Raw genomic sequence first — 512,242 nt, forward strand, 5'->3', positions numbered from 1 at the left:
TGGAGGTAAGTCAGCCAATTTCTCTTTGATTGCAGGATACCCATCCACCTGAAGTACAAGATTTACATGAGCATTGTACACCCAGTTGCCCTCTACGTTTATGAAGGCTGGCCAGCATCCGTTAGACATGAACAAGCTGGAGGTACATATGTTTCGCTGAGTGCTCAGTCTGGCCTGATGTAATCATATCAAGAACAGTAATGTCTGAGCAGTGGTGCGAGTTGTGCCCATAACCGAGAAAATGTGGATGGTTCTTTTATGCTGGTATGTTCGTGTCATGCATAGTGATTAGCAATTAGTCACGAAGACTGCCCTGCGTCACAACCCAGATAGACATCAGCCCCGTGGGTAACCTAAGCTTTATCAGCTGAAAGAAAACCTGCAACACACCAGTGATGCCCTTGATTGAAAAAATTCGAAACTGACATGCAAAATAGCGGATCCTGCAGTAAAGCAGGATAAGTGGTACGGTAACATGAAGAATTGTTGTTTAATTGAGTCTTCAGCAGAACAGTACATGGTAGGCAAAACCATTTTGAATTACTGCCATGTATAGCTTGTATCTCTGGTAATAAGGTGAGTTATTACAATTAGCAGATTAGATTTAACACATTGCGGGCAGGACTCGAATCTACTCGTGTTTAGCTGGCCGAACGTTGCTGACGGGTCCCGAGTTAACTTATGTTCTTGAGACTTGTATATTCGGTGACATCTGTTGGAACTTTGAAACTAGCTAGGGGGACGATGACCTAGCTGTTAGGCCTCTTTAAACAACAAACATCATCATCATCATCATCATCAAACTGGCTAGTGGTCTTGATTTATAGAATCTCTTTGTTGAAGGTTTTGTTTATTTCATGCTACCTTTAATTTGCGTTCTTCTGTGTTATGCTTTAATTTCTTATTCTGACCTAATGTCGCTGTTGTTGTTGTTGTTGTTGTTGTTGTTGTTGTTGAGTCATCAGTCCATAGACTGGTTTGATGCAGCCTTCCATGCCACCCTAGCATGTGCTAACCTTATAATTTCTACATAACTATTGCATCCTACATCTTCTCTAATCTGCTTGTCGTATTCATACCTTGTTCTACCCTTACCGTTCTTACCGCCTACACTTCCTTCAAAAACCAACTGAACAAGTCCTGGGTGTCTTAAGATGTGTCCTATCATTCTGTCTCTTCTTCTTGTCAAATTTGGCCAAATCGATCTCCTCTCACCAATTCGATTCAGTTCATGATTTGATCTGTCCATCTCACCTTCAGCATTCCTCTGTAACACCACATTTCAAAAGCTTCCATTCTCTTTTTTCTGAGGTAGTTATCGTCCGTGTTTCACTTCCATACAATGCCACACTCCAGATGAAAGTCTTCAGAAACATCTTCTAATTCCCTTCTAATTTCTTTTCTTAAGAAAGCTCTTCCTTGCTTGTGCTAGTCTGCATTTTATGTCGTCCTTACTTCTGCCATCATTAGTTATTTTACTACCCAAGTAACAATATTCATCTACTGTACTCCCTTTAAGACATTTCCTAATCTAGTATTTCCAGCACCACCTGCCTTCATTTGACTGCACTCCATTACTTTTGTCGCTGTATATATTATAGAGAGAGAGGGGGGAGAAGAACAAGAAAAATAGGCTGATAAGATGGTGCTTCCCAGACTGACCACATGTTTAGATCAGGACAAAATATTTAACAAACTGCATGCGGATAATTACGTAGAATGCCCAAGTAATGTTGAAGAATGTGAGTTCTATATTGTAAGCTCTTCTGATGAAAGTGTGAGTAGTGATGGTGAAGATATACACCCTTCAAAACAACGTTACATCTTTATAAGTTGCCATATTTCTCTTTACCAAAGTCATTGCTACGCAGCTTATCACACCAGAAAACATTGTTAGGAATACTTCAGAAGGTTTCCAGTAAATGTTATCACAATCAGTACAAGGTTAATGAAGAGATATATATATATAGAGAGAGAGAGAGGGAGAGAGAGAGTGAGGTGGGAGAGGGGGGGAAGGGAGAGGAACAAGAAAAGGAAAACATTATAGGATGAACACAATAGCAGGTCAGTGTGGAAAGAGGGAGCAACAGAAAGAGGATGTGAGGACAAACATAATCTTCACATCTTCTTAAATTGCCATCTTGAGATAGGCTCTCTCCTCGTCAATGCCTGTTTTTCTATATCCATCTATTCTCAGCCCCCCGGCGAGCTCGTTTCTGCTTCCCAGCTTCACCCAAAGGGTGGCCACTAACACTCGAGAGGGGATCTTGACAGATCTTTATTCTTCATGTAGGAAGTGTAGGATAAGAAGAGGGCCGATGACCTTTGATGTTAGGCCCCTCAAAACAACAAGCAAGCAGGATAAGAAGAAAGACAGATAGATACAGGAAAATGGAAGAAACATATGATAAAGATAAATACAGGTAGATTAGGAACACAGAACAAATGTATTTTTCCTTTCCAATACTTTTATCATCTGTCTCAATAATCTAATTACTGTCTTCGCTTTGCAGCAGTGGCTGAAGTTATGCAATTAGGAAACAAGCTTTTGTAGAAACTAAAAGCCTATATTACATTATGAGAGGGGTTTTATTTTGTTTACATTTGTAACTGAGCAATTCAGTTCACTTCGCAATAAGACTGGCTTAATAGCTGTGTTGTTCAAGGACTCAAGAATTGAAACCCCACGGTGAAAAAATGATCCTGAATATGATTTTCCCCCAATTTTTTCTTGTTTAGTTGAGACAAGTGGTGGAATAATAATAACCTAATTCACAACTAGGTTCAAATGATTGCAATCAAATTTGACTGAATTGCAGAATTCACATATTTGAAAAAAACAAATCAAAAGACGTGCGTATGTTGTATATATCGTGCCCTCTTCTGACCGTCACGTCATATACATATTTTATGTGGTCTTTTTACGTGATTAAGTAGTCCATGTTTTGTCTTTCATCCCTTGATGGCTTGACTCCAGTACATTCGTTGACATGCTTATGGATGAACTTCATAATGGCTATGACTAGTTCGCAGTATAGAACTGAAGAAGCTGCTCTCATTTTTAAATGTTATTTGCCAAACACACACTCCATACATCCACTTAAGATCTCAGAGTATTACCTCATTCTTACCTGTTTTTTCATCTACTGTCTGTTGCAGTAGTTTGAAGTGTTTGTTTGTATTTGTATGTCCGTCTTCCTTTCACATCGGGTTGACATCAGGAAATGCATCTAGCTGTTTGTGTGTTATATTTTTGTTGTAAACAATGAATTTCATATCAGTAATTTTTTTTTTTTTGGCTTCCCTTCGCCTGTGCTTATGTGGCTTTCTTCTTATTCTACACTTCCCACATCAAGACTGGAGATTTGTCAAAATCAAAATGGTCCCTCAACGAGGGTTGAAGCCTGCCCTCGTGATGAAGCCAGGAAGCAGAAAAGAGCTCATCTGGGTCTGTGTATAAACAGATGTAGAAGAACTGGTACTGATTAGGAGAGAGCCTTTCTATTTGAAGAGGAAGATGATGGTATAATAATAATGCATAGGTTGATGTATAATTCATGGTCACTATTCTTTATTTTCTGTCAGTGTCCCAACACACGAAAATAACTCTATATCTTGGAAAGTATGTTACATGACCTTCATAAGGTTGCCAGCAGATGGGGTCTGAGTGCACCGGTGTGGACATGATCACAATCCAGATATTAGTCGTCTGTTGATAGCTGTATGTAATGGAGGTAACCAAAGGTGAACAGTGTTTATACAACAAGATAGCCTTTCTCCATGGCTGCAATGCATGAGAATGTCATGTAGAGCTACGGCAAGCATTGGGTAATCGTGCTATACCCTGTCATAGAGTGGCAAGGTTGGTTGGGGCCTTCGAACAGGGATGAGAGTCAACTGCCGACCTGCCTCGCAGTGGACATCCTCTGTCAGCTAACAGAGCTGTATCGGTGGGTGTGATCAAGTAATGCCTCCTTGAAGACATGTTGAACTGTGATTGAATTGGTCCAGCATGCTGGTACTCTGTTCCTGCTTTCTCAATGCGCCAAATTTTATGGCAGGTTGTTTCAAACTGGGTGCCACAACATTTAACAGTGGTGGAGAAGTGGATGTGTTGCATCAATATGGAACAATTCCACCGTGAAGGAAATGGCATACCATGTTTAAATCATTGGTTTATTCTTATACGACCTGTTTAGCAGCATTTGTAAGACATGTCACCTCTTCACAATGGTTAATTCATGTTGATGGTTAACATCCTCCAAAGTATTCACCTAAGTTGTACACGGTTCATTGCCAATTATGAGGAAGATGGACAATACAATGGTATTAACCATTTAACCATTCAAACCAGCCAGACATCAAAACTCAGGATTCCAAGGACCAAAGGCCAAGACACTGACCACTCAGTCATGGACCCCGACTATTTGAAGACGACAGTATATGAGGATGTATTTGTGTCTGTCTTCACCTACTCTTTTTGCTGTTCCCTCTTTCCACACTGGCCTGTTATTGTGTTTATCCTATTATATGTTCCCTTTCATGTTCCTATCGTCCTGTATATTACACGAATTCTGTATGATAATCTAATCACTTTGATATCTACTGGTCTTTATTTGTATTAGCAGGGGCTGGTGTTGGGAAGGAAGTGGCTAAGAAAGTCACAACTTTTGCATCTTCCAAAAGTCAAAATGGGAAAAATACTGAAAACTATTTCAGTGATATCCTACAGTATTTGAACCCATTGACATCCTGAGGTACTTCCTACTCTGGCTTATATTATAATGCATTGAGTTTTTCTCGCCAGAGAAACCAGTAAATTTATACATTGCACAAGTCACTGACCAGGATTCCATTAAACACTGTTGTTATATATGCACCCTGATGGGGCTGATAATTCTGCTTTTCCTTCACTTTAAATAACCACCACCACACATTAATGCAAGTATCTTTACTCTGAAGCTATAACTTGTGGATTTTCTCCCTTCTCTCTTCCTGTACGTACTTCATTATGATACCTTCCAAGAATTCCAGATTATTTGCTTCACAATGAAGATAAAAATTTTAATTAAAAGTGGACCAGTCTTTGTTTAACTTATCAGCCAGAAGATTGCTCAGCAATATTGGAAAGTTTCAGTGTGGGGATTGTGATCGTAAAACACCATGTATGTTTATTAGGCCCATTTTTACAGTAAAATTCCTTTTGATACTCCGGATATTATGACTGACTTCTGTCTTTCAGTTTTGACTAATTGGTGTCAGTGAACTAAATTAAATTGCAGTCATAGTTCTCTTCATATTAAATCATTCAAAACTGAATTGCTCCTGTATTATACATTTGGAATTGCTCACAGGACATTTCTTGGCACATAGGCTTGTAACCATGATTAACAAAACCACACTCAGGATATTATGATTGACTTCTGTCCTTCAGTTTTCACTTGTCAACATTTTTGCATTCTGTGTTCTACACTATCAATTGCTTATTTTCCAAATGAACATTTCCTTCTCTTATGCTTGTGTGTCCCTTTTTGAAGACATTGATAATTTCCACTTACTCTCCGTGTGAAAATTTCTCATAAATTATACTACATAGAAGTGATATTACATGCAATATTCATACATGTGGTGAATTCCATAATCAAGACTGATAGATATTCTGTTCTTTATAACCAGTTACCTATTGTTAATGGTTTAGTGAAATGCCACACATTTCTGTGAAGGAGATGATTTCAGTTAATTGTTTTTCTGAATGTTTTCCTCTCAATACTTTTGTACAGTGTAGGTCTAAAGTTTTAGCTTGAAATTTACAAATAATGATTAAAGTTGCCTGTGATTCATAGATTGCCTTAAAGATGTTAGAACTAACCATAATCAGAGATAAATATGTAAGTTGTTTGTAATAATTTTATGTGGCAGGGAAAAAGGAATGCTTTAAAAGAATAATAGTGATTTTATAATTATATAATGTAAATTTTTATAATCCAGAATTTACAGTTAAAAATGCTTCTTCTTTAGAAGGAGCAGTACCCTCCAACATGCCATTGCAGTACATTATTTATAAATCTGTGGTGAAAAGCCAAAAGTTAATAGGGCCAAAATATGCTATATTTTAATTTTGCCAGATGCTGGTAGTATTTCATGTGCTCCTTATTTCACCAAAAGATGATATGTCTACTCGTTATAGTAACAGAATAAATGGTAAGTAATGATAATATGTTTGAGCATTACAGTTTATGATTTGCCAAAACGTATTATACCCTATAAAGGCGTAAGTGAATGGATAAGTCGAGTAAATATGGGGGATTTGATAACTTACCTGTTATTCCTTTCCAGAATGCACCGCCTAGCAGCCGGAGAACATGGGAAAAGGTCCGGTGGCCTCCAACAAATAACTAAAAGGATCTTATAGATCCAAATGGACAGGAATTTGCGTAAATGAGGAACAACTCGATCAATTTAATGAATGAAAGCACAGTAAAAAAAAAAATCAAAATCTTGGTATAACACAACACAGTGCACTAAAAACCAGTGCAGTAAATGCAATGACATGGCAATGACACAAACAAAGCATTGAATTTTCGTGATATATAACAAAACATTAATTCCTTGTGATTAAACAAACGTCGAGTCTTTGAGATTAAACAAGACGTTGAGTCTTCAAAATGTTACTTCATCATTTGAATTTCAAGCTAAACGTGAACAAGCCCTTGGTGTACAACACCATGGCATAAAGAAATGAATTGTAGTGTTAGGACTAGCAAAGCTTTGCAGATCAATAATTAACACTAGAAAGTTCCCTTAAATATGGGAATTATATACAACTGTACATGAACACAGGACTAATTTACACCCACCAAAAACACAGATTTTACTGTGGACGCGGTTCCACAAACTCAGAAGAGTAATGAACTCTCGGCCCCTAGTAACTTGCGTGTTACATAACTTTTTTAAACGACCAGCATAGGACAATCTGACACACATGAACAGCACAAATAAACATGCACACGGATGCCAACAACAGACATCAAATCAATCACCTGGAATTTTTTTAGCAACATGGCGGATAGATGTGTGAAGTGCTCCGAGAAATTTAAAGATAATAATATGAAGGTAAAGTGTAAAAAGTGCCTTAAGTGGTTTCACATGAAGGAAGAATGCATGAGGTCAACCAAACACGAAATAGATCGCCTCCTTAGTCTTCCAAAAAAGGATAGGCTATGGATATGTTTGACCTGCAACTCGGCGTCACTCGAACCTGAGCTTGACGTTCCACCTGACTCAAATTTACAAGATTCCATTTCCACAAAATTCAACGTAATATTAAGAAAACTTGGTGAACTAGAGTCAGTGTATAAAGAACTGAAGACTTCTGTTCAATTTGTCAGTGACAAATTTGACGATTTTAGTGTTGAGGTGGGCAAAATGCAATCAGAACTCATAGTGCTGAACAACACAGTACAAGACTTAAAATCGAATAACCGCACCCTTTCCGGAGAAGTGACACAGCTGAAACTCGACGTTGAAGAACTAAAACAATATTCAAGAGCTAATAATATGAAAATATCCGGGATTCCGTACCACTCAGAAGAAAACTTAACCGAAATTGTCCAGAAAATTGGAGAAATCCTTGATGTACCAATACATCCGGACAGCATCGACACTGTTCACAGGGTTTCTTCTTTCAACAAAACCAGTGTGAAGCCCGTAATAGTCAGATTTGTCCAACGCTGGAAAAAGGATGCTCTTTTGCAATCAGCAAGACGCCAGAAGATCCTAACCTCTTCTCTCCTAGGCTTTGGTGGTCCAAAAGTGAATATATACTTGAACGAACACCTTACGCCCTACAATGAATCTCTCTTCAAGAAGGCTCGTGATGCTAGGACAAAGGGAATTGAACGTGCATTTGTGAGACAAGGGAGGATTCTGGCAAAAATCTCTGCCACCTCCCTCGAAGTATTTACAATAAAATGTGAAGACGATATTGAAAAATTGATTAGGCTCGCAGCATCTAGGCCTAAATGAGCTGTCAGTCTTCACAGATTCCTTCTTATGTTTTATATTTATGTATATTTGTTTCTCTTCCTCTTCTTTTAAACTACACTAATGACAGAAAGACAATGGAACTCATACTTTCAATATAGCGATTTGGTTACCTCACTTGGAACAATTGCTCCAACCTTGAGAATAATGTATCTCAATTCACGTAGCATACGAAATGGTAAGTTAGAGATGATTGCTGATCGCATAGAGTTAATTCAGAATATCGATTTTATAGTTGTTGTCGAAACATGGTTGTCTGTAAACGGTGATGAGTCTAACTTTTACAATATCCCAGGTTATGAAGCATTTCATTCCTTTAGAATTCCTTCTGAAAAATCACTTAAGGGTGGGGGAGTATCAATTTACGCTAAAAACAAATTGTGGCAATGTAATATCATCTATAATGTCCAAAAGCATCATAATATTCTGGTTCTGGAGATTTCTAAGTCAGGGTGTAGTTATATTATTATAGCTGTTTACAATCCATTCACTTCAAACTGGACACAGGTATGTGATGACATAGAAATAATACTCAACAAAATAAAACATAGAAATATAATTGTTGTTGGTGACTTTAACATAAATTTACTCTCAAATGCAGTATTAACTAATGAATATAAATCGTTCATGCAGAGCTATGGCCTTAAAAACTGTAACACAATATACCCTACCAGACTGAGTTCGAACAATTCACTAATCGACCACTTTTTATGCAGCATACAACTTAATAACTGGTCTGTAGATAACATAATTGATGATATGAGTGACCATAATCTCTTGCTCTTTAGTTTAGATATTTCAAAAACATCTAATTATAGGCCTACTCCCAGTGAGCCAAAACGACACTCATATAAACATATAGATTATGAAAGGGCTAGATCATATTTTGAGCAACACCAATTCCAGTGGGTAGATGGTGGGGACATAAATGCTTCATATGCTGCTTTAACCAGATACATTCAAAGTGGTCTTGACTATGCATCGACAGTTAGAAAATTTCATCATCAAAATGCAAACACCATTCTGAATGCATGGTGCACACCAGAACTTGCATCACTCTGCAGGCATAAAGCACTTCTCTACAGTAAATTGAGAAAACACCCACACAACAGTATAATTAAAGAAGAATATAAAAGTTACTGCAATAGAGTTACAACTCTGAAAAGGACTCTCAAGAAGTCGTACTATGATAATCAATTTAAAAACAATCTACACAACACTAAACACACCTGGCAACTCATAAACGAAGTTCTTGGTAAACCTTCAAAGTCAACAATCAATATTACACGTATCAAGCTAGGGAATGAATGTTTTGAAGACAAAAGTGACATTTGTAATGCCCTGAATAATAATTTTATCTCAGTCCCTGCCACACTATCTTCAAATATTGTTCCACATCCTGAACATACTGCTACAATCAATAATCATCCTAATTCCCTTTTCCTAGAACCATGTTCTCCAGAAGAAGTGTCTACAATAATCAATTCTCTCAAACATGCTCGCTCAGTTGCTAGTGATGGTATTTCCAGTAAACTTCTCAAAATCTGTAATCGAGCACTCTCTGGTCCAATATCTGAATTTATCAACTGCTCTTTGGCAAAAGGCATTGTCCCTGATTCATTAAAGATCTCTAGAGTGGTTCCTATATACAAACAGAATGATAGATCCGACCCTGGAAACTACCGACCCATCTCAATACCACCTGAATTATCTAAAATCTTAGAAACTGTTGTCAAAGTTAGGCTTATTAGTTACCTCGAAAAATGCAATTATTTTTCCAGATTTCAATATGGCTTCAGAGAAAAGGCTGGGGTGAATCCTGCCTTAATGGACATTATAATTGAGCTTCAAAATTATATTGATAAAGGTTACAAGACTGCTGGGCTGTTTATTGATTTAAAAAAGGCTTTTGATACTGTTAGCCATGAACTTATGATATACAAACTGGAAAAGGCAGGTGTGAGAGGTCCCTCGCTGCTCTGGTTTAAGGATTTCTTATCAAATCGACAACAATATGTTCAGATTGGCATGAATAAAAGTGAGCTACAAAAGATCTGCTTTGGTGTACCACAAGGTTCCATATTGGGTCCAATTTTGTTTCTTATATATATTAATGACATAGCCCTGTGTTCTTTTAAGGGTAAAATATCACTTTTGGCAGATGATACTTCACTGTTCTATTCATCAAATTCTGAAGATGAAATAGTTGCAGATATCTAGCATGACTGTTATATCTTAGATGAATGGCTGAGAAAAAATCTTCTAACAGCCAATTACTCAAAAACTGTCTGTATGATGTTCGATAAATCACAAAATGACCTAAATGCAACTACAAATATATTATTTGGCACTACGAAGTTGAAATGGGTTAAAGAAGTTAAATATCTTGGACTAATAATTGATAGTGCCCTCTCCTGGACACCTCATATATTAAACGTAAAAAATAAAATCTCTGTCTTGGTTGGTATCATTGGCAAGATTAAGTACCTACTAACAATTGACACTCTTCGTCTAATTTATTTCACAATGATACAATCTCGACTTTCTTACTTGTGTTTCATTTGGGGCAAAGCAACCCAAAATAACTTAAATACTTTGGAGGTCTTACAAAACAGGGTTATTAGATTTATGTATGGATTGCATCAACTATATTCTCGAAATAAAATGTACTCTGAAACAAATATATTACCTCTTAAGAAATTAATCTCATTAAACGCATCACTTCTTATTCATAAAGTCTTGCATAACAAAATGTTCACCAACTCTGAATTTCCTAAAGTCACTGACATCCATTCATATAAGACAAGGCAAAAAAATAAATTACATGTTCATCAAAATTATACAACAAGGTTTGGCACTAAGGGAGTGCAACACTTACTAATATCTGAATATAACAGCATTCCTGACAACATAGCAATCATCTCTAAAACTGTGCCATTTCGTAATAAGCTTAAGAAGTACCTGTTAGGCACTATAAATGTGTAACAGTTATTTCTCTGATATTTTCATTTCCAAATCTTAAAAGTCAAAAAGTTGTTCCTCATGTATTGTTACTCTGATGATAATCCACTTAATATAATCCTATCCATTAGATAAATTGTGATACTTAAAGTATATGTAAAACCACTATTATTACTCTTTCACTTTTAGACCTATGCGTTAATCCGCCATTGTTGTGATTATCTATGTATTGTTCCTCTTGACAGAGCTCTTGCTCTCTGGAACCCTATTTATCAATAAATAAAAAATTAAAAAAACACATCAGAAACAGAAAGGAAATAATTTACATGCAGACTTCTAAGATGAAAAGTTCTCTTGGCTGGGTGCTGGTTGTATCGTTGACCTGCAGAGTGGTGTGAGTAGCTCTCTTCTTCTAGCAGAAAAAATTGTAAACAAACACGCCTCCTTGACCTAGTTTCCACTCAGCTGATGCAGGCTTGACAAGACAAGGACTCTTAATCTTCCGCTCTTACAATGCAGACATATAGGTTCGCATGGCCATTCCCTGACAAACACAAGGGATCATTTACTTTCATAAATACAAAATGCTCAATTGCCTGACCGCATCTTGGGTCTACCTCATTAATTAAGAGTACTCTCATGTACTAATTCATCACAAACACTATGGCGCATCTATCATATGGCGCAACACCTCATCCTTGATTCCCAGGTTCAAGTCAAGTGCATAGTGAAGGAAACTCTGTCGAAAATTTAGATAATCTTACAGTTCCAACAGCTTATACACAGCCTCACCCCAAATCACTGAAAATCATGCAAATAAATTATGCAGATCCTGACATAAATTTGACTAACATTTTACTATCTTCCCAAACACCGTCTTAGAGTATCAGAACTTTCCTTTTGAAGACAATTGCGTGACAACCCGTTATGTTAGCATGCATAAATAATAACTTGGAATATATCAGTATATACAATCCTATGTTACACCTAACTCTCCCACATTTCCCATAAATTATAACTAACTAAACAATTCCTACATGCAGTTGACCTGTGGAAATTACTCATCATAAGGGCTTACTCAAACTCATGATTACATCATCAGGTTGCCTGATGGGCTTACTTAACATCGTAACTGTATTATACAGCTGCCTGTAGGGCTTAACTATATTACACCATTGCCAAAAGGGCTTAACTGAGTCTTATCTACATAATTAAGCAAATATCCATCTGCAAAATCATTACTACCCTTAACACATGCCGAAACACTTCTCCACTTAGCTCATTGCTGATGACCTCTTCGCTTCCGCCTTCGGAGGATGGCTACTCCTTCTTAGCCCATCATCATGAAGCTGTCATCCTGGGTCGATCCTCTTGGTCCAGTCTCCATGGATGGCTCATTCATGAGGCCGTCTTCTTGAGGTTACGGTCGGAAGGTCTTGTGCATATCAGCTCTTGAACTCGGTACAGATTTTCACTGGAATTAAATGCCTAGTTATTTAACAGAACGGCACTACTGGCACTTCTATTTAATTTCACAGGCATAAATCAGTTACTGGCAATCTGTGAAGTTAAAAATCACTGTTCCCCGTTGAATGCTTAACCGTGCATGAATGTGTGTGTAGGCTAATACTATCCGCGATCTGAAATCAGCAGCCTAATCTGTCAAACAGATTCTCATTACCTCAAGCTCAACTGATTCACACACATAAGTCTAGTGGGAATAACACGAATTGCTCTAGTTTTTACCTCCACTTATTCCGCACATTATTGTCTATTTCATGGTGGCCCGTACCGCCTCTGTGATGAAGTCTATGCGTACGGCATTGTCTCCAGATAATTACACACTCGCAAACACACTATAAAGCGTCTGAATGCAATCATTCGATTTAACAGTTACTGAAAAATTTATGGATCACAGATCCACTGAATAAATGTTAACACAACCGCACTAAAGTAATCACAGTCTTTGTCCTAAGCCAACTTCTGTGTCACACATACAGTGCCACACCCGTACTAGAGGACCGCACCCAAACTCCTGCGTCCAATCTGGCTTCGCGCCAATTATCATAGCATCCTATTGCGCAACATAATAATTGCGTTAAATATCGCTGTATTTATCATGAACAGTGTGGTTCAATATGTTTCACATATCAAGTTTTGGCAGGATTTTTTTTTTTTGTCAATAAACAATATGTTCTGTTTCTCTCAGTATAAATTTCCGTTGTTGTTTAAAATCTTTTGTGTATTTCTCACAATTTATTCCATTACTAGCAGTGCACAAAACCAAACATCAATATATCAGTTATGCGTGTAGCAGTTGAAATCCCCCTCTGAAAATTATAGATCAAAAGTTTCTATTGCTTGGTCATACCCATTTTGAGTGTGATGTGGACCATGCTTGGATAGAACGAGCAGTGAAACACAATCCATTTGAAATAATGTATGTTCTGTGAGAAAAAAAGGTGCCAGTGAAAGTTACTGAGATGGGTCAGAATGATTTTTATTTTTATTCATATTTTCTGACAGTTAAAATTAAACAGGCAAAAGATACAGAGGGTAATACTGTGAAGTAGTTACAAATCAAATGGCAGTGATACAGAGAATTTGGAGTTGTAGAATTTAAAGAGACCTTTGATCCAGATGTACCGTTTCAGGTCATGGACCTAAGGTGGTATAAATGAGGCCGTCAGGTACCCATATTCCTCAAACTTATTCTAGGCCACCTCCAATCAGTCAAAAGAAGAAAAATGACTTTTTGTCACTGCTACCTCTCATCAGTCGAGAATGCTACAATTTCTATCAAAATTTAGCCACTAGTCATTCTGCATCAAATAATCAGTGTTTCCCCTCAACCTATGACAAAATGAAAAGAAACCGAAGTTCAAAAGTTACAATGTTTTCAGTGATGATGTTAAAAATTGGAAGTTTAAATCTTGAAATTTATAGTAATAGAGGAAAAAATACAATTTCAGTCAAGATTGTTATGTTTGTATTTGTACATGGATTTGTTTAGAATATATCTTAGTAACTTAACTTGTTATGTCAAATATATAACATGCCCTTGTGTCAATACATTCTTTCAAGTATCTGTATAAAATGTATTTATTATGTTTTATAATATGTTGGTCTACAAGTTCCTACAGTTTAAAGTTAATAAATTCAGTTATGTGTTTTACACTCCCACGTGAAGTTGAATTTCATTTCCTGGATTTTTTTTTTTTTTTTTTTTTTTTTTTTTTCCGTATCAACTTCTGGCTTTTCACCACACAAATGTTCTGTTAATTATCTTCCTTCTCATCTATTCATCTTTTTTAATGTTTGTAAATGGAGAGAATAGAAATATTTAGTGTGGTATCTGTTAAAAGACATTAGTTACTTTTTATTAAACTTGCTTTATATTTCTGCATGACATGCGTAGGTATGTCTGAATATTATATTTTGATAAAATGAACTGAGAGGCCAGTTTTGTTGTTAGTATCTCCATAATATTTTGAATGTTATTGATGGTGCCTTGCTCTCTAATGATGTCTCCTTGGAAGAAACCTGCTGAAAGATTAAATTTCTTTAAAAATTTGTTTTAAAAGAAAGCAGTTCTGATGTTATAATTTATACTCTTACTTTGTACCAGTTTCAGGTCAGTATTGCTTATATCCAGTCTAATAAAGTTACATTCCCTTCCTCGTAATGCCTCTGATCTGAGACAGGGATATATTTATTATATTCGAGTGATGCATTAATTGAATTGTGCCACAATCTTTTCCTTCTAGTCTAATTTTTAATTTTTTGTACATATCTTTTGAAGTTTATCTCATATATAAATCGGAATGACCTTAAAAGTGCCTTAGACTAAGTTATTTGGTTATGTGGAACATACACTTGAAAATGTCAAGTGTGGAAATGAAATTGGATAGTGAATAAAGTGTGTGAAATTATTTATGAATTTAATTTTCTTTGTGTTTACTTACCTCTTCTTGCTTTATCCTCTCCAAACTTACGAATCATAAGATGCAGTCTAGCAGTCACAGACTTAGGATCTTCTCAGATAATGTATAATTATATATGCTAGCTTCACAGCTATTTTTCAACTAATCAGGAATTTTTCACTACTGCAGGATAGAGCAGTGGAGAAATTTGTCAGATTCTGTACAAATCCATTTCTTTATTCAAGAAGGATGACCAGAAATGAAAACAAAACATAGAGTTATGTAATTACATTTTTGTATATTTAGATATGAGGTAGGATCCAAACATGCAGAGACTACATGCACCGAGTAATCTTGAGCATTCAGGTAAAATAACTGTTTGATATACATCCTATCTTCTCTCCGTCTTCATTTTCAGACAGATTTCACCCATGACCAGCAAAACTTCAATGCATTCAGATGTGTTCCTCTGTCATCTGTGTTTGTGCTTTGAAGTATGAAACATTGATCATCTGGAGCAGCATATGAACATTAAATTTTGTCAGTATTTGTGAAAGAAAAGAAAAAAAATCACTTTCAAGATATTAACAGCAGTGTATGGAGACACTATGATGATGAGATCAGAAGTGTTCAGTCGACATTGACTTTTTTTTCTTTTGCTACAGGCTTTACGTCGCACCAACGCACATAGATCTTATGGTGACGATGGGATAGGAAAGGCCTGGGAGTGGGAAGGAAGTGACGTGGCCTTAATTAAGCTACAACCCCAGTATTTGCCTGGTGTGAAAATGGGAAACCACAGAAAACTATCTTCAGGGCTGCCGAGAGTGGGATTCAAACCCACTTCTCCTGGATGCAAGCTCACAGCTGCGTGCCCCTAACCGCATGGCCAACTCGCCCAGTATTGACATTTTTGAAAGGGCTGACTATCACTGAAATCATGTGTGTTCATCAAAATAATCATCATTTTACTTTTGCGGACCACTAGCATTATTTACTATCGGTGATCACCCGCCAGTGGTTTTTGATCAAGGATCTTAACCTTCTTACTCTCAAAGTAACTATATATTGTCGCTTATGTCCATTGCAAAGACTGTAAGAGTAACGATGTGTTAATAAACTTGGCCATATTTTGTTCTATTTGATCTGTATTGACTAGTAACACTTAACAAAATCCTGTGAAGCAGGGCTATGAAAAGATCTGCCTTGTCAATACAATTACATGTACAAATATATATATACCTTATTTATTACATAGAACATGTTTTAGGAATCTACCCGTTCTCTTCCTCAGTGACCTTCAAAAGAAAGTTCCAAAATCCATAAGACTTGATCCTAAAACACACTATTTACACTAAAATAAGTATTCACACTAAAAAACTTGCACAACATTTCAACAGTTTCCACTTTGTTATGGTCTAAACACTTTCCTATTCTTCCAAGAAAATAATTCTTCTGATCTTTAAAATCCTGCTTACTGGGTATTCTACAAAATAATCTGTTAAAATATTGACATACTGTCCATAGTATTATAAAAACTGTACATATACCTTGGAGCTAATGTTTGAACTGTTTACATTAAAATCCAGTATTAAAATTACATTTTACCGGGCGAGTTGGCCATACGGTCAGGGACGTGCAGCTGTGAGCTTGCATCCTGAAGATAGTGGGTTCGAACCCCTGTGTCAGCAGCCCTGAAGATGGTTTTCCATGGTTTCCCATTTTCACACCAGGCAAATGCTGGGGCTGTACCTTAATTAAGGCCATGGCCACTTCCTTCCCATTCCTAAGCCTTTCCTCTCCCATCGTCGCCATAAGACCTATCTGTGTTGGTGTGACGTAAAGCAAATAACAAAATTATATTTTCTCTAGTCTGCAAAAACGAAAGTGTGCCTATATTCTGCATGCAGCACTGTGGAGCCATTCTTCCTCTCGTTTTTGTATGGTGAAATTGTTTATTTTTTGTGAGTGGATAAACGATATGAACTTACAGATACTGAACGATGTATCAGCACCACATCTTCACCTACTGAAAGCTTGAATAAGTTCTGCTCAGCACCATATCTTCACCCACTGAAAGCTTGAATAAGCTCTATAATTCCCCGTTAGACAGCACATACATTCTGAACTAAGCCTGCCAGATGTCGACCTTCATATACCTGAGTTTGCACTGTATTTCTTGTTGTTTATCATGAAAATAACGGTTGTTTATTTTGTTGAACGTGAGGTTAGCGTAGATTGAGTCGTCATATAGTGGTGATTTTTGCTGCTGATTTTTATTTTATTATTTTATTTATTTTATTTTTATTGTGATCAGTAGATTGTTTTTATGATTGTAGAAATGTCTTTTAAAGCATTTTGTGTCTTAGGTTTAGTTTAAATTAGCTGTGTCATAGTGTATCATAGGTACATAAAATCTTGGTGGGGAACATTTTTATAGTATGGCTGTCATATTATTGAGTATTTAGACTACGACTGTTTAACAGCATGAAGTAAGTTAACATGACAGCCTATGTTATTATTAATGAAATGTCAGTAATGTGTGTCGTCTTTTTTATTGTATTGTATGATGGGTGACATAACCTCAGTTTTAAACCACAATATTATCTTATGATTATTTTCCTGTTTTGAAAAATCTGAAACTAGTGCACTGAAAGGGATGAGATTTTGTATAGGTGTGTTTTAGAATAAAATTGCATGTGCGACCCAAAGTAGAACAGGCTTAAGTATTATTTAATTTAGAATTACATTTTTCTTCAAATTTATCTTTTAACTTTTAAATAATTTTTTATTAACCTCATAGATAAGATATGGCCATGAACTATTATTTTTCTGTATGCTTATTGTATATACTATCTCTGTGATTTCTTTTTTGAGATATCTGTGAATCTACAGATGTTACAAACAACACATGCCACTTATGTAAGAACATGGGTCCTTGTCACTTAATCTCTGAACAAAGGGAGGAACAGATGCCGATATCAGATAAGTTAATTGAGAAATTCAACAGTGATCCAGCTTTTTTTTTTTCTTTTCTTTTTTTTTCCCCTGGCAAGATCATCACAGTGAATCTTGGTGCTATTTGTTTGATGTTCAGTGAACACATGCATATTCAGTCAACATACTTCTTCATGGAAATCAGTTCATGTGAGTTTTTTCTGGGTTTGTAGGCTGTGGTCTAGAAGCATGTGATGGTCCTGACATTTCACTGAAGACTGCGTTTGGCATTATCAAGGGTTCCGACTGACTTAGATAGCAGCGAAGCTCACAGTGGAATGGAGTGGTGTTGCAATTCCACGTCATTATATAGTGCAAGCTACAATGCACTGCTCACCTATTGGTTTGCCATGTTGGAGGGACGATTGCTGATTGGCTGTTCTTCGGCCAATGATTGAAGCATTAAGGAGCCTGATGTACATCAGCCTACCTTGGCGGAGACAGACAATTGATCACCCTTTACTTTTTCTGGTCTGCAGCAGCCATCGTGTCCTCCAGGATTTAAGGCTTTCAGCACTGAAGGGATGTCATTGTTCATCAGTGTGGTAAAAACAGCATCAGGAAAGATATAGGTATTATTCTGCATTGTGACTGTCCCACAAATAAATAAAACAACGATTAGTAAATCCTGCTTGCAACCTTACTAGTAGTCCTTTTACGTTTAGATCACCTCATATTTACCAAGAATACTGCTCGTAGTTAATGAAACAAAATATTGTGCACATAGTTTCTTTTAAACCTACAGCATGAAGTTAGGAACTGGAGTATATTTATGTCCATTTTGCTTTTCAGACTTGAGGAGTAAATCAATAGTCATCATTTGCATGAATTAGGATGGATTGATTTTTATTCCAGCCATTACGAGTCAAAACTTCCATGGTCTGTTAAACAACTATTTTTTATTTTATTTGCCTGGAAAGATTGATTACCTCAAATTGGATAAGTGCACATCAGTTGTCTGGATAAAGAATGTTTTAGTTTATTTGAAACATTGGCAGCTTGCAAAGCTGAACAATCAAAAAGTGATGCATGTAAAATTTTGAAGTCCTGTATTGAGTATCATCCTCCTGTATGCATTACTTTTTTCTTACTTTTAAGAGTGTTGCATTAACCACATGCTTTAAATAACACGTTCCTGACAAAATGCAACTGTCGGTACACAATACAACCGTCTGTGTCAGAATAACGTACAATGAAATGGTTGAGAAACTACCATAAAGGTTAAATAAATATGTGAAGTGAGGGACATGCCTGGCAAGTAAATCTCAAAGAGAAGTACTTCACGGCGAGTCATTGTTAATTTAGGGGAAAGGTCCTTGGTTATCAACCAGGAGACCCAAGTTTCAATTATTGGTATCAGCATTTTTTAATATATATATTTTTTTTCTGGACTCCATTACTCTATTGTGCAACTATACCAGTTTTGCATTTCCACTCCAAATTCTTGCATTGAGCATGTAGTTTATTATAACTGGCCCCTCAAAGGACTGTTTTAGAGGTGGAAATATGCTATGTGTCATTGTACAGCTGGGAATAGTCTTACAATATTAAGCATGTTCGTGCGAGTGCCAGTTAGCTTTGGTTAGCTCTGAGGAGGCATATCCCCCTGTCAAGGTGAGAACCAGGGTTTGAGTCCTATTGTATGCATTACTTTTCTTTTAAATTTTAGTGTTTTGCATTAACCAAATATGTGTATATTTCTATTCATTGTGCTTTTATTTATGTTAGTCCTGGAATGGACTTTTCGACATGTCTTAGTACCTCATCTAGTATCCATCGGCTTGAACAGCTTAGATACCTGTGGTATTGACTCAGCAAGCTTCCTAAATATTCCTCATTGAGGGCTATCTGCTCCATGCATCCAACATAATGCCCAACAGTGCATCATGCTGATGCAGGAGAGTATGAGGCCAGTGTTTCTGTATAAGGCGTTTCCACCTTGAGCAATTCGATGGAATCCTGCTCAGGAAACCAGCCCTGAACACTGCTTGTGTGGATTGGGGAGTTGTCTTTAATGAACTGTATTACCTCATCTGGATAGTGCTCCCTCACACTCAGAACCATAATATTCAGCAGAATGTCCAGATATTGGTCTGATGTGAGACTTGTCTATCTGTTGAAGTATTTCAGCTCCATCAGACAATATCACCCCTATCATGACATGATTTAACTCTGTCTCAACAAAGAAGCACCGATCAGAGAGAAATTCTTTGGTGGCAGCTGTTCTGCAGTGGAGTCCAGCTTCCCGTAATAGTTCATGGCAGTGGCATGCCCTGAAACCTATCTACTTCAGCACTGCTGGGGCAAGTAATTTTGCATTTAAATTTTCATATTATTCCCTAGAATGTTTTAAATCAACTTGTTCAAGCTGATGGACACTGGATGAGGTATTAAGTCATGTCTAAAAGAGTCCATTCCAGGATAACATAAATAAAAGCACAATGAATAGAAATACACACATATTTGGTTAATGCAACACTCTAAAATTTAAAAAGAAAAGTAATGTATAGAGTAGGACTCAAACCCTGGTTCTCACATTTAAGTCAAGCTAAGTACAGCTGTTTCGATGATCTACTCACTCTAGAGCAATTCAGCTTTCTCCAGTGAGCAGTCGTGAAAGAGAGAAGCCCTAGTGGAATTCAAGTTGCTGAGTTAATGCATGTGCTTTAAGTCACCTTGTCCTGGTGAGGCACTGTGTTCTCTGGGCCTACCTATTCACAGCGTCTTATAGCAATAGACCAGCTAGTTAGAATAAGATACGGTTGCACCACAAAGTAGTTGTGATAGTTAACACTTGAAGTGTCTAGCGCCACACACAAGAGGCTACAAGGAAAAGATCAATGTGTTAGCAGTATAGCCACATGTGCATCATCTTGCTAACAGGAACTAGAGCCAATTTATGAAATCAAAGTTTATTTTTTATTTTTGTATTTTGGCGTATATAAAGTTTTTGGGATCTATTGATTGATTGCACGTGTCAAGGATGTTTTTCAATATATACAGAAAAGTATTATAGTTGCTCTGCATGAACACAGAGCCGAACACAAGTACAAGAATTGTATATCTTATTGCTGTGTATGCGTGGGTTTGCCTGTAATGATAGGGATAGTGAAATTTTGTAATGCCCTGAATATTTTCCCACATTTGTCGTCACACAGTAAGAGAGTGAAACTGTAAAACTTTGGCTACAGTAAAAAATCTGCTAACTTTGCTCAATCAGTTTAGGTTAGGTTTCTTCAGTTAAAGAACAAAAAAGCCCCGTTTTATTTCTGTGAAAATCATGACCATACAATTACGAAGCATCACCAGGTGAAACTGTAAGTACGTTGCTAAAAATCTGCTGTTGCTTCTATTATGATGGTGCTGTGAATACTAGTTTGGAAATGGTATTATGGTGGGGCTGTGATTGTTTAAATTTTTGCAGCTGGGGTAATGAACATGCTTGCCGCATGCCACTGCCTAGTAGAAATCCGTTTTAAACCAGTGCCCAATAGATGTTCAAATCACTGCCTAGTAGAAATCCGTTTTAAACCAGTGCCCAATAGATGTTCAATGTTCCCTGACACCAGTTGCTGTTGTATCCATCTCAGAGCAGTGCTAGGTGAAACGCTACACCGAATCGCTGCCTCATGAATGTTAAAATTGCCATGCTGAATGAAAGTCAGCACTTGCTCTTTTGATGCATGTGAATAATGTGCCATATCACAATGGAGTGAAGCATTTAGCATTGAAATTAGCTTGGCCAAACTTGGTGTGGTCGTTGCCTGGCTCCATCATGGTGTATTCATTTAGGTACTAAATAAATAAAAATTGTTCGTGGTGGTATTCGAACCTTAGCTGTTATGGTAGGCACAAATTTTGTAGCCTACAGCTGACCTATTGCACTATGTAGGAGTTTGCCATGTGTTTATAATTTCCTAGTATTGGACGAAAGTGGATGTCAGGAGGAGGAGGAAGAGGAGAGAGAGAGAAGGAGAGGGTAGAGTTAGAGTGACTGTCATAATGAGTGAGAACTACAGGGCATGTTACAAAATGAATCCAGCTGATTGTACATAGCCAAAGTAGACCTTTTTTTTTTTTTTTTTTTTTTTAATTTCTGCTGTATCTTATACATAGTAATTTGCATAGTCTCAAATTCCACTGCTGCAACCTCAGACCCAGTAATTCGTCCTGTTTTACCATTTAGGCCCGAAATAAATCATGGCGTTTTAACAGGAAAATGTCCCTTTAAATTTAGCAAACTGTGTACCTGTTGATAATTTGTGTGTGAGTATGTGTAGCACCGCTGATCTAGTGGTCAGCTTACTTGACTTCCATGTGAGCAACTCAGGTTCAAGGCGTGCTGGGGCCCAATGTTTTCGGTTTTTTTCTTTTTCTTTCATATTTTGTCTGTTTTGTCTTTGTCTATGCGAACTAAGAAATGCGCAGATTAGGTATAAGCTGTGTTATAAACTCGTTTACTTGCCATTCATGGCTTTATAAACTCCACCTTTTCTGTTATTTTTATAAACATTGCTGCAGTTTGATAAAAGATGGAGAAAGGGTAAAACTGTTCATGTTGTTCAACAAAAAATCAGTAGAAGTGAAAATATACTAGTGTAATGAATTGTTTTGGGGAAGTTTTATTTACAATGTTAATTATTGTACAAGTTTGGCTTATCCTTTCTTGACAATTTCATAAATCACTTTCATTTTAATACAGTAAATCTGTGTGAATTAACATTGTAAGATATAGCATATCTGTGTATGATTTTTCAAACAAATACAGTATGAATTAAATATTTATTAGAACATCAACACATTTTTGTTTTGTGATTGTGGAATATTATACAGCATATTTAATAACAAAAATTAACACACTTCAGTGCATACTAGTCTCTTTTTTTTTTCAAATCAATTAAAGAAAGGGAAAAAGAAAACAGAGAAGATGAAGCTAAAAGTGAAGAGAGCTGGCACTTCATGAACAGATAGGGGAACAGTAAGACTTATCTCATTACAGTGAGTGTTGAAAATGTTCTCCCTCAGCCTGTAAGTAAATATTGCAGTATGTAATAATATTCCTATTCACTCTGTGCAGTTCAAACTTGTGAAACTTCTAAATTTCAGTATCAGTTACATTTTTCAGTTCTTCTATGGTGCAGAGGTTTTTACTTCTGTTAACTCTGTCTTTCAAACTAGCCCATAAAGAGAAGTTGCAAGAGATTGAATTGGGAGAGTGAGCTAGCCATACATTTTCATTAATTATTCTGTCCTCTAAAACATTACACATTGCATTCATGGATTTTCAAGTGTTGTGTTGTAGCCCCCCTCTTGCTGGAAATATCCAAGCAACCTTTCCTGTTCAGTCAGTTGAGGAAAAGTCACAGTCAGTATTAATTCTATATACTGATTAGAATTAATGGTGTCATCAAACAAAATTGGCCCTACAATTCTTTTAGCACTAATAACACACCAAATTCTTATTTCATGGTCATGAAGTGGAGTTTCATGAATTATTCTTGGATTCTCATCACAGGACCAATACCAGTTATTTTGCAAATTTACATGTCTATGCAAATGAAACTATACCTCATCAGAAAACAGTACTAATTCACAATTCAATTCACCACTGTTGACAGACTGAAGAAATCAGTTGCAATGTTGTTTGCATGCAGCTTGATCTATTCTTTAAAAAATGAAAAATTGAGTAAAAGACAATGAAGTATATATATTTCTTCAATAGTAAGAGCAAAGTTATATTTTTATGAGATGTTCTCATATATAAAAAGAAAATAGCTGTAATGAGTCTGTCTGTATTATACTTACCAGGTGAGTTGGCTGTGCAGTTAGGAGCGCGCAACTGTGAGCTTGCATCCGGGATATAGTGGGTTCGACCCCCACTGTCGGCAGCCCTGAAGATGGTTTTCCATGGTTTCCCATTTTCACACCCAGCAAATGCTGGGGCTGTACCTTAATTAAGGCCACAGCTGCTTCCTTCCCACTCCTAGGCCTTTCCTATCCCACCGTCGCCGTGTCGGTGTGACGTAAAGCAAATTGTAAAAAAATATATATATACAGTAAAACCTCCCTATAACGGACACCTTCGGGACTGAAAAAAATGTCCGTTATGAAGGGGTGTCCGCCCGCGAGAGGTTATGAAACTGGTACCATTAAACATAAGTTGGAACACAATAACCCATGTATTGTATGTGTTAACAGTTCTCGCAAATGTACCTTTAATTGTATACTGTATACAGTATTGTACAATAGTATACTGCACTGTACTCACATGAAAAAGTTGTAGATGGGGCTGCTGCAGCTGCGATGCACTGTATTAAAGAGACAAAAACACTTCTGTGGAAACCTCTATTGAGCACACTGTACACTATTACCGTTCACCATGTTAAAATTAAGAAGAACGTATGAGTTTTTGAAACTTCAAATCAGTATGTAGATGTAGCAATCTCTAGCACAGTACAGTAAAACATTAGCACTTGAAAAAATCCTTAATGTTCGTTTGTTTTGTCCATTTCGGTTTAGCAATGATGTTTTCACTATGTGCAATTAAATCCTGGGTCAAATTTACGCCTTTTTCATTGTTTTGTTTATAATAAAATTCTTTCAGTCGCTTAACAATGCTGAGAGCCTCACTGTACGAGGTTATTGGCAGCACATTCATTTCCGTTTTTTCTTCAAAGTCGTCATTAGCATCACCTTCACTCCCGTTTTCGTCAGAATCTTCATTTTTGTCCTTCTTCGCTTGGATTGACTGAAGAATCGTTTTCGTGTCTCCACTCTCACACTCTGTTGGAATATCTGAATCAATTTCGATATAGGTGTTCACTTGTACACTGTAACCTGCTGTATTAATCAACTCTTGTGTTGTTTCCATGCTGTCAGAAAGGGTATCCGATTCTATTTCGGGATGTCCAGCACTAGCGGGAAACCCAGCTTTCAGAAAGCAATTACGAATTGTTGAGGCCGTGATGTCTTTCCATGCATAGGTTATCCATGAAATTGCTTGGAGAACATTCAACCCCTTTGTCAGTGTTTGAAGGGTTACTTCATTCCCGTTAAGTTCTGATACTATGTGCTTCATCACTGACTGTCTGTACATAACCTTGAAGTTCTGGATCACTCCTTGTTCAAGCGGCTGAGAAACTGATGTTACATTTGTTGGGAGAAAGACGATCTTCACATTTTGCTACTTAATTGTATCCGGATGCAATGCTGCATTATCAAGGAATAACAACACTTTTCGCTCCTGGCGTATCATTTTTCTGTCCAATTGTCCTAGCCACCCTGTCATTATTTCTCTGGTCATCCATGCTTTCCTATTCGCTTTCCATTCAATGCCATACTTCGTAACGTCCATATTTTTAAAACACCTTGGTTTTGCAGCTTTTCCTATCACAAGGGGCTCCTCCCGTTCTACACTCATACTTGCACATAACAAGACCGTAAGATGTTCTTTCGCAACTTTTCCACCAGTACAACGATTTCCTTTGAAACACAAAGTTTTGTCAGGTAAAGCACGGAAAAATAATCCAGTTTCATCGGCATTCAAAATATTTTCCGGAGTATACCCGTCTATGATTGAAGGTATTTTTTCTTGCCAGTTGTCAACAATCTCCATATTAACACTGGATGATTCTCCGCAAATCACTCTGAAGTTGATACCATGTCACTTTCTGAATCTTTCTAGCCAGCCATTCGAGGCTTTGAAATCTCCAATACCTAATTCTGTCGCGAATTCTAACGCTTTTGCTTGTATCATTGGTCCTGACACAGGGACATTCTGACTTCCTATTTTAGCTAACCACTCTAGCGTTGCCTTGTCAATGAGAGCTCCACTACCACTTTGAAACAGTTTAATGCGCTGTTCGTTGCCATTTAAATGCCATTCTTTCACTAGTTCCTCTTGCTTTTTCACAATTTCAGCTGCCTGTGTCTTTCCAGTCTTAAACACTTCGGACAGTTTACGCACACCACACTTCTCACGTTTATGATAGTCTATTATGCCTACCTTTTCTTTTAAAGGTAAAAACTTCCTCGGAGCCATGTTTACACACACTTACTAACAAAAAATTGAACACATCAAAAGCCCACGAGTCAATGAAAAGTAACCTGACAGTGAAGGTACGAATTCCAGCGCTGTCGAGCATGTCAGATCACACAACTTCCGGAAGTGGTAGCGTAGCTTAGTGTTGCCTTCCAAGAATGTGTACAGCCAGGATAAAAAGTTACGGTGTCTGTGATTCTTGGAAGTACCAGCTGTGCAAAAAGTAAGTGAATACATACTGTACAGGACACAAATACAGAATTTTTTTAAAAAGAAAGTGTCCGTTAGGGGAGGTTTAATTGGAGTTTCTCGTGGCTATGGTGTGTCCATGTCCGTAATAAAGGGTGTCCGTATAAGAGGGGTAAATTACTCATACACAACATGGCATTTAATTACGGACCTAAACAATCGTCCGCCAATGAGGGGTGTCGCCAGTGAGAGGTGTCCGTTAAGACAGGTTTTACTGTATATATTTTCAGTTGACTGTAAAGCAGAAGGCTGGCAGTGTTGAAATTGCTTGTTAAATTTGCAGTAAGTGCTTCAAATGACTAAAGTCATTGAATAGTGATCTCTTCACTGAATTCCTGGCTGAAAAATAAACAAGTAGAAATAATTTCTGTTAAATTTTGGATTGGTGTGTGTGAATGATAAAATAAAATAAAATATTGCCTTGCATACCAATTTCTAAATGCATGTAGACCTACATATATTTTATAAGTTAGCAGGTCCATATCTGTATACATATTTGTTAATATTCACATATGTTCCTTTAGTTATTCCCTTAAATTTAAACTATAAAACTAGGAAGTTCAGCAGTTGATACATTAATCTACCATCTCTAATAATAGAATAAACACAATAACAGTTCAACAAGAGAAGGGGGAGCAACAAAAAGATGAGACCAAAAAACGGCAATCTCGTGGTCTTCATGTGCTGCTCTGTCGTCATCTATCCTAATTCTTCTACGTCCAGTTCTTCTCAGCCCACAACAAGCTCATTTGTGCTTCTCAGTTTCATCATTGAAGGGCCATCTTGAGACAAATTCAGTCTTGATAAGGGGAGTGTTGACTAAGAAGAAAGATGGATAAACACAAGGAAAGAGAAGAGACAAAGAGGTAAAGATGAACAGAGGTAATAAAAGACTATGAACATAATACCCACAAAAGGAAAGAAGGAACCCAATATTGCCTTGCATACCAATTTCTAAATGCATGTAGACCTACATATATTTTATAAGTTAGCAGGTCCATATCTGTATACATATTTGTTAATGTTCACATATATTCCTTTAGTTATTCCCTCACTGAGCGAGTTGGCCGTACAGTTAAGAGCGCGCAGCTGTGAGATCGCATCCGGGAGATGGTGGGTTCGCACTCCACTGTCGGCAGCCCTGAAGATGGTTTTCCATGGTTTCCCATTTTCACAATAGGCAAATGCTGGGGCTGTACCTTAATTAAGGCCACGGCCGCTTCCTTCCCATTCCTAGGTCATTCCTGTCCCATCATCGCCATAAGACCTGTCTGTGTCGGTGCAACGTAAAAGCAACTAGCAAAAAAAAAAAAAGTAGTTATTCCCTTAAATTTAAACTATAAAACTAGGAAGTTCAGCAGTTGATATATTAATCTGCCATCTCTAATAATAGAATAAACACAATAACAGTTCAGGAAGAGAACGGGGAGCAGCAAAAAGATGAGACCAACAAACGACAATCTCCTAGTCTTCATGCGCTGCTCTGTCGTCATCTATCCCAATTCTTCTACGTCCAGGTCTTCTCAGCCCACAACAAGCTCACTTGTGCTTCTCAGTTTCATCATTGAAAGGCCATCTTGATACAAATTCAGTCTTGATAAGGGAAGTGTTGAATAAGAAGAAAGATGGATAACACAAGGAAAGAGAAGAGATGAAGAGGTAAAGATGAACAGAGGTAGTAAAAGACTATTAAAAGAAATAAGTTTCATAATGATAGATCTGTATTGAACTGTGATTACAATAGAGTAAATTAATATATTATTTTGGGTCCACCTTCTCAATACAAAATGTAAATAGTTTAAATTACATAAGGACTAGTTTCGACCTAGTAATAGGTCATCATCAGCCTCAAGTAAATTAAAGCGTAAATATTGAAGAAAAAAATAAACAATGTAAACACAAGTACAGTCTTTTTAAAAGTACATACCATGTGGGATATTGAGCAGCAATATATTAAAAATTATAACTCTTCCAATTGACGAAGCACTGAGCGGAAGTTATGTTGTTTATTTATGAATAAAGTTCAGTGCGCCGTATAGCAATAAAAGTCCAGTGTGCACTAAAAGATGTTATAAAGAAGAATTATCAGTTGAATGCTGGCTTCTTGAGTTTGCTGTTGTATGTTCGAAGAAGTTACGTCATTTTTTAAAGTATTCATAGACGTCAAAACACATGGATGTTGGAAAGGCCCTTCAGTTTTTTTGGAACTAGGTAATTGTTGTTTTGCCGGGCTGAGTGGCTCAGACGGTTAAGGCGCTGGCCTTCTAACCCCAACTTGGCAGGTTCGATCCTGGCTCAGTCCGGTGGTATTTGAAGGTGCTCAAATACGACAGCCCCGTGTCGGTAGATTTACTGGTACGTAAAAGAACTCCTGCGGGACTAAATTCCGGCACCTCGGCATCTCCGAAGACCTTAAAAAGTAGTTAGTGGGAAGTAAAACAAATAACATTATTATTATTATTATTATTATTATTATTATTATTATTATTGGTAATTGTTGCGGGTGGAGGCTTAGGAGTCCAGAGAAGCGCTATATTATGTTAAAAAATAGAGATCCATAAAAAAGGTCCTGTGCGTCATATAAAAATGACAAGTTGTGAAAGTGGAAATCGAAAAAGGTTGGTTTTCAAGCGATGATGTTGTTCATTCAGAGATCTATTGTAATTAAAGTACCATAACATTGTCTTAAATGTTAAAAATTAAATAACTGGAAAGGAGGTTCAACCTATTCAATACTCAAAAGAAAGAAACGTAGCAATCACATTTCTATTTAAATGGGACCTGTTTCGACCTTAGTCTAGGTCATCTCAGCCATAAAAAACATGTAAAATGTTTATGAATGTTGGAGGTCAGATTCACACTCTGTTAGGCACAAAGACACGACACCACATTCTGTCCTGCACAAAGTCACAACACTACCAATCAACATGCGAAGATCAAAAAGGCTTGAATTCGCAGACGAACAGATCTGTAGTAGAAAGCCGCCAGCTCCCGGTGACCAGCGCGGCACACTCAAGGTCACGCGCTGCGGCCAAACACCAAAGTAGAGTGGAGAACGTTTCGAAGGTCCAGAACCTGTCACGGCTGCGGGAAGCCAAGTACGTATATAAAAATATACGACGCCAATTAGTACAACCGAATGAGCACCCGTACTCCAGTTAAGTTCTTGGTAAACAGTTGACTTGAAAAGTAACATTGTCTTCTCAAGATGTTTATAAACTAGAAATAATTGTCTTTAAATTGTCTTTAAATTGTCTTTAAAAGTAACATTGTCTTCTCAAGATGTTTATAAACTAGAAATAATTGTCGATGCGAAGTAAGATGCTAGAAGAAAACTCTTCTGCTTCTGGAATCTTGAAGGACGATAGATGTTTCACGAGGCGGAATAACATATATGGTGTTAAATAAAGGTGGATATAAATTCGCAGTTCAATGCGGACCATACAATTGACTCTGAATAAATGACAGTAGGAAATAAATAAATTTGGTCAGGTGGAAGAAAATGTTTAAATAAAATATGTCATAAGGGAATTTTTTTTTTGAATAAATGACAGTAAGGAAATAAACAATATTTGGTCTGGTGGAAGAAAATATTTATGTCATAAGAGAATAGATGCATGTTGTAATAAGCTGAAGAGAGAAAATGGTGGTAGGTGAGATGCAAGGAAAACTTGAGGAGGTGAAGGGAGAAAAATAAAGGAAGGAGAAGAAAAAAATCTTTCTTAAATCATAGATTATATGAAACTCACCTCGTAGCTGCAAATTTACTTTTAAGTGTTCAATGGAATTTATTTCAATCTCTAATTGATAATAGACTTTTGAACATATTAGCTAAGAAACAGAAAACCTTGGATAAGAAACTTTGTACACTAAAATCTAATAACACCCTTGCTACTAATAATAGAAATTTCTCTAGCACAACGATTCAGTATCACCCACCGATTATTAATTTATCCAATGTTCCTCTGAATGATGATGAAAATTCAATTTTAGCCAAAGGTCCTAATCACAATTGGCCTAATCTTAATAAGCTTGACACCTCTACTACTATGATCTTAGAATCTGAACTAGCCATCAGTAAATTACCCCTCGAAAAACAGGATGAAGTTAGATTCGAAGTAAAACTTAAAATTAACGACATTCTTAACTCAAGTATGAACCCCAACATCCGTATCGACAATAAAGAATCAATCATTGATCAAAAGCGATTACGCGCTCTTAAAAAAAGAAGATTTCTGATAATAATCTTATTGTCACTAAGGCTGACAAGGGCAATACCACTGTTATAATGAAAAGAAACGAATATATTAATAAGACTAAAGAATTCTTTTCTGACAGTTCGTTCACTGTTGTTAAAAAAGACCCTACTCAAAAAATCCAATGCCTTCTTAAGCAAACTCTTAAAAATACTTCATTCCTTTTAACTGAACAAGAAAAAACTAAATTTATTAGCATGAATCCAAGTCTTCCGACCGCTAAAGCACTTCCTAAGATACACAAACCCGGCATCCCTATCCGCCCGATCATCAATTACAGACCAAGTCCTCTTTATAATGCTTCTCAATTCATTCAAAAGTTTCTAAGAAGATATTATCATTTTTTGTCTAAAAAATCTATTAAAAATACTACAGAGTTGATCGAGAATCTTAATAAATTTCATATCCAACCTAACCATTCCCTTCACTCATTCAACGTTGTTAATATGTATCCTAGTATTCAAACCTCTAAATTATACCCTATCATTGAAAACAATTTAGGAAAATACAGCCACCTAAGTGCTTTAGAAATACAAGACTTTATGTCTATCCTGAAATTGGTTTTAAATAATAACTATTTCACTTTCGATGGTATTATCTATCAGCAGGAGGGTTTGGCCATGGGATCGCCGGCTTCGGGCATCTTAGCTGAAATCTACTTGGATTTTTTAGAACATACTAAAATTGATAATAATAATAACTTCATTAATATTCTTTTTTGGGCTAGATATGTTGATGACACGTTGGTAATCCTAGATGAAAGCACAACAGACGCAGCTTCCACTCTTATCAACCTTAATAATATTGACCCACACATAAAATTTACGCTCGAATCTGAATCTGAACAAAGAATAAATTTTTTAGACTTAACCATCATTAGGCAACTATATTCCTTAAAATTCAACATCTTCAGAAAGCCTACCCAAACATCTTCCACTATTCATCAAGTTTCCTCTCATCCGCAAATCGATAAAAGAGCGGCTTATAATAGTATGGTTCATCAAGCCTATACGGCCCCAATGTCTGAAAGTGATCTTAAAAAAAGAATTGAACAATATCCGTATGATTGCGAAACTCAATGGATACAATAGTTCTTTCATTGAAGGTATTATCAATAAATACAAACATCATCCTATAACCACTCTGAAAAAAGAAAAACCAAAAATTTCTTTATTTTCTACCTTTACGTTCAATAAAGATATTTATAAGGTCACCAACGTTTTTAAAAAACATGATGTTAAAATCTCCTTCAGAACCAACAATAATAACACTAAAGTCTTACACAACTCATAATCTGTTAATAGAACTGATCGTTTTTCAAAATCTGGTGTATATTGGGTCAAATGCAACAGCTGCAATTCTTCTTATATTGGACAAACAGGAAGAAGCTTTAAAATACGATACTTGGAACATGTCAATGCCCAAAAACACAATAAATTTTCTGCAGTTGGTCAACACATGAATGATTATAATCATAAATTTACTGACATTAAACAAGATATGGTAATTCTCAAAATTACGAATAAAGGACCCCTCCTTAACATAACAGAGAATTGCTTTATAAATCTAGACCAATATTTTAATCCTAATATCAATCTTAATGACATTTCCGAAAAATCAAACATTCTTTTTGACTTGCTCATTCAACTTTTCAGACAATCAAAATCTAATATTAAAGGTCCGATTTTTCATTCTATTTATAGTACTTTTCTTAATCATTCTTCCATATTCCCACATCCCTCAGCCCCACCAAAAAAAATCCTTTTCTTCTCCTTCCTTTATTTTTCTCCCTTCACCTCCTCAAGTTTTCCTTGCATCTCACCTACCACCATTTTCTCTCTTCAGCTTATTACAACACGCATCTATTCTCTTATGACATAAATATTTTCTTCCACCAGACCAAATATTGTTTATTTCCTTACTGTCATTTATTCAAAAAAAAAATTCCCTTATGACATATTTTATTTAAACATTTTCTTCCACCTGACCAAATTTATTTATTTCCTACTGTCATTTATTCAGAGTCAATTGTATGGTCCGCATTGAACTGCGAATTTATATCCACCTTTATTTAACACCATATATGTTATTCCGCCTCGTAAAACATCTATCGTCCTTCAAGATTCCAGAAGCAGAAGAGCTTACTTCTAGCATCTTACTTCGCATCGACAATTATTTCTAGTTTATAAACATCTTGATAAGACAATGTTACGGTACTTTAATTTCAATTGATCTCTGAATGAACATCATCATCGCTTGAAAACCAACCTTTTTCGATTTCCACTTTCACAACTTGTCATTTTTATACGACGCACGGGACCTTTTTTTATGGATCTCTATTTTTTAACATAATATAGCGCTTCTCTGGACTCCTAAGCCTCCACGCGCAACAATTACCTAATTCCAAAAAACTGAAGAGCCTTTCCAACATCCATGTGTTTTGACGTCTATGAATACCTTAAAAATTTACGTAACTTCTTCGAATATACAACAGCAAACTCAAGAAGCCAGCATTCAACTGACAATTCTTCTTTATAACATCTTTTAGTGCACACTGGACTTTTAATGCTATACGGCGCACTGAACTTTATTCATAAATAAACAACATAACTTCCGCTCAGTGCTTCGTCAATTGGAAGAGTTATTATTTTTAATATATTGCTGCTCAATATTCCACATGGTATGTACTTTTAAAAAGACTGTACTTGTGTTTACATTGTTTATTTTTTCTTCGATATTTACGCTTTAATTTACTTGAGGCTGATGATGACCTATTACTAGGTCGAAACTAGTCCCTATGTAATTTAAACTATTTACATTTTGTATTGAAAAGGTGGACCCAAAATACAATATCAATTAACTCTATTGTAGTAAAAGACTATGAACATAAGACACACAAAAGGAAAGAAGGAACCCAATGGGTAAATGGAAAGAAACAAACAAGTGACAGATCAAGTAATACTGTACATAGAATGACTAGTTATCATACCTGTCTTTTGACAGGTCGGCCATGTAGAAGATAGTTCAGATAAATGGGGAGTTGGAAGGAAGCGACCGTGGCCTTAATTAAGGTACAGCACCAGGCACCTTAATTAAAGCCACGGTCGCTTCCTTCCAACTCCTTTGCCTTTCCTATCCCATCGTCGCTATAAGACCTATCTGTGTCGGTGCGACGTAAAGCCCCTAGCAAAAAAAAAAAAAAGATAAATGGGGAAAGGCAACTTGATCATCCATGCAAAGCCACAGGCAGGAGCTTTCTACAATAAGTTAGGAAGTAATTGAGTAAAAGTAATGAAATTACTTGTAATGATTACTTTTTCAGTAATTATTACTAGTAATTGTTACTTTTCATCAAATGTAATGTTTACTCATAATTTACTCCTTGAAATAAAGTAGTACTTGGTATACATTGCATCAAGAATTTGGTAAATTTGGAACCCCAGCACTTGCAAGGCGTCATACCAAGTGTATACGATATGCACTCGTTCTTTTGTTCGCAGCTTGTTATGATTACTGGTTGAAATTTAGATAATCGTATACCTAGTCGAGAATGGAACCAGAAGAAACATGTGATGGTGGTGAAGGGTTTAAGAAATTTCTCTTTCCCTATTTGAATAATTATTTTGAATTAGTTGGCCCTGAAAATAATGAAAACAAGAATGTGACATGTAAATGTTGTTTGGGACCAATCATTTTGAAAGTTTGTTTAATCTCATTTAGAGTTGATAGTCTCTTAATATCCCTATGCTTTAAAACAAAAACAAAATGGAGTAATGTCCTTTTCTGTGTAAACTTTGGTATCATTCCACCCCCAAGTGAAATTTTTTAATGATTTCCTAATGGCTTGTGTTCTGCGAAGTAATTGTAATTTTAATGATTACTTGTTGAAAAGATAATTATTAATTTTAATCAAGTAAAATATTCCTCGTGTAACTGTAATTAAGCCCAATCACTTTTATTTTGTACTTTTCCCCTTCACTATTGATTGTCACATGTGTGTTCCTTTCCATTAGTTATATTGACCCATTTTCCAGTTAAGTGATATTCCTCTCAGAATCATTTCATGGCAATTTCTTCCTCGTATATCTAGAGCCCTGCACGGATATCTGCAAAGTTAGTGCCTTGGCGGATACAAACTGTATAGTAGTGAGGATAATTTTGCTGATAATTTATAAATGATGACATTTATTGATTTTCACTCAGGTTTACTTTTAATTTTGTTTGTGGTTAGGCAACCCTTGACAGTGGTAGGGGAGAATGGTGATATGCCTTGTGACCATAAAGCCGTAAATGTGACCTAAGGCTAACTGGCTCTTGCCCGCAATTAATGGAAGGAACAAAGGTCAATATATCTGTAGTTGTCACAAGAAAAAATCCCTCATAAACCTGTGGCTGTAGGGGTTCTGGTGCCAGGTGTCAGGCCTATTGTATTATGTTAACAGATCTATCCGTTTCAATACCTGGGTGTAATATACTGTAGTTAAATATTAACAATATCCGCAGATAACCAATCGCAGATGCAGATAACCATTCACATATGCGGATGCGGGTGCAAATGAAGGAAGTGCGGATCCGGAGTGGATGTGGATATTATTTTGTATATCCGCGCAGGGCTCTACTTATATCCCATGTCTGAGAGTGTGAAATAGTCCCAAGTTGTATGCGTCATGATACAACAGGTCTGAGGAATAAGCAGGAAAACATAAACACACTGAAGACAAAATGTGTCGGGATGTTGAAATGGATTTAATAATCATAAATACATAATTAGGAACATGCAATCTCTCAGGTCTTATGGTGCAATTTATTATATACCGCGATAAAGATGTAAGATTTAGCTCCATTATATTGTAATAAAATAAAATAATTATGCTGTGAATATGTTTTTCATAAAAAATCCTTATAATTGTTTTGAATGCAAAGCAAATGAATCGGTCCTTTTCAGGATCAAAGGTTGTCTCAACACCGAAGCAATCTCCCACACGAAGGCAGACCTCTCATCGCCCTCTTTTGGAACACAAGTGTGATGTGCTCTGTATCCAGGAAACTTGCAGAAGTAAACATTAGAGATTACCAGCAATATGTTCACCTTTGTAGTGTTACGGTAGTGTTATTAGCTGGCGTCCTCAGGGTCCCGGGTTTGATTCACAATATTACCAGAAATTTAAGAATGGCAGGAGGGCTGGTATGTGGTTGACATGGTACATGCAGCTCACCTCCATTGGGGAAAGAGCTGCACCACCTTGGGATAAGAACACAACTTTACTTTACCATCATTTCCAGGAATGATCCTAGTTGCTGAAAGATCTCACGGACAATATGGAAGTGCCATCTTTATTAGCCCAGGTGTCATAGTCTTGTGCTCTGAAGGTACTGAAGAAGGTAACATAGAGATAATATCAGTGAAGTTATCAACTTGCACATTATCTTCAATATGTAAACCACCCAATTCTCCCTTCTACTTCAAGAAAACTAGAAATATGGACAACAAAGATACTCATTTATAACTGGTGGTTTTAATAGCCACAGTAATTTGTGGGGATACCTTCACGACAACAAAAATGGTGCAGCTGTGATAAATTAGGTTGAAGCAAATGAGTTATGCCTTGTGCATGACCTGAGAATGCGTCCATTCTTCAACAATGGAAGATGCCAATGTAATTACAACCCTGTCTTAAATTTTGCTAGTGAGTCAATTGCTGGGCAGTGTGTTAAGAACATAGCAAACCCTCCTCCCATCACACAAGTTTCTGCCAATTTTCCACTGCAGTCCTCAGTGCTTGCCATTTTCAAGAAGATATATAAATTCCAGAATGCTAAGCAGGACATATTTATGGTATTGTTGGATGAATCAGTTCATTAGGTACAGGCCGTCCAGAGAATTATGAACGGTGCGTGGCTACTGTCCAGAAATACTCTCACCACTGCATATTCCAGGATTATAGAATAATGTGCATAGTGGGTCTTACTTCAGAGACAAAAAGTTTATATTCTGAATACACTTGTTCCTTCAATAGTAATCCATTTGGGAATGAAACAGTTCAGTTAGATCATAAACTTACCACCGCCCTTGCAGAAAAAAACTAAACTGATGGGTGCAAACAGTATCGGACCTTGACATGTCTCAAAACAGCTAGAGAGCCTAGAGACTGGAAAAAGATGGAACACTGAACCATCAAAATAAAAAACCCATGCCAACATCTCTCGCTGGCAAACAGCTCATCAACTGATGTAGAACAGCAAAGTCAAGGAGTGCATGCAGAAGTCTAAAATCCAAAGAGAATATGAGAATGAAACAAGTGACCTTTCTATGTCTTCAGATTAACAGAGTTAGAGAAATCCATAAGAATGTGCAAGAGTGGTAAAGCATTTGATGACATTTTTATATAACAAATCAAAAACTTTGGTTAGTAAAAAACCAAAATAGTGGCTTCTACAACTTTTCAATAACATCCTCTGCTGCAAACAAATTCCAAAAGTATGGCAGAAAGCAAAACATCATAACCGTTCTGAAGCCTGTGAGAGATTCATCTGATCCTAAGAGCTACAGACTGGTTTCATTGTTGTTTCTTTTATATAAAGTATTTGAGAGTAATCCTTAACATGAGTTGGCCGTTCGCGTAGAGGCGCGCGGCTGTGAGCTTGCATCCGGGAGATAGTAGGTTCGAATCCCACTATCGGCAGCCCTGAAAATGGTTTTCCGTGGTTTCCCATTTTCACACCAGGCAAATGCTGGGGCTGTACCTTAATTAAGGCCACGGCCACTTCCTTCCAACTCCTAGGCCTTTCCTATCCCATCGTCACCATAAGACCTATCTATGTCGGTATGACGTAAAGCCCATAGCAAAAAAAAAAAATAATCCTTAACAGATTATCAAAACTTGCTTCACAAGTATTGAACGTAACACAACATACTGAAGATGGTTTGAAGAAAAGGAAAATAACTGGAGCAAATTTTGTAGATTGAACAGCTGCCTACAATACTGTTCAATAACAGTCTCTACTTTGTAAATTATTGAGATTCTGGACTCACAGAAATGATTGTTTACCTTCTCCAGAACCAGAGGTTCTTCATAGAGTTTCAAGGAACATGCAGTCGCTGGAAAAATCAACGAAATGGTCTACCACAAGCTAGCGTTCTCTGACCTTTGCTGTTTAATGTGTACATCAGCGATCAACCTACATCTCCATATACCAAGAAGTTTATCTATTCTGATGATCTCTCTCTGACAGTACAAAGTGAACAGTTTGAAGAGGTGGAGCAGTTGCTCTCTGGTGCACTGGAAGACTTTTCAGCTTACTGTGAGAGAAATAAACTCAAACATAATCCATCCAAGATGCAGGTTTGTGCTCTCCACCTTGGAAACAGGGAAGCAGCAAGGAAGCTCAATATTAGCTGGGAAGGAGATCGCCTGGAACATTGTTTTATCAGAAAATACCCAGGGATAACTTTGGATTGCACCCTATCTTACAAGACACGTATGAAAACCAAACAAAAAGTTTCTGAGAGAAATATCAGTAGTGGTGTGACGCCGGTTCTGATCCACTTTGGGGTGGGGGGTGGGCGGGGGGCGTGGTCTGTGCTCTGATTGGTTGGGGGGTGGGGTGGGGGCGTGGCCTGTGCTCTGATTGGTGGGTGGGTGGAGGGCGGGGCTTTGCTCTGATTGGTGGGTGGGGGCGGGGCTTTGCTCTGATTGGTGGGGTTGGGTAGTGCTGGGGGGAGGGTGGGTGTGTTGGTCTGTCTCTGTGGGGGAGGTGAGCGTGCGTGCGCACGCGCGTGCAGGGTGGTGGGGGCGGGGTGTGACCTCCACCCCCTTGGCGGAGGGGGGTTACGTTTCCCCCCTTTGTGCAGCTGTGTGTGTGTGTGGCAGGTGCGCGCTCCCCTCCCGCTGAGTCAGCATCGTTCCCCTCCCCTCGCTCCCCCCGCTGAGTCAGCCTTAACCGCGTTTCCCTTTGTGCAGCTGTGTGTGGCAGGTGCGCTCTCTTCCCGCTGAGTCAGCATGGCGTGCAGATGTGCTCCCCTCCCGCTGAGCCAACATCGTTCCCCCTCGCTCCCCCGCTGTGTCAGGCTCGTTTCCCCCCTTCCTATGTTCTTTTGTGTATGGCAGGTGCGCTCTCCCGCTAAGTCAGCCTCCCTTATCTCTTATTTTTAAACATGCATGCAGGTGCGCTCTCCCGCTGAGTCAGCATTGTTCCCTTCGCAGGTGCACCCTCTTGCCGAGTCAGCATTTTTCTCTTTGTTGTTTTTAAAGAAAATGTGTGCACGTGTGCTCTCCTGCTGAGTCAACATCGTTATCTCTTATTTTTAAATGCATGCGGGTGCAGCAGGAGTGCTTAAGAAAAAGTGGGTGTTATAAAATTAGGAGCGTTGTTGGCTTGCACGTACGCTTTCAGGGGGAGCGCTCTCCCCCCTAGCCTAACCACCTACAGTTTCATCACGTGTGCTCCCCTGCTAGTAAATAAGCGTGTAGTGCCTAAGAGTAGGGGTAAGAGATTGAGTATATATGCTGGAGGGTTTTGTAGACTGTATCAGAGATTCGTCTCAGTTATTGAAGGGAATACTTTTCAACAGCAAAATGGTACGAGTGAAGCAGACGTTGCCGCGATGCTATAAACCTCTGGACTTGAGGTTTAGCTTTCAGCAGCAGCAGCAGCAGCAGCATCAACAACAGGAGGAGAAGGAGGAGATGTTGCCTATACCACCGATGCAGAGCTTTCCTCAAGTCCAAACACTATTGGACTTGAGCTGTGGTAGCCTTCAGCAGCGACAGCAACATTACCAGGAGGCGGAGATGTCGTTGGACTTGAGCTGTAACGGTAGCCCGCGACAGCAGGAGTTGCAGACCACACCACCATTTCGTAGTAGAGTTCAACCTCAGCAGCAGCAGCATCAACAACAGCAGTGGGAGGACAAGAAGGAGATGTTGCCTACACCACCACAGATGCAGTGCTTTCCTCAAGTCCAAACACTACTGGGCTTGAGCTGTGGTTGCCTTCAGCAGCGGCAGCAACATTACCAGGAGGCGGAGATGCTGTTGGACTTGAGCTGTAACGACAGCCTGCGACAGCAGGAGTTGCAGACCACACTACCACTTCGTAGTAGAGTTCAACTTCAGCAGCAGCAGCAGCAGCAGCAGCATCAGGAGAAGGAAGAGGAGGAGATGGACTGCAGTTTACAGCAGGAGGAGGAGGAGGAGGAGCTGCACAATAGTTCAATTGTAAAATGGATTGAGGAAGTGGTGGTACTAATAAGAAAAGAAGAGGAAGAAGAGGAACGACAGAAAAAAATCTTTTCCTCTTTAAGGAGGAGGAAGAGGAAGAAGAAGAAGACCTATATGATGAAGAAGATAGTGATGATGATAATGATGAAAAGACATTCATCAAAGAGATGAAAAAAATTTTCAGTTTTGATTCAGTTGCTCAAAGGGGGCTTGAGGAGCAAGGGTGTTGCGAAGCACCCAATTTGGAAAGAAGTAACAACGGAGAATTTTATACTTGTAAAAATTGCAAATGCATAAATATTTTTTAAATATTGTATTGTATTGTATTGTTTTGTTTTGTATTGTATTTTGCATTGTATTTTGTGCACTATTTTGGTAAATATATAATTATTTTTATATCTTTTTTATTTCTTAAACCTTTATCTGTATCCTTTCATTATTACTAAGAGCAGAAGGAAGGAAAAAGGGAAACAAGAAAAAGCACAACATCTTTTATTTTTTTATTACAATCTGTTCCTTACAATACATTAGTTTCTTTAATCCAAGAATTATGAGAATCATCATACCCTAACCATTTTACAAGCACTTTATTTCCTTTCCTTCGAAGTACGCGTTCTACTAGGTAGATGTCTGGATGTTTAGTCTTTTGCAATTCTTCTGTGTAGAAAGCACCAGCTATTAGATGTTGCTGACAGTCTTTTAAGAGGTATGTTACAGGGTTAGTAGGTTGCACCTTATAAATAGTGAAGAGCTCAGTAGTCCAGTTAGGTGTATACCCTTTTTCAAATTGATGTTTTTGCTTGCTGATGCGAACAATATCACCTACTTGAAATTTTCTCTTTCTAGTATCTACTGTTTTAATTGCGTTATACACTGTTGCAAGCAGTCGATTGTCTTTTACATCACAAGGTTTCATTTTAATAGTACGGTGATAGGTGTGATTATAATCATGGATAAGCTTTTGTAACCTATGTATCCATGAATGAGTTCCTTGTTTAGTAAACATTCTCCACATACGTTCACGAAGTGTTCGGTTGAAACGTTCTACAACACAAGCTTTCATATTGCTGTACGTTGAGTAATGATTAATGTTGTGTGATGTGGTCCATCGTTTGAACTCAGCATTGTAGAACTCTTTTCCTCTGTCTGTTTGAATATGTTTAGGAAATCGTTTGCTCTTATTGTATACCTTACGCAGCACTGCAGCAACTTCTTTTCCACTCTTACTTTTTAAAGGTTGTGCCCAAGCATATTTAGAATAAACATCTATAATGGTTAGCATATACTTAAAACCATTATTTTCTCGAGAATAGGGTATCATTTCTACTAAATCCATTTGGTGTAGATCATCTAATCCTTTAGTAATAACCCCCCGCCGCATGTAACATCTGCGAGCGGGGCGGTGTAACTCTCTAGCAATATTAGCTCTGATGTCAACACTCATTCTGATGTGGTGTAAAACGAAGACTGGTTATTTATGCAATAATTCGAGCTTCTCGAAGTTCTTCAATAATAGATAAAATTTCGTTTTCGTGTGCAGTATGACCTGCTGATTTAGAAGCCATTAACAGTTGTAGACGTTGTACAAGCTCATTAGGATCATCCCAGTGTACATAGTCAACAATAGGTTGTTGATGATTATATTTCCACTTCAAACCCATGCCTGTTCGCTTTCTTTTTCTACATGGCGAACTTTCTGTAGAGAAGAGTGGTTTAATAATGTTTGTATATTTATACCCTCGATTAGACATTAACTGTTTATCCGATCGATGCTGAACTCTGTGCGCGTTTGTAGATTCTAATATTTTTACATAATTTGAAAGATCTCTCTTTGTGTATATACTATTATTGGGGAAAGATTTAAAAATTAATTCATAAAGACCTCGTGTGCCTTTATAGCTTTTGTTATTTATGACTATGTCGTTACCGTGGAAACGTATTTCTGAATCACCAAGAAACCATCTAGCTTCTTCTTTTCGTACCCCATAAACTCGATCTAATACTTTGCGCACACTGTGTGGTTGTGTAAATAAATCCAAGTAAGAAGAAGCAATATTCCCTATTATTGGCTTCTGTGCTTTAAAAATGAATGGAACTTCTGCGTAGGGTTGTTCTAGAAGAGTTCTTTCTTCGTTTTCTTTTGTTTCTTCTGTTTCTTCTGTTTCTTCTTGTTTGATAGGAGGTGCTGTAGGAGAGTTGAATGAATTAGATTTTTCTGAGACGGTAGCCAGTAGAGATTTTAAGGGTTTGGATATAGGACTAAATGTTTTTTCAAGTTGATTTTCTTGTAAAAGCTCTCCTGATTTAAGCGCATCATATTTATATTTTACATTTTTAATAGCTTGCGCAAGATATTGATTGTCATATATGTCTTTCTTTATGTCAGATTGTACTTGGTTTCTCGAACGGATGCTGTTTTTCAAACGGGTGTTCGTTGAACGGGTGCTGATTTTCGAACGGGTGTTCGTCGAACGGGTGCTGTTTTTCAAACGGGTGTTTGTCGAACGGGTGCTGTTTTTCAAACGGGCGTTCTTCGAAGGGCTCCTGTTTTTCAAACGAGTGTTCTTCGGACAAGTATTCGTTGAACAATTCATGTTTTTTCAAAGAAGTTCTGTAGATCTTTAGCTTTTGTTCTGTATCTATGAGCAGACAAACCCATAATGGTATTGTCATACGTTTTTCAACGCTTTTTATTCTATCATAGAGAAATCCAGGTTTGTTGTGTAGTCAAACACAATATGTAAAGGTAAAGTAGTCGTTGAATGCTTACCATCGTCTCCAACCAATTTAAATTGCAGTTTGTCTTTTGCGTGAACAGTAATTATAGTTCCTTCTCCGATTGTTATAACATTTTCATTATGTTTACACTGAATCTTGTTAGCTGCAGGAACAATAGACAATACTTCAAGTGTTCCCGAGTGTGGTAACGTGTATGTAAGATGTCCATTATTGAGACGATAAAAGGGATTATCGTACATTGATGGTATGCTTGTTATTTGTAGAAGGAAATGAACAAGCAGCTTTTTTTTAAAGCCTGTACTATAGATAGAACGCGTTCATTTACAATGCTTAATATATTATCTTTTGTTTCAACGATGGATTTTTGGATCCATTCTATGTTCTTTTCGTTTAACAAATTAAGCGTTTTAGTCATGCTAGCTTTGAGTGTAGCGATGTCTTGCTTATAGGTAACCTCTATGTTATCGGTGTGCTGTTTGTTGTACGCATAATCTTCCAGGTGGTGCAGAGTGACAACATCTTGAGCTTCTTTGGGGTTTGAAACACCAGATAGTCGTTTGTCATTTATATCAATAGTCTCTTCGTTAATATGAAAATGAGCAAAGTGATTGCTAACGTTATTTTTAGGTTCGTTGATATCATAGATTACTACATCAGTTATGAAATTTTTAAGATTAGCTATGTCTTGCTTATGGTAGACATTTATTTTATCAATATCTTGTTTGCCGCATGCATAATTTTCTAGATGCTGTCAAGTGACGACATCTTGAGCTTCTTTGGGGTTTGAAACATCAGATAAACGTTTGCCTTTTATGTTGATAGTATCTTCGTTTATATCAAAGTGCTCAACGTGATTGGTAACGTTATTTTTAAGTTCATCAAGATTATTGACTACTACATCAGTTATGTGAGTTTGAAGATTAGCGATGTCTTGCTTATAATTAGTCTCTATATTATCGGTGTGCTGTTTGTTGTACACATAATCTTCTAGGTGCTGCAAAGTGACAACATCTTGAGCTTCTTTAGGGTTTGAAACCCCAGATAGTCGTTTGTCTTTTATGTTAATGGTTTCTTCGTTTATATCAAACTGAACAACATGATTGCAAACGTTATTTTTGAGTTCATTGATATCTTTGACCACCACATCTGATATACGGGTTTTAAGATCAGCAATATCTTGCTTATATGCAATTTCTATGTTATCAGTATGTTGTTTGCTGCATGCATAACTTTCTAAATGCTGCAAAGTCACCACATCTTGAGCTTCTTTGGGGTTTGAAACCCCAGATAGACGTTTGCCTTTTATGTTTATAGTATCTTCTTTTATATCAAAGTGAGCAACATGATTGGTAACGTTATTGTTAAGTTTATTGATATCATTGGTTACTACATCAGTTATATGAGTGAGATCAGTGATGTCTTGCTTATAGTTAGCCTCTATGCTATCGGTATGCTGTTTGTTGTATGCATAATTTTTTAAGTGGTGTAGAGTAATAGCATCTTGATCATTTTCAGGGTCTGAAACATCAGATAGACGTTTACCTTTTATGTTAATGGTTTCTTCTTTTATATCAAAGTGAGCAACGTTCTGTTTAAGTTCATTAATATCATTTTGATGGTTGGCTATCACACAGTCTGTGTATTGTTTGTTATATGCATAATTCTCAAGATGATGCAACGTAACAACATCTTGAGAATCAATTGGATTAGAAGCTTTAGATATGCGTTTATTGTGTATATTGAGGTTATCAGTGTTTACTTCTATAATGTTATTTTGCTTATTTAAGTTTGATTTGAGTTCGTTTACAGCTTGGTTTATGCTTTCTACAACAGCATTAACATCTTCCTGACTAGATGCATACAGTTCCAAATATTGTTTATTTACCGCATCAAGAGGTTTTCTCGGATCTTCTAAACCGGTTAGTCTTCTTTTCTTAACATCTATATCACTCTCTGTTTGAATATCAAAAATATCAGCGTAAGTGTCAATCTTACGTTTCAGTTCATTAAGTTCTTTTACAAATGATTCGTCTAAATACTCTTTAGAATGTGTATAATTATGAAGATGTTCCAAGGTCACTGCATTAGAAGCTGCGTTTTGATTTACTATTCCGGTAACTGTAGTGGATCCTAATTCCAAACTTCCCACTCCAGAATTGTTAACAATTGTTTTCTTGAATTCGTTAAGAGAATCTACAACAAATTTTTTTATTACATGCATCATTTTCAAGTATAGGGTCGGCTACACAACGTAGTCGTTTATTATTTAATGAATAATCTCCATCTTCAGTGCGGTATAAGTTATTGGCTACAGCTTCAAACAAAATACCATCCACATAAGCCTTAGTTGGTATATCATCTTCCAGTACTGGGTAAGATACAGCAACCTTAACATTTCCACATACCTTCATGATGTTTACACTCACTACTCAGTAGATCAAATGAACATGATCCATATTATATTCGCAGTATTTATACCTTCCGTGTATCGAAATACTTATCGAATCCATTACGATACCGTCCGTTATGTAATTCACTATCTTTATCGATAACAAGGAAACTGTATCGATTTTCATTCCAACACTGAGCGCAGAGTTCTTTAAACTCATCGAAGCTCATATCCGTATTAACATGATCATCGTACACATGCTTTAGGTTTCCAACATCTTGTCGAAATAATATAATAAAATTTGCGTTATCTCGAAGTAAATGTTTGGGTAGACAGGTGTAAGTTTGACATAGATAAAACACATCAACACCAAAATGTCTAGCCATACTGAAATATGTTTTCATAATACTTTGTTTATCGCACGCTACATCATCGAAAATAATCACAGAGTGAGGTTTTGTATCTTCAGGACGTATAACATCTTCGTTTTCAGAATAGCTGTAATAGGAGATACTTGGAATGGAAGCCAGCACCTTTTCTAAGCGAGCATATTTACTTTGCTGTAACGATTTCGAATAGACGTAGACGTTGGCGAAACGCAAACCATTTGGGTGTTCCAACAGATTAATCATAAGATTAGTTTTTCCACAATTCGATGGACCACATATGATACAACGCAAAGAGTTTGGAAGGAGAACACTGTGGCGTCGCACAGCATTTTGTTCTCCTCCTCCATCACCGTCTTCTATTACACGAACAGGTAGAGAGATGGTTTGTTTTACCGTTTTAACCATAGCGGACTGAATGATATGCATCACCTGCATGCTTATATATATATGCTTACCTTGAGGTGAGAGCTTTCACACAATGTTTGTCACTCGAACGAGTAACAACAACGTTACTAGTACAACAAAGAAGAGGAAGAAAAATAATAATAAGAAGAAGACTTATTGTGGACGTGGGTTATTGAATAAAATTATAAACAAAGATATTGACCACCTCCCATTTGAAGCACACATTCCAGGTTACCAGTATTGTGGACCAGGCACCCGACTCGAAAAACGATTGAAACGTGGTGATCCAGGCATCAATCCTCTAGATAAAGCGTGCAAAGAGCACGATATTGCGTACCAAGAAACTGATGCAAATCATCGACGTGAAGCCGATCGAGTATTAGCTTCTAAGGCTTGGGCTCGAGTCAAGTCACGGGACGCAAGCGTACGGGAAAGGCTTGCGGCGTTAGCCGTAGCTGGAATTATGAAAGGCAAGGTAAAGCTAGGAGCTGGAAAACAAAGAAGACAAAAAAGGAAAAACAATTTATTGTTAGCTATTCAGAAAGCTCGCTCTGCGCTCGCACGTCTAGGACCAGGTGTCGGCATCAAGCAGGCAGCTTCCGCAGCACTCAGAGCTGCACGCAAAGCTGTAGGAAACAACAACAAGAACAACAACAGTGTAGGAAAAAGAAGAAGAGTTATCCCATTACCACAAAAAAAGTTGGGGGGATTATTCCACTTATTCCACTATTCGCAGGCCTATCAGCCTTAGGAAGCCTAGCGGGAGGAGCGGCAGGTGTAGTGAACGCTATAAACAAAGCCAAAAAAGCAAGAGAGCAACTGTCCGAGATGCAACGTCACAACCATGTCATGGAAGCAGTAGCTTTACGGGGCGGAAAAGGCCTCTATTTAGCTCCTTACAAAAAAGGATTGGGTCTATACCTCTGAAACTACCATACAAACCGCTCTCTAACGTTGAATTACATCAGTATGCATTACAGTTAGGAATTCCTTATTTTCGTGGTGTTTACATGAGAGACACGTTGCCTAAGTACGCACACAAAAACGAGAGTTGTATTGTAAATCTAGAACCCTCTTCCCTTTCAGGTTCACACTGGGTAGCAATATATAAAAGAGGGAAGCATCCACACTATTTTGACAGTTTTGGTGATTTGAGACCACCTTGTGAAGTATCACGCTATTTGCGTGGTTGTAACCGTATTCTATATAACTACGAACGTTACCAATCTTTTGATAGCGTTATTTGTGGACATTTATGTCTACAGTTTCTACTAACTATAAATAGTGCTGATAAGTGTTGACAACACATCATTCATCATGAAGAGTAAAAAGGAGTCGGTGTACACGTTGACTGGAAATGGGTCGGAATTGAGCATGGAACTATCTCCAGCGCTTGTTTTAGATGACTATTCGTACGAAGTAGGCATGAAGAGTTTGTATACCTCATACACGATTCCTAACATAACTAAAAATAATAATTTTCTGAGAATTAGGTATGTAGGTAAACATAAATATATCAATCATGATATAAAGATACCACCAGGAATGTATGAAATTCAGGATCTTATAGATGTTTTAAATAGAAAGTTTGCACGAATAGGAGATACTCCTGATCAAACACATGAATACGAAAAGAATGGTACAAACAGACCCAACAGTAATTTTACTTTAACCTTTGACAAACATACTTTAAAATCAAAACTTTACAGCAAGTATACAATCGATTTCACCGTTGACGATTCTTTGGCACCTATTCTTGGTTTCGGGCGAACTATTTTGAAACCAAACACAACTAATATCTCACCTTCCCCTATCTGCATTTCGAACATTAACGTTATCCGTGTAGAGTGCAATATTGCAAGCGGTGCATTTTTAAACGGAAAACGTACACATTCCATTTACGATTTTTATCCTAACGTTGCTCCAGGGTATAAAATAGTTGAGCAACCCTTACCTATCATTTATTATCCTATTGCCTTACAAAGTGTAAACAACATCACTGTGACTCTCAAAGATCAAACTGAAAATAAGGTTGATTTGCTTGACGAAAACCTTTCGGTTACGCTTCACATACGACCTATCGAATGAACACATGGGAATCGTCTATAGAAATACAAGCGATAGAAGTGGTAGTGGAGAACGTAAAGCTTCGAACCACATCTATCTAAAACCATTGACATTAAGCAACAAACAATATCTGGAATCTTTAGGATACAAAGTTCTTTACCCTTATAAAGATATAAAACTAAACAGACACACCTCGTTCTCACCTACAGTCAGCTAAGCCTTTATAGAGTAAACAACATATTCATCATGTCTCAAGCGCCAAAAGAAGAAAAACCTTTTTTCAATCATTCTACTTCGGGTACTGCAGGATACAATGATGAAATACGAATCCCCTATTACGCAAGCAAGGATTCTATCTCTTGTAATCCTCACGTTATAAGTACAGTTACAGGCGGAATCTTAAAGTTATTACAAACGGACGCACGTACACCCAATATGTACAACAGTTACAAACGAAAGTTTTAAGTTTTAGTGCTATCAGCCCTTATAAAGGTAAAACACACTCTGTGTTTTGCTCATAGTGAGCTAAACTTTTGTATGGTAAACAACACCTCCACCATGTTTCGTACGCTAAACATAGAAGAAAAACCTGTTTTCAATCGTTCTATTACTGCTGTTAAGGAGCGAACCTATCGCCCTTACGCAGGTACAACATTCGGATACAATGATGAAATACGAATCCCAGCACGCAAGCAAGAATACCATCTGTTGCCTTCAAAAAGTTCTCTTCACGTTATAGGTAAAGTTACAAACGGAGCAGGAGCTATATCCACTACTTCTACCCTAGATAGCAATTTCGGTGCTTTTCTCTTCAGCGAATGTCGATATGAACTTAATGGTACAGAAATCGATCGAACAAGGAATTTGGGAATAGCAAGTACTATGAAGACTTTTGCATCAACGAAATCTACAACCAATCTCCAAAATACTGGTTGGTTCCCTGTCAGTCCAGGTTATGCCCTAGCTGACCCTACAACAGGTTACTTTCACATCGTTATGCCTCTTTCTAATATTTTAGGTTTTGCTGAAGATTATCAAAAGTGTATCACAGGTTGCTCCCACGAACTAGTATTAATTAGAAGTAGCAACGATAATTGCACCCTCAAATCTACAGAAGATAATGATAACTCTAATATAATTATTGAGGATATTTACTGGAAGGTGCCTTCACTCTCTCTCTCCCACCAAGAACAAGCACGCATGCTTAACATTGTAGAAAGAAATGAGAACTTGCAAATCGCATTTCGATCGTGGGAATTGTATGAACTTCCTTCTCTGCCTGCAACCAAACGAATGAATTGGACAATAAAAGCATCTTCACAACTAGAAAAACCACGTTTTATTATCTTTGGATTTCAAACTGACAGAAAGAAAAAACCACTAACGCTTGTGTGTTTGATCATTGTAATATTTCTAAACTAAAAGTCTTTCTCAATGAGGAATATTATCCAAATGAAGACATACGTGTTAAAATAAGTGCTGGAGACTTTTCCGAACTGTATGATATGTATACAAAATTTCAAGCTGTTTATTACTCATTAGAGGAAAATGAAATCGTTGGACCTATGCTTGGTAGACTAGAGTTTAAAACATTGGCACCTTTGATTATTATCGATTGTTCTCACCAAAATGACTCTATTCGCTCATCTCCAGTCGACATTCGTGTAGAATTTGAAACCGACACCGACATTCCTGCGAATACATCTCTTTACGCACTTCTTCTTCATGACCGAATTGTGGCTTATAAACCACTTAGCGGAGAAGTTACCATAAAACAGATGTAGACTTGAGAAGAAACACTCGCCATGCTTGCATACTTCTCTGTTATTATGGAACATACTATACTAGAACTTAAAAATAGGTATGACTGAAGAATAGGGTGGTGTCGTCATAAATCAATGCTTCCTTCACCGCGCTCGTGTCGCCATCTATAAAGTGTTTATTGATGGAGTTACTATAAAAGAGATGTGGGCTAAGAGGAAACCTTCACTCCATGTGCGTGTACTTCTCTTTCATCATGGAACAGTCTCCACTAGTTCTCATCGATCTGAAACCTTTGGAAAATGGGCGAGTTGAATGTGCTTTCTGTGAATACACCAAGGATGCTGACTTTAGTTGTGCAGCTTTAATTAAATTCGACAAACAAGATAAGTTAAAAAAAATTTTAAAAGACTTACAAAACAAATGTTTCGTTGTGGTGAACGGATTGGGTGAAGAGTTTAAAACTGTTTTTTCTAAACCTGTTGCTGATTTGTCAATGTACGGATGTTCGAAAGCAGCCTTGACAGCAGAAGAAACCAGTGATGATGAATACTTTCCGTGTGAACTACATCAAGAAGAAAAACAGAAATGTGCGTTATGGCATAATAAACACATGCATGATTAGCTCTCTAAAGAGAGTAATGTTATGCGTATGGTGAGTGCTTCTATAAACAAATATCGTCATAGTGGACTTAAATCATTCAACACTCTGGACTGGTGTTATATGCCCGATGAGATTCTGATTTCGCTTGCTGATCATCAACTTCCTTTTCTTTGGAACATACTGCCAGATGAATTCAAGGAAAAACATCCTGAATATGAATATTGTTATGAACATTACTTCAACAACGATCCAAACGCTACTACTCAAATAGATGGTACTCCCAGTATGAAGAAGGACTGTCGTATATGTAAACAAAAAAGGTGAAGGAGATGTATTATAATAGTTCTTGCTGTTCAAAGGAATAAATAATAAAAAAGATGGTGTAATTATGTTTATATATACACATTTTTTGTATATGTGTCTTGATTAAATAAATATCATATAACCTCTTTTGTGTATTATTTATTTCACCACCTTCCTTATTGTTAAAATAAAAACAAGCAATATATATAAATTTATTATTTTTTATTTTTACAAACTAGCTCTTTTACATTTAATTACATATATAATCACTTCATTTATACTTTAATAAGAATCAAATAGGTACACAAATAATTTATTAGTTCCTGTACATACATTATAATTAGTACATGAAACATCATACTTCTTATACTTCTTTACTATCACCATCAATGCGGTAATGACCTCACGCTAAAGCTGAAATACCATCTGATTGGATGTATCGTTTATCATCATCTGGTGTTAAAACTACTTTGTTTTGACACACAGTAAACACATGATGAAGATTTGATTGTATAGAATACTGATTTTTCATCATATGCTTATTTTCTCTGAAACACTCCTCATAATCATCTATTGTCAAATTCGCTGTAGATTTTACACCTTTGGCTTTTGTTACAGTTTTCTTTTCTGTTTTTATAGCATACATTTTTGCTCTAAGTCCAATAAATTTACAAAACAACACACCTGACAATTCATCCTTCATGTAGCCTATTTCACGTCTATTCATTCTAGGAATTCTGTAAGGATTATCCTCTGAATAGTCTCCTGTATCAAACCATTCAGCAATATCTTCCTTTATATCTGCGTAAACATCCTTAGTTTTTATATGATAAATAAGGCTATCTGTATCAGTATACACTAATGTAAGGTCCCCCTCCTTTGGATACTTTTGCTTCATGTACGCATAATGAAAATCAACTACCTTTGTTTTAGATAAGTCTAATATCGTCATTCCTACAAACATTGGTTTATCGCTCTTGACTACCACCCTTTCCATTTCAATAGCTGCACACGATTCATCAAAAATGACTCGTTTCTTAAAGGTAGGTTGCGCTATTAAACGCCCAGCACCAAAAGGTCCATCCCAACGCGTCGTCAATTTAACATCCCTAAACTTTCTCACATTCATTAGTGTGCGACCAAAAACGGAATTATTCATTAACTTGAAAAAGTTTTTATCAAGATCGTTTGTGCTTTGCTTACGTTTTTCTGTATTCAATTCAATGTAAGGTTTCATCCAAGGAGCTTGATTAAATTGTAGTATTATGTAAATTTTTAAACATTGCAAACCATACTTTAAACATTGTTTCAAGTTTCGATAATGCAACACATACCGATGTTTATTATGTAGTGTTGTCATAAGTTTAGGAAGAGCCTTTTGTGCAGGAGATTTCCTCATTTCAGGACAAAGTGGAAAATCGTTATGCCAATCATGTATTTCTCTAGGATATAATAAATCCACTTCTAAAATATAACCTATTTCAGATTCATCATCTACATTTAGCACATCAAATTCATCTACATTTTCTACCCAAGAAAAATTGCCTACTGGGAGATACTGCATCATAGCCCACCCATATAGGTTATTTACATCCAAGTACAGTAAATAAGAGTCAGGTATTTCTGGGTTGTAATCGCTCATGTATTTATTGTTAGCTTCAACATACCTATGAGCACAATATACTACTCCTCCTCGAATACCTCTTTCTACAAACTGCATCATATCCACATCGGTGATGAGTTCTATGTGAACTTTTGTTGTCTTTAGAAGCGAACTCCAAGCTAAACCAGGAGCAGTAAAATAATGAGCAGGATCCAACCCATAAGTCTCTCTGCACACCTTCCTAAAGTTTTCAAAAATATCTGCCAAAAGTAGCACATCAGTTTTCAAATACAAATCTGAATAGTCACCCAAAGTAACACAATTAAAAGTTTTCCATACACGTTGTGCTCGTTCATATTCTATCTCAGAAATAGAACTACCAGTAAGCAAACTACCAAACATATCTTTTGGTGGTAAACTTCTTTCATCTAATACGCTTATTTCCTTTACATATTCGTAAGGAAAAACACCTTTTTGACACATCAATTCGAAATGAACAGCGTCTGGAAAATATTTCCGCGTGATATGTTTAGCATCATTGTTCATGTACAAAGCACATTTCTCTAATGAACTGCCTAAGAAGTTGAATGAATCAAGAAATCGTAATTGCAACGACCTGAAAGCTTTACTATCAACAACAGGAACAACTTTAGTAAACGACTTATAGCGTTCTGTATTAGTAGGTATTAATGTTACCCTTCCTGGATTAAATACCTCACTCGCATTATCATCATTCTCCTCTACCTCTACAATCTTCTCACACAATTGTTTGATAATAAAATGACTATCGTATCCACTCAAATTATGAAAAAAGATTGGTATGTAATTCGGTAAGGTGTACTGTAGATTACAACACTGGTGACTAGCACCACGAAATTTTCCAGTTAAGTGGTCATGATCTTTAACTTTAACATCTGTTGCGACAAACTCTTTTTCGCAAATATGACAAGTAGTTGCTCCTATATATTCTTCTTCCTGATCTCTATTAAGTTCCTCTTTCGGAACTACTTGAACATAATAATGTGCTATATCTTGAACAATACTAGATAATTCTCTAACAAACCATTCGCAACAATCGTCTCCGCGATATAAATTAAATCTACTGTATGTTTCATTGTAAGAACAATGCAAATAGTAAGCGATACTGTGCGCTCTGTGATAATTCAAGGGAGCTATATAGGAAGTTTCATTGTTTGGCATAGCCGTGTCAATCGGGTTCAAAACGCATTCGATGTCAGCATAAATAGTAAAAGGAACTATTTCTTTATGTTTATAATGAATGAACTTGATTATTTTTTCATTCTCTTTCGGCATTTCTAACTTTACAGGATTAAATTGACTACACGTAACCATGTGGTTATCTAGTCTGGGTTGTGTACCAAAGTATGATAAACAGCGTTCACACACATAGATCTTACGATTATGTTTGTTAACTGTTGAAGACACTAACCGAGATAGAGATTTGATCCACGAAAAATGGTATACAACGTTATCTTGTTCCGTTTGGAGCAGCAATAGGTTTACATGCTTCCTTGCAGAACCCTCTAATTTCTTTGTAATGTAAATAGGTACAATTGTAAACGGTTGATTGCTATCTTGCCCTGCATACATCCACTTTCCATTTTCATACATTACTCCATACACATTTACTGATATATCGTTTTGGTTTTCAAATTTAGACAACTTTTGCATTTCCATAGGAAATGAAATTCCTTCTAAGTTTAAAACACTTCTATAGTCTGGATATGATGATCGACGCTCGGTATGCGTTCTTGCTGGGTTAAGAGCAGCTACAATTGACCATGCAAAACAGTCGTCATCGTTGCATTGTACATTAACAACAGCTTTCTTATCCCGTATGGCTTTAGGTAATTTCAAATGGTGACCCGCATGAAATCCTACATATGAATTTATGTTTATTCGCAGTTCCAACAGCGACTTAAGAGCCCACCCAGAATCTCTCTCTGGATAGCGACTCAATTTGGTTAAGGTCTCTTGCACAACATTTTCTTCATACCAGTCTCGTAAATCTGTTGCAATAGTAATAATATGATTTTTGGTGTTGGTGTGAAGTTTAGTTGTCTGATCCGAACTAGGCAATATGTGTTCAGATATCAATGATGTGTTTACTTTAAGCGCACTGCTTTCTAACGCTTTTTGCACATACTTTTTAAACCATATGTAACACCTTTCCAAAAACAATTTAGGATCCTTCAACTCACAACTATTTCTAATTGACCCTGTAAACATACGCGTCCTGTAACTAGTTTCTAGTAATGTCCAAGCCATACAACATTTTTCTACTCTTACAGTTACTTTGCTTAAACAATTGTTTTGTATACAATTCTTTAGACTGTCAACTAGATTTACCCAATATGTATTCAATTCATTTGTATTTTCAATTAACGTGGGTTCATAGATTGAAAGATGAGTTGATGGAATAACGTCTACAGACACATTCAACCCTCTGTCCAAACCACATTGTTCTAACATACTCTCTACGGAGGTGTATGTGTCACTTAAAAATTCTTCAAATTTATGATTGTTTGTTACATTATCCAAAGAAAAGGAAAGTTCTTCTGACAACCTCAAACGTTTTGGTTCCATCATTGTTTACCTAATTTCTCTATTTTTAATAAAAAACAGCAATAACAGTTATGTACATCTGCATGAATCCACCATTGCGGAAGGAATGTATAATGCTACTAGAACAAGGAATTAGTTTCAAATCACACTTGTTCTCAAGACTTCATAACAAATGCTAATGATATACCTTACTGTACATATCAATAAACATTAATACATTTGACATAATTTCTTTACTTTAAATAGACAGTAATGACAGTTGCTGTACACAGTATGTACATCCGTATTGTAGTTCAATAACTGTTTTTGAATCCACGAATACGGGGAATGTATAACGTCACAAGAACAGTGAATTAGTTCGGAATCACACTCATCTTGAAGACTGCATAACAAATGCTGTTGATATATCTTACTGTACATATCAGTAAACACTATCACATTCGATTCAAACCTTAGAGTTTTGTAGTTATAACCAGAAATTATTAAAAAATGAGCATTTTTATCCAACCCTGGAGTCTGTAATATCACACGTAACACACACTCATCAACATTTTTCCTGTGCTCTTGATAGTATTCTTTCGAAGAATCTGATGTGTATACAGTAAACGTTAAGGGTGTAATATTGTTTAACCAACAGTCTTCTTCTTCTTCTTCTTCTTCTTCTGCCTTACAACCCTCAAGGCATGAAGAAACTATAACTAACTGTTCTATTCCTTCTCTCTGTCTTACACTTATATGCTTATATTTCATATTTTAGGCACACATATAAACAAAAAACAGCTTAGGCACACATATAAACACAGCTAAAAACTATGGTAGATAAAACATAGGTAGGGAAGATTCTAGCGCCTTCTCCTCCTCAGCAGACTACCCTTCCTCCTATACATGCATGAACAATGTTAAAATATTAAAGCAAACATTTTAAACTTTCTATTTAACAAAATCTACCTCGTTACGTGAATTTATTTTGCCTTTATATATGAGCTTCAATCCCCTTTGATTTAATTCCTCCACGTCGTTATCGGTTAGTTCTTGGTACTGAGCTGGTAAAAATACTGATGTTGCCACCTCTTCGTCACCAGATTTTTCTAAAATATCTGCAACAATTCGCCTCCCGTACCGAGTTTTAACAGCTCGGTACGAGAGTACATTGTAAACTTCATTGACCGCTAATTGATCTAGCGGTCTATACTCGCTTCCTCTTGATTTGGATAAAGTAGAAAGTTTCTTCAACAAGTCCATTACTTGATAGCAAACAGTTAAATCACACTCTGAAACCAAAAAAAAAGAAATCCTAATATTATCCTCTCTATTCATTCAAGTTATAACTTATTACATTGCGTTACAAAGAAATAGAGAGAAAAACTTACCAAAAGATTAGGTGTGAATCAAATCTCTGGTCAATCCCGAACAGCGCGAGCAGCAATCAAGGATATATGTAATAGATCACTGATGTACACAAGCAAGGTTGCAGAACCAGCGAATACGTTTCCACAAACGAATGCTGGCTATATATATACTAAACTCATCGCAGCAGGAGAGCGCACGTGCAAACCAACTCAGCGGGAGGGCGCACGTGCATGCATGTTTAAAAATAGGAGATAAAGGATGCTGGCTCAGCGGGAGAGCGCACGTGCAAACCAACTCAGTGGGAGAGCGCACCTGCCACACACACAAAAGAACAAAGGAAGCGGGGGAAACGAGGCTGACTCAGCTGGGGGGGAGCGAGGGGGGAACGAGGCTGACTCAGCGGGGGGAGCGAGGGGAGGGGAACGATGCTGACTCAGCGGGAGAGGAGCGCGCACCTGCCACACACACACACAGCTGCACAAAGGGGGGAAACGTAACCCCCCTCCGCCAAGGGGGTGGAGGTCACACCCCGCCCCCACCACCCTGCACGCGCGCGCGCACGCACGCTCACCTCCCCCACAGAGACAGACCAACACACCCACCCTCCCCCCCAGCACTACCCAACCCCACCAATCAGAGCAAAGCCCCGCCCCCACCCACCAATCAGAGCAAAGCCCCGCCCTCCACCCACCCACCAATCATAGCACAGGCCACGCCCCCACCCCCACCCCCACCCCCCAACCAATCAGAGCACAGACCACGCCCCCCACCCACCCCCACCCCACCCCCCACCCCAAAGTGGATCAGAACCGGCGTCACACCACCACTAATATCATACTTTGTGAACTTATAGGGGCAAATTGGTATGCTCAGATATTATGCCCCCTGTGTTTCGGAGCATACAATACCCACAGTATCCCCTGCCTGTCATAAGAGGCGACTAATAGGGGCCCCATGGGCCCTCAACTTGGGAGTGTGAGTTTGGTGACCATGGGGCTAAGTCCTGGCATTGTTTCCACTTACTTGTGCCAGACTCCTCACTTTCATCTATCCTATCCAACTCCCTTGGTCAACTCTTGTTCTTTTTTACCCCAATGGTATTAGGTTGTGAATCTTAGGGAGTCTTTCATTTTCATGCTCTTTGTGACCCTTGTCTGCCTTTGACCAATACCTTTATTTTTTGAAGTGTTGGATCCCTTTCATTTTTTCCCTCTCATTAGTGTTAATAGAGGATGGTTGCCCAGTTGTACTTCCTCTTAAAACTGTAATCACCACCACCACCTCAGACACTATGTACAGCTGCATTAGCTCAGCATTATTCCACTGCTGAGTATGCTAGCCCTATATGGTATCATTCAGCTCTTGCGAAACAAGTAGATATTGCTCTTAATGACTCATACAGAATAATTTCTGGCTGCCTGAAATCTACATGTCTATAAACTATACTCCATGGCAGGCATAGCCCCTCCTGGGGTACGTTGTGTGGTCATAGCACAGACTTAAGGAACAAAGTCAGTAGAGGACTATGCTCACCCTCTCCTTGGTCACCTGACTCCAAGAAGATGGCTGAAATCAAGGAAAAGCTTTGTGTGGAAAACAACAATGCTCGCTGCAAAACCTGAGGTAGCCAGGACACAGCTATGGCAATCCACTGTACCATCAGAGTGGATGAAGGGCAAAGAAAGCCTTCCTGCAGGCCATGACACCAACTGGGAAATCTAGTGATCATTCAACAGACTTTAGAGTGATAAAATGAAATGGCGTATGGCTTTTAGTGCCGGGAGTGTCCGAGGACAAGTTCGGCTCGCCAGATGCAGGTCTTTTGCTTCTTCGACCCCCTAGGCGACCTGTGCATTTGATGAGGATGAAATTATGATGAAGACGGCATATACATCCAGCCCCCGTGTCAGCAAAATTAACCAATTATGGTTAAAATTCCCGACCCTGCTGGGAATCGAACTCGGGACCCCTGTGACCAAAGGCCAGCACGCTAACCATTTAGCCATGGAACCAGACTGTGGGGAGATGTAGAGTCAATTTACATAAATGTGGATATCTACAGGGTTCAGAGCTCTGCAAGTGTGAGGAGAGATGGACATTGTTATACGTGCATATCTGTGAACTGTGCCCATACTCTTGCACAACACAAGAGTTAATGGTAGGCTGTGATAATGCTCTGCAGGTGGCCATTTCTGGGAGATCATCTAATCTGAGACCTTTTTAAATATATTTATTTATTTTTCAATTTACTGCATTGTACATTATTGCTTCTTAAAAATTCACAGCCTGTTTGCAGTCATTTGACCAGGTCAGGAATGGAATGAATGAAGCCCCACCTAGCGGCGAGGATAGGAACTTTGCCGGCTGCCGAAGCCTGTCGCACTCCTTTGGGGTAATGATTAATGACTGACAGATGAAATGAAATTATATTGGAGAGTGTTGCTGGAATGAAAGATGACAGGGAAAACCGGAGTACCCGGAGAAAAACCTGTCCTGCCTCCACTTTGTCCAACACAAATCTCACATTGAGTGACCGGGATTTGAACCACGGAACCCAGCCGTGAGAGGCCGGCGTGCTGCCACCTGAGCCACGGAGGCTTCTCATTATTGCTTCGGACTCGAGTAAATAAATTTATATCATTCTGAGTCTACACATATTTTCTGCTACTTCCTAAGCATATCATCTGATGGCATTTGGTGTACTTATAAGCCATTTTTCTTTTCTTGGAGAACGGACACTTGGAACATGTCTTTCTCTTTTCCTTTCTGTCACCTGGATTTGATTTCTGAGTATCTCCAAGTTCCTTTATATCTCTTAATAAATTTGGGATGGAGCTCAGGGATGGGGAATACGAGATATGGTGTGAGTTACCACATAATAGTAAAGGTGCAGTCCTTTACAGAAAGCATGTATGTATGTATGTTTAGTCCTCAGCCCGAAGGCTGGTTGGATCCTCAACAGCTCCGCCATCAGGTGTCATAGATGGCCTAGGCATCACTGAAGAGGCGTGCTAGGGAAAGCATACACCTGCAAATATATGGATGTGAAACCACTATGGTCTATCGCAGCTCTGAATGGAAACATGCTCTTAAAATGACATTATAGCCTTTGAATCTGGATCCATTAAAGGATGCATTCTGGATCCAGCCATACATTTTGAAGCTGGCTCGGAACAACCTAAAAAGGTTGACGAATAGAAGAGGGCCATTTATGAACCTACTGTGCCATATTACAAACCAAAATGTAACCTGAGCCAAACTGAAGTAATTGGGTTGCTCGTAGGGGCTCATGGAACCATTTCAGATTTTTGCATGAGTGTCTGCATGAAGCTGGACAACCCATTCAGTACTTTCAAAGACATAACAAGATCAGCAATAAAGTGGTCCATCGCCATTGTAAGCCATCACTTATATAGTTCTCAGGATCGATATCCAATCTGTTGTCTCTTTGGTTCTCCTTTTCTGACTTTTAAATGTATTTATTATTCAAATATCCATGTCCATAATTGATGTCATTTCCATATGAATTTATGTAAAACTTGAAAATATTGTTCTTTGATATATTTTGTCTGTCAAGCAACTTTTAAGTTAAGGAAGCAGTTAAAACTAAAACCTATAAAGATGTTTGAAGAGCGTAGAGCTGCTGGTTTTGTAGGCATGAAAACACAAAAAAAGGACATCCTCAGAATGGAATTAGTTCTTGTCCATAGTAACAGTAGGGAATCTGGCACCTGGTTGATAACCCTACATAGAGATCAGTGATGATTGATTTACGATCCTTCTGACAGTACAGTTCCTGAGAATTCAAAATAAATTTATAAAATATCCTGGTTATCGCAGCTACATGACTTGATTTCTTTCTTTCATCTCTAGCACTAGCATTGTCAAATCTGGAACAAGCTATAAGAATTTAAAAACATTTCACTAACATCGTTGCTACAAATATTGGATGGCCAGTTAGGTCTTTTCATGGGATAATTTGAATATTGCTGTGTTGCTGTCATCATAAGACCTATGAGACCTTTTATTTCAATGCTGTTGGTTCCTCTATAGTTGGATAGATTTGTTGTTTGTTGCTCTTACTGCATTCAATTTCAGATTTATTTGTAGAACTATTTCATTTGCGTTATCATTTTCTGATCTAATACATTTTCCCAGATTTGTACTTTAGAACGACTTTGTCCCAGATTTTGACTTTTAGCTGTTAGCCCAGGCATGCCCGCCTCCCACAAGGCCAACCCCTCGTCCACGTCGTGGGAGGTGGGCAACGGCATGAAGTAGGGGATTGCCTGTAGGGGTGATGTACAGTGGGGACTGTGTGTGCCCCATGACCGCTACGGTAGCTGTGAAGGCCCTACAGGAACCCTGAAAAGTGACGGCTTACGGGACTCTGGTGAAGACCTCAATGGCAGCAACGGTGGAGAAGGGGTCCTTTGGTACGGCAAAGCTGGCAGATGAGGCAACGCTTCTTCTTGGGGATAAATAAAGAAGAAACCACTGCCTTGTGGTAAAGAGGGATCTTTAAAGGCTAAGAGAGATAACCCCTACAGAAAAATCCTGCAGTCTAGCGCAGACAGGAAGCAGCCCCTCCACTGGACTTAGGGTGCTGTGGGCTAATAACTCGCACACCTGAATTAAACTTATTACAGAAACCAGACTAAATTTATACCTGCCGGATTTTATGGAGATGACTTTTGCAATGAAATACAGAACACGAATCGGATTCTGGAATGTTAAAACTATGTATGAAACTGGCAGACTGAGAGAAGTAGCGGCAGAAATGAAAAGGTATAAACTGGAGATACTTGGGTTGAGTGAAACAAGATGGACAGGATACGGAGAAGTGAGGACAGAAGAGGGGGGTGTCTTCATTTACTCTGGAAGAGAAGAAAATGATCAGCATTCAAGTGAATGGGTGTCTTACTCACAAAGAAAGCAAAAAATAGCGTAATGGAATGGACCCCTGTATCACACAGGATAATTACTGTACGAATAAGAACCAAAGTTAGACCTGTGACCATAGTACAGTGCTATGCGCCAACAGAGGTAGCCGAAGAGGAAGAGAAAGAGAAGTTTTATGATAGGCTGACATAAACACTGGCAGGGGTACAGAAGAAGGACGTTGTGATGTTGATGGGAGATCTAAATGCAAAAATCGGTAATGAAAATGAAGGAAGAGAAATCATCATGGGTAGACACGGAATAGGAGAAGAAAATAATAACGGCCAGAGATTCATAGACTTATGCAGTAATTTTGGATTGGTTATAGGTGGATCATTGTTTCCACATAAGAACTGCCACAAGATCTCATGGGTGTCACCTGATCTCCGCTCAGAAAACCAAATTGATCACTTGGCGATAAGTAAAAGATGGAGACATTCACTCTTAGATGTGAGGAATAAACGTGGAGCAGATGTAGGCAGCGACCATCACCTTATAATTGCTGATGTTAGATTGAAGGTGGCAGCACCAGTAAAACAGGCAGCAGTACGAATGAAACGTTTCAACTCCGGGAAATTTGGGAAACTTGAAGTGCAAAATGGATTTAAGGTACATTTGAAGAACAGGTTTGAAGCCCTTGCCGAACAACCAGATGGAGATGTAAATACCAAATGGAACACAGTCAAGGAACTCTTTCATGACACATGTGAAGAGATAGTGGGATACAGAGAGCCAGGGAGGTAAGAATGGATATCGGATGACACTTGGGAATCAATCCAAAAGCGAAGAGAGTGCAAGGCACTTGTCAACTCCAGTAGAACAAGAAACCAGAAAGCAGTAGCAATAGAAAAATACAGGGAGTCCAACAAGGAGTTAAGAAGAAAGTAAGGAGAGATAAACAAGTGTTTACAGACCAACTGGCAACACAAGCAGAAGAAGCAGCAAGAGTTAGCAACAGCAAAGAAGTATATGCCATTATAAGAAAGCTTTTGAGGAGGAACTTTTCAGAGCAGAAACCAGTCAGAGATGCAAACGGAGTAGCCTTGACATCTGAGACACAACAATTGGAAAGATGGTGACATCACTTTATGGAAGTACTCAATAATCTTGGTGAGGAATCGAGAACTGAAGAAGTTGAAACCATTTTGGAGGATCCAGACATCTCGGTAGAACCACCAACACGACAAGAGATTGCACAAGCAGTGAAACAAATGAAGAGTGGCAAAGCACCCGGTGTAGATAACATTATCCCAGAAGCCCTAAAGATAGATCCAGATTTAACAGCGGAAATCATGGAGCCACTTCTAACACTAATATGGAACGAAGAACACCTCCCTGAGGAGTGGAAGAAGGGTGTCCTCATCAAGATACCGAAGAAGGGTGACCTCTCAGATTGCAATAACTGGAGGGGAATAACGTTGCTCTCATATTGGGGAAAAGTGATGTCAAGAGTCATACTGAACAGAATAAGGATAGCCGTTGACAGGAGACTACGTCAAGAACAGGCAGGTTTCAGAGAAGGTTGGTCTACTGTGGATCAGATTAACACACTAAGGCTAATCATTAAACAATTTGCTGAGTATCAGACATCTCTGTATATACTTTTCATTGATTTTGAAAAGGCCTTTGACTCTATCAACCGGAAGAAAATGTAGAAGGCTATGGAAAAGTTCGGAATTCCACAAAAGGTAGTCCGTCTTACACAGGCAATGTATGATGGATATACTTGTCAAGTAGAACATAAAGGGAAGCTGTCTGAACCTTTTGCTGTAAAATCTGGAGTAAGACAAGGATGTCTACTGTCGCCAATCTTGTTTATCATGACACTGGATTGTATGCTGAGAGAGGCAACGAATAGAAAGCGTGGCATTCAGTGGGGATTAAATAACCGATTGGAAGAACTGGATTATGCGGATGATCTCTGTCTTCTTGCAGAATGTTTTCAGGACATGGAAATCAAACTGAATGACTTAAAAATAGAAGCTAAAGAAGTTGGCTTAAAGATTAATAACAAAAAGACTAAAGAAATGCGCATAAACCATCGTAACAATTGCAACTTGACTCTAGATGGAATGGATATAGAAAGGGTAGAGGAATTTTTCTACTTAGGAAGCATGGTAAGCCAGGATGGAGGTGCTTTTAGAGATGTGGTGAGTCGTATAAATAAAGCCAAAGGAGCTTTTGCACAGTTACGACCAATATGGAGATCCCCTCACATTCGTATAAAAACGAAGCTAAGGATATTCAACTCAAATGTTAAATTTGTGTTACTGTATGGAAGTGAGACCTGGAAAGTGACCAAAGACATTACCACAAGGTTACAGACTTTTCTAAATCGGTGTTTGAGGTACATTATGAGAATATGGTGGCCAAAAACTATCTCAAACAAAGACCTTGGGAGGCCACAAGTCAAAGTCCCATACAGGAACAGATAATGAGAAGAAAATGGAGATGGATTGGACACACCCTAAGAAGACCACAAGAGAGTATCACAAGGCAGGCATTGAGTTGGAATCCACAAGGCAGTCGCAGGCAAGGCAGACCGAGGATTACCTGAAAGAGAACCATAGTTAAGGAGATTGCTGGAGTTAACAAGACAGGGAGGGAGGTGAAAGCATTGGCAGCAGATAGAACAAGCTGGAGAAATTTTGTCGAGGCCCTATGTTCCACAAGGAATTAAAGGAAATAAGTCAAGTAAGTCAAGTCCAGGCATGCCTCCTCTCAAAATTTTGTGCTCAAGCATTCTTCTGCTCTGACAAGTCCTTTGTGTTCTTATTTTATAAAATAACTCTCTTTGTCGTGAAGAATACTTTACCCTGCAATTTACACCCAACTCTTCCTCTAACAACTCATTTTCCACTATCAGTGTCAGTAATTAATAAAAAATCTGGATCTGCATCTGAATCATCAAAAACTGAGTGACATGGCTACGTTGTATTCAGAAGATAGTGGTCATGAGCCCCACCATCAAACTGTCCCTTAATTAAGGCCACGGTCGCTTCCTTTCCAGTCCTGTCATAAGACTTGTCTGAGTCAGTGCAACATAAAACAAATAGCTAGCTGAATCATCAAAACTGTCATTGATTCCATCATTAGCTTCCTTTTCATCACAGTTCTGTAACAAGTTGTGAACCAAGGCTTCAAAATTTGGATCAGAACAAAGCCACTTACTTGTAGAAGGACAGTGAATTTTGAAACTGAAATAGAACCCATAGACAAGTAAATAAAGATATATTGTATCTTGATGTGCAAAGCCCCATAAAAATTAGAAACATGCAGTCTGTAGGACTAACCACAGTGGAATGTAGCATGAATCGTCCAGTCTGTTGGACTCCCAAATAAGAAAACAAGTGTCTCCCTGTGGGTGGGGGCAGAATAACACCCACAGTATCCTCTGCCTGTCATAAAAGGCTCTCAACTTGGGAGCGTGGGTTGGCAATCACGGGGCCCTTAGCTGAGTCCTGACATTGCTTCCACTTACTTGTGCCAGGCTCCTCACTTTCATCTATCCTATCTGACCTCCCTTGGTCAACTCTTGTTCTTTTCCGACCCTGACGGTATTAGGTTTGCGAATTCTAGGGAGTCTTTCATTCATATAGTTAGTTGCATATAAAGTTTTTAGAGCCATTAAATGACTGAAGTATTTTGCCATTGTTGCTTATGATTTGAATAAATAAATCTTTGTAAAACCATATTTATTAATAGACCTACTCTGTATCATGTAAACATTCTTTGAACAAGTAAATAAATGAATCAGTCTAGATCTTGCTAAATCATACTAGATCTTGTGTCCATATTTAATCTAAAATAGATAAGAAACATTTGCGATGAAGGTTAGTCATTAGTAGTTATACAATATCTCAATAAATCTGTATAAAAGAAATTGGTGGTTTTTGAATTTCAAGAAGGCTTGTTAATAGCTGATCTAGGAAAGTATGATTGCAATGTAAAAATATAATTGTTTGCTTTTTAGAAATCCTTCAAACCAAGTTTTAATGTAAGGAGGAAGAGGACAGATGTTCTTTCATTATTTTGTTTATTATGTTATAAAGGCAATATAATTTAAGACAGCTGACAAGTTCATCTTGGATATATGCATATAAACAAAAATTCAAATACACACTATATTTTCTAAGTATTGTGTTTATTTTACTATTTGTTCATAGATGGCTTGATTTTAGTGATATCTCTTGATGATAGCATATAACATTGTACTCATTTATAGTCTACACAAAAAAGGAAACTGTGAAAATTGATGTTGAAAGAATGAGCACTTGTTCTTTTGAAAAATATCCATTGACAATTTCATGTTATAGTTAGTTGCATATAAAGTTTTTAGAGCCATTAAATGACTGAAGTATTTTGCCATTGTTGCTTATGATTTGAATAAATAAATCTTTGTAAAACCATATTTATTAATAGACCTACAAATAAATCTTTCATTAAAAGCTAGAGAAGTTAGCAAGCTAAATACAAATTATCAGGATAATCCCTAATATAAGGTTTAATGAGGAAATTATTTTAAAAGATTTTGATAGTCCTTTATCATTTTAGAATATATTGGATTGCCCATTAAGAGCCAAAATAAGGTAATTAATATTCATAGGGACAAACTGAAACTGTGAAAGAATGAAGATATGAAAGAAATTGGCGTAGGGCCGTAATATTGTATGTCACAAGACATCTGTTGTACCATTTCATTGCCCTGATTATTTCGAAACGAAATGTTTAAATCGCTATTTTGCCGTGAATAACGATAAAGTGTCATAAGTCATGCGGCAGAAATGTACAGACGTGTGGAATCAAAGAGGCAGAAAATACGGACTATAACTTGCAGACAAGTGGAATTAAAGAGGCCATAAGTATGAAGTAAGAAAGTACAGACCAACAGAATCCAAATGGCCGTGAGTTAGATAACTGCATTGAGTTTAAATTGTTAAAAACCAACAGTAGGAACAATCGAACATTACACTAAAAAAAATTCAAGACGAAGTTTTATGTAAGGATTGATACGCAAGAAAAATAACTTGTTTTAAAAGGAAGATTTCTTTAAATATTGAGAAAATGAGACGGAATATATAATCATAACGCTATATTCCTGTTATACATAAGAAGATTCATAATCGGAATATCCGAAAGAGGACAAAAAGAATAGCTGAGCGCAGATTGGAACTGAATTAAAGATTATCATATATTTATTAAAGAAGATGTTGAAAATCACTTACTTAAAGTATTTAATCATAAAACAAGGCAATATATAAGACACCGTTTAGATCATTCAAACTAAAGTATTGACATTTAAGACGTCATAATCTACCTTGTTTATCATAGAAATAATTCTAGAAAGTTCTGTAAATAGCAAGACATGAAACTAATGATGCTTTTAAATATGTTTCCTATGCTTGTCTACGAGATCACCGTGCTGACCAACTAAATTGAAGATGGAATTGACGTCTGGCGGTAACCTGATCGGCTATTCCTACGAATACTTTAAAGGTATGGTCAAATGTTCCACCTTTACAATACTAAAAGTTAATTATTTAATTATTTAAATAACATTTTTAAAAAATATAACGGAACATGTTTCATCTGTCTTGTAGACATCATCGGCCGAAAACTTTTTAAGATCAAGCACAAAGGACAAGAGCAAAAAACAACATATTAAAATAATTTGGATTGCCAAATGCGTCAGTTAAAATAGTGAAGAATGTACTGGAATGTTCTGAGCATAACACTTGAATACCGTTAAAAGTGAAATTAAAAAATTGTACACATGTGATGATTCAATAAAATTGGTATTAAAGTCCTTCTTGACTTGATGGTGCTGTATTGACATACAGTATTCTGATATGTTGGTAAAAACTTGATAATAAAGATCACAATGTTTAGTTCCAGTAGAATAAAGACGATAGATAAACATGTGATAAACATGAGTGAGGAATCCAGTAAAAAGATGTCGAGATCGTCTTATTAGCGTGATAATGTTGACAACTCTTGGTAAGAAATTAGGCGGAATATCTGATCGTAATATCGTATGTAGAATATGCAGTGGAGGGCCCTAGAACGAGAATGACGCCTATTATTAACTTTAAAAGAAGGCAAGTTTTTAAAGTATCTTGTAATACAAAAGAAGAATGAATTAAAATAAAATGCCGCACATTTGATTACTTACGTTCTCACCTACCCAAGAATGACTAGCTCAGCGTGGTATGGATGTTTGTGGCTAACTGGAGGCGAACTATAGAGGCCGTGTGTGATGGTGGCTGGTATGAAGGGGAAGGGGAAGGCTGGAACCAATAGGCAGGGAGCGATTGCTTGGAAGTTTGTTAGCAGGTTTGTCAAAATAGGAACTGTTGACCAATGCCTCGAAAATTATGTTCACAGTTTCTGAAATGACATTCAAATTGTACGCAGGATTGCATTTTTGGTCTATATTAATAAAATTGTTTTCTAAAACGTTGAGTAAATTGCCCTTGTTATGAAAGTAAAGAATTTTTAAGTCCTGTTCTATGGAAGTGAAGGAATGATTGGACTCGGTTATATGAGTGCTCATGGCGGAGTATTTTTTTTTTTTGCTTGGCGACGTTGACATGTTCTTTATATCTAATTGAAAAGCTTCTTCCGGTTCGCCCAATGTAGCTCGCGGAACATTGGTTGCAATTTGACTTATATACACCTGATTTGTTGTATTTATTCACAGTGTTATTGATTTTATGCTGGTTATAAAATAAATTAGTATTATTGTTGACTGTCTTAAAGGCAATATTGACATTATGTTTCTTCAGAATATTGGTGATTTTGTAAATCCTATTATTGGTGTAAGTGAATGCGGCATAGTTATCTGTTTACTTTTTTGTTTCTCTGAGAAGGGTTGAACTGGATTTGTAAACAATTTTCCTGGCTATCCTATCTATGAAATGCCTGCCAAAACCGTTTTCTCTTGCTATTAAGTTGATGGTATAGAGTTCTTTTTTACGATTTGCGCCAGATAAAGGGACGTGAAAAGCTCTATGAATTAAGCTATAAAAGGTTGCTCTTTTTTGAGAGTCCAGATGCATCGAATCTTGACAAATGGTATTAACTGTTTGGGTGGGCTTCCTAAAGATAGTATAAGAAAATTTGTTGTAGCTGTTGTTAATAGTGATTGACTTCAACTTTGGAAGTAAACTTGATCCTTGGATCGACCGCATTTAACTGTTCAAGAATGATGTTGCCGTTAGAGATGTTATGATCTATTAAGGCAAACGTATCATCAACATAGCGCGTCCAGAACACAATACCTTTAATTTTATTATGAATTTTGGAGTTTTCCAAATGGTCTAAATAAATTTCTGCCATTACTCCTGCCCATAGGAAGACTGTCCTGCTTGTAAATTTTTCCATTAAAAGTGAAATAGTTATTGGAAGTTACAAATTCTAAAATATTTAAGAACTCTTCTATTTCCTAATTTACTATGTTTTTGAAAATTGTCCTTGATGATATTTAAAGTTTTTTGATCGGTATATTAGAATACATGTTTTTTTATGTCAAAAGAGTACATTTTTTGTTGTGGTTGTAACGCTAGGTTTTTAGTCAAATTACAAAATTCTATAGAATTCCCAATAGAGCTGGGGTTTTCAAACTTGTAATATTTTTTCAAAAAGTTGTGGATAAATTTGGAGGTTTTGTAAGTTGGCCTGTTCCTATAGTTAACTATGGGTCTTATGGGAATATCTGTTTTCTGGACTTTAGGCAATGCTTTGGCTGTAGGAATACTGGGGTTCATGTTGATAAGTTTCTGAGAATCATATTCACTGAGAATGAAGGATGTTTGTTTCAATATTTGTTTTAAGTTCTTTTGAATATTGTTAGTTGGATCTTTCTTTATCAGTTTAAATGAATTTTCAGAAAAGAAATTTTTGGTTTTTTGCACATAAGTCTCTTTATTCATAATAACTGTAGCATTGCCCTTGTCCACTTTCGTGACTATCAGATCATTTTCATTGATTTTTGTTTTAATGAGTCAGTGGCTTTTTTAGGGAATAAAAGAGCTGTGGATTTGTTGACTTCAATTAGGTTAGAGAGTTTTTTTACGAAGTTGAGTCTAATTTCTGTTTGATTGTCAACTGGCAGTTTTTGTATAGCACTTTCAGCTTCAGCAGAAATGGCAATGGCATCTTTTAATTTAAAGGCAGTAGGCCAATTAAATTTAGGGCCTTTTTCCAAGACATTGATATCTGAAGCGCCAAGTTGGGTATCAGAAAGATTTATAACAGTGTTGTACCGGGCGAGTTGGCAGTGCGCGTAGAGGCGTGCGGCTGTGAGCTTGCATCCGGGAGATAGTAGGTTCGAATCCCACTATCGGCAGCCCTGAAAATGGTTTTCCGTGGTTTCCCATTTTCACACCAGGCAAATGCTGGGGCTGTACCTTAATTAAGGCCACGGCCGCTTCCTTCCAACTCCTAGGCCTTTCCTATCCCATCGTCGCCATAAGACCTATCTGTGTCGGTGCGACGTAAAGCCCCTAGCAAAAAAAAAAAAATATATAACAGTGTTGTGGAACTTCAAGTCTCCCGAGTCGGATTCGTTATTGTGCCTATTGTATGGAGGTGAGTTTTTACTAGAATGATTATTACGCATGAGTGTGTTGAATTTGTTATCTAGAGTGGTCTGTTTTTGATAATAACATTCTCTACTTTTGTAAGTGCGAATTTCTGAAAAGAATCCCATTCTAAAAGGGTTAGGGTGGACAAAGCAACCAGATGTGCTTCATATAACTTTGTGTTGAATAGAGATTTTTTCCTATATAGGAACTTAATTTCATTTCTAATCCATAATGAATTAGACTTAAATTGGGTTTTTCTGTGCCAATAAGAAGTATTGCTCTTGTTTTGATTAAACTTCAAGAAATTATTTATAAGTTCATTATGTAAACATTTCTTCAAGAAAACGATATCCTTGCCTATTTTTAATAGCTTAATCTTGTAATTCAAGTAAGTGTTAGCTTTATTTGCTTGGTTGGCATAATCATTGCATAAAATGAATTTCATTATAAAGCCCGTTTTGTCGTATGTATACTTTAAAGGTATGGTGTATGGTCAAATGTTCCACCTTTACAATACTAAAAGTTTTATTATTTAATTATTTAAATAACATTTTTTAAAATATAACGGAACATGTTTCATCTATCTTGTTCACATCATCAGCCGAAAAGTTTTTAAGATCAAGTACAAAGGACAAGGACAAAAAACAACACATTAAAATAATTCGGATTGCCGAATGTGCCAGTTAAAATAGTGAAGAATGTACTGGAATGTTCTGAGCATAACACTTAAATACTGTTAAAACTGAAATTAAAAAATTGTACACAATTGTCTACGTACGACAATACGGGCTTTATAATGAAATTCATTTTATGCAATATTCCTTTGAACCCGAGACTGGAGACCACAACCCGGATATGTGGCAGCTGTAATCCGGAGATGATCTTCCCACAGGAGAACGAGTGAACATCCGTCCCAGTCCAGAAACGCAGGCAGAATAATAAAGTTTCGTTATATTTATTCAAAATTTATTTATGTCTGTTTTAGTTAGTAGCATTTTGAGATATGATTTTAATGTGTAGCTTCAGTGCGAATGTACCAATAGTTTTACATAAAATCAGTTTCATGGTCCGTATCGCACTTCAATAGATTCACAATTAAGTATTTAATATTTTCCACCTATTCGATACAATGATTGCTTAAGGCAATTTAATGGTTAAAAGTGGTACATGTTTCGTATTTTATCAACATCTTCAGCCACATAACACTGTTTAGATGAAAAAATATATAAAATTGACAAAGTAATGCTTAAGAGGAAGTGTCCTTAAAATTAACATAAGTAATAATTTATATATTTTCTCTTGAGTTCTTGTTTGTTTTAATGTTGTCAATCTTATGTTAGTTTTTAAGGACACTTCCTCTTAAGCATTACTTTGTCAATTTTATATATTTTTTCATCTAAACAGTGTTATGTGGCTGAAGATGTTGATAAAATATGAAACATGTACCACTTTTAACCATTAAATTGCCTTAAGCAATCATTGTATCGACTAGGTGGAAAATATTAAATACTTAATTGTGAATGTACCAATAGTGACGTTAAATGATGGATTTAGGTAATCTATTTATTAGTATATAACCATAGGTAGCCAGTGAATGCTACAGACGTGAAACATTACTTATTCTGCATACGTTTATTAATAAAATTGATTTTGAACAACATGAAACAATGATCGAATATTATGTCAAAAAAAAAGAATCATTTTATTTTCTCTAATAATTATGTACATATGTAAAACACAATATCATGTAAAGGTTTTATATGTTGATGGAACGGAGTAACATGTTAAGAGTTAATATTTCAAGAGAATTTGACAACTCTTAGGTTATATTCCCGAAGAATTTTATTTTATTTTATTCTTATTATATCTTTTCTTTAATTTTTGAGTTAGGCAGTTGAAATGATTGATTAATTTATGTCAAGATAAAGAGTTAAATAATTTTTTTATTTTCGTTGGCATGAGAATGAAGTGATGTCAAGAGTATTCATATCAGGTCAGGAGAATTTCTATAAATAATTTAATTCTGCAGGAAAATATAGGAATGAAATTATTTTATTTATGAAGATGAGACCTTGGATGATTAAAAAAAAAATTGTTTTTGGATTTGAAATGAAGAAGATGAGGAAGATAATAATTTTAGAACAATATTTTTTTATATACCTTGAATGAAATGCTACTGTGTACAAGAGATTGATGTGGAAGGATTTTAAATTATCCCATTTTTAAAAATAATCTTGAATAAAGTTGGTAGTTAAGAATTTAACTTATTATTATTATTATTGTACCGGGAGGTACACCTCCACTCCGCTAATTTAAAATGTGCGCCAGTTGAAACTCCTCTGCTGGAGGAAGTCTGAACTTTATCTACGCTATTAATTCTTTACCTTCTCAGAAGATGTCACCACGTGGAAAATTTTGAGTTTTTGAACTGTGTCATTTTTGATGTGTTTTTGTTTCGCTTGAAGTAAGAAGTGTGAACTTTCTCTTCTAGAGGACACTACTGAAGATCAACAATAGTGCACCCTAGTGCGGAGTCAAAGAACTATTTTGTTGGAGAAATTTTTATTTCAAATGTTTGTTTCTTGCTAAATTTCTTTCTGTTATTGTTTAAGTTGGCTGTATACCCCTCTTTTCCCCCTTGTTTTAAATTTATCCAATCCCGAATTTCTTTTAGTAATTTCCGACCAATCCGATGTATCTTCCCCCATCTTGGATATGTTTCTGTACCCTAGCCAATAAAGTAATTGTGGGCGGGTGTTTTCATTCCCCTAACGCCTAGAAACTTCCGCGAGAGGATTGAAACTGCTGATTTTAGGGTCTCCGGGCCACTTCTGTTCCATCTTTCAGTGTATAAAGTACATAGCAGGAGGCGGGAAGCGCCTCTTTCCTCGGCAGCGGTCATCAATAAGGTAATGGCCGATTAATAAATTCTTTCTTTGCTAGCTCAGCAGTTTAACTCTCGGGGCGGGTGCGAAGCGTTCCACCATGTAACCTTTTCCTAAAATGTAACAATCTTTCTTCTATTCTCTTTTAAGCTACCTTCTGGGATAGAGAGTGCTAACCCTCTCGAGCTCCCACTCTTATTGTTTTGAGGTGAACTTATTTTCTCAACCTATTCTTCGTTAATGTAAAACAAATTGCTCTTTTCTAAAGTCACCTCGGTAGTATGGGATTAGCCCTTGCATTAGTGGCCTAGAGCCAGATTAGGTTTTTTTAAAAACAAGTGTATTAGGAGTGCAGATTGCCTCCTCTCAAATTGTTATTTTAGAGGTCATGTAATTGCCCCTTTTCATTTAATAGACCTCAGTAGGTTGGGTATTGTACCCCTGTGTCTATGTCCAGTGAGGACAACTTGAAGGTGGAGTTTGGTGTGGCCTGGGAGAGGCTTAAATTTTGAGAGCGAGTGGCTCTTTTGAAAATTAAGTGTTGTATGCCTCGTGGAGGCTTTTCTGTGTAATTTGGAGCAAGGGCTCCTAGGTATGAATGGGGTTTTCTGCCCCTCTGTTAAAACTCGTGTTTGGGGTAAAACTGAGCTGATTGCCCAAGCTGTGTAAAATCAGGGCGCAAAGCCCAATTCCTGTAAATATTGTAACTACCCTTTTTGACTTGCTACTTTGTACCTGCCATGCTTGTTATTTCTTGTTTTTGAAAAGAAAATATAACCTTGTTAAATTTTAAATTAATTTTGCTTTCGTAGCTGGAGACCTATTCACACCCGCACCTTCTTTCACCTCTACCTACCACGGAAAAACTCCATAACAAGTGGTAGCAGAGCGTGGTTGAATGGGTCTCAATTTAGCCCCTTTTGACGGCTAAACATTGTTTGTTCCGAACTCTAACTATTTTCCCAGTTGCTGGAATTTTTTGAGTTTTTCAAAATTGTTCTGTCACCATGCCCGGCCCTCGCGATGTTCTCCATCTTAACTATTTGCGCAAGGAGGAGTTGATCTATGAATTGACTATTAGAAATGTACAATCTGGAGGCACGGTTGCAGTAGACACAAACAAGCTTAGAGAGTCCCTAGATTTGCCCATTTCCATCCCCAATTTGGGAGAGAAAGAAATTGACGACTCTCTTTCCACGATCACGGAGAATATTACTGGGCTAGCTTCTGTAGTTAGTTTTTTTGATGAAAATGATCCTTCTCCTAATCAAATTAAGCGTGTGCAAGCTAGGCTATATCATTTTTCGAATAGGGTTAACGATCTATTGTCTCTAAAGTTGAATGACGTTCAGAAGAAGGAAGCTAGTACGCTGCTTGAAAATATGTCTGAATTATCTAGCAAGGTCACTCAATTGTTAACAGGGGAGGTTCCTCCCAAAAGCGATCTACCCACCACAGTGAATGCAGGTAGTGAGGAAGCGCCTCCCAAGGGAGAAGTTAATAGGATAACCGTTGCTGCTCAAACTATCCCTGCCCCATTGGACAACAAATCTGAACGTCGTGCATCATTGAGTAACATCCGTTCTGAATTAACTTCCTTGCCATTGAAACCTTTACCTACTATGTCACCCGGGTTTAGCAGCTTGCCTCATCCATTGGCAATGTTGCTCAGAGGCATCTCTAGGTTTTCCGTTAATACCACCAGTGATGTAATTTCATTTTTAAGATTTCTAGTTGAATTTCAGGATCATGCCCTTGTGTTTTCTCTTTCTCCATGTCAAATTTTGCAAATTATCTATCCGTATGCTATTGGTATTCTCTCAGATAAAATCGTAAGAGCCATTGCCGAGCAATCATCTATTGAGGATTTCCATGCCCATTTGCTAGCTAACTTCATCCCGGCTAGGGCCAGGTCCTCCCTTATTCAGAAGTACTATTACCGTGTACAACGCTTGGATGAAAACTTGGCTGATTTCATACAGGACATTAAGTTTTATACTAGGGTGTTTGCTCTTCATTTCCCTGAGGATCAGATTGTACAAGCTATTGTGGAAGGGATTTCACCACCCTACAGGTCATATTTGTGTTTCGCGGCGTGCCCGCAAACTTTCTCTGAACTTGAAGCATTGGCCGTCTCAGCGGAAGGAGTTAGATACGCCGATTCTTTGCGTGTCGCGAAAGAACCCCCGCCTTCCTTTAGTAATACTCGGCCTCCACCTCGCCGACCAGTCAATCCCCGTAAATGTTATGCTTGCGGGTCGCCTGACCATCTGCGCAACAAGTGTCCACTGATCAAGTCAAGTGGGACAAGGAATGGAGCCGGGTCATCACAAGGCTGTTTTAAATGTGGGGCTTTCTCACATATCGCCAAGAATTGTCCCAATTCGAATAGCACCCCCTCCTGCTCAACTTCTGGTGCAAATTCCACCTATGCCAATAATAAAAAGTGACTAGTGGCTTCGGCTGAGTCGACTAATCCATCTTCCCGAGACTCAGCCCCTGGTAAACAGGTTGTAAATTCAGGGAACGAGCAATTTTCAAATTCATCTTTTGAAGGTCCCAAAGAGTGTCTTAGGATTGCGGCGGATACCCCCGCACCGGTCCCCTTTCTCAAAATTGAGTTAAATAACGAGCCTATAACAGCTCTCTTAGATTCAGGTAGTGTTTGTTCTATTATTTCGGCTGATTGGTATTCAAAATTGAAATCTGTTTGTAAACTTCCTAACTATTGTTTGTCGGCGACCCAATACGTTTCGGCTAATTCCTCTCCATTAGAAATTCTCGGTTCCTTATATGTCAAAATTCGTATTTTTAAATTCACATGGAAAGTTAAATTGTTTGTGGCCAAGCACTTGTCTTGCCCCATTATATTGGGAGCGGACTTTATTTCTCACACTGGTCTTGTGCTCGATCTTCAGAGTAGGTCTTGCACTTTCAAATTTGCCTCTAATTGTAATATCCCTCTATTAAAGTGTAATTCTGCATCATGTTCTTCTATTTCGCCTACCCAGGATGAGATGTTGTTAGACCTTAGGCATCTACCTGAGGAGCAGGCTGATAGTATTCGCAAATTGTGTCAGTCGTTTCCCGAGGTGTTCTCTGATACTTTTGGTGTTACTGACCTTATTGAATACAAAATTGAGGTCACGGATTCGATTCCTATCCATTTTCCACCTTATAGGCTATCTCCACCTAAAATGAAGGCTCTAAAAGAAATCATCGATCAGATGTTGAAGGACGGTATTATTAGGCCCTCTAAGTCAGCGTATTCTTCGCCTATTTTTTTAGTCCCGAAACCCCAAGGGGGCTTCAGGCCTGTCATTGATTACAGGGCTCTCAATCGGAAGGTGGTGTTACAATCTGTGCCCCTTCCCGACCTTCATTCTTGTTTTTCATGGTTTCGTAAGGCCAAGTTCTTTACTATCTTGGACTTGAATCAGGCCTATAATCAAATTCCCCTTGCCGAAGAGTCTAAACATCTTACAGCGTTTGCCACGGACTGGAATTTATACGAATACAACCGCGTGCCTTTCGGGCTCCCCACGGGAGCAGCTGTACTCACTAGGCTACTAGATAGGGTCTTCTCCGACATCAAATTTGAGTACTTATATCACTACTTGGACGATGTCGTCGTATTTTCAGAGACTTTTGAAGAACATCTAGATCATCTGCGAGAAGTTCTCGATCGCCTTCGTAAGGCTGGGTTAACTGTTAAGTTGTCCAAGGTTGCCTTTGCTAAGCCCTCTATGTCTTTCCTAGGGCATATTGTGTCACCGGATGGTGTAGCAGTCGATCATTCTAGAACACAGGCCATCCGTGATTTTAAACCTCCCAAAGACATTAAAGGTATCGCCAGGTTCATTGGTATGGTGAATTTCTTCAGGAAGTTTATTCCTAACTTCGCTAATAGAGCGGCGCCCTTAAACCTTCTTCGTAGGAAAGGCATCAAATTCGAGTGGGGACCTTCTCAACAAGCCGCTTTTGAAGACCTTAAATTAGCTCTTTGTAATGCCCCTGTACTTGCTATGCCTGATTTCTTGAAGAAATTCATTGTCCAAACCGACGCATCGTCGTCAGCGGTAGCTGCAGTCCTTCTTCAAGAGACTGAACTAGGGAGGCGCCCCATCGCCTATGCGTCTAGGACATTGTCGGCTCAAGAAGCCAAGTATTCCATCTATGAGCTCGAAGGTTTGGCAGTCTTATTCGCCTTAGAGAAGTTCCGTCTCTATCTGGAACATGTCAAATTCGACCTGGAGACAGATAATCAAGCCTTAAGCTGGGTCTTAGGTAGGCCGCGTCGTACTGGTCGTATAGCCCGCTGGGCCATCCATATTTCTGCCTTCCAGTTTGATGTTAGACATATCAGAGGTACCGAAAATGTTGTTGCTGATGGACTCAGCCGTATGTTTTCTAACGACGTCGAGACCCACGAACCGGTCGACAATTCATCACCTTCCGAGTCCATACTATCTAAGGTTAATGCCATCCTAACAGATGCTCCCATGCTCTTTAGGGATATCGAGAAATACCAACGTGAAGATCCGACGCTGGCTCCGATAATGGAAACCCTTTCTTCTGGGGAACATGTTGTCCCTTATGTTCTGAGGAATGGTGTTCTATGTTGCCCTTCGAGGCATGATAAGATGATGAAAGTTGTCGTTCCAGCTGTTCTTGTACCTATGATCTTCAAGTATTATCACGAGACCCCATTAGGAGGGCATCTTGGAATCTTTAAAACTCGTGAAAAGATTCGTGAAATGTTCATCTGGAAAGGTATGGACGGTGAAATCCGTGAACTAGTAAAGGCTTGTAAATCCTGTTTGCTTAGTAAACCGACCATGTCCACCAAGGTAGGCCTCTTGTCTTCTCAGCAAGCGTCGCGCCCCATGGAACGCCTGTATATTGATTATGTAGGACCATTCCCCCAGTCAAAGGGTAATGCCAACAAGTTCATCCTTGTGTGTGTAGATGGTTTTACCAGATTTTCTTGGTTATTTCCGACTAAGCTGGCTACCGCTCAGTCTACCATTACTGGCTTAAATTCTATTTTTGCTTCTTTTGGTCCGTGCCAATATATTGTATCTGATAATGCGAAGGCTTTTACATCTAACTTATTTCGTAAATTCTGTTTTGACTTATCCATCTCTCATGTAACTACTTCTGCTTATTACCCTCAACCATCTCTGGCTGAACGGGTTAATCGTAATCTCAGGTCCGCACTTATTGCCTATCATCATGAAGATCATTCCAGGTGGGACACGTCCCTGCATTGGTTAGCTTTTGCTTTGAATTCGGCGGTTCATGAATCTCATAAGTTCACTCCAGCTTCCTTGATGTTCAAGTTTGTTCCCAACACGCCGCTCTCTAACCTTTGGTCTCTGAGTGACATTCTACCCGAGACAATAGATCCGGATAATATTAAAGATCTTTGGAAGAAGGCTAAAGCCAATCTTAAGGTATCTCATGAAAAGGTTAGGGAAAAGTATGATCGTGGACGGAGACCCACCACTTTGAAGGTAGGTGACCAGGTGATGGTCAAGAATTTTGTTCCCGCGGGCAAGCTTGCCCCCAGATTTCATGGGCCATGCATCATTCTCGATTTTCTTACGCCGGTTACATTGTTAGTAAGCAATCCAGCCACCGAGAGGATATTTAGGGTTCACCTGTCCCAGGTGAAACCGGTGTAAATTTTGTGTCAACTTGCTTCATATAATTTGATAGGAATATGAAGGTTATATTTTTTTTTTTGAGTTCCACTCTTAAGGCATTCTGCTCCTTCTATTTTATTTTATATGTAAGCATTTCTGTAAAACCTCCCCCGATTTGTTAAACTGCCATCCTGTCCTTGCCACGGCCATTACCACGCTCCCGTCTCCTGCTCCACTACACACAGTGGCTGGCTTAGATGAAATGCCATGGATATCTGCACGCCGCTGGCCCCTCAATCTCTCTACATCCCTGTGCCCTCAAAAGAAACATGATGGTCCAACACAATTTTGCCGCCTAGCTTAAATGTTTCAGTGCCCCCGCAGCCGCGCGGCGCTGTGCCGCGGCTGGGTTCGAGGACGGGCCCCCTCGGCCCCAGCGAGGACGACATGTGCACGGCGAGCCGGAGCTCTCCTCCCGGCCAAGGCTGATGTGCGGCGCACGACCTGCTACTTGCCCGCAGCCTGTATATGTTCACCGCGGGCGCGGCGTGTTTCAACACCTCTGCTTCCCTCATAGTGCGGGCGAGCGGTATCTCAGGGTACTTGAGGGGTCCGAGCGGCCTCCTTTGGACGCAAGCTGCAACGGCCGGTCTGGCCATCCAACTTCATCAACCTCAACTACATGGACAGTTACGATAAGCAATGACTACACTCGGGAATTCAACAGCAATATTTGGTGGACATTGCAAAATTTTTCATCACTTTTAAGTATTAAAAGTCTATCTTCGGAATTCTACTTCTACAAACTTAAAAACTTTACTTCATCTGCAACAACAAAATTTTGAAACTAAATCAAACCAAATTAAGAAAATCTTATAAATTTTTTTTTTTGGCAATTAATCTCCATATCTACATCAAAACTTGGACCTTGTTTTCAAACAATTTCATGTGTCACCCCGGGAGGAACTTTTGGGGGGGGGGAGGTCTGTACCGGGAGGTACACCTCCACTCCGCTAATTTAAAATGTGCGCCAGTTGAAACTCCTCTGCTGGAGGAAGTCTGAACTTTATCTACGCTATTAATTCTTTACCTTCTCAGAAGATGTCACCACGTGGAAAATTTTGAGTTTTTGAACTGTGTCATTTTTGATGTGTTTTTGTTTCGCTTGAAGTAAGAAGTGTGAACTTTCTCTTCTAGAGGACACTACTGAAGATCAACAATAGTGCACCCTAGTGCGGAGTCAAAGAACTATTTTGTTGGAGAAATTTTTATTTCAAATGTTTGTTTCTTGCTAAATTTCTTTCTGTTATTGTTTAAGTTGGCTGTATACCCCTCTTTTCCCCCTTGTTTTAAATTTATCCAATCCCGAATTTCTTTTAGTAATTTCCGACCAATCCGATGTATCTTCCCCCATCTTGGATATGTTTCTGTACCCTAGCCAATAAAGTAATTGTGGGCGGGTGTTTTCATTCCCCTAACGCCTAGAAACTTCCGCGAGAGGATTGAAACTGCTGATTTTAGGGTCTCCGGGCCACTTCTGTTCCATCTTTCAGTGTATAAAGTACATAGCAGGAGGCGGGAAGCGCCTCTTTCCTCGGCAGCGGTCATCAATAAGGTAATGGCCGATTAATAAATTCTTTCTTTGCTAGCTCAGCAGTTTAACTCTCGGGGCGGGTGCGAAGCGTTCCACCATGTAACCTTTTCCTAAAATGTAACAATCTTTCTTCTATTCTCTTTTAAGCTACCTTCTGGGATAGAGAGTGCTAACCCTCTCGAGCTCCCACTCTTATTGTTTTGAGGTGAACTTATTTTCTCAACCTATTCTTCGTTAATGTAAAACAAATTGCTCTTTTCTAAAGTCACCTCGGTAGTATGGGATTAGCCCTTGCATTAGTGGCCTAGAGCCAGATTAGGTTTTTTTAAAAACAAGTGTATTAGGAGTGCAGATTGCCTCCTCTCAAATTGTTATTTTAGAGGTCATGTAATTGCCCCTTTTCATTTAATAGACCTCAGTAGGTTGGGTATTGTACCCCTGTGTCTATGTCCAGTGAGGACAACTTGAAGGTGGAGTTTGGTGTGGCCTGGGAGAGGCTTAAATTTTGAGAGCGAGTGGCTCTTTTGAAAATTAAGTGTTGTATGCCTCGTGGAGGCTTTTCTGTGTAATTTGGAGCAAGGGCTCCTAGGTATGAATGGGGTTTTCTGCCCCTCTGTTAAAACTCGTGTTTGGGGTAAAACTGAGCTGATTGCCCAAGCTGTGTAAAATCAGGGCGCGAAGCCCAATTCCTGTAAATATTGTAACTACCCTTTTTGACTTGCTACTTTGTACCTGCCATGCTTGTTATTTCTTGTTTTTGAAAAGAAAATATAACCTTGTTAAATTTTAAATTAATTTTGCTTTCGTAGCTGGAGACCTATTCACACCCGCACCTTCTTTCACCTCTACCTACCACGGAAAAACTCCGTAACAATTATTATTATTATTATTATTATTATTATTATTATTATTATTATTATTATTATTATTATTATTAAATTAGAGGATTAATTTAAGTTAATTTCATGAGGGCTGATGAATAATTGAATTTTAAATCAGGTATATTTTGATTTAATGACTTAATTGATATGCCAAGATACTAAAACTTAAGAGAGGGGATTCTCAGTTGGACACACGTAAAAAAAAAATGTTTTTTTATATAATTAAATCCCTGAGACATAATTCGTAGCTAGCTGAAGATTTTCTTGTATGCCAGCATATGACTAGATAAAAGAAAGAGTATACACTCAGGTTTTTTTTATTTTTTTTTCCAAAATGGCGCCCGGTAATGACGACGTAGTGTTTTATTCTCCGAGTAAATTAATCGTAAAATGTGACGAAAAGTGCGGAAAATGTCGAAAATTAGTGAAAAATGGAATGTTGTGTGATTCATGTGATCGATGGTGGCATTATAAGTGCGGAAATTGCCCTAGAGACGTAAAAACTAATGAAAATGTTGACTGGATTTGTGAGCAGTGTGTTCGGAATGTTGTTGTTGGGGACGGCGTTGACGAAGCACCGAAAACAGTCGATGAGGAATATAAAAGTGCATTAGAAATTATAAACATTCTAAAAAAGGACAATGAGACTCTTAAAGTTGAAAATCGAGAATTAAAAGAAAGACTGCGATCGCTAGAATTTGGGACTGACCATTCTTCGAGTGATATACCGGTACCAGGTACAAACTCGAGCACGTGGTGTCAAGTAGTTCGTGGATGGCCGGCTAAGAAGAAATCTACAACTGAATTTCCGGAAATAAACATTAGAAGTAGGTTTTCTGCCCTAAATAATCTAATCCTGGAAGAAAGTGATCGCGCGCGTGAAACCAAATCATCGCGATCCGTTGCCGTGCCGAGTTTAAAATTTAGGCCTAGAATTCAGATTCAAGACCCAGTTAGGCCTAAATCAGCGAAGGTAGCTGTGTTTGGTGATAGCCAAGGAAGGGGAATTGCGGGAGTTATTAACGACGAGAATATAGCAGCAACCGGAGAAATATATCCAGGAGCTTCTATCAGCAGTGTTGTGGAAAACGTAGAAGTAGCAACTAGGAACTTCGGGAGCGGCGATGCAGTGCTTATCATCGGTGGGACGAACGACGTAGCTCGCGACGACGCCAAGAATGTAAGATCACAACTTAAACATACACTAGGGAAGCTGACCCACACTAACGTTTTTGTAGTGAACGTGCCCCACAGGCATGATTTGAGTAGAGACTCGTGTGTGAACATTGAAGTGGACAAGGTCAATACAGATATTGTTAAAATTTGTAAACATTTTCGGAATACTCAGGTTATTGAATGCAGCAGTTTTGAGAGATACTGTTATACAAAACATGGCCTCCATCTAAACAATTCAGGTAAACGAAAGATAGCAAATATTGTTCTAGATTTTATTAATCTTAAGATATGTACTGTAAAACAGGCAACTCCCTTGAGTTATAATACTGACCAGGAAAACTAGTAGAAAGAGCCAGCTGTACTTCAAGCTGGCTCAGTCAACTAGAAAAAGAAACTCAGGATAGTAAGGAATTTCAAGTTACCCAATTGCAACAGTCAAGTTTTAGGGAGGAAGGGGGTCTGAGATTGCTCTTGGTAAACTGTCAAAGTGTAGTAAATAAACAATTAAAATTCGGTACATTGATGGAATCTTATGAGACTGATGTGGTGATAGGAGTGGAATCGTGGTTGAAAGAAGGGGTGGGTAATAGAGAAGTATTTCCAGAAGGGTACACAGTCTATCGTAGAGACCGAGGAGATAAAAAGGGAGGGGGGTGTTTATTCTGGTGAAGGAAAATTACTGTTCACATGAATGGTTTACCGATGAAAGGGATGAAATATTAGGGATAAAATTAGTTTGTGATAATATGAAGGAGGTGGGAATTATAGGAACATACAGGCCTGGAAGAGAGGAAAGAGACATGGAAATCTTTGAAAAAATAATAGATTATACTCATAAAAACAATAATAATGATATGGTAATAATTGGGGGAGATCTAAATTTGCCTGAAGTTGAATGGAAAGGAGCTGCAAGTGAAGCCCATGAACAGAAACTGGCAAATAAGTTAATTTGGGAGGGAGGATTTACACAAGTAGTACAAGAACCGACTCGTCTCAATAACTTACTAGATGTATTCTTGGTTAAACCATGGGAAATTGTTGATAAAACTGTGGTAATTTAAGGAATAGGAGACCATAAGGCTGTAATGATGGATGTAGGACTCGTACCAAAAAGGCTTAATAAGAGGGTTACACAAGACAAGAAATTGTACAGAAATACTAAAGTTGATGAATTTGGGACTTACCTTAAATCACAATTCAGTTGTTGGATAAGTGAAGGGTGTAACGTGGATACACTTTGGGCTAAATTTAAAGGAATTATTTGGGAAGGAGAGAAGAGATTTGTACCTGTTAAGAAGGGTAAAATGACCTCAGACCCTGTTTATTATACAAGGGAAATAAGAAAATTAAAAAGAAAATGTAGAATAGTAAACAGGAAAATCAAAGAGGTTAGGGAGAGTAGAGAAACTAGAAAACAGCTAATGAGGGAACTGAATAGAGTGAAAAAGGAAGCAAAAGAGAATTATATGAATGGCATACTTCAAGAGGGTAATGACCACAAAGGGAAATGGAAAAAGCTGTATTCATATATCAGGAATCAAAAAGGAAAAGGAGTCCAAATTCCTACAATGGTGGGAGAAGGGGGTGAACACTATTTAACAGATACTGAGAAAGCAAACCTATTTAGTAGGGAATTTAGAGATTCAGTAGATGATTGTCAAGAGTTGGAAACCGAAACAGAAGATAGAGAGGGAGACAGACAGAGGGAAACAAGAAGCTTCTCATTCACAAACGAAGATATTTTCAGAGAAATCCAACTGCTTCAGCAAGGAAAAGCTGCAGGAAGTGATCAAATTACTGGGGAGGTATTAAAGACAATGGGGTGGTACATAGTGCCTTATTTAAAATTTCTCTTTGACTATGTCATAAATAATAGTGTAATACCAAAGGAATGGAAGGAATCTATAATAATACCAATTTATAAAGGAAAGGGTGATAAAAGGAAACCAGAGAACTACAGACCAATCAGCCTGACCAGTATAGTTTGTAAAATTCTGGAGAGTTTAATATCGAAGTACATCAGAGGGATATGTGATGATAAAAATTGGTTCATGAGGAGCCAGTATGGATTTAGAAAGAAATTTTCTTGTGAGGCACAACTGGTGGGATTTCAGCAGGACATATCAGATCAGTTGGATTCAGGAGGTCAGTTAGATTGCATAGCCATAGATCTTTCCAAAGCCTTTGATAGAGTGGAACATGGAATATTATTAAAGAAATTGGAGGGAATAGGATTGGACGTAAGGGTTACACGTTGGATAAAAGCATTTCTAAATTCAAGGGTTCAGAAAGTCAAAGTAGGAAATAATGTATCGCAGGAAGAGAAAGTTTGGAAGGGAATTGCACAGGGTAGTATAATCGGTCCGTTACTTTTCTTAATATACGCAAATGATTTAGGGAACAATATAACATCAAAAATAAGATTGTATGCAGATGACATAATTGTTTATAGAGAAATAAACAACATTGAGGATTGTTCAGAATTACAAAGGGACCTTGAAAGTATCCAACAATGGGTTGAAGAAAATAATATGAAGGTTAATGGAGGCAAATCAACTGTTACAACTTTTACAAACAGGAGCTTTAAAACTGAATTTGAATATACTTTGGATGAGGTAGTTATCCCAAAAGATGGCAAGTGCAAATACTTAGGTGTGAGATTTGAAAGTAATTTGCACTGGAAGGGTCATATTGATGACATTGTTGGGAAAGCATACAGATCATTACATGTCATAATGAGGCTACTTAAAGGATGCAACAAAGAATTAAAAGAAAAAAGTTACTTGAGTATGGTTCGTCCATTATTGGAATATGCAAACAGTGTTTGGGATCCTCACCAAGAATACCTAATAAAAGAAATAGATAGTGTGCAGAGGAAAGCAGCAAGATTTGTAACAGGGGATTTCAGGAGAAAGAGTAGTGTATCAGAAATGTTAAAGGAACTTGGGTGGGAAACTTTAAGTAAGAGAAGGGAGAAAACTAGACTTACAGGATTATATAGAGCCTATACAGGAGAAGAAGCATGGGGAGATATCCGTGAGAGGCTTCAGATGGAAAATAATTATATCGGCAGGACTGACCACAAATATAAAATTAGAAGGAATTTTAGCAGAAGCGATTGGGGTAAATTTTCATTCATTGGGAAGGGTGTGAAGGAGTGGAACAGTTTACCAGGGGTAGTGTTTGATCCTTTTCCAAAATCTGTACAGATATTTAAGAAGAGAATAAACAGCAACAGAGAAAATAAATGAAGTGTTAGAGGGCATTCGACCGGTGCAGGTTATTGTAAATAAAAAAAAAAATGTGTGTGAATAAATTAATTCCATCCCCTGGTCTAAGGAGTTTGGACAGCCAAAGTAGGGGACTGCCTGTAGGGGTGAAGTACAGTGGGGACTTCGAGGGCCCTGGGACCGCTACGGTAGCTGTGAAGGCCCTTCAGGAACTCTGAAAAGTGGTGGCAAAAGGGGCTCTGGTTAAGACGCAGCAGGTCGTTATGCTACTTAGGATCCAGAACGGGTAAAAAAAAAAAAAGTAAATAAATAAATGCAATGTAAATATTAATGTTATACCAGTTTTATAGTATCATTTGAAGCAATTCCACATACTGTAAATCAGTTGACTATATTTGTAAGTAGTACAGGAGATATTATAATTAGAATTTTGTAAACAATATAAATTTATTAAGGATGAGCTGTGTGTTTAATAGAAAACATTGTTAGCGTAAATTGTATAATATTGTATTATAGGAAAAATTTTCTTCTCTTGTTAATTTAATATTTAGTGCTTGACAATAATGTATTTTAGTGTACCATTTGCCACCGAGGTAGACACCTCATTTGCAAATAAAGAGATTTTGATTTTGTTTGCGAAAGGTCCAAGAAAAATTATCACCCGACTGTGGGGCTTGAAAAAGAGATAGAAGACACCCAATAAATGGCGCACTATAGAATAGTAAATAATCCTATATTATGTTTTATTGTCAAACTGAAGAGTACAGTAGGCCTACAATAGATTTTGCTCTCTCTAACCCAGAAATCGTATGTTAGGTCCTAATGTTAGGAGAAAAAATACCTGAATATTATAGGTTATTAAACAATGCTCTTTGTTTTATAGCATGCAGACTCACACCTTAGCTGAAATCAGAATGAGCCTCTTTATTGCAAATTTAGAACTGAGAAAAGCAATCTGTTAATAATTTGGGCCATCCTACAATAATATTAAAGGATATGTGCTTTAATGCCGGCCCCATGGTCTAACAAGCTTAGCTGGTTCGATGTCTACTCTGTCTACATGAGAACAATTGATGATTTATTTGATGATGAGGTAATAATAATAATAATCATATGGCCTCAGCTGCCGTCAATTTAATCAATATCGATGTTCCGTTGTACTCTAGGCCTACTAGATGGCAGAGTAAACTGAATCTCTCTATTGTGTCTGTGGCTGAGATTTAATTCATTTTGTCAGGTAAACACCAAATGTGTCACCAGAGATCTTTTACATGTCGACATCGTATGACATGGAGTGTCGAATGGACTTTCTTTCCCCGCCCTTCAAAAATTCGACTACCTGTGCCGGGTTTAAAACTGCTATCTTTGGACCCGGAAGCTGACACTCTACCACTTATCCCCAGAGGTAGCTATGGTGAGCTAGCAGTCCCAGTATAGAAAGCCAAGAAAAACAGTGCTGACCACACATCACCTTGTAATCTGCAGGCTTTTGGGGTGAGTAGTGGTCGCTTCGTAGGCCAATTCCCATCGTGGCTGTAGCACCCTGGGAGATATCTTCTTTAATGCATATTCAAGCCTATAATTTTCCAATGCAGAAAACAGCAAATTTTATATTGCAAAATATTATCTTCCAGGCTAACAGGTGGCTTAACTACCACACACAATCTGATGAGACCTATGTGGCATAAAGGTATGTTCCTAATATTATTTCCTAGTATCATAATGAAAAAATAGTTATGTTTAGGTCTATGAAATTCTCTGAATCTCTGAAAAGGGAGAAGGTGGGGCAGGGGAGGTGGCAGGTGCCTTGGAAATCTTAATTGAATTTGCAGTGATTCATGAAGGTAGTTCTTTCACAATGGTAAGTTCTATTTATAGTTCAGATACCTGCCCTTGAACAATAATCCCTGGTGCTAATTCAGTCATCAGAGCTGGATTAGTGATTTCATTCCTGTTAATCATATCTTCCTCAATGTTATTGTAATACCCAACAGATGTGTTATAAGAAACATTTCGTGGTTCATTGTTATACATCTTAATATTGCTATGGTTTCTGTTTCGTGTTTGTGAATCTGCATAGGATGATGCCATGTACCCATGATTCTGGTTTTGACTTGATTTCATGTTAGTTGATGGGGAATATCTCACACCAGGCTCATTCCCATATTGCTTTTGTCTAGATGGAGAATAGTATGATGACCCAGGCATGTCATTTTTCTCAGGTCGCTCTGGAGTTGTAGCTAGTGGATAGTAAGTTGATGCTGAAATACTATTGTTGTTATCTGCCCTCTTCAATGATGCCCTGTTGTGATTTGTCTTCCGCAGCATTCCCTGCAGAAAGAGAACCAGAAATTCAAATGAGTATGCACTTCATGCTGGATTTTAAACTATGCACTTGAGTTTATTTTTTTACAGATAAAAACACTTCCAATTAAAAATGTGTCACTATGAAACTGTTAATATTTGTGAAATACATACATGCTTGAGAATTTTTTAAAAAGACTGGAGGATATCTTGTAGATATAATATCTACAAAGAGCATTTCATTAGAAGATCGTTATATACTGATATGTACGGGGTCTTTATTTTAAACCGATGCAAGTCAGGCACAGTGCTAATTGTGAGGCGACTTCACTACATACAACCACAGTAGCAGAGTTATCTGCAGGCTCAGGCTGATAGTCGAGCATAGTGAGAATGATAAATGAAGTTTCTTACTGACTTCAGCATTAGTTTAGTAACACTTCTATCACTCTAGTCTTAATAAATTGATTTTGGCAGTGTAGTTTCTCTAAGAAAAGTTTTTAATAATGTTATTTAAAAAGTAACATTTACATTAGAACAACATGTTTTCACTGTGGAATATTATGTGATGTATGAAACTATTAAGGAGAGCTTATTTCAAGTTATTCACAGATTATATAAAGTTAGTCTTCTAAATGGGAATGCATGCTTAATATAGTGAAGAACTTTGCACCATCAGGTTATTTTCTTAACAGAGAAAATGCTTGCCATATAGGTTTGTGTCACTTCCTTGTGCCCAAAAAGCAACTAAACTGTTAAAAATGAAACCATGCAAACTTGCAACTGTCCAAAATTTAAGGGAGCTGTTTGAGTTCAGTTTTGTAATTGTCTTTTATACAGTTTCTTCACCTTGGGTATGTTGATCTGAAATTATCAATCTTTACTGATGAGGCATGGATTCATTAGAGTGAAGAGCTGCAGGAGACCATCTGATGAGCTATAATGAACATCTCATAGGCTGAAATTTGCCAAATGTTTACAAATCTGTTTCAGAGATGTCAAGCTTGTTTAAGAGCTAAGGAATATCACCTTAAGTATCTCCTTTAATGCCAGTAAGCTAGATTAACCAGAAATAGTTGATGTATAGTTATAAATTAAAGACCTGGTAGGCCTATATACATACTGGGTTAGTCCAGCTAAAATGTAGACCTCAAATAACTTTAAACCAGTAAAGACATAAAAAATCTATTAGCCTTCAGTAATGGTGTTAATAAGGGGCTCATAACATTTTGCACAGACCGTTTCCTGTAAATCCAACCTCTCTTCTGCATTGGTGGGAGATGGGCAGTGGCTTGAAGTTGGAGGCTGCCTCTAGGAATGAAGTACAGCAGGGGACTAATGCTGCCACTATGAAGGCTATATGGAATCGTGAAAATTTATGGCTTACGGGGTTCTGGTGAACTTACATCTGACCTAGCAAGGCAGTTGTGAATATTTAAATGTTTTCAAGAATGAAAGGATTGTCAGGACCTACATTTACCACAACCTAAGCATGATAAAGTTACATGATTTAGAACTATTAAATATTGATGCAAGTGTAGTAAACTGATATAATTTGAAAACAATATTCTTTAACCCATGGATAAATAATGCTATTATTATTATTATTATTATTATTATTATTATTATTATTATTATTTGTGAGGTATAGCTCTGAAGTGTTTATATCCACGTATTAGTATCATTATTATTTATGATTGCATTGTTTGTGAGGTTAAGTCATGAAACATGTGCTGTGTATATATATATATATACACACACGAGTTTTAGTTAATGGGAAGAACCTGTAACTAATAGTATATAATTTATTATTACCTGTATATATGGTGTGTAATCCACTACAGTATTGTGCAACACATTGTAATAACCAGAATAACACTAGGTAAGACGAGAACTATGGAGAACCTTCCTTCCAGTTGTAACTATGTGCTAAGCACACTAGAATTTACTAGAAGATTTGCTGTGACATATCCTTCTAGAAGCCTGGCCAGGTGACATACATAAGGAACCGGTCTTGATGGCGGAGTGGAGTTATTATTTAACAGGAATTGTGTTTTGTTTAGTCCGATATGCTAATGTAAGCAGTCAGCATTCAACTGTTTCAAGGTGCAGTCTCCATGTGCTTAGTGATAGGCAGTTATTAAAAATGGTTGTTTGTTGATGTGTGCGTTTTGTTTGTGACGGCAGTTGATTAGGTTATGTGTGTGTTTAATGTGTAACTTGTAAATAATTAACTGTAAATAAAAATCCTTTTACGCAATTTGACAGCATTTTGTGTGCATCTTTATGGCTACATTATTGACAACCGTGGACAGGACATAATAATTTATGAGTGAATACGAGTGTAGTGCGAAATAGAACAAAATGCAAGTGATACTAGAAAAGATGTCCGCTCAACACTCAAAGATGGACTCGCCAAGAGAAATCTTCCAATGAACGGCAAGAAGAAATCGCTGCGGACATAGTTACGGAAAGATCTCATAGAAAAAAAAAAGATCCCGAAAAGTTTTTCATCGAAGCCAATGAAGATTCCCATTCAGAAGATGAGGTAAATATTCCCAAAACGTGTTCTAATTTAATGATGCAGGCACTCAATGACAAAATCTCAGACGTTGATTCGTGAATTAATTCCAACTTAACAGATCAAATTTCGAAAGTAAATGACAAACTTTCAGACAAAATTTCAGATGAAATTTCCCAAGCTAATACAGTTTTAACCGGACAATTAGCACAAGTGTACACATAGGTTTACAATGTAGAACAGGGCCTAGAATAGAAAATTTCAACTGTGGATGACAAAATTTCATCCCAAATTAGTGACGTCACCAGTCGATTAATGCAGCAAATATCGGACATCAGGTCAAAACTGGGACAGATTGAACAGATTGTTAGTAGGGTAAGCCAGCTGGAAGGGGATATCTCAAACCATGGAGGAGGTGGAAATCCAGGTTTCCACCATAAAGCAACAGGTTGAGTGGAGTATTTCTACCATCGAGAGAAGTTTTGAAAGCCGTATTTCTGCTGTTGAGGAAGATTTTGGGAGCTGTATTTCTGCTGTTGAAGGAAGGTTAGAAAACCGGTTTTTGACCATCAAGAGAGATGTGCAGATTATAAGAGAAAGCATCCTTCTCACAGGACGTATCGCCACACCTTTAAACCCTTCAAACCTAACCTGCAATACAGGACACCTAGACCCGATGGTGATTATACAGAGCCTTCCGGAATACCACGGGCAACTAGCTTCATCGAGGGTTCGATCAGTCTATTAGGAAGGACTAATTTACCAGAGGACATCTTCGTGCAACTCATCACACTGCAATTAAAGGGACAAGCCGCTACTTGGTGCAATAACTTGAAGGGCTTAAATTTAAACTGGACGGACTTCAAGAGGGAATTTCTCACTAGGTTTAATTCCAAAGGGCTGAAGTGCTCCGTGAAGAGGAAGCTACTGACTGAGGCACAACCCACTGGCATGAGAGCTAGCACCCTTGTCCTACAGACGTACCAGCTCTTCAAGCGTCTGCACCTGGAAGGAAGTGAGAGCAAGATCTTACCAGATATCACAGAGCTGCTCCACAATAAGGATCAACCCCTAGTAAAAGTATCACAACCGAGATCCTTTATCTATGTAGAATCATCGCCCAGTTGTAGGAGGAACACATGAGGAAAGCTACGGAACAGACCAGCGCAGTTAGGAAGTGCTACCAGTGTGGAAGAACAGGACACTTGAAGAACAAGTGCCTTCCTTGATGTCGGAGAAACTAGGTCCGGCCCATTCTGGATTAAGGTGGCATAGGACCAGGAACAGGAAGGTGCCTCAAAACCTGACAGACACGCAGCCCTGGACAAGCAGGGGAGGGATTGTTCAGAATGTGGTTAGAACAGACCAATCTCACCCAGCGATCGTCTTAAGGATAGGCAACGAGAATTTTTAGATATTTTAGATATTTTATTCTCCCACCATTGAGTACAGAAAATGCACACTAGGTACTGTCAGTATTAATAAAAATAATCTATATACAATATCTTAGTCATAATGCTTGAGTCATTAGAAAAATTATTTTAGCTACCTACATTAGGTCAGGTTTTGAAATACCACATTCTAGATACTCTTCTTCTTCTTCTTCTTTTATGACCACATAGGATCACTTTAGTCAGTCCGTCGTTCAGGTCTCTTTGAAGGGATTGTTCGGGCTTTGCGGTCCTCCCAGTACTTCTTCAGACGCTCCGATCTTCGTGCCCTTTCCTCAGTTGAAAATGTGCGTGTTGTTGGTTTGTTTTGTGTAAGGGTAAAGCGGAGGTTTGTATTCTTGAGTTTTGTATTCAATTTTATCTTATTTTTGGTGTCTTCTGTTGTAAGGCCTATTTCCTTCAGATCCTCTCTTACTTCTCTGATCCATTTACATCCTGTTGTGGTATTTTTTGAGACGAGATTGTGTTGTACTAGTTGTTTCAGAAGTCTCGAGTCCTGCATCCTAATGATATGTCCAAAGAATCCCAGTCTCCTCTTACGCATAGTATCTGTAATGGGTTCTAGCTCTTTGTACACGACTTTGTTAGGTATTAACCGCCACTGTCCATCTTTCTGATATTTTTTGTTGATACAGGTTCTTCCAATCCTCCTTTCAATTTTCTGAAGTCTGTCAGTCTTTGATTGTTTATTCAGGTAAAAGAGTGTTTCTGCTGCATATGTAGCTTCCGGTTTTATAACTGTGTTGTAGTGTTTTATTTTTGTATTTATTGATAGACATTTCTTTTTGTAGATATCCCATGTTAATTTTTGTGCTTTAGCTAATCTATTTGTTCTTACTTGGATTGAGATTTTTTCATTTAAGTTATGTGTTATTACTTCTCCAAGATATTTAAACTGAGTTACTATTTTGATTTTATTACCATTTATGGTGACTTCTTTTAGCTGTGTTGGTTTTTGGGGCATAATTTCTGTTTTTTCAAATGATATTTTGAGGCCAATTTTATTTGCAATGTTTTGAAGTTCTGATATCTGGGTTTTTGCTTCTTTTATGTCCACTGCTAGTAATGCTAAATCGTCAGCAAAACCCAGGCAATTTGTTTTGATTTTTCGGCCAATCTTTATTTTGGGGGGACATTTTCTAAACCATTCCCTCATTACCATTTCTAGAGCACAGTTAAATAATAGTGGTAAAATGCCTTTTTCCTTAAAAATTGTAACAGTACCCTGTTAAATGCACTATTGTTTAATATTCAAATAGGTAGTGGAAGCTTATTGTACATCTTAAGCTGTTGATAACAGTGGCTGTTTGTGCTTTTACTAAGCCTGGAGTAAGGAGTATCCAGATCAATCTTGTGTTGTGCATGTGAACTGTAAATCTTTCTTTAAATTTGGAAAGATTCTCTTTCACATGCATAATATTTGTAAGAATGTATAAACAGGGAACTGTCATAATTTTTAGGCTCACAAAGGAAGTTTTACAGGAGTCTCTAAATTCTAATCCAGCAATTAGATGGACTGCCTTTTTCTGCCATATAAATACGTTATTTGATGTAGGACAATTGCCCCATAACCTGATCCCATACAGTATATGAGGGTGAAAGAAAGCATGATAGGATGCAAGTAGCATATCCCGACTGATGCAGGTTTTTAGTTTCTGCAACAGATACCACACCCTGGGTAATCTCTTACAGAGTTCTGATGTATGTATTTCCCAGGTAAGTCGCGAATCTACATGTAGGCCTAATAATTTAACAGAATTACGGCAGCCATTATTTACAGTGTGATCCAAGGTAAATAGGATATTTTCTGTTTTAGTGACATTAGTTATTGTGATGAAACCAGTTTTCAGCAATTTTAACAGATGTGTTGACTTGGTTTTGTAGTGTTGTGATATCAACATTACTGTTTAGGAAAGTTGTATCATCAGCATATAGAACTGATGTGTAGGGAACATTACATACTAGGTCATTGATATAGACCAAAAACAGGAAAGTTCCCAAAACAGACCCTTGTGGGACACCTGCTTTAACCATTTCCATACCAGATTTTTTATCACTTATTACCACCATCTGTTTCCTTTGATGACGATAGGATGCCATTAATTTCAGTTCATGACCCCTTACTCCATAATAATCGAGCATATGAATTAAGATTTCAGGCGAGAGACAATCAAAAGCTTTTGTCAGGTCAATTAATGTAGCACCTGTGACTGTTTTATTCTCAAAATTATTTAATATGTCTCTGATGACACATTCAACTGCTTTTTTCAACTGCTTTTATCGTTGAATGGCCCTTTCTAAATCCAAACTGTTTGTTGCAAAGAAAATTATTTTTGAAAAAGTATTCGTCGAGTTGTATAAATATACAGGATTCAATAATTTTGCTCAGAATGGGTACTATTGTTATAGGGCAGTAATTTGATGGGCACATTCAATCCCCCTTTTTAAAGATAGGTATCACTTTAGACATCTTTAAACACTCAGGAAAAACACATTGTTTAAGCATTAAATTTATTATGTCAATGGCATTAATATCATGTCAATAACTGCTTTGATTGTATTGTTGGAGAGACCATAAATGTCTTGGGTATTAGATGAATTCAAATTTGTGACAATACTTCTGACAATTTGCAGATTTACTTCCACCCACCTAAAATCATTATTCAATACATTTGAGGGAAGATCAAAGTTATGCAACCAGTCTAAGAAATTATGTTTACTTGCATCCCCAGCGGATGAAATGCTATTATCCTGATCACATGTGTTTTCATGTGCATTGATAAAATACCTATTACACTGATCAGGTTCTAGAGGAATCACATCTTTGTTATTTAAAGTATGACTAGCACTTCTTATGATAGACCATGCAGCTTTGCATTTATTGTTCGCACTTTGGATATACCTGTCATTTGCTGCAAGTTTAGCCTCATGCATTTTTATATAATTTCCTGTAGGTTTTGAATATTTCTTTATCCTCTAAATTATTATTTAGTTTATACTTATTATAATAAGCTAACATAATGCTATGCATTTTACCCAAATTAGGTGTAAACCAGTTTTTAACTTTATTTCTTGGTTTAGAGCTGTTAGCCTTAATAGTTACAACTTTTTCAGGGAAGGCTGAATTAAAATATGTAATTATCGTGTTAATGAAATAAGAAAATGCAAAGTTGATATCCCTCATGGCATAAAGGCTAGTCCAGTCTGTTCTTATTAATTTGTCTTGGAATTAATTAACCCCTTTAATTGATATGACACGTCTGATACATTTTAATTCTTTCGATGACTCAATAACTCTTCTCTTACAGTTAACTTTAAATTCAACCCAAATACCAGAAATACTAGAAATGAACATTTGTAAAATGATTTGTGTACATTGGTTACAACATTATCTAGGCATGTATTATTTCTTGTGGGTTCACCATTTGTACAATATAAGTCATGCGATGTGAACATATTAAGGAAGTTTTGAGTATTTTGTGATACCTCTAAGATATTTCTGTGAGCTTGCATCCGGGAGATAGTAGGTTCGAATCCCACTATCGGCAGCCCTGAAGATGGTTTTCCGTAGTTTCCCATTTTCACACCAGGCAAATGCTGGGGCTGTACCTTAATTATTGGCCATGGCTGCTTCCTTCCAACTCCTAGACCTTTCCTATCCCATCGTCACCATAAGACCTGTCTGTGTAAAGTCCATAGCAAAAAAAAAAAAAAAAAAAAATATTTCTGAGGTTATGTCATTAAAATTTGTACCAGGCTTAATCACAGCAGAAACATCATGCTTACTGTTTCTAATTAGTTCTGTAGCAGTATTCCTCCCCTGACTATCGGCAGAAAGGCTTATCTTCACAGATTTCTGCAAGGTTTTGCAACTTGGTTTTTCAATATTCTTGTTACTTTCACTTCGAACATCCAAAAAATTTACTTCAGAGCTGTTATCTACCGATTCATGAGTGCCACTTGCAAGGGGTTCAAACCTATTCTTTAAAACGGGAAAGTGACAATCATCCATTATCTACTTTCTGAAGCCCGCGTATTTTATCGGCACCGATTTCCATCGTCTACAGTTTTTAGGCCTAATTGTTTCAGTTCGCACAGGTTCATAATTCGAATCCAACTCGAGCTCTAATCCACAGTTCAAATACTTACACTCCATCACATTAATCTTATCCTTAAGTGCGTCATTTTCAGCTTTAAGATCCTCAATGTCATTTCGCAAAATATTGATAATTTCCAACGCATTTTCATACACTCTATCTTTAGATTTCGAGAAGCCATCACCGATAACAACATTCGCAATGCACTGATCACAAAACCAGTCTTCAATTGCATTAATTTTTTCCTCCCTGGGCCTCTTCTCGCACTTAAAATGCCACCAACGATCGCACAATTTATACAGGATGCCGTTTTTAACTGTTTTATGGCATTTTCTGTACTTATCATCAAGTTTTACACTTACTTTCTCGGGAGTAGACATAACCGTGTTCACAATAGTGGACGCCATACTCGACAGCCAAGCAAGCCATTCATTTTTCAACGGGACTGTTGCCAGATTCCTACCGCCTATGAAGTCTCACCATCTTGGAAGGGTAGTGGGAGCAGCAGACGGGGTAACCTGTTCCATCCAAGGGCAGACTAACCTAAACGCTAAATGCGTGGACCTGCCTATTGTAATTGACGTTGCAGTGATTCAGATCCTGATACCTGATTAAGGGTTATGAACTTCATATTGGTGGTCTGTATTGAACTGAGATAACATATAAATAATGCGCACTTCATATTGTAAAATTATGTTTTTCATAAGACTCTTACTGCTAGGAAACATGTTTTAGGATTTCGCCATATATTTTGTGTATGTTTTGTTATAGCTGATGATGACCACGAGTAGGGTTGAAACTAGTCCCATGTAATGTAAATACTGTAAATAAAACTTAGTATTGAATAGGTGGAAAACTCTACTGTGCATTATTCATATGTTATCTGATACCTGATATCATATTAGGTCATGACTTTCTGGTGGAATACAAGGTGATCCTAGACTATGCAGCTCATGAGGCCTTTTCGGGAAAAGACAGATGTCTGAGGGTCGCCTGGTACGAGGGAAATCTCCGGACTCGGAAGGATGCGGAAGTTGACGTAGACCTAGGAGATATCCAATTAACGCATCTTTAATCACGTGAAGAAGAGGAGTTTTGATGCGCCTTAAAGGACTTTCCGGAAGTCATCAATAAAATAGGACGAACTGCCATAATAATGCACACCATTGAATGCAGCACTTCCTCACGCATCAAGCAACATCCATATCCAATCAATCCGGAAAAGCGCAACTTCCTCATTCAGAAGATTAAAGAGATGGAAGGGCAAGGTCTCATCGAACCCTCTACATCCTGTTGAGCTTCACCTACCGAAAAAAAAAGAATGGGGAGTATGGACTGTGTGTGGACTTCTGCAAGTTGAACGAGAAGACCGCTAGTGACGCGTACCCCATGCCTGACCTGAAAGACTCACTGAAACAAGTAAGTAGGTCTAGGATTTTCAGCACGCTGGATCTCAACTCTGGATATTGGCAAGTGGAGGTCGAGGAAAGTTCTGGACCACTGACTGCCTTCATGACACCGAGGGGATTGTATCAATTTACAGTAATGCCTTTTGGATTGAAGAATGCTCCTACCACTTTCATGCGACTGATGGATAAGGTATTGTAAGGATATGTTGCAGATTTCTGCCAGGTGTATGTCGATGACATTTTAATTCACAGCAAGAATTTTCAAGAACACCTTGTACATCTGAAGAAAGTACCGGAATGACTGAAGATTCATGAACTGAATTGTCAACTGGAGAAGTGCCACTTCGCCATGTCCTAACATCTGAAGGCTCAGAAAGTCAACTGGAGAAAAATCGAGCTCTCAAAGAAGCTGAACGCCCGCAGACCAAGCAACAAGTACGTCAGTTCCTTGGATTGTGCGGATGGTATAGCAGTTTCGTGCCACATTTCGAAGAGAAGGCAATACCACTCACTGATCTACTCCATAACAGCCGCCCGTTCCGATGGACTAGCAAGGAAGGTGCTGCATTCCAAGACATTAAGGCTGCGACATGCAACGCTTGCAGTCTAGCCCATCCCGACCGTCAACTGAAGATGTGCCTGCAGACAGACGCCAGCGACTGTGGCCTAGGCGCGGTGTTATTCCAGGAGAGGAGTGACAGTGGAGGGACGTCATCGAGTATGCCAGCAGAAAGCTATCTCCCACGGAAAAAACGCTACTGCACTGCCGGGAAGAAAGCCTTAGCCGTGGTGTTGGCCATGGGCAAATTCAGAGGCTACTTGGAAGGAAGGAAGTTCCAGCTCCACACTGGTAATGTTGTTCTTAAATGGTTGAACTCAGTCTCTGACTCAAATCTACACTGACTGACAGAGCAAATGCAACACCAAGAAGGAGTGGTCAGAACTTTATGCCAATTGCAGGGTAGACTGACGTCACTGAGGTATGCTCATGATGTGAAATGTGCCGCTGTGCTGCGCACGTAGCGAACGATGCCTGTTACCCATTGGTTCAAGATACAAATGGGCTGCATTGCAACTTGTCTGGTGGCCATTGTTTGGACTGAACGTGTATGGGGGCTGTGGGCAAACGGCCGTGTGGGCAGCCGCATCATCAGCAATAACCAGTGGTCAAATTGGGCGACTTCGATCCTGTGACTAGAGTGAAAACTGACGCAAGTTCAACTTATTCCAAATGTTGTCATGAAGGAGGTAGTGGATGCCTTCTTACAGAAAGTAAATGGGCTCTGGATTACTGACATATTGTGGAAGCAATGTGTAATACATACTTTTCAGTGGACAGAGTTAAAATGGTTGAAGGGATTTTGGAATGTTGCAAATACATTGTTGGGCTGTTATATTTTACAAATGTTTATCACTTTTTTTAAAAATATTTATGTTCTGTTTATATATAAACTTTAGAATATCTGAAGTTGCTCAAAAGACCTTTGGTATGGTAACATTTATATATATTTTTTGATATTTGAAATTCAACTTAAGATAACCATTCCTGTCAGTAAAGTGAGTGACTGTCGAACTATCTGAAAACTATCAGTGCACTGTATACTTGAAATTCTTTTGTGAATGCCATTATTTTATGTTTTACAAGATATCACTGCTATAGTGTGTGATTTTTAGTGTGATCAAAACCCCCAGTCTCTAGTGTATTAATATGGTCATTTGTCAAGCGTAGGTCACTAGAGTGGAACCAGAAAGCAGTAGCACCTAAATGTGGGTGAAACAAGCTAGGCTACTAAGGAAGAAGAAGAATGGGGGTAAACCAAAGTGTTAAGAGAGAGTGAAACAGCAAACCCGGCCTGTACGACACTCCCGTTTTGCAAACGTAGGGTTGGTGTTATTCACTTGAAAGTACAGCTGAACTTGTCCTTGACACTAACACTTATGACTCAAACTTAAAACAATAAAATAATAAATAATGAACTCAAGCAGATACAGTAAATAACAATTTAAATATCAATATAATAATCAAAGAAAATTATTTAATAATAATTATAAAAGCAAACTAAGGCAATTAAAAAAATAAAACAATAGTTATAAAATCAAAACTTCAGGCATTTCCACTATATTTGTACATTTGGTAAATGCATTTTAAAACTCTACTCTGTGTTAACTTAAATACTAAGTTCCATTGACTAGGCATAATAATATAGATGATAAGATGAGATAATCTGCATGATAAGAGGACACACTCAGTGGCAATCAAAGTTACCTGCTGGAAAGGTTGTTACAAAATGAACCAACATCCCTCAAGTGGTTGTGATGGATGAGTCCATTTCATAGATTCCAAAAATAAGTCCATGCGCTACTGCCATGACTTCTCGGCTTCACTATAGTACAGAAAATTACAGTGGTGCAGTTGGCTAGCCATTGTACTTCTGTTCCCTAGATAGTTCAATTCTATTTCACAGTGAGCTTGGTGTTTTACAGAATGTTTTAATGCAACAACTCTGTGTTAATGTCTTTCAGCACATTAAAGAACTACTATGGGTTAAAATTCTTATATCTAAATGTGTCTTAAAATCTATAGAAAATAGGAACATTAAGTAATTCATTTATTTTTTTGCTAGTGGCTTAATGTCACACTAACACATCAAGGGTTGTTGGCAATGAAATGATGTGAAAGGGCTAGGATTGGGAAGGTAACAGCCATGGCTTGAATTAAGGTACAGGCCCAGCATTTGCCTGGTGTGAAAATGAGAAACCATTTCAGTGCTGCTGATTGAGCGATTAAAACGCACCATCTCCTGAATGCAAGCTCACAGGACCTTAACCGCACAGCTAACTCACTCAGTAATTAAAGTTGTTATGATTATTGCATCACTCAATAACTCATAAAACTTGTCCACTTCATCCTCATCAGCTCCTTTACACTGTGAATGCACTGAAACAATTCCAGTTCTTGTAACTGTCAAATCTACTTGCATAATTAATATTTAATTTATATGCCTAACAGAAATTATGTTATATGTCATGGTTTTTCTAATGAACAGTCCCACTCTGCACTCTGCTGTTAACAACACCTTGTAATCTCCTACTACTTACTCTTTAATATTCCCCTTACCCAAATACTGTCAATTCCTAACAGGTCTTGATGCATCTGCTTTGCTGATTCAGCCAGTGTTCTTTCTTCCATATTGACAGTACCCCATTGAATTTCATTCTGTTCAACGGGTTGATTCCTAGGAGTATTTGGCCTGCCAGATGAAAATGAAATTATCACTTCCATAGGTCAAAGGCTTGCAGAGTAAATTTTCATGAAACAGCGTGCTAGCCTTACTTACACACTGTACCCATGAGAATTTTTTTAACATTAATAGTTTAGGGACCACTGATAAATTGGGTACCTTGTAGGGCCATGACCCAGAATATACTCAAGTTGCCAACTTCTATTCCATAGTAACATGTATTCTAACTCTCAGGACCCCTTACTGGGCAAGTTACCTATTGTCTGTAGTTCACAAACTAGGAGTGACTACAGGAACTCAGTCTATGAAATACATCTTGTCCTAAAATCTAGTGATGCCTCTCTTTTCATAATCAGCCTCTATTCAGTCAAGAAATATTCTTAAAATAAATTATTTACTGCTTTCTTTGATGCTGTCTTGGTATACATTGATTATTATTGCTACCAGTATGTAAAATGGAGCACCTTTTCCTGTCTGAATAGTGTTCAGATTTGTATTGACCTGGATGTAGTGAACTTAATAGATGTATTTACTGTCTCCAATACATACACAAAAATAGTTAAGAATTTTGGTCTTACCTGAAAATTGAATGGTGGTGCATCATTCTCGGTGTCGACATTGACTTGACGACCTCTCAGCTCCATCTCAACTATTGGATTATTTGGCCGATTTTTATGGCTCACACCTTTGTGACTGCAAGCAATAATTATACAAGTAATTGAAACCTTTCGAGTTAAAAATGTTCCAGTACAGTTGGTATGTCTGATAGTACCTTGAAAGGACCCCTTTCCTGGCTTACATAAGAAGATGCTATTTGTTTTACGTCGCACCGACACACATAGGTCTTATGGCGATGATGGGACAGGAAATGCCTAGGAATGGGAAGGAAGTGTCTGTGGCCTTAATTAAAGTACAGCCCCAGCGTTTGCCTGGTGTGAAAATGGGAAACCATGGAAAACCATCTTCAGGGCTGCCGACAGTGGGGTTCGAACCCACTATCTCCCGAATACTGGATACTGGCCGCACTTAAGCGACTGCAGCTATCGAGCTCGGTCATAAGAAGATGGTCAATGGTTTGGACAGCAGAAGAGGACATTATTAGCAGACAAAGCGGAAGAACTATCTTCACCTAGCAGCATCTGTACATCAGTGATATAGCTGTGAAAGATGTCTGTACTAAAGAGACCAATGGCTGTGGGTGGATTAGCTTCTCTAGGAGGGTCCACTCAATGTAGGAAATAACACTGGAATCCACAAAGCAGCGTTTGTTCTCCAGACTAGGGGCAGCTGCAAATGCTTACAACCTGACTTTTCACACTTTTTTTACTTTCATATCATTGTCTGCTGTCCATCTCACAAATTCAAAGAGGTATATTTTGCAGTTGCTCTCAATCCTGTAACTTATTTATCACTCTGTACAGTATAACATCATCTGCAAGAAGCCTTATCTGTGATTCTAGTTCTGTCATGCAGTTCTCTCTTAAGATGTACAAACAAGATATATAATTATTCATGAAGTATATTTTGGGCTTATTTGTGTAATTAATCGTAAACACACTCTACGCGTTTCAAAAGGAACCTTGCCTTTCTTCATCAGGAGACAACAGAGAAATGAAACCTTGGTACAGTTGGTGTGTCTGATAGTTCCTTGAAAGGACCCCTTTCCTGATGAAGAAAGGAAAGGTTCCTTTTGAAACGTGTAGAGTATGTTTATAATTAATTACACAGCATAAGCCCAAAACATACTTCACGAATAGTTCCACGGGCCGTAAAAGTCTAAATGATAAGATATATAATAATAATAAGTCCGACTCGTTGGCTGAATGGTCAGGATACTGGCCTTCGGATCAGAGGGTCCCAGGTTCGATTCCTGGCTGGGTTGGGGACTTTAATTGCTTCTGATTAATTCTTCTGGCTCAGGAACTGGGTATTTGTGTCCATCCTGACACTCTCCTCTTAATATTCACACAACACACTACACTACCAACCACCACAGAAACGCGCAATAGTGATTATGTCCCTCCATATAAAGTTGGCATCAGGAAGGGCATCTGGCCCTAAAATAGGGCCAAATTCACATGTGCGACGCAGTTTGCACCCGCGACCCCACAGGTATGGGAAAAGCAGTAGGAAAAGACGAATAATAATTATAAGAAAGACTCAATGCGTGGAAACAGTACTACTCTACGAAATCAGAAAATGATTGGGAAACCTACAAAACCCAACGTGCCCAAGCAGCTAGGGTGTTCAGAACTGGGAAGCATAAATACGAAAAATCTCTCATTGAAAAGATAGAACAAAACTTCAGGAAGAATGAAAGCAGAGAGTACTACAGAGCCTTCAAACCCAAACTCGCTGGCAATAAACCACCATCTCTATGCTTTGAGCGAAAGGACGGCACACTGGCAATGGCAAATGAAGAAAATTGCAGCATTCTGGCAGACTACTTCAAGAATTTACTTAATTGTTCTAAACCGCAAAGCCCCATTGAGACCAAGGAGCTCTTACTCAGGTACCCAGATTCCAGACCACCCGACAGAGATGAAATCAAGCGCCACATTGCCCATCTCAAAAATAACACAGCGCCAGGGGAAGACTCAGTAGTAGCAGAACTATGGAGATATGCCCCAGAGGAATCACTTGATATCTTGCAAAAGCAGACAGAAGAAATTTGGAGCAAGGAGACCCTACCCAAAGATTGGAAAATAGCTTTGATCCATCCATTACACAAAAACGGCAGCATTAAGAACATCAACAACTACAGAGGAATATCTTTGCTACCCGTGACTTACAAAATTCTATCGCTGGCCATCCTGGAGCATTTGGAAGCACAAGTCAAACATCAAATAGGTGAATACCAAGGAGGGTTCAGAAAAATTCCCTCAACAGCCGAACAGATCCAAAATCTCAAAACGATCATCAGATATTGTACACTAAGGTCTAAGCAGTATGTGTCTGTCTTTGTGGACTTCAAGAAAGCGTACAACTCCATTGACCGGAAAGTCCTGCTAAACGTCTTAAATGAATTTGGAGTTGATTTGAAACTTTTGGCATTAATTAGAGCCACCCTGACCGATACAAAATCCAAGGTGAAGTTCCACGGATGTCTCTTGCATTCATTTGGCGTCAAAACAGGAGTCCGACAAGGTGATCTGCTATCCCCGATACTCTTCAACTGCGTTCTTGAAAGGATCATCAGAATCTCGTGGGTGAGATTACAGGAAACCAACTACAGTCCACTAAGAATAGGAATCAAATCCAAGGGGATCACAACAGACTACTTAGCATTTGCCGATGATATTGCCGTTCTCTCAAACAACGTAGAAACCGCTAGAGCTCAAGTTGAAATGTTAAAGCAAATTGCCGAACAAACTGGTCTGCAGATATCATTTGAGAAAACAGAAGTAATGACTAACATCAAAGAGGCCCCACCAAAACTCCATACAAAATACGGGGACATCACCCGAGTAGACAAATTCAAATATCTGGGTGAGATCATCATGAAAAATGGGCTGGACAAAGAAGCACTTCAGGAGCAAGTACACAAACTGGAAATAGCCTACCAAACATCCCGTACAATCTACAATAAAACACCAAAACACCAAAATATGTTATATGAAACAGTTCTGAAGCCAGTAGCTCTATATGCAGCTGAAACCCTGTCTCTAAATGCCAACAAAGGACTTTTTGAAGAACTGAAAAAAAAAGAGCGCAAAATTGTGAGAGGAATCTAGGGATCAAAGTACAGAAATGGTATCCATAAAAAGAGATCCAACGAGGAAGTCTACAGCAAAATAGAGAAAATTACTGACACAATCCGAAAAAGATGGGCACGATCTTATGGTCATCTGAAAAGAATGGACGGAAGAAAGTTAACTAAAGAGATCTTTCACATTTTTGATTCAAACCCTAAAACCATAATTCCCTGGTTTAGAAATACCAAGGAAGACCTGCAAATGCTACATATCTCAGCTGAAGATGCCCTTAACAGAGATTGCATCTGCAAGAAACTATTGATGAACGGGCTAAACTGAGACGAGCAACCGAAGAGAAGACACGGTGCCCCTTGGACAGAGGAGCATAAGCAGGCCCACTCACAAAGAATGAGGTAAATTTGGGTTCTAAAGAAGGCCAAGTTCAGTGTCAAATGCAACAAGACTTAATGTGGTCCTTGATGGCCCCAGCAAATTATATTATAATAATAATAATAATAATAATAATAATAATAATAATAATAATAATAATAATACCGGGAGGTACATCTCAACCCCGCATATTTAAAAGAAGCACCTCAAGGAACACTATCCATCAGACAAATATTGAAACAGCTAATGCATAAAGTTAAGGGGCTGCCCTGGCCGAGGTGGTAAAGGCATGCTCGGTTCGCCCGGAAGGACGTGGGTTCGAATCCCCGTCAGGAAGTCGTAAAATTTAAGAAGGGAGATTTCCACTTCCGGAGGTGCATATGGCCCTGAGGTTCACTCAGCCTACACCAAAAATGAGTACCAGGTTAATTCCTGGGGGCAAAGACGGCCGGGTGTAGAGCTAACCACTCTCCCCCACCATGTAACAAGGTTATGGATAGTGGAAGCCTTTACCTTCCACCCCTCCCAGGGCCTTCATGGCCTGTACGGAGAAGACTTTGCTTTTTTTTCATAAAGTTGGGACATTAATCAGAAGATGTCACTACTGAATAATTGAGTAATATGTTATTTCAAAGTTTCCTGAACTGACAGGATTTACTTGTTTTGGTTTTGGTGTACATCAAGAAGTTTGAACTTTTCTCCATAGATGCCTCTGCTATAAAAACTGAGGTCATGCACTCTGGTGCAAGGTGGAATAATTAATGATTTGAAGAAATTTGGTGGTTATAAGTTTTCACGACTGAGTTAAGCTTAATTTATTTTGGCACTTCAAGGTTTGCAACACTTCCTTCTCATCCCGCCAGTTTTTGAGTCTGGCCAATAACAAATTTTCTGTATTTATTTTTCAGCCAATCAGAGGCTTCTTGTAGCTTTTTATTCTGCCAATAAAAATGAGAGGGTGTGTCCGGATTTAGTCCAGAGCCTTCTCAAACCCTCCTCTCAGGTATAAAAGCTGCGGCTTTTTCAAGTTACCTTGTCTTATTGATCGTTGAAGTTCTTCGGCAGGCCCAGGTAATGGCCACCAGTTTTATATCTCTGTAGCTATCTCCGCAGACTTATCTGAGGGGAAGGTTCTAATTTCTAACTATGTAACCATCCATTTCCTAAGAATGTAAATTACTTCTTCTCATGTAAAATTTCATAAAGACTTAAACTGTAAATCCGGGATAGAGAGTGCGTTACCCTTTCGAGTTCCCCTTCAATTTTTTTTTTTTTTTTTTGCTAGTTGCTTTACGTCGCACCGACATAGATAGGTCTTATGGCGACGATGGGACAGGAAAGGGCTAGGAGTGGGAAGGAAGCGGCCGTGGCCTTAATTAAGGTACAGCCCCAGTTTTTGCCTGGTGTGAAAATGGGAAACCACGGAAAACCATTTTCAGGACTGCCGACAGTGGGGTTCAAACTTACTATCTCCCGAATACTGGATACCGGCCGCACTTAAGCGACTGCAGCTATCGAGCTCGGTCCCCTTCAATTTATCTTGAGGTGACTATGATTTTGTATTTGTTTCTATTTCTGTAAAGCATTAACTAACCTTTCTGTCTAGTCACCTCAGTAGCTTGGGATTAGCCCAAATAGGGTTTTATTCTTGGTTTTCGAGGAGCGCAAGTGTACGCCTCCATACATTTTGAGTTTGGGCCAGTAATGTTAACCTGTTCTTCTTTTTCATGAAGGCCCAGTAGTATGGGTACTAGATACCCCTGTATTAACTAAATTGTAAGTGGTAGGTTGTGCCTAGAAAGGCCAGAGATTATAAGATTTTTGTGAAGTTGTCTTGTGTAGGCTGTAAGAAATTGGGAGTCAGTCTCCTTTGTTGAATTCGGAGAGCACGTAAACTCTTTTCTGATTTTAGTGTAATATTGAGTGATGCCTTTGGAAGGCCATAAATTGTATGGGTTGGAGCAATGTGCTTTGGAATTTTGCGTCTAATTAAACGCTACTTTGGCGACATTGTAAACTTATAAATTTGGGGCTTGAAGCCCAAAAATGTTAAATTCTCTATTGTGGGTTTTTTAAATTCTGGTATCAAATTTTTCATTGTACCTGATACATTGGTTTCTCTTCACTAAGTGAAGAATGTTGTTAAGTTTGAGATCTGAAAAGAAATATAACCTTTATTTAAAATTATAAATTAATTTTTGATGTCGTAGTTAGACCCATTCAGGCCCACACCTCCTCTCACCTCTCTGCGTTCCACAGATAACCCCAGAACGAGTGGTAGCAGAGCGTGGTTGAATGGGTCTAGATAAAGGCCCTTTTGATGGCTTAACGTAGGATCCGCTCCGAACTCTAAGGATTTTCGTGGTTGCTGGGAATTTTCCAAATTAATAATTTTTCCTGTCAACATGTCTTGTCCTCGCGAAGTCCTTGCTTCCGGGTACTTGTGCAAGGAGGAATTGATTTATGAGCTTCTCATTAGACAGTTCCAATCTGGAGGCACGGTTGTGGCAGATATTGCCAAACTTAAAGAGTCATTAGAACTACCTATTTGTATCCCAGTTTTTGGGGAAAAAGAAATTGATGGGGCTCTGTCCACTGTCACAGACAATACCACTGAGCTAGCATCTGTAGTTAGTTTCTTTGAAGTGAGTGATCCATCTGCTAACCAACTTAAGAGAGTACAGGCTAGACTGTTTCATTTCTATAATAGGGCTAGGGACCTATTGTCTCTAAAGTTGAAGGAAGATCATGCTAATGAGGCTAGCAATTTGGTTGAACATCTCCCAGATATGTCTAATAGAGTTAGTCACTTATTGTCTGGGGCAGTGGCTCCCAAAACCGACCAAGTCCCTTTGATAAACTTGGCTACTGAGGAGGATCCTAGTAAATCTATTGAAAGTAGGAAATCTGTGGCAACTCAACAAACATCTGCCCCATTGCAAACTGAGTCTGGTCATCCAAGACAAATTCCATCTTTCTTTTTGATAATCTGCATTTGAAACTTCTCAACCTCCTATGCCATCACCTATCATATCACCTGGTTTCAGTAGTTTGCCTCATCCATTGGCTGAGTTGCTTAAGGGAAATTCTAAATTTTCTGTAAACTCAACTAATGAGGTCATTTCCTTCCTAAGGTTCTTAGTAGAATTTCAAGATCATGCGCTAGTGTTTTCCTTCTCTCATTCTCAAATACTTCATATTATGTACCCTTATTCTGTAGGTGTCCTATCAGACAAAATAGTCAAAGCCATAGCTGATCAATCATCTATTGAAGACTTCCATGTCCACCTCCTGCAAACTTTGTTCCGGCTAGAGCAATGTCATCATTAATACAAAAGTTCTATTTTAGAGTACAGCGATTGGATGAAAATCTTGCAGACTTTATCCAAGATATTAAATTTTACACCAGGGTGTTTGCTCTTCATTACTCTGAAGACCAAATAGTGCAAATGATTGTTGAAGGAATCTCTCTGTCCTATAGGTCTTATCTATGTTTTGCATCCTGACCTCAAACTTTCTCAGAATTAGAGGCTATGGCTATGTCAGCCGAAGGAGTATGGTACGCCGACACCTTGCAAGTTGCTAAGGAGCCCCCTCCGTCTTCTACCAGTTCTCGGCCTCCACCTCACTGAACTTTCTCCACCCGCAATTGTTATGCTTGTGGTTCAACTGAACATTGCAATAAATGCCCATTGATAAAATCGAGTGGGACTAAGAACGGAGCAGGTTCATCTCAAGGTTGCTTTAAATGTGGCTCTTTTACTCACCTTGCCAAGAATTGCATTATTTATTTATTTATTTATTTATTTATTTATTTATTTATTTATTTATTTATTTATTTATTTATTTATTTATTTATTTATTTAATTATTAGATACAGCCTATAGAGGGCCATTTTACACTACTAATAATAATAATAAGTTTAAATGAGTATAAAAGATAACAAAGGTATAAACAACAATATTAAGTAGCAACAATAATTAACAATTTTAACAGTAACAATGTAACAACAATGACAACGGTAACTGGCATGTGTCGGTTTCAGAAATTAGGAAGAAGAAAGGTCAAGGGTTGGAGGGATGGAAGAAAGTGAAAACCTGGAGAGGACTTCAAAGGAATCTTTTAATTTTTTTGTTTGAAGGATGCGAAAGGTGTGAATATGTCGATATCGGGTAGTGAATTACCAAGAGTAGGGAGACGGTGGAAGATAGAGCGTTGTTGTAAGGTTAGGCGCGGATGGGACACATGATGGGTGCGCCGGTTGCGTGTAGGGCGGGGAGGAACGTGTATAGGGAAGTACGCTGGAAGTAATATCAATAGCACACTCTCCTGCTCAACTTCTGGTGCTACCTCTGCTAACCCTGATAATAGGAAATGACTAGTGTCATTGGCTGAGTCAGCATGTTCACTTTCCCGAGGCTCAGCCCCTGTTAAACCCAGTAAAGGTTCTGTTAAGTATGAAGTTTCTTCTAATTTATCATTTGAAGGCCCCAGAGAATGCCTCAGAATTGCGGCAGAGACCCCTGCATTTGTGCTATTCCTTAGAATTGAAGTTAACAACGAACCCGTCACTGCTCTATTAGATTCAGGGAGTGTGAGTTCTATTATTTTGGAACAATGGTATTTTAAATTAAAAACTGCTTGTAAATGTCCAGAATATAGTTCCTCTGCTGTTAAATGTGTTTCAGCTAACTCCTCTCCATTAGAAATTTTAGGTTTCATTTGGGCTAAAATTCGTATTTCAAAATTTACCTGGAAAGTGAAATTGTTGGTCGCTAAACAATTGTCTTGCCCTGTAATATTGGGGGCCGATTTCATGTCTTCTACTGGTCTTGTGCTTGACATTCAGAGCAAGTCGTGCACCTTCAAATTTGCTAGTAATTGTAACATTCCCCTGTTAAAATGTAACTCTGTGTCATGTTCATCTGTTTTGCCTACCCAGGGTGAGATGTTAGATCTTAGACATCTACTTGAGAAGCAGGCTGAAAGTATTCGAAAGTTGTGTCAGTCCTTTTCTGATGTATTTTCTGATACTCTTGGTGTTACTTACCTTATCAAATATAAGATCAAGTTAATAGATTCTATCCCAGTTAGGTTTCCACCTTATAGACTGTACCCTCCTAAAATGAAGGCTCTTAAGGAAATCCATTGAGCAGATGTTAAAGGATGGTATCATTCGACCTTCTAAGTCGGCGTATTCATCGCCCATTTTTCTTGTGCCTAAACCGCAAGGTGGCTTCAGGCCTGTGATTAATTAAAGGGCTTTGAACCATAAGGTGGTGTTACAATCTGTGCCCCTTCCTGATCTTCACTCTTGTTTTTCATGGTTTTGAAAAGCCAAGTTCTTTACCATCCTTGATCTTAATCAGGCATACAACCAGATCCCTCTAGCAGAAGAATCAAAACATCTTACGGCTTTTGCTATGGATTGGAATATGTATGAATACAACCACATGCCTTTCGGGCTCCCCACTGGTGCAGCTGTTCTTACTAGACTTCTAGATAGAGTCTTCTCAGACATCAAATTTGAATATCTGTATCATTACCTTGATGATGTCGCATACCGAGCTCGATAGCTGCAGTCACTTAAGTGCGGCCAGTATCCAGTATTCGGGAGATAGTAGGTTCAAACCCCACTGTCGGCAGCCCTGAAAATGGTTTTCCGTGGTTTTCCATTTTCACACCAGGAAAATGCTGGGGCTGTACCTTAATTAAGGCCATGGCCGTTTCCTTCCCACTCCTAGCCCTTTCCTGTCCCATCGTCGCCGTAAGACCTATCTGTGTCGGTGCGACGTAAAGCAACTAGCAAAAAAAAAAAAAATAATAATGTTTTACCTAAGGAATTAAAATTATCAAACCTTTATTTCAATTGAATTATGCATATTATTTTTTCATAATGGTACTTCTGTAGGCCTACTCTATGCAGAATTTTACGAAAATTGGCCCGCGAACATGACAAAGGTTTCCAATATGGCCCTCGAGCCCTTACAAATTGGAAACCCCTGATTTAGATCACCTAAAAGAAGTACTCAATCGCCTTCGTAAGGCTGGGTTGACTGTGAATTATCTAAGGTACCTTTTGCTAAACCTTCCATGTCGTTCTTAGGACATATTGTGTCGCCCGATGGTGTTTCCAGAACACAGGCTATCTGTGATTTCAAACCACCTAAGGACATCAAAGGCATTGCCAGGTTTATAGGCATGGTGAATTTCTTCAGGAAATTTATTCCTAACTTTGCTAACAGAACGGTGCCCCTGAACTTGTTGCAGAGGAAAGGCATCAAATTTGAATGGGGACCGTTTCAACAAGCAGCTTTTGAAGATCTGAAATTAGCTCTTTGTAACGTCCCTGTATTAGCCATGCCAGATTTCTCTAAGAAATTCATTGTCTAAACAGACGCCTCATCATCAGCTGTTGCCGCTGTCCTTCTTCAAGAAACCAAACTTGGAAGGTGACCCATCGCCTATGCTTCTAGGACCTTATCGGGTCAAGAAGCCAAATATGATCATCGTACTGGACGTATCACCCATTGGGCTAGCAGGATTTCGGCTTTCCAATTTGATGTGAGGCATATTAGAGGTTCAAAAAATGTAGTTGTGGATTGATTAAGCCGCATGTTTTCACATGAAGTGGAGACCAAAGAACAGGAAGATAGTTCTTCTCTTCCCACGCCCTTACCTTTGGGTATTAATGCTATCCTGACTGATGCCCCTATGTTATTTCAGGATATTCAGAAATATCAACATAAAGATCCAGTGCTGGGTCATATAATGGAAACCCTTTCTTCTGGGGAACATGTCGTCTCTTATGTATTGAGGAACGGGGTTTTGTGTTGCCCTTTGGGGCACGATCAAAAGATTAAAGTAATGGTTCCAGCTGTGCGTGTGCCTATGATCTTCAAATACTACCATGAGACCCCATTAGGGGGGCATTTAGGCATCTTCAAAACTCAGAAAAGATCCGATAGATGTTCATTTGGAAGGGTATGGACGGTGAAATTAGAGAAATGGTGAAAGCTTGTAAATCTTGCTTACTTAGTAACCCCACCTTGTCTACTAAACTAGGGCTTCTGTCATCACATCAGGCATCGCGCCCCATGGAATGCCTATATATAGACTATGTCGGACCTTTCCCACAATCAAAGGGGAACGGAAATAAATTTATTCTGGTGTGTGTAGACGGTTTCGCGAGATTTTCTTGGTTATTTCCGCCTAAGCTGGCTACTGCTCAGTCCACCATTTCTTGTCTGAATACTGTATTTGCTTCTTTTGGTCCTTGTCAATACATAGTTCTGATAATGCTAAGGCGTTCTCATCTAACTTATTCTGAAAATTCGTGAAATTCAAAGAACTTTTTTTCTTTTTCTCAAAGTTCTACTGTGTCACCCCAGGGAAGGATCTTTGTTGGGGGGGGGTCTGTACTGGGAGGTACACCTCAATCCCGCACATTTAAAAGAAGTGCCTTAAGGAACGCTATCTATCAGAAGACTTCAAAACTAGTTTTCCTAATTATTTTTCTAAAAATGGACCTTCAGCAAGAAATTTCTGATCAATAAAATTCCAACAATTTTTTTCTTTCTTTTTCTTAAAGTTCTACTATGTCACCCCAGGAAAGGACCTTTGTTGGGTGGGTGGGGTCTGTACTGGGAGGTACACCTCAACCCCGCACATTTAAAAGAAGTGCCTGAAGGAACGCTATCTATCAGACAAATATTGAACCAAATAACTGAGTAATATGTTATTTTGAAGTTTCCTAAACTGACTGGATTTATTTGTTTTGGTTTTGGTTTACATCAAGAAGTTTCTTATGAAAAGGTTAGAGAAAGATATGATCGTAGATAAAACTGTGCTCCCAGATTCCACGGGCGTGTATCATTTTAGATTTTCTAACTCCTGTCACCTTATTGGTCAGTAACCCAGCCACAGAGAGGATATTTAGGGTTCACCTGTCTCAGGTGAAGCCAGTATAAATTCATTGGGGTATTACTTTAGGCACTAAATCTTGGCAGGAGTCGAAGGTTATCTTTCTTTTAAGAAGAGTAGTAGTACTTAAAATTAATTAGATGGTAATATGGAGGCCTTCTGCCACTATTATGATAAGTTATGTATTGTAATTACTGTTGTACAACCTTCCCCTCCGAGAAAATTCCCATTTTCCATTACCTGGTGGCCATTACCTAGCCCCCATCTACCTAAATCCATGCACTACTGACACACACTCACCATCAAAGCCGCCCGCCCTTCTACATCCTGCAAAAATAAATATAATACTCTCAAGCTCCAGCAAAACAATCTCTGTCGCCAAGATACTTATTGTTTCAGTGCCCTCTCAGCCATCGGTGGCCATGTCTCAACATCTGGCGAGCGATACCGGAGTGGGGAATGGGCCCACTCCACTCTAGTTATGTCTCCTTCTGAGCAGCGCGCCGGGCTCCATCTTTCCGGTAAGGGCTGAGGTGTGGTAACTTTACCGCCAACCCATCAGGGGACTGTACTTCCACATCTGATCTGTGGCGACTATCACCATGACTACCCCTCTCATAGTAGCGGGAGAGGTGTATCTGAGAGTACTTGGGAAGTCCGGGGGACCTCGCCCGGGTAACAGCTGCGGCGGCCAGTCTTGCCGTCGAACTTAACCGGCATGTCCTAGACTTCTACGATGGCCAGAAGACTTCAAACTAGTTTTCCTAATTATTTTTCTAAAAATTGACCTTCAGCAAGAAATTTCTGATCCGTGAAATTCCAACAATTTTTTTTTTTCCTTTTTCTCAATGTTCTACCGTGTCACCCCAGAGAAGGATCTTTTAAAAAAAGTGCCTTAAGGAACGCTATCTATCAGACAAATATTGAACCAGCTAATGTATAAAGTTGGAACATTAATCAGAAGGTGTCACTACTAAATAACTGAGTAATATGTTATTTCGAAGTTTCCTAAACTAACTGGATTTATTTGTTTTGGTTTTGGTTTACATCAAGAAGTTTAAACTTTTCTCCATAGATGTCTCTACTATAAAAAATGAGGTCATGCACTCTGGTGCAAGGTGGTTAATTAATGATTTGAAGAAGTTTTGTGGTTATAAGTTTTCACGACTGAATTAATTTTCATTTATTTTGGCTCTTCAAGGTTTTTGAGTCTGGCCAATTACAAATATTCTGTATTTATTTTTCAGCCAATCAGAGGCTTCTTGTAGCTTTTTATTCTGCCAATAAAAATGAGAGGGTGTGTCCTGATTTAGTCCAGAACCTTCTCGAACCTTCCTCTCGAGTATATAAACTGCGGCTTTTTCAAACTACCTTGTCTTATTGATCGTCGAAGTTCTGAGTGTGTGTGTTAAGACAGGAGGTGGGATGCCTCATTCTTCGGCAAGCAGAACATCAGCCCAGATAATGGCCACCAGTTTTATATCTCTGTAGCTATCTCCGCAGACTTACCCGAGGGGAAGGTTCTAATTTCTAACTATGTAACCATCCGTTTCCTAAGAATGAAAACTAATTCTTCTCATGTAAAATTTCATAAAGACTTCAACTGTAAATCGGGGATAGAGAGTGCGTTACCCTTTCGAGTTCCCCTTCAATTTATCTTGAGGTGACTATGATTTTGTAACTGTTTCTCTTTCTGTAAAGCATTAATTAACTTTTCTTTCTAGTCACGTCAGTAGCTAGGGATTGGCCTCTGTATTATCGGGCTGCGGCCCAAGTAGGGTTTTATTCTTGGTGTTCTAGGAGCGCAAGTGTACGCCTCCATACATTTTGAGTTTGGGCCAGTAATGTTAACCTGTTCTTCTTTTTCACGAAGGCCCAGTAGTATGGGTACTAGATACCCCTGTATTAACTAAATTGTAAGTGGTATGTTGTGCCTAGAGAGGCCACAGATTATAATATTTTTGTAAAGTTGCCTTGCGTAGGCTGTAAGAAATTGGGAGCCAGTCTCCTTTGTTGAATTCGGAGAGCATGTAAACTCTTTTCTGATTTTAGTGTAATATTGAGTGGTGCCTTTGGAATGCCATAAATTATATCGGTTGGAGCAATGTGCTCTGGAATTTTGCGTCTAATTAAACGCTACTTTGGCGACATTGTAAACTTCTAAATTTGGGGCTTGAAGCCCAAAACTCTTAAATTCCCTATTCTGGGTTTTTTAAATTCTGGTATCAGAATTGTCATTGTACCCGATACATTGGTTTCTCTTCACTAAGTGAAGAATGTTGTTAAGTTTGAGATCTGAAAAGAAATATAACTTTTATTTAAAGTTTTAAATTAATTTTTGATGTCGTAATTAGACCCATTCAAGCCCACACCTTCTTTCACCTTTCTGCATTCCACGGATAACCCCAGAATAATAATAATAATAATAATGATGATGATGATGATGATGATGATGATGATGATGATGATAATAATAAATAATGAAGAAACAAATGACAGCACTATGACTGCACTCTTGTGCAGGCCAGTAAATGTCTATAATCGTAAACATACATTATCTTAATGCACAAGCTGGTTATTTCATATTCTGGTACAAGAAGACAATACAGGAACATAATAATAATAATAATAATAATAATAATAATAATAATAATAATAATAATAATAATAATAATAATAATAATAATAATAATAATAATAATAATAATGTAATATTATAATTTATATATTTATTATATTTATATTATAATTTATATTTTATTATTATTTATATTTTTATATTATTATTATTATTATTATTATTATTATTATTATTATTATTATTATTATTATTATTATTATTATTATTATTATTATTATTATTATTATTATTATTATTATTATGGATATTTTAAAAGATTGTTCTGAAATGACACACAGTCAGTATCTACTTAAGGATTTACATTACTAATCTATCTTGTACCCTGTATTAACAAAACAGATTTGTTGCATTTTTTTAAAATTTTCATAATTACTTATGTTTTTTTCCTTTTGCATACAGAATCTGGTTCACTATGTATTTGGCCCAGGCTCAGCAGTATGTTGCCTGGCCATTGGCACAACAAATCCCTTGTTTCTGCTATGCAGTAATCTCGAATGTTGTTAAACAGATATTTATTCCTTTCTGCAGTCGTGCCTTTTACTGTACTTCCAAAAGTCCAGTCACAAAATAATTTTGTATGACCCACTGGCAGAAAAGAAATACAGTAGTGATTTCTTCATTTAAAGCTGACACAACTCTCCACATGATAATGTTATTTTTATTTTGTGCGACACACTTGTCAGCATGAAGAAACAAATCACAGCACTATGACTTCGCTCCTGTGCAGGCCAGCAAATGTCTATAATCGTAAACACACATTATTTTGATGCACAAGCTGGTTATTTTATATTCTGGTACAAGAAGACAGTACAGGAACTTCATTTAAAAACCATACCTTAAGTTGCCAATGTTAAATTCCCATTGTGACTTAAGGTATAGTTTTAGACTGCACAACTTGTTTCCAGGGTTATTTTGAAGATTTTTCCGTATAGTCATGTCATTGTCATCCTTTCATCATGTAGGTCAAGGATCAGGCTAACAGATAGTGTTCAGATCAAAAAATCAATATTTCTCACTCTTCCCACCATTTTTCTTCGTAGCATAAAAATTTGTCATGCGACTTAAGGCATGGTTTCCTGGAGAGCGTCATAATTAGAATGAAATGGATGCCACCACAGCGATCCTAAAAAAAATTGCAGACCAATCAATTTGTTTGATCATCAACTATCACAGATAATGTTTAACTTTTGATGATTTTCCCAAGTTAAAATTTTAATTGTTAGTCAAATATTCATGAAGCAAAGCCTAGAATTTCCAAAGCTTGTTAACAAGTGGTTCTTTGATGAATGCTAAGCAGGATACAAGTATTGTCTGCAATTATGTTTGTAGAGCAAATGCTATAATGTATTGTTTGTTAGGTCATCAGCCAAGAGGCTGTTTGGATCCTCAAATACCACCAAAAAAGCACCATCAAAGGTAATGCAGTTTTAAGTAAACCACAAAAACTGATGCCCCCACCAAAATGAGGCATGCCAGGCAAGATGAGGAATGAGGTAGTTTGTCATTGCTTTCCTCACTGGGTCAGAGAGTGCTATTGCAGCATAACTGACCCTATAACACCTTTCAGAACAATCAGACACACGGTTCGTGCTCTGATTGTTATTACTCAGCACTACCCCTACCCCAGAAGCTTCTGTATTGTCACAGCCATGGATGAGACTGGGAATTCAGTGGAAGTTACATTTTACTCTGGCCTGTGGCAAGGAACAGATGAAAAAGTACCTCATCCACCAAGAAATGGCAGTAGGCAGCTATAATGTATATTGCTGGTAAAAACAAAATACTTTTAACAACAAAATAAGGTATCAAATGAATATAAAGTAACTTAAAACTAATCCTAATTTGCATCAATGTTTTGAATATTTACATTGAAACAATAATCCTATTGAGCTACAAATTATATTTAATTAGTTTTTGTCTAGTTCATGGAATATTCAAATAAGCAACATTAATATTTTTACTGATTATGTTCATTTTCACAAAGTGTAGAACTATTGATTTCAGATACTTCATGTATGCCCAGCCCTTGTCCTAATTCTGATAGGGTCAGGTATGAAGTGAGATGAAGCTTCGTAGCAAGTTTTTACAACCAGATGCCCTCCCTGTCATCAACCTTATCAGAGGAGAATGAGATGAAATGAATGACTTGGTATATGATGAGTCATAATCATTATAAAAAAAGAAAGCCATTGTAAACAGTGCTGATGGTTTGATATACTTATTAAACAGACGGATTGCCATCAACAGCATCAGATGCCCTCACACCATGGAGAGCTTTGGAACTGAATCCAGGCTTTTGGCACACCATCTAGTTTTTAGAAATTGTATCCCACCATCTGGCCTGTCTGCTGGCCAACATTCTGATGGATAATTTTTTTTTTTTTTTTTTTTTTTTACTAACGGGACTCAAACTGGCTAACCATAGTGTCAGACCATATAGACTTAATACCTTGATGATCATGGCTACCAGGTGGGCATTTCAGATACTTCATAATTATTGAAATATTTATAGACATAATAGTCTTTTGGATTTATATTTATGTTTGACTCATTTCATACAGTATAAACTCAAAAGACAATTATGTTCAAATTTCCAGGCTCTGAAAGAATAGATCAAAACAAAATATTTGTACTTACAGGTTGTGATCATTTTGTTTGTTAAAGCTGCTTGGTTTGTTTGTTGGGCTTGGGGACTTTGGAAAGTTGAAGCTGTTATCGATAGGTTGTCCTCTCTTGTATGGAGCAGGTCCATGGATGCTGCTTTGTCTCCTTTCACTCTGTGTGGCTTGGCTGTTTACTGCATTGTAGTTGTTGCATCCAGTGTAGTTATTATTTGTCTGAAGCAAAGGAGGGTCCAAGCCTGTGGGTCCAAGGTAATGGCACAATAGCTTTGCAAATTGAATATCACACTTAAGATTAATGGGTTCCCGGGAAAGTCTGTTCCCTCTTGAATAATAGACTGTTGGTGCCACAAATGTCTGCTGCTAGTTCATTACTGTTTATCACCTGTGGTAACTCATTTTGAGAAGTTTGGAGACATTATTTATCCTCATATTTATATTAAAACACTTACAATAGCCCTGGTCGCCCTTCATGGCCCTTCCCTTTCTTTTGCCGACACCTTCTTTCTCAAAGTGTCAGACCTCTTCCATTTTCCTTCTGATTAGTGTAGATAGAGGATGGTTGCCTAGTTGTACTTCCTCTCAAAACAATAATCACCACCACTACAACAGTGAATTCATCCCTTTACACAGGGGTGGCATCAAGAAGGGCATCCTACCATAAAAATAGAGTTAAGTCCAGAGGTGTGACACAGTTCATATCTACGACCCCAACTGGCATGAGAGAAAAGTGCTGGAAGAAGAGGAGGAGGAGGAGGAGGAGGAGGAGGAGGAGGAGGAGGAGAAGAAGAAGAAGAAGAAGAAGAAGAAGAAGAAGAAGAAGAAGAAGAAGAAGACCTATGAACACTGCATTAATTTTACTGCACGTTCATTTGATTTTTCTGTACCTTGATGAATAAATAACTCTGCCCATGATATTGTTCAAGCACTTATTAAAGGAGTTAAATTTTCAAGGGTGATTTGCTTGTTTCTTGTATTATACAGAATGGGAGTGCACTTGACAGATACACACAGCTTTGGCAGTGTCTTTAGGCAGTTTTGTCCCACTGTATCTTCATCTGAGAGTATGTGATCAAACACTATTCAAAGAAAATGACACTGCAAGAGTCTGGCCAGAAAGTTACCTGTGATCAAGAAATCATACCTGATCTGAGAGAAGAAGAATAGTGTTCAAATTTCTGACTACCAAGTTTGCTAATAGTTACTTTTTGAATGCATTCTGAAATGAAAGTATCACAGTAGAGGAATAATACTGACTGCTCATTACGCCTATCTGAGATATTTTCTCTTAACTCTGTAAGAAACACTTGTACAGAAAGGGAAGCATGCGATTGTGGAATTTGGATGCTAATTAGTGAGGTCCTGTAACCACTTGCAATGGCAGGTGTTGATATACAATCTGAAGTTCATTACATTACTCACAAGTGTTTCCAACCGACTGACCGACCCACCCACCATCCCACCCACCCACCCACCCACCCTGATCTTCATTTAGGGCAGTCGCCCAGGTGGCAGATTCCCTATCTGTTGTTTTCCTAGCCTTTTCTTAAATGATTTCAATGACATTGGAAATTTATTGAACATCTCCCTTGGTAAGTTATTCCAATCCCTAACTCCCCTTCCTATAAATGAATATTTGTCCCAATTTGTCCTCTTGATATCTTCATATTGTAATCTTTCCTACTTTTAAAGATGCCACTCAAACTTATTTGTCTACTAATGTCATTCCACGCCATTTCTCCGCTGACAGCTTGGAACATACCACTTAGTCAAGCAGCTTGTCTTCTTTCTCTCATTCTCCCAGTTCTTCCCAGCCCAAACTTTGCAACATTTTTGTAACCATAATAGATGAAGATATTTCTCTGTTAAATAATAATAATAATAATAATAATAATAATAATAATAATAATAATAATAATAATAATAATAATAATAATAATAATAATAATAATAATAATAATAATAATAATAATAATATATTTTATTAATGGTAAAACCATCTGTAAGTGACAATTAGCATTGAGAACATGCAACTGCTATTGTTGAATAAATATATACAAGCACATACACTGTCTGGAACTACAAGTTATAATTTGTTTAATACTAACCCTCATAAATTGATGTGCTGAATAATTGAATGCAACAAAAAAGGTCTTAAATTAGATTTTGAAGATTATTCTGATGATGGATTTTTAGACAGTAGGAAAGAGAGTGGAAATGATGATGGAGAGTATGCTAAACGAAAACCAGTCCACTTTCAGACCGTACAGTAGATGGGCCATCAGAACTGAATGTATCAAGTAATTGAAAAATGCTATGAGAGGAATAGACAGTTACACTTATATATCTTAGATTTAGAGAACATATGTGACAGAATACTGAAGGAAAATATGTCGATTATACTGGAGGATTGTGGGATCAGGGGTAAGCATTTACAAGCAATTAAAAGCATTTGCAGTGACAGTCAGACCACAGTGAGAATTGATGGCAGAATGAGTTCTTGTTGCAAAGAAGGCACATGGGTTAAACAAGTCCATAATCTTTCACTCTTATTGTTCATTGTTTACATCTGCCCTGACAAAAATGTGTCATGCCCTGAGTCACTGTGTACTCAGAGGAATGTTTTAAGATGGGGGAGGGAGAGAGAATACCCAAAGAGGAAGTGAAGCAACAGTCTGATCACTAGCAGCACTTAAACATATTTGGAGACAAGGTTGCTGGCTGGTTAGGGACTGGGTGGAAGTGGGAGATGTCAGGAAGCAAGAGAACTGCATAGCGAGTCAAAATGAAATTGGGAGTCATTATTGCCACAACTGACTTCCAGGGATCACAGGGATCATTAACTGAAGTGAATAAAATGGCAGGGAGGGATTCACTGGGTGGAAATGTGGTTTGCAGTTAGCCTATGCTGACGACTTCTGAATGGTAGACTGTGCTAAAATTTTGAAATGTAATATCTTAAATTTTGAAAAGAAATGCAGCAAATATTATATGAAAATGAGCATTTCTAAGACTGAAGTTATGTCAGTTAAAAAGAAACCTAAGAGAATTGAACGTCATGCAGGGAATATAAAACTGGAACAGGTGGACACTACATTTCCAGCAGTTGCATCCCTCCTTGCCATATATAAGATTTGAAACAGACAGCTTGCAAGACACTGAGGTTGACATTGAAAAGAAAAGGTGCTATGAATCTTGCCTAAATTATAAAAAAAAAAGAAAAAGTAATATTTTGGAAGTCATAGGACTGTTGTTTCAATGTTGGGGGGAAAATTCCAAATTTATCTATTAATTTTTTCAGATGTTTTGTGGGTATTTCATCCATAATGCAAGAAGTAGCTCTAAGTGTGTTAAGAGACTCTACACATTGCACAATATCACTGGAATTTTAAATAAAGCACATTCTATGCAAGAATTTCTTTGGATTTCTTATTTTTAATTAAGCAGAATTTATTGTATGACTGCATACCATTAAACTAATTATTGGGATGTTCCTCATGGTAACCTTTGCTTAAGGGCAGCTATCCCTTGAGGATTTTGCTCCCCCCCCCCCTTCTCTCTCTCTCTCTCTCTCTAGAGGTTTGAAAAATTTCAAAATCTTTTCATTTACCTGTAAAAATTTAGATTAATTCCAAGCAAGAATATGAAGACAATTATGCAGCATTTGAAATTTGAAAAATAAGAGGAATTATTTTTACCTGTATGAAGTGGGTAATAGGATATCAATCATATTTCTATAGTGAGTTCTGAGAAGTGTTAAGATGTAACACATTAATGGTTATCAAAAGAACATTAGTGAATCAGGATTCTGAAGTAACAATGCAATCAATGTCTCACTCTAAAGCCTACATGTTATATTTGACAGTCTGGTTTGAGACAAGCATAGACTAGACAAAGATTGTTGACAAAGAGAAAGGGAGATATATGAGCTCTGCCTGCCATACCTTTGCCAATGCTACAACATCTCATTAAGCAACTAGAAGTTGATGGTCTACACTTTGGAGTCAGGCGTGGGATAACTAAGTTTGGCTACAAGATATTGGTGGAAGAAGGTCTCCCTGTCAGTGTCCTTAGCAACGTGATATTAGATGTGATAAAGGGCTCATTAAGCATTCTTCATCACCATCTCTATTTCTAGTTTTGGAACTTAAAATATTTATTGGAAATGCCAATCATTGTTCATTGAATTGACCTTACATGAAACAAAATTTTGTATTCTGAAACCTTGTGGTCACCTGCAGTTCCAGGCAGATGAAAATAAAATGTAATTCTATCTTGTTTGTGTTGTAATAGTAAACCATATAACTGATTTTGTAGCAAAGGTTAAGTAGGTGATATTCTTCTTATAACACAATTTATTTTACTATGACTTTATAATAATGAAGGAATGTAATCAAATAACAACTAGTAGTAATTAATACTGTGTTATTATTTATTTGTTATACTTCAAAAATTAATATAAATTATCCAGATATAATTACACAACCCAGCATGATTTTTGTGGCAAAGCGTATGATAATTGATTTTAATTAAATAAGGTCTCCTGATATCAGATATGTCATTACTTCTTTTGTAACACATCCATTTTTCATCTTAATTGCCATTTACTATCTGAAAATGTGTCAATGCAGCTCAGTGCTGCTTTGTGATAACAGCGAATTGGCTGTTAGTGTGGCCGTGGTTTGCTTTGTTATTGTTGCATGTGTTTGTCAATCCAAACCTCCTCCATATTTTAAGGTAAAATTAAGAGCCTTGGACAAGTCATGGGCTACATAATTTGTTAAATGTGCTTTGAGTGGAGCATTGGGAAACTAAGGCCCTTCCATTTGGGATAGGGATGGTTTGGTGCGAACCCCAGGACCATAGCAGTGGCTGTTACTTTTGCCTGTGTAAACTACCAGGATTCAATAAGAGAAACAAGGACAGTATTGTATACTCAAATTTAAGGTCGGCGATGAGACCTGAGACCTATTCCTCATGGACCAGAAATTCCATTACCTTCACCTCATATCAGTTTACCTGACTCTTGACTGTGAGGGTTCCTCAAATTCTGATGACGAGCAAGTTGATATGGATTTTTCACCAGCCGCAGATGCAGCAAGTCCACAATTGTTTAAACAGTCCGAGTTGAGTGATCTGATATGAGACTTAGGCCGCACGAAGGGAACAAGTGAACTATTAAGGTCACGATTGAAAGAAAAAAATCTTCTAGCTCCTGGAACTATCTTTTCTCGGTATATACATAGAGATAAGGAGTTCAGGAAGTATTTCAAGAAGGAAGATGATCTGACCTACTGCTGTGACATTCCAGGATTGATAGAACAGCTAGGGAGGCATTATAATCCTAAAGAATGGAGATTGTTTGTGGATTTCTTTAAGAGGGGCTTAAAGTCTGTACTACTTCATAACAGAAACATTCTAGCTTCGATTCCTGTGGCACATCCCGTTTCATTAAAGGAACATTATATCACAATGCAAACTGTTTTAGATTAAATCAAATATCATGAGCATTAGTGGGATGTATGTTGTGACTTGAAGGTGTGTGGTATTCTATTAGGACAACAAGCAGGCTTCAATAAATTCCCTTGTTATTTATGTGAACGGGACAGCAGAGCTAGGGACATACACTGGTCTACACCTTCCTGGACCAAGAGACAAGTTTTGACACCTGGTATAATTTTTTTTACAAATGCTGCCTTAGTTGACCCACAAACATTATTTTGCCACTGCTACACATCAAACTGGGAATCATGAAGCAGTTTGTTAAGGCCTTGGACAAACGTAGCCCCAGTTTCAAGTAATGTACATTGCAAGAAATTTTCCACATTTATCTGATGCAAAGGTCAAGGAAGGCATTTTTAATGGACCACAGATTAGAAAGCTTCTGAAAGACAGAAACTTTGAACAGACTATGAATGCTGCAGAACTTGCTGCATGGATTTCAATAACAGATGTCATGATGAAGTTCCCAGGAAATGTAAAGGATGAACAATCAAAACGATGTTGGAACACATGAAAGAGTTGGGGTGAAACTGCACTTCCTTCATTCTCATCTTGATCACTTTCCAGAAAATCTTGGGGCTGGTAGTGAAGAGATGGGAGAGAGGTTCCACCAGGACATCAAGGAGACAGAAAAAAGATACCAGAGGATGTGGGATGTACCATTAATATCCGACTACTGTTGGTATTTGAAAAGAAAAGACAACCATGATGCAGTCAGATGCTGGGCAGCTAAGCATTCATTCCAAGGCTACACCTAGGACTGTTAATTTTTTCACATTTATGAATTCATAAAGATACTAAATAAAAGTTATATTTTTCTCTCCTAAATTACACTGAATTGTCAAAATAAATTGCTGAAGTGTCATTGCCTCAGAGTTGTTTGTTTATGTGTTTATGTGTAAATCAGTATTGTAATTACAATAATTGCTAAGTATTTCATTGTAATTCTATACTCAATAATTATTCATTGTATACAATAATTCAAGACAATATTCGACTATTTCAAAATATAAATTATATAAAATATGCTAAATATTTCCAAAATTATCAACATTCGTCAGTACTTTTTATATGCAATATTCAGGTTTATCTCTTATTTTGATATACCTATTGCAAGAAAACGTGACATGATACATAGAAACGGACAATGGATTTGTGTTCAGTGACCCAAAATTAAGATCACCTATCACACCTTTTGCCGTGAAGAAAAATTTTAAAAAATGCTGGGTTGTGTTATTAGATTAATTTTAAGAAGGAGGAAAAATAAATAGGAAAACCTGAAGACCTGAATAAACGAATCAATGTCATACCTGTCGCTGTTGTGGTTTGTTCCCCTTGTACACTGCATTCTTCCCCGTACTGTTGTATCTCACTGGTTGGTAAATTTGGGACATCTTCTCTGGATCCCGACAAAATGGCATCAGAATTAAGCTCTCCTGACCCATGTGATATTCGTGCTGCTCGTTGAATGGGGAAGAGCATGTCTGAACTTCTTGGTCTGGAATTACAAAGGCAATTCATTTTTAAGTTTGATTGAAATTCCTAGTTAAATCATCAACATAGATCTAGCATTGCAATAACAGGTTCATGGAGTAGAGATTTTGACATTTTATTACCATTTCTTGTGCATTTATGTGATGTCAAGGCTTTAAGAAAGAATGTATACCTGAATAGTGAGGACTAACATCTTACTGAATAGTGAGGACTCAAGTCTTTCTATGCTGACACTCTCATTTGTTTTACACTCAACTCTCAATTAACCAGAATAATGTAGGGTTAAGGCTTCCCAGATAAGTAAAATCACAGTTAATTTGCAAAAAGTTAAAAATAGAACAGGTGTACTGAAAGTACAGTTAAAATGATAATAAATGATACTGAAAATCCACAGTGTTCTCAGTCATTCGACCAGGTCGGGGATAGAGTGAATGAAGCCCCATCTAGCAGCAAGGATAGGAATTGTGCTGGCTGTCGAAGCCTGTCGCACTCTTCTGGGGCAATGATTAGAATTGAAATAATATTGGAGAGTGTTGCTGGAATCAAATATAACATGGAAAACCAGAGTATCCGGAGAAAAACCTACCCCGCCTCTGCTTTGTCCAGCACAAGTCTCACACGGAGCGACCGGGATTTGAACCACGGAACCCAGTGGTGAGAGGCCTGCACGCTGCCACTTGAGCCACGAAGGCTCTCCTATAATAAATGATACTACTGTATTGGTTTTTATTAACTTACCCAATATGTTGCAGTAAAAGTAGCACTTAGCACAATTAATAAACGGAAAAATAAACAGCACTTTTCATTGAAACTAATAAGGCAAAGAAAAATATTCAGACTGCCTAACTTCACTTTTTCTCAAAATAATCAGTCATGGTTTTCTGCTTTTGTGCTGTACATTTTTAGCATTTTTGATATCGCGGTTAAGCCGCAACACGGTTGATCCGATTACGGTAAATCGAGAGTTGAGTGTACTTCTTTTTACATTCTTCAGTACTGACGTCCATTATGCGGTGAGGATTAATAATTAACAATGAAAAGTAATGACTTCAATTATAGGTTTTATAGTTAGCAAATCTTGCTGTACCTATATAGAAAGGAATATGGACAGCAGCACATAAGAGGATAAACATAAGGACAGGTCATTTTGAGAAGAGGTAGCACCAGAAAAAGGAATCAAGGAAAAACATGAAAACACAAAAGGATGGGGGACTATCTCCACACTTTCATACACTACCATCTTCAGTGAGGTGGGCTCTCTCCTCATCAATCCCAGTTCTTCTCAGCCCCTGGCATCCTCATTCCTGCTTCCCATCTTCATTAGGATAGACATCAACAATTGCTGGGGGGGCTGTCTTGACAATTCCTCAAACTTGATATTGAAAGTGTAGGATAAGAAGAAAGCTTATTGCTTTCCATTATATATATTACTATGTTTGTCCTGTGTTTGCAGTCTTTTTTACAATTTGCTTTACACTGCACCAACACAGATAGGTTTTATGGTGACGTTGGAATAGGAAAGGCCTAGGAGTGGGATGGAAGTGGTCGTGGCCTTAATTAAGGTACAACCCCGGCATTTGCCTGGTGTGAAAACGGAAACCATGGAAAACCATCTTCAGGGCTGCCGACTCGTACCCACTGTCTCCCGGATGCACGCTCACACTGCACGCCCCTAACCGCACTGTCAACTCGCCCATTGTTTGCAGTCTTTTACCACCTGTATTAATCTATCTTTTTGACTCTTCACTCTTCCTGTCTTCATCAGACCTCTTTCTTATTTTACATGTTCCACACCAAGATTTAGGAATTGTCAAGATGACCAGTCAATAAATGTTGATACCCACCCTTGTGATGAAGCTGGGAAGCAGAAATAAGGTTGTCAGGAGCTGAGAAGAAATTAATGTGTAAGAATTAGGATTAATGAGGAGAGAGCCCATCTCTTTGAAGGCAGAGGAATATTATGAAGATTGTCCATGTCCTTTTGTGCTTTCCTTGACTCCTGTTCCTGGTGCTCCCTCTTCTCATATTGACCTATCCTAATGTTCCTCTTATTAAGTGTTCCTATCCATGTTCCTAACGTCCCTAAGTTCGCGATGTTAAAGCATCCGATTGAATCGCCACATACTCGTAGAATTCTACGTAGGGCGAGCTTTGCTCTCATTCGAGAGCAGATTCATGCTTTGAGAAGGGAACTAGATTCTGTTTCAGGTGAGCTTTATAAGATTCATCTTTCTTTAAGTCGGACATTAGAGGTGAACACTTTCAATCATCTAGACCTTGTGTCTCACCTGGCTTTCTTATTGCTTTCATCTTCTTTAAGGGCTAGACATGTATCCAGATTTTCCCGTTTATCAATGTGCCAGAGGAAGAATTCTGTCCCACACTTGAATTCTTCTAAAGTAGTGGTCAATCTGTCCACCAGTAATTTGGATACTCCTTCTATGTCTGTGCTCGAGAAGGGATTAAATTTTGCTATTTCACCTCTTAAGCTTCCGACGGAGGAGATCATCTGTGGTGTTGAGGCTTCTCTAAAGCCCTTACCGGATCATATTGCTGAGGAGATTCATCTTGAAACCGTCACCATTATCAAACATTTCAAACCCCCTCGTCCTAACTTTACTTCTAAAGAGAGGTATGCTCTTAAACAACTAAAATTGAATAAGGACTTGGTGGTATTGAAGGCTGATAAAGGCAATGCTACTGTGATTATGAACACCGTCGACTACAATAACAAAATTGAGGAACTTCTCAGTGATCCCACCTAAAAGGTGCTAAAAAAATTATCCTACCAACACCACTGATAGGAAAACAGCGTCTCTTCTTAAAGCTAGCTCAATTCCGAATGATGTTTCTCGTGGTTTGCGACAGCAGGCTTCTACGGTTCCCCGACTTTATGGGCTTCCTAAGATCCATAAAGTCGGAGTTCCCCTTAGACCTATTGTTAACAGTATAGGTTCCCCTACATAGAACCTGGCCAAATACCTTGGAGAACTTCTCAAGCTGTACATAGGTAATGGGGTATCCATCAGGAATTCATTGCACTTTATTGGCATTTTATCCAATCTGCATGTTTCTCCTGGTGATATTCTAGTCAGTTCTGATATTGTATCTCTGTTCACTAGGGTTCCAATCATGGACACCTTGTCTCTGTTGGATAAAATCTTTCCTGGTGACATTGTTAATCTGTTTCACCTTGTCCTCACCACCACATATTTCAGTTTTCATGGTACAATATACAAACAAATGGATGGGGTTGCCATGGGATCGCCATTGGCATCAGTCATCGCTAATTTCTATATGCAAGATTTTGAAGAGCGTTGTCTTCAATCTTGCACGCTCAAGCCTTCCATCTGGTTGAGATATGTCGATGACACATTTGTTATCTCGCCCCATGGTGAACATGAATTATCCATATTTTTGGATCACTTGAACAGCATATATCCAAACATTAAATTTACCGTGGAGACTGAACGTGGAGGATGTTTGCCGTTCTTGGATGTTTTGGTTTCTAAGAAATCAGATGGAACTTTAGGTCATTCGGTTTACCGTAAACCTACCTATACTAATAGATACCTTCATGGGTCCTCTCATCACCATCCTTGCCAAAAACGTGCTATGCTTAACACTCTTATCAGCCGAGCAAGGGAGGTTTATGAGGAGGATAAATTAAACGGTGAACTTGAGTTCCTAACCAGAACCTTTCTGAGCAATGGCTATTCAAGGAAACAGATTGACGAAGTGCTACATCCTAAGCCAAAAGACAGATTGTCACGTGATTCTCGTCCTTTGTCTGGCCTTCTTACCATACGTACAATCTGTCACGGATAGGATTGGCAATATTCTCAGAAAGCACAATATCAAGACCATTTTTAAGCCTAATATCATCATAGGCAATTGTTTGCGATCTGTCAAAGATCCTATTGGTTTAAACTGCGCTGGAATATATATGATTCCTTTCTCCTGTGGATCGGTTTATGTTGGCCAAACATGTAGGAAAGTAGCAGCAAGGATTAAAGAACATCGCAGGCACATATGTCTTTGCCAGCCAGAGAAGTCTGCTGTGGCAGAACATGCCATACATAATGACCATCAAATAATTTTTGATGCAATTTTTTGTCATTTGTAAAGGGAAACATTTTATTCCCAGAATCATTCGTGAGACGATAGAAATTGCTAAACGCCCGAATAATTTCAACAAAGGTGACGGCTATATACTGAGTAAATCATGGCTACCCTCCATAGTTAACTCGTCAACATCTTTCTCCGTGACTCTGGAGGCCCTGGAATGAACTATATTTCTAACAGTGTGTCTCTATCTTGAGTCTGGTTACTGTGGAGTGACAGTAGCCATTTTGTTTTGTTGTTGCTCTGAAGACGATCCTGGTCGCAGGATTGAAACGCGTCAGCTTGTATTTAATATTGCACAACCTAATATCCCCAAATAATTATCATAATGTCATTTAGTGGTCGTGAAAGTCTATGTATTAAGATTACATTTGTATAGTTCCAGTTACCCTGTTATTCCTATTATTTTATAATAATTATGATACACTTAAGTAATACTTAAGTGTTGTTATTTTATTAATTAGTATCTTCCTTGTTTATTATGTAGTCCTTTCTGTGAGTTTTTATATTCACTGAAACTTTATTTTAATTTTGTAGATTTTTTATAATATTTCAATTGAGAAGTTTAAGAAGTTGAGGGAGGCATGTGTAGGGACTGTGGATGTTTGCGTTCTTTAAGGAGTATCAGGGATGAGGTAGAGAGTTTAGGACTCTAATGGAGGACAGGAATGTAGGTAGGTCTCCCTCAAACTATGCGTAGGGTACGGTTGGTGGACAAGAACGTGGGGAAGGAAGACAGGTGGGGATAATGTTTTAAGGGGAAGGAAATTGAGGGCCAAGGGAGATAGTCAAGAGGGAGAGTTCAGTTCAGGAATGGTATCGGTGAGAAATCGGTATGATTCACTGCAGGTGGTACAGCTGAGGTAAGATCAAGAACAGGGAAGTGTTACACAGGAGGGGAAAGGAAAGAGAAAAGAGAAATCAGCGACTCTGAAACACTAGAGGATAGGAAGAGGGAGGTGGAACAGGGTCGTTAGGGAGAGAAAAGGAAGGAGATGGTAGGTTCTGAAGCCGTCAGAGAAGATAAGGGAGACTTGGAGGGGTGGGAATATAAAGAGTTGGGTAGGGTTGAAGCTCTGGTTATGGAGGATTGCATTGTTAGGCATGTGGGGAAAGTGTGTGGAGAAAGTGAATAAGGGTAGAATGTTATCCAGGAGTTAGGTTAAGGCTGATGTTGAACAACATGGGAAGGGAAGGAAGAGGATAAGGAGAAGTGATGGTAGTTTTTCAAGTTGGTACCAACAATATAAGGCAAGCAGGAATAGGTACTAACATAGTTGGGGATGTGTGGGATCTGGTTAATACAGCGCAGGAGAAATTTAAGGGATTGAAGATTGCTATTATTGAGATATTGTGAAGGAGGGATGCTGTCTGGCAGGTGATCAGGGATTTAAATGAGACTATGGAGTAGGTATGAGGGAAATGGGAGTGAGATTTGTAGATCTTAACACATTCCTCGCAGTTCAGGTCACCATGTGTCCCATAGAATGTTACTCTTATCCATCAGTGCGAACTTCCCAAAATTGCGGAGTAAATAATTATGTCCTGGTTAAAAATTTCTGGTAGGTAATGACAACATCATGTTCATATTAAAGTAAAGGATCAAGGCATGCTGCTAGTTTCGATTGGACCACTGGTGACCTAAAGGAATATATTTGCATCCTTCATTCATTATTAAAACATTTACAGTTTATTTAAAACCACCTATTCAATACTATACAGTCTTTAAGACTTACATAATCATTCTAAGGTTGTAATGGTACATGTTTCACCTGTCATTGCAGGCATCATCAGCCATAAATTCTATACACTAAGTCAGAGCTCTGAAGTTAATGTTAATGTAAACTAATTGTTGACAATAATTTACATTGATGTATAAGGATATTATAGTCATATTTGGATTGAATTGGCCAATCCTGTTTTAAAGTTTTATTGGGATATAATGTATATGTTCACATATAATGGAGATAATATAAAATACTATTAACACTCATAATGTTGATACTGGGTTGACAATTGAAGTCTAACGGTCAAAATATTTACACAGGATTTTTCAGTATATACAAGAAATCAATAGGTTTAGCTTAAAATGATTTGTGGATTAGTTAAAATCTTCTATAGATTAACATTTTTTTTTATTGAACGAGTCTTTATTAATAATGTTTGAAGTGAAAGATGCTGGTTAGATGGCAAGTATAGCTAGTAGAAGATGCTCGATCAAGTCTCATTCAAATAAAAAATTAATTCTTCTTCTCTTTGAATATGCAAATGTGCTGCCTAGGTTGTGAAGGTTATGAAGTTATCATCTGTGTAAGTCTGAAGAGGAGTTCAACTGGATTCATAGGTGTAAATGAAATGGGTTGTGATGCATGTTGAAGTCTGTGGAATAAGATGAAAAAGTGTGTGGGTTGCTATATTGGAATTGTTCACTAGTGGAATTAATCTTCTTAACACTTACTCATTTAGACTTTAGGAGAAATGTCCAGCAGCGTTGCTTGTGTGAGGTGGTCTGACAGTTTACTCTTCGTATTGTAGAGATGTGTCATTGTTGGCGGGCAGTGTGTCAGGTGGAGAGGGGTGGGCAGGGCGTTGAAGGTGTAGGGGAAGGGGAGTGTGCCGGGTGGAGAGGGGTGGGCGGGGCTTTAAGATCGCTGTTGGTACGCATAGGGGAATGGGTGTGACCAGGCGACGGGACATTAGCTGCTGTTGATATAGGGATATTAATACTGGATTTATAGTTGAAGATTTAAAAATATAATTGTTATTGTTTATGTTGAGAGATGACAATAAGTTGGGAATTTGTTGAGTGACCAGGTTCTTTGTTTCTACGATGTCATTCAGATTTTAATTCTTATTGAAATGCTGGTCTAAAGAGATACAGATGTTTTTGAATTCAGTCATTAAACTGCCTTTATTAATAATCTTTACAATCTGAAGGTCCTGGTCTATAGTGGTGAAGCTGTGTCCCATTTCTTTCATATGAATGCTCATAGCGGAGGGTTTGTTGTGCTTAGATGCATTGTAACGCTCTAAGTATCTCGTTTGAAAGCTGCATCCAGTTTGTCCCACGTAAGAAAACTTACAGTGAGCGCATTTGGGTCTATGAATCCCTGAGTTTGAGTATCTGTTGTGTGTTAAATTTACTGTATGGGAGTTAAAGAATATATTTCTGTTTGTATTACAGGTTTTAAATGCAATATTGATGCCATGTTTCTTAATCGGGTTGGTGATCTGATACAGAGCCGGATTTGTGAAGGTAAAAGCAGCAAAACTGGTTTTATTTTGGGTTTTTCATGGGTTAAATTAGTTACAGTTTTTATCTTGAATTTGTTTATAATTTTGTTAACCATATCTGATTTGTAGCAGTTAAGTTTAGCCAGTTCTTTAATATATTGTATTTCTTTTTTTTCGGCTGTCGTTAGAAAGAGGAATTTTGAACGATCTATGGATCAAGCTGTAAAAGGTCTGTTAACTTGTGAGATTGTGGGTGTAAAGATTCTTTTTTTATATTAAGGGGCAAAGGTGGATTTCCTATAGATTTGAAAAGAAAATGTATTACTGCCTCTATTTATGGTTACCTCTAGGAAATTTAAAGGGTTGTTGATTTCATTTTCCTTTGTGAAGGTAGTGTTGTTATTGAGTCCATTAAGGAACTTTAAAATGTTATCGCTGTTGTTTTGCTGTTTATCAATGATGGCAAACATGTCATCCGCGAATCTTATCCATAAGTGGAGACCATTGATTTAATGTACTATTTTATTAGCCTCTAGATTATCCATAAAAATGCTAGCTAAAATGCCCATAACAGGATCACCCATTGCCAGTCCCTTTTGATGATAAATTTTGTTGTTGAAGGTGAAGTATTTATTATTCAAAACAAAGCTCAATAATTTAATGAAGGCAGTTATTTCAAATTTGTGTTTAGAAAGGTTCCTTTTTATAATTTATGGTATCAATTATAGGGATGCTTGAGTACATATTGGTAATGTCATATGAAACCATTATGTGGTTTGATTGTAGTTTAAATTGTGTTAATTTTTCGCAGAAATCAATGGAATTTCTTACGTATGTTTCATTATTAAATTTAAAATGTTTGCTAAGAAAAGGAGGTAGACATGCGCCCCATTATAAATAAAAGAAACAGTCCCACTTATAAAGTTTCAAGATTTTTACATTATTTTCTTAGTAAACATTTTAAATTTAATAATGAAACATACGTAAGAAATTCCATTGATTTCTGCGAAAAATTAACACAATTTAAACTACAATCAAACCACATAATGGTTTCATATGACATTACCAATATGTACTCAAGCATCCCTATAATTGATACCATAAATTATAAAAAGGAACCTTCCTAAACACAAATTTGAAATAACTGCCTTCATTAAATTATTGAGCTTTGTTTTGAATAATAAATATTTCACCTTCAACAACAAAATTTATCATCAAAAGGGATTGGCAATGGGTGATCCTGTTATGGGCATTTTAGCTAGCATTTTTATGGATAATCTAGAGGCTAATAAAATAGTACATTAAATCAATGGTCTCCACCTATGGATAAGATTCGCGGATGACATGTTTGCCATCATTGATAAACAGCAAAACAACAGCGATAACATTTTAAAGTTCTTTAATGGACTCAATAACAACATTACCTTCACAAAGGAAGATGAAATCAACAACCCTTTAAATTTCCTAGAAGTAACCATAAATAGAGCCAGTAATAAATTCTCTTTTCAAATCTATAGGAAATCCACCTTTGCCCCTTTGACTATAAAAGAAGAATCATTACACCCACAATCTCACAAGTTAGCGACCTTTTACAGCTTGATCCATAGAGCATTCAAAATCCCTCTTTCAAACCACAGCCGAAGAAAAGAACTACAATATATTAAAAACCTGGCTAAACTTAACTGCTACAAATCAGACATGGTTAACAAAATTATAAACAAATTCAAGATAAAAACTGCAACTAATTTAACCCATGAAAAACCCAAAATAAAACCAGTTTTGCTGCTTTTACCTTCACAAATCTGGCTCTGTATCAGATCACCAACCCGATTAAGAAACATGGCATCAATATTGCATTTAAAACCTGTAATACAAACAGAAATATATTCTTTAACTCCCATACAGTAAATTTAACACACAACAGATACTCAAACTCAGGGATTCATAGACTCAAATGCGCTCACTGTAAGTTTTCTTACGTGGGACAAACTGGATGCAGCTTTCAAACGAGATACTTAGAGCGTTACAATGCATCTAAGCACAACAAACCCTCCGCTATGAGTATTCATATGAAAGAAATGGAACATAGCTTCACCACTATAGACCAGGACCTTCAGATTGTAAAGATTATTAATAAAGGCAGTTTAATGACTGAATTCAAAAACATCTATATCTATTTAGACCAGCATTTCAATAAGAATCAAAATCTGAATGACATCGTAGAAACAAAGAACCTGGTCACTCAACAAATTCCCAACTTATTGTCATCTCTCAACACAAACAATAACAATTATATTTTTAATCTTCAACTATAAATCCAGTATTAATATCCCTAAATCAACAGCAGCTAATGTCCTGTCGCCTGGCCACAACCTTTCCCCTATGCGAACCAACAGCGATTTTAACGCCCCGTCCACCCCTCTCCACCCGGCACATTCCTCTTCCCCTGCATGTTCCAACAGCTATCTCAACGCCCTGCCCACCCCTCTCCACCTGATACACTGCCCGCCAATCAATTTCATTCATCAATCACTACTGATCTGCATTTAGGGCAGTCGCCCAGGTGGCAGATTCCCTATCTGTTGTTTTCCTAGCCTTTTCTTAAATAATTTCAAAGAAATTGGAAAATTATTGAACATTTCCCTTGGTAAGTTATTTCAATCCCTAACTCCCCTTCCTATAAATGAATATTTGCCCCAATTTGTCCTCTTGAATTCCAACTTTATCTTCATATTGTGATCTCTCCTACTTTTAAAGACACCACTCAAACTTATTCGTCTACTGATGTCCTCCCACACCATTCTCGTCTGACAGCTCGGAACATACCATTTAATCGAGCAGCTCGCCTCTTTTCCTCAAATATTCCCAGCCCAAACTTTGCAACATTTTTGTAACGCTATTCTTTTGTTGGAAATCACCCAGAACAAATCGAGCTGCTTTTCTTTGGATATTTTCCAGTTCTTGAATCAAGTAATCCTGGTGAGGGTCCCATACACTGGAACCATACTCTAGTCGGGGTCTTGCCAGAGATTTATATGCCCTCTCCTTTACATCCTTACTACAACCCCTAAATACCCTCATAACCATGTGCAGAGATCTGTACCCTTTATTAACAATCATATTTATGTGATTACCCCAATGAAGGTCTTTTCTTATATTAACACCTAGGTACTTACAATGATCCCCAAAAGGAACTTTCACCCCATCAACGCAGTAATTAAAACTGAGCGGACTTTTCCTATTTGTGAAACCCACAACCTGACTTTTAACCCTGTTTATCATCATACCATTGTCCACCGTCCATCTCACAACACCGTCGGGGTCACCCTTCAGCCGCTCACAATCTTGTAACTTATTTATTACTCTGTACAGAATAACATCATCTGCAAACACCCTTCTCTCTGATTCCACTTCTTTACACATATCATTGATATATATAAGAAAACATAAAGGTCCAATAATACTGCCTTGAGGAATTCCCCTCTTAATAATTACAGGGTCAGATAAAGCTTCACCTACTCTAATTTTCTGAGTTCTATTTTCTAGAAATAAAGCCACCCATTCAGTCACTCTTTTTTCTAGTCCAATTTCACTCATTTTTGCCAGTAGTCTTCCATGATCTACCCTATCAAATGCCTTAGATAGGTCAATCGCAATACAGTCCATTTGGCCTCCTGAATCCAGGGTATCTGCTATATCTTGCTGAAATCCTACAAGCTGAGTTTCAGTCGAATAACCTGTCATAAACCCAAACTGCCCTCTGTCAAACCAGTTATTAATTTTGCAAACATGTCTAATATAATCAGAAAGAATGCTTTCCCAAAGCTTACATACAATTCATGTCAAACTGACTGGCCTGTAAGTTTCAGCTTTATGTCTATGACCCTTTCCTTTATACACAGGGGCTACTATAACAACTCTCCATTCATTAGGTATAGCTCCTTCAACCAAACAATAATCAAATAAGTATTTCAGATATGGTACTATATCCCAATCCAATACCTTTAGTATATCCCCAGAAATCTTATCAATTCCAGCTGCTTTTCTAGTTTTCAACTTTTGTATCTTACTGTAAATGTCATTGTTATCATAGGTAAATTTTAATACTTCTTTAGTGTTACTCACATCCCCTATCTGGACATTATCCTTGTAACCAATAATCTTTACATACTGCTGACTGAATACTTCTGCCTTTTGAAGATCCTCGCATACACACTCCCCTTGCTCATTAATGATTCCTGGAATATCCTTCTTTGAACCTGTTTCTGCCTTAAAGTACCTATATATACTCTTCCATTTTTCACTAAAATTTGTATGACCACCAATTATGTTTGCCATCATGTTATCCTTAGCTGACTTCTTTGCTAGATTCAATTTCCTAGTAAGTTCCTTGAATTTCTCCTTACTTCCATAACCATTTCTAACTCTATTTCTTTCCAGTCTGCACCTCCTTCTTAGTCTCTTTACTTCTCTGTTATAACATAGTGGATCCCTACCATTCCTTACCACTTTTAAAGGAACAAACCTATTTTCACATTCCTCAACAAATGCTTTAAACCCATTCCAGAGTCTGTTTACATTTTTATTTACCATTTTCCAGAGATCATAGTTACTTTTTTAAAACTCCCTCATGCCTGTTTTATCAGCCATATGGTACTGCCTAATAGTCCTAATTTTAATACCTTCCTTTCTTTCACATTTATTTTTAACTATGATAAAAACAGCTTCGTGATCACTAATACCATCTTTTACTTCGGTTTCTCTATAGAGCTCATCTGGTTTTATCAGCACGACATCCAATGACACATCCCTACAATACGAAGAGTAGACTGTCTGACCACCTCACACAAGCAACACTGCCGGACATCTCTGCTAAAGTCTAAATGGGTAAGTGTTAAAGAAGATTAATTCAACTAGTGAATAATTACAATATAGCAACTCAGACACTTTTTCGTCTTATTCCACAGACTTCAACGCACATCACAAGCCATTTCATTTACACCTATTAAACCAGTTGAACTCCTCTTCAGACTTAAATGGATGATAACTTCATAAGCTTCATGACCTAGGCAGCATATTTGCATCTTTGAACAGAAGAAGAATTAATTTGTTATTTGAATGAGACTTGATCAAGCATCTTCTACTAGCTATACTTGCCATCTAACCAGCATCGTCACTTCAAATATTATTAATAAAGACTCTCGTTCAATATAGAAAAGATTTTAATCTATAGAAGATTTTAAATAATCCACAAATCATTTTAAGCTAGATGTATTGAAATATACTGAAAAATTCTATGTAAATATTTTGATTCTCATTTGACTTCAATTGTCTATCCAATATCACCATTATCTCCATTAGATGTGAACATATATATGATATCCCAATAGAACTTTAAAACAGGATTAACCAATTCAATCCAAATATGACTATAATGTCCTTATACATCAATGTAAATTATTGTAAACAATTAGTTTTAAAAAATAGTTTAAATATAACATCTACTTCAGAGCTCTGACTCAGAGTATAGAATTTATGGCTGATGATGCCTGCAATGACAGGTGAAACATGTACCATTACAACCTTAGAATGATTATACAAGTCTTAAAGACTGTAAAGTATTGAAAAGGTGGTTTTTAAATAAATTTATTGTAAAATGTTTTAATATTTTGAACTTCAATACGGTCTAATAATGAGATTAACCACTTGTAATCTTCCATTCATATCGCTTCGGTCACCCTGTGTTCAGATTGCTGTCTAACCTATATTTTTCAAGGGAATTGCTCAGTGGGGTTACGGAAAATGAAGCCTACAATGTTGTAGCCTTCAGATGGCAAATTGTTGTTTAATATGAAGAGCACCATCCTTTTTATATCTCATGTAAGCTATTTCTTTTTACATTGCTCTAAGGTAAGCAAGTTTTCAGATTTTTATTTATTGGAGTATTTATTAGCATCTTCATTGTCTTCCCTAGATAATATTTTCAAGCAAGTTCACTTTTTTTTTTTTTAGGCATGGAGCCTTCACATTCTGGTATGCCAGCAGCATGGAAAATAAAGAGGTTTAGGATGGCATTATACCCTGGATGAATTGCTCATTATTTGGAACAAAGTGTCGGTGATTTCTCTCCAGTATCTGATGATGACCCTGCATACTGCCTGCAAGATAGTGACTCACCTCCTGTCACAGATAGTGACTCTGAAGCATGTGGGTTAGCTATTTATGGGGATGAAATTCCAAGTGATACTTCTCCAAGTTAGATTGTTGGTGATGATGATGTAAGAGATGAGAATGTGCCAAGGTGGAGTCCAGTAAGCAGGCATGATATTGGCATACTCATTTTTTGTGATGACTCCCAAGTGAACATTGTGACTAATTTTGGTAGGCCTTCTGACATTTATAACATGTTTGTGACACAGCAAATTATGCAGACTATGGTAACCAAAACAAACAGATTTGTTGTAAAAAGTTAGCAAAGTGCCCACCAAAAAAAGAGGGTTTGGTTATCCAAATGGATTGGTACCATGGAGGAAGAAACAGCAAAGTTTTTGGGGATGTTACTTATCAGGGGATTAAATTATGTCTTTGAACTAACACTTTATTGGACAGAGAATCCTTTATATGAAAATAAGGTAATAAAGGCAACAATTGCTCATGATCTTTTCGTAGCTTTGATCTCCTCTTGGCATTTGCGTGATAACGAAGCCCCTAGAGAAGAAAATGAAAGTGTGTTCAAAGTGAAATTTCTAGTAGACCAGCTTCAGAAAAATTTTCAAAATGCCCTAACCGCTGGGAGAAATGGTGTAATAGACAAGTCTTTGGTGCTGTGGAGGGTAAGATTGCTTTTTATGCTATTCTGAACAAGTCACGTAAGTATGGAATTAAACTCTACAAAGTCTACATTTGCTGTAAAAGTTTACCAAGGGAAAAATGATGAGCTGCAAGGAACAGGTCATGCTGAAGCAGTCATCATGAAAATGTGTGAACCATTGTTGGAAAAATGTTGCATCTTGTTTGCTGACAATTTTTATACAAGTATTCCATTGGCATAGAATATATTGGACAAGAAAACACTTGTCTGTGAAACAATCATCCTAATAAGAGCAGTTTCCCCAAAGATGTGGTTAATAAGCATCTTAAAGTAGGGGGGCAGGAGGGGAGGGAGGGAGGAATTTGTGGAGAAGAGAATGAAAAGAGGGTCAATCTAAGTAACTGGATGGACAAGCAAAGAGTCTTGGTGATATCCATTGTACTTGTTCATGGCAGTATTCTGGAAGACACCAGAAAAACCAACAGGAAAGGAGATCCAATTCTGAAGCTGAAATCCGTGTTGCTCTACAAGATCAAAAAGGGTGTTGAGATTAGTGACCAAATGTCATATTACAGCCCGTTGAGAAAGGGTGTCAAATGGTGGAAAAAAGTTGCTTTTGAACTTCTGTTGGGGACTGCAGTTGTAAACGCCTGGATCGTACACTGCAAGCATAGTTCTGGAAAGAAAATATCTTTCCATCATTGTAAGGAATCTCTTACCTTCCCCCTATGTTGGTACAGTACTGCTATACCTTGTGCACTTGCAACAAGAAACAAGGTGCACACACTGGGCAAAGTGGAAGGACCAGTCAGGAAAATGCGGCAACACTGCACAGTGTGCTACAAATAGATATTTGAATGGCAAGGAAAGAAAACTGCTGACAACAAAACAAAGACGGTTAGTGACAGTCTGTGCAGTGTGTCCAGGAACACCAAAAATGTGTATGGAATGCTTCAATGAAACTCATGTAAAAAAGTGTTAGCAAACATGTAAACTGCAACAGTGACAGTGTTTGTATTATATTTCTTCTGGAAATTAGTTATTTTACTTGATGACTTTTCTGAAAAGTGATGTTACATGTTTATTATATCTGTAAATAGCTGTTTAATTATATTTTTGTGTGTGTGTGTAGTAAATAATGGTCTTAATTTATATTCTTTGTCTTTTGTGATATTATTTTGTTACTAAGCATACCATAATATGAAAATAATTAACATAGGTCTATCATACTCCCATAACAAAAGAGATCAATGAATGAGAAACTAACATTTATTTCCAAGGTCATTTCTGGGTCAAGCACTTGGTGCATCGTAAAACTGTTGGAATGTGTCCTCAACAATAATGCACAAAACAACTGCACTTGCATTCTTTTGGATCTCATAGTAGGGACTAACCAAAGTTAAATTCATCAGGTCACCGGTGGGCTGATACGACATAAAATCAAGTAATCAAAATCCCCTGTCACAGGGAACATGTAAATGGGCATGTAGGAGATAGGGGATCTGCGCTCAGATGACCTTGACTTGAACCACAGGGGTAAATATGTTAGGAGATTTGTTTAGAGGGTTTATAGAGAGTGGTGATCCCAATTCAGGGAGCTGTTAGGTTCTTCAGTGTGCTGAAACTTATTTTGAGTACCAGTAATACATTTATGAACTACCTACAAGAAAACATATGGTAACAGTATTATATCTGAAAAAAGATAAGTAGGGACCACCAAGCAAGTTGGCTGCACGGTACAGGCCTTGCAACTGTAAGCTATGGTGTTTGAACCCCACCGTTGGCAACCGTGATGACCATTTTCCCCATTTTCACTTTAAGCAAATACTGGGGCTGTGTCTTCACAATCCTAGCCTTTTTTCTCTCATCATCTCCAAAGACCAAGTTGACTTAATATATCATTAAACCATTAGCAAAAAAAAAAAAAAGAAAAAAAAATGAAACCTACACATTCCAGTGTTTCCTTGATAGCTTGAAGCTATCTATTACTTCCAGTGTCTCTTCTTTCAGTCTGATTATCCCCCTTCCACTCCTGTTTGTTCTTCACATGACTAGGGACTTGCTCTTGTATCTACTTATTCACTCCTCTAATCTCTTGTCTAGGTATTTAGTTTAACCTGAACTTCCTTTGCATCATCTCCAAAGATTACTATGTCACAGGCAAACAATCATACCTTTGAACCCAGGAGCAATTTTCTTTTCTCTTTCTTGTGGATTTCAACCATTATGATAACAATAGGATAGATGACAGTACACTAACCTGTTTTAGGCCTACTTTAACTTTGAACCATTCTCAGTTGGCCACCTTGGTCTTAGTCCTCATGCATTGCTTCTATATCATGTTCACAACTGGGCTGGTCATCTTATTTCTGAAAGCCTCCCATATCATTTTCCTTGTGACACTCTCATAGGCCTATAAACTTCATCATGCTTTCCTGTATTCTCACCTCTTCTCCATTATTGCCACATGGCAAAGATCAGGTCTACTGACGATTTTACTCTTCCGAAGCCATATTGTTCTCCTGTATGGTGTTCTCTACTTAATTTTTCTAATCCTTGCTTCAAGAATTATATAGAATCTGCATCATATTCTACCTTGAATAAATTAATACAAAATTTAAAACACAGTGCCAAGAACATAATGCGGGAATGTGTCGGAGCTTCCCAAATCTCTCAAATTGAAATGCAAGCACTTCATATAAATATCAGAACTACTCAAAATTGGAAAACTGAAGCAATTAACAGATGTAATGGACAAAGTTGACATTCAAATTCTAGCTTTACAAGAAACTTGATATACCGAGCTCGATAGCTGCAGTCGCTTAATTGCGGCCAGTATTCAGGAGATAGTGGGTTCGAACTTCAACATTGGCAACCCTGAAGATGCTTTTCCATGATTTCCTATTTTCACACCAGGATAATGCTGGGGCTGTACCTTAATTAAGGCTGCGACCGCTTCCTAACCACTCCTAGCCTTTTCCGGTCCTATCGTTGTCATAAGACCTATCTGTGTCGGTGTGACGTAAAAAAACTTGAAAAAAACCCACATAAACTTGATACAGAGATCGAGATCACTTTGAATCAGGAAATTATAGATTCTACAAAGGACTGCCAGCAATATCTACATGCAATGAACCTCCAAAATTTAGCACAGCATTCTAAGTCAGGAAAAATATCACTGATTCTGTGCTAAACTTCACATCTCCTTCTGAAAGAATATCTATCTATCAATCAATCAATCAATCAATCAATCAATCAATCAATCAATCAATCAATCAATCAATCAATCAATCAATCAATCAATCAATCAATCAATCAATCAATCAATCAATCAATCAATCAATCAATCAATCAATCAATCAATCAATCAATCAATCAATCAATCAATCAATCAATCAATCAATCAATCAATCAATCAATCAATCAATCAATCAATCAATCAATCAATCAATCAATCAATCAATCAATCAATCAATCAATCAATCAATCAATCAATCAATCAATCAATCAATCAATCAATCAATCAATCAATCAATCAATCAATCAATCAATCAATCAATCAATCAATCAATCAATCAATCAATCAATCAATCAATCAATCAATCAATCAATCAATCAATCAATCAATCAATCAATCAATCAATCAATCAATCAATCAATCAATCAATCAATCAATCAATCAATCAATCAATCAATCAATCAATCAATCAATCAATCAATCAATCAATCAATCAATCAATCAATCAATCAATCAATCAATCAATCAATCAATCAATCAATCAATCAATCAATCAATCAATCAATCAATCAATCAATCAATCAATCAATCAATCAATCAATCAATCAATCAATCAATCCTGATTTGCATTTAGGGCAGTCGCCCAGGTGGCAGATTCCCCATCTGTTATTCTCTTAGCGTTTTCTTAAATGATTCCAAATAAATTGGAAATTTATTCAACATCTCCCCTGGTAAGTTATTTCCAATCCCTAACTCCCCTTCCTATAGATGAATATTTGCCCTAATTTGTCCTCTTGAATTCCAGTTTTATCTTCATATTGTGATCTCTACTACACCAGTCAAGCTTATTCGTGTACTGATGTCATTCCACGTCATCTCTCCACTGACAGCTCGGAACATACCACTTATAATACCAACATATATGGTCCGTTATTGGATGTTATAAATTTTCCAGCTAACTCATTCCTGGTTGCCAGCATTTTGCCCCATTGTGCTAAGTTGAGCTCATCAGTTGGTAAATAGCACACCCACCAATACACAGGGCTAGTGCATACCGTGGAGGACACTGTGTAGGCTACTTGAAGCCACCGGCAGTGTCAATGCACTATGAGAGATTTTGTCTCATTACGATGTCTGCCTAGACATCAGATGATATAGATGTTGATTCCCATAGGAAACCTGAAATATTTGTTCCGAATGAGTAAATTTATAATACCAATATAAATGGTCTGTTATTGGACATTATAAATTTTTCAGCTAACTTATTCCTGGTTGCCAGCGTTTCGCCCCAGTGTGCCAAGTAGGGATCATCAGTTGGTAAATAGCATACCCACCAATACACAGGGCTAGTGCATACCATGGAGGACACTGTGTAGGCTACTTGGAGCCACCGGCAGTGTCAATGCACTATGAGAGATTTTGTCTCATTACGATGTCTGCCTAGACATCAGATGATATAGATGTTGATTCCCATAGGGAACCTGAAATATTTGTTCTGAATGAGTTACTCATTGATGATCTGATGGCCAGGCAGGCATCAATGAAATATTCAGAACAAGTATTTCAGATCCCCTATGGGAATCAACATCTACATCATCTGATGGCCTGGTAGGCATCAATTTTAGGTACTGAGACAAAGTCTCTCATAGTGCCTTGGCACTGTCGGTGGCTCCAAGTAGCCTACGCAGTGGCCTCCACGGTATGCACTAGCCGTGCGTCTTGGTGGGTGTGCTATTTACCAACTGATGAACCCAACTTAGCACACTGGGGTGAAACGCTGGCAACCAGGAATGAGTTAGCTGGAAAATGTATAATGTCCAATAACTGACCATTTATATTGGTATTATAAATTTACTCATTTGGAACAAATATTTCAGGTTCCCTATGGGAATCAACATCTATATCATCTGATGGCCAGGCAGGCATCAATGTTTGGTACTGAGACAAAGTCTCTCATAGTGCATTTGCACTGCCAGTGGCCCCAAGTAGCCTACATAGTGGGCTCCACGGCATGCACTAGCCATGCGTCTTGGTGGGTGTGCTATTTATCAACTGATGAGCCCAACTTAGCAGACTGGAGCGAAACGCTGGCAACCAGGAATGAGTTAGTTGGAAAATGTATAATGTCCAATAACGGACCATTTATATTGGTATTATAAAACTCATTCGGAACAAATATTTCAGATTCCCTATGGGAATCGACATCTATATCATATAACATACCACTTAGTCGAGCACCTCGTCTCCTTTCTCCTAAGTCTTCTCAACCCAAACTTTACAACATTTTGTAATGCTGCTCTTTTGTCGGAAAGAACCATACTCTAGTTGTGGTCTTACCAGAGACTTATATGCCCTCTCCTTTACATCCTTACTACAACCCCTTAATACCCTCATAACCATGTGCAGAGATCTGTACCCTTTATTTACAATCATATTTATGTGATTACCCCCACGAAGACCTTTCTTTCTTTTGATTAAATTGGAAACAAGGCATATACATTAATCAATGCACAAACTCCCACAAACAATTATAACCGAAAAGATCTGTAACATGTACATGAATTCTGGGAACACTAGAGGAAGTATTTTTTTGTTTTGTTTTTTGCAAGTTGCTTTATGTCACACTGACACATATAGGTCTTATGGCGATGATGGGACAGGAAAGGGCTAGGAGTGGGAAGGAAGCATCCGTGGCTTTAATTAAGGTGTGAAAATGGGAAACCACGGAAAACCATCTTCAGGGCTGCCGACAGTGGGCTACGAACCCACTAGAGGAAGTAACAAACAAAATTGCAGCACACCACATCAAAGTGTTTTGGAAAAGCATTCTTTCTAATTATATCAGACCAAGGGAGATGTTCCATAAATTTCCAATTATTTTGCGATCATTTCAGAAAAGGCTAGGACAACAACAGATAGGGAATCTGCCACCTGGGCGGTTGCCCTAAATGCAGATCAGTAGTGATTGATGTGCTGATGGGAGACTAAAATGCACAAGTTGGTACAGAAAACATTTTTAGGAGAATAGTGGGAGTGTATTGAGCACATAAAAGGACAAAAAAAGTGGTGAAAGATTAACCTTCAGGTGGGCTCGTGGCTGCAAATTAATTTGTTTTTGATGATAATTTGTTTTTACTTTGCTGATGAATGTAGTTGTTTCCTGCCTTGGGAGTAAAAGTATGCTCTATTTATTATATGACCACTAAGTTTCAACTCAATTGCTCACTTATCTGTCTCTTATCATTCTTCTATGGGCTATGGAAAATGACAGGTACTGTGACGCTGTACTGAGTGAAGCACATGCCCACTCCCATAACAATTTATTTTGCACTTGGTGTAGGATATGTTCACTCCGTGTGTGCTTGTTTTATAGTTCATGCAGATCATCAGTTGTGATGTAAGTATTATTTGAATAACTCTTCTCGCTGTGGACATTCCATAATTGTCTTTCACGTCTGCAAATATGTTTCAGATCAATTTCATTTCCGTAAATAAAGGCGATTCCTTTTTTTTATCTTGTTCGCAAATTGTTTCTTGATCTAAAGATATGTTCAAAAGATTACTTATCTATTTCTTTTGGAAGGGCTGAAACATTGGCAACCATGGAGAACATTTGTTAGGTCCTCCTGGAGCTTAATAATAGTTAAATATTTTATTTTTAAGGTCCACCTTTTCAGTACAAACTATGCAATGTTTACATTACATCTTCGTTCAGGGGCTAGTTTCGACCTAACTGTAGGTTATCATCAGCCATAAAGCAATTCACACAAATACACCAAATAAAATAAACAATGTACAGGCACAATGACCTAAAAATAAAAGTGTATGCACAACCCATAGGATCCACATTAAGAATGGTTACATAAATACATTCTGTTAAAAGTTCAATCAATTTAAGACACAGTGCAGTGTCAATGGCATTAAAATGATATGTACATACCACGTATGCATCAAAGTAAGACTCAAGAAATGTGTTGCACTATGTTAAAATGTTGTTTTTGATAGAGATTCATAAAATTCTTGTTAAGGTTGACGTATAGAATTTTAATTAATGCTGGCTCCTTAAATATGTTGCATTCAATTAAAAGTTAAATTGAGCCGAAGTCAAGATGTCTTCTCAAGATGTTAAAAATATTTGAGTTATGTAGACAAACACATATTCAATACACATGAATGCGATGCATGATGTTAGAAAGGCTCTTCTGTTTAAAGACTCTTGAATGTTGCTGATTGTTGCGCATGGAGTTCTAAATATATTGGTAGTTTTTAGAAGGTGGTGGGATTTCGCAGTTCAATGCAGATCATAAAGTTGACCTGAATAAATAATAGCCAAGATTACAAAGAGTTATACTAGTGGTAGAATATAAATAAATGACATATGTTGTATGGGAATCACCTCGTGCTGCAACGTGTGGAGCGAAGCTGGATGTGGGACGTGACTAAGGAATGGAGTGGATGAGGTTCTACAGAAGCCTTGAAGAGGAGGTGCTGGGAGAAAGAGAGGGGAGGTGGGAAAGGAAAGGAGGTGGAAAAGAAGGGAATCAAGGCGGGGCCATTCGCCCGAACATCAATTACAGACCAAGCCCCTCTATATAAAGCCTCTCAATTCACTCAAAAGTTTTTAAATAGGAATTATCAATTTTTATCAAAAAATTCCATTAAAAATACTGCAGAATCGATAGAGAAACTAAATAAGTTTAGTATCCAACCTAATCATTCCCTTCACTCATTTGACATTGTAAATATGTATCCTAGCATACAAAGTAGTGATGGGCAGTCTGAGACGATGTCTCGAGATTTCTCGGGATTTCTCGAGACTAGCGTAGGAATTATTTCTCGCGAGAAATTTGGAGAAATCTCGAGAGCGTTGTCCCCACTTTGAGCGGCGAGCAGCATGTCGTAGGCCTACAGGTAGTTGGAGCTGAATGTTGTTTGTTCCGCATATGCGAATAGCCAACCACGGCCTTCTCATTTGCGTAAATACGTGTCAACAAGTGACTAGGGCGTTCATTTCTACCAAGGTCTATTTTGACGCAGTATAACATAATTATAAGGGATACCCATTCGGGCATTGTACACGAATGAGTGGTTTAAGTACAGAACCTGACGGCTACTGTAGGTACATGTAACTGGATACTAGAGGCGTTCATTATTCGAACTCGAGATGGGGCAAGATGCGCCTTGCTGCATATGCAATCACCATTACGCATGAGTGGAATGTGCAATCTAAATTGCTTCATTTTGCTCCAGTTCTTCTGTCAGGCAGGTGTACATTGTTATCAGACCCCGCATTCAATAACATATGACCACTGCTTGTGTTTACCGATATTTTGGTGACGAAGGAAATAATTACTTACAATGCTTTAGAGTATTTGCGTCATAATTAGGCAGGTACTTCGATATATGGTGGTGCAATGTGAACTGTGTCTAATTGTACGCAACAACTTGAAGACGATGTCCGAAACGCATCGTAAGTCGTGGATGTCGGTTATTTTTCAGAGATTTCACATAGCACAGCCTACTGTGTTGCTTATTCAAAAGAAGTAAAAATACATTGGCAGAAATACTTCTGGGATGATCCGGCACTTACAAACGCATAATATCAATGAAGAGGAATCATCACAGAACACCTCCGGCCCGGTCTGAATCACAAGAAACTACCCTGCCGACAACGATTGTGAGGCATCCAGGTAGGTTTACATCCTAATAAGAATTATTAACAAATTATACGGGTTATTCAGCTAAGAAGTCCATCTGACATAACTCGTGAACAGTTTAAGATACTGGCATTCTGTATTCACTTTCGTTAATGGGAAGGAGTTCATAGTTCAACATGCAGTGCTTTCCTAGGCTTTTGACAAAATTTATCGTCACACACATTTCCATGTGAGAACTGCTGATGATAACTATCAAGCTTACACTCGTAGTTACCGGGACGTCGCACAGCTCACAGCACACAAGAATCGGTCTCGAGAGCGTTGCCTATCACCCCTGCTAAAAGAACTGGAGCGAAGTCGGGCATTTTAGATTACATGTTCCACTCATGTGTAATGGGGGTTGCGTATGTAGCAAAGCACATCTTCCCCGTCTCAGGTATGAATAATGCACGCCTCTAGTATTCAAGTAGGTGTACATCCTATGTACAGTTATTCACAAATTATGCATTGTTATTCATCTAAGATGTCCACCCCAAATAAGTCGTGAACAGTTTAAGATACTGACATTCTGTTTCCACGTTAGTTAATGGTATTAAGGGGTTCATAGTTGAACATGCAGTACTTTTCCAAGCTTTTGACAAAATATATTGGCTCAAACGTTTTCAGAAGAGAACGTTATTTCACGCAATAATTGCCAATGATATACTATCAAGTTTACAATTATAGTTACTGGTATGTCGCACAGCTTGCACTACAGTAGGATCGGTCTCAAGATTCTCGCGAGAGTCTCGAGATCAGCGACGTCAGTCTCGAGAGTCTCGAGCGAGAGCGTTGCCCATCACTAATACAAACATCTAAATGATACTCAATCACAAAAAGCAATTTAAGCAAATACAGCCATATAAGTACTTTAGAAATACAAGATTTTATGTCCACCCTGGAATTGGTTATACCATAAATAATAAGTATTTCACTTTTGATTATGTTATCTATCAGGAAGAATTTTGGCTATGGGATTGCCGGACTCGGGTATGTTAGTGGAGATTTACTTAGATTTTTTAGAACATTGATAGCAACAATAACTTAGATAATATTCTTTTTTGGGCTAGATATGTGGATGATACTTTATTAGTTATAGATGAGAACACAACAGATGCTGCTACCACACTTTTTAACCTCAACAGTATTGACCAGAGGGTTAATTGACTTTTGCCAAACTTTTGATTTAAAAATAATGTCACTACCCAGCAAGAAGAAAACTTGGATATCCTGTTAATCATCAGCAAGACCAAATTCAAATCGACCATGTAGCAGTCATCAGGCAGAATCAGAGAGAAATAATGAATGTTAAAGTCAAAACAGGAACTGTAGATTCCAACCATCACTTATCACTAGTAAAATTAAGGTTGCAACTAAATAAAGACAACTATTAGAGAACTATTAGAACACCAAGAATTGATCTTGAAATTCTTAAACTAAATTTCTTGGAAATTTACCCTCACATATACCAGCTAATTGGAATGATTTCAGATATTCAATACAGCAAGCATCGCAAAAGATTGCAACACCACTAAGAAGAAGAAAACATAGATGGTGGAATGACACTTGGAACAAAGCAATTGATCAAAGACTCAAGACATGGCAACAATCGCAATTCTCACAAATCCTCACAAATCAATTGGCAGGAATTCCTTAAAATTCAAAAACAAACATCCAAAATCATTAGAACAGAAAAGCATAAATACGAACTGGTAGAAATTGATCAAGATTTCAAGAAAAATAATACCAGCAACTACTATAAGAACTCCACGATTATAGTGCCCCCAGCTTATGCTTTCAAACGTCCAGAAGGAACAATAGAAACAAATAACAAGGAAAACTGCAAACTTCTTGCAAACTACTGTCAGAAGTTGCTGAATTATGAAAGTCCCAGTGACCAAGTTGCTTTTGAAAAACTCACACCAAATCCTAACCCAGCACCTTCCCACAAAGGAGGAGGTTAAACTAATAATTCGGAACTTAAAAAACAACAAAGCATCAGGCAAAGATGGAGTAAATGCAGAAATTTTGAAATTTGACAAATTGGCCCTGATCACCCATGAAATATTACAGAACATTGGGCATACTGAGAAAATCCCCAAAGATTGGCAATGTGCATTAATTCACCTACTTCAAAAAAAAAAGGGGACAAATCAATTATGGACAACTACAGAGGAATTTCTCTACTGTCGATCACCTATAAAATCCTCTCTAAAGCCTGCTTAATAGGTTGGAAGAACAAACTGAGCACTTAATTGGTGATTATCAGGCAGGGTTTTGAAAAGGGAGGTTGTATGTAGAGCAAAATTTTCAACCTTCAAACCATCCTTCAAATTTGAAAAACCAGACAAACAGTAGTCACATTTCTTGACTTCAAAAAGGCATACAACTCTGTAGACTGACAGACAGTGTTTAACATGCTAGAGGAATCCCAAGTTGATGAGAAAACAAGAGAACTGATCAAGCAAATATTGACCAATGTAACATCAAAAGTAAATTTTTTTGGAGAAATTTCTGAACAATTTAAAAATCAAAACAGGAGTCAGACAAGGATATGGATTATCTCCCTTACTATTTAATTTAATTCTGGAAAAATGATTAGGATATGGCAAAATGAAACTAAAGGTATAAGTATTGGTAGATGTATCCAGAACAAAATTCACCTTAATTGCCTAGCATTTGCTGATGACATTGCTATCCTATCTAACAACAGACAGTAAGCAATCCAGTCTGTGGAAAATCTCCATGAAATAGCAGCCAAAACACGACTTCAAATTTCTTATGAAAAGACAAAATATATGGAAGGGACTAGATCAGGTTTCAACAGTCAACCGTTAATCACCAGAAATGGAAATATCACTCAAGTAGACAAATTTAAGTATCTAGGTGAAATTATTGAACCAGCAAGGTTAAATCAGCAAGCTAAGAAAGAAAGAATTGCAAAACTTCAAAGAGCATACAAAATGACTTGGAACAGATACAATAAAAGAACTACATCAATAGAGGCAAAATTATGACATTATAACACAGTAATTAAAACAGAAGCACTTTGTACACGTGAAACTATTATAATTGGTGGCAGATCTTGAATTAAAGATGATAGAAAAGAAAGAAAAATTATCAGGAAAATTTTTAGGGCCAAAATGCAAATATAGAATTTGGATGAAAAATAAATCACATGAAATCTACCAAGTTACAGAAAATATCACAGATACAATGAGGAAATGGCAGTTCCAATAATTTTATGGTCACTTATATAGAATGGATAATAACAGGCTTACGAAGTAAATTTTAAACTTAGCCTTATCAATGAAAAATCACAATAATTGGCTAAAAGAAATCAGTGAAGACCTAAATGAAATTGGCATTAATGAATAAATCATTCAAGATAGAATAAAATTCAGAACCTTAATTCACAAATGCAAATTTTCTGTAAAGCCCACCTGACTGGATGGACTGAACAACATGAAAAGGAACACAGCGAGAGGATGAAGAGATATTGAGACGGGAAGAAGAAAAACAAGAAAAGGTGCTAATAAGTTCAAATGAGCTCCTTAGTTGGGCATAACAAATCAAAAAAGAAAAAGACTCTTCAGACACTCAAGCAGAACACAGATTCTGTTTTTGCTAACTTCATATTAGATACAGGGCATGAATGTGGAAAATCTCCACATCAGCCCTATCAGACATTCTTTTAACACTTGAAACCAATATTAAATACAAACACACACTGAGAACATCAATATTATCAGTGAATAGACTGAAATTTGAAGGTTTTTAAAACTTGTATTCTATATCATTTATAAAGTATAAATATCAAGTCAAAATAGCTTACATAGCCTTATACAGGAAATCGGGTGACAACCGTTAGACCTAAATGATCATCTGCTATGGCATTTTACATTTCCTTCTCAATGTTATAACTGCTTCTGTTTTACACCCCATATTTTATAAGCATTAATTGAGAGCCAAGTACTTTCAACTACATTTTCTCATTCTGATGAAAACAGTAGGTGTGTTTTAAGAAAAATTACCTCTGACGCTGAGATTTGCATTCCACATCCCTGTCTGTGAAGTGTTCCGGCGGAGAGGGGCATCCCAGTCCTCCATCTCTTCCAAGCCGTCTGACTCGTTAAAGCTGCACAGACAAATTTAATACTCTGTTTTCACTGTTTGCAGGCACCCTGGCCCAAGAACCTCTGTTCTGATAAAGATTTGAACACTATGATTGTGATTTTATTATTTAGTTTCTCTTTAAAATGAGGTTGATGATATGTCAAGGTAGAAACTATTATGTAGAAATTTTAGAGTGAATTTCATGGGCCAGAGAATTCTGAGTTTATTATTAATAATTAAACACAAAGAATATAAAAAATATTTATAAGGAAATTTTATGTATATTTAATCTGACTTATCTCTGACTGTTAAAAACTTCTTCAATAATCAAGATGGCTGATTAAGTAAATTATTCAGTATAAAACTGTAATAATTATGTAATAAACAGTAAACCTCAATTTAGTATTTTTGTGATATGGTTTCTGTTTGGTTCTATTTATCCAGAAATCCATGACCAAGTTTACCAGCAAATGAAGGCCAACGAATTAAAAACTTCTGGATATATCTGAAACCTTGCTAAAGAGAAATTTAGCTCCAGCTGTGTAAGTCTATACAGTACATATCTCTCTTTTCTTAGCTTAGGGTCTAGTTCAATGGCCATTAATTTTCTCTCATGTACAGAAATACTGATCTGAATACATATTCCTTTAATATTGAATATTCTGTAATAATTTACACATTATTTTCAATCTAAAAGCATCATACTGTACATTAAGGGCCAGAACCTTTTGCATGACATAGTCAGGATATTAAAATCCTTAAATGGAAATTAAAACTTTTACTGCATATTGTAAATGAAATTAGAACATTAGGTCCTAATTTAATTTCTTTGCAATCAGAATTGCTGTAAATATGATAAAACTATCTGTTCATGGGGAATAAAATGTGAGGTCTAGTGGATTTTAAATTCCGTTTAGTGAAAAATGTTCTACTAAATAGAGGTTTCACTGTAATTACCGGTCTCATTCTGAACTATATGTGAGATTTTGTTGAGATACAGCAATTAAGTTATTAGGGAACTGATTGTGACTTGAAGTTCCATGAATTGAATGAGTGTTGGCCTATTATGTTCTCTGTAGGCCTAAAAATTATTTGGTTTTAAAACAAACAATCAAATGCAATGGATTATATACAAAATGTTAACATTATGTTAAATGAGTTTAAAAATGATACATTTAATGAATACATTTCAATAGAAAATGTATAATAATTATTTACAAAATAATTTTAAGGAATGATGTAATTAATTAATTAACCTTAAAACACAATTCATTATGGTAAGGGTTAATTTACCCTAGATCACTGACCCTTCATAATTTTTACAAAGGCAGGGATCAGTTTGCTATAGTTTATTGCTTTCTGCACATGCATGTCTATTATCCGCATACTTTATCTTGGTGCATTTGCACCCTAGAGCTGAATCGGTCAACCTCCGCGATCTTCGAGATTCGTACTGGCAACCTTTGAAACACAAACTATGAATCGCTTAAGCATCGTTGTGCGACATACGTACTAGTACTGTTGTTGTTTACACAACAAAGCCAAAGTAGAGAATTCATGCTAGGAACAAGATTCGCATAGAAAAATGTTTTATAATGTTATATAATGTGTATGTGACATAGTTGTTGGCTTAAAATGATAACGGTTTAGAAATTTCATGTCGATCGATCATATTCTCAATTCAATTCAGATTTAATTTTCATTCAGTTGGCAGCACCAGGCAGCACTATCGATACCGGGACAGCTCCCTCCTTACTCCTCACACCCGTACACAAATGCACCAAGATAAAGTGTGCGGATAATACCATCATTTTGTGTAGCTACATTTCTTGGGCAGTTGCTGACTGTGGCATGTTTGATTGGTAACATCTTTGTTCATTCCTGTGATAATTAGGTTGGTTTAAAGATAAAAATTTCCTTGTTCCGTATTGAAAAGTATCACAGTTAAAATTGAAATAATAAATAAAGAGGTTCAACCTATTCAATACATAAGAATAAGAAATGCAGTTATTACATTCTTATTTAATAATAAGTAGGAGTGGTACCGGTTTCGACCCTAGTCCAGGTCATCATCAGCCAATTAAAACATGAAAAACAATGCATAGGAAAAAGAAAATAAAAGATCGAGTTCACTCCAGATCAGTAGAAGAGGCGATATAAAATTGACGGGGGTAGACACTGTAAAATTCAGAAGAAGTTAAATGTAAGTCACTTAAAAGAAACTTAAAAACAGTGCGTAACTTTCTGAGCGGCAGTATGGCACACGTAGTGTTAGGCAAAGTCTTATAATGTTTATGAAAAGCGGAGAACGGTTACATGAGTTAGCTTGTATACACTGTCAGGAACAAAGTCATAACACAATCGAACACATATGAAGATCCATAATCTTGCTGAAGCTGAAGATGAGTAGATCAATTGAAGTAACTTGCAAGCTCCCGGTGATTAGCGTGATATATTCAACATCAGGCACTGTGGTTTCAAAGGCCAATGTAAAATGAAGAATAGCTTAATGAACCAGTTCTTCTCATTCAAATTTAACTCTTGCCTTGTGCCAACTTCGATTACTTCAATTACGACCTGAATTTTTTACATTTTAAATAATAGCGCACTGTGCATTTACGTTTTCATTTGTTTCCGGTATTGCACTTTTTACTATTTTTTTTTCTCTTCACATTTGTTTTTTCACGTCAACTGTTTCAAGAATTCTACAGGATCACAATTACTTATTCAATTATATTGAATTATATTATATGTATCTATATATACTTACATTCCCGCAACCGAAGCAAATACTGGCTCATTAAGCTATTCTTCATTTTACATTGGCCTTTGAAACCACAGTGCCTGATGTTGAATATATCACGCTAATCACCGGGAGCTTGCAAGTTACTTCAATTGATCTACTCATCTTCAGCTTCAGCAAGATTATGGATCTTCATATGTGTTCGATTGTGTTATGACTTTGTTCCTGACAGTGTATACAAGCTAACTCATGTAACCGTTCTCCGCTTTTCATAAACATTATAAGACTTTGCCTAACACTACATGTGCCATACTGCCACTCAGAAAGTTACTCACTGTTTTCTTTTAAGTTTCTTTTAAGTGACTTACATTTAACTTCTTCTGAATTTTACGGTGTCTACCCCCGTCATTTTTATATCACCTCTTCTACTGATCTGGAGTGAACTCGATCTTTTATTTTCTTTTTCCTATGCATTGTTTTTCATGTTTTAATTGGCTGATGATGACCTGGACTAGGGTCGAAACCGGTACCACTCCTACTTATTATTAAATAAGAATGTAATAACTGCATTTCTTATTCTTATGTATTGAATAGGTTGAACCTGTTTATTTATTATTTCAATTTTAACTGTGAATTAGGTTGGTGTCATCATATTGATTAATGTTTATTGATAGTGCAAAATGGTGTGACTTATGGGTTTATACAGCTACTTTATTTAAGGTAGGTACTGGACCATATCAAGGAGCGACACCAGGAGGAAATTTGCCACGCATTTGGTGTATTAAATATCCGTACTAGGGTGCGAACTGTCAAGCTTCATCGGAGACAGTCTCGTATTCTTCCTTCGTTCAAACAAAGGCAGAAGGGGCTGAGAGGGAAAAGTAGCGTGGATTAGGAAGAGAAGAAGACAAGCTGCGCGAGGGGTTGCACTGTCAAAGTCAGATCTGAGAACTCCCATAGCCAACTGTTGGACAAAAATTTGAGCCAACACAGGGCTGACAGGATCATGGAAATATGAAAGATCTCAGATGATAGGCTGATTCAGGTGAATCTGGTTTAAGTGAAATTTAAGAAGAGACTAATCATTAAATATCGGATTATAAAACATGGTGATGAATGAAAATGAAAATCCACAGCCTGTTTCCAGTCGTTCGACTGGGTCAGGAATGGAATGAATGAAGCCCCCATCTTGTGGCGAGGATGGGAATTGTACCAGCTGCCGAAGCCTTTCACACTCTTTGGGGGCAATGATTAATGACTGTCAGATGGAATGGAATTATATTCGAGAGTGTTGCTGAAATGAAATATGACTGGAAAAACCGGAGTACCCGGAGAAAAACCTGTCCCACCTCTGCTTTGTAAAACATGGTAATATCAAGGGTCAAAATAATCTGTGATATATTCGAAGGACCATGGGATACAGCTAGCTTGCTCCACAAAGGAAACTGTAATGTATCTAGGGGATTTCCCTGGCATGGTGGAGTGAGACAAGTCTTTAAATATTGGAGGAAGCGAGGAGTCTGGGTCTTTATCCTTGGTGAAGTTGCGGGGTATGCATGTCGCTCCCTGTCTTAATACCTGATCAAACAAGAACCAGTTGAACAATTTAAGAAGTGAGAGTGGTGAACTGAGAAGGCTGGTCAGAAGAGCTGATTCACTTTTAATAGATGATTGTGAGTGAAGTCAGGAGACGAACTAGGGCTCCCTCAATAGGAGACAGACAATACCTGAGTAAAGTTCATGCTGAGTATTTCTTTATGACGGGAACTGCCTGGAGACATGTGTCGAGAGACTGTGATAAATATGATTCTTTGTACTGTAGCAGCAGATGGATCAAAGTTCCGGGTCGGTAGTTTCACCAAAGTCAGTGGTTATTACCAAGACGAAAGCTGGGACCTGTTCAACTGCCGTCACCAGACTGGTGATGGGATAACTCAGCTTAAACATATAAGATATTAATTTTTTACAGCCCAATTTTTTAAAATAATGTAAATATTAAGCTGTAATGCTGTATTGGCAAAGTTCTTTGCTTTAGTAACTAGAATGGGGCCATAATGCACGTTTAAAGAGTGCAATTTTCTTTACTTATGGTTTGCCGTATAGGGGATTTAATTTAATCAGGATTGTTTTACGTGAGACCACCAGATGATATGTCAAGGTAGAAACTGTTATGTAGAAATTTTAGGGTGAATTTCATGTGTCAGAGAATTCTGAGTTTGTTATTAATAATTAAACAAGTAGTCAGGTAGCAGGTAGGGACCCTCTTCGGAGGCAGCCCTACCCAGGGAGTGGCGCCCCTGCCTATGTGAGTCCCAGAGCACACTGACCCGGTGTGTATCATCTGGTAAGGGTCCCAGCTCAGGGTTACGGGTGAAGACCTCAACGGCAGTGAAGGCGGAGATGAAGATCATTGGTACGGCGGAACTGGCGGAAGAGGCATCCTTGCTTTTTGGGATAGTAATAAAAAGCATTCACGAAGATAGTCAACAGCTTCAGCAGCGAATGAGGAATTTGGATCCCAACGGTGAAGAAGGTGGAAGAACTATCTTTGAAATGTAAATCCACACATGTCTGATCCCGCAGCGGGCGGTGTTGTGGTCAGCGTCTGTATCCAGGTCAGGGTCGGCTGTTTAAGCATGCTCCAGGTCTTACCAATCTGGTTCTAATTGTTGTGGGACCTACGGGTTCCACCCTCATGTGAAATGATTCACACAATCTACCATGATGGTACAACGCACATCGGAAACTACCCCAGCCGGTAAAATCCGGGGCCAGTTAGAGTCTGGTCTAAACAGGGCATTGGATTCTGGGGGCCCTGCACCATCATGTTGGGATCAGTCGGAGGATCCCTCACCCCGCAAGATCAGGACCAAGAAAAAATACTTCTTTGGTACAGTGAATGTCAATACCCTCCTAAGAGTCGGTAAACAGATGGAACTTATCAAAGAACTGGAGAGATATCAGATCAAGCTACTCGCTGTACAGGAAACAAGATTCCCATCTAATGAAGTATCTATGATGGGCAAGTACAAGATAATAAAGGGTCAACCAGCGATCAGGGAATATAAAATGGGTAATAAAAGAAAATCACCTTCAATTCTAGGAACAGCATTTTTTGTTCACAATTCAATTATAGATGCAATCATTGATTTTCGATCACCTTCCCCTAGGCTTTCCATCTTAACCTTGAAGAGTGGAAACAAATCATATGCTATCTTCAATGTGCATGCACCTATTAATGAGGACAACAAGAAAAATCCAGATAAAGTTGAAGAATTCTGGTCTCTCCTGGAAAAAGAGTTGTTGGAAACTCCGGAACATATGATTAAAATATTAATGGGTGATTTTAATGCTCAAGTTGGCAAGGAAAGAAAATACAGAAAAATAGTTGGCAGTTATCCTGGGCATATAAGAACCAATAGAAATGGGGAAAGGCTTATTGAAGTGTGTGAAGCATTCAACCTCAAGTTAATGTCCACCCAATTCAAGAAAGAAAGGAAGAAATTAATGACATGGCGTTCACCAAATCCCATGTTAGGGGAGTTCCAAATAGACCATGTAGCCACATCGAACCCTGCAGAGATTTTGAACGTTAAAGTGCAAAAAGGTGCAAACATAGATTCTGACCACTACCTTGTTAGAGTCAAGATAAGATTTATTCCAAAGTCCTTCAAGAGACCTTCACCCAAAATCAAGAAATATCGAACTGATGAACTCAAGATAAACCAAGAGATTGTTGAGAACTATAAACGAGAGCTTGAGGTCTTGGAATCTTCGAATTGGGACGAAATGGCAAGGAGGATACAAGAAGCAGCTGAAAAGACTATAATGATCGCCAAAAAGAAGAAACATCCATGGTGGAATGATGATTGTGAAGTAGCCTTACGGGAAAGGTCTAAAGCGTGGAATAAATGGTGTACTAATCACAAGAATTTCGAAGACTTCAAGGAACAACGGAAACACACAGCAAAAATTCTTCAGAATATGAAAAGAAAGTACGAGAAAGAACAGCTGCACAACATAGAAGAAGATTTCAAGAGAAACAACACAAGAGATTTCTATAGAAGGTTTAAAAACAAAATCAAAAAATTCTCCCCTGGTAATCTATGTTTTAAAAGTGAACAAGGGAAACTCATTATTGGTGACAAGAAGAACTGCGAGTATCTGGCCAACTATTTCCAGAATCTTCTGAACTGTGAACCTCCCGAAGATGGATTGCTATTTGGAGAGCCTCAATTCAAGTTGAAGGATTCATTACCACCAAATAAGGAAGAAATTAGGGACATCATTAAGCAACTAAAAAACAACAAAGCTCCTGGGAAAGATTCAATTACTGCAGAGTTATTCAAATTTGCAGGTGAAAATATAGTGGAAAAACTAGAGGAATTATTCGCTTTTATTTGGGAAAAAGAAGAAATACCAAGTGATTGGAAAAATGCACTCATTCATCCTTTACACAAAAAAGGGGACCAAACTAATGTCAACAACTACAGAGGTATCTCTCTTCTTCCTATAGCATACAAAATTCTATCCAAAGCATTGCAGCGGAGGCTTGAAACACATCTAGATAAACAAATTGGTGAATACCAGGCAGGGTTCAGGAAAGGGCGTTCATGTGCTGAGCAAATTTATATTCTAAAATCACTTATAAAAATAAGATCTATGAGAAATCAGAAGAGGACAATCATAACCTTCGTTGATTTCAAAAAGGCATATGATTCCATAGATCGTGGAGTGCTCATGAACGTTCTACAGGAGTTTGGAGTGGATGAGAAATCTCTGGCCATAATTCGGCAATCTCTTACAAACACTTTTTCTCAAGTCAAATTTATGGGCGAACTCTCAAATCCATTTGAGATAAAAACGGGTTTGAGGCAAGGAGACAGCCTTTCTCCACTACTCTTTAATTGCATTTTAGAAAAAGTTATTAGGGAATGGAGGCTGAGAATGACTGAAAATGGAATGAAGAATGGGGTAAAGATAGGTTGTGGAAAAAATGCGATGATGTTGGATTGCCTTGCCTTCGCAGACGATGTCGTTCTTATTACAGACAACCGTCAAACAGCCAAGAAACAAGTCGAAGAACTACAAAATGTTGCAGTCAAAACAGGGTTAAGAATCTCTTTCGAGAAAACAGCATTCATGGATTCTATAAAAAAAGGCGACACGGACAGACTTGTTACATTGTATGGGGATATCCAGCGTGTGCAAAAATTTAAATACCTGGGAGAAATACTCACCCCCAATGGAGATGAAAAGGAGGGATTAAAGGAGAGGGTGAGAAGGATGGAGCTGGCATTCAGACTGTGTCATGACACCTATAAGTCCAAGTCTCTCTCAATTCAGGCCAAGTTAAAACATTACTGCACAGTGGTTAGAACAGAGTGCCTTTATGGAGCAGAAACCTTGACGAGGATGGCTGACCCAGTCCTTGAAAAAAGAGAAAGAAGATTCTTGCGAAAAATCTTAGGCCCTAGAAAGTCGACGAGTGACCCAAACACATTCCGGTTAAGATCGAATTTGGAGCTCTACAAGACAGTAGAAAGAATCACGACTGTGATGAGAAAAAGGAGACTGACGTTTTATGGACATATCAAAAGAATGAACCCTGAGAGATTGACCAACAGGATACTTCTTCTGCAGGAAAGGTGGAAAAAACAACCGGGATGGCTTACACACGTGCACAATGACTTGGCAGAAATAGGTATCAAGGAGGAGGATATAAAAGAAAGGACATCATTTAGGAAGAAGGTTGTGGGATTGAGGGATGCGTCTGAAGAGCAACATGCGAAGCCACGGAACATCTCGGTGGAAGAACGAGCAAGAAGAAGTCAAAGACTCAAGAATCTTTGGCGAGAGTGTAAAGAGAAGGGTATCAGTCTGCGTGACAGAAGGAAGATTGTGTAAACGTGGCCCACAGGTGGCCGTATCGATTAATAATAAATAATAAACAAGTAGTTTATGTATGTGTAGTTATAGAGTCATCTTGTGTCAGGGGCTATTGTACCCCAGTTAAAGATTGAACTAGGAGGTTGAGAAGAGAAGGCAACCATTTAACGTTAGTGCAAGCATGTGTATTGTGTATTTTCTGAAGTGCATGAACTTTTCAGATAATGTTGAAGACTGGCCCGTGCTACAATAGTCCGTTGCTAATTAGCATCTTTGAAAATAACAAGAGGTGGAATGGTTCAGTAATACAACCAGAGGTTGAACCAGAATGTGTCAGGGTAGAAGCTGTGAAAGTGCAAACACAGGTTGAAATCCTATCCCTTTCAGACCGTGTATGCACAATTGTGCGGGTTCGTATTTTATTTATGTCTGAGCTTATTTGACATTTTCTTGGTGCTAGACCGGATTGCAGTGCTTGTGCGGGACACGTAGCATGTACTTCAGCTGTTTTAATTTAGTACTTGACCACCAGGGAGCAGGAACAAGAGTTTAAAAATACAGTTCATTAGCAAGATGGCGGGAAGCAGTAATGCCTAAAGTAAGTATTTATTTATTGCATTCATATTAATCTAGAAGCTTTACTGAATATCAGAATATAATCAATGAAGTATGTAAATTGTGTAGCAAACGTAAATTGTGAACTTACAACATCGTACGTAATACCATGAGGTTTTGAACGTTGATACGCACATATGTGCGGGCTAGATTTCCTTACAGGCAATGCATGCAGGAGTGTTGGGTGCTGTTACAAAAAGGACTGTGAAAGCAAAACTCGTACTCTATATGAGAAATGTAATGTACAAGATTTTAATTGTTTTAAATCATTCCACACTGTAAAATAGAACATTTGATCATGTACAAGCGCATATTCACATGTACTGAGTTGAATTTTTTTATTTTTTTTATTTTTTGCTAGTAGTGAATGAAGTCCTGACAGGCACAATTGTGTGGGATATGTTTTTCAGTCGATAGTTCTTATTTTGTAAAATGAACTGTAAAAACATGTATTTGAGAACATTTTAGTAAGTTTTTGACGTTTTGACACCTCCTGATTTCTTTCAGGTATGACAACAAGTTGCTACTGCCCCAAGGGCAGTAAAAGCAAAACTCTTCCTGAATGTAGAAAATGTAACGTTTACTTGTGTTTGAATGAAGATTTAATAGTTTTAAATTATTCCCCACTCTAAAATAGAACATTTGATCATGTACATATGTATGTTCACATGCATAGAGGTAATTTTTCTTTTTTGTAAGTAGTGAAATAAGTCCTGACATGCACAATTGTGCCAGTGCTTTTTTCCGATGTTAATTTACATTTTGTAGAATAAACTAAAAATATATGTTAATTTACATTTTGTAGAATAAACTAAAAATATATGTATTTAAGAGCATTTTAGTCAGTTTTTGGCGTACAAACAAAAATTCACACCGGCAGTTTTCTTTCAGGTCTGAAAGGGCTATGAGTGGTGTGTTAAATGTGTTTTTTGTGTGGTGCTTGGACAAAAGAGGAAAGGTCTCACTCAACTGAGGAGTGATTTGAAAGGTGCTATGTGGAATGAATTATGCCTTGACCTTGTTGACGGCTGTCTTGACAGCTGAGAGAACATGGGTTATTGAACCAGACCGCTTCTTGAATAATTTTTTTCTAAAAATGCTATTTATTCAGGACGTTGACCCATGTGGATCTTTTGCCCCTACTGGCACCATATTGTATGAACCTGCATGTAATTGGAATGTTGTGTATGAGGAAAGGAAGATTAAGGATGTAACAAACACCCAGTCCTCAGACCAGGGATGTTAATCATTACAATTAAAAACGCCTGACCCAGCCGGGAATCGAACCCGGGGCCGCCAGGTGACAGGCGGACGTGTTGCCCCCTACACCGCGAAGCCGGACTCTTGAATAATTAAAAGGGATATCAGTATTCGAAGGGTTGTTTGATCGGACCAAGGACAAAAGCCAGCTGACCAGATGGAAGACCAAGAGGCAAGCATTCGTGCCCAATACGTCTGTTTACAAGTTGATGTTATTTTCATGTGTATCTTATTTATTCTTTGCAGGTATAAAATTAAACATGGTGATCACTATGACATTTGTTTTGTTTTGTGTGGTTGGTACGTTGTATTGTGTTGATTTTGTTAATTTTTTTGGTGTGGTGAGCGCACCATGCATGTTCAAAGGTCTTGGGTTCCAGTTCCATTCGTGCTATATGGCCGCAACTATAACATTTAGAATCTGTGTTCTTTTGAATGTATAAGGACGGTTCCATATCCAAAGTGTATTTATTTTGCAATTTGCCCTGTCTGAATTCGCTGGGAGGATTTCCTGTAGTTGCAAAATTTATTCTTTCTGTTGTATAACATGTATTGAATAATGGTCTCTGGAACAAAAGTTGAGAATATTTGTTTGCTATCCACATCTCCCATTTTCCATAAAATCAAACCAAACACGTTAATAATAAAGGGGTGTGATTTCATGCAATCTTTGATTTTTTGTACAGTGATCTGTAATTTTATTTGATGAATTAAATCATTAAACCACATTTTTATCCCTAATATTGAATAGTTCTCATTCATAGTTATATGCTCTTGTCCTGTTCTCATAGGATAAGATTTTATAATTAGATTTAGAGGGCCCCTCGAACATACCACAACTTTGATAGAAAAATAGTTGGCCAGGCTAAATTTAGGACAGGTAGAAGGTAGAGTATGTACATTATAATTATGACTTGAACGGTCACTTACTGTTTCGTAAGTATACACACCTATTGTTTTTATGTCACTTTCAACTTTGTGTGATTTATCATAGGGCATTGCAGAAGAGAAAATATAATAATGCAAATGGCTACAGGAATACCAGACAAAATTATTGGCAATGAAAAAATAAACTGATTATTGTACGAATCAGATGAAGATGAAAAGATGAGGCACGGAGTAAAGAATAAGACTTCGTGGAAGATGTCAGTGTTCATGATACCAGAGTTAGTGAAGAATAATTGAATTAGAAAGAAGAGAAAGAGCAGCTAAGTTCTGAAGGAGGAGACAAAATTAGTGTTTGTGGTACATCACTTCACAGATGAAGGAATGATCAACAAAATCTTACTTCATACTGACAAACAAATAGATCGAGTAAGAATTCTCTATAAAGAGAGAAAGCTGAAATGCATACTTTCTTGGGACTACTTGCACTCATTGCTATAATGATGATGTAAGTGTGAAAGAACTATTCAACTCTTCACTTTGTGGGGCAAAGTATAAATCACAATAACTAATGAACTTCATAATTATCCTGTATTAACTGATGAATTGGTATACCAATGATCTTTTATAGAAGATATGTTAATTTTTCCACCTTTTCAATGAAATCACATTTCAATTTTCATTGTTGTCCTCCTTTCCCCTTATCCTGCTCCTGCTGGGTCGAGGCATTTATGGCACTTCTTCACCTTCCTCTCTCCTTCCACCACTCCTCTTCCATAATTTCGTCCTAGCCCAGGTTTCTTCTTATTGCACTCCTCTTAACTGAATTGATCCACCTTGTTCTAGGTCCCCCCTCACCCCTATCCCCCTCTCTCTTTGCCACCAACTTCAGCTCCATCTTCTGTTTTGGTAATGTTTTTTCCTCCATCCTATTTACATGTCCAAGCCATCTTTGTGTATTCCTATCATTTGTCTCATTTAGGTTTTCTATTCTTATTCCCATTCTAACATCTTTGTTTCTCACTCTGTCTTTCCTTGCCTTTCCTTTCATGATTTCTAGGTATTTTATTTTGCTGGCTTGAATTATAATCTCCTCCCTATTTGTCATTGTCCAGGTCTCAGGAACATAAGTCAACATGGGGGCATAATACATATTTTACATTATCTTTTTATACTTCCTTACTTCCTTATTCCTGACAAGTTTTCTTACACTCTGGTTTGCCCTGTTGCACCTTCTAATCTTCACGTCCAGTCTTGTATTCTGCATTAATTCACTCCTTAGGTATTTGAAACTGTCCACAATTTCAAGGTTTGAGAATCTTTGTCATGATTAAAAACTAGAGCAGTACATGTTTCGGTTCTTTTAAAACTTCTTCAGCTATAAAAATTATATAATATTATATTATATACAATCATAATTCATCAACAGAATGTTCTTTTGAAGTAAGTCTTGATTTGCATTAAAAGATTGCCCTAGTACACATTTTTCTCATGAAAATTTTATAGTTTAAACAAACAAGTTTTAAAACATTAAATTTCAGGAAAATTTAGACTCAGAAAATATAGCTGTGGGATTATTCATTGACTTGAAGAAAGCTTTCGACACAGTGGATCATGATATTTTAATCAGGAAGATGGAAGCTGCTGGAGTTAGAGGAACAGCATTAAACTGGTTTATCAGTTAGTTTATCAGTTACCTTACAGACAGAGAACAATTTGTGGCCTGTAATAAAGTGAACAGTATCTCATTGCCTATAAATGATGTTCCTCAAGGTTCAGTACTAGGTCCCATTCTTTACCTCATATTTATGAATGATATAGGCTCACTAAAATTGTATGGACGATTTTCTGTATTTGCTGACAACACTAACGTGTTTTACATGGACACTTCTTCGGATAACCTGTACTTTACTTCAGAAATGTCTTCTTGTAAATTGTCTAACTATCAGTCTGACTAAAACAAATTATATCTTCTATCATAACCAGCATGCAGGCTTTCTCTGGAAATTACACTCAAAATTTATGACTGAAAAATACCTAGAGCTAGGTTGACAGAGTTCCTAGAATTAATTCTTGATGAATTCCTCTCTTGGAGTGATCAGGTTCAGGTGATATGTAATAAAATTACACCAGCAATTGGCGTTCTTAATAGATTTAAATACAGATTTACTTACACTCTACTATAGAATATTTATCACGCTCTTATTCAAAGTCATATACTTTATATGGTGCACATTTGGGCATGCTGAAGTAAAGAGCTATTTCAGAATGTTGAAATTCAACACAAGAGAGCATTACAAATACTGTTTAAGCTACCTATAATGACACCAACAGCCTATCTATACAAACATTGTAATGTTCTTCCACCTGTGGCTTTACATCAGAATGCTTCAGCTGTGATGGTTTATAAATTGATAAATAATTTGTTTCACTCCAATACTTTACGTGTGACAAATTCTGACATTCATACAATACAAGAGGTCATCATCATTATCATCCGTTCCAGGTTCGGCTTTTCCCTCGGACTCAGCGAGGGATCCCACCTCTACCGCCTCAAGGGCAGTGTCCTGGAGCTTCAGACTCTTGGTCGGGGGTTACAACTGGGGAGAATGACCAGTACCGCGCCCAGGCGGCCTCACCTGTTATGCTGAACAGGGGCCTTGCGGGGGATGGGAAGATTGGAAGGGATGGACAAGGAAGAGGGAAGGAAGTGGCCGTGGCCTTAAGTTAGGTACCATCCCGGCATTTGCCTGGAGGAGAAGTGGGAAACCATGGAAAACCACTTCCAGGATGGCTGAGGTGGGAATCGAACCCACCTCTACTTAATTGACCTCCCGAGGCTGAGTGGACCCCGTTCCAGCCCTCGTACCACTTTTCAAATTGTCGTGGCAGAGCCGGGAATCGAACCCGGGCCTCCGGGGGTGGCAGCTAATCACACTAACCACTACACCACAGAGGCGGACCAATACAAGAGGTACCAATAAAATTCACATTGAATTAATTAACTCAACTAAATATGGCAACAAATCTGTATAGTACTACTGGGCACATGTGTATAACTGAGTTCCTGAAAATATTCAACAGGCAGCTTCATTTTCTGTCTTTGAGCAGAAACTTGTAAAATATTTATGTAAGATGCTATGAACATCTGAGTTATCTCTACTATGTAACCTGTATACAGTACGTTAAATATACCGTACCTCTATAATGAGTTTAACTCACTTTCCATTTATTTTCATGTAAAAACATCAGTCTATTTAAGATTCTGTGTTATCTCCTAAATCTGCTACATGTATATCACATATGTATTGCACCTATATGATCCATGGCTCAGGTGCCCTTTAGGAAATAAATAAAAAATAACATTTTGCTGATGAATTACAATTGTGTATATAATTTTTTTTCAAAAGAACCAAAACATGTACTGTTCTAGTTGTTCATCTTGTTTTAGGTTATGAAATCAAAATGTGGTTGTATTGAATATTTGGAAAAATCAATATATTTTCTTTAAAAGAAAATGATTACCGGTATCCTTTTTTCAGTCAATATGTCAGTTATCAACACTAGTAAGGCAGAAATTTATAACAAACTGATATCTCTTGAATTAAAGAAAGCTGTATGACCTTATGACATTTCAGCTTACCTGCTCAAGAATTGCTCATTTATTTTCTGTGAAGCATTCTTTTATCTGTTCAACTTATCATTGTGCTTACTTGTACTATGTAAATCCACAGCCTGTTTCTAGTCATTTGACCTGGTCAAGAATGTAATGAATGAAGCCCTCATCTAACGGCGAGGTGTTTTCCCAGAGAAATGGAAGAAAGGGTCCATTAGCCGAGTATTTAAACGTGGCAATAAAACAGATATAAATCAATATAGACTGCTTACAATTTCTTGTCATATTTTTTACTAAGTAATCCTTGACAGGATCACACCTCTCTTTAGAAATATCATCAGTGATGACCAACATGGATTCTTTTCAGGATGGTCAACTTGTAGCAATCTTCTTTTATTCTGTCAGTTGCTCTAGGATGTAATAGAGAACCACTTTCAGGTGTACTGCATATATACAGATTTCTCAAAAACTTTTGACACTGTTAACCATGAGATCTTGCTGCAAAACTAAGAGGTTATGGAATTAATGGTCCTCTCCTGGTTTGAACCGTATCTTAATAATCATATACAGATTGTTAAAATAAGGGATCATTTTTCTGCACCTATTATTGTTACCTGTGGAGTTCCTCAAGGATATCATCTTGCTCCCTTAATTTTTACTCTCTACATAAATGACATTAAAAATATACTTAAGAATTCAGAATTGCTTTTGTTTGCTGACAATGCAAAACTTTTAATGATAGGTAATTGTGCACTTGCTTGTTTAAAAGTTCAAGAAGATTTACAAAGCATAATACGCAAGTTTGGCTGAAACTTAATCATTAATAATGTAAAATAATATTTAAAAAAAAAAACAAACAAGAAAATATCATTTCGGTACAAATTTACTAATAACAACACTTTCTCCTGTTCCATAAGTATTTTATTCAGCTATAACCTATCATTTAATGAACATACTGGAAATATTTTTAACAAATCATTACAAAGACTGGTTTATATTACTAGATATACCAGATATACTTGAACCCTGTACACCTGTATGGAACTCGTCTCATCAGACCTCTATCCATACATTTGATTTAGTACAACATTAATTTCTTCGTTTATATTAATTTAGAGCAGACTTCCCATATGATAATGTTGATCATACAGCCCTATAACAGTCTTTAAATCTGCACAGGCCATCATAACACTGTGAATTACTGGATACACTTTTCATTTTTAAATGGCTCCACTCCTTGGTGAACTGCCCAATACATCTAGAAAAAATAAACTTACACATACCAGAAAGATGCACAACATTTAATCATACATTGTCCACAAATTGGCATAGAACTAACTATGCATTCCATTTACCAATTGAATGAATGTCAAGATTGCTAAACAAAATGGATATTGATGTATTTAATTGCACAGGGTCAAAATTTAGAAATCACTTACACAGCCTCCAGAAGTGATTATTACTTTCCTGTGCTTACTTGTAGGGCTTCTTTGAAAATCCACAGCCTGTTTCTAGTCATTTCACTAGGTCAGGATAGGAATTGTACCGGTTGCCGAAGCTTGTCATACTCCTTTGGAGCATGATTAATGACTGACAGATGAAATGAAATGATATTGGAGAGTTTTGCTGGAATGTAAGATGACAGGGAAAACCGGAGTACCCAGAGAAAAACCTGTCCCGCTTCCACTTTGTCCAGCATAAATCTCACATGGAGTGACTGGGATTTGAGCCACGGAAGCCATAGGTGAGAGGCCGGTGTGCTGCTGCCCGAGCTGTAGAGGCTCTTGCTTGCTTGTACTATAAACTATGCTTATATTTGTATATTTTACTTTCTTCTTCTTCTTATACTACACTGACTCTTTAATTTTTTTAGTTTGTTTGTTTTGTTTATTATTTATTATGTTGTAAAATGGTGTTACTATTATTATTGGTATTATTATCTTGTATATCAACAATGAATGTCAAGAGATTTGAGTTTCTTAGCAAATGTCTACATTTTGACAGCAAAGAAACACATGATAAGGGGAGGAAAACCAATAACTTTACAGCAGTGAGAGAACTGCAGGTCAATTTTGTTCAAAACTATAAAACTGACAAGGGAGCATTCCCTACTCGTCACCACCGATTTCGCTCAAATTCATAGAACATGCAGGGCTTGGCTAGAAATGAAAGTAACCAAAGTGGGAACTCCAGATGGCCAAGCGTATAGAAAATAAAAATAAAAATAAAAATGTTGATGTGGATCCCGCACCGTATAAGCCACTTACCTTGGTACGCACCCCCAGCAGTAGTTGTCATAGCGGCAAGAGCTTGGAGTAGTAATTCGATGGTCGTGGGTTCGACTCCCCGTGTGGATAATATTTTTCTCAATTAGTATATTATTCATTTATTTTAATTTATTTATATGCAAAAGGTATATAGGACGTCATTTCTTTTAATGAGCGCACAATTGTAGAAAATTTGGAGTTGTGAACTTTTCTGACATGTTCAAACAGAAATTCTTGTTTTTTCTCCTTTAATGGCTATCTCCCCTCCTTGGGGAATGTGCCATAAACATGAATAGTCGTTTCGCTGTAAGATTCGTTTTCACCTGATAAGTGAAGGTTGCTCCTGGCGGCTGTACACAAACAACAGATTCTTGGCGCAGGTAGACAATGACAATGAAATCCCAATTTTTTAACTTTTCTATACCTTTTGCCTATAAATAAATATATAAAATGAACTATTTACCTCTTTGCGTAATTGGAAAATGAATGATATAAAAGTTGACAGAATAACAGTCTCCGCATGGGGAGTCGAACCCACGACTATCGAATTACCAGTCCGAGCTTTTACCATTACGCCAACAACTGCTCGGCGTACGCAGTAATGTAAGTGGCTTATACAGTGCGAGATCCGCGTCAACATTTTTTTTTTTTTTTTCTATACGCTTGGGCATCTGGAGTTCCCACTTTGGGTACTTTCATTTCTAGCCAAGCCCTGCATGTTCTATAAATTTGAGTGAAATCGGTGGTGACGAGTAGGGAATGCCCCCTTGTAAGTACACACGAGGAGTGTTTGTAATGGTAGATTAACAATTGCTAGGTTTTAGGGGCAAGTGCAAATTCCATATACATATACCTAACAAACCAACCAAATATAGTTTGAAGACTGTGTGGGCATGTGGTGGAAGCATGAACTACATGATAAATGCAATACGTTACTTGGAAAAGAACACCAACACAGGAGGTTTATCTCTAGGGGAACATTATGTGAAAGAGGTAACAAGGCCTGTCCATAGTAGCTATAGAAATGTTACAACAGACATTTGGTTTTTTAGTGTCAAACTAGCAGATGATCTATTGAAAGCACCATACAAATCACTAGTTTCGTACACACCTAAACAAAATGTAGTTGTTTATTTTTTATCAAGTGAAAACATCAATCAAGTGTGCCAAACAATTACATGCAGCCGAAAGACAAAACATTGGCCTTTTCATTTTTTTTTGTATTTTTTTTTTTTTCCAGTCTGATGAACATTGCTTTTTTGAACTCATACCATACACCATCTACCATTTGAATATCCTTGCAAGGAAGGAAAAACCAGTGAGATGGAAAGAGTTCATGAAGTCCCTTAATTATGGGCTTGTCGCCCCGCACATAAGGAGTGGTCTACACTGTAATGATCATTGAGTCAAATGATCTGTGAAAATCTTGAAGTCACAGTTCATCCACAAGCTCTACATGTACAGGGAAGGAGGAAAATCTGTCACTTTTGCCCTTCATCGAAGAGGAAGATGAAAACATCCTACTGCAGTCACTGTCATGTAGCAATGTGTGCTGAACATCGAGCCATGGTTTGCGTAACTTGTGATAGCAAGAACTACACAACGTACTGTACCCTGGTGGGGGTGTCAACTGCATCGTTCAATTATAATTATTTATATATATATAATAACTTGTTCTGACTGACTGACTGACTGATTCATCATCGCCGAGATAAAACTACTGCACATAAAGGAATGAAATTTTGAGGATACATTGATATTACGATGTTGATGCTCGCTAAGGGAGGATTTTTGGATATTCCATCGCTAAGGGGATGAAAAGGGGGGTGAAATTTTAAAATGAGTATATCTATATCTCGAAACTTTAAAAGATTACAGATCTAAAAACTGGTATTTAGATTCTCCATTAAAAATAAAGACATATTTTTTTGTTTTACGAAAATCCCGCCAGGAGGGGTGAAAAAGGGTGAAAAATGGGTTGATAGCCATTAATAAGGATACTTATACCTCAGAAACTGAAGATATTACAGACCTGAAAATTGGTATTTAGAATCCCCTTTAAAAATAAAGAAACACGTATTTTTTTGTTTTTGGAAAATCCAATTAATGGCGGTTAAACAGGAGTGACAAATGGGGTGAATTTTTAGACAATTTTAAAATTAGTGTATCTATATCGCAAAACTTTAAAAGTTTACAGATGCAAAATTTGGTATTAAGAATCTTCTTTAAAAATAAAATAAATGTATTTTTTTTTGTTGCTAAGGGTGTGAAAGGGGGGGTTAAATTTTGAATGACCGGGCGAGTTGGCCATGCGCGTAGAGGCGCGCGGCTGTGAGCTTGCATCCGGGAGATAGTAGGTTTGAATCCCACTATCGGCAGCCCTGAAAATGGTTTTCCGTGGTTTCCCATTTTCACACCAGGCAAATGCTGGGAATGTACCTTAATTAAGGCCACGGCCGCTTCCTTCCAACTCCTAGGCCTTTCCTATCCCATCGTCGCCATAAGACCTATCTGTGTCGGTGCGACGTAAAGCCCCTAGCAAAAAAAAAAAAAATTTTTGAATGAGGATATCTATATCTCAAAATCTTAAAAGTTTTCAGACTTAAAACTTGGTATTTGGAATCTCCTTTAAAAATAAGGAAACACTTTTTTGTTTTTTTTGTTTTTGCACAATCCCATTAAGGGGGTTAAAAAAGGGGGAAAATTGGTTGAATTCCTTTTATGAGGATACTTATATCTCAAAAACTGAAGATGTTACAGACATGAATATTGGTATTTGGAATCTCCTTTAAAAATAAAGAACACATCGTCATTGCCGGGACAAAAAAATTGGCAATTGGAATCTCATAAAGAAATGCATATTTTTGTTTTCAGAAAATCCACTTAGGCGGGGGTGAAAAAGTTGAAAAATTAGTTAAATTATTTGCATGAGTCTACTTATATATAAAAAACTATAGATATTGCAGACATGAAAATTGGTGTTTGGAATCACCTTTAAAAGTAAAGAAACACATATTACTTTGATTTCGGAAAATCCAATTAAGGGAGTGAAAGAATTGAAACATTTATTGAATTATTTGTATAAAGATACTTATACCTTATGAAAACTAAAGTTGATACAGACGTAAAAATTGGTATTTGGATCTCCTTTAAAATAAAGGAAAGGGCATTTTAGGGAGAAAATAAACTTGGGGGGAGGGGGTGAAAAGGAATTGAATTCCTTTTATGAGGACAAATATCTAGAAAACTGAAGATGTTACAGTCATGATAATTGGTATTCAGAAGCTCCTTTATAAGTAAACATGTATTTTTTTTTCTTCAGAAAAGTCATTTAAGGAGGGAGGGTGAAAGGAAGTGAAGAAATGGAATTCTTTTAATGTGGATACGTATGTCTCATAAACTGATGGTTACAGACATGAAAATTAGTGTTTGAAATCTCCTTTAAAAATAAAGAAACATGCATTTTAGGGGGCAGGGGAATCAACTTAATGGTAGTGGGGTGAAAAAGGAGTTGAATTCTTTTTGTGAGGATACTTACATCTCAAAAAAAAAAAAAAAGTTACAGACATGAAAATTGGTATTCAGAATCTCCTTTAAAAATAAACACGTTTTCTTTTGTTTTCGGAAATCCACTTATGGGGGGAAAGAATTGCAAGATTCGTTGAATTATTTGTATGAGGATACTTATACCTCTAAAAGATAAGGATGTTACAGATGTGAAACTTGGTATTTGGAATCTCCTTTAAAAATAAAAACAAGTTCTTTTTTGTTTTCAGAAAATCCACTTAAGGGGTTGAAAAGAATTGAAAAAGTGGGTGAATTATGAAAATGAGTTACGGTATATCTGCAGTATATGTAAAAATCTTAACATGTTACTGACATGAAACTTGGTATTTGGAATGCCCTTTAAAAATACAGGAACAAGTACTTTTTTATTTTTTTTTATTTTTTGGAAAAGGCACTTAATGGGGGGGGGGGGGGGGGCTGAAAAGTAGTGAAAAAAGAAGTAAATAATTTTTAATGATTATGCTTATATCTCACAAACTGATGATGTTGCAGGTGCAAAAATTAGTATTTCGAATCTCCTTTAAAAGTAAAGGAACATGGGTTTCTTTTTGTTTTCGGAAAATGGGAAGGACTGATAAAAAGGTTAATTTTTAATGGGGATTCTTATAGCCTGTCTCAAAACCTGAAAATGTTTCAATGTGGAGATAGATATTTGGAATCTCCTTTAAAAATAAGCATTCTTTTTTCAATTTGAGAAAAGACTGTTTCTCATATGTACAGTTCTATGTTGTATGGTCATCTTAGCCCCAAAAGGCAATAACATAAACATGGTTTACAAGAAGTTTTTGGGGTAAATGAAACTCAATTTGTAGATTAGGGATTTTCAGATAATGTTTTAGTACAGTAGCGAGGAATGATTACTTTTATTATTTTACGAAATCCACGCGAGCGAAGCCACGGGTAATTGCTAGTTAAGGAATATATTTCATATTCGCTAAGCCAGAATATCTTACATTATATATTGTAGGCCTGCTGGCCAGTTCAGAAGGTATTGTAAAACCTACCACAGACTTATATCTCCACTAGAGATCATGTAACAAAATGGCCAGCAAAATTTGTATTTCCAGAAATTATTTCCAAGTTGGAAAGAGAAGGGGATGTTATTACTTAGTCAATGGAAAATTCTAAGCCTGAGGGCCAAATGATATTTAGAACAAGGAAATTATGGCGTGCAAGATTCTTGGAAATGATGTCAGGGAAGGGCCAGGTCTGCAGATGGGTATGAAGCGTGCAGTTGGAATTTAAAGTAAAAAACATGAGATTTCGAACTCCTGCTTAGCTATGGACTAATAGTAAAATTCGCTGGTGAGAAGCAGTCAAGCAGTCAAACCAATCATATTACAGGAGGCACTATCAAATGTAACTTCACTGATTAAATTTATAAAGGAAAACTGAATACAGATTCGTAATCAGGAAGAATTTAGAAACATGACCAAATGTTAAAAGTAATTAATTAATGAAGGTTGACTATCATAATTCTTTGAAATCAGTGACGCTATTCGCTGATTGGTTGAAAGCAAGGGACACCACAAATGGTGTGTATTTACCCGCCAAGAATACAGGAGCTAAATTTGTAATTATATTAATTACCAGCAATTGAAATGAGTTGAGATTTGACATAGAGATAAGAATCATATAATCACATCAGTGGATCCCAAGTTCAAGCCACTAGCAGGTCTGCATATAGTCAAATGGGGAAATTGGAAGTGCTCACTCTAACGTGACCTTTCGTGAACTCGGAGAGGGGATGAACATTCACTTAAATAGCAGGTCAGAGCGACTGAGGAGACACTTGGTAAAAGTTCATCAAGCAGTTACTACATCAGTGCGTGTAAACACTTTGTGAAAGTTATTAGAGCCGACGCTACATCAGTACGTGTACACACTTGTAAAATTTTGGTCAAGCAACCACGATGTCAGTGCCTGTAACCAATATACTTTGTAACATTTGTTCGAGCTGTTACGTCTTTAGGGTAGTGTAACCAATCGACTTCATAAAATTTAGAGTCACCAGCAGTAATTGCCTAACGGCAAATTTATAGCAATTCATAAACATTTGCGAAGACTTGCAGATTTGGAACAAGTCCTGGTCAGTCTCTCTCACCGAGCTTGATAGCTGCAGTCGCTTAAGTGCGGCCAGTATCCAGTAATCGGGAGATAGTGGGTTCGAGCCCCACTGTCGGCAGCCCTGAAGATGGTTTTCCGTGGTTTCCCATTTTCACACCAGGCAAATGCCGGGGCTATACCTTAATTAAGGCCATAGCTGCTTCCTTCCAATTCCTAGGCCTTTCCTATCCCATCGTCGCCCATGTCGGTGCGACATAAAGCAAATAGCAAAAAAAAAAATATGGTCAGTCTCACGGACAAAGATGCCAATATTACGGAGTGCCGAGTTTGGAAACCACGTGTGCTACGGGCCGTTAAGGTGATCTCGTTAATATTACCAGTTCTTAAGTGCCGCAAAGGAACGAAGATATGTATGTGTAAATTAGGTGGGCCAGACATAAGGCCAGAAGTGCATTATTTCATTCAAATAAGTTCTGAGTGTAAAATTTTCATATGTTAAAATTTTAATAAGTGAAAATGTGTAAAGTTCCAAAGTGCATTGGATTACTTCTTCAAGCTAACATGACAGCTAACAGAATGCAATGCTAGATGGAGAAGAGCCATGAGGCTTTATGTCCGGTCTAGCTGACTACAGGCTGAGATGAGTACCATATCAATTTAATTATGTAGACTGCTAACGTTAACAGGAGAATCATATTCCTTAATTATGGTAACTTGATCGTAACTTGATCAGCTTGTCGAATTCAAATATAGGTAGACAAAGGAACAAATTAATATGTAAATAATTATATCAAGCACTTATAAATATTCTTGATTATTTTAGTAGAGTAAATTAGGGTTGACTTTGTCTTGTTCAAGTGCTTGAAGTGTTCATGGTTGATTGTATAGAAACATGTTTCACATAAAGATAAATTGAGATTCATGTTAGAAGTACTCCAGGGTCCTATTCCACAAAAGTATGGTCTTGTACATTACAAGTTACTAGTGTGAGTTCTTGTAATGTATGGAGTTGTACATTTCTGTTCCACAAAAGATTGAAAGTTTCTTGTATATTACCAGTGAATTGTTACAAGTTTTACAAGTGACGACATATCAATAAACATACTACGTCATAGCATGGATCAGCTGTTTATCTTCATATTCCTAAATAATAAATTTCATATTATTCCATATTGAAGAGCAATATAATGTAAAAAAAAAAGAGCTAAAAGGTTTCCACCTATTCAATTTTTATTTATTGTAACCTAAAAAAAGTTACAAATATTTGAAAGCAGTTTCGGTCTTGCTAGAGACCATTATAGTCAAAATCATAAAGTTAAAGCAAGACATGAATTATAACACAGGCCTGCAAAATTGAAATTTTTGAAATATACAAGAGATTTTTGCTAATTTCTGTGTTATTTGGTGTGCTTATTTTGAAAATGACCTCAATTTTTTTCCATCACATCAGGTTTTTTGTAATATCGATATCAATACTTTTGCTAGTACATATTTTCCTTGGGGTTAATCTTTTTACATCAAATTATGGTGCAGTTTCTAGAAGAAAATCACCAATGTATTAATTTGTTTTTATTTAGTTAACTTGCATAAAAATAGATGATTGACCAAGAGGACCAAATATTATGTATGTTTACATGAAAGTTTGAAACAAATTTTAAACTGAGCAAAAAACAAAACAAAACAAACAAAGTTTCTATTTAAGTACGTATTATTTTTCCTTTGAAACTTCTTTTTGACGTTCTTCTATTATGTTCAATCTCAAACCTATCTCATGTTATCATCCAACAATAGTTGGCGAGCATCTTCTTGTCCCATCTTCCTTGATATTTGCGCTCCATATCTTTGATGTCTTGGTAGAACCTTTAACCTTGTTTTCGCTGACTGCTCCTAAATTTTTTGGGAAAAAGTCCACATGTGAGTGAAGGAAATGTATTTTGACACTCATGGAGCAATCCAATGCTTGAAATTTGTCCAGCATATTCATTACAATTGCTTTATAGTCAGGATCCTTGTAATTACCCAGAAATTTACTGATGGCAGCTTTGAAGGCAACCTAAGATTCTTTTTCCATTTTTTGTCATCCTAGTCTCAAATTCTTTATCCTTCATAAGCTGCAGATATCGGGACCAACAATGATTCCCTCTTTCAACTTGGCTTTGGATAAACCTGGAAACTTGTTACATCTTTTGGAATAGTCATAACAAACTGTTTCATTACACCTAATTTGATATGCAGAGGGGGTAACAAGAGTTTATTTTGGCTCAGCTAAGCTTTTCCAAATCACATTCTTGTTGCCTGGTTCAAGATTTTTGTCTTTCTGGCCATTCTTTTTTAACCCAATGTGGAGTCTTATCGCAGCCGTCCCACTCAGAAATGAAATATGGGTATTTTGTATATCTGACTTGTTGACTAAGGAGCGTGGAGAGTGCTTCCAAATCTCTGCAGATGGTTCAACTGTGATCAACATATTTTATTTAGTTGAGGACGAGAGCCAGGTTTTCCTAGCATTCTTCTAAATACACCGAGTGTTCAACTGGTTCAGATGCATACTGGCTTCTGTTGTGAAGGAAGACAGCTTTCAGGCTCCTTTTTGAAGAATCTATAAAGAGCTTCCATTCATCTTTATCATAGGTGATATTAAATTTGCTCATCAATCCAGGAACATAAGAACAATTGACCAGTTTTTCCTCTTGTTCAAAATACTTAACAAATTCCTTTTCTCATTTCCTGTACCAGTAAAAAGATGTTCCTTTGGCTGATATATTTCTTTCAATCTGGAGCCCAACAATTCCGCTGCCTCTTTCGAAACGTCCAGATCTCTAGTCAGATCATTAAGTTCAACCTGAGAGAAAGGCTTATATTCGATATCGGAGCCTTGAACTTCAGGATGTTCCAAGTCTGAAGAGTTTGAATAGATGACTGGCAATTCATTTGGAGGCAAAGGCACTGGCACATCAGGTCTATGAGGAGTGAGGCATATGGCTCATGAATTATTTTTTTTTCTGCTAGTGGCTTTATGTCACACCGACACAGATAGGTCTTACGGCGATGATGGGATAGGAAAGGCCTAGGGCTTGGAAGGAAGCGGCCGTGGTCTTAATTAAGGTACAGCCCCAGCATTTGCCTGGTGTGAAAATGGGAAACCATGGAAAGCCATCTTCAGGGCTGCCGACAGTGGAGTTCGAACCCATTATCTCCCGGATGCAAGCTCACAGCCGTGTGCCTCTAACCACATGGCCAATTCGCCCGGTGCTGATGAAATGTTAACAGGATAAGAGATTAGCCTTTGATTTCTGCAGTTATACCCATGGACATGGTAGGAACTAAAGTAACAATCATTGGAGTTGTTTTTTGGCTCCATCCATGTCATAGGAATTCCTAATCGTAAAGCAGTCTTCTTTCATTTGAGTCACAAGCGTAGATCATTGAGACACTGCACACAAACTTTATGAGGAGCCCATGATTTGTCCTGGTCTCTGAGTTTCATGCCAAAATAAAGTTGTCTTAACATAGTCTGTAAGGCTCCTCATGTGATTTTTAACAACACTCTATTTGTCACATTTATATTACAAAAATCAATTGGCAGGCAGTGTCTTGAACTGGAAGCCATCTTTCATGTAATACACAGAGAAAAGAACAATTAAAATTGTTTCTGTGAAGATGTTTCTACTTGTCACTGTATCAACGAACGCACTACACTACTTGGTGAGAGTTCCTGCAAGGTCATCTGACACATTTTCACAATGTCTCGAACTGGAAGCCATGTCCCATGAAATACACAGTGAAAAGCAACTTTTAAATATAATTGTTTCTGTGAAGAAGTTTCCACTTGCCACTGGATCAGCGCATGCATGACACTACTTGGCGAGCATTCCAGCGAGGTCAGCAAACAGAGATGATATGAGATATGGATTCGTGCGAAGCTATTGGTAGAGAGAGATTGCGATGGGGAGGTGTCACAGGAGGGTAATCTATAGGTTTCACCATGGTAGAATGATGGTCAGGTGAGGAGGGAAGAAATTCTACGCTGGAAACAAATTATGGTAAATGTTCATAAAAATCCGAGTACAATTGAATTTTTCAAGAAAATGTGACGTGATAGAACTTTTTCATTACTGTTTTTGAAATCAGCACCGAAAAATACATAAAGTTCAGATATCACTTCCCTTGTATCTTTTTCAACGCAGGCCTGTGTGATAGATCAAATTTATGAAATACAAGTGTGTTGTTGATATTTGGCGCAAGACAAGTAAAGAGTTGAATGATAAACACTCATCACGATCACACTTGTTCTAGTGTAAGTTCTCGACGTTTTCTTCCAATTTGAAGAATGCATCTCCCAAAAGACCAGGTCAAACACTTAAAATACTAGCACTTGAAGAATCTTCCTGAATTCAGTTCAGCTGAAACAAGTGTGAACAGAATAATGTTGATGGGAAAGTGTTGAGATATTAATTTGTTTTCAGTATGGAAAAAGTTGAAAGAGCAAAAACAAAGACATAGAACAGAGCTGAGTTTACATATGGGAAGAGGAAGAGGAGGGAGGTATAGTGTGGCCTAAGTTGGGGTTGAGGGATGTGGAATGGTGGGTGATTGCTGGAGGGAACTGGGAGAAAAATAGAAAAGGTGGTTTAGATTACTTAATTTCTTTTTATTGAAAATAGGAGTTAATAGATCAAATAAAGGGTATGATTTTTCTGATATTTCATCAAGTTTGCAATTGGGATTAAAGTATTGATCCAGGTGGATGAAACAATTTTCAAAGATATTGCGCAGTGAGCTCTTATCAACCATTTTTAAGATTTTTCAGATCTTGATCAATATTCGTGAATTTATGGTTTGAGTCCATCATTTGCTTTCCCATAGCTAAAAATCTATTATATTTATATGAATTTACATGTTCTGAGTACCTTATGTTGAAGTTTCTACCTGTTTGGCTGATATAAATGGATGACAGTTACTACATATAAACATCTGATCTATATAATTTATTATTATTATTATTATTATTATTATTATTATTATTATTATTATTATTATTATTATTATTATTATTATTATTATTATTATTATTATTATTATTATTATTATTATTATTATTATTATTATTATTATTAATTGAGTTTGTGTTGTGTAGAACTGATGCATTATTATTGTCTGTTATAAAATATATATATTTATATCATGTTTTTACGATTTGATTTGGAGCATAATTTGTAACAACTATGAAATAATCTTCCACAGGATAATGAACATCATTTACAGTATTTGATTCCACAACCAATCGTATTAACTCATGTATTCATGTCCATGTGTAATTGTTCCCTACTTACCATGTATTCTTTGCAGGTTTTTCTTTTGTATAATATTGTATATACTTGTCCATTCTGTAAATTCCATACGCTTAATAATAATAATAATAATGTATTCATGCATGGGATGATGTAATGAGGGTAGTAACGATAATCTTATTCTGTACCACAAATGACTAGAGCATTGTCCCGATGTGATGATATTGTAATAACATATTTCTTTTGTTTGTACTATCATCTTAATAAAATTATATTGCCGAGTAGGCAGCTAGATGGCATGAAATTGAAATGTCTGCACACAGTACCTGAGGCCATACGATTATTATTATTATTAATACATTTATATTGAATTCAACAGTTCTTTGCGTTGAGCATATTTTTATGCCAATGATTATATACATATATTTATTGAACAGATCTGCAATTACGGGTCGGCACAGTGGACAAAGTAAAGCATGCCAGAAGAATGTTTTGTCATATAGAAATATAGCAGTAATATGGATTTTTTAAATAACGGAGGTCCGTACAAATGAGATTTCAGGATGTGGACAGATCTACGTATTGTGATGGTAACTATTCTTTCGATGCTGCTCATAGGCAGCTCGAACTTCTTCCAGAATTCTCTGGACAAGGCAGGTATTGTGCCACGAGCACCAACTATTAAGCTGATGATCTCTATACTTCATTCAGCTGATATTTATTTTTGTAAAATGGTGTGGTTGGTGCATACATTTTCAGCTTCTCAATATGGACTTCAGTGGGCTGGCCGACATGGTGCTCGAATCAGATGGTCAGATCGATAACGAAACCTTTCTTTTCATTATCTTTAAAGGCAATTATGTCAGTTCGTCTTGTACTCCCTCTCATAAACAAACTGTGGACTTCTTCATGTACATGAAAGCTTTTACTGCGAAGTTCTTTTGCAATCAATGATATTATCTTGAGGTGGCGTGAGTTTCTCAGTACTTCACTGTAGGGGCAAGAACTCAGAATATGAGCCAGTGTTTCTTTCTCTCTGACGCATCTGCGACAGAGGTTTCTGTTCTGAGTTCTGCTTGGAATAGTTCATACTGCAGAAACATTTAATGTCATCTTGATTGCCTCTCACCATTTGCTACAAAAAAGCCCTTGATAATGCCTAATGCAATTGTTGGCCGGAGTGTACTCTTAATTCAGCTCTATGCTGATCCCCTTCTGAGGCAAAGAGCACCAAACTGCCATTTCACGACTTCTTAGTTCTTAGTTAAATTGAAATAATAAATATGGTAGTTCAACCTATTCAATACAAGTAAATAAGAGATGTAGAGATTACATTCTTATTTAATTAAAAGTGGAAATGGTACTGGTTTTGACCCCAGTCTGGGTCATCATCAGCCGATTATAACTCGAAAAACAATGCATAAGTAAGAAAGAAGTTAACAGTCAAGTCCACACAATATCAGTTGAAGAGGCGATATAAAAATGATGGGAGTAGGAACTGTAAAATTCAGACGAAGTAGAATGTAAGTCACTTAAAAGAAGTAATGTGTAATCTTCCGAGCATCAGCACGGCACACGCAATGTTTGGCACTGTCTCACAATGTTCACGAAAAGCAGAGAACAGTTAAATGAGCCAGACTGCATACACCGTCAGGCACAAAGTCACAACACAATCCAATTATGAAGATCTAAAGTCATGAAGAAGCCGAAGACGAGCAGCTCAACCGAAGTAACTTGCAAGCTCCAGAAGTTTGGCGCGGTTTTTACAACGTCAAGTGCTGTAGTTTCATATGCTGACGGAGATTGAAGGATAGATTAATGATCAAGTATTTGCTTAGTTCACGAAAATGTACCTCTATATATATATATACTAGCAAGATACCCGTGCTTCACTACGGTATTATACTGAAATTTATAATTGAATGGATATCGATTTATATATAATCCGTCAAAATTTGAGATCTAACTCGTTTTCTGAGAGATTATGGCAAGTCCCTCCCATTTTTCAATCTTTCCTTCCAGCAATCGATTTCGTACTTCCCGGGCTAGGACCACGTATTCCACCCGGTCAGTTCGGTCCCTAAATGTTTGCCATTTTTTTCCTATAAGCATTTTTAATATGGATCAAATTCTTGAGGAGATTCGGCGTGGTGTCTTCTTGGGTGCCTTGGCAGTACTGAACCCGCGGCCGGACTGCATTTGTAGTCATTACCCATCCAGACCCGTTTCCAGCGCGGTCCGCACATTTGACGATGGTCCAGAATATTCTTCTTCTCCTTCTTCTTATAATAATAATAATAATAATAATAATAATAATAATAATAATAATAATAATAATAATAATAATAATAATAATAGATGTTCTGGACCCCCACAGCAAGATTCAAGACCGCTAATTGGCGGTAAATTCCATCTGCTGCCATTGTCATTTTTGACATAGTGACCAGCACCATTGTCGCGCGTAGGCAAGTACGCGGAATTTCTGGCGATACCAATGACATACTTCCGTGCATTATTGACCTTATTATAGAGGTGAACAATTGGACAATCAATCTCATTCCTATCGTTTATTTCAAATGTTTTTAATTTTTATTTATGTGCCATGAGAATCTACTGTAATCTAGGAACGTTCTCCCAAGGAAAATATTTTTTTGTTTTTTTTGTTTTTGCTAGTTGCTTTACGTCGCACCGACACAGATATGTCTCATGGGGATGATGGGACGGGAAAGGGCTAGGAGTTGGATGGAAGCGGCCGTGGTCTTAATTAAGGTACAGCCCCAGCATTTGTCTGGTGTGAAAACGGGAAACCACGGAAAACCATTTTCAGGGCTGCCGGCAGTGGGGTTCGAACCTACTAGCTCCCGAATACCAAGGAAAAGATGGCTCTTGAAAACGAACCCAGGAAAGATTAGAAATGATCGGTTTATGATAAGAATAAGTACATCGAAAATCCACAGCCTGTTTCCAGTCATTCGACAGGGTCAGGAATGGAATGAATAAACAGTAAAATCAATTAGTCTAACCTCCTTTTACACCCCACCGTCGTTAGTTTCATCCCCCCCCCCCCCCCCCCCGCAAAAAGAAAAGAAGGTGTGTTTCTTTATGTTTAAAAGAGATTCCAGACTCCAGTGTTCACGTCTATAACCTTCAGTTTTGAGATATAAGTATCCCCATAAAAAAATTCATATTTTTTTTACTTCTTTCACCCCCCCCCCCCCAAGTGAATTTTCCTGCAACAAACTCGTTTCTTTAATAGTAAAGGATCTTCTAAATACCAATTATCACGACTCTAACCTCTTCAGTTTTTGATTTATGTGTCCTCATGAAAGGAATTCAACTCCTTTTCACTCCCGCCCCCCCGCAAGATTATTCCCCCCCAAAACGCGTTTTTCTTTGATTTTAAAGGAGATCGAAATACCAATTTTCACGCCTGTAACAAATATAGTTTTTATTAGATGTAAGTATTCTCATACAATTAAGTGAATTAATTTTTCAATAATTTCACACCCCCCTCATTGGATTTTCCAAGAATACACGTTTCTTAAAGAGATTTTTTAAAGCAGATTCCAAATATCAAATTTCACGTCTGTAACATCTTCATTTTTGAGATATCAGTAGCCTAATTAAAAGAATTCAACACTATCTTCAGTCAATTTTACCCCCCCCCCCCTTCCACCAGAAGTGGTATTTCCGAAAAATAAAAATACACGTTTCTTTATTTTTAATAAGATAGAAAATACAATTTTTCATTTCTGTAACATGTTAACTTTTATGAGATATACTGTAGAAATTCTCATTTTAAAATTTCACCACTTTTAGTTCCCCTTAAGTGGAGTTTCCAAAAACAAATCACCTATGTTTCTTTACATTTACAGGAGATTCCAAATACACACTTTTTACATCTGCAACATTTTACGTTTCTCAGATGTTCTGTAGATATAGTCTTTCAAAAAATTCACCTCAATTTGTCACTCCTGTTTAACCGCCATTAATTGGATTTTCCAAAAAAAAAAAAAAAAAAAAAAAAAAAAAAAACTGTTTCTTTGTTTTTAAAGGAGATCCCATATACAAATTTTCAGTTCTGTAATATCTTCAGTTTCTGAGATATATGTATCCTCATTAAAGACATTCAACCAATTATTCACCATTTTAAACCCCTTCTATTGGGATTTACAGAAAACAAAAAATTACGTTTCCCTTCATTTTTAAGGGAGATTCTAAATACAAATTTTTACATCTGTAAACTTTAAAGTTTTAAGATGTAGACACACTTATTTTAAAAATTCACCCCCCCTTTTCACCGCCCCCCATTATTTGGATTTAAAAAAAACGAAAAAATACCTGCTTCTTTAGTTTTAAAGTAGATCCCAAATACCAATTTTCAGGTCTGTAATATCTCCAGGTTCTGAAATATAAGTAGCCTCATTAAAGGCATTCAACCTTTTTTTCACCCTTTTCCATCCTTCCTATTGGGATTTTCCGAAAACAAAAAAATATATGTTTCTTTATTTTTAAAGGAGATTCTAAATACCAATTTTTACATCTATAAGCTTTAAAAGTTTTGAGATATAGATACATTTATTTTAAAATTTCACCCCCATTTCAGCCCCACCATGACTTGTATTTTCCAAAAACAAAAAATACGTGTTTCTTTATTTTTAAAGGAGATCCCAAACACCAATTTTCAGGTCTGTAATATCTTCAGTTCCTGAGATAAGTATTCTCTTTAAAGGCATTCAACCACTTTTTCACCTCATTTCACCCCTCCTATTGGGATTTTCCGAAAACAAAGAAATACGTGCTTCTTTATTTTTAATGAAGATTCTAAATACCAATTTTTACATCTGTAAACTTTAAAACTTTTGAGATATAGATGCACTCATTTCAAAAATTCACCCCCCTTTTCACCCTCCCATTAATTGGAATTTCCAAAAACCAAAAAATACACGCTTCTTTATTTTTAAAAACGAACAAAAGTTCCAATTTTCAGGTCTGTAATGTCTGCGGTTTCTGAGATATAAGTACCGGTATCCTGATTAAAAGGCATTCAACCCCTTTTTCGCCCTCTTTCACCCATCCTATTGAGATTTTCTGAAAATAAAAAAATACGGGTTTCCTTATTTTTAAAGAAGATTCTAGATACCAATTTTCACATCTGTAAGTTTTTAAACTTTTGAGATATAGATACACTCATTTTAAAATTTCACACCCCCTTTTCACCCCCTTGGTGACGGAATATCCAAAAATCCTCTCTTAGCGAGCACCTACATCTTAATATGAATATATCCTCAAAATTTCATTTCTTTATGTCCAGTAGTTTTGGCTCGGCGATGATGAATCAGTCAGTCAGTCAGGACAAGTTACTTTATATATATACTAGCAAGATACCCGTGCTTCACTACGGTATTATACTGAAATTTATAATTGAATGGATATCGATTTATATATAATCCGTCAAAATTTGAGATCTAACTCGTTTTCTGAGAGATTATGGCAAGTCCCTCCCATTTTTCAATCTTTCCTTCCAGCAATCGATTTCGTACTTCCCGGGCTAGGACCACGTATTCCACCCGGTCAGTTCGGTCCCTAAATGTTTGCCATTTTTTTCCTATAAGCATTTTTAATATGGATCAAATTCTTGAGGAGATTCGGCGTGGTGTCTTCTTGGGTGCCTTGGCAGTACTGAACCCGCGGCCGGACTGCATTTGTAGTCATTACCCATCCAGACCCGTTTCCAGCACGGTCCGCACATTTGACGATGGTCCAGAATATTCTTCTTCTCCTTCTTCTTATAATAATAATAATAATAATAATAATAATAATAATAATAATAATAATAATAATAATAATAATAATAATAATAATAATAATAATAGATGTTCTGGACCCCCACAGCAAGATTCAAGACCGCTAATTGGCGGTAAATTCCATCTGCTGCCATTGTCATTTTTGACATAGTGACCAGCACCATTGTCGCGCGTAGGCAAGTACGCGGAATTTCTGGCGATACCAATGACATACTTCCGTGCATTATTGACCTTATTATAGAGGTGAACAATTGGACAATCAATCTCATTCCTATCGTTTATTTCAAATGTTTTTAATTTTTATTTATGTGCCATGAGAATCTACTGTAATCTAGGAACGTTCTCCCAAGGAAAATATTTTTTGTTTTTTTTGTTTTTGCTAGTTGCTTTACGTCGCACCGACACAGATATGTCTCATGGGGATGATGGGACGGGAAAGGGCTAGGAGTTGGATGGAAGCGGCCGTGGTCTTAATTAAGGTACAGCCCCAGCATTTGTCTGGTGTGAAAACGGGAAACCACGGAAAACCATTTTCAGGGCTGCCGGCAGTGGGGTTCGAACCTACTATCTCCTGAATACCAAGGAAAAGATGGCTCTTGAAAACGAACCCAGGAAAGATTAGAAATGATCGGTTTATGATAAGAATAAGTACATCGAAAATCCACAGCCTGTTTCCAGTCATTCGACAGGGTCAGGAATGGAATGAATAAACAGTAAAATCAATTAGTCTAACCTCCTTTTACACCCCACCGTCGTTAGTTTCATCCCCCCCCGCAAAAAGAAAAGAAGGTGTGTTTCTTTATGTTTAAAAGAGATTCCAGACTCCAGTGTTCACGTCTATAACCTTCAGTTTTGAGATATAAGTATCCCCATAAAAAAATTCATATTTTTTTTTTACTTCTTTCACCCCCCCCCAAGTGAATTTTCCTGCAACAAACTCGTTTCTTTAATAGTAAAGGATCTTCTAAATACCAATTATCACGACTCTAACCTCTTCAGTTTTTGATTTATGTGTCCTCATGAAAGGAATTCAACTCCTTTTCACTCCCGCCCCCCCGCAAGATTATTCCCCCCCAAAACGCGTTTTTCTTTGATTTTAAAGGAGATCGAAATACCAATTTTCACGCCTGTAACAAATATAGTTTTTATTAGATGTAAGTATTCTCATACAATTAAGTGAATTAATTTTTCAATAATTTCACACCCCCCTCATTGGATTTTCCAAGAATACACGTTTCTTAAAGAGATTTTTTAAAGCAGATTCCAAATATCAAATTTCACGTCTGTAACATCTTCATTTTTGAGATATCAGTAGCCTAATTAAAAGAATTCAACACTATCTTCAGTCAATTTTACCCCCCCCCCTTCCACCAGAAGTGGTATTTCCGAAAAATAAAAATACACGTTTCTTTATTTTTAATAAGATAGAAAATACAATTTTTCATTTCTGTAACATGTTAACTTTTATGAGATATACTGTAGAAATTCTCATTTTAAAATTTCACCACTTTTAGTTCCCCTTAAGTGGAGTTTCCAAAAACAAATCACCTATGTTTCTTTACATTTACAGGAGATTCCAAATACACACTTTTTACGTCTGCAACATTTTACGTTTCTCAGATGTTCTGTAGATATAGTCTTTCAAAAAATTCACCTCAATTTGTCACTCCTGTTTAACCGCCATTAATTGGATTTTCCAAAAAAAAAAAAAAAAAAAAAAAAAAAAAAAAAAAAAAAAAAAAAAAAAAACTGTTTCTTTGTTTTTAAAGGAGATCCCATATACAAATTTTCAGTTCTGTAATATCTTCAGTTTCTGAGATATATGTATCCTCATTAAAGACATTCAACCAATTATTCACCATTTTAAACCCCTTCTATTGGGATTTACAGAAAACAAAAAATTACGTTTCCCTTCATTTTTAAGGGAGATTCTAAATACAAATTTTTACATCTGTAAACTTTTAAAGTTTTAAGATGTAGACACACTTATTTTAAAAATTCACCCCCCCTTTTCACCGCCCCCCATTATTTGGATTTAAAAAAAACGAAAAAATACCTGCTTCTTTAGTTTTAAAGTAGATCCCAAATACCAATTTTCAGGTCTGTAATATCTCCAGGTTCTGAAATATAAGTAGCCTCATTAAAGGCATTCAACCTTTTTTTCACCCTTTTCCATCCTTCCTATTGGGATTTTCCGAAAACAAAAAAATATATGTTTCCTTATTTTTAAAGGAGATTCTAAATACCAATTTTTACATCTATAAGCTTTAAAAGTTTTGAGATATAGATACATTTATTTTAAAATTTCACCCCCATTTCAGCCCCACCATGACTTGTATTTTCCAAAAACAAAAAATACGTGTTTCTTTATTTTTAAAGGAGATCCCAAACACCAATTTTCAGGTCTGTAATATCTTCAGTTCCTGAGATAAGTATTCTCTTTAAAGGCATTCAACCACTTTTTCACCTCATTTCACCCCTCCTATTGGGATTTTCCGAAAACAAAGAAATACGTGCTTCTTTATTTTTAATGAAGATTCTAAATACCAATTTTTACATCTGTAAACTTTAAAACTTTTGAGATATAGATGCACTCATTTCAAAAATTCACCCCCCTTTTCACCCTCCCATTAATTGGAATTTCCAAAAACCAAAAAATACACGCTTCTTTATTTTTAAAAACGAACAAAAGTTCCAATTTTCAGGTCTGTAATGTCTGCGGTTTCTGAGATATAAGTACCGGTATCCTGATTAAAAGGCATTCAACCCCTTTTTCGCCCTCTTTCACCCATCCTATTGAGATTTTCTGAAAATAAAAAAATACGGGTTTCCTTATTTTTAAAGAAGATTCTAGATACCAATTTTCACATCTGTAAGTTTTTAAACTTTTGAGATATAGATACACTCATTTTAAAATTTCACACCCCCTTTTCACCCCCTTGGTGACGGAATATCCAAAAATCCTCTCTTAGCGAGCACCTACATCTTAATATGAATATATCCTCAAAATTTCATTTCTTTATGTCCAGTAGTTTTGGCTCGGCGATGATGAATCAGTCAGTCAGTCAGGACAAGTTACTTTATATATATATAGATAGATATACTTATAATACGATTCAATATAATTTAATACGTAATTATGATCTTGAAGATTTTTAGAACAGTTGACGTGAAAAAACAATAGTGAATAGAAAAAAATGGTAAAAAGCACAATACCGGAAACAAATGAAAACGTGTATGCACAGTGCGCTATTTCTTGAATATAAAAACATTCAGGTCGTGATTGAAGTAGTCCAAATTGGCGGACGCAAGGCATGAGTTTAAATTTGAAAGTGAGGGCCCAAAATGAAGGTGGTAATGTAGTGGTTTTTTTTAGGGGTGAAAAGAAAAATAGGATAAATTAATAAAGAAAGAAGATTAGTGGATAAGAGAAGATTAAAAGGGTTTAAAGTTGAAAGGTGGTGAGAAAGGATAAGATAGGGATGAAAGAGGGGTAGTTTAGGGTGGGTTAGGAGGGTGGGTTACTGGAGGTACAAAATGTGGGTAGGAACTTTGTAAGGCATGGAAAATTGAATTCAGGTTTTGAAATTTAGAATTTTTAAGAAGAAGAATTAGGAAGTCAAATAGGATGTTGGTGTTTTTCAGAAATGTTGTTTAAGTTGAAATTGGGGTTGAAGTATTGGTCAAGGTGAATAAAACAATTTTCAGTAGTGTTTAAGAGGGGGCCTTTGTTAATGATTTTAAGTATTTTCATGTCTTTTTCAATATTGGTGATATTGTGCTTGGAGTCATGTATGTGTTGTCCTATGGTGGAGAATCTGTTGTATTTAATGGCGTTGATATGTTCGGAGTAACTGATGTTGAAGTTGCGGCCAGTTTGACCGATATACAAGGAGCTGCAGTTGTTACATTTGAATATGTATACTCCAGATTTTGAAAAAGCATTAGATTTATTTAGTGATTTAGAGTTGTGTAATATATCAAAATTTCTGTTATTGGTTTTAAAGGAAATTTTCATGTTATTTTTTTAAGAACATTAGTTATTTTATAAGCTTCTTGAGTGAAGGTGAAAGTGGAAAATGCAGTGAGTTTGGTTTTGTCTTTAGATAAACTAGTTTTAGGACGGTGTTTGAATTTGTTGATGATACGGTTTATGAAGGAGTTGTTATAGCCATTGAATTTAATGATGTTACGGATGGTGTTTAATTCATTATTTAAATCTTTTTTAGACATAGGGGTGTTGAAGGCACGGAAAATTAGGTTGTTATAAGTAGCACGTTTATGTGCTTGAGGGTGCGAAGAATCTTGTCGTATTGTGGTTGCAGTTTGAGTTGGTTTTCTGAAAATTTTGTAAGATAAAGAAGAAGTATGTCTAGTAATGGTTAAGTCTAGAAAATTAAGAGTTTTGTTGTGTTCTGATTCGAGGGTGAATTTAATGTTAGAGTCAATGTTGTTGAGGAGAAGAAGTGTAGAGTCTGCGTTGATTGATTCTTCGTTTAAAATTACTGATGTGTCATCGACAAATCTGGCCAAAAAGAGGATGTTAGATAAATTATTATTATTAATTTTTGTGTTTTCTAAGAAGTTGAGGTAAATTTCAGCTAGAATGCCTGAAGCTGGTGAGCCCATAGCTAAACCATCTTGTTGATAAATGGTGTTGTCAAAAGTAAAATAATTATTGTTGAGAACCAATTTTAAGATTGACATGAAGTCTTGAATTTCTAGTTTACTCAGATTACTGAATTTGTTTAAGTTGTTGTTTATTAAGGGAATAATTTGGAAATTGGAATACTAGGGTACATGTTTACGATGTCAAAAGAATGGAGAGAAAAGTTTGGTTGGATGTCAAAGTTCTTTAATTTGTCAATTAATTCAGAAGTGTTCTTGATAGATTTGTTGGATAAAAATCAAAAGTTTTCTAGTAAAAATGTTTGGATGAATTTAGAAGTATTGTAAGGGACTGGGTCTGTATTTGATTATTGGATGGATGGGAATGTTAGTTTTATGAATTTTTGGGAGGGCTTTGGCAGTGGGTAGGCCTGGGTTCATGTTAATTAATTTAGTTTTTTCTTGATCAGTGAGGAGAAAGGAAGTGTTTTTTAAGGTTTGTTTGAGTAGGCATTGGATTTTATTGGTTGGGTCTTTTTTTACTATAGAAAAAGAAGAGTCATTGGATAAATTTTTAGTTTTAGCTATATAGTCAGTTTTTTCCTTTATGACGGTGGTGTTGCCTTTATCAGATTTGGTGATAATGAGGTTATTGTCATTGATTTTCTTTTTAAGATCTAAAATGAGTTTATTGTCATTAATTAATTTATTAAAATTATTATTATTATTATTATTATTATTATTATTATTATTATTATTATTATTATTATTATTATTATTATTATTATTATTATTATTATTATTATTAGGAGAAGTGTTTTTGTTATTATTGATGGAGATATTTTCAAGTTTTCTTTTTACTTCATATCTGATTTCATCTTGTTCTTCTTTTGGCATTTTGTTAATGGTTATTTCAGATTCAATGATTAAATTGGTGGCTATAATGAAAGTGTTGAGGTTGGGCCAATTGTGTTTAAGGCCCTTCGAAAGAATTTTTTCATCATCACTCAGAGTTGTTTTAGATAAATTGACTATAGGAGGATGGAATTGTTCAATGGTTTTGGAGGGTGTGATAATTTTCTTAAACTGATAATTATGTAAGGAATTGTTCTTAAGAATGTTGAGTTTTTTCTCAAGGGTTTGTTGCTTAATTGACAATTCATGAAATAATTTATTATCAACTTGAGCTAGGAAGAGGTTCCATTGAGCACTCGGGAGAAGATTAGCAATTTCTAGATGTGTTTCATATAATCGGTTGTTTAAATATGACTTTTTCTTGTGTGTGAAACGAATTTCATTTTTTAACCAAATTTTGTTGGTTATTCTTTGGGTTTTTAATATGTGAGGAAAAGAATGGGTTTTCCTGATGCAACATTGAAGAAATTTGGGGGTAAGATTATAGGAAATGCATTGTTTTAGGAAGTCTATATCTTTTCCTAATTTAGCGATCTTGATCTTAAGGCCCATGTAAGAGAAGGCTTTTTGTTTAGCTTGGTTAGCTTGTGCATTTAAAGATAAAAATTTCATTGTTCCATATTGAAAAGTATCACAGTACCATTTCCACTTTTAATTAAATAAGAATGTAATCTACCCACATTTTGTACCTCCAGTAACCCACCCTCTTAACCCACCCTAAACTACCCCTCTTTCATCCCTATCTTATCCTTTCTCACCACCTTTCAACTTTAAACCCTTTTAATCTTTTCTTATCCACTAATCTTCTTTCTTTATTAATTTATCCTATTTTTCTTTTCACCCCTAAAAAAAACCACTACATTGCCACCTTCATTTTGGGCCCTCACTTTCAAATTTAAACTCATGCCTTGCGACCGCCAATTTGGACTACTTCAATCACGACCTGAATATTTTTATATTCAAGAAATAGCGCACTGTGCATACACGTTTTCATTTGTTTCCGGTATTGCGCTTTTTACCATTTGTTTCTATTCACTCTTGTTCTTTCACGTCAACTGTTCTAAAAATCTTCAAGATCATAATTACGTATTAAATTATATTGAATCGTATTATAAGTATATATATATATATATATATAGGTACATTTTCGTGAACAAAGCAAATACTTGATCATTAATCTATCCTTCAATCTCCGTCAGCATATGAAACTACAGCACTTGACGTTGTAAACACCGCGCCAATCTTCTGGAGCTTGCAAGTTACTTCGGTTGAGCTGCTCGTCTTCGGCTTCTTTATGACTTTAGATCTTCATAATTGAATCGTGCAGTCGAGTAAGGAACTAAGTCAAAATCGGCCATTTTCATTTTATTGCCTCATTTACCGCACATAACCAAGCCCTATCGTTTGGTAAAGGAAAGAAATAAGTCAGCCTTCTCCTTGTGGGAGAAACTGTGGATGGACATCAGGCATATTGTGAAGAAACGCACTAAGTCGATGACTTAGTGCGTTTCTTCACCACTTGCTATTCATGACTTAGTTCCATTCTTTGCCGCACGTTGCATGCGATGTAGGTATAACAGGGGATATTTCAATTTACGGCGTTGGTACAACACAAAGGACAACATACTGGAGGGAAACAGAAATCGTACGGTACATGGTGGGTTATAGTGTACAGTATTTCAGTTTGTATCTCGGTGGATGACAAAGTGATCTATGTATTACGTTTGAGAATATGACTCCGAAAAGGAAGGCACAGCCTGAGGGCCATAAACATAGTGTTCTTAAACACGCAAGACTCAGAGGACTGGCATATGTGAATAAACGTGGGAGAGTTGTGGAAGGCAAATAAACCGGTTCTGACTGCAGGTAAGTAAGGAGCTTGAGAAGTATTACTAGGGATTGTTTAGTAAATAATATTCTAACATGCAACCAAACTTTCTACTCTTGTTTTAGATAACAATACGTATGGTACAGATTTATACTTAGTATTAATAATATGTTATTCTTCTAGATGCAGAAAGAAGTGCTTTGAGATTATAAACGAAGAGGCTCGCATGTCCATTCTTTCCAAGTTTCTTCAACTTCCTAGTAAGGATGCACAAGATTTACACTTGCAGCGCCTCATCGAGAAGAATGAAATTAAGACCAGAAGACCGAGGAATGAAAATTCAAAGCAGCGAGCAGCAAGTTTCACTTACTTTGTTATGGATGGCAACAATAGAAAGAAGGTATGCCGTTCAGCTTTTATGAGCATGCATGCCGTCACTCAGAAAAGAGTATTCCGTATCACAATGCTTCTTCTTCATGGAGAAATTCCCAGGGACAAGAGAGGAACCAATCCAAATACCAGAAAGATACCGGAAGATGTCACTAAACTGATATCCGATCATATTCAATCATTCCCTCTGAAACGGACTCATTACGGAGGGAAAGAAGTGCATTACTTAGATGCCCGCTTAACTATTAAAGAAATGCACAACATGTTTGTCACAAAATACCCGGAGTGTGGAGTCAAGTACAGCTTCTACAGGACTTATTTTGTTGAGAATTACAACTACCGATTCGGACGACCACAGATCGATGTCTGCAGCAAGTGTGAGGAGTTCACAGCTAAACTTAGGAGTCCACATATTTGTGAATCAGCAAAGCGTGCAGCTCAGGCTGAATATGATGTTCATAAAAGAAGAAGCAGGAAATTCTACAGGTCTTTGAAAGAAGTTGCAACACTATGCAGAACAAATGACAAAGTGACAGGCCTTGCCTTTGACTTTATGCAAAATCTGTCCCTGCCACACATACCGGTGCAAGAAGTGTTTTACATGAGACAGTTGTGGGTGAATGTGTTTTGTATTCATGATCTTGCAACGGACAAGTGTGTTGTGTACATGTATCATGAAGGCCAAGGAAAGAAGGGTGCGAATGAAGTTGCTTCTTTCCTGAAAGATTATATAGATGAATTTGTGTCAGAAAATGTTGACCAGTTACACGTTTTCTCTGATGGTTCTCCAGGCCAAAATAAGAACCATACGGTCATAAGACTAATGCTAGGCCTGGCAGCTTCAAATCGATTTAAGGAGATTAGACAGTACTTTCCCGAGAGGGGTCATTCATTCCTACCATGCGACAGGGACTTTGGGCTATTTAAGAAAAACATTAAAAAAGTAGACAGAGTTTATACTATCGAAGAGTATATGGCAATTATTGTAAACAGCAAAGCAAATGTTACAGTTAAGTTAGTAGACTCAAGTGCAGTATTTAATTTTGACAAGTGGTGGCCTGAGTTTTTTAAAAAAGTGACTGTATCAGCTGAAACATCGACAAAGAATACTCCTCGTGCTGGAAAGATTGCATTTTCTCCTTCTTCGTTTAAAGAATACAGATATAGGGCAGAGAAACCAGGAGTTATTGTAGCACTTCCCTTCATAAACAGCATTGTGAAACATACGTTTCATCTTGGGAAAGGTAACTTTTGCACATTTTCCTTGCAACCAATGGCAGCATATCCAGAGGGTGGGGTTCCAATAAAAGCTGAGAAAATAAAGGACTTGCGTAAACTGTTGAAATGTGTTGCGAATGAGGATGCTTTGGCATTTTATTTGGACATTTCGCAGCCAATGAATTCCCCTTAGGTTAGTAGTCTCGGTTGTAATACTGTAGTTATTTGGCGCTTCAAGGTCATTTGTATTTGTTTTCCCTGTTTTTTTCTGTTGGATAAACTGTAAACAGTGCTTATGTATTGCATTAAGCTATGTTTAATATATAACAAAGGTTGGTGTAGTTTGTATGAGAGATTTATTCCCAAACTCCAAATTTTTTTCGGTATTATTGGAGAAAGGAACTAAGTCAAAAAAGTTTAAACGGTCATAAAATTTATAAATTTTTCTTGAACATTTTCCTGTTACCTCCATTACATATCTATCACTGATCTAAATATTATATAAAATAATGGGAACTATTCATTGAAGCGTGTCGAAGAAAATCAGTTTTTTTGCTCTCCTGAAAAGTAGCAAAATCTGACTTAGTTCCTTACTCGACTGCACGATTCAATTGGATTGTGTTGTGACTTTGTGCCTGACGGTGTATGCAGTCTGGCTCATTTAACTGTTCTCTGCTTTTTGTGAACATTGTGAGACAGTGCTAAACATTGCGTGTGCTGTGCTGATGCTCGGAAGATTACGCATTACTTCTTTTAAGTGACTTACATTCTACTTCGTCTGAATTTTACAGTGCCTACTCCCATCATTTTTATATCGCCTCTTCAACTGATATTGTGTGGACTTGACTGTTAACTTCTTTCTTACTTATGCATTGTTTCTCGAGTTATAATCGGCTGATGATGACCCAGACTGGGGTCAAAAAAGGTACCATTTCCACTTTTAATTAAATAAGAATGTAATCTCTACATCTCTTATTTACTTGTATTGAATAGGTTGAACTACCATATTTATTATTTCAATTTAACTGTGATACTTTTCAATACAGAACAATAAAATTTTTATCTTTAAATTCTTAGTTCTTGGCGGATTTTTCTTGGATTTGGAGAATCTGTTAATGTCTGTAATTTTGAAGGCCTGTAAACAATGTATTGTTTCATATCGTAGATCACGCATCCTTAAAATGTAGCTATTGCTGGCTCGGCAGCGAGCATTGCATGCACTTGTTTGTTGCAGATGTACCTCCCAGGTTGCTTTAAGAAGTCCCTGGCCTTTAAATCATAAATCAGAATACAGAGCACTATCGGGTGTATCCTTTCCTTTAGGGAGCTCTTTAACATTTTGTCGGCGGTTTTCAGGAAGCTAACCGGTACTTGTCTTATTTCAGCAGTCTGAAAAATATACACAAGAGTAGGTCTGACTGCTTTGTTCAAAATAATGACTTTAGATGTGGCTTTAACAAAGGTGAGACTGTAAGCATGTCTAACGTCTTGTGCAAGACTTTTAAAAAGAGGTTGCATCAAAGGTGAGTGTTTCATTAAAAGTGACACCAAGATAGACATTTTTTCTCTTTCTTTAATAGTACTAATCTTAAAGATTTCCTGAATATCGAGGACTCCATCTACAAGTTTCTCCTTCTCAATACATATGCCCACACATTTGTTGGCATTTATCTGTAAACCGATTTCATGGAACAATGTGGTAGCAATGTGTCATCTCAAGAGCTGCTTCCTTATTTTTGCCAACAATAACTGTGTCATCGACAAAACCCATAATACTAAGAGGGGCAATTCTTCAGAAACTGATTTTCCATATTCTTGTGGTAGGTTTTCATCTGTTATCTCATAAAAAAAGAAATCTGTGGCCAGGTGATACCATGCTGGCGATAATGGTGAGCCGTGCATAAGTCCTTTTAACAGGTGACGGCTTTGTTTTACCCTTAGTAGTTTCGAGCTGTAGTGTATTGTCAGTCTGTAGATTGATGATAAGTTCTTTCAGTTTAGATGGAAGTGGCACAGCAGCTAGTGTTAGATAGGTGTTGATGGCTGATGTAGTCGAAGGCTTTTGATATGTCTAAAAAAAAAGGGGTAACATTTTGCTTATCTGTCTTTGCTGTCTTGAGGAGTCCTCTAAGAATGGAAGTATTTACAAGGCAATCTGGCTGGTCATTAAAGCTTCTTTGGTGTTCGTTGAAAGTTACAAAGAAATGCAAATGCTGATCTAATACCTTTTCAATAACACGTCTAATTACTGAACAGATTATAATGGTCTCAAGTTTGACAGACATTCAACATCACCTTTCTTATGTATCAACATGTTCTAGCTCGTTTTAGACACAGGGTATTTTGCCTGTTGAAATCATTTGAGTCATAATGATTGCTATGATTTCACTTACCATGTCATCCCTGATGATTCGTACTAGGACACGGGTGAAATCAGGCGCGGTATCTACTGCAATTCGATGTTTTGCTATGGAAATTTCTTCTTTTGTGATTGTTTGATGTACATTTCATCTAGCTTTGCATGGTCTATGTCACTGATTTTGAAGCATTAATTATGCCTTAGGCCTATATTGAAATTTTCAATGGAAAATAAAGAAAATAAAATCCTATGGTATTATGTAATAAAAATAGAGCATAAAAGAAATCTAACAAAAATCTAAAATAATACCGAAGTGCATCCATCTTCAGGCAGGTTGCTGGTGATGATGATGATGATGATGATGATGATGATGATAACTGTGGAAAGCTTCACTGGAAAGTGAACTGATGTAGGATGTGTGAGATCAGAAAAAGGATAGAAGTAACTTGGTCTAGAAGAAGGAAGCATAAAGGGATGATGTAAATGATACTGAAATACGTGGGAGTGACCTGGACACTGAAAAAACACAAGAGAGTAAAATCCAAGCCTGTGAGATAAAATTAACACCAGATGGGGTACAAAAGGGAACCTTATGCTGCACTGCAGAACAAATTGAGATGCTTTCCTTTGGATCAGTTCTTGTATCAAGTTATCCTGGTGTAGGTGCCACATGCTGGAACCATACCCTAATTTGGCCCTCATTAGAGATAGAGGAACTTGATTTGGAATAAGGAAGTGTAAAGAGGTGATGTATAAGATACTGAAATACGCGGCAGAGACAGAGAAGAGACAATAAAGGACAGATTAAGAAATGAGAATGTCAGGAAGGAAATCAGATTGGAGAAAGAGGAAAGGCAGCAGAACCAGACTAAGGTGGTTGGACTTAATCAAGACCAGTACAGTACAGTACAGGAACATTGACTGGAATAGACTTAGGAAGCAGCAATAGTTTTGGATAGAGGAAGATGGAAAGGTCCCTTTAATGTCCCAACCCAGCTGGAACTGGGAAAAGGAAATTCAATAATAATAATAATAATAATAATAATAATAATAATAATAATAATAATAATAATAATAATAATAATAATAATAATAATAATAATAATAATAATAATAATAATAATAATAATAATAATAATTTCTGTAGTTATATTCTCAATACTACAATTACAGATGTCCCCCATAAGTCTAACCTCTTGTCTACGTCGTGGGGGGCAGGCAACAGTAAGAAGTATGGGATAGCCTGTAAGAGTGAATTATAGTGGGGACCTTGTGTGTCCCAGGACTGCTACAGTAGCTGAGAAGGCCTTACAGGAACCCTGAAAAGTAACAGCAAATGGGGCTCTGGTGGAGTCCTTAACAGCAACTGAGGCAGAGAAAGAGACCTTTGGTAAGGCAAAGTAGGCAGAGGAGGCAAACCCTCCTTCTTAGGGTTAAATGAAGAGGGAAACCATTGCCTTGTAGTGAAGAATGATCTCAAAAGCCAAGGGAGTCAACCCCAACAGAAAACAGCATGCCTGGAGTCTTAAGCCCCACATCGGGCTTGGGTGCTGTGGGCCAATAACTCGCACAACCTTAAATTAAGCCATTAGACAAACATCAACAAAGAGAAACCGGACTGATCCAAAGATGACAACTTTTGGCTTGAGAAAGGTAACAAAAATTGGGTTATAGAATGTGAGAACTCTGTGGGAAAGTGGCAGTGGCATGCATGAAGAGTTATGGCCTGAACCTGGCCTGAGATGGAGCGAGTTTGGGGAACTGACCACCCATGATGGAGCTACATTTTTATATTCTGGAAGACCTGATGGCAATGGAGTGAGTTGTGATGGTGGGGGTATATTGATGGACAAGGAGGCTAAGACGAGCCTTATGGAGTGGTATCCAGTGTTGGCAAGGATAATTATAGCATATTTCAAGACGAATATCTGAAATGTTGTGATGATAGTGTGCTATGCATCCACTGAGACAGCAAAGGAAGAAGATAATCAGGCATTTTATATGCATCTAAATAGCACGATTAAGAAATAGAAAAGGAAGGATATATTTATAGTTAGAGGAGATTTGAATGCAAAAGTGTGCCAGGATAATGAAGGACTTGAGCACATCACGGGGAGGTATGGCCTAAGAGAATGAAATGGGAATGGACAGCTCTTTGTGGACTCATATGTCAGCCTGATCTGGTTATTGGTGATACAGTATTTCCACATCAAGATTGCCATAAAATGACCTGGGTGACAGTGGATCATAGGACAGAGAATCAGATAGATCATGTGGCGATTGGATGAAGGTGGAGGCATTCATTGTTGGATGTGAGAAATAAGAGAGAGGTGCAGACATTAGTAGTGATCATCATCTTGTTGTGGCTACCTTTAGAATAAAGATCCAGGCACAGAAAAGGAGGACATAACAGAGAAGGCAGCATGATGTTTCAAAACTAAAGGATAACAGAAAGGTGAAGGACGTCTTCAGGATAGAACTAAAGAATTGATTTCAAGCACTCACTGAGGTGGAGGATGAAACTGTTGAGGAAAAATGGGTGAAATCTATCTTTACAGAAGTAAGTGAAAATATCCTGGGTTTTAAGGATAGGAGGAGAAAGGACTGTATGACCGAACAGACATGGGAAATCATTAGAGAGAGATAAATGAGGCAATGAACACATGTAAGACACGAGCAAGAAAGGCAGACCTGCAATCAAAATATGCTGCAAAGAGAAGAGTAGGTGGGATCAAAGGAATTGGACAGATGGCCTATCTCAATAGGCAGAAAAGGCAACCAACAAGGGAAATCTCAAAGAACTACATACCATCACCAGAATTCTGGCAAAAAAGCAGATGCAGAAAAAGCATCCAGTCAGGAATAAGGATGGAATCCTCTTAACTAACCCTGAGGATCAACTGAAGCGATGGCAGGAACATTTTTCTGCAGTTCTAAACTGCTGCATGGTAGATCATTCAGAAGAAGAAGAAGAAGACGAAGAAGAAGAAGAAGAAGAAGAAGAAGAAGAAGAAGAAGAAGAAGAAGAAGAAGAAGAAGGTGGTGATGATGATGATGATGATGATGATGATGATGATGATGATGATGATGATGATGATGATGATGATGATGATGATGATTCAGTCTGACCCAAAGATTAAAACCTGCATTCCAACAGAAGAGGAAATCAAGAAGGCATTGAGAGAGTTGCATATTGGTAAGGCAGCAGGAGTTGACAATATTCCATCAGAGGTCATGAAGATTGATATGGACACCACTGCCAACATATTGCAGCCTCTATTCGAGAAGGTATGTGTTACTGGAGAAATGCCGACAGGTTGGAGATGTGGCTTGTTAGTGAAGTTGCCAAAAAAGGGGATTACGTCAAATTGTAACAACTGGAGGGGCATTACGCTTCTCTGAATCCCTTCTAAAGTCTTCACCAGGATTCTGCCAAACAGAATAAAAGAGTATGTCAACTTGAGGCTGTGATGAGAACAGGCAGGCTTTCGTCCGAATTGCTTGTGCATCGACCAAATAAACACCTTGAGGATAATTCTGGAGCAGTGTGCTGAATGGTAATCTCCCCTCTACGCAGTGTTCGTTGACTTTGAGAAAGCTTTTGACTCAATCAACAGAGAACCAAACCCCATGGCACTACAGCCCTTGAAGGGCCTTGGCCTACCAAGCAACCGCTGCTCAGCCCGAAGTCCTGGAGATTACAAAGTGTCGTGTGGTCAGCACGACAAATCCTCTCGGTCGTTATTCTTGGCCATCTCACCGTCAGATAGCTCCTCAATTTTAATCAAGTAGGCTGAGTGGACCTCAAATCAGCCCTCAGGTCCAGGTAAAAATCCCTGACCTGGCTGGGAATCGAACCCGGAGCCTCCAGGTAAGAGGCAGGCATGCTAACCCCTATATCACGGGGCCGGCAATCAACAGAGAAGCCATGTGGAAATAAGTGAAATGTTATGGAGTGCCAGCACAAATAGTCTCTCATTCGAGAAACATACTATGATTACACATGAAGAGCCATTCATGGTGGCCGTATATCTGAGCGTATATCTGTATGTTCAGGAGTTCATCAAGGGTGTGTCCTGTCATTAACTATGTTCCTGGTTGTGATTGACGCGGTAATGCAGAATATGACTCAAATTGTGAAACGTGGTATCCAATGGGGATTAGTCAATGGGCTTGAAATCTGGAATTTGCTGACGATTTGTGTCACCTGTTTGAGGCACATGGGGACATGCAAACAAAGCTTGAAGATTTGGTAGAGGAAGGGAAAAAAGGTCGGCCTAATGATCAACTAAAAGAAGACCAAGGCCCTAAGGATTAACACCAACAAGTTAGATCCAATTGTCTTTAATGGTGAATCTGTCGGGAATATGGATAGCTTCACTTAATTGGGCAGTGTAGTTGCCAAAGATGGGGGAGCTGCACAAGATGTCTCACAGAGGATTCAAAAAGCAAATGGTGCCTTTGTTCGGCTCTATCTGGTGTAGAAGTACAACAGAATATCTAGCAGGTCGAAACTCCGCATCTTCCAAATAACGTCAAGTCTGTTCTATTACATGGGTCTGAGACATGGAAAATGACTGGAGTAATTACATCCAAGTTGTTAACCGCTGTTTGCGAAGGATTCTTAACATCTACTGGTTGGAAGTAATCTCCATCCATGAACTCTGGAGTAGGACGGGAGAGAATGAGATGGCCGTACAGATAAAGTGGTGGAAATACACTGACTGATAGAGCAAATGCAACACCAAGAAGGAGTGGTCAGAACTTTATGCCAATTGCACGGTAGACTGACGTCACTGAGGTATGCTCATGATGTGAAATGCGCCGCTGTGCTGCGCACGTAGCGAACGATAAATGGGACACGGCGTTGGCGAATGGCCCACTTCGTACCGTGATTTTTCAGCCGACAGTCATTGTAGAACGTGTTGTTGTGTGCCACAGGACACGTGTATAGCTAAGAATGCCAGGCTGCCGTCAACGGAGGCATTTCCAGCAGACAGACGACTTTACGAGGGGTATGGTGATCGGGCTGAGAAGGGCAGGTTGGTCGCTTCGTCAAATCGCAGCCGATACCCATAGGGATGTGTCCATGGTGCAGCACCTGTGGCGAAGATGGTTGGCGCAGGGACATGTGGCACGTGCGAGGGGTCCAGGCGCAGCCCGAGTGACGTCAGCATGCGAGGATCGGCGCATCCGCCGCCAAGCGGTGGCAGCCCCGCACGCCACGTCAACCGCCATTCTTCAGCATGTGCAAGACACCCTGGCTGTTCCAATATCGACCAGAACAATTTCCCGTCGATTGGTTGAAGGAGGCCTGCACTCCCGGCGCCCGCTCAGAAGACTACCATTGACTCCACAGCATAGACGTGCACGTCTGGCATGGTGCCGGGCTAGAGCGACTTGGATGAGGGAATGGCGGAACGTCGTGTTCTCCGATGAGTCACGCTTCTGTTCTGTCAGTGATAGTCACCGCAGACGAGTGTGGCGTCGGTGTGGAGAAAGGTCAAATCCGGCAGTAACTGTGGAGCGCCCTACCGCTAGACAACGCGGCATCATGGTTTGGGGCGCTATTGCGTATGATTCCACGTCACCTCTAGTGCGTATTCAAGGCATGTTAAATGCCCACCGCTACGTGCAGCATGTGCTGCGGCCGGTGGCACTCCCGTACCTTCAGGGGCTGCCCAATGCTCTGTTTCAGCAGGATAATGCCCGCCCACACACTGCTCGCATCTCCCAACAGGCTCTACGAGGTGTACAGATGCTTCCGTGGCCAGCGTACTCTCCGGATCTCTCACCAATCGAACACGTGTGGGATCTCATTGGACGCCGTTTGCAAACTCTGCCCCAGCCTCGTACGGACGACCAACTGTGGCAAATGGTTGACAGAGAATGGTGAACCATCCCTCAGGACACCATCTGCACTCTTATTGACTCTGTACCTCGACGTGTTTCTGCGTGCATCGCCGCTCGCGGTGGTCCTACATCCTACTGAGTTGATGCCGTGCGCATTGTGTAACCTGCATATCGGTTTGAAATAAACATCAGTTATTCGTCTGTGCCGTTTCTGTTTTTTCCCCAACTTTCATCCCTTTCGAACCACTCCTTCTTGGTGTTGCATTTGCTCTGTCAGTCAGTGTAGAAACGGATAGGCATATACTGAGGAAGAGGAACGAAGCAATTGAGAGAGAGGGACTGGACTGGAACCGGCAGGATAACAGGAAGAGAGGAGACCCAAGGAAATGTGGCGAAGGTCTGTTCACATGGAAGCGATGGAAGAAGGCAAGACCTAGAGTGAGGTAAGGAGGCTGGCTGTCAACAGGACCAGATTGAAATGCTTTGTTGTTGCCCTATGTTCCCATGAGGAACAACAGGAATTAAGTCAAAGTAAGTCAAGTCAATTAGGGATAATCTGAGCAGTTTATTTTTTAAGTTGTGACATATGCAGCAAGACAAAATACAGAGAAACTGTTTGTTTTGTGAAGACTTTACTCTACTATTTCAGAAATAAACCACAACTACCCCAACTATTCACACAAAATATACCCAAAATAATATCATGTCTATTATTCTGAGCCATGAAAGTATTAATCTGAATGCTATATTTATTTTTATATTTAAATTTGGGCTTATTCTCTCTCAGTAGTGAACATGTAATGATGCATAAGTAAAATTCAAAATGGATACCTTAATCTGCATATATATGGTTTTTACTAACAGCTATAGCCTACCTTTTCAACAACAAAATATAGATATTTTTGTACTAACAACAATGTCAAAATCATAAATAAGATGCTATAAGTAGCTTTAATTTTATACTTGGTACTGCATATAGCTCTAAATGCATTTTGGACTATCTTGGATTACAGCATCTATTTCTATATCAGAGGAAAGTGCGTACTACGTACTCTTTATTTCAGAACACAGGGCTAAGCCTGTATGGCAACACGATGGTCATCACAATTATAGATCATAGCCAGGATATCCTTTTACACTAAGTCTCTATGCCTATTTACTGTAATTGGATTGATCACTTTAAAAGAAATGGAACTGTACTTACATCATTTCACAAAATGGTGAAGTGTCAAAGAAGGGGAGCTCATGAAGACGAAAAGGCAGTTTACGAACAGGTGGGCGAACTTGGCCCAGCATTGTAGATGCACGAGCAGCTGGATCTACATGATTTAGAGACACAGGTTTGCTGCAAGATTGCAGTGCACAAACTGCATGTTGATTGTATAGATGTGCCTGAGTAACAAGAAAAATAACAATAATTGATAATTAACACTTTAATAAATTTAAATATCTTGGAGAGATTATAACTTGGAACTTAAAAGAGAAAATATCAGTTGAAAATAGAATTACCAAATTAAAACAAGCACAACACATTACTTGGCCAACCTACAAGAAGAAATCTCTCTCGATAAATGCAAAATTTAAACACTACAACTCCGTTATTAAGCCTGAAGCAACCTATGCTAGTGAAACCTTATTCAATTTGAATACGAAATCAACTACAGATAAATTACAGAAAATAGATAGACGAATCATTAGAACAATTCTAAACAAAAAACACCAAGTAGATGGACAATGGCGATTACTACCTAATGAAGTTGTATACCAAGAGACAGTCTATAATAGATACAATGCAGAAAAGAAGAGTTGCTTTTTTCTGTCACATATTATGACTACCAGAGACTAGGATACTCAAACATTTATTCAACTACTTTTGGAAAAGTAAAACTAAAAATCACTGGTTCAAAGAAGTCCAAGAAGATTTAAATGAATTAGGCTTGACAATTCAACAAATTGAAAACAGAGAAGAGAAGAGGATCCTGAGAAATAACGATGTGAGACTTAAACTGAAGACCTATACACGCAAACAGTACAACATAACTGACGAAGAACGGGCAGCCAGATCAGAGAGAATGAAACATTTCTGGGAACAAAAGAAGAAACATCAACCAAATTTGTAACCAATATTCATAAGACTTGACTGTATATAGATTGATTTTAGTGCTCCAATGTGGGCGCAAAATAAAAAAATTTAAAAAATTAACACTTTCCTCACTGCAGATTTTAGTGTGCTTGGAAGGATAGTGGATTTTTCTGTTGCTATTATTCAGGCTTTTATTGTAAGATTTATGTTTCTGTTTATGTTTATGAATCATCTTTCTTCTTTCCAATGAATATAATATTAGAAACTCTCTCAAAATATTTTTTGAAAAATATGTCCTCTTTGAAAGTAAAATTGATGCTTGTTATCTCTTTGGAGCCCTTCAATTGGCAATTTCAAATTCAGAGCATTGGAAATGTTGTTCATATCACATGTAAATATTTCAATGTCTCGCAGTTTTTGAAGTTAGGCACACGAAGTTCTCTATAAAATATCAGAGCTATCACAATTGACCTGCTTAAAAGCTGCTTACCAATTTGATGTTCATCTTCTGAACAACAATACAGTGGAACTCTCTTGCCGACATTTAAACTGGTTTCAGTGGCATAAAGCCTCCTGTAATATTCATAATCTGCATGTGACCATGGTATGTTACTTTTCTGATCTTATGGAAATGATTTTGCACACATTTGATCTCATGACAGATATCACCCACAACAAAGATTTGGATTTAATATATAGTTTTTCACATTTGCCACTGTGTTGAAATACCAAAGTTCTTTCCAGGGCTTTTTATTGGGTTTAATACCATCACAATAAAGACTACTACCCTTGCATTATTATTTTCCAGACATAGGCCTATAATAATTTGCAAAATGAATTTTGCAATGGCACAGCCATCAATTGCTTTCTTGCTCAGAAAAATTGCAATAGGTTGCACCCAGTTTTTCATATGAGGAGCAATGAAAAACAAAAGAATATGGTCACCAAGAACACTTATATCTTCATATTTTGGGGATTCACCCATGTTTACACATGACAGAGCTATAACAGATGTCATCGCTTAATTTCACTTCATCAAATATAATTATACAGGTGTCTGAGAAGTCCCTGTACTGCTAGTTTCATATATTTCATATTATTATTTTGTTATATTATGGCACGGACAATTGAGTTTGTATAATTGGGGAATTCAATAGTTGTTTTATTGGTATCCCTGCTGCTAGCGTTGTTGTCAGTCTCATTTCAGTTGTTAAGTCATGGTGGATGTGAGCGGACACAGCTACACTGTTGAGGAGCGATTAGTGGCGTGTGTGTGGGTGCACGAATGAGCACATACGGGGCAAACAATGACAGTGATAATGAGTGCATTCAGAGATGGCTTTGGCAAATCCCCAACCCGTAAAGCTACTCTGCTTGATTGGGAGAAACATGCATTTGCTTCAGGCAGTGTCAAAGACAGGCCGCGTAGTGGATGTAAGAAGGCGCAGGAAGAAACGTGTGCCGCCGTCGCTCAATCAATTGAGCAGTCTCCATTGAAATCCATTTGCAAAAGAGCAGCTGAACTTCAAGTACCGCAGTCAACAATGCATGACCACATTAAAAGAGATTTGAAAATGAAAGGATTTAGGCTGATGCATGTGAATGAATTATCTGACAATGACATGGAGTAACGAGTTGCAGCCTGCCGTGCTTTGTTGGTACAATTCCCAACTGCCATGTCTTGCTCAAGAGTGTTATTTTCTGATGAATGTGCAATATATCGCAGTTCACGTTTTCTGGTCTAAGGAAAATCCTCAGTGTGTGCAAGATTTGGAAAGGAACCCCCCCTCATGTTATGGTATGGGCCGGGATATCATATCACTTGTGCGGACCATATTTTTTTGATGGGTTTGTGAATGGAAAATCTCTTTTGCATATGTTATCATCTTGGTTAATACCTCAGCTTCAAGACAAGGGAATCATGGGTCATGTGTGGTTACAGCAGGATGGCGCTCCAGCATATTTTGCTATTCAGGTGCGCAAGTTTCTTGATGAATAATTTCAAGGCTGCTGGATTGGCCATGGCTCACCAACATCTCCAGCCCCGTTGAAATGGCCACCACAAAGCCCGGACCTTACCATGCCAGACAACTCATTATGGGGAATAATCAAGTCCCATGTGGCTCAATGTCAGTACACGACTAATGAAGAATTGCGCCAAGTGTGGAGGAAGCCTTTAGTTCCATAACTCCTGAGATGCTCCGCAAGATGTCAATGAGGAATTGGAAACGGATAGAACTCTGTGTAAGGCACGATGGTGCACATACAGATTCTCTGGATTCATAGTTTTTATATGTAAGTATAAAATAATAAAATAATAAAATAATATGAATCCAAATAAGAACAAATAGATTAGCTAAAGCACAAAAATTAATATGGGATATCTACAAAAAGAAATGTCTATCAATAAATACAAAAATAAAACACTACAACACAGTTATAAAACCAGAAGCTACATATTCAGCAGAAACACTCTTTTACCTCAATAAACAATCAAAGACTGACAGACTTCAAAAAATTGAAACGAGGATTGGAAGAACCTGCATCAACAAAAAATACCAGAAAGATGGACAGTGGAGGTTAATACCTAACAAAGTCATGTACAAACAGCTAGAACCCATTACAGATACTATGCGTAAGAGGAGACTGGGATTCTTTGGACATATCATGAGGATGCAGGATTCAAGACTTCTGAAAGAACTAGTACAACACAATCTCGTCTCAAAAAATACCACAACAGGATGTAAATGGATCAGAGAAGTAAGAGAGGATCTGAAGGAAATAGGCCTTACAACAGAAGACACCACAAATAAGATAAAATTGAACACAAAATTCAAGAATACAAACCTCCGCTTTACCCTTACATAAAACAAACCAACAATAAGCATATTTTCAACTGAGGAAAGGGCACGAAGATCGGAGCATCTGAAGAAGTACTGGGAGGACCACAAAGCCCGAACAATCCCTTCAAAGAGACCTGAACGACGGACTGACTAAAGTGATCCTATGTGGTCATAGAAGAAGAAGAAACGTATGAAACTAGGGGTACGGGAACTTCTCGGACACCCTGTACAATGATGGTGATTTTCAACACTTCCTTCCATATCACTACAGATAGCTGGCATAGCATGAGGATTTACACCATAGTTACACTTAAGTCCATAAGATAATTTTCTGAATAATGAAAATGATTGCAATGGAAGCTATCCTTTTCTGGATTTTATCAAGAAGAGCAAACTTTTCAAAATAAATTCTGGCTCATAACACACTCCATGCAATTCGCATTTTTTTTGTTTGTTTATAGTGCAACATCATATTGAATGTGGATACCCTCACTATACATGGATAAAACAGTGGAACTGGTTCATGACAGGTGTCAGTTAACAGAGAATGCTTGTAAATATGTTTGTCTGTAAATGTATTTCTTATTGTCTTGTATGTATGAAAATGAATGAATATCTTCAGCCTGTTTCCAGTCATTCAACCATATCAGGAATAGGATGAATGAAGCCAAAGCCTGTCGCACTCCTCTGGGGCAGTGATTAATGACTGACAGATGAAATGAAATGATATTGGAGAGTGTTGCTGGAATGAAAGGTGATAGGAAAAACCAGAGTATCCAGAGAAAAACCTGTCCTGCCTCTGCTTTGTCCAGCACAAATCTCACATGGAACGACTGGGATTTGAACCACGGAACCCAGTGGTGAGAAGCCAGCATGCTGCCACCTGTGTCACAGAGGCTCTCGTCTTGTATGCATCATACGCTAAATAAATAAATATATACAGATTTACAACCTGACATAGAAGAGCCTGGCATGTTGATAATAATAATTAATGGCACGTGGCCTCCTAAGAGGCCTGGTGTAAGTCTTTTGAGTTGACACCGTATAGGCGACCTGCATGTCTATGAGGATGGGGCCCTATCTATGATGAATTCTAATGCTGAAGACATCACACACACACAGCCCCCGAGCCATTGGAATTAACCAATGAAGATTAAAATCCTCGATCCGGTTGGGAATCGAATCCAAAGCCCTCTGGACCAAAGGCCAGCAAGCTAACCATTTAGCCATGGAGCCGGACAGCATGTTGATGATGATTACATTTAATAACAACTACTATATTTACATGTAAACAATATTTCACCTTCTAATACAGTGAGTCACGCCTACACAACAGTGCACTCAACCGCTACTAGTTCAGACCAAACAATGTGTGCAGCATGTGGTGTTGAAATATACCTTCTGTGGACAACGGGGCCTTATAGAACTTCCAATACTCGATAATTTACTTGACCTGCCACTGTCAAGGAAAGCTGGAGAAAAGTGAAAGAGGCTACTAACAAAGCTAAAATTGCCATTCTTGGAAAATCAGTATCATGACAACAATAAAATGACACAAAGATATGAGACTTTGGAATCAGTCCGTCATGATGTGGTACAAGAAAAGTTTGAATGTTACATCGAAGTGATAGGACATTGACCGTGCAGATATGAGATAAGCCCATCCACGTCACCATTGATCAGGTAAAACCTGCCTTCCTCCTGCCAGATAACACATCCATACCTGGACAAAATGCCAGTGAGGATCATCGTATCAGCCCAGAGAACACTCTCCACGATGACACAGCCCCAACATCACAGGCACCTAAGAATGCTCCCTCATCCCGCGACAAGGGACCTACAACTCGACCTGGCCAAACAGTTAAATTTCCGGACTACTTTCAGCCGTGACTACCTTGAGTCCATGGGGGACTGGTGTGGCAACATCACAAGAGCGCTAGAGTTCCACAGCCAAAAATGTGTGTCAGGTGACAGCACTAAGGAAGAGCAAAGAATCTCCATTATGGTCGCTAGGCAACAAAAACACAACAGATAACTTTATTTCCATGCTAAGACTGTCAAACAAACTGCACATTCCTGTACTCTGAATAATAAAGCAGTAAATCTTGTACATAATGAATATTGCATTTAATGTATGTAAGTGATCATATCATTAATTAGCCACCCATATATACAGCATATTATATTACAAACTACCACAAAAGCACACAATAGTGAATACATCCCTCTGCATAGGATTTCCATCAGAAAAGGCATCTGATCTTAAAAATAATAAAAAGTAACCTAAATACATAAAAAGTGCTGATCCCAGCTAACTGGGAAAAGAAGAAGAAATGGTTAAATCATCAGTTTCTCAACAACATCCCCTTGTGGTGAAGGTGTTAAAATGCATTTACAATTGCCTGTCATTAATGGCAACTTAAAGGGAAACCCCAGGGGTTCCCAACAACTTTCGAGCATGGTTTGACGACCATGTTGCCCCTAGCTGAGCCTGGCATTTCTCCCTCTTACTTGTGTCAGGTTCTACGCTTTCATCTTTCCTATCTGATCTCCCTTGGTCAACTGTTGTTCTCTTCCAACTGCAATGGTATTAGGTCTGCAAGACCAGGCCTGTCTTTCATTTTCATGCCCTTAGAGGCCCTCTGCTTTCTTTTGCTGGTATCTTCATTCTTCTAAGTGTTGGAGCTCTTTCCTTTTCCTTTCTGATTAGAGTTAAGATAGGATGGTTGCCCAGTTGTACTTCCTCTTAAAACAATAATCACCACTATCACCACCACGTTCTTGACAACAAAATACTACTCTCATTGGAATGCCTGTAAAATATTTTGTAGAGAAGCAAAGTCGGTCATGACAGCTACACAGACTGCTCAGTACTCAGAACTTTATTAGAAACTTGACATGTATGTATGCATGCATGAAAGAGTGAAAACAGTACATCACAAAATGGGAGACATCTGACATTTCTATGGAATTAATGATGAAACAGGCAATTTGCTAGTAGATTGGAAAGAAGTGAGAGAACCCTGGTCAAGCTATTTCAAAATGATCTCAACTGAGGAATTCCCCCATCCACCAGTCCCAAACACCACTGCTGTGGAAGGACCCAACAAATAAATAGATGTTGCCAAAATCAAGGCTGCTTTAAAGCACATGAAGCCAGGAAAAGCCCAGATGACCTTGCAGCAGAGCTGTGGTTTGCAAAATGATTGGATGCGGCAAGTTAGTTAACACTGCTATTCAACCAAATTACAGTATTAAAGAGGGATGAATGCCATCTGACTACCAACAGAGCATCACTGTACCCATTTTAAAAATGAAGAGGGTACTACCTAATGCCTGATCCCACTTCTGAGCCCCTTGATGAAGACCTTAGAATGTGTTCTAGACTAACAGATTTGCAAGATCATCAAAGTGACCAAGAATCAAGCTGGATTTGTAAAAAAAACTGCAGTATGATTGATGCAATCCATCCTGCATGGGTCCTAGTTGAGACACCATGGGAAGAACAAACCCTTACTTCTCCCTTGGACATTGTGAAAACATATGATCATTAGTTGCATGGCTTGATTTGGCCAGTATTTCATCAACAATCCCAGAGTATTTTGATGGCTGGGTATAGGCTCTTTATGCAGTACCAAAAAAGCTACATTCAAGCTGCTGCAGTGTAATGCTTTGACATCCATCAAAACTCAGCTGTATCATCAGTCCTGCTCATTCTTGTGATGGATGCTGCACCATCTGACACCCTGGACCTTCTTCATGCTAGCTGCTAAAGAAAAAATTAACCTCAAAACCCAAATGCAAGAATGAAACAAAAAGAAAAGAAAAGAAACTGAATAAGTGACATCTGTCTAATAAGGAATGGGAACAGTAAGTTGATGGGAGTGCCAAAGTTTTAATACCTTATCTACTATTGCTGATGAAGGCCATTTATGAAAAAGGTGAATGCAAGCATAAATGCAGCATGGATGAATTGATGAACAATGGTAGGCGTTGCCTGCAACTGCTGGTTTAAAAATCTATTGCACCATTATTTGTCACGTTGTACTTTGTGGTACTGAATGCTGCCTAGTTATGAATGAGGTAGATCGTCAACTGAGCATCGTGGAAACAAAGCTGCTCGGATGGTCATTAGGTATTAGTAGGTTAGATTCTGTTTCAAATTTAAGCATAAGAGAATAATTTGGCATTACACTGATCCAGGAGAAAATATGCCAAAGTCACACAAGGGTTTGACTACTACTAAACAAGTTTTCACTCCATTCCTGAGCGGGACGGCGGGCCTTCTAGATGGTAATGCTGATTCGGTGAAGGAAATGCTTTTAGCAGGTAAGGGGGTTGGAAGCCATGGCCCATACTAGGAACTGTCCTGGCATTTGCCTTAGTCCAGGAGAATGGAAAACCATGGAAAACCATTCTCGGAACAACCAATGGTGGGGACCAGGCCCTCTCTGTCTTCCGAATGCAGAGCTGAAGAGCCAGAGGAGAGCCGAGGTCACCTGTAAGCTGAAGCTCACTCCACTCGGTTGGTCGGTCAGAATGCAAGCTGTACAGCCATGGTCACCGGTACAGCTGAAGCCGACTCTGCATTCACCGATGAAGGGTTTGAACATGTGCTGCAAGTGGAAGAAGATACAATTGCAAAGGATGGGTACACACTGGTTGTCATTGGATAGAAACCCAAGTGATGACCTAAGTAATGCCATTGGCTTGGAGCTCCCAGCCTTGACTCACACATGTTCCTTCCAAGAAATACTGAAATACAGAACAAACATGAACAAGTAATATTGCCCATTCTACACAAGAACATGAAGAGAGTAAAACTGTTCATTAATGTGGCTCACAGTCTGCAAGGAGACTGTGAAGCCACATCGTAAGCCCTATGGCTTTTGTAGGACAATCACTGATGAATGTGATAGTTCTGGTTGTTGGCAACCTGGTCAAAGAACCCTTTTAAACCAAGAGATTACTGATAAAGCATCCTGAACCAGAATTTTCTTGCAGTGGGGTGGCTGGTTCTCCTCTACTCCTCAACAAGACAACAGCACATGGTCATTAGTTCACCTGCCAAAAATAAAACTCCCCATGAGAAATGATACCCTGGTCACCTTATAGTGTTTCTCACATAGCACTAAGAATCATGCTATTAATCTTCAAACAAAAATGACTCTGTGTAAAGGACAGGCCTTCAGCTAGTTTGATTTGTCATCTAGTGAAATGATGTTCTTCTTACAAAGTGCAAATTGGATCCTATTATTGATGTTGGCACATGTCAGATGTTGACAACTGGGGATTATTTTTACAATCAAGAGACAGTGATCGTCCCTAGCATCTGGTAAGTATTGCGACATACATTCAAACACCTTTATCATATTAACCAATTCCATTATTATTATTATTATTATTATTATTATTATTATTATTATTATTATTATTATTATTATTATTATTATTATTATTATTATTATTATTATTATTATTATTAGCATATGACAAGGAAGTTATATATCACAAAGGAGTGGATGTTGTGATTTCAGTCTAGAACAGTTAGCAGAGGATTCTTGCAGATCTTGTTGTACTCTCGAACAAGAGCACCAGATCTTTGTAAGTCAGGTGACATTATTCCAGACAACGGTGGGAGCCAGAAGACTGGAGTTGATCTGATGGTGCTGCTTGTTGGTATTCAATTGCTCACATCCACAGGATTTACCTTCTCATTGCCCTGCACGTACCCCCCGGGTGGTATTAAGTGAGCAACAGTAATAGGCAGCCAGTCTATATTAGGATCTCCTGGCTATCAAATTATGTCAGACACCATGTGGAAACAGCTCTCCTCAGAGCTCTTTAACAAGAAATATTGGTCCCACTATTTGTATTTTCCAATTGCATTGGTAATTATAAATAATAACCCATTATTACAGTATGTATAATGCCCAGATTTATGAAGTTTACTGTAACATAAATGTACTCTAACGTACTTGCAGCCTAACTTCTGGAAACAAAAAAGAGGACTGGAGGGATGAAATTAGCTGTAATTGTTACCCATTCTTGGAATATAAGCCTGAAGCTTTCTGATTTCCATGTGGGTGCATCAACTGACATTATATGATCACTTAAGAGGTCCATTTTTCAAAAGTTTAAGATGTTCTTGCTAATTTAGTAATGCCATTGTAACCTGATTAAGACCATTCCAAGGACTATTCAGGTGTTAGTTATTGTAGTTTTGTTGGTTAACATTCCATCTAGTAATTAACACATTCCATGCAGTTCGGGTCACCATGTGCGCTAAAACATGTTACTCTTATCCGTCGGTGCAAACTTCCCAAAATTGCAAAGTAAGTAACTACGTCCTAGTTACGTATTTCCGTTAACTTTTTTTTGTAGTTGCTTTACGTCGCACCGACACAGATAGGTCTTATGGCGACGATGGGACAGAAAAGGGCTAGGAGTGGGAAGGGAGCGGCTGTGGCCTTAATTAAGTTACAGCCCCAGCATTTGCCTGGTGTGAAAATGGGAAACCACAGAAAACCATTTTCAGGGCTGCCGACAGTGGGGTTCGAACCTACTATCTCCCGAATACTGGATACTGGCCGCACTTAAGCGATTGCAGCTATCGAGCTCGGTTTTCCGTTAACTAATGGCAACATAGTGTTCCAACTGAAGTAAAGGATCGAGGCATACTGCTAGTTTTGATCGGCCCACCGGTGACCCGAAGGAATTTTTTTTTTTCATCTTCCATTCATATCGCTTCAGGTCACCCTGAGTCCCGATTGTTGTCTGACCTATATTTTTACGCGGGAATCGCTTAGCGCGGTTACGGTGAATGAAGCCTAGAGTGTTGCTGCCCGCAGATGGTAGATTGTTGTTTAAGGAGTACCACCCTTCTGATATCTGCTTTCTACATTGCTCTTAGGTAAGCGAATAGAGGTTATTGGAGTAGTTATTGACATATTTATTATCTTCCGTAGATAATATTTACAAGCAATTTCACGTCCTATTTTAGGCATGGAGCCTTCACATTCTGACGCACCGGTGGCACGGAAAAGAAAGAGGGTTAGGACAGTTCTGGATCCCGGACGAATTGTTCGTTATTTGGAAAAAAGGTGATGACAGTGACAGTGATTTCTCTCCTGTATCTGATGATGACCCTACGTACAACCTCCAAGATAGTGACTCGTCTTCTGACACAGACAGTGACTCTGAAGCATGTGGGTCAGCTATTTATGGGGATGAAACGCTAAGTGATAACTCTCCAAGTCAGATTGTTGGTAATGGCGATGTAAGTGATGACGATGTGCCAAGGTGGGGTCCAGTAGGGGGACATGACATTGGCAAACCTATTTTCTGTGATGACACAGAAGTGAACATTGTGACTAATTTTGATAGCCCTTCTGACATTTATAACATGTTTGTAACACAGCAAATTATGCAGACTATGGTAACTGAAACAAACAGACTTGCTGCACAAAAGTTAGAAAAGTGTCCACCAAAGAAGGGGAGGTGGTTATCCAAATGGATTGATACCACTGAGGAAGAAATGGCCAAGTTTTTGGGGATATTACTTGTTACAAGGTTAAAGTATGTTCCTGAACTGGCACTTTATTGGTCAAAGAACTCTTTATATGAGAATAAGGTAATAAAAGCCACTATGACTCATGATCGCTTCTTAGATTTGCTCTCCTGTTGGCATTTGTGTGATAATGAAGCCCTAGGGAGAGAAATGAAAGAGTGTATAAAGTGAAACCTCTAGTAGACCAGCTTCAGGAAAATTTTCAGAATGCCTTAACCCCTGGGAAAAATGTTGTAATAAACGAGTCTATGGTGATGTGGAGGGGAATATTGCTTTTCAGGCAATATATTCCGAACAAATCACATAAGTATGGAATTAAACTATACAACGTGTGCATGGAAGATGGGTATACATTTGCAGTAAGAGTTTATCAAGGGAAAGAAGATGAGCTGCAAGGGACAGGTCACGCTGAAGCGGTCGTCATGAACATGTGTGAGCCATTGTTGGGAAAAGGTTGCATCTTGTTCGCCGACAATTTTTATACAAGTGTTCAATTGGCACAGAATCTATTGGACAAGCAAACACTTCTCTGTGGAACAATTCGACCTAATAAGAGCAGTCTCCCCAAAGATGTGGTTAATAAGTGTCATCAAAGGGGGGAAATTTGTGGAGCAGAGAATGAAAAGGGGGTCAAGACAATTAACTGGATGGACAAGAGGAGAGTTTTGATGGTATCCACTGTACCAGATCATGGTGATATTCTGGAAGACACCGGAAAAAGTAACAGGAAAGGAGATCTAATTTTGAAGCCAAAATCTGTGTTGCACTACAACAAGATCAAAAAGAGTGTTGATCTTGGTGATCAAATGTCATCATATTACACCCCATTGAGAAAGGGTGTAAAATGGTGGAGGAAAGTTGCCATTGAACTTCTCCTGGGTACTGCAGTTGTAAATGCCTGGATCCTACAATTCAAGCGCAGTTTTGAAAAAAAAAAAAAAAAAAAAATCTTTTGGTCATTTTACGGAATCTCTTGCCTTCTCTCTACGTTGGTACAGCACCGCTACATTTTGTACACCTCCAACAAGAAACAGGGCGCACACACTGGGTAAACTGGAAGGACCAGCCAGAAAAATGCGTCGAGATTGCACAGTGTGCTATAAGAAGATATTTGCACAGCATGGTAAGAAAACCGCCAACAACAAAACAAAGAAAGTGGTGATATTCTGTGCAGAGTGTCCAGGAGCACCAAAAATGTGTATCGAGTGCTTCAATGAAACTCACGTGAAAAAGTGCCAGTGAACATGTAAAACGCAACGGTGACAGTGTTTGTGTTATATCTCATCTGGAAATCAGTACTTAATTTTACTTGATGACTTTCTGAAAAGTATTGGCAAATGATGTTATATTTTTGTTCTGTTTTTACTGTAAATAGCTGGGTTTGTTTTCGTGTCTAGTAAAAATTGTTCTGAATTTATATCCTTTCTCCTTTGTGATATTACTTTTTTTACTAAGCATAATATGAAAATAATTAATGTAGGCCTCTCATATTCCCATAAAAACAGATCAATGAACGAGAATCTAACAATTATTTCCGGGGTCATTTCTGTTTCACGCAATTGTTGAATCGGAACACTGTTGCACAGGTAAATACGCTGGAATGTCTCCTCAACAGTAACGCACACAACAAGTGCACATGCATTGATTGGGATTTCATACTAGGGAGTATACGAAGTCAAATTCGTCAGGTCACCGGTGACCCGAACCGATAATAACTAAAGGCAGCATCGGGTCACCGGTGGGCCGATACGATGTAACATTAAATCATCGAAATTCACTGCCGCACGGGGCATGTTGAGAGATCTCAGTTCAAAACCTAAGGGCATTAAACATATTTTAGGCAAATTCTATATGTAACATTCCTTGGTGTTAGGAAATATTCCTCTAAATCTGATTTCATGATACTTTTATTTTACTTAAATCATCTCTTTGAATCTAACACTTCATATTGTAAAGAAGAACACAGATAATAACTGACCTGCTGTGAAAAATATACCAAATCCTGATGACGAGCAGCACGATAAAGCAACAAAACTTGGAAGATTGTTCGCGCCTTCCATCTGTTGCAATATTGCCGAATAAATGTTGCGGTGTTTGCATCCAGCTTGACTGTTTGGGCAATATGAAACACAAAGTAATGAGAATAAACCAAACAATACAGAAAAGACCAAACAAGAGTAGCAATTTATTAATGTAGTTAGATGATTGTTATCTACATGGAAATGATGATTCAGAATTTATCTGTAATGTGTCATTTTATCCACTTTGACACTGATCATGACAAGCGGAAACAGGAGCAGAAGGGGGATAATCAGACAGAAAGGAGAGCCATTGGAAGTGATGGATACCTTCAAGTACTTGCGAAGAATGAAAATCAATGATAGAATGTTAAAAGGGGAATAAGTCAAAGAAGCTAGTGGATTCTACCAAAGGGTAAGGGATTTGGTATGGAAGGAGGATGTTGTAATAAAGTGTAAGAAAACAGATGTCTCTGCCAGTTACAACATTAGGGGAAATTGCCATCATTGCATTAAGGGGTTCATTAATCATTCTAATAATCATTGTTACAATATGGTTCCCATTTAAATTTCTCAAGTATATCTATTTCCTTTCAAAAAATTAATGTAAGAGTACTTTGTCACAATGCAGCCTCTGTATGAGAGGAAGTATTTCATTTAAAAAAAAAAATAACCAATATACCAATATTGATCTATACCACTGAGACATGGATAGCAACATGAGGGAGGAGAGTAGAATTCAGGCATTGGAAATGAAGTTCCTCAGAATTATAAAAGGTAAAACAAGAAGGAAAAAAAGTTAGTAATGAGAAGTTCAGAAGGGAGCTGGATGTTGAAAGACTTGGAGGCCAGTTTGGGAAGACTTGCATTAGGTGTTCTGGTTATGATAAAAGAATGAAAGTGGACTGAATTCCAAAAGTAAATTTGGAGCTGAGATCTGATGGGAAGAGGCCAAGAGGGAGACTAAGAGAGAGATGAAAGTAGGCCCACCAGATTAAGGAGGATATTGGAAGAAACAAGTGGAGGTGAAAATCATGTTCAAAGAAGAGTGGTGGAAGGAAAGGATGAAATGGAGGTCAATGATCCACTCCCAACCCAGGAGCTCCCTGGACAAGGGTAGTAGTAGTAGTAGTAGTAGTAGTAGTAGTAGTAGTAGTAGTAGTAGTAGTAGTAGTAGTAGTAGTAGTAGTAGTAGTAGTCATGGGTATTGTTTGGTTTAATTATAAGTATTGGAATTAGTCTCTATGCTAAAATGGTTTGGACATGTTGTGAGGATACACAGAACGAGAACAGTAAGTAATTGTTTTGATAGAGAAGTGAAAGGGGAGAGGCCAGAAGGAAGGCCAAGGAATTGATGGATAGACACAGTAAAATCGGAGATCACCAAGAGGAATGTCAAGTGGGAGGATATAGAGGAACAGAAACTATACTTTGACAGGAAGAAGTGGCAAACACTTGTACACTATACCTGGGAAACTGGAGCTGGAAAATGATGATGATGGTGATGATGATGATGATGATGATGATGATGATGATGATGATGATGATGATGATGGTGGTGGTGGTGGTGGTGGTGGTGGTGATGATGATGCTACAGTCAAATGAACTCATTTAATAACAATAAGAATTTGCTTTCATTAACCCACAGGTACCAAGGACTGGTCACCAAGACTTCTCACAACTCTACTACTGCAATAACCTGTGCCGCTAGCTACCTTATTGTTGAGTTTTGATTATAACTTCCCCCCTGTAGTGTGACTGTATCAAGTTCAAGGTTACACACAGTCATTATTGATTTCCTGGAAGCAGCCTGTGAGACTGGACCTCAGAGTTTATATTATCAGAGGGTGTGCAGTGAACTGTCCCAGTGATCATTCAGGATTCATCCTCCTATAAGCAACCTGTGAGATCGGATCTTAATGTTTACTTTATCAGTGGTGTGAACTGTCTCAGTGATCATTCAGGATTCATCCTCCTATAAGCAACCTGTGAGACCGGATCTTAATTTTTACTTTATCAGTGGTGTGAAGTGAACAGTCTCAGTGATAACTCTTCATGAAGGAGGCTTAACCCTCTTGGAGCCAAGAGCCGATCTGGTCGGCCGCTCGCCATCAGCTGGAAGAGGCCAGAGCTCCGCCTCCACTCTACTACTGTAAAAGTGCCAGCCCGTTTTCAGTGGAAATACATGTATTTTAAAATTCGCGTATATCTACCGGTGTATAGCAAATACCGGCATGAAATTTTCTACATATTGACTACGTAGGATAAGAAATTGGTCTGGAGTGATATAAAGAGTCAAAAACGTTTTATTGTTGATTTATAGTTGTCGAAAACGTTTATTTTTAGGAAGAGAAAAATATTTTCGCACTTTCTCTCTCAATATCTACTTTGAAAAAATAATTTACGATACAAAAGAATATACGTAATTATGTATAATGTATTTCTAAATACAATTCTATAGAATAACTAATTTGAACGAGAAAAATGAAAACGTAAAAAATAAAAATTCAAACATATGTCACTAATAAAAACAAGACAATTTTACTCACCGATAAAATTCGCGTTTTCGGTTGTAGTATATATTAGAAAAATAATTTTACAATACAACAGAATTTACGAAATTAAGAAATGTATGACACTAAATCCGTGATTTGCTTTGACCTACTAAGCGACCGCTGCTCAGTTCGGTACCTGCAGTTTACGAGGTAAATCATGGTCAGTGAGACAGATCCTCTCAGAAATTATTCTTGGTTTTCCAGACCGGGGTCCTCTCACACTCAGATATCTCCTCAATTGCAATCACTTAGGGTCACTTAGATTGAGTGAACCTCGAACCAACCCTCAGGACCAGGCGAAATTCTTGACCTGGGCGGGAATCGAACCCATGACCTCCGGGTGAGAGGCAGGCACGCTACACTTGGCCCGCGGAGACCGGCATTTAGGTGATGATAGAGGACTATATGTGACTATAAGGTTTAGCAGAGAGTAAGTGAAAAGTAAATTGAAGTGTGATATGGGCGGAGAATCAGACGGTAGGGCATGTTTAGGTCCAAGAACTTCCTTGAAAGAGACAGGAGGTTGAGGATTGTTGTCGGGTTCATTGGGACAAATTTCTACAAAATGTTCTCCAGAGACATCATCATCGTATTTGTTATCACTAGTTTCATCTACCATCATATTCAGAGTAGCTTTAGTGCTGTTAGACAATTAAACATCTCTTCTTTAGCTGCGGTGATTGCGCGGACGTGTCCGGTATATTTTCGTCGCTACTCTCTGAACTAAATTCCCTATCGCTATCCCATAAATCATCCGCGTTAACTTCGCACTGTTCTAAATACTGCATTAATTTATTGTCATCAATACCTGCTGAAAAATTATCACGTGAATAACATGCCATTTTCCTGTCACAAATCCACTTACTGCAAGGAGCAATCTCTTACTGACTGGTTAGCGGTATTTGTAAACACAGGAAACGACTCTTGTGAAAGGTATAAAACCCTCTTAGAACTGCCAAAGCAAGGCCAGGCACACAATAACTTGTAGCCCCTTTACTACAGGTTGTAACAAAAGTATGCACTTCACTATAGGTTGCCTCAAAATTACGTATATCACAGAATTTTAAGCCGACCGATGTAATCGGCTCTGGCAACTTCCGACTGGATTGTTAACGGCAGACCAGATCGGCTCTGGTAATTTAAAGGGCGGATGCTCGCACTACCGCCTGGCACCAAGATAGTTATGATATGAATAGTCCTGCAGGAATTTCACAAAGAAAATTACTGTGGATACTTACAAAACATGTGTTACAAGTGAAAGCTTTGCTAAAGTTGTGAAGGAATGGCTTGATGAGGAGTGTAGTGATGGAGACAGTTGTGAGGACAATATTGCTATTCATAGTGATCATAGTTCAGAGTCCACAAATAGTTAAAATAATGAAGAAGTGGCGGTGCAGTGAGCAATGAGATGGAAGCAAATAGTGTGAGTGAATCTTCTAAGGAAAGTAATGATGACATAGTTCAACCTCATTATTTTTTTTTTTTTGCTAGTTGCTTTATGTCGCACCGACACAGATAGGTCTTATGGTGACGATGGGACAAGGAAGGGCTAGGAGTGGGAAGGAAGCGGCCGTGGCCTTAATTAAGGTACAGCCCCAGCATTTGCCTGGTGTGAAAATGGGAAACCACAACCTCATTATTATTACGGGAAAAATCAATATTCATATGTACATCAAAACCCTGTGTCCCCAAGCTGTCTCGGACACTGAAATATAATATTTTGAGACTCGAGCTTTACAATGTGCAGCTCAAATTGATAATGAAGCTGATACCATTTCTGTATAGAATCTTCTCATACTGGATGATATTTTTGGTATTATTATTTGACTAGCATGTACCCGTGGCTTCGCCCATGTTTATTAATTCAAGTGTTAGATGTTTTAAATAATTTATTTAAAAGCAAAATAAAAACATAATATTTATTAACACACATCCATTTTACATATATTGTATGAATTACATTATGCTTAACTAGCAAGATACCTGTGCTTCGCTAAGATATTATACTGAAATTTATAATTGGATGCTTTACATTTTATATATTATCCGCCGAAATTCGCGATCTGACTTGTTTTCTGAGAGAATCCGCTAAAATTTGGGATCTGAGAGATTACGGCAAAGCTCCTCCCATTTTTCAATCTTTCTTTCCAGCAATCAATTTCGTACTTCCCGGGCTACGTCCAGGTATTCAACCCGGTCAGCTGCATCCCTAAATCCTTGCCATCTTTTCCTATAAGCATATTTAATATAGATCAAATCCTTGAGGAGATCCGGCGTGGTGTCGTCTTGGGTGTCTTGGCGGTACTGAACCCGCGACCGGACTGCATTCATAGTCATTACCCATCCAAGACACATTTCCAGCGCGGTCCGCACATTTTGACGACGCTCCAAGACATTATTATTATTATTATTATTATTATTATTATTATTGTTGTTGTTGTTGTTGTTGTTCTGGACACCACAGCAAGATGGAAGACGGCTACTTGGCGGTAAATTACATCTGCTGCCATTGTCATTGCTGAAAATGTGACCAGCACCATTGTCGTGGTTAGGCAAGTGCGCGGGATTTCTGGTGATACGAATGACATACTTCCGTGCATTACTGACCTTACTTATAGAGGTGAACAATTGCACGGTCAATCTCATTCCTATCGTTTATTTCAAATGTATTTACATTTTTATTTATATGCCAGGAGAATCTACTGTAATCTAAGAACATTCTCCAAAGGAAAAGATGGCTCTTGGAAACGAACCCAGGAAAGATTAAAAATGATCAGCTTATGATCAGAATAAGTACACTGAAAATCTACAGCCTGTTTCCAGTCATTCAACCGGGTCAGGAATGGAAAGAATAAAGCCCCCATCTAGCGGCGAGGATAGGAATTGTGCCGGCTGCCGAGGCCTGTAGCACTCCTCTGGGGCAATGATTAATGAATGACAAATGAAATGAAATGATATTGGAGAGTGTTGTCAGAATGAATGATGACAGGGAAAACCAGAGTACCCGGAGAAAAACCTGTCCTGCCACCGCTTTGTCCAGCACAAATATCACATGGAGTGACCGGGATTTGAACCACAGAACCCAGCGGTGAGAGCCGGCGTGCCACCGTGTGAGCCACGAAGGCTCCTTATAAGTACATTATGAACGGTAAAATCAATTGGTCTCACCTCTTTTTTTACCCCACCAGAGTTAAGTTGATTTACCCCCCCCCCCCAAAAGGAGGCGCGTTTTTTTTGTTTAAAGGAGATCCCAATACCAATGTTCACGTCTGTTACTTTCAGTTTTGAGATATAAGTATCCCCATAAACATAATTACTTTTTTTCACTTCTTTTCACACTACCCCCTTAAGTGAATTTTCCAGCAAATATACTTGTTTCTTTAATAGTAAAGGATATTCTAAATACCAATTATCACGACTCTAACATCTTCAGTTTTTGAGATACGTGTCCTCATGAAGGGAGTTTAACTCATTTTCACTCCCGCCCCCCAAGATGATTCTCCCCACCAGAAAACGCATTTTTCTTTGTTTTTAAAGGAGATCCAAATACCAGTTTTCACGTCTGCAACAACTTTACTTTTTATTAGATGTAAATATCCTCATACAATTAATTCAATTAATTTTTCAATTCTTTCACTCCCCCCTCCCCTTTCATGAATTTTCCCAGAATACGTGTTTCTTTAATTTTAAAGCAAATTCCAAATACCAAATTTCACGTCTGTAACATATTCAATTTTGAAATATCAGTATCCTAATTAAAAGAATTCAACCCCATTTTCAGTCACAAGAGGTTTTTCCAAAAACTAAAAGAAACCACGTTTATTTATTTTTAATAGAGATAAAAAAATACCATTTTTCAATTCTGTAACAGGTTAAGTTTATGAGATATACTGTAGAAATCTCATTTTAAAATTTCACCCTCTTTTTAGTTCCCCTTAAGTAAGGGTTTCCAAAAACAAATGACATATGTTTCTTTACTTTTAGAGGAGATTCCAAATATCAATTTTTACGTCTGTAACATTTTACGTTTCTGAGATATACTGCAGATATAATCTTTCTAAAACTTAACCCCAATTTGTCACTCCTGTTTAACCCCCATTAATTGGATTTTCCTAAAGTAAAAAATATGTGTTTCTTTATTTTTAAAGGAGATCCCATATACCAATTTTCAGGTCTGTAATATCTTCAGTTTCTGAGACATAAGTATCCACATTAAAAGCATTCAACCCCTTATTCACCCTTTTTCACTCCTCCTATTGGGATTTTCAGAAAACAAAAAAAAAAAAAAAATACATGTTTCTTTATTTTTAAAGGAGATTCTAAATATCAATTATTACATCTGTAAACTTTTAAAGTTTTGAGATATAGATACACCCATTTTAAAAATGCATCCCCTTTTTCACGCCCCCCCCTACTATTTGTATTTTCCAAAAAGAAAAGTACATGTTTCTTTATTTTTAAAGGAGATCCCAAATAACAATTTTCAGGTCTGTAATATCTTCTGTTTCTGAGATATAAGTATCCTCATTAAAGGCATTCAACCATTTTTCACCCCTTTTCACCTTTCCTATTAGGATTTTCCGAAAACAAAAAAATACGTATTTCTTTATTTTTAAAGGAGCTTTCAAATACCAATTTTTAGATCTGTAAATTTCTAAAGTTATGAGATACAGATACACTCAAATTCAAAATTCACCCCCCTTTTCACCCCCCATTATTTGGATTTTCCAAAAACAGAAAAATAAGTGTTTCTTTATTTTTAAAGGAGATACCAAATACCAATTTTCAGGTCTGTAATATATTCAGTTTCTGAAATATAAGTATCCTCATTAAAGGCATTCAACCCTTTTTTCACACTTTTCCACCCTTCCTATTGGGATTTTCCGAAAACAAAAAAAAATACCTTTTTCTTTATTTTTAAAGGAGATTCTATATGACAATTTTTACATCTGTAAACCTTTAAAGTTTCAAGATATAGATACACTCATTTTAAAAGTTAACCCCCCTTTTAACCCCCTTAGTGATAGAATATCCAAAAATCCTCCCTTAGTGAGCACCTACATGTTAATATGAATGTATCCCCAAAATTTCATTTCTTTATGTCCAATAGTTTTGGCTCGGCGATGATGAATCAGTCAGTCAGTCAGGACAAGTTCTTATATATATATACTAGCAAGATACCCGTGCTTCGCTACGGTATTATACTGAAATTTATAATTGAATGATTATTGTTTTAGATGTATAATCCACCGAAATTCGCGAACTGACTCGTTTTCTGCGAGAATACACCAAAATTCCCGATCTGACTGGTTTTCTATTATTTCACGGCACGTTTCCTCCCATTTTTCAATCTTCCTTTCCAGCAATCGATTTCGTACTTCCCGGGTTAGGCTCAGGTATTCCTCCCGGTCAGTTGTGTCCGTAAATCTTTGCCATCTTTTCCTATAATCATTTTTAATATGGATAAAATCCTTCAGGAGATCCTGCGTGGTGTCATATTGGGTGCCTTGGCGGCACTGAACCCGCGGCCGGACTGCATTCTTAGTCATTTGTCCAGGAGCCGTTACCAGCGCGGTCCGCACATTTGACGACGGTCCGGAATATTATTATTATTATTATTATTTTATTATTACTATTATGTGTTGCTGGAATGGCTGATGACAGGGAAAACCGGAGTATCCAGAGAAAAACCTGTCCCGCCTCCGTTTTGTCCAGCACGAATGTCACATGGAGTGACCGGGATTTGAACCACGGCACCCAGCTGTGAGAGGCCGGCGCGCTGTCGCCTGAGCAACGGAGGATACTTATAAGTACATTAATAACAGTAAAATCAATTGGATACACCTCCTTCTACACCCCACCGCCGTTAAGTTTATTTACCGCCACCCCCCCCCCCCCAAAAAAAAATATTAAAATAATGCTTCTTTCTTTATGTTTAAGGGAGATTCCAAACACCAATGTTCACGTCTATTACCTTCAGTTTTGAGATATAAGTATCCCCATAAAAAAGTTTACTTTTTTCACTTCATTTCACAATATCCCCCCCCCCCCCCCAAGTGAATTTTCCCCTCAAAAAATACTTGTTTCTTTAATAGTAAAGGATCTTCTAAATACCAATTATCACGACTCTAACTTCTTCAGAGTTTTTTATTTATGTGTCCTCATGAAAGGAATCCAACTCCTTTACACTCCCGCCCTCCAAGATGGTTTCCCCACCAAATGCGTTTTTCTTTGTTTTTAAAGGAGATCCAAATACGAATTTTCACGTCTGTAACAACTTTATATTTATTAGATGTATGTATTCTCATAGAATTAAGTCAATTAATTTTTCAATTCCTTCACCCCCCCCCCCAGCCTTCAAGGGATTTTCCGAGAATACGTGTTTCTTTACTTTTAAAGCAGATTGCAAATATCAAATTTCACGTCTGTAACATCTTCATTTTTGAGATATCAGTAGCCTAATTAAAAGAATTCAACACCATTTTCAGTCACTTTTACCCCCTCTCCGCCCAAGTGGTATTTCCGGAAACTAAAAATACACGTTTCTTTATGTTTAATAGAGATAAAAAATACCATTTTTCACTTCTGTAAGATGTTAAGTTTTTTTAGATATACTGTAAAAATTCTCATTTTAAAATTTCACCCCTTTTGAGTTCCCCTTAAGCGGAGTTTCCAAAAACAAATCACCTATGTTTCTTTACATTTACAGGAGATTCCAAACACCCACTTTTTACGTCTGTAACATTTTACGTTTCCAAGATATTCTGTAGATATAGTCTTTCAAAAACTTCACCCCAATTTGTCACTCCTGTTTAACCGCCATTAATTGGATTTTCCAAAAACTAAAAAATACGTGTTTCTTTATTTTTAAAGGAGATCCCAAACACCAATTTTCAGGTCTGTAATATCTTTCGTTTCTGAGATATATGTATCCTCATTAAAGGCATTCAACCCATTTTTCACCCTTTTACACCCCTCCTATTAGGATTTACAGGAAACAAAAAATATGTGTTTCTTTATTTTTAAAGGAGATCCCAAACACCAATTTTCAGGTCTGTAATATCTTCAGTTTCTGAGATATAAGTAGTCTCATTAAAGACATTCAACCCCTTTTTCACACTTTTCACCCCTCCTATTGGGATTTTCTGAAAACAAAAAAATACGTGTTCTTTTATTTTTAAAGGAGATTCTAAATATCAATTTTTACATGTGTAAACTTTGGAAGTTTTGAGATATAGATACACTCATTTTTAAAATACACCCCACTTTCACCCCCCTCCACCACTATTTGGATTTTCTAAAAAAAAAAAAAAAAAAAAAAAAAAACAACAACATGTTTCTTTATTTATAAAGGAGATCCCAAATATCGATTTTCAGGTCGGTAACATCTTCAGTTTCTGAGAAATAAGGATCCTTATTAAAGGCATTAAACTATTTTTCACCCCTTTTCACCCCTCCTATTGGGATTTTCTGAAAACAAAAAAATACCTGTTTCTTTATTTTGAAAGTAGATTCTAAGTACCAATTTTTACATCTGTAAACTTTGAAAGTTTTGAGATATAGATACGCTCATTTTAAAAATTCATTCCCCTTTCAACCCTCCACTATTTGGTTTTTCCAAAAAACAAAAAGTACATGTATCTTTATTTTTAAAGGAGATCCCAAATACCTTTCTTCAGGTCTGTAATATCTTCAGTTTCTGAGATATAAGTATCCTCATTAAAGGCATTCAACCCCTTTTCACTCCTCCTATTAGGATTTTCCAAAAACAAAAAAACAAAAAATACATGTTTCTTTATTTTTAAAGGAGATCCCAAACACCAATTTTCAGGTCTGTAATATTTTCAGTTTCTGAGATATAAGTATCGTCATTAAAGGCATTCAACCCATTTTTCACCCCTTTTCACCCCTCCTATTGTGATTTTCTGAAAACAAAAAAAAATGCATGTTTCTTTATTTATAATGAAAATTCTAAATACCAATTTTTACATCTGTAAACTTTCAAATTTTTGAGATATTGATACACTCATTTTAATAATTCAACCCCCCCCCCTTTTCCCCCTCCCATTAATTGGATTTTCCAAAAACAAAAAAATACGTGTTTCTTTATTATTAAAAGAGATCAAGTGTACCAATTTTCAGGTCTGTAATATCTTCATTTTCTGAGATATAAGTACCGGTATCCTGATTTAAGGCATTCAACCCCTTTTTCACCGTTTTTCGCCCCTCCTATTGGGATTTTCTGAAAACAAAAAAATATGTGTTTCCTTAATTTTTAAAGATGATCCTAAATACCAATTTTTACATCTGTAAACTTTTAAAGTTTTGAGATATAGATACACTCATTTTAAAATTTCAACCCCCTTTTCACCCCCTTAGCGATGGAATATCCAAAAATCCTTTCTTAGCAAGCACCTACATCTTAATATGAATGTATCCACAAAATTTCATTTCTTTATGTCCAGTAGTTTTGGCTCGGTGATGATGAATCAGTCAGTCAGTCAGTCAGTCAGTCAGTCAGTCAGTCAGTCAGTCAGTACAAGTTATTTTATATATGTAGATATATATATAGATTATATTGTTACTTTCAATGCTTAAGAAACTGGGTTGATGGTTGTTACAAATAATATTAAACAATATAAAAGACCATATTGTATAAAAAACAAACTATATTTCCTTATACAGTTTCTGGATAAACTAAGTGTCCTTCCATTTGAAGCAAGTATGTATGATGTGAACAACCCACATACAGTTGACCATGGGAGAAGCATGGTTTCCAAAGTTCGAGTCCTACAACTTTAAGCAACTGTCCTTGTGCCTTGTTGATGTACATAGCGATGTGGACAGTAAGCTGAGAAAATAGCAAGCTGGGTTCCGAGAAGGCCACTCCTGTGCCGATCACATAAATACCTTACGGATAATTACAGAGCAATCAGCAGAATGCCAGTCATCTTTGTATTTGCTCTTCATTGATTTTGAGAAGGCCTTCAACAGTATTTTTAGGGCTAAGATATGGAGAGCAATGAAGATCTTCGGCATTCCTATGAAGATCATCTGTCTGATTAAGTGCATGTATGATAAGTATACGCCCCGTGGTGTAGGGGTAGCCTACCTGCCTCTTACCCGGAGGCCCCGGGTTCGATTCCCAGCCAGGTCAGGGATTTTTACCTGGACCTGAGGGCTGGTTCGAGGTCCACTCAGCCTACGTGATTAGAATTGAGGAGCTATCTGATGGTGAGATAGCGACCCCAGTCTAGAAAGCCAAGAATAACGGCTGAGAGGATTCGTCGTGCTGACCATGCGACACCTTGTAATCTGCAGGCCTTCAGGCTGAGCAGCGATCGCTTGGTAGGCCAAGGCCCTTCAAGGGCTGTAGTGCTATGGGGTTTGGGTTTGGTTTGGATGATTAATATACATGCCAGGTGGAACATAAAGGAACCAGGCGAGTTGGCCATGCGGTTAGGGGCGTGCGGCTGTGAGCTTGCATCCGGGAGGTAGTGGGTTCGAATCCCACTGTTGGCAGCTTTGAAGATGGTTTTCCGTGGTTTCCCATTTTTACACCAGGCAAATTCTGTACCTTAATTAAGGTCACGGCCGCTTCCTTCCAACTCCTAGGCCTTTGCTATCCCATCATCGCCATAAGACCTATCTGTGTCGGTGTGATGTAAAGCCACTAGCAAAAAAGAACATAAAGGATGTTTGACAGAACCAATTGAAGTTAGGACAGGTGGGAAACAAGGATGTCTACTTTCTCCCATACTGTTCCTTACGACTCATGATGATGTCATGAGAAGTGCAATGAATTGACGAATGAGAATCCAGTGGAATCTTACTCAGTGACTGGAAGATTTGGACTTTTAAAGTTAAAAACCTTTTACTCTTCGGCCGGAGAAACAAATGCCTACAAGACCTGCCTAGCAACGACTTTACATAAGTGCATACTTGATCTGCTTATGAACTTCAACTATATTTGTTTTCGGCGCAAGATAGTGATGTTCTGTTTACTCTCTTATTGTGTTTTGAACATTAACTGAATTGCTACGATATGATACAATGTTAATTTTTTGCCTGTGTTCAATATATTAGTTTTTAAGATCTTCGCTAATTGGCTAATGATGACACTTGAAATGTGTTGAAACCGGTCCCAATAAACAGGTTGTAACGACTTTTTAGTTCAACTTACTACGGAGTATCGAAAGGTAGATCCTTCCCTATAATATTGTACATCTTCTGATTTGGACTTTGTCGATGATCTAAGCTTACAGGCTCATAGTTGTAAATATATGAAAATTAAGCTTAAAGACCTGGAAACTGAGGCACAGGAAGTTGGACTTCGGATTAACATTAAGAAGATGAAAGAAATGTGATTGAGAAACCAAAAGAACACTCCGTTGCAATTGGATGGGCATGTTATAGAGAGAGTGAATAGCTTTTGCTACCTAGGAAGCATTGTAACGGTGAAAGGAAGAGCAGATGAAGATGTGACCAACCGTTTGAACAAAGCTAAGGGTGTGTTTGCAACACTTCATCCCATATGGAGGTCTAAAGACCTCAGTATGAGAACAAAACTGCAGATCTTCAATAGCAATGTTAAGTCTGTGCTGCTTTATGAGTGTGAAACCTGGGAAGTGACCAAATCTTTGACACGGAAGATTCAGACATTTGTGAACAAATGTCTTAGAAACATCTTGGGGATATACTGGCCAGAAGTGGTGTCAAATGAGGAACTGTCGAAGAGAGCGCACCAATTACTGATCGAACAGCAGATTAAGAAAAAAAGTGGCAGTGGATTGGCCATACACTGCATAGACCTGATGACAGCATAGCAAAACAAGCTCTTGAGTGGAATCCCCAGGGGCAGAGGAGGAAATGAAGACCTAAGATGACATGGAGGAGATCAGTAGAGATAGAGAGTGAGCAGCTTGGGTATACATGGGGAAAGCTGAAACATGTGGCACATCACAGAACCAGATGGCAAAACTTTGTCTCGGCCCTATGCTCCTCAACAGGAATTTAAGGAATTAAATCAAAAATTGTTATAACACTTAATTCACTAATTCATGATCAGGTATCAGCTCTCCCAAATGTATCAATGTAGTTCCAGTATTTAGTAAAATTCCTAAATTCTTTTTACAGTCTGAAAAATTTCTCTGTAGAGAATTTTCTTTTTATGAGGATCTCATTCCACATCGAGGTTGGGAAAGCACAAAATTGTTGATATAATTGAAAGTGCCACAAAACATCTAGTTTGTAGGTGCAATATTAGCTACTGTTGATAAATCCAATCTTATTCTCAGGGGAACAGTAAAATGTTTACCTCTTAGATAGTGTGAAAAGAACCTGTCCCGGAATAGGAAGATAGGTAAAGCTTGTATTATTTTCCATGTTCTAACTGAACATGAGACATTCAGAGAATTAATTTATGGCCTGGCATGAGCAGTGATAATGTTTTCATTGCCATTTTTTTCCTTTTTGTTGAGAACATGGATGAAAACACCCAGAAATAATTAAGCACTAAGGATTATAAAAGAGGGAAGAAATACTTTGTAGAGAAAACTGATTTTTAAAATTCTTATTACTCACCATTATGTGAAGTTATTAGTGGTCCTAGCTCTTTTCGTACTTGATATCCTCGAAATTCTGAAAATGAAGAGAAAAGCCATTGAAACTAAGTCAAGTTTTATGGGACATTATATCTTCTGGATATTCAAGAGAAAAAATTCTAAATAAGTGCAGAGTTCTGGGATGCTGCACTGTGAGTTTTGAAGGGGTTGATCCAGATACTGAGTAATCACTTGTACAACCTCAAGAATTAATATATTGCCTATAAGCCTCATGCAGTTGTCCTATTCCAGTTAACCTGTTGCTTCCACTTTTCTCATCTTACTTAACTACTGTTTCAGTGTTTAAATTATACGGTAATGCATATTGTTCTAGTTGGCAACACAAACTGTTTGGGAAGTTAAGGTAAATATAAAAATAGGAAACTTTTTAGGAATAGTCATATTGGGTAACATTACATGATGGGTTACTTTATATGATACGTACGTTTCTGAATCAGGATTGCTGCTGATTCTTCACTCAGATCTTCATTTCTTGCCTTTGTCTTCTTTGTCTTCTTCTCCTTTTTAACAGCTGAAATGAGGAAAGCACTTTTTATTACAAATTAAATCATCTTTAAAAATATATAATGTAAATTATTTCACAGACTTCAACTCAACCCTTTTAGGACCAGTCACATTTAAGAAGAGTGCACCTAAAAACCCCCCAGCTGTTTACCAGATGGTTTGGTGAAAGAGACTAAGGTGTGTTTTGAAATTCACTTTTCATAGATCCATAACATAAGTTGTAACTTAGATATGATTTTCTTCCAAGATGTTGAGAAAACTATCCTATCTTTGGTGAGAGAGAGAGAGAGAGAGAGAGAGAGAGAGAGAGAAGGAATTATTGTGAACAAGAGGACTATTTCAAAACATGTTTTAGGTTTATTCTGTTGATGAAATACCACCAGCTGTTGTTTTTAGCTAGTGTAGCCCAAGAACTTGCCCTCCCTTGATCCACCTCAGACAATGAAATAATGCTGTAAAACAATTCATTTATCATCATTGTCATCATCATTTTCCAATTTCAGTTTTCCGGGTGTGGTGTACAAGTGCTTGCCATCTCTTCCTGTCTGCATACACATTATTTTCCAGGACATCTTCCCATCTGAGACCTCTCTCCTCCACAACTGATTTCACTGTCTCTATTTAGCATTTCCTTGTCCTTCCCCTTGGTCTTTTTCCTCAGATAGTAAGGTCAAAGTATTTTCTGGCAGGTTTCTTGCTCTTCATTCTCATAATGTGCCCATACCACTGAAGTCTATGCTTTTTTGTTACACTGGCAACAGAGACCTCAATGCCAGCAACCCTCCTATTTACTTTATTCCTGATTTTGTCCTTTCGAGTATTTGATTCATAGTTTTAATGAATCTTATTTCCATTGCTTGAATTCTACTGAGTCATTGTTTAGTAGAGTACATATGTGAGAATTGGTATGAAGTAGGTGTGTTGATTTTGCATTTTGTGGTATTTCTTGGTCACAGAGTAGGTCTCTGACTTGATTGTAAAAGTTTGATGCTTTCTGTGTCCTGCTGAGTACTGCTGTCGTAGGTACGACATCGTAACTGGTATAAAACCTTCAATTATTGTGGTTGGTATATTTTGGTCATATTTTTATTAAATGCTAAATTACCTTTTACTAGCTGTTACCCACGGCTTCACTCGCGAGGATTTCGTAAGTTGATAAAAATTCATTGTTCCTTGGTACTACACTAAGACATTTTCTGAAAATCCCGAAAGTATACACCTCACCAAAAAATTCCGACTCGTTGGCTGAATGGTCAGCGTACTGGCCTTCGGTTCAGAGGGTCCCGGGTTCGATTCCCGGCCGGGTCGGGGATTTTAACCTTCATTGGTTAATTCCAATGGCCCGGGGGCTGGGTGTTTGTGCTGTCCCCAACATCCCTGCAACTCACACACCACACATAACACTATCCTCCACCACAATAACACGCAGTTACCTACACATGGCAGATGCCGCCCACCCTCATCGGAGGGTCTGCCTTACAAGGGCTGCACTCGGCTAGAAATAGCCACACGAAATTAAACCAAAAAATTGCGTTTCATTTATGCCAGAACCTTTTTGTAAACCATGTTTGTGGCATTGCCTTTTGGGGCTAAGATGATCAAGCTACTTGCAGAGCTAAATCTGGAACATGCAACATGGAACTCTACATGTGAGTAACAGTAAACAGAAAGGGGTTTCTTTATTTCTAAAGGAGATTAAAAATACCAATTTTCACGCCTGTAACATGTTAAGTTTATGAGGTATACTGTAGATATACTAATTTTAAAAACTGCCCCACTCCTTGGCTGAGAGTTCATTGTTGAGGCCTTCGGTTCACAGAGTTCCGGTTTCGATTCTGGGCTGGGTCGAATATTTTAATCGCATGTGATTAATTCTTCTGGCTCGAGGACAGGTTGTTTGGGTTTGTCCCAACACTCTCCTCTTCATATTCACTCAACACACCACATTACCAACCACAACAGGAATATGCAATAGTAATTACATCCCTACACATAGGGTTGGCATCAGGAAGAGCATCCAGTCATAAAAACAGAATCAAATCTACATGTGCGACACAGTTCGCACTCGCGACCCTACAGTTGTGGAAAAACCGGTAGAAGAGAAGAAGATATTCATTTTAAAATATCACAAGCTTTTAAAAAAAATTTCACCCCCTTAAGTGGATTTTCCAGAAAAAGTTACTTCATTTACTTTTAAAAGAGATTTCAAGTACGGCTTATCAATTTTAACATCTGTAACATCTTCGGTTTCTGAGATATATGTATCTTCATATAAAGAATTCAACTCCTTCCTCACTTCTTTTCAAACCTCACCCCTTAAGCGGATTTTCTGTGAACAAAAATTTTTGTTCTTTTATTTTAAAGGAGATTCCAAATACCAAACTTTATGTCTGTAACATGCTAGGTTTTTGTGATATATTGCAGATAATCTCACTGCTGTTGCCATAGTAAAGGCAGTTCATTTCTTTATCCAATTTCTAGAGCAGGGGTAGTGTGGTGCCAATATCTCAATAACGGTTGGTTTTAGGGCCTTAAAACATGGTTTTCAGGCCCATAGTGCTTACCAAGTTTTGTTCTTTGCATCAAGGGGCTTAAAATGATCTTTGTCTTGTCCTTATATGACAGATTTAATATTTTGCCTATATTAATGTTGTATTTTTATATCTCTCCATGTCGCTCCCCCCGCCCCCTCTCAAATTGTTTTGAAAATAAAATATAGCCTATAGCACTGAGGGGCAATCTATATTTCTATTAGTGAAATAATTTTTAGATTCGGTCCTCTATGTTACAAGGGTTGGGGCAAAAGTCATAGCAACTATTTTTTTTCTTGAAGATACCAGTCCGGTTGGAAAATGTGACATATACAGACAAAAGGACAAGGTGTTAACTATGTGTGTGGACAATGAATAGTACTGAAATATCGTAACACACTAATTTATTATGGTAGTATACAGGGCAAGATGGCCTTCCCAGTGCAAAAGAATGACAACACAGTACACATAAAGTTAACATGACAAACCTGGGCCTAAACACCCTCAAAGTAGTCCCCTGCTCCTGACACCACACGCTGACAACGTTGTGGCAGGCATTGAATACCATCTGCCTCAGCATTTGCCGCACCATGTGTGAATCGGGTCACCTGTTGGCGCACAGCATTAGCAATGCCCTCTCGTGTTGCAAACCACCTACCACATAGTGGTTCCTTAATCTTTCGAATGAGATCAAAGTCACAGGGCGAAATGTTGGGAGAGTACGGTGGGTGCTCCTATTCTTCCCATCCCCAATGTCGCAGTAGCTGCCCTACACACTCTGCCTTATGTGGTTTTGCATTGTCATGCAGGATTATTGCACTGTCCACAAGATCCAGATGTTTCTCCCTAACGCCACGTCGTACCTGTCGCACCACGAAGTCCCTGTAGTACTGTGCGGTCACTGTTCTGCCATGTGGAACAAAGCAGCAAACAATGAGACCCCTGACGTCAGACGCGACAGTCACCATCAACTTGACTGGGGAAGGATTCTGACAGACCTTCTGCCTCCTTGGTGATCCACCATGTCGCCACTCAGCGGACTGACGTTTCAGTTCTGGTTCATATGCCCTGGCCCAAAATTCATCGATGGCGATTATTCGTGACAAGAATTGATCGCCGTCGTGTTGCCAATGTGCAAGGTGGTAGAGCATATTGCATAGTGCACCCACCTTTGAACTTCCGTCATTGCATGCGGTACTCACCACGATGCAATTTTGCTCAGTTGCAGCTCATTATGCAATATCCTGTGGACGGTGCGTTTCTCGATCCCACTTGCCTTCTCTAACTCCAGTAGCGTCCATCGTCTGTCTTCATCCAGGAACTGCTCAATGACGGCACATGCCACGTCGGTTCGCACACTGATAGGTCGTTCCAAACGTTGCTCATCACTGGTTGACAAACGTCCTTGCTGAAACTTTCCTACCCACCGTGCTACTGTATGGTATGGTAGGGCATTATTCCCAAGGGCTTTCACTAATTTACTGTGACATTCCATCGCATTTCTCCCTTGGAGAACAGCTATTTTGATGTAAGCTCGCTGCTGAACATGGGTTACTTCCATCTCGCATGACACTCACCAACTGACTGATTTCACAGCCCTCGCTGCGCTACTACCAGCTATCACAGAGCCATCTGTTGTTCTGCATACACACTATGCCTGCAGAACTTCCACACGACACATATACATTTGTGATCCGTTCACATATTTACAAGAAAAAAATAGTTGTCATACCATTTGCCCCAATCTTCGTATTAGTATAGATTTTTTTTTTTGCTATGGGCTTTACGTCGCACCGACACAGATAGGTCTTATGGCGATGATGGGATAGGAAAGGCCTAGGAGTTGGAAGGAAGCGGCCGTGGCCTTAATTAAGGTACAGCCCCAGCATTTGTCTGGTGTGAAAATGGGAAACCACGGAAAACCATCTTCAGGGCTGCCGATAGTGGGATTCGAACCTACTATCTCCCGGATGCAAGCTCACAGCCGCGCGCCTCTACGCGCACGGCCAACTCGCCCGGTTTAGTATAGATTAAATGTTAAATATGAGTAATACATGGTTTCCTTGTAAATATGTATTATAAAATTTGTACAACCTCAAATACATATTGTGTATATGTTTAACCTAAAAATCTATATAGTCAAAAGTGGTAGAAAACTCTATAATGTTCATATATTAGATTTATTCTACTATAATTTGGTATATATGAAGGGTTCTGGAAACTTACTGTAAGGTTTATTATCCATATACATGTAGAGATATTCGGAATGTTGGAGAGATTTTCATGCGTATTGGTAAACAGTAACGAAAGTTCAAGTACTCCATTCAACTAGCTGGTCGAACAATGTTTCGAGTGTGTTCCATTAGAGTGTTGTAAGAACCCTTCCAAAAATTGATAATTCTAGACGGTTGATCGAACAGTATATATATCGAGCTGTCAGTCAGTGAGTCAGTCAGGTTGGACTGGAAGGCAAATGTTGGACTCGGAGTGACTGTTGGGCTCCGACGTGGAGGCGGTGAGTTCAAGAGAGCGTATGTTATAGTGCACAAGTCAGTGTTGTTGATATCTATACTGGTGAGAATCGACTTCAGGGTACTCCACTATTAAGTGTTGTAGTGCCACTTGGTAGTGTGTATAATTGTATGTTGTGACTTACAGTGACAATAAAGTAGTTTACATAAGGAAGTGAACGTGCTCTTGTGTGATATTTATTTCCGTTAAGTAAAATTGCATTTGAGGATGATACTTCCTGCTTGACAGTGTTGTCTTTGTAGATTGTGCTTTTGAGGGAAGTGAGAAACTGATTCCAATTTGGTTCCTTTCAAAAATAGGTTTGAGTTTGTTCCTTTCGTGTTGAAGGTCATTTCTACAGTCTTTGTTTTACTCACCTTCGGCTCAAAATTATTGAACATATAGTTTCATTCAGTCAGTTTTTTCTGTACTTCAGCTTCTATTTCTTGCCATAACAGCACATCATGAGCAAATACCAGGGCATTTGGTCTGCTGTTCATTTTCTTGATAGAGTTTATGATCTTGTTGACAACAGCAGGAAATGATGTTCAAATAATCCAAGAACAGGAGCAAGGGTTCAAAGATCTGGTGAAGTTCTATAAAGTAGACATCCAGTATAGTGAACAGGTTGCCATTAGTGAACAAGCTTTCTGTGATGCCATGATTTGCTATGGACTTCTATTTAAGTTGTGATATAAATATTTGAACCATAAAGACACTCAAAAAGTTACTTGTGACTTTGCCAGTAAATACCTACATAGGTAAGAAATCATTCTCTTCACTAAAATGTCTCAAAACATGAGAGAAACAGTACAGGACAAGATCAACTGAACTGATTGGAACCATTGTTAAATCCACACTAAAAGTGATAAAATATTGAACTATCTGGTGATGAAACCTAGGAGATAGCCTATTCGGCTCAGATAAACTGTTTCAATATCTGAAAATATTGTATTGTAAATAATGTTTTATAAGTTGAAAAACTAGTATATTGGTTCCACCTAGTCGATACCTATAAGTTTACTAGCAATTACCCATGGCTTCGCTCGCGTGGATTTTGTAATTTGATCAAAGTAATTGTTCCTCGGCATTGTACTAGGACATTGTCTGAAAATTCCTAAAGTATAAAAACTCATCCAAAAATTTAATTTCGTTTACCCCAGAAATTATTTGTAAACCATGTTTGTGGTATTAACTTTTGGGGCTAAGACGACCATGCAACATAGAACTGTACATGTGAGAAATAGTCTTCTCTCAAGTCGAAAAAATAAATACATATTTTTTTATTTTTAAAGGAGATTCCAAATACCTATTCCCACAACTGTAACATCTTCAGTTTTTGAGATATACATAAGTATCTCCATAAAAAGAATTCGACCCCTTGATCAGTCCTTCTTCCACCCTCACCCCCATCTAAGTGTATTTTCCAAGAAACAAAAATACGTATTTCTTTATTCTTAAAGGAGATTCCAAATACCAATTTTCATGTCTGTAACAACTTCAATTTTTAAGATATAAGTATCCTCATAAAAAATAATTCAACTATTTTTCACTTCTTTTCAACCCTCCCCGTTAAGTGCCTTCTCCGAAAACAAAAATGCACATGTTCCTTTATTTTTAAAGGACTTTCCAAATACCAAGTTCCTTGTCTCTAACATGTTGTAGACACACCGGTACTCATTTTAAAAATTCACCTGCTTTTACAATTCTTTTCAGCCCCTTAGGTGGATTTTCCAAAAACAAAAAATTATACATGTTTTATTATTTTAAAGGAGATTCCAAATACCAGTTTTCATGTGTGTACGCCTGTAACCCCTTAAGTTTTTGAGATAAATGTATACTTATAAGAATAATTCAACTTCTTCTTCTTCTTGACTTCTTTCCACCCCTCTCCCGCCTTAAGTGGACTTTCCGAAAACAAAAAATACGTGTTTCTTTATTTTGAAAGGAAATTCAAAATATCAACTTTCATATCTGTAACAGCTTCAGTTTTTAACATAAATTATCCTCATAAACATATTTTAACTCCTTACTCTCTTATTTTCAACCCCACACCCCTCATGCCGATTAAAAAACCCCACAAATGTGCGTTTCTTTATTTTTAAAGGAGATTCCAAATACTAATTTTCCCATCTGTAACATCTTCAGTTTTTGAGAAATTAGTATCCTCATAAAAGTTATTCAACTCTTTTATCACCCAACCCCCCCCCCCTTTTCCTACCTGTTAAGTTGATTCCCCCCTCTCCAAAAGCGTGTGTTCTTTATTTTTAAAGGAGATTTGAGATCCAAATGTCTCCATAAAAAGAATTAATTTTTTTTCACTTCCTTTGACCCTCCCCTTTTAAGTGAATTTTCCGAAAACCAAAGATACTTGTTTCTTTATTTATAAAGGAGCTTCCAAATGCCAATTAACACAACTATAACATCTTCAGTTTTGAGATACCGGTACATGTATCCTCATGAAAAGGAATTAAACTCCTTTTTCCCCCCAAAATGCGTGTTTCTTTATTTTTAAAGGAGATTCCAAATACTAATTTTCATGTCTGCAACATCTTTAGTTTTTGAGATATAAGTATCCTCATACAAAGAATTCAACTAATTTTTCAATAAATTCACCCCCTTAAATGGATTTTCCAAACACAAAAGATTACGTGTTTCTTTACTTTGAAGGAAAATTCCAAATACAAATTTTCATGCCTGTAACATATTCAGTTTTTGAGACATAAGTATCTTCATGAAAAGTATTCAGCTCCTTATTTACTTATTTTCAACCCCACACCCCTTACGTCGATTTTCCGAAAAAAACAAATGTGTCTCTCTTTATTTTTAAAGGAGATTTCAAATACTAATTTTCACGTCTGTAACATGCTCAGTTTTTGAGATATAAGTATCCTCATAAAAGTAAACCTCCGCGTGTTAATTGGTTTCCCCCCACTCAAGAAACGCCTGTTTCTTTATTTTTAAAGGAGATTCCAAATATAAATTTTCACGTCTGTAACCTTCAGTTTTAAGAAATAAGTTTCTCCAGGAAAAGAATTCAATTGTTTTACTGTCTTTCACACTTCCCACTCAAGTGAACTTTCTAAAAACAAACAGTACCCATTTCTTAAAAAAAAAGGGCTTCCAAATACCAATTATCACAACTGTAACACCTTCAGTTTTTGAGATATATGTATCCTCGTAAAAGGAATTCATCTCCGTTTTCATTCCCCCTACCAAGTTGATCCCCCCAAATGCGTGTTTCTTTATTTTTAAAGGAGATTCCAAATACCAGTTTTCATGTTTGTAACTTCTTTAGATTTTTTGGTATATATACATACATTATCATACAAATATTTCAACTAATTTTTCAATTCTTTTACCCCTGCCCCCGTTAAGGGTTTTTCTGAAAACCAAAGAATAAGTGTTTCTTAATTTTTAATGGAGATTCCAAATACCAATTTTCACATCTGCAACATGTTAAGTTTTTGAGATATACTGCAGATATGCTAATTTTAAAAATTCACCCCCTTTTTCAGTTCCCCTTAAGTGGATTATAAAAGAAAATATTCATGTTTCTTTACTTTTACAGCCAACGGCCATAGCCGTGTTGAAACACCGGATGCCATGAGATCTCCGAAGTTAAGCAACATTGGGCGTGGTCAGGAGTTGGATGGGTTGCCACGTGCTGTTGGTGGGGGGGGGGGGGGTAAGGGAATGGAGGAGTGGAAAGGAACTGGCCACCCTATCGCACGTAAACTCCAGCTCAGGAACACCTCTGCGGAGGTTCGGACTTGCCTTTGGGCAGAATAACCCTTACCTTACCTTTTACTTTTAAAGGAAATTCCAAATACCAAGTTTCAAATCTGCGACTTCTTTTCACCCTCTATTTATCGGATTACCAAAAAACACAAAAATACGTGTTTCTTTATTTTCAAAGGAGATTTCAAATACCAATATTCATGTCTGTAACATCTTCAGTTTTCAAGATATAAGTCTCTTCATTAAAGGCATTCAACCCCTTTTTCACCCCTCCTAGTGGGATTTTCAAAAAAAAAAAGTTTCTTTATTTTTAAAGGGGATTCCAAATACCAATTTTTACATCTGTAAACTTTTAAAGTATTGAGATATAGATACACTCATTTTAAAAATTCACCCCCCTTTTCATCCCCTTAGCAACGGAATATCCAAAAATCCTCCCTTAGCGAGCACCTACATAGCAATACTAATGTATCCTCAAAATTTCATTTCTTTATGACCAGTAGTTTTGGCTCGGCGATGATGAGTCAGTCAGTCAGTCAGTCAGTCAGTCAGTCAGTCAGTCAGTCAGTCAGTCAGTCAGTCAGGTGATGATGATGATGATGATGACGATGACGATGATGATAATAATAATAATAATAATAATAATAATAATAATAATAATAATAATAATAATAATAATGATAACAATAATAATAATAATAATAATAATAATAATAATAATAATAATAATAATAATAATAATAATAATAATGTTATTGGCTTTATGTCCCACTAACTACTTTTACAGCTTTCAGAAACACTGAGGTGCCGAAATTTAGTCTCACAGGAGTTTTTTTGCATGCCAGTAAATCTACTGACAAGAGGCTAACGTGTTTGAGCTCCTTCAAATACCACAGGTCTGAGCCAGAATCAAACCTGCCAAGTTGGGGTCAGAAGACCAGCCAGCGCCCCAACCGTCTGGGCCACTCAGGCCGACGAGAAAATATCTCTTGTTATCAGCTTATAGAAAATAGGTGTAATGAACAATTTATTGCGAGAAATATAGTGTCCTAATTTAGGTTCCTGTACAATCCCCTGCAGCAACAGTATGGTCATAAGAAGCTTTATTTCATCCTTATTTGTTCTGACCTGGTCTTGATCTCGACTCCTTCGTTTCATCTTACTAAACTGGGTTTTATGTACGATTTCATGCTGGGCATCATTTGTCTGTTCAGCTATGTTCTGGCATATCTTGTCGTAGATAAATATCTTCCCCAGAAAAGGAACAAATAAAAGCGTCTCACTCTTCTCCACTATTTTCTGACTCTTTGGAGGAGAGCTGACTGGTAATTTGCCGCGCTTCATGGGGATACTACATGGGACTTTAATTATTTTCCTCAGTTTTGTTTTTCCTAGAACTCCCCCTTTACATCACAATGGAATTTTGTATCAATGCGGGACCTTCTGTGTCCATTTTCAGTAGAAGTTGATGAAGAACTAGCACTGGTTGGATTCTAATCAGTATTATTGTCTTCACTGTCTCTGTCATGATCGATACTTCCCTCCATGGGAATTTAGAATTTTTCACTTGAACTGGAATCGAAGATGTGTTGTCTTTTTCGCGACTGCTGAACGTTCGCATCAGCTGGGCCCGAACCCTGTACATTCAAGCCTGTAGTACTTATTCCTGGTAAGTTCCTGTCACTTACTAATACCCCTTCGGTAGAACTTACTTCACTATGATCACTATTCTCCCCACTAAAGTTAAAAATTTCATTTATCATGGCCAGTAAATTATCTTCTTCTAACGGTGGGGCCCAGTAATTCCTTTTAGACATTTTAGTGGAAAGAATTTAAGAAGAAAGATCAAATAGAACCCTGGTTTGGACGGAAATGATGATGAATTGTGCCTGTATTACGGATGCGTACGATAATAAATGTTGTGCAACTCGGTAAACACACACGCCAGTCGTGAAGGAAGAATTCAAGACTGGGGATAATAAATCTGGTCACAGTTCTCAAATGTCATCAGAGAAGTCTGTTTAGTATCACAATCTCTAGAAATCCCTCCTACAGCAATATTATTGCATCCAAGGGACGATTAAGTGATGAGCTAAAGCTTCAGCGTGAGGCTATTAGGTTTTAGGTCGTTCTTCCCTGGATGTAAGTTGCGTTCTTTATGATGCAACTTGTGGATGACACATTGGTATTGGAAGAACATACTTGAAAAAATTCACATCAGAGGGCAGACTCATCCAGAATATGCTGCTGAAAAAAAAAAATAAACCTCTGCAGGCAGGCAACTCAGAAAAAAAAAATTGAAACGGCGGATGTATCCGCATTCCCCACCGAGCAAGCTTGTAGCCGCAGATCTCACCGCATCACCCACCGTACGGGTTAATCTAATGAACATGTCAAGGGTATGAGCTCCTTTTCTTCTTCTGTATTTGTCTTTTTCCACTTATATTCACTTTTGCCTTTCTGTCTCTTTTCTCTTTGTGTGCTTATCCAGATTTCCTCTGTATCCTACCTTTCCTGATTAAGATTGAAGATTTATCAACATGTTCCCTCAACAAGGATTGATTCCTGCTTTCCTCATGGAGCTGGGAAACAGAAACAAGCTCATCAGAACTGAGAATGAATGGATATAGAATTAGGATTGGTGAGGGGAGAGCCAATCTTTGTGAAGAGAGCAGATTATAAATAAAAAATATAAAAAATCATATTTGCCCCTGTCTCTTATTTCTGTTGCTCTTTCTCTCTCTTCACACTGATCTGTCCTTATATTTAGTTCTAACATGCAGAGCCAATAATTTCTTATACGATGTGAAGCTCACCGTACGTTTCATAATTTATCTGCAAAAAATGTTCATTATCTTTCACTGTAACAATTAAAATAAGGAAATGACAAACCAGCACTACTGAAAAGCACTTAGGAAATGGAGTTAGTGGTGATATTCTGAGCTGGTTAGTAACTGAAAGGATAGGCTTGCTTTGTTCTCAGAAATGGGGGGAAGTACGAGCAGGGATGAGGAAAAAAAAAAGTTGGAGGAGAGCTGGAAACTGCTTGTGTATATGTGCCAACAGTGATGATCTCATCGTCCACCTTACCTTTTCTAATCAGTAAGGGAGGATGCGTGGAGGAAAAATCAGATTTTTGCATGGATTAGTGTGGTGAAAATGGCTTGTAATGCAAGTATATCAAAATGTAGTGAGATTCCAGTAAATAGGTGTAAACCTTGTGACAATGAAACTGAAGAATTAATGAAAAAATCTTTTAGTGTGTTAAGTTTTCAAGAAAAATAGGAACTAATTTCTAGTGGACAACTTACATCATCAATACCTGATATTATTCAGTTTTGTTAAACAGGCTGCAAAACAGTAAAACTTAATTTTTATATTTCTGAGTATACGGAAATGCCATGGGTAAGTGGGTGTAGAAATAAAGTGTCCTGTTGGTCATGTTTATTGTTTTGCAATCAAACATATACAGCAGAACCCTGTTTATCTGAAATAAAGGGGACGGTGCCACTTCAGTTGGCACGTTTTTTCAGATGACACATGGTAAATATTTTCAGAAGTCAAATGTTGAAATAAAAATGCACAAACTCTGTTAAGCATAGGTGCATACTGTGTATTAACATTAAAATGTTTACATAATGTCACTCATGATATAAAATCAGTGAATTTTTTCTGAATTTTCTTGGTGCAGCGCTGTCGTGTAGCTATGTCGTGCCACCATTTAATCAACAATACATCAGCTGGTGTAGATTCATTGCTTTGTTCAACAAAGCGCAAAGCAATCCCAAATAATGAAACAATTTATTTTGCAATGGGGCAAGAAAAGCATTGGAACTACAGTATAAAACCGCAAGGCCAGTGGAACGACTTTGGATGAAAGAAAAATATGAATGGAGAAGGGTCGCTGGACTTCCCTGGTTTCCTAACAGAAGCTGCAGTATGGTCCGAGCAGTAAACACGATGAATCTCCCGCAACTGAAGCAATGTTAACCGCAGTCTACATAATCTTCATGATGAATAGTAATAATAATAATAATAATAATAATAATAATAATAATAATAATAATAATAATAATAATAATAATAATAATAATAATGCAGTAATGCTAATAATTCCTGCTTAATCAAGAAAAAATATATCATGGAACGAACTAGGCGGTAAGAAATTGTTTTGTTTTATGCTGCACGTCCATTCTGGTATAAGTCATGATATAAAAATAGGGTTTGCCTAGTAGCTCTCAGCACATATAGCAAGAGAATTACTAATATCGATGGCTAAGAACAAGAGGGTAAAAACAAAACATTAAAATAAAGTCGTGCCAGAGCATTTCGGTTAAGCTGGGTTTCAGTTAAGTGAAGTTTGGTTAAGCGGGGTTCTACTGTATTTGCAATAATGAACGTGTGCTAGATTTAAATAATTCAGGAAATGTTCTGTGTAAGCTTCTTCAAAAAAAAAAAAAAAAAAAAAAAAGGAACACACTGCTGCTTTAATTTCACTACAAGAGTTTGAAAAGTCATATATTTATTTCATTTTTAGTATATATTTTAATGTTTATGAAAATAGCAACACCAAGAAGGAAACTTATGATTGAAATGAACTTTATACCACAGATTAGAAGTTTACAGAGCCGTACATGACCTTCGAGCTTGAGTATTCAGTATTTTGTGTAGCCTCTATGCGCTGCAATCAGATCCTCTGAGCATTGTAGCATGGAATCAAAGAGGTTCTGGGTATGTTCCTGGGGGAATCTCCCTCCATGCAATTTGTATGCAAGTCAACAAACCATTGACACTGGTTACTGGAGGGTCTTGACGAACAAGTTGTCAACCAACCATATCCCAGACATGTTTGATGGGTGACATATCAGGTGAACATGCAGGCCAAGGAAGCAATGGTACCCGTCATTCTTCAGAAAAGGCTTGCAAATTCCTTGCCACAAGTAGCCAGGCATTGTCCTGCTGAAATGAGGGATGCAGAGTTACCTGAAGGAGGGGGAGTACCTTGGGCTCTAAAACCTCCATCATGTAGTGGTTGCTGTTCAGATTGCCTTCAATACATAGGAGGTGAGATCTGTTGTTGTACCCAAAGGTGCCCCAAACCATCACACTTGGAGTTTGTCTGCTATGCTGCTCAACAGTGCAGGCTGCCAGATTGCAGTCACCACGGTACCGCCAAGCACGTATACGGCCATCACTGTAGAACAGGTTGGAGTGGGACTTGTCTGAAAACACTACATTTTGCCACTCAGCAGACGGCGTTGAACCATCGATGCAGACTGGTTCATACCTGTTGCAGTGTACTAGTGTCGACCCAACACTGTGACAAAGCTGTATAATTCATTATGGCTATGCGGACAATATGGTGGTCATCCCATACTGTGAACATATTGCGTGGTCTAGTACTCGCTTTTCATTCTATGCCACCTCTCCACTGGCAGCTCAGAACATACCACTTAGTCTTCCCAACCCAAAGATTGTAACATTTTTGTAACACTGCTCGTTCATCTGAAATCACCCAGAACAAATTGTGCTGCTTTCCTTTGGATCTTTTCCAATTCTTGAATGAAGTAATCTTGTTGAATGTCCCATACACTAATTGAGGTCTTACCAGTGATTTATATGCCCTCTATTTTACATCCTTACTGCAACCCCAAAATACCCTTGTAACCATATGAAGAGATCAGTAACCCTCTAAGCCTTCTCCAACCAGGACAGTATGTCCATGAATTGCGGCAATTACCAGTCAGCTCTCCTCCAAAGAGTCAGAAAATGATGGAGAAGACTGAGACGCTTTAATTTGTTCCTTTTTTTGGGGAAGACATTTATCTTAGGAAGAATATATATTGTTCAAAATCAATGAATTCACCATCTGCAGAGTGTTTGACCTAAACATCTCCACCAGATCAGGAGAGTATATAGGCTAAGTCTTTCATATCTGTGGATGAAGATGACAAAAACACTTAGCAGTGAGTTAGTGGACAATCATCATCTTCATTTCCTGTTTCCAGCTTCCCGGGTCAGATTGTGAATCAAGGACCTCCATTGCTGCCTGTCTCTCCACCACTCTTCTCCATTTTTAAGTGCATCTTCTGTTTTTCCTCCCCTGTTCTCTATGCACTCCCACACTGATTCTGTCCCCCTCTTTTGGGGTCTTCCTGATGGTCTCTTTCCTGTTAACTTCACTGAAAAAGCTTTTTTGGCACTCTCACTTCTCCCATTCTCATCATATGCCCATACCACTTTAGCTTTGTTGTTTATATCCTGTCTTGAAGTTTCAAGATTCCTGTCCTTTTCCTTATATCTTCATATCTAATTCTATCCTTTCTGGTCTTGCCCTCGATACTTCTTAGGAATTTCATCTCTGCTACCTGTATTCTACTCTCCTCTCATTTTGTTGTAGTCCACGATCCAGGTGCATAGGTTAGTATAGGTTCATAACAGGTTGAATATAATACTTTCTTATATTTCTTTGGGACATCTTGGTTCCACAAAATACCCCCTACACTCTGGTAGAAGCTGTTTGCTTGTTGCATTTTTTTTTCCAATTTCCTCAGTAATCTTTCCATTTTCTGTGATCACACTTCCCAAGTACTTCTCCCCTTACCTGAATTTCAATTACTCCTAGCACATCCAGATGCATCCTTTTTGCTGACTCAGCCAGTTCTACTTTCTTCCTTCCATAAGCCCCATTAATACTGATAGCTCCCTATCAAATTCCATTTCGTTCGCCAAGTTGTTTCCTAGGAGTACCTCATCTGTCAAATGGGAATGGGACTCCGTTACTCCCATAGGTTCGAGGCTTGATTAAAATGTTCTGAGCTCTGTAAATTCATGAAGCAGGATGGTACCCTACTTACACAGAGTTCAAGTGAGGATCTCTCCTCTAATGGGTTAGGGACCATGGTGGATTGCATAGCCCTAGCCGCCTGAGCACAAGGAAGGCCATGACTCAGAATATGTCCGAGATACCCACTCCCATTCCATAGTAACTGGTATCCTAACTCTCGGGACCACTTACTAGGCCACTCAGCTGTTGCCAATGGTTCACAAACTAGGACGTGACTTCAGTAACCCACACCATGAACCATTCCAGAACATTATTATTATTAGGGTGGGTGATATTAGTTGAATTATTATTATTATTATTATTATTATTATTATTATTATTATTATTATTACTATTATTATTATTATTATTATTGATGTTCTGGACCCTGCAGCAAGATGCAAGACCGCTACTTGGTGGTAAATTACATCTGCTGCCATTGTCATTGCTGACAATGTGACCCGCATGATTGTCGCATGTAGGCAAGAGCGCAGGATTGCTGGCAATACGAATGATATACTTCTGTGCATTATTGACCTTATTATAGAGGTAAACAATTGCATGGTCAATTTTATTCCTATCGTTTATTTCAAATGTGTTAAAGTTTTTATTTATATGCCAAGAGAATCTACTGTAATCTAACTTTAAGTTCTCCAAAGTAAAAGATGGCTCTTGAAAACAAACCCAAAAAAGATGAAAAATGGTCGGTTTATGATCAGAATCGAGTACATTATGAACAGTAAAATCAATTGGTCTCAACTCCTTTTTCACCCCAAGCTGATCCCCCCACAAAAAAAAGAAGGTGTGTTTCTTTATGTTTAAAGAAGATTCCAAATAAGAATGTTCACGTCTGTTACCTTCAGTTTTGAGATATAAGTATCCCCATAAAAGGAATTCATTTTTATCACTTCCTTTCACACTCCCCCCCAAGTGAATTTTTTTTGGAAATAATACTTGTTTCTTTATTAGTATAGGATCTTCTAAATACCAATTATCATGACTGTCCTCATAAAAGAAATTCAATTCCTATTCACTCGCGCCCCCGCAAGATGATTTTCCCAAACAATGGTGTTTTTCTTTGTTTTTAAAGGAGATCCAAATACCAATCTTCACATCGGTAACAACTTCAGTTTTTGTTAGATGTAAGTATCCTCATACAATTAATTCAATTACTTTTTAAATTCTTTCACCCCCCCCTCCCACTTCCCCCACATCATTGGATTTTCCGAAATCAAAGGAATATGTGTTTCTTTACTTTTAAAGCAGATTCCAAATACTAATGTTCACGTCTGCAACATCTTTCATTTTTGAGATAATAGTAACTTCATACAAATAATTCAACTAATTTTTCAATTCCCCCTCCCCCACCTTTAAGTGGATTTCCAAAATAATAAAACAATACGTATTTCTGCATTTTTAATGGTATTCCGAATACCAAATTTCATGTCTGTAACATCTTCAGTTTTTGAGATATCAGAATCTCAATAAAAAGAATTTAACCTCACTTTTTCAGTCATTTTTACCCCCACCCAAGTGGTTTTTCCAAAAACAAAAAATACATGTTTATTTATAACACAGATAAAAAGTACCATTTTTCATTTCTGTAACATGTTAAGTTTTTGAGATATACTGTAGACATGCTCATTTTAAAATTTCACCCCCTTTTTAGTTTCCCTTAAGTGGAGTTTCTTAAAACAAATCACCCATGTTTCTTTACTTTCACAAGAGATTCCAAATAACAATTTTTACATCTGTAACAAATTAAATTTCTGGGATATACTGAAGATATAGTCTTTCTAAAAATTCACCCTGTTTGTCACTCCTGTTTAACCCCCATTAATTTGATTTAAAAAAACAAACAAAAACAAAAATGTGACTTTATTTTTAAAAGAGATTCCAAAATACCAATTTTCAGGTCTGTAATATCTTCAGTTTCTGAGATATAAGTATCCTCATTAAAGGCATTCAACCCATTTTTCACCCTTTTTCACACCTACTAGTGGAATTTTCTGGAGAAAAAAAATGTGTTTCTTTATTTTTAAATTTTTATTTTATTTATTATTATTTTTAAATTTTTACAACTGTAAACTTTTAAAGTTTTGAGATATAGATACACTCATTTTAAAAATTCATCCCCCTTTTCACCCCCTAGGTGATGGAATATCCAAAAATACTCCCTTAGCGAGCACCTACATTGTAATATTGTGACGAGTTGGTGGGGTAGTAAAGTAAATTAACACTAGACTGGTAGCTAGTATACTAAAATTTATTAATTACTGCTAATTATCACTTACCCCTCGTACACAGTCAGGATTCCAGACTACACACTACTCTAGATCTCTTTCTTCATGCATTTCTTGTTTACCATCGATGCTATGACACTTCCTGCTGTTCTTTCTTCTTCTCTCTATTTTTTGCGATCACAGAGTCTAAGAGTAAACAGGCGGACCAAATGGTGACGTCGCCAGACTCTCTCAAATTCCAACATGGCGGACACGGTAACAATTACACTGCCCCTTCCTTAAGGCTGCTCGTCCTGAGCTGCTCCATGATACAGTGCCAGGCGATCCAGGTGAACAACCATCATTTTCCCTCGGGGAGGCCGCCAGATCAGGTAGACAAGGGCATCGTTGATCCTGGTGATGATTGTATATGGGCCTTCCCATTATGGCTGCAGTTTTGGTTACTTCCCTTTTGTCCGCACTAGACCGTACAGCCACACTCTATCACCTTCCTGGAAACCTGCAGAGTTCGCCAGCATGTCGTAGTGAGCTTTTATCTGGTCGCTGGCTACCCTTAGATCATGTCGGGCATAATCGTGGATGTTGCTGAGCCGATCTACCAACTCCCATACATAGTCCGTCACTGGCTGCTGTTGGTCTGGGGCCGAACCGAACATTAGATCAGATGACAGGCGGAGCTCCCTTCCGAAGGCCATGTTGGCAGGTGTCATGCCCGTCGTCTCATGGGTGGATGCTTGATAGGCCATTAAGAAGAACGGGACCCTCTCGCCCCAGTCCCTCTGGTGCACCGAAACCACCTTCCTGAGATGCTCCTCAATGGTTTTCACAAAACGCTCCACCATGCCATCTGACTGAGGGTGGAGATGTATCGTATGGGTCTTCTGCACCCCCTAAGTGCTGCAGAACCTCTTGCATCACCCTGGACTCAAAGTTTCTGCCTTGGTCGCTGTGAAGCTCCCTCGGGACACCAAATCGGCAGAAGAAGGCCTTGACCAAAACGTCGGCCACTATCGTTGCCTCTTGGTTCGGGATGGCGTAGACCTCCTGCCACTTTGTGAAGTAGTCCATGGCCAGGAGTAGATAACGGTTCCCAGCATCAGATTCGGGGAATGGTCCTGTGACATCAATGGTGATACTTTCGAAAGGTGCTCCAACATTTTACTGCATCATCTGGCCCCTACTCCTGGTACTTGGGCCCCGGCTTGCTGCGCAGGTGTCACACAGCTGGCACATCCTCTCAACATCATTCCTCAGGTGCACTCAGTAGTAACGCTGTCGGGCACGATCTAGGGTCTTATTCACTCCCAAGTGGCCGGCAGTAGTGCTCGCATGAAACTCAGTCAGCACTTCTTTTCTCATGCTCCTTGGAATTATCAGTTGGGCAATGTGCTTCTTTCCATCGGTCGATTTCCACATGCGGATAAGTACCCCGTCACTAACCATGAGAGACGACCACTGGGCCCAGTACGCCTTATAGGTTGGACTGTGTTCGGCGATGTCTTTCCATTCTGGTCTCTGCCCTGACTCTACTTCCTGTAAGATCAGCCCGATGTCATCATCCTTTAGCTGCTCCCTCCTGAGAGCATCCTGATCCCATCCTTCAGCGATGGTGGCCCTCACGCCCGGACGTTCACGATGCCTGCCTGTCTCTCTACTTTCTGGCAGTGTGCACAGTTCTCAAAGCACAGTCTTCTGGATAGACCATCAGTGTTGCAGTGCTTCCTTCCTTGTCGGTGCTCGGTGGTGAAATCGTACTCCTGAAGGCATTGTACCAGCAAGCTGTCTGTCCTTCTAGGTTTCTGAAGCTTAGGGGCCAGGTCAGTGCAGAGTGGTCATTGCACGGATGGAATGGCTGCCCATACAGATACTTGGAGAAGTGCTCCAAGGTCTTCATGATGGCCAGCAATTCCTGACGCGTCACACAGTAATTTCTCTCAGCTTTTGACAACGTCTTGCTGAAATAGGCAGTCACCTTCTCCTGCCGTCTTGCACTTGGGACAACACCCCACCAATTCCCACATCGCTGGCGTCGGTGTCTACGATGAACTTCTCCCCAGGCTTGGGGTATCCTAGGATGGGTGCCGTACACAGGGACTCCTTCAGCATCCAGAAGGCATCCTCTGCCTCATTTGACCATGTAAGGTGCTTTGAGATGTCTGCGTAGCCAGCTATAAATCTGTGGTAGTACATGCAAAGGCCAAGGAAACTCCTCAGTTCTCGCTTGTCCTTCAGCGCCAGCCAGTCCCTGACAGCTCTTAACTTTTCCGAATCCATGGCTGCTCCCTCTGCTGACACGATGTGGCCCAGCTAGTGCACCTCCTTCTGGAACAGGTGGCATTTTCCAGGATTTAACTTTAGGTGAGCCCCACGTAGCCTCTGGAACACTCTCCACAGGTTCTCAACGTGCTCTCTGAACGCGCGTCCCACAATAATTATATCGTCCAAATACACAAGGCAGGCGTCGTGAGTTAGCCCCCTCAATACAGACTCCACCAGTCGCTCGAAGGTTGCTGGCACATTGCAGAGGCCGAAGGGCATCATGGTGAACTGGTAGAGCCCTTGGCCAGTTGAGAACCCCATCTTCTCTTTGTCTTCCAGATGGAGCGCCACTTGCCAGTACCCAGACTTCAGATCCATAGTCGAAAACCACTGGGCTCCAGATAACGTGTTCAGGGTGTCATCTATCCGAGGTAACGGGAAACAGTCCTTCTTCGTTAGGTCGTTCAACTTACAGTAATCAACGCAGAAGCGGAGCTCACCATTCTTTTTCTTCACCAGGACCACTGGCGATGACCATGGGCTGTTCGACTCTTCGATGACTCCCTGCTGCTTCATATCACCCAGCATCTGGTTGATTTTTGCCTTTTTGCCAGGGGTACCCTACGAGGTGGCTGTCGGATTGGAGTGGCGTTGCCGGTGTTAGTGCGATGGTACACTGTATCCGTCTTTCCTTAGTCACCTCTGATAACAGTGAAGATGTCCCTAAACTCATGAATTAGTTCCTTAAGCTCCCGAAGCTGTCTCGCCTCCAAATACTTCCGGATGTTGGATATAATCTTCCGGAGCTTATCCGATCCTTCGCCTGCCTCCAGGGCCCATGCGTCTTCATCGTCCTCTGGCACGACACACGTAACTGGTTCACAAGTCCCAAGCTTGGTCCCGCTGGGTATCCTCTGCTCTCGCGACGTCAAATTCAATATGCGTACCGGCACGCAGCTTTGTGCTGGAGCAAGCATCCTGGCCAGGTAGAGTCCTTGATCGGCAGTCGGTGATCTGGGTTCCACGAGCACGCTGTCCCCTTGTATGTATTCCTCTAACCGTGCCGTAACCATCATCTCGCTGTTGGCTGGTATAACTTCGTTGCTGGCCAGCGTTATTTGCGCTACTCGAGTTTGCGTCCCCGGGTATCAGAGGATTATCTCTTGTTTGCTGAGCCACAACACACGTCGTCCCACGTCGACAGTCGCCTTGTATGCCCGTAGCGTGTCTAGGCTCAAGATGACCTCATCCGTGACGACGGCGACAAAGGGCCGGACTCGTAGGCGTTGTTGTCCCAGCGTCAGTTGAAGTAGCACCTCCTTCAGGACAGGGATGGTGTCATCTGATGCCGTTCGTATCACGTAGGGGCAGTTGGGTTCCCTCTCTGGCTGACCCTCAGCGATGTCATGCCTGGCGATGGTTAATGCGGGCCCCCGTGTCTATCATGACCCGGCGCGGCGTAACTCCGAGCCACCCGTCAGTGATCAAGCTATTGTCGCTCCGCTCGGTGACCACATTTAGCGTGAATTGAGGGGACGGTAATAACGGTGCCGATGAGCCCATCTCCTTGTCGGTCCTTACTCATTTCCCTGATTAGGGGCGTCTCCATCTGGCAGTTCCTCCAACAGGTGATATCGTTGGTGCGTCGGCGTCTCGGCGTCTCGGCGTCTCGGCAGTGGCGTGCATCGTTCTCCTGTAGCGGGGAGGGTCTCTGGCTTGTCCTCACTTCTCACGGCTCGTATTCTTGGTGACGGTGCCACTGTTCCCTTGACCACCTCCACCCTCAGGGCTAACGTCAAGGCCTCTCTGAGGAATTTTTGAGGGATCTCAGCGTCGCGGAGCCCATCAATGAATGTATAGGCTGCCTCCCGCTGAATGTGATCCTGAGGCAGCCCATCCAGAGCCTTGTGGGCTAGCTGCTCCACATCATGCGCAAATTCCTGCAGCGTCTCATTAGCGCGCTGGGTCCTCTTCCTCACCTGGACTCGGTAGGTGGCTGCAAGCTGGTGGTCACCGTATCGGCTGTTGAGCGCTCTAACAATCTCCTCATAGGTGGCACCTGGCTGGAGACTGTGTAGCACTTCCGCTGCTGTTCCTTGCAGTCCGGCGATTGGGTGCACGGCCCTTTCTCCTGATGTCCGACCATTGTGCCCGCACACGGTCTCAAATTGGGTCCAGAAGGTCCTCCACGATGTGGTCCCGTCGAAGTGCGGGGGTTTTACCTTGCTGGCGCTGGAGTCGCTGTCGCGGCTGGTGGTCCTAGCACGAGTGTCCATGGCTGTCACTCTCGTACGAAGGGCACTTACTTCCACTTTTAGGACTCGAACCTCTGACTCCACAACCTGTGGTATTTCTTTGATCTGTTTGTCAACCAGTTCTTGTACGTCCTGCATAATGTCACTCTTTAATTTTCTTTCGAGAGAGTGCACTTCCTGTTCTAATTTACTTTGTCCACCCTTAAGTTCATTCAATTCCAGTTTCAGTTTGCTCTTGATTTCGTCCTGTTTGGATGAGAGTTCGGTAAACTTATTGATGAGAGCCTGAAAATGTTCGCTATCCATTTTACTATTCGCTAGAGATTGCTAGTTATGAAATTACTGCTACAAGTCGATCCGAATTCTGACACCAGTTGAGACAAGTTGGCGGGGTAGTAAGGTAAATTAACACTAGACTGGTAGCTTGTATACTAAAATTTATTAACTACTGCTAATTATCACTTACACCTCAGTACACAGTCAGGATTCCAGACTACACACTACTCTAAATCTCTTTCTTCACGCAATTCTTATTTACCATCGATGCTACGACACTTTCTGCTATTCTTTTTTCTTCTCTCTGCTTTTTGCGATCACAGAGTCTAAGACTAAACGGGCGGACCAAATGGTGATGTCGCCAGACTCTCTCGAATTCCAACATGGCGGATATGGTAACCATTACAATATAAATGTGTCCTCAAAATCTCATTTCTTTATGTCCAGTAGTTTTGGCTCAGTGATGATGAATGTGTCAGTCAGTCAGTCAGTCAGTCAGTCAGTCAGTCAGTCAGTCAGTCAGTCAGTCAGTCAGTCAGTCAGGCAGGACATGTCCTTTTATATAATATTTATATAATATTTCAATAACTCAAAATCCCTTAAGACATAACAGTTTTAGACCACATCCAGGCTAGGTGATACACAAACAGCAAAAAACACCTGGGAGTTTGGTGTGGTCGGGAGGAAGTTTGGTCGACTAAATCATGAGTTAAACTGCATGACAGGTATGTTCTGACAAGACACATTGACCAACCGAGACCTTGCAATGTCTCAAGACCTAACGAAGACTTGAACTCTCAAGATTTTCAAAGTTCCGAGGTACCTTATGAACCTGCAGGCTCTGAGCAAGCAATGACTCAAACCTTTCTACCTACTGAAGTCCGAAGAGAACTTCAGCCTAGCAGGGCACCTTCTGAAGTACATTAGAAACCTCCAGCCAATGTTCCTGATGATGAGGAGAGACCTGGCAGACTTATTCTGCATGTTTGAGGACCGTTGCGCTACCTTTAAGACTATGATTGTGCTTAATAATTGGGAGAGATTCTTATGATGTCATGAACTATTTTCTTTGTAATATTCAATCTCTTTGTACCTATGCTATCCATATATTATTATTCTTACTTTCTATATGCTAAAGTTAATACATTATGAATATTACCATTTTATTATTAGTTTAGTAACTCAAAATACCATAAGACTAAGACATAACAAGAGAGCAAATAAAAAATATTTTGATTTTAAAATTCCATCAGGTTTGAGAATTTTGGTAGGTAGTGGTTCTGCCTTCAAAAGACTAACTGGCAAAACCAGTTGTTTACCATGGTCCACAGCATGCAAAACTTGAAAAGAGGAATAATAATAATAATAATAATAATAATAATAATAATAATAATAATAATAATAATAATAATAATAATAATAATAATAATAATAATAATAATAATAATAATAATAATAATAATAATAATAATAATAATAATAATAATAATAATAATAATAATAATAATAATAATAATAATAATTCTATAGAACTGTACTGTGTGTTTTGTGCTCATTTTAATATTCTACAGTTTGGAAATAATTTTTCTCTTTCACTTGGATTACATGCATTCATTGCTTTGACAAGAACAAATAATGCATTGATTAGAAAGACTGAATTCAGTTGTAAATATCAGTGCATAATTTGAAACATTTTTAGTGAGCCTGTAAGGATGGCATAAGTTATATTGAATTTCTGTTGACTTTAGAAAAAACAAAAATTAGAAAAGCCTGAAAATATTTAGCAATATTAAATTACCATTAAGACTGATACTTTACTGGATTTCAATCAATATCTCCATTTACTGGGAGAAGAAATCAAGGCATTAATCATTTTATTGCCAAATGCTTCAGCAAATGAATGCTGTAGTGAATATTTTAGAATATTTAAAGATACATGCAATAACAACTACTTAAGAGAAAACAAGTGATTATATCGTTATTCAACTCTTTATTCAGTTCGTTAAATGTCATTTTACAAACTCACTATTACAGCAGCAATGAATGTATATAAGGTTTGATATTAGCAATTGTGCCATTCTTCTGAAACCATCGTCATATTCCTCTGCATTGAGAAAGAGTAAGTTTATACATTCTAATAAGTTATTCTTCTATTGAGTTGTTAATACCAAACCTCGCTGAATGGGAATTAATAATTCTATGACAAGGATACTATTTTAGGCCAGCAATATTTCATTTAAAATTAGTGACAGTTAGATATTATAATATAAATGTTGATAAAATTATTTTCTTTGCTGTAGGTAAAACCAGAATGTAAGAGAAAATTGCTGACCTTAACAATGGAATTATCTAGCTACATTTATATGTTTTACAGGGAAGACTAGTTTAAATATTGCATACTATTATATGTCTGTATCATACTGTTTAGAAGAAGTGTGCTTTTTCTGGCAGCCTTGATGGAAAGCCAGACAACAATCATGGTTTTTCAAGGTATTATGTTTTTTTACCAATTCTAGTAGACACGGAAATATTCAATTATCTTGGTTGGGTCATTGTGACTCTTTTATTCAGGTGGTATGTATACTACTGTGTCTTGTCACAAGTGGATTTGCTTTCAAGTATCACAACACAACATTAACTAAAAGATATGATGAAGTTCTTCAGAAAGATTATATTCCTATGCAAGGAAAATGTGAATTCAGTTTACAAGTTTTTTTGAAAACAATACAAATGTTTAGAAAGCATTCTAATTTGTTTGTATGGATGTGTGAAGAAACTTTAGTGAACCTATGAGGATTGCATATTTTTAGTTTCTGTTAGCAAAAATTTAGAAAAGCCTACAAATGAATTGAGATATGATTAGAAATATTGTCAGGTTATAATATCAAAGCTGGTTATGCTTTATGTAGGCCTACTGAAGGACAGTAAGTAGGTAGGAACATTTTTTCCTACTACATGCTATGCATTAACTATGCACATTTTCTTGTATGTAGATTTTAATATTTTATTGTTTTAAAAATGCATTATTATACTGTATAATTGCCTGTGTTAAACTTAGGGTAACTTTGATGCATATACCAAGAGCATACTGATGTATTATTTGATGTATTTACAGCTCCTATAGAATATACATCAAATCATCTGTAATTATATTTGGTGAAATTTGAATCATTTGGGGAAGAAATCCCCAGTTGCCTCTAATTTGTTGTAATAGTGAAAACAAGATATTTTATTAAAGAATTCTTCTCTTACAGGAGAAGTAATAACTCGTAAATGAGTTTTGTGGTACTATTGTAGCTAATATTGTTAGCAGATGAGCATCATGGATTTGTAGTAGACCTATAATTTTCTTGGGATTCCAATTTCTAAAACCAGAAGTGAGTACATTGAATAAATTTCTGATTTTCTGATGTCAAAAAGTGAATTTTCAAGTTGCATGTTTGTTCAGATAAATAAGGTACTGAGCAAGTATGTGTTCCTTTTATTTCCAATCTACATTATGGAATGGAGTTATCTATTTACTGCAATATATCTCTGTGCTAGTAGACAATAGAAAGATGTTACCGCTATATAACTTAAATAGATATACCAGTATTTTATGAAGAATTGTGTAACGAGTATGTAGGTAACCCTTCTCCGCATTATTACATTTTCATATTTCGTTGAATTTTAGAATTGTGTATTTGTTGAAAGAGAATGTATAAATGTTTTTATACATAAAATTATATACAACTAATAACCCTGGCAAAATCTGCAACATGATGAATGAGAACAAAGGATAAGCACTACCTTTCCTTGAGCAATAAGGCCAATAAAAAGTTCCATTTAACATTTGAATTTAGACAAGCAAACATGTTAAAATTACTCAAGGACTCCGATTTTAAAGCATATGTGTTGTTTGGATTTACAGAAACATGTAATCTATGTAACTTATATATAAAGAACTGTTTACATTCTGTTGAATTACTCTATTACACTGCTCTTCTTAAGGTCTAAATAAACACATAGATTTTTTAATGGTCATGAGTACAGCAGTATAAATAAATAAATAATTAAATAAATAAATAAATAAATAAATAAATAAATAAAATAAATAAATAAATAAATAAATAAATAAATAAATAAATAAATAAATAAATAAATAAATAAATAAATAAATAAATAAATAAATAAATAAATAAATAAATAAATAAATAAATAAATAAATAAATAAATAAATAAATAAATAAATAAATAAATTTTCACATTGGTCTATTTTTAAATAATAACTATTAACAACATTAGGCAGTTATATTTTGTACCAGTTTCTTCACTTTTCCAAATGAATGCTTTTTCAATATTAACCTGATTATTTATGATTTGACAGTGTTATTGTATTTTATGTGTAAACTAAGGATATTTGTATGAATTTAATGTCTGTTTTTTATTTCCATTGGGTATGGAATTTGCAACAAATTAAACAGAATAGGCCAATATGGTCTTTAATAATAAAAATTGCAATTATTTTAATTATTGATATAAAACACATTCAACGGTAACAGTTTTATGCAGTGCAACACTAATTTGTTTGAATATAATTCCAGACTAGTACTATCTTGGTTGTGGAACAATCCTGGAAGAAAGACACTGATAGATATGCAACATGCTAATAAATCCTTTCTTTTACTTTTCTGTATGCTTCACTTATAATACAATAGTGGGGGTACTAAAATGAGCTGTGCCAAGCACCTGAAACCTGGGTCTGACTATAATTCACTCTCTATTGAGACTGTATATTATATAAATATTCTGAAAGAATGCTTCCCAGCAGCAGACTGCATTATTTTTTTTCAGTGTAGTTTTGTATGACAGTGTACTCTGGAGCCAACTTGAAGGAGCCTTGACTGGTTTCAGCTAAGGGGCCAGTGTCTTTCAAGCAGGGCATAGCCTTGTTTCGTTGATGTGCATGTGGAAGCTTCTTTCTGCCCCATCTCCATTCAAGAGAGGATGCAAGTGAATGATATACTACAAAGCATTGGACGTCATATGAATGGTAGCGGTGGATATCATATTCGTATTAGTGGAATATTGCTATTTTAATTTGAAAAATTATGCTAACATGGAGTAGCGTGCCAGTGATGAATTCTGTTCATACTCCTTTTGAAAAGAAATGGAAGGGTTATCTGCATTTTAAATTCAATGAATAAAGAAACAGTTTTCAAGGAAGCCTATCATATTATGACCCATGCAGGACAGATTTGAAAAATCTGAAGTATTCCATTCATTCGTAATAGTTGATTCAACAAAGTTTACAATTCACAACCGAAATTTCCTATTCAGTCTTCAAGCTCATACCTTGCCCCACCTGTTTTTAAGTTCACGAACCACCACTGAACTCAAGTTCATAATTTGTCAATATCTGCATTGCAATGCTCCATTTGTATGTAAAAAGGAGTGAAATTGATAAAAGGAACCCAAGGAGCCATTAAAATAATGGAATATATAAATTTCTTTTTATGACATTAATAGACTGAAGGAAAAAGTGAATATCTACCCTATCAGAATTTTCTTTCTTAGCTTTGATGAGAGGTTTTTCAGTATTTATCTAGTAGTCTGTTTTATTATGAGCAGTTTCTCCTCAGTTTTATACAGAATGTTTGGGAGTTAAGTACAAATACTTTTTTTGCTGTTTTTTAATGTTTATCGCCATTAGAGACTACAATAAGCAACATTTTCAGATTTTTAGAAGCTTCTTTGCAGCCCAGTATCTTTGCATTCTCTCTCTAGCAGCCTGTCTCCTTTCCATTCTCCACCCACTGTTCTGCCATTCTTCTTCACGAAAGCCCTTGAAGTTAATGATCTGGTGTCGGTACTTGGTTCTGTTAACAATGTCTTCATGATTTAATCCAATATTTTTCAAATCCTTCCTGACCTCCCTTAACCACTTATCATGTGTTAGTCAACTGCTTGTCATCCATTCTAAATAGGTGGGCCATAGAACTTGAGTCATCGCTTCTTGATGGATTCCATCAGTTGTTCGGTTTTCTGATATAGTTACTCTCGTCCTCGCAATCTGTATTATCCAGCCACAATCTTTGGGCCCATTATATTTCTGTTCAGTATTATACAGGATATTTGGGAGTTAAGCACAAATACTTTTTTCTGCTGGATCTTTTTTTTAGACATTTACGGTCATTAGAGACCAAAATAAGCAAAATTTACATCTTCCTCTCAAACTTTTCAGCTTCTTTCAGACCAGCTTTTCCAGTAACTCAGAGCTTCTCTTTCATTAGATCCGATCTGCACAATTTCACCGAGATATTTGAAGCTTTTAACTCTTTCAACCTTACCATACCTTGTCTTTAGTTGTTGCAGAGTACTTTGTTTTTTCAAAGGAGATCCTAAGTCCAGCTTTTTCTGCTTGTTTCAAAAGATTTATCTGTTCTACAGCTGCATCTGTGTTTCTAGAAAGGATTGCTAAATCATCGGCAAAAGCCAGGCAGTTGATCTTGAGACCATACTTTGAACCTTCAATGTATATTTGGTTCAGTAACCCTTTCTTGTTAAGTTCTTTTTCCCATTCGTGGATAACCTTCTCGAACACACAATTAAAGAGAGTCAGTGATAGTCCAGTTTTCAAACTCCTTGGAGTTAGGGCCTGCTTGATAATTTGTCATTTTGTCATCCACTCCAAATTCACTCAAGATGTCAGTTAACACTTCACAGTTGACTGAATTGTATGCTTTCTGGAAATCTACAAAGATGACTACCAGATCTTTTGAGGTGTAATTTACCATGACTCGTTTCAAACACCGTATCTGCTTCATGCATGATCTTGCTTTCCTGAAACCATCATGGTATTCATCAAGTTGGTGATCTATTTGCTCCACTAGTCTGGTCTGAAGAGCTTTTGAGAGTTCTTTATATGCCACAGGTAAAATAGAGGTGCCATGATAATTGTTGACATTTGTTTTTTGACCTTTTTTGTGTAATGAGTGAATCAGTGCCATTTTCCACTCATCGGTGATGTTATCTATCTCCCAAATCTTTACCAATTCATGGACTAATTCCTGGATAGTTATTTCTCCACCGTTTTTTTGCTGGTTGTTATTATTACTATTTTTATTTTTTTGCTAGTGGTTTAGCGTTGTACCAACACATTGAAGGTTTTTGGCAACACAAGGATGGGAAAGGGCTAGGAATGGGCAGGTAGCAGCCATGGTCTTAATTAAGGTACAGCCTCAGCATTTGATTGGTGGGAAAATGGGAAACCATGGAAAACCATTTTCAGGGCTGCTGATGGTGGGATTCGAACCTCTGCTGGTTATTGGTAGGGTCCTAAATACATATGATGTCAAAATAATGTCCTATTAAAAAATAGTGAAAATTTAATGTTTGTAGCTCAGATAGTATTTAATGATGAACAACTTAGGGCTTTGCTGACATACATTACAATATTTCCAAGTGTGAAAACATTCACTCCTTGTATGCAGAACTTTTTCATACAACTTAGGCATGAATACTACCTGAAGCTGGTTAAGCATACATATGTCCTGAAGCTGCAGTGGAGTGATATGTACAGCTGCAGTGCAGAGATGTACTTCGAATTGTTGCTGCTTACACATTACGCATGCATACTGCCTGAAGCACAGTATGGCAGGTGGTATAACCTGAGGGGAAAACGAAGCTGCTACCTCTCTCACAAACATTGCACTCTAATTCAAGCTCTCCGTTGGCCAAGTCATTAATTAAATGTACAAAATATCATATTTTTTGAACTGCAGACATTCATCCCTACCTTTTGTAAGGTTATTTGTACTTATCTCACAAACACTCTGAATAGTCATCAAATTCTTTCTCTCTTTCAAATTTAAAAATGTCATTATATTTTGTTTCATTGGGTAGAGTCATTCGGTATGGTACAGTTCCATCACTGATCTCTTATATTCATATATTCACCATAGAGAAAACTTGCTTTGAATGATGAATAATAATCTCTCAGAAAATTTTGATGAATCACAGTGAGTGTCATTCGTGTGCAAATATTATATGTCACTAAGTTTGATCAAGGAGAGTTCATCCACTATGAGTTCTGAATGAAGACTGCACAGTTTGCCATTCACATGGATACATTATATTAGTCCATTTTGTAACTAGAATATTCTTTCTCTTTATACAACCTTTAACTGAAGATTTTGTCAAAATATTTAAAAAAAATTAAATAGTTTAGATTATCATAATTTGTAATGGTGGGGGGAGGGGAATTCTTGACTAAACACTGATTAGAGATTTAGTGAATATAAATTAACTACATTTGATTATTATTTTTGTTATGATACAGGTACTGGTATGTGAAAAGGGAGAAGTCAGTGCTGTTGACAGAAGAGTGAAGGAATATTTAAAACCGTAGAACACTGTGGATTATAGAACACTCATGTGCTGTATTTCCTATTCAATGGATTAAGACAGTGAAGTTAATGATTTCTGATGTTGTAAAATGTGCATATTTATTGGATTGTCTGTCAAGTCATTTATAGGATGGAAATAGTCGTAAAGGTAAAACAATAGTTATATTTTCCGAGGAATCTGAAAAATCTCCTTGTATTTAAAAATACCTACTGGTAGGAATTATTCAATTATTGAATTATGAGTTGATTATAGGACCTTCTATGAAGATTCAGAATGAGGTATACACTTAAAAATTGAGCAGGATTAATCTCATTATAAAGAGTTTTCTCTGATATTTCCTTTTGTAAATTAGAGATAAAATTAACTTCATCAAGACCTAAGACTACAGAGCTAAGAATCGCAGGATGTAGGAGCTTCATTACCAGCAGTGTCCGTGTCAGCCTTATGCTGCATGTTACGTCTTGCCAAGAAAGCCCGCATCATGGCTTGAACTCGTACAATTTTCTTCACTTGGGTCTCATACAACCTGTAATTGTGACAAATTAGTTTTAAGGATATTTTATTTATTGATACAATTTTTGAGTTTATGCCATTTTAAAGTTTGTTCATAAGGAATATTTGTGAATCACATTTTTGAAAATAACAATTGCATATACAAGATGGGATAAAGGTCACTTTCCTCAAATGTTTGAAACCTTTGATTCGTCATTTGACAATTTTTCAAAATGGATAACCTGTTTTGTGATACACTATTAATATTATTTAGTTACCAATTTACAGATGGAACATAACTGATGATCTTAATGATTTTTCAAATGATCAGCTGTTGCAAGTGATGCAGATACTGTAGTTTCTAAAAACAAGTGTCATTTTTCACGATACCCCATGATGAAAAATCACATGTTGTTAATTCGCATCATCTGGGTAGCCATTTCTGTTGTGTGCTGATGGCCAATCTGTTTGTAGAGTCACTCATTCCTCACCTCTACAATAGAGTGAGGAGGTGGTCCATCCTGTTGCCATATTAACTCCCAATGTGCAAAGCAAGGGCTATTTTCAAGCACTAGAATAACTACCTTTTGTAACATCTTAAACAGCTTGTTTCTGCTTCCCAACTTAATTAAGATGGCAGACACAACACTCCCTGGTAACCATTCATTAAAAAACAATGTTTCTATGAAACATCTTCATTTGAAATTCCACCGTAAACAGTACACCAGGAGTGTTTAAGCTTTCTGAGATAACTTCATATTTACTTTCGGTAGCACAGTAAACACAACTGTGCTTGGTTTTTTTTTTTTTTGGCTGATTCAACTTATGAGGCTTCATTTATCCATAGAATTGTTTCTCAAAAATCAGCATCAGCTTTGTGTCTCAAGAGAAACCACTTGCAGAACTTCAAGTGATGGTCTGGACATCTTTGTGCAGCACATGCGGAAGTTTTTGTCGACATGGTCTCAGTTTCAGATTATGGAACAGACTTGTTAAAAGTGAAATTAAATTTCTACTTTGAGAACTCTTCCTGTTAAACTGCCATGGGATAATGACACAGTTCTGAACTCTGAGATATTCATTTCCTTCTTTCCTAACAGTTCTTGGTTGTCCACTCATGCTAGATCCATAATATTACCTGTTACTTGTTCAAATTTCTCACTGATTGACAAGATTGTGGTTGAACACCAAGAAATTTCTGCTCCAAGTCTGCTAACACCAACATTGTGTTTTTGTGGTGTTTCCACCAACATTGAAGCACATAAACATGTTGATCTCTGGTTAATTTAAAGTTCATTGCATGAAAGAAGGGCAGTTATTATAGACACAACCCAAAACAAGAAACAATGACAATTCAACATTGGAAAACTAATGAAACATGAACAACAAGGTTGTCAGTTACTGGGTGTACTCGTTTTTAAGTTATGACACCTATATATATGTGTGTGAACAAGTCCTGGAATGTCCTTCTTGGAACCCGTTTCTGTCTTAAAGTACCTATACAGTAGTCATGAGTGGAAGTCCATGTAGGGACATACTTTCTGCAGGAAAACACAGAATCTGTCAGTATTAACAGCAGGATTGTATCTAGAAATGGAGAGAAAGTGTCATTTATTCAAAAAGTGCAGAAGTGAATTTCCTGGGGCTTGAATGACTGTGAAAGATGAAGAATTGAGTGGCTGCTCATCAACATCATATGCATTTAATAACACCATTGACAAAATATTATGGGAGAAAAGATATGTAACACTAATGATAAATAGATGCTCAGTGAATAGGATGTCATTTTCTATTGTCAAGAAAAGGAGAGACTTAATTTATACCATGACAAATGTTTAAATAACTTTGGTGATTATGTCAAAAATTAAAGGAGTGATGCTGAAATAAGGCAGTATAATTTATCTTGACCTGTCTTTTACAAAACATAAGGGGAACTTACTTTCTGATGAACTCTCATAATAAATTGCGTTCAGCAAGAAGGAAATTCTCTCCTGACCAAGGTATCTATATACTGGTACCAGTATGAATCAATGTCTTAGAGTTCAATAAAAGCAGGTATGCCATAATAAATTGTAGCTTTCAATGGAAAGAAGCAGGATGAAGCAGCTAGAAATGGATTTTGACTCACCTGGATAGATATTCCTCATTGTAATATGTTAGGAATACTTTAGTCTTCCCCATCACCCAGCCTTCCATCTTCAGTCGCACCAGCAGTAAACGGCTGTTTTCTTTGGTCTCTTCTACATTCTCATCGAAATCAAATGCCAGGAACTTGTACCTGTTGATAAGATACTTCAGAATGTTTTACTCATGTGATTGGTAAATATTTTCTTAATTAAAGTATGTATTTAAACCTTCTTCATTTAAGTTATCATTGAAACAATATTATGCATGAATGAACTAGGTATAAGAATAATTTAGAACATGAAAAGCAGGGTGCACAACTTTAAGTCACAATAAAGTTTATTTGTATAAATGAATATCAGTCTGTTGCCAATTTATTTTCATAGATGAATCTCTATTTGTAAGTTTTAACTCAATGGAACTGGTCTAAATACGTGGACAGTGTGAATGCAACAACAACAATATTGTTATTATTTGTTCAATATCATTTCAATTGTTATAGATTTTAAGAAATGCCAGAGTGCCTGAATATTGTCTCATAGGAGTCCTTTAACGTGCTGGAAGCCAACAACATATCATGATTTAATTGGTCTTTAATAAATTTACCTAGAACTTGCAGTATGTGGAGAGCACCATTTAACTTTTAGACTCAAAGTTTCCCCACTTATACATTGAGTTCTTCAATTGAACTGGCCTCATTTAAAAATCTATGCTCTATTAAGAATAAGACCTTTTTCCAAATTCACAGATTGAAATAATGCATTTATTGTATTTGTTATTTGGAGAAGGCAAATAAGTTGTTATTATTTTTAACTCTCATCAAAATGAAGTGAGAGTTCTCATAAGTCATCACTGATGTGTATTTAGGGCTCTCGTCATGATTTCAAGGAACTTGGAAATTTATCAAATGTTTCCCTGGATAAATTATTCCAATCCCAAATTCCTCTTAATATTTGTCCTGTTGAATTACAACCTATGTGCATATTATGATATTTCCTACTCAAGCTTATTTATCTGCTAATGTCATTCTACACCATCTGCTTATAATACCAATATAAATGGATGGGAATTAACATCTATATCATGTACCCCACTGCTTAGTCAAGAAGTTCATCTCCTTACTCCTAAGTCTTCCTGGTACTGTGTAAGGGAAGGTGTCTAAAATTAGTGACTCAGGAGCTTTTTTTGAAACTATGCCAGAGACTTAAACTACAGAAATGGAAGTATATGAATCAGCTGATCTATTTGACTGTAAGCCAACAGTGGAATATCTGAATTCGAAGAACAGCAATTATCACCAAGAATACAAACACCGTTAACTACCTTGACAGTGAAGTATCTTATATTCTGTTGAGGTCTTTTTATTTTCTTTAACTAATTTTATAATGCTACTGGTATTGTATAGATTATTTAAAGAATTTGTTTCCTTCGTGAATGGTGCAACAGATCTATACGAAATATCGTGTCTATAGTAGCCATACAAAAGTTCACATATAAAATACTGTATAAATCCCACACAGTGTAGTCAGTCTTACAATTTATTCTCCGATGTAATGAAACATCAAGAGGATGGAACTAGCATAAGCCCCTGGGTGAAAGAAATGAAATGAAAGAAAGAGAAAAACTTTGTGTACTGTTATATGAAGAACAAGAACAGAGCTCAGAACTGAAGACTTCACACTTGTGATTATGTATAACACACAACATGAAATTTTGCAAAAGTACACTGACTCAGAATGCAGTTAAATGCATTGATAGTACCAATGGAATGAACAGTTATGGAATTGAACTGGTCACTTTATTAGTTTTGATGATATAAGGCAGAGATTTCCGTTGCCCCAAACATTTAATTGAGTGCAGCTGTGATGTTCACACAGTGATTTTGTTTCAGGAATAAAATTATAATATAATCTGCTGTACTTCTTTCATCCATGTATAAAAACTGGAACAAAAGAAATATTGTGATATTGTAATTATCCACAGTTTATTGAAAGCTATCTTTGTTTGAATTCCCTCTGGTTCATGCATTCATGAACGTACGATTCGTTGGTAATTTTTGCTATTTTTGGTACCTCTCCTATTTGTCTGAATTTATGTTATATGTTGTTCTTACCTTAATTGTTTCGGTCTGGTTACTTTTCGTTAATTTATTAGAAGTTCCCTTCGATGTGCAATCATGTCACAGGTCATGCAAACACTGCTTGCATATTTTCGTTCTTTTCTTCGCTGCCTTACGTCATTCTTTCTTGGTTGTTGATTGGCTGCATCACCTTGACATGACTGTTTGCGTCACCGGCAACTTTCTTTTTGATTGGTACTGAGAATGTAGTCTTCCGCGCTTTTCTATTTTTTCATTGGTCATTTCTGTTATTTGCCTTTAGTCTTTGTTATATTAATTAATTGGAAATTTTTAAAATATTCTTTCTGGCCTCCCTTTTCCTCACTATTTTGTATTTTTTGTTAAGATTTTCATGTACAGGTTTGTAATTATTTCCGTTAGTTTTATAGCACCATATTGCGTCCTATCTGGAACTTTCTACAGCACTATTTAAGGATCAAGTCTACAGGAATGCTCCGCCTTGATTCTCCGGGTCTTGCCGGAATCGCCACTACTACTCTACGGCAGCTCCTATGCTGCACTTTCATTTTCGCAACATGCTTGTCCGCACGCATTTGGAATAGCGGCTTCTCGTCAACATGTACTTCACTACATTCTGCTCGAGGTCAATCACCTCGCCTTTCGCTCATGTGTTGAGCGCTACAGTATGACTCGTCAACCAGCGTACCTGCATACCTTTGTATTTTTCACTTCAGACATGAAATGAACGCCAGCCTAAGGTTTGGTTTTCTTCTTAGCAAGATATGCGCTGATCTATTGGGATTTTATTGAATATTTTAACCAGTCATGTCTAATATTTGGAAAGGGCACATTTATTCTATATGTCGGCTGATTCATCTTTAAAGGTTATTAATTGCAGCTTATTACTGGATAATGAAGCTGCTGGACAAAGGTCCTTTACAATTTTCTTTGAACTTTTTTACTCCTCGGAGGAGAATTGAGTGCTGCAAGATCCAAGTTAAGAGTTTCTGATTCAAATTGTAACCTTACTTTTGTTACCAAAATTTTGTACATTCAACTTTGTTATTTTTGATAACTTTAATATTTATCTAATTATTCATGTTATTGAGCTTGAGTTATCAGTCTGGTTTTGACCAGCCTTCAGATTAATGTGATCACTCAGATATTCTGAATTTCTCAGGTGTTGTAAGACAACAGTCTTACTTATATTAGCATTTGTATGGTAATGGAAAAGCAAATCTCTGTAGACAAATTGCTACAATTATCAACAGAGATTTGCAAACTAATCTGTACTTAAGAAAACCCATACCACTAAACTGGCACATACAGGGAAACTTGCCAGAAAACCCAGACCCTTAAATCAAGATCTATGTACAAGGATCTGGGTTCCAGGGACGTTCTCAACTCATGAGTCAAACGTTACCCAATTGCAACAGTCAAGTTTTAGGGAGGAAGGAGGTCTGAGATTGCTCTTGGTAAACTGTCAGAGTGTAGTAAATAAACAATTAAAATTCGGTACATTGATGGAATCTTATGAGACTGATGTGGTGATAGGAGTAGAATCATGGTTGAAAGAAGGGGTGGGTAATAGAGAAGTATTTCCAGAAGGGTACACAGTCTATCGTAGAGACCGAGGAGATAAAAAGGGAGGGGGGGTGTTTATTCTGGTGAAGGAAACTTATTGTTCACATGAATGGTTTACCGATGAAAGGGATGAAATATTATGGATAAAATTAGTTTGTCATAATATGAAGGAGGTGGGAATTATAGGAACATACAGGCCTGGAAGAGAGGAAAGAGACATGGAAATATTTGAGAAAATAATAGATTATACTCATAAGAAAATAATAGATTATACTCATAAAAACAATATTAATGATATGGTAATAATTGGGGGAGATCTAAACTTGCCTGAAGTTGAATGGAATGGAGCTGCAAGTGAAGCCCATGAACAGAAACTGGAAAATAAGTTAATTTGGGAGGGAGGATTTACACAAGTAGTACAAGAACCGACTCGTCTCAATAACTTACTAGATGTATTCTTGGTTAAACCATGGGAAATTGTTGATAAAACTGAGGTAATTGAAGGAATAGGTGACCATAAGTCTGTAATAATGGATGTAGGACTGGTACCAAAAAGGCTTAATAAGAGGGTCACACAAGACAAGAAATTATACAGAAAAACTAAAACTGATGAATTTGGGACTTACCTTAAATCACAATTCAGTTGTTGGATAAGTGAAGGGAGTAATGTGGATACACTTTGGGCTAAATTTAAAGGAATCATTTGGGAAGGAGAGAAGAGATTTGTACCTTTTAAGAAGGGTAAAATGACCTCAGACCCTGTTTATTATACAAGGAAAATAAGAAAATTAAAAAGAAAATGTAGAATAGTAAACAGGAAAATGAAAGAGGGTAGGGAGAATAGAGAAACTAGAAAACAGCTAATGAGGGAACTGAATAGAGTGAAAAAGGAAGCAAAAGAGAATTATATGAATGGCATTCTTCAAGAGGGTAATGACCACAAAGGGAAATGGAAAAAGCTGTATTCATATATTAGGAATCAAAAAGGAAAAGGAATCCAAATTCCTACAATGGTGGGAGAAGGGGGTGAACACTATTTAACAGATACTGAGAAAGCAAACCTCATCAGTAGGAAATTCAGAGATTCAGTAGATGATTGTCAGGACTTGGAAACCATAACAGAAGATAGAGAGGGAGAGACGCACAGGGAAACAAGAAGCTTCTCATTCACAAATGAAGATATTTTCAGAGAAATCCAACTGCTTCAGCAAGGAAAAGCAGCAGGAAGTGATCAAATTACTGGGGAGGTATTCAAGACAATGGGGTGGTATATAATGCCTTATTTAAAATTTCTCTTTGACTATGTCATAAATAATAGTGTAATATCAAAGGAATGGAAGGAATCTATAATAATACCAATTTATAAAGGAAAGGGTGATAAAAGGAAACCAGAGAACTACAGACCAATCAGCCTGACCAGTATAGTTTGTAAAATACTGGAGAGTTTAATAGCAAAGTACATCAGAGGGATATGTGATGATAAAAATTGGTTCATGAGGAGCTAGTATGGATTTAGAAAGAAATTTTCTTGCGAGGCACAACTGGTGGGATTTCAGCAGGACATATCAGATCAGTTGGATTCAGGAGGCCAGTTAGATTGCATAGCCATAGATCTTTTCAAAGCCTTTGATAGAGTGGAACATGGAATGTTATTAAAGAAATTGGAGGGAATAGGATTGGACGTAAGGGTTATACGTTGGATAAGAACATTTCTAAATTCAAGGGTTCAGAAAGTCAAAGTAGGAAATAATATATCACAGGAAGAGAAAGTTTGGAAGGGAATTGCACAGGGTAGTATAATCGGTCTGTTACTTTTCTTAATATACGCAAATGATTTAGGGAACAATATAACATTGAAAATAAGATTGTATGCAGATGACATAATTGTTTATAGGGAAATAAATAACATTGAGGGTTGCTCAGAATTACAAAGGGACCTTGAGAGTATCCAAGAATGGGTTGAAGAAAATAATATGAAGATTAATGGAGGCAAATCAACTGTTACAACATTTACAAACAGGAGCTTTAAAACTGAATTTGAATATACTTTGGATGAGGTAGTTATCCCTAAAGATGGCAAGTGCAAATACTTAGGTGTGAGATTTGAAAGTAATTTGCACTGGAAGGGTGCAAATACTTAGGTGTGAGATTTGAAAGTAATTTGCACTGGAAGGGTCATGTTGTTGACATTGTTGGGAAAGCATACAGATCGTTACATGTCATAATGAGGCTACTTAAAGGATCCAACAAAGAATTAAATGAAAAAAGTTACTTAAGTATGGTTCGTCCATTATTGGAATATGCAAACAGTGTTTGGGATCCTCACCAAGAATACCTAATAAAAGAACTAGATGGTGTGCAGAGGAAAGCAGCAAGGTTTGTAACAGGGGATTTCAGGAGAAAGAGTAGTGTATCAGAAATGTTAAAGGAACTTGGGTGGGAAACTTTAAGTAAGAGAAGGGAGAAAACTAGACTTATTGGATTATACAAGGTATAGAGCCTATACAGGAGAAGAAGCATGGGAGATATCTGTGAGAGGCTTCAGATGGAAAATAATTGTATCGTCAGGACTGACCACAAGTATAAAATTAGAAGGAATTTTAACAGAAGCGATTGGGGTAAATTTTCATTCATTGGGAAGGGCGTGAAGGAGTGGAACAGTTTACCAGGGGTAGTGTTTGATCCTTTTCCAAAATCTGTACAGATATTCAAGAAGAGAATAAACAGCAACAGAGAAAATAAATGAAATGTTAGAGGGCATTCGACCAGTGTAGGTTATTGTAAATATAAAATGTGTGTGAATAAATTAATTACATCCCCTGGTCTAGAGTTTGGACAGCCGAAGTAGGGGACTGCCTGTAGCTGTGAAGTACAGTGGGGACTTCGAGGGCCCTGGGACCGCTACGGTAGCTGTGAAGGCCCTTCAGGAACTCTGAAGAGTGGTGGCAAAAGGGGCTCTGGTTAAGACGCAGCAGGTCGTTATGCTACTTAGGTTCCAAAATGGGTAAAATATAAATATGTAAATAAATTCAATGTTAATTTTAAATACCAGTTGTATATTATTATTAGAAGTAATTTCACATACTGTATATGAGTTGACTATGTTTGTAAGATATTATAAGTAGAATTTTGTAAACAATATAAATTTATTAAGGATGATGTGTGTGTTTAATAGAACAAATTATTAGCGTAAATTGTATAATATTGTATTCTAGGAAAATTTTCTTCGTCTCTTGTTAATTTAAAATTTAGTGCTTGACAGTAATGTATTTTAGTGTACCATTTGCCACCGAAGTAGACACCTCATTTGCAAATAAAGAGATTTTGATTTGATTTAATTTTGATTTTTATACGTACAGCCGGTGGCTACTTTTTGCTCAAGGCCGTGTGCTTAATATAATATTCAATCACTAATCATTGTTAAAGTCCCTCTAGTCTTTGATATCTTTACATTATTAATATAATAAATGTTATAACTGCTGATCCCTTTTCTTATTTCCCGAGAAACTTGGAAACCCCTCCGGCCATTCCTTGTTTTCTCCACCCTCAATTCACACGATGTACAGTGTTCACATTTAAAAGAAAACTTGTGGCCATATCCAGGCATAATTCACTGCAATTTTTCAATTTCTTAGTAGCAGTTCTGAAAATATTATGCTAGAGTGAAAGTACACTACACTAAACTGAACTACACTAAATATTTTCAAGATTATCCACGTCATTACTTGAAGAATATTCTATTCTCCGGACCACCTTTTGAGCAGACTAAAGCGGAAGTGGGTGTATAGACCAGGGATGGCGCGGGCGACAGGGGCAGCGCCTTCGGTGTTGTCACACGATAGGTGAGGGGGCATGAGGGGTGCGCTTCTCAGAGCGAGTTTTGGCAATGGTGCAGTCTATGCGGAACTGCCATACTTACTCACTCAGTGGATGTCCTGAACACGTGAGTGCAGTTTCAATCACAGTCTGTTTAAAAAATCAGTGAGAGAATGTTATCAATGTGCTTCGCTTTTACAAAAACAGTGTATGTGTGCATTGTGTGCTAATTCATAATTCTTGTAGTCTCTTGTACGTTTGCAGGTTTCTTCTTACTCGTTATTGGATATAATTGTGCAATGGATCCGAACAAAAATTCACCAAACTGTTATCAGTTGAAGAATAAAATGCAAGATTTTTACTTCTGGCGAGAGAAATATGATTCTGTCTGTTTATAAGCATTTCCAAGCGAATAGTATTGACGGCGGGATTAGTTTACCTCGTGTGCTGACCCCGGTTCTGATTTCGACTTGGGTGTGCAGCCACTCGATAGTGACACAGATTAATTACTGCGGCACAAGATAAGCTGACGGTGAAACCTCCTGCATGATGATCATGATGATGATAATAATAATAATAATATTTTTATAAAAATATATTTGTAATAACAAATTTATTGAAATTGTACTGGACAAAGCGGAGGTGGGACAGGTTTTTGCTGGATCCACAACTTCATCTGTCAGTTCCAAGTTAATTCCGGTACGAGTAGGCCCATATATAATCCTCACTTCTTTCCCTTTTTCATAAATCGCTCGTGAGTAGCAACTCATTTCAATCAGAAATCAGGCCATATATTTAGATAATAATAGTGAATAATAAATAATAAAATATTATATATATATTAATAATAATAATAATATGTAATAATATTTTTATAGTCCGCCTCTGTGGTGTAGTGGTTAGCATGATTAGCTGCCACCCCCGGAGGTCCGGGTTCGATTCCCGGCTCTGCCACGAAATTTGAAAAATGGTAAGAGGGCTGGAACGGGGTCCACTCAGCCTCGGAGGTCAACTGAGTAGAGGGGGGTTCGATTCCCATCTCAGCCATCCTCGAAGAGGTTTTCCGTGGTTTCCCACTTCTCCTCCAGGCAAATGCCGGGATGGTAACTCACTTAAGTCCACGGCCGCTTCCTTCCCTCTTCCTTGTCTGTCCCATCCAATCTTCCCATCTCTCCACAAGGCCCCTGTTCAGCATAGCAGGAGAGGCCGCCTGGGCGAGGTACTGGTCATTCTCCCCCTGTTGTATCCCCCGATCCAAAGTCTGAAACTCCAGAACACTGCCCTTGATGCGGTAGAGGTGATATCGCTCGCTGAGTCTGAGGGAAAAGCAAACCCTGGAGGGTAAACAGATTAAGAAGAGTATTTTTATAAAAATATATTTGTAATAACTAATTTATTGAAATTGTGCTATGAAATTGTAGTTAGTACATTAAAATTGTGAAAGCCTCCGTGGCTCAGGTGGCAGCGCATCGGCCTCTCAACGCTGGGTTCCGTGGTTCAAATCCCGATCACTCCATGTGAGATTTGTGCTGGACAAAACGGAGGCGGGACAGGTTTTTCTCTGGGTACTCCGGTTTTCCCTGTCATCTTTCATTCCAGCATAACTCTCCAGTATCATTTAATTTAATCCTCCCCAGAGGAGTGAAACAGGCTTCGGCAGCCGGCTCAACTCCTGTCCTCGCCGCAAGATGGGGCTTGATTTATTCCATCCCTGGCCCTGTCATTGACTAGAAAACAGACTGTAGGTTTTCATATTTAAAATGTAATTCAGTAAATTAATTGTTTAAAGATGTAAGCCGTTAAAAAACTGTATGGGATTCTAACACGCATACGTTAATGTACTAATTATTTTAAGTTCATTCAACGTTCAATCCGTGAGCCGTGCTGTTTTATAGTGGTGGAGTACAACTTTGAATTGCGTGCCGGCTCATTTGGCAACCACGGCGAGTGTGACGAGACAATGACGTCACTTCCGCTTTAGTCTGCTCAAAAGGTGGTCCGGAGAATAGGTAAAATGCTCATAATTGTGGAAATATTTTACAAATATTATTATATTTTTTATTACTTGTTATTTATTTTATTATAAGTAGATTTATTGAGATTAGAACTATATTTAAACCTACTGGTCTAGAACATATTTGCTAAGTTTCTTACCTGCGTATAAATTCAGCAAAGGGCACACGGTATGGATGGCCCTTTTGACGAGCACGGGCCGTATCAAGCACTGCCAATGCTCGTAGTTGCTGGCGTACCAGCTCTGGTTGAAAACCTCGCGGTTGTCCGGCTAGGTCACTGCGGACACAGCGTATAAAATGTACCCCTCCCGTGCTCAGCAGGCGCAACACCTCAAGGCTAGTAGCTCGAAACACTGCAGAGGCTGTGCGCATTCGATGGGCTTGGGAGAACTGACCTCGTGATGCTGTGTTGTATTTCTGTAACAAACATTCCATACTGATAATTTGTCTTCATGATCTGCAACTTGATATTATTGGAACTACAGTTTTCTTCTCCTGGAGGTGGTCATTTCTATTTTAGGAATAAATAAAAAATTGTCTATCCTGTTAACATTAGCTGAAGGAAGAAGAAAAGGTCAAGAATATGTGGGCCTTTCCTATCTCATCATCGCCATAAAACTTATCTGTGTCGGTGTGACGTAAAGCAAAAAAAAAAGTCTTTGTGAATGAAGTAAGCCTCTCCACAACCCTACTGTACATGCAACTAGCTCCTTGTTCTCTTAAAACAATAATCACCACCACCAACCACCACCGATTCTACTTTTACATCTTGTACCTTGAAAATTAAATCTGAGTATGAATGTTGTATTATAGATCTCCCTCTACTTCTCTTAACCTTCACAATTGAGCCTAATATTCTCCTCTTCTATTTTTTTTGCATGACCTCACCACCAAGGCTGATTCACCTGCACACAGTTTGACATAAAACATTTGTTTGAAACGTTTATTTCTTCATTGTGACTGCCGTCCTGCCACTCTTCCCACCTGGTTGAACCAACTATCATTCTCACTACTTTCATGTCTGTTATGATAGATAAGATAACCCAATTCCGCCAAGCTTTCTCTCCCATGCAGCAAAGTCAGCCTAAAAACAAAGTGACTTGAGGAGAATTTTGTCTGCTAATTCACTTTCTTCTTACAAAACACCAGTACCTTTCATTGCATCTGTGAAGTAGGATAGAGAAAAATTTGTCTCCAGGCAGATGAGGGTAGAAAATTTTCAGGTTGAGGCAATTAGACAGAAATATGTGGACATGATCATTGCAAATTTCTGAACAATAGACTGTCTGCAAGTTTGGGATATAAAAAGAATGGGTGGCATACAGGGATGCTGTAATAGAAACCGCATGGGGATGCCTAGGAGTAGCAGTAGATGAGGAAAAGTGAACATCTTAGGTAGTGATGGAGTTAGACTAGCTTATAAATGTAAAAAAATGTGTATCAAAAATGAATCAAACAAGAACTGATGCAGATAGGGAATTGTATGTAGATGAAAGAAACTCAGCAAACCAAATCATTGTAGGATCCAAGCTTGGTAATAACCTGGAGAGGCTTGGTGAAAAAGCAGGGAAACATTTCTCTGCTGTAATAAAGAATTTTAGGAAGGAAGGGAATAGGAAATTAATAGTATATTGGGTAAATCATATGAACTCAGCACAGATCATCGGAAATCACTAGATAGTTGAAAGGAACATTTTGAAAGTCTTCTCAATGTAAAAGGAAATATTTCTGTAGAAGTCATGAACAATGGAGTTCACAGGGAGAAGAACAATGATGGCAGTGATATTATACTCGAGGAAGTGGGAAGGACAGTAAATAAACTACAGTGTTGTAAAGCAGCAGGAATAGGTGAAATTCCACCTGAAATGGTGAAGTATAGTGGGAAGGCAGGAATGAAATGGATTCAGAGAGTGAAAGGATTAGCGTTGAATGTAAGGTGCCTTCAGATTGGACAAAAGTAGTAATTGCTTTGTTGTAGGTCAATCCTTGAGTCAGTTACTTCCCACTCCAAAGCTGAACAGACCATAAAGTTTCTCACTATATGGAGGGTTAAGGGATGAAATAAAATTAAAAGCTCATTGCTGTGCTGAGGAATGAACAATGAAAGGTCTGTCTCTGATCTGTCTCCACTAAGATGGACACAGTCTGTACATGTTCGTCACTTACTGGTGGGTGACCAGATTGTGGCATGTCCAAAACACATTTGCATCCTGACACATCCTCTATGGCTTAATTGGCCTTTGGTCCAGGGGGTCTCAGGTTCGATTCCTGGCTGGGTCGGGGATTTTAACCTTAATTGGCTAATTCATCTGGTTCCAGGCTGGGTGCATATGCTGTCTTCATCACTTAGAAATCATCTTAGGTAGGGCCGCATCATCACAGACATTTAGGCCATCTACTCGAAAAATACATAGGTTGGTTTTTAAGTTTTGACAACCAACACAGCTGTGCAATGGTGATGAGCTCAGTCATTCTTAACAAAGGTTGCTGACCTGCGCCCCCTACTTCAGAGGACATGACCTCGCCCTTCTCCCTCCATGTCCGTTCTTAGTACCCAGGTGAATATGAGCAGTTGTGAGCAAGCACTCGCGAAAGACATTTGCCATGTTTTCCAAGCATGAACAGAGAAGTTGGTTAAAACTTCAGTGTGCTAGAGGTTGCATGGCATGACAGTGTCACCAAGGACTGCAAGGGCCATGCAGTGCAGTTGTTTTACTGTACAGAACAGTAGCAAGGTGGGTTGCAGCCTTCGGACAAGGATGCGAACATGTGTTGGACACGCCTCGATCTGGTCACCCACCAGTAAGTGACGAACAAGTACAGACTGTGTCCACCTTAGTGGAGACAATTCGGAATGTAAAGATTAATTAATTACTGCAAAATACAGGACTGGCACATTCGACTGTGCTTCACACCCTGAATTACCCAAGAACATGTGGAAAATTGTATCATAATAGGTTCTGCATGAGTTGTTGGACATGCAGAAATGGCTGTGATATACTGCTTCTTGCATGAACATACAGTGCCATGAGTATGAAAGAGAGCATTTCTTATGGCGTATCATTGCCATTGATGAGACCTGGCCCAAACTTTATGGGTCACAGCTGAAACACCAATCGAACGAGTGGCATCATCGCGGGTCACCACGGAAACAAACAATTTGTCAGACCCCTACCAATGTGAAGGCAATGATGATTCTTGCCTCTGACTGGGATAATGTGATCTTAATGCCTACCATTCCCCAACAGCAGACTATTAATGCAGCGTACTATTATTCTCTTTTATTTAAAAACAATCTGTGAGCAACTCTGAGAAGGAAATGGTAACACTTCATGGACAACCCACCCATCATTCTGCATGACAATTTTGGGCACACACAGCAGGTGTTGTGTCTCAGTTGTTCAATCACTGGGGCTGGAAAGTGCTGTATCACCTTGTTTACTCTTCAGATTTAAGTCCCTGTGAACTCGATCTAATCCCTAAAATAGAGCCATTATGCGGAAACTGCTTCCATATAATTGAAGATAGTTTACAGGCCACCGACTGCTCTCTTCGCACCATTGACAGACTTGGCTGTACCAACAGGATCCAACAAGTTCCGCATCACTGGGAACACATTGTACGCAATGCTGATGACTATATCGAAGGCCTATGAAACTTAGAACCATGTATGCTATGTGTCCATAAATCAATAAATAAAATAGTTGACAATACTTAAAAACCAACCCTTGTACCTGGACCATGCCTCTCAGGAGGCCATACGCCATGATTATTATAATGGTGAAAGAAAATTATACAGTGTGGAATGATGACACACTCTTAAGAAAGTTCTTGATTTAGAAGAGGTGTACAAAGTGACTGTCGCCAGCCGCATGCTTTGAAAGGATGAAGCTTTCTTGCTTGTAGATACAGTGCATTCAATTTATAAGAGGCCCCAATGCAGAACATAACAATATCTCATTCATTATTTCTTACCCTCAGTGTTTCAAGCTGAATTGCTACCCCAATAATAACGGTTCTGATCGCTCACATATAAAAAATAAAAAAACCAAAAAACACGAGAGCTGCTTGTTATCCCAGCACTGTTGGTCAGATAGTATGTGCCAATGATCCAAACTCCGGGCCTCTTCTAAACTGAATGCGCTGTACCTGTCCACAGTGCATTGACCTCGTCCCATATTCATGTTGAACATTGTACAGCCTTGAAGGGGAGGGCGACGTGGTAAAATCAGCTGTGTTGGCTTCTTGACTTCTCGAAAACATTGACCAAAGTTATGTGATTTAAATTCTCCTACACTAATTAGGAGTAAAACTTTTGGAAGATGTTTGCTTAGAATACCATCTTTCACCCCCAGTTTAATGGACTACATGTATTTCAATAAAGCCCTAAATACAAGTGGGTTACATTATAAAGGTCCAACATTTTCTCGTGTGATGTTGCTAGAAGCTTCCAGAACTCTCTGGCATATTCATGTATAAGTGCCAAGGCAGACATCTGACGTGAAATGTCAGAACCTTTTCAGAAATAGTTCTAAAATTAAACTTCCAGATGGCTCCGCACTTCTGCAAGTCAAAATTAATTTAATTTCTGTTACCTTAAGGTTTACGTTTCTAGATTTTACTTTGAGCTTGTAGTGAGTGTGTGTGTTGGCGGGGGTGGGGGGTGGGTTGGTGGCGGGGCGATGAAGTGGAGCTGCACCTCCCCTTACTGCTGGCTGGGTTCACCCTCGTTGAAAGGCATATCAGTCTATAATAAAGATTATGAACAAGTATGTAATAAATTTTTATGGTTATTACCAGCCTGGTTCAGCCGTTATAAGGCAGACTCTCTGAAGAGAGAGGGCATTGTCTGCTGTCTGTAGGAAACTGTTGGTTATTTTGGTGCAGGGCAATGTTGTGTATGAGTTGCAGGAAGGTTAGGACAGTTTCTAAGCCAAGATAATGAATAATTCACGGTTAAAATCCTATGGCTCGTCTAGGAATGGAACTTGGGATTCTGAGGCCCAAAGGCCAAGATACTGAACAGTCATGCATAGAGCAATAATAATAATAATAATAATAATAATAATAATAATAATAATAATAATAATAATAATAATAATAATAATAATAATAATAACTGGCATAGGGACATGTCGCACCCATCTCCCAGTGGGAAACCATTGCAATCAGCCACCCGAGTACCGGCGGGAAAACTAAAGTGTTGGGTATAGAGTAAATGGCATCCCTAGCCGAACATCAGGCTCTCTCCAAGGCTTACAACCTTGGCAGTAACTTGGTCGATGTGCAATACCATTGTCCCCAAACTACAAGTTTTCAACTGTAAAGCATGGAAGGAAATTCAACTGGAAATAGTACCCCAGGTGGTAACCAATCCACCGTCGCCTTGAGTGACGCATGCGGGCCTTCGGATTCTGGGGAGCCTGCACCAATGTGCTTGGAGGTATTGGAGACTTCTAGAAACAAGATCAGCAACAAACACCGAAACCTCTTTGCAACCTTCAGTGCCAACTCCCTCTTGAAGGTTGGTAAACTCAAACAACTCACAGACATACTCTCTCATTATGCAATCATAAGCGCAGCAATTCAAGAAACAAGGTTTAGTGTTGAACATGCCTTTGAGTCACAAGGTTATAGAATCTTCAAAGGGAAAACTGGCAAACGTGTGATGAAAACTGTTCCACTCCTCAGCACAGGATTTATTGTCAGCAAGAAGATTCTAGACTCGGTCATCGACTTCAGCTCTCTAAACAGCCGAGTATCGATGCTTAGCTTTCGAAGCACAAACAAAGTCTACACGCTTGTGAATGTACATGCGCCAATCAACCAAGCAAACAGGAAAGACCCAGATGGAACAGATAAATTCTGGGAGGAGCTGGAAGATGTCATCTCAAAAACTTCCGATAAACACACGATCATTTTGCTTGGAGACTTCAATGCTCAAATTGGCAAAGAAAGGAAATTCCAAAACATCGTTGGAAATTACCCAGCCCATCGACGAACCATTCAGAGTGGAGAAAGACTTATAGAACTCTGTAAGGCTTTCAATCTAGTTCTAAAATTGACAGCCTTCAAACATCTGCCAAGGAAGCAAAAGACGTGGACATCCCCAAATCCAAACCTGGGTGAGTTTCAAATTGATCACGTCGCCATTGCACGGAAAGCAACACGAGATATTCAAAATGTGAAAGTCCTGAGAAGCGCTAACCTCGATTCGGACCACTATCTCTCCAAGATCAAAATCAATCTTCTTCCAAGAAACAACAGAAGAGTCTGGACAAAGAAAAACACTAGATTTGACACTGAAAAGCTGAAAACTGACAGAGAGTTCACTCATAAACTTGAGTTCTTGGATCCAGAGAATTGGGATCAACTGTTAAATGCCATTGTTAAAACGGTGAGGAGACGGTCTTACTAACAAAACCAAAGAAACACCCATGGTGGACTCATGAATGTGATGAAGCGGTAGCACAAAGACAACTCACCTGGCAAAGATGGAACTCACAGAAGAATCAAGATAGGTATGAGGATTTCCTGGCAGTGAGAAAATATGTAGCAAAGGTCATCCGTGGGGCAAAGGTCTCATTTGACAAGAACCAGTTGACACAGATCGAACAGGATTTCAATAAGAACAACACCAGGGATTTCTATAGAACGTTCAAACACAACCTCACAAAATATACCCCTCCATGTCTACATTTCAGAGACCACAAAGGTAAACTTGCCTACAACGACAAGGACAACTGTCAGATCTTGGCAAAATATTTTGAATCTCTTCTCAACTGTGAAGAACCAGAATCACAATTTGCCTTTGAAGAAACCACGTGTCCCAACCCAGACTCTTCTCCGCCCACAAAAGAGTAAATCAACCAGATCATCAAGTCATTAAAGAACAACAAAGCACCTGACAAAGATGCAATAATTGCTGAACTCTGGAAGGCTGCAGGTGACAAGGCAATCGACAAACTAACAGAGATCATTCGTGAGATCTGGGAAACAGAGAAAATTCCAAGTGACTGGACAACAGCCCTGATAAATCCCTTTCATAAGAAAGGTGACAAAGGAGATGTAAACAACTACCATAGCATCTCCCTCCTTTCGATAACGTACAAAATTCTCTTGAAAACCCTTCAGACCCAGGCAGGTGAGCAGCTTGATTCACAGTTGGGTGAATATCAAGGAGGGTTTAGAAAAGTCAATCATGCGCAGAGCAGATCATGAATCTTAAGTCTGTTCTTTCCTATCGGAATCTCAGAAATAAGAAGTTGGTGGTTACCGTCGTTGACTTCAAAAAAGCCTATGATTCTATAGATCGACATACACTCCTCCAAATTTTAAAGGAGATGGGTTTAGACAACAAAACGAGAACAATTATCCAACAGACTCTAACCAACACAACCTCTAGAGTGAAATTCAGGAGAGAGATTTCAGACATCTTCGAAATCAAGACAGGTGTAAGGCAGGGAGATGGATTATTGCCTCTACTCTTCAACTGTGTACTGGAGAAAATAATTTGCAAATGGCGCAAAGAGATGTCCAAGGAAGAGGTCGGGATAGGACTTCAAATAGGACACAAGAGAACTGGTCTGATGATAGATTGCCTAGCTTTTGCAGATGATTTTCTGATATTCTCTGATTCCCTACATACTGCTGCAAAACAAATCAACCTACTTAAAACCCAAGCAGCAAAGGCTGGCCTCCAGATCTCCATTGTTAAAACAGAGTTTATAACAAATATCAAGCCAGCTCCTACAGAGTTAATTTTAGAACAGGGGAAAATAAAATGAGCAGGAAAGTTTAAATACTTAGGCGAGTGGATAGCACCTAACATCTCTGAGAAACTAGCAATCACATCTAGAATCAACAAGATGGAAGTGGTATACAAACTAACTAGGAATATCTACAACAAATCATGGGTTTGATTCCAACCGACCAAAGAGAATACTAAACCTGAAAGAGTGCATTTCATTTTAGCAGATCAAACTATAAAAACAAAACTATATTACTCCTGTAACAGTAGCCTGCAGTGCCTTTCTACAAGGATGTAGAAGCAAAAGGGAGTAAAATACCAGCACTCTGTTATCTATACAATTAAGTCAGCAGTAGGCTATGAGGTGAGGAAGTATATAATGATGAGGAACGCATGTGTCAAATCGGAAACTTACAGAGAATTTCAAGTCTTTCAGCTATCTCCTCTTTGTTAGCAGTGACGATCTGACAGACCGAAACCTAGCACACCTATCCCCCCCCCTGATCCCGCACCATTTGTGCATTCAGCAGTAAGCCATGCGGGATGAGGCGAGGGGAGAAGGACGCAGTGCCAGGGCTGCAATATCTTTCTTCGATGCCCTGCACTCAGAAATGCGTGCAACGTTTTTTCCCATTGCTTTCAAGTTTTGTAAATGGAACAACGTATCAGATGCTTACATTATAATGTGTTTTATATTTCCATTGTTCTCATTTGAAGTTAGGGCTTCACCGATAGCCATAAAATATGTTTATGAAATGCTATCTTAAAATTAGCTCCACATGTTTATGAATCTCCCTGACTGGTAATAAATATATTGTATTTTTTAGAGAAAATCGACTAAAATAAACACCAGTAACTTCGAAGTTTTGCAGCGGAGTGTTTCATAACTCAACCTGCACATCTCACAAGCCAAGTTCACAACATGTAACCTCGCACAGGATCCAAAATACCACAGTTCTCAAAATTTCATGGGGTGGACTCTCATACCCTGTATGACTCGCCTGATCCACCAAAAAAAAAAAAACCACAGGGATGTTCTTCATGTTATGTGAAGAATGATGGCGCAATGAGATGGGCGGAAAAAGGTTTTCCTTTTGAGAAAATGAAACTACTTTGTTACTTCAAGTAGATTCAAGTAGACAAACTCACCATATTTACTGTGTCAGAACGCTTACCGCTACCCGCTGCTGCGCTTGAGGGAAGGGAGGGGAAGTGGGGTGATAATGCTCCGCACGAATGTTCTCATTCAGCAGTCTTTTTGTAGAACTGCTTAGTTTGCTGTACAATTATTAACGACGCTTACCTTAAGGCCCCTATCAGTGGGAGCGGCAGAATAACACCCACGGTAGCCGTTGTCTGTCGTAAGAGGTGACTAAAAGGGGCCCCAGGGGCTCTGAACTTGGGAGCATGGGTTGGTGACCACGGGGCCCTTATCTGAGTTCTGTCATTGCTTCCACTTACTTGTGCCAGGCTTCTTACTTTCATCTATCCTATTCGACCTACATTGGTCAACTCTTTCCTTTCGCGACCCCAACTATATTAAGTTGCGAGGCCTACAGAGTGTAGAATAATCATGCCTGTTGTGGCTCTTGGCTTTCTTTGGCAGATGCCTTCATTTGTCGAATTGTCGGATCTCTTCTATTTTTCTCTCTGATTAATGTTACATGGAAGATGGTAGCGTAGTTGTATACTCGTGATCAGAAGAATTCCGAGTGGAAAGGAAAACAGGTAATGTTTGGGCATAGATTTTGGCCAACCCTAAGAATGAAGGAGAAGCAAGCGAGGCAACGTCACATGTGTTCGTCTTCCAGGAGGCGTGGCTTGTGACGTTGCCCACCCGGAGGTCACTCCCAACTCCATTTTCTCGGGAACTTATTAAGATGTTTCTATGGTTAAACATTCTGGCTGTACTGGCTTTTCCTAATAAAGGAAAACAATTAAATAGCTGTAATTTAATTGTGAAGAAATGTGCATGATGTAATCCTGCCCCAGTACGTACGTCAAGTTTTTGATCTGAGCTGACAGTAACTCCATAGGTACGGGTTTTCAAACACCCTTGCGTCTCTGATTATCATAATTAATTAATGCCAGGTTATTTTTACTTTGATTGTTGAGGACAAAATAATAATAATAATAATAATAATAATAATAATAATAATAATAATAATAATAATAATAATAATAATAATAATAATAATAATAATAATAATAATAATAATATATGTTTGTTTGTTTGTCCAACCCCTGTTCCGTGAGATGAATCTGTCGTGGCGGGTTTTTAAGACCGGATGCTCTTCCTGACGTCAACCTTATTAGAGGAGTTAATGAGATGAAATGAATGACGCGGTATATAATAGTAGGAAGGGAAAGGGTGAAACCTGTTGCTGTCACATAGCTTACTCTTGTTGAATAACACCAAGGGGGTCTGATCAAGGCTTAACGTCTCCATCCGACGGACATATCACCATCAACAGAGTCATATGTCCTCACTCCTTATGAACACTGTGAAGAGGCTTGGAATTTAATCTAGGCAATCAAGTGAATATCAATAATTGTATACTACCACCTCCCCTACCTTTTCGGCCAACATTCTGGTGGTATTTATTTTTTCGACCAGCTAGACTCGAATCGGCTAACCGTGGTGTCAGACCGTCAACTCCTTAACGACCATGGCCACCTGGTGAGTTGGCCGTGTGGTTAGTTCCGCGCATCTGTAAGCTTGCATCCAGGAGATAGTGGGTTCGAACCCCATTCTCGGCATCCCTGAAGATGGTTTTCCGTGGTTTCCTATTTTCACACCAGGCAAATGCTGAGGCTCTACCTTAATTAAGACCACGGCTGCTTCCTTCCCACTCCTAGGCCTTTCCTATCCCATCGTCGCCATAAGACCTATCTGTGTCGGTGCGACGTAAAGGAAATTGCAAGAAAAAAGAAAGAAAAATCATGGCCACCAGGCGAGGTAATAATAATAATAATAATAATAATAATAATAATAATAATAATAATAATAATAATAATAATAATAATATGGTTTATGTTTGTGGGTTGCTGTAGTCACGTCCTAGTTCGTGAACCATGGGCAACGGCTGAGTGGCCTAGTAAGTGGTCCTGAGAGTCGGGATACCAGTTGCTATGGAATGGGAGTGGGTATCTCGGACATATTCTGAGTCATGGCCCTTCTTGTGCTCAGGCGGCTAGGACTATACAATTCACCGGTGGTCCATAACCCGTTAGAGGAGAGATCCTCACTTGGACTATGTGCAGGTAGGGTAGCATCCTGCTTCATGAATTTACCGAGCTCAGAACATTTTAAGCAAGCCTCGGACCTATGGGAGTAATGGAATCCCACTCCCATTTGACAGGCGAGGGACTCCTTGGAAACAACTTGGCGAAGGAATTGGAATTCAAGGTACAGAACTAAATGAGGCCACAACACTAGTTGCAAATCGAGGATTGTGGCGACGTTTAGTAAATTCACAGAGGCTTGCAGACTGAACGCTGAAAGGCATAACAGTCTATAATGATAATGTATGTATGTATGTATGTATGTATGTATGTATGTATGTATGTATGTATGTATGTATGTATGTATAATAATAATAATAATAATAATAATAATAATAATAATAATAATAACAATAACGACACACCCTATGGGAAACAAACTCAGCAGGTATTTAAAATTCAACGGCTTTATAAAGGTGGAAAAAGTGGTCATAATAAGAAGGAATATTTTCATACCTCGTGGCAGTTCGTGAAAATAAAATAAAATAAAACTACTTAGTACGTTTTCCCCTGTGAATAACTTATTGACCTGTAATGTTTTTTCGGCAATTTGAAATAGCACGCATCACCTCGTCGCATTCGAATACTAATCATGATCATTCTCGCATGTTGTGAATATCTCATGTAATTCAGTACCGGTATTTATAAACCGCTAAGTCGGTGACTGTTATACGTTTTCAGTACTTTTACTCTACCATCTCTCTCTCTTCACAGTCTGTTCGCTGGGCGAAAGGGTGTGGGGAAAACACCGGTACAACCGTTGCCTACGCTATAATAGAAGGCCTGGACAAGCCGACACATTTCTGGGCGAACAAAGTAGTTCAAGCAATGGCCGCTTGGATCGCGTTTGTGTTCTGTTGTTCTCATATTCTGTCTATATCCTTATATTGAAGATTCATACAATAACGCAAAGTAATACATTTTTATTATCATTATGCCCGGTGTGAATTAGATATAAATACATAAAACAACTTAGAACACACTACACTTCATAGATATCTTTCATTTTGCACTTCTTTATCACACAAGAGTAAAGAATAGGAAAATAGGCTTAAATAGAAGTACTCACCCGATTTTTCCCTATTTCTATAATTTCAATACTTTTCTGCTCAGAGGTTTGCTCTTGAATTTGTTTAATAAATCTCAGTCATTAGTCACTTTCTTTGCATTATTATCAAGAACAGGCCTGAATAATTTTGTAAGTATAACGTATATGATGTGTGCTAGGTCACAGTCGCGGCACTGAAACGTCTCTTTAAACTTTGGAGAATTTCAGATTTCGGCAAAGGTTACATTTTCCGAGATATCCTAACGCCCACGCTGTAAATATTAATATATTTTAAGAAGAAGACGAATTTGCGTCTGCAATTTGTCGGGGAGCGGAATTCCCCACACAGTATTTACAGCATAATCTGATTCGACAAAATGCAAGCTACATATTCTGGAGTTATCATTAGGAGCCCAAAGAGATCCTTTTCTGTTGCCCTGTCGAGAAGTAGCAAGCCTCCATTTCTCCCGTAAACTCGGTCGGACCTTCAGGAAAAAGATGCAAATTTATATTTGTGTATATTTCTTCGCTGTGTCAGATGTGCAGTTAGGCACGCAACAATAAACCATTTTAACCTACAGAATGGAAAGAGAAACTTTACGGTAATTGGCCCCAGGGGCTCTGAAAATTTTGAGCGTGGGTTGGCGACCACGGGGTCCTTAGCTGAGTCCTGGCATTTCTTCCACTTACTTGTGTCAGGCTCCTCACTTTCATGTATCCTATCCGACCTTCCTTGGTCAACTCTAGTTCTTTGCCGACCCCGACGCTATTAGGTTTCCGAGGGCTAGGGAGTCTTTCATTTTCACGCCCTTCGTGGCCCTTGTCTTCCTTTGGCCTATACTTTCATTTTTCGAAGTGTCGGGTCCCTTCCACTCTTTCTCTCTGGTTAGTGTCATATAGAGGATGGTTGCCTAGTTGTACTTCCTCTTAAAACAATAATCACCACCACCACCTTGACGGTAATTTGGAAGCACATAACTAAACAAATATTAAATGCATCTCAGCAACCATCCATGTATTGCAAATCGTGAGACCAAATAAATTAAAAAACGACAAAACTCTTCATATTTCATGTTAGATAAGGCCTTATAAAATGAAGTTTAATATGTTATTTCTTCTCATAAAACTTGTTGCAGTGATACACGTAATCATAGAATTCACGCCCAACAACAGAACATAAACGCGAACCTAGCGGTGGAAAAGAGAAAAATTATTACCCCGCTTTTAATGCAAGAAATTGGCTTTCTGTCCAGGCCTTCTAGTATCTAGTAGGCTTTGGTACAACCGACCGTATGAAAACGCATGAACAAGTAATAACTCCGCAACGAATGGAAGTTTGAAATAACACTCCCTCCTCTTTCAAGTGAATGGAATATACATGCGTTTACACCTATCACTTCCTACACAATATCCATCATCTCTTACTAGTATACATCAGAAGTGACGAAGGGCCGCATTGCAGGTATGTCGGAATGTGGTCGTCCGATGTCAAATATTGCTGAAATGGTCGTTCACTCAGAAGACACCGTTCGGTTTTGGATAAGAAGATGCCAGGAAGAGGGTACGGAGGGCCTTAAACCTCGCAGAAAATCGGGGCAACCTTAGAAGACAACTAGGGAGCAAGACAGCTATTTTAGAAGCCAGAAACGAAAATCCTTTTCTTCCAGCAACAGTGGTCACCAGAAACCTAGGCCTGCCGGTGAGTGCATTAACAGTCCGCCGGCGTCTTCATACTGCTGGTATCCATCACCTGTCAGAAATGAAGTCTTTACATCTTAGCACCGAGAATCACGCGTGGCCCTTTGCCTCAAGTATCTTCCAGCCACAAGACTTCTAGGAGTCTGTTATATGGTGCGATAAGAAGGTTCTTAGAACACTCGGAAGTGTCGGCATTGGACTGGCCCGCTTAGTCACCTGATCTCAATCCCATAGAACATGTATGGGCACTGATGGCTAGAGACTGGGAGTTGCGACAAGAATGCATAACTGAAGCTCTCAGGAATCATGTTCTTAAAGTCTGGGAGAGCATCAGGGGATGCCCTCGCATCTGTAGTTCTCTGGTCTCCTCCATTCCTCGAAGACTCAACGAAATTTTGGACAATGACGGTTGGTGTTGTCCTATTAGTCAGGTAATGAACCATTTATTTTCCATTTTCCCCTGATTAGTTTCCTCCACTAATTGAATGACTATACAAGTATTGATTTTTGAAAAAACAATTGCATTGTTTATAATTATACTCTACTTCTCATTTTATGAAAATAAAATTATTTACGAGAGCAGAAAGCTTTCATTTTATTTCTCTATTTATTTATTTCCTTACAAAATATGCTCCTTTGTTTCGATCAAGTCAGTTTGTTCACTATGATAATATCTTATATTTCTTTATTACAATTCATCATTCATATATTATTTTGGATTGTGAAGAATATTGCCGGTTTTTTATTTTTATTTGCCACGTGTGCCACTAAAGTTCTCGCCCACTTCCATAATCATTTTAAGAAAAAAGCATGGTATAATATTTCAGTAAAAGGTAGGCCCTAGGTCTTTAAACGAAACGGTTACGGTACTTTCTTTCATCTTAATTTCTTGTGTTCAAATGTGATATCCGTGCATATTTTAGTCCTTAGTGCTGACAGTGTGTACACGAGTATTAACGTAGTTTAATTTAATAGGGCCTATATTGACGAAAGTAAGGGTCATTCTTTCTTACAATGGTTAAGCGCGATGCCATTTGATAACGAAGTCATGATCGAGACCGTTAACATTTCAGCCATCCTTCTCACACAAGAACTGCAAAGAAACTGGAGAATTTGACCCTCGGTGAGTTGACATCACTGATCTCTATACCTGGATGGCTGGTAGCTTGGGTAGCAGTAAGCCGAATAGAAGATGACTGGCGTGGTAAGATGGCAGCGAGCGCACGGTGCAGTAGACCACGAGGAGCGCGCTTGCTTTGTTTATGCTTAGTTCAGTGACGCCAGGCCTCTTGATTGTAGTTCCACGAGTGTTCTGTGCTGTGTTATTGCAAAGTAAATAGTAGTGTATTTTACGAATTTAGTTTCGTTGCCTTGTAGTATATTTGTGGATTACAAAATTCAATTTAAATATGTATGTGTTTATCTGAAATATGAATGAAGAAACATTCTACGGGGTATTAACATACCGCAGTATTCAGCTTATGGATGTACAAACAGAACCGATCAGCAGAAGGAGAAATCATTTCATCGGGGAGTTTTAATAATAATGTTATTTGCTTTACGTCCCACTAACTATTTTTAAGGTCTTCGGAGACGCCGAGGTGCCGGAATTCAGTCCCGCAGGAGTTCTTTTATGTGCCAGTAAATCTACCGACACGGGGCTGTCGTATTTGAGCACCTTCAAATACCACCGGACTGAGCCAGGATCGAACCTGCCCAGTTGGGGTTAGAAGGCCAGCGCCTTAACCATCTGAGCCACTCAGCTCGGCTCGGGGAGTTTTATACTGTACATAAGAATCTTCCTAGGGTAGTGTTTTGAGTTTTAGGTTTATTGTAGCTTATTTCGCATATTCCGGGAGCAAAATGGCAATTAATTTTTGTAGGTTTCCTTTCTCGAGACCCGAATATCTACGATCAACGATTAGGAGTATCAGGCGGGAGAATTGGGAGCCTTCTAAAACAGCTGTTCTCTGCTCGGATCACTTAGAGGAAGACTGTTTTGATAGAAATGGACAAACTGTACACCTTAGAAGTGATGTATAGCCAACTGTTTTCAATTTTACTGAACATTAACTGCAAGTAAAGATTTACTTATATATTTTTTTTATTTCTCATAATTAAACTGACGGTTTCGATTAAATAATTGACGTGACCTTATAACAATCTTAGAAAATGAAGTCTAGAGGAATTCTAGACCTTATTTACATCAGTAATAACTATGGGTTTCAGACACTGGAGTGGTGGGAGAAGGGAAAGTGTGGAGGGTGTTTGGGGCTATCCCATTATACTATTCGTGGTATTTGGGACTCTTTTTAACTGGTGTTACATATTTCTGATGATGACTCAATATCGCTTTGCTAGCTGAATTTAATTAAAGAGGTCTGTAATAGTAAATTAAGCTGCAGGTAATGTGATATATTGACAATTTTTGAATATTTGCTGGTTTTATAAATGTGTACATTTGCTTCAATGATATTTTAATTTGATAATATGCGCCTTATTTCATGGAAACAGGAAACAGAAATTCATTATCAAGCACCGATTACGATATGTCGAATCTAGGCCTGTATATTGAGCTACGTTTATAGGTACATCATTTTAAGAATGCATAATTTCGTGGCATACATGTATACAATTTACAGCAATGTTTCCAGAAACTGGTTTTCACTCGTATTGTGTTACCGATCGCTAATTGCATGTATTCAGCACCTAAGTTAATATTTGTCGGCCGTTATTATACACTCATGTTTATTGCTATCCCGGAGATTTACTGACCTCGGAATGACGTGTCAGTGATCCCAATGTCCTTATGCTTTGAGTGAACATGTCTCTATATTTTTAATTATTCCAATGCGCCATTAATTGCGACTTAAAATTGACTCTATTATCATTGCTTCCCCATAAGGAGAGCTCTAGGATGGGTACGCCAACATGGCGAACCGCGCGCTCAACTTGGCGTACTTTCTCCTGCAGCGGAGACCTACCATCAGCGATCCATGTATAGAGATCAGTGGTTGACATACATAGTAAGGCCTACGTCTGTTACCTTCAAGGAGCCATGTGGTTCCTCCCCTCATTCCCTTCTCTAGCGCATCTTCATTGACGAGCCAAGGGGATGTGCCGGCGGGCGGGGAACCAAGTACCTTTCCCTCCACGTGTGTTTCGTTCATATCCCGTCCTTAGCACTCTCCAACTCCCCTCGCTCTTCAGATGTGTGCATGTCATACGTTAATGGATGCGACCAATGAGAGTGAGTGTGAAAGCAGGTGCTGGGCGGTTCTGAAGGCTGTACTGATTTCTTGCCTTTCATGAATATTTCTGGCCACGACTTGTAAGTGAGCACCAGTGTATAGGGATGGGCCACTCGATCGCCTGCTCGAGCAGGCTCGAGTGCTGACGTCACGAACTGGTGTGTCGAGCCAGATCGAGCAACACGGAATTCCCTCGTGACGTAGGCTTGCATGTGCGCTAGGCAGGAGTGTGTGTTACGGCTCTAGCCACAATTCCGTCTGCACTCATTCACGTTGATATTCACCTTCCGGCACTACGCGTAGAGTAGAAGTAGAGTCATTAGCGATAGCGTCCATTCTACAGAAATACATACGTACCGTAAGTCAAAGTGGACGCATCAGTTTATTAATCCAATATATGCCCGGAATTACTTTTTTTTTTTATCAAATGGAAGTGACTGCTCGACATGGCGATGAGCTCTGCATAGTGATAGTATTTGTGTGGTTTTCCTTTCGTTACTTGGTCGCTACTTCCATTTTTGGTTCTTCTGAACATTGTATGTATCATTTTAATAATATATTCTGTTCAGTTTTATTATAATGCTATATTCACTATATCTCCTACATAATAAAAAAAATGTGAACAGACCTGAAGTCCTGCGTCCGATATAATATAACTGGGATTTTTGCTATTGGTTTCACGTCGCACCGACACAGATAGGTGTTATGGCGTCGATGGAATAGGAAAGGTGTTAGGAGTGGGAAGGAAGCGGCCGTAGCCTTAATTAAGCTACAGCCCCAGCATTTGCCTGGTGTGAAAATGGGAAACCACGGAAAACCACTTCAAGGATGGCTGAGGTGGGAATCGAGCCCACCTCTACTCAGTTGACCTCCCGAGGCTGAGTGGACCCCGTTCCAGCCCTCGTACCACTTTTCAAATTTCGTGGCAGAGCCGGGAATCGAAGCCGGACCTCCGGGGGTGGCGGCTAATCACGCTAACCACTACACCACAGAGGCGGACTTACTTACATATTACGCCGTATCATTTCTCAGGCGATACTATTACTCTAGGATAACAACCATATAATCCATATACTCCTATGTTGTGTAAGGGATTTAATGTATTCCGTTAATAATGTTAAGGCGTTATCATTATAAATATTATTTTCATGGTGCGAAATGTAACAAGCTATTTCTGAAATTGCCGGGTGAGGATATAGTTTGTTCAGTTGTGTTCCTGTACACACACTGGTTTCATTTCATTACTGTAGTATTAAAAGAGCAAAGAAGATTGCCACTCATCTGATTTAGTACTAGGTAGTCACTCATAGATGGCAGGCCATACTTCTGCTCGAGTACTGCTCGACCTAGATCGAGCAGTGACGTCATCAGCTCGAGCCGCTCGAGCTGCGCTCATGCCCATCCCTACCAGTGTACAATAACTTGCCTTAAGGCCGCGTTCGTCTCCCATGAGGGCTGCTCCCCAGCGTCGCTTGCCTTCAGCAGCCTTCTTACTGGGGATCTGCGCAGGAGGTTCCATTGTGAGATTCCCTGTGCGGGAGAGACGAGCGGTGAAGAGCATCTGAACAGTGGGATCCGTCGACAGACGTAACACCTCCAAGATGTCGGGTGGTAGGAAATCTCTGTTCTTGGGCACCATCCCACGGGCGTCATAAACCACAGTACCTGTGTAGTGGGCGACACTGAACTCCTGAGCGCTAGTGGCGCCTAGGTGAGGACCACGTCCCGCACGCCGTACGCTACCTGCAAAACAAAGCGCTGTTATAACATACCTATTTATTTATGTCACAAGTTTGTACAGAGTTATCCTTCAATTATATAAAATGAATCTCCGGCTCCATGGCTAAATGGTTAGCGTGCTGGCCTTTGGTCCAGAGGGCCCCGAGTTTGATTCCCGGTTAAATGGTTCATTCCAATGGCTCGGGGGCTGGGTGTGTGTGGAGTTTTCAGCATTAGAAATCATCGTAGGTAGGGCCCTCATCTTCACAGACATGCAGGTCGCTTAATAGGCCGTCCACGAGAAAAAGATCACCTGTAAGGTAGTGGGTGCGAACTGCGTCGTACATGTGGATTTGGCCCTGTTTTACGATGCCCTTCCCGACGCCAACCCTATATGGAGGAATGTAATCACTATTGCGTGTTTCTGTGGTGGTTGGTAGTGTGGTGTATTGTCTGAATATGGAGAGAAGTGTGTTAGGGCAATCGTAAACAACCAGTCACCGAGCCAGAAGAATTAATATGTGAATCGAACCCGGGATCCTCTGAACTGAAAGCCTCAACGCTGACCATTCAGCCAAGGATTCGGACACAATGACAATGCAACAATAATACTAATAATCAATATTATTATTACCTCTATGAACTCGTTCTTTCCTGGAATAACAGATTTATGGCCCAAACTAAGTTTTCTAGCTTTGGTCTGCCCTGCATGTATTTCAAGATCTTGAAAACTAATTGTGTATATATTGCTAATTACTAACAACAACTTATTAATACTACCAGGCTTAATCTATTATTTGCTTATCATTATGATGATCCTATAACCATTTCATCCCGACTATTCGTAAAATTAATAAACTACCTTGGATCACACCCGAAGTGACAAAAGTTTGATCTGCTCTGGCACCGCTGAACACAACACATTGTGCTCGTCCTACCACGAATGATATTAACCTTGTCAGCAGCTTGCCTTGAATGCCGTACTGGCAATGCCGTTTTAACAATAGTCGTTGATGAGGTACTTGGTCAAAGGCCTTACTCCCGTCGAAAGCTACACAGCCCACTTAGGAGATATTAGTGAGGTCTCAGGAATCCTGCCACTCATCAATTGCATTTTTAAAAATTGTAGAACAGGATTCTCCAGACAGGAATCCATGTTAGTTGTTATTCAACATGTTTCTCTCATTAAGACAATCCAGCACTTGTTTACCACGTAGGTGCACCATACATTTACAGATACCAGATGTTTCAGAGACCGGGTCTTAATTGTCAGAATTCTCTCTGTCACTATCTTTGAACACCTGAACGACATTCGTTATCTTTCATTCATCTGGCACAGTCTCATTGTTCACTGAGATGTTAACTATTGCAGAACGGGAAGGTGCCAATGCATCTGCACAGCGGTACATGATTCTCGCTGACACGTCATCTGGGCCATTCGCTACAAGGGGCCTGGTTCTGCGAAGACTTTCTGGGACCTCATGAGCGTAAGTAATGACTAGTTAAGGGAGTGAAGGGAGGGGGTATCCTTGTGGTAAACATGTCATCGTCCTCGTCAGCCGTAGTGAAGTTATTTTTAAATTTAAGTTAAAGGTGTCGCTATTTATTGTGGAGAGGAAACGGAGAGTCCATTAACTTATACTTGCGGATGGGTGGGACATTGTTGCAGCTTTTGTTTTTTGATGAAAACCCATAGTTCTTTAGTAGTGTAACTAAGGCTGTGGTTATAAGAAATGTATGTGTTGCATACAAGGAACTTGGTATACAGTAACAAACATAAAGTTTATTGCTTCAATAGTTTTATACAGTATTTACAAGAAATATAATGAAACTTGTCTTGAAGCTTGATTGATTGCACGCAGTTAATGCTGTTATTAAATGATAGACTGGAAGTCTGTGGCACAAATATATATTTACAAAGAGAGAATCCTATATACACATTCACACCTATCTTGAGGAGATAGTCTATTCCACCGGGAAATGTCCTTGGATAGTCGAAAACTATCTGCTGTGGGATAACAAGTGTAACTTGTAGAGAGAGTCGCGTTAGTAGAATGCTAGTATTGGACTTAGACTTGCAAGGAACTTGCATCAATATCTTAATTCGCAGAATGCTAAGATAGTCGTCGGAGCACTGGTGAGGACTTGAGAGTGTAGCAGAATGCTCGACTCGGGGATCGACGTGGCTACGGGAATCAGGGAAGATGAGGCAATGTCCGGAGGTGAGACCTCACGACCAGCAATCAGTCCACCTGTTCAAGACAACTTTTTAAGAGGAATGCCTCCGTGTTTGACTTGCGGTGTGGTCTGGTCGTTGGACACTGGGGTAGTCCTCGGTAAGGCGAGGAACGTCGCTCCTTATATAGAGCTGGCTGACGTCACAGACGAGCATGCCAGGCGCAGTGCAGTCATCTCGTAGGCTCTGGAAACATCGGTGATGCGGCGGGTTGCGGAGCTTGTAGGCGCAGAGCTGAGCGCGGAGGACACACACAACACTATGCATAACGGATTAATTATTTGGTTTTGTTACTAGCCAGTCTATACTTCTCCCATGTACTGTCACTTGGATTTTCCTTCCATTTTCTGTATAAATTATTCCTCTTTCGGATATCGGATGCTCTCTCTTTCGTCATCCATGGCGGTTTTCGCTTATTAGAGATGGGAATTTCAGCACCGTTTGATCAATGCTTTTGAAAAATAGTTTTTCCAGGCTTGCTAGATCTCATTGATATTTATATTGCAGGTGAAGAACGTGAGGGGGACAGGAAGATGTTTCAATAGCAGTGAAAAACGATCGTTCCACTTAGTGAGGGAAAAATGATATATTATTCTATAGTGAAGTTTTGGAGAAGGTTTATGTAGGTCAAATTTGTAAATATAGCTTGATGATCACAAATCCAGGAATTACGTTTAAGGACCTAACGGACGATAGGGAGTTAGGAAGTAACAGGTCTAGTGTAGATCGAGGATTTTGAGTAATGCAGGTAGCTTTAAAGTCTAACTGGTGGAGAAACTTGTCATAAAAGTTGGCGAGAAAGCTGTTGGCAAGTGGATTATTGGGCACTGGTGCGGCATTTCTAGGCCATGCAATTTCGAGGTTACAATCACCGGCAGTATAAATAGCGTTGTAATTATGCTGTACTTGATGCACACGATCCAGAGAGGAGAGCAAAGCATCGTTAATCACTTGAGAGGACTTCGGTGAATGATACACAGACTCGATAAGGAATTAATTACGATCACACGTAATTTCTACACATACGGCTTCGCCGGTCGTTTCCAGGTCGGGGCGTTATGTCTGATTACACTCTGGTTTCGCAGCAAGAAGAACTCCACCTCCTGAGGTTAGGAGCTGGTCCTTTCGGAACAGGATATAAGAATCTGGTAGCACTTCCGAGTCTTTAATTGTCTGACAACATGTTTCACTGGTAGGCCTACACACTATAGTGGAATATTGAGGCTTGCGAGCGAAGTAAGAATCTTTTCTGTTTGGACGCAAAATGTTGCATGCGTTTTATTAATATATGTACAATTGTAGCTATTTACAGAATCACTAGTATTGGAGAAGAAAGAGTTCGTTAATAGTAGCAATTCACGATGCCAACAAGTTCATGTTCGTCCCTTTCTGTACTCAAAATTTGAAATTTTTGCACATGTTCTGTGACTGTTTGACAGGAAACTGCTACAGGTCACAAACGCAGTAGTTGGTTACGAGATTCACTGCTTTCACATATTGTGCACTATTGAGGTGTGAGGTTCAGCTCACCGTCTCCAAATAATGCGAGAGTTAAAGCACCAGCGATAGGCAGTCTGACAACGCTTGCACCCCGCAATACGGCTAGGCCGCCCTGCTGCCAACAGCCCGAGACTCTCACTGCCACACCAAGTGAGATACTTCACAGAATATTTCTCAATTACCAAGTGTTTTTGCAGGAAGCAAATCTTCAAATCATCGGGAAATTTATCCGAACGAACTGTTACCGTTCGAGAATGCCACCTCCCATTCTACCAAAGAAACAATTATTAAAGCACGGAGAACACTTCTAACTACTGGCGTACACGTACGACCATTCTACCAGTAAAAGAACCCTGTGAAGGAGAACCAAATTTAGAGAATAACTAGCTTGTACCCGCGGCTTCGCCCGCGTTTATTAATTCAACCGTCAGATGTTTGGAAACCCTTTATTTAAAAGCAAAATATTAAAAAAATGTTAATGCATCCTCAAGAGGTGTGTAAATCATCTGGTACCCTTGCTTACTGAGATAATTAATTTGTCATTGCAAACAGGAGTAATACAAGATAAATGTAAAATTGCAAGAGTGGTACCAGTTCTTAAGAAAGGAACACAATCTGACCCCAGTAATTACAGACCACTATGTATAGTATCTTCACTAGCAAAAGTACTTGAAGTAGTTGTACCGGGAGGTACACCTCAACTCTGCTCATTCAAAATAACCGCTTTAATAAACTCATCTATCGACCAAAAGGTGAAACTGATACTATATGAAGTTAGAACTTCATCAGAAGATGTCACCACTGAATTTTGTTATTGTGAAGTTTCCTAAACTGACTGAATTTCTTCTTGTTTTGTTTGCTATACATCAAGAAGTTTGAGCATTTTTCCACAGATGTCACTACCAAAAAACTCTGATCATGCACTCTGGTGCAAGATGGAAGAACTTATAACTTAAAGAAGTTTCGTATTCCTAGATTTTCCATAACTGAATCTATGTTCATTTATGTTTAGGTTGGAAACACTTCTTGTTCGTGTCTTGTGAGGCCAGAGATTGTAATATTTTGATGTGATATTGCCTTGAGCGGGCTGTAAGAAACTGAGAGCCTGTTAGCTCTTTTCAAGGTTTTGTAATAGTAAAGAGTGCCTCTGGAAGGCTAGATATTGGATTTAGGGAACAAGTGCTCTTGAATGAGGGGATTTCTGCCCTTGACTAAATTGAAGTTTTATAAACTGGATCCGGTATCTCTGAATTTGTAAAACTAGGGACTTGAAGTCCAAAATTGTTAAGGTTCTGAATCTTAGATTTTTCCAAATCTGGTTTCAAGATTGGCATTGTACCTGATTGTTATTTCTCCTTGTGGAAATTTGTTTGTTTGTTGATATTTAAAGAGAAATAGGCCTATAACCTTTGTTAAAGTTTTAAATTCAATTTTGATGTGGTAGTTAGATCCATTCAACATCCTCACCTTCTTTAACCTCTTTCTGCTCCACGGATGATCTCCGTAACAGTAGTAATAAAAAAAATAAGTCTTGAATTTCCTAATGAGAACACATTTCTTCTTCAAATTTCAATATGGCTCCCTACCCAAACATAGTACACTTTTAGTTGCTTTTGACATAGGCCTAGTGTCCCTTATACAGAATGCGTTAGATGATAATAAAATAGCAGCTGGACTTTTCGTAGATCTTGCAAAGGCATTTGACACAGTTAACCACATCCTACTACTTAATAACCTTGCAAATGTAGGAATTAGAGGAATAGCCTTTGAGTGGTTAAAACATTACTTGACTAACAGGAAGAAATATATTAATATCAATGAAACTAAAGGGCCCATCTAAAATGTTAAACATGGAGTCCAACGAGGGTCAGTGCTGGGACCATTACTGTTTCTAACATTTATTAGCGCCACTAGTAATGAACATGACGTGATCGCAGTACACTCAGCCAAGCAGAGCAACTGGAGCACTAATCAAGACTGACTACAATACTCAGATCTTAACACAGATTTTGATTAGCGGCAACATGGCCGCGAAAGTGGGCTATGCATAGGTGGTATGTGATCGCGGTTACGAGTTTGAAGTAATAATTGTGAAATTACATGGAAGCTCAAAATACCTGGAAGTTAATTATTTCGTGTTTGTTTGTTTCTTTGTTTATCATTGTGAGGTAGTGGTGTTGATATAGAAAGCAGTTAGCATGCATTGATCGCGTTGTGTACTTCTCTGTAAGTAAAAAAGGGCAATGTCTGCTCTTTCAATAAACATATACACGGAGGTTTAGTTAAATCAGTCTCAAAGTTCTCAAGCATGTCAAATAGCGTCACAATGTAAGTGTTGAGGCAGCATATCATCTAACAGGACCAGTGAGCTAACGATCTTTAATTTTGCACCAGTGACTCTATAATGCATATTTCCACATTCATTCGATAGCCACGCTCCGTTGCTTATGTGACCACTGGGAACATGGCGTACGTTCGTTCAATTAACTTCAGCCAGGCAGCGCTTCCGTCTCTTTATGTTATTTTAGTTCGTTGAACCTGACTATACGGTATTTCGGTGCGTTGCGCCAACGTCAAAACACTAGTTCACATTCTTTCCGCGGATCCACTCGCCTTGGTCGGGTAATAAAGGAATATATACAAGGTACTAGCAAATTACCCGTGCTTCGCTACGGTTTTAAACTGAAAGTTCTTATGGTATTCAAAGTTTTACATTTTGGAGAATCCACTGTCAGCTAAGCCTGTAAAATACGCCCTCAATTCGTACGTCAAACGTTTTGGGGAATGATAATGTATTTTCTGATCTAACACTCATTTGAACCCCATACGGAAGAATTTGAATGTTTTAAACCCTATTCTATATAACATCTAGAAGGTAAAAGCGACCAATCTGTAAAATTTTGATTTTTTTACGTCAAACAGTAATGGAGTAATGAATAATCTTTTTAAGGGGTGAATGTTTTTAAATATTTATTAACATCTTGGACATAGACCACTCTACATTAAAAAAAGTTGGTGCCTGAAACTGTTTCCGAAGAATGGATATTGTGTTTCTGAGAGTCAACCACCATCTAAACCCCTTAGAGGAGAAATATTTTGAAGTATACGATATTTTACACCAATGATATAAAAGAGGACCCTTCTTATAAAACTACAACTTTTTACGTCAAACGGTTTTGGAGGGGTGAATAATTTCGTTTACAGACCTGACCTTATTTAACACTTTAGGGGAGAAACGCTTAAAAATATTTCCTATTTCAAACCCAGGATTTAAAATTGGATTTGGAATTTTGTCTTCGTGCTTTAAACCATTTCGGAGGAAGAAATGAATATATTTGTTTTCGGATCTTAACCCCCATTTAACTCTCTGAGGGGTTAATTTGTTTCAAACCCTGTGTTGTTTAACCTAGAATATCATTTGAAATTCTAACTTCGTAATTAAAATGGTTTCATATACTACATATTTTTGTCACCATTCCTCACCCCCCCCCCCCCGACCCTTGTTTCAATCCATTTCTTATTTGTATCCTCATAAAAAGATATCAACTCTTTTTGCACCCCGCGTTAATTCTTCCCCCCTACAAAATACGTGTCTGTATTTTTAAAGGATATTCCAAATACCAGTTTTCACGTCCGTAATATCGTTCGGTTTTGAAATATTGGATTTTAATTGGATTTTCCAAAAACAAAATAATACGTATTTCCTTATTTTTAAAGGAGATTCCAAATACAAATTTTCATGTCTGAAGTATTTGATATTTTATCCTCGTAAAAGTAATTCAACACTTTGTTCACTTCTTTTCACCCACCCTACCTCCTTAAGTGGATTTTTCAAAAACAAAAAATACGCGTTTCTTTTTTAAAGAAGATTCCAAATACAAGTTTTCATGTCTGTAACATCTTCAGTTTTTGAGATATAAGTATCTTCATAAAAAGAATTCAACCTCATTTTCAGTCCCTTTTACAACCTCCCTGTAAGTGAACTTTCCGTAAACAAAAAAACATATTCTTTCTTTATTTTTAAAGGAGGTTCCAAATACCAATTTCTATGTCTGTAACATCTTCAGTTTTGGAGATACCAGTATCCTAATAAAAATCATTCAACCTCTTTTCTCAGTCATTCTTACCCCCCCCCTCCTCTTAAGTGTTTTTCTGAAAACAAAAAAATATGCGTTACTTTATTTTTCAAAGAGATTAAACATACCAAATTTAATGTCTGTAATATCTAAAGTTTATAAGATATAGGCCTACTGTAGATATGCTCATTTTAAATATTTACCTCCTTTAACATTTCCCTTAAGCAGAATTTTCGAAAAGAAATTATGCGTGTTCCTTTGCTTGTGCAGGAAATTCTAAATACCAGTTTTCACGTCTGTAACATGTTACGTTTTTAAAATATACTGTAGATATACTCATTTTCAAAATTCGCCCCCTTGTCACTCCTGTTCACGTCCCTTAGATTTTCCAAAAAAAAAAAAAAATATTCGTTTTTATTTATTTTTATTTGAGATTCTAAATACCAATTTTCACGTCTTTAAATGGTTAAGTTTTTTTAGATATAGATACACTCATTTTAAAATTTCACTCCCCTTTTAACCCCCTTAGCGAGGGAATATCCCAAAGTCTTCCCTTAGTTAGCACCTACATTGTAATATATATCCCCAAAATTTCATTTCTTTATGTCCAGTAATTTTGGCTCCGCGATGATGAATCAGTCAGTCAGTCAGGTCGGTCGGTCGACGGTCAGGACATCTTGTTATATATGGGCCCTATAGATTTATACAGCATAGATGAAGAAAATACCTTTCCATGTAATATTACTTCTGTAATGGAGCATGTAGAATGAATTTCATTGTTTAGAAGACTCTTTTTCTTTCTTTTATTGCTATACACTCCTCTATACTGTCTTAGGACTTGACATATGAATTTGTCTGTTACTTCTGGAAACTCTGTAATCACAATAGCTTAGTGTTAAATCAACTCTCGATATATTACAGTAGTAGAGCATGAAGGAAGGTCCTTACCAATGAGTTCCTCTGCTTCAGTACCGTTGCTGTCCAGAAGGTAGAGCAGGCCGTCTGGCTTGATGAGGAGAGCGTCCAGGGTGGGCTTGTTGTCTTGGAAGTGGAGCGCTTGCACGGGTAGTTCCTCCTCCAACTGCTCTTGCTGTAACATAGAATTTAACATATGCATCTCATTAATCTAGTATAGCAAGACTACGTCAGAGAGAAAGAGAAAGAGAGAGAGAGAGAGAGAGAGAGAGAGAGAGAGAGAGAGAGAATGACAAATTGGATGAGACATAAGCTCACCGGACAAATAATTAGTAACCCCTGGATAAATCATTGCAAACATCGTTTGCTACAGCGTAACTTCGCCTCTGAACTGGATAACCGCCTGGATTCGGTTAGGCAGTGAGTCCACTAGGTTGTGCAGGTACGCCGCATCCAGGTTAAGCCACTCACTGAGGAATTGATCGCCCAATTCCACCAAATGGCGGGAATGCTGATGTTGGCGTTTTACCCGCTGTTCCAACATGTCTCACAGATTTTCAGCGGGGTTCAAGTCAGTTTTTTTTGAAGGCCAATCGAAATGTAATAGGGTAGGGTAGTGTACACAAAACCAATCATATATGCGTCCAGCCCTATGAACTTTGCTGTTGTCATCCCGAAAAGTCGGGGTATGAATAGCATACTCACCATGTGGGCGTCAGAGTAGGGATCGAATAGCTGGATTACTATGATGAACCAGTGTGTTACGTACCAACAGTATCAGGAAATGTATGAATCAGAGGAATGGCATGCTAAAGAAGAAATATACTGTTTCTAACTCCTCAGCTATTTCCCGCCAATATTCAGTCAGGCTGTTATAGTCGATACGCAGCATTAATTCCATATATCGGAGATGAGTGGCAACGTAACAATGGTCACTGTACTGTTATTGTTGGCCAATTTTATGAGCTTTCAATATTGTAGGCCTTCACATTTGGTTTTCTCCCGACTCTGGAAAACCACTCTTATCATAGTCGGTACGGTAAAACTGAATAAAACATTAATGATCGGAAATTGTATTCTCTATAACGTTTGGTATGTAGTACTGTACCTTTTGATAGGAGCAATAACGTAGGTATTTAAAAATTACACTTTAGGCACCTTCCCCTGAACTACCATTTCATCCAGGGTGAATAAAATTGTCTATAGCTTAGACTGTAGTTCCTTATTCTCCGACTCTATATACTCTATATACTGATTTTAATTAAATACTCTCTACCCATTTTCTCGTGACTCGGCGTTGACATGGACTTAGCAACAAAAATACAAATTGATGAATATCTTCATCATTAACGGGACGGTAAAAATGACATGATCGGAAATTTAATATTATACAACTTTTTTATGTAGTATTTATCGATAGGACCACTAATGACATAAATGTTTGAGAAATAAATTTTAGGCCTTCCCCTAAACTACCATTTTGCTCGGCGCGAATAAAATGATTTATAGCCTAGATTGTAGTGGCTCATTCCTCCCAACTTTACACACCGTTTTTCATTAAATTCTCTTCAGTTGTTTTCTCGTGATGAGCATACATACATACATACATACATACATACATACATACATACATACATACATACATACATACATACATACATACATACATACATAAATGATGGAAAAGTATAAAGTGCATTTCCTTGTTACTGTGGACATGACCCATACAGAAACACCACTCTTTTAAAATTCTGAGCAATGTTCAGACAAAACTCTTATTTTATATATTTATACGTTATGTTATAACGTACCATTTCCCAGGCGAACACGTGCTGGTTATAATGATACTGCAACTGCTCGTTCATGGTGTTCACGAATAGCTGCTCTAGACTATTCTTCTTGAATCCCTCAAATCCGAACAAGTCGAGAATATTTATGACGTGAGTATCTCCACTGAAACAGAAAGATTCCCTATTAGGAAATATGGTAAATAAGAGAAGTTGCATTGAATGTATTACAAGTGAAAGCCTTCAGAGTAAATCAACACACACTGTACGATGTTTACGTTGTGGTAAATGACCATAAAAATCTCAACAAATTCAATTGTTGAATAGCCGGAAGTGCTATTATATTTAAAGCAAAGCCATATTCGTAGAGGCCAGGAAGGCCCTTGGATGAGAGGAAGGCAAAAGCTACTATTATCCTTAACCTGGGCGCTATGTGAGTTCCATGCCCGACCACCTTCGCCTCTAGAGTCCGACTCGTTGGCTGAACGGTCAGCGTACTGGCCTTCGGTTCAGAGGGTCCCGGGTTCGATTCCCGGCCGGGTCGGGGACTTTAACCTTAATTAGTTAATTCCAATGGCACGGGGGCTGGGTGTATGTGTTGTCTTCATCATCATTTCATCCTCATCACGACGCGCAGGTCGCCTACGGGTGTCAAATAGAAAGACCTGCACCTGGCGAGCCGAACCCGTCCTGGGATATCCCGGCACTAAAAGCCATACGACATTTCATTTCATTTTGCCTCTAGAAATTAATCTCGTACTTATATTTGGTATAGACTGAGTTAATCTCACGGCATGTGCTTCTCTAGAAGTTGATATCTCACTTCTAAATTGGACTTCCCGACGAGGAATCGAACACACAACTTTCCTGTCGAACTAAGCACGATTTTACCGCCTCGACCACAAAGCCCCTTTCATTATATTGTACCATCTGTTAGACCAGTAATTTGTGAACTTTGAGTTCTGACAAGAGATGTAAACGTGAATCGAACTTGTGCAAACCATCAAGAACACACTTGTACGGTATGATATGGGAGGATAAATTTTCTCCTGGATGAAATACAGGGTACTGGATAGAAATAATGATTAAGTGGTGGCGGGACTGTCACCAAGGATAAAGATAAAGGGCGATGATTACTAGAACTGAATGTTGTGGAGAACCTTGACGAGGACCAGCGATCCCATTATAATAGCTTGAGAAAAAAGACTAAGAACACGCGAAGATCAGAGACCAAACATTTGTGGCACAGAAGAGATGAACTTGAATACGTGTAATACGTGCCAGCCCTGTCGTAGCCCCGTTCGGTGTTTCCTGGAAGGGATGACTAAGTCAGGCCGGAGGCCTTCCAACCTGCCCGACGACATATCATGGCATCGGCCTCTCTCTTTATTGTTTTCTTCGTCTGGTTTCCCCTTGCGCCTTCTAGAAGTGAAGCGAGAACGTTCCGTCTGTAGCCAAGCTCAGAAGATTCTAGTATTCCATCATCAGGATATAAAAACGAGGCTAGCCGCGAACAGTCAGTCAGTAATGGGAGTGGGACTGCAGTCGTTCTGGCTGTCATCGGTGTCCCACCGGTATCAGAGTATCGTCGTGTATTAAGCGGAGAACCGTGTGTATGTACTGTCGTGGACTGTAAATCGACTTGGAGTCTGCGTGTGGAACAGTTGGTGTGAGTAGAGTTGGACCACAGTTAATTGCCGTTGTTGCGACTGTGAGGAATATTGTAGTGGTGGTTAGCACTGTTGCATTGTTGCTGTTATGTGACCGCCATTTTTAGTTGTCAGTGTTGAGTAATTTGGCGTTTGGAGCGGCCACGTGAGCAAGTGTGTTGACTGTGTGAGTGGCGAACTTTCTCTGGAGTCAAGCCAAGGAGCAGTAGTCCAGTTTTTGTGCTGGCCAGTAGGCTTAGCTCTATGTTGAAACCAGTCAGTTTGACATGTGTTGTATTTAAGCTTTTGGAAAGTGTTATTTCTGATTATATTAGACATGTTTGTGAAATTAATAACTGGTTCGATAGAAGGCAGTTCGGGTTTAGGAAGGGTTATTCCACTGAAGCTGAACTTGTAGGATGCCAGCAAGATACAGAAGATATCTTAGATTCAGGAAGTCAAATGGACTGTATCATGATTGATCTATCTAAGGCATTTGATAAGATAGGCGATGGGAGATTACTGAGAAAAATGAGTGCAGTTGAACTAGACAAAAGAGTGACTGAATGGGTGACTATATTTCTAAAGAGTTGGACTCAGATAATTACACTGATTCTGTAATCATTAAAAGGGGAATTCCTCAAGGCAGTATTATTGGACCAATTATGTTTTTGTTTATTTGTACTTCCTAGAATGATAGGCTGCCTAAATCTGACAAAGTATAGCGTAACACTTTATAACGCTTTGTGGATCAATGAATGTTGACTAATCCCACTGGCTGTATCCTCTGGGCGCAAGTAGATGATTTTACTTCGCCTTTTATGTCCAACCGGCGTTATTTCTTTTGCCCATGCAGTCTTCGACGATCGACTTCGAGATGCTCGGCAGTACTGAAGGTGTTCGTCCCAGCGAGATCATCTTCATCCATATTCTTGTCAACTGGAAATAGATTTCTTTGACAATTGTATAACCCTGTACTATTTCAAAATAACTGGTAATCCGACTCTCAGAACCACGTACTAGGCCTTTCATCGTTGTTTGCGGATCACGAAAGAGGAAGTGACTTAAATGCAGCGACTTCAAAGTTGTGATCTACAGTGTTAGAGGAAGGGAGTGAGAATGCAGGCTTAATATTACCCTTCACATTGCTGTCCTATCTGGTTTCTTTTTGATGTCGACTACGACAGTAACAACTAGTTTGATTCAAAGTACCGTATATTACGTATTAAGCAAGCATGGAAGCAAGCTTGTAATTGTGTGTGACTGTCGATATCGTGATCATAGACACCAGATCTCCACTTTTAGGTGGAATCTAAACCATAGGAACGTGAATGTTTCATTTTATAGATTAGCTTTAGGTAGTAGGCAAGAAAGTGGTGATAATGATTACTGAAACGAAATGATAAAAATGGCAGAAAGGTATTTGTAACGACGAGAAAGTCCAAGTTAGAAATGAACACTTCTTCTCGTCTAGATGATGCTGAACGAGGATCGGTGATTGAGCCATCCAAGATGAATGGAAGAAGTTAGGTTACCCGGGAGAATAATGAACACGACCATTTTGAGGAGCAGATTGGGATCGAAGATACGACCTCTTTTCTTAGTTTGTTTAAGGTAGGGGACATAGAATTTGCCTCAATGTTAGCTGCAGATGAAGGATTATCAAGGCTTTCAGTTCGTTCTGCAAAGCTAGAAAACTGAACTCTGAGAGGCAATTTTCTTTTAAAGGTGAGTTTGGTACTTTTACGTTTAATTTCTTACTATTTTGATAAATATTTTAGAAATTAATTTTCAAATCTTATTGAATGACTATGTAATTCATTGTTTTGTTGAGGTTCAGTACTACTTACTAGACAGCTCTAGAGAATGATAGCCGCCAGTTGATGAGGTTGATGATCCAGTCCACGACTCGCATGTACAGCCCCGCAGCTAGCACATCCCTCGCCTCGTTCGCCTCCTCAGGTGTGTGGCGGCGTCTCTGCGCTGTCCCCTGTTCCACCACACAGTAGTTCACCAGCGCCCAGCAGAACTTCTTCTCGTCTAATGCGAGCAAGGATGCCACTACATACGAAAAGAATAACATCAAATATAAGTGGGAGCTAGTGACATGAAGATCACACATTCGATAAGGATACATTGAATAATTTGAGGGTAGCGATAAAGGAACCAAGTGGAATGGGAGTCCAATGTGCTCGAGGAATCGGGGAAATTTGTGACTGAAGTGGAGCAACACGATTTAACCTACCTAGGGTGGGTTGCAAGAACGCATTTATAGGTTCGTTAAACGTTATTGGTCCTATAGGTGTTCTTGGAACGTTGCAAGACCTATAAAATGTTAACGATTAACAGCTGATATTATTCGTTATCTGTGCTCTTGTATCCATATAATTAACTCGATATGCCATCATCGGATACTGGTAAGCAAAAAAGAAAAAGAAAAAAACCCTACTTGTCCGCGAATCTACTACGCTGGCGTAGCAGAGGGATAGGTGATACTCCCACGTGGCGCGTCCCAGGTGGCAGATAGGGGCCTACCGGGTGGACTTGAGCGAAATAAAATAGTTCTCGCCGACCATACACAGGAACCCTGTGGGTGGGGGACGCAGACGAAGAATACATCCACGGTATCCCCTGCCTGTCGCAAGAGGCGAGTAAAAGGGGCGACCAAGGGATGATCAAATTAGAACCATGAGACCGATTGCAGTTAGTACCATCACGCAGGGAACACCATGGGTCACTTTTCCTTGCGCGTGGTACCACTATGTTAGGTGCACAATAGGTTTGTGATTAGTAGCGACATTGTGTGAATCAGGGTGAGTTTTACAGTACCTGTAATTAGTACCGCTATATGAGCGACACAATGGGTCTCCCTTGCCTGTGATTAGTACCCACTATGCAAGGAACACAACGGGATAGTACGAGTCCCTGTGATTAGTACACCTATGTCAGGATCACCATAGGTTTGCGTTGCCTGTAAATGGCGCCGCAATGTGAGAAATACCATAGGTCTGTGTTACATGTGCGCATTACGTTACCGGACTCCAGCTTGAGCCGGTAAGGAGGACAGACGTGTCGTGTGGCGTGCGCCTGTTGAGTGGAGTGGAGTAGGAGTGGGGAAGCGGTAGGGTCAAATGGACGGCAAGGAGATAGATAGGATGAGCTGGGTAGATGTAGAAGTTATGAGGAAAGTGGTAAAAGAGGTAGTACAGGAGTTATGTCCGTTTGAGCAATTAAAAAAGATGCTTCAGGAGCAAGTCCAGGAGCACGAAATAGCAGTCTGCAGACAGGAGCGTAAGAAGAAATCCATATTTATTTACGGGGTGGAGGAAGAAAATGCAGAATCTAAAGTGGACATTATTTACAAAGTGGTAGATGTCATACAAAAGAAAATGAAAATTAATTTCAGTGAGGTCGATATAGACAATGTGGAGAGAGTTGGTAAGGTGGGAGGGCACAGGCCCATAAAAGTGTCGCTGCTATCTTCATTGATGGCAGATATAGTGACAAGGAACGCTGGTAATCTACGGTGTGAGAAAATTGGAGTTAAGAGGGATTTCGGAAGAGAAGAGAGTATGAATTTCAAAATTCTTAAGAAGCATTTAGTAAAAGCAAAAATTCAGGGGTTGAGAGCGTATATTAGTGGCCAGATACTTATGGTGAGCGACAGGAATTGGACCCGAAAGTGGACAGTGTCGAAACTGAAATCAATGGATGAGAGTTTGAGGCAAGAAGAAACTAGCAGGGCTGAGAGTTCGAGGCAAGAAGAAACTAGCAGGGCTGATGTGCATATTATCAAGGGAGGAGCACCGAGCAGAAGGGGTTCCTGGGAAGCGATCGTAAAAAGAGCTGAAGAAAGAGTAAATGCAAGAAGGATGGAAGAAGTCAGGAAATTAATGAACGAACTAGTGACGGAGGTCAGCGTTAGAGAAGAAAGCAGGATGCAGGAAGAGAAGATGGAAGAAGAAACACAGGGGATGACAAGTGGACATAATCAGAACGAAAATAATGGTTTGAGGGAGGAAGCAGAAGTAAGAAGTGCCGTGGCTAAAGGGAGAAGCTTGAGTTTGAAGGAGTTATGGGGTAAAAAGGGAAAAATGGAAGAAGGAGTAATTACGAGAAGTAAAAAGATAAGTAACAGTAGTAAGTAACCTGGTTTGCTTGTATTATGATGAATGATAAAAGTTTAAATGGTATTGGTGATAAGAGAGGTAACGAAGTTTAGATGGTATTTATTCAAGTGATGATGTCTCTATGTGTATTGCATGATGGATGAAGGATAAGAGAGGTAGCAAGGTGATAAGATGTTTTTAAGTGTATTGTAATTGTATGGTATTTATTCAAGTGATGGTGTCTGTATGTGCATTGTATGATGGATGAAGGATAAGAGAGGTAGCGAGGTGATAAGATGTTTGTAAGTGTATTGTAATTGTATGGTATTTATTCAAGTGATGGTGTCTGTGTATTGTATGATGGATGAAGGATAAGAGAGGTAGCGAGGTGATAAGATGTTTTTAAGTGTATTGTAATTGTATGGTATTTATTCAAGTGATGGTGTCTGTATGTGTATTGTATGATGGATGAAGGATAAGAGAGGTAGCGAGGTGATAAGATGTTTTTAAGTGTATTGTAATTGTATGGTATTTATTCAAGTGATGATGTCTGTATGTGTATTGTATGATGGATGAAGGATAAGAGAGGTAGCGAGGTGATAAGATGTTTTTAAGTGTATTGTAATGGTTAAAGTATATGTGGCCTGGAATAGAAGTGTTAAGGGAGGTTGGAAGAATGTGTGGGTCGGTGAATATGTAATGATGGTCAGATTCAAGTGATGGTGTCTGTATGTGTATTGTATGATGGATGAAGGATAAGAGAGGTAGCGAGGTGATAAGATGTTTTTAAGTGTATTGTAACTGTATGGTAATTATTCAAGTGATGGTGTCTTTATGTATACGATGGATGGATTGTGGAGTTCGATAGATGGATGATAAGTGAGGTAGCGAAGTTTAGATGGTGTCTTTAGGTATAAGATGGATGGATTGTGGAGTTCGATGATGGATGATAAGAGAGGTAGCGAAGTTTAGATGACTGTAATTGTAAAGTAAACGAGGACTGGAATTGAAGTGTTAAGTATGAAAGGTGACGATGATGGATGGATGATAAGAGAGGTAGCGAAGTTTAAATGGTATTGGTAATAAGAGAGGTAGCGAAGTTCAGATGGTGTATTTAGGGTATAAGATGGATGGATTGTGGAGTTCGATGATGGGTGATATGAGAGGTAGCGAAGTTTAGATGACATGGAGTGTGAATTTTTGCTTAGGCTGGAGATTGTTATTTTCCTCTTTAACAGATCAAATGGGTATTGTTACTGTAGATCTGAGAAAAATAATAATAAATCAATCAATCATTACATTACCTGTGAGTAGTACCATAATGTGTAGAATACCGCGAGTCTACGCTGTATGCAATATAGTTTGTACTCATGGGATGGTCCCTAGGTCTCCTTCAAAACTAGATAATTTAGCACTCTATGTGAAATAAATGGAAAGCAGTTGTGAGCCTGGTGGATGTGGTGAGTAAGCAATGGCGAGCTACCAGAGATGTTGGAAGTTCGTTCTACTTCTGCTAACGAACGATCCCTACATCAACTTCTACTGCTGAACATTCACTCTCGAGTCTGAGAAGACTGAAAAACTACCTGAGGTTGACGCCTTTTAAGTGTTTAAACCATCTTGCAATCTCTACGTTCCCCGCTGAGGAGGGCAAATATTGGGACATTGATTTTATAGGTAATGATTTCAATTTTTTACTTTCACTGTAACAATGTAAACTGGACTTTGTTTGCAACCGAACAAATCTATACTTTATTGCATCAACATAATCTTGCAGTGTGTAACAATTAGAAAGCAACTGAAATTTTAAAAAAACTGTATTCATTATCTATTTGGTCCGCCTCTGTGGTTTAGTGGTTAGTGTGATTAGCTGCCACCCCCGGAGGCCGGCGTTCGATTCCCGGCTCTGCCACGAAATTTGAAAAGTGTTACGAGGGCTGGAACGGGGTCCACTCAGTCTCGGGAGGTCAACTGAGTAGAGGGGGGTTCGATTCCTTCCTCAGCCATCCTGGAAGTGGTTTTGTGTGGTTTCCCATTTCTCCTGCAGGCAAATGCCGGGATGGTACCTAAAGGCCACAGCTGCCTCCTTCCCTCCTCCTTGTCTATCCCTTCCAATCTTCCCATTCCCCCGCAAGGCCACTGTTCAGCATAGCAGGTGAGGCCGCCTGGGCGAGGTACTGGTCATCCTCCCCAGTAGTATCCCCCGACCGGGAGTCTGAAGCTCCAGGACACTGCCCTTGAGGCGGTAGAGGTGGGATCCCTCGCTGAGTGCGAGGGAAAAACCGACCCTGGAGGGTAAAATGATGATGATGAAGAAGAAGAAGATTCATTGTCTGTTTACCGCCCTGGTAAGGTTGTGATGACGACAAAGACTCTCCGCTTGAGACTGAAAATCAAGCCACCGGGCGAGTTGGCCGTGTGGTTAGGAGCGCGCAGCTGTGAGCTTGCATCCTAGAGAGAGTAGGTTCGAATCTTACTGTCGGCAGCCCTGAAGATGGTTTTCGTAGTTTCCCATTTTCACACCAGGCAAATGCTGGGGCTGTACCTTAATTAAGGCCACGGCCGCTTCCTTCCAACTCCTAGCCCTTTCCTATCCCATCGTCGCCATAAGATCTATCTGTGTAGGTGCAACGTAAAGCCACTAGCAAAAAGAAAACCAAGCCTAAGAAAACTGATAGGATTGGGGATTGTCTGCTTCCCCTCCTCGCCCAATATGACCTTCAGGTTGGTGCTCTTGCCGGTGGATATTTTGCTTATGGCTTTTGTTTGTGATAAGCAAGGTTCGGTCGTTAAGGAAAAGTCTTATTTCTTATTCCTGACCTCGCTTAAAGCTATTTTATGTTGCACGTACGTGCACATTTCGGCTTTTAAAATGGTTTTGCTCATTTTAGTGATATTAAGGTCATATTTGGTTATATTTTGAGAACTTTTTGTTTAAACTGAGGCGTCGTTTTTAACAAGGAAGATATATCTTCATTAGTTTCAAATATAGGATTTCCATGTGCTGTAGATGTATTTTTCTATCCTTTCCAGAAACAGATAGGTTGCAGGTTTAGAAGACATGAATCAGAGAAATAAATGTTGTACGAACGTACATGCTAATACTGTACTTCGTTTTTTGGTTCTTTTTTAAGGAGGACAGAATGATAAATGTTCCTCTGAATGAATGTATAAAGTTTGTATAATTAAATGTGCCTGCTTTATTATCACTAATCACTTTTTGACCCTCCAGTACTTGGCACCTATCCCTAAAATGCTTATATTTGACCTTTCTTACGTCATATTTAGCTAGTTTTTAGGAAGTATTTGCTAGCATATTTTGTACTTCTTTAGGTCATAAACTTCCGAATCCTAGTGATAAGAGACAAAATTACAAATAAAAGACAAGACTTCATAACTGCCTGTCGAGCGTGGGCTCGTTTCCAAGATCAACTCTTTGCTCCTGAGCCATGCCAGCCGGCCCTGGTGTTTTTGAAACAACACTACTCACCGTGTGCTGCTACATCGGGGTTGTGTAACGCAGCCTGGCCGTTGCCCGAGTCCGTAAAGACGAGCTCTCCCAACAGCAATATGGCGGCGAGGATACTCCGAAGAGTCTCCAGGACGTCTTCCTCCAGTTCCAGGTCCCGGAGATTCTGCTCGAACTTGCGAAACTGCTGCGCATTTTCAGCGTTATTCGCCTCATCTCGACGTAGGAAGCGGTAATTATGGCCACTCTCCAGATGGTACTTTTCCAACATCCCTGCAGCCTCCAGTCCGTCATACAGGTAGTAAAACACGTGGAAGTTGCCTTGCTGTCTGAAAGCACGAAAATGAACAATATAGCGACTTTGTCTTGATATAAATTAGTTGGAGGGTACAATGTTCTATGACAGAGCAGATTTGCTTGTAGATAAAATCGTCAAGCTGTGCCTGTGTAAGATGTTTCTAGAAAAAAAGGCTTGAGGATCAATCAATCAATCAATCAATCAATCAATCAATCAATCAATCAATCAATCAATCAATCAATCAATCAATCAATCAATCAATCAATCAATCAATCAATCAATCAATCAATCAATCAATCAATCAATCAATCAATCAATCAATCAATCAATCATTGATCTGTATTTAGGGCTATCGCCGAGGTGGCGATTCCCTATCATTTGTTTAGCTAAATCTTGAAATGGAAAATAGTGTTTGCCAGATAGGAAAAATGTGACATTATTAAAACATGGTTTACTAGATGTGACTTCCAGATTTCTGGTGCATAAGTCCTTGGAGACATCCTAAAATATTTATATCTGTTCGTGAAGCTGTAGCATGTGAATCGGAGTTCGGCGGTCAGGGTTATAGCAAATGTAAGTGCTCAGTGTTAATAATTCAATGTGAAACAAAATGGTTCCTGTGTAAGAAGGAAAATTAATTGTGTTCGTCGAAGTGTCATTAAAGTCCACCTTGTGGAAATAAATAATTATTGGTTAATGTGCGAACTGTGTACATAGTCTAACATTTGGTCTAATTTGGTTTATTATTGTTAATGTATTATTGTATAATTTTCATTTTAACAACTTGTTTATGTGAACAATAAGATTTATTATATATTTTCTCTTTCGGTTCGTTTTGGTCTACTAAAGACCACAGGGCTCGTCTTAACTCTTAGCTATGGTCTTCTGCTTTTTCTTGGCTCAGTTACGCATTCATTTTCTGGCTGTGTGCCTGCTTTCTTCCATCCGTCCATTTAGATCTGGTGGTCCCTGTACTCTTTTTGCTTGTGAGGGACAGTGGGAAGTCTACCTGTAGGATAGCCTGTCGGTTCTGAGATCGGTTCTCTGAGGTCTTTAATGGGATCTGTAGTTCCTCTAGGTCTGATTTTACTGAGTTAATCCACTTGGTCTTGGAAACCTTTCCCCTACTTGTCACTGTGAGGATTCTGTTGGTGAGCCTGCAGGGTTTCAGGCGGGTCATTTGCCCATAGGTCAGTCGTCTTTTCCTCATACACGTGGCTATGTCTTCATGATATTCATAGAGCTCGTTTTTGTGCCTGACCCTGCAGGTGACATCCTCCTCAAGATCTTCCTCTCTTTAAGTTCTAGTTTCCTGAGTAGGCCCTTTCGATTCATCAAGAGGCACCCATAGACGTATAGTACAGAGCGTCTTACTACTGAGTTGCTGTAATATTTTAAATAATAATAATTCTTACAACGGAGATGATGGTTGTGGAATTTTTACGCTACCTCCTTTTTAAATGACCAAATCAACTTTTTTTACAAGTTGCATTACGTCGCACCGACAAGTAATATGGGGACAATGGGAGGAAAGGACTAGGAGTAGAAAGGAAGCGGCCGTGGCCCTAATTAGGACTCAGCCCCAACATTTGTTTGGTGTGAAAATGGGAAACCACGGAAAACCATCTTCAGGGCTGCCGACAGTGGGATTCGAATCCACTATCTCCCGAATGCAAGCCCCTAACCGCACGGCCAACTCGCCCGGTAGGCTACCAAATCAACTGTCGTTAAAGTGTCATAATGTAAGAATTCAGTATGTGGAAATAAATTATTATTGGTAACTGTTTAATAATAATAATAATAATAATAATAATAATAATAATAATAATAATAATAATAATAATAATAATAATAATAATAATAATAATAATAATATTAATAATAATAATAATAATAATAATAATAATAATAATAATAATAATAATTCCTGAAACAAACTTGAAGTTTCTAAGTCAACTTATTCTTACCTTTGTAAGTAATAACTAAATCAGAAGTTCACTAAGGTAAGCACGAAAAGAATAATCTCTTTTAATAATAATAATAATAATGTTACTTGCTTTACGTCCCACTAACTGAGGCGTATAGTTTCAAACACGACCAAGTCCATCTTTTTCACGTTCTGATATTTTGACTTCCATGGATTCCTCTTTACAAGATGAATACAACGGGAACGAAAGTGGGTTTCAAATCCGGTCAGATCACATTTAAAATTGCAGCCCAAAATGAGGTTTCATATCAAAGTCGGCCAAGTCCCTGTTAACCCGCACGGGCCAATAATCCTGCGCTATCCAGTCACGTGTTTTCTTCCGGTAATATGGCGGCCTGACGTTTGTTCGAGTCACATGTTGTGGGTTTTTTTTGCGTGTATTTTAATAAATATTTTATAAATTATAAATATATACGTGATTAATTGGTCGTTTTTAATAGTATTCATATTTGCTGTGCAATAAAATGGAGGAAATTAATAAACGCCATACCAGAAACCGGCAACGTGATCTTTCCACCTGGAAGCGCACGAGGGAAAGACAGCTGAGATGAGTACAATCAACAACGTGTTGTTAGTGGTGATTTAATCAAGGCTCGGTGAAGTGTTTCGAAGGCACGATGGTATTAAATAGGTATAATATGAATATACATTGAAGTAGCTACATGAATCCACATATTTGCAAAATATACACTATTTAAATGTTAATTAGCCTCTACATTGGTTACAATGTTGGGTAATTTTACACAACCATAATGTTTAAAATAATAATCTTTATAAAGATTTTTCACTAAATCTTATATCATTTTTAATCATATTTGTTCTAAATAAAGTCAAGATGACCACAGCTGGAAAATAGGCCTAATCTCGATTTCCTTTTTCTTTAGGTATTAGGCCAAATTTTCTAATCTAAGTTTCAAAGATGGCCAAGTCCTCTTACGTAAGTTTCAAAATCGGCCAAGTCCCACAGTTAGTTTCAACCATGGTCAAGTCCAAATTTTAAATACATTTTTCAATTCATGTACTATATTTAGACTGTAAAAATTGTTTTTTAATGAATCAGAAGCCTCTGCTAAGCAACATAAAGATTAAAGTGTCTGAATATATATGAATTAATACCCTAAACAAGTCTTTTGCTTCTCCTGAAAAAAAAAAAACAGTTCAACGGACTTGGCCATGTTTGAAACTATACGCCTCAACTACTTTTACGGTTTCAGGAGACACCGAGGTGCCGGAATTTAGTCCCGCAGGAGTTCTTTTACGTGCCAGTAAATCTACCGACACGAGGCTGTCGTATTTGAGCACCTTCAAATACCACCGGACTGAGCCAGGATCGAACCTGCCAAGTTGGGGTTAGAGGGCCAGCGCCTTAACCGTCTGAGCCACTCAGCCCGGCATATATAATCTCTTTTAATCTGCATACTGTTTAATAAGCCTTTATTACATTGGGCTCATTGCAATAAGCCTGGATGAATCCAGGTTGCTTGAAAAAAAAAAACAATAGCAAAATTTACAATTAGCCTCAAGGTGTATGGGTTCATTACAATAAACTTAAAAATATCAGGCTGATCAGAAAATGTTAGATAATTTTCCAGCTAGCCGGGCTGCATTACAAAATGACTGTGTTCTTTGCAATAAGCAGGAATTTTCAGTTAGCCTACGACGTATGTACACGATTTTGTACTACCTATTTGGGGACTCTGCAGAAGAAAGAGCAGTATATCAACTTAACTGTGAGATTTTTCTATGAGGTTTGTTCAGCAAAGAAGTTAAAATCTGCGATACTAGCAGTAAGGCCGGCCTAAGCGATATGGCAAAGAATGTTTAGTTAGCACTAAGACTTACTTGTCCGGTATAGTGACTCTCCACTTCTCCAACTGGAAGAGCCAGATGATGGCGCCGCTCAGTTTTCCTGTTCTGGTAAATGTCATCTGAAGTAGCAGAATATGGCGACTAGAGTTGCGGTTCAGTGGTGTTTCTGCATTTCCAAGAGCCTGTACCACTTCTAATGCCTTGTTCACCTTCTCGCCAGTGTTACTACCACTCTAATAACAGAAAATATAAATAAATAAATAAATAAATAAATAAATAAATAAATAAATAAATAAATAAATAAATAAATAAATAAATAAATAAATAAATAAATAAATAAATAAATAAATAAATAAATAAATAAATAAATAAATAAATAAATAAATAAATAAATAAATAAATAAATAAATAAATAAACAAACAAACAAGTAAATAAATAAATAAATAAATAAATAAATAAATAAATAAATAAATAAATAAATAAATAAATAAATAAATAAATAAATATCAAAGATGCCCCTAGAACGATGAGAGTTCTTGATACCAAGCATTTCAAGAGAGCCAAAACTGTAAGGTACTTTGGAGAGTGGATTTCAGAAGACCTTAGTGAAATGGTTGTTCTCGAACACAGGAGAATCAAGCTAGACAAGGCATACCATGCCTGCAGAAATCTGTACGCCTCAAAACATCTATTGATGAATGTTAAACTAAGACACTACAATACAATAGTCAGACCCTCAGTCTCCTACGCAGCAGAGTGTCTCTCTCTCTAACTAAGAAGACCCCACTAAGAGCCCTCAAAGTACAAGAAAGGACGTTCCTGAGAAAGATAACAGGACCAAGAATCCTCTCAGATGGAAGGCGATGTTACATACCAAACCGTGAACTCTACCAACACTAAGAAACCCTCACACATGCCATCAGAAAAAGAAGTGGCTTTCTACGGACACCTGTATAGAATGGACTCCGACAGACTGTCCTGTAATATTTTCAAAGGAACCAGCAAAGGTAAAGCCATTGATTGGATCTCTGTAGATCCAATAGGTAGAGAAGGATATCGGAGAACTTAATATTAAGCATGCTATACTAATTAACAAAGTAACTACCATTCAACTGTTAAAATAGATCCTTCATACTATCCCTTACAGAAGTAAACAACAGTGAGACCAGGAAATGGACCGAGGAACGCAAGTCAGAGTTCAACAAGAAAATGAAGGATTACTGGGCCAACAAAAAAGCTCGAGGTACCAAGAAGAAATGAGCAGCCAGACCCACCATCAAGAACACCAGAAGCTGCGAACATCGGCAACAACAGAACTAAAGCATCAGCATTGTGGTCCTCAGGCGGCCCAAACGAACTTATAAATAAATAAATAAATAAATAAATAAATAAATAAATAAATAAAGATGAAATTAATTATATTTGCTATTTAATGATTGATTGCCGGTGAAGCTGAGGGACGCAATATGTTCCCCCAGGGCGAGCGGTACAGTCATGTCTTCGTGGAGCACAAGCGAATTGTCTTAGCGATACTGTTGCCGTCGATCACGTACAGTGAATTCCTGTTAGAGTTCAGTTATTGTGTTACTTGGGTTTGTGTAATGGAACTGTAGCTCTGTAGAACGGAAACGCCTCCAAAGAAATCACAGCAGTAATCCGTTCTCGGGCAGATAGATCATATAAAATGTTTTACAATTCTATAAAGAAGAAATTAAGAAAGTTCTCCATTGTGAAAAGGACTGTTAAGGCAGCTCTCACTCTTTTCTGTGCTAAGCTTTTCATTCCTAAGAAACTAGTACATCCTACATCTACTCTGATCTGTTTGTCATATTCATACCTTGGTCTACCCCTGCTCTTTACCGCCCACACTTCCCTCAAAAACCAACTGAACAAGTCCTGAGTGCCTTAAGCTGTGTCCTCTCATTCTATCTCTGCTTCTGTCAAATTTCGCCAAATCCTTCTTCTCTAACCAATTCGATTTAGTATCTCTTCACTCGTAATTCGATCTATCGATCTCACCTTCAATATTCTTCTGTAACACCACATTTCAAAAGCTTCTATTCTATACATTACATTTCGTTTATCTCGCACCATTAAGGGTCGATGACCTAGATGTTAGGCCCCTTTAAACACCATTCATCATCATCATCATCATCATCATCATCATCATCGTCATCATCATCATCATCATCATCATCATCATCATCTCTATTTCTGTGCTAGTTATCGTCCACGTTTCACTTCCATACAATGTCACACTCCAAACGAAAGTCTTCAAAAAATCTTTTATTTTCTTAAGAAAGGTTTTCCTTGCTTGTGCTAGTCTGCATTTTATGTTGTCCTTACTTGTACCATAATTAGTTAGTCTGCTACCCAAGTATCAATATTCATCAACTTTCTTTAATATCATTTCCTAATCATTTCCTAATCTAATATTTGCTGCATCACTTGACTTCAACCGCGCTCCATTACTATCGGTTTGGATTTGTTTATTTTCATCTTGTAATTCTTCTCCAAGACTGTGTCCATACAATTTAGCAATTTATCCATCTGCAGACTTTGATAAACTAGCAATATCATCGGCAAATCTCACAGTTTTGATTTCCTCTCCTTGGATTGTGATTCCTTTTTTCCAAATTCCTCTTCAATTTCCATTACCGCCTGTTCTATATAAACATTGAAAATGATTGGGGACATACTGCGTCCTTGCCTCACTCCTTTCTGGATTGGCTGTCTTTCATTGTTTTCGATTCTTATAATTGCAAACTGATTATTTTGTACAGGTTGTAGATATTTCTTTCTTTGGAACGAAAGCTACCTCAGAGCGATAGAAGCATCAGCAGTGAAGTGCGAGGATAAATGCAGGCTGGATAATGTGGAAGGAGGCCACAGGTGTCCTACGTTACGAAAATGAAATGCTATTTCGCCTCATGTCGAAGATCGGACAGTGGTACAGCCAGTTGCGTTGAATGGAGCTAAATGTCGACAAACCGGCAAAATCACTGAACGTTTGCTACTCGCCATGGAAATGAGAATATTACGTTGAGCGATGAGCATATCCTTTTTCACCCACGTCAAGAACGACACCATTCGGTAACAAACGAGTATTGCGCCAGTTGCCTGAAATATGAAAGGGAAGAACATACGACAATACTGCCATGTTCAATGCTCAGCGTCTGGTACAGTTGCCAATTCCGGCCTCCAGAAGACGACCGAAGTATTGATATAGGAAATGAAGTCTTAAAGAACGTCGATCGGAAGCCCAACTTTGCACAAATCTAGGGACAATGCTAAGAAGAAGAAGAAGAAGAAGAAGAAGAAGAAGAAGAAGAACCGAATTGTGGCATTAAATGGATGTGTCTACTCGTTCTTCCCATAACTGTAAAACATGGACTATTGTCTTGCATAATACCAGAAAGTATCTTACCTTGCCGAGGTACGCTAGATGGTTCACCAAATGCCCCATTTGTGTTGTCTTCCCCGAGAGACTTTCTCCAGCGATGACAATACTCTGCTGTTCTTCATGGTGTAGGACGTCCTGGTAGGCACGATCTGCCACAGCAAAGACGTGAGGAGAATTGTCTGAGCGCGACTTGAACTGGTATTTCACGTGGTGCTGCAACCAAAATTTACAAACATGTGAATTTACAGAATAACTTACAGATAATGAAGTTATAAAAACATTCGGGAAATAATAACGAAATGATTATGATAATATGGAGGGTTGCCTCAATTTAGAGAAATGAATCGGTTGTTTGAGAAACGACACAAGTCCAGAAGGGTATTTTTTCCAAGAATTAAAATAATGTTTCTAATACAAACTAAATACGCGAGGATGATGAATGCTACACTTTTCGAAAGAACGTCTTCAGACTACTTGACTATAATATTTTAAGAATTCTGGACTAACAGGTGGATTACAATTACGGGCCGTGAAAGCATCAATCTAAATTCTCCAATCATTTGGTATAACTCTCTCATGCAAACAACAATGAAATAAGTACTTTAGATAAGGTAAAATATACCATCACATTGCCTTTAGTATATCCCTAGAAATCTTATTAATTCTAACTGCTTCTCTAATTTTCAACTTTTGTTTTTTTTCTATAAATATCTTTATTATCATTGGTAAATTTCAGTACATCGTTAGTATTAATCACTTCCTCTACCTGGAAATTATCTTTATGTACAACTACGGTGTCTTTACATACTGCTGATCTGTAAATTCTCACATATACACATCCATGGTTCATTAATGATTCTTGGAATGTATTTTCTGGAACATATTTCTAACTTAACATACCTTAACATGCCCTTCTATTTTTCGCTAAAATTCGTATGACTGCCAATTATACTTGCTATCATGCTACCATTCCTAACTCTATTTCTTTCTAACCTGCACCTCCTCCTAAATCTTTATTTCTTTGTTAAAAAACAGTGGGCCCTTACCATTCATTATCACCTTTTAAGATACATACCTGTTTTCAATAGTTACTTTAAACCAAACCCATAGACTGTTTACATTTGTATTTACCATTTTTCAACCGATTATAATTACGTTTAAAAACATCTCCCATTCCTGTCTTATCAACCACTTATGGTACTGCGTATTAGTCCTTTTTGTTTAAAACCTTCATTTCTATCGCATTCATTTTTAACTACGTCAAAAAACAGCTTCTTGATCACTCGTATCATCTATCACTTCAGTTTCCCTATAGATCTCATCTGGTTTTATCAACACCACGTCCAGAATATTCTTCCCTCTAGTTCGTTCCATCACTTTCTGATTCAGCTGTTTGTCCCAGATGAGCATTTTGTCATTTGTTGGCCATGTTTTGAATTTCATTCCGAGTTAACATTTGGTAAATTGAGATCACTCGCTACAGTCACTTTCCTTTCTGTGTCGCTTCCCACACACTGTAGCTTATTATCTTATTAAATAATCTGCGTCAGCAACACACCTTCCAAGGTTGTACCACCCTAAAATACGAGGGTTGGAACTTAAATATTGGCAACACTGCTGTGGAGACGCTATGCAACGGAATCTAATATTGTCGTTGATAGCACACGTTGGTTACTTTCCTACCTTACCTCAGAGCAAATGGACTCGCCCTTCCCACATCTCCTGCGAACGCACAAGCGAGAGAAACACAGTCACGTGTGAGCTAGCGGTCTAACGTAACGTTGTCACTATGTTTTCGAAACAGGAACAACGGAGTTGGATCAAGATTGAATGTGCCAGAGGTCGTACAGCACGACGGTGTCATCAAGGTCTTCAAGAGGGTTGCGGGGAATCTGCATTGTCTTACAGAACAGTGGCACGTTGGGTAAAAGCCTTCAACGATGGTCAGCAAACTGTGGCGGACATTCATCTTGTCGCGTTACTGGACAGTGATCGAAACCAGACGATTCGTGAGCATTCACTTCGGAACTGTTGCAGAGATTCGACAGGCAGTAGACCACTCCATTCGCACCATCAATAGTTGCCACTATTTAAGTTCCAACGTTCGTATAACGTTAAATTTTATCATTAGAAATTACCCTTACTCTAAGAATTTCATGTTTTTTCATATTTAACTTTTCATAACTTGCATATTCTTCTTTTACAAGTATGAATACTCCCCCCCCCCCCTTGCTGAATCTGCCCTCTCAGGAACAAACACTTCAGTATGGGAAGAAAATTTCTGCACCCATGATATAATTTTTAGCCTTGATTTAACTCCTATTACAATATCTGGTAAATATATTTCTGTTAAAGTACTTAATGTTAATTTCTTTGCAATATTTCTACAGTTACACATCAACAACTTTATCATCATTATCTGATTTTCAGCTCTCTGTACTCATCACCGCTTGCTATTCCTTTGTTTCCCTGAACGTATCTCTCTATAAGCCTTCTAAAACTCTTACATGTACCACCGCGGTCCAAGTGAAAGCCATCTGTGACCGCAGATCCATATCTCAGACTCACCCATTAGGATCTGTAAATTTTACGCCCGGTTTTCTACATACCCACTTAAATCCCAGTCACCCTCAATTCAGCATCCCTCCTACACAGTATACCAATGACAACAACCTTCGCTTCCTTAATCATCTCCGTGCTGTCATAACCAAATCGTACACATCCTCAACTATGGCGGTACTTGCTCCTGCTTGCCTCACGTTATTGGCATCAACGTAAACAACTACCAACTTCTCCTTGCCCTACTCCTTCCCTTATACTTTCCTCAACATCTGACTTAACTGAATTCCTGCATAACTATATCCCCTGGTTCCCTTCTCTTCACACACTTTCCCCCCATGCCTAACAATGGAGTCCCCCCATGGCCAAAGCTCAACTCTACTCACCTCATTAGATGCCCTCCCCTTCTGGTCTTCCTTACCTTCCCTCTGATGGTTGCAGTACCTGCTCCCTCTCATGAAACTGTTCCACCTCCCTCTTCCTATCTCATTGTTTAAGTTTCACTTACCTACCTTTCTCTTCTGTAAAATATTTCCCTGCTCCTCATCATCCCTGTACTGTTCTTTCCCTCAACTTCTAGCTGGTGGAATAGATGTGCGACATGATCTTCAGGTCATCTTTGAAGATTCCCGTACCACTTTATTCGCTTTCCTTGAAGCTTATCCTCAGTGGGAGTTACCATTAGAGAATGGCAGATAATACCATTTCGGATTTTATACAGGTGGGTTACCCCAAGAGCCCATCTTAACATACGCATTTCGCCGACATGGAGTTTCTGCTGACCTGATCTTTTCGTAGCCCAACATGCAGAACCATATATATGGCTGGGTGTAGACTCATTTTATACAGGGTGTTTCCGTAAGAGCGTGCAAAAATTTAACAGGACATAGATGATGCTCCACTGAACAATTTGAGGTAAGGAGATAATAGGAATACAATAACATTACTGTGTACTTTTTATTTACATTGGTTACAGTTAACCGCAAATACCATCATTGACACAATGAGCGTACCATTTGCACTGTATCTTACAAAATGTGCTGAAAGTAACGGCCATCAACCTCAATGCAAGCATGACATCGGCGAACAAGATTCTGACGCACCCTGACAAATATCCCTGGTGTGTTTCGAATCACATCGCAAGCGGCTACAATTCTGGCAACTAATTCCACTGGGGTCTCAAACACAAGTGACTTTAGATATCCCCATAGGAAGGGAATTCAGGTCAGGTGACCTTGCAGACAATGGAATAGGACCTCCTCCTCCAATCCAGTGACCAGGAAATACAGAATTGAAATGGTTGCGGACATCCACACCGAAGTGAGGTAGTGCACCGTCATGTTGTATCCACATCCTCACACGAACAGCCAAGGGTACGTCCTCCAACAACTCAGGTAGAACTCTTTGCAAGAACCTCAAGTACAGGTGAACATTTAGACGGCCAGGTAAAAGATATGGCCCAATGAGATTGACGCCTACAATGCTGGCCCAGATATTCACAGCAGAGCGTACTTGATGGTGCGAATCTACTACAGTAGAGCGTGATGGTTTTCCACAGCCCATACATGGCTATTCCTGCTGTTCGAAATACCATCAAATGAGGCCTCGTCAGTAAATAGCACGATTTGGAGGAAATTGGTCGCTCAATACATTTTTGGAGCAACCACAGACACACTGCGACCCCTGGTGCAAGGTCAGTCACAAGCATTGCATGGACGCATTATGGGTGATAAGGGTGTAATTATTGTTGTTCGTGGAGTACTCGCCACACGCTAGTATGTGCAGCGCCCATTTCACATGCAATACGGCGAGTAATTATAGTGGGGTCCGCTGCAGCATGTTTCAGCACCTCCTCTTCAAAATCGGGTATGCGAGAGATCTCATGTTACCAAGTCCCTCGTTTCTTCTTTCCAACGAACCAGTCTCCCCCATTCATCGATCGAGAGAAATAAACACTCGTCGTGACGGATGGTGCCTGTTAGGAAATCGTTCCCTGTACAGCCTTTGAGCAGCGAGAGCATTGCAACGTGCTTCCCCATACACAAGGTGCATGTCAGTGAGTTCTGCGACACTGTACAGGTACCGCTCCATCGTATTGTACTGTACTTCTCTGAATAGCACTGCCTAATGAATGGGTCTGCCGGTGATTCACAGCACGTTCTGTCATGGGAAAATGTAAATACGACACAACAGAGCCATCTTATGGACTTCCTAGTACTCAGGCTCGTCCCCCTTGTTTCCTTGCATGAAATAGAGTATGTACATGTAAATAAACAGCTCAGTACGTGCAAACTTGTACGCATGTTAGTTGTAAATAAGCTGGAAAACAGAAATGTGAGACAAAGTTTACTTTCATATCTCCTTAAGCCGGCTTCTCCGACCCCAGGTTCTCCACCTCAAATTGTTCAGTCCTGTTAAATTTTTGCGCGCTCTTACGGAAACATCCTGTATATTTTGCCTTCAAGTTCGAGAGGCATTTTTTTGTCGCATAGAATTCCTGTTGCTGACCGCCACTCTGACCATCCTCATTTTATCCGGTTGGTAACATCCCTATCAATGTCTGCACCACAGATCCAAGATAATTGAAGGTGCTGATTTGAATGACCAGCTTATGTCAAGAAGCAGTCCTGCACTTGTCTGGCCATCCATCAACAAGTTGTAGTGCATATACTCTGTCTTAGCTCAACTGGTCTTTAATCCATTTTGTTTCAATACATTCTTCCAGTTGAACTTTTCTTGAATTGCATCCACACTGTCTGTCATGAGCACAATGTCGTCAGTAAATAACATTCTCCACGGGGCTTCTTCCTTGATTTCTTTGAATAGTTCATCAATGATCATTATGAAGAGGTAGGGGCTAAGGGTAGGGGCCTGATTCAGACCTATGTGTAACCATATGTGTGTAACCATGCGTTCATATGTTTGGCATTCATCATATACATCTTGAATGATGGTAATGTACGAATGTGGAAAATTTATCCTTTCAAGTGTCCACAAAATCCGATCCCGTGGCACTCGTTCGTAGGCCCTTTCCATATCTATAAATACTATATGCAGATCCTTTCTGTGCAAGCGGTACTTGTCGACGAGCATTCTGAGGGAATATATGGCATCCCTTTTTGATCTACCAGGTATAAACTCGAACTGCTTTTCCGAGAGATGCGGGTCTCTTCTCGTAGCCTCCATTCGATGACTCTCCCACAGTTTTAGAGAATGGCAAAGTATTTTAATCCCTCAGTAATTACCACAATCCTGTCCGTCCCCTTTATTTTAAAAAGAGGATAATAATGCTCTCACTACAATCTCTAAGGACTTTCCCCTTAAATATCATCTTATTGAAAAAGGTCTGGAAACCACTTGATTCCTCTGTCCTTCATGCTCTTCCAAGCTTCAATCAAGAGATCATCCAGACCAGGAGTCTTTCCATAGCCTTTTCCACCCCTTCAAAAGATTCTGGACGCACAAGATATATATATATATTGGGTGTCCTTCCCAGAACACTCTGGAATTCTCTTCATTGAAAAGTACTTGAAAGTACGATTTCCAGCGGCTCTTAACTTCCTCCTCCTTTATTAATATAGAGCAATGCTTATCCTTAATGTATGACGTCTGCAATGTTCTTTGTTCTTTCCCTTAGCTTTGCCAGTCTAAAGACAATCCTGTTACACTTGTTTAGTTTCTAGATGGACATACATATTATATCTAGCCATACTTAATGCTTTCATGACTTCCCTCTTGGCCTCACGGTATTTTAGATGTTCTTGTATATCTTCGAAATTTGCTGCTTTTCGAAACGGGTCTTCTCTTTAACTTCAAGTCGGACTTCAGCATCTCTCCACGATATTTCCTTTTTATGAAACTCTTTCCTTTTGTTTAAATTACTTTGCAGTTTCCGTGACCACTGATGAAACAGTGCACCAGTTTTGTTTAACATGTCCTTCATCATCGAAACCCTGTAAGACATACACTGATCAGCCAGAACATTATGAACACCTATCTAATATCCGGCATGTCCACCTTTGGCACGGATAACAGCGGCTACTCGTCTTGGCATGGAAGCAATGAAGCTTTGGTAGGTAGCTGGAGGGAGTTGGCACCACATCTGCACACACAAGTTACCTAATTTCCGTAAATTCCGGGGAGGCGGGGGCGGGGGGGACGAGCTCTGACGCCACGTTCAATCATATCCCAGATGTGTTCCACTGGGTTAAGATCTGGCGAGTTGGGGGCCCACTCATCAATTAGAACTCGCCACTGTGTTCCTCGAATCACTCCATCACACTCCTGGCCTTGTGACATGACACATTTTTTCTTGTTAAAATTGATACTGCCTTTGGGAAACATGATCGACATGAAGGGGTGTACGTGGTCTGAAACCAGTGTACGATATTTCTCGCACGTCAAGGTGCCCTGCACGAGCTCCACTGGACCCATGGATGCTCACGTGAATGTTCCCCAGAGCATAATTGAGCCGCCCTGGAAGACGAAGGATTCGCACCCTCCCATAGGCATGATGAAGAAGGTATCGGGATTCATTAGACCATGCAACGCTCTGGCATTGCGCCAACGTCCAGTGAAGATAGTCACGTGCCCATTTCAGACGTAGTTGCCGATGCCGTGGTATTAACATTGGCACATGTATGGGTCGTCGGCCGCGGAGGTTCATCCTGAGGAGTGTTCGGTGGACGGTGTTCAGACACACTTGTACTCTGCCCAGCATTAAAGTCTGATGTTAGTCCCGTCATAGTTCACCGCCTGTCCTGGTTTACCAGTCTGCCCAGCCTTCGACGTCCGACATCTGTAATGAGGGGTGGCCGTCCAACCCCTCGACGGGCGGACGTGATTTCACCTTAGTTTCTCCACTTGTTGAAGACACTCACACAGCACTCCTTGAACACCAGACAAGACGTGCAGTTTCCGAAATGTTAGTGCCGAGCCTCCGGGCCATCACAATCTCAGACAGATAGCGCGCCTTCCTCTTTCTACACACGGACAGCATGCTCACTGATATTACATGCACCGTGCGTGTGTCTGACTAGCAGTTATCCTCGTCAGGTGACGCTGCTATCGCCTGGATGGGTTTATATCGATAGCAGGTAGGTGGTCATAATGTTCTGTCTGATCAGTGTATGTTTGTCGAAGTTCTTCTGTGGGTGTTTTCATCAGTTTCCCTTCTAATATCGACCACTTAGTTCTTATAGCCATCTTTTGTCTCTCTCTACTTGGGCATCCAAGTACCTTGATTCGGCCAGAAGTAGTCGATGTTGGCAAGCAAGGGATTCTCCTGGGATAACCTTACAATTCTTGACATTTCAAATAGTTTCTCCCCGTGTTAAAATGTAGTCCATTTGTGATCTTCTGCCACCACTTCTGTACGTTATAGGTATTGAGCAAGGCTAGATCATAATCCTGAGCCTCATTCCATAATCACGCACTCCATGGGATTTCTCAAATCTTAATCTTTCTTGCCGTACATGGCCATTCAGGTCTCCAGCCACTATTAGATCACTTTGGGCAATATTACTTAGGCCGATGTCAGACCAGAAGTCTTCCTTGATTCTCAACTGACATCCAACTCGAGGGACATAAACACTGACTACATTCAAGGTTTTACTTTCCAGCATGAGTTAGATAGCTAAGAATTGGTCATTCACTCTCTTTACTTCTACCAATTTCTCTTTAAAGTCTTGGTCAAGCACAATTCCAATTCCGTTCCTCTTGCTATCAATACCCATACACAGTAAATGAGTTTAAAACCATTCCCTCTTTCTTTGGATCTTGAACCTTTCCAACTGGTCTCCTGGATACCAGCAATAATGATTTTCCTTCTTGCTATTTTCCAAAATCTCATAACTTCTTCCTTTTAGGGTTCCGATGTTCCTCGTTGCAATCCTGCTCTTCAGAACTTGCTTAGGCTCACATGCCCAGAACTGTGAGTTATGCCTTGCTCATTTCTCACGATCTCCAGACGCTGAAACCGCGCGCTGCTTCTGGGGGATGCCCTATCATTTGCACTTGGTACTGTTAGAGACTGATCTATATTCGATTTGACAATACTTTTACGGCCATCTGCCTGCATGACGCCAACCCTACTCCTTTATCTGGGCTTGGGAGCTAGCAGCAGCAACTACTGTGCCACACCAAGTTTATCCTTGTGTTGCACCATTCTAACGTCGTTCTCGCGGCAATGTCTCGAACGTATCAATTATTGATATTCCCAAACATGACGTATCTTTAGCTTCTCTTTGACAGATGGCGTCTCATGCCACCAATATCTGACGAAGCATTTCTCTCTTGTGACACTCTTTGCTTTCAGCTCTCTGCGAGAGACAACAATGTCTGATGCGAGGAAGGTGGAACCGTTAAGCTACAAAATGATTGCACTATCAATTTCAGTTTATACTGATCTGCATTTAGGGCAGTCGCCCAGGTGGCAGATTCCCTATCTGTTGTTTTCCTAGCCTTTTCTTAAATGATTTCAATGACATTGGAAATTTATTGAACATTTCCCTTGGTAAGTTATTCTAATTCCTAACTCCCCTTCCTATAAATGAATATTTGCCCCATTAGATTTCGTGTGGTTTGTCCAATGGATTTATCGTCCACCCTACGCGACTCTCTGCTCAGAGTCAATGATTTTGATTATATAGAATCTACTGGTTCTATTCTTCGGGAGCTAAGAAGACATCGGCCGCGAAGCTATAGCCCAACTTCCGTTGGTACAATGCATGGGCTTCAAATGTGTACAGGTGAAAAAATACACTTTAGATCAGTATATCACATAATAGGGAATAACATAGTCTGGCTTGTAATCGTGATCTTCAAGAGCTACAGTAGGTAACTTGCTTTATAGTTGGATAGATCCTTGTTGAGGGCTAAGTGTAGAACCGCTTAGGATCGCTCCACTCCTGATTCTCTTATATACCTATCTCGGTTGTATACATGGACAAATTCTCATCTGCAGCTAAGTCGCATCTGTTAAAGGTATAGCTCGTCTAGATTCGAGCGCTGTGTCGCTTAACAGGTGCCCAGTGGTACGAAAGGAACTACGACCTGCAAGAACGGTATCAGCTCGACACTATTCACAGCAGGATCAGTAGAATGTCTGTCTGTTTGGTAATCAGCCCAGAGGCTGGTTGGATCCTCGGATAGCACCACCAAAGGTTATGCGGTTATAAGGAAACCCCAAAAACCAATGGCAGCACCAAAATGAGGCGTACTAGGCAAGATGAGGAGTGAGATAGTTTGCCATTGCTTTCCTCACTGGGTCAGAAAGTACTGTTGCAGCACGACTGACCCTATGAGCAGCACCTTTCATAACACTAAAATGCACTAATCATGCTCTGAATGCCATTACTCAGCATTACCCATACCCCAGCAACTTCCATATTGTCACAGCCATGGATGTTGACTGGGACTTCAGTGGAAGCTACACTTTACTCTGGCCTGTGCCAAGAGATGGATGCAAAAGTACTGTATCCATCAAGAAATGACAGCAGGCAGATCAGGAGAATATCTAGTAAATTTTATGACGCGATCCGCAGCAGCAAACATCCAGTGCTCAGGAACATAGGTAATACGACACCGTTGGTGTTTGGTGCGAGAACTAAGAACGTACTCTTTTAACCCATCCCCTTCAGTGGTGCAGAACACATATTGGTCAGTGCGATTCTAAACGTTCCAAAAATTAACTGTATTAACGTAGTACTAGTTCGAAAATGTAATGAAATAGCACTCAAGGCCTCAATAGACCCATCCGACACTGCTGATCAATATGGCTACGAGGGCTAGTAAAAGATTCCGCACTTAGATCAAGCATACCCTATGTTGTTACTGCCTGTAGATCTCGGAGAGCGTGTACTTTGGCTGTTTTTGAGGCGCATGTGCTACTTAGGACTAGAGACCACAGAGATCTAACATGCCCTGCATTTGTACGGCCCGTGGACCTCAGGTGAGATGTCGTCTGGTCTAGATATCTCACGATTACTTAGCGTAGCCCATATTAGTACCCATTGTAGATCTTGGAAGGGCGTTACTTCGGATGTGTACTGAATAGATACTACTTTGGAGTCGACCAGTAATAATTGATCCCCACTATAAGCAGCTTCTATGTACAGTATAGTCCTGGACACGATAAGATATAGTCACCTCATCCTCCAGCTTACCTACCCTTTTTTCTCGCCTCTACAGAAAACACGTCCCTCGGCATGCGTCGAAAATCAAAGTTTGCAAGGTTGCCGTATATTTCTCAGTAGACACTACCTACGTGTTTTATACCACTGTCGATAAAGAAATACATGTTTATATTAAGCATGCAGTTTCAAAATTATGCAGACACACAACACAAACACAATTCTTACGACTTCACATCCAAACGACTAATAACATCTGAAAAGGTATGCCAACCTTCCACCCAACTGACGAGGTTTGTACCGGAACTGGTTTATGTCTACTACGCCATATATCGAGACTGCTAGCGAGGGCGTGGATAGGTGGATAGTACATAACTAGTACATAACTACATACTACTCGTGGACTTCAGATGATACCAACCTAAGGTGCATACATAGTGTACCGGTTGGTACACCTCTACGCCGCACTTTTGAATTTTCCGCCTTAAAGTACTCCCCTACAGCAGAAACTCTGAACTTTAAAAACTGAATTATCTCAACAGTTTCTCAGAAGATGTCACTGTGTTAATTTCGAACGGCTTTTGTTTACTAATTATCAAGAAGTGTGGACATTCTCTGATAGATGTCTCTACAAAACTATGACCATGCACCCTGGTGCGAAGTGGTAGAACTTTATTTGAAGAAATTTTGTATTCATAAGTTTGTTCTTTACTAAATTTTGTTATTTCATTTGTGGGTTGGCAATATAAATCTTTTCTTTCCGCCAGTTTTGAAGTTAGCCAATCAATAATTTCTGTCATAAATTTTCAGCCAATCGTGTCTTTCTTCTCCAATTTTGATGTGTAAATTTTAGTCAGCCAATAAACGCCTGTGGGTGTGTCTTAATTATTCATGAAAGGTCCCGAATCTTCCACGAGGGTATAAAACTGCTGATTTTCACGGCTCTTCGCCACTTCAACAACATCTAGCTTAGTGTATGGAAGTATAGCAGGGGGCTGGTAGCGCCTCTTCCTTCGGGCAGCAGCTCTTCAACAAAGGTAATGGCCGCTTAACATCTTTATTTCTTGCTAGCTCAGCAGTTTAACCCTCGGGGAAGGTCCGAAACCTTTTCAATGTAACCTACCTGTCTAAAAATGTAACTTAGTGCCGGCTTATGTAAAATTTTCTTATTACTTTAACTGTAAATCGGGGATAGAGAGTGCTTTACCCTCTCGAGCTCCCCTTCATTTTTGATTTGACGTGACTACGTTTTCATAACCGATTTTCTTCTCTTCTTAATGTGTTAAAATTCTTTTCTTATACTAGTCACCTCCCTAGTTTGGGAATAGCCCCTGTGTCATCGGCCTAGTGCCCTTAGGTTTTATAAGGTTTCATGTAGGAGTGCAAGCAACGCCTCCATTCATCTTGGTATTTTGGGCCATTTAATTCTTCTGTTCTTTTCTTTTAAGGCCCTGTAGGCTGGGTACGAGATACCCCTGTTTAATTCTTGTAAGTTGTGCCTTGATGGCAAGTGATTGTAAGGTATGGTATTGCCTTGAATAGGCTTGAAAGATTGAGAGCAGGTCAGCTCTTTCTGGTGTTTTGAAAGGTGCCTCTAGGAGGCTTGACATTACTAGGTGGGAACAAGTGCTCCTTGAATGAAGGGGTTTTCTGCCCTTTGATCAAATGAGTGTCCCGTGGTAAAGTTGGGCTAGTAGCTCAAGGATTGTGTAATTGGGGCTCGAAGCCCAGAACTTGTAAAGACCCCGAAACTCGGGCGTTCGTTTGTAAAATTATACCTTGTACCTGATTAGCCGATAGTGGTTCAGTTGTTGTTATTTGTTTAAATTCTATATGAAATTTGTTAAGTTTTTCTACTATTGGAAATATAACCTTGATTGAAATTTTAATTCATCATTCGGATTTGTACTTAGACCCATTCCAGCCCGCACCTTCTTTCACCTCTGCCTTCCACGGGTAACTCCGTAACACATAGGCAGGAGCTGGTCTGGGTTCAGGACTCTCCGGAGATTCCTCATAGAGGTGTAGCATATCCTATGTTGGTATCGGTTATAGACCTCGGAAGGTAAGTACTTTACGATCGAAAGCTAGCAGTCCTATGGGTACCACCTACCTTAGGTGTGTAGATGGGCAGGTGTTCATTGGGGTTAAGTGCCAATAGTATATCTCCCACGAAGGTGTAGCACAGACTCTGGCGGTACCGCTCGTGAACTTCGTGCAGCACCGCGTCTTCGCTAAGATTGTCCAGAGCAGCAAGGTCCTCCACTCTCATCTCCTCGGGTGGTGCTGCAGGTCCAGTGTGAAGGCGACCATCGCGTACCGCCAACTCATTCGTACGTGGCTGGCGAGAAGTACGTTTCATTTCCTCGTTCAACGTGCGCAGCTCCTGCTGGAGCTGTAAACACACAATAACGATCCTGATTAGTACAGCATCATTTTCACCTGTCATTAGCGACGAGGTGTAGCTAAATAAACACTATTTAGGACACGGCAATAGGTATTTTAGTCTCTAGAATTAGTGCATCTTCATTGATTTGCTCTCTTATCTCGTTTTAGCGTACCTAATAGCTCTTAGGCGATGAACTCATACAGTCAGTGATTTTATGACAAAGGATTATTATAGTACGGTATATTATAAAGATAATTTGAATATAAGATTAATGAAAATGTTCATAACTTCACGAAGTATTCGTATTTAATTTTTAATAAAAGAAAGGTCTTTGGTTTTGTCAATGTGAAAGTGCCAATGAGCTGACCAAAACTAAACTCCCTTTGCGTAACCAGTATTTGTGATGGATGGTTTTAAGGTCACTTATGAGGCCACAAACGACCAGTCCCCGAGCTATAAGAATTAGTCAAACACGATTAAAATCCTCGACCCGGCCGGAAATCTAACCCGGGGCTCTCTGAACCGAAGGCCTCAACGCTGATCATTCAGCCAGGGAGTCGGACATTATTACTAATACTATTTTTATTATTGTTATTATCATCTTTTTAATTATTAAAGTTACGCACGCCTGTGTGTGGAGAAGAAGAAGAAGAATTGAACTATATATTTAAGAGGGTTTTGTACACTGTTCTGGAATGGCACCTTCTGGTTCGATGAGCAATACAACCGAAAACTGCAGTCATCACCAAACAAGAGTTTACGGAACGAGCAAGAAACTGCATAGCAGGAGACAATGTTTCTTTGTCCCATCCTGTGCCCTGTGAGCCTCGGTCGTTAGTCGAGCTCTCTGCTTGTGCTAGTGAGACACGTGATTTACTTGGCGCGTTCAGTGATTGTGTTTATAAAGTGCACAGTAACAATTATCTATCGTGGTTAAGTACACCACTGAGCAACGAGTGTTTGTTATTTTTTTAATTTGGGAATTGACCACTGAGGATCACGCTACAATTTCGTTGTTTTCTTTGTCTGACTTTTCCTCTTCCTTCAGTACTCCTTCATATAGGCGCTATACTGTTTCTTCTGTTCATTCGTCCAGGCTCTTCCTGTCTTTGCAGTTCTTTCGACTTGAAACCCTTCCAAATTTTGAATCATGGTCCGAAATATCTTCCTGACTAACATCTGATTTTCCTGGATGTTGGACTTTTCTAGATCTTTAAGAACGTTTTTAACCCAGGCCGTCGTTGTATTCTTCTTCCACAGGTAGTCGAATAACATTTTGGTTAGTCTGGTTTTGCCCATTCTGTACAAATTTCCGGGAAATGATAACCTTCTCTTTTTCATGGTCTCCGAAATTTTCTCCACATTTTTGTAGACTGCATTGTTGTTCCGAAGTTTCCAGCCGTTTTTGGTCTGGGTTGGGCCCAAGATCTTCCGTATTATTATTCTTTCTATGATCTCCAGCTTCTCCAACTTGTAATTCATCGAGAGGCATTCGCTGGCATACAGACATTCTGTTTTTACTACAGCATTGTAATGCCTTTTCTTGGCATTCCGTGAGATGCATTTTTTGTTATAGATGTTTTTAGTCAGTCTATAAGCTCTCTACATTTTTGAGATACGATCATCTACAGCAGCTCTCTCTAGTCTGTTCTCTTGTATGATTTCACCAACGTATTTGAACCTTTTAACCCCCTGAATCCGTTTAATATCTGTTTCAAGGAATTGTGGTCCATGTTTGTCATTCATCATGAACTTGGTCTTCTCTTTCAAGATCCTAAGTCCCGTCTTGCTACCGATCTTTTCTAGGAGGTTTATCTGTATAGTAGCTTCCTCTAAGTTTCCTGAAAGTATCGCAAAATCATCAGCGAAAACCAAGCAGTTGACTTTGATTACTCCTGAATTTCTTCCTAAGCAGATCGGGGTTATCCCTTGATTTTCAAGTTCGGAATTCCGAATTCTCACAATCATCTTCAGGACACAGTTGCATAATAGTGGTGATAATCCATCAGCCTGTCGCACACCTGTCTTAATTTCAAATGACTGAGACAATTCTCCCATTAATTTCACCTTTGAAGCTGTGCCCGTTAAGGTTTCTCTGATAATGTTTGCCAGTTTGGTTTTCACCCCAAATCCTCTGATGATCTTATCTGGGGTCTCTCTGTCCACCGAGTCAAAGGCTTTTTTGGAGTCAATGAAACAAAGCATTATATTTTTGCGGTTCAGCACTCTGTGGCGAATTATTGATTTCAAATTAAGTATTTGCTGAGCACAGGAGCGGCCTTTCCGGAACCCACTCTGGTATTCTCCAAGTTGCTTATCTATGATTCCTTCAATTCTGTTCAGAAGTATCTTGGAGAGGATTTTGTAAGCGACTGGGAGTAGCGACACGCCTCTGTAGTTGTTAACATCTTGTTTGTTCCCTTTCTAATGGAGTGGGTGGACCAGCGCTCTTTTACATTCGTCTGGCAGCTTTCCTGTCTTCCATATTTGCTGGAAAATATGGAAAGGTCGTCCATTATTTCCAATTGAGCCCATTTCAACATTTCTGCTGATTTTGAGTTATCTCCACTGGCTCTGTTGTTATTGAGACTTTTTAGGGCTTCTTTTATTTCTTCTTTTGTTCGTGGCATATCATCTTCTGGTTTCATAGGAGGAGTCAGAAATTCTAGTTTGTTTGTTGGAGGCAGTCAGTTATGGAGTTTCTCAAAGTATCTGGCTAATATATTGCAATTTTCTTGATTGTTTAGTCCAATTTTTCCTTGTTCGTTTTTGAATCTTAAACTTTGAAGTGGATATCCTTCAGGCTCTTCCTTAAAGGTTTGGAAGAAATATCTGGTGTTATTCTTAGTGAAGTTGTCTTTGAGGTTTTGTAACTTCGCATTCTCAAATGATCGTTTGGTCCTGTGCAATATCGCTGATGTTTCTTTCCGTTTTTTCTGAATTGTTCCAAGTTTTCCGTATTTCTTGAACATTTCCATTTTCTCCAAGTGTCAGATCCCTTTTCGAGTGCTCTCTCACATTCTTCACTCCGCCAGATCGTACGTTTCCTCTTTGCTAGTCTGCGTGTTTTCTTAGTGGCTTCTCTGATCTCTTGACAGGGATGTTGCCAGGTCTTTGTTCTAGGAGAGCGGTTTTCTTCTCTGAAGTTATTTATAATATCTTCTTTGATGTCCATTCGGTTGGTGTTGTATTTTTTGACTTTGGGTGGATTTTTTTTGGTGCAAGAAAATGTATTTTAACTATGGAGAGCAGGTAATCAGAGTCAAATTTACCATTTATAATCACTTTAACATTCCTCGCCTCCCTAGAGTTTGTCCTGGCTATTGCTACTTGGTCTAATTGGAATTCTCCTAGGTTAGGATTTGAATATACCCATGTCTTTGCTTTTCTTGGGAGTTTCCGAAAGTGACTTGACATTAGATTCAACTGGAAGGATTTGCAAAGTTCAAGGAGAATTTCTACATTCTTGTTTGTCCTCCTGTGTGCTTGGTAGTTTCCTACTATGTCTCTGTATTTTTTTCTTTCCCTATTTGTGCGTTGAGTCTCCCAGAAGGATTTTGACATGGTTCACAGGTATCCGGGCGAATTCTGTTTACAAGAGGTCCCAGAAGTCTTCAACTTTCTTTCTGTTTTCCAACTCGGAAGAGTGAGTTGACGTTTATGGTCCCAATGAAGTATTTATTCTTGAATTTCAATTTGGAAGGTGTTTCAAGACGCTCCACGCAGAATCCTAGGTCCCGATGCATTACGTACTGCAATGGTGGATTTCTCTTTAAAGTAACCGCCTGGGGTAGTGGTCTCATTTAGCAACTTTTCCATTCTGCATATGAAATTGTGTTATGTAAGGGTAGGAAATAAATTCCAAAGTAAGACCGAAATGACTGTTTCTCGTAGTTTACTAGGTTCTTCCGCTCTCTCTGCCAATGGGAACTGAAATTCCTCATCCACCTTTGAGACCGTTAACCGTATTTCACCATCTTCCTTTCTTAACCGGGCTTGGGACCGGCTGTGGTTATTATTATTATTATTATTATTATTATTATCATTATTATTATTATTATTATTGCAATTATTATTATATTACCGCTTCTTCCCACACCTATGGGGCCACGGATGCAAACCGTGTCGCATATGCGTATTGGTCCTGTTTTACGGCCGGATGCCCTTCCTGACTCATACAATTCGGAGAAATGTAATCACTATTGCGTGTTTCTGGGATGTTTGGTAGAGTGGTGTGTTGTCTGAATATGAAGAGGAAAGTGTTGGAATAAACGCAAAAGACCAGTCCCCGAGCCAGAATAATTAATCAAACATGAGTAAAATTCCCTACCCGGCCGGGAATCGAACGCTGGGGCCCTCTGAACCGAAAGCCTCAACGTTGACCATTCAGCCAGGGAATCGGACATTATTATTATTATTATTATTATTATTATTATTATTATTATTATTATATAATACAGTACTTGACAAAGAGGTGTTAAGTACCTGCCTGGCACCAGTTGAAGCCACACCCACATCCTTCGGATTCCACGATCGATGACCTACCGATTGAGCTACGTTGGTATTACCATTTCTCCCCTCTTGTGTATGAAGGGTATGGGTTCGGAACCTTTCGGTGTCAGGCCTGAAGGAAGACTTGTGCAGGATATAGAGTGTGCAGCCAACACATAAAGATTACCGGTGAGGGTTAGAGCAACTACTATCGTCTAGTGCCTCTTACAAATAATCACACTTTGAGCATCTTGACATGAGGTAAAAAAGTTGAACATTTCAAGTTCCAGAGCTAGCATAGGTTTAAAAACATCTGGACAGTTGTTGTATATCCTTAGTTTCTTAGAGGTATTTCACATTATTGGCATTTCTGACGAGATAGGTTTCCTTTCTCCTTTAATACAAAAAGTAATCTATATAGATCATGTTACATTTACTGTCTGAATGGATAGTACTTACATGATAGTCGTTTTGAGGAACAGCCTCTAGAAATGGATGCTCTACTAGTTCCACCATGAAGGGTCGATGTTCAGGGTTCTTCTCCAGACACCTACAACAAAATAAGGAAGTGTTTTACGACGCTTACATTCGAGATTAATTCTTTCGTTTGAATTATGAATTTCATCCCCTGAAACACGTGATGATTTTACTAAATTTTATAAAATTCAGTAGAAACCCGGTTATTTGGTGTAATCTGGGTCGGTGTCACTTAGGACAACTGATGTCTTCGGGATAGTGTGTGTGTACGTATGTGCGTGTGTGTATGTGCGTGCTAATTGGTTTGTTTTACCTTTGTAGCTTCTTGCCACCTTATTAACGACATTTAGTAGTATCGACGGTTGAATTTTCACAACAGTCGCTAGCTTTTGGCTTTGTGGTCTCTTGATGAAAATCTTAGGAAGTTTCTACTCATCTAAACGTAATCGCGAGACCATGTGTTCGGTTTAAAATCTACAAAATAAGGACTGGAACGGATTCTCCCAGCATCCCGAGGATAATATCGGTAATTTGAATCCTGCCTGATGCTGTAGAGCGTGAAGAAAAGGGCCATCTAACGCCTGTTCAATGAACTGGTTAGCGTAATACGAGCAGGCCTATACTGTTAATAAGCTCCATATTTGGAGGAAGTGACAATGATTATGTCACGAACAGTGGGAACAATACTGTTAGGTTTTACCAAATGAAGAGAAAAGATCAACACTGGACGAATTCGTTGAATGAAGACATGCTTATTAACTGATTTAGGTAATGATTCCATATGACACGGGTGTAATAGACGGTGGGTAGTTTGGGTATTTCATTAATTAAATAATAATCTGTCCGTCTCTGTAGTGTAGTGATTAGTGATTAGCTGCCACCCCCGGAGGGCCTGGTTCGATTCCCGGCTCTGACACGAAATTTGAAAAGTGGTGCGAGGCCAGGAACGGGGTCCACTCAGCTTCGGGAGGTCAACTGAGTAGAGGTGGGTTCGATTCCCACCTCAGCCATCCTGGAAGTGGTTTTCCATGGTTTCCCACTTCTCCTCCAGGCAAATGCCGGGATGGTACCTAACTTAAGGCTACGGCCGCTCCCTTCCCTCTTCCTTGTCTATCTCTTCCAATATTCCCATCCCCCCCGCAAGGCCCCTGTTCAGCATAGCAGGTGAGGCCACCTGTGCGAGATACTCGTCATCCTCCCCAGTTGTATCCCCCGACCCAGAGTCTGAAGCTCTAGGACACTGAGGCGGTAGAATTGGGATCCCTCACTGAGTCCGAGGGGAAAACCAACCCTGGAGGATAAACAGATAATGAAGAAGACATAATAATGTAAGAGGAGGCAGGCGACAGTGAAACCTGAAAATATTGTATTGAACCCATAATTCTACGGTGAGAAAAATTTTTATTTTTCTCAAATATTTATTTGGTATTCAGAAACTACTGTATGTTTGAGGGCAGCCATTTTGCGCTCCCAAGAGCCCGATGTTGCGTGGGAAGGTTCCCGCAAGGCGAGCTCGTGGATTGCCGGGACACCTCGGTGGAACTCGAGTGCCCGACAATTTTCTAAATTAATGAATTCTGCACAACGAGGGATTTTGACAAGATAGTAAAGGAAGAAATATATAAGCAAAATTATTCATACACCCTCTGTGAAGGTAGTGACACCAGGGACAATTTAGATGCAGTTAAGCCCAAGTGTGTGTTAGCGTGAGAACAGCGAGCTAGTAACACGTGCCAAGGTCATGGGCAGAAGGAAAACGCGCGAAACGCACGGGCAGAAACAATTTATTTCTTCTGTTGTGGGTGTAGAAAAATTATAAAATTAACACCTAACATAAGTGCAAGTCTGTCCGGAGTTCTGGGACAAGTCTTATCAAAATTGGTCTACTAGAAGCAAATTTGGCAGATTTCACAACCGAGCCTCATAGAGGGGATAGCGTCCTTCCGGAAATTATAAAAGAAACCCCCCACCGTAGATTTGGCAGTGTCGATCTGGAACTTGAGGCCGCGGGAGCTCGTGCCCGTCGTCATTAGAATTTCGCGCCAGATTGACCGACAATATTTCAATACATGTTCGTGGCTAAAGTCCATATATTTAGTAAGAAGAAAAGTGAATTGGAGAAGCTGTGAACGTTTGCAGACGAATTGGGAAGGTGTAGGCTGGTTGAAAAATACACAGCAGATTTTATTTTTATCATTTCCTGTACTCTTGTAAGTGAAGAAGGTCTGGGGGAAGCGATTCAAAATAGTTCGACTCCCTTATCGGCCGAACACCTGTTCTTGTTGAAACAACGGGGAGAGAAACCACTCTGGGAGACGCATCAGACAGTTATAGCCGACTGCAGAACGAGGGAAGTTCGTGGTGCAAGTTACAAAGAAAGTGCATTATTTATGGTAATTTTTAATCTCGTGTGTGTGTGAAGGGTAGTGTTTGGATGAGTGAAATTTTGAAAATGAAAATGTTATTTGTGAAAATGAGTGGCTAAGTACGAGGTTGCTGGGATGATGCAATCAGAATGCTGAGAATGTCACCATTGTGCAGGTCTGTCTATTTTATATTATGTTGTAGTTAGTTATTTAGTTACTGTCTGTCCTAAACAAAATTTCCAGATGATTGTCGGGTGATATGCGTAATTATCAGGCGAAAGGCGTTGTAAATTTTAGTCAGCGTGTGAAAAATTTCAGTGTGTAAAGTTCATGTCAAGAACGGTAAAATGCGACGCTTAAAATTTTGTGTTGAGATGAGATATCATTCAAGGTGCGGATTTGTGAACGTTATAAGTGTAAATTTGTCGTGGCGAATATTGTAATCTCAGGTGTCAGTTGCATTCAGAAATGCTGGTTAATAATAATAATAATAATAATAATAATAATAATAATAATAATAATAATAATAATAATAATAATAATGTTTACCGCGGGATAAGGAAATTCCTCTCTGTTAAATTACATTTAACCAGTTATTTTTACAAGGATCGTAGGCATATTTAGATAATGTCAAGAAAATTTGTTAGAGTCACAGTCGCTAATGGGAAGGAAATTGTGAGACATCGTGTATACCAGCGTTGCGAAAGGTCGATGTGTGCTCTTGGATTTTTGAGGTTCGAAAGTCGTAATAATAGTAAAGTCAGAGATGTGCTTAATAATGGTTGTCGTTTTCACCAGGGGATCGATGTATGAAAAAGGATCTTGAAGAAAAAGGGATTGAAAGCGATGGATTTATATGTACGTGGAGATGAGAGAGAAGTGTTACCGCTGAAATAAAGCGATGAGAAAGAGTGTTGAGACATTTTTGTAGAGGAAGTATTTAGGAACAGGCTGTGTGAAACAGGCTGTATCGTTTTCCGCAATCAATCCGAACTTGAGACGACTATGATGTGAAGCATTGTAAATTTATAGAACGATTCCAAGTGAAAACGACTCTAGTAAAATGTAAAGGTCTTGGTAGTAAACATCCAGTGATTTTTGTTAAGATAATGAACGATCTCACGGATTGAAGAGCACTTTGGACACGCGGTTGGGTCATATTTAATTTGTTCATCGGAGAGGTCATGGATAAGATGGTTGGAATTGATGATAGGCGATCTGCGAATTTCGAATGTGATGGTGATGATTATTATTTGGAAGGCATCCACTAAAAGGGAAACGTGTGTTGGGAATTTTCATTGGCAGCCCTGACACTTCAGTGCACAGGCTGAGATTGTGTTCGAGGTGGAGAATCGTTCGTCACGTCTATTTATTTTTGAGTTCACATATTATGATGAGGTAGACACTTGTCGTATTTTTCGAGAGGTAGGTACTTACTGTGTTTCGACTTGCATTCTTTTGATAATAGAGACGTGGTTCCGTCGTGCGTATTTTTTTTGTCTGACCAGATTCAGTGTTACTGTTGGAGGTTTGTTGGAAATTGCGGTTCGCCTGATATGTTAAGGGAGACGTAGTACGACCCACTTTGACGCCCGACGATAGATTTAGGACGTCACGTGTTTATTCTTGGAGTCACTGATGATGAGACGTCCTAGGTCACGCCCGACGATAGGATTTGGAAGGCATCATGTATATACTGATTAGGTTTAGGTTGTACAGATTTCAAGTGAGCCCGACGATAGGTCTGGGATGGTAGCTGTACACGCTCAAGTCTCGGTTTAGATGTTCTCTTTTGTTTGTTCTTTTTGGAAGTGGCCTGGAGGAAGGTAGCGGTTTACTGTGCGATATGATTTATTGTAGAGGGTCTATGCGAAGCTCTCATTGAGATAACGGGACTGCTGTTGATAAACGAGGGCTGTCCAAGTGTGGGACACCGACCCGATCTAGATTAAATATTTTTACTGTGTTTCTTCGTGCGTGTTAAGCTGTTTGACTTTGAGATGTTAATTTATTTTTACGAACTTCATTGTTTCTCGTTTTAACGTCCGTTTTCGTTTGATGGTGTGCATATTGACACTCAGTGTTTTAGAATGAGACTTGAGTTGCGAATGCGGTTTCGATTCGTCAGCCAGTATTTTATATTATTTTCACCTTGTCGTATTTTCATTCGTAGTCATAGTTAGAATAAGTAAGTAATCACTTTACCGGTAGTGTGTTGGGACAGACAGTAAATAGAGAGATCTGTACTGGTAGCATTGTTGTCAAGGGAAAGAATTCCTTAAATTTGTAGTAAATTTTGGCGTGGACTGGTAAATTTATTAAGCATAATAAACCCATTTCTAACCTGAAAATCGGTTCAATAATAATATTTTCAAGTGACTTTTCACTTTTTGATTAACTTCAGTGTTTGGCATTTCTTCTAAATGCATGATTAGTAAGTGTTTCCTGCATTTCGCAGTTTTGTTCCTTTAGAACGACTTAACGTAAGATCCTCCCGGATCATGTGGTTGTTGGTTCCTTCCGAACAGTTGTTTGGGTGATGCACAGTTAGCATCGGGATTAACGTATCACTTAAGGGTGTCATGAATGACAAATACATGGTGGAATTTTATTTCAATTGTGAATGATGCCATTAACTTGTAGTGAACACCATGCTTTCCCATAATATTTCGCAACCTATCCAAAGCAACTGATAGTCAGTTTGGTTCGATTAAGGGTCCATTCGGCGGATGTTCCGTATCCGTGAAGGGTATTTGACTGGTGGATAACCTTAATTAAGAGAAAATCAGGCGTTCTAATTGTTGAAAGTCAGATTTTCCACGGATCGTGTGGATTAACTCTCAGTTCTTGTTTGGAAAAACAGGCGCCCGGTTTTCAGGTCTTCCCCTTTTCAGTTTTTCAGTTTCGCTGTCCACTAACATATTAGCTTCTCTGAAGCAACTCTTCGACATTAGAAGAAACGAAGTGACGTTATGTAATGTGACTGTATTTGGAACTTTTCAAAAATCAATAATAAAATCTTTTTTATATTTTTGTGGCAAGAATGCATATTAAATTAACGATGTTATCGTGCTCTTTCAGTTTAATAAAAGTTAGTAAGCACATTTTTGCTCCTCATTTCAAGTAGTTAGGCTTTCTTCTGAACCCCATCGTTTGGTTAAGATCGTGACCGAATTTATTCCCGCAACGACCCAAGATTTAAGAGTTCTAAATTGTTCTACTATAGCAGCCGTGGCCGACCAACGATGGAATGGTAAGTTCAAGGGTTCAGTAGAAGTGTCGCGCCAACTGTGGGGCTTAAGTCACGATGAGGAGGACGATAATATTCCACGTTGGAGGACAGTAAGAAATAACACCAACGTGATGGCTTAAGTCACTTAACGGAGAGGGCTTGAGTGCATTAAAGGAAGAACTACGAGTCATGTTGGTTGACATCAGTTAAATGATGACCAATTGTAGAATAATAGTACACGTTGGGCCTCAGTAGAAGTGGCGCCATCAACTTTGGGGCCTTAATGTCACGATAACGATGAGGAGCCCAAAGTCACGATAACGATATGATGCCACGATAACGATAATGAAATTATCCATTGAAAATAAATGTTAGGAAAATATAAAATAATGTTGAGGCCTAAGCCACATTATAAATAATACAAGCGGGTGAGAACTATGGCTGAGCCACAGTTAAACGAATTATGCCCAATGAGAGTGCTAGATATTAACACGTTTAATGAGGAGCGTAACTACTTGGTAGATAATAATAATAATAACAGTCACAATGCATTTTAGGAAACCAATACTTAAAGCATTATTGAAGCTTATGTCATGTTGCCAATATAAATTTTGGAAGTGGTAACGCTGAATTACATTCAAAGTTTATGCGTTAACATGTTCTTTGTTCAATTAATTTACGGAAGCGAAACCATTTGGGATATTTATCCAGAGTAACTTATTAACTTTAGAATTTTCTTTTCATTAAACAAGTTTGTGATACCAGCCATGTAAACAAAATTTTATGAGACAACTGTTGGAATGTTGTCAGTTTCGATATTAAATTATAACAGCGTTTGTATGTGAAAACGCAGTAGGTAGTGAATTCTTTCCCTAGTAGTTTGGAGTATTCTGGTTGCATCAACAGCCAGCGTACTCATTATTGTATTCTTTGTGGTATTGTGAGATGGAAGGTCAGGCGACCTTGGAGAAGTTAATGCAGATGATAGAGGACATGAAAGTCCAGAGTGAGAATTTGAGTAGTAAGATGGAGGATACGAAAGGGCAAATGTTAAATAGTTTGGATAGTAAGATAGATAGTTTGGATAGTAAGATAGATAGTTTGGATAGTAAGTTGAGAGAGGACATGAAAGTTCATAATGAGAGTTTGAGGGAGGACACGAAAGTCCAGAGTGAGAATTTGAGAGAGGACATGAAGGCTCATAATGAAAGTTTGGATGGTAAGATTGAGGAGTTGCAGTCGAGTTTGAAAGACACTCGTGAGGAGTTACAGAGTAGTATCGAGGATACCCAGGCTAGGTGTAAAGAGTCTAGTGATGAGTTGAAGGCTGGATTGAAGAACGTAGTTCAGGAGACATACACTATTTGTACCGAACTTAAAGAGGAAGTTAGGGGTGAGATAGGTAAACTCAACCAGCGTTTTGATGATAGCCGAGTGGAAATTAGGGATGAAATTGACAAACAATTTGCGGAAGTGCAGGTCAGTTTAAAGAACGATTTCGACAAACAGTTTTCCAAAATCCATGACAGTTTAAAAACCGATATGGACAAGCGTTTTGACGAAAGCCACGACATGTACAGTCGGTTATGTGATAGTCAGGATGAGATGAGAAAGGAACTTGACAAGCATTTACTGGAAAGCCAAGCGGCGCATAAGCAGCTGATCGACAGCCAGGTTGAATTTAAGGACGACATTACACAACAGGTCGTAGAGATGCGGATCTCCAGTGATAAGGAAAAGGGGAAAACGCTAACCATAATAGAGGAACAACGTCAAATATTATCTGCGGACATTCAGTCACTGAACAACAAGGTAGATAAAATTAGTGTGGAATTGGAGAGTCAGGTATTATAAAAAACCGAAACCATGGAGAAGAAATTGTTGCAAGTTAATGAGGAAGCAATTAGTAAACTCCAAGTGGCTAATGAGGACTCCGAAATTTTAATTAAAGAAATTCAAGAGGAGTTAGTTGAAATGAAAAACGAACATACCAGGGAATTCAACGACAGGCAAGTTAGTATAGAACAGGACTTAAGGGAAATCACGTCAGCCCAGGAAGAGACAGACAAGAAAGTTGGGTTCATTAAGAGCGAAGTGAGCAGTTGGATTAGCAGCGTGGTAGATATGCAGTCCAAGGTGGACAAAGTATTAAGTCAAACCTCGACAGCTGTTAACTCTGACCTCAGTGGTCAATTGCCAAATATCAATCATGTGAATAATAACGGTCAGAGCTCGAATGTAGATACCAGTCGATCTCAAGGCTCAGGGGTCACTAACGTTATTAACATGATCAAGTTACATGAGGACCAGCCCAAGAAATTTAATGGAGGTCCACATACCACGCCGAAGGGGTTTCTTAAGGATCTCAGGGAGTACATCCGGGACGCCAAGATTCCTGAGGAACGTCAGTTGAGGGTAGCTGAAAGATATTTAGAGGGGGCACCACTTTTATGGTTTAAAGGCTTCCGATACCACTTTGATACCTTTGATGAGTTCCAGAGGGCGTTTCTTAATAAATTTTGGAGTACGGAAATTCAGCAGAGTCTTAGATTAGAGCTATACTCACGTCGGTATAATGCAATAGGCCCTACAAAGTTCAGTGAATACTTTATTGCACAAATGGTAAAGTTCAGAGAACTTGAGGCGCCGCCCTCGGAGCAAGAGTTGGTACAGGCCATTCAGAAGCAGTTACCTCCCGAAGTACAAAGGATGCTCATTGCATCAAAGGTAGAGACCCCCATGCAGGCAGAAATGATCCTTAGGCAATTGGATCATACCCATAATCAAATAGCACCCAGAGGGGGACGATCGCACGAGCAACATGTAAACACTGTTAGCCAGGTCCCAGAGGGAAGTCCAGAGGCACCTGAGCAGGGGAAACCACAGCCGATTGAGCGGAGGCGTGAGTTTCGGAATAACTGGGAACCCTCGCATCCACGAAATGAGGATTGGAAAAGGCGTAGGGGCAATTGGAATTATCCACAGAGGAGGAACCCTTACTGGAGGCGATACGATGGGGACAGAGAAAACCAGAGGAATTTCAGGAATGGACTTAATAACCGCAGGGACTGGGGAAATAATCGAACCCAGAACTTCCGCCGTGATGAGGATGAACGGTACCGTGAACGTGTTCAGTACACCGACGGGTTAAGGAAGGACCACGAAAGGAAAAAATGGCAGGGGGCTATACAGCGCCAGGACGTCAACACCGATTGTTTCGGGGCTGAAAGTTTGGAATTCCAGAAGGCACATAGGCAAGACCAACGAAACTCCGGTCTGAACCCGTTTGCGCCAGATTTTGAGCAGGAGTCAATATCGACTCTTGATAGAAGAAAAACAACTTCAAGTTCCCAGTAGGAAAAGGTTCAGAGTCTTTCATCCCAGATTCTGAAGGAGAGACGACCAAATGACGCACATAACATCGATAACAGCCAGAAACAGACTCCTAGCAACTCCCAATTCAATGATGATGGCAACCCAATAAAATTTAAAGGTTTATCATAGAGCCGAAGAAAGAATTCCACTACAGGATGACGCAGCCTTACCAGCTGGGGAAATGGTCACCGAAGAAGAAGAAGAAGAAGAAGAGGTACAACCAGTAAATATGATCGTCACATCGAGAGGAAGACAGGTCGAGGCACCACTCCAAGGACAGGCAAGCAGTGGGAGTAAAGAAGAGAAAGACGCTGAATGTTTACAATGTTCATTCTTAAGAGAAGACTTTGTTGATGACATCTGTAACGCGATCCTATTGTTGGAAGAAGAAAACAGGGAAATACGTGAAAGTAACAGAGCCCTACGTCAAGAGTGAGATCGGCTGGGAAATTTTACGTAGAATCATGGTTCATCTGTATCAAAATTCCCATGTACACTTTAGAATTTTGAAGGAATATATTTGTTTAAATATTTCCCCTTTCTGGGTAAACATTTCGTTGTTGTAGGTGGATTATGAACCCATAATTCTACGGTGAGAAAAATTTTTATTTTTCTCAAATATTTATTTGGTATTCAGAAACTACTGTATGTTTGAGGGCAGCCATTTTGCGCTCCCAAGAGCCCGATGTTGCGTGGGAAGGTTCCCGCAAGGCGAGCTCGTGGATTGCCGGGACACCTCGGTGGAACTCGAGTGCCCGACAATTTTCTAAATTAATGAATTCTGCACAACGAGGGATTTTGACAAGATAGTAAAGGAAGAAATATATAAGCAAAATTATTCATACACCCTCTGTGAAGGTAGTGACACCAGGGACAATTTAGATGCAGTTAAGCCCAAGTGTGTGTTAGCGTGAGAACAGCGAGCTAGTAACACGTGCCAAGGTCATGGGCAGAAGGAAAACGCGCGAAACGCACGGGCAGAAACAATTTATTTCTTCTGTTGTGGGTGTAGAAAAATTATAAAATTAACACCTAACATAAGTGCAAGTCTGTCCGGAGTTCTGGGACAAGTCTTATCAAAATTGGTCTACTAGAAGCAAATTTGGCAGATTTCACAACCGAGCCTCATAGAGGGGATAGCGTCCTTCCGGAAATTATAAAAGAAACCCCCCACCGTAGATTTGGCAGTGTCGATCTGGAACTTGAGGCCGCGGGAGCTCGTGCCCGTCGTCATTAGAATTTCGCGCCAGATTGACCGACAATATTTCAATACATGTTCGTGGCTAAAGTCCATATATTTAGTAAGAAGAAAAGTGAATTGGAGAAGCTGTGAACGTTTGCAGACGAATTGGGAAGGTGTAGGCTGGTTGAAAAATACACAGCAGATTTTATTTTTATCATTTCCTGTACTCTTGTAAGTGAAGAAGGTCTGGGGGAAGCGATTCAAAATAGTTCGACTCCCTTATCGGCCGAACACCTGTTCTTGTTGAAACAACGGGGAGAGAAACCACTCTGGGAGACGCATCAGACAGTTATAGCCGACTGCAGAACGAGGGAAGTTCGTGGTGCAAGTTACAAAGAAAGTGCATTATTTATGGTAATTTTTAATCTCGTGTGTGTGTGAAGGGTAGTGTTTGGATGAGTGAAATTTTGAAAATGAAAATGTTATTTGTGAAAATGAGTGGCTAAGTACGAGGTTGCTGGGATGATGCAATCAGAATGCTGAGAATGTCACCATTGTGCAGGTCTGTCTATTTTATATTATGTTGTAGTTAGTTATTTAGTTACTGTCTGTCCTAAACAAAATTTCCAGATGATTGTCGGGTGATATGCGTAATTATCAGGCGAAAGGCGTTGTAAATTTTAGTCAGCGTGTGAAAAATTTCAGTGTGTAAAGTTCATGTCAAGAACGGTAAAATGCGACGCTTAAAATTTTGTGTTGAGATGAGATATCATTCAAGGTGCGGATTTGTGAACGTTATAAGTGTAAATTTGTCGTGGCGAATATTGTAATCTCAGGTGTCAGTTGCATTCAGAAATGCTGGTTAATAATAATAATAATAATAATAATAATAATAATAATAATAATAATAATAATAATAATAATAATGTTTACCGCGGGATAAGGAAATTCCTCTCTGTTAAATTACATTTAACCAGTTATTTTTACAAGGATCGTAGGCATATTTAGATAATGTCAAGAAAATTTGTTAGAGTCACAGTCGCTAATGGGAAGGAAATTGTGAGACATCGTGTATACCAGCGTTGCGAAAGGTCGATGTGTGCTCTTGGATTTTTGAGGTTCGAAAGTCGTAATAATAGTAAAGTCAGAGATGTGCTTAATAATGGTTGTCGTTTTCACCAGGGGATCGATGTATGAAAAAGGATCTTGAAGAAAAAGGGATTGAAAGCGATGGATTTATATGTACGTGGAGATGAGAGAGAAGTGTTACCGCTGAAATAAAGCGATGAGAAAGAGTGTTGAGACATTTTTGTAGAGGAAGTATTTAGGAACAGGCTGTGTGAAACAGGCTGTATCGTTTTCCGCAATCAATCCGAACTTGAGACGACTATGATGTGAAGCATTGTAAATTTATAGAACGATTCCAAGTGAAAACGACTCTAGTAAAATGTAAAGGTCTTGGTAGTAAACATCCAGTGATTTTTGTTAAGATAATGAACGATCTCACGGATTGAAGAGCACTTTGGACACGCGGTTGGGTCATATTTAATTTGTTCATCGGAGAGGTCATGGATAAGATGGTTGGAATTGATGATAGGCGATCTGCGAATTTCGAATGTGATGGTGATGATTATTATTTGGAAGGCATCCACTAAAAGGGAAACGTGTGTTGGGAATTTTCATTGGCAGCCCTGACACTTCAGTGCACAGGCTGAGATTGTGTTCGAGGTGGAGAATCGTTCGTCACGTCTATTTATTTTTGAGTTCACATATTATGATGAGGTAGACACTTGTCGTATTTTTCGAGAGGTAGGTACTTACTGTGTTTCGACTTGCATTCTTTTGATAATAGAGACGTGGTTCCGTCGTGCGTATTTTTTTTGTCTGACCAGATTCAGTGTTACTGTTGGAGGTTTGTTGGAAATTGCGGTTCGCCTGATATGTTAAGGGAGACGTAGTACGACCCACTTTGACGCCCGACGATAGATTTAGGACGTCACGTGTTTATTCTTGGAGTCACTGATGATGAGACGTCCTAGGTCACGCCCGACGATAGGATTTGGAAGGCATCATGTATATACTGATTAGGTTTAGGTTGTACAGATTTCAAGTGAGCCCGACGATAGGTCTGGGATGGTAGCTGTACACGCTCAAGTCTCGGTTTAGATGTTCTCTTTTGTTTGTTCTTTTTGGAAGTGGCCTGGAGGAAGGTAGCGGTTTACTGTGCGATATGATTTATTGTAGAGGGTCTATGCGAAGCTCTCATTGAGATAACGGGACTGCTGTTGATAAACGAGGGCTGTCCAAGTGTGGGACACCGACCCGATCTAGATTAAATATTTTTACTGTGTTTCTTCGTGCGTGTTAAGCTGTTTGACTTTGAGATGTTAATTTATTTTTACGAACTTCATTGTTTCTCGTTTTAACGTCCGTTTTCGTTTGATGGTGTGCATATTGACACTCAGTGTTTTAGAATGAGACTTGAGTTGCGAATGCGGTTTCGATTCGTCAGCCAGTATTTTATATTATTTTCACCTTGTCGTATTTTCATTCGTAGTCATAGTTAGAATAAGTAAGTAATCACTTTACCGGTAGTGTGTTGGGACAGACAGTAAATAGAGAGATCTGTACTGGTAGCATTGTTGTCAAGGGAAAGAATTCCTTAAATTTGTAGTAAATTTTGGCGTGGACTGGTAAATTTATTAAGCATAATAAACCCATTTCTAACCTGAAAATCGGTTCAATAATAATATTTTCAAGTGACTTTTCACTTTTTGATTAACTTCAGTGTTTGGCATTTCTTCTAAATGCATGATTAGTAAGTGTTTCCTGCATTTCGCAGTTTTGTTCCTTTAGAACGACTTAACGTAAGATCCTCCCGGATCATGTGGTTGTTGGTTCCTTCCGAACAGTTGTTTGGGTGATGCACAGTTAGCATCGGGATTAACGTATCACTTAAGGGTGTCATGAATGACAAATACATGGTGGAATTTTATTTCAATTGTGAATGATGCCATTAACTTGTAGTGAACACCATGCTTTCCCATAATATTTCGCAACCTATCCAAAGCAACTGATAGTCAGTTTGGTTCGATTAAGGGTCCATTCGGCGGATGTTCCGTATCCGTGAAGGGTATTTGACTGGTGGATAACCTTAATTAAGAGAAAATCAGGCGTTCTAATTGTTGAAAGTCAGATTTTCCACGGATCGTGTGGATTAACTCTCAGTTCTTGTTTGGAAAAACAGGCGCCCGGTTTTCAGGTCTTCCCCTTTTCAGTTTTTCAGTTTCGCTGTCCACTAACATATTAGCTTCTCTGAAGCAACTCTTCGACATTAGAAGAAACGAAGTGACGTTATGTAATGTGACTGTATTTGGAACTTTTCAAAAATCAATAATAAAATCTTTTTTATATTTTTGTGGCAAGAATGCATATTAAATTAACGATGTTATCGTGCTCTTTCAGTTTAATAAAAGTTAGTAAGCACATTTTTGCTCCTCATTTCAAGTAGTTAGGCTTTCTTCTGAACCCCATCGTTTGGTTAAGATCGTGACCGAATTTATTCCCGCAACGACCCAAGATTTAAGAGTTCTAAATTGTTCTACTATAGCAGCCGTGGCCGACCAACGATGGAATGGTAAGTTCAAGGGTTCAGTATCATTACGGCAATATAATGCGTTCCCGGAAGCTTACAGACTGGACACAGAACACTCTACAATCTTTACAATAACACTTCGTTTGACTTGTGTTATTTCAAAATAATATCATTTAAGACTAATGGTTCTTGTCTTCGAAGTAGGCAGACCTAGAATAGATGCACTGCTGTTAACGTTTAGGAGTCCGGCTCCATGGTTGAATGGTTAGCGTGCTGGATTTTTGTCCAGGGGGCTCGAGTTCGATTCCCGGACGGGACGGGGGTTTTTCATTGGTTAATTCGGATGTCTCGGAAGCTGGGTGTGTGTGCCTTCTTCATAGGCGCGCAGGTCACCTGTACGTCGTCATCTCGAAAGACCTGCACCAGACCTCTTCGGAGACCACACTCCATTGCTTCAACGATTAGGAAGTTTTTGGAAACAGCCTGAGAAATCTTGTGGTGTCAACTCATCTGTCAAAGCTTTTTGGATAACTGCAATGTGCTTGTATTATCGCTAGATCTCGGATTTTTAGGTGGCAATAGGTTAGAATGCAAAGTAATTTGGTTTGTAGGAGGTGTCATGCAACCCGTTGTACCATAATGTAGCAAGAGTAACATAAATTCAAGGAGTTATATAGGCCGTACCCCTAATATCTATGCAAATCACATAGCATAACCGCTGTACGGGGTAGTATATACTTGTTGTTCGCTTAAGTAAATTTGCATTTTAATCTATCAGTACCTCAAAATCCGGACTCTAATTATCACCTTCCTTTCAGAGTTCTAATCAGACACCGAACGGTGAAAAATTTGCACGTTAACGTATTAGAAGAATATGAAAGGTTTGAAGTAGCTGGTACTTCGTGTTAAGAAATGTCTACACTGACAGAGCACGACGTGGTCATGTCATTCACTAAGATCCACTAAGCGATGTAACATATGTCGGTCCCGTTCAGGGCGGCGCATCTATTGAATACATAGCCCATGAATTAATGCTCTCATCGGGAACAAATATGAAGTGCTTCATAAATATAGACTCTCAATGAATGTTCTTGAAGCGCCTGACGAATGTGATACTGAATATGGATGTAGGGCAAGTTAGGAACTGTGCTTTTATTGAGCTAATTTCAACAGTCCATAGCGATAATTAAATATATGTTTGAGTCTTGATAAAGAAATATTATAAACGTACACGACAATCAGCACACTGCATGAATGATTTATTTGAGCAGGGAAGAAGCTTCCATGGCTTTTAAACTACTGTTATGTTATTTTCTCAGGTTGGACCCAATTGTTATTTTATGTACAGATAGTCGACGTTTCGAATTAATTATATTGTTCTTTATCAAGGCGAGTGATTGTTTCTCTGCTCAATTCGAGGTGTCGGACCCCCCAAGCAGCTACGAAGGTAGTCTCTGTGCCTTGCCTTGTACCGCAGATCAGCCGTGGCGATTCCGTGTTGGCTCCCTATGCAGTTCCCTTGCTTCATAAATACTCCAATCTCCAACCCCTCTCCGGCCAGCGGTTGACCAGTTTCCATTTGTATTTGACTTGCTGTTAGTGGTGAGACTGTTACTTCACTTCTTCGTATTTCCTACCTCACTACGTAGAGGTGCTATACACGTTGCCTAACCTGGAGACACAGTGACTCGGCACACGACACGTTTTTTTCGCCACGCTTGGCGTAGATCAGCCGCCAGGTTCCGTGATCCCTGAGGACGTTCTTGAAACATGTTTCGCCCGATGGTCGAAGGGAAATTCCCGTTACTGTTCTGTACCTTGGGGAGATCCCTGTGTCTTCATACGCTGTCCTGCATACTGGTAATTAGTGGACAATAGAAATGTTTGACAAAGGTTGTGTATTAAGACATGTGAGCTTGCATCTAGGAGATAGTGGGTTCGAACCACACTGTCGGCAGCCCTGAAGATGGTTTTCTGTGGTTTCCCCATTTTTACACCAGGAAAATGCTGGGACTGTACCTTAATTAAGGTCACGGCCGCTTCCTTCCCACTCCTAACCCTCTCCTATCTCATCGCCGCCATACGACCTATCTGTGTCGATGGTACGTAAAAACAAATTGAAGTGCGCCGCCGAACAACGCTGTATGGAACATTTTCCATTTTTAACAGTAGAGGCAAAAAAAACTTAAAATAATAACATTAAATAATTTAGTCCTTATATCAAGGAAACAGGCACGTTACATCATCACAATACATATCAACTCTTAATCAGCTGTCTATAACCGAACTTTTCAAAATAGAAGTAGTTTTAAAAGGAATATCAGTCGAACAATGATGTATGTCACTTACTGGAACAATGCTGTATATTATTTATTGGTGAACTTACGAACAAGACATGGATTTCTCAGAAAAAATTCGATCCTATGTATACCCATACTGTTCGTTGTGGGTATTCAGGATTTAAGTGTTAAACCTTCACCAGTTCTTATAATTACTGACTCTCTCAGTGTCTTGAAGACTCTACAGTCCACCTGCTACATACAAACTAACGGTTCATCAAGTACAGATCATTCAGAGATGTCGAAAACTTACACGTCTCAATATTGATGTGCATTTTCTGTGGATACCTAGCCATAAAGGTATCCAACACAACGTATATGTTGACCGCTAGAGCAGCGACGCATTTGGGCGAACGACTAGATTCACCAGTGTCTATTCGAGTCTATGTGCCACGTATCAGGCAGCGTTCCCGGACACAAATTGACGAAGAATGGTATATCACAAAAAGGCAACGGGGAAAACAATACACTGCAGTCCAACCATACCCTCCTCACGCACCTTGGTTCTCCAAATGGAATGCTTGTCGCCGATACGCCAGTTCTCTTAGGCAATTTTGCAAATAATCTATACCAGATAGGAGTCCTAAACTCGCCTTACTGTTCCTGTGATCGCCAAGCAATCGCTGACCACAACCACATCTTCTCGTGCCATCGTTATAATGTACGTATATAATAATGTATAATCATAACAACTTTACTTTCATTGAACTTCCAACTACCACTCAACATACAGTGCATTTTATCATCCCAACAACTTTTTCTTTTGCTAGTTGCTTTACGCCGCACCGACACAGATAGGTCTTATGGCGACGATTGGATAGGAAATGCCTAGGAGTGGGAAGGAAGCGGCCGTGGCCTTTATTAAGGTACAGCCCCAGCATTTGCCTGGTGTGAAAATGGGAAACCACGGAAAACCATCTTCAGGGCTGCCGACAGTGGGGTTCGAACCCACCATCTCCCGAATAGTGGATCATCCCAACAACTAGGGGTGTATAATGCAATCGCCATATTCTAAAAAAATACACCAATTTAAGACAATAAGTTTGACGTGGTACGACATCGGAGAAAATAACTAAACCTACTACAGTTGCAGTGTTTCAATTTGTTCTTTTTTCCTCTGTGTATGTGTGTGTGAGCATTCTTTAAGGACTCAGAGCGTAATCCAAGTATATTATTATGGAAGATTGATAAGCGTCTATATATTATCAGTGTATTTTTAATGTACCTATATATACATTAATTAATAGATATGTACAAAAAATTGATATGTTTTACCGCGTTCTTAGCGGCAGCCTGCAAATACAGGAGGTTTTTCCAAAATAAATGGAAATTATATAATGTATTTCTAGATGACTGTTTGGTCTGGTATCTAAAGCCAATAAATTAAAAAATATATATTTCGTTAATAATTAAAAATAAATTCTAATGAAATACGAAATACGAGGAACATTGTATATGGAATTAGCCCGCCTGGTGGCCATGATCGTAAGGCGTTGAACTCTAAACGGTCTGACACCGTGGTTAGCCGTTTCGAGTCCTGTTGATCGAAAAATATTTTCACGATCGAAATGTTGGTTGGCAGGGTAAGGGAGGTGGTGATACACAATTTCTAATTACTAGATTCTTCTTCTTAATCTGTTTATCCCCCAGGGTTCGTTTTCCCCTCGGACACAGCGAGGGATCCCACCTCCACCGCCTCAAGGGCAGTGTCCGGGAGCTTCAGACTCTGGGTCGGGGATACAACTGGGGAGGATGACCAGTACCTCGCCCAGGCGGCCTCACCTACTATGATAAACAGGGTCCTTGCGGGAGAATGGGAAGATTGGAAGGGATGGACAAGGAAGAGGGAAGGAAGCGACCGTGGCCTTAAGTTAGGTACCATCCCGGCATTTGCCTGGAGAAGAAGTGGGAAACCACGAAAAACCACTTCCAGGATGGCTGAGGTGAGAATCGAACCCACCTCTACTCAGTTGACCTCCCGAGGCTGAGTGTACCCCGTTCCAGCCCTCGTACCACTTATCAAATTTCGTGACAGAGCCGGGAATCGAACCCGGGCCTCCGGGGGTGGCAGCCAATCACACTAATCCCTACACTACAGAGGCGGACAATCACTAGATTGCATGCCAAAATCCTGGATTAAATACCAAACTTCTCCGCAGTGCTTATATGGAATGAGGGCATATGGCCTCCATGGCTTTTACACTACTGTTAAGTTATTTTTTCAGGTTGGACCAAATTGTTGTTTTATGTACAGATAGCCGAAGTTTCGAATAAATTACGTTATTTTTTATCAAGGTAAGTAATTGTTTCTCTACTCAGTTCGAGGTGATTCGTCCGTCGGATGGAGACGTTAAGCCTTGAGCAGACCCTTTAGTGCTATTCGACAGGCGTAGGCTATATGCCGGCACCGGGTTTCACCCTCTCCATTCCTACTATCATAGATCACGTCATTCATTTCATCTCTGATGAGGTTGATGTCAGGAAGGGCTTCCGGTCATAAAAACCCGCCACGACAAATTCATCTCACCTCATACCTGAGTCCGCAGAGAAACGGTACAAGGGTTGGCAAAAGGAAAGGAAAGGAAAGGAAAGGAAAAAGGAAAGGAAAGGAAAGGAAAGGAAAGGAAAGGAAAGGAAAGGAAAGGAAATGATAGGATAGGAAAGGAAAACAAACGTTGGATATCGAAATCGAACATTTCAATCCCTGAACTTGTGGTCATAAAGAGAGGATTATATGCTCAATTGAGAAGCTAGGCAGTATCCAGTTTCTTGAAAGGCTCAGATATACTCACTCTGTAATGAAATCGTTGTAGAGCTTGGACCAGCTGGCGGGCCTGAAGAGTGTGGGCGGCGGGTTGCGCACGATCTGGAAGAGCGCGCGGGTCGGGTGCATGTCGTGGAAAGGCGGCTTGCCGTCCCCCAGCTCGATCGCCACGATCCCTGTAAGATACATAGGATGTTGAAGTGTTAGAGTGGAAAATCAGAGGAATGCTTGTGTTCCAAACAAATTATTCCTTTAGGGTCTACTAGATCCTCCTTACCGACTCATAGCGTGACAACTTCATATTCACGATTCACTTCACATTTATTCCGATCTCTCTTTTTCCCTTAACAATGCTGTTTCGTAATACTTTAATATCGGAGATCAAACAATTGTGCAATCGTTCTCAGCATATTTCTATATTTCCGACAGCCCGCTCCCCCCCCCCCCCATACGTTCCCATAAAAGTTGAGATGGTCTTCTCTGACAGTTGATATGAACTGCCATTTCCAGCAAGTCATATTTTAGGAATTTAACAAAACTATCAATATTTCTATAATTTACCTTCTTCTTTCTTTCTTAGTCCATTTACCCTACAGGGTCGGTTTTTCCCTCGGACTCAGCGAGGGATCCCTCCTCTACCGCCTGAAGGGCAGTGTCCTGGAGATTGAGACTTTGGGTTGAGGATACAACTGGGGAGGAAGACCAGTACCTCGCCCAGACAGCCTCACCTGCTATGCTGAACAGTGGCCTTGTGAGGGGATGGGGAGACTGGAAGGTATAGACAAGAAAGAAGGAGGGAAATGGCCGTGGGCTTAAGTTAGGTACCATCCCGGCATTTGCCTGGAGGAGAAATGGGGAAACCACGGAAAACCACTTCGAGGATGGCTGAGAAGGGAATCGAACCCCCCTCTACTCAGTTGACCTCCCGAGGCTGAGTGTACTCCGTTCCAGCCCTCGTACCACTTTTCTAATTTCATGGCAGTGCCGGGAATCGAACCCGGACCTGCAGCGGTGGCAGCTAATCACACTAACTACTACACTACAGAGGCGGACTATAAATTACCTACTAATAAGAAAGTAAAAATAATGAAAAAAGAAAACCAGCTTAGTGCACGATAAAAACGGGACAAAACTATATTATGAAATTAAAAAATAACCTATTTTCTTGAAAATAGCGTTTTCCCAAAGTACGTATTTTTTTGCTTCAGAAAGTTACACGCAGAAACAAATGCATTGGGGGGGGGGATTAGACAGATTTTTTCCAAGTTTTTTACGTCGCACCGACACTGATAGGTCTTATGACGACGATGGGACAGGAAAGGGCTAGGAGTGGGAAGGAAGTGGCCGTGGCCTTAATTAAGGTACAGCCCCAGCATTTGCCTGGTGTGAAAATGGGGAACCACGGAAAACCATCTTCAGGGCTGCCGACAGTGGGGTTCGATCCCACTATCTCCCACATACTGGATACTGGCCGCACTTGAGCGACTGGTTTTTTTTTTGCTAGGGGCTTTACGTCGCACCGACACAGACAGGTCTTATGGCGACGATAGGATAGGAAAGGCCTAGGAGTTGGAAGGAAGCGGCCGTGGCCTTAATTAAGGTACAGCCCCAGCATTTGCCTGGTGTGAAAATGGGAAACCACGGAAAACCATCTTCAGGGCTGCCGATAGTGGGATTCGAACCTACTATCTCCCGGATGCAAGCTCACAGCCGCGCGCCTCTACGAGCACGGCCAACTCGCTCGGTTAAGCGACTGTAGCTACCAGATCTCACACTATTAAAGTTGTGATATAATAACATAACGAGACACAAGTACTACGTGGAGGAAGAAGAAGAAGAGTTCTGTGGAAAATATGTTATAACAGAGTGATTTCATCAAGAGATTTTCACCAAAGCGGCGGCGGTTTGAATTCCGGCATGTACAATTTTTAAAATTAAAGGTCACGTCCCTGCCGTATAGATTCAGCGCAAAACAGGAGTTCGCGTGGCTATTACCACGATATAACAATCACGTAGAACAACATGCTTGCTTAGCAATAATAATACTACACCTTTCCAACCATCTACTCTCCTATCATCGGCACCTATCTACTCATAAAATTCACGTTGGGCGATCAAAATATCATACTACGGCTTCGCACTATCCAAATCTTGGTTAAACAACTCGTAAACGGGGGTCTTTCGCATGAACAAGTACGATGGTCTGGGGTATACTTTCGGTCCTCAGGGTAAAATGTTTCATTTCAGCTCTCAAATTATATAAACGAGTCGTAGGTTCCGTTGAAGAGTAGTCATGTATGCAATCAATCATTCAATTCCCCCACATTTAAGTAAAAACCCGATATAATGTTCATTATACAGAATGAATAACCTAATTAACTCTTATACTATCTTATTACTACGTATTATAAATTACTTTGAGAAAAGAAACGCATAAATAATCCTAAGTCTAGTTTATTAGCATGCTAATATCTTACAAACGAAATAGCAATTAAATTATTGGCAATAGTGAAAAGAAAATGCATTCAGATTACAATATCATTCTTGAATTCGTATTCATCATGGTAAACATAATTGAAATTCCTCAAATTATAATCATTAAACTGAATATTCCTCAATTTAATCCGGTCGTATAACCATTTTTCATTATTTCAAAATGTTTCATGGGGTAAGATAGGGATAATTCTTTATTTATCAGGAGGGAGTGGTATATTTTCTTGTTAGGTTTATTTGGAATTGCTTTGGGTTATCCGTTGGATTCTCATTTGGAGTTTTGGTTTGGATTTTCATTATGACTCTTTCACGACATGAGATAAGTAATATGCTTCTTAATTAAGGTTTCAAAAAAAAAACAAAAAAAAAACATCAATGCAACTATAAATGTACCTATCGATACTAATATCAAGTATATAATTATTATACACTTTCATATGTGCAAGATAAAATCAAGTACTCTTACTATTGAATGCCACCACAAAGATAATCAATCATTTGAAACAGCGAAAGTCGTGCCAAATGATTTCATAATTACGTGCACTTGCATTAAAATCAACTCTCAAATATTCACCGCTGTGCCAACATTAGGTAAAAGAAAAACTGCTCTACCACTCTACATTCATATACTAAGACGTTTATAGAGTTATGCGATGTTCCTTCATATTCTTATATTCAGACTATATTGCATGTAATACTCAAATAACCTAGCGATATCTTTGGTACAAATGCTATTTATCGATCATTTAATGCTTGGACTGTATCATACATTCACTTAAACGTGACCTAATTCCATCGCTTACAGTGTTAACTTCTATATCAAAACCGTAACCAATACAGAAACTCGCAATAACATCATCTAGGCATTGCGAATGCAAAGAACAATACATATTTCCTCACATTAACAACATTGTGCAATTCTCATATTTCAATTCTTTCCGACACCTCCATATATAAAAACATACACGTCTAACTTCACTTGAATAACCTCTGTGTTACGGTAAAAACAGTCCAATAGCCTGAATCTCCATTCATAAACTGCAACTTCCTAATATTTAATCATTTCCTTTCAATACTATCATCGTACTGGCCATGTCTGCCGATCAAGTGTTCATAATTACTAGGTTACGTTACGTACATCGCATACACTTCTCTTAACCACAACTGGTTCGATATTAATTGGTCTATTCAAGTAGATTGGCATTTAAACATAGGCATGCTCATTCTGATCCTGTTTATAACAACCTAAAATTATCTCACGAGCACTGCATTTGTATTATTTAAAATAGCACATGTCAGCGGTTAATTATTCAAATCCACACACTAGTATTCACTTATTGGCACTTTATATTTTTCTGTAGGCACTTCTGTACTCAAATAAATATATTCTAGCAATTGAGTATAATTTTTATAATGTAAACTTTGAAACCATATTACTTATCTCGTATCGGCATTTCGCTACTGGCTCCTTCCTCGACTAGGACATCTCGGAATAGTCAACCATGCTCCAGGATTACGTCACGGCTGGCTTCGGCTAGGCGTCTTGGCTTGAGCTGTTTCATCTTGAGCAATCTTTCCTCATCACTTTAGGCGAGCTCCATCACGTCCGCAGTGTTCATGCAACGAAAAGACAGTAAATATTTTGTAGAATACATATTACTTTGTTGAATTGCAGGTTTTCCAATACGTATAATTGAGTTTATATTTCTTATGACTGATAGAAATATTTCTCTTAAATTATATATATCCTTAATTTGGCCTGCTTTTCGTCAACTATGTCGCCTAAACAGATACCGCTTATAACTTGTGACAGTTATTTCTGCGTTTCTTGGTATAGACTGGCCACTTATTATGCTATTTTCGGCCCCCTTTCACGTCGATGTCTGACTCGGCTGTAGTCACATTTTACTTCAATATCTGGGCGTTTTTTCTTTAATTCCTTGATCATCCCGCAGATATTGGAGGTTGAATCCTTCGATTTAACATATATATTACTTTAGTATTTTACAATACGTTGATTTTTCTCTTTATCTCGTAGTAAGATGTGCTGTTCTTCCTTAACGCAGTTTTCTTCACAAGGTAGTTAAGAATCGACTCCATTCAATTATTTTACGGTCCATAGTTGTTCAATCTTGGAAACTCTTTTCTCCCTCGCCGGTCAATATCGACCTGCGCCTTCTACTCAAGATCGACTTGCCGTATGAGTATATTCCATTCGTATTTACGCCGCCTGAAGTTGCTCCGCGCCATGTTTATCTGCTGTATTGCCATGATAGTTACCGTGTCAACTGTAACGTAATGGTACAATACTGATACGGTTTTTACGTCCTATCAACTATTTTAAGGGTTTTCGGAAACGTCGAGATGCCGGAATTTGTCCCACTGGAGTTCTTTTACGCGCCAGTAAACCTGTTGACACAAGGCTGACGTATTTGAGCACCTTCAAGTACCACCTGATTGATCTGCGATCGAACCCCCAACTTAACTTCAGAGGGACAGTGCTCTATGTCTAAGCTACTTAGTTTGGCTGTAATTAAGAAAAACGTATTTAAAAAGAATAATAATATTAATTCATGCTAGGAAAAAACTAATTCACACATGGATTTTATTTTTTTCTCTCTTTTAAACCTTCGAACGATCAAAATATAGATCTTCAATTCGTATTAATTTGTCTTAATTTATTCTATTAAATAATTTTATATACACAGCTGTGAAATGAAAATCCACAGCCTGTTTTCAGTCTTTTGACCGGGTCAGGGATGGAATGAATGAAACCCCCATCTAGCGGCGAGGATAGGAAATGTGCGGGCTGCCGAAGCCTGTCGCACTCCTCTGGGGCAATGATTAATGAATGACAGATGAAATGAAATGGTAATGGGGAGTGTTGCTGGAATGAAAGATGACAGGGAAAACCGGAGTGCTCGGAGAAAAACCTGTCCCACCTCCGCTTTGTCCAGCACAAATCTCACATGGAGTGACCGGGATTTGAACTACGGTATACAGCGGTGAGAGGCCGACGCGCTGCAGCCTGAGCCACGGAGGCTGCTTTATATACAGCTGTCTGGTAATATCATTTTATCTTTTCCGAACTTTTTAAAATTTAGTAAACTCATAAGAGGTATTCAACTTAGTGAACAGCGATTCCACTTTTTTCTTTTTTTGCTAGTTGCTTTCCGTCGCACCGACACAGATATGTCTTATGGCGACGATGGGACAAGGAAGGGCTAGGAATGGGAAGGAAGCGGCCGTGGCTTTAATTAAGGTACAGCCCCAGCATTTGCCTGGTGTGAAAATGGGAAACCACGGAAAACCATTTTCAGGGCTGCCGACAGTGGGGTTCGAACCTACTATCTCCCGAATACTGGATACTGGCCGCACTTAAGATTCCATTTTTATTTAAAAGAAAAATATTGAAACAAATTTAAAAACTAGGAACGTATCGATTAAAAACAAATTCATTGCTAAGAAATAAAAGAAATGTCACGGAGACAAGTTAATAAATTGTAAAGATATCAATTAACTCTTTGATGATCAATCTAGGTTAATCAGTGACGATGTTTAGGACCACAAGTGCGTGTTCCTCAAATTCACACACCCATGATTTCTGAGTGAAGTATCATCTATAAACTAGACTGTCCTAGGGAATACATCACTGTCGTGTAGCAGCTCAGTGCAGTGCGACAGAATTCAACGCTAGTGTCAAAGTCATGGCATGCACAACTTGATGAAGTGACATATGATACGGATGATGTAAACTGCGGGAAACATGAGAGTGACTTTCTTCAGAATCATGTCCCCCATGCACATTGCAAACTATAACAGTCTGAACTGGGACGTTTCCTTCTTCTGTCGTAGTCCCTGAACGATGCAAAATACTTCTGAAAATGCCGTCGATTGTACTAACTAGAGGCGCAGTAAACCAGGATACCGTTCAACATACAGTGCCATCAATTTTTTTTTTTTGCATTTCTCCATTGAAAAAAGAAATGGCATATGGTTTTAAGTGCCGGGAGTGTGCGAGGACGAGTTCGGCTCGCCAGGTACAGGTCTTTTGATTTGACTCCAGTAGGCGACCTGCGTATCGTGATGAGGATGAGATGATGATAGAGACGACACATGCACCCAGACCCTATGTCAGCGGAATTAGCCAATGATGGTTAAAATTTATGACCCTGCCGGGAATCGAATTCGGGACCCCTGTGACCAAACGCCAGCACGCTAACCATTTCGACATGAAGCTGGACTTTTCTCCATTAAAAACATATCTGATGGACGTATCAACTGCTAATGCAGAGCTGTCAGCTCTGCCTTGGTCCAGATCAGCTTCTTAGTATTACCAGTTAACATACTTCGGAACGAAAAATTCCATAGGCACACTTTCTGGTAACTTCAAAATATTATCAAAGCGTCTTTCTCAAAGAAGTGATGCCATGGACTGCAACAGACCATAATCAGGCGGTGAATCATCTACCGTGTGTACTGGATGAGGTAAAATATTCTGTTCCATCTAATTACTGGTCTTTCTGTTGGGATAATCTTGTTCGCTGTTCTGGAGTATTCTATTAAACCAGTATAATGAACGTCCTATGGATTAAAGCGGAGTATTTCCGTCTTAAAACTCGGTTGGTCATAGTAGAACGCAGCAATTCGTATTGAAAAAGTCGCATTCGAAATTGCATCAGATGCCGAGTATTACCGTTTGGCTTAAACCAACTTCATAAACGACTGATTGACGAGTTACTACTGTTCTGTTCTGTCCTGAGGATTACTTGAGAAAGATCTATTCACCGTATGCTGCAATGCACTGCCACAACTGTCGTTCTAGGGAATGTGTGAGAAGTTGACATCCTCTCGTCACATGGCCTGGCCTGTGGTCTGTTCCAACGAATCGAGTCGTTGAATGTCGTACCTATGCCTAGTTTTAAGAATTGTGTATATACTGTGAATAGGATAAAACAAGGCTTGCTGACGATTCACGGGTGCTGGCAAGTGGTATTTCTTCCAACACGATATGCAGTATTGAGCCGTACCCTAGACGCCTCATTTGTACATTTAATCATATTTTGAACGTGAACAGCAGGCTGATAGTTCAAATGTAGTAAGTTGAAGACGAGACCGGAAGTCAGTTGGAGTGACAAGCGTGAGAGTCTCGCCAGCAGTGTGACGTTACAATTTTTGAAGCAGCTAATACCGGTAAGCACATGTAAGGGAGCACCACACCACCAGTTGAATCTAGCCAATGAGAAGCTAGGGGCGTGCCTGATTTGAATGTAGGGAAGTCCGTAACAAAGATTCCAGAATGACAAACTTCGTTGTTGCAGTGCTGTGATCGTCAAAATTTGGGTAATTAAATCCGTTATTAGCAGCTATTCCACAGGTCTGAGTGAGATAGAAATCGGAGATAAAATTAGGGAATACAATTGGATATTTAGACTGAGTACTTGAGCGCTTTTGCTTATTAACTACTTCAAACACAGAACCGTTGATCAGGGCTAGGCCGCTGATTGGTTACCTTTTCAAACAATAGGGGATTCCCCTGAGCTAACGAACCTGGTGTTGGATATTTAAGTTCGCCGCAAGGTGAAGCGCCCCCTTTATTTCCTCTATTCTGCTGTGCGTGGTGAGAGTTTTACGTGGCGCGCGAGACGGTTGCCACGTGTGGTCAGGCATATCAGAAACAGTGTACTTTTGCATTTGTCGTATATCATAAATTCATGTTATGTACACTGACTGACAGAGCAAATGCAACACCAAGAAGGAGTGGTTCGAAAGGGATGAAAGTTGGGGAAAAAACAGAGACGGCACGGACGAATAATTGATGTTTATTTCAAACCGATATGCAGGTTACACAATGCGCACGGCATCGACTCAGTAGGATGTAGGACCACCGCGAGCGGCGATGCACGCAGAAACACGTCGAGGTACAGAGTCAATAAGAGTGCGGATGGTGTCCTGAGGGATGGTTCTCCATTCTCTGTCAACCATTTGCCACAGTTGGTCGTCCGTACGAGGCTGGGGCAGAGTTTGCAAACGGCGTCCAATGAGATCCCACACGTGTTCGATTGGTGAGAGATCCGGAGAGTACGCTGGCCACGGAAGCATCTGTACACCTCGTAGAGCCTGTTGGGAGATGCGAGCAGTGTGTGGGCGGGCATTATCCTGCTGAAACAGAGCATTGGGCAGCCCCTGACGGTACGGGAGTGCCACCGGCCGCAGCACATGCTGCACGTAGCGGTAGGCATTTAACGTGCCTTGAATACGCACTAGAGGTGACGTGGAATCATACGCAATAGCGCCCCAAACCATGATGCCGCGTTGTCTAGCGGTAGGGCGCTCCACAGTTACTGCCGGATTTGACCTTTCTCCACGCCCACGCCACACTCGTCTGCGGTGACTATCACTGACAGAACAGAAGCGTGACTCATCGGAGAACACGACGTTCCGCCATTCCCTCATCCAAGTCGCTCTAGCCCGGCACCATGCCAGGCGTGCACGTCTATGCTGTGGAGTCAATGGTAGTCTTCTGAGCGGACGCCGGGAGTGCAGGCCTCCTTCAACCAATCGACGGGACGGGAAATTGTTCTGGTCGATATTGGAACAGCCAGGGTGTCTTGCACATGCTGAAGAATGGCGGTTGACGTGGCGTGCGGGGCTGCCACCGCTTGGCGGCGGATGCGCCGATCCTCGCGTGCTGACGTCACTCGGGCTGCGCTTGGACCCCTCGCACGTGCCACATGTCCCTGCGCCAACCATCTTCGCCACAGGCGCTGCACCGTGGACACATCCCTATGGGTATCGGCTGCGATTTGACGAAGCGACCAACCTGCCCTTCTCAGCCCGATCACCATACCCCTCGTAAAGTCGTCTCTCTGCTGGAAATGCCTCCGTTGACGGCGGCCTGGCATTCTTAGCTATACACGTGTCCTGTGGCACACGACAACACGTTCTACAATGACTGTCGGCTGAGAAATCACGGTACGAAGTGGGCCATTCGCCAACGCCGTGTCCCATTTATCGTTCGCTACGTGCGCAGCACAGCGGCGCATTTCACATCATGAGCATACCTCAGTGACGTCAGTCTACCCTGCAATTGGCATAAAGTTCTGACCACTCCTTCTTGGTGTTGCATTTGCTCTGTCAGTCAGTGTACATTCAAACGTGGTTAGGCCACTCGGCATCACACTTAAATGATGCACCTACACACTCACATAAATTCGTAAACTTAGTGTCGTGTCTCCATGTAAACCTAGAACTTTGATTTTGTGTATTTTTATTTGGGTCGATACCCTAATTTATATTTAACTATGTAATTTATTTTGGAACTATATCCGATTTGTATTTAATTCAGTAATTTTTGTTTCATTTTATTATTTTCATTATGTGTGGATCATATGTTGGAGCTGATTTGAGGCAAATTTAATTTGATTCACTTCATTGTGTTAGTAAGGATCGGTTATTTTTCTGGGAATAAATCCATCTTGCCCCTTAAATTTATTTCTCATTCGATAAACTTCAATTATTCCTCTCATCATATTTAGTTGTAAGTGAGAACTTCGGATTTATTTTTACCCTCGGCAGTCTAACCCACTCTCTACCCACCTGAGCTTAGTCGGAAATTTCAGACAGGAAATGGAGTGATCGTCCTAGATAGTCCTTACACTTACGGTACGGTATAGTATGTCCTGAGCAAAATCTGTTTTCATAGCTAGTATCTCCATTGGAAAGAACTTGATGCTGCTCTAATACTAAACCACACATTCTCTTTTTACCTCACTCATTTTTGTGGTTGCTAACGACTTCACATTGAAACCTTTTCTTCACAGTAATCTAAGAAGCACGCAAATTTCAATTTTGTCGCACATTTCCTATGGGTTTTTTTCCGAATTAACACTAAAATCAAACAAACTTTATCGTTTAACACAAACAAAAAAGAACTGAACATTTACCGGGAAACACTTTTCAGTCAACATAACAATATGTCCTTCCATAATATTTTGATTTTTCATGGCTGGTAATGAAAGGAACACATGAATGTATGAAGATAATGAAGAATTAATATTTACATTATTGTACATAACATTTTTACAGATTCAGTCCGTCTCCTTGGATGAATCGTCAGCGTACTGACGGCCTTGGGTTAGATTCCCGGCTGGGACGAGGATTTTACATGCGTATACATAATTCCTCTGGTACAGCGACTGGATGTTTATGCTCGTCGTAATACACTTCTCTTCATATACACAAAACACACCTCACTACCACCCACTAGAAGCCGTAATAGTGAATATATTCCTTCACGTAAGGTCAGGAAGGACATCCGGGCATAAAACTGGTCCAAATTGATCCACTCCAAGTGCCGACACGAATGGGAAAAGAGACCAAGAAGAAGAAGAAGAAGAAGAAGAAGAAGGGGAGGAGGAGGGAGAAGAAGTTATAGACTCAGTTTACCGGTAGGCATACTTATATCTGAAGTGATGAGCTTACCAAGTGCCCAGACGTCTGCTCTGTTGTCATAGGAGTTGGCATTCCCACTAGCTACGACTTCAGGAGCCATCCAACACGGGGACCCCAGGCAGGTACTACTTTTCGCCATCGTGCTGGCCAGTTCCCTGTAAGTTAAGATAATTAACTTTTAAACTCCAGGTCTTGGAAAAGTTATAGTTCCTGGTTCTGACGTACACTAAAAAAAAAAAAAAATAAAAAAAAAATAAAGAGAACCCAGGGGAAATAACTGCCCTAACTATCAGACACAGACTTTGTCAAGTTTCCGTGAAGTTAATGTTCACGGGTACAAAATCAATAAATACTTGCAAAATTTGGTCGAATGGACTTTAATTTTCGAGATTTTAGCGTTCCAATTTCTAAACACCATTTACAGACCAGATATGTCACTATTCAGGGAAATGTTCTCGTAGCTTGGTGGTCAAGTCGCTGGGTCCATAATGTAAACTGCACAGGTTTCGAGTTTAATTAATTTTTATGTTTTCCTCTACGGCAATGTTTCAAACTCTATATAATTTTCTTTGTTCTTTTATTGATAGTACATTTCATTCAAATGTTTGATTACAATATCTCTACTTATGGTAGCAGAATGTAAACGTTTCTATAAGAAGTATCGTGTCAAAATAATATGCAGCTAAAGAGTTATAAAAGAAGACATTTTAAGAGAAGGAAAGAAAAAAGGAGAAGAAGAGTAAAATAAAGTTTCGATGGCAAATTTTGTGTGGCTATTGCGAGCAGACCCTCCGATAAGGGTGAGCGGCGACTGCCGTGTATAAAGAAGCCGCGTGTTGTGTTGTGTGGTGTGGTGTATTATTTTCAGAATAATGAGGACAGCACAAACACCCTGTCCGCGAGCCAAGGGGATTATCTAGTTTCGTTTAAAATTCCTCGACAGGGTTAGCATAAAACTGTTCACCGCTACACATGGGAGTGTGGGGGCACGAGATCCATATAATTATCATACAAACAGACTTTGAATTCAGAAAATCTGTCAGGAAAGTGCGGGTATTCCGGGAATGTTTTGATGATACAGACGACTATCTGAAAGTAGTGAAATATCTATAGCTCCAGGACAGAGAAAGTGAAATCTGTCTGCAGACGAATGAGGGTAGAAAACCTCCAGGACGAAGAAATTAGGCAGAAGCACATGGATATGATTAGTGAAAAGTTCCAAACAGACAGGTAACAGGTTCAAGGTATAGGAAAAGAATGGGTGGCATACAGGGATGTAGTTATAGAAACAGGTAGGGAATCGCTTGGGAAAACTGTATGTGAAGATCGGAAAAATAAAAGTGAACATCTTCTTGGAGTGACAGAGCTTGTAGACATGAAAGGAGGCATATCAGAAATGGCTCCAAAGAAGGACTGAGGCAGACAGGAAATTGTACGTAGATGAAAGACACAGAGCGAAATAACTGCTGAATCCAAGAAGTCGTGGGAAGATTTCGGTAATAACCTGGAAGGGCTAGGTCAAGCGGCAGGGAAAGCTTTCTGGACGATTGTAATTAATCTTAGAAAATGAGGGGGAAAAAGGAAATGATTAGTGTTTAGACTAAATAAGGTGAATTCATAATAGATTGCAGGGAATCACTGGACAAGTGGAAGGAATATTGGGAGAACCTTCTAAACGTTTAAGGGAATCTTTCTGGTTACGTCGTGAACAAGCGAGCCCATAGGGAGGAGGACAATGATGTTGGGGAAATTACGCTTGAGAAAGTGGAAAGCGGTAAATAAATGTGAATAAACTCCATTGTCATAATGCAGCAGGAATAGATGCATTAGACCTGAAATGATGAATTATAGTGGGAAGGCAGTGATGAAATAGCTTCACAGAGTAATAAGATTAGCATGGAATGTTAGTAGGGGTTAGTAAAGTTACCTTCTGAATGGACGAAAGCGGGGAAGATTACAACAGCTATAGACGCATTTCATCGATCAGTATACTAGGCAGGGTGTTTGCTGGCGTTTTGGAAGAGCGGGTGCGATCAGTGGTTGAGAGAAAGATGAAAATCAGTGTGGTTTCAGACCACATAGGGGCTGTCAGGATCAGATTTTCGCTATGCGCCACGTAATTGAAAAATGATACTAGAAGAATAGATAGTTATGTTTATGTCAATCAATCAATCAATCAATCAATCAATCAATCAATCAATCAATCAATCAATCAATCAATCAATCAATCAATCAATCAATCAATCAATCAATCAATCAATCAATCAATCAATCAATCAATCAATCAATCAATCAATCAATCAATCAATCAATCAATCAATCAATCAATCAATCAATCAATCAATCAATCAATCAATCAATCAATCACTACTGATCTGCATTTAGGGCAGTCGCCCAGGTGGCAGATTCCCTATTTGTTGTTTTCATAGCCTTTTCTTAAATGATTGCAAAGAAATTGGAAATTTATTGAACATCTCCCTTGGTAAGTTATTCCAGTTCCTAACTCCCCTTCCTATAAACGAATATTTGCCCCAATTTGTCCTCTTGAATTCCGGCTTTATCTTCATCTTTATCTTTCCTACGTTTAAAGACACCATCCAAGCTTATTCGTCTACTGATGTCCTCCCACGCCATCTCTCCACTGACAGCTCGGAACATACCACTTAGTCGAGCAGCTCGTCTCCTTTCTACCAAGTCTTCCCAGCCCAAACTTTGCAACATTTTTGTAACGCTACTCTTTTGTCAGAAATCGCCCAGAACAAATCGAGCTGCTTTTCTTTGGATTTTTTCCAGTTCCTGAATCAAGTAATCCTGGTAAGGGTCCCATACACTGGAACCATACTCAAGTTGAGGTCTCACCGGAGACAAATATGCTCTCTCCTTTACATCCTTACTACAACCCCTAAATACTCTCCTAACCATGTGCAGAGATCTGTACCCTTTATTTACAATCATATTTATGTGATTACCGCAATGAAGATCTTTCCTTATATTTATACCTAGGTATTTACAATGATCCCCAAAGGGAACTTTCACCCCATCAATGCAGTAATTAAAACTGAGATGACTTTTCCTATTTGTGAAACTCACAACCTGACTTTTATCCCCATTTATCATCATACCATTGCCTACTGTCCCTAGAGAAGGTATTTCGCAGAGTGACGAGGGAAAGTATGTTAGCCGTACTGCAGGGAATATGGAGTTAGGGGGTAGATTATTAAAAGAAATCAAAGACATTTATGCTGACAATGAGTCCTCTGTTTAAGGTACTTACAGGGTTTAGAAAAGGCTGTAATCTTTCACCTTTGTTGTTCTTAGAATGGGTCATCTACTGAAAGGTATAAAGTGGCAGGGGGTGGGGGGATTCAGTTTGGCCTATGCTGACGATTTGGTCTTAATGGCAGTGTGTGATGATAGCCTGCAGTCTGATAATATCTTGGAACTTAAAAATAGATGCAATGAGTATGATATGAAAATTGATGTCACTAGGTAAGAAAACTAAGAGAATTGAATGTCAGGTTAGGAATACAAAGCTGGAAGAGGTAGATATATTAATGTATTTAGGATGTGTGTTCTCCCAGGATGGTAGTATAGTAACTGAGATTGAGTTCGAAGTTGGGATCAACAGTGTTATGTAAGAAGGAATTCAGCTCCCAGAAGAAACAATCTTTACATCGGTCTGTTTTCAGACTAACTTTGGTTTATGGGAGTGAAAGCTGGATGGAATCAGGATATCTTATTCATAAGTTAGAATTAGCAGACATGAAAGAAGCGAGAATGATTGCTGGTACATACAGATGGGACACTAGCAGGAGGATGTTCAAAATGAGGAGACAACGTCTACGTTAGGAATGAACTCGATGGATGAAGTTGTACGCATAAACCGGCTTTGGTGGTGGGGTCGTATGAGGAAAATGGATGATAGGTTACCTAGGAGAATAATGGAGGGTAAGAGATGCAGAGGGAGACCAATACAATAATGTTAGACTCAGTTTCTAACGATTTAAATATGAGAGGGGTAGAAGTGAGGCCACAGAGCTAGTTACAAGTAGAGGATTATTGGCGGCATTTGTTAAATTCACAGCGGCTTGCAGAAAGGCATAACTGTCTATAATGAAGTATGTATATATATACATGGGCTGGTTATTGCGCTACCATTAGGTAATGCCAGTAGACCTAATGACACCTCAGCTATAGAACCGGAAATATGACGACTACCAACTTGTGTGTGCAAATTGTTGATACGCAAATATCTGGAAAATTGAAAGAATGTGCAAATAGGTATTGGTTCTGTACTCCGCGAAAAATCTATACAAAATAGTCGTCACCACCCTTGATATTAAATTCTCTGTGGGCTGCGAAATCGTAACTTATTATTCAAATGTGCAAAAAGGTTAGTCCATTGTTTGAAGAAAGGAGGCAAGAACATACCTGGAAAGTCCGAAGTCCACCAGCTTCACTTCACCATCCTTCGTCAGAAGAATGTTGCTGCCTTTAACGTCACGATGCATCACGTGGTTCTGGTGCAGGTGCACTAGAGCCTGCACCACATTGAAAGCAAACCAATATTAGTTTTATGGCCACTAAAAGGAGAACACACAGTTTTAACAGAAGCATAATTAGTTCGGGAATCTCTAGCAGGATATCTTGCTTCTATTAATTGGGCGGTTAGTGCGCTTCCGTCAGGTAATGTCAACAGGCCTAATGACACCTCAGACTGCACACTCACAAAAACAACCACTTGGATGTGATGAGGCTCGTATTTCTCTCTCCAAATTGCTTGTAATTACCGTCATAAACGTCATCCGGCGAGTAATTTACGGTGGCAATTTGCATGTCGACCAGCGAGACTCCTCCTCCTAGCAGGGAGGCACGTTAATCAAAGTTTGTCTCACGAGTTGGCAATATACATACCTGAGATTGTGTTGGAATTAATGAGGCCAGGATTCCTCATTCAGAAGTATTGAGTTTTTATTCTAAAATGTTGAGTACCCTGAAGCGAAGGCTGCACACGACTTCGGCCTTGCAAGAAAGGTTGAGAATCGAGGCTCCAATACCTTTACTAAATCGGTACTAACTATGCTGACATAATATTTGGGATTTCCTTATACAAACACAAATACCGAACTCGATTTTTTTAACTGATTGTAACCGAGCTCGATAGCTGCAGTCACTTAATTGCGGCCAGTATCCAGTATTCGGGAGATAGTGGGTTCAAATCCCACTGTCGGCAGCCCTGAAGATGGTTTTCCGTGGTTTCCCATTTTCACACCTGGCAAATGCTGGGGCTGTACCTTAATTAAGGCCACGGCCGCTTCCCTCCCACTCCTAGCCCTTTCCTGTCCATCGTCGCCTAAGACCTATCTGTGTCGCAGCGACGTAAAGCAACTTGCAAAAAAAAAAAAAAAAAAAAAAAAAAAATTGTATTACACAACCCGGAAGAAAAGTGAAGGATTTTAACTGGGCCGTTGTCTGTGCTCAGAGATCAGTCTTATTCACGCTCAACTTTACGTTCCGCGGGCATACATCGTGTAAGTGAACGGGCGGGCAATCAGTGTGTGCGCTTCAGCCACAGTGACGTTGTGGCTATACCACAGGTCGTGAAAGTAATGAAGGGTAACTCTATTTGAGTATTATAGCAATAGTGCTTTTTTCTTCACCAGACATACATTATACTGGTTATTATTTGGATTTACGTTGTATGAAATTAGTTCTGTTTTGTTTATGTCTAGGCTTTGTCGTCCGGATAAAATAAAGAATTGGGGCCGATGACCTCGATGTTAGGCCCCTTTAAACAATAATAGTAATAATAATAATCATCATCATCATCAAAATAAAGAATTCACCGCTATCTGAAAATATTTTTGTGTTTTACGCAATGAATTGCAATTATCACTATTATATTTTAAGAGGTCCGCCTCTGTGGTGTAGTGGTTAGCGTGATTGGCTGCCCACCGGGGTGGCCCGGGTTCGATTCCCGGCTCTGCCACTAAATTTTGAAATGTGGTACGAGGGCTGGAACGGGAGGTAAAATGGAGGTAAACTGAGTAGAGGGGTATTCGGGTCCCACCTCAGCCATCCTGGAAGTGGTTTTCCGTGGTTTCTCACTTCTCCTCCAGATAAATGCCGGGATGGTACCTAATTTAAGGTCACGGCCACTTCTTTCCTCTTCCTTGTCTATCCCTTACAATCTTACCATCCTCCCCACGAGGCCTCTGTTCAGTATAGCAGTTGAGGCCGCCTAGGGTAGGTACTGGTCCTCCTCCCCAGCTGTATCCCCCGAACCAAAGTCTCACGCTCCAGGACACTGCCCTTGAGGCTGTAGAGGTGGGATGCCTCGCTGAGTCCGAGGGAAAAACAAACCCTGGAGCGTAAACAGATTAAGAAAGAAAGATATTTTAAGAGGGTTTTGCTTTAGAAACATCCCTAACATAATGATGAGTTATGCCGATTAGCTGCAGCTGGTGATTACTTGAGCATAAATGATCTGTTGAACTTACCAATCATGTTTACTGGGAATAACATTAGTTAGGTTATTTATTTGAAGACATACTGTATATCTACTTGGTATTGCATTTACACTGCTATTGTACATTAACCTTCGATAAAAAATATCTGTTTTCACTCATGACGAAACTTGCTCGCCATTTTGATGTCTCACGTTATACTATAAATACTATTTTCAGAAAATCGGTGAACCGGCAGGTCACATAATCCTACAATATCACGAAAAATTAAACATTGAACTTTTTGAATTATATAAAATTATGTACGTAAATGTATTACGTTTTACTGAATGAATAACAGGAATTTTACCTTCTTTTCAATGGAAACTCTGTCATTACCATCCCAGAAATTGTAAATCGTAGCTTGAAAGCTTAAACCTCCGTGTCTTCGTACACTGTAACACGAAAAAATTGTAACGTGTCAGTTTTCTTTGAATATGTAAATATAGGAAAATAAAAGCATGTTTGTTAATATCGAGTGCACGATAAATCAAAAATGAATATTTAAACAAGTTTTCCTTGCCATTATAGTGTGTTTGTTTAATACTGTACTACAATGAACGTTTCGCTGCAAATGGTGCGAGGAAAGTTTCGTAGTTACAACCGAACGACACTGTTCCTGTGTTGTGCCGAGGCAAGTGTATTCGCTCTCTCGCTTGACTGTGACGTACGCTTGCTACGTAAGCTGTCCAAATTTCTGTCGAGTCAGCTCGGCCACACTGGGCTTGTCTCAATGGGCTCCCAGCTGCGCAAACGTATCAACTGCTGTATTTTTTACATTTACCATTTTAAACTGAAGAAAATGACCGAAGGAACATACAAAACTGAAGTGAAATTGTGAAAATAAACAAACATGTAAACTGATGTGGACTTGCTTCTTTATAAAATATATCTACATACATTTAGAGATCGGTATTAGAGGCAATAAATAATTGCTAATAATAATGATAATAATAATAATAATCAGGGCGACTCTAGGGATAGTGACCCGGTGAAATGTCATTCCCTGGATTATGAAAAAAAAAAAAAAGTTAAAATTTATACGACATTGTTCAACACCGGAAAACACTTCAGTAACAACTTCCCACCCCAACCATTCGCTGTCGAGTGACTGTCACCGCAGATCCACTGTCTAGCGCCTCTGGCCTGGTGAGTGTGTTCACGCGCATGCGCCCTTGCCTGTAGAGCCCGAGCCTAGGATGTCCAGTGTGTGACAGAGCCTCCTTCTCACAGCAGTGGGATTCGCAATGCTTTTTTATAAAGTTTTTTACATTATGAATTCGGTGAGCGCTCTTTCCTTGAGTCTGTTTTCTACGTTATCATAATATGATGATGATGATGGTAATAATGATAGTAATAATAATCTGTACATTGTGTTCAGAACTATAGATACTAGCACAGATAACAACAAAGAGAACAGCAGGTAAGTCGTATTGCTGTGTTATTCATAGAAGGAAAGAAGACAAGTACATGGAAGAGTTACACAACCATTTAGGGTGTTCAAAAATGATTGGCACTCCTTTCATAACTGTGGACAAGTAGCTGTTCGAAATACATGCCTGGTGTAATTTGAGTAAGTTAGACCGATGGATATGCAATAACACATCTGGTTCAATGAGGAAATCTATACGAATTTTCTTCACTCCTGATTTCCCAATTTAGTGATGCATCGGCATTCTATGCCGTCCGTCCGTCCATCCTATGGATATATACGAACGATTGTGTATTTAGCATGAATTTAACCTTCCATATTTATAGTGTCTGTTTTAATTCAATACATTCTTTATAAATTGTTGATTGATCTCTTGACAAAAATCGTGCAATATTCCAAAGCTGGAAAGACTTGGGAGAAAGAAGACGAGCTGCTCGACTAAGTGGTTTGTTCCGAGCTGTCAGCGGAGATATGGCGTGCAATGACATTAGTGGACGAATAAGTTTGAGTGGCGTCTTTAAAAGTAGGAAAGATCACAACATGAAGATAAAGTTGGAATTCAGGAAAGATCACAACATGAAGATAAAGTTGGAATTCAAGAGCACAAATTGGGGCAAATATTTGTTTATGGAAAGGGGAGTTAGGGATTGGAATAACTTACCAAGGGAGATGTTCAATAAATTTCCAATTTCTTTGAAATCATTTAAGAAAAGTCTAGGAAAACAACAGATAGTGAATCTGCCACTTGGGTGACTGCCCTAAATGCAGATCAGGATTGATTGATTGATTGATTGATTGATTAACTGATTGATTGAAAGCTTAGGATAAATATTTCTTCATTATTGACTTTGATTACAATGGTCTGCCGTAGGGATCAGTTTTATCCTCTGGTATTTAGCTTATATATCCATGATCTACACGTAAATGTATACCGAAAATTCATTAATGTGGACGATATAAATCTTACAGTCCAGAACACTACCTTTAATACAGCAGAGGATACACTGCACGAAGAACAGAACATAATGACTACTTCAGAAAGTGGCTTCAGCCTAGCCCCTCCTAATCTGAGGTAGCCGCATTTCACCCTGGCAAACCATAGGCAAAACTACCATCCTAGAGTGAAGTTAAGGAATCAATATCTGAAGTACAACAACTGTCCTAAGTACTTAGGTGCGACACAGAACAGGGTACTGACTTATCGATATCATATTGAAAAAACGGCTGCAAAACTAAAAAATTGCAACAGCCTACTCAGTAGGTTAGCTGGATCTTGGGGGTGTTGACGATAACACATTCAGGACCATCGCTCTGGCCGTCGTATGTTCTCCAGCTGAATACTGTGGAGGCGTGAGGTTGAAGAACTCCCACTGCCCACTGGTAGATACTCAACTCCGTCAGACAATGCGGATCATCTCTCTCCCAGTGGCTACCTGTACTTTGTAATATTGCTCACCCTCACACCAGGAGACAGCAAGTCCTTGCCCGCCTGTGGTGTATTATTAAGAAGAATGATGCTCTTCCTATTTGTCGCGACGTCAAGCAGCTCTCTACAATCAGGTTGCAATCCCGAAAACCAGCATGCAAATGGCTATGGATCTTACATGCTACAAGTTCAACCTTCCAAATGCCTGGAGAGAAGAATGGTTAAACTCATCACCTCGTGGCCTCATTCAAATCTGTGACCCTAGCGCAAGACTAGCTGGTTTCAAGCTGTCTCGGGCAGTGTGGTCAAGACAACAGAATTTGGTGTGGTGGTGCTCGAGCTGGAACAGCCCTACATTAGTGGGGATGGACAAACTCTCCTCGATGTGGCTATGATTTTTAAATGCAGACTATCGAGTATATCGCTCAGGGGTGCCTTCTAAAATAGTATTCTGGTTCCTTGGATGAAATCCACTCAGCTACCTTTGAAGCAACCGCATGGATTACAGACCTGCCAATCTAAACACGAATATATGACCCTAATGCTGTAATTTTTGTATTTTGAATGTATTTCTTATTGTCTTGTATGCTTCATAGGGTAGTAAATAAATACTACTGGCGAATTGGAATATTTCACGAATTTCGTAAGGGGTCTTTTGATTTTCAGATATTTTATAGTTAATTTAGTGCTTCTAATCGATCTTGTAACGCTACTAGTTTCATTGTAGAATTACTGTTGCTTATTGCTGTGATATGTTTCAATTAATGTTAGAACTTTGTGTTGTCAAAAGTAAACAGTTAGCTTACTTGTAAAGCTCCCTTCTATGGTATGGTGTACGTAAATCTTCGGGACAAATTCGTGAATTCTTACTGGGTGTTCTTCAATGCACTACGCCAGTGCGTGTGTGTGAGCGCGCTAAAATAAGTAATATCTAATTAACATTAAGTTTTCAGTATTATTATTATTATTATTATTATTATTATTATTATTATTATTATTATTATTATTATTATTATTATTATTATTATTATTATTATTATTATTATAGGAGCTACCAAACAGAGACGTTAAAGGTGTAACTTTCCCTCATTTAAATTATTCGATGTCTCCTTAACTATCGCTCAGATGTTCCTCAACACAGAGATAAGGTGTGCAGACTGCTCTAGTTTCTAGGTTCTGGAATGGTAGTGATTAGAAAAATGATGTTCTGTAATATGTTTCTCAGAGCGAACTGTTCAGAAGTTTCATTATTTTTGACGTTATTCTAATAGTGACAATAATGTAGTTATGCGCACTTCATATATGCCACATATTATTTTAAAATATTAGAAATATCTGACCGTGTTCTGGTCTAAGTAGAAATCAAATGGGCTATTGGAAATACTCACCTTAACGACCTCCTTTAGAATGTAGGCGATGTGCTCCTCGGACATTTTCCTGCCTTGCACAGACAGGGCGCGTACCATGTCTGTAATAGGTCCACCTTCACATAGCTGAAACAAGAGTAGAAAGATTGCATGTTAGTTCACAATTGATAACTTATTCTATCCTAGGAATGAGTCCAAGGAAATATTCAAGAAAGTTTCAGAGTATTTCGTACGTGGTCAAATAAAACATGTACGTTCTCAAATACTCTGTATTTTATTATACCTGTACTAAGCTGATGTACCCGTGCTTCGCTAAGAAATTTTACATTGTATACAGAGTTCTAGGTAAGGTAGTGTACACGTTGTGAGCTGGATTGTATTAAATCGCATAGCTCTTAACGTCACCCTAGAAACGCGACGGGGGTCACCGAACGTCTTTTCTCATATGAAGACTGGGTTAGGGAATTTTCATTGTAATGGTAGGCCCGCTTGTCTACCATCAGTCACAGTCAGGTTGGGGAGTTTTCATTATAATGGCTGACACTCACTCTCTACCTGACTTTTTACATCCTCAAGAAGACTGCCTTAGTGGTTTTTGCCAACTGAAATGAACATAGGTCATTACAATGACGTCAGTAGGAATGGCGCGATTAAAAGGAATGCTTTCATATGAAATACTCGATCAATGAAAAACCGCACATTTTCTCACTTTTAACGAACAGTACGCCTACTACGCTGCCGATCTAACAGTTCAAAATTCCAGAGCTGGAATGACCAAGCCGCAGACAGCCGTGAACCGTGAACACTCTTCGACCTTTTTCGGCGGAGGGGGTGGGGGATCAAATAGTGGAGAGTCCCAGGGCAAAAGCTATGCCCTTCTACTAATCTGTTGAATAGGTGTACCCAGTGAGTCGGAAAATCTCAATTCACTACACTGGCGGGAGAAAAACACTATCTGACTTGGAGGCAAATTTTTCCTCCAAGCCAGAGGAAAAACCCCCTTTCGCTGCTAATTTGGAATAAAATGAACATATAATTTAATAAGAAACGGCTCTCTTCAGGGTTGAATCGTGAATTGTTTAGTGAATTGTGGTGCTATAACTTGGAATAGGTCTAAATTGTAATTCTAGACCAATTCATACTACTACTACTACTACTAAGTGAGCCTCTGCCTTAAGTGTGCACACTGTTCATTCAAAACAGCGCGTCAGACTAGAGATCGAATGGCTGGAATACTATGATAAACCAGTGTGTTGCGTACCAGCAGTATCAGAAAATGTATGAACCAGAGGAATGGCATGCTAAAGAAGAAAGTTTGCTAACTCCCCAGCTATTTCTTACCAATATTCAGTCAGGCTGTTTTACTCAGTACGCAGCAGTAGTTCCATCTATCGGAGTTGAGTGGCAGCATAAGAGACAAAGAACATCACATCAAACAATGGTCAATGTAATGTTATTGTTGATCAATGTTACGCGTTTTCGATATTGTAGGCCTTCACATTTAGTTTTCTTCTGACGCTGGAATACCACTCTTATCATAGTCGGTACGGTAAAACTGAATAAAACATGAATGATCGGAAATTATATTCTCTATAACTTTTGTTATGTAGTACATTTGCATAGGACCAATAAAATTGTTTATAGTTTAGATTGCGGTTTCTTGTTCCCCGACTCAATATACCAATTTTCATTAAATTCTGTTAACCCATTTTATCGTGGCTCAGCGTTGACACTAAATATACAAATTCATGAATATCTCTATTATCATAGCCGGAACAGTAAAAATGTATAAGACATAAATGATCAGAAATTTAATTCTATATAACTTTAGTTACGTAGTATTTATCGATAGGACCACTAATTATATAAATATCTGATAATTAAATATTAGGCCTTCCCCTAAACTACCATTTCACTCAGCGCGAATAAAATGATTTATAGCCTAGATTGTAGTGGCTTATCCCCTGACTTTACATACCGATTTTCATTAAATTCTCTTCAGCCGTTTTCTCGTGATGCGTGCACAGACAGACAGACAGACAGACAGACAGACAGACAGACAGACAGACAGACAGACAGACAGACAGACAGACAGACAGACAGACAGACAGACAGACAGACAGACAGACAGACAGACAGACAGACAGACAGACAGACAGACAGACATTACAGAAAAGTAAAAAGTGAATTTCCTTGTTACTGTGCACATGACCGATACAGAAATACCATTCTTTTCAAATTCTGAGCAATGTACAGACAAAACTCTTATTTTATATATATGGATATATTGATTCAGATGTGTGGGGTATTTTATATATTAGAGATAGTTCGAATAATATGACTTGTTATTTTGTGGACATCCATCTCTCGGAATAGGCCAGAGCAAAGTGTAGCTTCCACCCAAGTCCCAGTCTCTTCCATGGCTGTGACAATATGGAAGTTGCTGGGGTATGGGTAGTGCTGATTAATGACATTCGGCGCACAACCAGTGCGTCTGAGTATTATGAAAGGTATTGCGCATAGGGTTAGTTGTGCTACAATAGCACTGTCTGGCCCAGAGAGGAAAGCAATGGCAAACTACCTCACTCCTCATCTTACCTAGTATGCCTCATTTTGGTGCTGCCATTGGTTTTTTGTATTTTTCCAATAACTGCATAGCCTTTGGTGGTGCTATTTGAGGTTCCAAACAGTCTCTGGACTGATGGATGACTTAACAGAGATTTTGTGGTCAGAAATGAGTTATGGGGAGGACACCTAGGTACTACGTACTCGCTCATAAAAGCAATGAGGCATTTTGAAGGAACTATTACACTAGAGTCCCTTTAATCCGAACCCCGTTAATCCGAATGAAGAATGAAGATTTCCATGCATTTTATTAGTCATATTTTAATATAAGAATTTCATGTAAACATAATTCACATCATAAACCAATCACTGGTCGTTTATCATTACAAAGTGTGTTAGTTTATTTTGCCGTAGTGATTGGAACCTACTCGAAGATGCAGTGTTAAACCAGCGTATTTTATTAATGTAACTGCTAAAGAATGGACATTTCAAATTACAGTATGTACTCTACTGTACTGTAGAAACTTTTATCCTCAGACGGTTGAGGCGCTGGTCTTCTGAACCCAACTTGGCAGGTTCGATCCTGGCTCAGTCCGGTGGTATTTGAAGGTGCTCGAATACGTCAGCCTTGTGTCGGTAGATTTACTGGCACGTAAAATAACTCCTGTGGAAGAAAATTCCGGCAACTAGGAGTCTCCGGAAACCGTAAAAATAGTTAGAGGGACGTAAAAACAATAACATTATTATTAGAAAATATTTTCCGGTTAATCCGAAAATTTTGTAATCCGAAGACTCCGGTCCCAATTAGTTCAGATTAACGAGACTCTACTGTAATTGCATCGAGAGCCCATAATAAACAGTCACTGAAAAAAAAAAGAAAAGGAAAGAATGAGCGCGTGATATTGTATATGTTCCTCCCAGGTACACTTTCCTTAAATAATTCAACAATTCAACCTATATATGTATAACCTGTGTCAATAAAGTTCGGTGAATGAAGTCAGAACGGTCAATCCGGCAACACTGGCGACACGCAACACTGCACCTGCGTAGCAGCAGGTTTTGACCACCTGCTTCCAACGTTGTTCAGTTGAGCATCGTGTGTGTGCAGTGTAAGACCTGTTTGACACAATGCGTGTTTAGTGCGTTGGTTCTGAACTGCGAGCAGGAACATGAACGACCAAAATATCAATGTTACAGTTTTGTTTTAAGCTTGGCAAGATACCAAAATAAATGCATGCGATGCTGGTACATGTTTATGAAGGTCAGGCGCTGTCCTTGAAGTGTGTGTACGAGTGGTTCGCCCGTTTTCGAGGAGGCCGGGAAAGTATTTTTGACAACCCCCGTAGCGGAAGACTGGCGACCGCCGTCAGTGACGAAAACATTGAGAAGGTGAGGACATTAATCACGAACGATCGGCGATTAACTGTGCACATGATAGCGGATGAACTGCAGATTAACCGTGAATCCGTGAATTCGTGCGTCCGATGAAACGTGACGAGGCTTTTGAACACCATCCCAAAGGAAGCCTTCTTGCAGATTTTCCAGGACATGTATCGCCGATCTCAGCAGTGCATAGTTATGGGAGGGGACTATTTCGAAGGATAGTAAGGTCACTGTCGTGCATTGTTCATCTATGTTGATAGTACAGGACTATTCGCCGAACTTTATTGTCACAGGTTGTATATCAGAGGCGGACACAATTCGGCTCAATGAGCAGCGCTCAGGCAGGAAAAAGAGCAGAGTAGAGTAGAGCAGAGTATTCGCTCTGGGAAGTTAACTTTGTAGCTGCTCGCCGTAACAAGTGGGGACAAGCCGCATATCAAAACACATTTATTTTGACATTTTTGTTGTGTCTAATTTCTCGTTCTCTTCAGTGCATTAGATTATGGTGCTAAATAAATACGTTTAATTATATTATATTCCTTTCATTAGGTTATGCTTAGGAAACAAAATGAATTACTTTGGTATCTGAAAACTAGTCCGCCTCTGTGGTGTAGTGGTTAGCGTGATTAGCTGCCACCCCCGGAGGTCCGGGTTCGATTCCCGGCTCTGCCACGAAATTTGAAAAGTGGTACGAGGGCTGGAACGGGGTCCACTCAGCCTCGGGAGGTCAACTGAGTAGAGGTGGGCTCGATTCCCACCTCAGCCATCCTGGAAGTGGTTTTCCGTGGTTTCCCACTTCTCCTCCAGGCAAATGCCGGGATGGTACCTAACTTAAGGCCACGGCCGCTTCCTTCCCTCTTCCTTGTCTATCCCTTCCAATCTTCCCCATCCCCCGCAAGGCCCCTGTTCAGCATAGCAGGTGAGACCGCCTGGGCGAGGTACTGGTCATACTCCCCAGTTGTATCCCCGACCAAGAGTCTGAAGCTCCAGGACACTGCCCTTGAGGCGGTAGAGGTGGGATCCCTCGCAAAGTCCGAGGGAAAAACCGAACCTGGAGGGTAAACAGATGATGATGATGATGATCTGAAAACTAAATACTCCTTTTACTAATACCAACATAAAATCTTATTTAGAACACAGCATAAACAATGAACGAGAACCAAGCTCTGGGTTAAATACAGAAATAAATAAGCTACATGAACAGATATAATTTACCATAGAGAAAAATAGGCCTATGTGTTCTTACATATCTGAAATTTCATTCAGCAGATGATAAACAGGAGTGCGTATCTTTTCGCTGAAGAAGACCAGTAGTTATGTTTGGTGCGATCGATCTTGCACTTGCAATTCGAAGAACGGCAGTGAGATGTGCGTCAGTTAGAGTGGTTCTTCGCGGAGATTTATTTATCTTCATTAGAGAGAACAGTTTCTCATACACAGATGTGTTGAGCTAAACACTGATATAAGTTTGGCAGCCATTTTGTGTATGTTTGGGAAATCTGTTTGCGAAAAATGTTCTTAAAAATGTGATAGGGCTGTTCGTGATTCATAAGCCTTCAGTTCACTATCACATCGAATTGTGAGCAACTCGCACTGAAGATCAGACGGAACATCATCATCTACTATAGCAGTTGAAAAGGGCGCAGCAAACACTTTCGGATCAACTGATAAATCGTCCAGATCTATAAATCGGATGGAAATTTTTTTCATAAGACTCGCAAGAGTACCTGAACATTTCTGCAATTGATCTTGAGTTTGGATTTCCGCATTGACAATTTGGGAAAATGGGCTAACTCACCTTTCAACATCTTACTCTGCTACACCTTGAAAGCAGTGATACTGTCTACAAGACGAGTAATAAGTATTTTAACTATTCAAGGTACTGTAGCTCACTATGTTATTTTATAGCGCAAACATAATACACTCAGTCCTGTACAATGCTGCGGCTATGCTTGCGCCTTGACTCCGCATATCGCAATCTAGTCTTTATAGACGTCAGCTGTTCCCGGCTCCTCGGCTCTGCCTGCGTTAATGCGTTTGGCTCATTGCCCACCTATGACATATATAATATTTGTTTTGGATATCCACAGGGTTTGTGGGCCTATTTACCTGGGAGATGAATTGTATTTTGATAATAATCAAAAATGAATAATTAATGCTATTTGCTTTATGTTCCACTAACTACCTTTACGTTTTTCGGAAACGCCGAGGTACCGGAATTCAGTCCCGCAGGTGCTATTTTACGTGTCAATAAATCTGCTGACACGAGGCTGACGTATTTGAGAACCTTCAAATACCACCAGACTGAGCCAGGATCGAACCTGTCAAGTTGGGGTCAGAATGCGAGCGTCTCAACTGTCTGAGCCACTCAGTCTGGCTAATTGAAATGAAATCTGATAAAATATTGAATGCTGCGAACATGCAATAACATGCAATCATTTTTTCTGAGAGACAATTGGAAGAAACCTGTGGAAGCCAAGAAAACTCTGGCAACGGATGGTAACAGACCTCTGTAGTACATCAAAGATTATGATGATAATCTTTTTTAGAAGTTGCTTTACGTCGCACTGGCACAGTTAGGTCTTATGACGACGATGGGACAGGAAAGGACTAGAAGTGGGAAGGAATCGGCCGTGGCCTTATTTAAGGTACAGCCCCAGCATTTGCCTGGTGTGAAAATGGGAAACCACGGAAAACCATATTCAGGGCTGCCGACAGTGGGGCTCGAACCCACTATCTCCCGAATACTGGATACTGGCCGCACTTAAGCGACTGCAGCTATCGATCTTGGTATGATGATCACCATGATGGGATTTAGTTAACGACACCAGTGATCTCAGCTTTCAACAATGATGCTTTTGTTGAACGTAACATCCCTCTAACTCAGATAGGTTTTCGGCTAGGACCGGAGGGAAATTGGACGTGGCCTTAATTGAGGTACAGCCCCAGTATTTGCCTGGTGTGAAAATGGGAAACCACAGGAGGTCGTTTTCAGAACTGCTGAAGGTGTGACTCAAACCCACCATCTTCCGAACGCAAGCTTACAGGTACGCGGCACTACCAAGCAGCCAACTCGCTCGATATTCGAAACGTGAGGTTAACGCTGTAAGATATTTACAGATTTGTTGAACAGACCGTAGGACTGCTACGTCAGTATCATAATCGTAATAGTAAACTGCGACTATGGGATATCTGTAACGAAATAATCTGTGGCTTGGTCCTAAAACAGCTAATGCCATTTTAAAAAATCGAAATTGAGAAGGCAAAAGATAAAAACGCGTTTTACAATAGTCCCGCTATTAAAAGGGCCAATATCTCTGATCGATATTAAACGAATAGTTAATGTTTAATTAAATAAACCCTTGCAAATAATGTTAATTACTGACGAAGATTAGATACCTCGGAATGGTTAAAGAATACGTTGGAAAAATTTAGTTTTTAGTCAGTTGATTTCCACAAAGAAAGTGTAAACTTGTTTCTAATTAGTTGTTGAAAAAAATAGTTCGAAAATTATAAGCAAAACTTCAAGTGCTAATACCTAAAAACAGGTTATTTGACATTGACCCTTTTAGAAACAAGCCACAGAAAAGATGGAAATGGAGATAGGATCAGTGACCATATACGTGAACTAGGAGGAATGTATGACAATTTGTTTCAGTGTTCATGGTACTCATGGCAGTCTGGTGGAAGACTCACCTCCATGACGAACCATAGTTTGTCTGAATCCTCCTCGCGCTTCAGGAACACTCCATACAGATCTGGCAGGTTGGGATGACTGGACAGGTCCTTGAGCACGCGGTACTCCTCGCGGATATCGTCCATGTTGGTGTCTGCTACTGAGATCACTTTGATTGCTACCCTCTTATTTCCTGGAACAAAAGTAACCGACAAGCTATTTAGTAATTAGCTGAACCACACATTAGTTGATTTGGCCGGAATTTTACTGAAGGTGCTGCAAAGAGGTTTTAAGAATACTGTAAAATGGAAGTGAACAAGACACTATTACGAACATTTCCAAGATTACGGATAACAGTGGCTCACGAACACACAGAGATAGTTTATGCAGTTGAACGTATATTGTACGTAAAGCTTTTAGATCAACAGTACCGATTATACTGCCTATAGTATCGGATCGCCTTTTGATTTTCTGTGCTTCGCTGTGAGAAATAGACCGGCAGCGGAGGAGAGAGGGAAGCTTCTTCTTTATCATCCTGAAAAAATTTCTAGTTTATGGGGTCGGCCTTTTATATACATTTGTCCCAGTTTTACGGCCGAGTACTCTTTTTTGCCATTTGTTGTACGTCGCTCCTACACAGATAGGTCTTATGGTGACGATGGGATAGGAAAGGCGTAGGAATGGGAAGGAAGCGGCCGTGGCCTTAATTAAGGTACAGCTCCAGCATTTACCTGGTGTGAAAATGGGGAACCACGGAAAACCATCTTCAGGGCTGCCGACAGTGGGGTTCGAACTCACTATCTCTCGGATGCAAGCTCACAGCTGCACCGCCAACTCGCCCGGTCGAGTACTCTTGACGACGCCAAACTTATTTAGAGGGATGCATATACTATTGTTTGTTTTTGTGAAGTTTTATAATGGAATGTCTTGTATGTAGATGAAAAGATGTGTCTTAAGACGAACAAAAAGTATGCGATCCGTCCAGGAAACGAACATATAGACCTTCGAATCAAAGATCGGCACGCCGCTGGCCATTCAGACAAGGAGTCGAATGGGTGGGGGTGGGGGTTGAGTTATTACTGTGTATTGAGTATGGATTTAGTACCATGCACTTTTCGTGTGGAATGAAGGATACTACTTTTTTTTTTTTTTTTTGCTAGTTGCTTTACGTCGCACCGACACAGATAGGTCTTATGGTGACGATGGGACAGGAAAGGGCTAGAAGTGGGAAGGAAGCAGCCGTGGCCTTAATTAAGGTACAGCCCCAGCATTTGCCTGGTGTGAAAATGGGAAACCACGGAAAACCATTTTCAGGGCTGCCGACAGTGGGGTTCGAACCTACTATCTCCCGAATACTGGATACTGGCCGCACTTAAGCGACTGCAGCTATTGAGCTCGGTGAAGGATACTACTACTACTACTACTACTACTACTACTACTACTACTACTACTACTACTGATGATTTAAAGATATTACCTCAGACTGAGGCCAATCCTTCCACCTTTGGCAAAGATGACCCCGCAGTGTAGGGTTAGTGTGCCTGCCTGTTACCCGGAGGCCCCGGGTTCGATTCCCGGCCAGGTTAGGGATTTTTAGCTGCATCTGGGGGCTGGTTCGAGGTCCACTCAGCCTACGTGATTACAATTGAGGAGCTATCTGACGGTGAGATGGTGGCCCCGGTCCAGAAAAATAAGAATAACGGTCGAGAGGATTCGTCATGTTGACCACACGACACCTCGTAATAAAAGGCCTTCGGGCTGAGCAGCGGTCGCTTGGTAGGCCTAGGCCAGGGATGGCGAACCTATGCCACGCGTGTCACTAGGTGACACGCGAACACGATTTCGGTGGCACGTCACATGAGCATAATATTTTATATATACGTCTTGTACTACAGTCTTGTACTATAGTGTTTCACGTGTAAGAAATACCGTAAATATCGAAAATCTCAATACTAGTTCCATTCGGACGTGCAATATGGCAACTGCTACACTGATAGGTCCGGAAGTCAAGTGAGATAGTCTCGTTTTCTGGTGGTTTTGTATACGGACATCGCAAACATGTTTTCGATGCCGAAAAGAACAGAAACTTAACAAAGGAGGTGATCGTATTTTTTCAAGAACTCTGGCTAAGGGAATTCGGACTGATAAAAAGATGTGTTGCCTGTGTTCGAAAACAATTGTATCCCCCACATTTAATGTAGAGCGCAATTTCGAGACTGGTCATTCAAATGTTGGTTCCATTTCAAATGAAGAAAGAAGAGAGTTTGTCTCACAAAATATCCAACATTACACAAAACAAACTAGTTCTTTTGTATCATATTTCCGGCCAAGGAATAATATCAGTGCGGCTGTTTCTATCCGTCTCACTGCATAGTACAACATGTATGGGAAACAGATTTCTGACGGTGAGTTGTTGAAAGAAAGTTTCTTATTGACGTTCGACACATTATTTGAAAATTTCCCTAACAAACAACTAATAATTAACAGAATCAAAGGAATGCCACCCAGCTGAACTGCTGTCAAGGATAGAATAATAAAAATGAGTGAAGTAGTTTCGGAGCACTTGAAAGCTAATTTGGATAACTCCCACATGTATGCAGTATGTTTTGATGAAATCATGAATGTGACCTTACAAATAAGGATGGCTGTTTTTTATTTATTTATAGATTTCCTTATGGAAATGTGATGAAGGAGAAATTAGTTTAATTGTTGAGCGTACAAACTACAACATGGAAAGATAATGAAGCTAATGGAGGTAGTGAAGTCCATTCGCAATATTAGTACTTTTGATTTTTATATCTAATAATTATTTTTTAAATTTGTTTTAAGTGTACCGACACAGATAGGTCTTGTGGCGACGATGGGATAGGAGAGGCTTAGGAGTGGGGAAACTGCCGTGGCCATATAATTGAGGTACAGCCTCACGGAACATGCTATCAAATGTATTTACAAGATATATGTATAATAAATAAATAAATAAATAAATAAATAAATAAATAAATAAATAAATAAATAAATAAATAAATAAATAAATAAATAAATACATGAATGAATCAGTAAATGAATAAATAAATAACATATTATGAAACATAATCGGGAATTTAGAAAGGAAGTCTCGAGGGTGGGGGCGGAGGAGGGGGGGTTGTAGGTTGTGGACATCCCGTAATGGAAATAAAAAGCAACAAGTGGCACAGTCAACAGATGATAATAATAAACAAGAGTTAAAATGGCACACTAGTAGGAAAAGGTTCGCCATCCCTGCCCCTAGGCCCTTCGGGGCTGTTGTGCCATGGGGTTTGGTTTGGTTTGGTGAAGATATCAATACATGTCCCAAATTTTGAGAAACATCGCCAAGTGAAGTCATACATTCAATAATCTGTTTGTACATATTTTTCAATAAAATACCTTGAACAGAGTTATAGTAGTGAGAAAAGCTCGTTAACCTAAACATATCTGATGTGGAAAAGATTTGCATTTGATCCTTAAAACTATGGGTAAGAACTTTAAATATTTACATCACTATAGTGCGAAATACAACCACTTCAATATTAACTAGAAATCAATTCTTCTTCTTCTTCTTCTTCTTCTGCCAGTTCTCCCTTGCCCTGTTGCGTCGCGCAGATGGACTTAGCCCAGGTTCGTGGCCAGGTGGCTTTCGTGACGCCAATCCTATGCTGATTGTTGTCTCTGTGGTGTTTTTGTAATGTGGTATGCTGTGTGCTTTTGTTTTGCTAAGTGTTTAATGTCGCACCTACACATCGAAGGTTTCCGGTGAATAAAGATGGGAAGGGTGGGCATGGCCTTAATTAAGATACGGTCCCAGCATTTGCCTAGTGATAAAACGAAAAGCACGGAATAACTCTTCAGGGCTACCAACATGGGGTTGAAACGCAATATCTACCGAATGAAAGCTTATACTGTAGCTACAGTGTTGTGTTTGAATGAAGAAATGTGCATTGCGACAAACACAAACGCCCAGTCTCCGGAGTTGAAAAAATAAACGGATATGACTAGAATCCATGGCCTGTCCGGGAATCGAAATATGGACCATCTAAACTAGAGGTCACTACGTTAATCATTGACATACAGAGCCGGAATGAGTGGGAACTCAATAATTTCAGCTTCATCAGTATAAAGTAAGACCGAGTCTCGGCGATGGGAGATTATAACATTATAAAGTACTTGCAGTAAGAAACTTGTTAAGTGAATTATTGAAACTCTCTTTCTGTACTTGAAGACAATTACTTTCTCCGTTTTATTATGAAGGAGTAAGCTATAAAGTAATTATTTCACTCAGAAGTCCATATAATATCACCAACAATGTGCAGTTCAGAACCGTGCAAACTACTCACTTTTAACAAATGTTTATTATTACAAAAATTGTAGAGTGACTACTACTACTACTACTACTACTACTAAAATACCTATCCCATGTGTTTCTACAATTATGTTGAAAATTAGTGATCCGTTTTTAGGACCCTTTTTTCCGTCACACCGATCCAGATGAGTATTGTTGTGACGGTGGGATAGGACAGGGCTAGGACTGGGAAGGAAGCGACCGTAGTGCAACATCACCATTTGTCTGGCGTGAAAATACGAAACTTCAGAAAACTTTCTGGACTGCCGAGAGTGGGAATTTAACCCAGCATCTGGCGAATGCGATCGAAGAGCTATACGACCCGAACTGCGTAGATAACACGCTCGGTAATTTTCAATACGTCTGTTGCACTGAAGTTGATATTACATGTATTGCACCCATAACCATAGGGTACAGTATATCCACTTCAAAGAGCATATCGCTACTGCTATTACAATTCTTGTAAGTTAATTCTCATGGAGAAACTCGTCTCACTGTAGATCCTTGGAGCTAACAGGTGTCTTTAAGAAACAAATATAGTGTTGCGATACTAACTTGACTGTGTCCCTATGACAGTATGCGCCTCGCTGTAGATATCAGAAGATAACTTCTTGGCCAGCTAGTACCTGCCATTTTTAACAACAGTGCTGCAAGCTAATCTGGATGTAGGTTCGAACCCCACTGTCGGCAGCCCTGAAAATGGTTTTCCGTGGTTTCCCATTTTCACACCAGGCAAATGCTGGGGCTGTACCTTAATTAAGGCCACGGCCGCTTCCTTCCCACTCCTAGCCCTTTCCTCTCCCATCGTCGCCATAAGACCTACCTGTGTCGGTGCGACGTAAAGCAACTAGCAAAAAAAAAAAAAAAAATCTGGATGTTTTTCTACCCTTCTGAGGCCCGAACCATTTTTATTGGGACAAATCCTATCAAAGTGAGTTATTTGGACCAAAGAGGGCGTTCTTATTTAAAAACATCGAAGGAAAAATATTAATCATCTTAATCTGGTTCATACCACTCAGAGACCCGATGTTGTTTCAGAAGTACATGCTTATTTACAACAAAGAGTTGACGTTTCCTGAACTGGTGGCATGCATGATTATGTGGTATATAATCCATTGGAACCGTAATAAATGATTAGCACATAGACTTTGACACCTCTTATTTATTTCTTAGAAAATGAAGATAATATATTTGTAAGCAAAGCAAAGTCACCTCCGTACAAGCCATGAAGGTCCTTGGAGGAGTGGAAGTTAAAGGCTTCCACCATTGTTAACCACGGCACGTGATGGGGTAGAGTGCTTAGCTTTACGCCCGGCCGCCTTTGCCCCCAGGAATTACCCTTGTACTCATTTTTGTGTAGTCTGAGTGAAACTCCGGGCCATATGCACCTCCGGAAGTGGAAATCTAGTTTCTTAAATTTTACGACTTTCTTTCGGGGATTCGAACTTCCGTCCTTCCGGGCGAACCGAGCACGCCTTTACTGCCTCGGCCAGGCAGCCCCTATAATATATTTGTAGTAAGTCAAAATACCGTACAGCTGCTTCAGACACATACAGTTCAGTAAGCTGGGTGACTTGAAGCAAGAGGTACTTCGGAGTTGATTTTTAATTCAAACTCCCGATGCGTCCTAACTTCTCTACTCTATCTGTGCAGCGGGACGGTCTACTTTAAAGGAGACAGCCTCGAGTACAGTTCGTACAAACACTGGAGAACACTGTAAACTAGATGCGCAGTGTGCCTAGACTACAGAAGTGGTACTCCCGCCTTAGTCTGTCGCCAGCAACCGATGTGTTGTCATCGCGTCTGATAGAGCGCTCAGCTGGTATTAATTCACTGGGAATACGTTCGGAGTTGAAGATGCCACCGGTGCTAAGCATGTTAAAATGGCAAAGTTCTTTACAGTCACACCCGCGAAGTGATTGCTAATGTCTACCAATTTATGGAAAAAAAGAACCTGTGCTTGGTGCCCCATTCAAACTTAAATCCACACTGAAACGAGTGGCCGAAGCAAGTGACGGACTCGAATAGTGGCAATGATCGAAGATACCGCTAACGAAGGTGATAAATCGACCGACACTGTCAGCGGAAGAGAAACAGACACGGCTATAGAAGATGAAGAAACATCGGGAGGGGCATTATCCGGAGCATCAGGAATGAAATGGAAAGTGTCCAGGCAGGGGGATCCTCTTCATTTTCAACAGCAAAGGCTCGGAAGATCATGGAAGACCACTTTAGACAATTTTAATGGAAAAGTCATTCACCGCGTGGTATATAATTTTCTCATTACAGATAAAAGGATACCCACTTTAAAGAAGATGCATGCATAATTACAGACTTGAATCAAATTTCTGTGGTGTAGTGGTTAGTGTGATTAGCTGCCACGCCCGGAGGCCCGGTTTTGATTCTCGGCTCTGGCACGAAATTTGAAAAGTGGTACGAGGGCTGGAACGGGGTCCACTCAGCCTCGGTAGGTCAACTGAGTAGAGGTGGGTTCGATTCCCACCTCAGCCATCCTGGAAGTGGTTTTCCGTGGTTTCCCCCTTCTCCTCCAGGCAAATGCCGGGATGGTACCTAACTTAAGGCCACGGCCTCTTCCTTGTCTATCCCTCTCCATCTTCCCATCCCCCACCAAGGCCCCTGTTCAGCATAGCAGGTGAGGCCGCCTGGGTGAGGTACTGGTCATCATGCCCAGTTGTCTCACGCTCCAGGACACTGCCCTTGAGGCGGTAGAGGTGAGATTCCTCGCTGAGTCCGAGGGTAAAACCAACCCTGGATGGTAAGGAGAGGGAGGTGTGATGCTTTTGAAAGGAATAAAATAATTACTTTGATTTCAAAGGAACATAACGAAAGCTATAATTGTCAGTGGTTTGAGTGTACAGTACATACTACTGTATGAATTGAGAATTAAACATAATACAGGACACCAGAAGAGCTCTTTCTAGAAAAAATGAATAATGTCAGACTAATCCTCCTTCCCCGTTGTGTGTTCGCCAGTCATACAATAACGTTACACACCCAGGGTATGTTACGGTACGTCACATTATGTGTACGACAGTTTACAGTACATGCCCGGTATCCGTTCTGTGGCTGGAATCAATGCCAAGAAACAGCTTGCATGCCAATACGTCCTTGGCCGACCTACGCTGTCTGATGTGGCACGGAAAAGCCCAAATGCGTTCTGATTGATATCTCAAAAAGTAACTCCGATTTTGAAAATACTTAGATATTTGAACTTGTACAGTTGAACTTTTATTTATTTATTTATTTATTTATTTATTTATTTACTTATTTATTGACTTGTTTTGCATGGCGTGACTCAGGCTATGTTATGCCAAACCATCTTATATCGAATACATTGTACAAACTACAGAGTATTAAGATTTCTAATTACATATAATTAATTATAAAATTAAACTTAAATAATAGTTATAAACAAAAGGTAAATTTCTGAGAGTCACTATTAAAAGCATTAAATACTAATCTCTTAAGTCTATGTACCATTTATAACATATTTTAATAAAATACATTTCTACTATGTATGTCTCTAATTACAGCCGGAAGGGAATTCCAAGAGCGTATGGTTGCAGGTATGAATGAGTTGCCGTAACCGGTCGTGCGGTAAATTGGGAAGCTCAGCAGGGAAGAGGTTTCTGACCTTGTAAGTATAGTGTTTGGAGATGTCAAGTATTTAAGATCCATTCTCAGATAACTTGGGAAACGGATGCATGTATTATAAGCCCGCTGGAGTTTAGCGTTAAGTGTGGTGTTTAGGTTGTTGTATATTACGTCACCATAATCGAAGATGGGTAGAATCAAGCTTTGAACAAGTAACTTTCTCGTATTTAGTGGAAGGAGATCCCGTAAACGTTTAAGAGAGTGCAAAGTAAAGAATACTCGTTGGCATATTTTCGTCGTGTGTTCCGTCCAGTTTAAGTACTTATCAAAAATGAGGCCAAGGTTTTTTACAGTTTCGTTTATTTGTATTGCTGTTGCGTGGAATAGGATTGGGGGAATTTTAACACTTTTCAGTTTGGTATGATTATTTTTGGATCCTATTATGATTGCTTGCGATTGGAATGGATTGACTTTAAGGGAATTATTTTTAGTCCAGTATTTTATATTTTCCAGTTCATCGTTTAGTTTGTTAATGTCTAGTTGGATGTCTTTCGGGTTTGTTTGTATATAAAGTTGAATATCATCTGCGTAGAAATGGCATTTACACGTTTTTATATGTTCTGGTAGGTCGTTTAAGTACAATGAAAATAGCAGTGGCGCTAGAACACTGCCCTGAACTATGCCAACTTCAGTTTGTTGCCAGTGTGCTACTTTCGTACCTGCTGACACGCACTGCTGCCACCCAATTAAATAAGAGCGCAGCCAGGTCAGCGCGCTCGAAGAAAATTTTTGTGCTTGTAGCTTAGCTAATAATATTTCCCTGTCCACACAGTAAAATGCTTTACTTAGGTTTAAAAGTACAAGGATAGTCATTTGTCCGTTGTCCATGCCTGATTGAATGTCATTTGTGACTTTTAGTAGTGCTGTGGTTAGGTCTAAATCCTGTCTGGCATTTGTCGTGTAAATTGTGTTTGTTAAGGTAATTTGTTATCTACTTGTGAACGACCTTTTCTAATATTTTACTAAGTATGCAAATTGGTCGAAAGTCTTCGGGTTTTGTTGGATTATCGATTTTTCTTATCGGTCGTATTATGGCACTTTTCCATATATTGGGAAAGATTCCTGTCATGAGTTAGGTATTTATTATGTGTGTAATTGTTGGGAGAACAATTTCAGAGAGTCTTTTAATTAAAATCAAATTTATTCCGTCACATCCTGTAGCTTCTGACTTTATTTCATGAATTGCTTCTCTGGCGTCATTAAGAGTTACATGTGAAAAATACAATTCTTCTCCATCGTGTTTTCTTTTCTTCTGTAATCTGTCGATTGTTTCCCTTTTAGTTCGTTCGTCTGTATGTGAATTTTGTGAGCAGAAATGTTTATTTAATTCGTCTAATGGCAAGTCAGTGTTGTTTTCGTCGGTTTTATTTTTTGTCAAACCAATGTTCCGAAGAATTTTCCAAACATTGTCAGAATTGTTATTTTTTAAGATTTCATGTGTATGGCGTATCTTAGCATTCCTGATGGTCTGAGTTGTTGTGTTACGCAATTTTTTGTACTTTTAGAAATTGTCTGCGGTTGGATTATTTCTATAATATTTGTAAGCTCCATTTCTTTCCTCCATTTTTTCCCGTTTGTCTAGCGTCAGCCAAGGTGTTGGTTTTCGTTTCACTCGTGCTGTCCGTATGGGGGCGTGTTTGTAATACAGTCCTAAAAGTAGTTCGTTAAACAAGGTTATTTTGTCGTTAATGTCATGTACGAGCTGTATGTTGTGCCACGGTATTTTGAGTGCGTCCTCAATGAACGCCTCTTCGTTTAGGCTTTTGAAGTCTCGATAAGAAATTAATTTAGGCTCATATTTGGGGAATTTGCCTCCGTGGCTCAGACGGCAGCGCGTCGGCCTCTCACCGCTGGATACCATGGTTCAAATCCCGGTCACTCCATGTGAGATTTGTGCTGGACAAAGCAGAGGCGGGACAGGTTTTTCTCCGGGTACTCCGGTTTTCCCTGTCATCTTTCATTCCAGCAACACTCTCCATTATCATCTCATAGCATTTATCACTCATTAATAAATCACCTTGGGAGTGGCGACCCCATTGTAATAACAGCCTATATATGTTTCATTCATCACATCCCTGACCCGGTCAATGACTAGAAAACGGGTTGTCGGTTTTCATTTTCATTTGAGGAATTTCAGTGAGTAAGTTGCGTAAATAAAAGTCATGTTGGGAAAGTCCGGGAGCTGGCTGTTGTCCGTAAGTCTGCATTCTGTCAGTATTGTTTGTAATAATTAAGTCCGGTAGTGTATGGGAAGTAGCTGTGTGGTGTGTAGGATGTAGGGGAAGGATCGTCATATTGAGTGAGGTAAGCATGCTTTTGAGTCGTCTAGATTCAGCAGAATCACATTTTATCATGTCAGAATTAAAGTCACCCATTAAAATATCATGCTCATACCTAGGTAATAGGTCCTGTAGTGCTTCCTCCAGGTCTTCGATATATCTCGTCTTCGGTGCACGATACACAACACCCAGTAAACAGTTATCACTGCGAATTTGTAATTCAATAAATAGGAACCCCGGCCCGTTGTGAAATTCACTTGGTGTTTTGCGTAATTCTTTGAATTTCATATCCTTGCGCAGATATATCCCTACGCCTCCCCCACCTTTTCCTACTCTATCGTTTCTTATCAGCGTGTAACCCTCCATATGTACTAGTGAAGACGGGATACTTGGTTTCAACCACGTCTCAAATATTAATATGGCATGGAAGTTGTTGTGAGAGATTATGTCTGAGAATTCAGTGAAATGGGAAAGAAGGCTCTGTGTGTTCACGTGGCCCACCTGCAGAGAGCCTGGGGGTATAGGAGGAATGCCGCTGGGGCAGCCAGCAGTGGTTTGGGAAGAGGTGGTTGTAGTTTGACCGGTCTGCGTTTCGGGAGGGGAGGTTTGCAGGCTGTAATTAGAGACATTTGTTTACTTTAACCTAAGAAAAGCCAACTTGACAGTTTCTAAATGCTAACTGAACTAGTTCCATGGAATTTAGTTAAGCCTAATCTAAGTTATCAATTAAATTTAACAGATATTTACAATTCTAGGTATTTTCCTATTGAATTACAGTTATCGCCTAGTTTTAGCTTAGGCTCATGTTTAACTAATGCTGTTTAGTTCTTGGCGATTTGTGACCCGAATTTTCCTGTCACCTCGTTTCACTATCACTGTCCCGTCCTTCGACCACGTATTTTTTACGCCGTACTTCGAAATTGCCTCCTGGAGAAGCTGTAGTCTCTCGGGAGTGTGATCTCCTCGGATAGTTTTGTTTTTGCCCTTCAGTTCTTTCTTGTTTGTGAACATTGCATTCCTCTTCCGATAGGACACAAACTTCACTATTATTGGTCTCGGACGACCGCCTTCTCTTTTACCTACCCTGTGTGACCTATCAATGTCTTCTAGACTGAGATCGACCCCAATATCCTCAGCAGTATTTAAAAATAATGTCGTCCGTGTTCTCATGTGCGGATTTTGCTACACCGAACACTCGCAAGCACTGGCGCCTCGTGTACTGTTCCAGATCGTCGGTCTTCTCCTGTAACTGGGACTGTAGTCTCTTTATGATTTTGTCCATATCTTCGAGAGCACTCCGCAAGTCTTCAATTACCTTAGTATTGAAGTCTATAGACTCCTGCAATTGTTCTACCACTACCTTTGTCACTTGCTCCTGTATTAGGTTGGCAAGAGTGCTCAAGGTGTTCTTGCTACACAGCGCGTCCTCGACGGCTTGCTTCACCAAGTTCTCCATAGGCACTTGCTTCACTTTGCGCGGCATGATATTTTTGTCTGCTGGTAAATGTTAATCACACTTATCACGTCACTAACACTTCTGTATACGTACAACAATGCTAGGAAAAGGATCAGCGTCACAAACCGTTTACACTGCGAAAGTACACCTTCAAACTTAACGTTAATCAGGAGCCTTGGCTTGTCCGACTATGCACTGTCCGCCATGTTTTTAGGCCAGCCGTATGCATCCCTACCGTTCCATTTAAGAATATGGAGTTGGTATCAATATCTCGGTTATTAATCACCCCATGAGAATAAGTGGCACGTTATTTTACAAGACTCTGGATACCATTCATAAATATGAAAATAGAATGCCGATATCTTTAATGGTTAAAAGTTATTTCCGTGTAACGTCTTAGGTGAATAACCCTGTGTATCATCAACGAATGCTGGGGTTCATGATACGCAGTCGCGTCAATGAAACAATCGAAAATGGACGGATTAGTCTTTATCATTTAATGAAGGACTTTAAGCGCCACAAATCATCTCTCATATTAAAATTTCAAGACCCAGAAGGACAGGAGTACACAACACAACAGACTATAAGTAAGGGTTTCGACTCATTTTATAGCCAACTGTTTGATGCCGAGCCAATCTAAGAAAATGCAAATAATTTTTTTGATGACTGTAAGCCTCCACCGCTCAGAGAAGAGGATAACTCAAGGCTTGAAGGACCCATAACCAAAGAAGAGATCTTAAAAGCGATACGTCAAGGGAAGACCTCAAAAACACCTGGGATTGATGGAATACCTCAGAAATTTTACTCTGTCTGCTGGTCGATAATCGGATAAGATCTCACCTGCGTCCTGAACACTGTTCTACAGAGGAAACAACTTTGTGAAATACATTGTCGAGGGATTGTTATATTGATAAAGAAGTTCTCTACAGCTACTACTGTCAGTGACTATCCCAAGTCTCCCTTCTAACTTACGACTACAAAATATTATCCAGAATTCTTGTCAACCGATTACGACCATTATTATCCTCCCTAATATACTCTGCACAGCACTGCGGAGTGCCTGGTAGAACAATGTTTTATGTTACCTTTTTGCTGCGTGATTACGTAGTGTCAACCGACTGCAATCATTCCAGAGCTTACTAGTGTCCTTAGACTATCGACCGTGTGAATCATCAGTATCTAATAAATTTTTTAGAATGGCATCGTATTAGTCCCTGATTTATCTCTTATATTCAGTGTCTACACACAAACGTATCCTTAGACTATCAGCGTGCATTTGACAGTGTGAATTATCAGTATCTGCTAAAATGTTTAGAATGGCATGCTCTTAGTCCCTCATTTATCACTTACATTCAGTGCTTATATCTAAACGTATATGCGATTTTGCAAATTAATGGCTTCCACACTAAACCTATTCCCATTAAGAGGTCAGTAAAACAAGGATGTTCAGCTTCCATGGTGCTGTTTGGCCTTAAATCCTATCATTTGGAAGCTGCATATGGAAATAGGAGGAATAACACAAGGAAATGCAAAGCTCGCAGTAGCTGCTTCCGCGGATGACGTCAGTGTAATATTAACTCAGGATAACGATGCAGTCTACATGCGAAATGATCTCGCAGAGTTCAGTGCAGTATCTGGGCTATCAACTATCATAAATCCAAAGTTATCTCCATAGGAGACTGGGTATCATTACCTCAACTCCCGCCCCTACAAACGGTGGATACACACAAGATACTTAGAATACATAATGCTCGAAATACCACTGAAATGAATTAAAAAATTAAAAAAATTGTCAACAAGATAAAAGTCTATGCAAAAGAACTTTACTGCCGAGTCCTCTCTCTAATCCAAAGGATTTGGAGTGTTCATAGATATTTTCTATCACAATGCTGGTATCTCGCACAAGTACTACTGTTGTCTGCAACGTTTGCTAGACAGATAATCTGTGATATTTCTTCCCAGTACAGATAACTACCCTGTATCTTCAGTCAACAGCTGGTGGACTTGCGCTGGTAAACGTCACCATTAAATGTAAAGCCTCATTCTTATGTCATGGAAGAAAAATAGAAATGAACCAACGGAGCTTCTCATCTGCTTGATTGAAACACTGGTCTGCTGTGACGGACTTGCGCAATCCACCTGTTCTTCGGATTGTCCCGCCAGCCCTGAAGTATTCTATCTCCGCATTTATTTGCAAGAATGGTGCTATTTGACGGAAGACAAATTAGTTCCAGAAGTACAGTTAACACGTCGGGTTTATACTGATTTCTTTCGTCAAACACCTCCACCACTCAGCAAGTCCCTTCAAACACTGACTTTCAACAACTTTAGCAAAACATTGGTGCTCCTCATTTACCTGCTAAAGTGCGAACTACATGATATACGGTAGTCCATGACATTGTACTGTACCCGCTCAAAGCCTAAGTTCCAACGAACATTTATCTCCGGGGGTGTTACGGTTCGAATCTACCGCAACTAATAAACAATAAAATAAAAAGAAATATGAAGATACGGAATCTCCAATTAAATATCTGGGCACCATCTATTCAGTACTACAGGGTTGAATGGGACATTCAAATTATTAATTTTAAGGCTCATCGAAAAAACACAAAAATGCATTAAATCAGATCAAAGGGAAAAATGGAGACTCCGTCCTAGGAAAGGGGACGGATATATTAAACGGTCACCAAGGGTTTACTGTTCTACAAGAACAAGAACCTGAAACTGTTTCCTTGCAAATGCTAAAGGAGCAGTTAAAAAAAAAATTGAACACACACAAAATTCGTTGACCCTTATTTTGCCCTTAATTTGGCAAGTCATTCCTGAAAATTTCACGTATTAAAATTTTACACTGTAGACCACCCATCCATTTGGGTGGTTGAACTGTTGATTGCTGAGGGTTGCTATACGACCCTCTTGACAACACAAGGACCATTTATGATCATGGACCAATTACCTGTTGGCCAGGTGGGCACGATCACATGAATCATGTCATCACCTCCATCTTGACTGAGATGAGACCAACCCGGAATAGTACAATAGCGTCCCCGGGTTTCTAACCAAGATGTGCTATCGTTAACTGAAAGAAACGACAAAGGGACTCTAACCTAATGGTCCAGATGTAGGGATTTGTCATCACATTAAACATCACAAACTTAGCTTATTATTTACAAAAACTTGACATTATTACGTTATTTCGCCAGCTGACTTCCCTAGTATCCGTCAACAATATCACCCGAAATAATTTAAAATATATTATTATTGTTATTATTATTATTGTTATTATTATAAGGGCTGCCTGGCCGAGGCGGTAAATGCGTGCTCGTCTCGCCCGGAACGACGTGGGTTCGAAGTAGTAAAACTTAAGAAATGAGATTTCCACTTCCGGAGGTGCATATGGCCCTGAGGTTCACTCAGCATACACAAAAAATGAGTACCAGGTTGATTCCTGGGGGCAAAGGCGGCCGGGCGTAGAGCTAACCACTCTACCCCATCACGTGCCGGGGAAAACAATGGTGGAAGCCTTTACCTTCCACTCCTCCAAGGGCCTTCATGGCCTGTACGGAGGTGACTTTGCTTTATTATTATTATTATTATTATTATTATTATTATTAGTGGAGGTCGTCATTATCGTAACACTTAATCATCATCGATTTAATATTTCAACTTAATTTTTCACCATTATTATTATTATTATTATTATTATTATTATTATTATTATTATTATTATTATTCTCAAAATTAATATAATAAATTATTCTTCTTATGCTTCTTCAAATTATTATTATAATAAATTAATTTCACTTGTTACAGGTAATTAACTATTGTTATATTTAATGCATAACGCTTTACAATTCCGGTCTAGTTTGGCACTAAGCAATCAGTCAAGACATGATTTACTTGGATTATTATTATTATTAATTTGAAATTTTATATTTAAATTTCCAATCTTTAGAATTTAGTCACATATGTTAAATTCCATAGGAACCACCAAGATCCGATTTCACATCGGTCGGGACACAATAACGGTATTCGAACCGCAACCTTATTTCATTTCGTACTGTCGATAATTTTTGGGAACACCATGTCCTCCCAAGACAAATCTCAAATCCCATGGTACTTCGCGGCTGGGAATCTCCATCCAGTCCCTGCGAGTGCTAAATCATTCCTTCCTTCTCATTTGAAGTCCATTTATTCCACTGGAACTCTTCAAAACATTTCATTAATTAATTAATCCTTGGTGCGTGGACTCTTCTGCCACTCATAACACCGGAATTGGCATATAATATCGACGTAGACCTCGGGATTCATCTCTTTCTTCATCAAAAACCGTATTACTCAATTTGACCTCATGCCGGATTTTTGTTCCACCCAGATTCCGAAATAAAAAATGGGCTTAAACCACTCTGGGCCTTCAACATAGCGTGACCATCATATACTCGTGCCTCTATCGCTTCTAAACAAATTATTATGATTATTATGGAGTCCAAAAAAGTTAAATCAACAATTAATGTTAAAATAAAATTTTCTGCCCGAATTGAAGTCATCCACGCCACATGTTATCTCCACACTTAAATTACTTTAACTTGCGATCATTCTATAAAACCAGGTCCGTGCTTTTTCACAAAGCATTATTATTAAACACTCACTTAGACACTACACGTGTTCATTTATCACTCCGATACTTCTACTGATTATTAATATTTTGATCCACTGGCGAAACTTTCTGACACACATAATCATTGATATTTACAGACGAACCAACGGACTTCATTCTAGTCTCACAACATTTAAATTCACTGGCAACCCTCTACCTCTGGATAATCTTACAACATGCCTTAATATGTATAAAGTTTACGATAACTGACCTAAGTCAGACAAACACATTGGAGCACTTCTAAAATGAATATCGTCGCTTCACCGGTAAAAGGTTGTAATCCACAAACCTCTTCCTATCGATTATTCTCCTTAAGACTGGCCACGCCTCCCAGCCACGTATGGATATGCAGCCCATCAGAACAATGTCCGTTGTGTTCGTTTTTCTATGCCGACGAGTAACCGAAAATGAACCTAACATGCATTATACAATAGGAGTGCGTAAGTACGTAACGCAAGCATACATTCGTATAGTACGGTACAGTAAGGTTAATTTTCCTTTACACATGGGCATAGGAAAATGAACACAACAAAATTTGTTCTGATGGACTGCATAACCATATGTGGCATGGAGGTGTGACGAGTCTTAAGGAGAATAATCGATAGGAAGAGCTTTGTGGATTACAACCTTTTACCGGTGAAGCGACGATATCAATTTACCTTTACATGAAACGTGCTCCTCTACAATCACGAACACTTCAATCACTTTAACAAAGAAAATCAACCCTAATCTACTCTACTAAATAATAAAAAATATTATGAGTGCTTGATATAATTATTTACATATTAATTTGTCCCTTTGTCTATCTATATCTGAATTTAACGACCCGGGAAGCGGCTCGTTTAACAATCAAGTTACCACAATGAAAGAATATGATCCCCTTCCGTTAACGTTAGCAATCTACACATTTATATTGATAGGGTATTCATCTCAGCCTTGTAGTTTGCTAAACTGGACGAGGAACACAGGCTACGTCCAGTTTAGCCCGCCATACTGCTAGTCTCCATGTCAGCAAGTAGAGGTAATCCTTTACCCTTTTCAATATTATACATTTTAAATTTTAGAAAACTAATACAAATGAACACTTTGAAGATTTTACACTCTAATTCTAACACAGGAATTTTTACACTGATGGCTTTTTATCTAGCCCGCTTAATGTAAACATACATTCATCATTCCTTCCCCGGCACTAAGGAACATGAGATACATCGGTATCACCTTCAACGGTCCAGCGCGCATTCGTGATTCAACCCTGGCACTTCCGTATCTGTCCGCGTTTCTCCCGTCTTACTTTCGCATCCCTGACCAGGTATCAGTTTGTAATCGACTGTTCACTGGTGATTATGCCGAACACCCGCGACCGTTCTCGCGTTCCTGAAATAAAATATCTCACTCCTACCCGTAGGTTTAGATTTACAGTAGTTATTTCCGTAAATGTTCGAACTCCTGATAATTGAATGTTCAGGTCCGTAGCGCGTACTAATTCACATACAGGATCACTTGTGCTAACTAACGTAGTAACAGCTCAAACAATATTTTACAAGTGTTTATGCGCACTGGCGTAGTAACAGCTCCAACAAAAATCTACAAGTGAGTATCTTCCGTTGCCCTGACCTTCAATTTATGTGAATCTCATCCCCTCTCCGAGTTCACGAGAAGTCACCTTAGAGTGAACAGTTCGATTATCCCCATTTGACTATATGCAGACCTTCCAGTAACTTAAACTTGGGACCCACTGTAGTAATTATATTATTATAGCCTCTATGCCAAATCTCAACTAAATTCGTTCACTGGTGATTAATATAATTATGAATTTAGCTCCTGTATTCTGGGCGGGCGAATTCGCGCCGTTTGTAGCGTCCCATGCCTTTAGCCAATCAGCGAATAGTGTCATTGAATTCTCAGAATTAAGACAGTCAATCTTCATCAATTAATAACTTTTAATATTTGGTTAGGCTTCTAAATTTCTCATTATCTCGAATTTATAATCAGTTTTCTTCTATAAATGTAATCCATGCAGTCGCTTAAGTATTCTGGAAATAGTAGGTTCGAACTCCACTGTCGGCAGCCCTGAAAATGGTTTTCCGTGGTTTCCTATTTTCACACCAGGCAAATGCTGGGGCTGTACCTTAATTAAGGCCACGGCCGCTTCCTTCCCACTCCTAGCCCTTTCCTTTCCCGTCGTCGCCATAAGAATTATCTGTGTCTGTGCGACGTAAAGCAAGTAGCAAAAAACAAATACATTTTATAGTGCCTCCTACAATATGAAGTTGGCGTGACTGCTTTTCCCCGGCGAATTTTTTGGTCCATAACTACGCGGGAGTGTGAAGTTTCATATTTTTTCTTTAAGTACCAACTGTTTGCTCCATCCACGGCTGCCACTCTGGTATTTCCCTGACGTCATTTCCAGGAATCTTGCCCGCCGTATTTTCGTTGTTCTAACTATCACTTTGCCCGCAGCTTGTGGATTTTCCGTTGACTCGGAAATAACCACCCCTTTCTCTTCCCAACTTGGGAACAATTTCTGAGAAAACTAATTCTACTGGCCATTGTGTTTCCTAGTCTCTAGTTGAGACAGCAGTCTGTGGTGGTTTCACAATACCTTCCGAACTGGCCAGTACTTACAGTTTATATTGGAAGATATTATTGCGTGTGAATATGAAATATATTCCTTAATAAAAATAATTGCAATTGAATGACGCAGCTGACACCCCCACCAGGGTGCAGTACTAACAAAGGAACGGCTATATCGAATACAAATGACTGAGTCGGATTCCTGCTCACATTGACTCAATACTTCACACCACTTGTGTAAGGGTCCGACCGGTGTATATGCATGCACAAGCATTTCTTCAACAGATGAACTTCACACTCAATAGAGAGGACCAGTTCATAAGACTCGATTACCTCATTTGCTCCAAGGACAAAACATAATTCTACACTCTGGATATTTGAACACACTGCCCATTTTATAATGGCCTCTGAAGGACAGCTGGACAAGGAGCTTTGCAGTGCATACCCGAAGAGAACAAGATGGAAGTTTGTTGCTCCTCGAGTCAACGAAGTTTGTGGAAATTATCTAAGTGCTGTGTGATAAGTAGTATTTTGTTGTTAGTGTTTTTTATTTGGTTTTGTTACAGGAATTGAGAAAGTGCAACAAAAATTAGAACACATTACAGACTCTAAATCCTCAACAGAGAGAAATTAAAACACAGTATAATAAGGTTCTTGTGTAGATTAATCTGTGAAACTAGTTTGTATCCACTTCGTAGGTGTTTCAAACAGATCAATGCAAATCGATAACAAGTAAAATGTATTTAACATAGGGAAGATAATCCAGTTCGTATTAAAGTTACAACATGTCTTTGTAACAGCAAACAAATTGTAATTGGTCATATTTGATAAATAAATATGGTTAAAAATACTTGTCAACAAGTATTTGTCCCCCTTCTATAGCACCTCTCTTCCCCGCCGTGCTATTCCCCTTATGCATATGTGAGTGTTTTCCACTATTTGTATGAGCTGTAACGTTAAGAAGAAAAACATAAACAGTGCAGTTAGTTACTGTGCAGTACCACTTTATTTAGTAAATATGTTCAAAATATAGTACCCTTGTTCTTCAAAGCAGTATACACATCATAACACTTTCTTGCGCCCTCGAAAACATGAAAAGTGTGACACTTTCACTTGCTGCCCTAATTCTTCCTACTAGAGCATCTCTGTTGCCAGGTAAAATTGCGTAAATTACGTCATGCGTGTGCCCCACAAATATAAATCAGTTTATACACGAACAGGGTATCCAACAACTCGTTTCTATAAACCCCCTACTCTATTCGAATAAAAACCCTTGCAACCGAGACTTTTACTAGTGCTCTACCGTGAGCGAAGTCGTAACGTCAAAAATATACCTCTCCTCTCGTGAAAACATGAAAAAAACGTTTCCTTTTGCGAAAATCAAAAATGATTATAACTATGTCTCTCGGTCATGGCCATTACTCAATGGTTGCTAATTCCAGATGGCCGCCAGCCATATGAGAGCCTGCACGGTTGCTAGGTAACGTTGTCTGGCCATCCATGCATACCTTATCTCGCAGCCTGCACGGTTAATAGGTTGCACTTCCATCACACGTTTTGTGACGGTAATTTGTAATTTCGTAAGGCAAATTTTCAGATGAGCCTCAGCCATAGAATGGTGGTTGTGGTGGTGGTGATTGTTGTTTTTTAAAGAGGAAGTACATCATCCATAAGACATATGCTTTAACTTCCATCTAGTGAGTCGTAGAAAGACCGGGCGAGTTGGCCATGCGGTTAGAGGTGCGCGGCTGTGAGCTTGCATCCGGGAGATAGTGGGTTCGAATCCCACTGTCGGCAGCCCTGAAGATGGTTTTCCGTGGTTTCCCCATTTTCACACCAGGCAAATGCTGGGGTTGTACCTTAATGAAGGCCACGGACGCTTCCTTCCAACTCATAGCCCTTTCCTATCCCATCGTCACCATAAGACCTATCTGTGTCGGTGCGACGTGAAGCCATTAGGAAAAAAAGTCGTAGAAAGACTCGTTTGCTTCTAATATGGCCTTTAGTAAGAGAAGACTATTCCACTGCATTGGTGAAGCTAGTAAACTCGTGTCCTCATCCTGAGGTAGTGCAGCTCTTTTCAGACACGTCCCCAGTAGAGGTGAGTTGCATGTGCCATTTTAACCACATATCAGCCCTCCTGTCATTCTTAAATTTCTGACAGTATCGGGAATCGAACTTCGGCCTCCAAGGACGGCAGCTAATAGCACTAACCGTTACGCTACGGAGGCGAACACTGTTGAATCTGAGAGATTGTTGGTACATCTGGAGTTTGGATTGAAAATCTACTTCTACGAAACATTCGTTACTTTAGGCCACCTGAGTTGAATGTATGTGAAACACACGGTGCAACATAGTGTTTACAAAGCTATTTCAGGCACAGAACAACGACTGAATGTTCAGTAACTGGCAATCAAACCTTACTAGTGAACCGGAGTATAGTTATTTCGTAATGGTATATTTATTTTATTTATTTATTTATTTATTGATGTCTTTATTTGTGGCGAAGTTAGGGCTCTTGGCCCTCTCTTACACTTAACCACATTATGCGGCTATATACTGAATCCAAACTTAATATTCTAACTTAACACAGTGTATATAATATAATAGTAATATAACTTAATATAGTCTAAAACTAAAAGATTACATCATAAGTCTAAAATTAGAAAAATAATAAATAAATTCAATATTAACTACTCTAGGTGGAATTCATAAAATATAACAGTAATTTATGTAAACTTTTGGGAACTATTTACTCCAGATATTCACTCACACATTCACACATAACTACATGATATAGCCTACGTATTCCAGAGGAAATCTTTAGAATGTCTTTTGAAGGTAATTAATGAGGAACAATTTCTAATTTCAGGGGGTAAAGCATTCCATATTCTAGCGCCCGACACAAGGAAAGAATTACTGTAGGTAGATGTATGATGTGGAGGTATTGCAATTGTTGACCCAGATCGCGTGTCACGGTCATGAAAGGAGGATAGAAAACGGAAATTACTGGAGAGATATTCAGGTATATTTTCAGTCAAGAGTCGATAGATAAGGGTTGATACATGGTGATTCCTCTGCTGCTCTACCTTTAACCAAGAAAGTCGTGCATAAAAAGGGGATACATTCGAGGCAAAATTCAATGAAAAGATAAATCTAATGCAGGAGTTTAAAGCTCTCTGCAATTTCCTATTTTGTTCACTGGTAGCATCCAGCAACACAACATCACAATAGTTAAAAATTGGAAGTATCAATGTTTGAACCAGTTTTATTTTTAAGTTGAGAGGTATTACGGTCTGGTGAATCTTAAGGGGATGAAGTGATGAGTGAACTTTCCGGCATACGTTAGTGACATGCTCATCCCAGTTTAAAGTTACATTTATAGTGACTCCAAGGCTTTTTACTGATTTACAGAGTGGAATAGCAACGCCATTTAGTTGAATGACTGGAATTTGTAGACTGTGTAGATGGGCAAACAGTTTTCTCTGCCCTAGTATGATAGCTTGTGTTTTCGTTGGGTTGATGGAGAGAGAATTCTCAGCTGCATAACAGCTGATCTGCTCTAAGTTTCGGTTCATATTTTCAATAGCTGCATTTATGTCATTCACTTTTGTGTGGCAGTAAATTTGAAGGTCGTCGGCATAGAGATGGTAGTTGCAGTTTTTCAACTTAGAAGAGATGTCATTCAAATATAAAATAAATAACAGGGGGCCGAGTATAGAACCTTGTGGCACACCATTAACTTTGTACTTCCACTCCGTTCTCTTATCATTCATGACAACACACTGTCGTCGGTTATGGAGGTAGGAAGCGAACAATTTGAGAGCAGCGTGGCTAAGATGGAAGGAATGCAATTTCGCTATTAATATGTCCGTACTGATCGTGTTAAAAGCACTGCTGAAGTCTAGGAGAATGAGCACGGTCACTTTACGTTCGTCCATTGCTTTTCTTACGTCATCCGTAATTTTTAGAAGGGCAGTAGATGTACTATGTCCTTTTTTAAATCCAGATTGCAGGTGATCAAGTAACGAATGGTGCATCAAATATTGGAGCAGTTGTTCATGCATGAGTTTTTCTAAGACTTTCGAAAGTGAAGAAAGTATACAGACAGGTCGATAGTCAGATGGAGAATTTGCTAGAGATTCTTTTTGGTACTGGGAAAATTAAGGCATCCTTCCAAACAGTTGGGAAGTACCCTTCCGAAAGACATGAGTTACATATGCGGGTTAAAATTGGCAGTACTACATCTATCAAGGTAACGACGAAGGATATCGGGATGTCGTCCACTCCGATTGCTCGCGATTTGATTGATGTTAGTTTTCTTCTTACATCGTTTTCATTTACTTTACGAAATTTGAACAAAGGCCGTTGTGGCAACGGAGTAGATTGGAGAGAATTTATTGTTGTTTGTATAATATGAGGGTGGGTATTAACTATTTCTCTAGTAAAGTGGGCATTTAATTCATCTGGATTTATGTCATGCGTATTGGAGTTTGTAGTTTGCCTCCCAATACCTACGGATCTGAGTTGTTTCCAGGTACTTTTTGTGTTCAAGTTACTGGCTAATTGTTGGAAGTACGCATATTTTTTGTTTCTGATTATTTGTTTAACTTTATTTCTAAGCACACGGTACTTTTCAAAATCTTCAGTTGATAATGTCTGCTTGTAACATCTGTGTAGTGCATCTCGTTCAGCCATTGCGGACTTAATGTCATTTGATAACCATGTAGCAGCTTTGCGAGTCACACTAGCAGTACGTTTAGGTACGTGTTTGTTATACAATCCCAACAATAATGTGTTAAACCTCTTTACTTTTTCGTCATTGTCAGTCAAGTACAGTATTTCGTCCCACGGGCAGAGATTAGCATCTTGTATCAATTGTAGAGGATTTAACTTTTTCATGTCTCTATAGGTTATCCACTTCGGCTTTGTTTTGGGAACTTTCAAAGAATAAGCTAAATATATGAGATCGTGGTATGATATACCAGGTACAGAAGTTTGTCCGTGTTTCAGTATTTTCTGAGGATTGTTTGTGATAAGTAAATCTACTGGAGTGTGTGAGGATCCGTTAGCCGTGTGCACGTGGTGAGTGGGGTTAAGTGGCAACACTGACATGTTACAAGAGGTAAATATGTTCTGTAAACGATATGATTCAACGGAGTCTAATAACAGGTTTGTGTTAAAGTCGCCAAATATGAGTACGTGTTCGTAGGTAGGTACGAGTCTTAGTAAATTTTCTTCGAAGTCGGTGAAGTTTCCTGCTTTTGGTGGTTTGTAAACAACTCCAATCAGTACTTTAGTCTTATCAACAGATAGTTCTACAAACATATATTCAGTTAAGGTGTCAGTAGATAATGTCGAAGTTTGCATAATCTTCCCCGTTAAGGGGAGTTATGACTGAATTTGAAAACTTCTACAATTTACATGCTATTGGAACCAAATTTTATGTACACATGTATTGTAATACAGTTAGACCCTGTACTAAATTTTAGCTGTGTATGTACCTTGGTTCTGAAGTTATTATTTTTTTTGTCATTTAAAATGCACTCATGCGGAAAAGTCCCTTGCGATGAAGTTTTTGTCTGATGAAGCTAAAAATTTGCTGAAATGTAGCTCTTGCATACAGAAACAAAAGTTATAAACGGTTTTGTTATCAGAGTTATAGTTTTCCTTCCAGAAATTCTGAAATCTTCATTAAATTTTTTATTTAAAAATTCACAGCATGACCCAAATTCTACATCAGGAAATCAATAGAAAAAACCAGTCCATGTCAAAACCTATGATAACTTCCCATCCTAGCACATATAAGAGTAGACTCACCAAGTTTCATTCATTTCAGGTCACAATTGTGTCGCAAGGAGCATTTTTAAGACACAAATACATGAGAAAAAACAAATGTGAGAAAAATGCATAAGAAAATCAACTCACTTTAGAACTGTCCTGCAGCATACGTTGCACCTTCAGACCTCCTAAATCTTTCTTCTGTTGATATTTTTACCAGTTTGTGATGTTTTCTCTCCTTTTTGTGTTGTTCACTGGTCCTCATCCTGCTCCGAGCTACACGACGGTTGTCTTGTGATTTACACAATGACTGGGTGGTTGAAGAAAGAAGTGAATTCCTGATGGTATGAAGTGTCTCAGCTGTCTTGTAGTGTCCCATGTTGAACTCTGAGACTGCCCTGAGTATACCTAGTTCAAGTTTTGACTTGGAAATAAATACTTCCTTCGGACACTTAGACCAAACCATGCTGTGAAGTGACTCGTTGGCATTCTGGGTCTTACCAGCACAACAACGTCGCAACATTTCATCTGAAGCCAGTCGCTGATATACTGGTGCAATCTTGGTCACAACAGATGGCCTAAGCTTGCAAGTCATTCGACTATGACTGTCAACTGGTTTCCCCTCTGCCTGCTGTCTATTAAAGAAGCACCAAGAATCGACACCTTTGGGGCAAGTTATATGCTGAGGGTTGAGATCTGTTGACATGCAATGTCTAAGGGTAGAATAAATTGCCCTCTTCATTTTAGCCACATCTGGGATGTTGTTGACTATGGCATGTCTGAAATAATGCCCAAGCTTGGTCATGGTGGTTTCCGTCAAGCTGCCCTCTTTCCGCCCACCTAGTGTTTCACCCTTTGCCTTCCAATCTCTAACAGTATTGCGAAGAGCAGTGCCAAGGCGTTTTGATACATGATTAATGCACTCTTCCTTTACTATGGTGATACCTGGTCCATATACTTGAATCTGATTTAAATGAACATGAGTCTTAGCATCCCCATCTGACAACATGGTAGTGTAGCGGAACCCCTTGCCAAGTGACCTCCTCCACAGAATCTCTCCAATATCTTTTTCCATAGCATTGGAGGACCCACAATAATTCTTTTCACACTCACTAGAATTGTTATGACCTTCATACCATATATCAAATTCTGAACTATGTTTTCCCAAGTCCCTTTCAGCTACCACACACTTCTGACAGTACTTTGACAGCACATGGTAATCTAGCACAATACCAGTCTGAATGTCAATAGCAAACCCTACTCCATAGTTGGATGTGTGACCACGTTTATGCCAGCTCGCATCATATGATACACAAATATCTAATATTTCATTGTCATTAGCTCCATGTGAACTGCGTACAACTTGTGCAGCCATATCTAGTACTTCTTTCCTCATTAATTTTCCCTCATCAATTAAAAGTTTCAGGTGGGCTGAAAAAGGCCTAGGTCCTAAAGTGTTCATGCCCATACCAACTGAGAACTTTTCCAACCCTCGTTGACCCTTACCTAGAGTGCTAAATGTCTCAACCATAGCATTGTTGACATGAAAAGCAGGCCTCTGTGAATTATTATTTTTCACTCTTGGAGAACTATATAGATTTGCAGAAACATAATCACAATTTCTGCATTTAACAATAATTTTAGAGGAAAAACCATGGCTTTCTCTAAATTGAATGAAAATTGACTTGGTTCGACACTCACCACATAGTAGTTCTTTCACAAGTTCACTCCACACATCACTATGTACTAAGGTGTAATTTACAGGCGCAACATTAGAACATTTAGAGGTAGGGTAAGAATCAGAAAATGAGTCGATTTTTCTTTCTGAAACAGTAATAACTGGAGGTGGTAAGGTACTAGAAACAGGAACCTCCTCACTAGGCCTAAATGGAGCTGTACATGGCTTTACCTCCTGACATTTCCTTGCTGAATATCTCAATTTTGCAGCCAGACTTCTCCTAGAAGGGCGTTTCTTTTCTGACCTATAAGAAGTTCTGGGCCCTTTATCCATCATAACACAGGATGTTTGCCTAACCTAACAAAGTATATAACTACCAATACACTCGAAACAAAGCACTATCTCGTTATATACACTGAATTTAAAATATTAACACTATATATACACAGTAAAATGAACTTAGGTACTGCTTTTCACTGGATAAATAATTTTATCACTCAGGAATAAGATTTCTCGAGCAAAATGTATACAAATTAAAACAAGAACATGCGTCCACAACGCGATGTAAATAAATACTAACTGAAAAATGTAAACAAAGATAGAAGAGAAAATATGCAACCTTGAAAATACACTTGTGTGGCTCAAATAAATCTACTCTTGTTTTGCAACACATTTTTAGTTCCCTTTGCTGGACTAGTAAATTATTTCTCTTATTTTAGTATTTATTTTGACTACGTAGTAAACAAATGAAAGGAGACTGCGTAGCTGAGTGTCTGTCGTCCTCAGAGGGAAATGTTTCGCGCAATATTCAAAATTCCGAACAAACAACTCAACAACAACGAAGACTGTGGCGTCTCAGTAGAAAGAGGGCGTGGACCGGACATTAAATCCCACGCGCTCTCCCTTTAAATAGCCGCTGGGAGGTTTAAAAATGGCGCTGGAAGGAAATTTATAACATTTTCTGATAGAGAAAACATGGAGCTAATTTTTAAGCACAAAACTCAAAAAGTGATTTTTCGACATAAATTCCACAAATTTCAGTCATAACCCCCCTTAAATTGTTTTTGTAGTATAGAGCTACTCCTCCTCCACGGCGGTTCGGTCTATTGTGAAAAACTGCATTAAATCCTTCTATATTTACCGAGTTCAGAGGGACCGAGTCCTTCATCCAACTCTCACTAATTGCTACAACATTTACCATGCTTCCTTCAAAAATAGCTTTCAGCTCAGTGTGATGGGCAATTATAGACTGAGCATTGACATGGGCACACAATAATGAGCGGGGAAAGGACGAGAATTCTCTCTCCAGGTGACTGAGGGCGGGGTGAGAGGGGGTCAGGGAAAGAAAAGGGTGGGAGGGTTCAGTATCAAGGTGAAGGTTGTTTACCCTGCCCAGGGAGAAAGCTACGTTATTACCTGTGTTAGCCATAATCAAAAATAAACAGAGGGCAACTTACCATGGTTTCCTCTTGCCTACGTAAGCCATTTGAATCATTCAAACATTCACTCACACTAAACTTATAATAAAACCACTTATAATTAAAACGTAAATCCATGAGTCACGTATTCTACTAATCACCTAGCCCTGAAATAACAGCATTTAGTTCCGCTTTAGTGGTCACAGTGAATTTGTTTTTGTTTTTGCCTAGAACTACGATTCTTCCTTCCTGGGTCCAAACGTTACGCACTCCGAGCTGGTCTCGGGCTCGATTTAACAGATCTTTTCTAGAAGCAGTCAATGACTCCGTCACCAATAGTTTGGTGCCTTTGAAGAGCTTCTTAGCGCGCCAGACACGATCGCGAACATGAAACCGGACGAATTTGACTATAATCGGCCTGTTTCCCGAGGTCACAACTTCCGCAGCTGATCTGCGTAGAGGTCCCAATCTATGACAGCGATCGATGTCATCCGTCGATAATTCCACTTGTAGGTAAGATTTTACTGTCTCTGTCACTTTGGCATAGACATTCTCAGCCGGTTCTTCTTTCACCCCGTGTATGAGTAGACAGTTCCGTCTACTGTATTGTTCGGCTTCGTCAGCCCTGGCTTCGTGCTGGTCAAGACGCTGTTGAACAACTAGTAACTCCTCCTTTACATAAGAAATTTCCGCCGAGATGTACTGGCGAAAGTCTTTGAACTCGGAACAGAGCGAAGACAGATTTTCATCGGCGCGGTCGTTAGTGTTGGCGGCCCTGCTGGCAGTGGCTGATATCAACTGTTCCAAGCGAGCTTGGAACTCATCCATCCGTTTAACAAACTTTGTTTCAAAGTCCGACACACGCTTATTTACACTTTTTATGGACATGTTTTTACTAGAACTAGACGTCAGCTGTCTGGTGTAATTACTGACACACACTCGCCGAACCTGTCTGCTAATTATCTTGCTAATTCAGGCTGGGAACACAGAGCTCTCCTACACAACACACACAGCACGCGCCATCTTGATTTATGGGTATATTAGAAATGTTTGACCAATATCACGACGCATTTTGTACTTGTATGCCATCCTTTCCTCCAGGGTTAAAAGTTAAATCATTTTCGTCACTAAAATTATTTTCAGATAAATTATACTTGTCACTTAATCACTTTCATCACAAAATTCACTCTCCGTCCGCCTCTGTGGTGTAGTGGTTAGCGTAATTAGCTGCCACCCCCGGAGGCCCGGGTTCGATTCCCGGCTCTGCCACGAAATTTGAAAAGTGGTACGAGGGCTGGAACGGGGTCCACTCAGCCTCGGGAGGTCAACTGAGTAGAGGTGGGTTCGATTCCCACCTCAGCCATCCTGGAAGTGGTTTCCCGTGGTTTCCCACTTCTCCTCCAGGCGAATGCCGGGATGGTACTTAACTTAAGGCCACGGCCGCTTCCTTCCCTCTTCCTTGCCTATCCCTTCCAATCTTCCCATCCCTCCGCCTGGGCGAGGTACTGGTCATACTCCCCAGTTGTATCCCCCGACCAAGAGTCTGAAGCTCCAGGACACTGCCCTTGAGGCGGTAGAGGTGGGATCCCTCGCTAAGTCCGAGGGAAAAACCGAACCTTTAGGGTAAACAGATGATGATGATGATGATGAATTCACTCTCCCCTGACACGAATTCTTTATTGTAGTCGCTTTCATGCTACTTAGAAAAATCCTTCTCTCTAGCAGTTCTATTTCATACTGACGGATGTAGATTTTTAATTTTTAGAGATATATTTGATTTTGATTTAGGAAGTTTTTGAATTGTTTTGAACTAAATTATAATAATCGTATGACCGATATCTTGCCTGTGACCTGAAGTAGAATTGTGTAAGAACACATACACAACTATTCCTTATGCCAACTTGGGGTCCACCATAGACGTATACAGAACAGTTTCTTAGTTAGGCACCTTCTATAGTCTGCGCCAAATGGGAAGCAGGTTCCATTTCGGTCGTTTTTAAGAGGAAGGGATAACGCGACAAAATAGCAGCCGTTTGGTTGGAGTAGCCTGAGTAGCCTCTAGAGGCCAAGACGCTTCCCATTTGACACAGACTATGGTTATTATTTCAATCATTTAATCATTAGGAAATACTTGTTATTAACAGAAAAATAAACTTGCTTGAGCTCTTGACATTAAACGACGTGAACTCTGAGGGCTCCGCCTTATCTTTACCTCTCTGGGTTTTGGTAGGAAACAAGGAAGTGAGAATCATGCCACAGGAAGGCAGATAAATCTACCAAAAATTCAAACACAGACATATACTCAATGTTTGCTATTTACGGGGGATTCGAATGTTTGAACTTGGTGTTCTTTCAAGAGGACTTCAGGCGTTAGGATGTTATGTCAGCGTTGATCCCAGGAGCTGTCATTACAAACAATTATAGAGTGCCAAACCATTCACCAGCCTGTGAATAAATGGCAGCGAACACCTTCTAGAATCTATCTTCTCGGCCAGTTCGTAGCTGACGATGACGGCACAGGGTGTAGTAGCTGTCACTACAAACAACACCACAGTTTTGTGTTACTCATCAGCCTGTGAGTCTGCGGCAATGTACACCTCGCTGTAGATCCTAGAAAGTAACCACCACCACAGATTTCAGCTGTCATTACGAACAACAATAGAATTCTACTGTATGGTACTCACCGGCTTGTGAGTCTGTGGCAGCGTACACCTCGCTGTAAACCCCCGTACCTAACTTCTCGGCAATCTGATAGCGGTCCCCGGGGTCGGGGAGATTCTCCAGCTTCAGTTCACTCCCGGCCATGTTACTCGATCAGTGATCTGTAATCAAGAATGAATTCATAAATCCTTGCTTTGGGAAAGGGACATTTGACAAAAGTATTCATGTTTCTGAGTCAAAAAATTAGGAAGTGATACACACCAATTTCACTGACAGCGCCCTACTTGTTAAATAAAACATGTTCCCTGATCTACATTCCATATCCTATAATTGTCCTTGCATGCCAATGTCAGATGTTTTGAAGATAATATACATATTACTTTATGGATTGTCAGGCTTCTCAGCCTCCAGAGTATGTCTCTGTGAGTGAGCTAAACGTCCGCATAAACCTCTGTTTGCAGCTAGCTCTGAGGTCTGCTCTGATTCAGATCATATTATCCTTATATCATTAAGCAATACGCCTTAGCTAATACCAAATAGCTGAATATGATAATAGTGGAAACTCCTGCGAGAAATTGGTGACATCACTTGTGTGAGACATCCAGCGGTTCGCGCAGATAACTACGCTTGCTATTGCCGTCAGCTGACATGATATATCTGATATTTTTGATTCTTTCACTCTCAGTAACACCAAAGTGTACAGGAGACCTTTAAGTAATGACTGGAGGCATATGAAAAAGCTTGTTGATGAAATTTGCGATTTATTTATTTACTCGTGTCAGAAGCATACTTAATCATACAGTTAAAATAAAGTGATAATTAGACTATTTACAAAACTTAGAAAAATGGACAAACAAAATAAAATTCACCAAATTTACTATACATCTAGATGGTGTTTTTCCAAAACTGGGCCACACCTATGGCATTGTCATCAGCAAGCATTAAATCTTGCTCTGAACATGAAAATGGGCAGAGAGGATATTTATACATGTGGATTACTGTTTGTTCTTCACCGCAGTCGCACTTGCTGTCCTCTGATGTGAAGCCCCATAACTTAAGTGAGGACATAGCCCTGCCGACACCAGTTCTTAATCGGTTAAGGGACCTCCAAACACTCCAGTCTTCATTGTAACCAGCCGGAAGATGTTCACGCGGCTCCATCCATTCTTGCTGCTTAGATTTCCACAAGGAAAGTCTTGCCTTATCTGGTGGTCCTTTCAAGGGCTTTGATGTCTGGAGGAAACTTTTCCTGGATTTCAGACTAGATTGAGATTGATGATGACCAAACAGCGGGTGAGCTTCAACGTTCTCAATCTTCAGTCGTTCTTGATCAGCAGCGATTTCTCGACGAATACTTGGAGGTGCAATGCCAGCAAGACAGTGTAGCTTCTCAACAGGGGTAGGTTTCAGGCATCCTGTGATTAATATACAAGTTTCATTCAGGGCAGGGTCCACAGTCTTGGCGTGGGATGATCTATACCACACAGAGGATGCGTATTCTGCAGCAGAGTAACACAGAGCCAATGCAGTGGTTCCAAGAACTTGTGCCCTTGCACCCCAGTTTGTACCTCTCAGCTTCCTCAGGATGTCGTTTCTGGCACTGACTTTATGTTTGATGTTGGAACAGTGTTTTCTGAAAGTGAGAGAGCGGTCCAGCGTTACCCCTAGGTACTTTGGGGTGAAAAAATGTATTGAGGAACTACAGACAATCCGTTTTGCATTTCATTGTTGGGTGGACAATTTTTCGGTTTTGTAACTATTGTGGTTAGAGTTGCAAAACTATTATGATTTCCGTTATGTGTTAAAAAGGAGGATCACACAGGATTGCATTGAAATTTTTTCATTCATTAGAGCAAGGGGAGGTAAGACTGATGCAACAAAAGTTTGCAGTGCCAACAGTGCTTTCTGCTTCTGATGACAGTGATTGTGAATTTAATGCAGCAAACTTTCTACTGACTCATGATGATGTCATGAAGTGCCATATTGAAGTGAATGCTAGTATACAGAGTGAGCTAAGTGATAAAAACATGTTATTACTACGAGGTAGTACAAGAAAATGCAGACCATTATGTCATGCGCTTGAGATATAGCAAGTTTCTTCATGCTGTATCTAGGGATGTATTGTCAACTTATGATAATGGTTGTAGTATGAGAAAAGTGCACAGATAAACGAAGAAGTATGGCGATATTTGTAAAATGCTGTTTCCAGATGCGTGTAGGGAGAAAGTTTTCTGCTAGAATGTCAGCAATATTTGAAAACAGTTTTGGTCAGTTTTTGTTGGAAAGCACATACAGGATCAGAAGTGAATTAATTGACAGTTGTATACCAATCAATCACTACTGATCTGCATTTAGGGCAGTCGCCCAGGTGGCAGATTCCCTATCTGTTGTTTTCCTAGCTTTTTCTTAAATGATCGCAAAGAAATTGGAAAATTATTGAACATTTCCGTTAGTAAGTTATTCCAATCTCTAACTCCCCTTCCTATAAACGAAATTTTCGCCCCAATTTGTCCTCTTGAATTTCAACTTTATCTTCATATTGTGATCTTTCCTACTTTTAAAGACACCACTCAAACTTATTCGTCTACTGATCTCCTCCCACACCATCTCTCCACTGACAGCTCGGAACATACCACTTAATCGAGCAGCTCGTCTCCTTTCTCCCAAGTCTTCCCAGCCCAAACTTTGGAACATTTTTGTAACACTACTATTTTGTCGGAAATCACCCAGAACAAATCGAGCTGCTTTTCTTTGGATTTTTTTCCAGTTCTTGAATCAAGTAATCCTGGTGAGGGTCCCATGCACTGGAACCATACTCTAGTTGGGGTCTTACCAGAGACTTATATGCCCTCTCCTTTACATCCTTACTACAACCCCTAAATGCCCTCATAACCATGTGCATAGATCTGTACCCTTTATTAACAATCATATTTATGTGATTACCCCAATGCAGGTCTTTTCTTATATTAACATCTAGGTACTTACAATGATCCCCAAAAGGAACTTTCACCCCATCAACACAGTAATTAAAACTTTTCCTATTTGCGAAACTCACAACCTGACTTTTAACCCCGTTTATCATCATACCATTGCCCACCGTCCATCTCACAACACTATCGAGGTCACCCTGAAGCCGCTTACAATCTTGCAACTTATTTATTACTCTGTACAGAATAACATCATCTGCGAAAAGCCTTATCTCTGATTCCATTTCTTTACACATATCATTGATATATACAAAAAAAAAAAAGGTCCAATAATACTGCCTTGAGGAATTCCCCTCTTAATTATTACAGCGTCAGATAACGCTTTGCCTACTCTCATTCTCTGAGTTCTGTTTTCTAGAAATATAGCCACCCATTCAGTCACTGTTTTTTCTAGTCCAATTGCACTCAGTTTTGCCAGTAGTCTCCCGTGATCTACCCTATCAGGTGCCTTAGATGGGTCAATCACAATACAGTCCAATTGACCTCCTGAATCCAGGATATCTGCTATATCTTGCTGAAATCCTACAAGCTGAGCTTCAGTGGAATAACCTTTCCTAAATCCAAACTGCCTTCTGTCAAACCAGTTATTAATTTCGCAAACATGTCTTATGTAATCAGAAAGAATGCTTTCCCAAAGCTTACATACAATGCATGTCAAACTGACTGGCCTGTAATTTTCAGCTTTATGTCTATCACCATTTCCTTTATATACAGGGGCTACTATAGCAAATCTCCATTGATTTGGTATAGCTCCTTCAACCAAACAATAGTCAAATAAGTGTTTCAGATATGGTACTATATCCCAACCCATTGCTTTTAGTATATCCCCAGAAATCTTATCAATTCCAGCTGCTTTTCTAGTTTTCAACTTTTCTATCTTACTGTAAATGTCATTGTTATCATAGGTAAATTTTAATACTTCTTTAGTATTAGTCACCTCCCCTATCTGGACATTATCCTTGTAACCAATAATCTTTACATACTGCTGACTGAATACTTCTGCCTTTTGAAGATCCTCGCAAACACATTCCCCTTGTTCATTAATGATTCCTGGAATGTCCTTCTTTGAACCAGTTTCTGCCTTAAAGTACCTATACACTAAACTTTGTATGACCACCAATTATGCTTGCCATCATGTTATCCTAGCTGACTTCTTTGCTAGATTCAACTTCAACTTCAATTTCTCCTTACTTCCATAACCATTTCTAACTCTATTTCGTTCCAACCTGAACCTCCTTCTTAGTCTCTTTACTTCTCTGTTATAATATAGTGAATCTTTACCATTCATTACCACCTTTAAAGGTACAAACCTATTTTCACATTCCTCAACAATTGCTTTAAACCCATCCCAGAGTCTGTTTACATTTTTATTTACCATTTTCCAGCGATCATAGTTACTTATTAGAAACTCCCTCATGCCTGTTTTATCAGCCATATGGTACTGCCTAATAGGCCTAATTTTAATACCTTGCTTTCTTTAACATTTATTTTTAACTACGACAAAAACAGCTTCGTGATCACTAATACCATCTATTACTTCGGTTTCTCTATAGAGCTCATCTGGTTTTATCAGTACCACATCCAAAATATTCTTCCCTCTAGTTGGTTCCATCACTTTCTGAATCAGGTGCCCTTCCCATATTAACTTATTTGCCGTTTGTTGTTCATGCTTCCTGTCGTTCGCATTACCTTACCAATTGACACCTGGTAAATTGAGATCATCCGTTGCAATCACGTTCCTTTCCTTATCGTTTCCCGCATAGCTGATTATCTTATAAAAAAATTCTGACTCAGCGTGAGCGCTACGCTTTCCCGGTCTGTACACTCCAGTTTTCCAGCGATCATAGTTACTTTTTAGAAACTCCCTCATGCCTGTTTTATCAGCCATATGGTATTGCCTAATAGTCCTAATTTTTAATTCCTTCCTTAGAGATGAGCCTTATACCCAGAATTTAATGTTTTTCATCCTTAACTTTTTCGTAGCTTACAAATTCTTCTTTCACCAGAATGAATACTCCTCCTCCTACCATTCCTATCCTATCTCTCCGATACACACTCCAGTTCCGTGATTATATTTCTGCATCCATTATATCATTTCTGAGCCATGATTCAATCAATGGATTAATGTAGTGGAGGTATCTGTAACAGTGGAATGAAGGAACTGATTCACACGTATTTCAAAGGCTTATGTGAAAGGTGGTTCTGCTAGAGGGTAACACCCTTTCTCGGGCCAGGAGATGAGATGAGTTGAGGTGATGTGAGGTGTGGTCACCTATACTAGGGACTCTCTCGGCGTTCGAGTTTGTAAAGAGAATGGAAAACCCTTCTCAGGACAGCGGACGTTGAGAGCCGCCCACCACCTCCCGAACGCAGAGCGACAAAGCCATGGTAACGCCGTGGTCACCGTTAGTCGAAGCAACTCTGTTCTGTAACAGAACAAATAATTCGCCAGATAAAACTCTTGCCGCTGAAAATATCCAACTGAATAAGATATTACATGTGGGATTTGCTTTTGCAAATCTTTGCAGTGTTATCAGACTGCAGTCATAACATGATGGTCGAGTGTTTTAATCTATCTACTTATCTATCTATATCTATCAACATATATGGTATATAAAATAAGAGTTTTGTCTGTTCATTATTCAGAATTTAAAAAAGAATGATATTTCTGTATCGGTTGTGTTCCCAGTAACAAGGACATGCATTTTTAAATTTTCCGTCGTCTCTGTACATATGTATATACGCGCATCACGAGAAAATGGCTGAAGGGAATTTAATCGGCAAGTAAAGTCAAAGAATGAGACACTACAATCTAGGCTATAAACATTTTTATTTACTCTGAGTGAAATGGTAGTTTAAGGGAAGGCCTAACATTTAATTCTGACATACCTATGTTGTTAGTGGTCCTATCGATAAATACTACATAACTGAAGTTATAGAGAGTGAAATTGTCGATCATTTATATCTTATACATTGTTGTCGTACCGGCTATGATAAGAGATATTCATAACTAGCATTTGTACCCGTTGTTCGCACAGGAATTTGTAATGGAATACAGATGTTTTTCATGAATTTATGCGAATTTACATGCCAGTATTCAAACTTTTTGCACAGCATTTAAAACGTGAACGTAACGTGAATTGCAATAAAGATGAAGAAAGTCGAGAAGAATGAGGAGGATTACAGAGTTTATTGTACGGTGAAGTTCCTGTTCCGAAGTTGTGCGAAATTCTCTTTGCTTCTCTGTTACATATTGTTGTTTCTCTAACCACTGGAGTGGCACTGTGGCTGAATGCTCATGAAACCCATCGCTGATGATAACCTCCCTTATTATTTGTTGATCAAAAACTGTAAAATGGCTCTTTATTTCTTTCCGTTAACCCAACTTGAGGTGACATGCACGAAGTGTTCCACGGGACTTAGATTCAAAATCCAAAATTTCGTAAGCATCTCCATTATTTACCGTTGTACGATACATACGTATACAGCATATAATAACGGATATAACATGTACTTTCGATAGAACAAATTTAACAAATATATATTGAGAATAATCTATAGGCCCTATAAATAAAGTTGTAGGGGCTCCGCTATCTGTAATTTCGTTTGTTTTCCCATTTTTTCAGATATTTATCCGTTTTAGGTCAACTCAAAACCGAATCGGCGGTTTTTATTTTTCGTGTCTGTTTGTTTGTCTGTCTGTTTGTTCCACCATCACGGCGAAACGGCTGGATAGATCTCAACCAAACTTCATATTTAGATTATACTCATCCAGAGGAAGGTTTCGATATGCATATCATATTAAAATCTTTGAATAGACGGGGGGTTTATAGGTTTTCCTCCATTTTCTCTTATACTATTATCCATTTCCTCTTATACTATTGATTTTCTGTAAACTCCGTGGACCGTATGTGAAACGCATCTTACTTATAAACAACTTTCGTTGTGTTCATAATTTACCTTACTCTTCAAATGGCGGAGAAATTTACTATTTTCTGCGGGTATCATGCTCTGCATTGAGTGACCGACAGACCGACAACGAACCTACAGGTTACCATGGCAACGTCTCTGACTGCATGCCAGCAGGGAAGTATCGTATTGCCATTTTCCTCATCATGCTTTTAAAATCGTGGTAGAGGAGATTTACGTAGTGTTATGGTTTTGTGAGGATTGGGGATAAGTTTCCAAGTACGGCACCAGTTCGAGAGGGCATTAAGTGAGGACTGTAGCAGAGCTGCATCTGACGAATTCCTGATCTCCCTAAATATCACGCAGTCGTCAGCAAAAAAGTAGGATATTCGCTGTTTCGTTGAGTTCGGACAGCAGATCGTCAATAAACAAGGAACTCAGCGAGGGGCCAAGAGCACTGCCTTGTGGGACACCGGAGGTGACTGGTAACCATGAGGATGAAGTGCGTGATATTACCACTCTCTGCCAACGGTTATGTAGGAAGCCAGCAAGAAGGGTCAGCAGACTGCCATGCATATTAAATCGTTCGGAGAGTTTATGGAGCAATAGAGTATGGTCTACAGAATCGAAAGCTTTCAAAATGTCTACGTAGCAGATATCCAGCTGTGATTTATCTGCAATGGCATGTGATGCAAAGCTATGCAGAGTGGCCAGGTTTGTTAGACAAGAGCCACCTGGTAGAAAACCATGCTGCTTGGTTGAGATATAGGGCAAGGTGAATGCGAAGAGACGCTGGTGTATATTTTTTTCAAAGATAAAGGAATATAATAACAATAATAACAATGAAATATTTACTCGGTTAGTAATTCAAGGGAAAATATTACATTTTTAAAACAAATATTACGCCATTAAATGGTTAAATATATATTAATGTTCATTTTAGTATGGTCTTTAACAAAAATGTACGATGATGATCTAGTTGAAGCATAAACAAAGTATTTATTATATTATATCATGACCTACTTATTTTAACAGAATATTAATTTAAATCTGCCATAAGAAGGCTATATAGATTTAGTAAAAACGAATGCTTATACAAAATATAGATTTGTGTCAACTTTCAATTTGTGTCCCGTATTTTGATTTTGAAAATCTGGTCACCCTAACATAGTATATTCTCAATGTGGGAAGTAATCTGGGGGTGGATAGTATACCCTAAAACACAAAACGTCCATATTCCTTACGGTCGATCGTTTAAGAACTACGCTTGTTCGAGTTATTAGATGGAATGGTGGGGGGTGGGGCGTGTTTTTCGTATTTAGGATTAAGTTTGGAGTCAGACATGCCGTTAAGGACATTGCAGTACTTCACCACTGCATGGAACAAAGTGACTATCGATACCTGGAGTGGTCGAACGTGTCCAACAAGCAATAAGGTGGCGTGTTCAGGCGCATGGTGGACCTTTCAAGGACTTTTTGTATTAGAATGCAGTTTTCTTGCAGATACACAAACATGGTGGCAAATACTTGACGTTGGGTATGCCAGTAAGGCTATTACCAATAATTCCCGTACAAAGTTGGAAAGTCTGTAACTCGTAAACGATCGTAGGGCATATGTTCAGAGGGATTTTTTGTGCTGTTTTGGAGTGTACTATCCAGGGCTGTATTCGAGAGTATATGTGGGTATACATCGTATGCCTTCTGATCTCTTGGGTATACTTTCTACTTTGGCTTCTTTTCTGCTTCATTTCATCATTCTGTCAGTGAGTTTAAACTCTTCGGTTACGCTCGTAATCGTGAACATCGAGGGTTCAACTAGATGACTAACATTATCAGCCATCACTTATTTCAGGTCACCATTATTCGTTGTTTACGTCTCCAGCCTTATGTTAATACATTCAAATGCCTCACCAGTCTGTTGACCGATTTAAGCCTGACAAATATATGAAGACGTGGCTGCAAAACTACCGTTCTGAATCATTCACGAATTTAAATGTGTGATAAAAAATGAACACAGACACCTTGGTTTGTTTTTAGTAAATGGAAGTAGATCCAGTAGAAAAACTACTCTGTAAGCACATTCAGATTTTCAAACTAGTGCATTCAAATATGTATCTCTTCTTTGTCATCATAAAATGTATTCTATATTGAACCCATATCCCAAGGGATATGCCTGATGTATACGAAATTCAAGGGTGTTTGTTACAACTCTCTGTAACCCACTAATTTTAAACGCCAGGGTGTCTTGCATCTGGGATTTATCATGCCTTGTGTTAGAGTATACCCTGTGAGACTACAGCGCTGGTATTATCTACCCCCGAATATTTACTACCCTGTACAGTAGCGTCGTGTGATTATTATTGCCTCATTCTAGTACTATTACATAAGTAGTGTATAATTCGCAAATTAAGTTTTGTCTATCTGTTAAACTAATACAATTTACTAAGACATGTGAGTTATATCAATGTAGGACTCGACAAGGAATTATATTTCATATGCACACTCAGTTATGACCACATCGTTTAAGAATTATTTTTTCTCAGGATGAATTTTCCTGGCCGTCTGATCATTTAATGACATATTTCTTGTTTCAGCCAAAATTCGTTACTTGTACTTCGTAAATTTAACGGAAGAAGGAATTATATTTTGCCACTTACATATTGAGAATTCTATGTATTCCATTCACCGGGATTACATTATTCAATTTTTATTAGCACCGAGCTCGATAGCTGCAGTCCCTTAAGTGCGGCCAGTATCCAGTATTCGGGAGATAGTAGGTTCGAACCCCACTGTCGGCAGCCTTGAAAATGGTTTTCCGTGGTTTCCCATTTTCACACCAGGCAAATGCTGGGGCTGTACCTTAATTAAGGCCACGGCCGCTTCCTTTCCACTCCTAGCCCTTCCCTGTCCCATCGCCGCTATAAGACCTATCTGTGTCGGTGCGACGTAAAGCAACTAGAAAATAATGGCTGTGAAACAAAAATATTATTTTCTCAAATTTGTTTTAATGTATTGTGGCAGATATATGATACGGAACATCGACATAAAACTAACACATGTGGACCATTGACGTATTCGCCTTAGCCCTAAAATGAAATGTCGCATGGCTTTTAGTGCCGGGATATCCCAGGACGGGTTTGGCTCGCCAGCTGCAGGTCTTTCTATTTGAGTCCCGTAGGCGACCTGCGCGTCGTGATGAGGACGAAATGATGATGATAACAACACATACACACAGCCCTCGTGCCATTGGATGTAACCAATTACGGTTAAAATCCCCGACCCGGGCGGGAATCGAACCCGGGACCCTGTGAACCGAAGGCCAGTAAGCTGACCGTTCAGCCAACGAGTCGGACAGCCCTAAAATGAAGACAATAGATAAATGTTCAAACTGATGTTGCACCAACTTAAGGTGAAATATAAGTAACGTATACGGCATATCTATGATCTGGATTAATTACGGGCACTTACGGAAATAAAGTTTGCTGCCTCTTTTTGGCTATGGAATATATCTATGGGAATAGTTCCTTTCAGGCTGTTACATCTTTAGCTGTTCTTGAAAGCACTAGAAGAGCATATACAAAGTCCCACCACTTGCAGTGTCCACCTCCGTAGCGTAACGGTCAGTGTTATTAGATGCCGTCCTCGGGAGCCCGGGTTCGATTCCTGGTACTGCCGGAGATTTAATAATGGCAGGAGGGCTGGTTTGTAGTTGAAATGGTACATGCAGCTCACCTCTGTTGGGGTGTGCCTGAAAAGAGCTGCACCACCCCGGTATGAGGACACGAGTTTGCATTTACCACTTGTAGTGTCGGGTAACAGTCATATTAATTTCACTTATAACTAACACATTGTTGTAACAAAGGATGCTGTGTGGAAACCACGTCGTATGTATAAAGAGAATACGTGGAATCTTTAAATACAGCCCATCATTTAAGCTTTTTTTATTGATTATTCGACCTAGATATGATAGAGAAGAAAAAGACGAAAACTGTGACGTGGGTATTTCAACCGTCTTGCCACCAGAGGTCGTGAGCGTGCTGCAACCTGTGGCCCTCAGAACGTCCTCGACTGATCCCCGGGAGAGAGGATCGTCTGACGAATAAGAGCAGATCCAACTGTTCCGGTTCCCGCGATTCAGGCCCTCGTGTTTTGTTGTCAGAAATAATAAACAAGTTGAGATTTTCACATGGTTTTGCTTTTTCATTTAAATTTTCAAAGTCACTTACACCACTGACTTTATAGTACTCATTCGGTTTGTACAACATCCACATTAAATACGGCTTCTGAGTTCCATTCATCAAAAATACAGTCGGCTTACCATCCTATCTCATCATCGAAAACAAGTCATTCTTATAATTCGCCCAAAAATGACTGAATTTTGATTGGGTATTAGAAACGACAAATTCATTTCTACACATTCATCCAAGAATACACGATTTCCAATCATCGATTAATACGTACATAGTTCTGAATACATCATAACACGCCTTCTTTTAGACGTAGAATCAAAATGTTCATGGACATGTAGCCTATAATAAGTGATCAGGCATCTCCTCTACGATCACTGTGACGTATTTCACTGGTGGCCTTCAAGTACGGAGTCACACATACATCGGACCTAAACTACATTTCTCCTTTCTTTCACAATCTTACTTTCACGTCGCACCGACACGGATAGATCTTACGGCGATGATGGGATAGGAAAGAGCTACGAGTAGGAAGGAAGCGGCCGTGGTCTTAATTAAGGTACAGCCCCAGCATTTGCCTGGTGTGAAAATGCGAAACACGGAAAACCATCTTCAGGGCTTCTGACTATCGGGTCCGAACCCACTATCTCCAGAATGCAAGTTCATAGCTACGTGACCGCACAGTCACTTGGTCGGTGCTGGCTAATCCATATTGAGTACTTGGTAAGAACAACTCTTCTGCATACACATCATAAATTATATTTAATGGATACGAATGTTGACCTGGAGCAATAACTACAGAGTTCTCCTCGTTCCAGATCATGGTAAATTGATTGGAGTTTATAACCTGAGTCAAGAATGTTGTAAATAGTCACTTTCCCACTATCTACTCTCAGTTCGTTATGACCATTGTTACTGTTCACCACTGACCAGTCAATATATATTTGACAATGTTTATACAGTGGCCGAACTACCAAGAATCGTAACCAAGCCTTCGCTGCACTTTTCTTTAAACATACGCGTAAAATAGGAAGATTCGTCATAAGGTTTTTCTTGATATTGACTTTAACGTACGATCATTTATTGTCTCGGGAATCGCTTCACCATATTGACCAGATAACAAGGAACGTTTAATAATAATAATAATAATAATAATAATAATAATAATAATAATAATAATAATAATAATAATAATAATAATAATAATAATAATAATAATAATAATAATAATAATAATAATAATAATTGTTACCGTGGTTTGGTGGATTAGCAGAGGTGAAAGAAGGTGCGGGGGTGAACGGGTCTCAAACTACGAAATTAAAGTTAATTTAAAATTTAACAAGGTTATATTTTCTTTTCAAAATTCAGAAATAACAAGAATGGCAGGTACAGAGTAGCAAGGCAACAAAAGTACAATTACAGTATTTACGGGATTTGGGCTTCGAGCCCCGAACTCACAATTCTTGGGCAATTAGCCCAACTTTACTCCAAAATAAGTTTTAACAGAGGGGCAGAAAACCCCATTCATGCCCAGGAGCACTTGCTCCAAATTACACAGAAAAGCCTCCTCGAGGCATACAACACTCAATTTTCAAGAAAGAGCCACTCGCTCTCAAACTTTAAGCCTATCAAAGGCCACACCAAACTCCACCTTCAAGTTGTCCTCTAAGGACATAAACACAGGGGTAAAATACCCAACCTACTGAGGCCTATTAAGTGAGAAAAGGTTAATTACATGGCCTCTAAAATACCAATTTGAGAGGAGGCGATCTGCACTCCTAATACATTTTGTTTAAAACCTAATCTGGCTCTAGGCCGCTAATGCAAGGGCTAATCCCATACTAAAGAGGTGACTTTAGAAAGAAACAATTTACATTACGTTAAGGAAGAATCGGTTGTGAAAAAATAAGTTCACCTCAAAACAATATGAGTGGGAGCTCGAGAGGGTTAAGCACTCTCTATCCCAATATGTAGCTTTAAAAGAGAATAGATGCTAAGAGTCTTTACATTTTAGGGAAAAGCTACATGGTGGAAAAGCTTCGGACCCGCCCCGAGAGTTAAACTGCTGAGCTAGCAAGAAAAGAAGTTATTAAACGGCCATTACCTTGTTGTTGAACTGCTGCCCGAAGAAAGAGGCGCTTCCCGCCCCCTGCTACGTACTTTACACTTTGAAAGTTGGTACTGAAGTGGCGCAGAGACCCTAAAATCAGCAGTTTATATACTCTCGCGGAAAGTTCGAGGCGTTTCAGGAATAAGAACACCCTCCCACAAAAACTTTATTGGCTAGGGTTAAGCAGCATATTCAAGTTGGAGAAGATACACCTGATTGGTTATAAATTAATTAAAGAAATTCGGGATTGGCTAAATTCAAAACAAGGGGAAGGAAAGGGTTATACAGCCAACTGAAACAATAACAGAAAGAAATTTAACAAGAAACAAACTTTTGAAATAAAAATTTCTCCGAAAAAAACAGTTCTTTCACTTCGCACTAGGGTGCACTATTGTAGTTCTTCAGTAGTGTCCTCTAGAAGAGAAAGTTCACACTTCTTACTACAGGTAAAACAAAAATACATCGAAAACGACCCAGTTCAGAAACTCCAAAATTTCCAAGTAGTGACATCTTCTGAGAAACTTGAAAATTAACACCTTAGATAAAGTTCTGACTTCCTCCAGTAGGGGAGTTTCAACTGGCGCAAGGTTTGAATTAGCGGCGTGGAGGTGTACCGCCCGGTACAATAATAATAATAATAATAATAATAATAATAATAATAATAATAATAATAATAATAATAATAGCTTTAAGTCCCACTAACTACACCTGCGGGTTTAGGGGACGCCGAGGTGCCGGAATTTACTCCCGCAGGAGTTCTTATATGTTCCAGTAAATCTACCGACATGAGGCTGATGTATTTAAGCAACCTTCAAATACTACCAGACTGTGCCGAGATCAAACCTGCCAAGGTGGGGGCAGAAGGCCAGCGCCTGAACAGTCTGAGCCACTCAGCCCGGCAAGGAACGTTTATCATCCGTGCTATAATTTCTTTGAACTGACATAAGAAAGCAAGCGCGTTATTTGCATGAAAGGCGATCTCGGCCATACAGCACCTTCAGTGATCGGATCCAAAGACGGCAAACGAGTCTGCTTCAGTGAATACTTTAATCTCTTAGTCTCAGATATAGTTGGCACCTCATTCTTGGTAACAGTGTTCCAGAATTTATCACGAATTTTAAACTTATTAACATCTTGTTGTGGGAACTGACTTATAAATCTTTCGTGACATGGATAGAGAGTGTAAATCAAAAGTAGCTGCATTTCTGAACACAAGTTTGAAGTTTTAAAAACAGAGACAGTATTAATTGTAGAGGGTTTGAAATGAATGGGCCTACATCAACATATTTCAGAAAACTACTTAAATTTTTTAATAACCGTTTTCTTCTGCTAAATTAAATCAGTATACTATTACTACCTGGCACGAAGTAAATATACTGCACCGAGCTCGATAGCTGCAGTCGCTTAAGTGCGGCCAGTATCCACTAATCGGGAGATAGTGGGTTCGAGCCCCACTGTCGGCAGCCCTGAAGATGGTTTTCCGTGGTTTCCCATTTTCACACCAGGCAAATGCTGGGGCTGTACCTTAATTAAGGCCACGGCCGCTTCCTTCCAATTCCTAGGCCTTTCCTCACCCATCGTCGCCATAAGACCTATCTGTGTCGGTGCGACGTAAAGCAAATAGCAAAAAAAAAAAAAAAAAATATATATATATATACTGCAGAGCTTCCCATTAGCCACTTTAGAAACCTTTCTTAAACCAAAGTCCGTCGCAAGCATGTCTAAATTCATTACTGTAGAAGTTCATTTCAGTAGGCCTACTCTCTACCAGCTTCAATATATCCTTTCCAACGATTACACTTCGCGTCTATAATATAGGGACCCATTTCACCCATCCCAGGAAATAACAAAAACATGGCACAACAGCCCGTGAAGGAAATAACAACATAGGTCAAAAATGTTAAGTTCTCTGGGAAAGGAATTTCTTGTTTATAAACAATATGAAATCACAGATTCATGAAATGTCAAAACATTTTGCGTTATATGAGACCGCTTTTTAAATACTGGTTTTGATTTTATTTTGTTTATTTCAAAATATTAATAATTTATGAGCTTTAGGTTGTGAATGAAACAGACTTGCTCTGTATTGACCTGGCATTATTTTCTTACGTGGACCAGTCAAAACTAAAGTGGTGTGAGACAAATTTGTGTATTGTTAGCTAGTAAGATTTAATAGTTCTCTTTAACAAAGGCAGCTGTGTAAATTCACTGCCAATAATTCGTTTACAAGATAAGAATGTCCACGTTTACAATAACAACAGAAAGTATACTACATACAAGACAAACTGACTTATCTGGTTGAATCCACTTTCATTAACAATATTCAGAATATTAACAAGATAATTAAAATTACCTGGTTCTTACTGGGGCCTCTTTTGTATTCCTGAATAATCTGAAAATAAAATTTGGCTATTTTTTCGATACTATGACGAAATGACTTATCTTGTTAGTGTCAAAGAATTGAGAGCATTAACCTTAGTAGGTTACTGAAAAAATTTAAAAAGCGGAAAAATGACAACTAGTTTTTCCCAGGGATGAGTGATATTATCTAGTTCACTAGTATGATCACTCACATTTACTTCTTGAAGATCTGTTTCATCAGTTGCTGTACACTAGTCGTTCCGTGAGAAGTATTTGTCACAACATCGTCGGTTACGGTCACCGTTCTGCGCACGGCAGTCTCAATTTGCGACGCTCCCGTCGCCACCTTGTTTATTCTACAGTCTTATTCGATGTCTTGTTTCCTACGATACCTCATTTGTCCCTCCGCGACATCTTAAACAGCGCGGTAACTGACTTCAGACCACCCAAAACATGGCTTAAGTGGGCAGCCATCTTGTGGTGACGTCATGAAAATGACGTCAAATACCGTGGTCAATTCCGGTGCATTCATCCTTCCACTTTAAAATTATATATAAACTACTCACGTATATGTAACACTTCACAGATGTAATAATGTTTATTGAAGACGGGGAGTGCTCTGGGAGAACTGACAAGAGCATCATCCCTGAAAATGTACAAGAAATCTGGGAACTTGTGCACGAAGATCGTCAGAGGACTATCAACAACGTTTCAGACATTGTAGACGTAATAATAATCTTTAGAGATTTCGCTGTGTCAGAAAACAAGGGTGAAATTATTTACTTTCGCAGACAACTTCGCTCCGCGCGTTTAGAAGAAAATATCATCTGTTCACGAGCAAGATTTCTCTAATAATGAAGTTTTGAATTTTAGAATGCTTTGCCATGGCCTTAATTAAGGTACAGCCCCAGCAGTTTCCCATTTTCACACCAGGCAAATGCTGTACCTAAGGCCACAGTAGCTTCCTTCCCATTCCTAGCCCTTTCCTCTCCTATCGTAGCCGTAAGACCTGTCTGTGTCGGTGCGACGAAAAACAAATAGAAAAAAAAAAAAAAAAAAAAAAAAAAAAAAAAAAAAGTTAGTGGTACTTTTATTCGTCACTAGATGGCTCACTGTGCGCTAGCCTTCCGAGCTACAATTAAGCTGTTTCTTGTTACACTGTATGTGCGTGCGAAGTAAACAGCAAAGTAGGTAATCAGACGAATCAGGGACGAATGCGGTAGAAGAAATTATAAAATGAAGTGAAAAGTAAAATAAAGTGCAACGAAAGACTAACATGATAGAAGAACAGAATAGAGATGAAGATGGAAAGAAAAGTGTGTAGCAGGAAAAAACCAAGAGAAAACGAGCGAGACTCACGTGGGGAAGAAGGACTTACTGCAACGACGTTAAAAGACATGGGAGTTACTAAGCTAATTCACCACTGCAAGACTTCCACCTATTTTTTGTGGGATGGGCAATTTTACGAATGAATGGATGATGTGGCTATGAGAAATCTACTTTTGCCAGTAGTGGTTAATTTCTTTATGGAGAATTTTGAGGAGGAGGCTAGTGCTTCGGTGCCCGTCAAACCGATGATTTGGTGGAGGTATGTTGACGATAGATGTTTGTTCTGGATAAAGGGTCCTGAGAAACTTCACCCATTTCTAAACCACCTGAATCAGCAGCATCCTTCAATTAAATGCACTATGGAGATGGAGTCGGATAGATGCCTTCCTTTCTTGGATGTTCTAGTAAGAAACCGGATGGTTCCTTAGGACACACCGACTATTGTAAGCCTACCCACACAAATCGCTATCTCCATGCAGATTCTAACCACCATTCAGCAGAAAAGCAGGACCTTCTCATGACACTTACCAGTTATAGATTCATTAATAGTCAAATATCGTCTAGTCTGTATTTTATTAGCTCTATCTAAAATCTTAAAATATATAGTCCATACACAAATGTCTGAGAATCTTCAAAACCACTATCTTCTTAATCTTTCCAGTCCAGTTTTCTACAAAGTTATATATACCTACAGCCTTACTCAAAGTGACTCAGGACGTTCCACAAGCAATGGAAAGAGGACATTTCAGAGTTCTGATACTGCTAGATTACAGAAAAGCCTTTGACAGCGTAGATTTAACATTTTTATTGTAAAACTAAAGGCTCTTGGATGCATTCGTATCTTTACGGGCATCAACTGTGTGTGAAAGGAAATATTGAACTCGTTTCCTCGTGGCGCCACGTGACCAGAGGAGCTCCTCAAAGCTCTTTACTCGGACCTCTTATTTTCGCACTCTTTGTGAATGACATATCATCGAATTTAATCCAAATGTACTCTGACGACTTTCAACTCTACTTAGAATCCACAGTGCGAGACTTTCACGAAAATATCGACTTACTAAACATTGACTTACAGGCTGTTAGTGCCTGGTCTGCTGCTCACGGCCTGAAGCTGAACCCTACAAAGTCACAAGTAATCAATATTTATTGGACATAAAAATCAAATGACAACTGTGATAGGTTTAGTAGGGAAAGAAAAATAATGCGTTTTATTTGGGCCGTTTTGTACAGAAAGAAAAGGAAACATGTGTTGTATTTGGACATGTAACTAAATTGCAAAGGGTTCTTATCATTATTGTTAGATGATATTCTGGAACATTTCCGTTATGACGCGGACTTTGGGAAGAGTGTGTGTCTGCCCCTGTCGATTCTAAAAGCATATTTTTACTAATTTTGAAAGATGGAAAGTTCGCGATTAGGTTTAGGTAATATTTTGGAATATTGTGAAATCATCGCGACTTGGTAAGGGGTTTTGATTGGTGGATCTGGGTGGCGAGAGGTAAGCTTCTGTGGCCTGACTGGTTACCTGGAGATCGGACCGGGGCCAGCCTCGGCCTGCATAAGAGAGCGAGGCAAGATTTCGTGGCCCTTTTCATATCTCGTCAGTCCAGCGATCAGACGTACTACGGCGATCCTCCCTCCCAGGATGGCCTGCCTTGGGGTAAGCACTGTTGGTTTCTTTTCCACCTTAATTTAAATTCAATGTTTGCTTTTCTTCTCACACGGGAGTTTACCCTTACTTTTCCAGACTCGCCACACAATTATTAAGATGTCTGAGATTTTCAACTTGGCCTGCCTGTTTGATTTTGGAGGCATTTCCTTTTTCTATTGGTTTCGTAACCAGTGCAATTAGTAGAATAATTTTATTTCCCTTGAGGTTTGCCTCCAGTAACTTTGCGTCACTTGATGCACGCTAGTTTTTCCTCTGCCCCGCATCAGAAGTGTTTTTGGTGCGGCCTCTGGCCTCTGCGTCAAGTTTATTTCTAATTTCCATCTTGTTTCCACTATGTAGCGCGATTATATGAAAGCGCCGTTTATTTTCACTTATGTTGTATTTTTAATATCATTTGGTTCTTGTTACCTTTAATCGTTGTATTCTGGAAGGCATTATGTTAAAGTATCTATGTGTCGCCATAAGGCCTATCTGTGTCGGTACGATGTAAAGCAAATTGTAAAAAATATTGTATTTTTTCAGTCCTCTTCAATCATATAATTTGCGACATAAAACAAATTGGTACAAAAAAGAAATAAGAAAATATGTACATGATAGCCTGGAATTGTGTTCCGTTTTTTCACTTTTTGAGCGTATTTTTAGTATTAAAAGCTATTGAATATATTTTAAGTATTCCATTAACAGAAAACATTTTAAAAGTTAAAAATCTTAAAGCAAGTCATACATTTCAGGGAAAGCTAAATGAAATCTCCATACTAGGCTGAAACCACAACCGAGTGTCATATTTCCACTTGTAATCACGTTTAGAAAACTTCGACATTAATAATAATAATATTGGCTTTGCTTTCCACTAACTACTTAGGGCCTACACGGTTTTCGGAGATGCTGAGGTTCAGATTTTTTTCCCACCGAAGATCCTTCATGTGCCGGTAAATCTATCTACAAGAGGCTGACATATTTGAGCACCTACAAGCTTCAGCGGACTGAGCCAGGCTCAGACCTGCCAACTTGGACTCAGAAAGCCAGCGTCTAAACCGGCAATGACAATATTTTATCTACTTTACCCCAAAATCTTACCAACGCTTTAGGCCTAAAAACTCGCTCATTCACTTCGAACGAAAGAGGACATTTTCGGCGTTGGGCAGAATTATGCCGAAGTCCTTGTCATTTACACCAAAGATAGCGAAATGTACGGGTCCTCCTTCTAATCGTATTTTGTTAGAAGACTTAATATGAACAGTAAATTTGTGCTACTTATCTGCACCTGAATACCGTCCTGTTTCAAGGTTCTTAACCACTACTAAAGGTTGGGCCCAACGCGAGCCGAGCTGCTATTTGTTAACGAAATGACGTCACAGTAGGAGCAAAGCAGCCGAGCGCAGAGCGCGCAAATCAGTAGAAATCTCATAATATCAGCAAACATTACAGTTTCTCAGAACTAATTGCACACCAGACATAAAGATTACTGCTGTTATAAGATTGAAAAAGAGTACAACATAGTAACTTTTCATTATTTCCATTACGAATAAGGCGTAAATGTAACGTGACGGCACACTGACCAACGCTTGAAATTTATTAACATTTCCAAGTTCCTCTATTTAGTTTGAGGAAGGTTGCGCGCTTTCAAATCTGTAAACATAAATATTTAAGAGATATGAAATCTTGTCATATTAAATCTTTACAGCAGAAATTCCGTTATGGAACTACCGTATGTTAATGTACGATATACTGACTCACTTCCGCAGGTGTCGAGTTTAAAGCTTAACACATATTATAACAGCAGTAGAAGTAAGTTCATATTCGAAACCATGCATAGATAGTCCTGGAAAACCTACAACCTGTTTTCCAGTCTTTGATCGGGTCAGGGATGTAATGAATGAACCATATATAGTCTATTATTACAATGGGGTCGCCACTCCCAAAGTGATTTATTAATGGCTGATAAATGCTATGAAATGATAATGGAGAGTGTTGCTGGAATGAAAGATGACAGGGAAAACCGGAATACCCGGAGAAAAACCTGTCCCGCCTCCACTTTGACCAGCACAAATCTCACATGGAGTGACCGGGATTTGAACCACGGTATCCAGTGGTGAGAAGCCGACGCGCTGCCGTCTGAGCCACGGAGGCTCCGCATAGATAGTCTACTTTTAAAAAATTAAACAATAAGAAAGAATAGGAAAAACACTTCATTAGAACACAGTCCTACCTGTGAGATTGGATGTCATGACGTGGTTGCTTTTGAAGATGAAATCCACTGTTGTGCCTTTCGCCGATGAGCTGCTATGGATTTTTCTGTTCTTGTCCGAATGTTCATTTGTTGTATGCGTATAAATATTCTCGTTCTAACATACATTTTTAATATTTCTGGTGGTACAGCGGGGACTTTACTGCTAATTATTTGACACACTTTGCGTGAAATATTAGGTATGCGTCACAGTTCAGCTCGCCCGTGAGTGTCCCTGAAAATTAACTCAAATTCCTTTATTTGGTTTACCATTCTAACGATGGAACGAGTAGACCTCCCCGACATAACATTTCTATCCATCCCACAGGGGCTGTACCAGAAGAAATGGAAAGCATTTCCGCACTGGGACTTCGCATTGAACCGTCATATTTTCTTTCACGGTCGGCGATGTAGCCAGAGGTACCGAAATCCCTCTGCTGAACAATCAGGTGTCGCAGTAGATTGCGGTGAATCGTTGTATTTTTTTTTTTTTGCTATTTATTTACGTCGCACCGACACAGATAGGTCTTATGGCGACGATGGGACAGGAAAGGCCTAGGAATGGGAAGGAAGCGTCCGTGGCATTAATTAAGGTACATCCCCAGCATTTGCCTGGTGTGAAAATGGGAAACCACGGAAAACCATCTTCAGGGCTGCCGACAGTGGGGTTCGAACCCACTATCTCCCGAATACTGGATACTGGCCGCACTTAAGCGACTGCAGCTATCGAGCTCGGTCGGTGAATCATTAACGGCACAGTTTTCTGTCGCAATGATACTGTACTATGAACACACAAATTTCACTCCAGCTACTATTACACTGTTCACGCAACTAACGAAAAGAAAATAAGTGCACCTCACTGCACGAAACACAGCAACTTAACAGAGATCTCACAGAAACGAACTACGACACACACACTACGCAAAATACAGTGGGCCACTATATAAACCAACAGCAATATGCGGAAAGAAATTACGTATAGTTGTTACGTGGAAATCCTTTCTTTATAAGACAGACATATATAAACAACGAAATGAGATACACGTGCGGTTGTATGCTACACAGTCACGGTGCTCCTGTGATGACGTCATGAGCAGGACGAGGGAAAACTAACATCTACTGCGCAACCAATCTGGGCCACCCGTGGTCCTGTTTAATCACACATTTCTCCTGTATTTATGCTTTTTGGGCTTTCTTTTTTACTGGAGAGAAGCATCGCAACTATACTCTAGTATCTGAGAATGTTTACATGTAAGAATTTTAAACCACATCTCTATCCACACTGTTTTAAAAGTCCCCTATTTACATTGATGAGTACAGCGGAGTGAGTATTCTTGCCAAACAGCTGCGATTTCAACATGCTCCGCTCGCTGCAGTGATTCTCTCGCAGACGGTGGCGCCACTACTACATCTAGTGTATTATTTACTAACTGTATTGTTAAGTGGTACAGCAGGATTCGAGCGAACTGTGCAGTTCTAGTCTTTCATTGACTGTGTTAATACACTATTATTATTAATTTTACAATCGTGAAACTATGCACGTCCCACTGTTTTGATTGCATTTTGAGAGTATAGGTGCTTTATTTAGTATTAATTACGATAGAATTAATTATGATTCTAATGTACAATAATTGGTTTAGTGTTTTTTTTCTACTTGCTTTACGTCGCACCGACACAGATAAGTCTTATGGCGACGACGGGATCGGAAAGGTCTAGAAATGGGAAGGAAGCGACCGTGGCCTTAATTAAGGAACAGCCCCAGCATTTGCCTGGTGTGAAAATGGGAAACCACGGAAAACCATCTTCAGGGCTGCCAACAAAAGTATTCAACACACTGTCTCCTGGATGCAAGCTCATGACCAACTCGCCCGGTTTGGTTTAGTGTGTGAGAGAGTCTAATGGCCTTAACTACACCAATAAAGGCATCTCTCAATCTATCTATCTATCTATCTATCTATCTATCTATCTATCTATCTATCTATCTATCTATCTATTAAATAATAATAGTAATAATAATAATAATAATAATAATAATAATAATATCGATAGCTGCAGTCGTTTAAGTGCGGCCAGTATCCAGTATTCGGGAGACAGTGGGTTCGAACCCCACTGTCGTCAGTCCTGAAAACTGGTTTTCCATCGTTTCCCATTTTCACACCAGGCAAATGCTGGGGCTGTACCTTAAATAAGGCCACGGCCGCTTCTTTTCCACTCCTACCCCTTTTCTGTCCCGCCGTCGCCATAAGACCTATCGTGTCGGTGCGACGTAAAGCAAATTGTAAAAGTAATATTAATAATTCGACTGGGCGGGTTGGCCGTGCGGTTAGGGGCGCGCAGCTGTGAGCTTGCATCCGGGTGATAGTGGGTTCGAGCCCCACTGTCGGCAGCCCTGAATATGGTTATCGGTGGTTTCCCATTTTCATACCAAGCAATTGTTGGGGATGTACCTTAATTAAGGCAACGTAAAGCCAATTCTAATAAGTAAATAAATAAATAAATAAAACCTGCGACAAGGCCATAAACTTTAGAACTAAAGCCTGGCAGAAATGGAATTCTCATAAAACTGAACTAACCTGGCGGGAATTCACCAAAATACAGAAACAAACATTTAAAAAAATCATCAGGTCAGAGAAACGCAAATATGATCATTACAGGATATTAGAAACTGAACAAGATTTTACAGAAAACAATACACGCATTTCTACTAAACTTTCCGAGAAGAATTATCAAATTATCAGGCTCCTGGTATTTGCTTCAAATGCCCGGATGGAACATTAGAAACTAATGATCAAGAAAAGTGCAAACTTCTAGCAGTATATTTCAAGGATCTTTAAACTGTGAATCCCCTAAAGAACAACTCAGCTTTGAAACACCCTCATCAAATCACGATTCAGAACCCTCAACATTGGAAGTCAAAGACATAATCCATGGTCTCAAAAATAACAAAGCCCCTGGGGAAGATGGCATAATTGCTCAAATGCTAAAGATAGGAGGTGAGAGAGTAGCCCGTAAAATCCACTCGATTCCTGAAAACATCTGGATCACTGAAGAAATCCCTGAAGATTGGAAATGTGCGCTAATCCATCCACTGCACAAGCAAGGGGAAAAAGCCAACATCAATAGTAATTATTATAGAGGAATTAGCTTGATACCAGTTGCTTACAAATTCATTTCCAAAGCCCTACTCACTAGACTTGAGAAACAAACAGAGCATCTAATTGGTGAATACCAGGCAGGTTCCGAAAAGGAAGATCTTGTACAGAACAAATCCTTAATCTTAAAACTATTCTACAAATACGCAATACCAGACAAACTGTCATTACTTTTGTATATTTCAAAAAGCATATGACTCTATAGACCGTCAATCACTTTTCAATACTCTAGAAGAATTTCAAGTGGATAAAAAAACAAGGGCATTAGCCAGACAAACATTAACTGGCACTACTTCAAAGGTTAAATTCCTAGGCGAAATATCTGAGCCTTTTACCATTGACACCGGGGTCCGTCAAGTAGACAGATTATCTCCGTTACTGTTCAACCTCTTACTTGAGAAAGTAACCAGGACCCGGGAAAAGGAAATTAATGGAATAACCCTTAGCAGACTACCAGACTACTTAAAGATAGAATTCGCTTGCACTGTATGGCCTTTGCGGATAACAGGCAAGAAGCAATTCATTCCATTGAAAAATTTCATGAAATTGCCATCAAAACGGGACTTCAAATCTCGTACGAGAAAACTCAATACATGGAAAGAGCTTCACGGTATGTAGATGGTCAACCTATGCTAACTACGTTCGGCAAAAGCTTTCAGGTGAACCAATTCAGATATTTAGAAGAAATTATTCAGCCCTCTATTTTAAACAGCGAAGCAAATATTTAAAGAATTTCCAAGTTACAGAAAGCTTACAGGATCACTTGGACAGGTACAACAAAAGATCAATATATCGGAAAGCTAAACTTAGACACTATAATACAGTAATCAAACCTGAAGTGTTATATGCTTCAGAAACCTTAATAATTAGTAGTGGGTCTCTAACCAAAGACATGGAGAAACTAGAAAGGAAAATTTTAAGAATGGTTTTTACCCAGTTTGTATGGAGGGAATATGGAGGAAGAAATCATCCCAGATGATCCTAGATCATCATCTAGACCGGGGCCGCCATCTCACCGTCAGATAGCTCCTCAATTGTAAACACGTAGGCTGAGTGGACCTCGAACCAGCCCTCAGATGCAGGTAAAAGTCCCTGACCTGGCTGAAAATCGAACCCGGGGCCTCCGCGTAAGAGGTAGGCACGCTACTCCTACACCGCGGGGCCGGCGATATCTTCAGAAACTCCAAAAACGAAATTGAATAAATTCATATTAAGCCCTCCGTGTATATCTGCAAGTAGAAAAGTCAAAACATAGGTAAAACTAGATTAGCCACCTCACTTTTATGGAGTCGTTGTAAAATGGGTAGCGTTTTAAAGGCAATTGGGATACCCTTATTGGATTATTGAAACTACCGAATTTATATCTCAGTGTCTCTAAAATTTCTGAAGATAAAATTTTGAGTTAGATTGGCTCATACGGTACAACATTGGCTCTCTGAGTCCGGATTGGTGGGTTCAATCCCGGCTTATTCTGGTGATATTTGAAGGTGCTCAAATATTTCAGCCCCGTGTCTGTAGTTGTATCAAAACTTAAGGAAACAAGTACGGGACAAAATTTTCGGCACTTCGGTGTCTTAGAAAATAATAATTATTGTACTGTAAAACCGATAACATCATTAATATTTACTTCTCAGTGCTAAACTCAATGAATTACATATACATAAGTCAGTACTGGAACCACCGGGCGAGTTGGTCGTGCGGTTAGACCAGCGCAGCTGTGAGCTTACGTCCGGGGGATAGTGGGTTCGAGCCCCACTGCCGGCAACTCTGCAGATGGTTTTCTGTAGTTTCCCATTATCATACCGGGAAAATGCTGGGGATGTGCCTTAATTAAGGCCACGGCCGCTTACTTCCCACTCTTAGGCCTTTCCTATCCCATCGTCACCATAAAACCTGTCTGCGTCTGTGCGACGTAAAGCAAATTGTAAAAAATAAAAGTTACTGGAACCACATCAACGTGGGTTATAAGATAAGAGCTTCACACACACACACACACACACACACACGAAGCACACGAGGCTGATCATCATGTTATCCCTAACCACTTACATGAGACAAATCTATATGTATAAAATAACATGTCCTGACTGACTGACTCATCATCGCTGAGCCAAAAACTACTGGACATAAAGAAATGAAATTTTGGGGACACATTTATATTAGTGTGTAGGTGCTCACTAAGGGAGTAGTTTTGGATATTACGTCGCTAAGGGGGCAAAGGGGGGTGAATTTTTAAAATGAGGATATCTATATCTCAAAAACTTAAAAGTTTACAGATGTAAAAATTGGTATTTGGAATCTCCTTTAAAAATAAAGAAACACGTATTTTTTGTTTTCGGAAAATCCCATTGGGGGATGAAAAAAGGGGGAAATGCGGTTGAACACCTATTATTAGGAGACTTATATCTCAAAAACTGACGATATTACAGACATGATAATTGGTATTTGGAATCTCATTTGAAAATAAAGAAACACGTATTTTTGGGTTTTTGGATAATCCGATGAATAGGGGGTGAACAGGAGTGACAAATGGGGTGAATTTAAAAAAGACTATATTTGCAAATTATCTCAGACACGTAACATATTACAGATTTGGAAATTGGTATTTGGAATTTCCTGTAAAAGTAAAGAAACGTGAATATTTTTTTTGTGAAAATCCACTTAAGGGGAACTGAAAAGGGGTGATTTTTTTTATCTCAAAAACTTAACATGTTGGAGACGTGAAAATTGGTATTTGGAATCTCCATTAAAAATAAGGAAATACGTTTTCATTCGTTTCCGGAAAATCCCTTACCGGAAGGGGGGGGGGTGAAAGAATTGAAAAATTAGTTGAATTATTTGTATGGTAATTATGTATATATACCAAACAAAATAAAGATGTTACAAACGTGAAAACTGGTATCTTGAATCTCCTTTAAAGGAAACACGCATTGGGGAGAGGTATCAGCTTGGTAGGAGGGGGGGGATGAAAACCAAGATGAATTCCTTTTGCGAGGATACATATATCTCAAAAACTGAAGATGTTACAGTCGTGATAATTGGTATTGGGAAGCTCGTTTAAAGAAACGGGTACTGTTTGCTTCTAGAAAATTCACTTGAGCGGGGAGTGTGAAAGTAAATAGAAAAATTGAATTCTTTTTGTGGAGAAACTTATACTGTATCTCAAAACTGACTCATTCTTCATCGCCGAGCCAAAACTACTGGACATAAACAAATGAAATTTTGAGGATCCATTTATATTACAATGTAGGTGCTCGCTAAGGGAGGATTTTTGGATATTCGGTCACTAAGGGGGTGAACAGGGGGGTGAATTTTTAAAATAAGTGTATCTATATCTCAACACCTTAAAAGTTTACAGATGTAAAAATTGGTGTTTAGAATCTTCTTTAAAAATGAAGAAACACGTATTTTTTGTTTCCGGAAAATCCCACTAAGAGGGGTGAAAAAGGTTGAAAAGTTGGTTGATGCCTTTAATCAGGCAACTTATATCTCAGAAACTGAAGATATTACAGACCTGAAAATTGTTATTTGGAATCTCCTTTCAAAATAAAAGAATACCATTTTTTTTGTTTTTGGAAAATCCAATTAATGGGTTTTAACAGGAGTGACAAATGGGGTGAATTTTTAGAAAGACTATATCTATAGTATATGCCAGAAACGTAAAATGTTACAGACGTAAAAACTGTTATTTGGAATCTCATGTAAAAGTAAAGAAACATAGGTGATTTGTTTTCGGAAACTCCACTTAAGGGGAACTAAAAAGGGGGTAAAATTTTAAAATGAGCATGTCTACAGTATAACTCAAAACTTAAGATGTTACAGAAGTGAAAAATGGTATTTTTGTCTCTATTAAAATTAGAGAAACATGTAGTTTTTGTAAAATAGCTGAAAAATGGGGTTGAATTCTTTTTATTAGGATATTGATATCTCAGAAATTGAAGATGTTACAGACGTGAAATTTGGTATTTCGAATCTCATTTAAAATGAAGAAACACGTACTTATTGTTTTCTTAAACCCACTTACAGGAGGGGGGGAGGAGAACTGAAAAATTAGTTGAATTATCTGTATGAAAATAATATTGTCTCAAAAACGAAAGATGTTGCAGACTTGAAAATTGGTATTTGGAATCTGCTTTAAAAGTAAAGAAACACGCATTCCTTTGATTTCAGAAAATCGAATGAAGGGGGAGGGGGTATGAAAGAATAGGAAATTTAATTGAATTAATTGTATGAGGCTTACATCTAATAAAAACTAAAGTTGTTACAGACGTGAAAATTGGTACTTGGATCTCCTTTTAAAGCAAAGAAAACCGCATTTTGGGGGGAAAATTATCTTGGGGGCGTGCGGGAAATGGGGCTGAATTCCTTTTATGAGGACACGCTTAAAAACAGAAGATGTTACAGTCGTGATAATTGGTATTTAGAAGATCCTTTACTAATAAAGAAACAAGTATTTTCCCCCGGAAAATTCACTTAGGGAGGGGGCGGTGAAAGTAAGTGAAAAAAGTGAATTGGTTTTATGGGGATACTTATATTTCGAATCTCCCTTAAACCTAAAGAAACATGCCTTCTTTTTTGGTGGGGGAGGGGGGAAATAAACTTAACGGCGGTGGGGTGAAAAAGGAGTTGAGACCAATTGATCTTACTGTTCATAATGTACTTGTTTCTGATCATTAACTGATCATTTTTAATCTTTCCTGGGTTCGTTTTCAAAAACCATCCTTTCCTTTGGAGAACTTAAAGTTAGATTACAGTAGATTCTCCTGGCATATAACTCAAAATTTAAACACATTTGAAATAAACGATAGGAATGACATTTGTTCACTTCTACAATAAGGTCAGTAATGCACGGAAGTATATAATTCGTATCGCCAGAAATTCCGCGCACTTGCCTACGCGCGACAATGGTACTGGTCACATTGTCAGCAATGACAATGGCAGCAGATGTAATTTATCGCCAAGTAGCGGTCTTGCATCTTGCTGCGGGGCCCAGAACAATAATAATAATAATAATAATTGTACCGGGTGGTACACCCCCACGCCGCTAATTCAAACTTTGCGCCAGTTGAAACTCCTCTACTGGAGGAAGTGTGAACTTTATCTAATGTGTTAATTTTCAAGTTTCTCAGAAGATGTCACTACTTGGAAATTTTGAAGTTTCTGAACTGGGTCGTTTTCGACGTATTTTTGTTTTGCCTGTAGTAAGAAGTGTGGACATTCTCTTCCAGATGGCACTACTGAAGAACTACAATTGTGCACCCTAGTGCGAAGTGAAAGAACTATGTTTTTGGAGAAATTTTGAATTCATAAGTTTGTTCTTTGTTAAATTTCTTTCAGTTATTGTTTAAGTTGGCAATATTAACCCTTTCTTTCTGCCAGTTTTGAAACTGGCCAATCATAATTTTCTGTAATTAATTTTCCACCAATAAGGTGTTTCTTCCTCATCTAGTGTAGGGGTTTTCGTCGTTAACCAATAAAATTTTTGTGGGAGGGTGTTCTCATTCCTGAAACGCCTCGAACTTTCCACGAGGGTATATAAACTGCTGATTTTCGGGTCTCCGGGCCACTTCAGTAAATCTATCAGTGCGTAAAGTACGTAGCAGGGGGCGGGAAGCGCCTATTTCTTCGGGCAGCAGTTCAGCCACCAGGTAATGGCCGTTTAATAACTTCTTTTCTTGTCAGCTCAGCAGTTTAACTCTCGGGGCAGGTCCGAAGCGTTTTACCATGTAACTTTCCCCTAAAATGTAAAAACTCTGGGTATCTGTTCTATCTTTTTAAACTAGAAATTGGGATAGAGAGTGCTTAACCCTCTCGAGCTCCCACTCATATTGCTTTGAGGTGAACTTATTTTCATGACCGTTTCTTCCCTTCTAATGTAATGTAAATCATTTTCTTATATAAGTCACCTCTTTAGTATGGGATTAGCCCTTGCATAAGCGGCCTAGTGCCAAGTAGGTTTTAGTAAAATATATTAGGAGTGCTGTTGTGCCTCCTCTCAAGTTGGTGTTGTCGAGGCCAGGTGATATTTCTGTTCCTTCACTTAATAGGCCTCAGTAGGTTGGGTATTTGTACCCCTGTATCTATGTCCTTGGAGGACAGCTTGAACGTGGAATTTGGTGTAGCCTTTGATAGGCTAGAACTTTGAGAGCGGGTTGCTCTTTCCAAATAAAAATTTGTTTTTGCGTGCCTCGAGGAGGCTTTACTGTGTAATTTGGAGCAAGTGCTCCTGGGCATGATTGGGGTTTTCTACCCCTCTGTTGAATCTTGTTTTTGGGTAAAGTTGGGCTATTGCTCAAGAATTGTGAGTCCGGGGCGCGAAGCCCAAATCCTGTAAATACTATAATTGTACTTTTGTTGCCTTGCTACTCTGTATCTGCCATTCTTGTTATTTCTTGAGTTTGCAAAGAAAATATAACCTTGTTAAATTTTAAACTAACTTTAATTTCGTATTTTGAGACCTGTTCACCCCCCAGCACCTTCTTTCACCTCTAACTACCACGGAAAACTCCGTAACAATAATAATAATAATAATAATAATAATAATAATAATAATAATAATAATAATAATAATAATAATAATAGTAGTAATGGCGTTCTCCCGTCCAAGCTCTTGGAGAGTTCCAAATTGATCACGTTGCAATCTCCAGGAGAAATAGCCCTGAGATTATGAATGTCAAGGTAAAGAAAGGCATCAATGTGGCCTCAGATCATTATGTGTCTCTTATCAAATTCAAACCAATTCCCGCAAACACAAGGAAGACAACCAAACAGATCACACGCTTCGACAATGATAAACTTTGGCAAAGGGTCGAGGAGTTCCAGGAGAAGGCTAGACCAAATGACTGTGACTTTAACAACGCCAAAAGTCTCCTTGTTGAGGCCGCCAAAGACGTTGCAGAAATCAAGAGAAGCAAAAAGCATGCCTGGTGGAATAGTTCCTGCGAATCAGTCCTCCAAGAAAGACTCAATGCGTGGAAACAGTACTACTCTACGAAATCAGAAAATGATTGGGAAAAGTACAAAACCCAACGTGCCCAAGCAGCTAGGGTGTTCATAACTGAGAAACGTAAATACGAAAAATCTCTCATTGAAAAGATAGAACAAAACTTTAGGAAGAATGAAAGCAGAGAGTACTACAGAGCCTTCAAACGCAAACTCACTGGCTATAAACCACTATCTCTATGCTTTGAGCGAAAGGACGGCACACTGGCGACGTCAAATGAAGAAAATTGCAGCATTCTGGCAGATTACTTCAAGAATTTACTTAATTGCTTTAAACCGCAAAGCGCCATTGAGACCAAGGAACCCTTACTCAGGTACCCAGATTCCAGACCACCCGACAGAGATGAGATCAAGCGCCATATTGCCCGTCTCAAAAATAACAAAGCGCCGGGGGAAGACTCAGTAGTAGCAGAACTATGGAAATATGCCCCAGAGGAATCACTTGATATCTTGCAAAAGCAAATAGAAGAAATTTGGAACAAGGAGACCCTACCCGAAGATTGGAAAATAGCTTTGATCCATCCATTACACAAAAAAGGCAGCATGAAGAACATCAGCAACTACAGAGGAATATCTTTGCTACCCGTGACTTACAAAATTCTATCACTTGCCATCCTGGAGCGTTTGGAAGCACAAGTCGAACATCAAATAGGTGAATACCAAGGAGGGTTCAGAAAAGGTCGCTCAACAGCTGAACAGATCCAAAATCTGAAAAAGATCATCAGATATTGTACACTAAGGTCCAAGCAGTATGTGTCTGTCTTTGTGGACTTTAAGAAAGCGTACGACTCCATTGACCGGGAAGTCCTGCTAAACATCTTAAATGAATTTGGAGTTGATTTGAAACTGCTGGCATTAATTAGAGCCACCCTGACCGATACAAAATCCAAGGTGAAGTTCCACGGATGTCTCTCGCATTCCTTTGACATCAAAACAGGAGTCCGACAAGGTGATGGGCTATCCCCGATACTCTTCAACTGTGTTCTTGAAAAGATCATCAGAACCTGGCGGGTGAGATTACAGGAAACCAACTACAGTCCATTGAAAATAGCGGGCAGAATACTTGGAGCTAGCCCGGGAAGTACGATATCGATTGCTGGAAAGAAAGATTGAAAATTAGGAGGAACTTTGCCGTCAGATCACGTTTTTTGGCGGATTATATATGAAACTAGCTGATGTACCCGTGCTTCGCTACGGAATTCTACATTGTATACAGAATTCTAGGTTAGGTAGTGTACACGTTGTGAGCAAAATTGTATGAAATTGCATAGCTCTTAACGTTACCCTAGAAACGCGACGGGGAAGTCACCAAACATCTTTTCTCATATGAAGACTGAGTTAGGGAATTTTCACTGTAATGGTAGACCCGCTTGCATACTATCAGTCACAATCAGGTTGGGGAGCTTTCATTATTTCACCTGCCTTTTTACATCCTCAGAAAGACTGTCTTAGTGGTTTTCCCAACTGGAATGAACATACATTACAATGATGTCAGTAGGAATGGCGCGATAAAAAGCAATGCTTTCATATGAAATACTCGATCAAATGGAAAACCACACATTTTCTCACTTTTAACGAACAGGACTGCGCTGCCGATCCAACAGTCCAAAGTTCCAGAGCTGGAATGACCAAGGCGCAGACTGCCGTGGGCCGTGAACACTCTTCGTCCCTTTTCGGTGGGCAGAGGGTCGAATAGTGGCGACTCCCAGGGTATAAACTATGCCCTTTTACTAATCTCTTTCCTAGGAGTACCGATGAGTCGGAAAGTATCAATTCAGTACACTGGCGGCGGAAAAATCTATCTGACTTGGAGGCAAATTTTTCCTCCAAGCCAGGGGAGAAACCGCCTCTTCACTGCTAATTTGGAATAAAATGAATGTAGAATTAAATAAAAATGAAGAGGAAGAAGCTTTTCTTAAGAAAAGGCTCTTTTCGAGGTTGAATTTTGAGTTAGTGAATTGTGCTGCTATAATTTGGAATAGCCTTAATTGTTATTCTAGACCATACCATACTACTACTACTACCACTCCTACTACTCTACTAAGTGAGCCTCTGCCTTAAGTACGCTCACTGCGCGTCAGAGTATGATGTCCCACTGTGTGTTACGTAGCAGCTGTATCAGAAAATGTATGAACCAGAGGAATGGCATGCTAAAGAATAAAGTTTTCTAGCTTACTGGCTATTTCCTGCCAATATTCAGTCACGCTGTTATACTCGGTACGCAGCAGTAATCCCATCTATCGGAGTTGAGAGGCAGCATAAGAGACAAAGAACATCACAACAAACAATGGTCAATGTAATGTTATTGCTAATCAATGTTATGCGCCTTCGATATTGTAGGCCTTCACATTTAGTTTTCTTCCGACTCTGAAATACCACTCTTATCATAGTCCGTGCGCTAAAACTGAATAAAACATAAATGACCGGAATGTGTTCTCTATAACTTTTTATGCAGTACTTTTCGATAGGACCAATAACATAGGTATTTAAAAATTACATTTTAGGCGCCTTCCCCTAAACTACAATTTCATCCAGGGCGAATACAATTATTTATAGTTTCGACTCTAGTTTCTTATTCCCCGACTCTATATACCGATTTTCATTAAATTCTGTTTACCTATTTTCTCGTGGCTCGGCGTTGATATGGAATTAGCAACAAAAATACATATTCATGAATATCTATGTTATCATAGCCAGTGCGGTAAAATTGTATAAGACGTAAATGGTCGGAAATTTAATTTTATATAACTTTGGTTATGTAGTATTTATGGATACGACCGCTAATAATATACACTGACTGACAGAGCAAATGCAACACCAAGAAGGAGTGGTCAGACCTTTATGCCAATTGCAGGGTAGACTGACGTCACTGAGGTATGCTCATGATGTGAAATGCGCCGCTGTGCTGCGCACGTAGCGAACGATAAATGGGACACGGCGTTGGCGAATGGCCCACTTCGTACCGTGATTTCTCAGCCGACAGTCATTGTAGAACGTGTTGTCGTGTGCCACAGGACACGTGTATAGCTAAGAATGCCAGGCCGCCGTCAACGGAGGCATTTCCAGCAGACAGACGACTTTACGAGGGGTATGGTGATCGGGCTGAGAAGGGCAGGTTGGTCGCTTCGTCAAATCGCAGGGATGTGTCCACGGTGCAGCGCCTGTGGCGAAGATGGTTGGCGCAGGGACATGTGGCACGTGCGAGGGGTCCAGGCGCAGCCCGAGTGACGTCAGCACGCGAGGATCGGCGCATCCGCCGCCAAGCGGTGGCAGCCCCGCACGCCACGTCAACCGCCATTCTTCAGCATGTGCAAGACACCCTGGCTGTTCCAATACCGACCAGAACAATTTCCCGTCGATTGGTTGAAGGAGGCCTGCACTCCCGGCGTCCGCTCAGAAGACTACCATTGACTCCACAGCATAGACGTGCACGCCTGGCATGGTGCCGGGCTAGAGCGACTTGGATGAGGGAATGGCGGAACGTTGTGTTCTCCGATGAGTCACGCTTCTGTTCTGTCAGTGATAGTCACCGCAGACGAGTGTGGCGTCGGCGTGGAGAAAGGTCAAATCCGGCAGCAACTGTGGAGCGCCCTACCGCTAGACAACGCGGCATCATGGTTTGGGGCGCTATTGCGTATGATTCCACGTCACCTCTAGTGCGTATTCAAGGCACGTTAAATGCCCACCGCTACGTACAGCATGTGCTGCGGCCGGTGGCACTCCCGTAGCTTCAGGGGCTGCCCAATGCTCTGTTTCAGCAGGATAATGCCCGCCCACACACTGCTCGCATCTCCCAACAGGCTCTACGAGGTGTACAGATGCTTCCGTGGCCAGCGTACTCTCCGGATCTCTCACCAATCGAACACGTGTGGGATCTCATTGGACGCCGTTTGCAAACTCTGCCCCAGCCTCGTACGGACGACCAACTGTGGCAAATGGTTGACAGAGAATGGAGAAACATCCCTCAGGACACCATCCGCACTCTTATTGACTCTGTACCTCGACGTGTTTCTGCGTGCATCGCCGCTCGCGGTGGTCCTACATCCTACTGAGTCGATGCCGTGCGCATTGTGTAACCTGCATATCGGTTTGAAATAAACATCAATTATTCATCCGTGCCGTCTCTGTTTTTTCCCCAACTTTCATCCCTTTCGAACCACTCCTCCTTGGTGTTGCATTGCCACTGTCAGTCAGTGTAAATATTTTAGAATTAAATTTTAGGTCTCCCACTAAACTACCATTTCACTCAGCGTTAATTTCCGACTTCGCATACCAATTTTAAATGAGATAGGACCACTAATAATGCAAATATTTAAGAATTCAGTTTTGGGCTTTCCCCTAAACTACCATTTCACTCAGCGTGAATAAAATTATAGCCTAGATTGTAGCGACTTATTCCCCGATTTTGTATACCAGTTTTCATCAAGATAGGACCACTAATACAGAGTTCGTTAGCTGCAGTCGCTTAAGTGCGGCCAGTATCCAGTAATCGGGAGATAGTGGGTTCGAGCCCTACTGTCGGCAGCCCTGAAGATGGTTTTCCGTGGTTTCCCATTTTCACACCAGGCAAATGCCGGGGCTGTACCTTAATTAAGGTCACGGCCGCTTCCTTCCAATTCCTAGGCCTTCCCTACCCCATCGTCGCCATAAGACATATCTGTGTCGGTGCGACGTAAAGCAAAAAAAAAAAAAAAGACCACTAATAACGTAAATGTTTGAAAATTAAATTTTAGGCCTTCCCCTAAACTACCATTTCAATCAGCGTGAATAAAATTATTTATGGCCTAGATTGTAGGGACTTATTCTCCGACTTTGCATACTGGTTTTCATTAAATTCTCATTAGCCGTTTTCTAGTGATGCGTGTACAGACAGACAGACAGACAGACAGACAGACAGACAGACAGACAGACAGACAGACAGACAGACAGACAGACAGACAGACAGACAGACAGACAGACAGACAGACAGACAGACAGACAGACAGACAGACAGACAGACAGACAGACAGACAGACATTACGGAAACGTAAAAAGTGCATTTTTCTTGTTACTGTGAACATGACCGACACAGAAATTCCATTCTTTTCAAATTCTGAGCAATGTACAGACAAAGCTCTTATTTTATATATATAGATGTTAAGCATTCAATTCTAAATTTCAGTATACGTAATACCGTAGCGAAGCTCGGGTACCTTGGCAGTATTATATAATTGCATATTACCGATCGAGTTGGCCTTGCGGTTAGCTGCACGCAGCTGTGAGCGTACATTCGGGAGACAGCGGGTTGAAACCCTACTGTCGGCAAACCTGAAGGTGGTTTTCCGTGTTTTCCCATTTTGACACCAGCCAAATTGTGGGGTTGTACCTTAATTAAGGCCACTGTCTGGATGCATTCTGTTTAAGACATGCAATAAAATAGTTCCTTCCCAATCCTAGACTCTTCCTATTCCATCGCTGCAATAAGACCTATCTGTGACGGTACGACGTATAGCAGATTGAAAAAATGCAATGCAGACGTAATATAATAATAATAATAATAATAATAATAATAATAATAATAATAATAATAATAGCATATTTTACGTATTAGAGTAGACAAGGTACGCCTCTGTGGTGTAGTGGTTAATTTAATTAGCTGTGTGGGCTCGATTCCCACCTCACACATCCTGGAAGTGGTTTTCCGTGGTTTCCCACTTCTCCTCCAGGCAAATGCCGGGATGGTACCTAACTTAAGGCCACGGCTATTTCCTTCCCTCTTCCTGGTCTATCCCTTCCAATCTCCCCATCCCCCCGCAAGGCCGCTGTTCAGCATAGCAGGTGAGGCCACCTGGGCGAGGTACTAGCCATCCTCCGCTGTTGTATCCCCCGACCCAGAGCCTGAAGCACCGGGCGAGTTGGCCGTGCGTGTAGAGGCGCGCGGCTGTGAGCTTGCATCCGGGAGATAGTAGGTTCGAATCCCACTATCGGCAGCCCTGAAGATGGTTTTCCGTGGTTTCCCATTTTCACAACAGGCAAATGCTGGGGCTGTACCTTAATTAAGGCCACGGCCGCTTCCTTCCAACTCCTAGGCCTTTCCTATCCTATCGTCGCCATAAGACCTATCTGTGTCGGTGCGACGTAAAGCCCCTGGTAAAAAAAAATAAGAGTCTGAAGCTCCAGGACACTGCCCTTGAGGCGGTAGAGGTGGGATCCCTCGCTGAGTCCGAGGAAAAACCGACCCTGGAGGGTAAACAGATTAATAATAATAAGAAAAGTAGACAAGAGTTCAGCAGAGTTCAATAATATTTGTGAATTCTATTATTTCTTTGTAACTAGTTGTACTCCTCGTTGACGGGTTAGTTTTGTAGAATTGCAGCAGTAATGCCGTCTAATCGATGAGTAACAGGAGGTGAGATTGAGCACATCTTAAGTAACCGAAGTGTCAGTGTTATGAAATTTTTCATCATTTTACGGCTTGGGTGGAAAACCAGCTGCTAAGCTACTGTGTAATATATCCACCCCTTTGACGGAACCTCTCGTGACATGACCCAGGTTACTTATTATGTAATGAATCTTCTATAAAGTTGTCGGAATTACCAAGAGTTCTCCTTTTGTTAGGTGGACTTGAACCGAGTCAAGCAGACTGTCTAGACAAGGCGATGAAGGCGTGTCTGGATGCATTCTGTTTAAGACATGCAATAAAATCGTTCAGTTTTGTAGATCTCATTAACTTGAAAATATTTTTCTTCTTCTTTTTGCAGTTGCACTAATACAGGTAGGCTCTCGGTGTCATTCAGAATGTAGAGCGCCGGAGCTTAAAAGGTAATGACCATGGCCTGAATTAAGGTTTAGGAATTTCCAGTGCATTGAAAGGCCACATCTTAGATATGGCAGATATGCCCACTCCTGTTCCATGCGACTGAGTGGGTGGCTACACGGTTTGAATCAAGTAGCTGTCAACTTGCATTCGGAAGATATTTGGTTCGAGCCCCACTGTCGGCAGTCCTGAAGATAGTTTGCCGTGGTTAAATACCAGCCGACTGAGCTAGGATTAAAAAATGAATGCTGTAGTCAAATTCACTATGCAGTTATTCTTATTCTTATTCTTATTCTTTTTACAATTGACTTTACGTCGCACGGACACAGATAGGTCTTATGGTGACGATGGGACAGTGAAGGGCTAGAAGTGGGAAGGAAGCGTCCGTTGTCTTAATTAAGGTACAGCCCCAACATTTGCCTGGTGTGAGAATGGGAAACCACGGAAAACCATCTTCAGGACTGCCGACAGTGGGGTTCGAACCCACTATTTCCCGAATACTGGCCGCACATAAGCGACTACAGCTATCGATCTCGGTTTTTCTTATTCTTATTGAATTGTTTGAAAGTTTGCACACTATAATGATACAGATTGGAAGTGTCTAAGAAAGGATATCGAAGTCAAGTACGTTTTTTTCTTTTTTTGGCGTTCGGGTCCACTCAGCCAGTGAATTATGTATGGAAGGGAGTTATAGCAACTTATGTCTTTATTTAATTTTTAATTTGTTGCTCGGATACAGGCGAGATGGGTACGTCTTCTCATCATAAATCATCATAAGGCTCATGAGGACATCCAGTGGTAGACGTGAGTTCGCCATGGAATAGTACGTATTAAGCCGTTCTTACATGGCCATTTAGCATTAAGTAAAGATCAGTTTTATAATCGGTATCCTCAGATAAGGAACTGAAAAATCCTTATTCATAATGTCTTCCGTATCTCCTGCTCGATTCACACGTGTAAATCGTTGCAGAATTATAATAGCAACAGCAAACCCAATTCAGAAAGTGCTTAATGGTGGCAAATCGAGTACATTATTGGAAACCAATAATGATTCTATCGCAGCACTTTGACTCCCGCAAGGAATATGTGTTGAGCTTAGTAGGTCAGTGAAGGTTGAGGTACCACTCACTTCAGTCTTTGGTATAAATATGACCCTAAGGATGGACAGGGTGTCCCAAGAGGAATGGTCAATATTCAGGGATATGATGAGAACGATCATTTGAAGCAAAAATCTTCATACGGACATATGCCTTATTCCGAATGGTTTTCGAGATAGGACTCATTCAATGTACATTTATTTCTGCGCTAGTAGCGCGCACGTTTGTGTCTTATCCACTCAACCCCTTTGACGTTTTATTCTAGTCCAATCTACCCCGTTGCTTTCAGCCGCTTTGCTCGGGATGTCTTTCTGCTATTGAACTAGCCCGTGGAGCACGCAGTTGTGAGTGAAGTAGTGCGAGGGATTGAGAGTGTCTCAGAGAGAAGCATCGGTTAACTGTGTTTGTACACGCACTGGATAAACACCACACATCTACACTAATGAAGAATATGTAGACATAGTTCTCCTCCCGCTGTCGAATAATACCGTCGGTGCTTTCCGACACTTTGAATGTGTTTACCAGAGCTGAGGGGTTGTCTGTTCAAAAGTGGCTATTTCTACTCTAAAACTTTTGTAAACGAACTCAAGGAAACGTATAATAGAAGGCCCATTGAATGAACCCGTGATCGGGTATGTTACTACTTTTAAGGAATTACATCTTTCTGGCCTGGAATGCTCATAGAATTTGATAGTATTCAACTACTTCACTGCATATGGACGAAATACTAAACACGTTTTTAAAGTGGGAATATCACATTTTTCTCCCGAACATGCAGTTTAACAACCTGTCCAGGAACTGCAGCACATTGTTGAAATGGTACTTACTACCAGCACACGGCGACTTGCTGCATGTATCAATGTTCCACGAATACGTGTATAGCGAACATTACATCTGGAAAACTTGTACCCATTTCAAAACTTCAAAGAGGTTGGGTGGGGAAGACACATGAGTGCGTGCCACTGGCTCAGAAACAAATGTACATTAAATGTGTTATATCTCAAAACTATTCGGAATAGGGCATATGTCCATATTAAGTTTTCTGCTTCAAATGGTCGTTCCTGTCATATCCCTGAATATTCACCATTTCTCCTGGGACACTCCGTATAACTATCTTACTTTCTGTATTGTCGTGTCCTGTACAAAGTAGGCCTACACGACCATTTCTTTCACTAAATACAGCGTGTTTAAGAAATGCACGACACAATGATAGGCTTGGATTCTTTATATGTAGTGCATATGGAAAGGTTAAACTAACATGGGTCTAAAAATTTGTAATTTCTGAGATTTGAAACGCACTTGGAGGACATGCTACTAACATTCGATCATTAGATGTACTTTATACAGACGATGCCCCTGCACATTTTAGTCTTCGTACTCATGAGAACCTTAATGCACGTCATCCCGAACACTGGATAGATAGAAATGGACCAATTTCTTGGCCTCCACGCTCACCCGATCTAAACCCGTTGGAAAAATTTCCCCCAGTGTATGGTGTACGTGACTTCAGTGGAGGTTACGTAACACTTCGTGGAAGAATTGCGCAGGCTTGTCAAATCATAACTTATTCAACAGAGGAAATCACTTTCTTTTTCCGTTTTTCCTACACTGGAAGGTCCGCTTGCGCGAACTGTGTCGCACTTCTGGATCTGGCCCAGTTTTACAGCCGGATATCCTTCCTGTCGCCAACCCTATGTGGAGGAATGTATTCACTATTGCGTGTTTCTCTGACGATAGGTAGTGCAGTGTGGCTAGTTGTTTGAATATGAAGAGGTCTGTGTTAAGACAAGCACAGACACCCAGTGGCTGAGACGTGGGGATTAATCATAACCAATTAATGTCCGGCCAGGCCGGGCTTCGAACCCGGGTTCCTCTGAATCAAAGGTCAATACGCTGACCATTCAGCGAGGGAGCCGGGCATTCAATACAGCGAATAATTTCAGGAAATTCGAACTAATTTTTAGGAAATATCCCAGCTTACCATACTTGAGTGTCTGATACCTCTGGGCCAATTTTTATGCAGTGTAACCTTTTGGTCTCGTCTGCACATGTTGATTGCAACCCTGCAGCTTTTCCGTGTACTTATGAAACATTCTGTATACACATTGAAAGTTACCAGTTATATGTTGAACTGTATCTTGGTTCACAACGTCGACAAAAGAGACACACCGGGCGAGTTGGCCGTGCGCGTAGAGGCGCGCGGCTGTGAGCTTGCATCCGGGAGATAGTAGGTTCGAATCCCACTATCGGCAGCCCTGAAAATGGTTTTCCGTGGTTTCCCATTTTCACACCAGGCAAATGCTGGGGCTGTACCTTAATTAAGGCCACGGCCGCTTCCTTCCAACTCCTAGGCCTTTCCTATCCCATCGTCGCCATAAGACCTATCTGTGTCGGTGCGACGTAAAGCCCATAGCAAAAAAAAAAAAAAAAAAAAGAGAGACACACTTGAATTTATTCTTTAGCAACATCACTGCCAGCACAGGAAGTTCCACTTGGATCTATATTCAAAGCGACATGCTAAGAATATTATTTATGCAAATAATGAGTGGAAATGAATGAATTAATTTGAAATTACTTACAAACTTCTTGGGAAGCGTTTGATAATAGAAAATAATAAAGTGTTAATGAACAAAGTGAAACCACTTACCTGCTCTCTTAAATGATCTGCCAGCGATGAATGCACAGCTACAACTAATGGTGGTGACGTTGGCTGTCTAGGACAAGACGGGGAAGCCCCACAGTGGCCACTGGCAATGCTGCACGTCAAAGGCTTCTTCTAAGCTCCGTAACTTACTTCCGACATGACAGATACTTATGCACCCTCAGCGCATCACGAGAACCGTGAATATTATTGTGAGCCGTTGGAAATAATATTGGAATATAAAATAGTTTCCTACTACAGTGCAGTCCCACTTATCCTAACCGTAGTGATTCTAAAACTCTGTTAATGTGTAATAGAATTTGAACATACAGAAACATGAAACGATAAAATACAAATTATTATTATTATTATTATTATTATTATTATTATTATTATTATTATTATTATTATTATTATTATTATTATTATTATTATTATTTCCCCTGTGGACCATGTGAATTTACCTCGGTGGGGAGGCTTTTGCGTCCCAATGAAGCAGGTAGTTGAGCCGCAATTGCAACCATATCAAATGGATATCTGACGAAAGACACGAATGGTTCATAGAAATGGGGAGTAGCAGCTTTTCGAAAATTGCAAGGGCGATGGTATGGATTATTTTCAGATATGGTCTTGTAATAATATTTAACATGGCTTAGCTATGTTGATAATCCTATGCGGCTGAAAGCAACATGAAACTACAGGCTAACTGCTGAGGACATGCAGCTCTCTCTGTATCAATGAATGATGTACTGGTGATGGATTTCTCCCGGGTAAAATATTCTGGACGTAAAATAGTCCCCCATTTGGATCTACGAGAGGGGGGCAATCATCAGGAAGATGAATACTGACATTCTGCGAGTCCGAAAGTGTTATGGTAGGTTTAAATCCTTGTGATAGATTAGAGAATCTGAAAAGGGAAATGGATAGACTAAAATTAGAAGTAGCAGGTATACAGTAAGTGAAGTACGTTGGCAGGAAAAGCAGGATTTTTCGTTAGGCAATTACAGAATTTATGCCGGCCTCGCGGCGTGGGGGTAGCGTGCCTACCTCTTACCCGGAGGCCCCGAGTTCGATTCGCGGCCAGTTCAGGGATTTTACATGCATCTTAGGGGTGGTTCTATGTACACTCAGCCTACGTGATTGCAATTGAGGAGCTATCTGACGGTGAGATAGCGGCCCTGGTCTATAAAGCCAAGAATAACGGCCGAGAGGATCCGTCGTGCTGACCACACGACATCTCGTAATCTGTAGGCCTTTGGGATGAGCAGCGGTCGCTTGGTAGGCCATGGCCCTTCCGGGTTGTTGAGCCATGGTTTTTTATTTACAGAATTTATCAACCCACAATCAAACAGAGGTAATGCAGGAACTGGTTTAATAATGAATAAGGAAATAGGGCAGCGGGTAAGCTACTATCACCAGCATGATAAACGGATTATTGTTGCCCACCACAATAGTGCAGATGTACAGTACATGCCTTCTAGATCAGCTGGTGATGATGAAATCGAAAGAATTTATGAAGGGATAGAACATTTAATACAAAATATAAATGTAAGTGAGAATATAATTGCAGTGATATGCCAAGGAAAAGAAGATAATTCAGTAGGGGAATTCGGGTAGAGGAAGTCGGCTGGTAGAATTCTCTATCGATCATAATTTACTCCTTTTTTTTTTTGCTATTTGCTTTACGTCACACCGTCACAGATAGGTCTTATGGCGACGATGGGATAGGAAAGGCCTGGGAATTGGAAGGAAGCGGCCGTGGCCTTAATTAAGGTACAGCCCCGGCATTTGCCTGGTGTGAAAATGGGAAAACACGGAAAACCATCTTCAGGACTGTCGACAGTGGAGCTCGAACCCACGATCTCCCGATTACTGGATACTAATTTACTCCTTGCTAATACTTGGTTCAAACACCACAAACGACGTCTGCATACAGACCTGGAGACGCTGGAAGGTATAAAATGTACTTCATTATGATTAGGCACAGATTCAGAAAGAAGTGTTGGATTATAAAACCATTCCAGTTGCAGGTGTGGGCTGTGACCATTGCTTGGTCATGAAGTGCCGTTTGAAGCTGAAGAAATTGAAGAAAGGAGGTGTTGCAAGGAAATGGGATCTAGACAAGTTGAAGGAAATAGAGAAGAATTGTTTCAAGGAACGTGTTGAACAAGCCTAATGAAATTCCGCACATACAAATGAACAAAAATCAAACTTAACTCTACACTGACAATAAATTGGCCTATCCGATATGAAAACAAGTATTTCCTTAATATTCAGGAAGACAATATAAATAAATAAAGAGTGGACAGCCGTGACGAATGAAATTAGTAGGGCTGTTGAAGAAATGTTAGGAAGAAAGGCAAGATCAAGTAAATACTAGACCTAATTGACGAACGGCGAAAGTACTAGAATGAAAAGAAAATGCGGAAAAGAATACTGACTATTAATGAAGTAGATAGAAAGTGCAGGGTAACTAAGGAAGAATGGCTGGAGGAGAACTGCAAGGATGTTGAAGGTTGTATGGTTGTAGTAGATGTAGATGCTGTATGTAGGAAAATCAAGGACATCTTTAGAGAAACGAAAAGTAGGTGTATGAATGTTAAGAACTCAGACGAAAAATCACCTCTAGGAAAAGAAGACGAGGTGAAAAGATGGCAGGAACATATTCAAAAATTGTATCAAGGGAAAGAAATAGATGATACGGTTCTGGAACAAGAAGAGACTGATGATGTGGTGGACCCAATTTTGTGGCCAGGTTTCAACAGGGCTTTGAGAGACGTAAATAGGAACAAGGCACCTGGAATTGATGACATACCCTCAGAATTACTGACTGTCATGGCGAGGTTATTTCATTTATTATGTAACATGTATGATACAGGAGAAGTGCCATCCGATTTTAGGCAGAATAATATTATTCCGGAGAAAGCAGGTGCCGATAAGTGTTAAAAATTACTTAACTATTTGTTTAGAATCTCACGCTTGAAAAATGTTAACACATATTAATTACAGAAGAATGGAAAAATAAGTTGAAGCTGAGTTACTAGAAGATCTGTTTGGGTTAAGTAGAAATGTAGGAACACGTGAAGCAATAATCACTTTACGTCTGATCGTAGAGGGTCGAATTCAGAACGAGAAGGCCACGTACACGGCATTCGTATATGTAGAAAAGGTAATGGATAATATTGATTGGACCAAATTGTTTGAGATTCTGAAGGTGATCGGGATCATATATGGAGAAGGGAGGATTATTTACAATCTGCAAAAAATCAATCTTCAGTGATAAGAATCGACGGTTATGATGATGATGATGATGATGATGATGATGATGATGATGATGAACTTATTTTCAAAAATACAACACTATACCTATCGTATTTTTTCTTTTTCATAGATTTTTTCGTTATTTATTTACATTAGGAAGGATTGCTACACAAACCTAGTGAAGTACTATTGATCTTCAGACTGATTTCAGTTCAAATCTCTATTCAACATCTTCCTCAACGCAGCAGATTTCGGACATCACCAACTTCAGTTCAATTTAGAAGTTTTTCTTGAGGTTTACGTGGTGAAGTGATTCATAGAGTTGGCGGGGAGGTTTTCCTAGTGTTCCCATCACTGCTGGAACAATGACAACTCTATCCTCATGTTAAATCTCTCTTATTTCATTTACCAGAGACAGGTAGGTTTACTTGTAGATATTTTGCCTAATCCTCTATTGTGTGATCTCACGAAGTATCGATTAATTAGATAAGTGACCTTAGACACCTTAGCTGACAGTACAATTATTGCAGGTTGGTAGTGGCTCGTTCCTTCGGTCTGTACTTTCCTGTTCCAGTGCACTTTCAGCTTCTGATTATCGTATTTTTAAATTACAATATGATTGTGTAAACGAGTGTTCAATTGTAGGATGCCTCAGTATTCTCCAATTTGGTACTAAAAGTAAGAGAACTGAGTGAGTGCCCGCATGGTTCGGGGCACGTAGCTATCAGCCTGCATTCGGGAGATAGTGGGCTCGAATCCCCTTGTTGGCAGCCCTGAAGATTGTTTTCCGTGGTCTCCCATTTCCACACCAGCAAAATGCCGGGGTTGTTCCCTAATTAAGGCCACGGCCGCTTCCTTCCCACTCCTAGCCCTTCCCTTTCCCATCGTCGCCATAAGACCTATGTGTGTCGGTGTGACGTAAAGCAAATAAAAAAAAGTAGGTGATGAGAATAACTTATCGTGTGATTTTCAAATGTTTCCAGCTTAGTATTTTTCATTTCCTTCCTTCCTTCCTTCCTTCCTTCCTTCCTTCCTTCCTTCCTTCCTTCCTTTCCTTCCTTCCTTCCTTCCTTCCTTCAAGTTTAAAACTATCGACAAGCAAAGCAAAACCCCGTTTCTTTTAATATCTGTACTCCAACCACACAGATTTGCTGTACCAGTTGTGAGTGTAGGGAACGTCGGAACTGGCACGCAGGCAGCTTAAATGCCCTCACTTTCCAGGGCAGAATTTCATCACTCTGGTTTCTCTTAGAAACCAATAACAGTTGAGGTGGTCTTAATAATAATAATAATAATAATAATAACAATAATAATAATAATAATAATAATAATAATAATAATAATAATAATAATAATAATAATCATCATCATCATATTACACTCGCTTGTTGATATGTTTGATACTATAATAATTCAACCTTTTCATCATCTTTACACTTCGTCGGACGTAACCTTTATTAATGAAGAGTTTATTCATGTTGTATATGAAAGGCAGTTGCCCCTAATACGGTCCATTCATGCTTTTGTATGTATACATTACTTGTTACATCACGGTGTATGCATCGCTAACTCCCTTCTCCAGATCACATCTAAGTTCCTAGATTAAATATATGAAATGAATGTGTGTTACATCGAAAGTTTGGGGACTGGAAATGCTCAGTTCAACTGAGAAACCACTAAAAGAAATGACTTAATCAGGCGGCCGTGTACATAATTTGCTTATGTGTCCTGGTAGAGTTAAGCTGAAGCCCTTTGTGTGATTCACTCTACGTCATAATCACACGGTGACACCAAAAGTTTTGTTTCTGTATCTTCTGACCATATTCTGTAAGTATCTGTTGGAGACATTCTTTACTTTGAGCACAATATTTTCATCTTACACATCTATACTAATATATAAAGAGGTAAACTTTGTTTGTATGTAATGGCTAATCTCAGGAACTACTGGACCGATTCTAAAAATTATTTTACTAATGTAAATATATATTATCCCTGAGGGACATGGGCTGTATTTTATTCGAGGGTCGGGGGGCGAAGAGGGGATATATAAAAATAATATACTGAATTTGTCGTACAAGGGCGAGACAAAACTCATTTTAAGCCCCATGAAGCAAGGAACAAAACTCGGTAAGCCCTACGGGCCCGAAAACCATGTTTTAAGGCCCTACAACCAACCGTTGTTGGAGATATTGGCACCACGCTACCCCTGCTCTAGGAATCGGATAAAGAAAAGAACTGTCGTAACCGTAGTGACGTCAGCTACAAGATTCTAGAGAAGCGAGATTATGCATGTACGTTTGTGCATAGCTGCCAACCAAATTTGGTACACATATGACTTACTATCTGGAAAAAAATATACTCTTGTGTAAGACACAGGATTCCTTTGGGCGGGGATGGAAAGGAGGTGAAGTATAAAAATATTAGAAGACGACCTACGTTAATGCAGAATCCATAGTTTTTGGGGTCGCTGAGGTGAATAGTCACACTCCATATATCATTTAAGTCCAAGATCAGCCCCATTGGCACGGAGGTGAGAAGGGGTGGAAAACAATGTGTCCAAAATAAACAAATGGCAATTTTTGGGATACATTTATATTACTGTAAGTCCTCACAAAGGAAGGAATTTTGGGTATTACGTCGGTAAGGGTGTGAAAAGGGGTGTAAATTCTTAAAATAGGCATATCTCAATAACTTAACAGTTTAAAGATAAAAATTGGTATTTTGAATCTCCTAAAAAATTAAGAAATAATTATTTTTCGGAAAATCCACTTATGGGAGTTAAAATAAGTGAAAAGGGGGTTGAATTCTTTTCATGAGGATACATACGTCTCAATAACTGAAGAAGTTATAGGCGTGAAAATTGGTACATTGTATCTCCTTTAAAAATAAAGAAGCACGTATTTTTTCGGGAAAAGCACTGAAGGGAGATTTGAAAGAAGCGAAGAAGGGGGTACATTTTTAAAATGAGTATATCTCAAGCATTTAAGATGTTACAGACGTGAAAATTGATACTTGATTTCTCATTTAAAGGTCACATCTTAGATATGACAGAAACACGCATTTTTCGTTTTTGGAAAACCATTAGGGCAGGGGGGGGGTGAGTGAAAAGGAATGGAAAAGTGGTTAAATCCTTTAATTGGAACGCCTATATCTCAAAAACTGAGTATGTTACAGACGTGAAAGTTGGTATTTGGAATCTCCTTTAAAAATGAAGAAATACATACTTATTGTTTTCGAAAAATACAATCAGGTGTGGGGGGGGGGAATTTAAAAAAGAGGTTAAATTTTTAAAAAGTATATTTAAAAAATGTTCCAGACGTGAAAATTAGTATTTGCATTCTTCTTTAAAAATAAAGAAACAAATACTTTTTTGTTTAATCCTTTAATTGGGATACTGATATCTCGAAAACTGAGTATGTTGTAGACGTGAAGATTGGTATTTGGAATCTCCTTTAAAATAAAGAAACACGCATTTTTTTCGTTTTCGGAAAATCCATTTAATGGGTGAAAAAGACCCCAAAAAAAAGCAGTTGAATAATTTTTGTGGGGATACTTATGTCTCAAAACTGAACAAGTTACAGACATGAAAATTGATTCCTTTATAAATAAACAAACACGTATTTTTCATTTTCGGAGAATCGACTTAAGAGTGGAGAAGGGGAGAGGGTCAAATAAGTAAAAAAAAAAGGAGTTGAAATTCTGTTTATGAGGATAATTATATTTAAAAAACTGAAGTGTTACAGACGTGAAGATTGGTATTTGGAATCTCCTTTAAAAGTAAAAAAAAAAAAGACCCACGTATTTTTCTCACATTTACAGTTCTATGTCACATGTTCCAGAGTTCCAGAGTTAGCTTTGAAACTCAGTTTTTTCAGTAGTTTTTATACTTTAGGAATTTTCATGTTATGTCTTGGTGCAGTGCCGGCCCCGCGGTCTAGGGGGTAGCGTGCCTGCCTCTTACCCGGAGGTCTCAGGTTCGATTCCCGACCAAGTCAGGGATTTTTACCTGTATCTGAGGGGTGGTTCTAAGTCCACTCAGCCTACGTGATTACAATTGAGGAGCTATCTGACAGTGAGATGACGGCTCCGGCTAAGAAAGCCAAGAATAACGGCCGGGAGGATTCGTCCTGCTGACCACACGACACCTCGCAATCTGCAGGCCTTCGGGCTGAGCAGTGGTCGCTTGGTAGATCAAGGCCCTTCGGGGCTGTTGCGCCATGGGGTTTGGTTTTTGGGTTTTAGTGCAGTACCGACGAAAAATTACTTTTATCAAACTGCGAAATCCATGCGAGGTGAACCAGCGGGTAACTGCTATTTATATTTATAATCGTCTTCCTGAATATTAAGGCAATACTTGTTTTCATATCGGACAGGCCAAGTTATTGCCGGTGTGGGGTTACGTTTGATTGCTGTTCGTTTGTGTGTGCGGAATTTCATTAGGTTTGTTATTTAAATTAAGGGTTAGGGCGATTAGGATCTCCATTACTCATTTTGGGAAAGGGGAGTGAGAGAAATGCCTGAACGCAAGGAAGACAAATGTCACCGGCATTTTGCTTAATATTAGCATAATCGAAATAATTGTGCTTTACTTAAGTTATGTCAGTTGGGTCCTCAAATAGCATCACCGAAGATTACGTGATTATTTGGAAACTTAATAACCGATAGTAGCGCCAAAGTGAGGTGGGAAGCCTACAGGGAAGAAAAATCAAGACGCTTTTAGTGTTTGGATAGAACGCGTAAATAGACCAGAGTATTTAACTTGAGATTACATTTAACGTCTCAATTGACAGATAAAAGAGGGAGCTACCTGTTGAAAAAAATTGAAAATCTGAAAACTAGTTTTCATGAAATAGGGCTTCGAAATAAGACAAAATTTGTGGTAAATATGTGACGTCACACGTATACTCTGTTATAAGATGGTGCTGTGTTGACACGCGTTCTCAGTTGGAGGATTGATTTTCTCAAACATCACTTATATTTGAGTGTTATACCGTGCAACTATCCCAGCACATTGGGCAATTCATTTACTGATCTAACTTTTACTCGTAATATTTACTCCCGAAGCCTTAAATTATGTCTCCTATTTATCATAAAACGGACACGACTCATTCTACACCTAGTTATTACCCACATGAATCAATCACCACTGATCTGCATTTATGGCAGTCGCCCAGGTGGCAGATTCACTATCTGTTTTGTACCTAGTCTTTTCTTAAATAATTGCAAAGAACTTGGACATTTATTGGTAAATTATTCCAATCTCTAACTCCTCTTCTTTTAAACGAATATTTACCCTAATATGTCCACTTGATTTCCAACTTTATCTTCATATTGTGATTTTTCCTACCTTTAAGAACACTAATCAATCTTATTCGTCTACTGATGTCCTCCCACGCCACCTCTCCACTGACATTTCCCAATTCTTCTCAGACCAAACTCGCAACATTTTCGTAACGCTACTCTTTTGTCGGAAATCAGTCAGAACAAATAGAGGTGCTTTTCTTTGATTTTTTTTCCAGTTCTCGAATCAAGAAATCCTGGTGAGGGTCCCACACACTGGAACCATACTCTAGTTTGGGTCTTACCAGTGACTTATATGCTCTCTCCTTTACATCCTTACTACAACCCCAATACATACCCTCATAACCATGTGCAGAGATCTATACCCTTTATTTACAATCATATATATTATGTGATTACCCCAATGAAGATCTTTCCTCATATTAACACTTAGGTGCTTACAGTGATCACCATACGGAACTTTCACCCTCTCAACAAAGTAATTAAACCTGAGAGGACTATTTGTGAAACTCACAACCTAAATTTTAACCCCATTTATCATCATCCCATTGCCTGCTGTCCATCTCACAACATTGTCGAGGTAATTTTGCAGTTGCTCACAATCTTGTAACTTACTTATTACTCTATAGAGAATAACATAATCCCCAAAAATCCTTGCCTTACATATTCCAAGTGTACCATGTTCTACTGAATAAAATTTATTATCCACACAATATTTGTCTTTTATTTCTAATAAGTAAGTGCAGAAAACCCTCAAAACCCTGCGGCCGTTACAATAGTAACAGCCTACCGTCAATTGTTTTTCCCAGACCTGTGCCAAGAAAGAAGTACTGCATCCACGTGGCAATAACGACAGGTGGAATTGAGGCTAGAGTAAAAGCTATTTCCCATAATGAAAGTGAAATTAAATGGCGTATGGCTTTTAGTGCCGGGAGTGTCCGAGGACATGTTCGGCTCGCCAGCTGCAGGTGTTTTGATTTGACTCCCGTAGGCGACCTGCGCGTCGTAATGAGGATGAAATTGTGATGAAGACGACACATAAACACAGGCTCCGTGCCAGCGAAATTAACCAATGATGGTTAAAATTCTCTATCCTGCCGGGAATCGAACCCGGGAGCCCTGTGACCAAAGACCAGCACGCTAACCATATAGCCACGGAGCCGGACATTTCCCATACTCCATCTCCTTTACATTTTTCATACGACAAATAACGAAATGATGAATCTGAACACCAGGGGCGTTGTACTGGGAATACCGGGTGAGTTGGCCGTGCGGTTAGGGGCGCGCAGCTGTGAGCTTGCATCCGGGAGATAGTAGGTTCGAACCCCAATGTCGGCAGCCCTTAAGATGATTTTCAGTGTTTTCCGATTTTCACATCAGGCGAATGCTGGGGCTGTACCTTAATTAAGGCCACGATCGCTTCCTTCCCACTCCTAGGCCTTTCGTATCTCATCGTCGCCATAAGACCTACATGTGTCGGTGTGACGTAAAACAAATTGTGTATTGGAAATGGGAAAGGAGGCTTGGGGGTCGGCCTGAGCCATTGTCATGAAAGTCGCGAAAATGAAAATCTCCCGAGACCTGGCAAACTTAATAGCGTCAGTTTCGGAATAAAATGAGTGTTGATCGAGGGAGGTCGGATAATCAAGGAGAAAATGAGGAGCTTCCTACAAATAAGTAGAAGAAATTTCAGACTCAGCTAGAGGTCATCAAACCACGTTCGCAACTTGAGAGATAATAATGTTATTGGCTTTACGTCTAACTAACAACTTTTTCATGGTTTCCGGAGACGCCGAGGTGCCAGAATTTAGTCCCTGAGGAGTTATTTTACATGCCATTAAATCTACCGACACGAGGCTGACGTATTTGAGAACCTTCAAATACCACCGGACTGAGTCAGGATCGAGCCTGCCAAGTTTGGGTCAGAAGGCCAGCGCCTCAACCGCCTGAGCCACTCAGCCTGGCAAGTTGAGAGCACCTGGGGAGTCACCCCTGTTAGTCGTCTCTTACTACAGGAGGAGATACGGTGGATGGTTTGAAAAGAAGATGACAGTTACCTGTACTTTTATGGATATACACAGTTCCAAAAATTAGGGGAACATGTTTTTGAACAACGTATGCCACGCTCCTCAAAACAATACCTCACACCCAGGTATATTACAAACTAAACCTTTATTAATAATAATAATAATGCTATTTGCTTTACGTCCCACTAACTACGTTTTCGGTCTTCGGAGACGCCGAGGTGCCGGAATTTAGTCCCGCAGGAGTTCTTTTACGTGCCAGTAAATCTACCAACACGAGGCTGACGTATTTGAGCACCTTCAAATACCACCCGACTGAGCCAGGATCGAACCTGCCAAGTTGGGGTCAGAAGGCCAGCGCCTCAACCGTCTGAGCCACTCAGCCCGGCAAACCTTTATTCTTTACCGTTGAATTATGCAAAAGAACATCGATGGATTGGCGTTCATTTTCAGAACACAAACTGAAATGTCCAAATAGGGGCGAAAACAAAGTGATAACAGTCCTCCAGGGTTTTTTTTTCACAGTTTGAGAGCTTCAGTATGCTGTATGTCCTCCATGAGCATTTATCACAGCTTAGCACCTACGTGGCATGCTCCGTATAAGTCGACGGAGGTCACGTTGCGGTATCAGGTCCCATTCTTCAATGGGAGCCTGTTCGAGATCTTGGGAAGTCTGTGGTGGAACAGAACCACGAACGAACACTTCTTTCAAGCCTATCCCACACATGCTCGATGGGATTAAGGTGGGGATTCACTGCTGGCCATTCCGTCTCTTGAATGTCCTGTTCTTGCAAGACAGCTCTTGTGATACCCGCTACATGAGCCCTGGCATTGTCGTGGATGAGTACGAATTCACGGCCAACACCAACACATGCTGTAGCAGTATCTGCTCGATGTACGCCGCAGCGGTAAGATTACCACGGACGACGACAAGATCCGTACGGCCATCAATACTGATGCCACTCCACACCCTCACAGAACCTTGTCCGAATCGGTCGCCTTCCTGGACAACATTTGGCATGTACTGCTCACTACGGCGTCTCCATACCCGTTGACGTCCATCACGCTGTGTCAGGGGAAATCTGGACTCCTCTGTGAACAACACAGGATCCCATTGGCGAAGTTGCTAGTTGACATGGGTACGGGCAAACAGAAGACGAGTTTCGCGATGTTGCTGCGGTAAACGGGGCACTCGAACAGACGTCTGGGTCGTAAGGACACTTCTCTTAACCTGTTCCTTACTGTCTGGTCAGACAAAGTGACTCCAGTGACCCTCCTGAGGTCTTGGGGCAGTTCTCTGGCAGTTGCTGAACGACGCCACAACGTACAGATGGTCAGATATCGGTCATCCTGCGGAGTTATCATGCGTCCACGACCTTGTCCAACCTTCGCTGTGAACTGGCGTGTCTCATTGTAACGATTCCGCAAGCGTTGAATAACTGACGGAGAGACATTGAGATCCACAGCAACACGACGAAAAGTCCATCTTTCCTGGATCAAAGTGACGGCCCTTGCGACTTGAATCTCGTTAAGATGTCTCATGGGATGTGCTGGTTTACGTACAACGTGTTCAAATGACCGCAGTAGTCTGTGTACCTCACAATGACACAATGACACTTTGTTTTCAGGGGTCATCTGACTGTTTAAAGCATGGCTACGCCTACAGATGGAGTATAACTTTGATTTGACATACGATGAGTAGTTAAGGTCTCAAGGTATGCTGTACAACCATTGTAACCCCATCTAACAAATTAACGTTCACATACCAGACGTTACAAGACTGTTCCCCTAATTTTTTTGAACTATGTATTTTAGGACGCAGCGTTTACTCTACTGTAATTTTCTCCCACGGTCACGCAGTACTCAGGGAATAAACAATATGAACGGGAACCCAAAGTGCATACGCAACTTGTACGGCTTCCAACTAATGAGGATGATCTAATTATGTTTCTGGTTCTGAGGTAAGAATCACCTGTTAGACGTTGCCAGTGGATTCCTTTGAGGTCATACTCTGGTTGTAGGTTTAACTAGTTAAGTTCAGGCATTTATTACTAAAATGACTCTTGCTGGGCAGAAGGACGAAATTAATTTGATGTATAATAATTACGCTCCGGGACTGGCTAGCCGAAGCGGTAAAGGCGTGCTTGGTTTTTTCGCAAGGTCTTGGGTTCGATTGCCTGAAAGCGAACAAGTTAGAAACAAACTTTCCATTATTTCTAGAGAGGCATATGGCTGTGAGGTTCACTCAATCCACACCAACAAATGAGGACCGGATTATTTCCTGGGGAAAAGGTGGACGGGCGTACAGCTAACAACTCTATCTCACTTAGTGCCGAGGTTACTGGTAGGGGATGAGAGGTGATGAAATGATATGGCACGTTTTTTACGGCCGGATGCCCTACTTAGCGCGGACCTCTGTTGGGGAGCTAATTAAGTTTAACTGAGTGATGGTGAATGAAACTGGGTAACAAGGTGGAAGGAATCATCTGTGGCGTATGCATAGGAACTGTACCGGCATTTACCATGAAGGGAAACGTTACCGTCATGTTAGGTAGCAGTGATATTTCCCTGTCTGTAGGTATAGGGGAAATGTGAGCAGAGAATTATAAGGAAGCGGAGAAAACAAAATATGGACATAGACTTTTAGAATAATTGTAAACTTAAGTTTGTTAGTATATTATTGTTACCTTTAAACTGGGGAATACCGAGCTCGATAGCTGCAGTCGCTTAAGTGCGGCCAGTATCCAGTATTCGGGAGATAGTAGGTTCGAACCCCACTGTCGGCAGCCCTGAAAATAGTTTTCCGTGATTTCCCATTTTCACCCCAGGCAAATGCTGGGGCTGTACCTTAATTAAGGCCACGGCCGCTTCCTTCCCACTCTCAGCACTTTCCGGTCCCATCGTCGCCATAAGACGTATCTGTGTCGGTGCGACGTAAAGCAAAAAAAAAAAAAAGCCTGGGAAATAATTTTGATACTGAATAACAACCTTTTTCGTTTCACAAGGATCCGTCAGCATTGTTCCGGATGCACTGCAATTTTAGGCTTATTGTACTATCAACTGCAGCAGCAGTAGACAGTCCTCAATCTGTTCGAAATATTAAAGAAAGGAAACGTTATTTACTGGGGAACAAACTCCTGTACTGATTTTTCAATAGTTTAGTAACCAACTCGAGCGTTCCCTTGAAAATTGTTAGTAACTGGCTAAAGGATTTGAGAACTAACTCCAGTCCAACCTATTCATGGCCTGTACAGATATGACTGATCTACATGTCACTATGATAATTCTGCTCACTAGAATTCGGCTAAGTGCGACCAGTATCCAGTATTCGGGAGATAGTAGGTTCGAACCCCACTGTCGGCAGCCCTGAAAATAGTTTTCCGTGGTTTCTCATTTTCACACCAGGCAAATGCTGGGGCTGTACCTTAATTAAGGCCACGGCCGCTTCCCAGCCCTAGCCCTTTCCTGTCCCATCGTCGCCATAAGACATATCTGTGTCGGTGCGACGTAAAGCCAATAGCAAAAAAAAAAAAAAAGGAATTCGGCAACCTGATTATATAAAAATACCACAATTCTTTTGAACCGAATACACACAATGTACCACCTAGTTTTAACGTCAAAGAGGATTTTTATGTTTTTAGCGACCTTCGTGTTAAGTTCACAGAGCGTGCTCCTGGAGAACTGGAGTATATTTGAGCAGATTTGGGATTTTGTATGACGTATTCTTTGGATGCATCATGCGTGATTTGGGGACTGTACTATATACTCCCTGACACTAAAAGTAATCGACTGAAATAAGAGGCATGTTAGCCGAATAGCGTTATGGGAGAAGCTAGCCGACCGGTCGGCCTTGGCTCAGTCGCGTGCGAGCGGTCAGGTTTTATAGGGAAAACCCTATATTTAACAGTAGAAATCCTACACTAGGTGCTATAATAGCTGAACAGATTTGTAACTTATGCGATTTTCGCTGTTGCGTAGATCTCCCGGGCAAGATTTCCATGTATTAAATAGTGAACTGTATTGATATAAAACCGAGAGGCAACGGTTTCTGCGCAATACCTGGAAGAAAATAACGACAAGCGAAACAATTTCTCTGCTTTACCTGCCTAAACTGCCAAAGATATCCACAAACTACTGTACATGCATACTAATTAAAATCATAACACGTTCTACAAAAAGTACCCGGGATCACATATCTTTGAAAGGTCGCCCATATTAACAGTTTTTTAATCAGTAGAGACCTTGCATAAGCTTTCGCGAGACTCGCTTCACACTTACTAAATTAAATAAAAATTCGAGAACCACTGGAGGAGCTTTTATATGGTTTTACTATTGCCTAGAAATTTCCTGACGAATGTTTTCATGTATTAAGCATTGCATTGTGATAAAAGGAAGTTGTACGGAAACTCTTTATATGAAGGGATTCGGAAGAAATGACGGAACGCGAGCAATTTCTTGTCTTATGCTACATTCATTAAAACATTAAGCATATACCAGATTCTGTTGTGTTGAGATGAAACTGGAGTCACATTAGTTAATATTAAACTCAGAATAGCAAATACAATGAAAACTGTCTTCTCAGTAACGTTCGACCCAATACGAAAAGAAAAGCACTCGGTATGTGACTAAACCAAATGTAGTCGCCTGAGTCAATAACGTTGCCCCACTCCTTGATTGCAGAATCTTTTAGGGCCTGATTCGTCAGTTGGACAGTTCTGCCGCACCTCCGCCGCCGCACGCCTCCGCCCGCCTCCTCCTCCGCCGCCTCCGCCTCCGCCTCCGCCGCCGCCGCCCGCGGGAAATTTGAATTTTGGCGGGAAATTTGAATTTTGGCGCGAGATTTGAATTTGTAAACAAAGCCACGTGCTTTTTGACAGCTGTCATCGACAGCAACGCATCGCTAACCTCACTGCTGCCATCTTGACGGGCCTAAACCTCACTAGTGCCAACTTAACCTAACTAGCGTGAGGTAAACAAAGCCACGTGTTTTTTGACAGCCACGTGCTTTTTGACAGACAACAACGCATCGCTAACCTCAGTACTGCCATCTTGACGGGCCTAAACCTCAGTAGTGCCAACTTAACCTAACTAGCGCGAGGTAAACAAAGCCACGTGCTTTTTGACAGCCACGTGCTTTTTGACAGATTTGTAAACAAAGCCACGTGCTTTTTGACAGACAACAACGCATCGCTAACGTCACTGCTGCCATCTTGACGGGCCTAAACCTCACTAGTGCCAACTTAACCTAACTAGCGTGAGGTAAACAAAGCCACGTGTTTTTTGACAGCCACGTGCTTTTTTGACAGCTGTCATCCGCCATTTTTGAGCACTGTGCTGCCCTCTATATCGCAGTAGCTGCAAAATTCGTCACCTGTCATCGGCAGTGCTGCCATCTTGACGGGTCTAAACCTTAATGCTACCAACTTAACCTAACTAGCGCGAGGTAAACAAAGCCACGTGCAGCTGTCATCCGCCATCTTTGAGCACAGTGCTGCCCTCTTTAGCTACTTACCTTTGAAATGTGGTGGCGGATAATTTGAAAAATGCTTTTTTGACAGCAGCCATCTTGCATCGCAAACCTCAGTGCTGCCCTCTTTAGCTAGATACCTGTGGTGGCAGATAATTCCACGTGACAGCAGCCATCTTTAATCAAGAGAGCACCGTGCTGCCCTCTATGTGGTGGCGGCAAATTCCACGTGCTCTTGTTTGGTAAACATAGCCACGTGCTTTTTTGACAGCTACCACCCGCCATCTTTAATCAACAGAGTATAGTGCTGCCCTCTATGTGGTGGCGGTAAATTCCACGTGCTCTTGTTTGGAAACAAACTCACGCGCTTTTTTGACAGCCGTCATCCGCCATCTTTAATCACAGTGCTGCACTCTATGTGGTGGTGGCAATTTGAAAAATTCTATGTGCTCTTGTTGGGAAACAAAGCCACGTGCTTTTTTTTGACAGCTGTCATCCGCCATCTTTAACCAACAGAGCACTATGCTGCTGGCAATTTCGTCAGCTGTCATCCGCCATCTTTAATCCAGAGAGAACAGTGCTGCACTGTATGTGGTGGCGGTAAATTCCACGTGCTTTACAAACCTATGCGCTTTTCTGACAGCTGTCATCCGCCATCTTTGAGAAGAGTGCTGCCCTCTATGTAGCGGTGGCAAATTCCAAGTGCTTTACAAACCTATGTGCTTTTCTGACAGCTGTCATCCGCCATCTTTAATCACCGTGCTGCCGGGTGACGGCAAATTCCACGTGCTCTTGTTTGGAAACAAAGCCATGTGCTTTTTTGACAGCTGTCATCCGCCATCTTTAATCACCGTGCTGCCCTCTATGTGGTGACGGCAAATTCTACGTGCTCTTGTTTGGAAACAAAGCCATGTGCTTTTTTGACAGCTGTCATCCGCCATCTTTAATCACCGTGCTGCCCTCTATGTGGTGACGGCAAATTCCACGTGCTTTACAAACCTATGTGCTTTTCTGACAGCCGTCATCCGCCATCTTTAAGCTGTAAATCCCCGATTCTCGTGTTAGAAGTTGTAAAACAGATTCTTAATCCGAGTTGTCAGGAAGGGCAGCCGGTCGAAAACAATAGTGTATGACGTGAGAGGCTAGATACTGCTAGTTTTGCGACAGGAAGGGTAACCCAACAAATTCATGCGATTTAAAAATCTTAGTCAGGAAGGGCATCCGGCGAGCATCTAGCTGTAAATCCTCTCCGATTCTCGACAGATTCTTAATCCGAGTTCTTTGACGTCAGGAAGGGCAACCGGTCGAAAACCATAGTGTATGAGGCTAGATACTGCCAGTTTTGCATCAGGAAGGGCGACTAGTCTTAAAACAAATTCTTGCGATTTAAAATCTTAGTCAGAAAGGGCATCCGGCCGTAAAACAATAGTTCGTGATTTAAAATCTAAGAAGTGCATCTAGCTGTAAATCCCCGATTCCCGTGTTAGACGTTGTAAAACAGATTCTTAATCCGAGTTGTCGGGAAGGGCAACCGGTTGAAAACTATAGTGTATGAGGTTAGATACTGCTAGTTATGCATCAGGAAGGACAACTCAACAAATTCATGTGATTTAAACACATTTTTATTCCCGAGAGAATCGAACCCGAGACTACCGGGTGAGAGGCATGCATACTGTAGGCTATAGATTTGTTCTACAGTCCTCGAAGTATCGGCACAGTCATTCTGAGCGAGTTGTGTGGAATGCATGTGTTAGCTGAAATTGTACACGTATCTTCCGGCTCAACCTTGAACGAGGACACGGCGTGCTTGTAACTCGCGAACGTCTTCTTAGCTGAGTAGCATGTAAGCTCTTAAAACACAGTACTAATTAAGGTTGTAAAATATTCTGAAATAGTCCTCCTCTGTAGTGCAGTAGTTAGTGTAATTAGCTGCTACCCTCGGAGGTCCGAGTTCGATTCCTGGCTCTGCCACGGAATGTGTAGCATTTAGCCTATGTAAGTTCCTAACGTAAAATATCATGATTGTACGGAGAGGTTAAAACACACACACAGTGCCTACTCCTATCGAAAGAACCTGCACGGTACCGGCATGTAGGCTTCTCCTGGTGAAGGAGCCTGCACATGGTTTAACGCCTCCTATCAACAGCCCTTACTTAATGCTGGCTTTTTTGCACACCCCGCCTCACACCATAGTTTTACGACCGGCTGCCCTTCCTGACTAGGATTTTAAATCGCAGTATACGCGATAAATTTGTTGTAGCGGGTTTTATAACTAGATATCCCGGTACCGACACATAGCCTACTCCTACCAAAGAAGCCTGCACAAGGCTTATTGCCTCCATCCGACAAATGAATCACCGTCAAGTCTTGTACTCAAAAAATCATTTTCGAGGGAGTCTGCACAAGGTTTAACGTCCTCACACCATAGTTTTATACGACCGGTTGCCCCTCCTGACTAGGATTTTAAATCGATATCCCGACATAGCCTACTCCTACCGAAGAAGCCAGCTTAACACCTCCATCCAACAAATGAATCACCCTCAAACACTCTTCAATCATTCTCGCTACTTCGGAAGATAGCGGGTTCGAACTGGAAGCCGTAAATGTTAGGCGAGGGACCTGTGCGATCGTCATAACATGATCTAGCTAGATGCCCTTCCCGACGGCATAAGTTACCAGGATTTGAATCGCGTACCCCGACTAGAAGAAGGCTGCACATAGCTTAACGCCTCCATCCGACAAATGAATCACCCTCAACATTCTTCAATCATTCTCGCTACTTCGGTAGATAGCGGGTTCGAACTAGAAGCCGTAAATGCTAGGCGAGGGGCCTGCGCGATCGTCATTACATGATCTAGCTTTAGCTCGATACCTACAGGTAAGGAATACCGCGTATGTACCCTCGAGAAGTCGAGGATCACACGCTAACTTTCCAAGGATCGAACTCTTAAATTCTGACACCTCGGCATCAACAGGAGGTTCGAATACGTCAGCCTGCAGGACTATAGGTGGGAGCTCTTGTTGCATTCGTTCCGACTGTACCGCAGTTGCCAGCTCAGCGATTTTTCCACATCCGCTTGGTAACAAGCAGAATATTTAGCCGCTGCAGTCTGCGCGAAGTGCTCACAGTTCTCTGTATGCGTTTATTACGTACACACACATCTCCCGTCTGCTGTGAATATTATTCTTCAGCCTTTATCTTAAGGTAAGGTAGAACTGTTAGTTACTTTTTTGCAAAGCAACTTCTACGCTGGACATCTACATTCATATATGTTTATTCTTTTTTAGGTACTGTTCGAAAGTACGCAATTTTATTCATCCCAGTAACAGCCTGCAGCACGTGCATTTTTTTAAGGTATGTTTTCGAACTTTGAGTTGTAAAGATAATTAGGTTAGATGATGCACCCTACACTACATTCATATATGTTTCTTCCTTTTTTTAGGTACGACCAGAATATTATCATTCGAGTTTCAGACTTGAACGCACGCATTTTATACATCCGAGTAACAGTTTGCAGCGCGAAGATTTTAAGGTATGTCTGACCTCTATTCGTTGAAACTTGGTTTCTTCTAAAACATCGTAACTTTAGTCTATTGATAAATAGTTGTTCTCTTTAATCCTCACGCGGGGTACGTACATAGCTATGTCTGCCCTCAACAGGTTGAAACTTGGTTTCTTCTAAAACATCATAACTGTAAGCAATTGATAAATAGTTGTTCTCTTCAACCCGCATACTATAGACGTGGTATAATTTCAAACACGTACACATAGCTATGTCTGACCTCAACGGGTTGAAACTTGGTTTCTTCTAAAACATCATAACTTTAGTCTATTGATAAATAGTTGTTCTCTTTAATCCTCGCGCTATAGACGTGGTATAATTTCAAACACATGCACATAGCTATGTCAGCCTTCAACAGGCTGAAACTTGGTTTCTTCTAAAACATCGTAACTTTAAGCTATTCATAAACAGTTGTTCTCTTCAACCCGCATACTATAGACGAGGAATAATTTCAAACACGCGCACATAGCTATGTCTGCCCTCAACAGGCTGAAACTTGGTTTCTTCTAAAACATTATAACTTTAAGCTATTCATAAACAGTTGTTCTCTTCAACCCGCATACTATAGACGAGGAATAATTTCAAACACGCGCACATAGCTATGTCTGCCCTCAACAGGTTGAAACTTGGTTTCTTCTAAAACATCATAACTTTAGAGTATTGATAAATAGTTGTTCTCTTCAACCCGCATACTGTAGACGTGGTATAATTTCAAACACGCGCACATAGCTATGTCTGCCCTCAACAGGCTGAAAATTGGTTTCTTCTAAAACATTGTAACTTTAGTCTATTGATAAATAGTTGTTCTTGCATACTATAGACGAGGTATAGCTATGTCTGACCTCAACGGGTTGAAAGCTGGTTTCTTCCGAACATCGTAACTTTAGTCTATTGATAAATAGTTGTTCTCTTCAATCATCATGCTATAGACGTGGTATAATTTCAAACACGTACACATAGCTATGTCTGACCTCAACGGGTTGATACTTGGTTTCTTCTAAAACATCATAACTTTAGTCTATTGATAAATAGTTGTTCTCTTTAATCCTCGTGCTATAGACGTGGTATAATTTCAAACACGCGCACACATAGCTATGTCTGCCCTCAACAGGCTGAAACTTGGTTTCTTCTAAAACATCGTAACTTTAGAGTATTGATAAATAGTTGTTCTCTTTAATCCTCACGCTATAGACGTGGTATAATTTCAAACACGTGTACATAGCTATGTCTACCCTCAACGGGCTGAAACTTGGTTTCTTCCGAACATCGTAACTTTAGTCTATTGATAAATAGTTGTTCTTGCATACTATAGACGAGGTATAGCTATGTCTGCCCTCAACGGGCTGAAACTTGGTTTCTTCCGTAACTTTAGAGTATTGATAAATAGTTGTTCTCTTTAATCCTCACGCTATAGACGTGGTATAATTTCAAACACGCACACATAGCTATGTCTGACCTCAACGGGTTGAAACTTGGTTTCTTCCGAACATCGTAACTTTAGTCTATTGATAAATAGTTGTTCTCTTCAATCCTCATACTATAGACGTGGTATAATTTCAAACACACGCACATAGCTATGTCTGCCCTCAACGGGCTGAAACTTGGTTTCTTCCGAACATCGTAACTTTAGTCGTTCTCTTCAATCCTCATGCTATAGGCCTAACTCACAGCCATGTCCAACCTCTATACGCTGAAACTTGGTTTCTTCCGTAACTTTCACCTAATCTCTATCGGTCGTTCTCTTTTCAGATGTTCCCCTGCTGCGAGGAATGTAATGTAACGTTTGCAAGGCGTGATAACTTCATGCGCCATATGAAATCAAAACACCCTAGCATAACATCTGCTTTATGTAAAGTTTGTAGTGTGTATTTCGCTAACGTAGAGCGATATGAGGATCACTTAGCAGAGGTACATCAAATATCTACTCGCCCTCAGGTAGTAGTAGGGGAAAAAGCGTGCAGCTACTGATGTAGCCGTAGAAAGTACTAGTAGTAAAAAACCTAGAAAAAATCATGAACAGATGTCCCCCTGCTGCGAGGAATGTAATGTAACGTTTGCAAGGCGTGATAACTTCACGCGCCATATGAAATCAAAACACCCTAGCATAACATCAGCTTTATGTAAAGTTTGTAGTGTGTATTTCGCTAACGTAGAACGATATGAGGATCACTTAGCAGAGGTACATCAAATATCTACTTGCCCTCAGGTAGTAGTAGGGGAAAAGCGTGCAGCTACTGATGTAGCTGTAGAAAGTACTAGTAGTAAAAAACCTAGAAAAAATCATGAACTTCAAACTATTCACTGCGAGCACTGTAACACTGATGTACCATCTTCGCATTTTCAGGGGCACTTACGGAGTAATGCACATAAAAATAATGCGTGTAGAAGTGGTAGTAACGCAAACATCGAGGAAATTAATACAGCATTTAAAAGTAGGATTGCTAGTTACCGAATTCGCACCAGTCAAAAGTTTCAGAGCACTTCAAACTTTTTAAATTGCGTTCAACCGGATGTACAACAGCTTCTTGCTAAATCTTTGACCAATCATAGTTTATTTAAAGTTAATTTTGAACTTTTCGCCTTGTACATTAAAAGCACGGATGAATCCGAAATAACGGACATTAAATCATTTAATACGAAGAATTTTATCATAAGTCAGTCGACTAATTTTGGTGATGTACTTAGGGATGTCTCTAACATTATTTCAACTAAGAGCGAGGAATTTCAGGAAAAGGAATCAGGGTGGGCTTTAGTTGAAATAATGTATCTAGAAGTTAACATCAATAAGTACAATCCCATGCGAGGTTCATCGTACATTGAGCTGCCGACATGGATTCAGCAAAGAAAAGCTGTTGTAAACATCCGAAACAATGACGAAGCATGTTTCGCATGGGCGGTGATGTCAGCTTTAAATCCTGCTAAATCGAATGTAGCGTATAGAACATCATCGTATCCACACTATTCAACGCAGCTAAATTTCGATAGTATAGAATTTCCCGTACAGTTAAAAGATATTACGCGCTTTGAGGAACTAAATAACATTAGTATTAATGTGTATGGTGTAGAGAAAAAGTCTGTAGTAGGTCCTCTGCATTATACATGTCATAAGAAGAGTACTCATGTTAATTTACTCTATATTGAAAACAGTGAGAATAGCCACTTTTGCTGGATTAAAAATCTGAGTAGACTTGTTGGTAGTCAATTGTCAAAACATGATGGTAAAAAGTGGCTATGTGATGGATGCTTGCAGTATTTTAGAACTGAATATCAGTTAACGAAGCATTCCAAGAATGACTGCAATCATGTACGTACAGAGATACCTACTACAGGCAATAATGTTTTAAAATTTACAAATTTTCACAAGCAGATGTGGGTACCGTTCGTGATTTATGCAGACTTTGAAGCCATCCTCACGCCATGCAACACATGCTCACCTAATCCTGACAACTCTTTCACTAATACTACGCACATGCATGTCCCGTATAGCTTCGCGTATTACATCAAGTGTAGTTACGATAGTACGCTTAACAAGTTAGAGCTGTATCGAGGACATGATGCTGCTAAAGTATTTTTAGAAAGACTTGAAAGTGATGCAGTTCGTCTCGGTCGTATTCTGAATAGTAATATTCCTATGAAGCCACTCACCGAAATTCAGTTAAATGATCATGAACGTGCTACAAAGTGTAGCATTTGTGATGGGGAATTTTCCGAAAATGACCCTAAAGTTTTTGATCATGATCATTTAACTGGTTTCTACAGATGTGCCGCTCATTATAGCTGTAATCTTAAGTATAGAGTTCCTAAATTTATCCCTGTAATTTTTCATAACTTATCTGGTTACGACTCTCATTTCATCATTTCACAATTTGGAGCTTCAGATGAAAAAGTAGATATAATCCCTCAGAATAAAGAGCGGTACATTGCGTTTGCAAAGTCTGTAAAAGTAGATGCTGAGCATTCTATAAAACTGAGATTCCTTGACTCGTTTCGCTTTATGGCGAGTAGCCTCGATAAACTTTCTAGTCATTTACAGCCTGAACAATTTACGGAAATTCGACGCGTTTTCCCCGAAGAAGCGCAGTTTAATTTACTTCGGCGTAAGGGTGTTTTTTGTTACGAATATCTCGACTGCTTAGACCGCCTCGAAGAACGTGCCTTACCATCGAAACAATCCTTTTACAGCTCGCTGAATTCAGCTGATATTAGTGATGATGACTATTTACATGCACAACATATCTGGGAGCAGTTCCACATTCAAACGCTGGGTGAATACTCCGATTTATATTTAAAGACAGATGTACTTTTGTTAGCTGATGTTTTTGAAAATTTTCGCTGTGTTTGCATGAACACCTACAGCCTTGACCCATGTCAGTATTTTACTGCACCTGGGTTAAGTTGGGACGCGATGTTAAAATACACGCGTGTGAATTTGGAACTGCTGACCGATATCGATATGGTGCACTTTATAAAAGCATCAATTCGAGGCGGTCTGAGTCAGTGCAGCGGGCGATATTCGAGTGCTAATAATAAGTACATGCCGAGTTTCGATTCCAGTCAGGAATCTCAGTATATCGTTTATCTGGATGCTAATAATCAGTATGGGTGGGCGATGAGTCAGCATCTACCGGTGAGTGGTTTCCGCTGGCTGACGCAGTGCGAAATTGATGCTTTACAGCTACACGCCCTAGGCGATGAAGCTGATAAAGGTTATTTCCTCGAAGTTGACTTACAGTATCCTAAAGAGTTACACACTTCTCATAATGACCTACCGTTCTGCCCTGAAAATATGAAGTCCCCGTACATTGCATCAACGACGAAAATGCTCATTGCTAATTTATGCGATAAATCTAAGTATATCATTCATTACCGAAATTTAAAACAGTGTTTGCAGCATGGTTTGAAGTTATCCAAAATTCATCGTGTACTAGAATTTAATCAGTCACCGTGGCTAAAGCCATATATCGATCTGAACAATAATTTAAGAACGAATGCGGTTAACGAGTTTGAAAAAGATTTCTACAAGCTCATGAATAACAGTGTGTTTGGTAAGACTATGGAGAATGTTGACAAACGCGTTGATGTAAAATTGATTACAAACTGGGATAATATTAAGAAAAGGTATGGTGCTAACTATTTAATAAGTAAACCAAATTTCCACAGCTGCACCATCATACATGAGAATTTAGTTATTATACAGATGAATCGTGTCAAGGTTAAGTATGACAAACCTACCTACGTCGGCTTTGCAGTACTTGAATTGGCTAAAACACTTATGTATGAATTCCATTACGATTATATGATGAAGAAGTACGCGCATAATGCGCAATTGCTCTACACAGATACCGATTCGTTTATTTATCAAATCAAAACTGATGACTATTACAATGATATAAAGCCTGACTTGGGTAGGTTTGATACAAGTAACTATCCTGCAGATAATCAATATCATCTACCGCTAGTGAACAAAAAGGTTCTAGGTAAAATGAAAGATGAATGTGCTGGGAATATTAACGATTCATTTGTAGGTACTAAATCCAAGTCATATTGCATAAAACTCTTAAATGAATTACAAATAAAGAGATTGAAGGGGGTTAAAAAGAATGTCGTTCAGAATCAGCTAAGTTTTGAAAACTATAACAATTGCATTAAAAGTAATCTACCTGTTTTGCATAAGCAAATGTCTGTCATTAGAAGCAAGAAGCACCAGTTGTACACACATTTAATTAGTAAGGTAGCCCTTAATAGCGATGATTGTAAGCGGTTTGTCATTCCAAATTCTACCAACACGCTAGCCTGGGGGCATAGTAGTATTGATAAGTACTACTTTACATAAACATTATGCTAGAGGTGTGTGTACTTACGTTACGCTGTCTTACATCACAAAGAGGTACGCTGAGAGTGTAGTACGGCAAGTCTAAACTTGTACATTCAAGAATTGCATCGAGAAGTACGCAAAACATCACTAGGGTAAAATGATTCGAGATAAAACTTGTACATACAAGATGTAAATAAATAATGTAGAATTAGCATATTCTTTTATTTTAGGTTAGGTATTACCTTCCTCCCACTCCTTATTTGCAAGATAGAGTTTTTGTTTATTACTCATAGAAGAAGAAAGAAGGTGATGAGCAGTTTCGTAAGTATAGTATCGTCTTGTTCGGTAAGTATCTCGAGAGCAGAATTTTTTTTTTGTCAAAAAGCACATAGCTTTGTAAAGCACGTGGAATTTGCCGCCACCGGGGCAGCACTGTTCTCTCTGGATTAAAAGCTTTGTTTCCAAACAAGAGCACGTGGAATTTGCCGTCACCCGGCAGCACGGTGATTAAAGATGGCGGATGACAGCTGTCAGAAAAGCACATAGGTTTGTAAAGCACTTGGAATTTGCCACCGATACATAGAGGGCAGCACTGTTCTCAAAGATGGCGGATGACAGCTGTCAGAAAAGCGCATAGGTTTGTAAAGCACGTGGAATTTACCGCCACCACATACAGTGCAGCACTGTTCTCTCTGGATTAAAGATGGCGGATGACAGCTGACGAAATTGCCAGCAGCATAGTGCTCTGTTGGTTAAAGATGGCGGATGACAGCTGTCAAAAAAAAGCACGTGGCTTTGTTTCCCAACAAGAGCACATAGAATTTTTCAATTTGCCACCACCACATAGAGTGCAGCACTGTGATTAAAGATGGCGGATGACGGCTGTCAAAAAAGCGCGTGAGTTTGTTTCCAAACAAGAGCACGTGGAATTTACCGCCACCACATAGAGGGCAGCACTATACTCTGTTGATTAAAGATGGCGGGTGGTAGCTGTCAAAAAAGCACGTGGCTATGTTTACCAAACAAGAGCACGTGGAATTTGCCGCCACCACATAGAGGGCAGCACGGTGCTCTCTTGATTAAAGATGGCTGCTGTCACGTGGAATTATCTGCCACCACAGGTATCTAGCTAAAGAGGGCAGCACTGAGGTTTGCGATGCAAGATGGCTGCTGTCAAAAAAGCATTTTTCAAATTATCCGCCACCACATTTCAAAGGTAAGTAGCTAAAGAGGGCAGCACTGTGCTCAAAGATGGCGGATGACAGCTGCACGTGGCTTTGTTTACCTCGCGCTAGTTAGGTTAAGTTGGTAGCATTAAGGTTTAGACCCGTCAAGATGGCAGCACTGCCGATGACAGGTGACGAATTTTGCAGCTACTGCGATATAGAGGGCAGCACAGTGCTCAAAAATGGCGGATGACAGCTGTCAAAAAAGCACGTGGCTGTCAAAAAACACGTGGCTTTGTTTACCACGCGCTAGTTAGGTTAAGTTGGTACCACTAAGGTTTAGGCCCGTCAAGATGGCAGTACTGAGGTTAGCGATGCGTTGTTGTCTGTCAAAAAGCACGTGGCTTTGTTTACAAATCTGTCAAAAAGCACGTGGCTGTCAAAAAGCACGTGGCTTTGTTTACCTCGCGCTAGTTAGGTTAAGTTGGCACTACTGAGGTTTAGGCCCGTCAAGATGGCAGTACTGAGGTTAGCGATGCGTTGTTGTCTGTCAAAAAGCACGTGGCTGTCAAAAAACACGTGGCTTTGTTTACCTCACGCTGGTTAGGTTAAGTTGGCACTAGTGAGGTTTAGGCCCGTCAAGATGGCAGCAGTGAGGTTAGCGATGCGTTGTTGTCGATGACAGCTGTCAAAAAGCACGTGGCTTTGTTTACAAATTCAAATCTCGCGCCAAAATTCAAATTTCCCGCCAAAATTCAAATTTCCCGCGGGCGGCGGAGGCGGAGGCGGCGGCGGAGGAGGAGGCGGGCGGAGGCGTGCGGCGGCGGAGGTGCGGCAGAACTGTCCAATTATACTACTGCTTTTATATGGTTTTACTATTGCCTAGAAATTTCCTGACGAATGTTTTCATGTATTAAGCATTGCATTGTGATAAAAGGAAGTTGTACGGAAACTCTTTATATGAAGGGATTCGGAAGAAATGACGGAACGCGAGCAATTTCTTGTCTTATGCTACATTCATTAAAACATTAAGCATATACCAGATTCTGTTGTGTTGAGATGAAACTGGAGTCACATTAGTTAATATTAAACTCAGAATAGCAAATACAATGAAAACTGTCTTCTCAGTAACGTTCGACCCAATACGAAAAGAAAAGCACTCGGTATGTGAGTAAACCAAATGTAGTCGCCTGAGTCAATAACGTTGCCCCACTCCTTGATTGCAGAATCTTTTAGGGCCTGATTCGTCAGTGATTGATATTGACGGTTGGGAATTACTAAGACATTTTGTACGAAGTTTACATCAAGGGAAGACGCTGGCCAGTCCATTCTACGGAACTCATCTCTCTCCAGATATCCATTCACAGCTGCTAGACGATATGGACGAGCGTTATCGTCCTATAGAGTAAACCCATCTCCTACAGTCTCTGCAAAAACCATTTACTATTAGTTGGAGAATGTCGTGTACGTACACTTTGGCCATCATTTTCTCAAGAATGTGAACAATATACCTGCCCAGAATAGTACTGTACTTCTAAGCTGTTGGTGACGTTCAACTGAGAATGATTCATTGGAACGTTTTCCTATTGCCTTCCAAATGCGCAGAGAGTTGTCTTCAGGGTGTAAAAACATTTTTTACTTTATCAATGAGCAACATTCTAACCAATGATCTCTTGTCCAAGTCTGATGTCTCTAGCCCATCGAACGCGAACAACCCTGTGATGTTGAAGTGGAGGTGACTTCAGGGATATTCTCAAATTACAGTCCTCCACCACTGAATATATTGCGCACTTTTGGGTACTTGCAATAACTCCTGTGGCATTTCGAAGGTCGTGACTCAGAGTGGTAGCCAGGATGTGAAATCAGAAAGAAATGGTGGGGGGGAGAAGGAACGTAGGGCTCAAATACTGGTGTTTATTTCTCGTAGTATCCGGAGGAGGAGGGGGTATAAAATTCCCCTGTAAATAAAATTCCTCCTCCCTCAGAAAAATGTAAATTTTAGATCTTGTTTAAATTTTGTTGTGATAACAAGAATGATAAACATTATGAAGTTATTCCAGCCAGATGAGAAGTTTATGGCAGACTGTCTGCTTCTTATGAAAGGCCAGACGAGGCGCGATTTGTCTCGACTTATTGCTTTATTCGCGGAAACTTCGTCTACCAGGGATAAGTGCTGAGGGAAAATATTTGTTGGTTTGTACACACCTTATGCGAATATTGTTCTATTGAGACTTATAGGAAACACACCCTCTCCAAGAAGTACAGGAGTGGAGAGCTTCAAGTAATTTGTGTTCTTGCCCGCGTTTCAGATGGAATTGCCAGAATGAAACATGAACAAGGGGCTGCAGGTGCGGATTGCCACTGCTGCGTTGTTTTCTTGCTCGAGGTCTGGCAGTCATTTGATTTATTGCTGATGTTTCTATAAAAATATGGACAGTAAAAATAATTAATTTCAGTAATAAACTATACGTGTTTTACACTTTCCTCATTACTTTATAATGAAAGAATACCCCCTGGGTAATTTTAGTGGGGGGGGGGGGGAACCTTTGAGATAAAATCGTCAGTGGGGGGGAAATCCTTTCCTCCCCCACGATTTCGCAGCCTGGTGGTAGCTGTGTGCGTAGGGTGTCTACGTGCAGATATATGTATACAGAGTGGTCGAAAATAACGTGAAGCGCGTATATCAGCATTAGAGTGTTGGTCTTACTGATAAATAATTGGAAAAATAATTAGATATCTCATGACGCTGTCATTTTATCAGCTGCTGAAGTTAGCCAATCAGATCGCCTCTTCAAATGGGCGTCGCTTATGACCGGCTTGAGAGCGCCAATAGAAGAAATAAACTTCTCCAGGGGAGGAACTTGAACAAGTACGTCCGACCCATAGCAAGCACGCTACGGTCGCATTGGCTGAAACTCACGGTTTGTTAGTGTTTGATGCTCATTTCTTGGTCTGGCTCTCAAGCCCGAGCAAATCATGTGCAGATGTAGCAACACCGCCTCGTAAAGCTTATTTGAATTCGCCCACGAAGTGATCTGATTGGCTAACTTCAGCACCTGATATAAAGACGACGGCGCGAGATATCGACGTAATTTTTCCAAATTACTTATCAGTATGACCAACGCTCTCTCATATACTCGGTTCACGTTGGATCCGATCATCCTGTATACTAGTCTTGAGCTGCTGCTCTTTTTCGTGGACGGCTTGCGCGATGTCGATCTGTTACTGGATGGGCGTCTTAGAATATTTTTCACAACCTGGAAACAACACCTTGTTTCATATTATGTTGCATAGAAGTGATAATTTTGATGCAATCTGCCATAGACAGCACACGACGAGGCATTTTAGTGTACAGTGCATAGAAGCGTGGCACACTGGCAAGCTTGCTTGGACGTCGCCTCAGCTGTAGTGTACTGGATTTGGTCACCAGTAGTGAGTCGAATGCCTCTAGCTGTGAAGAAGGCAGAGTTGGTATAATTTAAACAATGTACTTACTGTCTCGGAAGAAATTTGTTAAAACCTTTGTTTGGAGTGTGCTATCTTACGGTTGTAAGACCTGGACTTTGGGAAAACAAGCACAATTAATACTAGAAGCTGCGGAAATGTGGTTCTGAAGAAGACTGACGGGGACTAGTTGGACAGAAAAAAAGACTAATATCCAAATCTTGAATGACGTTGATGAGAAACGGACCTTAATTTATTCAATAGAGCGGAGGAAAGCTAAATTTCTTGGACACGTCCTACCACATGACACCTTTCTCCAGAATGTCTTCGAAGGAAAGGTCCTAGGGAAGAAAGTTGAGAAGAAGACCACGTCTCTCATACCTTAGGAACATAAATAAGGTGATAGGTGTATCAAAAACGACACGATCTAGACTTGTATATCTCCTCGCAAGGGAATCATTTCTCATAGAAGATCTCAGGACAAGTATGCCCCTACCGAACACCGGTGCATCAAAGAAACTGCTAGCAAATCTGACGGAGAAGAGATAAGAAGTCCAACCAGACTTCTATGGCACAGGGGCAATGATAGATCGCTCGTGGACAAAAGCTAATTTTGAATTAAGACATATCATTACAAGATTAGCAGTTCACGGTTTTCATCACCTACTCTGCAAATCAAAACACTTCCATGACCCAAGTATAGACTGTGAGTGCAAACTATGTGGATAAACGTGTGAACAGTACCACATTGAATTCTGTACAAGAAGAACAATATCTATAAGTGATTATGCAAATATGTAACCCATCAATGTAACCTATATTCTCTGTTATGGCTATTTGGCTGCATTAAATATATTAATAATCACTCAGCTGGGTTTTGCTTCCTATGTCACGATGAAAAGGACTGCTGAAGATCGTGGGATGTGGCTGCAGCGACAAGGCTTAGCCTTTACATAATGGATGGACTTACTGTCTCATCATAAATGAAATATAAATATTAAACATTGGTGGATAAATTGAAAATACATGTTACTTTCTATTTTAATGAGCGTGTATGCACAAGGATTGAAGAGTACAAAGAGTTCTATAAAGAAGTTCATGGGATTTCATGCCTATCTTTAAAATTTCGTCCACAAATATAGATTTTATATTTGTTAATGGTAGAAATTCTGCGCTAGATACAGGAAGAGTATTTTATAACTTAAGAACCACTGGAAATATTTTATACAGTTCACTCTTGAGTAGAGGATATTCAAACGAATATTTCCGTGCATAAAATATTGAACTGTAGTGAATGAAAACCGAAACAATCGAAGAAAGTGTTGCCAGGCGACAAATTTATCGGCTTACACTGCCTAAACAGTTAAAGATATCTATAAACTACGGTATGTGGTTTGGGTTTTAGAGCATATAGAGTAATATAAAAAGTACGTAAGACCACGAACCTATCTTTAAAAATTCGGCAACAATCAACGTTTTCGTGTGTTTCAACAGTAGAAATCATGCGGTACGGGAATGGTATTACACAACTCAAGAACCGCTAAGCAGATTTTCAAGCGGTTTTCGTTGAACAGCTGGACGAAAATAACTTCATGCGATACAATTTCTCGGCTACGACGGCCTAAACCTTTTAAAAAATATCCACATAATACATGTGTAAGAACTGAGAGTGCGAGAAGTATTACAAAAATCTCCGGAGAACACACGAGTGTCTTTAAAAGGTTACCCACAATAAGCATTTTAACTGTAGAAACCCTGTGCTAGGCGCGGAAAGCGCATTGATGAGCCTCGGCTTACGCAGCCTAAACGATTATAACTTGAGAAGGCATAAGCAAGATTTTGTGCAGATTTCACTGTTGCTTAGGGGATTCACCAGTAAAGGTTTTCATGTGATGAAAGGAAGCCGACCAATACCGCTTTATGCGAAACAACTTGACGAAAGTGACGCCTCACGAACAGGTTCTCGGCCTGCACTGCCTAAATAATTAAAGATATCCATAATCTATACCAAAACGATAGGTGTAGCGTAAGACTGAGATGTAAGGCTTTGAAGAAATTGAAATTATACTATAAATTTACTACCGGTTTCGGTCCGGTTATGGTTACAAATGTTTGTTTAGTCTTTAGTTATTCTGCATTCTGTCATCGAGTTATTGCTTCTTGACAAAACCACATCTTCTTGAGAGCTGTAATACGAGTTTCAACGTTATTTCAAACACAAGTGGCTGTACCGTGAACTTAGACCGAAAGCCAAGAAATATTAAAAGGAGGGAAATATCAATACTGAAAGGTATTTATTGGTTGCATACTGTGAGAAGGAATTTCTAATCTCCTTCTTAAGTGAAATGTCAAGATGCATACATTTTATTTATTTATTCTTGACTTACATTTGTGGTGAAGTTAGGGCGGGACCTGCTATTTTTAGAATGCATTTGCCGGGCTGAGTAGCTCAGACGGTAGAGCGCTGGCCTTCTGACTCCAACTTGGCAGGTTCGATCCAGGCTCAGTCCTGTGGAATTTGAAAGTGTTCAAATACGTCAGCCTCGTGTCGGTAGATTTACTGGAACGTGAAAGAACTCTTTCGGGACAACGTTTAGGCACCTCGGCGTGTCCGAAAAACTTATAGTTATTGGGACGTAAAATAAATAACATTAATTAATTAATTAATTCATTCATTCATTCATGCCGTATCGGCCAACTTTGGACCACGTCATTTCCAAAGAAAAGCAGCTCGATTTGTTCTGGGTGATTTCCGACAAAAGAGTAGCGATACAAAAATGTTGCGAAGTTTGGGTTGGGAGGAATTGAGAGAAAGGAGAAGAGTTGCTCGACTAAGTGGTATGTTCTGAGCTGTCAGCGGAGAGATGGCGTGGAATGACATTAGTAGACGAATAAGTTTGAGTGGTGTTTATAAAAGTAGGAACAATATGAAGATAAAGTTGGAATTCAAGAGGACAAATTGGGGCAAATATTCATTTATAGGAAGGGGAGTTAGGGATTGGAATAACTTATCAAGGGAGACGTTCAATAAATTTCCAATTTCTTTGAAATCATTTAGGAAAAGGCTAGGAAAACAACAGATAGGGAATCTGCCACCTGGGCGACTGCCCTAAATGCAGATCAGTATTGATTTATTTATTTATGTATTTATTTATTTATTTATTTATTTATTTATGGATTGATCGATGGATTGATTGATTGATTAATTAATTGATTGATTGATTGATTGATGGATGGATTGATTGATGGATTGATTGATGGATTGATCGATTGATTGATTGATTGATTAATTGATTGATTGATTGATGGATTGATTGATTGATTGATTGATTGATTGATTGATTGATTGATTGATTGATTGATTGATTGATTGAACTGGCTTCTTCTGGCTTTAATGTCTGTCCAGTACTTCCGTATGCGTTCTCGGTGTCGTTCTTTCCTCTCCTCATTTCACTGGCAAGCCTCTTCAACAACGCCTAGGTCATCTATGACAGCTGATTTGCAGAGCTGTTCAGAATCTAACCATCATACGGGCTGAATACTCAACACACATATATTTATTATATTGGACAGCAACAGACTGAAAACCGGATAAACTGTTGTTAGTAAACAATAATTCCGTGTGGCTATTGTTAGTTTGGTGCAGTCCTTGTAAGACAGACCCTCCAATGAAGGTGGGCGGTATCTGCCATGTGTGGTATTCAGCGTGTTATTGTGGTGATCGATAGTGTTGTAAGTGGTGTGTGAGTTTCAGGGATTTGGGGAGAGCATAGCCACCTAGTCCCCGAGCTAAGATTAAGATTTTACCGAGCTAGATAGCTGCAGTCGCTTAAGTGCGGCCAGTATACAGTAATCGGGAGATAGTGGGTTCGAGCCGCACTGTCGGCATCCCTGAAGATGGTTTTCGGTGGTTTCCCATTTTCATACCAGGCAAATGCCGGGGCTGTACCTTAATTAAGGCCACGGTCGCTTCCTTCCAATTTCCAGGTCTTTCCTATCCCATCGTCGCCGTAAGACATATCTGTGTCGGTGGAAAGTAAAGCAAAAAAAAAATATATATATTAAGATTAAAATCCCCCGACCCGGCCGGGAACCGAAGGCCACCGCGCTCACCATTCTGCTAAGGGGCTGGTCTAAATTCGTGTCCTCGTCCCGAGGTGGTGGAGCTCTTTTCAGACTGGAGGTGAGCTGCTTGTAGGCTACCTTTCTTATCGTCATGCCGGCCTTCCTGCCAATCTTCAATTTCTGCCACCGTCGGCAGTCCTGAAGGTGGTTTTCCGTGGTTTTCAATTTTCAACCTTATTTAAGGCCACGGCCACTACCTTCCCATTCCTAGGACTTTCCCATTCTTGCCTCACCGAAAACCGTCGATGTGTTACTGCGACGTTAAACCAAGAAAAAAATCTGACATCAGTAAATAACTCTTATTTCTTTTAAACCCATTCGATTCTTCTTCTTCCTGGCCTTTTTCCAACAACCTGGGGCGGTACTGAATGTGGATTAAGCCCAGTTTTACGGTCGGATGCCTTTCCTGACTCCAACTCACTGTGGAGGGATATATTCACTATTGCGTGTGTCTGCGGTGGTTCTTATTTTGCTGGTTGAACTACACTCTCTCTCTCTCTCTCTCTCTCTCTCTCTCTCTCTCTCTCTCTCTTCGAAGGTTTTCGGCAAGGCTGGGCTCGGAAAGGGCCTGGCGTGAAAATGGGAAACAGAAAACCATGTGCAGGGCTACCGATGGTGAGGCTCGAATCCACCACATCCCAAATGGAAGCTTACACCTACGTGGCCCGCACCACGCAGCCAAATCGATGATGGCTTGTAGTGTGATTAGTTGGTTGTTAATGAAATGAAATGGAATGGTGTATGGCTTTTAGTGCCGGGAGTGTCCGAGGACAAGTTCGGCTCACCAGGTGCAGGTCTTTTGATTTGACTCCCGTAGGTGACCTGCACGTCGTGTTGATGATGAAATCATGGTGAGGACGACATATACACCCAGCCTCAGTGCCAGTGAAGTTAACCAATGATGGTTAAAATTCCCGACACTGCCGGGAATCTAACCCGGGACCACTGTGACCAAAGGCCAACACGCTAACTATTTAGTCATGGGTGCGGACAGGTTGTTAATGAAGATGGGTGGCACAATTGAATGGATGAAAACCATAACGGTGTAAGTGTCATTAAAAAAAATGAGTTAAGTGCAGGATGTAACTCCGGGAGGATGTATCCTTTCACCAGCAAAGAGATACAAGTGGTAGCGGTAATATTCTGCGCTCTAGTGGTGGGTGGTATAACTACAAATAGTATGCTTTATATGAGCGTTGAAGATATTTAAATGCCTTTTTTTCTGAATGACCAAAATGCTACTTATACCCTTATGGTTTTCATCCATTCAATTATCCAGCTCCCGAGCTGAACTAATTATCTTGGTAGGGTTAAAATCCCCGGCCCGACCGGAAATATAATCCAGGTCCCGCTGAACTGAGGGCATTCAGACAAGGACTCGGACTATAAGGGACACTTAAATCCCAAATTCATTGCCCAGGATTCGAACCACGTGCTCCTTTGTGAGACGCCAGTGACTATGTCTCTCACCTCTTAGGCCCGTCGGCTAATTAACCTCATAAACTTTCCATGTGAGAATTTTCCATGGACGCTCCTGTTGTGGGGTTAATCTGATGTGTATGTTGTTCAGGTACCATGACCTTGTTGCTCTAAAAGTGCGTTGTAAGAGCACTTCTGTGATCCCTTGAAGATAAAGAGAAGTATCATTCAAAATGGGTAAACATTTAAATCATTGAGCCGCCCTTTTGAAATAGAGATGTTACAAAAAGAAAAAAAGAATGAGAAAGCCCACTGCTCCACGTTCGTTTCCCAATTGAATGTGTTAGCTTCACACCGAAGTCATGCGAGCGGGTTGTCTTTGAAGGTTCCTCCGTGTGTACTGGTGTGGAAACGGACAGTGAATGGCAGGTAAAAGGTACTTGTCTGTTACATTCACTGTTTCACCGCCTCCTAATGAGTTGTGATCTCATTGGGTGCGGCGTAATGGAGCGTGAGGCAAGTAGCAAAGAGAACAGCGCACTGTTTACATCTTATCTTCAAAGAAGTGCAGCTGGGAAAGGAAGCAAGCAAACTGCCGCCTGTCACATCTATTTGTAAGTCCTACAAAGAGGAGCTTAAACGGAAAATAGGCTAAGGAGAAGGAATGTTCTTTGAAAATGGGAACAAGGACTTGATATGGGATTAAGATTCAGTGTCGCTTACAGAATCGCTTAGAGGTAAGCGATTGTGTTTAACGTAGTTGTGAGGAGTTACAGAAGAATGTGTCCTTTCACTGAATGAGAAAATTTTTCCAGCTACTGGGTTTGTAAAGGAACAGATTGTGAGACTGTGATAATATCGTTAAGGTTCCAAATTTGTTCAAAACATTCCATTCTTTAGGTTCTGCACGTTTATGATCATCACTTTACTCTTCGTTTTCGTGAGAAACCTGCCGGAACTACATCCATCATGAGGATAAAATACCTGGCCGATAGGCAGAAACCTGAAAATTATCACTTTTAATAACAATAAGGCTACGAAGACCTCTTGGAAGCGTGGATGTTAATGGATTTTACTTACATTAAAATGTCCAGTGTTGTCAATTCTTAAATAAAATTAATCACTAAATCATGAGATTTAAAACACCAGAAAATCACCGAAAATAAGTACATAATGTTTCTATAAAAATTAATTTGTAGGCTACTCACTTTTATCCCTTAAAATTCTTCCCATTTTTCGTCGCTTGTAGAGAGTGCTAGTTCATTAGAACATGAGCGTGTTATACTATGTTACGTTCAATTCCTTCCACTAGTCCCTTTTATAACTTGCAGTTGTGACAGTATGTATCACCAGCCTTAAGCTACACAATCAAAATGGAATGTAATGACTGAATTCTCATTCTGTTTGTTAGTTTCGTCTTTATAATGAACCTACCTGACTTAAATTCTTAACAAAAGCACTTGGGAGTGTTAAGGAAAGAAAGTATGAACATTACGATCGACAAAGAGAACAAAGGCGTCTTCTCCATTTGCATCTCTGTTTGATGCCACTCGGGCCATCATTTTACAGTATCTCTCACTTCAACCCATTTAATTTGGTGGAAATTTTTCCACTGATGGTCTAATGCTGTAATGAAACTGCGGTCCTGCACAAACAACGGCAACTGACTTCATGGAAAGAACTCCAGATTTTAGACATGGAACTAAAATTTCAATACAGGATACTCACCAAATAAGGTTATAAAACACCAGATCTGGTGTCAGCAGAACCCAATTGGCAACATTGAGAATGTCCTCGATCATTGCCGGTTCGGTTCATTTCTTAGAAATGTGCGCCATAATTCAAAATTAATTCGTCACTTGTAGAGAGATTCTCAAAGATTTCCGTTCTGAAGGCTCGTAGTTCATAGTCTGGATTTAAGATGAAATACAAAGGAGTCAATTTACTAGCTATTTATAACAAAGAGACCATGCTTTCAACCGAGCGAGTTGACCGCGCGGTTAGGGGGAGCACAGCTGTGAGCTTGCATTCAGGAGATTGTGGGGTCAAACCACATTGTCGGTAGCCCTTTGCCGTGGTTTCCTATTTTCACACCAGGCACATGCTAGGGCTGTACCTTAATTAAGGCACATAAGGCCATACTTCAAAACGAGGCCATTTCCCTCCCACTCCTAGCACTTTTGAATCCCATAATCGCTATCAGAACTTTCTTTGCCCGTGTCAAGTAAAATAAATAGGAAAAAGAAATGTTCGGGACTTGCAACAGGCATTTGAACTCCAAGTTATATTTCAGTACTGCAAATTGGGCGTGGATCGTATGCTGGTCCCTTCTTTTGAAAATTATTAACATTTTGTTGTCGTGCTTCATTATCAATGATGTCTCCAAGAGAAATAAATGTAACTAAAATGGGTGTAGTATTTATATGGTTCCCCGTGGATAATTTTGATTAATACTTCAATGATAATGACATTACGACAGTTTTTATAGTAAGCAAGTTACCTGGAAGTCGTTATCATTCTTTATTTAATAATAGTAATAATAAGAAGAAGAAGCAGAAGAAGGACAACGGCCTCGTCTACCGTGCATATTATGGTTTTCGTCATCTGAAAAGAAATCAACATCGTACGACGTGAAGTGTAGAATGGAATGTTTTTACCCTTCAAAAATCCGACTTCATATCTGGGTTTGAACCCATGACCTTAGGATCCGGGGGCCGACACTCTAAAACTCTTCTAATAATGTTATTTACTTTACGTTCTTATAACTACGTTTTACGGTTTTAGGGGACGCAGAGGAGCCGGAATTTTGTCCTGCAGAGTTCTTTTACGTGCCAATAAATCTACTGTCACGAGACTGAGCCAGGATAGAACCTATCAAGTTGGATAACACTGTTCTACAGAAGGAGAGTTACTTATTCATACCACTACCTACAGCAAGGGAGGTCAGTACTGAAGTAACCTGGATGCATAATTTCGTGAGGCATCGATTTTCGCTGTCTGTACACTTTATTTTTTGCGTTTGTCCCTTCTCATGTTAACGTGAACATATCCTATGTATCACACGATAGACACCTGTACTTATAATTTATTCATTAATAGATTGAACGGTATATTGCTACTATTTGTTTGCCATTCATTCTAACTGGCAGCGATAGTAGGGTGTTAGAAGTTCGTCGCCTTGGATTTATTAAACGTGCTGGAAGCCAATAATACAAAGTTGACGCAAATGAACTCCATTAAGTGACACCAATTTAAGCTGGTATCACAACCACTATCTTAGGAACTAAAACACGACGTCCCAACGAGAGGGCCAGGATATAGGCCTGCGTTAGGCAACCCACCTCCGAGGATAGGTAAGACGGAGAAAAGCCTGTACCACGAGGTCATAATGTTCGGTGCGCCATCCATCTGTAGCCAGTGAGGTATTACAAGCTGCAGCGTAACATCGTCCATTAGGCAAGTCTGCAAGAAGTCCAAGAGATCAAAATCACCTCCCAGGAAGACTTATCCAATAATATGATCTCCTAAAATTCCACATCATACTTCAAGCTCCCAACGAATCTGTGTATGTTACTCACGGAAATGTGGACGATTGCAGTCTGCCCAGTACACCATGTTGTGCCAGCTTGCACTGCCGGTATTGGTTAAGGTACTTTCATCTGACAGAACAACTTGAAGGAAGAACTCTGGCTCTTGTTGTAGACACCGATCATCCCATTTTAATAGGTAATTCTGGTTTGAAAGTCATTTTCTGCTAATGGTTGAACCCACTGAGGTTTATCCACTTCTGCCCTTGGAGTATTCGATAAATGTAAGCCTTGTGGAGCCCTAAATCGTCTGCGGCTTATCTGAAGCTCACGTGGGGGATTTCGTGAAATAAAGTCAGAACATCTTCCTAACAACCATCAACAATCGGCTTAACCCTCCGTACACGGACTGTTCGTAGATTCACCTCAGTCTCTATTTTCACAACGCTGGAAGACATGACGCGAAGGCTAAAGACGTCGCGGAAATCGTTGCCGATACAGTGCTCGCACAGCAGCAATGTTTCCTCCAACCACATTAACTACTATATACATAGCTGAAAAAAAACAGCCGCATCATAAAGAGGTCATAGCAGGCGCACGTTAGTGGGTACGGTCACAGTATAAGTAAAATATCAAAATAATACGCGTGTACTGCTTCAAACATTATTTTTGTTTCCACATTTGGCCAACTATGGACGGCATAGAACTATAGGTTTCTTGACCTTTCTCCCCTTCTCTTCCTAGAAGTTCTTTATTATTTCGCTTCTCTTCTTTATTCCCTCTTTGGAAATAATCCGTTTGGGTCTCCTTTCTAGTGGTTTCTCTTCAAATGATTTAAGACTGTTGACTCTGCTTCTGAACTCTCTTCTGTTGTGGATTTCTAGTGTACTTCTAACTTCTACTGCACCACTCTTGACATCTTCCCTCTACTTTGAGAGGACGCATCTGAAGATCTTTTTTTTTTTTTTTGCTAGTTGCTTTACGTCGCACCGACACGGATAGGTCTTATGGCGACGATGGGACAAGGAAGGGCTAGGAGTGGGAAGGAAGCGGCCGTGGCCTTAATTAAGGTACAGCCCCAGCATTTGCCTGGTGTGAAAATGGGAAACCACGGAAAACCATTTTCAGGGCTGCCGATAGTAGGGTTCGAACCTACTATCTCCCGAATACTGAATACTGGCCGCACGCAAGCGACTGCAGCTATCGAGCTCGGTGAAGATCTTTTCGGTCAGCCGTTTCTCATCCATTCTTACTAGGTGTGCGAAGAATTTCAGCCTTCGTTTCTGCACTCTGTCTGTGATATTTGAGTGTACTTGTAGAGATTCTCATTTCCCCTTTTTTACCAAGTCCTATCAGTAGTCTTCTGCAATCCAAGGTTTTTCCTCAGAATCATCCTTTCCATCCTCTCGAGTTCTTGCAGCTCCCCTTTTTTAAATTTAAAATAAAACCATCTGAAGCGTACAATCCTTCTGGTTTTATTACAGAGTTATAATATCGAATTTTGTTCTTGTAAGATGTTGCCTGTTTGTTATGTCTGTTCTGTGTTAGCTTGTAGGCCAGATAATTTTCTTGCTTTTGCATGTTTGCCTCACTATCCATTCCACTGGGTTGGATCCGTTCTCTCAAGAATTCAAATATTAATTACAGAGTAACAAGCACTTGCAGGATGCACTTAGTACAGTATTGGATCACCTGTGGCATGGAGATAGGCGATAAGGTCGGACGTTTGGGCATACAGACGTCAGACGTTCTCCTAAGGAAGATGCTGTCACAGCTGGCGCAAATGACCCTCCAAATATGACATAGTTGCAACTGGCCGAAGTTGCCGTCGAATATGATCCCAAGCGTTCTCAGTGGGTGAGATGTCCAGAGAACTTGCTGGCCAAGGAAGCATGTTGACATCACGAAGGCAAGCCAGAAACTACAAATACCCTTGCTGTGTGAGACCGAGTGTTATCCTGATGGAAGATGGAGTTGTCAAGCTGCATCAGGAAGTGAAGCACATACGGTCTAAGAATTTCCTGGACGTACTGTCGCGCCGTCAGAGCGATTACAATCAGTGGGGAGTGGGTATCATTGAGAATGGCCCGCAACACCATGACATATCTTGTTAGAATGGTGTGCCCGTTCTGCAATGAAGAGTTGATCACTGCACTTGCTAGGACGTCTTCAGACTCGAATTACATGGTTTTCTTTATCCAGACAGAACCGCGATTCGTCGCTAAACACCACTCGTCACCTATCTAAAAGCTGGCGCACTGCCTGCTCCAACAGAAGTTCAAATGTGTTCGGCGATGCTCAGGTCGCAATGGTAGACATCATAAGGGACGCCGGGACGACCGACCCTGCTCTGCTAGCCACCTGGATACAGTATGGTGCTGGTTGACACAGGCGCATCCCCTGCTGGTGGCCCATGTGAGAGGGGCAAGTATGCCCCCCCTGCTAGCACTTCTGTGTAAGTAATCAAAGGTCACGTATACTTTCCTATTCCTCTCAGTTCTTCTCTCCAGAAATAAACGTAATGTCAGAATTTCTTCCCTAGTTCCGCTCCCTGATCGAAATCCAAACTGGTCGTTATCGAAATAGTGTTCTAACTTCCCTTTAATTCCATTCTTGATGATGTTGAGCAGTATTCTTAAAGCATGAGACAGGATAGTGACAGTTCGATAATCTGAACAGTCCGTGGCATTCCTCTTTTTTGGTATTGCAACAGTTCTTTCCAATCAATTCCTACTTTTTTCATGGTAAGGAAAAGTTGTTCCCAGTCTACTCGATCAAAAGCTTTCTCTAAGTCGACAAAGGTCACGTATACTTTCCTATTCTTCTCAATTCTTCTCTCCAGAATGAAACGTAATGTCAGAATTTCTTCCGTAGTATCCCTCCCTGATCGAAATCCATACTGGTCATTATCGAAATAGTGTTCTAACTTCCATTTAATTCCATTCTTGATGATGTTGAGCAGTATTCTTAAATCATGAGACTGGAGAGCGACAGTTCGATAATCTGAACAGTCCGTGGCATTTCTCTTTTTTGGTATTGCAACAGTTCTGGTTTTACTAAAGTCAGGTGGAACTATGCCATTCTCATAGCAATCTGACACCAGCTGACAAAGGTAACGTTTCATATCGTCACCCAAGTGTTTCAGAAGTTCTGCTGGAATGTTATCTGGACCGGGTGCTTTCTTTTCCTGGAGAAGGTGTAGTGTTGCATTAAACTCTTAAGATGTGATTGAGGAACCCTTTCTGCATTCGTCTATCTCGTGTTCTTTTTCAATGTAGCTGGTTGTATTATGTACATCGTTTCCTTGGTACAGGTCTTCAATATTCACAGATTTCTTCGGTGTTGAACAGGAGTTTCCCATTTTATCTCTGACTATGGAGCTTCTGGTTTTTGGTTTGTGTTGTTGGGTTCTGATACTGAAATATGCCTTTTCCACCTGTCCTCTGATCATGTCCTTTTCTATAGTCTCGCTTGTCTCCTTCATCCAGTTCTCCTTTGCTTCGCGACACTTTGTTGTGATCTGATTTATTTCTTTGTACCGTTCTTTATTCCCTACTCTCCTTATTCCTTTCGCGAATAAGGTTTATTATTTCATCAGCCATCCAGGGCTTCCTCGGCTATAACTGTCTTCTTCCCAGCGCTTCCTCAGCACCTTCAGTTATACCATTCCTTATTTCCTCCCATTTTGCACTGTCATGAAAAGTCTCTGCTAACTGATTAGTTTTAATTTTGTATGCCTTTTGTATGCCAATGTTCTTTAAACTTTGTGTGTTCCGCTATTCACTCAGTTTTTTGCAACTCGCAGATTATAGCCTAACCTAAAAACACTGACCTTGGCTACTCACAGCGATGTTTGGTCTTACTATGCTTTCTATAATTCGTTTATTCGTGTCAACGAAATCAGCATTAATGACAAAATATCGAATGATGGTAAAGAATCGTGAAAATTCTGTATCACAGAAACTTCATGTACAGAGAATATGGTGGCTGAATGACTAGAAGTAGTGTTGATATAACGCTGGAAGACTACAGCTCGTGATAGAAGAGCGTGCTTGAAGTTACAGGAGCAAAGTGGTGCTTGTTAGTCGGAGGTTCGAGTCCGATATAGGACAGTTTTTTATTTTGTCGTTAAATGTTCGTGTGAGTCGCGTTGTTGCAGATGAATCTAAATCATGATCAGTTCTCATATTGCAGGTACTCTATTATGTTCGTTTATAAGCATCTCTTAAAAGAGCTATTCGCAGTAAAATAAGTTATTACCGACAGAGGTGCAATGGAATTGTGCATGGCCATTCGATTAATGAAGGAAATGTTCAAAGTGACCACCTCTTTCTTTAATGTACATCTCAACAGAGTAGAGGTGAATCATCCTTGTTTTCTGCAACGTACGAGGTATGTGGTGGAACTTTGCTGTATGTGCTGTTTCATGTGTCCTACGTATGAAGTCAGTCGTTCTTCGAGTCTAACGTGCGCAGTTCATTGGTGTGCCATATTGCTGACAATAAGTGCAGTGCCCTTCATTCGTTGTAGCCGTTTGCCATATGGAAGTCCTTTCTGATGTATGCTTTCTTTTTAATGGTGAAAAGTGACTTTTGAGACTTAAGGAAGTTAAAATTTAATAAGTTAAACCTTAATTAGGAAAACATTTAAGAGTATAAAAATAAAAAGCTCGTAGCTAGATTCTAACTCTGAATTTGTCGGAAAAGTCACACGCTGGCTGCGATTAGTAACATGTATCCAGTCCAGGTGACGAAGAGTAGGTCTTGTTTCTCTGTACTAATGGAATAATCTACGCTATCGCTTCGAAACTGATTTTGTATGTTACAAGTTCTGAACACGAATGTACAAACAGGTTTACCTTGCTGCAAATACCACAGTATGCTAAAGAATCATGTCTCTCTTAAGCCAAGATAGTTGCAACCGTTCCCTACGCGTAGAGTATGTACCTACAGTATTACTTGGTTAAATGAGTCCAGCATAATGTTTCAGGCGGTATTCAAAATGAATTTGTCCGTAGTCGGTGCTTACGTGGCGGTAATTATTATGTCTGTTTATTGTAACTTTCTTCGTAGCTCACTTACTGCCTCTTGCCAAGTGTATCCAACACGCCTAATTACGCGTAGCTACTTCCTGCGTGAGCGTCCAGCTCTTATAACTCTGTATTCACGAGGAGAGCGAAAGTTGTCGCTTTCTATGACAACGTCACCACCCTTTTCTATCAAAAGAAAATGGCCTCTTGCACCAATCACATGCGAAATTCTCTATCGGTAGCTAAAGCAGGGGCTATGGTTTGTGCATTACAGACATTTCGTAAAAATAACTGGATTATTGGACTCCGTTCTACATAAAATGGTACAGTGTTTTTGAGATGGGTCTCACTTACTGCCTCTTGCCAATTGTACCTAACACGCCTAATTACGCGTAGATACTTCCTGCGTGAGTGTCCATCTCTTACAACTGTGTATTCACGAGGAGAGCGAAAGTTCTCGCTTCGTAAAGGTACTGATGTGTTACAGCCTTATGGTTAAGTTTCATGACTTTATTGAACGCTGTAACGGTAGTAAGTTCATGGCGTAGGCTGTCACATCTGCTGTACAGCATTTGCGTGCCATGGATTATAAAATACTGTGAAAAACGCGTTCCTATCATTTTCGATAAAATGAGACTATACAAAATGGCGGTGAATTGACATATCTGTACTTGGTTCTAACCTATCACACTTTCTATGACACCATCACTACCATTTTCTATCCAAATAAAACGGCCTTTTGAACCAATCACGTGCAAAATTCTCTACCGGCAGGTAAAGGAGAGGCTATGGTTTGTACAGTACAGTAATATTTCGTAAAAAATGACTGGAGTATTGGACTCCATTCTACATAAAATGGTACAGTGTTTTTGAGATGGGTCTCACTTACTGCCTCTTGTACTGTTTTTTCATTGTGCAGGGAAGTCTATATCGGGCTAACTGCAAAAAAATTGCTGTAAGATGTTGCGCAAGATAGGACTAAGAGACATTTAAATTCTAGCTGGTTACATATCGTCGCTGCCGGGACAAAACCTCCTATGTGAAATATTTTAGCTTAAAATTTTGGCAGGTAAGGTTCCGTCATCTAAGGTGCAATATTGTGTGAATATTGTCAAGGCATTCTCGCTCTTCATAATGTATGTGCTGCGGGTCAGTATATCTCCAAAAATATTATCACATAGGAGGTTTCGTCCCGGTAACGACGATATGTTCGGAAAATAGGGGCAGCTGTACCACCCGTGTATATGAATAAAATATTTTCAGCACGAGTCAGTTCCAAATTCACGGAATTATAATAAAGAATTTTTCTAACAATACCATTAATATTAATTTTCGTTGATTGAAACAATGTACATTGCAGTTTTACTGATTTCTACGGTAAGAATTTTGTTGTCCATACTTTCTAACGTTATAATTTTTAGAGTTAAATTTAGTGAAATTCTTTTGGGGCTTATCAATTACATTTTTAGGTAGTGGGGGGAAGGAGATTACTATATTAACTATGTTTATGTATGCATTCACGGAGTTGACGTACGTGTGTGGGCACCTCCTCCACTGAGTGAGTGGTAAGTTTGAATGAAGATTACGTTATTTTTCTTTTCCTTTCATGCCTATTGTAATGGTCTTGTAAGAAGTTATTGTAAACTTAAAAAGACTTTATCTCTTGTTGTATCTTCTCAAGTTCTACTTTTGCAGACCGTTAATTCCTTAAAAAGTAAGGATGACTACTGAACCTGTGCTGCTCCTCAGGTCAGATAAATCGTCGTGACATGCCAGTCGCTGTAACATTGTCTTGTCTGCCCTTTTAAACAGTTTTGCGAACATGTAGTACCGGTACATAATAATTGATTCATTCGTGATTTAGTTCATAACACATATTTCTATAAAATATTCCCTGTGTTTCGACCATTCGGACGTATCTGGATTTTAACATTTTCAAACGATCCTGCCCGTGGTAGTGCGACATATAATTGGCCATGATTGAATCCTAGTTCTGGTAAGTAGACACCCACTTTTCAAGAGTTTATCTCTAGTCAACTTGATACCTTCCCGTCTGTGCGTACGTCGACTGGTTTTTCTTAGCAGCATACAGGTTATTAGGATTGTTCAGCCATCGCTGGAGAATATGTAGAAGCTGGGGAAAGTCAGAGAATCAAAGAGTATCTAGCAAGAGAGTAGAATTCTTAATAGTATTTTTCCATGCTCAGAGGAAGTGTACTGTCTTGCTTGACAGATAGTAATAGAAATTAAACGTTAGTAAGGATTAAAATCAGATGCCAGAACATTATTGAAAGTGTTAGTCGCTTAGCAACCCGCTAAATACAGAATGTATTGCGGGCTAGGGAAAGACTTCGCCTGCAATTTAGGAGTGTTCATTTAGTGATTTGATTTTAGGATTACTCAAAGTTGACTGAACTCTGAGACCTTTCAATGTCTGATAATTCACCAGCAGGTACTTCCGGAGAGAATAAAAAAGGAATGAAGCAAATAGGTCCAGTAGAACGGCCGGACGGACTGGACAAATTTATTTTTAGTAATTTATAGATTGTCATGACTTCCTCTTCTTCCTGGCCTATTATTTCAATTATCTGGGATTGACACTAATGCAGATTAAGCCCAAGTTTAAGGTCGAGTGCCTTTCCTGACACCAACAGTATGTGTAGGGAGTATTCACAATTGGTGTTCTGTGGTATTTGGTAGTGTGATGTGTTGTTATGTATATTAAGGTGATCAGATACAGCCAGTCTCCGAGCTTGAAGGATTAACATGATGCGAAGAAAATTTCCGACCCCGACGCGAATCGAACCCGAGTCCTGACCACTCAGCAACGAAGCTGGATAGATAATAATAGTAATGTATTTGTGTTCATTATTGCCTATCCTTACATTTTCTGAAGTCGTAATCTAAGGCTCTCAAATGTAGATTTGTCTATCGTACGGGTTAAATTGATTTAGAATTCAGCATGAAATATTCCATTTCACACATTAGGCTACTGCCACCTTATACAGTGTGTTTCAAAAATACACGGCATAATTTCAGGGTGGGATTCCTCAAATACAGAGAAGCAAGAAAGTCTATAAAACGATGCGTCCGGAGACGCGTATTTTTCGAAATATCAGTCTCTATCATAAACTCAAGTGTTGTGGGCTAGCTTGCACGTACTGATTTACTCCGGTCATTATATTACAGGAGGTGTTCAACATGCCTACCTCCTGCCATAATATGGGCTGTGTTCGACGTCGCATGGAGTTACGAACACACTCGAATATGTCCGATGTTGCACGTACTGTTTGAAAGGAACTTACAGTTCTGTAGTGAGGTGTTGCTTCATCCTCACGACAGTCACGTACACGAAAGACTTTGCTTAAACCCACACAAATAAGTCCAATGGGTTTAGATCCGGTGATCGTGGAGGCCAGAAAAGTACACATTTGAGGACCCATGTTCATATAAAAAATTTCCTTCTCTGTATATGTGAAATCAAACCCTCAAATTATGTCGTGTAGTTTGAAACACTGTATAGTGGTATACGCTCTACAGCGCGCACCCGAGGTACTTACCTGTGCTTGTAACACTGGACACACAAAGCCATCTTGACATTTTTGTTCTATGTTACAGCGACTTTTGATAAGGAAATTAAGGACGTATATAGGTAAATGATAGCAAAGAGAAAGAAAGGAACGGCTTTATTCATACTACTAATAATACTGTTTACATGAATTATATACAGCCGGTCAAAGTAAATTATGTTTGCCTTTTTTCAAAGTTACTGGCTCCTGAAATTAAATACAATCATAAATAAGCTATAAATACATTTTAACATAAATACAACTTCCATGAACCCAGAGTCCACAATTACAGCAAATGTCTTAGGGCACACATACTTGAGCTTGGTGATCACCGTGATGTGTTACGGAAGCTCTCCACTAAACGAAATATAGAAAACTTTGACTTCGTTAACGAAAATGCTCCAGAGAAGAAAGGAATAAAACTCATGATTGAGTTCGATACCCTTCTGAACCTTAGTTTGTGCAACGTTCTACGTGTGACTAAATGAAAGTCAACCCTTTTGACACATGCGTTGTGAATGATATAATTACATTTATATAAAAATAATATTTAATTTGTTCTTAAGACACCTATCAAAGATCCAGGTACAATATAAACTACTTTGTCCATTCATATTTCAGAGGTACATCAATAACATTTAGTTTACAATGAGACCACTGAAAAGTCAAATATTAAAAATTTATTTGTCAAGATAATTGGAATTTGTTTACATTTACCACGTTTAAGTCTGAAGTGATGGGAGGGGAATTTAATACCATGATGCGAAAGACAAAATCATTACACCTTTAGTTTAGATATAAAGATAGCAAAGGATTTTTTACGTTTTAACTGGTTCGATTATAATCTTAAACAATGTGTCTGGGCTCTGTAGCCTTCTTTATGTATTGTGGGGAGGATTCCAGAGAAAAATGTGTTAAAATCACCCTTTACTTTTACGTGACTGTTCATATCGCGAAAATAGGTATTTTTCCATTATTTCTCTTTATTTTGCTAGTGGCTTTACGTCGCACCGACACAGATAGGTCTTATGGCGACGATGGGATAGGAAAGGCCTAGGAGTTGGAAGGGAGCGGCCGTGGCCTTAATTAAGGTACAGCCCCAGCATTTGCCTGGTGTGAAAATGGGAAACCACGGAAAACCAACTTAAACTTCTGTCAGTGAACAAACTTGCATACAGAAGTCACAGGATACCTACAGGATCCCGAGAGACCACTCAGTCTGTTCTGTTTAAGCTGTTAGTCCTTACAAATACTCTCCTGAATAAAGACAGCTGAGATTCGTTGAAGTCTATAGTTGCTTATTGGCCACACTATTCAAGAATCCGTGCATACAGATTTCAAAACAATAATACACTATTGTATAATTTTCTGAGCTGTGTTAATGGAACAAGAATTATCAGTCTATTTGTTTTTACAGTTTGAAATCTCTCTCTTCATACTTCAAAGAACAATGTCACATTTGTTGAAAAACATGGTTGAGAGATCTATTTTCATGTGTTGTAGTTTTGAAGAGAATACACTTCCATAGGATGTCGATATTTCATATTTATGATGTTCGAACAGAAGAAAACTAAGAATCCTTTTAGACGACTTTTATGAAGAACATAAGAGACAAGAAACATAAATATCGTGTCCGGTAAGGAAACGGTACAAAAATTACACAAATGAGTTTATTAATAATGAGAGCTCATGAATTAGTTTTATACAGCCTAGTATTAAACGGTGTAGAAAATCTACCTTTGCTAAAGCTGGACAGGTGTAGGAAATCAGAAATATTTAAGACAAAGTTGGAAATGCTGCTAATTGCTCAAACGTCAAGCATGGTTTATATTATACTGTGCAGCATATCCTACAAGCTGACTTGAATACACAGTACTCTCTGAAATATTGTGATGTAAATAGTACTGTAGTAAGCAGGAGAAAACTACTGTACAAGTTGCATAGCTCCAACGTAGAGTGCCAACTGAAGATACATCGTTCGAGATGTTAATTCTGAGCGATTGCAATACTGTTTTACCGAACGAATTGGTTACGCGGTTTGATTCAAGTAGCTGGCTGCTTGCGTTTAGGAGATAGTGGGTTTGAACCCCTCTGTCGGCAATCTGAAGTTTTTTGTGGTTTGCCATTTTTATACCAGGCCTCAATTAAGGCGACGGCCACTTCCTTCCCAGTCCTAGCCCTTTCCTGTCCTATCGTCGCTATAAGACATATCTGCGTCTGTGCGATTTAAAGCCAATAGCTTTTTTGTTTTATAATGTCTTATTTCAGTTTACAACTTATGTAACTGGTTATGTAGTCATGGTATAATCTGGCTTGTGAAAAATTACTGTATTCCGCATTAATCTTTCAATCACTGCGAATGTTTAGAGACATGTGTAATTGATGCGCTGGTTACAGATAAGAGACGTAAAGAGAGGTCCTTATAAATATAGCCGGTGCAGGCCTCTCGACAAGGATCCGGAGTAATTTGCTAGAAGTTTGTTTTTCAAACATACGAAGTAATATTGACACTAAGGAAGTAAGAGTAAATTAAAATAAATTTTTTTCACAATCCTCGAGCAAATAGCTCATGAAATATCGTTATCGAAATCCTTGAATTTTAAAGGAAATTTTGTTGCAGACGAGGAGTAACAGGTGGTATCAGCATGATGGGTACGCAGCTCATAGTAAAAGGCGTAATGCAGATGGCCTTGATTAGATATTTCTAAAGTGATAGATTGGGTGAAGAGGACCTGTAAGATTACCAACCAGTCCCCCTAATTTGACATAAATCGATTTTGTCTGGGTGGGGATTTAAAATATGCCCACAAGAACATACCAGCCAGAGCTGAAGACAAGATACATGATAATGGAGAAGTGGTACTGACATTTATTCTGATTTGGAGTATCGTGTGCAGCGATATTTGCATGAAACATTGTATGTATCGTACTTAATGGTCTTCATTTTGAAAAACTGGTAAACACATTCTCTAGTAGTGACAGTTAAAAGGGGAGAAGAAAATTCTCAAATGAAGATATTTCATCAAGTATTCTGATTCTAACCTTACCTATTTTTGTGGGTCCTTTAAAAAGGAAGTTTGTATTAGAACCTACTTTCTAAAAACAATAGAATCTCTGTATGGCCTACATTTGCGAGATCGTTTATGTTGTTTTACTCCATAACACATCGATATTCGGAAATATTTGTGATGGCAGCGTTAGGTGATACACCCGGTAAAATGACTAGGCGAAGGTAAAGAATAAATAAAATAGAACTTACAAGTTTAGCGGAGCATGTACCAGGTAATTTTATGTGAATAGATACCAGTTGTCTGACGTTGTTGAAGAGATATATATTTACCTTGCAGAATGGGCACAAGTTCAAAAAATCACGTGGCCAAAAATCCCGAGTCAATATACAATACAGTATATCACTCGGCGACTCCAGCGATCCAAGGCAACTCTAATGAGCGGAACAAAGCAGTTACAGTCAGGAACTTGTCAATATATATGGGCATAACTTAAATGGAGTAAAATGTGATATATTTCGGGTTCGTTCATTACTCAAAATTGAATGAAAATTATTTTTCGGGCCTGATTGAGCGACAGTATGTAGCAGTGTAAGATAGTGAAAATATTTTCTTACTGTTTTCGCTGTTTGTTTTACGCCACACTAACACCGACAGGTCTTACGGAGACGACGTGTTAATAAAGGGCTAGGACTGGGAAGGAAGTAACCGTGGCCTTAATTAAGGTACAGTCCCAGTATTGGCCAGGTGGGAAAATGGCAAACTACGGAAAATTAACTTCAGGGCTGTCAACGGTGGTGCTCGAATCCACTGTCTCTCGAATGCAAGCTCAGAGCTATGTGACTCAAACCGCGTAACCAACTCGATTAATTTGTGACAAATCAGGAATTTTAGTACATCATTCACTCTAATCTGCAAACTGCTATCGGTACCCTAAGAGGAGATAGCAGGTCAAACGTGCAGGTGGGTTCTAAGCGCATTTCGGAGAAAACTGAGATAGAAAAATTCCGCAAAACTTGACAGAAACGTGTGGAACACCAATACAAACATCTTATAATGTTTTCAAAGTGTAAAATTAAATACGACAGTTTTCATGGCATTTTTATTGTTTATAATTTGATAATATTCCAAAGAATAAATATAAATAATCGAATAATGCTCTTTGTAAATGGTGGGTACCCTTTGAACCCTAGCAGAGGAGAAATCAGTCGCAACCATCTGCATTAGGTGTCATAGTGAAAATAATTTTGGATACCGTCCATGCAACACTGGTTGCCTACCGTAAAGCAAGACGTACGGTAGCAGCGTGTCATGTATTTGTCTACAGAGAACCGTACAAGTAATCGAAGCTGTAACAAAGCTTTTATTTTGTACACACATACTCCAGACTGCACAGATGTTTTCTTTGACGTCACCAGTATATACAATAGATCGTTGAATGATATGTGCAATAACCGATTATTATCGTCCACAGACACAACGAAAGGAAAGGAGCAATGTTTATAACACTTATCGCTGTCTTTGCTGATAACTGGGCGTATATCTGCTTCACTGCTAACGCAACTCAAAATCTGACCGCACGAATGGTTTAAGAGGGAGAACGATCACGAGAAGCTTAGTATAGTATAGCGGTGATGTGGGACCAACACATCGTCGCTGCCGGGACAAAACCTCCTATGTGAAATATTTTAGCTTAGAACTATGGCCGGTAAGGTTCTGTCATCTAAGGTGCAATATTGCGTGAATATTGTCAAGACATTCTCGTTCTTCGTAATGTATGTGCTGCGGGTCAGTATATCTCCAAAAATATTAATAGGAGGTTTTGTCTCGGCAACGATGATATTACAGTTCTATTGTCCGACTCGTTGGCTGAATGGTCAGTGTACTGGCCTTCGGTTCAGAGGGTCGCGGGTTCGATTCCCGGTTGGGTCGGGGATTTTAACCTTCATTGGTTAATTCCAATGACCCGGGGGCTGGGTGTTTGTGCTGTCCCCAACATCCCTGCAACTCACACACCACACACAAAACTATCCTCCACCACAATAACACGCAGTTACCTGCACATGGCAGATGCCGCCCACCCTCATCGGGGGGTCTGTCTTACAAGGGATGCACTCGGCTAGAAATAGCCACGCGAAATTATTATTACGGTTCTATTGCCGTTAACAATCTCGCGACAGTATCATTTGATATCTGAATGGGCCTACCCAGTTGAATATGGAGTATAGTCCGCATAACAGCGGTACTATTTACTATTAATACGTTGCGATCTTAGTTTGAATCTGACAGTGTTGGGACTTTCGTTTAAAGAACGAATGTTGAAGGTGCCATCTTCATTCATCATTTCGGCGAGGTATGAAATCGCTTGTGACAGCTGATATTGTAAGTAGCTGTGAAAAGTATGTGCAAGTCCTTACGTCATCTCTGGGAAATCGAGGCTATCTTCTATCTTCTGATGAAAATTTATTGTAG

At 39.1% G+C, this 512,242-nt stretch overlaps 1 protein-coding gene across 1 annotated transcript; it reads right to left on the minus strand.

Moving 5' to 3' along the window:
- Nucleotides 1-85,466: 85,466 nt before the first annotated feature.
- ninaC (STKc_myosinIII_N_like and MYSc_Myo21 domain-containing protein ninaC) lies at nucleotides 85,467-459,094 on the minus strand. Its single transcript, XM_068227259.1, has 29 exons — nucleotides 459,059-459,094; nucleotides 417,607-417,744; nucleotides 387,068-387,240; nucleotides 379,445-379,549; nucleotides 373,124-373,233; nucleotides 368,723-368,847; nucleotides 357,774-357,921; nucleotides 338,874-338,964; nucleotides 333,648-333,929; nucleotides 320,868-321,056; nucleotides 317,473-317,672; nucleotides 313,367-313,674; nucleotides 307,618-307,828; nucleotides 304,143-304,284; nucleotides 302,365-302,506; nucleotides 300,458-300,482; nucleotides 293,312-293,624; nucleotides 274,993-275,270; nucleotides 265,363-265,512; nucleotides 263,165-263,268; nucleotides 231,633-231,719; nucleotides 231,168-231,224; nucleotides 216,990-217,120; nucleotides 203,720-203,907; nucleotides 151,256-151,359; nucleotides 123,934-124,121; nucleotides 117,138-117,337; nucleotides 100,430-100,544; nucleotides 85,467-87,158 (listed from the first exon to the last, which is right to left on the minus strand). Exons 2-29 carry the CDS (start codon nucleotides 417,725-417,727, stop codon nucleotides 86,700-86,702), a joined length of 4,746 nt encoding a protein of 1,581 aa, XP_068083360.1. The 5' UTR covers nucleotides 417,728-417,744; nucleotides 459,059-459,094; the 3' UTR covers nucleotides 85,467-86,699.
- Between the last annotated feature and the right edge of the window lie 53,148 nt (nucleotides 459,095-512,242).

This window comes from Anabrus simplex, chromosome 4 (assembly GCF_040414725.1).
Source record: "Anabrus simplex isolate iqAnaSimp1 chromosome 4, ASM4041472v1, whole genome shotgun sequence".
Lineage (NCBI taxonomy): Eukaryota > Metazoa > Arthropoda > Insecta > Orthoptera > Tettigoniidae > Anabrus > Anabrus simplex.

Bases quoted from the DNA above. Each gene is read 5' to 3' on its own strand.
- ninaC (XM_068227259.1), bottom strand. From the start codon at position 417,727: ATGGCCGGGAGTGAACTGAAGCTGGAGAATCTCCCCGACCCCGGGGAC. The intron at 275,271-293,311 runs GCAAGTTATTGT...TGTTTGTTACAG, and splicing joins GAGACGAACGCGGCCTTAAG to AAATACAACACAGCATCACG. The intron at 217,121-231,167 runs GTGAGTAATAAG...TTGCCCAAACAG, and splicing joins ACTAATAACTTCACATAATG to TCAAGCTGGATGCAAACACC.